This window comes from Lygodium microphyllum, chromosome 16 (assembly GCF_053477565.2).
Source record: "Lygodium microphyllum isolate KBCC chromosome 16, Lygodium_microphyllum_v1.1.10, whole genome shotgun sequence".
NCBI classification, from domain to species: domain Eukaryota; kingdom Viridiplantae; phylum Streptophyta; class Polypodiopsida; order Schizaeales; family Lygodiaceae; genus Lygodium; species Lygodium microphyllum.
Window position 1 is genome coordinate 127847859 of NC_141150.1, and position 576716 is coordinate 128424574.

Genomic DNA, 576716 nt, shown 5'->3' on the forward strand with positions numbered 1-576716 from the left:
GCTATGAAGAGACACTGTAGTGGCTCTGGTGCCTCTTCGCATCAAGACATACCTCTTGGGAAGTGCATCCACGACCTAAGAAGGATTATTGAGAGTCATTATTGAGTATTGTAGTGAGGAGATGATGTACTATTGAGAGAGAGAGAGAGAGAGAGAGAGAGAGAGAGCTAGAAATAGCCAATTCTATCAAAATTGTGTATCTGTATATGAGAGATTGAGAGAGAAAACTATAAAGACATTGAAGATGAATACTATGTGATTGATTTCCATTCAAAAATGGTGTATTCTTTTATATTACTTTTTCTATTGATGGATTCTATGAAGATGTTGAAGATTATGGTTGATTTTATCAAATCCATGGGAGATATCTACTTTAATGCTACATGAAGAATTGTTGTTTTCTTTGTTTTGGTCATCAAAAGAATGAAATAAAAGCTTGTTGATGTTACAAGATATATTTTCTTGCAGTAGAATCCCCTTTTCCTTGGTGTTCCTCTTGGGGCTCCATGTTTTTTGTGCACAGCCGGGGAAACTTGCCATCAACAAGCATCAGAAGAGGCTGAAAATGAAGGAAATGGCATTGCCAATAAGAGAAGAATTCAAGGGATGCTGGCAAAGTTCCTTCTTCCACTGAAGAGTTGGAGATTCTTATTATCAAAGCCACTTTCCACAAGAAGTTCATCCCACAATGGCAGAAACATATTACCATCATGATGGAAGCTCTATGTGGTGGACTATTTTCTCTTCCTGTTGAAGCAACAAAAACTTGCATCTTGGTGGCAAATTGTTTGGGAATAAACTGAAGGATAGAAACAGAGAGAATGACTATCTATGGAAGATTTGGTATTCATTGAGAAGTTTCCATACATCATCAACTGGGAGATTGTGAAGAAGCTTTAGGAGTCATGGTCAGTGGAGGTTCATGAAAACAAGAAGGAAAAGAGTTGGAATTTGTTCGTGGATGCTCAACAGCAAGATACGTGGGATGCTTGGTGCCTTGAAAATCTTCTGTTTGTCCAATTAGCAACCCACTAGAAGTTGGTGGACAGAATGTTTTTCACAACATACACTGTTGAAACTATCAGAAGCTGGTATTATTATAATGATGGCACAACAATGATCCTAAGAAGAATGAGTTTTGATACTTTCAAAACGGAATATCTCCCCCTCTGTAGTGGTTTGAAAGCCGAATTCAGAGATGTTGAAAAGAACGAAGTAGAGGGATGTTGGCCAGAGAATCCCCCAAAGACTGAAGCCCCTCTCTGATTCTATTCTGTTTAGTACTGAACAACTGGTTGGAGCCAAGACCCCGATAAATGATGCAATCAAGAGGCAAGCGTTAGAACGAGTCCAGAGGTACGTGAGAAGAGAGAAGGAAAGAATCAAAGCTGAGAACGAGCTCGCAAAGCAGAAGCCTCCTTTGACGCCCTAAAAGCACTCTTTACAGAAGCCCCCATGGCAACTCAAGGTCCCCTTCCTAGTCAAATTCGTCCTGGAAATATTGATGACAGGTCAGCAAATGTACTCCCATTGCCAGTTTTTATGGGAGAGTACAATGAATACCATGATCTTCATGTAGTAGAATTTATGGTAGCATGTGTGGCTAATAATGCAAGAACCCGTGAGCATTGGTTAGCAATATTCCCCGCCACTTTCAAAGGCGCAGTGTTTTAGTGGTGTGAGAGGCAAACAGCAGGAACTTTTGGTACATGGGATGACCTAAAGTTGGCCTTCCTCACTAAATTCAAGTGTGAAGGTTTTGAAGAGCGGATGTGAGAGGAGTTCATGAACCTAAGTCAGTCCTCTGGAGAAAGAGTAGAAGCTTATGTCTCACAAATGGAATCCATCCTGAAAAGATGGACTAACCATCATTTGGACGAAGGAATCTAGAAAGGAGTGTTTCTCAGAGGCCTATAACCAAAAGTTTGCAAGTTCGTGTAATTGAGAAGACCAGTCAATCTGCAAGCTGCAGTGAAAGGTGCAAGATTGTATGATGAAGTTGAAGCAAGGTTGTCAATGACTCCAAGAAGAGGAGTCTTACCTCCTCCCATGCCAGGAATGGTATACCCACCAAATGCAATCCCAGGGACAGTTCCCTACCCCTATCCCCAGATGCAAACAGTGTTTAGTATAATGCACCTAATCCACTATGGTCGCCACAAACGACAGTGCCTCAAATGATGGTTCAACCACAACAACAATGGCCTCAAACAGTTCCTCCAATGGCAACTCAACAACAGTGGAACCCTACCAACTGGAATCAACAATCCCAAGTCTCAGCAGGAGCTCTGAATCAGAACCAGAACAGAGGACCTTCTGGATCAACCCAACGAGTATATGCAATAATTACAGAAGCTTCCCAAAACCCTACTACAAGTACTTCAAGAGGTGAAAATCTGAAGGACTACTTATCCAACTCAGTTGCAAGTATCAAGAAAGAGCTTATGGATGTGATTACAGAGCAGCTACAGACGCTGAAGGTGAATACTACCAATATATCCACCCCTATGGGAGCTAGGAGAGATGTGATGCACTCTAACACATGGTGAGGAAATTGTCATCAAGCGGGACATTTAGCCACTAAATGTACTCGAAAACCAACCATTTGTGGAGCCTTCTATTATTACTATTTGTGGAAGAACCATACAGAGGATATTTGCTCTCTGAAAGAGATACATGAACGAAGACATAAGGATGAAAATGCAAGATTCAACTTGCTAGAGTCCAAAATGACAACACATGATATTGGACCAAAGCTTAGGGAGTTTGGTCCTATTTTCGGTCGAAGGAGGTTTCCCTCTCAAAGTTACAGAGGACGATAGTTTGGTGGTGATCAGAGATCCGAGGTGGAATGTTATAGATGTGGAGAAAATCGTCATATCCCCTCGAACTGTCCAAACCCTAGATGATCTGTGGATTACAAGCCCTTATGCAGCTGATGCAAAGAAGAAGGCCACACTGCAAAGGACTGTCCAAGTCCAGCCCCTATCAAGGCTAATGGCACTAATAGCCAACAAAAGGTACAAGAGCTTGCCTCCAATTTGGTAGAGTTGGAAGTTGCCGCTGTCATGTGCGCCAAGAAGAAGAAACCAGTTGTCCAAGAAGAGAACAACTCCCTTTCCAAGACTGTGAAGTTCAACTTGCCAACAGAGGAACAGAGCAATACAGGGCAGAACAGTGCAGTGCAGAGCACTGTAGTGCCACAGAGAGTCATAGAGAAAGTCCCAGAAATAGGACCACAGGTCCAGGAGATAGATGATATAGAAACACTTCCAAAAACACAGGAAATGCCAATGCTTCCATTGCTAGAAGAAAAAGGAAAGATGAAACTGGATGTAGCCCCATTCCCTAGCAGGCTGGAGAAGCGTGTGGATCCTATCAAATATTATGACTTGGTAAAAGACCTAGAACACTTTTAAACCTAACTTAACATTCTGAAAATTGCTGATGCTATCTCCCAGCTATCGAAAGAAATTCAAAAGCATCTTGACAAGAAGAGCAGACTAAGGATTGCTCCCCCAACAACAATAAAGTCCAACAGAGCTGCAGAACCTGCAAATGAAGTAGATGTGGCTAATGCCTTCCTAGATCCTAGAACCCCAGAGATCAGTGTATGGATTGAAGGATGCTTTATCTCAGATGCATTGATTGATGGAGGTTCATCAGTAAACATAATGATGGATGTGACAAAAAAGGACTTAGGGTTGCAAGGAATTCAACCTACACAGTGGCTTATCAGATTGACAGACCAAAGCATAATTAAACTGTTGGGCATCCTCCCATATGTAAAAACAACCCTTGCAGGAAAAGATTACTGGCTGACCTATCTTGTGGTTAAACCAAATTCTTATGGGACCTCATACCCTCTATTGTTGGGAAGACCTTGGCTTTTTGAAGCAAGAGCCAGGATGGAGGCAGAGGACCCAACAAAGTGGTGTTGAAATTGTATGGATCGCAAAAAGGCAATGGATCCACATCCATCAAAGTCATAACTGACTCCTCCAACGAGGTAATAGATGGTACATCAAGAGACGAAGAGGCTATTAAACAGATATTTCCCAAGAAAATAGAGGCACGGTCCCTAACAGTGGGCACTGTAAGCCAACTACCAAGGGAAGCAAAGTCCTTGTCCATGGGAGAATACCCCCTGCCTTAACTAGAATTGACTTCTGCAATCACCTCTGACAGTGAAATAGAAGCATGGATGCACGATTCTCCCTATTACATGGCAGTTGCAGAGACAGTAGTAGAGACACAACCAGAGGTAGAAGCAGAAGTAGACACAGAGGCAGAAGATTTGTTCTTATCCTAGAGAGCCTCTATAGAAGCAGAAACAGAGCCTCCAAAGGAAGAGGATGAAAATGATGAGGAAGAAAATGAAGCAGGTTGAAGAAGATCCTCTGATAGTGGATGATCTTGTTGATGTCCCTACGGAGACCTCAGAGGCCGAAGATCTCAGGGTGTTGGATGGAATGACTATGGTTCCTTTTGGGTTGACCAATGGACCATAAAGTATGCAGAATCTACATAAGCAATGGATTAAATGCATAAAAATTAAGTTCACCAGTGGCTCTTGTCACCCTAACCATTTAGTCCAAAGAAAAGATGATAATGATGCCCCCTGCCAACAGAAGCAAGAGCTATCAAAGCCTCAGCTTCTAGAAGGTCCATGCTATGTGACATTCCTAGACACATCCTTTGAAGATGAATCCCTAAGTCCAGAAGAAATCACCACTCACACAGAAGCAAACAAAGCTTTGATACCCTTCCAGCAATCTCAACAGACAAATGAGTCATCTGATTAGAAGGAGGATATTGGTTCTAGTGGAACATCAGACGAGGACACTACTCCCTTAAAAGAGTTAGACCTCTATCCAGAAGCAATCCGTGGGACATTTATCCGTGAAATGGAAGGTGAAAGACAAGTAACATTCTTGGATACTAACGGTACTAAACATCACTTCAAAGTGGGCCTCAATCTTCCAGAAGAAGAACTAGTGGTCCTGCGAGATCTACTCAATGAGAACTTAGACGTGTTTGCTTGGTCATATAAAGATCTAAAGGGGATTGATCCCATAGTATGCCAACATCACATTGACCTAGAGCCTGATGCTAAACCTGTAAGGCAAAGACAAATGCGTATGAGTCCTAATTATTTTGCTCTGGTGAAGGCTGAATTATTCAAGCTTCTTGAAGTCGAGTTCATTTATCACGTGGCTAATAGTGAACGGGTTTCGCCCATTGTGGTTGTACCCAAGAAGAACGGGAAACTTTGAATATATGTGGACTTTCGAAAGCTCAATTCGAAGACGAAGAAGGATCATTTCTCTATCCCTTTTATAGACCAATTGTTGGACACAGTGGCAAGCCATGAGCTCTATTCCCTCTTGGATGGATTTAGCAGATATAACCAAGTCCAAATCACAGAAGAGGACCAAGCCAAAACAACCTTCACCACAAAATGGGGGACCTATGCCTATAGAGTGATGCCATTTGGGCTCTGTAATGCTCTTCTCACCTTCCAACGAGTAATGATGGCTGCCTTCCAGAATCATTTGCATGATTTCATTGAGGTGTATCTTGATGACTTTTGTGTCTATAGCTTAATTTGAGAGCATTGGGAACACCTCGAGCAATGTTTTGACAGATGTCGAGAGTATGGGATTTCTCTCAACCCTGACAAATGTGTCTTTGGCGTCTCATCGGGAGCTCTTTTGGGCCATATTGTCTTTGCACAAGGGATTGCAACAGACCCAATGAAGATTGAGAAGATTGCTGCCTTGGCAGCACCAACAAACTTCAAGCAATTGAGAGGATACAGAAGATTTATTACACATTTTGCAACCAAGGCAGCCCCTTTGCACAAGCTCCTAAGGAAAGATGCAAATTTTCTTTGGACTGATGATTGTGAAGAAGCCTGTAATATCCTAAAACAGTGCCTTATCCAAGCACCTATCTTGCAGCCTCTTGATTGGACGAAGGACTTTCATGTGCACACAGATGCATCAGTTGAAGGGCTAGGTGCTGTCCTATGTCAAAAGGCCCCCTCTAAATTAGATCAACCAATATATTATGCAAGCCAAACGGTCACTAATTGGGAACAGAACTACACAATGATAGAGCTTGAGTGCTTGGCAATGGTGTTTGCACTAGAGAAGTTTAGACTCTATCTATTGTCAACATATTTCAAGTTCTACATGGATCATGAAGCCCTATCCTTCCTAATGAACAAAGCAGATGTTAAAGGACGACTGATGAGATGGTTGCTCCTATTCTAGGAGTTCGATTTTGAAGTGGTCACTAAGCCTGGCCATTCCCATGTCCTAGTCGATCATCTATCACGGATCCCTCAAACTGTAGAAGAGGAACATGATGATCCAAACCTTCCTGATGCTTCCTTGTTTCTAGTTGAAACAATTACTCCTTGGTATGCAGACATAGCCAACCTCCTGGCAACTCAACAGTATTCTCTTGGCATCTCAAGCTGTGAGAAGAAGAAGCTTCTATTAGAATCAGCCCCCTACACCTTGCTAGGCGGTGCACTGTACAAGAGAGGCAAAGATGAAGTACTGTGAAGATGTGTTGCAGGGGATGAAATCGGCATAGTATTGAAAGCATGCCATGACGAACCATGTGGTAGACACTATGCAAGAGAAGCAACAACTAGAAAGGCTCAGTTAGCACGATACTGGTGGCCGACCCTCCACAAGGATGCACATAATTACTGTAAGAGATGTGATGCTTGTCAGCGAATGGAGAAACCCACCAAAACAAGTGCCATGCCACTGCAACCCATTCTTCCCCTAAAGCCGCTCGAGAAGTGGGGGATTGATTTTGTGGGTCCAATTGATCCACCCACCAGACGGAAGCAGAACAGATACATCTTAGTATCTACGGATTATGTCACAAAGTGGTGTGAAGCTAAAGCTCTGAAGCGGGATGATGGTAACAGGGTAGCTCTATTCATGTACGAAAATATTATCACTCATTTTGGCAGTCCCCTCGAGTTGGTAAGTGACAGAGGTACTTATTTCCTAAACAAAATCATGGAGGAGCTAACGGAGTTGTATAAGATCCGCAATCGCAAATCCACTCCTTACTACTCCAGAGCCAATGGCCAAGTTGAAGTCACCAATCGCATCCTCTGCTCGATCCTGACAAGAACGATTATCGCACATCGTCGCGAGTGGGACGATCGACTTACAGAAGCCCACTGGGCATATAGAACCTCCCATAAGGCAGTTATAGGACAGACCCCTTTCCAGCTAATGTATGGTACATAAGCTGTCTTCCCTATTGAATGGAATTGCCCTCTTTGCGAGTGGCAGTTAAAGAACGCTTGGGAGATGATGAGTCCCTGCAACACCGCCTCCTACACTTGGAATGTTTGGATGAGATTCGGAGGATGGCTCAATTGTGCACCCTAGCATACTCCCTTTGCCCCACCTCCTTGTCAATTCCTAAACCGGGTGTGAGATCTAGGTTTCCATCAATATTACCTCGAGTGATGTAAGTTATGGGGCGAGTGACTGTTCTCTTATTCCATTTGAGTGCCCGTGAGTTGTGTGACTATTCTTCATCAATGACACCTACCCCGATAGGCTTTATTAACCAGCTACCTCCCTAGGTGTTGCTGCATGGTCCCTACCATGCTGGCTAAATGCTAGAGCAAGCTATGGTACCTCCTACAATCGACTCCAACCCTTCTATAGCAGTGACGGTTCCTTCGACCATACGCGAAATGGGCCACGTGTTCCTAACCCTACTTTTCTGTTTGCAAGTGTATGTGATGTCTTAAGTGTGGGGACGTCAACATCCAGTCGGCTAACAAGTCTGTGGCCGTATCGATCAATCTATTCTGTTTGTTAATGTTTTAAGTGTGGGGACACGTCCTTACGCGTCCGATGTGCATACCCCTTGCATATTCCTCATGTTGATCATGCATGTATGCCATGACCTCTTTCTATACTCATGGGGTCCCTTTTCCACCCACCTGTCTAACTTTACCCCACCCTTTGGGTCGTTCCTTCCCTATTTTTCTTTATCTCTTGTTTTGATGTTTTGAATGTGAACTCATCCTACATTCACCGAAAACCAAATCCAACCTTACAGCCCTATTTGTCCCTTCAAACTGCCCATTTTTCCTTTTTACCAACCCCTATTTTGACAAACAGTTCTTGAGATATTAATTTTTGACACATTTCGCGTACTATAGACGGTTTCCCATGTGACTGTGCCTTTATTGCTTCGGAACTGTGATTCAACATGACCACCCTGACAAACACCTTCCCCTTGATATTTTTTGTTTTTACTCTACATCCTTTCGATGCATGGTTGGTCAGCTATTAATTTTTGCGGGTTTTCGGGACCTTTTCGTGCATAATTTTCACATTTTTCCCATGTGCACATGCCTTGTTTGCACCAGACGTCCCGTTAAATTTGATAGCCATGTCCCACCAGCCTTTCCCCCACTTTTTCCTTTTTTCTCCCCCCTCTTCCGATTGCCACATTTTTAGTTATTAAATTTTCCATGTGTTTTCGTGTGTCTTTTTTGTGTTTTTTGCATGTGAACCCCTCCTTACTCCACCAGCAGTGAATTTTGACGTGACATTCCTGTGACTTCCCTTCCCCCCGAACATTTTTCCTTTTTTTGGCCCTTTGTTGCGATGCTCTATTCTTTTCGTATTAATTTTTTAGCCCATTTTCGGGTCCGTTTTTGGGTTTTTTCCATGTGAATGCATCCTATCTTAGTTGGCAGTATGTTTTGACGTGATAGGTTTGTCAGGCACGTTATTTTGCACCTTTTTCCTTCTTTTCACATTGCGTTCCGATGAGTGGATTTTCCAATATTAATCCCCATACGTATTTTTAGAGCCGTTTTTCCTATTTTTCCCATGTGAACACCCTGCTTTTGCTCCGGAACCCGTGTTGCATTTTTCTGTCATCTTTCCCTCATCTCCCGACACATTTTTCCTTTTTACGATCTTTCGATCCAGTGTACGGTTTGGGTTTTTTTTTTTTGTCATCATGTTGCCGGGTCTCTTGTTTTGTCACCGTGTTGCCGCGTCTCTTGTGTCGCGTGTGCACGTGCATGTTTTTGGTTTTAAGCACCTCGGGACACCCCTATAGCATTTATGCCTCACGTGTCGCCGTCCCAACCCTGTCTGATCCCGCCGCCACAAATTCTTTTACTCCCGCCCCACGCACGTGCGCAGGACGGGGGCGAGCTAACCTTTTAATGGGTTAAACAAAAACAACTCTCCTCTTCCTCCTCTCCTGCTCTTCTCCCTCCCTTCCCCTTCCCTCCTCCTGCTCTTCTCCCTACCTTCTCCTCCCCTCCGCCTTCTCTTCTTCTCCTCCCCTCCTCCTTCCCTCCTCCTCTTCTCCTCCTCCCTTCTCCTCCTTCCTTCTCTTCCCTTCCTCCTCCCCTTATTCTCCCCTACCGCCTACTTGTACGCCCCACCGCCGCCTGGTCCACCCGTTGTGCCGCCCGCCAGTGCCGCCCGTCTACGCCGTCCACTGTGCCACTTGCCGCCCGCGCTGTCGCCTGTGTCGCTGCCCGCCAGCGCCAGCGCCATCGGCGCCTGCGCCGCACCGCCCCTCCCGCCCCTTCCTCCTCCACCCCAATCCCCTTCTCCTGCAAAACCCCCCCCCCCCCCCCCCCCAATTTCCCCCTATCCAATTTCCAACCCTCCCCCCCCCCCCCCCCCTCCCCCAAATTTTCCACATGGTTGGTCTGCTATTAATTTTTGCGGGTTTTCGGGACCTTTTCGTGCATAATTTTCACATTTTCCCCATGTGCACATGCCCTGTTTGCACCGGACGTCCCGTTGAATTTGACAGCCGTGTCCCACCAGCCTTTCCCCCACTTTTTCCTTTTTTCTCCCCCCTCTTCCGATTGCCGCATTTTTAGTTATTAAATTTTCCATGTGTTTTCGTGTGTCTTTTTTGTGTTTTTTGCATGTGAACCCCTCCTCACTCCACGAGCAGTGAGTTTTTGACATGACAGTCCTGTGACTTCCCTTCCCTCGGACATTTTTTCTTTTTTTGGCCCTTCATTTCGATGCTCTGTTCTTTTCGTATTAATTTTTGAGCCCATTTTCGAGTCCTTTTTTGGGTTTTCCCATGTGAACGCATCTTATCTCAGTCGGTAGTATGTTTTGATGTGATAGCTTTGTCGGGCACGTTATTTTGCACCTTTTTCCTTCTTTTTGCCTTGCGTTCCGGCGAGTGGATTTTCCAATATTAATCCCCATATATATTTTTAGAGCCGTTTTTTACATTTTTCCCATGTGAACACCCTGCTTTTGCTCGGGAACCCGTGTTGCATTTTTCTGTCATCTTCCCCTCATTTCCCAGCACATTTTTCCTTTTTACGGTCTTTCAATCTAGTGTACGGTTTGGGTTTTATTAATTTTTTCTTTTTGTCACCATGTTGCCGCATCTCTTGTGTCGCATGTGCACGCGCATGTTTTTGGTTTTAAGCGCCTCGGGACGCCCTCGTAGCGTCTGTGCCTCGCGTGTCGACGTCCCAACCCCGTCTGATCCCGCCGCCACAAATTCTTTTACTCCCACCCCACGCACGTGCGCGGGACAGGGGCGAGCTAACCTTTTAATGGATTAAACAAAAACAACTTAATTAACCCCTTTTTAAAAATAAAAATAAAAACCCCAACCCCCCAAGGTTTTCCTCTCCCCCTCTCTCTCTCTCTCTTTCGTCTTCTTTCTCTCTCCTCGTCTTCTTCTCCCTCTTCCTCCTCTCCTGCTCTTCTCCCTCCCTTCCCCTTCCCTCCTCTTGCTCTTCTCCCTACCTTCTCCTCCCCTCCTCCTCCTCTTCTTCTCCTCCCCTCCTCCTTCCCTCCTCCTTCTCCTCCCTTGCTCCTTCCCTCCTCCTCTTCTCCTCCTCCCTTCTCCTCCTCCTCCTCTTCCCTTCCTCCTCCCCTTATTCTCCCCTACCGCCTACTTGTACACCCCGCCGCCACCTGGTCCGTCCGTTGCCGCCCGTCTATGCCATCGATTGCGCCGCTTGCCGCCCGGGCCGTCGCCTGCGTCGTTGCTCGCCAACGCCCGCACCATCACCACCTGCGCCGTGCCGCCCCTCCCACCCCTTCCTCCTCTTCCACCTCCTCTTCCTCCTCCACCCCAATCCCCTTCTCTTGCAACCCCCCTACCCCCCTTTTCTAACCCCTCCCTACTCCCCTACCTCACCTTTTAATCCCCTTCCCCTCCATTTGATCCCTCCTCACCTTTACCCCTCCCCTTTTCTTCATTTACCTTCCCCCCACCTAAGCCCCCTGTCCCACCCCCCTCCCTTCGTCCTTTACCCCTCCGCCATTGTTCGCCCATCTTCGCACGATGCGGTCGACCTTTTGGTGTCGGTGGATGTTCGCGTGCGTTCACGCGCAAGGACGCGCGTCCGCGTTGTTCGTGCGGTAGGGTCTTGCAGCCATTTGTACGCAATCACAATCATTAGCAGCCGTTCATATGCAGTCACGGGTACTTCAAATCCTAAAATCTCTTAAAACACATACAAAATTCAAATATTCATTAAAATTCAATTAAAATCCAAAAAAATAGAGAAAAATTCTTGAAAAATCTCCAATATTTTTGCAAATAATTGAAATATTTTTCAAACTAGAAATCTTAGAAAAAAAATTGCAAAAAAATTCGAAAATTGAAAATTATTTTTAAAAATATTTAAAAAACTAGTCAAAATTCATTAAAATTTGATAAAAATACCGACATAATTTCAAATTTTTTTTAAAAATTCTACAAACTTCCTTGTCCCTTTTGTCAATCATTTCTCAATTGAAAATGCTTTCCTAATTGGCCAAAGTATTATTTGGAGACAAAATCCTAATTTTGATGCCCAAATTCATATAAAATTCATTTTAAATCTAAAAAATGAGCTGAAAAATATGAATTAAATTTGATTACCTTTTTGACACTTGATGCTCATGATTGATTGCTGAAATTTCATGTTCACCTCCTTTTATAAAAAAAAAACAAACAAACAAACTTAAAAAACAAATACAAATCATAAACATAAATCCGAATCAATTCAACATCCCTACTTATCCATCTTTTTGTTTTGGTCATACATATAATTGGTTTTATTATTTTTTGTCAATGTGTTAGTTGTGTTTTTTCCATTTTTCTATATGACAGAACGACTAATTTTAGTCGACCTTTTGTCCATTGTGTGGAATATTTGTGGATTGCGCCATTCCTTTTTTTTTTGAGGACGTGGTATCGGACTTTGCAAATAGCCCCATACATTGCCAGGTTTTTTCTCTTTTTCCCTCTCTCACGTTGCACCGTAACACACATGTAATTGTAATAAAATCAACCGACCGTTGCACCCACCAAATAAACAGAATGCACTTCATTAATTTTTAATTTAAAAGAAACCTGACTGTTAATTGTAAAAGGAACCCCACCGTTGCACAAGCACATGGCACAATAACCCACATAATTTTCTTTAAAAAATCCACAATGCACGCACACATGCACTACAGACATAATTGATTTGTAATTAAAATGAACCCCCGACGTCACACATGCATGCGCTTTGCGCCACAGATCACATAAGTTGTAACAATGAATTGCATTTTTAGAGACCCCTAGTCAGTCAAGTCAGTCTAAGTAGGGGTTGGGATTGCGGAATCGACTCACTATGCATTAATGGTTAATTAATAACGAACTGCAATCTAATTTGTACATGATTAAAATGAATTCGATAGTGTTCACCCATCCACGTTCACTGCACCATAGTTTATGCAATGCGTTTACGGGGGTTGGGATTTGTTAAGTCCAAGATGTCGGTCTTATTCATCTCTCTTTATTATGTTGGTTCAAGTCTTGGATTCTGTTTGAGTCTGGTTATTGTCTGGGGTACGATGTGTTTGCGTTTTTATTTTTGTTTGCTTGATTACACGGGGTCTTGGGTGCCTACTTGTTGGATAACATGAAGCTTTCGGTCGCACGAGTGCGTAGGTCATGTCAAAATCTTTCCGTAGGATGTGGACTGTTTGGGGCAGTCTGGTTTGGTCTAGTCTAGTCGTCTGTCTTTTGTTTTGATATTCTTCTCAATGATGATTTGTCTGGGTTTTGTAGGAAATTTTTCGTATTTTTCCTTGGTTGTGTGTGTGGGTTTTTTGTTGTAGTCTGAATGGCATCTACCTCTATTCCTCCTATTGTCATCTAGCATGTGTCATTGCCGGTGCATGATTATGCTCTTCTCTTGGAGTCAGATTGCATTCACCGTGCTGGTCTTCGACCTTTTGGTTTATAACCGACGCTTTTGCTTATCCATAGCCAATATCAGTGATGCGTTGTGTTTGCCTCTTTCAGCGTCTTTCGTCCCTAGTGGAAATCAAGTATTGACAGTTGAGGAGATCCTTTCTCTCCTGCAGAAAGAAACCTCTACTCCTTTGGTCTCCAGCAAAGTTATCACCACTTCTGGGGTTTTTGTAGCTCACATCTCCTCCCCGGTATGGAAATAACTTTGCCAGTTTCTGCAAGACAGGTTCATGTCAGGGAAGCCTGCTTCCAAATGTCTCTCCAAGAAGCTATTCACTGCTTCTATTAGGATCCTAGAGGGAGCCAAGTTCAATTGGGCAACATTCATGCTTGCGAAGATGGATCATCATTTTCAAAGAGTTCAGGAAGGTTAGGGCAGTAATGTCTCCTACGGTGTTTTTCTTTAGAAGATTATCTCCCTTGCACCTCCTCTTGGTGCCATGCCAGTTCCTGATCCTGCTCCTACCTCTACCTTCTGTTCCAACTTCTCCTCCATTACAACCCAATTCTGATTTGGAGGATGAGCCCCCTACTAGATTCTCTCGCAGTAAAAGAATACGTACTAAAGGTCCCCTTAGTCCTGTTACTATTTCAGTTTCTAATTCTTCTGCACAGGACTCCATTCCTCCCATTTCTACCAGTCCCCTTCCTTCATTCTTATCATGTCATAATCTATTTGCAGCACAAAGGGATGGGCAATTGGATAAACAGATCCATGCTTCCTTACAAACAATGTTAGCTGGACCTTTGCTTCCTCAGCTAGTTTCTGGTATACAGGCTACATTGGAGACTTCACTGACGACTTGTCTTCAGTCCATTTACAGAGGAGTGTACACTTCCTTGCAGGACAAAGTGGATTCCTTGACTATTCAATTGAGTAAGGCTTTGGAGGATCTAGCATCTGAGAAAGCCGCCCTCATGGATATTCACAAACAAATGACCGAAGCTACTACCCTGATGGATTCCCAGAAGGCCACCATTCAGAAGTTAGAAGCTCAAGTAGTTACCCTAGAAGCAGAGAATGCATCTTTGACTAAAGAGAAGAATTCTGCCCTTGAGGAGATGATTGACTTAGCCAGTAGGCTAGGTACTTGTGAGGGTCAGTTATAGTCTTCTTAGGAAACTGTTGAGTCATAGAAGAAGATGATTGCAGAGCTTAATCAGAAGATTGTTACTCTTTTTGTTCCTCCACCTCCTATGGTTTCTTCTGTAGTATCTTCCAACGAGGAGCTTGACCAGTTACAGCAGAAGGTGAATTTGTGTAATGGTTTTTCTACTAAGGTAGAGTACCTTCAACAACGTATGAACTGTGTGCAGGATGATTTTACTAGTTATGCTGAGTTGGTGTCACCCCCACTGTCTTTTTGGATCAAGTATAATTAGCAGCGTTTTGCCTTGTATATCTCTTTGAGCAATGTGGATTTAGAACCTCCAGAGGATGGGTGGTAGAATTTGTGGTCTACAGATTTGCTAAAGTCTATGTTTGACAGATTTGTTGATGAGCTGATTTTGCATGAAGTACAGTTGTTGTCTTTCATGTATCTTACGGGGCATTTGCAGATTCCTGATAAGGAGGATTTGAATTTGTATGTGGGAGATGTCATTTTACAAGCAATGATGTATGTGCACTCAGTTGAGCTCCTGCTAGTAGATAGTTTGAAGCATTATCATGAGCAGACGTCTTGGTGTAGAGGACATGCTTGGCATCTACCTTTGGAGGATGTTGCTTTGAAACCTCGTCGTCTCAGGGGTGTGTTCCACAAATCTGATATCCAGCCTTTGCAAACTCAACTGTTGCGTCATATTGCTGATCATCTATTATTCACTGATTCTTTTTTCCAAGATCTTGCTTATCATTGTTCTTTTTATCCATTAGATCCCACTGATCTTTTGCCTTATTCTCTTATGTCCTATCGTTTTCCGTTGTATATTTCCCTCTTTACTTCCAACCCTGACACTATTCCTCTGTTGTCCTTTACTCCTTCTAATTCCCCTCACATTCATATTTTTACTTTTTTCCCTTTCATTGCCAATCTGACATTATCACCTACCCCTTCTGAACCTCCTCGGATAGTTCCTCCTGTTCCTTCTGTTTTCTCAGCAGATTCCCTTCATAAGTTTTTGTTGAATTTTCCATCTTTTCCATCTTCCTTATCTCTTCATTTCCCTTCTTTTTATGATCTATCCTATCCTCCTTTACAATGCTCTCCTCTTATTCCATTCCCCTCTCCTTCCGATTTTATTAACCTTCCTCCTCAATCAATGATGGATACACCAGGGTATGATAGTGACATACTTCATCGACAACAATGGGCACTGCATGATTTTGTGATAGGACAGGTGTTTAACTTGGCCTTTCATTCCAAGGTCCTGGGATACCTTTGCAGCATCTTTGAACTCTTACCTTCATTTTGCTTGGGTGCATGCTCATTCTGAGGATACCTTTGTACATCTTGAAGCTCATTTTTGCTGGTACCTTGCTTTTATGCATCAGCAGTCTAATCTGAACACTCGCAAGTGTATCCCCCATTTGATCATCAATCTGAATGTGGATGTGACAGTTGCTCAGATGGATATTCTGTATTACTTCGCACAAGCTTTTCCTACTAGGTTTCTTATTTTGTTGGAAAGGATTTGTTGTATACAGTTCCTCCAGAATGTGCCTTTGCATTTTGTAGATGAGAGTAAAACTCAGGAGCATCTCAAGTCTAGCATGCAGTTTAAAAAGAAGTGTTTGCATCCTGCTTAGCAATGGAGTTCTTTTTGGATGTATCAATTCTTTTTCTTTAATGGAAATCTTTTTCTATGCTCTCCATTTTTTGGGGGCATGTGCCATTCAAATTACACGGTGTTGTGTTTGTGTGAGTTGTATATGTGGTATGTATATATTGTTTATATTTGTTGGATGGAGCTGAAGTTGAAGATGGATTGATGAAGAAGATGTTGGACTACAAGCCAATAGAAAAAGAAAAATCTTATATCCTTTATGACTTTGTGTTGCTAAATTTTTTTAAAAAAATTGAAAATAATATCGAAAAGGGTGTTTTCCTTTCATTGTAGTATTATCAGATATACAGGTGATAAGTTGGGGTCGTGGTGGAGTGATTATTGAATATACTAAAAAAGATCAAATTGAGCTCTTTACTGAACTTACATTCTTCTTTTCCTTAGGTCACAAGGACGCTTCCTTTCTAAGTGTGGGGATATGTTGAGAGTGGAAAAAGACTGAAATTTTGATTGATTTTTGTTGTGTTTGAGGTCTAAATGATTGATTTTTGATGGATTTAGAGTGATGTATGGTTGTTAATGGAAGTGTTTGAGAGTGTTTTGGATGATATTGATTATGTTTTGGAAGTTCATGATGATTCTTAGTAGAAATATGAGGCTCTGTGATGTTTTGATAGGTTCTGTTGAGGTTCTGATTGGTTCTGATACCTTCTGTATAGCTTCTGTTTTGTTCTGATTTTCTTCTATATGAAGCATGGATTGATGATTGATGAAGGTTAAAATATTTTGAAAGCTTATTGAATAGTTTTTGATAGTTTGGAATGGTTTTAGTATGAGTTATGAGGATTTGATGTTCTTTGATGACGTTGAAGATGAATACTATGTGATTGATTTCCATTCAAAAATGGTGTATTCTTTTATATTACTTGTTCTATTGGTTAGATATACCAATAACTGTGCAATCCATTGAAGATGAGTATAGTGGAGTTATTGGTTAGATATGCACCTCATCCCACCACCTGAGGATTGAGACAGGCAAATGTGATGGCATGTAGATAAAGCAATGCATATGCCCACTATGCAACAGAGAGCCAGAGATAGAGGAACACTACATCTACCAATGTACAATATATTATGATATATGAGGCAAATACAATGTCTGTTTTGAGAGGGTTTTGGACCCTTGAGACGAATCATGTAGTTTGAGGATCAGAGATGCTTGGGTCTCTTCCTCTTAGAGCTCCAGAGGCATAAAGCAACTATTCTACAAAGTAGGAGGCCCTTACAGCTCAGCTCACATAAACAGAGAGTGGTCACTAACTTTTTCACTGCTACATGATCAAGTATGGCACCTATCACTACTATTGCCACGCATCCTACAGGAGTACATCATCATTGGACCTCATCTTGTGTATAGGGGTCCCTTTGTATTGAGCATTGACACTTAGTTGGTCTAGGTGCCCACATCTACTTGAACAAAGGCCTAGACATCCACACCACAGATAAATTAGCCATCATTGAGCACCACAAGAAACATATACCGAGAGGCCTTAGCCATGTACAGATACATCTCCTTAGAGGATAGACATCTCATTGATGGAGAGTTTCCTTTTTCTAATTTTACTTTTAAATCATCAACATGTTTTATTTTTATAGGACATTATTTCACTTTTCAGTCTTACAGACACGTTTTTCATATTTTCGTTCTAGATGAGAAACACAGTATCATTGTAAAAATTGCTTTGGTCTCATAGGCTACATTGGCCTTTTAGAGACATTAATATATTCTCTCTCTCTCTCTCTCTCTCTCTCTCTCTCTCCCCTTTATTCTTTTAGTGACTATTGAATAAGGGAAGGCCGGCTACACATTGGGACTATTGGAGTTTTCTATATATATATATATACTCTCTCTCTTACTTCTACTTGTGTGCTTTCACTTAGGCTCTACCTTTCAACTAGTATTAGAGTAGGCATTCAAGGAGCTTTATCCATCATTTTATTTAGCATATGAAGAAGCTTTAGCTCAAGGTTTCATCATAGCCATTGTTTCTTCCTCTTGAGGTATGTATTGAGTCATCCCTTCTTTCGACTTGTTCTAGGTTGCCTTGGCTTGTCGAGGAGCTTCCTAGGGCTTAGTAAGCCTTGCCAAGAGCTCATTGAGTTGAGAAGTAGCTATTCTATCCATTTTAAGTGGATATAGAACATGATGCAGAAGTTGTGCACACTATGGAAGCTTGATAATACTTTCATATTTTGGCCATAACCATTGCATATGATATCAAATTCAAGTATTCTATAGCTAAAAATGAAGAGCACGATGAGAGCTAGAGAATTGAGCACTCACAAAGCTGATTCTATGTAGTTTTGAGTTCTATGTTTTACATAGAACATAATAGTTTTGGTTTGGATAACAAGCATTTGATTGGTTTATACTCTACTGATGCTTATGGTGGGGAAATATTTGCAATTCCTGGATGATGCATTGATGATCTAAAGGGATTTTGGACTAATTAGAGATTAATTAGATCAGTCACATTGAAGTGTTGATTGCTGCAATAATAGTTTTAATTGCAAGCATACAATAGTGAGCTTCATGTTTTGAATGCATACTTTGTCTATATGGTATTTTGGGTATGCTATATGTCTAGGGTGATGTCTAGCCTTGCTGCATGATCTTGGATATGGTTTTGATATGCTTTAGAACTTGGATTTGAGCTACATTTGATGTACTTGGGGTCTAATCAGTTGCTTTGGACTTCTATGCTTATTTACTTCTCACTTCTTATGGTATTGAAGCTTCATTAGACACTTATGCTCCTAGATGTATTTGTGATGTGCTTAGGCTTATCGGATGCTTTGATGTATATACCTTGAGCTTTACTTTCTCACTTTGCATTCTGGATTTGCTTCTAGTGGGAGACACTTGTATGTACTTGGTAGATCTTGGTTCTTTAGAGATAGTGGGATTGTATGCATCTATGTATCTAACACTTTGTATGCTTTGATAGGTATTGGTACTTGGTTGCTACAATGTTAGTTGCATTCTATATATCTCAAATTGTTACTCCAATATCCCTGGAAATGAGAGCTCGTTTTCTTGGCTATTTTTCCATAGTTGGATTAACATATATTGTTATCTTTATTTTAGCATTGCTATAATTATAATTTTGAGTATTCTTTGGAGAGCAAAAACTTTACTTTGGCATTCTATTGATTGCAGTCTGTGGATAGCTATACCCTTTTTTGTTCTCACCCTTTTCAAATTAGTTTTGGGATTGTTTTGTTGAATTTATAGCAACCTATACTCTTGTCATTTGCAAAAATTTACAATCATTATTATGGTAGGTTTATCATTAGTAGATAGTACTATTTTCAACACTAAAGGGCTTGATGGTAATAACTTTTGATATTGGAAGACACAAGTATGGCAAGCCTTAGTATAGACGAGATAGGTTAAGCCATTGAAGTTAGAGGGCATAAAGCTTGAGCTTTATGATGTAGAGGATTGGGAAAAACTTGATGAGCTATGATAATCCATTATCATTTTGACATTATCAAGGCATGCACATTTTGATGTCATTGACACCGAGGGTGGTGCTTATACATTATGGAAAAAGACTTGTGATCTTTATGACAAAAGAATTTTTTTGCATCTCAATTGTAATAATTGAAGAAGCTTATGGACCTTTGCATGAATGAGGGCCTGGCTATGTCTACTCATTTGAATGAGTTTCATTCCATTTTTAGCCAACTTGTATCACAAGGCATTTACTTTGAAGATATTATCAAGTTTTTGTTCTTGCTTGCTACATACTTGAATCATGGGACACCTTTTATAGTACTATCAATGCTCCTCCCTAAGGGTGGAATTAAATGTAGTAATGTAGAGAGTATGATTGAAGAGGTCAATATGAAGAACATTGATATAGGTTGTACCTCTCGTGCATTGACTGTTAGAGACAAAAATGGTGGTAATGGAAGTAATAACCATGGTAGAGACTCTCATCTCAAACAGGGCGAGTCTCAATCTCATGGTGGATAGTCTCATAGTAAGTCCCATAGATGCAAGTTCTCTTTGACATGTCATTACTGTGGACAACAGGGTCATATTCACTGCAGTGTCATAAAATGTGCAATGAAAAAGGCAAGGGAAAAGTGCAGGATAATGGAAAGTTTGATAGTTGTAGTATTGTCCCTAGTAAGTCCATAGCATGAATATTGAAGAGATAAGTGTAGTGCAAACTAAGTTTGATGATTAAAATATCTTAGCTGCTTCATCTATTGATGCTACTCAGTTGGTCTCGATGCTTTATCTACTTACTCCCAATGTTAGATGCTTGATTTGGGGGCTTCTTTCCATGTTACCTTGCATCAAATTAGCTCCATACCTATCACAATATTATAGGTTCTATGAGTCTGAAAAATGATACTACATTGGATATTGTTGGCATTGGGGATGTTAGATTGTAGTTTTTCTCAAGCACCTATTTTGTTTTGCATAATGTATGTCATGTACCGGCTTTGACCAAAAGCCTCCTCTTGCTGAACACTTGGATTATGCTAGTTCTCATATCTCTTTTGGTAATTACATATGGAAGATTACTTGTGGTCACCTTGTTGATGGCAGCCTCTATTCTTTTTTTTTTTGGATTTGTTGACTATGTATTGGTTGTTACCAATTTACCACATATATCTTCATGGCATCATCACCTTAAGCATATGTCTTTGAAAGGAATGAAAGTACTTACTCATTTGTAGTATCTTCTGCCTCTTGATTACTTGCATTTTGATTTATGTGATCATTGTGTTTATGGTAGGTAAGGTGTAGGATTATTCTATTAAGTAGAAATTAGATATTTTGGCTACATTTAAGTGCCTTGTTGCTCTTATTGAGAACTAGTTTGGGTATCGCTAAAATGCCTAAGGTCTGACAATGGATGTGAATATATCTCTAAGGCATTTGAGTAGTTTTGTGATAAAGGGGGTACTAAACATTAGTTGACCACCCCATATACCCTACCCCAAAATGGTATTGCAAAGCACATGAATAGGACTATTCAAGAAAAAGTCTACAATATGTTTATTCAAGTAGCCTTACTATAATACTTTTGGACTAATGTAGTTACTACTACCATGCATCTCATTAATAGATTTCCATGCATTGTGCTTGCTTGCCAGATTGTAGAGGAGATATGGTTTGGAAAACGTTTGTCATATGATCATTTGAGGGTCTTTAGATGCGAGGCTTTCTATCATGTTTCCAAGGACAGGCACAACAAGTTGGATCTAAAGCCCATCAAATGCATCTTTCTTAGATATGGTGATGCAGATGAGATGGCTTATCGCCTTTGAGATCCGTAGGCTCAAAAGGTTATTTACTGTAGTATCCATAATGTTATGTTTCATGGAGAGAAGATACATAAGAAACATCAAAAAGTAGTTGAGGTACATAGGGTGGTCTTTTAAGAGGAACCTCCTATTACCATATGGCTAGTCCTAGTGAGATGACATGCTGTAGTTGTTGATGAGACGTAGTGACCCATGATCCACCCATTGTGTATGATTATGCCATTAAACAGAGAGGACATAATGTACACGCCCCCCATAGCCAGCTTTGAGGTGCTTTGCTAGAGCTTCATGTCCTCCTGATCGCTCTATGAGTCCTCTATGGAATATATCATGGTGATAAACTCTATTTTGAGCCACTTACCAATGATAAGGGTATGTGTAGAGGTGATTCTCATTCTTGAGAGAGGGCTTTGTATTGGAGTTTAATTCTGCAAAAGAATCATACATGGGACTTAGTTTTCATGCCTGCTAATGGAAAACTACATTACCATGTAAGTGGATGTACAAGTTGAAGAGTATACCTAATCACCTTAAGCTAGCATATAAGGCTAGACTAGTTGCTAAGGGTTTTAAGTAGGAGCATGGTATTGACTTCAATGAAGTCTTTTCTATTATAGTCAAGATGACTACTCTATGCTTGGTCTTGGCATTGGTTGCTTAGTTGCATATGGATCTTTATTAAATGGATATGAATATGGCTTTCTTACATGGGGACCTTGATGAGATCTATATGTAGTAGCCTAAGGGCTTTGTGGAGAAAAGTAAGGAACACCTAGTGTAAAAATTGAAGAAGAGTCTTTATGGGCTTAAGTAAGCACCTAGAGAGTGGTCCCATAAGTTTGATGCTTTTATGCATTTGTAGTGGTATTCCCATAAACACAATATTAGTGAGTTTGGGAATCTCCCAATTTCCATTTTTTGAATACTAAATAGGTGGCACCCAGATAACATGCCCATAAGTTTCTCAAAACCATATGATGTGACCTATCATTGGAAAGCACTTGAAAAATGGAATCTATTATTGAGAGAGGAAAAAGACTGAATTTTTTACTGATTTTTGTTGTTTTTGAGGTCTGAATGGTTGATTTTTGATGGATTTTGAGTGATGATTGGTTGTTTTGAAAGTGTTTGATAGTGTTTTGGATGATATTGATTATTTTTTGGAAGCTCATGATGATTCTTAGTAGAAATATGAAGATCTGTGATGTTTTGATAGGTTCTATTGAGGTTCTTATTGGTTTTGATACCTTCTGTTTAGCTTCTATTTTATTTTGATTTTCTTCTATATGAAGCATGGATTGATGATTGATGAAGGTTGAGGTTTTTTGAAATCTTATTTAATAGTTTTTGATAGTTTGGAATGGATTTGGTATGAGTTATGAGGATTTGTTGTTCTCTGATGATCTTCTGTAACTGCAGACCTTCTGTAGAGCCTCTATCTTTGCTTTGTTTCTGTTCTGTTCTGTTTTGTAGATCTTCTGTAATAAGTGTTCTGTAGAATATATGTGTGACTTTGGGAAAGTTTTCTAACTTTTGGAAAGGATGAATCTAAGTTCAAAAGAGCTAAAACAAATGGAAGAAGTAGCTACTGAAGACTGAAGTGACAGTAGCAGTAGCAAGCTATGAAGAGACATTGTAGTGGCCCTGGTGTCCTTTCATACCTCCCATACCTCTTGGGAGGTGCATCCACGACCTAAGATGGATTATTAGGTGCCATTCTTGAGTATTGTAGTGAGGAGATGATGTAATATTGAGAGAGAGAGAGAGAGAGAGAGAGAGAGAGAGAGAGAGAGAGAGAGAGAGAGAGAGAGAGAGAGAGAGAGAGAGAGAGAGAGAGAGAGAGAGAGAGAGTCAAAGATAATTAATTCTATCAAAACAATGTAGCTTTCTATGAGAGATTGAAAAAGAAAACTATGAAGACATTGAAGATGAATACTATGTGATTGATTTCCATTCAAAAGTGGTGTATTCCTTTGCATTCTTGTATTTTATGATGGATTCTATGAAGATATTGAAGATTATGGTTAATTCTATCAAATCCATGGGAGATATCTACTATGATGCTGCGTGAAGATTTGCTATTTTCCTTGTTTTGGTTCTCAAAAGAATGAAATAAAAGCTTGTTGATGTTACAAGATAGATTTTCTTGTAGTAGAATCCCCTTTTCCTTGGGGTTCCTCTTGGGGCTCCATGTTTTTGGTGCGCAACCAGGGAAACTTGCCATCAACAAGCATTAGAAGAGACTGAAAATGAAGGAAATGGCATTACCAAGAAGAGGAGAATTTAATGGATCCTTACAAAGTTTCTTCTTCCACTGAAGAGTTGGAGATTCTTATTGCCAAACCCACTTTCTACAAGAAGTTCATCCCACAATGGCAAAAACATATTACCATCATTATGCAAGCTCTATGTGGTGGACTATTTCCTCTTCTTGTTGAAGCAGCAAAAACTTGCATCTTGGTGGCAAATTGTTTTGGAACAAACTGATGGGTAGAAACAGAGAGAATGACTATCCATGGAAGATTTGGCATTCATTGAGAAGTTTCCAGATATCATCAAGTGGGAGATTGTGAAGAAGCTTCAAGAGTCGTGGTCAGTGAAGATTCACGAAAACAAGAAAGAAAAGAGTTGGAATTTGTTCATGGATGCTCAACAGCAAGATACGTTGGATGCTTGGTGTTCTGACAACCTTATGTTTGTCCAATTAGCAACCTACTGGAAGTTGGTAGACAGAGTGTTTTTCACAACATACACTATTGAAACCATCAGAAGCTAGCATTTTTAAAATGATGGCACAATCACGAACCTAAGAAGAATGAGTTTTGATACTTTCAAAATGGAATATCTCCCCCTCTGTAGTGGTTTGAAAGCTGAATTCGAAGATGTTGAAAAGAAGGAAGTAGAAGAGATGTTGGCCAAAGAATCCTCCAAACAACACTGAAGCCCCTCTTTGATTCTATTCTACTGAGTATAGACCAATTGGTTGGAGCCAACCCCCTAATGAATGATGCAATCAAGAGGCAAGCGCTAGAATGAGTCTAGAGGTACGTGAGAAGAGAGAAGGCAAGAATCAAGGCTGAGAACAAGCTTGCAACAGAAGCTCTTTTGACGCCCTAAAAGCACTCTTTACAAAAGTCCCCATGGGGACTCAAGGTCCCCTTCCTGGTCAGATTCGTCTTTTGTAAAAGCCAATTTTTAAGGGAGGGTACAATGAAGACCCTGATCTTCATGTAGTAGAGTTTATGGTAGAATGTGTGGTTAACAATGCCAAAACCCCTGAGCATTGATTAGCAATATTCCCCGTCACTTTTAAGGGCGTGGCATTTCAATGGTATGAGAGATAAGCAGTAAGAACTTTTGGCACGTGGAATAACATGAAGTTGGCATTCTTCACTAAATTCAGGCGTGAAGGTTTTGAAGAGTGGATGCAAGAGGAGTTCATGAACCTAACTCAGTCCTCTGGAGAAAGAGTAGAAGCTTATGTCTAACGAATGGAATCCATCTTGAAGAGATGGACTAACCATCATTTGGATGAAGGCATCCAGAAAGGGGTGTTCCTTAGAGGCCTACAACCAGAAGTTTGCAAGTTAGTGGAATTAAGAAGACTAGTTAATTTGCAAGCTGCAATGGAAGGTGCAAGATTGTATGATGAAGTTGAAGCAAGGTTGCCAATGACTCCAAGAAGAGGAGTCTTACCTCCTCCCATACCAGGAATGGTATATCCACCAAATGCAATCCCATGGACAATTCCCTACCCCTATCCCCAGATGCAAACAGTGCCCCAGTACAGTTCACCTAATCCATAGTGGTCACCGCAGACGACAGTGCCTCAAATGATGGTTCAACCACAACAACAGTGGCTTTAAACAGTTCCTCCAATGGTGACTCAACAACAGTGGAACCTTACCAACTAGAATCAACAATCCCAATTCTCAGTAGGAGCTCTAAATCAGAACCAAAACAAAGGACCCTCTTGATCAACCCAACCAGTGTATGCAGTAATTACAGAAGCTTCCCAAAACCCTACTACAAGTATTTGGGAGGTGAAAATCTAAAGGACTACTTATCCAACTCAGTTGCAAGTGTCAAGAAAGAGCTTATGGATGTGATTGTATAGCAACTACAGATGCTGAAGGTGAATATGGCTAATATATCCACTCCTGCGGGAGGTGGAAGAGATGTGACGCGTTCTAATAAATATGCAGAAAGTGCCATCAAGCGGGACATTTAGCCACTGAATGTACTCGAAAACCAACCATTCCTGGAGCCTTCTGTTCCTACTGTTTGCGGAAGAACCATACAGAGGATATCTACTCTCTAAAAGAGATGCACAAACAAAGACAGAAAGATGAAAATGCAAGATTCAACTTACTAGAATCTAAAATGACAACACAGGACATTGGACCAAAGCCTAGGGAGTTTGGTCCTAATTTTGGTCCAAGGAGGTGTCCCTCTCAAAGTTACAGAGGATGACAGCTTGGCAGTGGTCAGAGATCCGAGGTGGAATGTTACAGATGTGGAGAAAAGGGTCATATCTCCCCAAATTGTCCAAACCCTAGAAGATCTTTGGATTGCAAGCCCTTATGCAACCGATGCAAAGGAGAAAACCACACTACAAAAGATTGTCCAAGTCCAGCCCCTGTGAAATCTACTTCTGATACCCAACACAAGACCCAAGAACATGCTTCCAATTTGGTGGAATTGGAAGTGGCCGCAATAATGCGAGCAAAGAAAGGAGAACCCGTAGTTCCAAAAGAGAATATTCCTTTTGCTAAGACTGTGAAGTTCAACCTCCCTCGGGAAAAATAGAACAATATAATCCAAAATAAGGAGGTACAGAGTACCACAGAGCCACAAAGAGCTACAGAGATAGTTGTAGAGACATGATCAGAGGTCCAAGAAATAGAGGATGCAGAAGTCTCTCCTCATGAAGATGAAGCACATATGTTGCTGCTCCTAGAAGAAAAAGGAAAGATGAAAGTGGGCGTGGCCCCATTTCCTAGTCGATTGGAAAATCCTGTAGATCCTATCAAAGATTATGACTTGGTTAAAGACTTAGACACCTTTAAACCAAATCTAACATTCTGAAAGTTGTTGCTGATGCTATCTCCCAGTTGTCAAAAGAGATTCAAAAGCATCTTGACAAGAAGACGTGGTCTAAGGATTGCTCCCCCAACAACAACAAAGTCCAACAGAGCCTTAGAACCTGTGAAGAAAGTGGATGTGGCTAATGCCTTCCTAGATCCTGGAACTCCAAAGATTAGTGTATGGATAGATGGATGCTTTATTTCAGATGCATTGATTGATGGAGGCTCATCAATAAACATAATGATGGATGTGACAATGAAGGACTTAGGTTTGCAAGGAATTCAATCTACACAGTGGCTTATCAGATTGGCATACCAAAGCAAAATTAAACCATTGGGCATTCTCTCATACTCAAAAACAACCCTTACAGGAAGAGACTATTGGCTGACATATTTGGTGGTCAAACCAAATTCCTATGGGACCTCATTCCCTCTGCTATTGGGAAGACCTTGGCTTTTTAAAGCAAGAGCCAGGATAGGTTGGTTCAAAGGAACCCTAACCCTAGGCAGAGGACCCCATAAAGTGGTGTTGAAATTGTATGGATCGCAAAAAGGCAATGAATCCACATACATCGAAGTCATAACAGACTTCTCCAATGAAGAAACATATGGTACATCAGGAGATGAAGAGGCTGTTAAACAGATCTTTCCCAAGAAAATAGAGGCATAGTCCCTAACAATGGGCACTATAAGCCAACTACCCAAGGAAGCGAAGCCTTTGTCCATGGGAGAATACCTCCTGCCTCAACTTAAAGTGACTACTGAAATCACCTTTGACAATGAGATAGAAGCATGGATGTATTGTTCTCCCTATTACGTGGCAATCATAGAGACAGAAGTAGAGCTAGAGCCAAAGCCAGAGCCAGAGCCAGAGACATAGGTAGAAGCAAAAGCAAACACAGAGATGGAGGACCTATTCTTCTCCCACAAAGCCTCTACAGAAGCAGCGATAGAGCCTCCAGAAGAAGAGGATGAAAATGATGAGGAAAAAAATGAAGCAGGTTATGAAAGTGCAAATGAAGAAGTTCCTCTGATAGCGCATGATCTTGTTGATGTCCCTACAGAGACCTTAGAGGTCGAAGATCTCGGGGTGTTGGATGGAATGACCATGGTTCCATTTGGGTTGACCAATGGACCACAAAGTATGAAAAATCTACATAAGCAATGGATCAAAGGGATAAAAATTAAGCTTACCACTGGCTCCTCTCACCTTGATCATTCATTCTGGAGAAAAAGAGGATGATGATGCCCCTTGTCAATAGAAGCCAAAGCCATCAGAGCCACGGCTTATAAAAGGTCCGTGCTATGTGACATTCCTGGACACATCCTCTGAAGATGAATCCCTAAGTCCAGAAGAAATCACCACTCACACAGAAGCAAACAAAGCTCTAATACCCTTCCATCAATCTCAACAGAAAAATGAGTCATCTGTTCAGAAGGAGGACACTAGTTCTAGTGGAACATCAAACGATGACACTACTCCCTTGAAGGAGTAAGACCTCTATCGAGAAGCAATCCGTGGGACATTTATCCGCAAAGTGAAAGGTGAAAGGCAAGTGATGTTTTTGGATATTGACAGTGCTGAACGTCACTTGAAAGTGGGTCTCAATCTTTCAGAAGAAGAACTAGTGGTCTTGCAAGATTTCCTAAAGGAGAACTTAGACGTGTTTGCTTGGTCGTACAAAGACCTAAAGGGGATTGACCCTACAATATGCCAACATCACATTGATTTCAAGCATGATGCCAAACCGGTGAGACAAAGACAGAGAAGTATGAATCCTAATTATTTTGCTCTGGTGAAGGCCAAATTATTGAAGCTCCTTGAAGCTGAGTTCATTTATCCCGTGGCTAACAATGGATGGGTTTTACCCATGTGGTATTATCCAAGAAGAATGGGAAAATTTGAATATATATGGACTTTTGTAAGTTGAACTCGAAGATGAAGAATGATCATTTCTCTATCCCTTTCACAGACCAAGTGTTGGACACAGTGGCAAGCCATGAGCTCTATTCCCTCTTGGATGGATTTAGCAGATATAACCAAGTCTAAATTGCAGAAGAGGACCAATCCAAAACAACCTTCACCACAGAATGGGGCATCTATGCCTATAGAATGATGTTGTTCGGCTCTGTAATGCTCTTGCCACCTTCCAACGAGTAATGATGGCTGCCTTCCAAAACCATCTACATGATTTCATTGAGGTGTATCTCGATGACTTCTGTGTCTATAACCTCATCCGTGAGCATTGGGGACACCTAGAGCAATGTTGTGACCGATGCCAAGAGTATGGAATCTCTCTCAACCCCGACAAATGTGTTTTTGGTGTCTCATTAGGAGTTCTTCTGGGCCATATTGTCTTTGCACAAGGGATCACAACAGACCGGGCAAAGATTGAGAAGATTGCCGCCTTGACAGCACCAACAAACCTCAAGCAATTGAGAGGGTTTCTTGGCTATGTAGGCTACTATAGAAGATTTATTGCACATTTTGCAACCAAGGAAGCCCCTCTGCACAAGATCCTAAGAAAAGATGCGGATTTCCTTTGGACTGATGATTGCAAAGAAGCCTTTAATACCCTAAAATAGTGCCTTATCCAAGCATCTATCTTGCAGCCTCCTAACTGGATGAAGGAGTTCCATGTGCACACAAATGCATCAGTTAAAGGGCTAGGTGCTATTATATGTCAAAAGGGCCCTTCTAAATTAGATCAACCAATATATTATGGAAGCCGAAAGGTCACTGATAGAGAGTGGAACTACATAGGGACAAAGCTTGAATGTTTGGCGATGGTGTTTGCACTGGAGAAGTTTCGACACTATTTACTATCAACGCATTTCAAGTTCTACGTGGATCATGAAGCCCTGTCCTTCCTGATGAACAAAGTAGATGTCAAAGGACAACTAATGAGATGGTTGCTCCTATTCTAGGAGTTTGATTTTGAGGTGGTCACTAAGCCTGGGCATTCCATATCCTAGCCGATCATCTGTCATCACAGATCCCTCAAACTGCAGAAGAGGAACAGGATGATCCAGACCTTCTTGATGCTTTCTTGTTTCTAGTCAAAATAGTTACTCCCTAGTATGCAAATATAGCCAACCTCCTGGCAACTCAATAGTATCCTCCTGGCATCTCAAGCCATGAGAAGAAGAAGCTTCTATTAGAATCAGCCCCCTACACCTTGCTAAGGCGCTGCATTGTACAAGAAAGGCAAAGATGAAGTGTTGCGAAGATGTGTTGTAGGAGACGAAATCGCCATAGTATTGAAAGCATGCCATGAGAACCATGTGGTGGACACTTCACAGGAGAAGCAACAGCCAGGAAGGTTCTGTTAGCAGGATATTGGTGACCGACCCTTCACAACGATGCATATGACTACTGCAAGAGATGCGATGCTTGTTAGCGAATGGGAAAACCCATCAAAACAAGTGCCATGCCACTGCAACCTATTCTTCCCCTAAAGCCGTTTGAGAAGTGGGAGATTGATTTCGTGGGTCCCATTGATCTGCTTACCAGACGGAAGTAGAACAAGACATCCTAGTATGTACGGATTATGTCACAAAGTGGTGTGAAGCTAAAACTCTGAGGCAAGATGATGGTAACTGCGTAGCCTTGTTCATGTACGAGAATATTATCACTCGTTTTGGCAGTCCCCTCGAGCTGATAAGTGACAAATGTACTCATTTCCTTAACAAGATCATGGAAAAGTTGATGGAATTGTATAAGATCCGCCATTGCAAGTCCACTCCTTACTACCCCAGAGCCAATGGTCAAGTTGAAGTCACCAATTGCATCCTCTACTAGATCCTGACCAAGACAATTACCGCACATCGTCATGATTGGGATGATCAACTTACAGAGGCCCTCTGGGTATACAAAACCTCCCATAAGGTAGCAATAGGACAAACTCCTTTCTAGTTGATATATGGAACAAAAGCCGTCTTCCCTGTTGAACTCGAGCTACCCTCTTTACGAGTGGCAATCAAAGAACACATCGAAGATGATGAATCTCTCCAGCACTGCCTATGGCATTTGGAATGTTTGGATGAGATTCGGCGGATGGCCCTGCAGTGTATGGAAACCAAGCCCGACGTAAGGCTTACCATGATAGCTTCATCCAACACAAGGAGTTCAACGAAGGTGATCTGGTTCTGGCCTATGATTCACGATTTGGCAAGTTTTCTAGCAAGCTTCAACAACAGTGGATGGGCCCATACAATGTACTTGGTGTCAATCCTAATGGCTCTGTTCAGGTGCAGACTGCTAAAGCCTCTGTTGATTCCTTCCTGATTAATGGCTATCGCCTAAAGAAGTACTTCTCTCCTTGGGGATCTTGACAGTCATAGTCACCCTATCCTTTCCCCCATTGGCATGGCACTGTAATTCTTCTGATGTTACTTCGGATAGTCGTTCTTTTGCCACTCCTAAAGAGGTGCATGTAACCCTCTGTCCCCTCCGGCCCACCTCCTACCCCTGATCTCTTATACTCTATTTTTAATTAGCCACGATGGAGAGGATGGTTCTGACAAATGGTGGTTCTACCATTTTCATTTTGAAAAAAAAAGAAAAATAAATAAATAAATAGATAAACATAACTATTATGGGAAAAAAGGAAGAAATTCATTGTCATAGTAGGCCTCGTTCCAAGAAAAGGTGGAAACACCCTTGGGTAGGAAGTTGGTTGTGGAAAAGGTGGTAACACCTGTAGTTCAGGATAGCTGATTCACCAGCAGAACCTTTCCAGATGCAATTTGAAGCCACCTCCCTTGGTGCGCTGCCTCTCCAATATAAGTTCGTCTGCCCTCCTTAACAGATGACTTTTCATACAAATCATTGAAGTACCAGATGTGTTAGCTACCTCCCTGGGTACGCATCATCTCCAACACTCTAGTGATAACAATAGCTGACGCGATCTTTATCACCAACCCCTTGAGTGATGTGAGCTTTCATCCTAATAGGATGGGGACATGAGTATGGGCTACCCTCTATATCTATCAAAAGAGTGTGAGACATAGGGTGGGGTGAGTGACTAGTCTTTCCCTTTAAATCAAATGACAGATGAGATGTGTAAATGGAGTGTTGCATGAACGGGATGGGCCTCTCAATGCACAAAGCACGATCTGTTCATGTGCACTGTTTATAAGGCTCCTTGACCTTTCTTCTCGCACCGTATGCTGGCACAAGCTGGGATGCACGGTTGCACCATCAAATGCACACAAGGCATACAACCTTTGCACAAGTGAATGTGAGGATTACATCAATAGGTTTCAGGAATGGACTGCCCTCTATATCTTTCAACAGAGTGTAAGATAGAGGGTGAGCTAAGTGTGACTAGTGTTTCTCCTCAATCAATTCCGAGAGATGAGATTGAGAGACGTTATGACAATTGGATTCAGGTACATTTTCATTTTCCTATGCACACTCAGGATGGGTCTCTACCATCAACACATGACACATCACCCTATTCTATGCACTGTACTACAAGGCTCCCTAGCCTTCCTCCTTGCACCTATGCCAGATGGGTGAAACACACGGATGCAATATCAATTGTGCACACTGGCATACTCCCTCCCAATCACTTTCCCCTTGTTCAATTCTAAACTAGCCGTGAGTTATGGGATTTCATGCTTATTCATTGATCGATGTGTGTCATGGGGTGAGCGACTGTTCTATCATCCTCTTGAGTGCCCGTGAGCTTAGAGTTCTATTCTTCGTCATCGACACTTGAATCGACGGACTTTATCGACAAAACTACCTCCCTGGGTGTTATTGCATGGTCCCTTCCATGCTAGACATATTCTATGGCGCGCCGTGGTCCCTCTTGCCACCTGACGATGGTTTCAATGTTTATGCATCAACCATCTACGAAATGGGCCAAGTGTTCCTAACCCTACTTTTTTGTTTGCAAGTGTATGTTATGTCTTAAGTGTGGGGACGCTAGTATCCAATCGGTTGATAAGCCCGTGACCGTGTCGATCAATCTACTCTAACCGGTAAGGTCTTAAGTGTGGGGACATGTCCCTATGCATTTGATGTGCATATCCACTGCATATGTCATTACCCAATCATGCGTGTCTACCCTGTACTAGTTCTGTCCTGTTGGGGTCCCTTCCTCACCCACCCACCCTCGTACCCCTTGTCGTCGAGGTGGTTTCCCTTATGGTTGCTTTTATTGCGCAATTTTTCCCTTTTCTATGAGAACATTCCCTACGTTCACCAAGCTGTTCCCACCCAATTGGATGTATTTCCATGCGAACGTACCCTTATCTCTTCGGAATAGTGATCTAACATACCAGCCCTATCCTATGCTTTCCCTCAAATATTTTTCTTCTAATCGCTTGTCATTTTGATGTACGGTTTGTCTGTAATTAATTTTTGTGTGGTTTTGTGTCTTTTTCGCGTATGTTTTTTATCTTTTTCCATGTGCACCTGCCCTATTTTCCTCTGAATTCAATTCTGACTGGCTTGCCTTGTTCGACCACCTTTTTTGCACAATTATCCTTTTTCCTCCGCCCTATTTTGACCTCTCAATTTTTTCTCATTACCTTTTATTGGTATTTTCGAGCTCCATTTTTTGTTTTTTCCATGTGAAAGCCTCATAATCCCATCCGAACTGCAATTTGATGTTACAGCCCTGAAGATTCTATGTCTTGACATTTTTTCATTTTCCCGCCCTCCCTTCTGGTGCATGAATCATTCACTATTAATTTTTGAATCCCATTTCGAATACGATTTTTGGGTTTTTTCCATGCGAACAGGGTTTTTTTTGCTCGGCACTCTGTTATGATGTGATAGCCTTGTCGGGCACAACTTTTTGCACATTTTTCCTTCTTCCCTCACTTCGTTCTGGCTAATGGATTTTTCGATATTCATTCCTGTATGCATTTTCGGGGTCGATTTTCGCATTTTTCGCATGCAAACCTCTCCTTGTTCACTTGGATATGTGTTTTATTGTGCCAGCCCTATGAATCCCCTTCTCACGGACATTTTTTCTTTTTACTGCCCTTCATTCTGGTGACCCAATCTTTTTATATTTATTTATGTATTCCATTTTGGGGTTACTTTTTGGGTTTTTTCCATGTGAACGGGTCTTATATCCGTCGGAACTATGTTCTGACATGATCGCCTATTTTTTGCATTTTTCCCATGGAAACGCCTTGATTTGATCTCGGACACCCTATTGTACTTTTTCACAGTCTTCCCCTCACCTTTCGGCCTAGTTTTCCTTTTTACGGCATTGTGTTCTGATGAATAGTTTGTGTGTTATTAATTTTTGTTTGTTTTGCCGTGTTCCCGGGTGCTTTGCCTCGCATGTGAACGTGCATGTTTTTGAATTTACGTGCCTCGAGATGCTTGGTTGTCTTCGTGCCCTTTCATCCCAACGTCTCGACCATGTTCAATCCCATCACTGCAAATTTTTTTTCCCCCCCCCGTGCATATGCACGGGACAGGGCGCATTCCTTTTCTTTTCGAGCCTTTCTTTTCTTTCATTTTCAAAAAGGAAAAAAAAAACAAAAACAAAATAAAACCAAAAACACACAAACAAAAAACAACAAACAAAACAAATCATAATAATACTAATCAACCCAACTCACAACCAAACACACTTAATTCACACAAAATAAACAATTAATAATAATAATAATTAAAAAAACAAACAAAACCACACACCCAAAACCCCTCCACACATAACAAACTACATATATTTAAAACAAAAAAAACAAAAAAAAGACAAAAAAAACCAATCAAAATGAGTACTAAAAAAAACAACAAAAAACAAACCAATCAAAATCAACATTAAAAAAAAAACAAACAAAAAAAACCAATGAAAATAAACATTAAAAAAAAATGGTTGGCCCTCCCCCCCGCGGCCAATTGTCTCCTTCTCTTCTTCTTCTTCTTCTTCTTCTTCTTCTCGTGCTCCACCCTCTCCACTGCCCTGCTCCTCGCCTCCAACCTCCCTCGTCTCCATCATCCCTCGCCTCCTGCTCGATCTCCTCCTACACTCCCTCCGCCCACGATGTCCTCCTCCCCTGCCTTCGCCTGTGACCTCCTCGTTTCCTCCGCCTCTGTGCCTTCCCTCCTTCCCACCCCTACGCCTCCTCTCCTTCCACTTCTCCGCCTCCCTCTTCACCTCCTTCACTGCCTCCACCTTTCTCTCCCCTCCCCACCTCGTCCACCCCCTCCGCCTCTACTACCTCCTTCTCCATCCCCTCCGCCTTTGCGACTTCCTTCTCCGCCTTCCTCTTCACCTCCTTCGCTGTCTCCACCTTCCTCTCCCCTCCTCGCCTCGTCCATCCCCTCCGCCTCTACTCCCTCCTCCACCCCCACCCCCTCTGCCTCTATGACCTCCTTCTCCACCTCCCTCTTCACCTCCCTCTTTCCCTCCTTCTCCACCCCCCATCTCCACCCACCTCTCCTTACCGCCACCTCCTTCTCCACCACCTCCTTCTCTGCCACCGCCCCCCCTTCTAAGCCCCCCCTTCTAAGCCTCCCCTTCTACCCCCCTTCATATGCCCCTCCTAAGTCCCCCCCAACTCCTATTGTCCCCTAGTGGCCTCATTGCTCCCGATCCCACCCCGCTCCATTCACGGGCCCTACGCGCAAAACCCGAGGTCATCATGCGGGCGCAGAGCGTGATCGTGTGTTTGTGAGCTGCACTACGTGGGTGTTCATGCGCGAGGATGTGCGTTCGGACTTGTTCGTGCGGTGGTGCGTGCTCAATCGTTTCCATGCAGCTGTTCACACGCAGCCTCGAGTACCTATTTTCAGTTTCAAAACCTGATTAAAAACCGAGAAGATGCTTAAAATCCTAAAAATTCCTTAAAAATCATAAAATTTTTAATTAAAAAACAAAAAATAGTTGAAAAATATTTTATCAAATTGGAAAAAATTTTGATTTATTTTCATGGTTGAAATGCAGAAAATCAATTGTAGACAAATTAAAATATTAAAAATCCTTCCAAATCCATTGAAAATTGAACACAATTAATTAAAAAGTCAATAAAAATCAGGAAAAAAAATTCAAAATTTCAAAAAATTCCACCAACTCATCTAAATATTTCTAGAATATTTCATACACTGAAAATGTTTTGTCAAATGGTCCAACTATTATTTTAAGGCAAAAATGCTAAATTCAATACCTAAATTTATGAAAAAATCATTTTCAATTCTGGAAATAAGCTGAAAAAATACTGGATAAATTTGAAAACATTATTGAAACTTGATGGTCTAGTTTTCACTCATGGTGGACTGTTGAAACCTTACCATAAAAATTTACAATATATCCATGTGTTCCATTTATCCCATTTGAATCATATTTTAGATAAAAAACCAACAAATATTGGATATTACTTTTAAAATATTTTTTAACTAAAAAACCTAACAACACAATCAACAAAAACAAAAACAAAACAAATTGTGCACACCAAACAAATATACCTCCACTAACCTTGCCTTAACGTATCACATCATTTTCAGTTTGTGGTTTTTTTCCTTTTTGGACTGCTGACTTGTATCTTGGGATTGAGACGTGTGCATTTCATTGCATTGCATACACACATACCCACTTTCAAGTACTTTTCTTTTTCTCTTCTTATTTTTTATTTTTTGCTACCTCAAAATTCACAATTAATTCTTAAAATGAATCATAAATACCACCATGGCACCTGTGCTCGCGCGCACCAAACACACATTTTTCTAATAAATTAAAATAAACCCGTCATTCACTTAGCACGTGCTTCGTGCACTATAGACACATCTAAGTTTAATTAAAATAAACTTGTCGTCACAAGTGCATGCACTACACAAAAAGTGCTAAACACACACTTAATTTTTAATCAATGAATATTCATTTAAAGATCTGGATTTGGGTATCGAAGTCTGGGATTCGTTAAAAGCACCATTTCACATTAATAAATTTTAACTAATAATTTAAAAATGAACCGTCGTTTTCTTATCAAGGTTTACAACCTAATGAAATTTCAGCCATTGTTAATAATTTATTAAAACGAATCCTTCACTAAAATCATTCCCCTACTACACTTTTTTTCCTTTTCAATAAATATGTTTCGTGGGATGGGCACGTGCAGTCTTTCAAGTTGTCATTGCTTATAGAAGTTCTAGTTATGTCCTGAGAAGGTTATTGAGGTATTATGGTTTGATTGTATGATACGATTACGGGTGCGGTTTTTAGTTTTCTTTTCTACCTGATACTAGGTCTCGGGTGCATGTTTGTTGCATATCATGAAGCTTTTGGTCACATATGTGTAGGAGTCATGCTGAATTTTTTCTAGGATGTGGATTGTTTGGGGTGGTCAGTCGGTTAGTCACATCTATGTGTGCTTATTCTGGTTGATTTCTTTTTTATAGATATTCTGTTGTTTTGCAGGTATTTATTGTGATTGTCTGTGTGTGTGGTGTGTGTGTATATTCCATCTGAATGGCATCTGAAGCTCCTCCTCTTGTTCAGTATATCCCATTAATCAATAGGGATTATTCTTCCCTACTGACTTTTGAGCCTATTGTGAAAGTTGGCCTTGCATTTTTTGTGGCTGCTCTATTTCCTCTAATTCTAGACGATCTAGCCCTTTGTGATGAGTTTCTTACATCATACAATAAGAAATAGGGCTTGGTTCATGGTACTTCCATTGTCCTGACACCTAGAGGGTTAGGAAATGCTTTGTCTCTTCCCTACAAAGGAGAACCCTTTGTCATAGCCAGACAGTTATTCTCAAATGAAGAGATCCTTAAGCTGTTACAAAAGCAGACTAAACAGGTTCTTGATGTCGAGAAGGTGATTAACACTTCAGGAGTGTCTTTCTCAATGATCACTGATCCTCTCAGGAAGCTAGTCTACCAATTTCTCCAGGACAGGTTCATGCCTGCCAAGACACCATCTCACTATTTGTCCAAGGAGCTCTTCACAGCCTCTAGGATGGTTTTAAAAGGGGTTGCCATTGATTGGAGTACTTACCTTCTTAGGAAAATGGACTAGCATTTTGTCAAGGTGACTAGAAGGAATATTACCAGTGTAACATATGGTTCATATTTGTATGCTTTCCTAACATATTCAGGCCTTAAGAAGGGTGTTTTACCTCCTCCTCCATCTAATCCAGTCCCTCCCCCCTCCACCTTTAGAAGATTCAGAACCCATTGACCTAGAGGATACTGACTTCCCTCCTCCGCTGGTCATTTAGCGGAAGCACTTGAAGTGTGTAGTAGAGACAATTCCACCAATCATTCCTTCAGTGTCAGTTTCTGCTACCTCTGGAAGTGACCTCCCTGCCTACTCACATGCAACAACTTATTCAAAGCACATTGAGAGGGTTCTTTGAATATATTAGTTCCTTTGCTGAACAGCTTAGTGACAGGGGATGCCATTCCTTTCCTTTGTAATGACATCCAGAGTTCTATTGAACTCTCAGTGAGACAGCTTGTGTTCAACAGTTATATTCTTCTTTCTATGAAGAATTAATGCAATCCAAAGACCAGATGCATAAGGCAACCACAGAGCTAGCCTCTGCTAAAGACACTCTTTCCGATATGTTTAAGAAAATGGAGCAACATACACAAATGATTGAGACCCAGAGAGAAGAAGTACCTTCTTTGAAAACTCAGTTAGCAGAAGCTCAATTAGAGTTCACTAGAGTTTCGGAAGAGAAAGAGAAAATGTCCAAAGAAGCTCAAGAGTTTAAGACTCTTCTGGATACAAAACTATAAGCTTTGCAGACTGCTCACAATATAGTGGAATCCCAAGATTTCCAGATTAAACAGTTGAAAGACCAACTGGCGCAGTCACAGTCCATCCCTTCAAGTCCTAGTGTCCCCATAATTCCTTCTATATCTTAGCAGGACTTGGCAATTCTCCAGAGACAGGCCACATTATGTCCATTGTTTCAAGCTAAAGTGGAAAGATTGCAGTCCAGGATAGATTTATTATGGTCTACATTTGAGCAATTTCAAGAGTATATTCCTCCCAACCATTCCTTTTTTGTCCAGTATCAGCTGCAAAAGTTGGCCTTTTATATTAAGCTCTCAACGATGGATCTTCCTCTTCTAGAGGATGGTTGGAGTGGCGCCCTGGTCTTCTGATTTATTGACTGAAGTTTTTCGTATGGTCTTTGAAGATTTTGTGATGATGGATACAATGCTGCTGTCTTATATGTATCTACGAGGTGATCTATTAATTTTAGATGATATAGATCTGGCTTGGTATGTAGGGGATGTGGTCTTACAAGCTGCCTCATATATCAACCACTTGGAGTTGAGGATAGATGAAATGTTCCAGTGCTATTCTTCTAAAGTGGCTACTTGCCCTGACACTTTATGGCATTCAATGATTGATTTCTGTAGTCCTGAACCAATGACAGAATACAGCCTCGACTCATGTGCAGAACACTAACCAGATGAGGGTGGATCTTTTAGCTTATCTTTCAAAGAGCTATCCATTTGATTCATCATTCTTTGATGCCTACCATCGACGATCTGTTTTAGGTCCCTCTGTTCCTAGCTTATTGTATTATCAACAAATGGCCCATCGCTATGATGCTTATTTTTCCCTTTATAAATCCAACTCAGCAGCCATTTTACCTCTCCTTTTCCAACCTCAGGGTTTTCCTCAAATTCCAATCTTTACCTATTGTTCTTTCACTGAAGATCGAGTATTTTTCCCTTCTCCGCCTTGTCCTTCCCCATCTATCCATATACCTTCTACCTTTCCTGCTTATCAATTAACACATTTCTTACCTGATTCGCCTAAATTTTCAACTAATTCTTCTTTAGCTTATTTCTCATTTTATGATTTTGCCTACCCATCTCTTCATCCTCTTTTACTCACTCCTCTTCCATCTCCTACCATTTCTATTTCTAAACTCCCTCAATTGGTTAGTGAGTATGAAGGATTTGATTAGCAGATTCGCAGAAGAAGAGGATGGAGCTCAACTGATTCTCTCACGGGACCACAGATCAATTAGCCATTAATACCAAGGGACTAGACAACTGCTAGTCAAGTGTACCAAAATTATCTCCATTTTTCCCAACAATATTCACAATCTCTCAATCCTTTAGTGAGATTGACAGCCCATTTTGCTTGGTACCTAGCATATATGCATAGGCATTCCCATAATGATCAAAAGGCCATTCCCAAGCTTTTTATGAATGTCAATGTAAACATTGATTCCCAACAATTGGATGTCCTATATTTTCATGCCCTTTGTTTACCTAGCAGATATCTTGTTTTCCTAGAACGGATATGCTGCCTTCAATTCTTTCAAAATCCTCTAAAATCTTTTGTAGATGAGTATTTATCCATGGATCGCTTTTGCAATCATCAAGCTTTCAAGAGGGATCATCTTCACTGATACCCCTAAATGTATCTTCTATGCTTTTTAATGATATATTTTTTTGGAGATGCCATTCAGACGGTTGTTTTGTATTTGTGATGTATTAATTTTTATGTGATGAGTTCGTGTTGGTTAAATAATTTTTTCGAGAGCTCTCTTTTTGACTATCGACATTGATGGTGATGGTGGATGGCAAGCTACGATGCAAAGCTGAGGAACCTCTTATATCCTTTACAAATTTGTCATGACTTTCTATTGTTTAAAAGATGTGTTAATGCATAACGATGTTTTCCTTTAGTAGTATTCTTTCTTAGATACAGGTGATAAGTTGGGGTCGTACTTGGGTAATTATTGAAGATATTAAAGAAGATTGAATTGATATCTTTATTGAACTTACATTCTTCTTTTCCTTAGGTTGTGAGGACGCTTCCTTTCTAAGTGTGGGGAAATATTGAGAGAGAAAAACGACTGAAATTTTGACAGATTTTTGTTGTTTTTGAGGTCTAAATGGTTGATTTTTTATGGATTTTGAGTGATGGTTGGTTGTTTTGGAAGTGTTTGAGAGTGCTTTAGATGATATTGATTATGTTTTGGAAGCTCATGATGATCTTAGTAGAAATATGAAGATCTGTGATGTTCTTATAGGTTCTGTTGAGGTTCTAATTGGTTCTGATACCTTCTGTTTAGCTTCTGTTTTGTTCTGATTTTCTTCTGTATGAAGCATGGATTGATGATTGATGAAGGTTGAGGTTTTTTGAAAGATTATTGAATAGTTTTTTATAGTTTGGAATGGTTTTTGTATGAGTTATGAGGATCTGCTATTCTCTGATGACCTTCTGTAACCCTCTGTAGACCTTCTGTAGAGCCTCTGTCTCTGCTCTGTTTCTGTTCTGTTCTGTTCTGTAGATCTTCTATAAGTGTTATGTAGAATGTATGTGTGACTTTGGAAAAGTTTTCTAACTTTTGGAAATGATGAATCTAAGCTCAAAAGATCTAAAACAAATGGAAGAAGCAGCTGCTGAAGACTGAAGTGACAGTGGCAGTAGGGAGCTATGAAGAGACACTGTAGTGGCTCTGGTGCCCTTTCATACCTCCCATACCTCTTGGGAAGTGCATCCAAGACCTAAGAAGGATTATTAAGTGTCATTCTTGAGTATTGTAGTGAGGAGATGATGTACTATTGATAACGAGAGAGAGAGAGAGAGAGAGAGAGAGAGAGAGAGAGAGAGAGAGAGAGAGAGAGTCAGAGATAGTCAATTCTATCAAAACCATGTATCTTTCTATGAGAGATTGAAAAAGAAAACCATGAAGACATTGAGATGAATACTATGTGATTGATTTCCATTCAAAAGTGGTATATTCCTTTGTGTTCTTGTTTGTTATGATGGATTCTATGAAGATGTTGAAGATTATGGTTGATTCTATCAAATCCGTGGAAAATATCTACTATGATGTTGCGTGAAGATTTGCTGTTTTCCTTGTTTTGGTTCTCAAAAGAATGAAATAAAAGCTTGTTGATGTTACAAGATAGATTTCCTTGCAGTAGAATCCCCTTTTCCTTGGTGTTCCTCTTGGGGCTCCATCTATTGAGCTATAGAGCACTTGATTTGGAGTTATAGTGTTCAAGTTATGACAAATCCAAAGATTTGACCATGTGTCCCAAAATTATGGGAAATTCCCATATTGCCCAATATGGCGTTCATAGTGATATGGACTAGTATTTATACACAAAGAAGGCCCATGATGATAGCATTATTATCTTAGTGCTTTATGTTTATGATATGCTTATAGCTAGGAGTACTCATGATGACCTAGACACTTTAAAGACTCAACTCAATAAGAGCTTTGAGATAAAGGACATGGGGTAGACCTCACACATACTTGGTATGTGCATTATGTGTAAGAGACTTCTTTACTTGTCCCAGAAGGAGTACATCCATAGAGTACTTGAGCAATTCCATATGTAGTATGGTAAGCCTATAAAGACCTTCTCATGTGAAAGGTAGGCCATTTATTCACAAATAGATGATGAGATGACCAAGATACCCAAGGTTCCATATGCATTCATAGTAGGCTATTTGATGTATGCCATGATAGCCACTTGTCATGACATAGCATTTGCAGTGGGACCCGTGGCATGCTATATGGCTACACTTGGTAGACCACATTGGAATGAAGTAAAGGACATCATGAGATACTTGAGAGGCACAATAGATATGTGCATTTGCTATGGTAGCTGCGATACAGGAGTCATGGGTTACACTAACTCAAATTATGTAGGACATGAAAATATTAGGAAGTCCACCTCTAGGTATGTCTTTACCTTTTCTAGAGATGCTATTTCTTGGATATTTAGGGTGTAGAAATGCATGGCCTTATCTACTACTGAGGAGAGTATATTGGAGCCATTGAGACCCTTTGGTTAGGCTATCTAGTGGCAAACCTTGATAGTACTATTACTCCTATACTATGTTTGGATTCTATGAGTGCCATTTAATATGCCAATCCATCGATCTTCCATGAAAATACTAAGCACATTGAGGTCCACAATCACTTCATCAGGGAGGTGACAGAGTATAAGTTTTTGAGCTTCTCAAGATCTTGACTGATGAGAATCTTGTAGATCTACTCGCTAAAACTCTCTCAATGGAATGATGTGCCTTCCTTAGGAGGTTGATGAGCATAGGATGAGACGATGTCTTTCCTCATCTTGTTATACTCTATATGCATATTGTACTTTCTCTCTCTTTCTTTCACTTATCACTAAGGCACATTCACCTCTAAGTGGGAGGTTTTTGGGGGTAAAGGCACATGTGCCTAGCCACCCATATTAACTCATTGTACACTATACATGTACATTTGTATACTATAGGTGACATCTATCAATGACTATCTCATGACTATTACTTTATTCTTTATTTTTTTAGTGTGACTATTGAATTAGGGAAGGTTGATCACACATTGTGACTATTGGAGTTCCCACATATGGTCTCTCTCTCTCTCTCTCTCTCTCTCTCTCTCTCTCTCTCTCTCCATTTGCTGTAGCTTTTGCTTTACTCTTACTTCCACTTGTGTGCTTCCACTTGGTCTCTACCTTTCAAGGTTGTCCCATATCCCTTTTCCTAAACTTAGAGCTTATAAAGATCAGCCTTCTCAATTGGTTTTGGATATTTATGACTTTGATATAGGTATCCTTCAATGATGGCCATGAAATTTTGGAGATCCCTTAACTGGACCCATTTTTAATTATACATGTATTCTAGGTTTCTCCAAAACCTCTACATTACTTCATATTTGTAGTTGCTAGAGCATAGGCTTAGCTAGGGGATATTTCATGAGACTAGTAACTCTTTTTTGTTCATATTTAGCCATTACACATCAACTATTTGTAATTACTCTAGAATTTTCCAACTTATGTTGTTGATGAAAATCAAGCACATGAGATATGGAATAATAGTATGACTCTTATGAAGAAACACACACCTACATGCAAGTCAAATTTTTTGATATATCTTGATATTTTCCCTCTCAAGATGATACACAATCCATTTTGGGAGCACCCTTGAGTCTCCTTTGTATCTTGAATATATGTGTGTAAAGTGTGATGTGTGCTATATATTATCCTTTTCACATGGAGCATGTGGAAGTGAATTATTCAAAGTTCAAATATTGAAAAAAGTTCTTTGAAGGCATGGCAATGAAGATGATGGCACTCAAGATATGATTATGGGGACCTCTTATATCCTTTATTTGTTCTTATATATTTTAAATAGTCTTAATTTGAACTTAAGGGTTGATCCATTTTCCTTAAACGATTGTTTTTTATACAAGTTTTTTGGAAGCATTTCAATGTAGGGTGTTATTGAAGAAGACTTTGTGTTAGTTGACTACAACACATTTAAGTGAATTTCTCTCATTTGGTTTACTAGACCTCTATCTACAATCATATAGACAATATTGATAAGTGCATGGACCACTAGTGTGATCAATTCTTTAAAGTATTTAAAGTATTTAAAGTCTTTTTCTATAAATATCATTAAAAGTCTTTCAAGATTCTTCATTAAATGTAATGTACGAGGAGAGGTGAGAGAAGTACCTTGAATGTTTTTAAAGATCATTAAAGTCTTTAAAAAATTTTAGGGGGGGCATATGCTTGAAACATTCAAGGTACTTCTCTCACCTCTCATAGATTATATTCATTCATTAGAAATACTCTTTATTGAAAGCTAGACACCAAGAATGGTAGGCAAATTAGGGCCATGTCCATTCCAAGTATTATAGAGGCTGTCCCTAAACACATTGCAAAGGAGGTCATGATGGATATGGTATGGGCAATAGAAAGACTAGGGCAATATGGATGACTAGTAGAAGAGTGCCAATGCATGGTCAACGACATGGCTATTACAAATAAAGACCATGTGGAAGGTGGTGGAGTGGAAGGAAGAAGGGCATGCCAAGAGGGTGGAATGTCAAAGTAGTTAGGAGGTGAGGGAATGGGAGAAAATGGAGAACTAACTACAAGGTATACACCAAGAGTAGGAATGTTGAATATAAGAGGGCAACAATATCAAATTAGGGGCTAGTAGCATCAATAGGTAAGTCGTATTGGCAAGGGCTCTTGGCCAAAGATTGTTTCAAATTCTTAGTTCTACTATGACTATAACTTGTGTATATTCAAATTCACATTCTTAATGACAAAACAATACTCTTCCATCTTAAGAACCAATATAATCAACAATTTTTATATTTTAACAATACTCAATACAATACAGACTATATGAATATTGACACAATTGTTATAAAAACAAAACACCATTGATATTTTAGTAAATTTGTACTTTGTAAATTCTAAATATAATTCAAATATGGATGTGAATTTTTGTTTTCAATATGCCTTAGAATGCATTAAGGACTTTCTAATAAAAATGCACATCATTTTCAAGAACAAATCGATATACTCATGGACATTTTTGAGAGTAAGCTATATTGCCAACTATTCTATTCTCATTAAGCAAAGATCAATAAATGTTTTCAGTTAGGGATGTTATCTTGCAAAAGACAATGATATTTAGCCTCTTCAAAGTGCCAAAGCAGCTCAATGGCATTCATGTAGCTACATGACAATGCCTAAATGCAAGTCTTCTTCTAAAGTGAGGGTTTACAGTTCTATTGATAAAATTTCTTTTTCTTCTTTTGTATGATTACATCATTTAAGGTACTTGTTTGTCCTTTGATAACTTACATTCATTCATCACACAAATACTTTTGATTGAAAACTAGACACCAAGAATGGTAGGGAGTTTAGGGTCATGTCAATTTTGAGTATGGGAAAGAGAAAGAGAAAGAGTGGAGCAATATGGATGACTAGCAAAAGTGTATCGCAAATCAATGCATATTCAATGACATGGTTATCACAAATGTAGAGTATAGAGGGTGCAGGAGATGGTGGAGTGGAAGGATGAAGGGCATGCCAAGAGGGTAGAATCTCAAAGTAGTTGGAGGTGAGATAAATGGAAAAAATGGAGGACTTTCTACAAGGCATAGACCAAGAATAGGAATGTTGAAGTAGTTTGGGCCACAAGGGCAACCTGTTAATATCATTCTTCCTGCATCAACAGTTAGGTCACGATGGCAAGTGTTTTGGCCAAGTGTCATTTTCAATGCTTATGATTATAACTTTTGTGTGTACATTTAGCTTTTTAATGACCAGAAAATGCTCTTATGTTTTTAGAACCTATTGTGTTTATATGCTACATTGGGACCATGGACATGCTTCTATTGTTTCACGAGTTTGACCATGAAAGCCAAGGCTATCTCTCACCTAGCCTACTCACATGTGCTAAACACAACACATGGTCTAACCTAGACTATATCGAGCATACTTACCCTCACTTACCACATTCTAGTCACAAATGGATGACTCCATAACCCATATGCATTACTCTTCGCTAGCTACCTTTTGTCCATGGTTGGTATACATGATGAGTTGTTATAGACAAGTAGAAGGGAAGAAAGGAGAAAGGGGGCTTCACATCCTCAAACTCTCAAGCTTACACTTTCTCTCACCAACATATACTCAACACCATGGAATAAGAAGAAGAAGTTAGGACAAGGAGGATGAAAGCTTCTCTCCTTGTCCCTCACTATCTCACACACATACACACTCTCTCCTTTACACTTTCACATGAACCGCAAATTTAGAAGATCAGAGAAAAGTTTCCACACACATGAGTAGCTTTTTCATTAGTTCTCATCCTTTTTATACATCCATTTTAGGAGTTTTATCTTTTTTTTTGAGCACTTAACCAACTGTACTGGCTCATTACACCAAAATTGCATGCAACTTAGTGTTTCATATGGTCCCATTTAGGTTTTTCAAAAAAAAATCACACAATTTTCAAAGGAGTGAGCCTCGCCCTCATTTCCAATGGTCAACCTCTTTTACCAAAAGATCCCTAAAAATTTGCGGTGCACATTTGGTAGATGCTTCCACTTGTTGCATGCTTGAGAGGGTTAACATTTACCTCCCCCCCTCCCTTTCCTAGATGAGTGCCAATCCCATGGCACGTTGATGTAGAACAAAGTGTTAGGGATGGTCATGATGGCTTAATGTCTAGAAGTTGTTATTGGGAGGGTGTGATGGAAATGTAGCTCTACAAATCTAATGGTGGTACTTGAGAAGGTAAAACAGGGCTTGTGGATGTCTTTTTGATGGAGAGGTTGACTAGTCATTGATGTCATCGGGTCTTCAATAAAGTCTATTGTAGCCTTAGATTTGTATATAACCTACAACTCATCTGATGCTCTAGGAGTGTGTCTACCTAACTATGCGACATGTTGGGGTGTTGTCCCACACTTGAGGCCCCAATCGATGTGTGTGTGTGTTTTGCATGGTGGAAACTGAGGGTGATAGGTCATTTGGGAAGGGTGTTCTACCCTTGATATGTCCTAAGGTTGTCCAATAAATGGGCTAGGGGGTTAAAAGTGGAGCTTGCCAAGTGAGGCCACTGTACACGTCTAACTTAAGGACCCCTAGATGTAGTGCTTGCATTGTGCACCTATCTAGGTTGGAGGTTTTCCTTGCTTTATTTGTTTTTCTTCTTTTTTTCCCTTTTTTTTTGTTTCTCTTTGGCTTTTTTCAGATCTTACTTCTCTGAGATTGGTTGTAGAGTGATACTAATACATCCTTAACCAATCATGTAATCTTTGAGTAATTCTCAGGACTCCAAGTAGAAGGGATGAGTACATAAAGAAAAATGGATATACACAATGTCTTCTAGTAGCAATGCCACAAAACATGAAGGAAGGAAAGTCGTACGGAGGTGTAGTTGTATCATGACCACCTTGTCAAGGCCTATGTTGATGTCAAAGAAAAAAGGGGGTGCTCTTTCTTAATGTGATGTAATTTCCTACTCCAACAACTTGACCAAGAGGTAGAGGTAGTTACAAGTGTTGATAAAGGTAGGGTCGAGATAATAAAAAAAGTGTCTAAGGAACATGATAAAAGATTGTTGCAAGTCCTTGGGATGGGACGAATACAACTTTTCTTTCACTGGGTCATTTACATCACAGATTTGGGAAAAGTTATATCATCCATGGATTTTTGAATTAAAGGTGTAGGTGCCACCTTGGATTAGGAGAATGGAACTCATTTGCTTTGTCATAGATTTCATCGTAGTAGGATTTTGACTTAGTGAGGTCATGTGCATCTAAGATTTTATACCACCACTTTGGTTGGAACTTTGAGATTTCTCATGGATAATTTAGATGCCCACCTTGGCTCTTTTCCACCTGAAGTTGACATGCTTGCAAAGGACATCTTCATCATGTTACTTCCTCCAATTCTTTGCAATGTTTTTAGCTACTCTAATCAATGAATACACTATTCTTGGAGTTAAGGCATGTTGTAGCCTTCTTTGTTCAGTCACCTTGAAATCAAATACTACTCTCTAAACTGCTTCTAGCTCTTTGTAGTTCTTTACCAGTTCATCCAAGTTTTCTCATTATTCCTCATATCCTATGTAGTTGAGCAGATGTTAGTGATTTTTTGAGTAGGAGCCTTCTATGCATTGTAGAATGGAAGATGGGTTCCTACACTTTTGGTGGCAATTTCACCACTAGCAGTGGTCTTGATGGTACATCCTTTACACTTTCCCTAGGCTCATCAAATTACTGAGGCTCTATAAAAGTTAAACATGAGGACATAATCTTTGGTGGCTATAGTAGAAATGATAATTATGATCCTTAAGTGTTTGGTTTGACTAGCCCTATAGCTTCCAATTCCAATTCTCAATCTTCTTATCCAACACCTTTCAAATGATGTCTAAGTGTTTCTTTTATTGGGGTTGGAGTCGAAGGATCTTGTACTTGGCCAAAATCCATATCGCCCAATTTTGCATTGGCCAAGCTTAAATGTGCTTTTAGCTTAGTTATATAATCAATGATATAAGTTGAGATCGTATGAATGGTCTTCATGTAGAGCTCTTACTATCATGACATGAGGAATTTATAGATTTTTTCTTGTGATTTGAGTTGAGTTAGCTTGGCTAGTGAATTGTCTTACTCATTTATTAGCCTTTTTTATGCTTCCCCTACGCTCCTCCTTACTTTACTCTCAAATAATTTGACTACTTTGAGTGGATATGCATCAATGGTTTGTTGTAGACCAGTGCAAGTTACCTTCAACTATTCTTGAGCCCTTCGACTCTCTTGGATTTTTGTCTCATGCAAGGCTAGCTTAGCCTTTTCTTGTTCCAACTTTAATTTGAGGTCCACAATTTGAACTTGCACGTCCTCCTGCTTTTTTACCAATTCTTCTACTTTCTTTTCACTTGACTCCATTGCTTCATCCTTTTTTGTTCTTGAATCTAGCGATTTTCTTGGACTATGAGTTTTGTGCACGCCTCCTGAGTTTTCCCTAATCTTTCTTGAAGTTCCTATTTTCCCTTAAGTGGCTCTAGCTTGTCTCTTTAAAGCTCTTCACCACACATAGCTTCCAAGGTATCTAAATTCCCTAGTATACTTAGTGGCAGACCATGCTTCCTTGAGCCTAAAGTGGTATCTTCTCAGTGTTGCTAGTCTCTTGCACATTGTTGGATGCTACTTTAGTGGATCAAATGTCCTCCAATCTAGCCATTTTCTCTTGTAGACCCTACATATGAGCTAGTAGCTTGTTGAAACATTCCTAATTTCAAGCTTTGAGAAATTGTGGGCACCTCATTCTTTCCCCTTTCTTGAGCTTCCTTCCTCCCTCTCAGTAATGAGTGCTTGGATATGTTGAATGATCATGTGGCTCATATCTTGCTTCTCTTCAACCAAGGATTGCATGAACCTTTTTGGCGTGTTCTTTCATGTTTGCTTCTATTAGCTTTAATTACTTTTTTTTTTCCTTTTCTTGGTGGCTTCAAAAGCTGCACACCCCTCAAGAGTGTCATCTTTATTAGAACCTGAGGTGGATAAAACTTCTTCACTCTCCTCTCTATCTCTCTTTTTTTGGTGTTGTTTACTTTGTCCTTTATTGGATGTCTAACTTCTTCTCTATTTGTTCCTCTTACTCTCCTCTATTGTGATACTAAGAAGATACCACTTTAGGCTCAAGGAAGCATAGTCTCTCCTCTATTTGTTCCACCAAGAAAAGGAAAGAGCAAGCTAAGATAAGTTAAAAAGAGAAAGCTTGCTCTTTTTGCTCCCTTTCTTTTCTCCTCCATTTCTCCCTTTTTGACCTCTCGTGCTCTCTTGACCCTCTAGTCCATGATTAGCCTTTTTGAGGTGTCTCTAGGGATATTGATTCTTTCGTGAAGTGTAGCAACTCTTATAATAGGTGGTGCATTAGGTGGGAGTCCTAGTCCCATGTTGATTACCCTTGTTAGTGCACTTCCAAACCGTATGATCACTCCTTTGCTCTCCGAGGAACTTACATCGGGAGTATGCAAATGTGCACCTTGTGCTTTTATGATGGCTTCATGAGTTGCTTCTAACCAAAGCTTGTTTAAGTCTCTACCTACAATCTGATTAGTAAGGATGTCTTCTAATAGATGTTTGGGAACTTTAGCTCTAAAAGAATAAGCTTTTTTTTTTGTGAACATGTGGTGAAAGTCCCTATTAGCTTTTCTTTGTCCATGATGGTAGCAAGTTGCACACTGTGTTGGGTTTTCTCTCCAGATTTTCCAAATCATTGTTGCATATTGGGAAATCTAGTGGGTCCCTTATATTTCCCCTATTTGTTTTGTATTCTTAAGGTCAAATCTATTAGTTGCAATCTAAGTGTTACTTTCCCAATTGATTGTTTATCATGTGTCCAATCTATTAGCACACTAGTTTTAGAGGTGGGATCATAGTTTAGAATGAAGTTCTAGCATGTGTGTAGATGAGCTAGTCCGATACACACTTATGTATATAGTTGTAGACCACAACTCTTGACAAGTTCCCTTATCATTTTTTTGTTGTTTACTAGCTCCCCAAAATTTTTATAAGGCTGATTTTAAGTCCCCTAGGCTTCATATGATGGGCTTCAAGTTGTATTTATCAAAGTATTCAACACTAAGGACCACCTTTTCTTTCATTTTAGATTCATTTATTAGTAGGGGGTTTCAAGGTCAGTTGCTTTCTAGAGAGTGTTTTGATTTGCACATTTGGACAATAGCAACTTGTGAGAACATATTAGGATTATATTGGGGAAGACTAGAAAAAAATTCTTTCACCCTTAAGTCTACATGTTGGAAAACATATTCCTTTGTATGAGTTCCTCCACTTGTTATCAATATTTGTTGTCTTCTCCCTTTGTAGAAAAAACCTAGTTCTTGGATGTACTATCATGGTATCCATCTTCTATGTTGTTTCTGATGTTCTATGTTGGAGCTCTTGAAAATAGTAATAGTTGACATGGTGTTTCTAAGTCTCCAAAGATTGCTATTGTTGCGATAGTGTGATATAGAGGGAGAAAAGAGAAGAGGATGGATTAAGTTGGTGAAAACATTTGAAAATTTGATATTGGTATGAAAAGTTTGAAGAATGTCATTAACTAATGCTTCAAAGTCTCTCCATGAAATATCCAAGATTAGATAAATAAATCTTCTTTAAAAATAATTTGTTATATTTTATTATTGCTATCTAGAAATAAAGGAAATCCCACTTTATTAATATTTGATATTTTAATTTACATTGTTGTTTTCTAATTTAGAAAAAGCAATAAAATGCCACATTTCTCCATTATAAAAGGCTTTTACTACTTGATTGCAACCCATTTTCTCTCTAGACTCCAAAAGTTAAAAAATGTCAAGATTCCTCCTAATTAGATTGTTTATAGATTAAATCTTACGAATGGTCTTATCGTGCAACTAGAGCCATGATCAAATGTATTAAACACATCATTGACTAACGAAAAGATGATTTCTGTCTCTTTATTTTATGGAAGACATCTCATTTTGCTCACACAAGGAAAAGGAACACTCTAGAACCACCACTATCTTGACACCACACTTGGTGCCAAGTTGCCCTCTAAATAGCTAGCTACAAAATGCATACTTGGCTTCTAATCCTAGAGTCACAAAGTATAGGCTAAATACAAACGATAAGAGAGGATGTTTAATCTATAAATCAAGAAAAAGTTAGTCTTCTTGATCACTATCAATCTTCTTAGTCTCTTGGCCTTTGTCATAGTCTTTGATCTCACTTTCCCTTTGTTTCACCCTAAGTATATGTTGATTGATACTACATTTAAATTTATGTTGATTGATATAATATTCTTGTCTTGGAGCATCTTTTTTTAAAAAAATGATATGAATAGGTTTTTGGGATTTGATATGCTTAATAAACATTTGCATGCATTCCCAGCACAATTAAAAAGTTCAAATGTTCATGAAAGATTTTATAAACCAGTCTTGATTCGTTTTCTAGAATTCCAACAAAGAAAATATATATGAACAACCATAGCACCAACTTTTATTAAAGCATGTTGATGTCATAGCCAATGTCTAGTTAGAATGTTACATTTTCAATGTGAGAGTAGGATAGTGTGGCACAATGATATAACAAAAGAATCTCTCTCAGCTAAGCTATATTTGTTTGATCACACCCTCTCTCTCTCTCTCTCTCTCTCTCTCTCATATTTTGTCTTTTGAATACAACCACAATGGCCAACAAAAGAGAGCACCAAGGAATTCTTGAAATAGCAAGCCAATAATTGGTGTTAAGAAGTCAAATATTGGCATAATTGGAAACTATTTATTAACCCACTAACCTAGGTTCGAACATCCCTTTTACTAAATGACCACGAGAGAGTAGGAATTGAACCTAATACCTTTTGGTCACCACATGTTCAACTTAACCAATGAATGTATCCAATCACCACATGTTCAACTTAACCAATCGAGCTACATTCATTTGGTCACCCTCTCTCTCTCTCTCTCTCTCTCTCTCTCTCTCTCTCATATTTGTTCTCTTCTAAATAGATCCACAATAGCCAACAAAAGAGAGCACCAAAGCATGCTTAACATAGCATGCCAATTATTAGTGTTTAGAAGAAGTCAATTATTGGCATAATTGGAAACTATAGATGCATATGATGCTATAGCATGCTACATGATGTCACCCTCAAGATGGGCATAATGTCTATCCATATGCATAAATGTGAGGTGCAACAAGGCACATGCAATACCCATGAAAAAGAACTTTAAAGGATAGTGGAAGAAGTGCGTGGGGGTCATTACATCTTGTTAAATGATGATAATCAAAGACTTATCGACATCGTACTTGCACTCAATATAATGTAGTGCAGCTCATTGGTATTGAGCTCTCAACAATGCTCAAAGAACAAGAACCCATTACTAAAGAAAATAAGTAGGCCATTATTATGCAACACTTTTGGATCATGTGGATTTGTTTGCTCATGTGTTTTCTCATGTAGTATTAAGCATATGGTTTGAGCAACCCATATACAAAGTGATCAAGGCATGGATTTACTCCTAGAAAGTCCAAGTAACTTCACATAATCATTGTTTATGCAATTAGAAGTATAGAGGCCATGCAAGGAAAGTATAAGGAGAAAAAGATAGACTACAAGGTGCAACCACACCATCATTTTGGCATGTGAAAGTGAGTTTAAGTTGAAGGGGAGATGTTATCATTTAGGTGGAAACAGGGACAAAACATGTGATGTAATGACAATGTTGACTATGCCTTGAACATATGTTACTTTGTCATACATGCCCCTATACGAGTCACAAATATAACCTATCTAGGTTAGTGCAATTTTTGCAATAGGTTAAAACTCCAATGCTACAAGTAGCGGTTTGCTTTATAAAAATTGCATAGAGAATGGAAGCAAACAATGATACCCAAACAATGATGCACATTTCAACATCCTCTTCAAGGATTCATAGGTCAATAATATCATGGTTCAACCACATCTTTTCTTTTACTAAGTTAATTCGAGATTCTAGGGTTTAATAAAAGTTCTTGATCCACATCTAGCTCTAATTGTATGTGGGGGCTTGGGAGCTTTCCAAATAAGCAATGGGTAAAGGTCAAGGGGAAGTAAATTCAACTAGAACTAAAACCTTGAAAGGCTTAGGGCTTAAATGCTTCACCCCAATAAAACAAAGAGCAAGAAATATATAAGATCCAAACGTTGTATGTTCATATTGGACTATAAGAAAGCAATAGACACTTCCAATATTGAATAGATGAGAGTTTGACACCATTATCTTCCTAGTTATTAGGAGTATAGAAGTGCAATTGACTAGGCAAATGCAAGTGCAAAGATCAATGAGCTTGTAAGTGCAAGTCTATTGCTTAAATGCATTTACACCAACAAAACAAAGTGGATGAAAATTTTAAGACCAAACTCCATACATTCATAGGGTTCACACTTGACATACAACCTTGTAAAAAAGGTAACTATGGTAAGCCCTTTATCTACATGGCTTGCTCACTGCAATCAAACCATGCAATGCTCAATAACCATGGGGAGGTTGTGTTCTACTATTTCCTAGTTTAACTAGGACATGTGGCATAAGGAAATGGCACTTTGCTCTCCTTCCTTTGGAAAAGTAGATGTTGTTGGGGTCTCTTCATGTGCACCAAACTTGGAAATAGTGCACCCTATTTTCACTCACAATTAACCCATCTTAGATTGCACGGTACCTCATGTGCAAAGGGTATCATGATGGAACAAAAAAAAACAAGTCGCAAGTTATCGTGAATCTCTAAGTGCAATCTATTAGTGCAAATCCAAGTACAAATATCAATAAGCTTGTAAGGACAAGTCTATTGCTTAAATCCATTGCCAACTTCTTATGTAATGCTCCTTGCTCGTTAATGTCTAATATTCAAGGTTTGGGGTTGTCCATTTGTTGTTGTATAGGCCTCAAGTATCAAGTGGGCATATAAACAAGACATGCATTAAGATTTCTCTAAGATTTGAAAGATCACCAGTTTGTTGATCACTCGTTGAGTTGAGACTAGCACAAAGCATTCTATAATGTTTCTAGTGAAGTTATGGACTTGTGTGAGTTTGTAAGGAGTATAAAAAAAGTAGGCAAATCAAACTTTGAATGTTCTTAAGATTTTCTATATTCTTGTCTCCAAGATAATTCATTTGATCCTTGCTCCCTCACTTTCAAGTCCTAGTAGAGTTTAAAGAAACTAGTATCACTTACTAATCCTAAGCAAGCCTCTTGGCGAACCTTGTACATAGTATGTCATTGCACATGTATTGGCTGTGTGAATGAGTCACGAAATCGATCTTACAAATATCAAATACAATTTTCACTTTTACCCCTTTACACATTGTCATCTAAGACATTCTAAGATCTACTTTACTCAATTCCATTGCAGTCTCAATCTAAGTTATCTAATTGTGCTTCTTGGCAGTTTTCCAATCATCCACATCATCAAAGCCTTATATTTTTTTGGAGGGTAGAACAATACATGATACTACAAGTGGCTTCAACAAATACCATGCTTATATCTAACCATGTATGAATTGGATAGAAATTCTTAGCTCCAATCATCAATTAGTCAATAGATCTTTTACAAACATTTTGTTAGCTTGGACTATGGTAACAAACTAAAGTCATTTCATCTATTTTCCCAAGCAATGTCTTTTTTAGGAACACTAATAATAACTTCAGGTTTTTATCATAAGTCTTTAAGTCTTTGCATATTTATTACTAATTTGTACGGAATGTGGATTTACATGAACATTGTTCCAAATCCTTACAACTTATCTTAAAATGAAGAGTGCATGATAAAATCCATATCTTGTCCTTCCTGAGATGAGAGGCAAACCCAAACGCCTGCAAGGGGGGTGCCTCCCCTCAAATTATCAGCCAAGAGATGGGCAAGAGCCTTGTTGGCAGCCCTTATGCAACAAATAGGATAGCTTGCTTCCAATCAATAATGCTTTATTGCCATTGGACCCTCCGTGACCATACCAGGGAGGGCCAACCCGAGTGTGCTCAAGTGGGCTAAAGCTCCAAGAGTTACATGGACACACCATGTGAACATTGGTTCAACACAGCGATGCACCAAAACAGCAGACTTGAACCCACAAACTCTTGATTAAGACCCTAAGCGATAAACACCAGGCCATCACCTTTGGGACGTATCCATTTTCTCCAAGCTTATAATGTACATAAAGGTCCGCAAGAAAAGAATTGTTAGACTATGGTGCAGTTACATGAGTGTTTCTTGCGCTTCAGGATTTCTCTTTCAATATCCTCTAGTTGAGTTATGATTTGTGCAAACGTTGGTCTGTTTAATGGCACCGGATCCCAGCATGAATACAACAACCTGCACGCGACAGCCACTTGAAATTAAGCCATTGGAAACCGATTCATGGTACTTTCAGAGAAGTGAGAATTTGGACTGAAACTGTGAACTTGGGAGAGCTTAAGGTAAACAGAGATGACAATTTGTGAAATACCCTTTAAAGTCCGATATCCAAACTCTCATTGAACTGATATACTCAATTTTTCACGTGCTGTTCAGCTCAAACTGTAACATTCAATCTCAGTGGTCTTCTGGATACGCACCCTTTCAACCTCTTTGGATATGTTAGTGCTGTCAGGGGTGGTCTCACGTTGTCATATGCTCTCTTACCGGCTACCCATTCAGGATTCTCAGATGCCCATGAATGCTTACCTTCAAACATCTACAATCCAGATTTCATCAGTCACAAAATGGTTGTGTGCCAACAATAATCACATCTAAGTCCAATGCAGCTACTTTAATTGCAGAGAAGGCGCATTAACATTTACTAAGGTCGAACGGATTTAGAAATGGGAAGGGCTAATGCATCTACATTCCATTTCTAATGAAAATTGTCTATGATGGCTTGACAGCCTGCCGAAAGATATTCAACATGTAGTATGCCTTGTAAATATAACGTGCACTGTTCATTAGTCATTACAGGGAAATGTTGGTGCTCGCTTTCTCCATATCTTGCCAAATTTCTATACAAATTTCCCCTCATATTTTACCTTGTTGGACATGGACTAGCGATATTGCTACGAGATAAGGAAGAGTTAGACATACTCAGCTTTAAGGCTCGAAAATCCACAGATAAAGACACAAGGCCTCAAATACGGCAAGATTCTACTCAAGATGCCTGGCCTCGCCTCTGAAGGCCTTTCTAAAATGGACAGTTACTATATTAAGACATGAGGTCAGAAAACTTCTCAGTATGTCTTATCACCTTTCTAAAGTGGACATAAACATCATAAGAAACTAGAAAATGATTCTGCACGTTGGTGGACCAAGGAGTCTCAGTAAACCTTTGCATATCTAGGTTGTAAGAGGAGTGAACCACTTTTGCTGAACGCAATATTAGAGTGTATGAGTCTATCGGGAAACTGAAATGATGAGCGAGGTGTAATAGTTTCAAGCCAGGTTGATGGCTGCTGGGTAGCCTGTAAGTTCTTATTTGGCTTTCTGTTTCAACATACTGCTCAAACCTTGCAAACTCAATGCAAGGGTGCAAACTAAGCATACTACTAAAGCCCAGGGAACAACGGCCATCACAACTTTAGCCACCACACATAGAGCTAAGATTAGAGAAGGTAATTCCAAACCATGTTGCTTACATTTTAGAAATACAACGAACATGAGATAGTAGAGTATGATAAGAGTTATGCACATTTACCTCTGCAACAATGATGGCAAATGAAAAGACATCTACACTCTTGTCATATTGTTCTCCACGATATACCTCTGGAGCCATGTAACGATCTGACAATAGAGCATTACAAATGAATGAGAGAGAGAGAGAGAGAGAGAGAGAGAGAGAGAGAGAGATTACGATACGGAAAAAAAGAGATCCATCACGAAAAGAAAAAAGAGAGAGACTACCTAAATCAAAACACAAACAAAGTTCAAGCTGCTATTACTTTGGATTGGCACCTTGCTCCTGGATTCTTTGATGCTTGCTCCTTGCCGTTCCAGTCCATTTACCGCCACTTGCCACACACATTTCACAATACTGCACAGAGAGAGAGAGAGAGAGAGAGAGAGAGAGAGAGAGACCCAGCATGCAGCTGAATGTGATTGCATGTGCATGACAAGAAGAGGCCATTTATAAAAAGACAGTCCTCAAATGCTGCCTCTTTCAAGTGGTTTCCAGGGTCCTATTTTCTGTTCACTGTAAACAACATACACTTCATTTTCTGCTTGATGATGGGTTATAAGTTGGATCTAATGGTCTACTTACAATGCATATCTCCATTGCTACTGATATGGAGTTCTTCAACCAGCACATTGATGCTGGTATGGTGGAAGAAACTGTGGATTCAGATGTGGAATCTCAGGCTGAGGATTTTCAGAATGATGCAGAACTAGGCAAGCACTGCAAACTATCAGTCAATCCTTCTAGCTCAGGCATTCCGGAGGCCTCTCAGTTAGGTCTTGTCCTCCTCAACAGGAGAGGAACAGCGGGCCTCAATATATGCTCACTCAAGCTAATAGCTTGATAAGTGACTATGTTGATGCAAATGAAAGGAAGCAACTAATTTGTCAGGGGAGCACGAAGTGGCAGTTTCCGGGAAAACATTGTGCTGCAGCAACTTGCAGTCTCACATGAGACGGCTGCCATTTTTTATTTCACAGGCCAAAATCCCCTCGTTACCTGTATCTGGGCATAGCAAGAGGCCCTGCTTTTGTGTCATGATTTGCATACTGATGTTAATATTGGACAGGTGCATGTTCTGCCCACACGGGTTGTTCATGATCCTCTTGTGCACCTCGAAAGATGGTGCTCGCATATGTAGCACATTCCTTCGTTCTTGGATGGACAACTAGTTCATCTTGTTCCATGACAGCCAGGGCAAGCCTGTCCCATTTGGTGGAAGTGGTGAACTTCCCTTTTCATCTTTGGCATCTTCTTCCTTTGGTCTTGCATTGCTTTGGGACATGTTTTGGTGGAGCCTCGCTTGACATCGTGAAATAGAAACAGAGCTTGCTTGCTATCGGATAGGGGCAAAACCTCATCCCAATAAAATACATTTTGAGGCTCTTGGTTTATGAATTGAAACCATGATCCTGAGACACCACAACATCAAGATGCTTTAGAGGTAGATGTGTCTATGCAAGTGCATAAGCCTCAGGTTGTCTCAACAACACCGTGTCTTTCCTCTTGGGCAAAACAGTAAATGGATTTGCATAACCCTACGCTTGAGCGTAAGCCCCATCTTCCCTCTCAAGGACAAGACCTAGAGGAAACTCCTAGGGTGTTTGTGGTGAAGTGCCATGCATGTCAAGAATCCCATTTGGCTCCATTGCATCCACTCCCAACCAACATTACTCAGAATTTTCAGTGGTGAACCAAAGGTTTTTATTCTTTTGAGGCTCTTGGTTTCCAAGCCTTGGTTTATGAATTGAAACCACGATCTTGAGACATCGCAACATCGAGATGATTTAGAGGTAGATGTGCCTATGCAAGTGCATAACCCTCAGGTTTTGTCTCAACAACACTGTGTCTATCCTCTTGGGCAAAAGGGGTAAATGGATTGGCATAACCCTAGGCTTGAGGGTGAGCTCAAGGACAAGACCCAGAGGAAACTCCTAGGGTGTTTGTGGTGAAGTGCCATGCACGTCAAGAATCCCGTTTGGCTCCATTGCATCCACTCCCAACCAATGTTACTCCGAATTTTCAGTGGCAAGCCAAAGGTTTTTATTCTAAGCCTTAGTCATCTCAAGTGAAGTACTTCAAATTCTTGTTTGCAGCTAGATGGGCGGAGATGATTGCTTACTTAAGGGATGCTCCTCATACTCAGTCACAACATTATCATTCACATGACAATTGCTGGTATGCAGACTTTGTGGATGTAATTCGAAGTGAGATGGAGAGGCTTTAGGTAGGCAAGTCTGCAACTGCAAAAGGCAAAGCACTGTAGCAATAGTTTTTACTCACCAGCAGATTATGAAGTTAGTATTGTGGAATGTAAAGGGCATTTCATCCACTAGTAATAATGCAGGATGAGGAGATCTAGGGTTATGTTGGCTGTTTGTTGTTCATTGTAGCCATCATTGCTTTTTCACAAGGTCTCTCTACGTCCCTTCTAGGTTTTGAGATGGGTGACTTCAATAATTGTGAGCATTCAACACATGAGACTTTGCCTCATTCTGAGATGGATGGCCTAGAGTGCCAAGCCTGGGATGCTTTGGCAGCTTCCTCACTAAAATAGGATATGTAGTCATGGCTCCACCCTTCAAAGCCTGGATTTAGATACTATTCTCTTCAGCATCCTGATACTTGGGGAAGCTTGGGAAGGATGTATGTTTACTAGAGTGACCCTCTGCTTCTGTTGGTGCTAAATATATGGGTGGAGCCACTACATGTTATTTCAAATCGCTATCCTTTGTTGATAGAAATGATCCATCATCTCATGGATACTTTTAAGGCCCTATTGGGCTGCTTGTCTTTAAAGTATATGTTGCAACTCATTGCTTCGTTTAGTAAATGCATGCCCTCTAAGGGTATGTATGCACAGTAGGAAGGAAGGACGAGGCTCTTACACAAGCCTACCATCACACAATTGTCCAATTTTGCCCAGCAAATCGAAGAGGAGATACATGCTACTCTTGCACTTGCAAATGCATCTCAACCTCTGGATCCATACGATGCTACGATCCCTTAGGATCGTGATTACATTCAAGCATAAAGTGTCCCACTTGCCCGCATCTAAAATACTGGCATGCAAATGTCCCCTATCCTAGCTCGTAAAACAAGGAATGCAAACCAAGAGCTTGAGAATGCATTTTAGTTGAGTGAACTTTACTAGTATCCCAAAGCAAATAAGCTCGATTTCTATTACAAGATGCCAAGTAGGGTTCCACTGGTACCTGCCCAAGATAACACAAGACCAATGGAAGAAGCTGGCAGAGACGTGAAGGGAAGTTGACAACTTCTGCCCAAATGGGACATGCTTGCCTAAGCACATCCTGAAATTCCTCCAAGGGCCACCATAGGACAACATGAACTAACTGGCCATCCAAAAACAAAAGGATACTTTGCATTCCCTAAGCCCAAGCTTGCAAGGTGCAAAAGAGAACCTTAAATAACCCTTTTGGTCCATCATAAATCTCTTCCACTAGAGGAGCCTGTACCTGTCCATTTTCGGTTTCCTTAAACAAATTACCACGTAAAAGCATACCCTCAAGCCAAGCCCAAACACAAGCAATGAGGGGGATATGACCACTGAAATAGAAGATGGCAGCCCACTCGTGGAAGGTTGCAATTTTCTGCGGTACAATATCTATTGCCAAAACCGCCACCACATGCTCACCATCCAGTAAGGCATGTGAAGATATGCTAGGGTTTGCACTAAGGAAACACAACATGTACAACCAAAGCAAAACTCAAACCCTAAATGCAAGACACAAAAAGCAAAACGCCAAACACAAAATGCAAAAACTCAAAACTCAAACAGAGAGAGGAAACTTTGAAGAGAATGAATGTTGTAAATGAATGTAAGAGCGTATAGAATGCCCAAGGGCAGAGCAATGCAGTTTCGGAGAGTGACGTCCATTGGAGATGGATCCCAAGTACAGTAACCACCAGTCGAAGATGAGTGAGTGCTGAATAATGAAGGATACTAGGCTGGTCACTAAAACACAATAGTTGGAGATTGAAATCTAGTAAACGCAGTAATGTACCACCAAAGGCTGAAAATTGATCACCCAAGGTAGAGAACTGTCAGGTGAAAATAGGAGAGGTGTTTGCTGATGTAGACGGCTTGCTAGACAACAAAAACACAGGTACGCCAGTAGTCGCCTGGTGAAAGAGATGGCAACAGTTTGTTGCTTGGCACTAGATGCTAAAAATGCAGGCTTATCAGGTGCTATGATGGCGCAACAAATGGAGACCTTCAAGTAGAGTGAGAAACCTACACCAAAGGATAAGGCTGAATGGTGGGTAGCCTGTTTGTTTATTGATGTTGAAGGGTACCCCAAAAATTTAGGGTTTTGGGAAACCACTAAAACTCTTCTGAACCACGCACCAAATTTGTGTTTTTCATTAATTAAGTGTGTTTTGGGGCTGTTTAAAAATGCTAATCAAGTGTAAAGTGTGTTTTAGCCCAACACCTTCTCTTAGGCCCAAAATGGGGTCTAAAAGGGAAGGTTGGCTATGTTTACCCGAAGGTGTCCCACCCCAAAGCAACCAAGGCATTGGACAAAGGGTGCACATCTGCTGCCCAGTGGCTTAACAAGACTACAAAGGTGATGGTTCTCTTACCAAGGGAGTCCAAGTAATCACCCCAAAGAGAATAGGTCATAGGACAAAGGGTGCTTGTCGGTTTCCTAGTGGCCTATCAAGCCTTACAAAGGTGGATGGAACCACATTGAATTTATTTTTTTTTTTGGTGGAAAGTTAATTTTAGGGGTGGCGGCTGATTAAGTAACAATGACCCAGAAGATAGAAGTAGGAATGGTACACCCAACACATCACAAAATAGTGTAAGCTTACCCAACCACTTAAGGATGTCGACGATGAGAGAAAGGTGAGGAAGTATCATGGGAAGAAGGATGGTGGTGTAATCTGTCGATGGAAACAATTTAGGATCCGTCCAGTGGTGTTTTGCACAATGGGATGCATAGTATGCTACATGTTGAAGAATACTTATGCAACAATTGCCACTTGGATAGTGTCTCTCATGGGAAAATTGTTGACTTGCCCAGGCGTCCTAGTACAAAGATGATGAAATCATGCAATGCATAGGGAAAGGTACAACAAGGGGGAAGGCCAATGTTGAAGATAAGTGTTGAAACCTGTAGAATACCAAGAAGGGTAGGAACCCCCTCTCAACCTAGATGTCGAGGCCGAAGAAGCAAGAGAAGCCGAAGATATTGGTCTTCCTGTGGTGCTCAGAACCATGTGGATGAAGATAATGAAGCATACCTACTGGAAGAGTAAGGATAGAAGACACCACCATGATAGCAACAACAGAGATCCTGCACAAGATCTGTTGTGGAAGGAGGAAGCCTCCATGCTAGAGGAAGAGCGTAAGTCCAAGGAGATGGAACCATGAAAGGAATGGTGCGCAAGTCCTGTCTCAAGCTCAAGAAGGATTGGTGCAAACCTACATGATAGCCCTTCATTGAATATAAAACCATGCAAAAGAGATTAAAATCTACAAACACAGAGGTGAGTAGTGAGATGCTTCCAAAAACAAAAAGCAAAATTGAAAATAAAAAAAAGTAAAAGTAAGTGCAATGTAATAAGTATGTAAGTATGCAGTGGAAGTCTAAAAAGAAAAAGGCTAAGTGTGTGGCCGCGACCGCATACGCTGAGGTAGGAAAAGGATCCTAGAAGGTGCAATGGATGCCCTTGGAATGGATGCATAAAGTGCAACACGTGAGTCACTAGAGGATTAATCAGCCAATTCTTCAGGAATAGTGAAGGAGATAGGCTACTGAGGCTGTCAGTGTGTCACACATCCAATAGCCATTGGAGTAGATGGAGCAAACAATGCAACAATGGGAGGCGTAGTCCCACTGGACTAGTCACATGCATTAATATATGCATTTAAAAATAATAATTCCACCTCACTTCATCTAGTTATTTTCTCACGATAACACAAAATACATTAGTATCATTCTTTCTATTTACCATGCATTATGTGACTAGTATCACATGTGTGCACTCATATAATAAGTAGCGAATCATTGCTCAATAAATAAAAACTACAATAAATAATATCAACTTATTTTCAAAGAAAATTTTGATAAAATATTGTGATCAATATAATTTTATAACATTTCTTAGGGGCCAAAAAATATTGTGATCTTTGATTCCATAAGAGAAACAGGTGTCACCCTTGTTTTGGCTTATCTTCGCATCTTGTGAATTCTTGTCATTGATGGTTGTTCCTCTTGAAGAAGAGGCAACCAACCCTTACCCACTCTAAATGGATGTGTGTGGACGACTTCTCATGGACTTGATTGTGCAACCTCTTGTAATGCAAGAACTAACACTCTACTTATAGAAGGTTGGCAATCTAGGCAATCTAGGCAATCTAGGGAGTGAGATTATGTGCTAAATAAAATGGAAGTATTTGTCAAGCAACTTGTTGAATAAAAATGTGACCTAATTATCATTTGACTTTAGGGAGCCAATAATGGCAAACTCGGCGAGTAGCCACCAATATTCAGCCAACTTGACTTTCAGATCATCCCCTTCCTTAGTGGAAAACTCCTGAAGCTCAAAGTTGAGATTGATATGTCAAGTGCAATCTCGAGTTGCATAATGGTCAATGAGATGAATCCAACGTTCAAATAGGAGGGAAAAATGTTGTAATTGAGAGTGGAATTTAGAAAACAACTCATGCCTTAACCCAACATTTGGTTGTAGCATTGTAGACTCTCCATTGATGGATGTGATCAGGTTGAGCTAATTGAGGGTTTGGTTTAGGCTTGGTATCAACGACGAGGTTCCAAAGTCCCTGAGATTCAAGTACTATTTGCATAAAGTTGGACCAATTGATGAAATTTGACCCATTAAAATGAGTCTTATCCATGAAGGCATTCTTGCCAGTTGTAACAAGACTGGTAGTGCTAGGAGATGGAGATGTGTAATGGGGATAGGGTGAATAGAGGAAATAGGGTAGGGAAGTGGAGTACACTTGGGAAGGAATCCTAGACTGCCCACCATGCATTCAAGAAGTGTGCATAGCGAATCCAAATGTGGGCAAGGGCGGACTGGGTATGGGCATGGTAATTGCCTGTGGAGCCCAAGGTGGAGGGATAAGGACACACGGAGCTGAGGATGGAAATCCCTGCGTAGGGGTGACCCAAGGGATGTGTGATGATAATCCATAAGCAGAGGATGGATATCCTTGGGTCTAAAAGGTCGTGTGGGGGGTTTATGAGGGTCCGGGGATAGTGAGGGGAATACCCATCACAATCGTCCCAGAGTGGAAGGAGGTGGTAAACAGGGGGTATGTGGAAGGTACAATATTAAAGGGTGGCATTCTCCCTAGCGATGCACCAAGAGGTGGAATGAATGAAGGGTAGATAGATCGTGGAACGGAGAAAGAGAACATGATAGGTATAAAGATGGAAGATCCAACCCCTAGTGTGCTTTGAGCAAAAGTGGAATGTAATCCCAGGTTTTGGAATGAAGATGTGAGTAGATTAGAATATGGAGAAGATAGTGGTGGGATAATGAGGAGTTGAGAAGTATGGTTTACTTGCTCAAATGAGATAGATGGTAAAGATATACCTGGTAAAGAATATCTACTTTGAGAACCTCCTCTATTAAAGTTAACATATTGAAAATCATCCGGATCTTGCACAATAAAAGAAGAAACAAGAGGGGATTTTGGGTCATATGACTCAAAAGGGTTATATGAACCTAACATAAGGCTTGGTTGAGATAAAGAAGATGGATCGCTAGATGCACCGAATGTCGCGGTCTCTCCAATATTAGAGAGAGAGCTAGTCTCACCCATTGGTCTAGACGGAGAAGTAGCACTTGTTGGAGGAGTGTAAACTGAACTGTACATGATGTGCAAGTACTTCTCAAACTCTTGATCTGTAAGATGATCAAAACGAGAAGAAGAAGACGATAAAGGTGAAGGTGTGTCTGGCATATGGCAATTTCCTCTGCGTCTTTGCCATGACTTTGTAACTCTTTGGTCGCGTCTGGTTCTTGTAGAGAGACAATGTGTGCTTTACACATGATGGGGTAGACCCATTGTGTATAATGTAATCATGTAAACTTGTATCCTTTTTCGTAATTAATACAATTATCTTTTACGGAAAAAAAAGAAGGTGAAGGTGTGTCTACCTTCTCCTCAAGGCTATAATGCCTTCTTAGAGCCTCCAATGATGGAGAAGCTTGATAGGGCATCATAGGATCCCTAGAATAAGGTGCTTGAGACATCATGAGTTAGAATCGAGTTGCATGTGAGTCTCACACAAAGATTAGCCTCCACAATTACCGCGAGATACTCTTTAGAAAAGCACCGGCTCTAATACCATGTGAAGATATACTAGGGTTTGCATTGAGGAAACATAGCATGTATGACTAAGACTGAAAGGCAAAGACTTAGACAGAGACAAGTAAAACTCAAACCCTAAGTGCAAAACACGAAATGCAAAAACTCAAAACTCAAACACAGAGACAAACACAGAGAGAAGAAACTCTGAAGTGAATGAATGCTATAAGTGAATGTAAGAGCGTCCAAAATGCCCAAGGGCGGCAAGTGCAATAACCACTAGTCGGAGATGAGATGAGCAAGTTGCCTAGCCTGGTGGGAGAGGTGGCGTCAGTCTATTACCTAACACCATATGCTGGAAATGCAAGCTTATCAAGGCTATGATGACGCAGCAGATGGAGACCTCCAAATAGCAAAACGATGGCTGTAAGTAGGCTGCTTAGGGCTGGATAGTGATGGGCTGCAGTTGGTGATGGCTAGATAGTAGATGGTAGGTGGCTGATGGCTGAAATCTGCATGGTAGAGTGAGAACCTTGCACCAAAAGATAAGGCTGAATGGTGGGCAGCCCGTCTATTTATAGATGTTGAAAGGTACCCCCAAAAATTAGGGTTTTGGGGGACCACTGAAACTTTCTCGAACCGTGCATCAAATTTACGTTTCTCACTAATTAAGAGTGTTTTGGGGCTGTTAAAAAATGCTAATTAGTTGTAAAGCATGTTTTAGCTCAACAAGGTGGGTGCTTTACCCTCATTTTCATGAACGTACTCTCTCATCAGGCTCCCTAAGATCTCCTTGAGCCTAGATATATGTCCTTGGATACCATAAGCCAAATAAAAAATGAATACATTCTAGATGACCAAGTTATGGCAATACCCCAAAATCTGAGAAAGTGGAACAATATCTTTAATTGCGGCTGCATGGGAGTGGGAAATTTTCCTTAGCAAAGACCTAGTTGAAGGGATGCAGAGATGGCCCAACTATACCTCTCCAAATATCAAACAAAAAGAACCAGAATTTTTTTTGCCACCGGGCAGGAAACAAATCTGTGACAAGAGGATTCCACAATGGTAGTGCAAAAGAAACAATTTCCATTCAATGGGCTGTGCAATCATCTCAAGCTGCAGAACAAAGTGGTCTGACAAGGCATAGTGCCACAACACTCTCATCTCCAGAATCTTTGGCAAAAACACATAATCTTGCATAATGTATATACAATCCAATCAAGACCATGTGGCTGTATGCTCTGCCGAATGAAAAGTAAATCCTGAGAGAGATGGACAAAGGCAAGGCCAAAGGTCTTGCTTAAAACCTACCAAAACAAAATCATTCCATGCATGACTCTCACATGCATAGAGTCCAAGCAGCCATAAAACCTCCCCTTCAAACAGAATTTCAATCATCAAAAAGCAACCATGCACATCATTCTTAATAAGCACCGGATGAAATTTTTCATGAGCAATCATGAGCATGATGAAATAACACATTGCAAAACCCTTGGCATAAAATAGGTGAAACCCATGGCAATCCACAATTTTACTTGCTTCACCATGACTCTTATGCTCAAGGGCACATAGTACATCCCATCGATTATCATCCAAAATACACCACATGTCACATTGCTTGCTATGCAAGCAAATGCCACACATTCGGCGATCTTCACATGCACCAAGAGTATAAAATCATGTTCAATGCTGATTTTGGCTTGGTTTTACTTTACTAAAATATTGAGGACTCCCTCATCAAGGAAATCAGCCATCGCCCCAAATGAATTCAGACCCTCACGCTCAAATTTGGAGGAAGGAGTATCCATGTCTTTGGAGCGGACTGTAGATAATGACACTCCCAGAGAGGTAATCACCTTGCCTCTTGTATCACAAGCAAGTCTAGCACGTGGATCCCTTGAGCGATCAGTGGATACCTCCTTAGTGGCAGGCTTTTCATCAAGCACCAGGCAACTCACAGGTCGTGAAAGAGACCCATGGAGGGGGAGAGATGAGCACACTGAGCCCGCATCATGAAGACAGGTTGTCTTTCTGCCGCACATGGGTGCATAAAGAGTCCTATGAAGTGGTAGGCATAGTAGTTGCCATGTCAACATCAGCCTTTTTGCCTCTTTTAGAATAGACATCAACCCAACCATGTTCACGCTGATCTAAAGGCTGCATGAGCTGTTTCCCTTATCCAGAGTTTTTAGTACAGGGGCATCATCCTCCTGAGAGCCTTCAACCACGTTTAGGCTAATCTAAACGCTGCAAGAGCTGTTTCCCTTTATCCAGAGCTTTCTGTACAAGGGCATTATCCTCCTGAGAGCCTTCAACCATGAGATCATCATTGATGGACAGAGCAATTGCAACATCTAGAGCTGCATTTTGGTCTAGGCACTCAGCCATCAAATGCCCCAACTTCCCACAAAAGAAGCTATGGTCCGCAAAAGTGCCCCATTTCAAGCAAAGGATGCATGTCACCCACACCAGGCATTCCTGTTGAAGAAAATTTTGGAAATTTGCCATTGGCCTCCATGGCACAACACGGACTACACTTCAATCAAAGAAAAAAGGTAACCATGCCAGGAGATCATCACGATGCATTGCTGATTTTAGCTGTACCTCATATAAATCCCATGGTCCTCATCCACACAATCCCCTTGCAACAAGGACTTTGAAGAAAGCATCGGGATCCTACCTGTGAAGAAGAGGATAAGTCCTCTTTCATGGAACACTGAAAAAGAGTACAAGGCAATGTTTGCATCCATTGTAGTGTCCAAGACATCATCTTTATCCTGATCAGAGAAAGCTTCTCAATTATGATGGACATACTTGCTGAGTAATGTGTTGGTGATCTCCAACAGGCGCTCCTACTCAAAATCCTGAGATTCATCAGGAGTAGAAGTAACCTGCACATGAGAGCGTATCTGTGGTTCCATAGTTTCATCTGAAGCATGCTTAGTGTTCTTACCCACAAGCTGAATATCAGGAGAAGGCGCCATCTCCTCTGTACCAGGAACCATTTCCTTCGGCTCTTCAGCTTGAAAGTCTGGACCAAGGGTCTCCACCACTTGGTCTATGACAGTTGTGTCAAGGTGAGTCCTTTTTTTTTTTTTCGTAATGGATGTTATATTTATAAAGTACTAAACGACAAAAGAGTTACAAAAGTCATGGCAAAGACGCAGAGGAAATTGCCATATGCCAGGGAAGTAAGTCCTCCCGAGGGAGTAAGTCAGAGTGCCGAATGAGATCTATCTACCAATGCAAGAGACCTTTAAGCCTAGCAATATGTCCCTGAACATTAGAGGCTGAATCAAAAAGAAAAGCATTCCGAATGGTCCAATTGTGCCAACAGCCCTAGTATCTGAGAAAGTGAAACAAGATCTTCAAATGCGACTGTGCCGGTGTGGGGTATTTGCGCCGCACAAAAACCCAATCAAAAGGGCTTAGCGAGAAACCAACCACTGCTCGCCAAACTGTTGACAAGAGTGACCAGGTTTTCTTAGTGAGAGGGCAAGAAATAAATCGATGATGAGCCGATTCCACACTAGTGGTGCAAAAGAAACAATTGCCGTTGGAGATTTGACGCTTGGAAAGGGCTGAAGCAAGAGGAAGACCACCAATCATCACCCTCCAAAGAAAGACCTTATGTCAAGGTGAGTCTCTCTCTCTCTCTCTCTCTCTCTCTCTCCCCTAGATATGCACTTTGTAGACATCTCTCTGTTTATCTCAGGTCGCACAAGACACATAGTTGGCTGCGGGGCACACAAATCTTCTCTCTCTCTCTCTCTCTCACACACACACACACACACGGACAAGTCTATAAATCACTCAGACTGAAGTCACACAAGGTTGTAGATGCATACAATTATTTGCCTGTCAAGGTGTCCATGTCATAGCTGCTGTCTCTTTGTCGTTCTCTCTTTTTTTTTTCTCGTAAAAGGTAATTGTATTAATTACGAAAAAAATGTACAAGTTTACATGATTACATGATTACAAAATACACGAGGGCCCGAGGCCAACGTGTGTAAAATCCCAGTACTGAGCCACGAAGAAGTTACACAAATCATGGCAAAGACCCAAAGGAAATTGCCATATGCCAGGGAAGCAAGTCCTCCCGAGGGAGCAAGTCCACATGCCGAATGAGATCTATCTGCCAATGCAAGAGACCTTTAAGCCGGGCAATGTGTCTCTGTACATTAAAGGCCGAATCAAAAAGAAAAGCATTCCGCGTGGTCCAAATGTGCTAGCATCCCCAGTATCTGAAAAAGTGGAATAAGATCTTCATATGCAACTGTGGCGGTGTGGGGTAGTTTGGGCGTACAAAAACCCAATCGAAAGGAGTTAGAGAGGACCCCACCACTGCGCGCCAAACTTGTGACAAGAGTGACCAGATCTTCTTGCCGAGCGGGCAAGAAAGAAATCGATGTCGGGCCGATTCCACAGTAGTGGTACAGAAGAAACAATTGCCAGTCGAGATTCTACGCTTGGAAAGGGCCGAGGCAAGAGGAAGACCACCAATCATCACCCGCCAAAGAAAGACCTTGCATTTGAAAGGTATCTTATTCAACCAGCCCTCCATCACAATTGCCTTCCACCATGACTGAGATTTCCGCAATCCCTATACAGTATTAGCTTGCACACACAGCCATTGATGATCTTTAATGAGAAGATGATACACCTGATTAGCAGAGGTGTTTTCCAGACTCAAACGGCCTGCAAGGTCCCAGTCCTGCCAAGGACGATCCACAACCAAGGCAGGAAAGGGTTGCCTACCCCGAAGCACCGACAAAAGCTGTTCCCATAAATCACGGTATCCGCGCGGGATCCTGAAAAGTCTCCTGGCAGTACGAAACGATGCGAAGACATTGCGAGTGGCAAGGGTAGCATCCGCAACTGAAGTCACACCCAAACGGGCCATGCGGTTAAATCTTGGTCTGAGCTCATGTTTGTCCTTCCATGAAAGTAATCTCGAGACTGCCAACAATTCCAGTTGAAAGGAGTTAGTATGCAAGTGGTCCCCCACTGGATGCCAACGCGCCTTTTGGAGCACCACTTTCCACGAGCCGACCAAATGCAGTAACAGAGAGGAAAAGGGACTGGAAAATCGAGAGTCTGCATTAAGGACATGTCACCAGGAGCCCCGAAGTCGTGTATTACCATGGCATAGCCCGCTGTCCTCAGGAAAATAACGAGCTATAATGGTCCACGGGTGATGATCCACACACATGGCGCAAAAAAGAGACCAACGAAGAGCCAGCATATGAGTTTCAGCATCCAAAATAGCTCCACCACCCATGCGTTTAGGGGTACATATATGTGACCATGAAATCCACGAAATACCTGCTTGCAATGAGTCCTTCTTCCATAACATGAAACGAATGGGGCGAGTGAGAGCCTTCAAAGTAGTAGGAGTCCACGACAGCAATGGCAAGAAATATGTGAGCATTGGCAGCATAATTGTTTGAGCCACTTTGAGGCGGACATGGAATGGCCACGCTTGTGTCTTCCAATACATAAACTTCGCTGCCAGTTTTTGTGAAATCCAGTCCAGTAGCTCCTTTGGCCGCACATCCACCCCCAATGGGTATCCAAGATGCCTGACAATGGATCCACGGGAAACAACTTGGCCCTGCCAACCCAATGACTGTAAATCAGACTCCGTGCAACTGAGTATGGCTGATTTGAAGGCATTGATGCGAAGACCAGAAGCATGACCAAAGAGCGTCCAAACATCGAATGCCTTGCGAATGTTGTCCTTGTCCGCCCGCAAAATCATAAAGCTATCATCAGCCGGAGATTGGCTAATGAAGTGCTGTCCCAAAGGAAGAGACAATCCGGCCAGCTAAGCAAAAGCTACCATTGAAGATAACATTGAAAGAACCGGGTGAGTCGCCAGGGCAAAGAAGAGAGGACTCAAAGGGCAACCCTTTCTGACCGAGCGTGCAAGGACAAATGGCTCTGTAACCCCACCATTGAGCATAACTCGTGAAGAAGCCACAGCACTAATGGTGTAGATCAATCGGGACATCCGAGTACCAAAACCCATAGCAAACATGAGTTCTGCAATGAAAGACCAGTCTAAATAGTCAAAAGCCTTTTCCAAATCCAATTGAATCAATATCACTTCCTGACTGGAGTGCCTCGCATAGTCAATAGCCATTTGCACATTTAAGATATTATGCAGAATGTTGCGGCCCTTAATGAAACCATATTGGAGAGGATGCACAATAGCTGGAAGGTGCTTGTGAAGCCGATTCGCCAGCACTTTGGAGAAGATTTTATACATCGAACCCATCAAAGAAATTGGTCTCCAGTGTTGCAGCATTGACGGCGAAGGGGCCTTTGGAAGCAGAGTTTGATAAGGCCTTCTTTCCATGAGGAAGGCATAACCCCTGTTTCCCAAACCTGCTAAAACATAGCCGCCAGTGGCTTCACCAGCTGGGTGGCCGAGTGCTCAAAGAATTCATTGGTGAGACCATCCCAACCAGGACTTTTATCCTTAGGCAGGTGTAACAAAACATCCATAACCTCCTCCTCGCAAATATCTGCCTCCAAAGTATCTTGTATATCAAGTGGAACTTGCTGTCGGACCAGATCATAGAAGACCGAGCGTGCATGCGTAACCTGGCTAGAAGGCGGCGGAGAAGAACCAAGAAGATCCATAAAATAATTTCTGCACATATTGACAATGGTCTGCGGATCAGTGACCATGCGACCTTCTGAATCCTGGAGTCTAGTCATATTTTCTTGAGCAGGAGAAGCATGCAAGGCGTGAAAGAACTTATGAGTCTGACAGGCACTATCTTGCAATGTGTCAGTCAAGTTGTGCAGCTTGGCCTGCTGATAAGATTTCAATTGAAATACTTGACTAAGATGAGCCAAACGCATCGCGAGTGACAGCAAAAATTCATCATCTGGGGTGTCCACCAGTAGCGAACGGACCAAAGCCAATAAGTCCTCCGCTGCATGTCGACGCTGCCGACAAATAGAGTCATGATGGATCCCATACTGCCGAGCAATCCGCTGCACATTAGAGAGCAGCCGTGCAAAGGAAGCCAAGCCCTCAGAGGCGAAGTCCACTAAGAACCTCTCAATCAATTGCTGCATATAGCCCTGAAAGATTGGATGCTTCAATAAGATGAGTTGAAACGTAAAGGGAGTCTATCCAGGAACTGCATAAAAGGTGCAATAGGTTGTGCAAGCATCTCAAGCTGGAGGGGGAAATGGTCCGACAATGCATATTGCTGCAAGACTTTCATTTCCAGCATCTCGGGAAGAAAATCATTCCCCTGCATGATATACATTCGGTCCAACCGCGACCAAGTAGTTGCATATTGTGCGGAATGAAAAGTAAACCCTGAAGACGAAGGATGGAGCCAAGACCAGAGATCTTGCTTAAGTACATTAAGAGCGAAGGCATTTCACACCCGGCTTTCCGGAGCATCCATTACCGAATGCCCTGAAGTGGACTGAGAAGAGTCAACACACATATTGAAGTCTCCCATCAAAAAACCCCTTTTGCGAAGTGACATGGAGCTCTGCAAAGTCGTCCAAAGATCCCATCGGGATGCGGGGTCATTCGGAGCATAGAGGCCTAGCAACCATAAAATCTCTCCTTCAAATAAGACTTCCATTACCAGAAAGCAGCCCTGTACATCATTTTTAATAAGAACAGGCTGGTATTTCTCATGGACAATCATAAGCACGCCCGAATAGTGCATAGCATGTGTCCTGCATAAAACAGGCGGAATCCATGGCAATCCACAACTTTTCCTGCTTCACCGTGACTCTTGTGCTCAACCGCACACAAGACATTCCACTGGTTCTCATGCAAGACAGTCCACATGGCATGTTGCTTATGACGAGAGCAAATGCCTCGCACATTTCACGTGGCTATCTTCATATATCTTCAAAAAAAGAAAATCAGGAAGGAGGCACCTATTGCCTCGATTTCACCTTTTCCGCAAGAGCGTCCAGGACACCCTCATCCAGAAAATCAGCTAACATTGCAAAAGAATTCTGGCGGCCCGCTTTAGAGGTAGATGGAATATCCACTGCCTTGGGAGTGGAACGGGGATAATGACGATCCCAGGGTGTAATCACATTACCTCTAGTATCAAACGCCAGCTTAGCAGATGGGCCCTTTGGACCATCTGCATAGACTTTCCTTGTAGACTCATTACGGGGGGCTGAAGGAGCCATAGTGCGCGCAGCATGCTGCGAAGAGAACATTTCTTTCCTGCGCATATACGTGCGCACGGAATCCTGTGAAGCATTAGGCCCAGAATCCGCCACGCCTGCATCCAACTTTTTACCTTTTTTTGGACGTGCCTCGAGCCAATCATTGCTACGGGGATCCAAACCCAAGATCTCTTGTTTACCTTTATCCACAACATTAGATGGTTGGGGGGCCTCCTGTGCCAGGGCATCGAGCACCATGTCATCCTTAGGCAGCACAACATGCGCATCATCTGAAGACTGTTGTCTCTCTGGGCATTCAGCCATAAAATGCCCCAATTTACCACATGAAAAGCAATGTCCTGCAAAGTTGCCCCATTCCAAGCGAAAGAGCAAAGGATGCATGCCAGAGCAATTGAGGCGAAGCCATGTAGGCCTTTTCCTGGCCGTGTCCCATAACATGCATAAACGGTTTTGATTCATAGCCCTTAGGCTTGGGGGAACCAACACCGTTCCCACAACTGCCATCGCATCCTTTAACAATGGCCAATAGACCGCCGAAAAATTTTCCACTTCCACCCATACCGGGCATTCTCGTTGAAGCAGGCGCTGAAAGTCTGCCATAGGGCGCCATGGCACAGCATGGACCAAGCAGCGATTAAAGAATAATGGCAACTTGGACAGGAGCTCAACCCGATGTGTCTCTGATTTCAGCAGCACCTCATAAAAGCCGCGGGGTCCAAGAAAGATCTTCTCAACACACTCCCCTTGCAATAAATGGTGCAGCCACTGGCGAATATGGGAAAGCACTAGGATCCTGCAAGTGAAGAAAAGTATAACTGCACGGTCATAAAACACCGAAAAAGACCGCAAGACTCATTTCGGGTCCACCGTGGCTTCCAGCACTTCATTAGTTCCCGAGTCAGAGAAAGCTTCATGATTATGCTGGACATAATCGCCAAGTAGAGTATTGGCAAAGTCCAGCAAATGCTCCCAGTCAACCTCCTGCGAATCCACAGGATCAGAGGCAATTTGCGCATAGGAACGTTCCTGAGGGCCCATTGTCTCATCAGAAGTATGCTTGGAGCGTTTGCCCGCAGGTGGCAGGTCACAACCAGAAGGCATCTCCTCCGTGCACGGCACCATATCCTCCGGCTCCTCTGTATCAGAATCAGGACCAAGGGCTGCCACTGTTCGGTCGATGAAATCCATATCCAGGCCAGCCATACTACTGTCCTCTCTCTCTATTAGGGCGCACAGCCAAGGGCAACGTCGCAGGTCTGCGGGGCAAGTCAGCCAGGTCATAGGCCAGCCGACGTCTTGCTCTGTCTCCGTGCGCAAGTCGCAGAACCCAGGGGCGCAGGCTGAGGCTCGAACAGTGGATGCTGCCTCGAGCTGAGAGGAAGAAAAGATTTGTGCGCCCTGCGAGACACAGCCACAGACGAGGTGTTACCTGGGGCGAGCACCATAGCGGCTGACTGGCGAGGGCGGCGTCTGACAGGCGATGGCGGCGGCTGACAGGCGAGGGCGGACAGGTCTGGCAGGCGATGGCATCTGACAGGCGAGGGCGGGTCTGATAGCGAATAGGACGATGTGCAGGTCGGATGGCAGGTCCCGCGACGGGTCGGACAGGTCAGACGGGCGGTGCAGCAACGGGGCAGGTCAACGTGCAGAAGGCGGTGAGTCAGTCCGCGGCAGCAGAAGGATTGCCGTCCGTCTCCCCGCCATCACTCTTTCTCTCTCTTTCTCTCTCTCTCTCGTAAAAGGTAATTGTACTAATTATGAAAAAGTACAAGATTATATGAGCACAAGAGACTGGATGGCTCTAGGCCATTGTGCATAAAATCCGAGACATCATAGTCAAAGTATAAAGGAAATGGAGTGACTAGCGGGGGGTAGAAGAAATTGTAGCATATCAAGTGAGCAAATCTTGTCTAGGGAGAATATTTGTTAACTCAATTAAGTCGAGCTGCCAATGAAGAAGTGCTTTCAAGTGGAGTATATGACTTTGCGCTCCCAATGAAGCATCAAAGATGAATGCATTCCTCATGGTCCATATATGCCAACAAGCTAGAAGCGTAAGAAGGGAAAGACTACTTTCATATTAGCATACACTGGATCCACAAACTTGGGATGTCCATAGAGCCAATCTTTTGGAAGTATTGATAGCCCAACCACTCGAAACCAAATGGTTGATAGTAGTGACCAAACCTTATACGCCACCGGGCAAGTAAGGAACCCATAGCTGTTGGGTTCGTCTCACGCCTACGCTCATAGAGGAGAGTGCGGTGATCTTTAGTAAGACACTGGGGCAATTTTTACTCTCCATACAAGAGGTTCTTCCCCCTAGGTTTATTTCTTTTATTTTATATGCCTATATTACACAATTCGGGTGTGAACACCCTCTTATAAATCTAAGGTTTAAGGGTTATACTTTGTACTTTCACTATACACTTTAGACTTGCACTGGGTGCCGTGCTCTCGCACTCTACGCTATCAATTGTACTCTCAACTGATGAGCTTCGATCCGTCCATTCTCACATCTAGCTGATCTATGGCTATCGTCTCCAATTCCTCTGCCATTGTCAGCAGATTCACCACCACCAGAAGAGCCACCAGCAAACCACTAGCTATGGTACCTCATCTACCCTGGCCGCCTGCAACGATTGCAAAGCTTGCCAGCTGAGCAGCTTGCTCCAGCTGTACGCTGCCAACACCTAGTCGTCTGTGCCACCACCAAGCGGTTTGCCTCTAGCACTGTCACAACTCCCTGTGCTCCAGCTCTGCACCACTGCTTTCAGTGCCAGTGCTGATGCCTCCTCTCCGTTAATTGTCAATGCCACCAGAGACAGCTCTGCAGCTGCCCGTTAACTGCCCTAGCTATGCCTCAGGCGCTACCAGCTCCTATGCAGCTGGTTGGACTTGCCACCTGCCTCATGCCCACTCGTGTGCTGCCACAGCGCCGCCCGTCTGCTCCAGGCCACAAGTCTATCACAGCGCCGCCAACCAGCCCACCAAGTCAGCCAGTAGCTGCCCGATAGTCCAGGTCGACCTTTGAAAATCAGGGTAAAAAATTTTTCTTATTAATTTTTAAATTCAAATTTATTTCTCTGGAAGGGGCTTGTTGCCCAGGCAGGCAATATCAATCCCAGCACGTGTTTGGGACAAAATTACAACAAATATTTTCTGCATTTTGGGCCAAACATTTGGGGCCTTTGCAATCAGCTCAGTGATTGACAAATGTACATCTGTGACAGTCTTTAATAGACTGATTTTGTGCATTTTGGGGCTTTTGCATTTTTAGTGCTGCTAAGCAGTTATTGCACCTTGGACAGCATGCATTTAGGATAGCTTTGACAGAATGTGATTAAATTTGCTAATTACAGCAAGTACTTGTAATTTTTGGAAATTCTGAGATTTCTAGATTGGTCTAGCTTGAGGATTGCTCTTTTGCTCTCTGATCAGTGACATTTATCGTGGCAAATCACGGAGGTGATGTATTTACATATGTATCCAAGGAGTATAGGTTGGATGGCAACAACTATTCTCTTTGGTCCTTCATGATGAAGAATGTTCTGATTACGAAGAATCTTTGGGATTATGTCAGGTGTAAAGAAGTTACGCCCGGAGTTGTGGCTCCTACTACTAGTCCAGGAGAATGTGGACAACTGGCAACTCAGCCTTTTCAGCCGTTCCGGCTCAGCCACTTCCCGAGAGATCAGCAACACAAAAGGCATGGGATACATAGGATGCATAGGCTTTGTCGCTGATTGCATTGGCAGTTTAGCAGTCTATCATCCCTGACATTAGGTCTGCAACTTCTTCATGAGAAGCATGGCTGACCTTAGAGCAGATGTTTGCTAGAAAGAATGACACACACATCTCTTTCTTGAAGAAAGAGCTTGAGAGAGTGAAGATGGATGAGGGTGATGCTATGCAGGATCATCTAAATAAAATTCAGGACTTGCATGAGCAGCTTATGAATGTAGATGAGTATTACCCAAATAGTGAAGGAGATATCTACTACCTTGAATTCATTGCCACCCTCGTACTTGGCCTTTTATATAGCCTTGAACCTCACCATGAGGATTTCCCCACAGCCACTTACTTTCCTTCAGTTGGTCAATTTGCTCTTAGAGAAAGAGCAAACAAGAAAGAATAGTGGTGTGGATGTTATAGCCTCTGAGCAAGCTTTTATGGCAAGGTAGAAGGGTAGGGGTAATCTAGCTAAAAATACTCCACAGAGCCAATTTGCTCTTAGAGAAAGAGCAAACAAGAAAGAATAGTGGTGTGGATGTTATAGCCTCTGAGCAAGCTTTTATGGCAAGGTAGAAGGGTAGGGGTAATCTAGCTGAAAATACTCCACAAAGCTCTGGGAATTCAGACACTTCATAAGGCAGCAAGAAACGGGGGGACACACAAGCCAAGAAGGGAAAGTGCCACTATTGCAAAAAGCCAGAACACTATATCACTGAATGTAGAAAGCGCATAGCCAAGGAGAAAAGCAATCAAGGATGTCTATTTCTAATGCACCTTCTATTGCTATTGAGTTCACGTCCTTTGTTGTAGACAGGGACTATTGTTTTTATACATGCAGTTATGACTCCTCTTGGGCTGATAGAGCATTTAGCTCTACTGAGGATGTGAGCACATGGTTCTTTGACAATGGTGCTTCCAGGCACATCACATCTTGCAAATTTTTTTTTGCTTTTGTCATTGCGGCCCCGATTGGCAAGTTTGTACAGTGTGCCAACAATGCATCATACCCTTTTAGAGGCATTGGGGAGATTGTGTTGATAGCCATTGATGGCTCTATTCTCCGTTTGCAAGATGCCTTGTTTGTACTAGGCATAAAGAAGAATTTGTCATCTATTTCTTCTTTGGCCAAGTGTGGTTTGCACGTCATCTTTGATGATGACAGATGTATGGTGAGAGAGAAGAAACGCATGAGTTTGGTTTTGGTTAGCACTCTATGTCATGGGTTTTATGAGTTGGATGCTTTTTCAGTTGATTAGTTGGTCTATCTAGCATCCATTCTTACTCTTGCTATGTCACAGGTGGAGTTATGGCATGCTCACATGGGACATGTAAACTATGGTAGCTTGATGCTTATGCAGCATACATAGATGCTTGATGGTTTACCTCCCTTGGAGAGACCTCCTAAGCACATATGTGAGAGATGCATTTGGGGAAAAATGCATTGTTTTTTATTTCCCCGTGATGTTGCTTTTAGAGCAATTGCTAGGTTACACATTGTGCACTCAGATGTATGTGGCCCTATGCAAACAAAGTCATTGGGTGGTTGTTACTATTTTGTCACTTTCATTGACGATTTTACTCATTTTCGCTGGGTCTACTCTTTGGTGAAAAAGTCAGAAGTGTATGATGCCTTTTTGGCTTTTGTAGCACTTGCAGAAAATCAATCTAGCCGCAGAGTCAAGACTCTCCATTTGGACTGAGAGGGGGAATACATGTCCTCTATACTGAATTCTTTTTTAAAGCAAAAGGGCATTGTTCATCAGTACAGTACTGCTTATACTCCATAGCAGAATGGGGTTGTAGAGAGGAAAAATCGGTCACTCATGGAGATGGCCAGATGTATGCTAAAAGCAAAGAGCTTGCCACATAGTTTTTGGATGGAAGCAGCTATGTGTATTTGCCATGTCTTGGATATGTGCCCCACCAAGGCATTAAAGAATATCATGCCTTTTAAGGCTTGGAACAGTCGGAAACCTTCTGTTGGGCATTTTCATACTTTTGGGTGTCTTGCACATGCACACATTCCCAAGGTACTCCGGAAGAAATTGGATAACAAGGTTGTTAAATGCATTTTTGTGGTGTACAGCAATGATAGCAAAGGATATAGGTTATATGATCCTGTCTCTAAAAAGGTATTTGTCAGTAGGGATGTGATTTTCAATGAAAAATCAGAATTACCCCTTGTTGGTTTTGATACATATCAAGCTGCCAATGATGTATTTGAATGGCTGCTGCCCATTTCTTTCGGTGATATAGCTGGAGCTTCAGCAAGTGAACTTAATGTTCAGCCAATAGCTCCATTGGGTAATGCAGAAAATCAGCCCATGGTTGATCTGAATATTCAGCAAGGTGCTGAATTTGAAATTCAGCAAGAGCTTGTACACAGTCAGGAGGCTAGACAAATGCCTAGATGGTATTTGCAGACTATGAAAGATAGTCATTTGAATGCTCCTATTTCTGGTCATACTAGAAGGCAAGCTCGTATGCATGATGGTGCACTTATCATGGAGTCTGTTATGGCAGCATATACATTTGATGATGAGAAGCATGAATGTTTTGAGGATGCACAACATAGTGTGCATTGGATGGCAGCAATGCAAGCTAAGTTTGATTCCATCATAAAGAATCAAATATGGAACTTAGTGTCTTTGCCTGTTGGGAAGAAAGCCATTGGTACAAAGTGGGTCTATAATCTGAAAAGGAATGCAGATAGATCCATTGACAAAGATAAGGCCAGGCTTGTGGCCAAGGGCTATGCACAAAAGAAAGGCATGGAATATGAGACATTTTCTCCTATCTCCCGGATGACTATCATTAGGTGCATGGTTGCTTTGGCTACCCCCATTATGGATGGACTGTGCATCAACTAGATATAAATATTGCATTTTTACATGGGGAACCTCAAGAAGAAGTGTATGTACAACAGCCCATTGGTTTTGCAGTTGAAGGATCCAAACACTTGGTTTGTAAGCTGAAAAAGGCTTTATATGGTTTGAAATAAGCACCTCGAGCTTGGTATGCAAAGATTGATGCCTTTTTACTCAGCCAAGGGTTCATAAACAGCTCATCAATGTCTACCCTTTATGTATGTAAAGAGGGGGGATCCTTGCTGGTTATATGTCTATATGTTGATGATCTTTTGCTTACAGGGACACATGCTAATCAGATTTCAGCATTCAAACAAAATTTGCAGCAAACTTTTGAGATGTTAGATTTGGGGCCTTTGCACTATTACTTGGGCATTTAGTTCATTCATGATGCTAGAGGCATTGGATTGTCACGATCGAGATACATTGGTAAACTTCTTGAGAGGTTTGGCTTACAGGATTGCAAACCAGTTTGTACACCAATGGAACATGGACTAAAGTTGCCATTGCATGACGACAATGACTTGTTTGATATCCATACATATGCTTCCATAGTTGGATGTCTTATCTACCTATGCAACACAAGGCTCGACATACAGTTTGCAGTTTCAGCCCTGAGCAAATATATGTAGTAGCCACACATGTCACATTCGCAAGTTGTCAAGCGTGTTTTCCGTTACTTTCACGGTACTAGGACTCTTGGGTTGCTTTACGACAAGGAGGGACCACTGCACTTACATGCTTACAGTGATTCTGATTGGGCTGGTGATTATGATTCTCGTCACTCCACTAGTGATAATTGTTTCTTTCTTGGCTCATCTTGCATCTCTTGGCTTAGCAAGAAACAATCCATTGTTGCCACATCGTAATGTGAAGCTGAATACAAGGCAGCTTTCACTACCATAGTTGAATGCGTATGGCTTAGAGGCTTGTTAGCTGATTTGGATGCATTTGTCACAAAGCCTATTCCTTTGTTCCTCACTGACAGTTAGAGTGCCATTGCATTGGCACGAAACCTAGTGTTTTATGCACGCACGAAACACATTGAGATCCATTATCACTTTGTCAAAGAGAGGCTACATGCACATGATATCAGCCTTGTCTCTGTCCTACCACTAGTAATGTGGTAGACATCTTCACCAAAGCTCTTCCTTGTGACAAATTTGAAGCATTTCACAATGCTTTAAATTTTATCTTCTTTGGTGGATGACCCTTATATCTTGATCACTCTTCACTCTAGGGGGGTTTGTTGGGTTCAACCCATGCCTGCGCTCATAGAGGAGTGTCGGTGATCTTCAGTAGGATATTGGGACACTTTTTACTCTCTGTACGAGAGATTCTTTTCACCACACTTTTTTTTTTGCAAGTAAAATGTGGCTGATTATATTACTAAAAAAAACTGATTACAACAGAGCGCTCATGCTCAACAGACTAGCTGGAGCTGGTGCAAAGTCACAATTACATCATGTGTACAAGTCTCTTAAGGCGGTTTGGGGGGGATAGGGGTAAAGAAGCCATGGAGGGGGGGGTGTATTGCCATTTGGGGCTGCCTACCTGCATCACGAAGAACAGGTCCTGACTGCCCCTAAGTGCGCATGAACTGAGAACGAGCTCTTGACGAGCCCTGGACTCACCCTACACCTGATCCCATCAACCGCGAAGGGAGTGGATGATGGAGGTCCAAAGCTCTGCTAAGATTGCATGTACTGAAAGTCTCTCTCCGCCAAAAGCCTCCTGACATTGCGCCTTCCAGATATGCCATCCAACAAGACTCCTTATGATCTCCTATACCTCAGAGCGGTCTGTTGTAGGCTCCAGTACCTGGCAGATGGGTAGAGCCTCCAAACCGGCTTCCCATGAGATACATCCAAGGCTGGGTGCTATACGGCGAAGGATGTGGCATGCTCCTCTCCACATGAGCTGCGTCTCCTCACATGACCAAAGGTATGCTTTGGGGTTTCCAGAGGCTACTGTGTGCAATGCTTACAACCTCCCTCCTTTTGCATCTAGGTAAGCCAACTTCCCACCGCCAAGCCTCCATGTGCTACCAGCCATAAAAAATACGATATCCTTCTCGACCTCCAGCTATCCCATAGGCAGTGCCAGAAAGTCCGTCGAAAAGGCTCTGTGATGCTGTGCTCCGCCCAGTGCCAGCTATGTGACAGCGCCCAATCCATATCTTCTTGCATCAGTACGTGTTTGCCAATCCTGGTAGTGTACTCCAGGAACCTCGATGGCTTCTTGTCGACCGCAGTGGCTGGCTATAGCTACTCTCCTGGATCCCACTCAAGCTCATCAAGTGGTCTGCTCTCCCAGATCCAAAGGCGCCACCCCCTAAGCTCCCTCCAAAAAACATAGGGGTCCAATCGCCATCATGTCTTTCCCTAAAGGCCCACCACCCGAATCCTCCTCCACGAAAGGGCAGCTATCCCCTCATCCTACTGCCCTCTGTCAAGGGCCAAACGCACCCCCTCCCGAACGGTGAAGAAAATCAACTGCGGGGTGTTGCCTACCATACCTGCCACCTGTAGGGGGATGCCTGCTCGTGAAAAGCTAGTGGTCCATACCTCCCCGGGCTCTATCTACTCTCGTACCGGGGAAGCAAGCCACTCCAGAGGTATCACTGCGTCTATCTCCCTTCCTCAACTCCACTCCTCTCTGGTAGCCTGATACACGTTGCAACACCTCCTCATCCACCATCTTGTATACCTCCCGCCAAGTCCTGATGGTACGGGCCAGGCTGGCCTCCCAACGAGCCCATTGGATGTGGGGGCGCTCGCCAATCTGTGCCCCTTCCTGATCTTTGACCCTGGGGGCTCTAGATCACCGACTGATGATCTATCTCCTCTTGGCACCCTGGGGGGGCTTTGGATTAGGGCCTTACGGAGGCCCTACCACATGCGGAGTATACTGCGTAGAAAAGGTGATCTGAGGGGGGGTGATTTAGACTGACGTGAAGATCCATCTCAGGGATGGCCTCCACTCCCCGCCAAGTCTCGGTCTACAATCCTGAAGACCCTCCTGCAATAAGACTTTCCAGGTCTGCCCGCCTAGTGTGAGGCCGTGGACCACTAGCTTGCCCAAGAGGGCATACTCTAATACTCTGGGTCTATGATCCCAAGCCCTCCCTCTTACCGATGCCATATGATGGTCGCCCACGCCAGCTTGGCCCTGGAATCCCTACAGCCATCTGACCCAGACCAAAGGAAATTCCGCACTAGGCGGCGAAGCTGCACTATGCAGGATGAGGAGAAGCATCAACATGAGGCGATGTACCATGCCATCGCTAGGAGGACCTCGTTGACCACCAAGGCTCGGCCAGCTAGTGAGAGGTGAGCCGTGCTCTAGTAGGTCAGCTTCCTCCGAATAGAGTTAAGGATAGGAAGAAACTGCTGGGCAGGAGTGATTTCGAGTCCCACTTGGAACCCTAGGTACCGGACAGTCTACCCTCTGCTCACCCATCTAAATCCCAGGTGGACGCCCCACTCCATGCTAGAGTCCGGTTCTCTGAGGAAACCAACCGACTTTTGCTACTTGATTTTCACTCCGGTTGCAGAACAAAACACATTAAGAGCCAACCTCACTCTCTCCAACATTAACTCATCGTCCTCTATGTAGAGTGCTGTGTCATCTGCATTCTCTAAGTCTAACAACTCAGTCTCCTCTCTCACTGGAAGTCATAAGCTGCGTAATCCGCTCACACGTGACCTGAGGAAGTGAGACATCACCTTTGCAAAGAGTAGAAACAGGGATGGGGCCAGGGGGCAGCCCTGTCGGATTGATCTCTCTAGCTAAAACTCCTCCCCTCACCTTCCACTTATGAGAACCCTACTGGTGGCCAACAATCTGTAAAGTGCAGAGACCTCGCAAATCCAAACTGGGGGGAAACCCAACCTCACCATGGTGCCCTCTAGGAAATCCCAGTCCACCCTATCATAAGCTTTCTCGAAATCCAAGAGTAGTAGAGCCAATCTCTGCCCATTGTGCTAAGCCCACTCTGTCACCTCAAAGAAGGTGAATATGTTGTCTAGGATGCTCCTATCCTGGACAAAGCCTATCTGTGTGTCATGGATGATGTCTAGAAGCATGGGGCGTAGTCGCCTACCGATCATCTTTGCCAGTGCCTTATATAGGCCAATGACAATAAGGTGATCGGTCTCCACTAGGCATTTCTGCCCATCCTGTGTATGGAAGGCCTCCTCTAGTTTCTTCTCTGTGAAGGGGGCTAGGAGGAAGCATCCCATCTCCTCTGTGTGAAGAGGAACGGGATGTGATCCAAGACTTACTGTCTACATCGTTGTCCTCTAGTTGAGGCTGTCTCTTGCTGGAAAAGCCGCCTGTAGTTGGGCTAGAACGAGTCCTCCCATATTGATCTCGAAGGCTGCGTATCTGTTCTCCTGCAGTGCGAGGCTGGTGCACCTGGAAGAAGGCTGGTCCCCCTTCTGCGCCCAGAAGGCTGCTGAGGTGCGGAAAGAGAACTCCGAACACCTGTACTCTAGTCCAGCAATGGCTGCTCGTGTGCGCACCTCCTGTGCATGCAGGATGGGATCCCTTGGTGCCTTCTGTAATAATCTCTGCGTGGCTGCGAGGTCTTGCCAAAGTGCTCTCTCCTCCTCCCAGCTCTACTGCCTGGCCTGTATGACTGCCATTTAGTACATTCTGCTCGACTTGGCTAGGACCTTTGCAACCTCCTCTACGATCCGGTTTCACCTGCCCCACGCCCTGGTTCAAATGTGCTCTGTCTCGTTACCTCCTCCCTCCTATAGATCGAGTCGGGGATCCGACAAGATTGTGTGTCTAGGGCAGACGCTGGGGGATCAAGTGTTAGGAGGATTGATCGGATAGTGTGGTGCCTGCCAAGTGGTCAATCTGGCCTCCACGAGAGCCTCCTCACTCTCCTATATAAAACCTGTCCAACCGTTCCAGGACTCTGCCTAGCCGCCTGTATCCCCAAGAGAAGTCCAGTGACCTCTTCCTCTTGTGAAAGGCAAGGTCTCTCCAGGCATTGTGTGCTCCGACTACCAGTAGAAAGGCCTCCCATGCCTCCTGCTCCTCCCTCGGCATGTGCTGGTAGTTTCTTTCTCTGCCCTGCTGGTGCTCCAAAGCCTCCAGGTTGTTACAGTCTATTCCAACGATCCAGGAGTCTACCTTTCGGAGTCCATCTGCGATCTCCACCCAGAACCTGCTGCATGCCCTAACCTCCGTAGGGGCATAGACATTGAGGACTCCAAGGCACGAGTCCCCAATATCCAATCTAATCCATAGAACCCTCCCTGCCACTAGTGTCCCGTGGTCTCGTATACAAGTGGTGAGACTCGGGCCAATAGAGGTGCATACATCTCCAGTCTTGCCGTTGGAACCTATGGCGTGCTCCCAGTAAGTGTGCGAGTTTCTTGGGAGTACCTTCCCAATCTGCTCGGCTTGGGTGGGAGTGAGCTTGTGCTCCTGTGTAGAAGTAAGATGTCAATCCGTCCGACAAGGGTAGGCTGCAGCTCCTACAGAACAATCAACTTCCTGGAACCATGTGCCCCACTGCAGTGGAGACTATTCACATTCCAGGATACAAGGTGTAAGCTCATGGGAAAACCTGTGACTGACCAAACAGGCATCTGTTCAGTGTGGAGGCTGCTGATGAGGAGGAAAAACTATGGGGCATATAAGTACGCTTTGCCGATGGCAAACTCCAATCCCCCATGGTGGCCCTTGGTCAGACCATAGGCGTGATAGATGCTCCAAGTGGTACTATCAATACATCTATCAGCCGCCATGCTGAGAGTCGTGACTTTGTATACTGGTAAAACGAGCGACCTTTGCTAGGGGCCACTAGAGCACATCCTGCGGAGCTCTCTACTGTGGAGGGGCTTGAAAGATAATGCTCAAGTGTGGGACCTCGACACCAGCCTACCAATTAATGTCCATCATGCAACTAGGCCATTGCTGTGCAAACAGTGCTTGTCCTTCCTCTCCTATCCAATGGTAGGTGTAGTCCGCCACTTGACTCTTCAGCTGCTCCTCTATCTGTGTCGTCGTCCACTTCTTTGAGTGAGAGGCAACCTAAATATGGTATTAGAAGATAAATTCCTAGATGCATTGCAATTTTATATCTAGGTGATGACCAACATTGAGAGTGTAAGATTTCCTTTTGTTGTAAGATGGTGCCATATCTTGGGAAACAGCTTAAGTGAAGAATATATATAATCTCTTGGATTTTTTACATTTATATTATGAGAGGACTCTATTACGCTTGTATTCTATGTTTAAGATGGTGCATCTTAGGGCCAATCCCCAAGGTGTAGGAGAGCTGTAGGAGCCATAACACTTTGGGGGAAAGCTCTTTGTGTGTGTGAATTGAGGTGTTGATCACTTGTAACTCTCGTGCCGGGGGCCAAGCCACTCTTGAGGTATTGCTGTGTCAATCTCCCTTCTCAACTCAACTCCTCTTTGGCAACCTGATGCATCCTGCAACACCTTCTCATCCGCCAACCTATACACCTCCTGCCAGGTCCTGATGGTGTGAGCCGGGCCAGCCTCCCAACCAGCCCACTGGGTGTGGGGGCGCTCTCTGATCTGTACCCCCTCCCGATTTGTGACCTGGGGGTTCCAGATCACCGGTTGATGATCTATCTCCTCCTCGCAACCTAGGGGGGCTCTGAATTAGGGCCTTACGGAGGCCTTGCCACACACGAAGTAAGCTAAGTAGGAAGGGGGATCTGGGGGGGGGGGGGGGGGGGTTGATCTGGGCCATCGTGAAGATCCATCTCAAGGACGGTCTCCAATCCCCGCCAAGCCTCCATCTGCACTCCTGGAGGCCCTCCTACAGTAGGACCTTCCAGGTGTGCCCTCTTGGTGTGAGACCGTGGACTACAAGCTTGTCCAAAAGGGCCATACTTTGATACTCTGGGTCAATGATCGCAAGCCCTCCCTTTGACCGATGCCGGATGATGGTTGCCCATGTCACCTTGGCCCGAGAGTCCCTGGAACTCCGCGTCCGACCTGGCCTAGAGGAAATTCGTCACTAGGCGGCGAAGCTGAGCAGTACAAGACAAGAAGCACCAACATGAGGCGATGTACCAAGCCGTCACTAGGAGAACCTGGTTGATCACCAGGGCTCGGCCCGCAAGGGAGAGGTGAGCAGTACTCCAATAGGTCAGCTTCCACTGAATAGAGTAGAGGACTAGGAGAAACTGCTGGGCAGGGGTGATGTCGAGTCCCACCTGGAACCCTAGGTAGTGGACGGTTTGCCCTCTGCACACCCACCTAAATCCCACGTGGTCGCCCCACTCCGTACTGGAGTCCGGATCTGTAAGGAAACCAACCGACTTCCACCAATTGATTTTCGCTCCTGCTGCAGTATAGAACACCTTGAGAGCTAGTCTCACTCTCTCTAGCATCAACTCAACGTCCTCTATGTAAAGTGATGTATCATCTGCATACTCTGAGTCTAACAGCTTCGTCTCCTCTCTCACTGGAAGTCGAAGGCCGCGTAACCCACTCACACGTGATCTGAGGAAGTGAGACATCGCCTCTGCAAAGAGTAGGAACAGATACGGGACCAATGGGCAGCCTTGCCGTACCTATCTCTCCATCCGAAACTCCTCCCCTCCTGCCACCTATGAGAATCCTATTGGTGGCCGATCTATAGAGTACGGAGACCCCATGGATCCATGCATGAGGGAAGCCCAACCTCTCCATGGTGCCCTCCAAGAAGTCCCAGTCCACCCTGTCATAAGCCTTCTCAAAATTGAGGAGTAGTACAACCAATCCTTGACCACTATGTTGGGCCCACTCCGTCGCCTCAAAGAAGGTAAAGACATTGTCTAGGATGCTCCTATCCTGGACAAAGCACGGGGCAGAGTCGCCTACCAATCATCTTTGCCAGTGCCTTGTAGGCAACTGGCAACAGGGTGATCGGTCTCCATTGGGATAGCTCCAACCGGTCTCCCCCTTTGGGGAGGAGACTGATAAGACCTATCGATAAACTCCCTGGCATTTGATTTGAGCTGAAAATCTCCCGGAAAGCTAGCTACCTCCTAGAAAGTGGTGAAGAAGGCCTTAGAGAGGCCATGGCATTTCTGCTCATCCTATGTGTGGAAAGCCTTCTCTAATTCCTTGTCTGTGAAGGGAGCTAGGAGGGAGTGTCCTATCTCCTCTTTGACGAGGACGAACGAATGTGATCCCAGACCTACTGTCTTCAACGCTATTCTCTGGCTTAGGTTATCTCTTGCTGAAAAATGTGTTTTTAGTAATCGGTGGCAATTCACCTCGTTTGGTTTAGAGCAAATCCTCCCATACTAATCCCGAAGGCTGCGTATCTGCTCTCCTGAGGTGCGGGGCTGGTGTGTCTAAAAGAACTCCCTGCACATCGTGTCTCCCTTTCACGCCCAGAAGGCTGCTGAGGTGCGGAATGAGAACTTCGAGCGCCTATCCTCTAGGCCGACGATGGCTACTCATTCACGCACCTCCTGTGCGTGGAGGATGGGATCCCCTAGTGCCTCATCTAATAATCTCTACGTGGCAACTAGGTCCTGCCGAAGTGCTTTCTCCTCCTCCTAGCACTGCTGCCTGGCTTGTAGGGTTGCCTCTTGGTAGATACTGCTCGACTCAGCTAGGATCTCTCCAACCTCCTTTGCGATCCGGTTCCTCCTGCTCCACTCCCTAGTCCAAATTTGCTCAATTTGTCTCTTCACCTCCTCTCTCCTGTAGATCGAGTTAGGGATCCGACAGGATCGTATACCTAGGGAAGATGCAGGGGGATCAAGTCTCAGGAGGACCGGGAATATGGTGGATTGGCAAGTAACTCGCGAGTTGCGTCTGCCCAGCTGAGCTAGACCATGAAGATCCCTTTGCCCAATAGGACTGCCTCCACGATCTGCCTTGTGCCGATGCGTAGTGTGGAGTGAAGCCAGTCTCGAAGCTGGGCCCTGGCTAGGGAATGACCTACTACCTGACCATAAATCGTTGTTTCCATTAGCTCCATCTCCTTAGCATGGACGGCTAAGAGCTGCTCCTCAGAGAGGACTATGCGCAAGTTGTTTGACTGTGGGGCACTCGCAGAGTGCGCCGGTGTCAGATCAAAGGTTTCCATTGCATGTCCCTTGTAAGAGAACTATCAATCACGTCGTGGTCCTACCTGGGGGGGGGGGAGGGAACATTGCTGTTTTTGATACACCGTGGATGGGTCCGAGGTTGCGGATGGGGAAAGCGCACCGGAGGGGGGAGGGGGGCAGCGAACTGCCTGGGCGAGGAGGGGGGAAGTCTCGCCTGGGCGGACTGGGGGGGGGGGGGGGGGAGGGGGAGATGTTGGGGCGGGGGGAAGGGGGGCAATCACGCCTGGGTGGACAGGCGGGGGGAAGCGCCAAGCAGGCAAAATGGCCAGTCGTGTGGGCGGCCATAAACGGGGAACAGACGTCCAAGCGAGGGGCAAAACGGACAAGCAAGGCGGAGACGGGGGGGGGGGGGGGGGGGAACAAAGCGGGCTGCGATTTTTTTGGGGGGGGGGGGTGGTGCGAAGTGGCGGAGTGAGGGGCATGATCCCAACTAGGGGGCGGGCGCGAGCAGGTGAAGGTGAAGGGCGTGATCTAGACGGGGGGGGGGGGGGGGCAAGCGCGATCAGACGGAGCGGGGGGGTAGAGCCGAACGTCGTGACGGTGCTGAGCTTTCACACAGTTCGATTACTTATCATGTTTTACATGTTTCGAGTGTGAATGCACATTAGCAACCCTAAGGTCTAAGGGTTGTACTTTATACTCATTACACACTTTAAAATGGAATTGGGTGTCATGCAATGTCTTCACTCTCACTCAATCTATCGTCAATTGTATACTCTCAGCAGAGAGCTTCCATCTCCATCCTCACAGTCCAAGGAAGCAAGGGTAAAAAATAAGAGACCATACTAATCATGATAGATTGACTCACTTTGAGCCTTACATGAAGAGGGGAGCCTTGAGATTTCCAATACATAAAACTATCATGAATTTGGTAGGACATCCAATAAAGCAATGCTCGAGGAGGTATATCGACACCAATGGGATATCCCAAATGTCAGGTAATATTTCCTTTAGAAATAATAGCTCCTTGCCAACCCAATTTTTACAAATCACTCTACATACAAGAGATCAATGTAGATTTTTTTAGCATTAACATGAAGGTCTAAGTCCAAACCAAACAGACTCCAAACAGAAACCACTAGGGAGAGAGAATCCAACAATCTCCCCAACAAAGAGAGCATGGGATGGGGTATCAATGTAAACAACAAAGGATTGATAGGGCATTCTTTACGAAGAGAACAGGATAAAGCAATTTCATCTGTGACTCCCCCATTAAGTGCAACCTATGCCATTGCATCTTGGCTGGTAGTGTCTATAAGAGAACTCATGCGGAGACCAAAACACATGTTAGACATCAATTTCCGCATGAAGGACCAGTGACATGATCAAAAGTCTTTTCAATTTAAAGTGCATGGGAAAAGAACTTTGCGCAATAGGCGAATGACTACAATTTTCCAATCTAAAGGCATTGGTTTGGATCTCCACACATGTTGGCAAAGGTGACATGCAATCTTTCTCTAACTTAGAGACATTCTCACTATCATTCTATCCTTAGTAAAAACTAAGCTGAAAGAAGATTTTTTATTACTTTTGAAATGGCATCTACAAACACAACATGAACAAATTCCCTTTTCAACTTTACATCAAGTATGAGAGCTTTTTTCTTATATTGAATAGTGATCTCTTTTGCACGTGAATTAATTAGTCAATTGCATACAATGACACCATGGCATATCAAGCAACATATCACAACTCTCAACTAGAGCAATGAAGAACTCTTCGTTATCCACATATCCCTATTTATGTAACTAAAGCTTTCCAATGAGTGGTGTGACGGGCTCTACATGACTCTTACATGCCATTCCAACTTCCCCCATGGGTCCCATCTCATCTTCTCTCATGCCTAGAGATGAGCTGCCATGTCTAGAGAGATAAAGTTAGCTCGTGTACCATTATCAAAGAATATCAATACATGCTGATCCTTTATTTTGCCCACGCTCTACATGACTCGGTAGCATCATCATTGGGCTGATTGGGCTTCCTTCCTGTAAGATCTTCCTGATTTTCTGATTTTTCAGCTTGCTACCTATTGGAACAATCTCTTGCATTGTGACCCTCCTATTCACAAACAAAGCATTTATTTGCAACCATAAAATCCCTACATTGTTCCAATGTTTTTCAACCCTTTATTTCTTGTTCTGGCCTCTTTTCACATTGATTTTTAGATCTTCCCCTTTTCTCAGCCTTAAACAACTTTTTATTCAGCTTATCCCCACTCTCTAAGAAGCCTGAATCCTTCCACACAGCAAAGCATCGATTGTAGCAGCAATCTCTATGAGCTGAGACATGCTAGATAAGATGACAAAAATCCATAATTCTTTTAGGTAGCCCACAAACAAAGGCAACGAGTGGGCCAACGAAGATTGCGAATGCTACAACTCAGCTCGAAAAGAAGAAGCATCCTGAATACCATACTGTAGGGACAATGCTCGTGCATTATCCCCAAAAACAGCCCATGCTTCCATCCCTCCAGATAGCTGAATTTGCAGCAAAAAAGATTGGTTGAAACATAGAGGCAAACGAGAAAGGAGAGCCTTAAAGGCATGAAAAGGCCTATGGGTCAAATCCAAAACCAAAGGATAGTGATCTGACAAGACATGCTGTTGCTCCACCCACATATCAATGACTACACGAAAAAAAGAACGACTTTGAAAAATGTAGATCCTATCAAGTCTAGCCCAGGTGTTTGGATGTTGAAGAGAACGATAAGTATATCCAAACTGTGAAGGATGCATCCAGGACCACATGTCCTGTTTCAAAGACACAGCTGCCAGAGCATCCCAAGCCTACCGCTCAGGACCATCCATGACCGAGTGTGGTGAAGTCGCCTGATCCGCAATCACACATGCATTAGAATCACCCATAACAAAACCTTCACGAGACATGGAAAGGCAGTGCAAGTCATCCCAAAGCTGATGCCGTTCCCGAGCAATAGAAGAAGCATATACGCCCACCGGTCACAAAACCTCTCCCTCATATATGATTTCCAGCATCACAAATCTGCCGTGAGGGTCCTGAGAAACCAAGGATGGTTACGAAGAAGATCTAACGGCCAATATAACTCCATATTTATGTGGAACCCAACCACTCAAAAAAACTGTATAATCTTTATACACAAGATCTTGCCAAAGCATGTTGTTTGTGCTCCACAGCACAAAAAACATCCCAATTACCAACTAACACAACTTTCCACAACCGATGATCTGCTTACTACACGAAGAAATGCCTTTAACATTCCATAAAGCAAGCCTCATGATTAACCACAGGAGAGAAAACTATTGAATCACCACTTTCCCTTTCCCTTTAACATCAGTAGCTTTAGCTGCCTGAAATCTTCTCTCTCTTTTTTTTTTCGTAAAAAATCTTCTCTCTCTCTCTCTCTCTCTCTCTCTCTCTTTTTCGTAAAAGGTAATTGTATTAATTACGAAAAAAGTACAAGATTACTTGATTACAAGATGCAGAGGAATCAAAGCGGCAAGGAGTGGTTGGTTTCACCTCTTCACATGATGACTTGACTATACGAAAAAAGGTAATCAAAGCGGCGCAAGGTGAAACCAACCACTCCTTGCCAAACAGCCGACAAAAATAACCAGACTTTCTTTGCGATGGGGCAAGAAATAAATCGGTGGCGGGCGGATTCCACAGCAGTGGTGCAAAAGAAACAGTGGCCATTGGAGATTCGTCGCTTGGAGAGAGCCGAAGCAAGCGGAAGACCACCAATCATCATTCTCCAAAGAAAAACTTTACATTTGAAGGGTGTCTTGTTCAACCAGCTCGCCATCACAGTTTCCCTCCACCATGACCGGGATTTACGTAATCCCCATAAAGCATTCGCTTTGGTGACGAGCCATTGACGATCTTTAATCAGAATATGATACACTTGGTTAGCAGAAGCTTTGCTTAAAGTCAGCCGGCCTTGTAGGTCCCAATCCTGCCAGGGATGATCCGAAGCAAGGGCAGGAAAGGGTTGTCTGCTCTGGAGCACCCTCAAAAGCTGTTCCCATAAAGGCCTGTATCCACGAGGGATCCTGAAAAGCCTCCTGGCTGTACGAAAAGATATAAGCACATTGCATCTGGCAAGGGTGGCATCCGCAACTGAAGACAAACCCAAATGGGCCATCCGGTTGAATTGTGTTCTGAGGTCCTGTTTACCTTCCCATGCAAGTAAACGCGAAACTGCCAGCAACTCCAATTGAAAAGAGTTAGTGGCTAAGCGATCCTCCGCTGGATGCCACTAAGCCTTCTGGAGGACGTGTTTCCAGGAACACACCAAATGAGTAAGCAGCGACAAAGAAGAACTGGAGAACCACGAATCAGCATTAAGAACATGCCACCAAGAACTCCGGATCTGGGTATTGCCATGTTGAAGCCCATGGCCCTCAAGGAAATAACGGGCTATATCGACCCATGGATGATGATCCGAGTACATGGCGCGGAAAAGCGACCAACAGAGTGCCTGCATGTGAGTTTGGGCGTCTAAAATAGCTCCGCCACCCATGCGTTTGGGGGTGCACGCATGCGACCAAGAGATCCAGGAAATACCTGCATGCAATGAGTCTTTCTTCCATAGCATGAAACGAATAGACTGAGTAAGAGCATTGAGAGTCATAGTAGTCCAGGGCAACAATGGCAAGAAATATGTGAGCATTGGCAACATAATAGTCTGGGCCACTTTGAGGCGAACATGGAAAGGCCAGGCTTGAGATTTCCAATACATAAACTTAGCCACCATTTTCTGAGAAATCCACTGCAGTAGCTGCTTTGGGGGAACATCAACACCCAAAGGGTACCCAAGGTGCCTGACAATGGAGCCACGAGGAACAACCAGACCCTGCCAATCCAAGGACTGCAAATCCGATTCCGTGCAGCTGAGAATGGCTGATTTGAGGGCATTGATGCGAAGGCCGGACGCCTGACCAAAGAGGCCCCAAACATCCAATGCTCTTCGAAGGTTATCCCTGTCCGCACGCAAAATCATAAAAGTATCATCCGCCAGGGATTGGCTAATGAAGTGCTGTCCTGTAGGAAGCGACAGTCCTGCCAACTGAGAAGAGGCTGCCATATGAGATAACATCAAAAGAGCTGGATGTGTTGCAAGGGCAAAAAATAGAGGGCTCAAAGGGCACCCTTGTCTGACAGAGCGGGCAAGGACAAATGGCTCAATAACACCTTCGTTCAGCATGACCCGCGAAGACGCTGCAGCGCTAATGGTGTATATGAGACGAGACATCCGCGGACCAAAGCCCATAGCACACATAAGTTCAGCAACGAAAGACCAATCTAGATAGTCAAAAGCCTTTTCCAAGTTCAGTTGAATCAGTACGACCTCCTGATTGGAATGCCTGGCATAATCAATTGCCAGTTGAGTATTCAATACATTGTGTAGGATATTTCGGCCCTTAATAAAACCATACTGTAGAGGGTGCACAATGGCCGGGAGATGCTTATGGAGCCGATTCGCTATTACTTTGGAAAAGATTTTGTACATTGAACCCATCAAAGAAATTGGGCGCCACTGTGTCAACTTAGATCGCGAAGGAGCTTTTGGAAGCAGTTTAATAAGGCCTTCTTTCCATGAGGAAGGCATGATCCCCGTTTCCCACACCTGCTGAAACAAAGCCTGCAAAGGTTTCACCAGTTGGGTAGCAAAAGCTTCAAAGAACTCATTAGTGAGGCCATCCCAACCCGGGCTTTTATCCTCAAGCAAGTGTAACAAGACGTCCATAACCTCTGCCTCACAAATATCGGACTCCATAGTAGCTTGCATGTCTTGCGGAAGCTGATTGCGGACCAGGTCATAAAAAGCCGAACGGGCCTGAGTAATTTGGGCCGAAGGTGGAGAGGTGGAACCGAGAAGGTCACGGAAATAATTCCTGCACATATGCACAATAGTCTGCGGATCTAGGATAAGGTGGCCTTCTGTATCCTCGAGTCTGGTCATATTTTCTCGAGCAGGAGAGGCATGGAGACCTCGAAAGAACTTATGGGCCTGACATGCACTATCTTGCAAAGTTTCCGTCAGATGTTGCAGTTTGGCCTGCTGATATGATTTCAACTGGAATGCTTTAATAAGATCAGCCACCCGCATGTCCAGTGCGAGCAGAAATGCATCATCCGGAGTGTCCACCAGCAGAGAACGAACCAAGGCCAGCAGATCCTCTGCTGCCTTGCGACGCTGCCGACAAAGAGAGGCATGATAAATCCCATACTGCCAAGCGACCCGCTGCACAGTAGAGAGCAATCTTTCAAAAGACGCAGTGCCCTGAGAAGAGAAGTCCAAGACGAATCTGTCAATCAATTGCTGCATATAGCCCTGAAAGAGTGCATGCTTCAGGTAAGATGAGTTGAAGCGCAAAGGAAGTCGGTCCAGAAATCGCTTGAAAGGTGCAATGGGTTGTGCAAGCAGCTCAAGCTGCAGAGGGAAATGGTCTGACAAGGCATATTGCTGCAACACTCTGATGTCGAGCGTCTCGGGAAGAAAATCATCATTTTGCATGATATACATACGATCCAGTCGCGACCATGTTGTTGCATACTGGGCAGAATGGAAAGTAAACCCTGTAGAAGACGGGTGTAGCCAGGACCAGAGATCTTGCTTAAGAACAACAAGAGCCAACTCATGCCACATACGACTCTCCGGCGCGTCCATTACCGAATGCTCCGATGTGGACTGGGAAGAATCCACACACATATTAAAATCCCCCATGAAGAAGCCTCGTCTGCCAAGTGACAAGGAGGTCTGCAAAGTCTGCCAAAGCTCCCGACGAGATAACGAATCATTCGGAGAATAGAGGCCAAGTAACCATGAGATTTCCCCTTCGAATAAAATTTCAATCACCAAAAAGCGGCCATGAACATCATTTTTAATAAGCATAGGCTGATATTTGTCATGTACAATCATGAGCACTCGCGAATAATGCATGGCCTGTGTCCCTGCATAGAACAGTCGAGAGCCATTGCAATCCACTACTTTTCTGGCTTCACCGTGACTCTTGTGCTCAATAGCGCACAGGACATCCCACTGATTTTCATGCAATACCGTCCACATGGCATGTTGCTTGTGGCGCGAACAAATTCCTCGCACATTCCACGTGGCTATTTTCATGTGTAGTTAAAACCAAATCAGGTACGAGGCACAGCTTGCCTCGATTTGACTTTGTCAGCAAGAATGTCCAGAACTCCCTCGTCCAAGAAATCCGCCAACACATCAAAAGAGTTCTGAGGACCAGATTTGGAAGTAGACGGCATATCTGCTGGCTTGGGGTTGGAACGGGGATAACGACGGTCCCACGGGGTAATGACATTACCTCTGGTATCAAATGCCAGCTTAGCAGGGGGGCCCTTTGGACGATCTGAATACATTTTTTTGGCGGGCTGATGACGGGGGGCAGAGGAAACCATAGCAAGAGCAGAGCGCTCGGAAGACAACATTTCCTTCCTGCGCATATATGTACGCATGGAATCTTGTGAGGGAGTAGGCACAGTATTTTCCATGCCAGCAACAACCCTGTTGCCTTTTTTTGCATGTACTTCCACCCAATCAGTGGCACGGGAATCCAAACCCGAAACCTGTTGTTTACCTTTGGCCAGAAGTTGGGGCTGGTGGATAGCATCCAGCGGAGGGGCATCACACACCATATCTTCCGTGGGCGGCGCAGCATGGCCAACATCGGAGGTATGTTGCTATTCCGGGCATTCAGCCATAAAATGCCCCAACTGTCCACAGGAAAAGCAATGCCCTGCAAAATTGCCCCATTTCAATCGAAAGTGCAACGGATGCATACCCGAGCAGTTGAGGCGCAACCAAGCAGGCCTTTTTCTTGCAGTGTCCCATAGCATACACAAGCGGTTGCGATTCACTGCCCGGAGACTGGGAGGGACGAGAACAGTGCCCACCGCGGCCATAGCATCCTTCAACAGTGGCCAATAAACAGCCGGGCAATTTTCCACTTCCACCCACACAGGGCATTCACGTTACAGCAAACGCTGAAAATCTGCCATTGGGCGCCATGAAACCACATGAACCAACCGGCGTTCAAAAAATAAAGGCAGTTTAGACAGGAGAGCAGCACGGTGCGTCTCTGATTTCAACAGAACCTCAAAAAACCCCCGGGAGCCAACAAAAATCTCTTCAACACATTCCCCTTGTAGCAGACTGTGCAGCCACTGGCGAATACGGGAAAGCAGCGGGATTCGACCAATGAAGAAGAGTATCACAGCGTGATCATAAAATACCGAAAAGGAGCGTAGGACAGTTTTTGGGTCGACGGTGGCGTCCAGAACATCGTCAGGTGCTGAGTCGGAAAAGGCTTCCTGATTATGTTGAACGTAATCGCCAAGCAACGTGTTGGCAAATTCCAGCAAATGCTCCCAGTCAACATCCTGGGAGTCCACAGGATCTGAAGCAACCTAAACATAGGAACGATCCTGAGAAACACCTATCTCTTCCGAAGTATGCTTGGTACGTTTACCCGCAGACTGAATGTCGGGACCAGGGGGCATCTCTTCGTTGCACGGAACCATGTCCTCAGGTTCCTCGGCATCAGAATCCGGGCCAAGTGCTGCCACTGTTTGGTCTATGAAATCCAGATCCAAACCAGCCATCGTGTGACAAGTTGATCTTGAAGGAGGACTGACCATGTCTCTCTCCCGCTCTCTCTCGCGCCTGCTGGTCTGTACAGAGGCGCTGTCCAGGGGTGTACTCTGCAAAGACAGCTAATGAAAGCTGAGCTGTACCTGTCACCGTGCAGGGGCAGAAGGGCGAAACAAAGGCCTGTCGGTCGCAACGGCAGGACGGGACAGGCTGGGGTGCCGGGCAGGGATCCGTCAGGTCAAGGTACAGGGCAGCAAGGGGGGCCGTGGACAGGGCGTCTGAAGCAGGGCGTCAGGGGCGGCTGTGGACAGGGCGCCAGGCAAAGAAGGCGTTGACGGCGGCAGGCGCAGGGCGTCAGGAACAGGGCGCGATGGGTTTCGCTGGCGGCGCAGGGAGCAAGCACGAAGAAGGTCGAGGACGGACGGATCTGCAGGCGTCGACGGGGCTGAGGAGGCGCGATGAACAGGCGAGCAGCAACGGACCGTCAGGCGAGCAGCGACGTAACGTCGGGCAGCGACTGGGCGGAACGCGAGCGCGCAAGGAAGACAGACGAGTCTTCAGTCTGCGACAGCGCAGATGAAGGCGACGAGAGGGCGTGCAGGACCAGGCAAGGGCAGGGCGGCACGACGCAGGGGCACCATCGCTGTTTGCTCCGTCTCAACCCGTCGCGTCTTCATCACAACACCACTCCGTCTCTCTCTCTCTCTCTCTCTCTCTCTCTCTCTCTCTCTCTCTCCCATTAAATAGTAATACTGGAAAAGTACAAGAGTCACAAAAAGACTAAACAGACAGCAGAGGAGTTGAAGAAACTGTTGTTTGCCATGAGACCAAATCATCCCTAGGGGGAATGCCCATATGCTGCACAATATCAAGCTGCCAGTGAAGAAGACCTCTTAGATGAGAAATATGAATTTGCACACCGGAATGGGAATAAAAAATGCATTCCAAGCAGCTGAGTTATACCAAACCCCCTAGAAGTGTAGGAAGTGAAACACAACCTTCATGTGGCAACATAGGATCTCAAAATTTAGGCTTGCCAAACATCCAAATCATAGGGACACAATAGTTCCCACCACATGGTGCCAAATCTTAGAAAAAAGGGACCAAATCTTTCTCTCCACTAGGCAGAGATAACCTGTTGACGACATGTCTCCATGCTTGTAGTGCAGAACAAGCACGAACCATTACAGATATTGCATCTAGAAGGTGCAGAAGCAAGAAAGAGGCCACCCATCAACATTCACCAAATTTACACTTTGCATTTATACACACACACACGTGCGTGTGTGTGTACCAGTTGTGAATTATGGAAAGTACAAAGAGTCAGATGACTATGAAATGTCAAACAAGGTGACTAAAGACACAACAACATGCCAAGGGTCCAAACCAGTCCTGACAAGATGATCCACATACTCAATGGTGCTCAATTGTCACTAAAGGAGACCTCTAAACCAGTCCTGACAAGATGATCCACATACTCAATGGTGCTCAATTGTCACTAAAGGAGACCCCTTACATTGCCGATATGAATGCGCACTCTGGAATGAGAATATCATTTTTTACATTAGTTTAATTACAGAACAAGTCCAAAAATGCTGAAAGTGCAAGATTACCAACACATTTGGCACAGATCCTGCCAGATTGGGGTTGCTAAAAACCTAGTCCCTTGGATGCATGGAGGCCAACAACAGAAAATATATCCTCATTTCAAAGCAAAAATGCGTTCAATTGATGCCATAAATTTGACATTTTTGACAAAGAAACAAGAAGCTTGTTATTGATTGTGAGGATTTGTATGAGTTGATAAAGGATGCCACTCAATGATATGAATGAAGAAAATATAATAGAATCTTACTTACAAGACCCTGTGGTGCCTGTCATATTATATGACTCTAGAATATTCCTTGATGAAGTTTCCAGCAGCTTGCTTAAGCCAAAATCAGCCACCTTCAAATGACCCGCATCATCCAATAACAAATTCCTTTTGTAAGGCATTCAATCAGTAAGATGCAAACATAAAATTTACAAACCACTCTGCAATTCCTCTAACACACTAAATAGATGACTCTCACTTGGGTGTTAGATCTCGATGGACAAGATTCAAAGGTTTGTGTTCGTGCAAATAATTCATACCCCTGAAAGCAATAGTTGGTTTAAATAAATATCACAAAACGAAAAATGCTAGTAGCTGAACAGTAAGTGTTTAGAGTCATCTCAAGTTTCATGCAAAAAAATCTCACATATAAAATGTAATACCTGTGATAAACACTTTCAGTAACTACTTCACTATTTCCTATATGCTTTCAAAATTTGGTGAACTGTCTTAAAGGATGATTCTAGTTGCTAACACTCACCATTTGGATTTTTTTAAATACAAGATTTAGAAACTACCGAATATTGTTCTGCTAGGCCACAGGTGTACGACCCAATGGACAAACTATTACAGATTCTGGGTATCAGCTGCGATTTAGCGATGGATATACAGAGGTACTTCCTAGCACTATCTTGCATGCATGCAGAGCAACAGTTGGCTCCTCTGATATATAGGATCTATTGTAAGCTTGTGTACTAGTGCACAATTCTCCTCTTCAATGCATCAATAAAGCTCTGTTAGAAATGATGCAGTGTGTTACCTATGGTTGTATTTTCTCTAAGTCATGTGTAGACCATATTAAGTACTCGTCCCAGAAATTCTCAAAAAGGATGGTGAAGTGCATGCAAAAGTTGCAGGAAAGTGCATAGCATGTTCTACTTTCCATATTTTGGCTTCTTTGGTTGCTGTATGATCCATTTTGGCCAGTATTCCCACTGGATAAACAGTCAGTGTTTAAGAGAGCCCTAGAAATTGAGAAGTTGCAAACATAGCAGACGTGTGCAGAAGTGTGTAGCAAAACTACCTTCTAGCAGAGAGTTCAGTTCAATTGTGTTTGGCATAAGCACAATAGGCCAACACTCTTGTGTTCCCTAGTCTATTGTCACACCTGCAACCCAATTGAGGGAGGATACACCTGGTCTGCAGATTGCTCATCAGTCATTTGTTGACTGGCATGGATCTGGATTTGGGCACACTTTACAGAGCCTCGTATCTCAAAGTCTTGTGTGGATGGGCGTCTGCTCAGAGAGACATGAAAGGGGGGATTATGTGAGGCCAGATCAGACCACCGTCACCTCTCACTCTCAATGCTAAGAGGATAAGCCAGCTGGCTGCAGGCAAACGCTCAATTTCCTGTCAATTTACTGCTACAGATCTCAAGCTCCTACATCTTTGTAGTGCATGCCTTATGATAGCAGTCCAGAAATCATGGCATCAAAACACATGCCAGAGTGTTCAAGAGATTGATTCATCTCATTCCCCAAGAGAAACTGGGGCAAATTGGAGATTGCTTGGTGGAGATCCCTCTAGCAAAAATAAAATTGTATTAGCATCTACAAGAGGCCAGATCAGCCTATGAGAGAAACAATAGCTTAATTTGAAGCTCAAGTAACTATCATGTACCCTAAGCAGAAAATCAAAAAGCATGACTGGAAAACATCTAGCTAGAAACAACAAAAGCTCAATGAACCAAAAGACTAGAGGACTTTTCCCTTCCATTTTACGAAAGTAACCCTCCAACAACTATCACAGTCAATTTCCTGGCCTCGATGAGTACTTCTTGCCTCACATTGGTAGAGTTTTTGGGTAGGAGATCCAGCGGGAGAGGACCTTTGCAGATGCCATGGCAGAGAAGCACCCTCATCAGCCCCATTAGTCAGAGTTATGGTCCCTATTTTGCATTGGGCTCCCTGCCTCAAGCCAGTAGGATTCCATCAGTGCATGAAGGGTTCATGCTCCAGAATCCAGAGAGTATAATACACAGGCATCCCAGGGCAGTGCTTCCTTTGCAGGAGGGTGGGCCATCTTGCAGGAGAATACCCCAAGATGCAACAAAGGAGACACACTATTAGGCCCTGCCTAGACTGATTCCCAGATGAGAAGGGAGGGCCCATGAATTTCAGAAGTGAGAGGGAGCAGCAAAAGAGAGGAGCCACTAGACAGAGACAGCGAGCAAGGCAAGGACAGGAGCAGCAATTTGAGAGACAAAGGAGAGTTGTTAGGGATCCCAAGCCTGCTTCATATAGGGACCCGACTGTACCATCCCAGGTGGAACATGAGACTGTGCCTGAGCCCCTTTCTCCGAGGCTACAGGTCACAGAGGGGCAGCCTGTTCAGTGGCATGTAGTGCCATCACCCCCAGCATCAAGAGCAGAAGGGAAGCCCTTGCCACATAGGATTGAGAAGTCAGCTCACGTTCTCTGGAGGTAGTGACTGAGACACTTGGGCCAATGGAGACTGCTCCTATAGCTGAGCCCTCCATTGAGTATCTTGTATCTCAGGTCCCTGATACTCAGTAGGAGAGACATTCGTCCAGTGCAGAGAGAGGTGATACAATCTACTCATGAGAGGGAGGGAGCAACAAAGAGTTTTACACAGATTCAGATGATTCCTTAGACTCATGAAGTTTCCCTCTCTTCATGAGGCTGCAGAGATCGCAGTTATGAGACAAGATAGAGTATACACTTGGTCGTAGAAGACACAGGCATGGGCCGCCGCGCCATGCTGTTCTGAGAGACTAAGATGATCTCCATGAAGACCCTCTCACGAAATATGCGAGGCTTTGGTGGAAGACTATTCTGCCAAGGACGGAGCTCATGAGGCAGGATATCCATAGAGCATTAGTTGGAGGATCCGTGGACTTCCTTATGCTACACGAACATCACCTCTCATACAAGAGGATTTCCTAGTGCAGTGGGAATCTTTTGCCAAGATGGAGTTTTACATATTGGGTCCTGCTATGGGAGCCTTTGTGACGAGCCTGCCATGGGTCCCCGTCTTCCGTCTTGGGGCAGGGGTGACCCGCCCTGTGGAACACGCCTCATGAGGTATCACCCAACACTCGGCGATCCCACAAGTGCACAGAAGCATAACATGACATGATGCGTAATACAACAATGTACTTGGGGCTAAAGAAACGAGGGCCCCTCTTGAGGGCCGAGATTGTATTGCAAGGGGGCAAGAAGGCAAGAGAGCGTTTACAAGATAGCTGGGGGGCGAGAGAGACATGGTTCACAGGTGAGGGTGGAGGTATCAACACTCATCCAACACAACTCGACACCGTGGGGGTGAGGGACTGGCAAGATACAGGCAGCGGTTTGCATTTAAGTCAATGAACATTGCCTTCATGCAGTTCAGGATTGGCACATCCTTGTGACAGGGAGAGCCCTATGGGTGTTTGTGAGAGTAGAGGAGGCACTAATAGGCCTAGTGGTTATAGACACCCCTAATAATCAGACAGAGAGAAGATGGTTTTGGACTTCTCTTACTTACTCTCTAACTCATGTTGATCATTGGATTGTAGGAGGGGATTTTAACATGGTGGAAGCTCTAGAGGATAGAAGAGGCAGATGCATTGCTATTATCAGAGAAGAGCAGGTAGCATGGGAGGACTTTGTCTTCCACAATGGGGGATGAGACCCTTGGTCATGGCAGAGTGTGGTAGGTCTACATGTTCTCTCTAGTTTTCCAGACAAGACAAGATAGTTGGTATTATGATCTTCTCCTGATTGGACATATTTTATGTAGATGAATGGGCTTGGGACAAAGGGGTTTTAGTTGGTATTGCTCCACGAACCACTTTATTGGACCATGGAGCACTAGTCTAGTTGGTTCTTATGGAGAGAGTATGACGAACCGACGCCACTGTCATAATCCTTGTGCATTTGTACCATAATGCGGATTTGAGGGAGGATATTACTAGGCTTTGGAGGGTCAAGTGCTTTTCCGCTGGTCGGATAGCTAGAGATTTGGAGGAGAGCTTGTAGGACGTGAGCTCCTTTCTCAAGAAGGCTAGGATTTGAGAAGGCTAGGAGCAAGAGGGAAAGCCTCTTGGAGAGAGAGAGAATGCTGCTAGAGCGTCATTGGCAGCGCTTCAAAGGAAGAAAGAAAGAGATTCATGATGCAGGTGGTTGGCCAAAAGGATGTATGCAGCCAAAGTGGAAACAGATGCTATAAAGGAGGCAAGATCAAAGTATACATACCATGGGTTGATTCACCTCATCCCAAAAGGCAGTGGAGGCAAATTGGAGATCACTCAATGGAGATCGATCACTTTGCTTGGAACAGTATAAAATCCTAGCCAAAGTGATCAGCCCTCGACTCATACATCTTGGACAATATGTTCACCTTTTTGGAGTCCATAGCTCTTCTACAATCTAGAGGACACAACATTGTTACTCTGCTTCTCGATTTTGAGAAGTCTTATGACAGAGTTGATTGGGGATTTCTAGAGGATACCATGTTAAGGATGGGCTTGGTATTTTCTCGTTCTTGGAAACAGCTTTCAGCACAACTCACAAAGACAAAAGAGCAGGCTCGGCCCCATATGCTCGGCACCCGTCACATCGCATGCTCCCCACCGCTCCGTCGGATCGTGCCCACCCCCCAGATCGTTCGCGCCCCCTCGCTCCGTCTGATCGCTCCCTCCCGCCCCGTTTGATCGCGCCCTTCAGATCACTGGTCGTCTCCCCCATCTGTCTGCCCCGCCTGACCACTTTCCCCCCGACTGGCTTCTTCCCGTCTGCCTGGCCGCTCCCCCCTGCCTTTCTGCCCAGGCGAGACAGTCCCCCCCCGCCCCCCCCCCGCCCTCGGCATGCTGCCTCCGTCCGCAACCTCGAATCCGTCCGCAGTTTCAAAACAGCAGCGGTCTCCCCCCCTCGCCATGGATCCCCCACTCTTCAAGTTGCTCCCTCGATCTGCAGCAACTTCCCCCCCTCAAGTAGCACCACGATGTGATTGGTAGTTCTCGCAGCAGCGACGCGCAATGGAAAGCTCTGGTCGATCAAACGCCGGCGCATTTAGCGAGTGCCTACAGCGCACATCGTGGAGGCGATCCTAATGGGCCAAGAGATCTTCATGGTCCGGCTCAATTCGGCAGATGTAGCTCCTGAGTTACTCACCAGTTCACCATATGCGTCCATGAAGGGGGGTCATATACATGGTCCCTTGGTACCGTGGCTTTACTGTGGAGGCATTTGTGCTCCACAACAGGTTTCTTCGGCACCCGGTCACCCTTCTTTTCCCCGGCCTGGCGATAGAGTATAGCCAGTTGGTGGAAGACTTTGGTCGGCTCTTCGGCACTATCCTTCCCGCGTCTTTCGCGGATGTAGTGATAGCGGTAGGAATCCCCAAGGTACAGGTGGCTGTGAAAGAGGTCAAGAATATCCCACAGTTCCTAGAGATTGAGGCAAGAGGGCACTCCTTTAGGCACCAGAGCAATGCTTGCGCTGCCACGACTTTGGGCATCAAGGAGCAGTTTATACGTGTTTTGGAGCCAAGGCAGCTCCACCATCAGGCCCATAGGTGGACGCTAACGGCTTCACATGGGTCCAAAGAGGACACAGAGGGCAACGGCAAGGGGGGCGTAGCCAGCTCCTCAGACCCAGCCTCGTCAGCATGGAGCGGGGAGGGGGGGGGGGGAGGGGGGGAGCCACGCCGCCTCGACAAAGCACTCCACAGCCCCCCCTGCCAATCCCACCCAGCAGGACCGAAGTCCTGCACATCCACCACCCACGCCACAGACTACATCGCCCGAGTTTCCACAACCCCACACCCATCTCCCCCACATCCCATGCCCCCCCCCCCCAAAATGATCATCGCCCACAGCCCCCCCTTTCTAGGGCCACCAATCCCCCCCCACACCCACCATGCATCTTTGTCCATCCCACCATCCCTCGATCCTCATCCCCCCCACCACCTCCCCTACCGAGCACCCACCCCCAATCCGCACCCGGTTTAGGTGGTCCCCCCCCAGCCTCACCCCTGATCCGCACCCGGTTTAGGTGGTCCCCCCCCTAGCCTCACCCCCCATCCTCTCACAGGAGGCCGTGAGCCGCCAGACACACCTACTTCCTCCTCGCACTAGTAGTCCTCCCCCTCCCATATAGCCACCAACTCATCCGCCCTTGCCGCCCATCACACCTTCCCGAGACAGGCACAGTTGTTGCCATAGGAATTCTTCCGCAGTGGCCCATGGTCCTACCTCAGAGTTGCGGAGCGTTCCCACCACCTCTAGAGGTGGGGATCTTCGTGGTTCGTAAGTCAAGGAGAGGCAAGGCCCATCTACTAGCACCACTGGATCGACCAAACTACACCTTTTTTTCTTCAATCCTCTCACTCAGAGGAGTCAACAACTACACAGATAGAGGAGGAGTTGAAGAGTCAGGTGGTGGATCATATCTCCTAGTGGATGGGAGATGAATGATTAGCACTGTTTGCACAGCTGTGGCGTGGGTACATGATGGACATTAACTAGTGGCCTGGTGCCGAGGTCCCACACTTGAGCATTATCTTTCGAGCCCCTCCACAGTGGAGAGCTCCGAGGGACGTGATCGAGTGGCCCCTCGCACAGGCGGCCCGTTTCTACCAGTGTACCGAGTCATGATTCTCAGCATGGCTGATAGATGCATTGATAGTACCACCTGGAGCATCTATCACCCCTATGGTTCGGGCGAGGGACACCATGGGGGACTGGAGTTCACCATCTAGACTGGCGGCAAAGCGTACTTGCATGCCTCACAATTTCTCCTCCTTATTAGCAGCCTCTACACCGAACAGATACCTGTTTGGTCAATCACAGGTTCCCCATGAGCTTACATCTAGCATCCTGGAATGTGAATAGCCTCCACTACAGTGGGGCATGTGGTTCCAGGAAGTTGATTGTTCGGCAGGAGCTGCAGCCTGCCCGGCTAGAGGATCGACATCTTACTTCTACAGGAACACAAGCTCACCACCACCCAGGCCCAACAGGTAGGGAAGGTGCTTCCGAGCAGCTCGCACACTTATTGGGAGCACGCCATAGATGCCCACGGCAGGAGTGGAGGCATTTGCACCTCTATTGGACTGAGTCTCACAATCTGTGTACGAGACCACGGGATGATAGTGGCAGGGAGGGCTCTATGGGTGAGATTGGATATTGGGGACTCGTGCCTTGAAGTCCTCAATGTCTATTCCCCTACGAAGGTCAGGGCACGGAGCAGGTTTTGGGTGGAGATCGCAGATGGACTCCCACAAGTGGACTCTTGGATCATTGGAGGAGACTTCAACAATCTAGAGGCTCTAGAGGACCAGTACGGAAGAGGTAGAAACTACCAGAGCATGGCTAAGGAGGAGCATGAGGCATGGGAGGTCTTTCTACTAGCAGTAGGAGCACGCGATGCTTGGAGAGACCCTGCCTTCCACAAGAGGGAGAGGTCGTTGGACTTCACCTAGGGATACAGGTGGCTAGGGGGAGCCCTGCTGGAGAGATTGGACAGGTTTTATGTGGGAGAGTGGAGAGGCTCTCATAGAGGCCAGATTGAGCAGTTGGGAGGCACCACGTTGTCCGATCATTGCTCGATTCTCCTGACACTTGACCCCCCAACATCCGCCCTAGACACACGATCCTGTCGGATCCATGACTCGATCTATAGAAGGGAGGAGGTAAGGAGACAGATAGAGCGAATTTGGACTAGAGAGTGGGGTAGGAGGGACCAGATAGTAGAGGAGGTTGCAGAGGACCTAGTAGAGTCAAGTAGAATCTGCAAAGAGGCAGCCATACAGGCCAAGTAGCAGAGTTGGGAGGAGGAGAGAGCACTCCGGAAGACCTTGCAGCCACACAGGGATTATTAGAGGAGGCACCAGGGGACCCCACCCTCCACGCAAGGGAGGTGCGCGCGTGGGCAGCCATTGCTGGCCTAGAGGACAGGCGCTTGGAGTTTTCTTTCCGAACCTCAGCAACCTTTTGGGCGTGGAAGGGGAACAAGATGTGTAGGAAGTTCTTCCAAGTGCACCAGCCTTGAACCGCAAGAGAGCAGATACGCAGCCTTTGGGATTAGTATGGGAGAACTCGTTCTAGCCCAGATGAAGTGATGGAGATTACCACCGAGTATTATATGCGCCAAGAGAGATAGCTTCAGCTAGAGGACAGAGATGTAGAGAGCAAGTATGGGATCACATCTCGTCCCTCGTCATAGAGGAGATGGGACGCTCCCTCCTAGCCCCCTTCACAGAGAAGGAACTAGAGGAGGCTTTCCATACACAGGATGGGCAGAACTGCCCAGGGGAGGATGGCCTCTTTAGGACCTTCTTCACTACCTACTGGGAAGTGGTGAAGGACCCCCTATTGATAGCCTTCCAGGAGATTTTCACTTCAGGACAGATGCTAGGGACTCAACATCACTCCCGCCCCCAGTAGTTTCTTCCAATCCTCGATTCTATTTGAAGGAAGCTGACCTACTAGAGCACGGCTCGCCTCTCACTAGCAGGCCGAGCCCTGGCGGTTAACCAAGTCCTCCTAGCGACGGCTTGATACATCGCCTTCTATTGGTGCTTCTTCTCATCCTGCGTAGTGCAGCTTCGCCGCCTAGTGCAGAATTTCCATTGATCCGGTTCAGACGGCTCCAGGGATTCCAGGGCCAAGGTGGTGTGGGCGACCATCATACAACACCAATCAAGGGGAGGCCAGCGGATCATAGACTGAGAGTATCAGACGACGGCTTCAGGGATTCTAGGGCCAAGGTGGTGTGGGTGACCATCATACAATACCAATCAAGGGGAGGCCAGGGGATCATAGACCAAGAGTATCAGACTATGGCCCTCTTGGGCAAGCTAGTTGTTCGCGGCCTCACACTAGGAGGGCAGACATGGAAGGTCCTATTGCAGGCGGGTCTTCACGACTGCAGACCGAGGCTTGTGGCGGTGAGTGAAGGCCATCCCTGAAATGGATCTGCACGTCAGCCCAGATCACCCCGCCCACATTACCTTTCCTACGCAGCTTGCTCCGCGTGTGGCACGGCCTCCATAAGGTCCTAATCCAGAGCCCCCTAGGTTGCCAGGAGGAGATCGATCATCAGCCAGTGATCTAGAACCCTGATGTCAAAGATTGGGAAGGGGAACAAATTGGCCGGCGCCCCCACATTCAATGGGCTGGTTGGGAGGTCTGCCCAGCTCGTACCATCAGGACATGGTAGGAGTTGTACAGGAAGGTGGACGAGGAGGTGCTGCAGTGAGTATCAGGTTGCCAGAGAGAAGTGGAGCTGAGGAGAAGGGAGACAGACGCAGTAATACCTCAGGAGTCGCTTGCTCCCCCGAGACGAGAGCCAATAGAGCCCGGGGAGGTATGGGCCGCTAGGTTTTTACCAATAGGCATCCCCCTATAGGTGGCAGGTAGAGTGGGCGACGCTCCACCTAGGACCCACTTCACCGTACAGGAGGGGGGGCGTCTGGCCCTTGACAAAGGGCATCAAGATTAGGGGATAGCTATCCTCTCATGGAGGAGGATCCGGGTGATTGGCATTCAGGGGAAGACATGGCGGCTGGACCCTTTTGTCTTCTGGCAGGAACTCAAGGAGTGGCACCTTTGGATCTAGCAGGGTAGGCCACTTGATGAGCTGGAGTGGGACCCCGAAGAGTGGCTATGGCCGGCCACAGCGGTCGCCAATAAGCCACCGAGGTTCCTGGAGTACACTGCTAGGATTGGCAAACACGTACTCATGCAGGAGGATATGGGTTGGGCGCCGTCACATAGCAGGCACTGGCCGGAGCACGGCATCATGGAGCCTTTTCGACAAACCTTCTAGCGCCGCAAATGGGATAGTTGCGAGGCCGAGGAGGGTATTGTATTTCTTATGGCTGGTGGCACATGGAGGCTTGAGGATGGGAAGTCGGCTTGCCCAGATGAAGGAGGGAGGTTGTATGCGCTGCATACAGCAGCATCTAGAAACACCAAAGCACTGCCTTTGGTCGTGTGAGATGGCGCAGCTCGCGTAGAGAGGTGCATGCTACATCCTTCACTGTATAGCACCCAACCTCGGATGTATCTCATGGGAAGCTTTTTGCTAGCAGGTAATCAGCCAAGGCCGCCACCTTTTGTATAAGGTGAGGATGTAGAACACAATATTCGTTATCGAGGCAACAGGGTCATGCGCAATGGTCGGTTTCAAGGCTCCACCCATCCACCAGGTACTGGAGCCCACAACAGACCGCTCTGAGGTATGGGAGATCATAGGGAGTCTTATTGGTTGGCATATTTGGAAGGCGCAGTGTCAGGAGGGTTTCGGTGGAGAGAGACTTTCAATACATGCAACCTTAGAAGAACTCTGGACCTCCATCATCCACTCCCTCTGCGGCTGATGGGATCACATGCAGGGCGAATCCAGAGCTCGTCAAGAGCTCCGATGTCATTTCATGCGCACTTGGGGCGGCCAAGACCTGTTTTTCGTGATGCAGGCACGCAGCCCCAGATGGCATTATATAACCCCCCCCCCCCCCTCCCCCCCCTCCCACAAAATGGCTTCTTGCCCCTATCCCCCCCAAACCGCCTTGAGAGGCTTGTATGCATGATGTACTTGTGACTTTCATCAACTCCAGCTAGTCTGTTGAGTATGAGCACTCCGTTGTAATCAATTTTTTTCTAAGTAATATAATCAACCACATTTTACTTGCAAAAGCAAGTCCTTATTGGTAGGGCCACATGTGCTAAATTTAACATTCAAAGGTTAGTCAGACAAGGATGCCCCCTTGCACCACTTCTCTTTTTATTTTTTGCAAAGGCCATGAGCTCCTTTTTGAGGTATGGAGCTATAGGCATTCGAGTCATGAGACTTCCCATCCCTTCCAGGAATGTTTGAATACTGAGATTACTAATGACACAATTGTTTGTTTGGATGAGGATGACGAGGATTTTAGGGCCTTTGTTGCTACAATGGAGATCTTTTGTAGAGCTTTAGGAGCTCTTATTAATTGCCACAAAGCCAATGGATTTTGGATATGCAATAGTTAGGAGCTACATTGGAAGCCAAGAATTTCACTTGGGTTCCCCGTGGCACCTTAGTGACATACTTAGGGTGCCATGTAGGCATTCATATTTCTTTAGAGTAAAAGTTGACACCCCTACTACTTAGCATTAGGAAAAAGCTATTATATTGGAGCAATGCAAGATTGTCACTAGCAAGGAGGGTGGTAGTGGCAAGCTGGGTGCTATTGGCCACTATGCAGTACATTACTTCTTGTTGGGCCTTCTCTAGCTCATGCATTGGCCACGTGAAGTGATAGATTAAGAATTTCATTTGGCCAAGTGGAAATAGTAGCCGAGATCCAGGGGCGGTTTGGGGATTATTGACCTAGACAGTGAGAGCAGAGCGTTGATGGTAAAGCTCATTGTGAGGGGCCTTCCTTGTGGTGAGGAGCCATAAAAGAAGCTATTACTATTGAGATTAGAAAACATTGCTCTTGATCATACGCGCATGGAAAAGTTTTGGGGCCAGATTTTCTGCATTTGTTGTCATAGGGGCGTGGAGATCAACATCTAGAGGACTTCACCAAATTAACCCAGTCACTGCTGAAGAGAACCTAAGGCAGCCACTTCCCTTCAACTAGCTACTCAGGACAGAGAAAGGCCACACCATTGGAGAGAACCCTTTTATCTTGATGCAGAGTGGTTTGCCTTTCTTGAGTTGTCGGCCCATATACCGAGACAGACTTTGTAGCATCAAGGGTGGCAAGAGTCATAATGGAGAGCATCATGGAAGTGGTACCTTTGGAATGGAGAATTGGCATAGAGACTTGCAATGGGCTCTTCACCAAAAGAGAAATCCTCCTTGCAGTGGTGGCCACCAATGCAGATAATGTATTTACTTTTTCGGTTGAGACGGATGGAAGACTTAGATGAGAGGATTTGAATCAGTCAGAGTTCGTAGGATGCTCTCAATACAGGATGAGAGTTGTGGCTCATTGTGGCAAGACCTGGTACTTGTATCCAAACCATTAGACTTGTATGACAGATGGATGGAGATATTGGACATATAAAAGGAGGCCATTGCAGAGACTTCAATAGGACCTTGGCGAGTGGGTATGGAGAGACCCATTTGCAAAGATGCCACAGGATGTGCCCTTCTTTGGGTATGCCACCAGGTTGGAGAGGAGGATACAAATGAGTAGGATTAGAGTGGTGCTAGCTGCAGCTCAGAGTTGAACTGCCAAGGGTGGAGGAGACTAGATGACAGCTTCAGACCAAGAAGGATTTCACTCTTTCTTTGATAACTAGCACATAGAAGTCTAGTAGTTGGTACATGGCTAGGCTATGGTAGAGATCCTCTTCCTTGCGCTAGATGTGGGGAGCATAGAGGTGCTACATATGGGATTGCCCAAGGGCTCAGCAAGTTTGGAGGAGATGTTAGATATGCTCAATGCCCCACCCACATAAGGTGTCACCAATGATCCATGGTTCTCTAAGTTGTAAGGCCCCCATTACGAGGAGAAGCCATGTGTAAGCACCGACATTGGGTGGGTCCTGACTTGTATGTCAAATGAGGTCTATTGTGACCGGATGGCAAAAAGGTGATCTTTGTGGATCTAGCCTTTGGTAGATAGAGTAGTTATGCTAGTATCAACTTCAAGCAGAATGCACCGAATTGTGGGATGTGGGAGTAATCAAAGGCCCCTATTTTGGGGTCTTGGGGGGCTCCAAAAGTGACCCCTATCCTATCCGTTGCACTACTGCCTGCCATCACGCCCAGCTTTCCCCCTTCCTCCCATCACATTGCGCCTCCTCCCCTCCTCCCGTTGCCCAATCTTTCCCCCCTTCCTCTCGTCGTGTTGCACCTCCCCCTCCCGTCAGCTCCCCCCCCCCCCCCCCCCCTTCCTCCTTCGCCTTGCGGCCCCGTCTGGCAAGTCCCCCACTTGCGTGTTCCGTCGCTCCGGAGCCGGCCATCCGTGGAGTCCGACAGCTCCCCCACCACCAGAAAATAGCAACTGCCCCCCTCCCCATCGACCCCCCTCCCCTCCGATTGCTCTCTCCATCTACAGCAACATCCCCCCCTTCAGTAGCACAACGGCATGATTGGTAGGTTCTCAGCAAGGACACACAATGGAAACCTCTAGACAGAAGCCAGTGCATTCTATGAGTGCCCCCCAGTCAAACACCTTGCACATTGTCGTCTTTGAGGAACATCTCTTAGCCGTCCGTGCCACAGAGCTGGAGCTGAAAGAAACAGTGATCTTTGGCCAAGTCGTAGGACACTCCCCATCTAGGGCCCAGCTTCGGGATTGGCTTCACTCCACGCTGCACATTGGCACAGCGCAAATCACGTAGGCAGTTCTCATGGGTCAAGGGATCTTCATGGTCCGACTCACATCGGCGGACGCAGCCCATGAGCTAGTAGATAGCTAACCGTATGCCTCCACGAAGGGGGTCATCTACATGGTTCCTTGGTATAGTGGCTTCACACTGGAGGAATTCGTGCTCCAAAAGAGGTTTCTTAGACATCTGGTCACTTTACTATTCCCTAGACTCGCACTGGAGTATCGTCAGTTAGTGGAGGACTTTGGATGGCTCTTCGGCACAGTTCTTCCTGCCTCCTTCGCAAATGTAGTATTAGATGGCTCAAAGTAAGTATTACGTTTTGTATCGAATCTGTCATCTGCTGATGAACAACTCTGTTACGGGAAAACAAGCTCGAGAACCCCTCTCTCTCCTCCCGACCACACTTAGGAAGTTCTCCCAGTGCCAGCCCGTCGTGACCCATCTACCAGCTGTCATTACCTAGTGAGTTCTACTATTTTAGTATTACTCACTTCCTAAGCTCCCCTTAACTCCATACGGGCGCCCAAAGCCCCCGTATGGTCATCCCTCGCGCTTGTCTCCCCATATGTTACATTTATTAATGTAACATTTCCTCCCCCTTAAGAATCGGTTTCGTTCTCAAAAACGATGCTTGGGAGGTCCAACTGTAAATTGGAAAACCTTTTCCCTAAGGTACTTACTCGCTCTCATGTTGAGCTTTCTTCTGAACAATCTTTCCATTTTACCAGATATTCTTGACAAATAGTATTCCTCGTTCGTCTGTTATGAACACTTAAAATTCTTTCTAGTTCGTGTGGAATAGATTGGTCACCTATTAGCTCCTCAATGTTATCATTTAAGATTAGATTATCCATATCACCCAACTTCTTTCTTAGCTTGCTTACATGAAAAACTAGATGTGTTTTACTACCAGTAGGTAGTTGGAGCTTGTAAGCATGTTCTCCCACCCTTTTAAGTATTCTGAAAGGACCACAATACCTAGGTGATAGCTTTGAACACCATTCCGTTTTCATGGTTTTAGTTTGTTCACGCACCTTAATATAGACCAATTCCCCTTCTTCAAAGGAGATGTCTCTTCGGTGAGGATCTGCATACTCGATTTTGAGCTTTCTTAATATTTTCTTGAGCAAATTTTAACGTACTATTCATATCCTCCAAAAATTCCTTTGCTGCCTGAACCTTTCCCTTATGCAGTCCTACTGCATGAGGAGCTCTGGGCTGAAACCCATTCATTAGCATAAATGGACTATATCCAGTGGAAGAGTGCTTGGCACTATTATATGCAAACTCTGCTATCGGTAAATACTCTTCCAAATTAGTTTGCCTTTTACTTACATGTGCTCTCAACATATCTTCAAGGATTTGGTTAACCCTTTCATTTTGCCCATCTGTTCGCAGGTGCTCCGTTGTGCTCATGCTATGTTTAGTATCCAATTTCCTAAATACACCACGCCAAAATTTACTATCAAATTTTCTATCCCGATCACAAACTATATTTGCCGGAAGGCCATATAATCGGTATATGTTCTCTATGAACAATCTAGCCAATTCTAGTGTTTTAACATCAGTTGAAGTTGGAATAAACCTAGCCATTTTGGTTAACCTATCCACTATCACCCAGACAGAGTCGTGCCCCCTCTATGTCCTGGGTAATGCGACAATAAAGTCCATGGAGATACTCTCCCATTTTCCCGAATGAATCTCTAATGGGAGGAGAAGTCCTCCCATTTTCAATCTTTCAACTTTATTAACCTAGCATTCATTACATTTGACCACATAGTCAAGGACGTCCTTATTCATTCCACGCCAATACAACTGCCTTTTAATAAGACTATAAGTCTTATTAACTCCTGGATGTCCCACACTAGGGGTATCATGACACTCAAAGAGTATTTGGAGCCTTATTTCTTCATCTTTCGGGACACATACCCTACCCTTGTAGAGTAAATAACCATTATCAATGGTAAAATTCTTCCACTTGAATCCCATTTGAGCAACCCCTGATGCTCCATTTCCTTGTTGAACATCCTCAAATGTTCCTTCCTCAGTGGAGGCTCTTCCATTTGGATCCCCATTTTCTATTGCTTCCCATATGTTGGAATATGCGGGATCAACCTGCCATTTCCCTTTTAAGGATTCAAGTAAATCAGAAGTGAACTTGGTAAGACTCAATTCATTTAGAAAAAGCATTCTGTTGAGTGCATCAGCCACTATATTATACTTTCCTTTTCTATACCTTATCTCATAGTCGAACTCTTGGAGGAGTTCGGCCCATCTGGCTTTACGCCCTTGTAGATCCGGTTGGTCATTAAGCCACTTAATGCTTTCATGATCCGACAAGATCAAAAGTTTGGCGCCGTACAAATAGTGCCTCCATTTCTTCATTGCATGTACTATTGCATACAGCTCCCTCTCATAAACAAAATAATTCTATTTTGCACTGTCTAATTTCTTGCTTTCGAAAGCAACTGGTCGATCTTCTTGTAATAAGACCGCGTCTACTGCCCTATTACTGGTATCAGCTTCAACCACAAATGGTTTATTGGGATCCACAATTAATAATACTTGAGCTATAGCAATAGCTACCTTGAGTTTTTGAAAACTTTCATTTTGGTATGTTCCCGAATTAAAACTCTTTCCTTTCCCTTTAAGTTGGTCCGTCATTGGAACAACTATCTTGGCATTATCTCGAATGAATCTACGATAAAATCCAGATAAATACAGGAAGATCTGCAGCTCTTCCAGGTTCCTTGGAGATGGCCATTCAATAATTGCCCTTACTTTTTCTAGATCCATCTTGATTCCCTCTTTCGAGATAATATGCCCCAAATATTAGACCTCTTGTGCGAAGATTTCACATTTAGTTTTCTTCGCATAAAGGGAATGGGTTCTTAACACTTCGAATACTAACTGTAAATGTTCCTGGTCATGTGCTTGTGCTTCTTGCTGCACTAGACATGTCTCCATGTTTGGTGTCTTTTCCACATGCTTACGCACATTAGAAGTTTGCCTTTTTGAGCACTCCATGGTATGATTTGATGACTTAGCCTGAGAATCCTCATTATGTGACTTCAAAAGTTTTTGCATCCAAGGATTCTTTACAAGCTGTTCGAAAGAGCCAACCATACTGAGGAGTTGTGTCATAAACAAGTCCTGTTCTTGCTCCTCATCCTGTGGCTCAATGTCGGTTCTAGAAGGTGCTGACACCTTTGCACCAATACTCTCTCTTCGGTGTCTACGAGCAGAAGAAGAACTCTCTTCTTCATGAGGGAGTTTTCCTTTGCCTTTATCCATGTATGCCATCACTCTAGTCCTGTAATCTCTCTAAAACTTATGTATGGTCTTTTCACCCAAAACTGTCCAGCTTAAATTCTTACAAAAAAAAAATTCAAATCCCGAGGATGGAACCATTGAACTGGTCTATGACTCACATAAAGCGGTAGTTCCTTCAATTAACACATGGTCTTTACACACATACACACATAAGCAGAGACCTCACTCCCTCGCTCAACACCAAATTGGCCCCGAAGACCGGCACTCCTCTAAGTATTTCTTTATCAATTAAAAGATGGAAAATTATAAAAATGATCATGTTCCAAAATACATAACCTGTGAACAGTCGATTTTCATCTCTTCTGAGTAAATCACAGCTGCATAAGAACAGTACAGCATGTCCAGATCAACATCCGTTTTAGGAAAGCATTTTCTATGACCAAAACTCAATGATTCTTCTGTAGGATTGTAGTCTACAGATCTCAAAAATCACTATTCTGACTGTCCAAGTGCAGAATTCACTGTTCTTACTATCCAGCATGTGCAGAATTCACTGTTCTTATTGTTAAGTATGTGACCAAAACTCAATGATTCGTGTGCAGAATTACAGTCTGCAGATCTCTGAATTCACTGTTCTTACTATCCAGCATGTCCTGCATTTTCTATGACCAATACTCAATGATTCATGTGCAGAATTTCAATTTGCAGATCTCTAAATTCACTGTTTTTACTTTCCAGCATGTCGTGCATTTTCTGTGACCAATACTCAATGATTCATGTGCAAAATTTCAAAGAAAACACAGAATTGTACCTTCGATAAAATCAGCCTATCATGCGAAGCATTTCCTTTGAGAATAGAGAGAGAGTTGATCAGAGGAAGCAACTCTCCATGGCTGATTTTCTTGCAGCAATTTTCCCTCAGCTCCTCAAAACTTCATTCTCTCATCTGCCCCTTATGCCTATTACATTTTATTTAATGCTCTCTCTCTCTTTTGGGAATTTATGCCACATGGCATACATGTAACAATTTTCCCGTTTAAACCTTCTGGTCTAAAATTCTCCATGATCGGTGCAAAATTTGATCTCCACACAGACCAGAGAATTAATCCTCGTGTAAAAACGAAGATAATGACGCGAACAGATTCTGGGGTGCAAAAATAGTAACTCCCTAAATTTTAAGAATGGTGACCCTTGCATTCCTCAAGTTGTTTTGAGAAACTTTTATCATTGTGACCACATCAAAAAGTGTAATGTGGCTCAGTTACGGTGACCTTTATTCCGTGAGCATTCTTACATGTGCATCTTCTGTCTTGGCTAGGCTCTTTGTCCAGCACCATCTCTAGTGGCTAAGCACACAGTCCCAAACTATTGGCATTCTATTCTTCAGTGCCCATTCAATATGAAACTGGTCCTAAGGCTCAGACAAACCATTAGTTCAATTTGTCCCAATGGCTGCCTCTTCTAGCCATGCAAAGATCTCGGCTTATTCCAAGAGAACTCTAGGGGTAAGAAGCAACAACAATAAAAAAAAGCAAAATAAATTATTTATTTAAGTAAATAAGAAAAGCAACTGTAAAAAGTATCACTACCTAGTGACAGATGGACCAGCGGCAAAGCGCCCCGCAACCCCCACAACTCGTCCCGCCTAGCAGGATCACAGACCCCCTCATCCACCACCCACGGAGGCATCACAAGCTACCTCACCCGAGATCCCACAGCCCCCACCCACACCCCCACCCCCCATGAAAACCCCCCCCAACCCTAGCCCACAGCCTTCCCCTTCCAGGGCCACCAAACCCTCCCCACACCCATCTCATACCTTCGATCACCCCGCCATCCCTTGATCTTTCTCCTCCCCACCATCTCCCCCGCCGATTAGTCCCCCTAATCCTCACCTAGTACAAGTGACTCCCCTCCCCCCGCGGCCCATACTGCCCCTTCCCATAGGAAATGACGAACCTCATATGCCTATATCCTTCCCTCACGAGCAACCTAGCCCCCCCAATCCCCACACAGCCACCAGCTCATATGTCCCTACCACCTGTCACACTTTCCCGAGACAAGCGCAGCTGCTACCACAAGAGTTTTTCCGCAGTGATCCGTGGTCCTACTTGAGATTTGCGGAGCGTGGAGAGTTCACTACCTCTAGAGGTGGGGATCTTCGTGGTCCGCAAGTCACAAAGTGGCAAGGTCCATTTACTAGCACCAGCAGATGGATCAAACTATGCTTTCTTTATTCAGACCTCTCATTCAGGAGACTGGACGATGACACAAATAGAGGAGGAGGTGAAGGGCTAGGTGGCAGACCACATCTCCCAGTGAATGGGATAAGGAAGACTAGCGCTATTTTCCCAACAGTGGCTAGGTTGCATGATGGACACCAACTAGTGGACCGGAGCCAAGGTCCCATATCTAAGCATTATTTTTCGAGCCCCTCCACAGTGGAAAGCATCGATGGATGTGATTGAGAGTGACCCCTAAGACAAGCGGCCTGTTTCTACCAGTTGATAGAGTCACGTCTCTCAGCCTGGTTGATAGATGCCCTGGTGGTACTCCCTGAAGCATCTATTACCCCCATGGTCCCGAGGGCCACAATGGGGGAATGGAGTTACCTTCCAGACCTACCGCAAAGCATATTTGCATGCCCCATAGCTCTTCTTATTCATCAACAGCTTCCATACCGAACAGATGCTTGTTTGGTCAGTCACAAGTTTCCCTATGAGTCTACATCTAGCATCCTGGAATGTGAATAGCCTCCACTACAGTGGGACACGTGGTTCCAGGAAATTGATTGTTTGGCAGGAGTTGCAGCCTGCCCTTGCCGAATGGATCGACATCTTACTTCTGCACGAGCACAAGCTCACCCCCGCCCAGGCCCATCGCGTAGGGAAGATACTCCCAAGCAATTTGCACACCTATTGGGAGTACTCCATCAGTGCCCATGGCAACAGTGGAAGTGTATGCACCTCTATTGGCCCGAGCCTCATTGCCTGTATACGTGACCACGAGACGATTGTGGCAGGGAGGGTCCTATGGATCCGATTGGATATTAGGGACTCGTGCCTTGGAGTCCTCAATGTTTATGTCCCTATTGAGGTCAGGGCACACAGCAAATTCTGGGTGGAGATTGCAATAGGACTCCCAGAGGTGGACTCCTTGATTGTTGGAGGAGACTTCAACAACCTGGAGCCTTTAGAGGAGCAGCCGGGCAGAGCCAGAGATTACCAGGGTATAGTAGGGGAGAAAAAGGAGATATGGGAGATCTTCATCCTCGCAATAGGAGCACGTGATACTTGGCAGGACCTAGCTTTCCACAGAAGGGAGAGGTCACTGGACTTCTCTTCAAAATACAGGCGGCTGGGCGGAGCTCTTCTAGAGCGGTTGGACACGTTCTATGTGGGAGAGTGGGTATCCTCTTGCGGTGGCCAAGTAGGGAAGTTGGCTCGCACCACTTTGTCTAATCATTGCCTACTCCTCCTTACACTTGATGCTCCAGCTTCAGCCTTGGACACGCGATCCTGCCGGATCCTTGACACGATATATAGGAGGGACGAGGTGAGGAGGTAGATTGAGCAGTTGTGGACTAGGGAGTGGGACAGAAGGAACAAAGATCGCAAAGGGGGTTGCAGAGGTCCTAGCTGAGTCGAGGAGGATCTTCTAGGAGACAACCCTACACGTCGGGCAGCAAAGCTAGGAGGAGAAGAGAGCACTCCAGAGAGACCTGGCAACCACGCAAAGACTGCTCCAAGAGGCACCAGGGGATCCCACTCTCCACGAACATGAGGTGTATGCAAGGGCAGCCCTCGCCGGTCCCCAAGATAGGCGCTCAAAGTTTTCCTTCTGCACCTCAACAGCCTTTTGGGTGCGGAAGGTAGACACGATGTGCAAGGAGTTTTTCCAGGTGCATCAGTCTCGCACCTCAGGAGATCAAATTCGCAGCCTCTGTGATCAGTATGGGAGGATTCGCTCTAGCCCCAAATGAGGTGATGGAGATTGCCACTGACTACTGCAGATATCTTTTTCAGCAGGAGGCAATCTCAGCTAGGGGACAACACTATAGACAACAAGTCTCGGACCACATTCCGTCTCTCATCACACAAAGGAGATGGGACACTCCCTCCTAGATCCCTTCACAGAGAAGGAACTAGAGATTTTCCATGCATAGGATGGGCAGAAATGCTCGAGAGAGGATGGCCTTTCTAAAGCCTTCACTATCTACTAGGAGGCGGTGAAGGACCCCCTATTGCTAGCCTTTCACGAGATCTTCAGCTCAGGACGGATGGCAAGGAGTCTATCGGCAGGTCTAATCAGTCTCCTCCCCAAAGGGGGAGACCAGCTGGAGCTATCCCAATGAAGACCAATCACCCTGTTCTCAATAGCCTATAAGACACTGGCCAAGATGATCGGTAGGCGACTCCGCCGCGTACTTCCAGACATCATTCATGACACACTGACAGGTTCTATCCAGGATAGGAGCATCCTAGACAATGTCTTCACCTTCTTCGAGGCGACTAAGTGGACCCATCACTATAGTTGTCAGGTACAAAAGGTACGATACGGTACGGTACAATAAAATATGATACTAATTGGTACCTTTTGATTTTATAAGGTACGGTATGATATTAGTATGAAAAAAAAAATGATGATTTTTTTAATTAACACAAATCATAAATCATTAAATAATAGATCATAGAATACATGTTTAAAGTGGAAATAGCCATTTCATTACAGAATAAGATGAATACATGAGGGTGACCATCGTAGTCGCATGGGCTACGCAAAACATGCAATACAACTACAGTCTAGTATATCTAATACAAAAAAAAAGAGAGACCTATGTCATATGAATCTATGATAAGGCATCACTATCATCATCATCATCATCATCATCATCATTAGAACCATCTGAGTGCTCATCAAGAGAGTCTAAAGATGACTCGTTGGCATCCGATGATGAGACACACACATACTCATCCTTACTAATGAGGTTACCATCATCATTAAATGATGGCTCCCTAGGTGGCAACTGTGTAGGCAAGGGGGGATGTCATCATGAGACACAAGATGTGAGCTACTAGAGCCCCACCTTACATATGTCTACAAGCCACTCGAACCACCCCTCCTCGATGATGGAAGGCGTGGAATGACCATGCCCCTGCTACCACCTACTCAAACTCCTCACCCACGAGCACGTTGACTACGAGTGTCATGAATATCTACTACTTTAAGCTCTCTATAGAGCTCTGCAAAAATCTCCTCCTCCTCCTTGTCCACCTCCTTATGTATACTCGGAAGAGTGTCGCCCGTTAACTTGAATGTATCAATATTCACCTACACAATGCAGTGATGCACGTAAGATTGATCATTGTAAATGCTGAAATCTAAATTGTAAAGTATAAAGTTTAAACTTCAAAGTTTAAAGTTTAAAAGTTAGAATAATAAATTTTAAATGTTATGGTTAAGTATTTAAGCTTTACATGCTTCGGACTACCCATGCTTATCATAGCCCTCATCATGCGTAAGTTAGTGCGGCAATAGACTAGCCGCTCTAATTGTCGTGTGCTAAACCGATTACGAAACTTTGTGTGAATGAGAGATAGGCACTCTAGTTTCTCTCACATGCACCCAAAGAGCAATCCTGGGCAAGGACCCTCATGGCTAAGGGTTGAAGGGTCTCCAGTGCATATCCAAAGTTTTGCCACCAAAATAAAGGCTTCACAAGTGACTCTCTCCTCCAACAAGTGGGAGAACCAAAAGCCACATGCCCTCTCTAATCTGCATAGCATCCTAGCTCCTGTAGCACTGCATTGTGGTCATCCATAGGGACCACATGAGTCAAATAAGCAAGCTGGTCTGAACGGAACTCTCTATCATCTATGACCGCCAGTGACTTGTAGACCGGATGTACCAATGCGGCAAAACCATCGATGCGTTTATGCATCCACGCCCGTCTCCTCTTTGCTATCTCTAAAACATGTGCACGCTGTGTCTCTATGATCACTGTACAAGCACGTGCCTCCGTCAATGCCGCTCTAAAGAAGTGAACGAGAAGGCCCATGGTGAACCCCTCGCAATCACTCATATGTAACAACCTATAAAAGGGAGTCACAACAATGACAACGACACGGACTTTTTGCCACAATTCCTAATTAAGGCACAAGCACTGCATGGCTTTGGCCTCCTTTGTCTCATGCTCATCCCACTCATTCCATAGAGTGGACACCACTATTGGACCGCACCTCATAAAAGCGTTCCAACAACAACCACATGTAAGCAAAGTGAGTTGAAGAAGGCTTCTTCAACTCCAGTGTGCTATACTCACGATACATCGCAAGCACCTTTACCTTTACCGTGAAAAAATGTGACAATTGATGTAGCTTTGCGGACCACCCTCTTCACCCGCTTGAACTTCCCAATGTCCTCCATGAGCAAGTCCAAACAATGACTTGCACATGGAGTCCACACAATCATAGGAAACTCAGTCTCAAGCAAACGGCCCATGCACTGACCATTCGATGCATTGTTGGTAACAACTTGCAGCACATTTGAGGGGCCCACCTACAAACATAATTTACAAATTACAAGTTATGTATAAATCAAATTTCAATTATGAATCATGATACTATCATAATGAAAGAAAGTAAAACAAATTTAGAACGTAAATTGCAATGTATACCTCAATGATAGCTTGTCGAATGTGATGGTAAATAAATGCGCCCATCGTTTTTCTCCCCCTCTTGCCGGGGTATCTATGGCCCGCAAAAAGTAAGTGCCGAGTGCACATGAGACGAGTATGTTGATGATGCCCCATTTCTTATAATCACTCCATCCGTCGATGAGAATGGAGCAACCATATTTTATCCATGCGGCCTGAATAGAATCAAGGGCTCTATCAATCCTCTCCTTCTTTTCAATCTTTCTCGTCCTCATGTTGTTGTATGTGACACCAGTCCATCCTTCACATGGACCCACATTGGCAATGGCATCTTCTTCCATTGCTCTTGATTTAGGACATTGAATGCAAGATTGCACTCAATCACCGTGCGTGCAATTTCAATGCCCGCAAGTCAATGCCTTTCTCTAAGAAAGGCAATCGATCCACGCACATGACCGGGAGCTTGAGAGAGAGACGATTGTCTCTCTGGCAACGCATGAGCCTCCACTCTTTGTCTTTTACCGGAGCCAAATGCCCACATTGGATGCTTCCTCGTTAGTAGGCATAGAAGTTAGTGCCAATAAGCCACTTCCTCCTCCTCTTGTGGATTCCCCTCTCATCTTGGCGAGAATCTCCTCCGCAATGTTTTAAGGGATCTCCTTGCATGGAGATACTTGCCCCCCCATCTTGGAACGATGTTGGAGAAGCCGAGTTGCACCACTTGTATAGTGCTTTCCGCAATACTTGCATGTCCAATGGTGGGAGTTGGACTTCTTTGTGTCCCTCTCCACATGGATCGCATGCAAATTGAAGGCCTCGTGCTTCTCACGAGTCATGGTGCCGATGACGGATAAAGAGGCCCGAGACACACACACACACACACACACAGAAAGAGAGACTTGAGTCTCGACTCTTGAAAGTTGAGAGGGAGACTTGAGAGGCCCGAGGGTTGGGTTAAAGTTGAAAGAGCAAGAGTGAGAGAGAGGGGATGGGAGATGAGAATTGCAAATGCTTTGATAGGGTGCGGGATAGAGGGGATGGGAGATGAGATTTGAGAATGGAAAATGCTTCGATAGGGTGCGGGAAAGAGGGGATGGGAGGTGACTCGTGAGATTCGAGAATGACAAATCACAAGTCCATTCAAGAATCAAGTTCCAAGAGAAGAAGATGAGAATGGTAAGTCACAAGTGCTTGCTGAATTGGTGTGGAAGCATGGAGGAGAGGAGCACCTTTTGTAGATGAGAGGAGGGTCAAAGTTCAAACAGTCAAAGAGGGGTCAATGGTCAAAGAGAGGGCTGCCAGCTAGAAGGAATCCAAAGAGGGCTGGGAAGGGTAGTGCATGGCTGGAAAAGGGAGTAAGGTGAGGTATCCAAGGCTTCCCATCCCCCAAAAAGTGCCATGCAGGTAGGCGGAGTAAAAGCGGGGGCGCAAGAATCGTGTGACGCGAAATGTAGGACACGCAAGCGGCATGGCCTAAACAGGCCCAAAATATTGTATGAATACGTACTGTAGGGCACCGTATGGTACCGTACAATTCGTACCGTATGAACCTATCCGTACGACCTACGAAGGCAACTATGCCCAGCACAGTGGTCAAGGATTGGCTATACTTCTACTTGACTTCAAGAAAGCCAATGACATGGTTGACTAGAACCTCTTAGAGGGCACCATGGTGAGGTTGGGCTTCTCCCAGGCATGGATCCATGGGGTTTTTGCACTTTACAGCTATCAGCTACCAGCAGGGTTCTCATAGGTGGCAGCAAGGGGGAGGAGTTTTGGCTGGAGAGATCTTTCCGGCAAGGCTGTCCTTTTGCCCCATATATGTTCCTACTCTTTGCAGAGCCAATGTCCTACTTCCTCAGGACACATGTGAGCAGGCTACATGGCCTTCGACTTCCGGTGAGATAGGAGACGGCGGAGCTGTTAGATTCAAAGTAAGTAGATGATACTGCCCTGAATGTCGATTGGTTTTCTTACGGATCCAGACTCTACCACGAAGTGGGGCGTCCACTTGGGATTCAGATGGGTATGTAGAGGGTAGACCGTCCGATACCTAGGGTTCCAGGTGAGATTCGATATCACTCCTACCCTATAGTTTCTTCCAGTTCTCGACTCTATCAAGTGGAAGCTAATCTATTGGAGTACTACCCGCCTCTCCCTAGTGGGCTGAGCCCTGGTGGTCAACCAGGTCCTCCTAGCGATGCCTTGGTACATTGCCTTGTGTTGGTGCTTCTCCTCGTCTTGTGGGTTCAGCTTCGCCGCCTAGTGCGGAATTTTCTCTGGGCCGGCTCAAATGGTTCTAGGCATTCTCGGGTCAAGGTGGCGTGGGCGACCATCATCCGGCATCGGTCTGAGGAAGGGCTTGGAATCAGAGACCCAAAGTTCAAGAGCTTAGCCCGCCCTTTTGGGCAAGCTAGTAGTTCACAAACTCACACCAGAAGGGCAAACCTGGAAGGTCCTTTTGCATAGGAGGGTCTCTAAGAGTGCAGGCCGAGGCTTGGTGGTGATTGGAGGACATCTTTGAGATGGATCTTCACGACGGCCCAAATCACACTGCCCAGATCTTCCTTCCTCTGAAATCTACTTCGTGTGTGGTAGAAACTCCACATGGCCCTTATTCAGAGCCCCCCAGGATGCCAGGAGGAGATAGACAGCCAGCAAGTGGTTTTTTTTTTCCAAGTAAAATGTGGCTAATTATATTACTAAAAAAAACTCATTACAACGGAGTGCTCATGCTCAACAGACTAGCTGGAGCTGATGCAAAGTCACCAATATATCATGTATACAAGCCTCTCAAGGCGGTCTAGGGGCGATGGGGGCAAGAAGCCATTGGGGGGGGGGGGGGGGGGGGGGGGAATGTATCGCCCTGGATGAGCCCTGCACCTAATCCCATCGGCCGTAGAGGGAGTGGATGATAAAGGTCCAGAGCTCTGCTAAGGTCCCATGTGCTGAAAGTCTCTCTCTACCGAAAGCCTCCTGACACCGCACCTTCCAGATATACCATCCAATAAAACTTCCTATGATCTTCCATACCTCCGAGCGGTCTGTTGTGGGCTCCAGTACCTAGGTGCCTGAAGGTCCATCTGAAGGGCTCCGTGATGCTATCCTCTGCCCAGTGCCTGCTACGTGACGGCTCCCAATCCATATCCTCCTGCATCAGTACATGTTTGCCAATCCTTGCAGTGTACTCTAGGAACCTGGGTGGCTTCCTGGCGACCGCAGAGACCGGCCATAGCTACTCTCCTGGATCCCACTCCAACTCATCAAGTGTATTGCCCTCCCAGATCCAAAGGCGCCACTCCCTGAGCTCCTTCCAGAAAACATAGAGATCTAGTCGACAAGTCTTCCCCTGAAGGCCCACCACCCGAATCCTCCTCCACGAAAGGGCAGCAATCCTCTCATCCTGCTGCCCTCTGTCAAGGGTCAGACGTCCCCCCTCCTGAACGGTGAAGAAAGTCCCTTGCAGGGCGCCGCCCACTCTGCCTGCCACCTGAAGGGGAATACCTGCTGGTGAAAACCTAGCTGCCCATACCTCCTCGGGCTCTATCGGCTCTTGTATTGGGGGAGCAAGCCACTCTTGACGTATTGCTGTGTCTATCTCATCGATGGCCTCCACTCGCCGCGAAGCCTCGGTCTACACTCCTGAAGGCCCCCACTCGCCGCCAAGCCTTGGTCTACAGTCCTGAAGGCCCTCCTGCAATAAGACCTTCCAGGTTTGCCCTCCTGGTGTAAAGCCGCAGACAATTAGCTTGCCCAAGAGGGCCATACTTTGATACTCTGGGTCTATGATCCCAAGCCCTCCCTCTGACCTATGTCGTATGATGGTCGCCCACGCCACCTTGGCCTTGGAATCTTTGGAACCATCAAACCCTGACCAAAGGAAATTCCGCACTAGGGGGCGAAGATGTACTACGTAAGATAAAGAGAAGCACCAACAAGAGGCGATGGATATGGCCATCGCTAAGAGGACCTGGTTAACCACCAGGGCTCGTCCGGCTAGTGAGAGGCGAGCCATGCTCTAGTAGGTTAGTTTCCTCCGAATAGAATTAAGCACAGGAAGAAACTGCTGGGCAAGAGTGATGTCGAGTCCCACCTGGAACCCTAGGTACCAGACGGTCTGCCCTCAAACCAACCATCTAAATCCCAGGTGGATGCCCCACTCCATGCTAGATTCCGGGTCTGTGAGGAAACCAACTGACTTTCACCACTTTATTTTCACTCCGGTTACAGAACAGAACACGTCAAGAGCCAGCCTCACTCTCTCCAGCATCAACTCGTCATCATCTATGTAGAGGGTTGTATTAGCTGCATACTCTGAGTCTAACAACTCAGTCTCCTCTCTCACTGGAAGTCGGAGGCCGCGTAACCCACTCACACGTGACCTGAGGAAGTGAGACATCGCCTCTCTGAAGAGAAGAAACAGGTATGGGACCAAGGGCAGCCCTGTCGAACCGATCTCTCCGGCCGAAACTCCTCCCCTTGCCTTCCGCCTATGAGAACCTTGCTAGTGGCGGATCTGTAAAGGGCAGAGACCCGACAAATCCAAACCTGGGGGAATCCCAACCTCACCATGGTGCCCTCTAGGAAATCCCGGTCCACCCTGTCATAAGCTTTCTTGAAATCCAAGAGTAGTACGACCAGTCTCTACCCACTGTGCTAAGACCACTCTGTCGCCTCAAAGAAGATAAATACATTGTCTAGGATGCTCCTATCCTAGACAAAGCATGTCTGTGTGTCATGGATAATATCTGGAAGCTCCAACGAGTCTCCCCCTTTGGGGAGAAGACTAATAAGGCCTGCCGAGAGACTCCCTGGCATCTCTCCTAAAGTAAAACTCTCCTGGAAGGCCATCAGTAGGGCGTCCTTTACCACTTCCCAATAGGTAGTGAAGAAGGCCTTAGAGAGGCCATCCTCCCCCGGGTATTTCTACCCATCCTGTGTATGGAAAGCTTCCTCTAGTTCCTTCTTTGTGAAGGGGGCTAGGAGGAAGCATCCCATCTCCTTTGTGACGAGGAACTAGATGTGATCCCATACCTACTGTGTACATCTTTGTTCTCTAGCTGAAGTTGTCTCGTGCTGGAAGAGGCGCGTGTAATAGTCGGTGGCGATCTCCATCACCTCGTCTGGGTTGGAACGAGTCCTCCCATACTGATCCCGAAGGCTACGTATCCATTCTCGTGCGGTGCGAGGCTGGTGCACTTGGAAGAACTCCCTGCACATCGTGTCCCCCTTCCGCGCCCAGCAGGCTGCTGAGGTTCAAAAAGAAAACTCCGAGCGCCTATCCTCTAGGCCAGCAACAATTGCTCGCGTGTGCACCTGCTATGTGTGGAGCGTGGGATCCCCTGGTGCCTCTTGTAATAATCTTTGCGTGGCTGCAAGCTCCTGCCGGAGTGCTCTCTCCTCCTCCCAACTTTGCTGCCTGGCCTATATGGCTGCCTCTTGGCAGATTTTACTCGGCTTTGCTAGGACCTCTTCAACCTCCTCTGCTATTCGGTCCCTCCTGCTCCACTCTATGGTCCAAATCTGCTCTATTTGTCTTGTCACCTCCTCCCTCCTATACAACGAGTCAGGGATCGGACAGGATCGTGTGTCTAGAGCGGATGCTGGAGTCTCAAGTGTCACAAGAACTAGGCAATGATCGAACAACGTGGTGCCTACCAACTGCTCAATCTAGCCTCCACGAGAGTCTCCCCACTCTCCCACATAAAACCTGTCCAACCTCTCCAGCAAGGCTCCACCTAGCTGCCTATATCCCCAGGTGAAGTCCAACAACCTCTCCCTCCTGTGGAAGGCAGGGTCTCTCCAGGCATCCCGTGCTCCAACAACCAACATGAAGACCTCCTATGCCTCTTGCTCCTCCCTAGCCATGCCCTGGTAGTTTCTACCTCTGCCCTGCTGGTCCTCCAGAGACTCTAGATTGTTGAAGTCTTCTCCATTGATCCAAGAGTCTACCTCTCCGAGTCAATCCGTGATCTCCACCTAGAGCTTGCTGCGTGCCCTAACCTCCGTAGGGGCATAGACATTGAGAACTCCAAGGTACGAGTCCCCAATATGCAATCTAACCCATAGACCCTCCCTGCCACTATCGTCTCATGGTCTCGTACACAGGCGGTGAGACTTGGGCCAATAGAGGTGCAAACGCCTCCACTCCTACCGTGGGCACCTATGACATGCTCCCAGTAAGTGTATGAGCTACCCGGAAGCACCTTCCCTACCCGCTCTGAGCCTGGGTGGGGGTGAGCTTATGCTCCTGTAGAAGTAAGATGTTGATCCATCCGGCCAGGGCAGACTGCAGCTCCTGCCGAAATATCAACTTCCTGGAACCACGTGCCCCAGTGTAGTGAAGGCTATTCACATTCCAAGATTCTAGGTGTAAGCTTATGGGGAAACCTGTGACACTGACCGAACAGGCATTTGTTCGGTCTGGAGGTTGTTGATGAGGAGAAGAAACTGCGAGGCATGCAAGTACACTTTGCCGCCGGTCTGGACGGCGAACTCTAGTCCCCCATGGTGGCCCTCGTCCGCACCATAGGAATGGTAGATACTCCAGGTGGTACTATCAATGCATCTATCAGCCATGCTGAGTTGTGACTCGGTACACTGGTAGAAACGGGCCGACTGTGCCAAGGGCCACTCGATCACGTCACTCGAAGCTCTCCACTGTGGGGGGGCTTGAAAGATAATGCTCAAGTGTGGGACCTTCGCACGAGCCCACTAGTTAATGTCCATCATGCACCCATGCCACTATTGTGCAAACAATGCTAATCCTTCATCTCCCATCCATTGGGAGATGTGATCCACCACTTGACTCTTCAACTCCTCAATCTATGTAGTCATCCACTCCCCTGAGTGAGAGGATTGAAGAAAAAAGGCGTAGTTTGATCCATCCGATGGTGCTAGTAGATGGACCTTGCCGCTCCTTGACTTACGAACCACGAAGATCCCCACCGCTAGAGGTAGTGGAAACTCTCCGCGCTCCGCAACTCTCAAGTAGAACCATGGGCCATTGCGGAAGAACTCCTGTGGCAAGAGCTGTGCCTGTCTCGGGAAGGTGTGACGAGTGGCAGGGGCGGATGAGCTAATGGCTGTATGGGAGGGGGAGGACTGCTGGTGCAAGGAGGAAGTAGGTGTGTGTGGCTCATCACCTCCTGTGGGAGGATGGGGGGTGCTTGGTAGGGGAGGTGGTCGGGAGGAAGAGGATCAAGGGATGGTGGGATGGACAGAGATGCATTGCGGGTGTAGGAGGGGACTGGTGGCCCTAGAAAGAGGGAGCTATGGGCCAGGGTTAGTAGGGGAAGGGGTCATGGGATGGGGGGGGGGGGGGGGGGGGGGGGGGCGCTGGGGTGGTTGGTTGTGGGGGCTGTGGAAACTCAAGCGAGGTAGTCTGTGGCGTGGGTGGTGGATGTGGGGGGACTGCGGTCCTGCCAGGTGGGACGGGCTGTGGAGAGTGCTCTTCTAAGGGGGCGTGGCTCCCCTCCTGCTCCCTGCTGACGAGGCTTGGTCTAAGAGGCTGGCTGCACCCCCCTACCATCGCCCTGTCTGTCATCTCTGGACCTGTGTGAAGCCGTCAACGTCCACCTGCGGGCCCATTGGCGGAGCTGCCTTGGCTCTAAAACGTGTACAAACTGCTGCCTAATGCCCAAAGTCGTGGCAACGCAGGCACTGCCCTGGTTGCCCAGTCACAACGACCTGCTGCCTAAAGGAGTGCCCTCCTACCTCAATCTCTAGGAACTGTGGGATATTCTTGACCTCTTTCACAACCACCCGTACCTTGGGGACTCCTGCTGCTATCATTGCATCTGTGAAAGACACGGAAAGGATAGTGCCGAAGAGCCGACCAAAGTCTTCCACCAACTGGCAATACTCTATCTCTAGGCGAGGGAAAAGAAGGGTGACCAAGTGCCGGAGAAACCTCTTGTGGAGTGCAAACACCTCCACAGTAAAGCCATTATACCAAGGGACCATGTATATGACCCCCTTCATGGACGCATATAGTGAATTGGCAAGTAACTGGCGACGTGTGTTCGCCGAACTGAGCAGGACCATGAAGATCCCTTGGCCCATTCGGACCACCTCCACGATCTGTGCTGTGCCGATGGGCAGCGTGGAGTGAAGCCAGTCCCGAAGCTGGGCCCTGGCTAGGGAATGTCCTACTACCTCACCATAAATCGGTTTTTCCTTTAGCTCTAGCTCCATAGCTCGGACAGCTAAGAGCTGTTTCTCAGAGAGGATGACGCGCAAGGTGTTTGACTGGGGGGCACTCGCTGAGTGCATTGGTGTCTAACCAAAGGTTTCCATTGTGCATCCCTTCTGAGAGAACTACCAATCACGTCGCGGTGCTACCCGAGGGTGGAAGTTGCTGCAGATAGAGGGAACAGCTGTAGAGTGCGGGATCAAGGGGGGGAGACCGTTGTTATTTTGACACAATGCAGACGAATTCGAGGTTGCAGACAGAGGCAGCACGCCGGGGTGGGGCGGAAGTCTAGAGCAGAGGGTGGCTTGGGGGGCAACGGGTTGTCGAGACGGGGAGGACAATCTCTCCAGGGGTAGATAAGCAAGAGGGGGGGGGGGGGGGGGGCGGGGGGGGGGGGGAGCACAATCACATCTGGGCGAGCAAGCGAGAAGGAAACGACCAGGCGGGAGGAAAGCAGTCAGGCGGGGTGGACAAACGGGGCAAACGGTCAGCGATCTAGAGGGCGCAATCAGACGGGACATGAGGGAGCGATCAGAAGGAGCGAGGGGGCTCGAACGATTTGAGAGGTGGGCACAATTCGACGGAGCCGGGGGAGCATGCGACGTGACGGGTGCCGAGCTAGCCACGCGATGGTCTAGAACCCCCAGGTTAGAGATTGGGACGGGATACAGATTGGCGAGCACCCCCGCATCCAGCGGGCTGCTGGCCCTTCTCACACTATCAGGACATAGCGGGAGGTATACAGGATGGTGGATCAAGAGGTACAGCAGCAGGCATCAGGTTGTCAGCGAGGTGTTGAGTTGAGGAGAAGGGAGATTGACGTAGCAATCCCTCAAGAGTGGGACTCCAGCTGAGACTCAATATCACTATTGCCCAGTAGTTTCTTCCATTTCTTGACTCTATCAAGCGGAAGCTGACCTACTAAAGTACTACCCGCCTTTCCTTAACGGGCCGAGCCCTGGTGGTCAACCAAGTCCTACCGATGGCTTGGTACATCGCCTCGTGTTGGTGCTTTTCCTCGTCTTGTGTAGTTCAGCTTTGCTGCCTAGTGCGGAATTTTCTCTGGGCTGGCTCAGACAATTCCAGGGATTCTCAGGCCAAGGTGGCATGGGCAACCATCATCCGGCATCAGTCTGAGAAAGGACTTGAGATCATAGACCCAAATTTCCAAAGCTTGGCCCTTTTGGGCAAGCTAGTGGTCCACGGGCTCACACAAGGAGGGCAGACCTAGAACATCCTACTGAAGGAGGGTTTCCAGGAGTGCAGATCGAGGCTTGGTCGTGATTGAAAGCCATCCTTGAGATGGATCTTCATGATGGCCCAGATCACACCCCCCAGATCCTCCTTCCTTTGCAACCTACTTCGTGTGTGGCAGGGCCTCCGTAAGGCCCTAATTCAGAGCCCCCCAAGATGTCAAGAGGAGATGGACCGCTAGCCGCTGGCCTGGAATCCCTAGGTCATAGATCAAGACGGGATACAGATTGGCGAGAGCCCCCACATCCAATGGGTTGGTTGGAAGGCCGGCCCTACTCGTACTATCAATACGTGGTGTGAGGTGTACAGGATGGTGAACCAAGAGGTGTTGCTACAGGCATCAGGTTGTCAAAGAGGAGCTGAGCTAAGGAGAAGGGAGATTGGCGTAGTAATACCTCAGGAGTGTCTTGACCCCCCGATCCGAGAGCCGGCAAAGCATGGCGAGGTGTGAGCCGCTAGATTCTCGTCGGCAAGTATCCCCCTAAAGGTGTCAGGTAGAGTGGGCGGCGCCCCCTACAAGATTTTCTTCACCGTGCAGGATGGGAGACATTTGGTCCTTGACAGAGGGAAGCAGGATGAAGAGATTGTTGGCCTTCCTTGGAGGAGGATTCGTATGGTTGGTCTCCAAGGGAAAACCTGGGGTATAGACCCCTATGTGTTCTCGGAGGAGTTTCGGGAGTGGTGCCTTTGGATATGGGAGAGCACGCCACTTGATGAGTTGGAATGGGACCTTGGAGAGTGGCTATGGCGAGCCAGTGTGGTCACCAAGAAGCCACTAAGGTTCTTAGAGTACACTGCCAGGATTGGCAGACATGTATTGATGCAAGAGGACATGGACTGGGTGCCTTCACGTAGCAGATACTGGGGGGAGCACAGTATCACAAATGCCTTCCCTCGGACTTTTTGGCACCACCTATGGGAGAGCTGGAGGCCGAGGAGGGTATTATATTTCCTATGGCTTTTGGCACATGGAGGCCTGGCGGGTTGGGAGTTGGATAGCCCAGATGCAATAGGATGGAGGTGGCACCACTCATGTGGAGAGGAGCCTACCGCATTCTCCACCGTCTGGCACCCAGCCTTAGATGTATCTCATGGGGAGCTTTTTGCTGGCAAGCAGTCAACCAAGGCCGCCACCTTTGTATGAGGCCGGGATGCAAGACACGATTTTCATCATCGAGGCTAGGTCTTGCGCAGTGGTTGGCCTGGAGGCTTTACCTAGCTGCCAAGTACTAGAGCCCACAGCAGACCGCTTTGAGGTATGGGAGATCATGGGGAGTCTTACAGGATAGCACATCGGGAAGGCATGTTGTCAAGAGGTTTTTGGCGGGGAGTGCCTTTCAGTAAAGGCGACTTTGGCTGAGCTCTAGACTTCCATCAGCCACTCCCTCCGCAGCCGGTGGGACAAGGTGCACGGCGAGTCTCGAGCTCGTCAGGAGCTCCGTTTTCACTTTCTACGCACCTAGGGCGGCCAGGACTTGTTCTTCATGATGCAAGCAAGCAGCCCCAAATGGCGATACACTCACCCCCCCCCCCCCCCCCCCCCTCCATGGCTTCTTGCCCCCATCCCCCTCAGACTGCCTTGAGAGACTTGAATACATGATGTATTCATGACTTTGCATCAGCTCCAGCTAGTCTATTGAGCATGAGCACTCCGTTGTAATCAACCTTTCAAGTAATATAATTGGCCACATTTTATCTGCAAAAAAGTGGCCCCTAGCTGGGGGATCTCAAGGGAGCCAATACCTCCCTGACAAGGGTCCCAGGACAGCGCCCCCGGCCCGACAGTAAAGGGAATATTCCCTGGAATATTCTTTGGCCGACTAAGGAAGGTTCACAATATGGTCGGACATGCCAACCAGACTATCTTTCCCGGGTATAAAAGGAAGGGTTCTAAAGCCATTGTTAATCTATCTTCACCCAGTCAGAGTTCTTCCAACTACCCTAAGCTCTTTGCCTATCATCTATCTACATCGCCATCTAAGCTTCACAGTGGAAGCGCACGGATGGACATAGCCATCTTTGTATCAGTTCGTTTGAAATTCAAGCAGTCTCTGCTCTTGTCATATTTGCTGTGTGTTCTCTAGTCCTTGCTCAGATTCTGTCCGTTGTGCCGTGTAATTTCAATAGGAGAGTCCTTAAGACGAAGTTTCATGGCGCTCAAGAAGTTTGGAGGAGAGCCCTTAAGATGATGTTTCATGGCACTAGAGACTATGATTGCCACATAGGGGGCCAGTTGCTTGGGTCATAGACAGAGACCCAGCCTGTGGATATGTGAATGTACAGGGCAGTAATGCTTATCTTCTTTTAGGTCAGCTTGTGAGCAGAATTATCATGCCAGATTTCTCACAGACAGTGTGGACTCAAGGACATTGTCATAGATGGAAGCTCATAGCTTGCATTATAGCTTGGTACATATAGACTGCCAGATGTAGTCAAGCTATTGATTTTTTGGACATACCTACTGCAGAGACTCTCTCCAGGATCTGGATAGAGATTGTGCTTACTCTCCATGGGAGATGGGAGAGAATACAAGGCAGTTCAGAGACTATGAGGAGGAGAGATGCTTTTCGCAGGACATAGGATTCCAGCACTTTCTTCCCTTTCCAGATGCACACGGTCTGGCATTATAGACCTCTCGGCAGGTTACTTGTTCAAGCTTTGTAATAGACTTCCCCATAGTTACATAATTTTTTTGGATATGGAAGTGCCTTACAGGGATGATCCCAAAAGACTAGATATTTAACAGCTGCTAGATATAGCAAACTGGCGAGTGTGCAATTGATATTACAAGATCTATAAGGGAAAAGGAGATTAATGTCATCTCATGATGCACTGTTGGACATATCCGGCTTAGGTAGGCTAAAAAAAGGGCTAGGCTGCTTGTTGGCTACTATCAACGGTATCCTCGAAAGATACCTCAACCTAGTATCACCTGTACTCTCCAAAGAAACATCAAGAGGGGTGGACTGGCAAACCGTGAGGGCTAGGCTGCTCACTGGCATGCTACTATCATCTATATCCTGGATGCCTCAAGCTACTATCACCTGTGTCCTCCAGAGATACATTGAATGGGAACATAGACTGGCAGACTCTGGGTGCAGTGCTCTGCATCTCTCTTCAGCTCTGTCCAAGGTGACTCCCTGCGGTGAATCCATAGGTCTGTCTGAGGCGTTCTGTTATCATGGCCCAACAGCTGCTTGCCATGGGACTGGTCACATGGTCAGCATCTAAGGAGGCAAGAGGCCAGGGAGAAAGTTCTTCCATCTTGAATCATATCCAGTTTTGGTATTATAGACTGTGAGAGTAACTGTTTCCAACATCCCTTGTATTAGACATTCTCCCTAGAGAGAGATCAGTCTTGAAGATGTCTATCCTTATGCTTCTTACATTCCTGTATTGTGTTTTACGCTAATAACATTTGTTGCTTGGTTCTTTTCAATTTGGTTCCTCTATTCTTGGAAAAAGAAAACACCCTAACAATTTGCACGTGGTGCCAGATTTAGTATGTACCTTTTCAAATGGTTTTGAACTTTGCTAAAACTTGTTTTCCCAGATGAACATGTGGTAAGAAGTGGTCTTCAGGGCTTATTATTTGGAGGAAGGTGTTCTTCGATGATATTTGGGCCCCCATGATTTACCATATGATGCTTACGCCTTTGAGATGGATTAATGCAAAGACTCCAACCATTGTTGCGTTTTTCAAATGGATTTTGCAGTGCTAAAAGGTTTGTATAAGAGTTACCTTAAAGAGCACTAAATCTTTTCAAAGGGAATCCTACTTGAGATGTTCACAGAAGCAAGTTCAACTTCGTAGACTAAAGTGATTTAGATCTGAATACAGGGATGTTCCCTTTTACAATATGATTGTAGCAATACCAAAAAGTATTATGTGCTACACCTCGCTTTTCTGTTGCATATTTGTTATGCTTTGGAAGTTCTTCACAAGGCTAATCTTTTACTCTGTCTCAAAAGATTTGATCTGAAAGGATCTATTAATAGAATTTCCTTTCCTTGGGAAAAACAAATCTTAACCCACAAATGAACCCACAACATCTTCAACAATAAGACTCTTGTGAAAATATTTGCCATCTTGGTCCTATCATGCACTGAAAAGAACTAGCAAAGCTCGAAAGAGTATGAAGAGAACCTAGCATAGTCAACACCTCAGAAAATACATCTCCACACAGAGACATCTTAAAAAAGAAGAATGCTTCAGTATCATGTGCATCAAAATGTCAATCAGGTCAATGAACCCAAGCATCAAACAGTCTGGAAAGCTCTCATTGTGCTACAAAGTCCCTTTACTTCAAAAATGCTGGTTTCAATCTTACTTAACCATACCCAAATAGCATAGGAAATCACAGCCTTCCAGTCACAATCTAGGTGATAATAGTTTAAACATAAACTGCTGATAAACATGTCAAATGATTGGAATAGCTAAAAGCGAATTGGTGTTCTGCATATTGCTACCTTGCAATGTCAAGTGCAAATTTTACTGCAGTTTCTGCATCAAGAGGTCCCCTACTCACGAGTATCTTTTCGAGATCTCCCTACATTTAAGATAGAAGCTAACTATTAGAATATTCTGTTCAATTAGGAAGAACAAGAAATTTCATAAAAGAAAACTGGCAATGACTAACAGAGTCGACTTTAACTTCGGTGACTTAAAATTGCTCTGCAGTTACCTTTTGTAAGTATTCAGTAACAATTGCAAGTTGATCATTTCTAGTTACAGCCCCAAGGAACTGCACTATATTAGGATGTCTCAAATGCTTCCATATGGAAAGCTCCTTTAAAAACTCTTTCCTGAGAAATAATAAGTTACCAAATAGTATTCATATGCAAATCTCTTTAAATGGCATAGAAACTTTGTGCAGTTACAAAAAAATTTCAGAAGTCTCTCAGAAAATCATCTGAAATGCCCTGAAAGTACTTGTCAGTAATTCTTGCAACCATCTAATGGATGCAAGGGACAGAAATCCATCAGTTAAAGTGAGGACTATACTAGAAAAGAGAACCATAAAGTGCTCTTGATAGATGGTCTTCAGGGGTACAGATCCAGAACACAAAATCCAACTGCAAATGACACAAAAGCCAATTCTCACACATCCAAGATGACAAGAAGTGTCCCAAAACACTTCTATGCGATAGAGTAGAGTTGGCCAATTCTCACACATCCATGATGTAGAACTAAAAAAGGTTATAGAGGGGACTCAAGGAGCTACAGATAAGTGTGACTTCTATGCATGAATGTGGTTTAGAGGAGCCTATACTTGTCCTCCACTCGGGAGTTATTCCCTCTGTCATTGTCACTATCATAGCTCTTGCACCCCTCAAGCCCTACATCTCTAAGTCCTCCATGATAATCCTTGAAAAGCAAAACCTATCTACCAATGTGGACACAACCTGTGTGGAAAGTCTCCTGAAGAAAGATCGGTCCTATGTTCAAAGGATATGATTTGACTGTTATCTCAAGTGATCATTGAAAAGAAGAGGCTGGTTTATCTTCTGTTTCAACTTTAGTAGGTGCTAATTGCTGGAGGAAGATGAAACAGATCTCAAAGCTCTGGTGACACCTGCAAATCTTACCTCAAATCTCCTCCCTAAATCTTCCTTCATCATCTCCTGAAAGTTCCAGTAAATGCCAGGCTGCCATGGTCTACCAAGTGCAGGTCAACGGATTCTAACCTATATAGTAGTAGCTTCTTCCAACCGCCCTCCCTTGTAAGAAGACCCCTAACAATAAGCTTGGCTTGTGTCACATGAATGTGACAGTTATGAGGAAACATTACTAGGAGTTTTCACTGTCCATGTATCATAGAATAGACACATACAAGGTCCACAGGGGGCACAATTGTACACACATGTGAGATATATTTGTGAACATAGGCTAGGCCAATTAAGTTTGTGCCACTTTGAGACGAACATGGAATGGCCAGGCCTGAGATTTCCAATATAAAAACTTAGCCTCCAATTTATCAAGCAAGAGCTTTGGCTGAACCTGAATACACAAGGGATACCCTAGATGCTTGGTGACATTCCCACACGGTATCACTACACCCTACCATCCCAAGAACTGCAAATCCAATTCAGTGCGGTTGATTAGGGAGGATTTTGCAACATTAATATAGAGGCTAGAAGCATGCCCGAAAAGGTTCCAAACATCCAATACCGTGTGAAGATTATCCCTTTCTACTTTGAGGACATGAAAGAGTCATCAGGCAATGATTGGCCAACAAAATGCTAACCAAAAGGAAGAGATTGAAAACAAAAAGATATTCAAGGAGGCTCATAAACAAGATAGGCCATAGGTTTGAGAGAGCAAAGAAAACCACCGAGCATCGCATAGAATTTCTATTTAAATAGGCACATGAGTACATTGGATACATTGTATTGAATCCGGTTTGACTTGCCACCTCAGATCCCTATCCATCCGACTCATCATCCTCATCTCTCCACACTCTAAGATCTAGTTCATATTACATTTGCATACAAATAAGGCACCACTAGTACAACTATTTCAATATCCCCCCTTGGTGCCTTATTCAACTACTACAAGGTGGTCAAGTGGTTACATTGATTGATTGTCCCCGCTCACTAGATTCCTTCTTTTGCTACTGCTAGTGAGTGGCTAGGCTCTTTTTCTTCATATCTTCTTGTCTTAAAAAAAGGTGCCCTTCTGCCTTTTTTGTCTTGGTGTTTTCCTCCATGAAGTTTGATTGTTTTTTGAACTTGCATGCCTCTTCATGATATCCAATCTTCTTACAATGATTGCATTTGGGCAGGTGTTTCAATCTACATTCTATGCTAATATGACCTTTCCTTCTACAATGGTAGCATTCCTTGGGATCCTTCTTTGTAAAGGATATGATGTCCTTTCTTGTAGATAAATCAACGTTCCCTTTCAGTTCCTTCTCTTTTCAAAAGAATTGAAGATATACACCCTTCAAGATTAAGTGTTTCATGTGTAGGGAGTGAATCTTTCAAACATGCATATTCCTAAGGTCGGCTTACAAATAGCATTGTTATTCAATCCTTTTCAGATATTTTGACTTGCATACCTTCAAGTTAATTGATTAAGCTTCTTAATTTTGATACATGTTCTGTAAGTGAATCCTTATATTCATGATGCAAACCATAGAAATCTATTTTTAAATACATTTCCTAATTTTTTGATTTTGCACCAAAAATGTATTCAATTCCTCCCACACTTCCTCTGGTATTCCTTTTATATTAATGTGGTGGATAAGGGCTAGAGCAAGATGTAACTAATTAAAGCAAGTCCTTGTTCATCCTTCCCTATCTAATCTTCAGTAATTTGTGATGGTGCATTATCCCACATTACCATCCATAGTTCTTTTTGCATGAGTAGAAACTGCATCTAAGTTGCCCAAGTATGATACTTCTCCCCATCCTCGAATTTTTTAATACCAAATGAAATGTTGAAAGTTAAAGCCATGAATTTTATAGAGAGGTCTTACCAGGTTATTTTACATAGCACTGTCTAACTCCGATTACAATACAAACCAGAAAACTCAATGCAAAGAGGGGCTTAAGGATAACTAGTTTGAACGTGGTTAAGTGTGAATAGTAGCAGAGGATTAAAAAGAAGAAAATGAAGTCAATATGGAGTTCACAACCATTTGTGGATGGCGTCAATTTGGGCAGGCCTCCTATGTGCTCAAACTAGTTTGACTGTGGGGGAGACCTCCTTAAGTAGCAAGCAATGCAAATTGGAGCCACACAAAGGAAAAACAATCTTCTTCTTCTCCTCGGTCTCTCTCTCTATGAGAAGCAGCCCCTTGCTTGCAGAATAAGCAAACCTTGAGCTCTAGACCACGAGCAGACCCCTAGCTTGTTGGTAAGCTACTGCCTTAAGTAGATGGTTTAAGCAACCCCCTTTCTTGGCAATGACAATCCATACCAAAAAATTGACCTCGAACAACCTTCTTAAAATTTGCTTTTACCTTGCTTGGCCAAACCTCTTCCACACTTCCAACGTACTTGACATACTCGAGTCTTCAACCTCGAGCTTTGAGCTTCTTTGGACAGCACCTCCTTCCTTGTCTTGAGCTTCTCCAATCACATGTAACTATGGATGCCTCTTTACCTCACAAGCCTCAAGGATGAAGCTCTAATATCAACTAAAAACAACAAAATATTCAAGGAGGCTCATAAACAAGATAGGCCATAGGTTTGAGAGAGCAAAGAAAACCACCCAAGATACCCAAGACCGGATAGAGTTTGCCTCTTTAAATAGGCATCTCATTCCGAAGTATGGTGGAAACAGATTTAAAGATGACAAAACATAGATAGATCACTCTACATGGAGTTGCTTACAAGATCCTTGCAAAGGGGATCAATCTCAGATTGGCCGCCTTAATACCAAGCATTATCTACCCCACTCAGACAGCTTTTGCTCAAGACCGCAACATATTGGACGAGTGCTGATCTGTGACCAAAGAGACTAACCAATTGCTTGATCCATCTCATTCCCAAGGGTAGTGGGAATAGATTTAAAGATGACACAACGGAGATAAATTACTCTACTTGGAGCTGATTACAAGATCCTTGCAAAGTGGATCCGTCTTAGATTGGCCACCTTAATGCCAAACATTATCTAACACACTTGGACAGCTTTTTCTCAAAACCACAACATATTGGATGAGTGCTAATTCGTGATTATATTGCATTTTGGAGCTCGAATTGATTCTATCCCCTCTCCAAACATCCCATGAATTTCATACTAGATTCCAAGGACCTAGAGTGGGCATCAAGGGGGACAATAGTTAGTTTTTAGGATTCTCAAGGTAGGCTTTTGTTGGCCTTCAATGGTGAGGGATGCATATTATTGGTATAAAACATGTCATTGATGCTAAGAGCATGGAGATAGAAGGATCCCTACAGAGACTCAAAAGGAAATTGGGAGTTTTGGGGCATTTGATCATTGGGGCAAGGATATAGTAGGATCTCTTCCAAGATCCAAGTAGGAGGCCTTCTTAGAGCTCATAAGTCTTGCTTGTCCTAAGATCCACGACCTCATTATGCTTTTCCTTGATGTCAAGAAGGCGTATGACAGTGTAGATTGGGGATTCTCAATTATTTAGAGAGAGACACACAAACATCCATTAACCTCCTTGCTGGCATTTGTAGTGGAGGCCATAAGTTCTTTTTTGGCACATAGATTTACTAGTATTAAAGACATCAAGTTGCCCATCCCTAAGTTTCAAGAGCTTCTTAATGTGAAGTTTACAAGTGACCCAACAATTTATTTAGGCCAGGATGAGAGCAACTTTAGGGCTTTTGTTAGAGCCATGGAGATTATCAGCAAAGCAACTGATACTTTAATCAATTGGCACAAGTCATATGGCTTCTGGATGTTTGACACAATGAAAGTGATGACTGCCAACTAGGTTCTCCTAGTGACCATGTGGTATTTTACTTCTTGTTGGAAACTCTCTAGGTTTTTCTAGTAACCATGTGGTATTTCAATTCATGCATTGGCCAAGTGAAAAGCCTCATCAAGGACTTATTTGGTCAGAAGGATACATGCCCTCAGCATGTCCATAGGTGGCTTGGGATGCTATTATTTAGCCCAAATCTAGAGGAGCCTTCGAGGTCATAGACAGAGATACCCAAATCAAAGCCTTATTGGTTAAGCTTATAGTTAAGGGTCTTCTTCCAAATGAGAAGCCTAGAAAGAAATGTTTGCTGTGGAGGTTACATTCTATTCTACCTACACTAAGACACTTGGAGGACCACGGTAGGCTAGCATTGATTAGATTTTTCAGGAGATGAGGACTAGAGACCCAAGCAAAACCTTTGGCGTCCAATTCAAAACTCCATCATCAAGGCCTAGAGATTTGCTTCATCTCACCTTCATCACTTGTGACTCACCATCAACCATGGTCGAAGACAAGAGGAGACAACTACTTCTCTTTAACCACTACCTGAGATTTGAGTCTGGCCACATCCTTGGAAGGAGGACTTATCTTTGTTGAGGGAGATTCACCATGCAAGTTACATTCTCAGTGAGAGATTGGTTTGCTTTTCAAGAGTGATAGCAAGAGCTCCAAAGGTAGAGGCTGCAACGTCTCAAATGTGGCACAGTTATGGAAAATAAAATATAGGGAAGCTTCCCTCCCTCCCCACCCCCCGAGTGGATGACTCAGAGGCACTAGTGGCATGTTTGAAATGTGGCGAACTATAGGAGACTCAGAGGCACTGGCTATGGGAATAGAGGATAGCCCTGAGAATGGTCTTTCATGGCACTATAGAGACTGGTTACAACTTGGGGGCCATTAGCTTGCGTCATATACAGAGGCCCAACAAGTGGATATGGGAATGTTTAGGGAAGCCGCTCTTTCCTCATCATTGGCCACCATTTGAGCAGAGGATCCCAGCTCACAAGCACTGCGACTCAAGGACATTGTCACAGATCGGAGTTGACTGCAAGTATGATTACTTGGTTCAATGTTTCTTTTGCAAAGCATCTTCCTGGGATTTAGACAGAGATTGTCCATACTCTCTGCGGGAGATGGGAGAGGCAGCTGGGTGGTTTTAGAGGATGAAAAGGAAAGGGGCTTCCTTACAGACATCAGATTCCAGCACCTTTTTTGACCTAGTCCCTCATATGGTCTGGTACTATAGCCCACCAATTTGGTAGTCACACAACCATTGTAGTTATGATGTGCTCCATTGCTCATCAGGGGAACTTCTTGGTACTTTGTACTTGTACTTGGGGGAAATTACCCCTAAGGTGTCATTAATAGAGAATCTTTGCTCTGAACAACGTATCACCCTGTTTTCTATTTATGTGAGCACTTCTTGTGGTGACACCAGAGAAATAGATTAGTGTGCATGCACATGCATGGCATCAAAAAGGTCTCTGATATTTGCAAAGAGATCTCATGAACTTCCAAAGAGATCCTCTTCTTCTATAGAACTAGCAAGAGCATGATATATTGTAGAGGTATCTGTAGAGGTACCCACATCTTGGTAATCCTTTATATAGATTGTATCTCATTTCTCATCTACAATTAGTGGATACTTCTACTTTTCCTTCTTTATATTTCAATGACTCCCAATGTTGGCTCTTTGCTAACAACTCTCACAATTCTCTTGATTTTCTCATTGTCAAGATGACATTTGAGAATAGGGATAATTCTTAGACATACAAATAGAAATGATAAATCAACCCTCTGAAATAATATTGTCGTGAACATTATGTAGTCTTTTCTGATATTCTGTATACTGTTACTCTTGCTATATATGTCTTTTCTGATATTCTGTATACTGTTACTCTTGCTATATGTGTCTATTTCCTCATATAGTAAAGTAACTTTTGCAATGCTTGCAATAGTTTGATGTAATTCTTCATAAAAAAATGCAGTCTTCTTATGCATTCTTCATAGATTTAGGGCTATAACACTTTGGTGATCCTGCCATTGCTACCCTAAACCTCTAGCTTAAAACTCAGTTAAAAATGACATTGCTTCATGGTAGATATCTAAATTTCCTATAAATCCTTGAAGCAAATGATAAGCATGGTAACACTGAGAAGTTGAGACTGCAGATCATCGGTCCAAGCATTCCAGAGTCACTGCAACAAGTCACCGCGTGCATTTATGTGCACACAGACTGCATCAGGTCAAAAGAAATCTCAGACATTATCAGAGCAGCACAACTATTAAGTACTATTGACCAACAAAGCAGTCCCCTCTTTTGTTGCGTTAGAAAACAGGTGTCACTGTCTTTTTGGCTAGCATATATATTCTACAAAACCACTGGAAGTAAGGAACTATGTTAGTAAGAAAGCAACTCATTTTAAACATAAGATAACAGTAAGTCAAATTTCAAAGGAACACTAAGCCCAAACCTCACCTAATATTGGGTTCTGCATTCAACGATGCCTTTATTGTTTTCACTGCTACCTTTGTACCCCGAAAGATTTTGGTTCGAATCTCTCCAAACGACCCCTACCAACAAGTGAAACATATCATACTTAACACCATCACAGTATTCTTCCTTTGTCGATTTTACTTTAAAAAAACTTAAAAAATTGATATTTGAATTTAAATTTGGGAAGGGCATTTAACTTATAACCTTTTTGATACAGTAGATATCACAGCTGCGATTGTGATTCAGCAATCAACACTGAGAATCAATCAAGCAATGTCAATCAGTGTGATTACTAAATAGAGAGAGTGATTTTTTTCTCACGTTACTGTTTCCAGGCCTGTTTATTACATTTTTCCATCTCACCCTTCATTCGCAGCTGTGTTTGTACCAGGCCTGATAGCCTGCTGCGACCAGCCCTGTCATCACCCCCATCTTTTATCCTCTCCTGAACTACTGAATGGGACAATCCTGATCTTCTTTGTTGCTACCAAGGTGTTCTACATCAGATTTCAGCTTTGAGATTGGTGGTTGTCTGCATTCAGGATCCTTGCACAGAGGATAACACTCCCTCAGCCTGGTCCCATGAGAGACAGTGGCCATTGAACAGCCTGCACTCTTTGAGCATACAGTTGTATCAAAACCTGACACATTCACCATTCATTCAGCTTTCAGCACTAAAAGGTATCTTGCACAACGATTGTGAGAGCTAGGTTTGCACCAGTAGCACGTAGTAAGAGCTAGGTTTGCACCAGTAGCACGTAGTAAGCATTGTCAATGTGGACAACAACACTTCCTCTTCTTCCTATTCTTAGACCAAACAAAAGCTCGTGGACATGGAGTTAAACAAATACATACAAAGAAGGTGGCCCAATTCCAATCCTCAACATATTCCTCCATGTGCTTCAACTCAAGTTACTATCTACTTAGTCAAAGGCATGCCCAAGGAGGTGTATATCAGTCTTGCCATTCAAATGGTAAGGTCAGCCATGATTCAACTGGGGGAACACAAACCACTTTCGGGTCCAATGCCTTCATCTCAGCCAAGCTTTCTTTTTTTTTTTTTTTTTTGCAAGTAAAATGTGGCTAATTATATTACTCGGAAGGCTAAATTCAACGTGCACATGCTCAACAAACTAGATGGAGCTGATGCAAATCACAAATCCATCATGTATACAAGCCTCTCAAGGTGGCCTGGGGGGGATGGGGGCAAGAAGCCATGGAGGGGGAGTGTATCGCCATTTAGGGCTGCCCGCTTGCATCATGAAGAACAGGTCATGGCCACCCCAAGTGCATAGAAAGTGAAAACAGAGTTCTTGACGAGCTCAAGACTCACCCTACACCTGGTTCCACCGGCTGCGAAGAGAGTGGATGATGGAGGTCCAAAGCTCTGCCAAAGTCGCATATACTAAAAGGCAATCCATGCCAAAAACCACCTGACAGCGTGCCTTCCAAATGTGCCATCCTCTAAGACTTCCTATGATCTCCCATACCTCTGAGCGCTCTACTGTGGGCTCCAATACTTGGCGGATGGGTAAAGCCTCGAAGCCAACCACTACACAAGACCCAGCCTTGATGAGAAAAATCATGTCCTACATCCCGGCCTCATACAAGAGGTGATGGCCTTGGCTGACTACCTGCCAGCAAAAAGCCCTCACAAGAAACATCCAAGGCTCGGTGCCACATGGCAAAGAATACGGCAGTCTCCTCTCCACACGAGTTGTGCCGCCTCGCAAGACCAAAGGCAGTGCTTTGGAGTTTCCAAATGCTGTTGTGGGCAGCACTTATAGCCTCCATCCTGCAGCATCTGGGCCAACCAACTCCCAACAGCCAGACCCCCATGTGCCAAAATCCAAAGGAAATACAACACCCTCCTCGGCCTCCAGCTGTCCCACAGGCAACGCCAAAACGTCCAATGAAAGGCATCAGTAATGCTATGCTCTACCCACTATCTATTGCGCGAAGGTGCCTAATCCATGTCTTCCTTCATCAATACATATCTATACCCATCCTCGCTATGTACTCCAAGAACCTTAGAGGCTTCTTGACGACCGCAGAGGCCGGCCATAGCCACTCTCCAGGATCCCACTCCAACTCATCAAGTGGACTGCTCTCCCATATCCAAGGGCGCCACTTCCGAAAGTCTTCCCAAGGCACATAAGGATCGCGTTGCCAGGTCTTCCCATGGAGTCTAACCGCACAAATCCTCCTCTAGGAAAGGACAGCAACCTCCTCATCTCACTGTCCTCTATCAAGAGCCTAACACCCCCCATTTTGCATGGTGAGGAAAGTCCCACAGGGGGCACCACCCACCCTACCTGCCACCTGTAATGGGATACCTGCCCGTGAGGATCTAGCAGCCCACACCTCCCCAAGCTCCACCGGCTCTCAGATCGAGGAATCTAGCCACTCCTGAGGGATCGCTCAGTCAATCTCCCTCCTCCTCAGCTCAGTTCCTCACTGACATCCTGATGCCCGCTGCAACACCTTCTGATCCACCATCCTGTACACTTCCCTCCACATCCTAATAGTACGAGCAAGGCCAGCCTCCCAGCCAGCCCACTAGATGTGGGATCGCTCACCTATCTATATCGCGTCCCGATCTCTGACCTCGGGGTTCCAGACCAACGGCTGGCGGTCTATCTCCTCCTAGCATCCTGGGGACCTCTGAACTAGGGCCTTGCGAAGGCCCTGCTACACTCAAAGTAAACTACGGAGAAAGGAAGATCGGGGTGGCGTGATTTGGGCAGTCGTGAAGATCCATCTCAAGGATGGCTGGCAACCCCTACCGAGCCTCAATCTGCACTCCTTGAGACCCTCCTATAAAAGGACCTTCCAGGTCTGCCCACCTGGTGTGAGACCACGGACCACTAGGGCCAAGCTCTAGAACTCTGGGTCAATGATCCCAAGCCCTCCCTCAGACCGATGCCGGATGATGGTTGCCCACGCTACCTTGGCCCAGGAGTCCCTAGAACCGTCTAAGCCAACCGAGAGAAAATTCCGCAGTAGGCGGCGAAGCTGAACCACACAAGACGAGGAGAAACACCAACAAGAGGCGATGTACCAAGCCGTCGCTAGGAGGACCTAGTTGACCACCAGGGCTTGGCCCGCTGAGGAAAGGCGAACACTGCTCCAATAGGTCAGCTTCTGCCAAATAGAGTAGAGAATTGGAAGAAACTATTGGGCAGGAGTAATGTCGAGCCCCACCGAGAACCCTAGATATCGGACGGTCTATCCCCTGCTCACCCATCTGAACCCCAAGTGGACACCCCACTCCGTGCTGGAGTCTGGATCTTTATGAAAACCAACCCACCCTCGCCAGTTGATTTTCACTCTAGCTGCAGTGCAAAATACCTCTAGAGCTACTACACAATGTAAAGGTAAAATAGAAGGTGCAGAAAGTCTTGTGAAGGACTAGGAACTACATCATAAACACAATGATCAAGCAAACAACCAATGTGGTGGGTTGTAATGCCAAATCATGTTAGGTACTAATTGAAAGATACTAAAATCCTATGTCCACGTAAAAGCATCTCATCTCCTCATCCTCTTGGAGTCACCCTATAGCCTCTTCCATCTCTGTGGAGAGTATGAATGATCACTATCGAGATCCTAGAGCAAGTCTCAATGATGGAGATATTTTGAAGGTCGATGGCATGATACACCATGCAATCCAAATGAATCAAGGAAATGTGTGACATTGCCACCGACTCCAAAAAATCTGTGAGTAATCTAGAGTTGAAATCCTACTCAAAAGTTGACCAACAAGGAGAAATGAGTGGCTCCCTAAACATTCTTATAGCCACATGTACAGTCACTACCCATGATCAAAGCTAATGCCCCCCGAGTCGCCATCATAGTCTCAATTGTGCCATGAAAGACCATCCTAGAGGCTCTCCTCCACACTTCCTAGGCTCTAGGACAATCCAATAAAACAATGTCTCTTCACATCTCACAAATGTATAGCATCCTTGCCATAACCAACAGGTGGCAACTGCCAAACGCCTATTGAGGATCAGCCAAACAAAGAGAGAGCTCTTCGTAGGCCTGAAGTTATCCTCTAATCTCCTCCAAAAAACTGTCAAGAAAGGGGCAGATATACTTTGCCTATGCCAATGCTAAGTGGCTGTTAGCTCTGTTATTGAAACGTCTCCTACAATGTGAAGGGAGTAAGGAATAACAGCCTCTTCACATCAGTGATGGGAGAGGGATGCACTCCCAAACTTTCCTCCCTGCAATAGAGCACTCCAGCCGCAGACTTGGTCATGCAAAACAAATGTTTATAGAAATCAGTGGCCACCCAATCACTCCTCCAAGCAAGACCATACTCTTCTATACTGATTTCAAAGACTGCCATTACCTCAAACCAAAAGCAGCCGTGCTTTGACCTTTGTCTCAGTGCATATGTGGATTCCCCTACAAGAAACCCCAAACACCTAACTAGACCTACAAAACCTACCCTGGGATGATGGTCTCATGATCTCTCAGATAGGACAGTAGAATCAAGCCAATCAAAGTGCATACTCCTCCACTCTCCCCATAAGCATCAATTCAGTACTCCAATAGGTGAATGGTCCTCTTGGGAGTGCTTTCGCAACTCTGTTGGCTTGAGTATAGGAGAGAGAATGCCCATCTAGCAACAAAATTTCAATGTGTGTAGCAAGGGCTGGCTGCAACTCTTATCAAACATAATCACCTTCCTACAACCACATCTATTTTCCAATTTAATTAATTATTCTTGGCTGAAAATTAGAAGCTGAGTTTGCATGGGGCAGGTTTGACACTTGGTAGTTGTTTAAGCTTGGGTGCCATGCAAGGCTGTGGCTGTTTGGGGCAGATCTAAGGGTAGAGATCTCAGTTCTAGGCAAAGAGAGAAAGCTGCTATCGCACCATGGCAGTAGGACGACCTGTCCTAAGTGATTCTAGAGCCCTCAGATGAGTTAGCAATCATGTGTGCACAATAGGATAGCGGTAGGAGTTGTCTTCTCCACCTCAGTGAGAGGGAGCGGCTGCCACATCAAATTTCACCCCCTTTTGAAGCCAATTGGTGGCATCATAATTGCCATTAGAGCTAGCATTTGGGAGCTGCAGCAACAAACATGGGTTTTGACATGTTTCTAGGCAAGAAACGGATGATGGTCATTGTTTGAGGCCTGAATTGCAGAATTCCTTTTTCATGAAGATGTTTGAATCAATGAAGTGGAGTATTTACAACACATCTTCCGGCCAGTAAAGCAAAATTAGAAAAAGGCATCAAATACTGATGAATCCAAAAGGCGACAAAGGACAATGCTACAGGACAAGAGAAGGAGATCATGCAGTGAGCACAACAAGGGTAGTGTGAACAATATCCAGACATGGAGCAGCCACCTCTCTAAGTATTACACCAGTCAGAACTGTAGGAGTAATCTGCCATAGTAGCAATCCTCGAACACGACCTACATGACCATGAAGATGTGCCAAAGACTAGTCCATCACATAAAATGAAAGAGAGAAGGATAATGGGGATGATTTGCAGAATTTTCTCTCCTACCTGTGGTGAATGGGAATGGGAGACTTGAGCCTTAGGTCAAAACATGATGTGTTATGGATTGCTGATTTGCTGTTCTTAGAGTGGTTCTAGCAAGGATTAGGGTTTGCATGGCAGCATTGAGATCATGCATGCATGCCTCTATGTTGAGGAAGGTTGGTCAATGGACAGCAGAATGGGGTGAGATTCGGGGTCTACATGTGGGATGATTTGCATATAGCAGAAATGGATTCAATCTAGGCCTCTATGAATGTGGAATCAAGGGGAAATTTGGATCTTGTGAGTGCTGGTTACAAAGGACAGCAAAATATTCAAAATGTTGTGGAGATTTGACTCAGTCAATAGAGGAAGACAGCATTCTTGAGAGTGTACCTCTGCGATGCAAGGCAAGGCCTAACTCTTCTCAGGGATTTGAGTCAAGTCTCAATTGTACAACAAGAATTGCAATTAATATAAAAGAAAACACCGCAATAGGCACCAATGTTTTGGGGCCATGTCAGCTCCTCTCAATTTCTTAAGGATAATTAACCCAAACTGGTAAAGTGTTAAATTTTCTAAATTATCGTATGTATTTGTGAATTCATTGCTTGCTGTAAATTGCTTCAAATTAGTGTATTTTAGAGTTCCACCACCCTTTAGTGAAAAGGGAGGCTTGTTTCATAAGAGTGCACCTCATTCAACCAAGCTATCAGTTGAGCCTCCAACAAGGAGTAGTGTCAGGTGACCCCAATGAGCAGCCATTTAAAAATGTCCAAGGGGCATCACTTGTGTGACACACGAAACAATATTGAGACAAGGAAACTCTACTCAAGACCACCAATTAATGTCAACCCTGCACCTCGACCACCACTCTAAAAGCAGTTCCAACCTGCCACCTCCCAACCATTCAGACAAGTGCTCCATCCCTCTGTCACAAATGACATTAACTTGCATCTTGGACCACCCATTGGAGTGTGCAGTTAACAAAGAAAGGATTAGTTCAACCCACCAAAGGAGCTGGAAAGTGCAGCTTGCTGTTCCAACATTTGCGAATCAGAAAGATTCCCAAAAGTGGAAGCAGGAACTCCCAATGACCTGCAGCGCTCATGTACGACCATGGCCCACATCAATAGAACTCTTGTAGTAGAAGTTAGGCATGGCATGGAAAGTCGCGAGCTGTCAAGGAAGACGTGGAGTCTCCCACCAAATGTGAGGGCCCACTATGTGGCAGTCAAGGGGAAGTCACACAATGCATGAAACTCATCACTCCTCGCATTGAGGGGTTTCAAAAACAGGGAAGGGAATACGAGATGAGGATGGCAATGCTCACAGTGGTAAGGAGGGGCCTCAGCCTTGCGAGGAGGGTATGCTGACCAGACTGGCTCCTCCTAAAGTCCCTACTCTTGGCTGAAGTTGTTGGGGGGTACCAGGCTCCCCCCAAATCAACACTGAGATTTTGGTGAATTTTTCATCATCCGCTATAGGATGGGACTCCAGCTAGTGAGTGCGGGCGGGCTTACCCTGAACCATGTACACTCTACAGACTGATGTCCAAATGCAAGACATCAAAGAGCTCGGCTAGGCTGCCCTGTAAAAATGATCTGCTAATGAGTGAGCTGTTACTGGCCAAGATCTGCAACTCTATAGGTACTTTCAACAACTGCAACCTGCACCTTCAAAACCTTTACACCAGTCACCAGATCTGTGAAGGATAGTGGTAGCATGATGCCAAGGACCCATTTGAAGTCAATACTCCACTGCAAGGCCTAAACACGAGGATAGTAACAGGGCACCAAGGAAACATATGGTACAAGTTGAAGATGGAGACCTGAAGCCATAGTACCACAAAACCATGTAGATGACACCTTTCACGGAGACCACAAGCAGGCTATGGACTAACTCCTGTACTACCTCTGCAGAGGTGAGACAAATCATAAAGAGGTTGTGTCCTGTCAACACAGCCTCAACTTTGCACAAACTGCGGATGCCAAAGGGTAGACCAAAGTTGTGCCCAGGAAGGTGAGTGACCCACACCTAGTCCACAATTGTGGTCAACTCCAACTTCTCCAAAGCCCAGACTGTTTGGAGCTGTTCCTCAGAAAGAACCACATGCAAAGTCAAAGACTTAGGTGCAACCGTGGATCATTGTCAAATGTCAGACCATAGTTTACATTGTGTATGGTTCTCTAAAGACCTCCAAAACGAGCTGCTCAGTGACCAAAAGAAGGGGGAATGCTGCTACAAAGGAAGAGAGCAGCAAGAACACAGCTGATGGAGATTAGGAAAGGGACTGAGGTGTGCAAATGGTAGAGGAAGAGTGCGGGTGGGCAGGCAGCAAGGAGGGCTGCTGTTAAGACAGCAGGTGCCTGCCACGGGATGCACAAGCTGGCCCTGACAACAAGGCTGTAGCATGAACAGCAAGAAGGTTGCAGTGCAGCACTGGTGGCTAGACAGGCAGGAGGCAGAAGCTGGCTGTTGCAACAGGTTAGGGAACCTGAGCAAGGAGGCAGCAGCAGCAAGGCTGTGACAGGTGGAAGGAAGGGTGCAGCACAAGGATGCATCACAGCTTTGACTACTGTTGGCAGCCTGCAAAGGGAGGGAGCTCAACAATCAGTCAACTCCACTACTCTATTCTTTTCACCTATGGTCTATCAATATACAATGCCAAAGTGGTTATTCTAACAGCCCTTGTCATAGAATTTTCTTCCTCTAGAACAGTAAGCCTAGCATATGTCTAAATTATTATCCCTACACTTAATTCATGTATTTCATGCAATTCTTGTTTCACAATTCACCTTTATTTATTTAAGGGCTTCAACGGGATTTTATCCTGAAAATACAAAGGAAACACTTGGCAAAGCCAAACTGAAGCCCAAGGAAACATTCAACCAAGGCAAGCTTGGAATAGCTAGCAGAACAATCTACCCCCAATGTTTTCAGCTATTTGACAGTGTTTCACGTATTAACAAAAGCATATGTTCATTTTAACTGAAATAAATTCCTAGTGAATTTCTCCTAGGTAGGCCTTTCCTTATGATGGCCCACAATAAGAACCTCATAAGCCCCCTTTAAGAGGATGGAGCTACATACCACACATACCTGGTTCCTGTGGTGAAAAGGACTCATCTTTGATAATGTAAGCAAAAGGAAGCACCTTTACAAAGTTCCTTCCAAGAGTTTAGATTCTTTGCACAGAGTGCTTCACCACGTTAAATACTCTAAGAGGCTCCCACCATGTGTTGGATGCAAGTGACGAATAAAAGCAACTACCTCTCCTCCTTGAACATGTGTTGTATCTCATTCCTTTCCATCAACGCTCACTAAAGAGGTGAGTGACAAGGGTTAAAGTTCCTTCCAAGAGTTTGGATCCTTTGCACAGAGTGCTTCACTACAATAAAATGCTCTAAGAGGCTCCCATTGGATGCAGGTGATGACAAAAGCAACTACCTTTCCTTCTTGAAGACATGCTGTATCTCATTCCTTTCCATCGACACTCACTAAAGAGGCCAGTCACAAGGGTTAAGCCTTGCTTAAAACCCATCCAACTGGCCGTGAGTCAGAGTTGCTTGAAGAAGATTTGATCTTGCAATTCACAGACGATTGGTTTCCTCCCACAATCTGAGGTCTAAAAGTCATACCAACCTCCAAATAACCAAAAATACAACCATCGTACTTAAACAACATTCTTCTTGATTCTTCTTAAGCCAAATGTTAGCCTGAAAACTTTTAAAACAAAGGACTTTCAGAATTCTGCACTTGCCACACCCTCTTTTCTTTGCAAATAAGGTGTGGCTAATTATATTACTTAAGAAAAAAACCGCAATACAAAGAAGTGCTCATGCTCAACAGATCAAGCTGGAGCTGGTGAAAGTCATAGATACATCATATATACAAGCCTCTCAAGGTGTAAAAGGGGGATAGAGGCAAGAAGCCGCGTGTATCGCCATCTGGGGCTGCCTGCCTGCATCACGAAGAACAGGTCCTGGCCAACCCAAGTGTGCATGAAATGACCTCAGAGCTCCTGACAAGCCTTGGACTCGCCCTACACCTGATCCCATCGGCTTCGAAGGGAGTGGATGATGGAGGTCCAGAGCTCCGCTAGGGTCGCCTGTACTGGAAGTCTCTATCCGCCGAAAGCCACCTGACACCGCGCCTTCCGAAAGCCACCCCTCATCCTGGTGCCCTCTGCCAAGAGCCAGACGCCCCCCCCCCCCCCCTCCACTGTGAAAAAGGACCCAACTGGAGCGCCACCCACTCTTCCTGCCACCTATACGGGGATACCTGCTAGTGAAAACGTAGCGGCCCATACCTCCCCGGCCTCTATCAGCTCTCGAATCGGGGGAGCAAGCCACTCCTGAGGTATTGTTGCGTCTATCTCCCTTCTCCTCAATTCCACTCCTTGCTGGCAACGTGATGCTTGCTTCAACACCTCCTCGTCCGCCATCCTATACACCTCCCGCCATGTCCTGATGGTACGAGCGGGCCAGTCTCCCAACCAGCCCACTGGATCTGGGGGCGCTCTGAGTTCTCTTTCCGCACCTCAGAAGCTTTCTAGGCGCGGAAGGGGGACACAATGTGCAGGGAGTTTTTTCGAGTATACCAGCCTCGCACCTCAGGAAAGCAGATATGCAACCTCCGAGATCAGTATGGGAGGATCCGTTCTTGCCCAGACAAGCTGATGGAGATTGCCACCGACTACTATAGTCGCCTCTTCCAGCACCTGGTTCAGGCGATCCCCCCCAGACCCAGGTACGGGAGGTGGTGGGCGGGAGGATGATCGAGGGATAGTGGGATCCACGGAAGTACATGGCCGGGGGGGGGGGGGGGGGGGGGGGGGGGCGGGGGGAAACTGGTGGACCTAGAAGTGGGGGCCTGTGGGCTTGGGATGTGGAGGGCGATGGGTGCGGGGGCTGTGAGGACTCCAGAGACGTAGTCTTTGGTACGGATGGTGGATGTGGGGGGCTGCGGTCCTGCAGGTTGGGGCGGCTGGAGAGGGAGGGGGGGCCCGTGGAGTGCTCTGCGGAGGGGGCGTCACACGCCCTCCTCCTCCCTGTCGAGGCCGGGTCTGAGACGCTGGGTACGCCCCCCTTGCCGTCTCCCTCTCTGTCATCCTTGGACCCGTGTAAAGCCATCAGCGTCCACTTGCGGGCCTGTCAGCGGAACCACCTTGGCTCCGAAACGCATGCGACCTGCTGCCTGATGCCCAAAGTAGTGGCAGCGCAGGCACTGCCCTGGCTGCCTCATCACAATGACCTGCTGCCTAAAGGAGTGTCCACCCGCCTCAATCTGTAGGAACTGTGGGATATTCTTGACCTCTTTCACTGCCACCCGTACTTTTGGGACTCCTGTCGCTATCACTACATCCGCGAAGGACGCGGGAAGGATAGTGCCGAAGAGCCGACCAAATTCTTCCACCAACTGGCACTACTCTATTGCCAAACCAGGGAAAAGAAGGGTGACTGGGTGCCGAAGAAACTTGTTGTGGAGTGCAAACGCCTCCACGGTAAAGCCACTGTACCAGGGAACCATGTATATGACCCCCTTCGTGGACGCATACGGTGAATTGGCAAGTAACTCGCGAGCTGCGTCTGTCGAACTGAGCCGGACCATGAAAATCCCTTGGCCCAATAGGACCGCCTCCATGATCTGCGCTGTGTCGATGCGTAGCATGGAGTGAAGCCAGTCCCGAAGCTGGGCCGTGGTTGGCTGGAGAATGTCCTACTACCTGACCATAAATTGTTGTTTCCTTTAGCTCCAGCTCCTTAGCTCGGACGGCTAAGAATTGCTCCTCAGAGAAGACGACCCTTCTGCGAGAACCACCAATCACGTCGCAGTGCTACCTAGTGGGGGGGGGGGGGGGGGGGGAGTTGCTGCAGATAGAGGGAACAACTAGAGGGTATGGGGATCAATCGCAGGGGGGGGCGCCAGCGAACTGTCATGGCGTGGGGAAACAGCCAAGCAGGGGGGGAAACAGCAAACAGGCAGCCGTTGCAAATCGTCGGGGCAGGGGGGCACGATCAGTGTGGGGGACGAAGAGTCGGACAGGCACGATCAGTCGGGGCAGGGGGGCGATCAGTCGGGGCGGGGCGATCAGTTGGACGGCGGGCGATCAGTTGGACGGGCGTGAGCAGTCGGACGGGCGTGTGTAGTCGGGGCGGGGGGACAGCAGCGCAACGTGATGGGAGTGAGCCTGTTTGGATGCATCAAACTATGAATACTTGCCACACCCTCTAGCCCAATCTGTCTTATGGTGACGAATCAAATGTAACATCCCTGCTTTTCATAAGGTCATTCGTTGATATTAAACTTCTAAGGTTACTATTATGCTCTTCTTACAAAAACATATGGTGATGTTTTATATCTAAAGTCAACACTAAGATCCTAGTACGTTTTTACAGGAGATATGAGATATTTTTATATAGTAAAGAGCATGACAGCTGATTATGAAGATCCAAGAGTAAGAGAGAGAGCTTTAAAAATGGTTGGATTATGGAGATACAGGTGAACCATCAATACTGACTATGCAAGGGTTGAACCTTTATTCCTCTTGGTTCAGACAATACAACTGTGATTTTTAAGATCAAGAATTATTCCTTTTGATGATCTTTGATGTTATGAGCATGATTGTCATAGAGAACCATAGATGAATCATGAATATGGAATTTGATAGGAATGGGATTGTGATCTCTCTCCATGCATAACATATTTGGGAAGGATTGAGTATTGTTTTCCTTCATCTCAAAATGTTGCCTTGTGGCTTCTCTTTGGATTGTCATTAGTTCTCACAATCCCATGGATAAATATTGAGATTGTAATGTGAATGAGAATGGGCATGTAATGTGAATCTGAATGCGAAGAATGTGTGATTGAGATTCTGATTGAAGATTGAGAGCTTGAGGGTGGTCAGGCCCCAAGAGTGAGGACTACCTAGGCAACTGCCTCTTGGTTTGAGATCCATTATTCTAGGAATGCTCCAAGGAGCTCCAAGTACAAATTGATCAATCTTCTGATTTTTCTTTTAATGAACTTCAAAGATTTGTGTTCAATAATGAATGCTTAGGAGAGGATGGGAGTTTGACCCCACATACGAAGTGTCTTCTGTTTCATCATCACCGATCAATTGGTTCAAGCTAATCTCTTCTGCTTTAAAATGATGTTCTACCTAGTTTTCCCCAGATTATTCAACATAATCATGCACACACTTCACACCAAGATTATGTAAGACAGTTTGACTCATTGGGTATGTGTACATCTCTTAAAAAGAACGATAGATTGACTCCCAAGTCCGTTGAAGGTCACTGACTCATGGCAAGGGAAACAAGTAATTCATCATCATCATCATCTTGCAGGGTTCTTTAACAAGCATATATATCCCACCTCGTCCTCATTTGTTAAGAGCTCCCAAATGACAAACTCACTCAAATTCAAGCCAAATTTCTCATTTCATCCTATTCATCTAAAGATCTTCAATCCAAGCCTTGTGCTTCCTGCTTGTGTTTTTCATAAAGAGTATTCAAACTCTCATTTACAGCCACAAGGCAAGCAAAAGTGATTATAATGATCCTCTTAGTTCATGATTAAACAGAACCCTAACCTTTGGAGCCTCCACTTTAGATAAAGAAGTCACCAAAATGGCCTGCATTATGCATTCCCAACTGAAGAAAAGAATGAGATAACTATAAATAGCAAAGTCCCTTATCTCATTGCACCTCAGGCTAGGAATATCACCCTTGTCATGACATGAAGTGATCTTGATCATGAGGACTGGGCGACTTTGTTTTCCCATCCCCTCATCCATGCCAGTAAGTCTGATCTCCCCTTGTTCAAAAGGGAACAATCTATTCTGCAAGATTATTACCCAACCTCTAGATAAATCGTTTGGATCCACCAAAGGTCCTCCAAAACTTACGTGGTTGACCAAAACCTAACCTGTAAAGATACATAAGGCATGGATAAGAACAAAAAGAAAGGATTCAACAACATTGTAGACCACGACACAATGTTGGAGACCATGATATACCCTTTTACTCTAGTCCTAAAGGACCTATATGGCATCATAACATTTCTCTTTGCTAAAGACCACCCTTAAGACACAAAGGCCTCTTATATAAAACTGTGTCTACTTGGAGAAAAAGAGAAACATCACAGGCACATAAAATCTGAGTCCTTTAATCGTATTTTTGTCCTCCTTGCCAGTAGTCCTCAGGTTTCTTTGTCACAGCGGTCATTTCAAGACTTTCTGTACATAGTACTGTACCTCAGCTAGCAATCAAATAACTGATGAAAACGTTGAGCACTCATTGATCACTACCAGGATAGGAGATCACAAAAAGTTGTAAACCCTCCTTTTCATGGTATCAAGGAGATTTTTTACCAAAATTATTTCAAAACATTTCATATATGTACCTCAGTTAACCAATCACATAACTGCATTGGACCTTGAACAGAAATTTACCATTACCTGCTCCACAATTGCCAACTTATCATCAAGTAACTCAGATGGGTCAACTTCACAGTCTTCAATGGGAGAGCTTGCACCAACCTTTTAATAAAGTACAAAACACATAAGATTTTTGTTAATGAGTGCCAGCTAAATGTATGAAAAGACAGATCAGCAAGAAATTATACAGTAACCAAGACTGACATGAAAACATTCAACTAAACACATTGAAAAGAGGTAGTTATACGAAATGCACATGTAAGTGTTAGTCAGTGCATTATATTATCACCATTTAATTTCCTTCTTCAAAATCTGACTGCCAAGTCTTCCTGTTCAAAATATCCGCTTAAATATCACAGCAAAACTGTTATATTTTTGTTCAAACATCATGAAATACCACTAGCCAGGCATTTAAGCCTTCAAACCCATTGATCCTGCCTCAGCTCTTATCTCTTCCTCCACACACCTGTCTCTTGTGTCTATCTCTCTCTCCTCTTGCAAAGGCCTCTCTCCCATCATCATCTGGATGCTGTTTCTAGCCTCTTCTAGGTGCACTAACAGTGCCAAGTGTCTGCACACTCTCAATACCTAAAGTACTGGTTTGGGGCCTAATAGAATATCCTCTTTCTGTGCTAGAAAATTTTAACAAAGGGGTTCATCCATCTCATCCCAAGGATAGACATGAATTGGCCATTAGACAGTAGAGGACCATTGAAGAATCAAAGAGAATACACAAAGTTCTTGAAAAACCTGTCAACTTGCAGATTCAGCTCATGTGCCAGCCTTATGCTTGCCTTTCAGACTCAATTACCCAAGATATCTCCACTTGAAAAACCTGTCAACTTGCAGATTCAGCTCATGTGCCAGCCTTATGCTTACCTTTCAAACTCAATTACCCAAGATATCTCCACTTGAATAATTGAAGTTTATAAGATGGCATCCACCTGTCTAATGCTAGTTTTAAAAAAGAACCAAGGAGAGGCAACCCATAATATAATAGCTTAAAGCAATCAGTTCAGTACCAGCACTCTACTTGTCACTAAGAGCTTTGCCACAACACAGTAGTAACAAAAGCTTTGACACATCATACAATAAAAGCTTCTTTTGATGCCTGCCTCGATGTTAACATCAAACATCCATGAAAAAAATAAGTTATAGTTCCTCTAGGATTTAGTTTGAGAACTCACAATTCGACCTTTATTTTACTAAATGTGAACAAAAACCCATCTGTCTGGCAAATTGAGAACACAGACCATACAAAATGAATGGGAGAGAAAATGCCTGAAAAACGCCACTTTTTGTGGTAAAGAGTACACAAAGGAGATGGGATAAAAAATATGACTTGCCACCATTGGTTAGAAATAAGGTTATATGAGAATCTTGGAGATGCAAAATAAAAGAGCATACGGATGGCCCTTGAGCAAGTGGGTGGGAGTGGTAATCAAGATTCAGATGCAGTCCATTCATGAGGGGTTCAAGACAATCGGAGGACAGATATGCCTACTATGACGACTTATAGGTCTCTTTTCTAGAGGGGGCATAAAGTTTACTAGTGATAGCACAGTCAGGGATCTTTCTACATCACAGTTGGAAAGCATGGTAAGATTAAAGACATTGCTCACTTCGTGATATAATGACTCTAATTTCACCTCTTGCATGCAAGAACAGTCGAGATATGGGGCCTACAAAAGCAGACCTTTAGAAAGATGTGATTATGATCGAGGAGAGTGGATGTTGGAGGAACCCCTTTAACAACAGGCTCCAAATATTCTTCAAGGTTCAAATAGGGCGCTTCTTAACCCTTCCCTGCAGATTTCTAGAGAAGACTGGAGAAGAACTTTAGACCAAGGAACCTCCCCCCCAGCCACCACCCCCTTTCCCCCCACCCCCGGGGATCAATTCTCTTTAACCACCTAGCCATCATCTTTAGTACAAAGTTGCCACTTACCAAGACATCCCAATCTGTATACACCAAGTTCACCCTTTCATTGAAAGCTTTTGGAACCTTCTAGGGATCTTAAAGCCCATTAGATGTCTGACTAATAAAAATAATCTGACTTTGTAAACAAAAAGTTCTGTTACTAATAATATGGACATCTAACTAAATACTTTTTCTCAACAAACATATAGGCATAACAAAACAGTACTGAGGATCTGTAACAAATACATCAATAGTCAGCCGACGGTAAAGCATAGACACTTCCTTACCCCAATTACACCTCCATTCGCCTCCAACAAACGACATATTGCTTTAAAGCCATACTTGGTAGCATCTGACAATGGCTGCCATTAAAGAGACAAACAAGCCTGCCTTAGAGGGGGAATGATAACAGCTTGAATCAAGGACCCAATAAACCTTTCAGAAATGATCTTTACAATGAGCATCTTTGATAGAATATAATTATCGCACAAGAATATCTTGTTGTAAAATGACGATGATGTGTTCATGATCTCATCGGGAGGTCATTGAAATGTAAGCCCATGGGAATATTATGATAAAAAGAAACCAAGAATACAAACTAACAGCAATGGAAGGTATCAATTGTTCAGAGTTTGCTATTCAAAAATTTTAGTTTAAATCCTAGTACATTCTTCTAGCACTTCAAGCTTCAAGCACATCCATTTTTCAAATGGCAAAAGACTATTAAATTTAGTGTACAATTGTGCTCATACATGCTTCACTTAACTAGACTTCTTTTTTGACCCTATACAGAGGAGCAAATTTAGTCCCATATATTGTATAATGGCAGAAGTATGTTGAAGTGTATAATTGATGCTTATACATGCTTCATTTTGCTAGCCTTCTTTGACTGTACATGGATGAGCAAAAGGACAGAGGGCAAGCAGCAGGGCCTTGAAAACAACTAAATCAGTTATCTATTTCCAATGTTCCTGGGTTGTGGCATAATCCTCATGACAACAGAAATTTTACTGCCAAGAAGAAATAATTCTATTAGCAAACACTTCAGTCAAAAAGATCAAGGTAAAGTACAATACAAGCCTTTTATAGGACATGAATCAAGTACAACATAAAAATATAGTCTCCTGGGCCTTGGCTACTCACAAAGAGATAGTCTAGCACAACAAGGGCGTTATTTAATAACCAACTGGTGGCTTGTAATGTGAAACCATATGTGAGTCGAGATTAAAGGGGCTAAATTAATTCCATGAATTGGGAAAAGCGCCTCTCCTCGTGCACTCAGAATCACCCAAGTACCCTACAATCTCTCCATCAACCATGAGGGTGCAAATGATCTCTACCCAACTCCTAGAGAAGATCTTTGCTGTGAATATGTAATGTGTGTCAATGTTGTGACCACATCCCACTGTCAAAATATACCAAGCTATAATGCTAGGAATGAGCTCCCATCCAGGGAAGTATCACTAGGTCCACTCTGTCTTCTATGAGAAATCTAGAGCAGAAAAAATGGTCAACTGTCCCAACATAAACAGAAAGGGCGGTTCCCTGTATATCCTTATAGCTGTATGCTGATCCAGGTAACCTACCTGAATCACTATCATCGCCTCATTTGAGCCATGGAAGCCCACTGAAACTCCTCCAAACCTCTTGACCTCCAGGGTATTTTCTATGTGGTCAGATGATTTTTCCCATGTATCAATCATCGTTCACTTTAGGTCAAACCAGTTTATTACTAGATTGTCCAGTTTTTGGACTTCTTCTTCATGATTTGCCTATTTATAGGCTCCACACTTGTACATGCAAACACATTCCATTCAATGTCTAGTATTTTGCTTTCATCTGGGTTTCTTGCCTGGGGCCTGTCATCTGCCGTCATTTTCTCTCTCCTTTGCTGTCCACTCTGTTTTCTTCTGCTTTGCACTTCTGGTTTCATCATGGTGACAGAGTGCAGAGTTCTTGCCATTGAAGGCCCATCGTACACGGTGCAATCATCTGTTTGTGGGAGCAGCATTGCAGCCCAGACCTGCATTTCCTCATGACAAGAAGGTGACAAAGCTGATCTTTTTGCTGGTGCAACAGCAATTGGTGCTTCCCATCATCCCCAGTGTTGTTTATGGAAGGAGACTGCATTTTGAAGCAATCTGCAGACCTTCCTTTTGCATGTTTTTTTGTGTCAATGCTTCCCATCATCCCGGCATTGTTCATGCCAGCAGGAGACTGCGCTGTGAAAGACTGAAAGCTTCACCCATCCTTTGTGTTGATCAAAATGAATGAATTCTACAGCCTGCACCAACTGAACTTAATCTTAGAAGGATATTACTCCAAGTTTATGAGTCTTAGCAAGTAGACGGCTCCCATTTTTTAGAGTATTTTGAAATATAGAGCTCAAACCCATCACGCCTCTGCTGCCACCACGCCCACCCAGCCCTACCATCGCTCCCAACCAGAGCCTCCCCTGCCTCCCACAGCATTCGCCTCCCCCCTCCTCCCGCCGCCCAGCCTTCCCTCCCCTCCATCCAGTCGCGCTGCGCTGCCCTACAGCAGACATGCTGCACCCACCCTTCTCCCGCCAGCTCCTTTGTAGAGTAAATAATCATTATCAATGGTAAAATTCTTCATCTTTCGGGACACATACCCTACCCTTGTAGAGTAAATAATCGTTATCAATGGTAAAATTCTTCCACTTCAATCTCATTTGAGCAACCCCTGATGCTCCATTTCCTTGATGAACATCCTCAAAATTTTCCTTCCTCTGTGGAGGCTCTTCCATTTGGATCCCCATTATTTATTGCTTCCCATATGTTGGAATATGCCGGATCAACCTGGCATTTCCCTTTCAAAGATTCAAGTAAATCGGAAGTGAACTGAGTAAAACTCAATTCATCTATGATGGGCATTCTACTGAGTGCATCAGCCACTATATTGTACTTCCCCTTTCTATACCTTATTTCGTAGTCAAACTCTTGAAGGAGTTCGGCCCATTTGGCTTTACGCCCTTGTAGATCCGATTGGTCATTAAGCTACTTAATGCTTTCATGATCTTACAAGATCAAAAGTTTGGCACCGTACAGATAGTGCCTCCATTTCTTGATTGCATGTACTATTGCATACAGCTCCCTCTTATAAACAGAATAATTCCGTTTTGCACGGTCTAATTTCTTGCTTTCAAAAGCAACTCGTCGACCTTCTTGTAATAAGACCGCGCCTATTGCCTTATCACTGGCATCGGCTTCAACCACAAATGGTTTATTGGGATCCACAATAAATAGTATTGGAGTTGTACCAATAGCTACCTTAAGTTTTTTAAAACTTTCATTTTGGTCTGTTTCCCAATTAAAGCTCTTCCCTTTCCCTTTAAGTTGGTCTATCATTGCAACAGCTATTTTAGCATAATCTCGAATGAATCTATGATAGAATCCAGATAATCCTAGGAAGATCTGCAACTCGTCCAAGTTCCTTAGAGATGGCCATTCAATAATTGCCCTTATTTTTTTTGGATCCATCTTGATTCCCTCTTTCGAGATAATATGCCCCAAATATTTGACCTCTTGTGCGAAGAATTCACATTTAGTTTTCTTCGCATAAAGGGAATGGGTTCTTAACACTTCGAATACTAACAGTAAATGTTCCAAATGTTCTTCTCTTGATTTACTAAAGATCAAGATATCATCCAAGAAGACTACTACAAAGTGTCCTAGATAGAGCCGTAATACACTATTCATGAGCTTCATAAAAGTAGCTGGTGCATTAGTGAGACCAAAAGGCATCACCAAAAAATCATAGTGCCCGTATCTAGTACGAAATGCCATCTTAGGAACATCCTGGGCCTTAATTCTTACTTGGTGATGGCCTGATCTTAAATCAATCTTTGTGAAAAATTTTGCCACTTGTAATTGATCAAAAAGATCTTCCATTCTGGACATAGGAAATTTATTATTCATAGTTATTTTATTAAGTGATCTATAATCAACACAAAGTCGCATGGAACTATCTTTTTTCTTTACGAATAAAATTGGCGAAGCCCAAGGTGAATTGCTGGATTGTATAAACCCTTTATCAAGGTAATCCTTAATTTGTCTTTCAACTTCTTGGTGCTGTGTTTCACTTAACTTATAAGATGGTTTAGAAATAGGATATGTATCCCTATCTGTGTCAATTGGGTGATTTATATCACCCCTATCTGGTGGAAGGCCACTTGGTAAATCAGAAGGAAACACATCCTTGAATTCATCTAACAAACCACTTAATTCATTATTTACATTTAACTCACAAACATAAGAAAAATGTTGCTTAATATTACAAAAAGTAAAAGTATTCTGTACAGGAAGGGACCATAACATATATACCTCACAAGCTTCCTTCTTTATCAGCTTCTGAACTTCAAGGGAATATATCAAAGGGTTATCAGATACTTCATGTTCACCTTGAATCACAAAAGTCTTACCATCCCTTTCAAATTCCAGTGTATTATGATGATAACTACGCTTTAAGGATGGTTCCAATCCCCATAGTCACTCCCTCCCTAAAGCAATATCGGCTCTTTCCATATTCATAATTTGAAAATCAAGCTTATCTTTATATCCTTGGATCTCGATTTCCAAATTGGATACCATTGTATCCCATATTTTATTATCCTGACCTTGCATCATACGAAAAACATATTGATGCTCACTCTTTTGTTGGGGAAGTTTCAACTTTTTGACAAGTGCATAATTTATGAAATTGTGGGTGGTAGAGTCATCAATCATGACTCTAACCCTCTTTCCCGCTATCAGTCCATGCACTCTAACTAAATCATGTGGCCCAAAGGTAGGCTGCCACATAGAAGTTGACATAAAACACCTGTGTTGTACATCCTTGTGCAAGACCTCTAAAGATTTATACCTTTCATGCCCCTTTAATTCCAGGGTCTGCACTACATGGATTTGTTTTTCTTTTTCCTTGCCCTTGTCCTTATCCTTTCGTTTATCTTCCCCCTTTTTCCTTTGAAGGCAATTCTAGGCAGCATGGTTAGGGGTTAGGCACTTTTTTGGCCTTATCAAAGTCATCTTGACTTAACTTTGGCCTTACATATTGTTTCTTTTCAAAGGGTTGTTTCTTGCCCTTAAGAAATGGCATTTTCCTTTTAAATTTGCCTACAAATTTTGAGGTTTCCAATTCCTTAATCTTAGGCTCCGTATCAGTGAGACTAGTGAGTGTACCTGGACGCGTACTATCTTCATTGATTAATGCAAATTTAATTGCCTCTTCAAGCGTCTTAGGTGAACTCCTTTTCAGTTCCTTTTTACATGCCTTATCTAGTCCCCTAATGAATCCTCCTGTCTTTTGAAATTCATCTATTCCTTCCAATTTGAGGATTATCTCACGATATTCCTCTAGATATGTCAGCAGGGGTCTTCCCTTGTGTCTGACATAATCCCAATCTTCCCAATTTCTTTCCATTTCATTTTCAGGAAGGAATTCTTTCAAAAAGACCGATTCAAATTGAGCCCAAGTTTCAAGTATTTTATTTGCCTCCTCTAAAGTTCGCCACCATTTATATGCCTTTGGCCCCAAAAGTTAAACTGGCCTCCAGCGCTTGGAGATGTGGTGGAGTATTTTTAAGTTTGTGCAAATCCTCCCATTTTTGGAGAAAATTAAAGATAGTGTCTTTATTTCTGTCTTTTTCCTCCCTATGAAACTGAGGGGGTTTCATGTCTTTTAACACTGGGTTATCCCTCAGCTTTTGGTTAAGTTCCCTAGGATCTCGCATAGTCACATCTAAATCATTCGATGAAGATGGAATATCTGAGGTTTCTAGCTTATTTTTATCTCTTTCTAGTAATAAGGTTAATTGAGATTTTATTTCAATGAGTGTTTGAGTTAGAAATTCCATTTGAACCCCCTGTGCTTGCACACGAGCAGTTAGATCATCGAATTGTTCTCGTGTGGCAAAAAATTCTTCCCATTGTTCTTATTGTATCTCCGTTTCATGGGGATCTACCATAGGGTGGTCCCCAGAACTAGAGCCTTCGATTACCCCCTCTCTCCTTTCCCCTCCATTAGTACACTGGAATTGGAAAGTAAATATAAGAAATTTGCGTACAAAATGAAGTATTTCCCTGATTATAGTAATAGGGCAGCTGTTGATGGCTCTAACAGTTTACTGATAACCAAAAGAGTGAGGAACAATTCGACTTTCCTCCAAACCGAGCCAGTCACGTTGAAATGAAGCCTGTCGAGCAGGAACACAGAATAAGGAGGGGGATTAAACACACCCCCTCCCTAACAGGTCACATGTGAGCTAGCAGTACCCATAGCTATATGTCAAACGGGACTTCGCCCGACTAGCTTCATACTGCCGTCCCCTTCCGTTACACGAAATCAATCACGTATGATGAGGTATGGGGCCAATCCTGTCAAGCATCAGCTGATCAGTACTGACATAATCCGTCCAGTACTCGAACTTTGATTCGCGTCTGTGTGGGCGCCGTCTTCTCGAGCTTGAATTCGCGTCCGTGTGAGAGAACAACACGAAAGTATTCGCCTCGATTAAAACAGAACCCGACGGCTGAACCAGAAGACAGGACCCGACGGCTCGTCGTGAGGACAGACCCGTCAGCTCTTCGTCTCTGATACCTGTATAGCGTGTATGACGAGTAGTAGCTAAACTCCTGACGACGATCAATCAGTTCATGAATCAAATGGCACGAGTGCTCTTCTTTCACCTCCCAACCTCGCCTAGATGAGTGCTGGCTCCTCTCTCCCCTTTTCCTCTACCAACCATCCGCTTCAGGTGAGTCCTACTATTCTTAGACTCTCTTACTCTCTAGGCTCCCCTTGACCCCGTTCGGGTGCCCAAGGCCCCCGGACGATCATTCCTCGCGTCTGTCTCCCATAAATTACCTTATTAATGTAACACTCCCCTGCACCCTGACACGCTGTACGATCCACCCCCGCCCAACTGGCCACCAAGTCTTGTAATTGGTGCCCCCCCTGCGCGGTGCTCCCACCTCCATAGCCGTGCGGCCCCCGTCCGGCAGCCCCCACTCACCTATTCCGCCGGCATTCAACCATCCGTGGAGACTGGTGACTACCCCACCGCCAAAAAGGAGCATCCGCCTTCCCCCCCCCCCCCCCCAAGCCGTTGTTCCCTCCACTTATAGCAATACCCCCTCCCCTCCGACAGCACAGTAGCGTGATTAGTAGGTCCTTAACAAGGTCGAGCAATGGAAACCTCTGGTCAAACGCCGATGCATTCTTCGAGTGCCCCCCAATCAAACACCTTGCGTGTTGCCCTCTCTGAGGAACAACTCTTAGTCGTCCGTGCCACAGAGCTGGAGCTCAAAGAAACAGCGATTTTCGGTCACATAATAGGACACTATCTATCCAAGGCCCAGCTTCGGGATTGGCTTCACACCACGCTGCGCATTGGCATAGCACAGATCGTGGAGGCAATCCTCATGGGCCGAGGGATTTTCATGGTTCTAACTCACCTTTGCGAACGCAACTCGTGAGTTAGTGGAGAGTTCACCCTATGCCTCCACAAAGGGGTTAATTTACATTTTTCCCTGGTATAGCTGCTTACAAGTGGAGACATTTGCGCTCCACAACAGATTTCTCCGACACCCAGTCACCTTGCTTTTCCCCGGGCTGGCAATAGAGTACCACCAGTTAGTGGAGGGCTTTGGACGGCTCTTCGGCACAGTTCTTCTTGCCTCCTTCGTGGATGCAATGACAACTGCAGGAGTCCCAAAGGTACGAGTGGCTGTGAAAGACACAAAGAGTATACCAAAGTTCCTAGAGATTGAGGCAGGAGGTCACTTCTTTAGGCAACAGGTCATTGTGACTGGGCAACCAGGGCAGTGCCTGTGTTGCCACGACTTTGGGCATCACGCAATAGATTCTACACATTTCGGAGCCAAGGCGGGTCCGCTGACAAGTCCCCCTAGTGGACGCTGACCGCTTCACACGGGTCCAAAGACGAGAGAGAGGGAGATGGCAAAGGGGGACGCAACCAACTCCTCAAACCCAACCTCGACAGCAAGAAGAAACTCCGTAGTCCCCCCCCCCCCACCCGACAGGACCACAGTCCCCCACATCCACCACCCGCACCACTAACTACCTCACCTGAGATCCCACACCTACCCCCCTCCCCCCACCTTCCATGCCCCCCCCACTGACCCTGGCCCACAGCCCCCCCCTTCCAAGACTACCAATCCCCCCAACACCCGCCACGTACCTCCGACCATCCCTCGATCCTCTTCCCCCCACCACCTCCACTGGCGAGCACCCCCCCCCCCTGATCCGCACCCGGTTCAGGTGATCCCTCCCAGACCCACCCCCCCCCCCCTCCCACAGGAGGTGATGAGCTACATACCCATATCCTCCTGGCACTAGTAGTTTTTCCCCTCCCACAATCTGCCCCTGCTGCCCACATCACACCTTCTCGAGACAGGTACAACTGTTGCCATGAGAGTTTTTCCGCAGTGGCCCATGGTCCTACTTGAGAGTTGCGAAGAGTGGAGAGTTTCCACTACCTCTAGAGGTGGAGATCTTCATGGTTCCTAAGTCAAGGAGGGGAAACGTCCATCTACTAGCACCATCGGATGGACTAAACTACACTTTTTCCCTTCAGTCCTCTCAATTAGGGGATTGGACGACGACAGATAGAGGAGGAAATGAAGAGTTAGGTAGCGGACCACATCTCCTAGTGGATGAGAGAAGGACTAGCACTATTTGCATAGCAGTGGCCTGGTTGCATGATGGACATTAACTGGTGGGCTGATACCGAGGTCCCACACTTGGGCATTATCTTTCGAGCCCCTCCACAGTGGGTAGCTCCAAGGGATGTGATCGAGTGGCCCCTGGCATAGACCGCCCGTTTCTACCAATGTACAGAGTCACGACTCTCAACACAGTTGATAGATGCATTGAGAGTACCACCTCAAGCATCTATCACCCCTATGGTCCCGACCAAGAGCCACCATGGGGGACTGGAGTTCGTCGTCTGGACCTACAGCAAAACGTACTTGCATGCCCCATAGTTTTTCCTCCTCATCAGCAGCCTCCACAGCAAACAAATGCCTGTTCAGTCACTCACAAGTTTCCCCATGAGCTTACACTTTGCATCCTGGAATGTGAAAAATCTCCACTACAGTGGGGCACGTGGTTCCACGAAGTTGATTGTTCGGCAAGAGCTAGAGCCTGCCCTTGCCGTACGAATCAACATCTTATTTCTACAAGAGCGCAAGCTCAATCTCACCCAGGCCCAACGGGTAGGGAAGGTAATCCCAAGCAGCTTGCACAGTTACTGGGAGCACGCCATAGGTGCCCACCGAAGGAGTGGCAGCGTATACACCTCTATTGATCCGAGTCTCAGCCGGAGTCTCACCACCTGTGTGCGAGACCACAGGACGATAGTGGCAAGGAGGGTTCTATGGATCAGATTAGATATTGGGAGCTTGTGCCTTGGAGTCCTCAATGTCTATGCCCCTAAGGAGGTTAGGGCACGTAGCAAGTTCTGGCTGGAGATCGCGGATGGACTCCCAGAGGTGGACTCCTGGATCGTTGGAGGAGACTTCAACAACCTGGAGGCTTTGGATGACTAGTAGGCCAGAGGCAGAAACTACCAGGGCAAGGCTAGGGAGGAGCAAGAGGCATGGGGGGTCTTTCTACTAGCAATAGGAGCATGCGATGCCTGGAGAGACCTTGCCTTCCACAAAAGGGAGAGGTCGCTTGACTTCTCTTGGAGATACACGCGGCTAGGTGAAGCCCTGCTGGATCTGTTGGATAGGTTTTATGTGGGAGTGGGGAGGCTCTCGTGGAGGCCAAATTGAGAAGTTGGCAGACATCGCTTTGTCGGACCATTGCCTAGTTCTCCTAACACTTGATCCCCCAGCATCTGCCCTAGACACGAGATCTTGTCGGATCCCTCACTCGATCTATAGGAGGGAGAAGGTGACAAGACATATAGAGCAGATTTGGACTAGGGAATGGGGCTAGAGGGACCAGATTGCAAAGGAGGTTGCAGAGGTCCTAGCCGGGTGAAGCAGTATCTACCAAGAGGCAGCCATACAAGCCACGCAGCAGAGCTAGGAGGAGGAGAGAGCACTCCGGGGAGACCTTGCAGCCACACAAAGATTATTACAGGAGGCACAAGGGGATCCCACCCTCCACGCACAAGAGATGCACATGCAAGCAGCCATTGTTAGCCTAGAGGACAAGCACTCGGAGTTCTCTTTCTGCACCTCAGTAACTTTCTAGGCATGGAAGGGGAACACGATGTGCAAGGAGTTTTTCCAAGTGCACCAGCCTCACACCTCAAGAGAGTAGATACGCAGCCTTTGAGATCAGTATGGGAGGACTCGTTCTAACCCAGACGAACTGATGGAGGTTACCACGGACTACTACAGACGGCTTTTCTAGCAAGAGACAACCTCAGCTAGAGGACAGCAATGTAGACAACAAGTCTGGGATCACATCCCATCCCTCATCAGAGAGGAGATGGGATGCTCCCTCCTAGCCCCCTTCACAGAGAAGGAACTAGAGGAGGCTTTCCATACACAGGACGGGAAGAAGTACTCGGGAGAGGATGATCTCTCTTAAGGCCTTCTTCACTACCTACTACGAGGTGGTGAAGGACCCCCTACTGATGGCCTTCTAGGAGGTTTTCACTTCAGGACAAATGCCAGGGAGTCTTTCGCAGGCCTTATCACTCTTCTCCCCAAAGGAGGAGACCGATTGGAGCTTTCCCTGTGGAGACCGATCACTTTATTGTCAGTGCCCTATAAGGCACTAGCAAAGATGATTCATAGGCGACTACGCCCCGTGCTTTCAGACATCATCCATGACACACAAACAAGCTTTGTCTAGGATAGAACCATCCTAGACAATGTATTCACCTTCTTTGATGCGAAAGAGTGGGCTCAAAGTAGTGGGCAGAGACTGGCCGTACTACTCTTGGATTTCAAGAAAGCTTATGACAGGGTGTACTGGGATTTCCGAGAGGGCACCATGGTGAAGTTGGGTTTCCCCCAAGCCTGGATTCGCGGGGTCTCTGCACTTTACAGATTTTCCACAAGCAGGGTTCTCATAGGTGGTAAGCGAGGGGAGAAGTTTCGGCTGGAGAGATCGATCCGGCAAGGCTGCCCCCTGGCCCCATACCTCTTCCTACTCTTTGCATAAGCGATGTCTCGCTTCCTCAGGTCACGTGTGAGCGGATTACGCGACCTCCGACGTCCCTTGAGATAGGAGACTCAGTTGTTAGACTTAGAGTATGCAGATGATACAACACTCTACATAGAGGACGATAAGTTGATGCTCAAGAGAGTGAGGCTGGCTCTCGAGGTGTTCTGTTCTGCGGCAATGGGAGTGAAAATCAACTGGCAAAAGCTAGTTGATTTCTCACAGACCCAGACTCTAGCACGGAGTGGAGCATCCACCCAGGATTTAGATGGGTGAGTAGAGGGCAGACCATCCGCTACCTAGGGTTCCAAGTGGGACTCGACATCACTCCCGCCCAGCAGTTTCTTCCGATCATCGATTCTATTCGAAGGAAGGTGACCTACTTAAGCACGGCGAGCCTTGGTGGTAAACCAGGTCCTCGTAGCAACGGCATGGTACATCGCCTCATGTTGGTGCTTCCCTCATCCTACGTAGTGCAGCTTCGCCACCTAGTGCACAATTTCCTTTGGTCCGGGTCAAACAACTCCAAGGATTCCAGGGCCAAGGTGGTGTGCGCGACCACTATACGGCATCGGTCAGAGGGAGGCCTTGGGATCATAGACCCAGAGTATCAGAGTATGGCCCTCCAAGACAAGCTAGTTGTCCTCCGTCGGACACCAAGAGGGCAGACATGGAAGGTGCTATTGCAAGCGAGTCTTCAGGACTATAGACCGAGCCTTGGCAGTGAGTGAAGGTTGTCCCTGAGATGGATCTTTACGTCAGCCCAAATCACCCCCCCCCCCCCACAAATCACCTTTCCTACACAGCTTGCTCTGCGTGTGGCAGGGCCTCCATAAGGCCCTAATTCAGAGCCCCCCAAGCTGCCCAATGATCTGGAACCCCCAGGTCAAAGATCGGGAAGGGGCGTAGATTGGCAAGCGCCCCCACAGCCAGTGGGTGGTTGGGAGGCCAGCCCGGCTCGTACCATCAGGACATGGCGAGAGGTGTATAGGATAGTGGAGAGGGAGATGCTGCATCGAGTATTAGGCTGCCAGAGAGGAGTAAAGTTGAGGAGAAGGGAGATAGATGCAGCAATACCTCAGGAGTGGCTTGCTCCCCCGATACGAGAGCCAATAGAGCCCGGGGAGGTATGGGCCGCTAGGTTTTCACTACCAGGCATCCCCCTATAGGTGGCAAGTACAGTGGATGGCACTCCAACTAGGACCCTCTTCACCATATAGAAGGGGGGGTGTCTGGCTCTTGACAAAGGGCAGCATGATGAGTGGATGGCTGTGCTTTCATGGAGAAGAATCGAAATGATTGGTCTTCAAGGGAAGACATGGCGGCTAGAACCTTTTGTCTTCTGGCAGGAGCCCAGGGAGTGGAGCCTCTAGATCTGGGAGGGCAGGCCACTTAATGAGCTGGAATGGGATCCGAGAGAGTGGCATGGCCGGACACTGTGCTCGCCAAGAAGCCACCGAGGTTCCTACAATACACTACCAGGATTGGCAAACACGTACTGATGCAGGAGGATATGGATTGGGCGCCATCACGTAGCAGGCACTGGGTGGAGCACGGCATCATGGAGCCTTTCCGACGGACCTTCTGGCGCCGCCTATGGGATAGTTGGAGACCGAGGAGGGTATCATATTTGTTATGGCTGGTGGTACATGGAGGCTTGGCAGTGGGAAGTTGACTAGCCTAGATGCAGAACGAGGGAGGTTGTAAGCGCTGCACACAATAACCTCTGGAAACCCCAAAGCACTGCCTTAGGTCGTGTGAGGTGGTGCAGCTCGTGTAGAGAGGAGCATGCCATATCCTTCGATGTATCTCATGGGGAGCTTTCTGCTGGCAAGCAATCAGCCAAGGCCGTCACCTTCTGTATGAGGCCGGGATACAGGACACGGTATTCATTATCGCGGTAGGGTCGTGCGCAGCGGTCGGTTTGGAGGCTCTACCCATCCACCAAGTACTGGAGCCCACAACAAACCGCTCAGAGGTATGGGAGATCATAGGGAGTCTTACTGGTTGGCATATCTGGAAGGCGCGGTGTCAGGAGGCTTTCGGCGGAGAGAGACTTTCAGTATAGGCGACCTTAGCAGAGCTCTGGACCTCCATTATCCACTCCCTCACGGCGAATGGGATCAAGTGTAGGGTGACTCCAGGGCTCGTCAGGAGCTTGATGTCATTTCATGCGCACTTGGGGCAGCTAGGACCTGTTTTTTGTGATGCAGGCAGGCAGTCCCAGATGGCAATACACCCCCGCTCCATGGCTTCTTACCCCCATCCCCCCCAGACTGCCTTGAGAGGCTTGTATACATGATGTATTTGTGACTTTCATCAGCTCCAACTAGTCTATTGAGCATGAGCACTCCGTTGCAATCAGTTTTTTTGAGTAATATAGTCAGCCACATTTTACTTGCAAAAAAAACGACCACAACATAGCATATTGCAGGGTTCTGCAGCTGTTTGCAGACCTACCTATTGCATTTTGTATTGTGTTGGCACTTCCCATCATGCCCATCTTTGTTTCTGGGAGTAGGAGGCTGTGTTTTGCAACAGTTTGTAGACCTTTCTATTGTCTTTTGTATTTGTCACTACCTTGGACTCATAGATTATAAAATACATCAAGACCCACTTGCACCCTTGCCCTCCCCCTTCTGCTCCCCTTGCATTTTGTATCATGTTGGCACTTCCCATCATTCACAGCTTTGCTCATTACAGTATGAGCCTGCATTTTACAACATTTGCAGACCTTCCTAATACAGTTTGTATAGTGTCACTACCATGGACTTGTAGGTTTTCTAATAGACCCAAGACCCACTCGCACCTGTGCACATGTGCTTGCACTTTGGTACATGGAAGGCTAGACCCACCATTCATGCCTGCATTTATCCAGCATTTGATTTCCAAGCATTTGACAACCATCCCAACACACTGGACATGGTATTTGTCTAGTCCAAGGAAAGGACTGCTATGATTGCTTCTCCTCATCCTGCATAGTTTCACCGCCTAGTGCGGAACTTCCTTTGGTCCGGGTTAGACGGTTCTGAGGATTCCCGGGCCAAGGTGGTGTGGGCGGCCATCATCCAGCATCGGTCAGAGGGAGGGCTTGGGATCATAGACCCAAAGTATCTGAGTATGACCCACTTGGGCAAGCTAGTTGTCCGCAGCCTCACACCAAGAGGGCAGACCTAGAAGGTCCTACTGCAAAAGGGTCTCCAGAATTGTAGACTAAGGCTTGTCGTTGATTGGAAACCATCCCTAAGATGGATCTTTACAACGGACCAGATCACCCCCCCCCCCGGCCCAAATCCCCCTTCCTACGCAGCTTGCTCCATGTGTGGTAGGGCTTCTATAAGGCCCTAATTCAAAGCCCCCCAGGCTGCCAGGAGGAGATAGATTGTCAGCTGGTGATCTAGAACCCCCATATTAGAGATCGGAACGGGGTACAGATTGGCGAGCGCCCCCACATCGAGTGGCCTAGTTAGGAGGCCGGCCCGGCTCATACCATCAAGACATCGCACGAGGTGTACAGGATGGTGGACGAGGAGGTGTTGCAGCGAGCATTAGGCTGTCAAAGAGAAGTTGAGCTGAGGAGAAGGGAGATAGACGCAACAATTCCTCAGGAGTGGCTTGCCCCCCTGATACGAGAGCCGGTAGAGCCCCAGGAGTTATGGGCCACTAGGTTCTCACCAGCAAGTATCCCCTTACAAGTGGCAAGTAGAGTGGGTCGCGCTCCACATGGGACTTTCATCATCGTGCAGGAGGGGAGGCGTCTAGCCCTTGAGAGAGGGCAGCGAGATGAGGGGATAGTTGTCCTTTCATGGAGGAGGATTTGCGTGGTTGGCCTTCAAGGAAAGACATGGCGGCTAGACCCTTATGTCTTCTGGGAGGAGCTCAGGGAGTGGCGCCTCTGGATCTAGGAGGACAGGCCACTTGATGAGCTGGAGTGGGATCCCAGAGAGTGGCTATGGCCGGCCATTGTGGTTGCCAAGAAGCCCCTGAGGTTCCTGGAGTACACAGCCAGGATCCGCAGACACGTACTGATGTAGAACATGGATTGGGCGCCGTCATGTAGTAGGCATTGGGCGGAGCACAGCATCACAGAGGCTTTCTGACGGACCTTTTGGCATCGCCTATGGGATAATTGGAGGCCGAGGAGGATATCGTATTTCTTATGGCTGGTGGCACATGGAGTCTTGGCGGTGGAAAGTTGGCTAGCCCAGATGCAAAAGGAGGGAGGTTTTAAGCACTGCACATTGTAGCCTCTGAAAACTCCAAAGCAATGTCTTTGGTCGTGTGAAGCAGCACAGCTCGTGTGGAGAGGAGCATGCCGCATCCTTTGCCGTATAGCACCCAGTCTTGGATGTATCTCATGGGAAGCTTTCTGCTGTACGCAGTTAGCCAAGGTCTTACCTTTTGTATGAGGCCAGGATGCAGGACACGATATTCATTATTGAGGTAGGGTCATGTGCAATGGTTGGGTTGGAGGCTCTATCCATTTGCCAGGTACTAGAGCCCACAGCAAACCGTTTTGAGGTATGGGAGATCATAGGGAGTCTTACTAGATGGCATATCTGGAAGGCGCAGTGTCAGGAGGATTTTGGCGGAGAGACTTTCAACACAGGCGACCTTAGCAAAACTCTGGACCTTCATCATCCACTCCCTCCACGGCCAATGGGACTAGGTGCAGGGCGAGTCTAGAGCTCATCACGAGCTTCGTTTTCATTTCATGCACACTTGGGGCACTCAGGACCTGTTTTTTGTGATATAGGCACGCAGCCCCAAATGGCGATAGACCCCTCTCCATGGTTTCTTGCCCCCATCCCCCCTAGACCACCCTGAGAGGCTTGTACATTTGATATATTTGTGACTCTGTATCAGCTGCAGAGCAAGAGCACTTCCTTGTATTAAGGTTTCTTGAAGTAATATAACTAGCCACACCTTTATTTGCAAAAAAAAAAAGATCTTGAAATACAAATTAGTCTCCTACTAGGCAACAACCTGAATAGAGAATCACCCACTGGATAGGAAAGTCCTCTATCCAAGAGTGTGACCAACTCTGATTTGAGATAGTGATTGAAGAGTAAGGATTGCCTTCTCTTCTCTTGAACTGTAGTTGGTGGTAATCGATGCAGGCTGGACGAAATAGATCTCCATGTTTGATAATAACAGCTGCAAATCTGACCTCACAGCTCCTCCCCAAGTCTCTCGTCCTGATCTCTCTTTTTTTCTTTTCGTGAACAAGAGTATGTTAATGTATGGAGATATTTACATGAGGCCTTCGAGCCAACCAAAAAGGATGGAAACAATTGTAATGAAGCCAACAAGCTATCAAAATAACCCACTACATGAGTAGCACTAAGAAATCACACAGAAAGAACAACTAGAGTAGAGCGAACAATAGCCAGCCAGAGAGCAGCAAAATCAGGAAGAACCAAGTCAGCTAACATCATCGAAGAGATCTGCCATAGCACTAAACCACGAACATGGGCCACATGACCATGGATGCCCGATACTTGATCAAAAATAAAGGTATCCTAAGTACCCCAAATATGCCATAGGGCTGTCCATCTAAGGAAATGGAAAAGGAAAAAATAATATGAATGCAAAGAAGACATAAAGGACATATTTCCCATAATCCACGAACAAGATGGAATGCAGAGCTAAGTCGTTGAGGACCACACGTAGGAAATAAAACTCCAGATCTGTCGAGCAATAGGGCAAGAGACAAAAAGATGAAGCAATGTTTCATCACATGTAGTGCAGAATACACAACGACCAACGCAGATCTTTCGGACACGCACCACATCCTCAGTTGGAAGACTCCCAATAAGCAACCTCCACACGACACTTTACCCTAATACGGAACCTTAGACTTCCAAAGCTGGATAAATATTTCCTACCACTTCTTTTTGCTATCCCAAAGATGCCATAATTTATTAACCTTTCCAATGACCCATCTCTTGGCTTCCACCATCTGATGATATATCCGATTAGTTGACCTCTTCTCGAAATCATCAGGAAGCACAAACATCCAGTCACGCCACGGATACAATGGCTATAATGCACGCAATGGAGAGAACCTCTAAAGTTTTTTCTTGTGTGGATGACCAAATGTCACTATATCTGCGAGGCACCCAAAAGTGCTGACAAATATGCCTAAAAGAATAAAGACGGGACTGCCCAGGAATCACACCATCAAGGACTGTCTTCAACCCCAACCAACCCATCTGATTAAACTTGTCTTGCTGCAAATCTTTATGGAGCCAATCCAGCAACCTCGAGGAAGCCAGTACTTCTTCTTGCAGCGAATTGTCCTCTTTATGAATATCAAGAGGGCGCCAAACTGCAAAACATAGCATCTCATGCTAGGATGCAATGAAATGAGAAAGGAGAAAAGACTAGGAGACCTTAATAGGCCTCGTGGAATTAATCACATCATAGAGACAGGGAACACCTGTTCTGGCACATAGAAACAGATTAACACTTACCGTGAGGTCCAAGCCAAGGAAACGGTGGCCGAACGTTCCAGCCTGTTCCTGTCCCGTTCCCTCCTGTTCCAAGGCCGTTCCCTGTTTGGAACAACCATTCCCGCAACCTTTTTTTTTTTAAACGGTCGTGTCGCCTGTCGCCCGCAGCCTACTTCCACCTACTCTTGCTACTCCGGCCTGTCACACGCCTGTCACCCACCTACTCCGCTTGTGTCGCGACTCACCAGCTCCCGCTTCTCCCGCCTGTCGCTCGCTGCTCCGCTTGTCACCCGCCTACTTGCGCTTCTCTCACCTGCTCCGCTTGCCACACCTACCTTGCCTGGGCCTTGCCTACTCCCGCCTGCCTCTCCCGCCTACCTCGCGTGCGGCCCACCTCTCTTACTTGCTTGGCCTGACTCCCGGCCTGACTCCCGCCCGCGACTAGGTGAGGTCTGAGGAATCTCGATTCTTGACGCTCATGTTGAAATTTTGGCTGAAATTTCTGCAATTTCATTGAACTTTCAGCTTTGGTTGAAATTTCTGCAATTTCATTGAACTTTGACACATGGATGTTGAAATTTTGGCTGCAAATTTTTGCAATTTTATTGAATTTTACTGGTTATTTGTCACTTCTATATAAATGCCAGCATTGACATCTATGGGATCTTTATCATCCTTAGCACGTACTTCATCAACAACTGGACGAAGTCGAAGCACTACTTGGTCATGGTGGGATGAGGTAGATGCAAGGGTGCCATTGAGAGGTGGAGGGGCTCGCCCTTGGAAATGCAAACTTTGCTCTTGTGTTGGCACTAGTAGGGCTGATAAAGTGAGAGCCCATCTTCTACATGAGGAGGGGAAAGAGGTGCGTTTTTGCACCAATGTATCAATTGAGGAAAGGCAGGAGTTACTTGACTGCATAGCCACTTCTATGGGGAATTCACATGCCAAGAGGACGCCAAATATAGCATTGGATCCAACAACATGGACTCCAAGGCTAGCAGGGCATCGTGCTTCATGCAAAAGGCCACCAGGATTAGTGGCTACGCAGCCTTCTCGTGGGCCCCATCAATAGGAGCAGGTCATGGTGTTAGATAGAGTTCATTGCACACTTCATGGGAACCAAAGAAAAAAGAGGAAACAGATGCAATAGTGGCACACTTTTTTTTACCATGACCATATTGCATTTAAATCAGCCAGGTCACCTTATTTTTTAAATATGGTGACAAAGATTGCAGAGTGCGGACCCACAAATAAGCCCCCTTCATCAGAAACTATCAAGACTACATTGCTTCAGAAGGAGAAAGCAGCCATAGAGATTGCAACAGCAAGTATTCGCAATCAATGGACAAGAAATGGAGTGACATTGATAGCAAATGGATGGAGTGACACACGCCATAGGTCCATACATGGTGGTATTGCATATTCTCGTAGGGATGTATACTTCATTAGTAGTTATGATGCTTCAGAGACTGGAAAGAGTGCAGATGTATTGGCATCCGAGTGGTGTGAGGTAGTGCAGGTTGATGGGCCAGAAAATGTAGTGCAGTTTGTGGCAGATGGTGAACCTACAAACAAGGCAACACAAAACATTTTAATGGAAATGTATCCAAATATCACCTTTAGTCCATGCATGGCGCATTGCTTGAATAACTTGTTGAAGGATATTGGAAACTTGCCATGCATTGCATCTCTTGTTGCGAAAGGCAACAAGATTATCACATTTATATGTAATCATCAGTACTTCCATGCTGAGTTTCGCAAGAGAAGTAACAAATAACTTCTTAAATACTCAGATACACGATTTGCATATAACTTTCTTATACTTGGTCGATTGCACTATTGTAAAGGTGCAATTAGGGAGCTATTTGCTAGTGATAAGTATGAAAATTGGACTAGGGCTGCCACTACTACTGCTATATTATGTAATGCATGTCTCTGATAGAGATTTTTGGGATGAGGTGAATCGCACCAACCAAATGGTTGATCGTATTATGCACATGTTGAGGCTTGCAGATGGCATGGATCCATTCATTGGGAAGATCTATGAAGGTATGGATCGCATGATTGAGAGGTTGGAGAGTTTGCAACCAAATACAAATAGATATGAGCAGATCAAGGAGTTATACATCAGCAAATGGAATGAGTATGACTCTCCTATGCATGCTGCAGCATATGTGCTTGATCTTGAGTTTCAAGGAAAGATGCAAGAAAGAGACCTTGAGGTAGTCAAGGCTTGGAACGCATTGCTTGCAAGGCTTTATCCTAGCCGTGAAATGCAACACAAAATTAAAAATCAGCAAGGTCTATCGGCAAACACTAGGGATGTTTGGTACAGAGGATGCACTAGAGGACACGACAAATATTGGGGCTGCTTTATGGTGGGAGGACTACGGGGCAGAAGCTCCAAAGTTGCAAAGTTTGGCTATTCGTATTCTTAGCCAAACAATTGTCTCTTCTTGTTTAGAGCATCTATGGAGCTCATTCAATCACATTCACTCAAAGAAGAGAAATCATCTTGGTACAATGAAGACGAATGACCTAGTTTATGTGAGCTCCCATCTTCGCTTGCTAGCTCGTACATCAGTTGCAAAGGCTGATTCTTTATACGTTGGAAAAAAGATGACAATGATGGTGATGGTGATGGTGATGGTGATGGTGATGGGCAGGATGTTGTTCAACAGGATAAGCATTTAGGCATAGTGGAGCCATCTTCCATGAATCAGAGCACTTAGCAGCAGCTGGCCCTTTAGAACTTTAGAGTATTGACTTGGAAATTGAAGCTCTTGTAACTTGGATCTTTACTATTTAGGCTTTAAAATTTAGTGCACATTTTGTGTCTTTGCAATGCACACTTGTTGCCAGTTGGACTTATGCAAGATTGTCGATTACAATATTGAATCATGAATGCGACAATCCATTGCTAGTTACAATGTTTTGAATCTTTATTATTGTTGAAACTTGATTATTATGACTCTAGAGTCTAATTTCACAAATTATGGTTGATATGATCTCTCTCTCTAGATTCTAAGACAGGTGTTGACTCTCTCTCTCTCTCTCTCTCTCTCTCTCTCTCTCTCTCTATCTATCTATCTATCTATCTATCTACACACACACACACACACACACACACACACCATCCCCCTTTCCTCACTTTGGGAGGTCCCCCCACTGGTGACTATGAATCACATACCACCAGAAAGCATGAATAACCATGCCACCATAAGAGATGCTTGTCTTTTCTATGAAAAATTTAGCAATATCTGACCAAGGATGACTATGTATACATAGAGCTTGCAAAAGGGTCCCTCCCTCTCTCTCTCTCTCTCTCTCTCTCTCTCTCTCTCTCTCTCCCCAGAGAGCAGTTACAGACTACTTCAGCATAGCTGAATCCCCAACCGCGACCACCCGAGACACTACATCTCCTTCTGATAGGTGTTGCCAAGATACAACATCAGGAGGCATCACAATTGACAGAGCTACAATGCTACGCAGAGCACGACACCCTAGAGTACCTACACGGCAACATAGGGGTGCCCATATGCGCCACATTCGCATCACGATTGCTTGGTACACAAGTTGATTCCATAGACTGCGGGAGAGATACCCTACACTCTTGAACTTTTTAAACTTAGGTCTTTTTCCAACTTTTTCAATTTTTTTCAGTTTCCATACATCTCATTCCACACTCTCTCTCTCTTTTTCGTAAAAGGTAATTGTATTAATTACGAAAAAAGTACAAGTTTACTTGATTACAAGATACATGATGGCACTAAGCCATCATGTGAAAAGGTTCCAGTACTAAGAGTTACAAAGTCATGGCAAAGATGTAGAGGAAATTGCCATATGCCAGGGATGCAAGTCCTCCCGGGAAAGTAAGTCAGAATGTTGAAGAAGATCTATCTGCCAATACAAGAGACCCTTAAGCCTAGCAATATGCCGCTGAACATTACAGGCGGAATCAAAAAGAAAAGCATTCCGAATGGTCCAGTTATGCCAACAGCCCCAATATCGAAGAAAGTGAAACACGAGCTTCATATGTGGCTGTGCCGGTGTTGGGTATTTGGGCTGCACAAAGACCGAATCAAAGGGCCTTAGCGAGAAACCAACCACCGCTCTCCAAACAACTGACAAGAACGACCATATTTTCTTAGCGATAGGGCAAGAAATAAATCAGTGATGGGCGGATTCGACACTAATGGTGCAAAAGAAACAGTTGCCGTTGGATATTCGTCGCTTGGAAAGAGCCGAAGCAAGTGGAAGACCCCCAATCATCACCCTCCAAGGAAAGACCTTATATTTGAAGGGTGTCTTGTTCAACCACCCTTCCATCACAGTTGCCCTCCACCATGACCGGGATTTACGCAATCCCCATAGAGCATTAGCTTTAGTAACCAGCCATTGAGGATCTTTAATCAGAAGATGATAGACCTGGTTAGCGGAAGCTTTGCCTAAACTCAGCCGGCGTTCAAAGTCCCAATCCTGCCAAGGACGATCCGAAGCAAGGGCAGGAAAGGGTTGTCTGCTCTGGAGCACCATCAAAAGTTGTTCCCATAAATGCCTGTATCCACGAGGGATCCTAAAAATCCTCCTGGCTGTACGAAATGATATTAACACATTGCGACTGGAAAGGGTGGCATCCGCGACTCAAGTTAAGCCCAAACGTGCCATACGGTTGAATTGTGGTCGAAGCTCTTGTTTACCTTCCCATGAAAGTAACCGCGAGACTGCCAACAATTCCAGTTGAAAAGAATTAGCAGCTAAGCGATCCTCCGCCGGATGCCACTGAGCCTTCCGGAGGCCTAGTTTCCAGGAACATACCAAATGGGCAAGCAGTGATGAAGAGGAACTAGAGAATCGAGAATCGGCATTAAGAACATGCCACCAAGAACTCTAGATTTGGGTATTGCCATGACGAAGCCCATGCTCCTCTAAGGAAATAATGGGCTATAACGACCCACGGATGATGATCTGAGCGCATGGCGCGGAAAAGAGTCCAACGGAGGGCCAGCATGTGAGTTTGGGCATCCAAAATAGCTCCTCCACCCATGCATTTGGGGGTGCACGCATGCGACCAAGAAATCCAAGAAATGCCTGCATGCAAGGAATCTTTCTTCCATAATATAAAACGAATAAACTGAGTCAGAGCATTCAGAGTAGTAGTAGTCCAGGGCAGCAAGGGCAAGAAATATGTGAGCATCGACAACATAATTGTCTAGGCTACTTTGAGGCGAACATGGAATGGCCAAGCCTGAGACTTCCAATACAAGAACTTAGCCGCCAGTTTCTGAGAAATCCACTGTAGAAGCTGCTTTGGGGGAACATCAACACCCAAGGGGTAGCCAAGATGCCTGACAATGGAGCCACGAGGCACAACGATACCCTGCCAGTTCAATGACTGCAAATCCAACTCCGTGCAGCTGAGAATGGCTGATTTCAACGCATTGATGCGAAGGCTGGAAACCTGACCAAAGAGAGCCCAAACATCCAATGCTTTGCGAAGGTTATCCTTATCCGCCTGCAGAATCATAAAGCTCTCATCAGCCAAGGATTAACTAATGAAATGTTGTCCAAAAGGAAGCGACAATCCAGCCAACTGAGTGGAAGCTGCCATATGAGATAACATCGAAAGAACTGGATGAGTCGCAAGGGCAAAGAAGAGAGGGCTCAATGGGAACCCCTGTTTGACAGAGCGGGCAAGGACAAATGGCTCGGTAACGCCTCCATTCAACATGACTCGCGAAGACGCCGCTGCACTGATGATGTAGATCAGTCGAGACATTCGATCACCAAAGCCCATAGCAGACATAAGCTCTGCAACAAAAGACCAGTCCAGATAGTCGAAAGCCTTTTCCAGGTCCAATTGAATCAGTACGACCTCCTGATTAGAATGCCTTGCATAATCAATCGCCACTTGCGCATTTAATACATTGTGCAGAATGTTTCGGCCCTTAATGAAACCATATTGAAGAGGATGCACAATGGCAAGGAGATGCTTGTGGAGCCGATTCGCCATTACTTTGGAAAAGATTTTGTACATAGAACCCATTAAAGAAATTGGGCGCCAATGTTTCAACATAGACGGCGAAGGAACCTTTGGAAGCAATTTAATAAGTCCTTCTTTCCATGAGGAAGGCATAATCCCCGTTTCCCACACCTGCTGAAACAAAGCCGTCAATGGTTTCGCCAATTGGGTAGCAAAAACCTCAAAGAACTCATTGGTGAGACCATCCCAGCCAGGACTTTTGTCCTTGGGCAAGTGTAACAAAACATCCATAACCTCCGCCTCACAAATATTTGACTCCATAGTGGCTTGCATGTCCTGCGGAACCTGATTGCGGACAAAGTCATAAAAAACTAAACGGGCCTGAGTAGTTTGGGCTGAAGGTGGAGAAGTGGAACCAAGAAGGTCGATGAAATAATTCCTACACATATGCACAATAGTCTGCGGATCAAGGACCAGGTGCCCTTCTGCATCCAGGAGTCTAGTCATATTCTCTCTAGCAGGAGAGGCATGGAGGGCTCGAAAGAACTTATGAGTCTGACACGCATTATCTTGCAAAGTCTCCGTCAGATGCTGCAATTTGGCCCGCTGATACGATTTCAACTGAAACTCTTCAATAAGATGAGCCACACGCATTGCTAGTGCTAGTAGAAATGCATCATCTGGAGTGTCCACTAGCAGAGAACGGACCAAAGCCAGCAAGTACTCCGCTGCTTGCCGACGCTGTCGACAAAGAGAGGCATGATGGATTCCATACTGCCGAGCAACCCGCTGCACATTAGAGAGCAATCGTTCAAACGAAGCAGTGCCCTGAGAGGAGAAGTCCAATAAGAATCTATCAATCAATTGCTGCATATAACCCTAAAAGATTGCATGCTTCAAATAAGACAAGTTAAAATGCAAAGGGAGCCTCTCCACAAATCGCTTAAAAGGTGCAATGGGTTGTGCGAGCATCTCAAGCTGCAGAGGAAAATGGTCCGACAACGCATATTGCTGCAACACTTTCATTTCAAGCACCTCAGGGAGGAAATCATCATTCTGCATGATGTATATGCGGTCCAGCCACGACCATGTTGTTGCATACTGAGTGGAATGGAAAGTAAACCCTGTAGAAGACGGATGCAGCCAGGACCAGAGATCTTGCTTAAGAACAGCAAGAGCCAACTCATGCCATCTGCGGCTTTCCGGCGCGTCCATTACCGAATGCTCCGATGTGGACTGCGAAGAATCAACACACATATTGAAATCCCTCATGAAGAGGCCCCGTCTGCCAAGTGACAAAGAAGTCTGCAAAGTATGCCAAAGCTCCCGACGCGATAAAGGATCATTCGGAGCATAGAGGCCAAGTAACCATAAGATCTCTCCGTCGAATAAAATTTCGATCACCACAAAGCGGCCATGCACATCATTTTTAATAAGAAGAGGCTGATATTTTTCATGTACAATCATGAGCACACCAGAATAACGCATGGCCTGTGTCCCTGCATAGAACAGACGAAAGCCATGGCAATCCACAACTTTTCCGGGTTCACCGTGACTCTTGTGTTCAACAGCACACAAGACATCCCACTGATTCTCATGCAATGCAGTCCACATGGCATGTTGCTTATGGCGAGAATAAATTCCTCGCACATTCCACGTGGCTATTTTCATGTGTTTTTTGTAAAAGAAAATCAGGTACGAGCCACAGCTTGCCTCGATTTGACCTTTTCTGCAAGAATGTTCAGGACTCCCTCATCCAAGAAATCAGCCAACACGGCAAAAGAGTTCTGCGGACCAAATTTGGAGGTAGACAGGATATCTACTGGCTTGGCAATGGAGCAGGGATAACGACGATCCCACGGGGTAATGACGTTGCCTCTAGTATCAAAAGCCAACTTAGCAGGTGGACCCTTTGGACGATCCGAATACACACTCCGAGTGGGCTGAGGACGGGGAGCAGAGGAAGCCATCGCAGGAGGAGAGTGCTCCGACGGCAACATTTCTTTCCTGCACATATAAGTACGCATGGAATCTTGTGACGCAGAAGGCACAGAATTCTCCATGCCAGCAACCACCCTGGTACCTTTTTTTGCGCGTACTTCAACCCAGTCTGTGCCAAGGGAATCTAAACCCGAAACCTGTTGTTTACCTTTATCCAGAGCTTTAGGTGGGTGAATAGCATCCTGCGACGGGACATCACATACCATATCTTCCATGGGCAGCGCAACATGCCCAGCATCTAAAGTGTGTTGCTATTCTAGGCATTCGGCCATGCAATGCCCTAATTTTCCACAAGAAAAGCAGTGTCCTGCAAAATTGCCCCATTTCAAACGAAAGTGTAAAGGATGCATGCCAGAGCAATTGAGACGTAACCACGCAAGCCTTTTCCTAGTAGTGTCCCATAACATACACAAGCGGTTTCGATTCACGGCCCTTAAACTTGGAGGGACCAGATTAGTGCCCACAACAGCCATGGAGTCCTTCAACAGTGGCCAATAAACAGCCGGGCAATTTTCCACTTCAACCCATACAGGGCACTCCCGTTGCAGCAGGCGCTGAAAATCTGCCATTCGGCGCCATGGTACAACATGGACCAAACGGCGATCAAAAAACAGAGGCAATTTAGACAGAAGAGCAACACGGTGCGTCTCAGATTTTAACAGCACCTCAAAAAAACCTCGGGGCCACACAAAAATCTCTTCAACACATTCCCCTTGTAGCAAACTGTGCAGCCACTGGCGAATACGGGAAAGCTAGGGGATTCTACCAGTGAAGAAGAGTATCACCGCGCGATCATAGAATACTGAAAAGGAGCGCAAGACAGATTTGGAGTCAACAGTGGCTTCCAAAACATCTTCCGGTGCAGAGTCAGAAAAGACTTCCTGATTATGTTGAACATAATTGCCAAGTAGGGTGTTGGCAAACTCTAGCAAATGCTCCCAGTCAACATCCTGAGAGTCTGCAGAATCCGAAGCAACCTGAGCATAGGCACGATCCTGATGATCCATTGACTCTTCCGAAGTGTGCTTGGTGCGTTTACCTGCAGGCTGAAAGTCAGGAGCAGTGGGCATCTCTTCATTGCACGAAACCATATCGTTGGGTTCCTCCGTATCAGAGTCCGGACCAAGCGTTGCCACCGTTTGGTCTATAAAATCCAGGTCCAGGCCAGCCATGGTCTATCACTGCGTATACCGGCCAGAGGCCAAACGAAGATCTCACGGGAGGCAGGAATGCGCAGGCCGCTCTCCCTCTTTCTCAGGCAAAACGGACCCGGCATTGGACTGACGAGGAAGCTTGGGAAGCGCCTGCGCAGAAACAGACTGCCGCTGTGCAGAGAAGGCACGTCCGCAGGCAGAGAAGGGCTCGTTCCCTTTGCTGCCTCACGCTCTCGCGCGCTCTGTGTGGCAACCTAGGTGTGACTGGCTGCTGCCCCTTGGTGGCAAAACAGGCAGATCAGGGCGGGCAGCAGGCAAGGAGCGACAGAACGTCTAGGCAGAGGGCGAGCTCTCTCTCTCTCTCTCTCTCTCTCTCTCTCTCTCTCTCTCTCTCTCTCTCTCTCTCTCTCTCTTTTTGCGGTGCGCACTATAGGTCGACTAGCTGTTCGCAGATAGGCAAGGGCAGGAGTCGAGCCGCAGGGTAGAACAGACCCCACGCTGGTCTGAGGGGAGAACGCAGATAGCGCGTGAGGCAGAGGAGCACGTCTGTGCGTCAGGAGAGGCGTGTCAGATCCTCTCGCTCTCTATCTCTGACGGGCACGCACAGGCGCAGACAGGCGCGGACAAGCACAGGCAGTCGCGGACGAACACAGGCGACGGCGACTAACGCGGCGCAGACAGGCAACGGCGGCGACTGGCGCGGGCGTGTCAGGCGACGGCGGCGACAGACCAAATGGGCACGAAGAGGACGGGTCGATGGTAGGGTTTCAGTCCCGCTCCCGTCATCGCGATTCTCTCTTACACTCTCTCTCTTACACTCTCTCTCTCTCTCTCTCTCTCTCTCTCTCTTTTTTTTTCGTAAAAGGTAATTGTATTAATTACGAAAAAAAGTACATGATTACTTGATTACAAGATACATGACGACAATCTAAGTCATCATGTGAAGAGATTCTAAGTACTACAAGTTACAACGTCGTGGCAAGGATGCAGAGGATTTCCTGATTACAGGATACACGAGGGCCCTAGGCCAACATGTGGGGAAACCCCGTAGTAATGCACTGAAAAGGTTACACCAATCATGGCAACGACCCCGAGGCAATTGCCATATGCCACGGATGCAAATCCTCCCGAGGGAGCAGGTCGGAGTGTCGGATGATATCTAGCTGCCAATGCAAGAGCCCTTTAAGCCTGGCAATATGTCGGGGTACATTAGAGGCCGAATCAAAGAGAAAAGCATTGCGCGTGGTCCAAATGTGCCAGCATCCCCAATATCTGAAAAAGTGAAATAAGATCTTCTCATGCAACTGTGGCGGTGCAGGATACTTCGGGCGCACAAAAACCCAGTCGAAAGGAGTTAGCGAGGACCCGACCACCACGCGCCAAATGTGCGACAAGAGCGACCAGATATTCTTGGCGAGCGGGCAAGAGAGAAAACGATGTCGGGCCGATTCCGCCGGTGTGGTACAGAAGAAACAATTGCCATTCGAGATGCAACGCTTGGCAAGGGCCGAGGCCAAAGGAAGACCACCAATCATCACCCGCCAAAGAAAAACCTTGCATTTGAAAGGCGTCTTATTTAGCCAGCCCTCCATCAGCGTTTTCTGCCACCATGACAGCGATTTCCGCAGTCCCCAAACAGTATTAGCTTTCTCTCCCAACCATTGGTGATCTTGAACAAGAAGATGAAACACCTGATTAGTAGAGGCCTTTTCCAGACTCGGGCGGCCTGCAAGGTCCCAGTCCTGCCAAGGGCGGTCCACAGTCAAGGCAGGAAAGGGTTGCCGACCCTGAAGTTCCGACGAAAGCTGCTCCCATAAATCACGGTATCCACGCAGGATCTTGAAGAGTCGCCGAGCAGTCCGAAAAGATACGAGGACATTGCGAGTGGCAAGGGTAGCATCCGCCACCGACGTCACACCTAAACGGGCCATGCGATTAAATCTCGGTCTGAGTTGATGTTTATCTTCCCATGAAAGGAGTCTCGATACTGCCAACAATTCCAGCTGAAAGGAGTTAGTCTGCAAGCGGTCCCCTGCTGGGTGCCAACGGGCCTTTTGGAGCACCACTTTCCACGAGCCGACCAAGTGCAGTAACAAAGAGGAAGAGGGACTGGAAACACGAGAGTCCGCATTAAGGACATGCCACCAGGAGGCCCGAAGCCGTGTGTTACCATGGCGGAGCCCGCTGTCCTCAAGAAAATAGCGGGCTATGATGGTCCATGGGTGATGGTCCACACACATGGCACGAAAAAGGGACCAGCGGAGAGCTAACATATGAGTGTGTGCATCCAAAATAGCTCCTCCACCCATGCGCTTAGGGGTACATGCGTGTGACCATGAAATCCAGGAAATGCCGGCCTGCAGTGAATCCTTCTTCCACAACATGAAACGGATGGGATGAGTGAGGGCCTTCAAAGTAGTAGGCGTCCATGGCAACAAAGGCAGGAAATATGTAAGCATCGGAAGCATGATTGTCTGGGCCACTTTGAGGCGGACATGGAATGGCCACGCTTGTGACTTCCAATACATAAACTTCGCCGCCAGTTTTTGTGAAATCCAGTCCAGCAAGTCTTTTGGTCGTACATCCACCCCCAATGGGTATCCAAGATGCCTGACAATGGAGCCACGAGAAACCACCTGGCCTTGCCAGCCTAAGGACTGCAGATCAGGCTCCGTACAACTGAGAATGGCTGACTTAAGGGCATTGATGCGAAGCCCAGAGGCCTGACCAAAGAGTGTCCAAACATCTAATGCCCTGCGAATGTTGTCCCTGTCCGCCTGCAAGATCATAAAGGTATCGTCAGCCAAAGATTGGCTAACGAAGTGCTGACCCAACGGAAGAGACAGCCCGGCCAGCTGAGCAGATGCTGCCATGGAGGATAACATTGAAAGGACCGGGTGAGTCGCCAGGGCAAAAAAGAGCGGGCTCAAAGGACAACCCTGTCTGACCGAGCGCGCAAGGACAAATGGCTCTGTAACTCCACCATTAAGCATAACTCTGGAGGAAGCCTCAGCACTAATGGTGTAGATCAGTCGGGACATGCGGGTACCAAAGCCCATAGCCGACATGAGGTCTGCAATGAACGACCAGTCCACATAATCAAACGCCTTTTCCAAGTCCAATTGGATCAATACCACTTGCTGACCGGAGTGCCGCGCATAGTCAATCGCCATTTGCACATTTAAGATATTATGCAGAATGTTGCGGCCCTTAATGAAGCCATATTGGAGAGGATGCACAATAGCTGGAAGGTGCTTGTGAAGCCGATTCGCCAGCACTTTGGAGTAGATTTTATACATGGAGCCCATCAAAGAGATTGGTCTCCAGTGTTGCAACTTTGACGGCAAGGGACCTTTGGAATTAGTTTGATAAGGCCTTCTTTCCATGAGGAGGGCATGACCCCCGTTTCCCACACTTGCTGAAACATGGCCACCAATGGCTTCACCAACTGCATGGCCGAGGTCTGAAAGAATTCATTAGTGAGACCATCCTAGCCAGGACTTTTATCATTCGACAAGTGCAACAAAACGTCCATAACCTCTTCCTCGCAAATATTCGTCTCCAAAGCGGCTTGCATATCAAGTGGAACCTGCTGGTGGACCAGTTGATAGAAGACCGAACGGGCATGCGTAACCTGGCTAGAAGGCGAGGAAGAGGAACCAAGGAGTTCCATAAAATAGTTTCTGCACATAGTGACAATGGCTTGCGGATCCGTGACCATGCGACCTTCCGAATCCTGGAGTCTGGTCATATTTTCGCGAGCTGGAGACGCATGCAAGGCGCGAAAGAACTTATGAGACTGGCAGGCGCTGTCTTGCATTGTGTCCGTCAAGTTGTGCAGCTTGGCCTGTTGATAAGATTTCAACTGAAACACTTGAATAAGATGGGCCAACCGCCTCTCCAGAGACAGCAGAAAATCATCATCAGGGGAATCCAGGAGCAAGGAACGGACCAACGCCAGTAGGTCTTCTGCTGCATGTCGACGCCGGCGACAAAGCGAGGCATGATGGATCCCATACTGGCAAGCAACTCGCTGCACATTGGAGAGCAGTCGTGCAAATGAAGGCAAGCCCTCCGAGGCGAAGTCCAATAAGAACCTCTCAATCAGCTGCTGCATATAGCCCTGGAAAATTGAATGCTTCAAATAAGAGGAGTTGAAACGTAAAGGGAGCCTATCCAAGAATTGCACAAAAGGTGCAATAGAGTGTGCTCGCATCTCAAGCTGGAGGGGGAAATGGTCCGACAACGCATATTGCCGCAAGACCTTCATCTCCAGCATCTCGGGAAGAAAATCATCGCCCTGCATGATATATATTCTGTCCAGTCGCGACCAGGTAGTTGCATATTGTGCCGAATGAAAAGTAAACCCTGAAAAAGAAGGGTGAAGCCACGACCAAAGATCTTGCTTGAGCACGTGCAAAGCAAAGGAATTCCACACCCGGCTTTCCGGCGTATCCATTACCGAATGCCCTGAAGTGGACTGTGAAGAGTCAACACACATATTGAAATCCCCCATCAAGAACCCCCTTCGGCCGAGTGACATGGAGCCTTGCAAAGTGGACCAAAGATCCCGTCGGGATGCGGGATCATTCGGAGCATAGAGGCCCAACAGCCATAAAATCTCTCCTTCAAATAAGACTTCGATCACCAGAAACCGGCCCTGCACATCATTTTTAACAAGGACAGGCTGATATTTCTCATGGACAATCATCAGCACGCCCGAATAGTGCGAAGCATGAGTCCCTGCATAAAACAGACGAAATCCATGACAATCTATCACTTTCCCTGCTTCACCGTGACTTTTGTGCTCAACTGCACACAATACATCCCACTGGTTCTCGTGCAAGACGGTCCACATGGCATGTTGCTTATGGCAAGAGCAAATGCCTCGCACATTCCACGTGGCTATCTTCATGTATTCTCAAAGAAGGAAGTCAGGAACGAGGCGCCTGCTGCCTCGATTTCACCTTTTCCGCGAGAGCATCCAGGACACCCTCATCCAGAAAATCACCCAATACAGCGAAAGAATTCTGGCGACCTGCTTTGGAGGTAGAAGGGAAATCCACTACCTTGGGAGAGGGGCGGGGATAACGCCGATCCCAGGGTGTAATAACATTTCCTTTGGCATCGAACGCCAGCTTGGCAGGTGGGCCTCTGGGGCCGTCGGTATAGGCTCTCCTTGGAGACTGATTGCGGGGGCCCGACGGGGCCGTAGGACGCGCAGCCTGCTGTGAAGTGGGCATGTCTTTCCGGCGCGTATACGTGCGTACGGAATCCTGGGAAGCGGGAGGCCCAGGATCTGCCAGGCCTGCATCCAACTTTTTACCTTTTTTAGGACGTGCCTCAATCCAGTCAGTGCGACCGGAATCCACACTCAGGACCTGTTGTTTGCCTTTATCCATGACATGAGGAGACTGAAGGGCTTCCTGGGGCGTGGCATCAAGCACCATGTCGTCCTTGGGCAGCGCAACCTGCGCATCCTCCGAAGACGTCTGCTTTTCAGGGCATTCAGCCATGAAATGCCCCAGTTTTCCACATGAAAAACAGTGGCCCGCAAAGTTGCCCCATTTTAAGCGAAAATACAAAGGATGCATGCCCGAACAATTGAGGCGAAGCCACGCAGGCCTTTTCCTGGCCGTGTCCCAGAGCATGCATAAACGGTTGCGGTTCATCGCCCTGAGGCTTGGGGGAACCAGCACTGTTCCCACAACTGCCATCGCATCCTTCAACATGGGCCAATAGACCGCCGGACAGTTTTCCACCTCCACCCACACCGGGCATTCGCGTTGAAGCAGACGCTAGAAGTCGGCCATGGGGCGCCATGGCACAACATGAACCAAGCGGCGATCAAAGAATAGCGGCAACTTGGACAGGAGCTCAGCGCAATGCGTTTCTGATTTCAGCAGGACCTCATAAAACCCGCGAGGTCCAAGGAAGATCTCCTCAACCGACTCCCCTTGCAATAGATGGTGCAACCACTGGCGAATGTGCGAAAGCACTGGGATCCTGCCAGTGAAGAAAAGTATAACGGCACGGTCATAGAACACCGAGAAGGATCACAAGACTGATTTGGGGTCGACCGTGGGTTCCAGCACATCATCCGTTCCCGCAACAGAAAAAGATTCGGTATTATGCTGGACATAATCACCAAGCAGAGTATTGGCGAAGTCCAGCAAATGCTCCCAGTCAATTTCCTGCGAATCCACAGGATCAGAGGCCACTTGCGCATAGGAGCATTCCCGAGGGCTCATTGGCTCATCAGGCGTATGCTTGGAGCGTTTGCCGGCAGGCGGCTGTTCAGAAGTCGGCGGTAACTCCTCCATGCATGGCACCATATCTTCCGGCTCCTCTGCATCGGAATCACGGCCAAGGGCTGCCACCGTCCGGTCAAGAAAGTCCAAATCCAGGCCAGCCATACTGCTGTCTTCACACGCGTCCTGTCAGCCTGAGTCGTGGCCTGTCCCACGAGCGCGCGTGGCAGGGCGCAACCCTAACGGTGCACGGGCCTGAGGGTGGGGCACAGGTCTGGCAGTCGACGGCAGCACGGGATAGTTGAGGGCGCAAGGCAGGGGCCTCGCCAGCAGAAACCCTAAAACTCAGAGGGCAAACGAACAAAAACTGGTACAGAGCCCACCACTCAGGCGGGCGACAACAGGGCGGGGGCCGCTGGCGATGGGCCAACCAGCAGCGGGGCGAAGGACCCAGCTGCGCCCGACGGAACAGGACGCCAGGGGCAGCCGCGGCCAACGGAGCGTCAGGGGCGGGCAATGGGTGACAGGCCTGCAGGCGACGGGCAGCTGCAGGCAACAGGCGACGGGCCGCGGCAGGGGACGGGCAGCTGCAGGCGACGGGCGGCAGGCAGCTGCAGGCGACGACGGGCGCAGACGACGTTGGCGAACCTGGCTATGGCGGCGCGACCTCTCTCTCTCTCTCTCTCTCTCTCTCTCTCTCTCTCTCTCTCTCTCTCTCTCTCTCGCGTGACCCCGCCTCAACCCTGCCCTAGCCCGCCCCCCCTGCCCCTGCCCTCTACAAATCGTGCCCTGCCTTCTATAGACCTACCTTGTGTGTAATGTGCCCCTACTCCACTGTCGTGCCCTACCTGCACTGCCCTCAGCTGCTGTCACCTCAAGGTCCCCAAAATGCCTGAACCCGTCTAAGCACACGGACTACCCACCCCGGCTTCCCCATGGCACTTCCGTAACTACCCTGTGGATCTCTCTCTCTCTCTCTCTCTCTCTCTCTCTCTCTCTCTCTCTCTCTCTCTCTCTCTCTCTCTCTCTCTCTCTCTCTCTCTCTCTCTCTCTCTCTCTCTCTCTCTCTCTCTCTCTCTCTCTCTCTCTCTCTCTCTCTCTCTCATATTAGATAATTGTATTAATTACGGAAAAAGTATGAGATTACAAGATGTAGGATGGTTGTAGGCCATCATGCATCAGCTCTCTTTTACAAAAGGACGGATAACTAAAAGAGTACAAAAAGTCACACCAAAGAAGCAGCAAAGATTGCCATATATTAAGGGACCAAGTCCTCCCTAGAAAGGAGATCGATGTTCTGAATAAGGTCAAGCTGCCAATGTAGGAGACCCTTCAGCTTGGCAAAGTGAGATTGCACGCCAAACGCGAAACCAAAAACAAAAGCACTCTAGGTTGTCCAATTGTGCCACCCCGGAAATGGAGGAATGGAAACACAATTTTCATGTGGTTGTGTCGGATAAGGGTGTTTGGGCCAAGCAAGGACCCAATCAAAGGGATGCATTGATATGCCAACCACATTCTACCAAATAGCAAACAACAGGGACCGTATTTTTCGTGCCAAGGGCACAAAAGAAAACAGCAGCAAGAAGATTCCGTAGTAGTGAGGCAGAAAAAATAGGAGCCATTGGATATGTGGCATTTTGCAAGTGCCATGGTAAGCATCACAGGGACGTGAAATTTTGAGATACTTTAATCTTGTTGATAGCATTTGATTAAGTTATTAATCAAATGTGCAAGGTTGTTTAGCACATGTGATACACATGGCTGGTATTTCATGGTAACAAGCCAAGGACCCTCAGGATTTAGATGCCCATTCATTGTAATTTGGGGCAGCATTTGGCTAGTTGGTGATTCCATTTGTGCAATTCCTGGGTGAAAAATCAAGGAGCAATTGGCCCGAATTGATTGCTGATTGTTGCTACAATAAAAAGGCTTTTGAAACAATAAAGGAGATTGTGAATCTTAGCTTGTACTCATTCCATTAGCAATCAAGTTAAAGAAATACCGAAAGGGTCGCCAGTTTTGGGGCCAACAAGAAGTCCAATATCGGAGATTATTAAGGTAATATGTGCATTTCAAGTTATATTCATTTATTGATTGCTGTAGTTAAGTGCTTAATCAGGGCTTCACTGCCCTTTCCAAGAATGTCTTCATACAATGAGATGCAATCAAGTAGTGATGATGCCTCTCCGTATGAATATTTATATGGGAATGAAGAAAATGCAATGGCTGATATTCAACAAGGCTCAAATCATCGACAGCAAGCTGAAAATGTTATTGTTGGGCAACATGCATGGCCTTCCAAGCATAATGAAGGTAATGAATAACAAAGTGAAGAGGAATTTGATGACCAGTTTAAGAATTGGATAAGGACAGCAGCAAATCTCTTTGTTGAATTGGCAAAGGATCCTCAATTAACCCGATTCTTAAATGCTTCGAAGAAGGACAGCAAGGGTAAGAAAAAGAAGACATCTTCTACACCTTAGGGATAGCAAGGTGCAGCAAAGGTAATGCCAAAGCCTTCATTTGAAGCTCCCAAAGATGCTAATAAAGCAAACCAATTGGCACCTACGCGGCAAAGAATGCAAATGCAAGGCCATCATGGAAATGACAATCCAATAGATTTTGGACAACTGGGCATGCATGCTATGATGGGGCAGCCAGGATACTTTGGTGGAAGCACGATTTTTCATGCTATGGTTAGACAAGAACCGCCTATAGAAATGTATGGCACAAATCCCTATGGTATGCAGCAGCCAATGCATGGTGTACAATGCCCAATGTATTCGGGTATGGCTGGAAATGTGCAAAACCCTATGTATGGTAGCATTGGTTTGATGCTTGGGCACAAAGTAGCATATTTGGTAATGCGTTTGCACTCCCAAATGCTTATGGGACTCAAGGAATCGGTGTTGGTCATGTGAATGCTCCGTTTGGTATTGATTTTGATGAAAATTCAGCGAATGCACCCTTTTTGCAGCAGCTAGTGTATGACAACTTGACACTCAAAGGGACAACAAAAGACTATGATGAGGGTACAAGGGAAAATTTCACTAAGTCCTCGAAGATTCGAAAGGCAAGCACTTTTTTGAAAGGGAATGCATTGCAGTGGTGGTCTGTACTTCTTATCGCCCCGTACCCCTTCATGAGCAAGTGGAAAAATATGTTTATGGGGTACTCAAAGAAACCAAGGATTTTTGCATTAAATCCACCGTATCTAGCATGTCTCTGTTCATAGAGACTGCTACTACAGCCAATGCTTTGTTGCGTGGGATGGATTCGGGCTCCCCAGAGAGTGCGGAGAACTTGAATAAAAAGTTGTTTAAGGCTAAGAAAAGGGGAAAATCTGAAAATCAGCTTGTAACGAGGCCAAAAAAGCAAAGAAAGGGCTTGAATACTTCTTTCCAACAGGCAATGTCACTAAATCCCATGCTTGACTCTTCGTAATAGAATCAAATTCAGCTTACATTGCTGCCATCCAATACACACTCTATTGTGCATCCGCAAAACAATCAAGCTCCTCATCATCAAGTTTGTGTGCTGCCATAACAAACTCCATTGTATTAGCATGATCATGCAAACATACTTGTCTTCTAGTACGACCAGCAAGAGGACTCAGGAGCATCCAGATGACTATCTTTTATAGTTTGCAAGTACCACCTAGGCTTTTGCCTAGCCTCCTGATTATGTTCATACTCCTCATCAACCTCAAATTCAGCATTTTGGTGAATATTCAGATCAGCCGTAGGCTGAGTTTCTGCATTGCTTAATGAAGCAGCTAACTGAACACTTTGTTCATTTACTAAAACTCCAACTATCTCACCAAAAGAAATGTGTAGAAGCCCTTCAAACATATTATTTGCAGCCTGATATGTGTCAAAAGTAGCAAGAGATAATTCTGATTTTTCATCAAAAATCACATCTACAAAGACTTTCTTGGAAAGTCCACACTTGATAGCCTTGTTGTCCAACTTCTTTCTCAATACTTTGGGAATGTGAGTATGCAAGACACCCAAAAGTGGCCAACTGAAGGTTTCGGCCTATTCCAAGCCTCAAAAGGCGTAACATTTTTCAATGCCTTGGTAGGGCACTTGATCAAAACATGACAAGAAAACATAACTGCTTCCATCCAAAATCCATGTGGCAAATTCTTAGCTTTCAGATACATCTGGCCACCTCCATGACTGACCGATTCTTCCTTTTTGCAACCCCATTCTGTTGTGAAGTTTATGCAGTAGTATAATGATGGGGCAATGCCTTTCTGCTTCAAAAAATTATTCAACAAAGAGAATATGTATTGCCCCTCTTCGTCTAAATGCAGAGTCTCAACCCGACAACTAGATTGATTTTCCACTAGTGCAATAGAAGCCAAAAAAGCATCCTACACCTCTAACTTTTTCACCAATGAATAGACCCAGCAAAAGTGAATAAAGTCATCAATGAAGGTAACGATTAATAGCATCCACCCAATGACTTTGTCTGCATAGGTCCACATACATCCAAATGCACAATCTATAACCTAGTTGTTGCCTTAAAAGCAACATCACAAGGGAAAGAGAACCAATATATTTTCCCCAAAATGCATCCCTCACAAATATGCTCAGGAGATCTCTCCAAAAGAGGTAGACTATCTAACATCTGAGTATGCAGCATAAGCATCAAACTACCAACGCTCACGCTCGTCACGTTGCAAGCTCCCCCCTCCCCCCCCCCCACCGCACATCACGTCTGATCCTGCCCGCCAAATCGTTTGCGCTGCTACATCAGCTAGCCCCCCCACGTCCTAACGCCTCGCGGTAGTCCAGTGCCTCACCTATCTGCCTTTCCCCTCCGCCTCGACAATTCGCCACTCCCCCCCACCAACGGATTCAGTGCTCCGCTCACTCCACCCTCCCCGCCATTCCTTCTCCCCCCTGCTGGCCCCCCGCCCCCTGCCCGCCCTCCTGTCCCTGCCATACCCGCCCTGCAATCCCCCCCGGCCAGGCCACCCTCTGATCCAGACCCCCCCCCTCCCCCGGCGTGCTACCTCCGTTTGCGATCGCGGTCCCGTCCGCAGTATCCAACACCCCCCCAACTGCCAAAAACAGCAACCTTCCCCCCCTCGCCATTGTTCCCTCCCACCCTCCAAGTGCTCCCTCTCCTACAGCAACTTTCCCCCTCAAGTAGCACCGCGACATGATTGGTAGTTTCCTCACAAGGGTTGCGCAATGGAAACCTCTGGTCAGACGCCGGCGCACTCAGCGAGTACCCCCCAGTCAAACACCTTGCATGTCGTGCTCTCTGGAGGAGCAGCTCTTAGCTGTCTGAGCTAACGAGCTGGAGCTAAAGGAAACAGAGATTTATGGTTAGGTAATAGGACATTCCCCAGCCAGGGCCCAACTTCGAGACTGGCTTCACTCCATGCTGCGCATCAGCATAACATAGATTGTGGAGGCGGTCCCAATGCGCCAAGGGATCTTCATGGTCAGGCTCAGTTCGACAGATACAGCTCGCGAGTTACTTGCCAGTTCACCATATGCGTCCACGAAGGGGGTCATACACATGGTACCTTGGTATAGCTTTTCTGTGGAGGCATTTGCACTCCACAACAGGTTTCTTCGGCCCCCAGTCACCCTTCTTTTTCCCAACCTGGGGATAGAGTATCGCCAGGTTGGGGAAGACTTTGGACATCTCTTCGGCACTGTCCTTCCTGTGACTTTCGTGGATTCAGTGACAACAATAGGAGTCCCAAAGGTACGGGTGGCAGTGAAAGATGTCAAGAATATCCCACAATTCCTAGAGATTGAGGCCGGCGGGCACGCCTTTATGCAGCAAGTCATTGTGACAGGCAGCCAAGGTAGTGCCTGCGCTGCTACGACTTTGAGCATCAGGCAGCAATGTGTACACATTTCGGAGCCAAGGCAACTCCGCCAACAGGCTCGCAGGTGGACGCTGACGGCTTCACACATGTCCAGAGACGACACAGAGGGAGACAACAAGGGGAGCGCAGCTAGCTCCTCAGACCCAGCCTCGACAGCAGGGAGCAGGTGGGTGAGCGATGCCCCCTCAGCAAAGCACTCCACATCCCTCCCCTATCCGCCCCACCCTGCACAACCGCTGCCCTCCACATCCATCACTCGTGTCAAAGACTACCTCACTTGAGATCCCACAGCCCCCACACCCACCCACCCCCCCGACCTTGGCCCACAGTCTCCCCTCTCCAGGGCCACCAGCCACCCCCCCATACCCATCATGCACCTCCGTCCATTCCACCATCCCTCGATCCTCCCCTCCCTCCCCTCCCTCCCCTACCGAGCACTCCCCTTAATCCGCACCCGGTACAGGTGTTCCCCCCCCCCACACCCAGCCCCCTTCCTCCCATAGGAGGTGATGAGCCACGCATGCCTACATCCTTCTTGCACCAGCAGTCTTCCCCCTCTAATACAGCCACCAACTCCTCCGCCCCTACCGCCCGTCACACTTTTCCAAGAAAGGCACAACTGTTGCCATAGGATTTCTTCTGCAGTGGCCTTTGGTCCTACCTGAGAGTTGCGGAGTGCGGAGAGTTCCCACTACCTCTAGAGGTGGGGATCTTCGTGGTTCGTAAGTCAAGGAGGGGCAAGGTCCATCTACTAGTACCACCGGATGGACCAAACTACACCTTTTTTCTTCAATCCTCTCACTCAAGGGAGTGGACGGCTACACAGGTAGAGGAAGAGTTGACGAGTCAGGTAGCGAACCACATCTCCAAGTGGATGGGAGAAGAACTAGAACTGTTTGCACAGCAGTGGCCTGGTTGCATGATGGACATTAAGTGGTGGGCTGGGGTCAAGATCCGACACTTGAGCATTATCTTTCGAGCTCCTCCACAGTGGAGAGCTCCGAGGGATGTGATCTAGTGGCCCCTAGCACAGGCGGCCCGTTTCTATCACTGTACAGAGTCATGACTCTCAGCATGGCTGATAGATGCATTGATAGTACCACCTGGAGCATGTATCACCCCTATGGTCCGGCCGAGGGCCACCATGGGGGACTGGAGCTCACCATTCAGACTGGCGGCAGAGCGTACTTGCATGCCTCATAGCTTCTCCTCCTCATCAGCAGCCTCCACACCCAACAGATGCCTGTTCGCTCAGTCACAGGTTTTCCCATGAGCTTGCACCTTGCATCCTGGAATGTGAATAGTCTGCACTACAATGGGGCACCTCGCTCCAGAAAGTTGATTATTCGGCACGAGCTGCAGCCTGCCCTTGCCGAACGGATCGACATCTTACGTCTATAGGAGCACAAGCTCACCCCCACCCAAGCCCAACAGGTTGGGAAGGTACTTCCGAGCAACTCGCACACTTACTGGGAGCACACCATAGGTGCCCACGGCAGGAGTGGAGGCGTATGCACCTCTATTGGCCCAAGTCTCACTACTTATGTATCAGACCACAGGAGGATAATGGTAGTGAGGGTTCTATGGATCAAACTGGATATTGGGGACTCGTGCCTTGGAGTTCTCAATGTTTATGCCCCTACGGAGGTTAGGACACGCAGCAAGTTCTGGGTGGAGATCGTGGATGGACTCCCAGAGGTAGACTCCTGGATCATTGGAGGAGACTTCAACAACCTGGAGACCTTGGAGGACCAGCAAGGCCGATGCAGAACTACAGGGCATGGCTAGGGAGGAAAAGAGGCATGGGAGGTCTTTCTACTAGCAGTAGGAGCACCCGATCCCTGAAGAGACCCTCCCTTCCACAGGAGGGAGAGTTCGTTGGACTTCTATTGGGGATATAGGCGGCTAGGTGGAGCCCTATTGGAGCGGTTGAACAGCTTTTATGTGGGAGAGCGGGGAGGCTCTCGTGGAGGCCAGATTGCGCAGTTGGCAGGCACCATGTTGTCCGATCATTGCCTAGTTCTCCTGACACTTGATCCCCCAACATGTGCCCTAGACACACGATCCTATCATATCCCTGACTCGATCTATAAGAGGGAGGAGGTGACGAGATAGATAGAGCAAATTTGGACAAGAGAGTGGGACAGGAGGGATTGGATAGTAGAGGAGGTTGCAAAGGTACTAGCCGAGTCAAGCAAAATTTGCCAAGAGGCAGCCATACAAACCAGGCAGCAAAGCTGGGAGGAGGAGAGAGCACTCCAGTGGGACCTTGCAACCACGCAGAGATTATTACAGGACGCACCAAGGGATCCCACCCTCCACGCACAGGAGGTGCACCGTCACCAAGTCGCAGCTAAACCTCCGAGGTCCCGATCTAGGTTGTATCTGAAGATAATGGGTATTAGTAGAAGAGATGACTGGTCGAAGACAGCCACCCCAAGAAAGTAGAGGATGGGTGAAGAACTTCATGTGGAGTAGGTTCCCCCTCTGAGGTGGGAGATGGAGGGGCCCCCACTGAAGTCGAAGAAAAAGTAGATACCCCCTCTGAGGGCAAAGAAATAACATCCCCCTCTGAATCCCCCTCCGAAGTAGATAGGGAATCCAAAAACTCATGGATCACGGACTCCGAAATGTCTCATGACAAAGAAAGTGCCAGCGGTCGTGCTGAAGAAGGTATCTGGGGTGCCGAAGAGCGGCCTTTGGAACCTGAGTAGTCGAGGGTGGGGAAGGGTGGGGCTCACAAACAGTCGTTGTCTCTTACTGGAGCAGACTAGATAGCCAAAGAAGAGAAAGGAGTCGAGCAACCACTGTCTCTCAAAGGAGCGGACTGATGAGTAGACAATATCAAACAATCACTGTCTCTCGATGGAGCGGACTACAGATCCGTAGGTCGTGGAAGCCACAGTACCTGAAAATAAGTGGGAGAAAACTGTTGCTGGCATTGCGACAATCTCTAGGAGATCGTAGCGCCAATCGATCCTGCATGTGCTCGAAAGGACTTAGTGCGCATCAAATGCGTCTTATTGCCTTGAGCATAGTACTCTGATAGCCGATGCAGAACGATCTTTGTGGCCTAGAAAAAAGAGGTGGCACAAGCAGTGCGCAATGGAAGATGCATATACTCCGGGGGGGTGGAGAGCAAGGGTCAAAGTCGGCAAGCATTGGTGGTGTGTCCGGTGATGCCACAGTAGGAGCACCCAGTAGTCTGGTCATCTATTGGTAAATAAGCCATGGATACCAATGTGCCTTGCTAAAGAAGGAAGAGCTCAGCCACCATGAACCACGAACCGCAATGTCCACCTCAAGGGGTGGGAGGGTAGTGGAAGGGCTAGAAGTGAGCTGCCGGTGGAAGAAGGATGCGACCAGTAGTAAGAGGTTGCAACCGATAGAAAAAACGCAGGTGAGGAGAGAGAAAGACAAAAAACGCAGCCACCAGGTGAGAGAAAGACTAAAACGCAGGCAGGACAGCCTGCAGGAGAGAGAAAAACTAAAAACGCAGGCAGGATAGCTTGCAAGAGAGAGAAAGACTAAAAACGCAGGCACCAGGACTGTGATGATGTAGCAGGCCGTACGGTAGCAAGTCTGCTCAGGAACAGCAATTGTCTAGCTAGAATCAGCTCCAAGCTACGTGAAGAGGGCTGGAAATCAGGCGCCAACTGATGGAGACAGCAATGGACAGTTTCGGCTGAGATGTCCTTCACGAACGGGGTGTGGGTAACAAGCTGAAACACTTGAAATCTGCAAAAACGAGATTTTGATGCAGCGGAAGAAAAAGAGAACTAGAAGCGGAACCCGCCACCGGTCTTTGCCTTCACTGGAGTGGAGGATCTTCACTACTAGGTAAGCACATCCAGCTTTGATACCATGTCAAAAGATGACATACCAGCGAGACAGTAGGGTTTGTGGTGAGAAACATGAAGCGAACTCGGTAAACATGGAGGCAGAAGAAAGGAGAGAAGAGACTCTGATGAATGGAATGATGAAGTTCTGAATCATGGAGTGAATGTGATACAAGGAACCAAGGGTGTCGTAGCACAAGGAAGATGATGAAGACAGCCACGAACCACGAACCGCAATGTCCTCCTAAAGGGGTGTGAGGGTAGTGGAGAGGTTGGAGAGAAGAGGTGACGGACTGAATGAATCAGCTGTAAGGAATGAATAAGAGAGTGCCCTATAAATAGGCATAATCAGTCTAGGATGGCACCCCTTTTTGGGGCTGCAAACCCTAAACGCAAAACGCAGAAATGCAAAAATGCAAACTGCGGGTGAAGGGTGAAGGGTTTCTCAACAGCTCCTGCCCAGCAGTTTCTTCCTGCCCTTGATTCTATTCGGAGGAAACTAACCTATTGGAGCACGGCTCACCTCTCACTACCCGGCCGAGCCCTGATGGTCAACCAGGTACTCCTAGCGACGCCCTAGTACATCGCCTCATTTTGGTGCTTCTCCTCATTATGCATAGTGCAGCTCCGCCACCTAGTGCGGAACTTCCTTTGGTTAGGGTCAAATGGTTCATGGGACTCCAAGGCCAAGGTGGCGTAGCCGACCATCCTACGGCATCGATCAGAGGGAGGGCTTGGGATCATAGACCCAGAGTATAGGAGTATGGCCCTCTTGGGCAAGCTAGTAGTCCGCGGCCTCACACCAAGAGGGCAAACCTAGAAGGTCCTATTGCATAAGGGTCTTCAAGATTGTAGATGGAGGCTTGGCGGTGAGTGGAGACCGTCCTTGAGATCGATCTTCACGTTAGTCCAAATCACCCCCCCCCCCCCATATCACCTTTCCTACGCAGCTTACTCCACGTCTGGCAGGGCCTCCATAAGGCCCTAATCCAGAACCCCCCAGGCAACCAAGAGAAAATAGACCGTCAGCCAGTGATCTGGAACCCCCAGGTCAAAGATCGGGAAGGGGCACAAATCGGCGAGCACCCCCACATCCAGTGGGGCTAGTTAGGAGGCCGGCCCAACTCGTAACATCAAGACATGGTGGGAGGTGTACAGGATGGCAAACGAGGAGGTGTTCCAGCGTGTATCACGTTGCCAGAGAGGAATGGAGTTGAGGAGAAGGGGGATAGATGTAGCAATACCTCTAGAGTGGCTTGCTCCCCCAATACAAGAGCCAATAGAGCCCAGGGAGGTATGGGCAACTAGGTTTTAACCATCAGGCATCCCCCTACAGGTGGCAGGTAGAGTGGGCGACTCCCCATAGGGAACTTTCTTCGTTGTGCAAGAGAGGGGACGTTTAGCCCTTGACAGAGGGCAACAGGATGAGGGAATAGCCATCCTTTCGTGGAGGAGGATTCGAGTGGTAGGCCTTCAAGGGAAGACATGACGACTGGATCCCTATGTTTTATGGAAGGAGCTCACGGAGTAGCGCCTTTGGATCTGGGAGGAGAGACCACTTGATAAGCTCAAGTGGGATCCAGGAGAGTGGCTATGGCCAGCCATCGCGGTCGCTAAGAAGCCACCCAAATTCCTAGAGTACACTGTCAGGATTGGCAGACATATTCTGATGCAGGAGGATATGGATTGGGCGCCATCACGCATTAGGCACTACGTGGAGCATAGCATCACGGAGCCTTTCCAACGGACCTTCTGGCACTGCCTATGGGATAGCTGGAAGCCGAGAAGGGTGTCGTATTTCTTATGGCTGGTGGCACATAGAGGCTTGGCGATGGGAAGTTGGCTTGCCCAGATACAGAAGAAGGGAGGTCGTAACGCGCTGCATACACCAGCCTCTGGAAACTCCAAAGCACTGCCTTTGGTCTTGTAAGGAGGCACAGCTCAAGTGGAGAGGAGGATGCAGCATCCTTTGCCATATGGCACCTAGCCTTGGATGTATCTCATGCGGAGCTTTCTGTTGGCAAGTAGCCAACCAGGGCCGTCACCTTCTGCATGAGGCCAGGACGCAGGACAAGATATTCATTATCGAGGCAGGGTCGTGCACAGTGGTGGGTCTGGAGGCTCTACCCATCTGCCAGGTATCCATCATCCACACCCTCTGTGGCCAATGGGATCAGATGCAGGGCAAGTCCAGGGCTCGTCAGGAGCTCCGCTGTCATTTCATGCACACTTGGGACGGCCAGGACCTATTTTTTGTGATGCAGGTAGGCAACCCTAGCTGGTGATATACCCCCCCCCCCCCCCCCCATGGCTTCTTGCCCCCATCCCCCCTAGACCGCCTTGAGAGGCTTGTATACATGATGTATTTGTGATTTTGCATCAGCTCCAGCTAGTCTGTTGAGCATGAGCACTCCGTTGTAATCAGTTTTTTGAGCAATATAATCAGCCACATTTTCCTTGCAAAAAAAAAAAAAATCAAACTGCCATAGTTAGCATGCCCCATGCGAGCATGCCATAACTCTACCTATGACATAGCTGAAGTAATAGTAGATGCTGAATAGACCGACTGATCAATCAAATAAGCATCTAAGTCAGAGAGTCCATGACATAATGTGCTAGTCAATACCAAAGTCAAGAATTCCTTATCATTAACCATGCATTTGTCATCATCAAATGTGACCTGCATACCACACTTGGCTAAAGAAGAAATAGACAACAAAATCTTTTTTAGCCTTGGCACATATAATGCATCCTACAAAAGGAGAGTAGAGTCATCAACAGCTTTCAAGACAATCTCCCCTACACCTCAAACAAGGTAAGATGCATTGTTGGCACATTGCACAAATTTGCATACAGGAACTACAATAATAGAGGTAAACAAATCCCCACAGGATGTAACGTGCTTAGAAGCACCATTGTCAAAGAGCCAAGTACTAGTATCCTCAGTCGAGTTGAATGCTCTATTGGCCCAAGAAGAGTCAAAACTACAAGTGTAAAAACAGTAGTCACGGTCTACAACAAAAACCATGGACTCTATAACAGTAGAAGGTGCATGAGAAACAAACATCCCTGACTCCTTCTTAGCAATGTGCTTCTTACATTCTGTGATGTAGTGACCTGGCTTTTTACAATAATGGCACTTTCCCTTCTTAGCTTGCATGCCTCCCTGCTTCTTATTGCTTTGTGAAGTACCTAAACTTCTAGAACTCTGTTGGGCATTTCTAGATTGGCTGCCTTTACCCTTTTGTCTCGCCATAAAAGCCTATTTAGAGGCTATAACATCCACCCCACTGTTCTTTTTTGTTTGCCCTTCTTCTAGAAGCAAACTAAGAAACTGAAGCAAGGTGAGTGGTTGCGGTGAAATTCTCATGGTGAGATTGAAGGCCGTGTGAAAGGCCAAATAAGAGCATGGCAAGGAATTCAAAGTAGTAGAGATCATATGAGGTAGACAAAATTCCAGCTTCCCAAATCTATTTGCACATGGCTGCAAAAGGTTTGGCGAGACTAGCATCATAGGCTCCAAAAAACTCATTAGTCAAGCCATCCCAACCTATACTTTTGTCTTCCTCTTCCTCGAAGATATCTCCATCCAAATCATCATGTATATCTAGCCGCAGATGATCCCAGGGCATAAAAAACCGAATGGGTTTGGGTGGTCTACTAACTAGGAGGAGACGAAGCATCAAGAAGGTCAAGGAAGTATTCTCCACACATATGCACAATGCGCTACGGATCCGTAACAATTGATTCATGTGCATGTTGGAGACACACCATATTCTGACCTTTGCTGTAGCTATCTCTCCAAACACCTTTGGCCCCTACCAGCAACAAAACCTTCATCAAGTTCTACCTATTGCAGGAGTTGAAAAGGTTCAAGAACAAGAAATTATCAAGGAGGAGGAATGCATTCAAGAATTGCAACCACAACTACAAAGCATCAAGAAGGAACAACAGAAAGCAAAGGAACAGACCATAGTGTCAGGAAAAGTGATCCGATGGTATGCACTCATACCATATCAAAGTCACACTAGGTTTTGCAAGGAGAAACACAAAGTCTAGGGCAAATAGTGAAAGAAGAAAACTCAAAAGAAGAGTGAAGAATGATGAGCACTAAATCATGTTGAATAAATCATGCTCACACAATGGAGCAAAGCATTGAGATGACTACATTGTCCTGGCTGATTAGGCACTAGCACTTGTAGGGAATTTGCATAGGGAGGGAAACAGTCCTGTAAGCACTAGAGTATAGAAGTAAATATTTAATGGTGAAGGGCTATTGTAGAGGGACCAAAACGCAGTCCTCAAGTGCCATCAATGTGGAGGAAGAAGAAAATCAACAACCACTGGCTCTGGATGATGTAGGACAACAGGGCAGCCTGTAGCAGGCTGAAAATGTAGCCTCAGGATGATCGCCAGCTGCAACATGCAGATCAGCCACCGTTGGCTAGAAGCCATGTGTGTCACCTAAGAAGGGACCGGCTGCAGAACGCAGGTCAAATCTGCACAGAATCTAGTCACTAGAAGGGGGAAATCTATCACCGACCAACCTGAAGAATGTGGACAGCTAAGAGACCTGATTTTCTCCAAAACACAACATGCTGCTGATGAAGATACATGGCTTTTAGCAACAGATAGCAAGGAAGAATACTGCACGAATTGTAATGTCCTCCAAGTTGGGGTATGAACAGCAATAGAGAGGCTGAGAAGTGAAGAGAAGAATGATGGATCAAGAGAGTTATCAAATGGATATCAGTTAGAATATGTGAGAGTTTGTGCCCTATTTATAGGCACTAGTCACTCTCGCGCGGCGCCCTAGAATGTGGGCACCCATCCCTTTTTGGGGCTGTAAGTGTGAAACCAAAAGGAATCGAGGAAAAGAAATGAACTTAATGAATGGGTTTCTCAACAGCCCTTTTCAGGCCCAAAAAGGTGCCCTAAGAGGTGTGAGAGACACACGCACACACACAAGAGCCACCCTGTAATCCAAGTATTCCACCTACAAGGAGACCTGTAGTGAAGAACAATTGACAAGATGAGTTGATGCTACCCAGAACTCGACCTCGGGAGAGAAGCCACAAGCTCCATGTCTCCATGCTAGAAGGAATACGAAGGCCTAACCACCGAGTCCTAGCTCAAACATTCAAGACCCCAAACTAGGTTAAACCTATAAATCTTAGGTACCAATAGGTGAGATGGCATCATGATGTCAACCACCCCAAGAATATAAAGAGTTGTAGATAGGGTGTGCGAAGAGCTGCATAATAAGTAGGGGCCCCCTCCAAAGATGGAGGAATAGGATCCCCATCGAAAGTTGAAGAAAGATGATTCCCCTCTAAAAGAGAAAGCGAATCTAAAAACTCATGGATCACAGCTTCAGAGCGTCCAATGACCAAGGAAATGCCGCTAGCATTGCCGAAGAAGGTATCTAGGGTTCAAATAGACCAATGGACCAGAACCCAAGCAACACCCAAAGGTGGCCCCTCGAAACTAAGTAGAAGACGTATGGAAGGAAGATGTGTCACACAAACTCCTCGATACCCGCATCAGAGTCGATGTCCGTGGAACCGCACAAAGGAGGAGGGGAAATAGGTAGCTCTTGTGGAGCCACAAGTAGGCAACACCTCTCTCTCTTGGTGGAAACGATTGTGGAGACGAAGAAGTGGAAGGAGTTGAACAACCATTGTCTCTCGACGAAGTAAAGTGTAGAGGAGATGGTATCCAACAGCCACTATCTCTCGATGGAGCAAACTATAGAACCACAAGCCGTGGAAGCCACTGGACCCCGAAATGGGTGGAGGAAACCTTTGTAACGCATTGCAACGGTCTCTAGGAGGGCTTATCACCTCGTGGGGTCTTAGGGCCTCCTTTTTCTCGCAAGGGTTTACTAGGCATCATGTGCATCTTATTGCCTTGAGCATAAAAATCTCATAGCCGATGAAGAATGATCTTTATGGCCCAAAATGGTCAACTAGCATAAGGCATGTCAAGAGAAAGATGCACACACACTGGTGGAATAGGAAGCAAAGGTCAATGACGATAATCTTTGGTGATATGACCATTCTTGCCACAAGAGGAGCACCCAATAGTCTATCCTTCTATGGAGAAGCCATAAGACCAGTGTGTCAAACATCTAAAGGGAGGGTGGGAGGGAAAAGATAATGGTGTCCTCCTAATGGCCTAGCAAAAAAAAAAAGGAATTTTAGAGTGTTGCCAATCTCACAACCTTCACCTTCACTAATGAAGAGGATCTTTAGCTCTCTGAGCACCTCTACTCTGACACCATGTCAAAAAAAACTAACAAGAGGATATGCACTCATACCATATCAAAGAGACAATAGGGTTTACGGGGAGAAACAGTGTGTGTACGGCAAATGTTGAGAGAAGAAAACTCAAAAGAAGAGTGATGAATAATGAACAATGAGTCATGCTGAATAAATCGTGCTGATACAATGGAGAAAAGCTCTGAGATGACTACACTATCTTAGCTGATCGAGTGGCAACACCTGAAGGGAATCTAAACAATGAAGGGAGAAAATGCAATCCTCCGGGTAGTAGAGTATAGAAGTAAATGTTGAATGGTGAAGAACAGTTGTATAGGGAGCGCAATGCAATCCTCAAGTGCCGTCAACGCGGAAGGAAAAATCAACAACCACCAGCTCTACATGATGTAGGACAGCAGGGCGGCCTGCAACAAGCTGAAAACACAGCCTTAGGATGATCACCAGCTGCAACACACAGGTCAGCCCTCAGCCAGAAGCCATGTGTGTTGCCTGAGAAGAGACCAGCTGCAAAAACGCAGGTCAAATCTGCACAAAATCTGGTCACTAGAAAGGGGAAATCTATCGCCAGCCAGCCTAAAGTATTGGACAGCCAGATAAAAAGGAATTAAGGAAAAGAAATGAACTTAACGAATGGGTTTCTCAACACATAATAAAGTCATTACAAATAGAACTGACCAACCAAATACAAAAAGTGAATTCGTCTGATTCAACACATTTTTGTAAAGAGGTTATGTCAATAATCAAGGAGGGTTAGAGGATTGAAAGGTATAAGAGCGAGATAAGGAATGGTGGACTCCCACGGGGATGGCATAGGGAGAATCTTGCTCCAAAGCTTGAACAAGATTTTGTTCTATGAGCACAATTAGACAAGGTTGTCCCTTTCGTAGATCTGAGAGAGCCATCAGCATTATCCCAAAAAGCACACAAGCAAAGGTCAATTACATGGACAGGACAAAGAAGATAGCAATGATGAAGCGGACTAAGTTCCTACATAGGACAAAAGGCACACAAGCAAAGGTCAATTACATGGACAGGACAGAGAAGATAGCAGTGATGAAGTGGACCCTACATAGGACAAAAGTGTGGATAGAGAACGAGCTGACCCCACTTCAGCTCAAAAATTGATTGACAGAATTAGCCAAAGTCAGAGAACCACGAAGAATTGGCCAAAGTCAGAATCAACCAGCTGAATTAGCCAAAGTCAGAGAAGCACAAAGAAATGGTAACTGGGCAGCCTATTGAGGAGGAAAAGCAGGCATCAGGGAGTTCTGCAAGTCACTTCCTCAGAAGTAAATATACCTTCTAGTGGAATTTAGCTACCCTGTATATTTGTAACAGAACTTGATGTTGTAATCAAGGCTCTTGTGAGTCATACGAGCTCAGAGTATATACTGCGTAATTATCTTTATTTTATTTCTTTAAGTTTATGTGGCTGCATCGCAATGATACCTCACATGGAATGTAATGAATTATCTGATTTGTCCTATAGGTCAACTTTGGCCTTCAAAGGATGGTAATAGATCTTTCTTTCTTTTCTCTTTCTTTCTTTCTTCTTCTTCTTCTTCTTCCTCTTCTTCTTCTTCTTCTTCTCTCTCTTTTTTTTTTTCGTGAAGGTAATTGAATTAAGTGGTAAATATTTACATGAGACCATCAGGTCAACATTCTCACTGTATCTCTTACATGCTATTACATCAGACCATCAGGCAGCATACTCAATCTCTCTCACACTGTCACTGTAGAAATTTACAAGATGTGAGCAAGCTTCTCAGAACAACCTATTACATAACCAATTCTAATAAATCAAACAGAAATAACAGCTACAGTAGAGCAAACAATCGCCAGCCAGGGAGCAGCAATGTCCGGAAGGACCAGGTCTGCTGACATCATAGAAGTGATTTGCCATAAGACCAATCCATGCACACATGCCACATGCCCATGGATGCCCGATGCCGAATCAAAAATAAAGGCATTGCGAGTACGCCATATGTGCCACAGGGCTGTCTGTCTAAGAAAATGGAATAGGCAGGAGCAATCTGAAGACAAAGAGGGTATAGAGGACATATTTCCCATAATCCACGAACGAACTAGTATGCGGTGCTGGGACACCGAGAACCACACACGGGAAATGAAATTCGAGATCTGTCTCACAACAGGGCAAGAGACAAATAGGTGAAGCAATGTCTCATCGCATGTAGTACAGAAAACATAGCGGCCTGCAAAGATCTTCCGGGCACAGAGCACTTCTCCCATTGGAAGACCCCCAATGAGCAGCCTCCACATGAACACTTTACCCTGATACAGAACCTTAGACTTCCAAAGCTGGATAAATCTGTCACGCCACTTCTTTTTGCTATCCCTGAGATGCCAGAACTTATTAACCTTCTCCGTGACCCATCTTTTAGCTTCCACCATCTGATGATATATCTGATTCGTTGACCTTTTCTGAAAGTCATCAGGAAGCACAAACTTCTAGTCACGCCATGGATGCAATGGTTGTAACGCAGGCAAAGGAGAGAACCTCCAAAGACAGTCTTGTATTGATGATCAAATGTCCCTGTATCCACGAGGCACCCTAAAGTACTAACAAATACGCCTAAAAGAATAAAGGTGGGGCTGCCCCGGAATAACCCCATCACAGACTGTCTTCAACCCTAGCCTAGCCATCCGATTAAACTTATCTCGCTGCAAATTTTTGTGTGGCCAATCCAACAATCTTCAAGAAGCCAGTATTTCTCCTTACAACGAATTTTCCTCCTTACGAATATCCAGAGAATGCCAGACAGCAAAACGAAGCATCTCTTGCCATGAAGCAATTAAATGAGAAAGGAGAAAAGACTGGGAGACCTTTATGGGCCTCGTAGAATTAAGCGTGTGCCACTAGGAAGCATGAATAACCGCGCTTCCATGAGAGATGCCAGCCTTTTCTATGAAGAATTTGGCAATATCTGACCAAGGATGACACTGAATACATAGACTCTACAAAAGGGACAGCCTCAAAGCGGCCATATGCAAATTAACATCCAACAAAGCTACACCCCCCATCCTTTTCAGAGTGGTCACATGCTACCAGGAGATCCATACCTGCCCCAAACGATTGCCTTTCTTTTTCCACACCATAAATCTAATAGGCTAGACCAATTCCAAAAAGGACTTCTTAGTCCAAGGCAGCAATGGCAGAAAGAACGAAATCATACTGATCATGATGCATTGAGCCACTTTTAGCCTAACATGAAGAGGCCAACTTTGAGATTTCCAGTACATGAACCTGTCATGGATTCAGAATGCCATCCAATCCAACAAAGCACACGGAGCAACCTCCACACCAATAGGATATCCCAAGTGTCTAGTTATATTGCCCCTCGGGATCACAATTCTATTCCATCCCAAGGCCTGCAAATCATTCTCCATACAGGAGAGAAGGGTGGATTTTTGAGTATTAATGTGAAGACCCAATGCCAAAGCAAAAAGGTTCTAGGCCACCATTGCCCGACTGACATTAATAGGATCCTCCTTGAGGAACATAAAAGAATCATCAGCCAAAGATTGGCCCACCAACTAATCACCGCCAAGAAGAGATAAGCCAACTATCTCACCTTGAGCTGCCAACTTATCTAATAATGAGAGCATCAGGTGAGTTACCAAAGCAAACAGCAAGGGGTTGAGTGGACAGCCTTGCCGAAGAGACCGAGATAAGGCGATTTCCTTCGTAATCCCTCCATTAAGAGCAATATGGGTCACAGAACCCTGACTAATGGTATCAACTAGAGAAATCATACGGGGGCCAAAACCCATTGTAGACATTAATTGCTGCAAAAATGACCAACTGACATGATCAAATGCCTTCTCAATATCCAGCTCAAGCATAACAACCTGCTGGCTAGAAGCTCTGGCATAATCGATTCCCAGCTAGACATTCAAAATGTTGTGCATTATATTCCGACCTTTAATGAAACCGTATTGACGTGGATGAATGAGGTGCGGAAATACTTCCTGCAATCTGTTGGCAATGATCTTGGAAAAGATTTTATATAACGATCCCATAACTGAAATGGGTCTCCATTGTTTCAAAGAGGACGGACAGGGAACTTTGGACAATAACCTGATGACTGCAATCTTCCAATCTGAAGGCATCATACCGGAGTTCCACACCTGCTGACACAATCGAGTTAATGGGTCCTTAAGCAATTGCACATTGGCTGAAAACAGCTCATTAGGAAGCCCATCCCAGCCTGGACTTTTCCTTCAAGGCAAGTGAGACAGCACTTCTTCCACTTCCTCTTCAGAAATATCGGCCTCCATTAGATTCACCCATTCTGGTGAGACCTGATTACTAACCAGGCCTCAAATGTACATTCGAGCACAGAGAACAGCATCTGTAAGGATCTCTTGCGGACCCAACAAGGCCCGATAAAAGTCAACAGTCATCCGAATAATGGAGGTAGGATCAGTCACCATATTACCTTGCCCATCCTTTAAGGGCACAATATTTTCCGGGCATATTTCTAATGCAAACGAGCAAAAAATTGATGAGTTTGACTCTTGTTATCATGTAAAGCTTCGGCTCTAGCTAACAATTTGTATTTTGCATACTCCTCTTCCTGAAGAGATTGGACCCTGCCTTTCAGCCATTCAATGCAAGTGAGCAAGTCATCATCGGAATCCCCAGTCTGACACAAAGCCAAGGAATGGGCTAATAAAGCTTGAGCATGTTGCAATTCAGCTCGAAACAAGGAAGCATGGTGAATACCATATTGACGAGATAAGGCTCGTGCATTATTCCTAAAAACCACCCATGCTTCCATTCCTGTAGATAGAACCTTCAAGCTAAAAGAAGCTATCACGTGTTGAACATCTACCAAAAACTGATTTTGCTGCAAAAAAGATTGATTAAACCGAAGAGGCAAATGGGTAAGGAGAGCCTTGAATGCATGAACAAGTTTGTAGCTCATTTCCAGGACCAAAGGGTAATGATCTAACAGAACATGTTGTCTTTCCACCCGCATATCAATGACTGTAGGAAGAAAGAAGTCACTTTGGAAGATGTAGATTCTATCTAGTCTGGCCCAAGTATTTGGATGCTAAAAAGAGTGATAAGTATATCCGGCTTGTGGTGGATACATCCAGGACCACATGTCTTGTTTCAAAGATGCCGCTGCAAAAGCATCCCAAGCCTGCCGCTTAGGACCATCCATAACCGAATGCAGAGAGGTTGCCTGGTCTGCAGAAACGCAGGCATTAAAGTCACCCATAACAAAGCCTTGAAAGCCAAGGCAAGGTAGTGCAGGTCATCCCAAAGCTGACGACGGTCCCTTGCATTAGAAGGAGCATACACACCTACAATCCACAGAACCTCCCCCTCATAACATATTTCCAGGATCAGAAATCGGCCGCGGATACCTTGAGAAACCAATGCTGGTTGCAGGGAGGATTTGACAGCCAACATAACTCCCGATTTGTATGGAGCGCGACCACTGAAAAAGACCACATAATCCTTGTACACATAAAAAGATCCAGCCAAAGAATGTTGTTTGTGCTCCACAACACAAAAAACATCCCAATTTCCGGCAAGCATAACTTTCCACAACCGATATTGCTTGCTGCTTGAAGAAATACCTTTTACATTCCACAAAGCAAGTTTCATGATCAATCAGGAAATAAGAAACACTACTAAACCATCGCTTTCCCTTTCCCTTTTACATCTATAGCCTTGACAGCTTGCTATCTCTCCATTTCAGTACGTATAACATCTACAAGATCTACTCTCTGCACACCTGCAATCGAAGCTCGGGAAGGCAACTGCAGTTGCTAGGAGCAAAAAACGTCCCGAGGAGGCACAAGCCTTCCACGTGCATCGAATCGCAAGGCTGAATCAGAAGTCCTTCTATCTTCCACTGTTGGGGTACGCAAAGATTGAGGTTTCATATAAAAACCTCTACCTCTGCGTTGGAAGGTCTGAGTGAATGGGGGTGGCGAAGGATGGACATGATTCAATCGAGAATCTTGCCTAGCATTACGACGGACCACAGTGACCCAAGAATCCTCCCAAGGAGACAAATTCTGCCCTACCATAGTCGAAGGACGCTCCCCACCCTCGTGAGGGTCATTCTTCTTGCCCTTCCTCACAATCTTGTTGGGGAAGGTGCTCTGGATCAAGTACTATTTTCTGAAACATGTGTTGAGTGTGGTGGTCTTGCATTTCCATATCTTGATCCATAGGGCCCTGCACTACCTCCGTATTTTTGTCGCATTCCAAAATGGAATGGCCCAACTGACTGCATCTGAAACAATGTCATGCAAAAGTATCCCATTTCAACTCATACACCAACATTTGTAAGCCTGGAACTTCAAAACGAATTTTTTTCGGGCAAGGTTTGCCTGTATCCCACAGCATACATACCCAGTTCCTATTACGGGAGGCCAGCCAAGGTTCCACCAGAACCTCACCAAGGGTTCTCAGTACCATCAGGAGAAGTCTCCAAAGATGCGCAGGAAAATCCAACACCTCTACCCAAATTGGGCAAGCTTGTCTCACCATGTCTTGAAATTCAGCCATGGGCCTCCAAGGGACCACATGAACTAGCTGCCCATCCATAAACAAATGAATACGTTGCATAACAAGAGCCCGTACTTCCGCAGAACGAAACAGAACCTCAAAGAACCCTTCGGGCCATCATAAATCTCTTCAACCAGGGGAACTTGCATATGCCCCGAAGTATCATCTGGGCACTGTTCAGAACTGACAAGCATAGACTGCAGCCAAGCACGAATTTTGGTGATCAAAGGAGTCCTTCCAATAAAATAAAATATGGCTGCCCTCTCATGGAAAGCAGCTATCTATTGTAGGACCAGGTCGGTTCCCATGACTGCTACTACTTGATCCCCCTCCGGTAATGTGTTAGCTTTATCCTCATTACTGTGAACATAATCTGACATAAGATGATTGGCAGTGGCCAGCATGAACTGTAAAGACCCAATAGGTTGCAGACATGAAACATGAACCTCACACTCAAGCAAATTCAGGCCAAAGGCCGGTTCTTCAACTGACATCTTACAACGTTTGCCCATCTCTTCACTATCCAGCAACGGCCCGGGCTCATCTGCCAACGAATCCCCATCCGAGTCAGCCAAGTCTTTGTCATTCCCTTGCCCAATCTGCTGATCGAGAAAGGCCATATCGATACCATTAGATTCCTGCAGGTTTGCCATAGTAGAAGCAGATTCCGATCCCAAAATTCTTCATCTGCCTCTCTCTCACTCTGTGCAAAAAACCCTCAGAATGTGCTACAGGCTCTCTGCACAGTTCCAAACTAACAGTTCACTATTAAGCTGGCTGTCTGAAGTGGCCTTCACTCTCTTTCTCTCTCTCTCTCTTACACTGTCGCAGAACAGGGTAGCACAGGGAGGAAGGGCACGCAGCGCAGGGCGACAGCTGATCGCAGGCAGGGCAGGCATGAGCAGATGCAGACGAGCCAGGCGGGCGCACAGAAGCAAGGACCCACAGTGCCTTGGTCTGACAACACGCCCTCTCTCTCTCTCTCAATCGCTCTCTCTGTTAGAGCAAGGCGACCTAGAACAGCAGGTCACACGCCAGTAGGCAGTGTTGATAGCTAGGCGGATACAATACCTGGACGAGACCCACTTCCTCTGACGAAGATAGGTTTGCACGATGAGGAGGATCACAGCGGGACAGTCAGATCCGGTGGGCATGGATTGGCCCGACGAACACAGCTCCATCCGACAGGGCGCGTAGGTCCAAGCAAAGGCAGCGGTAGCAACCCGCAAGTCAGATGGGTGGCAGTAGGGCTAGGCGCACAGGGCATCTTCTCCACACTCTCTCTCTCTCCTCTCTCTTTTTTTTCGTGAAGAAAATTGAATTAGATAGTGAATATTTACATCAGACCATCAGGTCAACATTCTCTTTGTAACTCTTACTTTCTATTACAGCAGACCATCATGTCAGCATACTCTGTCTCTCACTCTCTGTGTAACTACTATGTACATGAGACCTGCAGGCTCTCAGAACAACCAGAACAACCTATTACATAAACAATACTAATAGATCAGACAGAAGGAACAACTGGAATAGAGCAAACAATCGCCAGCCAGGGAGCACCAATATCCGAAAGAACCAGGTCTGCTGACATCATAGAGGAGATTTTCCATAACACTATTCCACACACACGGGCCACATGCCCATGGATGCCCGATGCTGCATCAGAATCAAAAAGAAAGGCATTCTGAGTGGTCCAATTGTACCAACATCCCCAGTATCTAAGAAAATGGAACAAGATATTCATATGCAACTATGCCGGTGTGGGGTATTTTGGGCGTACAAAAACCCAATCGAAAGGGCTCATCAAGAAACCAACCACAGCTCACCAAACCGCTGACAAAAGCGACCAGATTTTCTTAGCGAGAGAGCAAGAGTTAAATCGATGACACGCCGATTCCACAGTAGTGGTGCAGAAGAAACAATTGCCGTTAGAGATTCGACGCTTGGAAAGGGCCGAGGCAAGAGGAAGACCACCAATCATTACCCTCCAAAGAAAGACCTTGCATTTGAAAGGTGTCTTGTTCACCCAGCCCTCCATCACAGTTGCCTTCCACCATGACTGAGATTTCCGCAACCCCCATACAGTATTGGCTTTAGTGACCAGCCATTGATGATCTTTAATCATAAGATGGTACACCTGGTTAGCCGAGGCCTTTTCAAAATTCAACCGGTCTGCTAGTGCCCAGTCCTGCCAAGGGCGATCCACAGCAAGGGCAGGAAAGGGTTGCCTGCTCTAGAGGACTAACAAAAGCTGTTCCCACAAATTATGGTATCCCCGAGGGATTCGGAAAAGTCGTCTGGCAGTACGAAACGATATAAAGACATTATGATTGGCAAGGGTGGCATCTGCACAACAGAAGTCAATCCCAAATGGGCCATGTGGTTAAATTTTGGCTGGAGCTCCTGTTTGCCTTCCCATGAAAGTAATCTCGAGGCTGCCAAGAATTCCAGTTGAAAAGAGTTAGTATGTAAGCGGATCTCCGCTGGATACCAACTCGTCTTCTGGAGAACCAATTGCCAGGAGCCGACCAAGTGAACAAGCAGGGATGAATAAGGACTCGAAAATCGAGAGTCTGCATTAAGAACATGCCACCAAGAGCTTCGAATCTGTGTATTACCATGCAGAAGCCCGCGGTCCTCAAGAAAATAATGGGCTATCACGGCCCACGGGTGATCCTCCACACACATGGCACGAAAAAGAGACCAACGAAGAGCCAACATATGAGTTTCAACATCCAAAATGGCCCCCCAACCCAGACATTTGGGAGTACATGTATGCGACCACGAAATCCATGAAATACCTGCCTGCAATGAATCCTTCTTCCATAACATGAAACGAATGGGCCGCGTGAGAGCATTCAAAGTGGTAGGAGTCCAGGGCAACAATGGCAAGAAATATGTCAGCACTGGCAGCATAATTATCTGAGCCACTTTGAGGCGAACATGGAAGGGCCAAGCTTGCGACTTCCAATACAGAAACTTCGCTGCCAATTTCTGTGAAATCCACTGTAGCAGTTGTTTTGGCCGAACATCAACACCCAAAGGGTACCCAAGATGCCTGACAATGGAACCACGGGGAATAACCTGGCCCTGCCAGCCCATTGACTGTAAATCGAGCTCCGTGCAACTGAGAATAGCTGATTTGGAAGTATTGATACGAAGACCAGAAGCCTGACCAAAGAGCGTCCAGACATCTAATGCTTTGCGAATATTATCCTTGTCTGCATGTAAAATCATAAAACTGTCATCAGCCAAAGATTGACAAATGAAGTGCTGACCAAAAGGAAGAGACAATCCGGCCAATTGAGCAGAAGCTGCCATGGTGGATAACATCGAAAGAACCGGATGAGTCGCCAGGAGAAAGAAGAGAGGACTCAGAGGAAAACCCTGTCTCACAGAGCGCGCAAGGACAAAGGGTGTTGTAACACCACCATTTAGCATAACTCGCGAAGAAGCCGCAGCACTAATGTTGTAGATCAAGCGGGACATCCGAGTGCCAAAGCCCATGGTAGACATGAGTTCCGCAACGAATGACCAGTCTAAATAGTCAAAAGCCTTTTCCAGGTCCAATTGGACCAATACCACTTCCTGATTAGAGTGCCTTGCATAGTCAATCGCCATTTGCACATTTAAGATATTATGCAGAATGTTGCGGCCCTTAATGAAACCATATTGAAGAGGATGCACAATGGCCGGAAGATGCTTGTGGAGCCGATTCGCCAATACTTTGGAAAAGATTTTATACATCAAGCCCATCAAAGAGATTGGTCTCCAATGTTGCAACAGCGACGGCGAAGGAAACTTTGGAAGCAATTTGATAAGCCATTCTTTCCATGAGGAAGGCATGAACCCTATTTCCCAAACCTGCTGAAACATAGCCATCAATGGCTTCACCAGTTGGGTAGCAGAACTCTCAAAGAATTCATTCGTGAGACCATCCCAACCGGGACTCTTATCCTTAGGCAGGTGCAACAAAACTTCCATAACCTCCTCCTCACAAATATCTATCTCCAAAGTAGTTTGCATATCAAGTGTAACCTGATGGCGGACCATATCATAGAAGACTGAACGTGCATGTGCAACCTGATCAGAAGGTGCCTGAGAAGAACCAAGAAGATCTAGAAAATAATTCCTGCACATATTGACAATGGTCTGAGGGTCAGTGACCATTTCACCTTCTGAATTCTGGAGCCTAGTCATATTTTCTCGAGCAGGAGAGGCATGCAGAGCACGAAAGAGCTTATGAGCTTGACAAGCACTATCTTGCAAAGTCTCAGTCAAATTTTGCAATTTGGCCTTCTGATAGGATTTCAACTTAAACTCTTTAATAAGGTTAGTCAAATGCATTGCCAGTGACAGCAGAAATTCATCATCTGGAGTGTCCACCAACAGCGAGCGAAGCAAAGCCAGTAAGTCCTCCACTGCGTGTCGACGCCGCCGACAAAGAAAGGCATGGTGGATCCCATACTGCCGAGCAATCCGCTGCACATTAGAGAGCAATCATTCAAAGGAAGCAGTGCCCTCCGAGGCGAAGTCCAATAAGAATCTATCAATCACTTGCTGCATATAACCTTGAAAGAGTGGATGCTTCAAATAAGAGGAGTTGAAACGTAAAGGGAGTCTATCCAACAATTTTATAAAAGGAGCAATAGGTTGTGCAAGCATCTCAAGCTGGAGAGGGAAATGGTCTGACAAGGCATATTGCTGCAAGACTGTCATTTCTAGCATTTCAAGAAGAAAATCATCATCCAGCATAATGTACATGCGGTCCAACCGCGACCGTGTAGTTGCATACTGTGCCGAGTGGAAAGTAAACCCTATAGCAGAAGGGTGTAGCCAGGACCATAGATCTTGCTTAAGTACAGCAAGAGCAAACTCATGCCATACCCAACTTTCCGGAGCGTCCATCACCGAATGCCCTAAAGTGGACTGCGAAGAATCAACACACATATTGAAATCTCCCATCAAAAACCTCGTCTGCCAAGTGACAAGGAGGTCTTCAAGGTATTCCAAAGATCCCGGCGGGGTAAAGGGTCATTCAGAGCATATAGGCCCAGCAACCAGAAGATCTCTCCTTCAAATAAAACTTCAACCACCACAAAGCGCCCATGTACATCATTTTAATAAGAACCGGTTGATATTTCTCATGCACAATCATAAGCACACCGGAATAATGCCCGGCGTGTGTCCCTGCATAAAACAGGCGAAACCCATGGCAATCCACAACTTTTCCAACTTCACTGTGACTCTTGTGCTCTACCGCACACAAGACATCCCACTGATTCTCATGTAATATAGTCCACATGGCATGTTGTTTATGGCGAGAACAAATGCCTCGCACATTCCACGTGGCTATCTTCATGTGTATTCAAAGAGAAGATCAGGAACGAGGCACAACTTGCCTCGATTTAACCTTTTCTACTAGAATATCAAGAACACCCTCATCCAAAAAATCAGCTAACACAGCAAAAGAATTTTGACGGCCAGCTTTCGAGGTAGATGGAAAATCCACTGTCTTGGGGATGGAACGGGAATAACGACGATCCCATGGTGTAATCACATTCCCTCGAGAATCAAAAGCCAACTTAGCGGGTGGACCCTTTGGACCGGCGGTATAGACTGTCCTGGTAGACTGATTACAAGTAGCAGAAGAAACCATAGTATGCGCAACGTGCTCGCAAGACAATATTTCTTTCCTGCGCATATACGTGCGCATGGAATCTTGTGAAACATTAGGCCCAGTAGCTGCCACGCCAGCATCAACCTTTTTACCTTTTTTGGAACGTGCCTCTGCCCAATCAGTGCCGAGGGAATCCAAACCCGAAACCGGGTGTTTACCTTTATCCAGAACTTTAGGTGGCTGGGTTGCATCTTGTGATGGAGCATCAAGCACCATGTCTTCCGTAGGCAGCACAACATGCTCAGCATCTGACGGCGGTTGCTTCTCTGGGCATTTGGCCATAAAATGCCTCAATTTTCCACATGAAAAACTGTGTCCTGCAAAGTTGGCCCATTTCAAACGAAAGTGCAAAGGATGCATGCCATAGCAATTAATACGAAGCCAAGCAGGCCTTTTCCTAGCAGGGTCCCATAATATACATAAACGGTTGCGATTCATGGCCCTTAAGCTCGGGAGCAGTAGCACAGTTCCCACAGCGGCCATGGCATCCTTTAACAGAGGCCAATAGACAGTCGTGCAATTTTCCACTTCAACCCACACCAAGCATTCACGTTGAAGCAGGCGCTGAAAGTCTGCCATCGGGCGCCATGGCACATGGACCAAACGGCGATCAAAGAACAAAGGTAGTTTAGACAGAAGATCAGCCCGATGCGTTTCAGATTTCAACAGCACCTCATAGAAGCCTCGAGTCCCAACAAAAATTTCCTCAACACACTCTCGCTGTAGTAAATTGTGCAACCACTGGCGCATATGGGAAAGCACTGGAATGAGAGAATAACCGCCCGTTCATAAAACACCGAAAAAGAACGCAAGACAGTTTTTGGGTCCACCGTGGCTTCCAAAACATCTTCAGTTCCAGAATCCGAAAAAGCTTCATGATTATGTTGGACATACTCGCCAAGCAGAGTGTTGGCAAACTCCAGCAAATGCTCCCAGTCAATGTCCTGAGAATCCATAGAGTCAGAGGCAACCTGAGCATACGAACGTTCCTTATTACCCATTGTCTCTTCGGGCGTATGCTTGGAGCGCTTACCCGCAGGCTGAAAGTCAGGAGCCGGATGCATCTTCTCTGTGCAAAGAACCATATTCCCTTGTTCCTCTGTATTAGAATCCGGACCAAGGGCTACTACCGTTTGGTCGATAAAAGCCATATCCAGGCTAGCCATGCTTCTCTCTTCTGTCACAAACTACTGATCCGCACTGAGGCAAAGAAGAAATCTGTTTACCCTGCTCTGTCACACTTGATCTGTTACCTGAGCTGATACGGGATGACAACAAAGGTGAAGGGGCAGGTCACATGGCCGCCATCAACCAAGGCCCAGAGAGGACGGCAACTGCTCTACAGATTCCGGTGTCAGCTGACGGGCGTAGGCCAGGCCGTGGGGAAAGCGCGAACACCAGGGCGCTGGAGACGCTGGCAGCGGGGCGAAACCCTGGTCACAGCAGGCGGCGTAGATGGACTGCACCCAGCAGACGGCCGTCGGCAGGATGGGGCTGTCAGACGACATCTCTCTCTCTCTCTCTCTCTCTCTCTCTCTCAGGAGTACAGCTGCTCCAGGACACCGAGGCCCTTCACAAAGGTAGCTCACAGACTTCTTTGCAAAGGAGACTCAAAAAACTTCAATACAGTTACAGCCAGAGTCCACACGAGAGCCTCTCTCACTGCCAGAGGAACACACACAAACAAGGAGTACTGATTGATCGAGCCGTTCACCTTAGCCGATCCAAACGTCCTAGGCCTCGACACAAACACCGACGACACCTTCATAGGCGGATACAAGGGATTATTGCTCGTGCTAGAGCTAGGCCCTCCATACCCACATGAGATTGTCCCATTTGGAGCTCATTGTTACTAGACAGAGCTCTATGTTTTACACACAGCCATAGTTAGTTTCCTTTCTTGTTTTGCTTTGTGCTACATATTTTGCCCAGACAGTTGTACCATCATACACATGATTGTAACTCATGGTCTCATAGGTCATTTTGGCCTTCTGTAGACGTTAATGTATCATTTCATTTCTCTCTCTCTCTCTCTCTCTCTCTCTCCAAAATCAAGACCCTTCCACATATGCAGCCTACAAACACCTTCATTTAAGACAAAGAGTATGTCACAAAAAGGTCTCATAAGAAACACATAAGAGGGGAGCAGCTATGAAGCCCCTTGAACAAACCACATATGTAATTCCAGAAAATGGGAAGGATTTCTATTATAATTCATATTTGAGTTGAACCACTTATAACTCTTTATCATCTGTTAGTTCCCCAATTTTGTATTTGTTTTATGTTACCACTCTGTTAAAACTACAGAGAAGCTTGAGATCTTACTGTTCTACCCCAACGGTCCGTTGGATTGACGGATGCCTTATAACTCAGTAAAACTTCAACCACCTTAATATGCCCTTCACTGGCAGCAAGATGTAGAGCAGTCCGCTGGTCATAATCCATGGCATTTGGGGAAGCTCCCTGTCTTAGCACTTTAGCAATTCCATATACATCACCTTTGCTCGCACAATATAGCAGATTAAAAGTATAGTCAGGACACACATTCGTTTGCTTTGAAACTGGCTTATCCTCACCCTTCTGCAAGCAGGAAACAAAAATGGAAAGCATGAATACTGAGCTACAGTTTGTGTCTATGAATGATGATTTTAGACCCAAAGGATTTGCGACTTGGCTATTTTCAAAAAAAAAGGAAATAATCAAAATTAAAAAGTTTACTAGGTATAGTGAAAAAATTTTGAAAGAAGACTCCCCACACTTTGAAAAAATGTAGAAAACAGGCATGGAATTCAACACAATTTGCAGAGTACTCCATATTTTTTGTATTAGGTGTGCTCCCAGGATCATATAAGTGGTCTACATCTTTTGTCAAGATATAACAAGGATTTGCCAAAGATTTTATGTTTTACAAACATGCCAAAAATGCTTCAACTCTTTCTGATTCCAACTTCCAAAACACACAAAAATTGCCACTGACCATCTCTCTCCATTGATCCTAAAAGCAAAAAACTCACCAAAACAGATTTGAAAATCAAGGTGCATTTAAGGTTTAAAGGGCTATCAATTCATCTTGCATAGCTCATCAGTGACACAGGATATTGTACTGTCAACAGTCTTGTGACCACTTTGTTTTCTGTGGGACAATATATTTGTATTGGTTAAAGAGCCAATAAGTTATACATGTTTCCTATTTTAGAAATCAAAGGGCTACAATAGTAAATGAAAACAAGAGCTCCTAGCCTAGCCACACTAGAGGGTAGGATCGTCATACTGAATATGGGGAGATGGGGGAGAGAAGGAAAAATAGCCAACCCATCACCTGTAAAGCTAAATTCTTATTATTCGAACTAGGAGATAATGACCTACTTAGCAAACCAGAACAGGGTTTCATGCCTTTATACTAGACTCGGGCCCCACACATATCAAAGTGGCTTCCATCCACCAGGCCTAACAAGGACTGATAAATAATATGGCTGGTGGCGACAGCAAGCACACTATGCAATGAAAAATGATGCCTTGACTAATTACTAAATAAAAGTCCACATTCAGTTCAAATGACTTGTAAATTGCCTGTTAGCAGATAATCATCAGCAAAGGATGATATGGCCCTGTGCTGCTGTTGTGCCACTGATGTGACACCTGCCTCCCAGCTACTTGCAGCCCGCTGCCTACCCCTCTTCCCACTTCCAGCCCACCACCCACCACTCCAGCCTGTTCCACCACCTGCCTGAAAATATGTGCCACCTTCTCCTGCTTCCTGCCTGCCATCACCACTCCAGCCTTCCTCATCACCTAGCTGCAATCTCCGCTTCTCCGGCTCTCAACCTACAGTTGGCTAAAATTACATTAGCTTGACTTAAATAGCCCCAAAACACGCTTAATTAATGAAGAAACCTTCTTATTTTAAAAAGAAACATAATCCTAGAGAGTTACTGTGTCCCACATGCACAACTCTAATTTGGGTGCCCCAAATTTTCTATAAATAGGCATGCAACCCACCATTCTCCCTCAATCTCATTTTTGCAAGTTTCATGCCTTCTAGCTTCGCTACCCACCCCTGTTTGCAAAGGACATCTCATCCGAAGCTGCCCATTCCTGTCTACATCAGTCTCAAACCTCTTTCCAGTCTCCACTGCGTAGTCTACGTCAACTTCTGCTCCGTTTGCTGATCAGCCACATCATCTGCAACTAGTGAACTGCTGAACTACTACATTTGTGATCTACGGCTGCTGTCAGCCTGCCACATCATCATCAGCTTGCTGCACTTTTTCTCTCTCCTCAGGTACCTCTATTTTAGTCTCTCTCTCTCCTCACTGCCTGTTTGCATCAACTCCAGCCTCTCTGGCTGCATTGGCTGTTCGATACACCTAGGCTATGTACTATGTTTCAGGATCCGTTTAGAGTACAAGACACTCTCCAGCTCATAACCTCTGTGATCTACGGCTGCTGTCAGCCTGCCACATCATCATCAGCTTGCTGCACTTTTTCTCTCTCCTCAGGTACCTCTATTTTAGTCTTTCTCTCTCCTCACTGCCTGTTTGCATCAACTCCAGCCTCTCTGGCTGCATTGGCTGTTCAATACACCTAGGCTATGTACTATGTTTCAGGATCCGTTTAGAGTACAAGACACTCTCCAGCTCATAACCTCTACCTTGATCCCAAAGATACGAGAGTTCGAGGTTCAATATTCACTACATAGTGTGTTTTCTGCATGCACATTGTATGTTCAGTAGTCATTCACTTCATTATTCATTGTGTTCACTATCTCTAAGTTACCCTAACCCTAACCGTGTCCTATGTTTATCGATTTGTGCTTTGTAGTATGATTGGTTTTGTGTTTTCTCCGCTTATAGCATTTCTTCACATGGTATCATAGCCAAGTTCTCTTTAAGATACCTAGGACTTTGATCAAAAAGCTCATCTGCAAAAGCAAGAACAACAAAAGCGTTAGATGACTTTGAACACTTCCACAATGCTTCAATCTCCACAACCAAACATGTCCAAAAACAATCAATAGTGGGCCTTCCAGCTTGCCTCTGATAAATCTAGCATGGGTGGAGAGACTTCAAACTACCATGGAATCTATTGATCATACGAGATTTCAATTGTGGAGTACAATCTCATTCTCATGCATAGGGCTCAACAGCAAATTGAAGGTAAAACCGAGTTTTTTCCTTTAGTTTCATTGCATCAAACTACTGAGCATGCAGGAAAGACGGAATTTCCACCATGGACTGGCCATCCACAAGTGAAAATTGACAGGGAATATATAGTGTCACGTATAAACACGTCTCTTCATGCTAATTGCTCTTTTTTTGGAGTGTTGGGAGATCCTCTTGATAAAGGGACTACCCATAATAATTTTTAGTTTATGCGCAATGAAGATGACAGATATTTCTTATTTAACTCAAAATAAGGTATTCAATTGAAAGCAAAAGTTGCAAGTATCCCCTCACCTCCTTGTCCTTCAAATGATTTTGTTTCTCATGGTAAAACTAAAGCAGGTGCATCCACATCCTCATCACAATCATCTTTTCAATTTCAAGCATTTATTGGACAAAAGAAACCCACTTTATTTCCCATTTCCACACCCATCACAAATCCTTTTGGTCTCTCACCCATCCCACCTTCACATTCTATTGCACCTTGTTGAGCTAAAACACGCTTTACAACTGATTAGCATTTTTAAAGAGACCCAAAACATGCTTAATTAATGAAAAACACAAATTTCGTGTGCGGTTCGAGAGACTTTCAATGGTCCCCCAAAACCCTCATTTTTTAGGACACCACTCCAACTAATGCTCACAGCACTTGGGATCTCTCTCCAGTGGATGTCACTCTCCAACACTGCATTGCTCTGCCCATAGGCATTCTATACACTCTTACATTTCATTTACAGCATTCATTCACTTCAGAGTTTCTTCTCTTTGTGTTTGTCTCTATGCTTGAGTTTTGAGTTTTCGCATTTTTCATTTTGCGTTTAGGATTTGGGTTTTTCTTGTCTCTGTCTTAGTCTTTGTGTTTCAATCTTGGTCGTACACATTATGTTTCCTCAATGCAAACCCTAGCATATCTTCACCTGGTATCAGAGAAAGAGTATCCTATGATGATTGTAGACACTTGTCTTTGTGCGAGACTCACACGTGACTCAATTCTAACTCATAATGTCTCAGGCACCCTCTTCTTTGGATCCTATGATGCCCTATCAAGCTTCTTCATCATTGGAGACTCTAAAAAGGCATTATGATCTCGAGGAGAAGGTAGACACACCTTCACCTTTACCATCTTCTTCTCTTTTGAAAATATTAAGAGTTTGAGGAGTACTTGCACATCACGTATAATTTGGTTTACACTCCTCCAACAAGTGCTGCTACTTCGTCTAGACCAATTGGTGAGACTAGCCATCTCTCTAATCTTCGAGGGACCACGACATTCGGCATGTCTAGCAATCCATCTCCTTTATCTCAGCTAAGTCTTATGTTAGGTTCGTAAAACCCTTTTGAGTCGTATGAGCCAAAACCCTCTCTTGTTTCTCCTTTTGGTGTGCGAGAATCGGATGGTTTTCAGTATGTTAACTTTAATAGAGGAGGCTCTCAAAGCAGATACCCTTCATCAAGTACATCTTTGTCATCTGTTTCATTTGAGCAACTACGCCACACTTCTCAACTCCCTTCCATCCCACCACTATGTTCTCCGAATTCTGATCTACTCACATCCTCATTCCAAAATCTTAGATTACATTCCACTTCCGCTCAAAGCACACTAGGGGTAGAATCTTTCATCTCCACTTCTAACACTATTTCTCCATCCCACCATCTACGTACCCTCCAATCACTCTACCTTTGGTGCACCATTAGGTGAAATGCTACACTTTAACATTGTACCTTCCACATAACCCCACTTTACCACATCCTTCCAGTCTGGGATGCTTGTGATAGGCATCCCCCTCACTATCCCTGAACGCTCACAGATCCCCCATATGACCTTTCAAAGGATATCCATCCTGTATTTATGGATTATCGTCACACATCCCTTGGGTCACTCCTACGTAGAGATTTCCATCCATTGCTCCCCGTATCCCTATCCCTCCACCTTGGGCTCCATAGGTGGTAACCATACCCATACCCAATCTACCCTTGCCCACATTTGGATCCGCTATGCACACTTCTCGTATGCATGGTGGGCACTTTGGGATTGCTTTCCAAGTGTACTCCACTCCACCTCCCTATCCTTCCTATCCACCCTACCTCCATTCTATACCTCCATCTCCTAGCACTACCACTCTTGTTGCCACGGTCAAGAATGCCTTCACGGATAAGACTTGTTTTAATGAATCAAATTTCACCACTTAGTCGAACTTCATGCAACAAGTGCTTGAATCTTGGGGACTTTGGGACCTCATTGTTGGTACCACTGAACCCTCAATTAGCTCACCCTGATCACATCCGTCAATGGAAATCCTACAAAGCCACAACCAATGTTGAGTTAACGCAGGGGTTGCTTCTTGAGTTTCCTCTCGCATTTGACCATTGGAGTCATCTCATTAACCACTATGCGGCTCAAGATCAAGCTGAATATATCAATCTCGATTTTGAGCTTCAGGAGTTTTCCATTAAAGAATGGGACCTCATTGTTGATACCACCGGACCCTCAATTAGCTCACCCCAATCACATGCGCCAATGAAGAGCTCACAATGCCACAGCCAATGTTGAGTTAACGCAAGGATTGTTTCTTGAGTTCCATTCTCAATTATAGCATTTTCCCCTCGCATCTTAGTGTTGGAGTCATCTCATTGACCGCTATGTGGCTCAAGATCGCCTTAAATATATCAATCTCGATTTTAAGCTTCAGGAGTTTTCCATTAAGGAAGGGGATGATTTGAAAGTCAAGTTGACCGAATATGGGCAATTACTCACCGAGTTTGTTACTACTGGCTCCCCAAAGTCAAATGATGATCAGGTCACATTCTTCTGGGAACAAGTTACCCAACAAATACTTCCATTTTATCTAGCACATTATCTCACTACCTAGATTACTGACATTCTACGAGTTCAAGTGTTAGTTCCTACCTTACATGAGGCTGCATGATCAAGTCCACATACACCCTTTGTCCGATGCCCTGGTTGCTTTGAGGTGGGACGCCTTGGGGTAAACATTGCCGTCCTTTTCCTTTTAGGCTCTGTTTTGAACCTAAGATTGGATGTTGAGCTGACACACGCTTTACAGCTAATTAGCATTTTTAAATAGCCCCTAAACATGCTTAATTAATGAAAAACGTAACTTTCATATGGAGTTCAAGAGAGTTTTAGTGGTCCCCCAAAACTCTAATTTTTTGGGGCACCCTTCAACATCTATGAATAGCCGGGCTACCCACCATTCCACCTAATCTTTTTGTGCATATTTCTCACTCTACCATGCAAATTTTAGACATCACCCACCTACCATTTGCTGTCTAGTCATCATCGACTGCAACCCATGTGTCATCACGAACATGCCATGATCAAGTGTATAGACTAATTCTTGCTCATGCCATACAAACCACACCCCATGCGAATGCACCCTTAACAAGATATCCTCGAGCCAAACATGCAAACCTACCCTTGCCATGTCATCATAGAACCTTCTAGAAGATATGTCATGTTATTTCCTACATCATCAATGATGTCATCATGGAACATTCTAGAAGATCTTTAGTCACCCTCCAAAAAGGACTCACCATAGAGCTCCTCAGTCTTGCCAATGCCAATCTTGGGAGCTCAAGGAGTGGAGACCTGCAAGTAACTTTGAGTTCCAATTCTAGTTCTTGTCTAGTCATGGTATCTAGTCTTGTCTTGTCTTCCATTATACTCATGTTGTCTTGTCACCTTATAATCTCGTAGTACAAGATTTTGTCTAGTACTACCTTGTATCTTGTTCATCCCCATCGAGGGAGAACTTGTAATTCTGATATCTTGTATCCATACCTACGGTCCGCGGTTATGGGATCCTTCATATCCTGTTGAGTCCTATCGTCTATACTTGCGGTCCCAAGTTGTGGGATTTTCTGTATCTTGTTAAGTTATCGTTGTACCTTGTGCCTCTACGTGGGATTATCTTGTAATCAGAATTCTTGTAACAAATGTTGCATCTAGTCTAGTCTCTTGAGTACAGTCTAGTGCTCCCATAACACCATCACTATCAAAACAGTCCTGTGCAGCCTGTCTTCAACCATCGCCTTGTTCTTTGGAGGTCTCCATCTATTGTATTATCATAGCACCTAATAGACCTGTATTTTCAGCATCTGGTGCCAAGCGACAGCTTGCTACCATCTCTTCTCCCAAGCAATTGCTACAGTAGCTACATTTTTATTGTCCAACAAGCCATCTACATCAGAAAACACCTCTCCTATTGTCGCCTCAATTCCCTAACACTTCGATGATCGGCTTTGGTATTTTCCGCACTCCGACTAGTGGTCACAGCAATTAGGATCCATCTTTGATGGACGTCACTCTCTGACACTGCATTGCTCTGCCCTTGGGCATTTTATACATTCTTACATTTATTTATAGCATTCATTCACTTCAAAGTTTCGTCTCACTGTGTTTGTCTCTATGTTTGAGTTTTAAGCTTTTGTGATTTTGCGTTTTGCGTTTAGGATTTGGGTTTCACTTGTCTCTGTCTGAGTCTTCATGTTTCAGTCTTAGTCGTACATACTGTGTTTTCTTAGTGTAACCTCTAGCTTATCTTCACACACCTTCCTTTCAGCCGCCATTGAGTGCATCACATGTTCCACCACACTGCACCTTGGGAAGTTCAATACACTTAGACACAGCCTTGAGGCTTCCTTCTTCCCTCTATTTGGGCAGCGTATCCATGATGAAGGCTCGGCCTCCCCCCCACACACTTTCTAGGTGTCCCTTTAAGAGTGCACCCCAAACATATCTGAGCGTCCCCGAATGGATATCACAGTTTGCCTCCATGGCCTTACCTAGTGGCCTGACTGGTCATTCTTCCATTTCCCTACCAAGATTTGAACAAGGCTTACATATCCCAATGCCTCCACCTCCCCCATTGGCACCTTATGGAAACATTCACGTTCCAATGCCTCTGTATCAATCAGCACCCATTGGACACTCACAACCTCTTTCTACCTAACCCCCGCCCCACCAAATCCAACTCATCCACCTCCATATTGTACACCACCCATCTACCCCCCCCCCCCTCCAACTTCCCATTCATTCTCATTCGCCAAGCATGCTTTTTCAAACAAGACTCATTTTAACGGGTGGAATTTTACGACTTGGTCCAATTTTATGAGACATGTATTCGATTCCCAAGGTTTGTGTGGGAACTTTCCCTCGGACAATAACCTTAGCCTAACCCCCACTAATGTGCATATAAGGTTTATCGCTCTTGGAAAAGCAGGAACATTATAGCCATCATTGAGTTGATGCAAGGTTTGCTTCTTGAATTTCACTCATAACTTCAGCATTTTGATATTGCCTCTGAACGCTGGGCCATCTCGTTCATTGCTATGGGCACAAGATCAAACTCATGGCATCAACTTAGATCACAAGCTTTAAAACTTCACCATCACTAATAAGGATGACTTGGAAGTCAAGCTAGCTAAGTATTGGCGTTTAATTGCTGATTCTCAACCACTAGGCTCCCTAAATCCCCTAACAATCAGGTTACATTATTCCTCAATAAGATGCCGCGGAAATATTTCCACTTTGTGCAACAGGTAATCTCACAACCTCAAATATCCACGTTCTATGAATTTGAGTGTCAATTACTGCATTACGCTCGGTTGTTTGATCAATTTCAAGGAACATGCTTCAGAGAGGGGGCCTTTGTTGCATCTTCTCAGAAGAGACAACAAGGAAAGGGCAAGCAAACCCAACCTTCCAATCAGCATCCAAATCCAAACCAAGCTAGTGAGTCACAAGGAACATCCCCGTCAAGACTTGAACTCAGGTGGCAAAATGTACCAAAGAAAAATTCGTATCATCAGCATTGTCAAAAGGCTGGTCACTTTGACAAAGAGTGTTGTTTAAAGGCTAAGAGTAGTTGTCAACATTATCAAAAGGCTGGTCACTTTGAAGATGAGTGTCGTTTAAAGGCTAGGGGCAATCCGCCCAAGACTCGTGTCTCGAGTCATCTAGTATGAGCACTCCCATCCACCCTCCACAGCCAAGATAACAAGGAAGACCCACTGGTCACATGGCAGCTGGTTCTTCTATTCCTTCACCTAAGGAGTTGTTAGACATGTCTACCCATCCTACTGTTGTGGACTTCAATTATCCTCAGACATGTTTTGCCTCTCTTGAGGACCAACTTGTTGAGTCTCCTTTCCGCTCCGAGTTGCCCTCTCCTTAGAGTTCACAGCTGAAAGTACTTAACCCCACTTTCCCAAGAGACTATTCAGCACAACAGATTATGGAGCCTTCCTCCCGTTCAAATCCCCCTGATACTAACCATGATTCTTTCCACTCCCCACCTACACATCACTTGATCCTTGTAGAAAACACTCTAGCTTGTCTTCTCTTTTCCACTACACATTTCTCCTTTTATTTTTTTACATGCTTAGCATGCCTACCACTTGGTAGTGGGAGTCCCATTCACATTTGTCCATAGTGCTTACTTACACTTAACATTGATGTCGAAGTTTGCATGTTTTATGATCTTATGTAGTTTCTTTTGCTTCCTTTTGCAGGTTGACATTTGTTTCTACAGGATCTACTACCCACCAAAGCCTTAGATCATTCGGCACTCCTTCTCATGGTTGCATCTTTTGTTGGCGCTTCTTTCCCAAGATTCATCATTGCCTCCTCGAAGACCACCTTGGAGGCTATTTATTTCACAAGTTTTCAACTGGACATGAATCTCACTCTTCTTCTTTGGGTGCTACTCCTTTTTTCCGATCGACATTCACATTTTGGGCATAGAGAAGGGAGTACTCACTTCTCCTTCCACCGTCCAATGGTGAGAGGAGGCATCTATAGTTTTCCCTTCCACTTTGAGAAGAGATGTCTTCTTCTCTTGATATTGACAATGACGATGCTTCCAAATTTTGTTTTAAATATTTTGTATTGTACATTATGGACATTTTGTAACTTCATTCACACTATCAAGATGGCATGGTTGTAAAAGGGAGCTTAGGCAAGCGAAAATTTAGGACATGTATTTTTGAAACCTCACTTAACATGTGGATTAATTTTTAATCACATGGTTAAGTAAATGTTGCACATGTGAGGTGTAACTGGGATTAGAGTACATTTACGAGCCCGAGACCCAAGGAAATCACAAGATGTCAAAGGCAAAAGTTGCTATAAGCTATGCCACATAGGTACTTGGTGGTATCTGGTGCCAGTTGTTGGCGTAGGTCATTCATTTAACCATAAGTGTCAATTGGTAACACTAGAGAAATTGTATTTAATAGTACCTAACACAAATCTGATGGTCAAAGATGACGCAGAGACACTCAACAATGGAAGTTGCCTAGTCAATTTAGTTATTGGCCAATCAAATTATTTTTCAGGGCACCGAAATAATTATTAGATTAATTTTTAATATTTAAAGACTAAAAATTAATATTTAATTATGGATAATGCTAAAAAAACCATTTGGAAAGACTGTCACTTGTCAAAAATACCCATGCAAGACTGAAAAACGTCTTTAGAGGCTAAAGAGACGCATTTTTAGTGTATTTGGCGTGCAAGAGAGAGAGAGAGGAGATGTTGCTAGTCTGATTTGCATCCATTAGGCAACTAGGGGCAAGAGAATACCAATCAATAACAGGTAACAACATCTAGAGGTTGTTGAGACAAGGCACCAGCAGTAAATGACTGATTTTCTTCATTTCTTTGCATCTACAAGCTGTTGAGATAGGGCAGTAGCAATAAGTGACAGATTTTTTTCAGTTCTTTGCGAAGAAAGTTTGAATTTTCTCTCTCCTCAGCATTCTCTCTCATCTCCTAGTCTTTCTACAACCTTGCTCCAAAGATTACAACATTGAGATCACCAAAGGCTGAGAAATTTTAGATTTCTCTATTGTAAACCCTAATCTGCCAGCAAAAATTAGGGTTTAGCAGCATCCTCGAATAGCATGCCAGAAATTGAAAGCTCCAAGACTTGGATTCAATAGGGCTAAAGCTGTTTCTAGCCTATTCAAGTGGAGGGATAAGCAAATAATTGAATTTGGGAGATTTTCCATCTCCATCAAAGCGAGTAAAGGCCAATTGATTGCCCGAATCAAGCGGCAAATCAAATTAAGAACTTGCTGGTCATTTAGAACAGCAAGGGGAGTCAGAATACCGAAAGGGATTGTGAGAATTCCATTGTATATCAACTTCTTATTCAATTACGTTAAATAAATACCGAAAGGGGCGCCAGTTTTGGGGCCAACAAGGTGTCCAATGTCCAAGATTATATGGTAAAGTATACTTTTCAGTTTTGTGAATTTGTTAATTGCTATAAATAGTGCTTAATCAAGTTATTTACCACCCTATCCGAGGAGGAACGCTGGTTATACTATCCAAGTGGCACGATTACATCGCATTTTGCATAAGCATGCAATCTTGCATTACCCTATGCATTTGCATTCTACTCATGTAAACATGCATCTATGTGCAATATCCCTTTTTGATTACCCTTGAAGTGATCGACCCTGGATCCACCATACTCCTGGCATTGCATATAGTAGTCTTCCTAAGATAATTTTTCCCCTATGCTTGCATGCGAGCTTTGCTTGTCTTGCTTGCTCCCACGTCATCTTACTTATCGCTCCACATATTCTCCATATAATTGGCATATGCACATCCCTTTGGGTAATCCCAAGGCACTTATTCTAGTAGTGTATAGGATTGCTTTGCTTGTTTTATGAAGCTAGTGAGACTATTTGAAACCAGCCTTCCTTCTTAAAAAAGGCGCCAATTTCGTGATTAAGTACTTAACTACAACAATCAACAAATGAATATAACTTGAAATGCACAAATTACCTTAAAAACCTCGGACATTCGACATCCCTGTTGGCCCCAAAACTAGCGCCCCTTTCGGTATTTCTTTAAGTTGATTGCTAATGGAATGAGTACAAGTTGAGATTCACAAGCCCCTTTGTTATTTCAAAAAGCCTCTTTGCTGTAGTAATAATCAGCAATCAATTTGGGCCGATTGCCCCTTGATTTTTCACCCAAGACTTCCACAAATAGAACCACCAACTGGCCAAATGCTGCCCCAAATTACAATGAATGGACTGGCATTTGAATTCCCTGACAATTACACAAATTTCAAGTGCTAAATTCAGTGTATGATGCCTTAACCAATTAGCATAGGTCCCGAGGTGGCTGTCAAGCCCTCATTTTTGCAAGAATTTAGGATTTACCGGAGAGATCTCTCTGCTCTCTACCAAATTTGACTGAAATCTAATCCAAAAGATCGAGAAATGCTGAGATTGACTAAGCACAAACTGGAGCAGGTAAGAGTGTCACAAGAGAGACAAATTCAGAAATTCTTCACAGAGAAACCCTTCAGATTAGCTGCAACCTGTCAAATACTGCCCAACAACTATTGGCCACTGCCACGGATGCCAAAATTTGTAGTCGCAAGCCATCACCTGCTATTGCAGCTTCATGAAGCCTCAAATTGTTGTCGCCTGCTACTAATTGGTCTTCTCCTACCCCTGGCTACCTCAAAGGGTCCTCCAATGGCTGTAGATCAGACTGGCACCAACTTTTCCCTCTCTCTTGCAGGATGAATCCACTGAATGTCTCTCTCCAACCTCCAAAGACGTTTTTCAATCGTCCATGGGATATTTTTGCCAAGTGGTAGTCTTCTAAACCCATTTTTCAGCATTATCCAACCATTTTATCAATTTTCACAATTAAATAATTCTGAACATTAAATTCAGCCCTTCTAAGCCTGCCCAAAATAAAATGTGCCCATCCATAATTGAATTAGCTAGGTCATTTGCAACCTAGAGTGGTCCCCAATCTATGTTAATTCTTAGACTAGTATTAACTAATTAATTAATGCTAGTCCCTAATATCACCACCGACACTTATTGGCTAAACCATTGCCCTAGGGTCCAATCTAATAATAACTGACCAAAAGAACCTACTCGACATAACTTATCACAACTTTCGCCTTACATTTGACTCTGTCAGGAGAAAAGTCAGTTTTTGGAGTAGAGGAAGTATTGGTTGTTGGGCACATGTGTGGACACCCATTGCATCCTTGAGGTCCTTGGACTATTACCATGAAATAATTGCGATGTGCATCACATGTGGTAAACAACCTTATACATTTGATTAATAACTTAATCAAATGTTATCGACAAGATCAAAGCATCTCAAAATTTTACATCCTCGTCACAAACCTCCCCCTTGAAATCCCTACAATGTGCATTGTGCCAAAGGAACAGGATACTACACTAGAATTTCCATAAGGCATTGCAGTCACAATATTGCGCACTATTGTCCAACCACGCTATATGCCCCAAATCTGTAGAAAATTTTCAGCCAACATATACACAACATAAAACTGAAAATCACTCCAGAAATGTTACTAGAAACTCATTGGATACATCCATAACTCATGTTTCTCAACTATTCTGGCTATCAACCATAGAAAAGCATTAATTCAACATAAAGTATGGCTAAAACGCTTTCAATGGCATTTACTAACATGCTATTGTCCATGGAACCAGATATAACATTGAAAACAAAGCATAGTTTAATCATAAACCGATCACTTGTTGATCTAACAACTAATAACAAACTATTGCAAATGTGACCCCAAACTAATCATACACTCATTGCAAAAACTGACCAGCAATCACTGCAAAAATTGATGCAAAACTAATCCCAAAAGTGACCATAAATGGTTCTCAAACTTATCAAAAACTAATCAAAAATTTTGCCCCAAATTTGAGGCAAATTTTCACCAACTATCTCCTAGAAACTTTACCTTTGAACTTTATTTCCTTATGTACCAAAATCTGCTGGAGTACCAAAATCCCATCTAGCTCCTCAATCTCAAGTTGAATTTCAGTAGATATATCCTCTAGCATATCACCACGAAAAGGCCTTAACAAACTCACATGAAAGGCATTGTGTATCCGCCAATGTGGAGGTAATTTCAACCGATATGCCACATCGTTGATCTTTTTCAACACCTGGAAGGATCCATAGTATCTCATACTCAACTTCGGATATAGTCTTTCTCTTTCTTTCATCTTTCTCAACCTTACCTTTTAAAAGCGCAACAATACATCATCGCCCTCTACAAACTGCAAAGCACATTTGTGATAATCAATTGCCCTCTTTTGCTTTTGATGTGATCTCTAAAGTGTATACTTTAACTTGCATAGGCTACATCCAAGTTTTCCACATAATGGTTAGCCTCAAAGATCTTATCCTTAGTTTGCAAGTTAGATGGTACTGGTCTCGTGGTCTAAAACATAGCACCTTAAAAGATCTAACACCGTAGAATTTCTTTTCTCTAACTAACTATCTCTCTGTGGATGCAAGGATGATGAGAATTTTAGCGTGGTACCCATATTCTCCAAAATCCCCTTCCAAAATAAACTAGTCGTTTGAGGGTCTCAATCACTAACGATTGACTCTGGTATACCATGATACTTAAAAATGTGCTGCAAAAGCAATCATGTCATATGATCAGCCTTTATTTTCTTCCTCACTGAAATGAAATGAGCTTGTTAGCTACACCTACAAATGATAGTCAATATCCCATCATTCCCTATAGATGTCCTAGAAAGCACAAAAATGAAGTCCATTGCAATGCTCTGCTAAGGCCTATCTGGAATAGGCAAGGGCTACAATAAACCCAATTTCTTTTGCCTATCATGCTTCACCTTTTGAGATACGATGCATATCTTGACAAACTGCTCTACATCATGCCTTAAAGCTGGCCAATAAAAGAAATGCTCCACCGCCTTGACCGTGGCATTAATACCTCTGTGTCCTATATATGGAGAAGCATGACTTTCAGTGATAACTCTAGGCCTTAACTACTTTGTGACACAATCATCCATGCATCATCAAAAATAAATCTCTTAGCACAATGCGTTCATACCTTTAGTCATTGCAAAGCTAACCATAAGCATTAACAAAGTCTGAAACAGCAACATATCACTCTTTCATGGCATCCAACTTAGTGTGATAAACAATCATGTCAAAGTGTCTTCTGTGCTTTGTCTCATTCTTTGAATAGACAATCATGTCATCAAAGAAAGTACCCACAAATCCTCTATGTGTCTTGAAGATGCAATCCATCATCCGACTAATAGTGGTGGAAGCATTCGCAAGTCCAAAAGGCACAACAAGAAACTCATACAACCCAAAAGATAACTTGAAAGTTGTCCTAGGCATATCTTCCGGTTTAATGCGCATCTGATGATACCCACTTTCCAAATCTATATAGCTAAATATGACTGTCCCCTACAAGCTATCCATAACATCATCGATTCAAGGAATCAGAAAGTGATTCTTTATCGTGATCTTATTTAGAGTACGATAATCAATGCGCATATGCCATGGACCATTCTTTTTTTACACCAAAGCACCGGAGAACAAAAAGGAGATGAGCTGGGCTGAATCGGCCCTTTTTCTAACAACTCATTCACCTAACTCATAATCTCCTCCTGTTGGGTTGCACTAACTCTGTAGAGTGACTTCTTAGGTGGGCTACTTCCAAGGATAAGATCTATGCCATGATTTTTTGGCCTTTCAAGTAGTAGCTGCCCTGGAAAGACATTTTCAAAAATGGCATGCGATCCTTCTCTAACTTAGACATGTTTCCAACATTCTCACTATCATCGTTATCCTTAGTAAAAACCAAGTACGTTGAAAGATGATTTTTCATTACTTTAGAAATGGCAACTACAGATACAATAGAGACAAATTCACCTTTCAACTTTACATCAAGTGTGAGTGTATTCCCCTTATATTGAATAGGCATCTCTTTTGCACGAGAATCACTTACTATATACATACGGTAACACCATGGCATACCAAGCAATACATCACAACCCTCAAGTGGAGCAATAAATACCTCTTCGTTGTCCACATATCCTTGTCTGTGCGACCGAAGCTTTTCAATGAGCAGTGTGATAGGCTCTGCATGGCCTTTATATGCCACTCAAACTTCCCCCATGGGTCCCATCTCATCCTCTCTGATGCTTAGACAGGTGGCCATGTCAACAGAGATGAAGCTGGCTCGTGCACCATTATCAAAGAAAATCAATGCATGTTGATCCCTAATTTTGCCCCATGCCCTGCACAACTCAGTAACATCATTGTTGGGCTAATCACTAACAACACCCGGCACTAATCCCACTGATGTTTTGGGCTTCTTTCCTTTAGAATCTTCCTGTTTTTTGATTTTCCACCTTGCTGCCTATCAAGGATAGTCCCTTGCAATGTGATCCTCCTATTTACAAATAAAACATTTTTTTGTAGCCATCAACTCCCTACGTTGTGCCAATTTTTTCAAGCCCTTTCTTTGCTATTTTGAGCTCTTTACATACTAATTTTCAGATTTTTCCCTTTTCTTAGCCTTAAACTACTCTTTATTCGGCTTCTCCCCACTCTCTAAGAAGCCCGAATATTTCCCACGCAGCACAGCATCCGCTATAGTAGTAGTCTCTATGAGCTGAGACATCCTAGACATTGTGGATTTAATGCAAAAATCCATGATTCCTTTAGGCAATCCATAAATATATTTTTCCACTTGATCATGAAGGGGTACGCAACGATAAGAAGTAATAGGCAACAATGCATCTCAAAACATCTTATTATATTACTCCAAATTCTTACATTCCTTAGCATCCAGCTTATTCCAAGCTTTCATGATGTCCACCTTAATTATACTTGTCAACCAATTTAATGCAAACATTTGCTTGAATTGTACCCACATTAATGGTACTCTACCTTGCATCAAAAGAGTAGACCACCACACCAACACAAGGTATTTTAACTTGATTGCTAATGGAATGAGTACAAGCTGAGATTCACAATCTCCTTTGTTGTTCCAAAAAGTCTCTTCGCTGTAGCAATAATCAGCAATCAATTCAGGCCAATTGCCCCTTGATTTTTCACCTAGAACTTGCACAAATGGAATCACCAACGGCCAAATGCTACCCCTAATTGCATCTGAATTCCTTGATAATTACCCAAATTTCAAGTGCTAAATGGTTCTCAAGGTGGTTGTCAAACCCTAATTTGTGTAAGAATTTAGGGTTTACAACAGACATATCTCTATTGTCCACCAAATTTAACCGAAAACTAATCCAAAAGGCTAAGCAATGTTGAGATTGACTGAGCACAAGTTGGAGCAAGTGAGAGAATGTTAAAAGAGAGAAATTCAAAGATTATTTATGTAGAAACCCTTCAAATTGGCTACAGCCTGTCAAATATTGCCCAAGAGTTGTCGCCTACTACCAAGGATTCCAAAATTTGCTATCCTAGCATCAGCTGCTGTCGCCAACTCCAAGAAGCCTCAAAATTGCTATCGCCTACTACTAATTGGTCTCCTCCTACACTTGGCTGTCTCAAAAGGTCCTCCAATGGGTGTAGATCAAACCAGCAACATCTCCTCCCTCTCTGTTGTAGGATGAATATACTGAAAGCCTCTCTCCAGCCTCCAAAGACGTTTTTCAGTCTTCCATGGGACATTTTTGCCAAGTGGCAACCTTCTAAACCCATTTTTCAGCATTATGCAGCTCTTACAACACCTTGCCGAAAATTAAATGTGCCCATCCATAATTAAATTGGCTAGGTCATTTGCAACCTGGAGTGGTCCCCAACCTCTATTGACCCTTAGACTTGCATTAACTAATTAATCAATGCTAGTCCCTAATGTCACCACCGACACTTATTGGCCAAACCACTGCCCTAGGGTCCAATTTGATACCAACTGAACAACAAAACCCACTCGGCATAACTTACCACAACTTTTGGCTTAGACACCCACTGCATCTTTGGGGTCCTTGGCTTGTTACCATTAAATAATTGCCATGTGCATCACATGTGCTAAGCAATCTTGCACATTTGATTAATTAATTAATCAAATGTTATCAACAAGATAAAAGCATCTCAAAATTTCATGTCCTCGTGACACTATCCATCCTTATTTTCCGTACTTCAAGGCACAGTGAGTCACTGGAACAAACATGGATTTGAAACCCTCACTAATGTTCAATCTTGTGACTAGTTAAAATAAAGCCCTAAAAAAACAAGTTCATTGTTGATTTCATCCGCCTTTGCGAGACTTGGTAGGCTCCTTGACAGCCGACGAGCACCCTCAGTCCAATGCCCTGGTCTCTCTAGGATAATCACTTAGGCTCCCTTGGTATCATAACCATCGCCTCTATAGTCTTGGTAGGTTAGTGGTGGACAGTTGACGTACACCCTTTGTCTAATGCCCTAGCTGGTTTGGGGTGAGACGCCTCAGGATAAAAGAAAAATTAATACAAGGGCTTATTTCTCATGGCTTAGTTTTAGGCCTGAGAGGGGGTGTTGAACTAAAATAATATATTAGCCTGACTTACACAGCCCCAAAACATACTTAATTAATTAAGAAATCTTCTTATTTTAAAAAATGTGATCTTAGAGAGTTACTATGTCCCACATGCACAACCCTAGTTTGGGTGCCCTAAACTTTCTATAAATAGGCATGCAGCCACCACTCTCCACCGTCAATCTTGTTTTTGCAAGTTTCAAGTCCTCTAGCTTCGTTGCCCACACCTTGTTTACAAAGGACATCTCGTGAGAAGCTGTCCATTGTTGTCTACATCAGTTTACCACCTATTTCCAGCCTCCATCGCACAATCTACATTGAGGTCTACTGCATTTACTCATCATCCACATCATCTAAAGCTAGCGAACCGCTAAACTACTGCATTTGTAATCTACAGCAACTGTACGGACTACCTCATCATTACACATGCATTTTTACTGCCATCAGCCTACCACATCATGATGCCTATGTTTTTACTACCATTACCCTGCCACGTCATCATCAATCTACTGCACCTTTTGTTTCTCCTCGAGTACCTATATTTTTAGTCTTTCTCTCTCCTCACTACCTATTTGCATCAGATTTTGAAAGCTCTCAAGTGCTCACATGCTGGCTTAGACTCATCCAACTCCATGTTCACAAGTTTACGCATAAGATACACTTGATTCACAGAAGTTGTATTTTCATAAGTGTCCTTAAGCTTTTTCCATATAGCATAACCTGTATCAAGACGCTTGATGTTTATAAGTACATCATCAAACACTTCCATCTTAATGTATGCAATGGTCTTCTTGTTAAGTCTAGCCCAATCCACATCTGTCGTAGCTGCAGGCTTAGCCTCCAAGAGAGCATCTTCACAGTCCTTGAGAAACAAAATGCCTTGTATCCTATCCTTCTACAAGTCAAAGCCAGTGCCATCAAACCTCTTGATTTCAAAGAGGGATTTAGTGTCACTGCACTTTGGCTGCATTTGCTGCTATTCGACGCACGGAGGCTACTTTGCTATGTTTCAAGATCCGTTCGTAGTACAATACACTCTCCAACTCATAGCCTCTATCTTGATCATCCTAGAGATACGAGAGTTCGAGGTTCAATATTCGTTAAATAGTGTGTCTTCTACATGAGCATTGTATATGTACGAGTCATTCACTTTATTATTCATTGTATTCATTGTCTCTGAGTTACCCTAACCCTAACTATGTTCTATGTTTATCAGTTTGTGCTTTGTCGTATGATTGGCATTTCTTTACATCCGCTTCCTCTATTGTCAACTTCCCTTGCTGCACACAGCTACACAAGCAGCCTGTTGTGACAACTGCCTATCTCCATGTCCTGCACATGTACCCTCACAATTGCCTACCTGCCCTCTGCCTCCCACCCTCCATGGATTTGAAACCCCGTTGCCTTATTCGCACGCCTTTTCCAAGCCTCCATCCTCGTCCTCAATCCTTTCCCTCAACCAATGTCACAAGATTGAAAAGGCTTGGAGACTCGGGAAGTACAGCAGCAAAACGATAGAGAAAACTTGATTCATGAGACATATTTAGGAACTTGTGCTCTTTAGGCAAGCAAGACATTACACAAGTTGTGCAAGACATGGGTCAGTCCATCAATGATGAGTTCAATAGTTGAGAACCAAAATTTAATTGCTTATTTAATACGCAAGCACAAAGTGCATAGTAAAATAATTGCACTTTTTCCTTTTGTTAAAATTTCTATAGGAAAAAGAAAGAGACATGAGTCACAACGATAAGACAATATTGCCTAATTATCCAAGATGATTGCTTTGCTACAAAAGCACAATTGAGGTCATGTCATAAGAGGTCTCTTTGCTTGAGAATCCTTTGCCATGTTTGTTGGGCACAATAGAGAATATTTCCATCTTAGGTATTGTTGGCAATTATATAGATGCACAAATATGGTTATTGAAGGAGCACATGTAAGAGCAATGCGGCAATATTATACAACTATTGTTCCACAATCAGTTAAAGCTTACCAAACACATGTCATAGAGACATGGAACCGATTCAAAGCAAGGATGAGGCTATAAGAATTTCCATTCCCTCTCACCATAAGAGGGCCTCTAAGATAGCGATGGACCGGGATGGTCTAGGAACGGGATGGGACTAGGATGAGGAACTAGAAAATGATTGTCTTGTGTCACTATGACCCAAGTGCTCAAGACTTTGCATGCTTTAGTCATGGACTTGAGTTGGGACTTTTGCATATATTGGTGGATTATTGCCTATACCCGTTTCATGATTGTGAGTGCGAGTTTCAAGCCTCATCACATTGCTAATGTGGAAGTGGCTCAATCTCTCATTGTAGTGGCCTAGTGTTGAGAGAACATAAATTTTTAATTTAATGCTCCTTGGACACTTAAGTTGGGATACTTAAGTTGAGACACTCAAGTTGTGCACATGTAAGATTAAGTTAAATGTTTGTCACCATGGCAAATTATCCTAGCTTGGGTAGTGGGAAACATTGGTAGAAGTGGTTTTGGACTGGTGCCAATGAGGTGCCTACGTAAAATCGAATTTCCCCTTGGAAATGACTTTTGGTGTCATGGGGATTAGGGATTTAAATGATTTCATGTCCTAAACTAAGCTTTGTGGAAAGTTTCAACACTTTCAACTTCAAAGAGGTTAGGAATTTAAAAATAAGACTAGGCACCATTGAATCTTATTAAAAATAAGGGCAAGGCCGAACTGTGGACGTAAAATCGAATTTCCCCTTGGAAATGACTTTTGGTGTCATGGGGATTAGGGATTTAAATGATTTCATGTCCTAAACTAAGCTTTGTGGAAAGTTTCAACACTTTCAACTTCAAAGAGGTTAGGAATTTAAAAATAAGACTAGGCACCATTGAATCTTATTAAAAATAAGGGCAAGGCCGAAGAGTTCCACAGCTCATTTTTGCATGTGGATGCCACAATGAAAATAGAAATTTGCCAAATGTCAAGTTTAGGTAAGTTTGGGTTAGTTTTGGGCTGCAAACAAGTAAATCTTCCAAGTCAGGCTCTTTTTCTCATCCTCGGCTGTTTGGGGCAGATCTGACAATAAAGAATTGAGTGGTGGGCTGAGCGACCGCAGCTAAGCCTTCAAGGACAGCAAAGATACCTAATCTACACTACTTTTCTAGGGCTGGAACAGCATGGCAACTGTTGTGCACCCAAATTTGTTACAAGAAAGTCAAAGAATTTTCTCTAATTTGTTGCTCATCTCTTCTCCCACAGAACATCTATTTTCTCAGCCATCATTTGCTGGTATAGCTTTGAATTCCTATAGAAATTAGGGTTTTTAAACTATCTCTAGAAGCATGATATGACAAGGGGATTTGTTGAAAAACTCAGAAATTACAGCAGATGTGAGAAGGATTGCTCATCTACATCCAAGGTGACTCTCATGCAAGTGTAGAAGTGACCTAATTTTTGTCTGCATGTGCTTTTAATCTAGGGGAAATTTGGGGCTTGATACAGCTGGTCATTGGACATTTGCATGCAGGTGTTCTTCACCCAATTTGTGCCCAAATGCATATTAGATCAAGGGTAAATTGAACTTGGTGTTTGATAATCATCGAGGATAGATTATTATTCCAAATGTTGTTAGAGAATTGGCTTGGTCAATTCTTAGTTGTACAACACATGTTTGGGATTAATTCAAAGACAAGCAAACTATTCTACAACCATCTTTGCATCTAGGATACTTTGGAGGTGCTTCCATGTTTCAACCTAAGGCTGCCCATCTTTTCGCTAGCTAAGGTTTTCTTGGGAACCATAGAAGTAGAATGGAATGTTGGGAACTTGGCTCACAGTCAAGTTTCTCAAGAGGAATGCATGGCAAATTGCATGGCACTACAAGCATGCAAGTTGTAAAAGTAAATGGGTCTGGTCTAAGAAACCTGGTTGTGGGTGTGGAGTTAACAAATACTAGCATGGTACCCCGTGGGGCACCAAGAAAATGGAAATATGTTTTAAGCCAAGAGAAAGCTTTTGTTGTCTAGCATGAGGCATTGCCACTCACTTCTACAGATAGCTTTTTCAGCAGGAGGCAGTCTCGGCCAAAGTACATCGATGTAGACAGCAGGTCTGGGATTGCATTCCGTCCCTTGTCACAAAGGAGATGGGATGCTCCATCCTAGACCCCTTCACAAAGAAGGAGCTAGCTAAGGCCTTCAATGCAGAGGATGGGCAGAAATGCCCGAGAGAGGATGGTCTTTCTAAGGCTTTCTTCACTGGAGGTGGTGAAGGACCCCATTACTCTTCACAGAGTTTCTTGTACTTTGTATTTTACCTCAAGTTATTCACCAAGGTAAATAGAAATTTCTTTTCTTGGAAAATAAATAAGGGAGGATTTGGCAGCATGAGAAGGCCAAAAGCATGACCGAAAAGATTCAAATGTCCAATGCCTTGTGCAGGCCATCTCGTTCCTCTTTGAGGATCATGAAAGTGTCATCAGCTGCGATTGGCCAACAAAATGTTGGCCAAAGGAAGAGAGAGACAGCAGCCAACCATCTCGAGTCCACCAAATGAGATAACATAGAGAGGACCAGATGGGTCGCCAAGGCAAAGAACAAGGGGCCCAAAGAGCAGCCCTCTTTAATTGAGCGTTCAAGAGTGAATGGCTCAATGACCCCACCATTCAACATGACCCACGAAAAGGCATCCATACTAACGTTGTATATCAAATGAGACATGCGCGGACCAAATCCCATAACATGCATGAGTTCCACTACAAATAACCAATCCAAGCAACCGAAAACTTTTTTGAGATCCAACTAAACCAACACGACTTCCTACTTAGAGTGCTTAGCATAGTCTATGCCCATTTAAACATTCAACACATTATGTAAGATATTCTAGCCCTTGATAAATCCATACTAACTAGGATGCACAATGCCAAGGACATGCTTATGGAGGCACTTGGCCATCAATATTGAGAAGATTTTACACATTGACCCCATCAAAGAAATTGGCACCAATGTTTCAACTTTGAAGGCAAGGGCACTTTCGGAATCAAGTTGATAATTCTTGCCTTCCATGATGTAGGCATGATCCCAGTCTCCCAAACCTGTTGGCACATGGCTCTCAAGGATTTTGCCAAACTAGTAGTATAAGCCTCAAAGAATTCATTAGTCAAACCATCCCATGCCGGAATTTTTCTTTAGGCAAACGTAACAAACATCCATCCATGACCTCTTTCTCGCAAGATAAACATCTAGCAACATCTAGTCCCTAACCAAGGCATAGAAAGCTGAATGGGCCTGGATGATCTACTCAATAGAGAGAGATGAAGAACCAATAACATCTAGAAATTAATCTCTACACATATGCACAATGGACTGCAGATCTATAGCCATCTAACATTCTACTTGCTATACTCTAACCATATTCTCTCAAGCACAAGAGGCATGCAATCCCTGGAAGAATTTATGAGATCAGTATGAAGCATCTTGCGAATTCTCTATCAAACTTTTCGATTTGGCTTGTTGATACGATCTGAATCAGAACTCTTGAATGAGATAAACCAATCTTGTAGCCAATGGAAGCATAAACTGATCATCCGGGGAATCAAGCAGTAAATAGTGAACCAAAGCCAACATTTCTTCAACAGCTCTTCTAGAATGGACATCAACCCAATCTCAATCAAGTTTCTCCAAATGTCTACATAGGTTGTTTCCCTTAATCCACATTAATCTGCATAGGGGCCTCATCTACTTGAGGGCCATAAAGCATAATATCTTCATTGACGAGCAGAGCCAATCCCCCATTTAAGGTAGTGGTCTTCTCTGGACATTCACCCATGAACTGCCCCAATTGTCTGCAAGAAAAACAATGCCTGCCTAAAGTACCCCATTTCAAGCAAAAGTACAATGAAGCAACCAATTGGACCTTTTGTGTGAGGTATCCCATAGCATGCACATACAGTTACGGTTGGTAGCCCTCAAGCTGGGGGGACCAAAACAGTGCTAATCTCCCCCATAGCATCTTTAAGCAAAGGCCAATACCACTTAACCCACACCTGGCATTCCTATTGGAGCAAACATTGGAAATCTGCCAACCATCTCCAAGACACAACATGGACCCAAGCATCTATCAAACATTAGAGGAACTCTGGCCAACAAATCATCTAGATACCTTGTTGGTTTGAGCAATACTTCATAAAAGCCTCATGGGCCAACAAAGATTTCTTCCACATAATCCTCCTAGAAGATGGAGTGCAAACATTGACAGATTCAAGAACACACCCAACTTCTACCATTGAAGGAGAGGATGATCTATCCTTCATAAAAGGCTGAGAAGGAACACAACATGGTCTTAGTATCCAGAGTGGCATCCAACACATCCTCTTTTTCCTAATCTATTGTGTTGAACATATTCACCCAACAATGTATTGGCAAACTCCAACAAATGTTCCGAGTCCAACTCCTGGGAATCATCAATGGCAGAGGTAACCTGCACATAAGAATGTCCTTGATGCTTGAACTACAGAGGATCTTCAGAATCCGCCATAACAACATCATGGGGGTGCTTGCTGGGATTGACTAGTTGTTGAGCCTGAGAAATGGCTGCACCTCTGGAAAAGGTGCTGCCACTTCAGTGCAAGGAACCATCTCTTCCGCCTCCTCCACATCCAACTTACACAAAGCGTCCAAAACCTAGTCAACGAAGGTAGTATTCAGTTCTGGCATGGTGAGTACCTTGCAGGGGCACACAAGCCCTCCCTTCTTTTTTTTTCGTAAAACAAGCCCTCTCTCTCTCTCTCTCTCTCACGCGGTGTTTCTTTGCAATACAAGTTACAGCAATAGCTGCACAGGTCAAAATTGGGCACCCCACAGGTGGTACACAGGCTGTCGCTCTCTCTCTCTTTCTCATTCTCTCTCACTGCCGGCCTTGTCCCTGCACGTGGCAAGAATAGAGCAGCAGGCACACAAGACAGAAGACTGACAGTGCAGCAGGCCCCCAAGTCCACAGTTACCCTCTCTCTCTCCCTCTCTCTTTCTCCTTTTTATTATCTGTGCACAGGAGCAAGGACGAGCAGGCGTGTAAAAGAAGTGCAGGTAACATGCAGGCAGGTTGCAGCACTACAAGTGCAGTTCAGGACAAGGTGCACCACAAGCGCAACCTGCAGACACTCCCTCTTACTCTATTTCTGTGGCTCATTGTGGGGTATTTACTGCAGGGCAGCACGGCTACACATCCCCACCAGCTGACCCATCATCACCAGCTGACCCATCCCCACCCCACCTCACCCCCCTCCCCCCTTCTCTCTTTTTTAATCTAGTGGCTACCCTAGTGGTGAGCCACCTATTTTATTAACTGATTGGACCAGGTTTACATCTCTCTTTTTTCATACCCATACTAAATGATCGTGCAGAATGTAGGAGTTGAACCAAAGACATTCTAGGTCACCATGCATTCAACTTAACCAACTGAGCTACCCCCCCCCCCCCCCTGTGTAAGAGCTTTGTAGCACCATGCCATTGCTACCGAATGCACCTATATAGGGAGTAGTAGTGACTCAAAACCCTGCCTTGTTTCCACTCTATGTGTGATTCCCTATACCCAGTGGTGAACCCTCTTATGTGCGGCGTCACGAGGGTGTAGTCCTGAGATGCGTCTATGTTGTCCCGCTTTTTGGATTGAATAATACAAGAGTATACCTTGAGCTCATATATCATGTTACCTTTCTGTGCCGTGTTGAGTGCGTAACGAGTGAAGGTTTATCACACTTGGTATCAGAGCGACTCTTGCTCGGAGTAAAGGAGTGCTCACGGAAGCAGGAGGAAAGATCCAGTGCCCCGAAGAAATCGAAGTCGTAACGACCCACAGCGCGACGCCCCGCGTCGTGTTGCCCCACGTCGCGACGCCATGGTATGTCAGGCATGCTGAAGTCAATATGGAGGAACATGCAGATGAAGGAAGAGGAGAAAGAAAGGAGGAAAAAACTAGAAGCAGAGCAGGGCTATAGAGAATGGGTGATACAACAACAAGAAGAGGAGAAAAGACACAGAATGCAAGAGGAGATGGATAGAATGCGTAGAGAGGAGACATCTAGGAGGACACAAGATACAAGGAAGGAGAAGGAGAAAGTAGTAGAATTAAGAAGCAAAAAGAAAGATAAGAAGAAGGAGAAGAAGCACCACCGTAAAGAAGAGGAAGATAGTGATAGTTCAGAAGATAATTATGGAAAATTCAAGATGCCCCAACCAGCCAAGTACAAGGGAGAGAGAGATGGGTTGGTTCTGAAGAAATGGATCACAGAGGTAGACAGGTACTTGAAGTATTCACGAATAACCGAAGACAGGAAGGCAAAGAGGTGGCAGCCATTTACTTGGAGGAGGACGCTGCCAGTTGGTACCTACTGGAACAAGAGCAGGGCCACACCATCTTTTCATGGGAAGAACTCCAGGAAGAATTGAAGGAATACTTCATTCCAAAGATGGAAAAATTCAAAGTGAGAGATGAATGGAGGAACCTCAAGCAAACACAAGAAAAGATGAAAGAATATGTCAGCAAAAATATAGGCAGATCATGCTGCAACTACCAAACATGGATACAGACACTAAGCTACATGGATTTTTGTTTGGGATGCAATAATGGGCTAGAAGAGAGACAGGAGCCAACAAGCTTAGCAGAAGCCATGAGAATGGCTGAAAGACTGGTGGACCTGGAAGGCAGAAGAACAGCACAAGGGAATCAAAACAGGTTCAACAACAATTTCAACAACACCTTCAACAACAACTCCTCATGGAACCAAAGGCCCGGTGCTTCTAGAGAGGCATTCACAGATACAAGGAGCCAAAACACCACCACCACCACGGCCGTGTCACAAACCGCTTTAGTACCAAGGGGAGCAGCAAGAAGATGGGGAAACAATCACTACAGGCCAACCCCTAGCACATCGTATGGGCCTGCATGATCAAATACGTCATGGTGGAGACCCCCAAGCCCGTCCGTCGGAATCAGATGCTTCAAATGCAGGGGTCCACACTACCAAAATAGATGCCCAATAGAAGATACAGCTTCGTCAAGTGGATCAAGGGTGAATGCAACTAGTGCATATAGAGGAGAAGAACCACAACCACCGCATATCCAAGAAATCCCAAATGGGAGTGAGGAAGCATGGACCACCCAAGGGTAGGGTCAGTTAGCGCCCGACCCCAATGCATGGCAGCCAGAGTAGCGGCAGTCCACCATCTATACATCAAAGGCCGAGTGGGCGAGGAAAACCAACCTATCATGGTGGACACAGCTCACACACAACTTCATGACACCAGGGTGTGCAGCAAAACATGGATTAAAACTATCAGAGGCCCCAGAAGGATTAACAGTAACATTCGCACAAGGAGAAGCCAAGGAACTAAAACAAGTCTTTGCAATCCAAGTGGAAGCCGACAAGTGAAAAGCAAAACTCAACTTCTTAGTAATCACCATGGATGATTTTGAAGTGATATTGGGCTTGGAATTCTATGACAAGTATATCATTGCAATGTTTGGTAAAGGTGTGAATGAAATGATGCTAGATATGCAAGGAGAAGGCGTCAGAGTACCATGTGAAAGAATGCAACTGCCTGGCAGAACCCCAATCAAAGTGCAAATGAAGGAGAACAAGCCAGGAGTATCATGCCAAATAGTGAAACCAGCTACAACCCAACCAAGGGGCCAAACCCAAAATGCACCGGTCCAAGGAACCGTTATCAGGCCACATATCATGACATGCAGTGCCAAGCAAGTTGAAAAATCAGTCAAACAAGGAGATATAATCTATCTGTGTATGATCCGACCAATTGAAGAAAAAGAAAAGAGCAAGGGACCCAAACAACAGAATAGGAACACAGAGGTGGCAGAAATACTTGATGAATTCAAAGATGTAATGCCAGCTGAGCTATCCAAGGGTCTACCACCCAGGCGAGATGTGTATCATGCACATGGTAGTTATTTCATGGTAACAAGCCAAGGACCTTGAGGATGCAGTGAGTGCCAAAGCCAAAAGTTATAATAAGTTATATCTAACATATACTAGGTGGTACTCCGTATTAGAGATTTGGGTCTAAACCAATTTATTGGCTAGTAATGTCAACAGTGACATTAGAAACTAAGCGTTAATTAATTAATTAATACTAATCTAATGATCAATAACTGCTCGGAAATACTTGAAAGACAAATTGGCCTAGCCAATTTAATTATTGGCTACTGAAATTAATTTTTTCAGCACTACAATAATTATAAATTGATTTTTAACATTAATATTTTGAAAATTAATTTAATAACGTGAATAATGCTGAAAATTTGGATTAGAAGGTTGCCACTTAGCGAAACTTGCCCATACAAGTGAAAAAAACGTTTTTAAGGGCTGGTGGAGTCTATTCCAGCCATTGTGAAAGAGGAGGTTGTTAGAGAGCAAGGAGGTGGCTAATATGATTTGCAACCACCAGGCATCAATCCAATACCATGTGACAGAAATTTGGAGCCCTCGATGAGTAGGTGACAGCAGCCCAAGGTTTTTCTAGTGCAAATGACAACATATAGGAGAGGGCAGCAATCTTTCTAGTAGTCCTAAGTTGTATACATGTGGCAGCTTTCATGGCTGTTTGAGTGAGACAGCAGCAATTTCTCAACATTTCTTCCAAAGAAACTCTGAAATTTCTCTCTATAGCATTCTCTCCCATCCTCCAACCATCTCTCAAGTTATCTCACCATTTTTCAGCAGTTTGAGCCATCAAAGGAAAAGATTTCAGTCAATCTTTATTGTGAACCCTAATTTACAGCAAAAATTAGGGTTTGATAGCCATCTTAAGATGCATGCTTCGAATTCAAAGACTAAGACTTAAATTCTAAGAGCTAAAATTGAGGAATTTCAAGGAGATTCAAGAGACAACCCACCCATTATCAAGTTTAGGGTTGAATTTGTCTTTCAAGGAGCGTGGTGAAGGCCAATCCCCAAGCAAACCAAGGGGCAAATTGATTTGGAGGCTTGTTGAAGAATACCGCAAGGAGCGCCAGTTTTGGGGTCAACTCGATGTCCAATGTCCAAGATTAAAGTGGTAGAGTGTGCATTTTTAGTTTATGTGAATCTTATGCTTGTTGAAATTAGTGCTAAGTCAAGTTATTTACCACTCTCTTTGAGAAGAAAGGCTAGTTTCATAGTTCCATAGTCGGGATACTACTTAATCCCTTGATTTGTTGGGCTGGAGGTACTTGATTGAAGGTCAAAAGCCTTGCTCTAGTGCTGAAATTGTATTCAACTAAGCATTACATTAAGAATGTCTTCAAGTAGTAAGATGGGATCAAGCAAGGATGATACCTCTCAATCTGAAATTTCACAAAGTGTTGGGGGAAATGCAATGCATGAACTTGGACAAGGCACACAACATGGACAACAAGCTAAGAATGAGGAAATCGAACAAGAGGTGGGTACTTGTAGGTCTCTTGAAGCTTATGACCAGCAAGAGCAACAGGAATTTGATGACTAACTAATGACAAGAACTTAAATATTTATGCAATTGGCAAATCATCCTTGGTTTATGTGCATTTTGCACCCTTAAAAGAGGGCCGTAAAGGCAAGAAGCAGAAATAATCTTCAAAAGCTTCAGCACACCCAAGGTTGTCTCCGTACATAGTACGGACTGATTTGTACGGTACAATACCATATGTATTCATATGATTTAGTACGAAAAAACTGGCACTTTTTGGCCACTCTTCCCCAAGGCTATAACTTTCTTTTTTTCTTTCTCCTTTCTTTTTTTTTCTTCTTTCTTTTTTCTTTTTCTCTTCCCCAAGCCTTTCTCAAGCCTCTCTCTCTCTCTCTCTCTCTCTCTCTCTCTCTCTCTCAACCTTCTATCTCTCAAGCCTACTCTTACTTATATGATCCTTCATGTATGATATATCCACTCCCATCTATGTACTGTACCGTATGTATTCATATGATTTAGTATGAAAGAATTGGCCCTTCCTGGCCACTCTCCTCCAAGCCTCTCTCTCTCTCTCTCTCTCTCTCTCTCTCTCTCTCTCTCTCTGTGTCTGTGTTTTTTTTCCCTCCACGATATTCTTCTCTCTCTTGTCGGAAAGAGAGAAGAAAGGGACCTGGGGTGAGCAGTCGTGGCGTAAGGGACCTGGCCTAAGGTGATGTACCTGATGTGATGGAATGCAGTCGTGAGCAGGTCTCTCTCACTCAGCCGTGAGCAGTCCTGATCAGAGAATACAGTCATTCTCTCTTGCATGTTGGTTTGAATGAATGCAGTCATGAGCAGTCTCTCGCACACTGGTTTGAATGAATGCAGTCGTGAGCAAGGAATGCAGTCCTGAGGAGTCGTGACCAGAGAATGCAATCGTGAGCAAGTCTCTCTCGCACGCTGGTCTGAATGAATGCAGTCGTGAGCAGGGAATGCGGTCATGGCCAATGTGGACTAGGCAATGATACATTGACTCTGATTTTGATCATGCCCTGGAGTATGCAGTAATGCACTGACTAGGGCTGCAATTTGTACTTCTGCAGTGATTGTAAACAGTGTGAAGGCATTTGGGCTCGTAAAAGATTACTGGGCTTGCAAAAATTTAGTGAGGAGTTAGGAAAACCCTGGAAATTTGCAGGAATCACAGAAATTGCTCTGATTTGAAAGTACAAAGTACAAGCTGGGTGGCTTTGCACAGAGTGTGTAAGAGATGGATAATGTAGACAAATGCAAGCATCAAACTATGGAAAATGAATATCTAGGAGACGAATCTGATCAAGGACTAACACAACCGTCCATGGAAGCAATGTTCAACACCCCTTCTAAGAACACACAGTACAAGACGTATGGCCGTAGGGTCCGTGATTGGACCATCTCCCCAGCATCTAACAGGCATGCAAAGACTTCACGCACCATGAATGAAAAGAAATACCAAGAAATTCATCTCATGATTCACTTTGAACCACGAATTATGAGACAAGCATTGGGAAAAGAAATACAAGAGCAGGTCAAAGCCGAACTGATAGTAAATCAAAGGGAAAAAATAAGGGAACATAAGTGAACAAGACTGAAGTAATGAATGCTACCTTGAAAGAAGAGGCTAGGAGACCGGCTAGGGTTTTACATGTACAGGTAGTAGGATGGGAGAAGAAGAGCAGCCCACAGAAAGATGCTAAGACACTTGCTAACAAAATTGGGGCTTCAGACGTACCTATCGTCAATGCTTGGAGTGTGAGGAAAGAGGACTCTAAGTCTAAGGCTCTAATTCTTCGCTTTGGGGACATAGAGAAAAAAAAGGCCTTCCTCTCCAAGAGGAGAGCCCTCAAGGGTGAGAAGATTTATTTGGATGAGGACCTTACCCTAGCACAAATAGTGCATCACAAAGAACACATGCCTAAGGTATTGGAGGCTCGCAAAGAGGGAAAGTGGACTGTTAATGTTGTGCTAAGAAATGCACTTAACCACTTAAACAGCCCCAAAACATGCTTATTTTAGGCTTATTTTAGCCAAAACCCTAAAGCGGGGAGCGGATCGAGAAAGTTAAGTGGGAGAGGATCTAGAACCCTAATTTTCTATAAATTGGCAGCCAGCCCTCCACTCTTTTACAATCTCATTTTTGCATGTTTCAGGTGTTACCAGCTTGCTGCCCACACCCCGGTCACGGAGGACATCTCAGCCCTTGCTATCCATCACTGTTCCCTACAGTCTGGCGCCTATTTCCAGCCCTCCGCACGCTGATTGCTGTTGTTTCTGCCTGCCGACTGACTGCTATTCATCTGCACTACTGTCGTACAGCCTACCACGCTAGCAAACTGCTGCGTTTACAGGCTCCAGCTGCTGCACTGACAGTTTTCTCTCTCCTATCTGCAGTCACTGCAGTCTTTCTCTCTCCTGCAGGCTGTCCTGCCTGCGTTTTCAGTCTTTCTCTCTTCTACAAGCTCCGTTTTTAGTCTTTCTCTCTCTTGCAGGCTGTCTTGCCTGCGTTTTCAGTCTTTTTCTCTCCTGCAGGCTCCGTTTTTAGTCTTTCTCTCTCCTCACTGCTGTCTGCATCTGATCCAGCTTCTCACTCCTCCGTTTGCTGGTGTTCGACACCTAGAGGCTGCCTTGCTGCGATTCGGGATCCGTTCGAAGTACGACACACTCTCCAGCTCATTACCCCTGCCCTGATCCTAGAGATACAAGAGTTCGAGGTTCAGTATTCATTCACTACATAGTGTGTTTGCTACATGAGCATCATATTATTAGTAGTCATATCATTTCATTTATTCACTGTGTTCATTGTCTCTGAGTTACTCTAACCCTAACCCTAACTTTGTTCTTTTTATCAGTCTATGCTTTGTCGTACGGTTTCTGTTTATGTTTCTGTGTTAGGGTATTTTTCTTTACAGTTTATAGGAATGGATGAGTCATCATCATGGGCAAAAGGACTTCATGACGATACGAGGCATATGAGACACTTCAGATATCAATATGGAACTGTAATGGAGCCCTACGCTTGGATGCTAGTTACTTTGAAGATAGCTTCCGAAACATAGATATAGCAATGTACACAGAAACACACCAATGTAAAGATAGCCGACTACCAAACGTGCGGGGATACAGGTGGGAAAGTGCATTTCGTCCAGCAGCTAGAAAACCAAGAAGCACTAGGGGTTTTGGAGATGTGGCCATACTATACCGGGAAGACCTCAAAGGGATAGTGCAAGTAATGAAAAGAGATGATGATGCACGATATTTATGGATTAGGATACATGCAAGAAGACCACAAGATATATTTATCGGAATATGCTACTTTTCTCCTTCAAATTCTACCTATGCCACACGAGATGAATCTCCCTTTGATGTACTTTATGAGGATATCATGAGATATGCTAGCATTGGGGACATATTATAAGAAGGAGATTTCAATTCACGCACTGACGATAGATAGAGTGACTTTTATATGCATGATAATACCATGTTCAAAGAGATCAATATAGATGAAATAGGCCTACCCAGGAGAGCCCAGGATAAAGAAGTGAGTACCTATGGGACACACCTATTGAGTTTGGGAAGTGTACATAGACTAGTCATCTTAAATGGTCTGCCACAATGGCCAGCATCTTTCAATTTGACATGTTGGAATCACAAAGGAGGGGCAAAGTACTGTGGACTACTTGAGAGGCTCACCAACATTCATACCAGACATCCAAAACTTTAAGATATCTAAGAGACCAATTGGCATACCAACAGATCATGCTATTTTGATACTCATGCTCTCTTATGTACATATGAAACATGAAACACCATGCCTCCCTAAACATCCCAAATACTGCATTACAAAAGACACCTCACACATCTATGCTAGTTCTCTGTAGACCACTTTACATACATTGGACTTGAGTAGATCGTTGGAAGAATGTACAAGGGATTTAGCAGAGGCCATACATGGATCAGCCATGTATGCATTCCCACCCACCTTTCCCCAATGTAGACCCACACGATCTACTACTCCCCAAAATAGCTGGTATGATGATGAGTGTAGAGTCACCCAAGCTCGCTTACAGAGGGAACTGGAGCTAGGCACTCAGACACATCGCCAAGCAAAGGCGTTCTTCAAACGCGTTGTGCGGAAGAAGAAACGAGACTACTTAGCCAAAGCAGAAGCAGAGATATATCAGCTATTTTTGGGGGGGGACAGCAAGAGCACATGGAAGATGTTTCATGAAAGATAGTCCCCCCCATATAGATTACATCACCAAATGCTTGGCTTGACTATAGGAGACAGCTATATGACCTGCCAAAACAGCCACCTATGCATCCCCCACAAACTTGTAGGCCAACACAGTGGTCTTTCTTCACATGAAAAATGGTTAGGGATGCAATTTATAGATTACAAAATGGGAGGGCACAGGATGAGGATGGACTAGTAGCAAAACATTTCTCACATGATTGTGACATAGTAGCACCCATATTAGCACATATGTTCAATAGAACAATATGTGAAGGTTTCCCTATGAGTTGGTCAGAAAATAATATAATTCCACTATTTAAAAGTGGTGATCCCTGATTCCTAGCAACTACAGGACTATCATGATCGGTCATACTTTGGCCAAGATATATGGATCTATATTGGAGCATGAACTCAGTGAGTGGACTGAAATGCAAGGCAAGAGAGCACAAGGACAGACAGGTTTTAGACGAGGATATACCACGCTGAACCATATTCTCACACTTAGAGTCATTATTGAGGAGGGTCGAGAGGATCTATTGTTGCTTTGTAGACTTTCGCAAAGTTTTTGATACAGTGCCTCACGCATCATGCAGTGATTGCAGGACATTGGAGTACCAGAGGGTATACGATGGGGTATCTATGCATTCTATGAGGCAGCGACAGGTCATGTACGAGCACCTAGGGGGCTATCAGAGAGGATTGATGGTACCATAGGAGTGAAACAAGGATGTTCACTTTCACCCACATTGTTTGGTCTATACATAGATGAAGTGTCTGATTACATAGACCGAGGAGGAACCAGCCTAGAAGGGGTGCTGATACCAATATTATTGTATGCAGATGATATTGTTCTCATTTCAAATTCACTGGAGGGATTGCAGTGCCATCTAGATGCTTTGCATATCTTCTGTAGAGATAAAGACCTCACAGTGAACCTTGGGAAGACCAAAACCATGGTTTTTAATACTTCAGCAGCATGGGTGACTAGATCTATGTACCACTTCACATTTAGGGGAGACAGGCATCAGAGGCACGTCTGACACGTGGATACGCAGCACTGGGGGCACTCGAGAGTCAATGTGCTCACATACAGTTCCAAGAGCCCCGCACCCAAACTCTAGTTGTTTGACGCCCTAGTCACACCTACATTACTATATGGAACAGAGGTATGGGGTTGCAACTTGTACCACAGGCGTCTTAGCCCACTCATTGATCAGATTGGAGTAGAGAGGGATTATTATGATGGTTGAGATAGCATGGAAAGGCCATTGATCATGATGATAGCACGCATGATTAGGAGTAAGCCCTGCACCCCACATCCCATAGTCAGAGCACAGCTAGAGGCAACACCTATAGTTACGGAGGCACTTTTTAGGGCAATGACCTTTTGGCACAGACTATGGGAACTTCCACCCCATAGATACTCTAGATTCGCACTAACCTCATCTAGACAACTAGCAGTAGGAGGCGAGAAGAACTCTTGGTTTTCACAGATGGCTATTTGGATGAGCCTACATGGTTTGGATATTTACCGTATTCCACCTTTGGATTATAGCCTTGACAGCCCTACACTTTCTCTCAGTCAATCAAAGTTGCGAACCAAGTGATCAAAGCTGATATCTTGAGGATTGAGATAGCAAGGACATGGATCCATCCACCACTCCCTGTAGGATCAAGGATGGAGTTCTAGAGGAGTCATTTCTTGTGTCTCTCTAATGATGGTTTCACTATTCGGCCAGCATATATGGACACCCATCTCTCCCATAGCGTTAAGGGTTGCTATCAGATAGATTCGCACCTCCTCACATAGGCTTCAGATGGAGACATTAAATTAAGCTTGTTTTGGGGCTGTTTAAGTGGCTAATCAGCATGGAATGCATTTCTTAGCTCAACCCATACTAGAAAATGTATGTTGGTATGACTGGTAGTATGCAAATTCCCATGCACAATCACATTGCAATGGTCCAAAGTATGTAAAAAAGAATGTTTCCTAATGCATCCGGTGCTCCTAGCATGTCGGATATACATGAGGGGTTGGTCAATTGGATGCAATGTTGCATATTGGTTAAGTTAGAATTGTAGCAATGTGAAAATATAAAGCATCACAATGCTTAAGAGGAAGAAAGGCCTACAACCTATGTGAGGTTTCGAGGTAAGGAAAGTTAGACATAAAGTTTCCAATATGCTTCTTGGTGAAGCTTTAACATTGTTTTATCAATAGATCCAGAGTGAATGAAGAGGATGACTTGGCAAACCATCCTCACTTGTTGCAACTCTACCAAGATGCCTTTCAATTAGAGCGGACTTTGTTTTGGGCTCACTTTGGTTTAGTAGAGCAAGGGTCCGAAGCATTGCCTGATGCTCAAGGGGGAGGCAACACTTCCACTCCTCTAGCTATGGACAACTCTTGTACGTAGTGGATCTCGAATATATTCAGTATACATCCAAGATACGATGCTGACAGTATGTCTACCACGAGGTCACTACTCAATGTACTAGTCACTGTGAGATGTATGCAAATGTATTGTGTTTCCCCAGGCACTGAAACTATACTTTTGCATTAGTTTATGATCAAATTTGGCATGAGCTTTTTTTTTTTGGCAAGTAAAGTGTGGCTAATTATTTTACTCAAAAAACTGATTACAACGGAGTGCTCATGCTCAACAGACTAGCTGGAGCTGATGCAAAGTCACAAATACATCATGTATACAAGCCTCTCAAGGCGGTCTGGGGGGATGGGGGCAAGAAGCCATGGAGGGGGGTGTATCGCCATCTGGGGCTCCCTACCTACATCATGAAGAACAGGTCCTGGCCACCCCAGATGTGCAGGAAGTGAAAACGGAGCTCCTAACCAGCTCGAGGCTCGCCCTGCACCTGGTCCCACCGGCCGCCGAGGGAGTGGATGATGGAAGTACAAAGCTCTGCCAAAGTCACCTCTACTGAAAGGCTCTCCCCGCCAAAAACCTCCTGACAACGTGCCTTCCAAATATGTCATCTAGTAAGACTCCCTACAATCTCCCATATCTCAGAGCGGCTGCTGTGGGCTCCAATACCTGGCGACTGGGTAAAGCCTCCAAGCTGACCATTGCACAAGACCCAGCCTCAATGATGAAAATCGTGTTCTGCATCCCAGCCTCATACAAAAGGTAACGACCCTAGTTGACTGCCTGCCAGTAGAAAGCTCCCCACGAGATACGTCCAAGGCTGGGTGCCAGACGGCGGAGAATGTGGCATGCTCCTCTCCACACAAGATGTACCGCCTCACACGACCAAAGGTGGTGCTTTGGAGTTTCCAAAAGCTGCTATGGGCAGCGTTTACATCCTCCATCTTGCTGCATCTCAGCTAGCAAACTCCCCACCGCCAAACCTCCGTGTGCCAAAAGCCATAGGAAATATGATACCCTCCTCGGCCTCCAGCTGTCCCATAGGCGGCACCAGAAAGTCCAACAGAAGGCATCCGTGATGCTGTGCTCCGCCCAATATTTACTACGCGAAGGCGCCCAATCCATCTCCTCCTGTCTCAGTACATGTTTGTCGATCCTAGCTGTGTACTCCAAGAACCTCAATGGCTTCTTGGCGACCGCAATGGCCGGTCATAGTCACTCTGTAGGGTCCCACTCTAGCTCATCAAGTGGCCTGCTCTCCCATATCCAGAGGCGCCACTCCCGAAACTCCTCCCAGAATACATAAGGGTCCAAACGCCAGGTCTTTCCCTGAAGACCAACCACAAGAATCCTCCTCCAAGGAAGGACAACTATCTCCTCATCCTGTTGCCCTCTGTCAGGGACCAAACGCCCCCCCTCCTACATGATGAAGAAAATCCCACAAGGAGCGCGCCCCACTCTACCTATCACCTGTAGAGGGATACCTGCCAGTAAAAATCTACCTGCCCATACCTCCCCAAGCTCTACCGGCTATCGGATCGAAGGGTCAAGCCACTCCTGAGATATTGCTACGTCGATCTCCCTTCTCCTCAGCTCAACTCCTCTTTGACAACCTGATGCCTGCTACAACACCTCCTAGTCCACCATCCTGTACACCTCATGCCACGTCCTGATAGTACGAACAAGGCCGGCCTCCCAACCAACCCTCCTAGCATCCTAGGGGCCTCTAAATTAGGGCCTTACACAGGCCCGGCCACACACGAGGTAGGTTGCGGAGGAAGGAGGATCTGGGCTATCGTAAAGATCCATCTCAAGGAGGGCCTCCAATCACCTCTAAACCTCGATCTGCACGCCTGGAAACCCTCTTGCAATAGGACCTTCCAAGTCTGCCCTCTTGGTGTGAGCCCGCGGACTACTAGCTTGCCCAAAAGGGCCAAGCTTTGAAACTCTGGGTCTATGATCCTAAGCCCTCCTGGAAACCCTCCTGCAGTAGGACCTTCCAAATCTTCCCTCTTGGTGTAGGCCCGCGGACTACTAGCTTGCCCAAAAGGGCCAAGCTTTGGAACTCTTAGTCTATGATCCCAAGCCCTCTTGGAAACCCTCCTGTAGTAGGACCTTCCAAGTCTACCCTCTTGGTGTGAGCCCACAGACTACTAGCTTGCCCAAAAGGGCCAAGCTTTGGAACTCTGGGTCTATGATCCCAAGCCCTCCCTCGCACCGATATCGAATGATGATCGCCCACGCCACCTTGGTTCGAGAATCCCTGGAACCATCTGAGCCGGCCCAGAGAAAATTCCGCACTAGATAGCGAAGCTGAACTACACAAGACGAAGAAAAGCACCGACATGAGCAATGTACCAAGCTATAGCCAGGAGAACTTGGTTGACCCCCAGGGCTCTTCCCGCTAAGGAAAGGCAAGCAGTACTCCAGTAGGTCAGCTTCCGCCTAATAGAGTTGAAAACTGGAAGAAACTACTGGGCAATAGTGATATCGAATCCCACCTGGAACCCTAGGTATCGGACGGTTTGCCCTCTACACACCCATTTGAATCCCAAGTGGACGCCCCACTCTGTGCTAGAGTTCGGGTCCGCAAGAAAATCAACTGACTTTCGCCAATTAATTTTTGGTCCCACTGCAAAATTAGTCTCACTCTCTCCAGTATCATCTCATCATCTTGTATATAAAGTGTGGTATCATCTGCATACTCTAAATCTAATAGATCCGTCTCCTCCCTCACCGGAAGTCAAAGGCCACGTAGCCCGCTCACACGTGAACGGAGGAAGTAAGACATCGTCTCTGCAAAGACTAGGAACAGATATGGGGCCAGAGAACAGCCCTGCCGGACCAATCTCTCCAGCCAAACCTCCTCCCCCCTCCTGCCACCTATGAGAACCCTGCTAGTAGCTGATCTATAAAGTGCAAAGACCCCGTGGATCCATGCCTGCTGGGGGAAGCCCAACCTCACCATGGTGCCATGTAAGAAGTCCCAGTCAACCTTGTCATAGGCTTTCTCGAAGTCCAGGAGAAGTACAGCCAATCCCTAACCACTGTGTTGGGCCCACTCAGTTGCCTGAAAGAGAAGGTGAAGACATTGTCTATGATGCTCCTATCCTGGACAAAACCTATCTATGTGTCATGAATGATGTCTAGAAGCATGGGGGCGGAGCCGCCTACCGATCATCTTGGCCAGTGCCTTATAGGCCACTGACAACAGGGTGATCGGTCTCCATTGGGATAGCTCCAACCGGTCTCCCCCTTTGGGGAGGAGACTGATAAGACCTGCCGATAAACTCCCTGGCATCCATCCTGAGCTAAAAATCTCCTGAAAGGCCAGCAGTAGGGGGTCCTTCACCACCTCCTAGTAGGTAGTGAAAAAGGCCTTAGAAAGACCGGGCATTTCTGCCTCTCCTATGCATGGAAAGCCTCCTCTAATTCCTTCTCTGTGAAGGGGTCTAGGAGGGAGCATCCCATCTCTTCTAGGACAAGGAATGGGATGTGGTCCCAGACCGGCTGTCTACAGCACTACCCTCCGGCTAAGACTACCTCCTGCTGGAAAAGGTGTCTATAGTAGTCAGTGGCAATCTCCATCACCTCATCTGGGCTAGAGCGAATCCTCCCATACTCATCCCGAACGCTGCGAATCTAATCTCCTAAGGTGCAAGGCTGATGCACGTAGAAAAACTCCCTGCACATTATGTCCCTCTTCCGCGCCCAAAAAGTTGCTGAGGTACAGAAGGAAAACTCCAAGCGCCTGTCCTCGACGCCAGTGAGGGCTGCCCGTGCACGCACTTCCTGTGCAAGGAGAGCGGGATCCCGTGGTGCCTCCTAGAGTAGTCTCTATGTGGCTGCTAGGTCTCGCTAGAGTGCTCTCTCCTCCTCCCAACTCTGTTGCCTGACCTGTAGGACTGCCTCCTGGCAGATCTTGCTCGACTCAGCTAGGACCTCTGCAACCTCCTCTGCAATCCGGTCCCTCCTGTTCCCACTCCCTAGTCCAGAGCTGCTCAATCTGCCTCCTCACCTCCTCCCTCCTATAGATCAAGTCAAGGATCCAACAAGATCATGTGTCCAGGGCTGAAACTCGAGCATCAAGTGTCAGGACAATCGGGCAATGATCAGACAGAGTGGTGTCGGCCAACTGCTCTACCTTGCCTCCATGAGAGCACCCCAACTCTCCCACATAGAACCTGTCCAACCGCTCCAGCAAAACTCCGCCCAACCACTTGTATCCCTAAGAGAAGTCCAGTGACCTCTCCCTACTATGGAAAGCTGGGTCCCTCCAAGCATCACATGCTCCTACTGCGAGGAGGAAGACCTCCCATGCATCCTACTCCTTCCTTGCCATACCCTGGTAAATTTTGCCTCTGCCCTGCTGGTCCTCTAAGGCCTCCACGTTGTTGAAGTCTCCTCCAATAATCTAGGAGTCCACCTCTGGGAGTCCTACTGCAATCTCCACCTAGAACTTGCATTGTGCCCTAACCTTAGTAGGGGCATAAATCTTGAGAACTCCAAGGCACAAGTCCCTAATATCCAATCTAATCCATAGAACCCTCCCTCCCACAATTGTCCCATGGTCACGTACACAAGTGGTGAGGCTCTGGCCAATAGAGGTGCATATGCGTCCACTCCTACCGAGGGCACCGATGGCATACTCCCAATAGGTGTGTGAACTGCCTAGGAGTACCTTCCCTACCCGATGGGCCTGAGCGGGGGTGAGCTTCTACGCCTACAAAAGTAAGATGTCGATCCGTCCAGCAAGGGCAAGCTGCAACTCCTACCGAGCAATCAACTTCTTGGAACCACATGACCCACTGTAGTGGAGGCTATTCACATTCCACGATGATGCAAGATGTAGACTCATAGGAAAACCTGTGACTGACCGAACATTCGGTGTGGAAGCTGCTGATGAAGAAGAAGAGCTATGGGGCATGCGAATACGCTTTGTCGTCGTAGGCCTGGACGGTGAACTCCATTCCCCCTTGGTGGCCCTCGGGCGGACCATGGGGGTGATAGATGCTCCAGGTGGTACCACCAAGGCATCTATCAACCAAGCTGAGAGGCATGACTCTGTACACTGGTAGAAACAACAGTCTGTGCCAGGGGCCACTCAATCACATCCATCGCTGCTCTAAATTGTGGAGGGGCTCAAAAGATAATGCTCAGAAATGAGACCTCAGTACCAGCCCACCAGTTAATATCCATCATGCAACCAGGCCACTACTAGGAAAAGGGTACTAGTCCTCCTCCTCCCATCCACCGGGAGATGTGGTCTGCCACCTGACTCTTCATCTCCTCCTCTATTTGTGTCATCGTCCAATCTCCTAAGTGAGAGGTCTGAAGGGAGAAAGCATAGTTTGGTCCATCCCGTGGTGCTAGTAAATGGACCTTCCCATTCCTTGATTTGCGTACTACGAAGGTCCCCACCTCCAGAGGTAGTGGGAACTCTCCGCACTCCGCAACTCTCAAGTAGGACCACAGACCACTGCGAAAGAACTCCTGTGGTAGCACCTGCGCTTGTCTCGGGAAAGTGTAATGGGCGGCAGGGATAAATGAGCTAGTGGCTGTGTGGGGAGGGGGGTGGCTAGGCTACTGGTGAGGGGAGGATGTAGGCGTATGGGGCTCATCACCTCCTGTGGAAAGGGGGGGGATGGGCAAGGGGGGGTCACCTGTACTGGGTGAGGATTAGGGGAACTGATCAGCAGGGGAGATGTTAGGAAGGAGGAAGATCCAGGGATGGTGGGGTGGTCAGAGGTACGAGGTGGGTGTGGGGGGGCCGGGGGGGCTGTGGGCTAGGGTCGAGGGGGGAACCATGGGGAGGGAGGGGGAGGGAGTGGGGTGGGTGGGTGTGGGAACTATGGGATCTCCAGTGAGGTAGCCGCTGATGCCTCCATGGGTGGTGGATGTGGAGGTATGTGGTCCTGCCGGGTGGGGCGAGCAGGGGAGAGCTGCCAGGTGGGACGAGCAGGGGAGGGCTGTGGGGTGCTCGTTCGTCGCTCGCTCTCCTGCTCCCTACTGCCGTGGCTATGTCTGAGGGGCTGACTGCGGGCCCCCTGATGTGTCCCTCTCTGTCGTCTCTAGACCCGTGTGGTCCTACCGCGTGGGGCGAGCAGGGGAGAGCTGCTAGGTGGGACGAGCAGGGGAGGGCTGTGGGGTGCTCGATTGTCACTCTCCCCCCTGCTCCCTCCTGCCGTGGCTATGTCTGAGGGGCTGACTGCGGCCCCCCTGCCGTCTCCCTCTCTGTCATCTCTAGACCCGTGTAAAACTGTCAGCGTCCACCTGCATGCCTGTCGGTGAAGCCACCTTGGCTCTGAAGCACATGCAATCTACTGCCTGATGCCCAAAGTCACGGCATCGCAGGCACTGCCCTGGCTGCCCAATCACTATAATTTGCTGCCTTAAGGAGTGTCTGCCTACTTGAATCTCCAGAAACTTTGGTATATTCTTTGTATCTTTCACAACCACCTGTACCTTCGGGACTCCTGCAGCTATCACTGCATCCACAAAGGAGATAGAAAGAATCTACCGAAGAGCCATCCAAAGTCCTCCACTAACTGGAGATACTTCACTGCCAGTCCAAGGAAAAGTAAGGTGACTGGATGCTAAGAAACCTGTTATGGAGCGCGAATGCCTTCACTGTGAAGCCACTGTACCAGCGACCATATAAATGACCCCCTTCGTGGAGGCATAGGGTGAGCTATCCACTAGCTCACGAGCTGTGTCCGCAGAGGTAAGTAGAACCATGAAGATCCCTTGACCCATGAGAACTGCCTCCGCGATCCACGTTGTACCAATGCACAACTTGGAGTGAAGCCAATCCTAAAGCTGGGCCCTAGATGGAGAGTATCCTACAACCTGACCAAAGATTGTTGTTTCTTTCAGCTCCAGCTCTATAGCACGGACGGCTAAGAGCTGTTCCTCAAAGAGGACGATGCACAAGGAGTTTGAATATGGGGACACTCGTAGAATGCACCAACGTTTGACCAGAGGTTTCCATTGCGCATCCCAGCTGAGAACCTACCAATCACACTGCTATGCTACCGGAGAGGGGGAAAGTTGCTACAAATGGAGGGAGCAATCGGGGGGGGAAAGCGCACCACGGGGGCAACAAGGCAGGGGGGAGCTCGCGCAATGGCAGGCGGGGCAACAACGCAACGCGATAGGCAAGAGCTTTTTCCTCGCGATCATACAAAAATTTCAGCTATACATTTAAATAATAAAAAACTTATTTGGCATGAGTTTTGGCCTCAGTTTGAGAAAAAATATTGATCAGTTTAGCTCAATTTTTTATCACTTTAAGAACCATCTATGGTCACTTTTGGCATCAGTTTTGCATTAATCTTTCCATTAGTTATACGATCAATTTTTGCAATTCTTTTGTGATTAGGTTGGGGTCACATTTGCAAGAGTTTATGATCAATTCTAAGATCAACAAATGATCAAATTATACTCAGTTTTCAATGCTTTACAGCTGGCCCATGGACAGTAGCATGTTAGTAAATGCCATTGATAGTTTCAGTCAAGGTTTATGCTGAGAATATGTTTTACCGTGGTTTTAGAGCTAGAATTGTTGAAAAACATGAGTTTTGAATGTATCCAATGGGTTTCTAGCAATAGTTCTAGATTGTTTTTTAGCTTTATATCATGTCTATCCTAGTTGGAAATTTTCAACAGGTTTGGGTCATATGGCAATGGTTGCACAAGAGTGACCAATCTTGTGATTGTGATGCCTTGTGGAAAATTCAATGCAATGTGATTTTTCTTTGACGCAATGTAGTGCAATCAAGGACGATTGCAAGGATTTTACGCGGAAGGTCTATCACGGAAACGTGAAATTTTAAGATGCTATAATCTTGTCGATAACATTTGATTAAGATGTTAATCAAGTGTGCAAGATTGTTAAGAACATGTGATACACATGGCAATTATTTTATGGATTTTACGATTTGAATATTTACGAGAGGATTGCACATGATGATGAATGTGTTCTTACTACCAATTTTGTTTCTAAGTTGTGTCATGTACATGTGGATACTTGATTTACCAATATTTCTTTGGACTTGCTAGGTGAGACATTATGTCTTATTTATTACATCTATAAGATCATGTGAAACATGCATGTGATGGCCCTATTCTTGCTAAAATACAATGTTTTGCATTCCCCAACATCAAATGTATTTTTGACCTTAATCCCAAGAATGATCATTAGATTTGAATCTTTCATCTCACCATGGATGAAAAGTAGATGAGCCCTAGCCTTCTTTTAGGAATTCAAAGGGTCAAGGAGGTGGAATGAATCAATGGGCACATCTATACTCTAAGGAGGGAGGCCCACAAGGTTGAGATCACAAGCTTAAAAAGAGGCTAATTCATTTGTACTTTGCCTATTTAAGAGGCATTAGCATTAGTGAAGGGCTCATAAACTGTTGTTTGATTATCACTATCTCATTTGCCATTATGGTTTTTATCATGTTGATCCTAACTTCCAATCATTCTTCATGGTACTAGATCCTTAAGCCTATTTGGAGACTTTTGGTCAGTTTTGACAACAAGAGGCACTTGGATTAGTGGAGGAGATCACAAGATCTGAGTTGTACTTCTTCCATTTGCAACATAAGATAAAGACATACCACAAGGGGCGCCAATTTTGGGACCAATCCAATCCAATGTCCAGGATTAAAGTGGTAAAGTGTGCATTTTCAGTTATGTGAATTTTTTGCTTGCTATAATTAGTGCTAAATCAGGTTATTTACCATCCTCCCTGAGGAGGAAGGCAATGTTGTGACTATGGAGGGCTTGAGAATCTGCCATCACGTCATCAGGGGTGTGCTCATTACATTCCATCACTGTGTTGGAGATATGTTTACTGCATTTAACATGACCAATGGAGTCAAAGATGGCAGCTAGCTCATGGAAGGCCAAAATTTGTTGCAACATAATATATGTACCCAGCACTGCCACCACATGCCCCCCATCTGGTAAGGCAGACACCTTTCCCTCAATCGCACGAGCATACTCACCCATCCAGCTATTAGCTTGACCAAGCATACCTTGGTACTTGTCCACATCCCCCTGTAAAGAAGGGCAACCATGCTGCTGTGAGGATTCCGAAGCACTCATGTCCATGGGATCCACCACTATCTTGCGGCGTTTACCTGCTTCATCGTCTTCAGCATCTTCAAGAATGTCCTCAGTCTGTGACTCCTCATGAGAATCAAGTTATCTTCACCTTCCACCCTAGCCAAGTGCTGATCCAGAAAATTCATATCAATGCCACATGAGGTCTCCATCTCTGCCCCTATGCAGCACTTCGTAGGTCTGGCCTATATCTGATATACACCCTTCACCTGCCTCTGAATCTGTGGCTGATTAATCTCCACCCCCACTTGCAGGGTATTCAGCACCTGCAGCCCCATCTGCTACTACTGGCTCGAGTGCCCACCCTCAGCCTATGTAGCCCGCCTACAAACTGCCTGCAGTCCCCTGTCTGTGAGCATGACCTGAATTTGACTGCCCCACCCTGACTGTAGCAGCACCTACCCTGTCAGTAACTGTGTCCACCCTGCCTGTGGCAGCTCCGCCAATCTGTGGCTACACCTGCCTGTGCCCCACCCATTGTGTGGCAGCACCCACCTGTCTCTTACAGCACCCTGCGCTGTTTGTGGGCAGCTGACCTGTGCTGGATAAATCACATCCTCCCTCAGGTGTGCAGACACACGTGCACGCGCATGCACACACACTCTCTCTTTTTTTTCGTAAAAAACACACACACACACTCTCTCTCTCTCTCTCTCTCTCTCTCTCTCTCTCTCTCTCTCATGCTCACAAATATGAGACTAATTTAGAGATCCAATATGGAAATGCAATGCTCATTGAGTTCAGATGTGGGCCTATTTGCAAAGACTCTCATTGACCAAGACTTTTGCTGTACATAGACTCACTAGAGTCTAGAGAGAAATCTCTTCTTAGTCTATCATTACCAATGGCAGAGTCTACAAACTGACCATAGGCTCTTCATTAGAAGTGGCATGAAGTACTCGTCAAGCCTTAGGGAAGAAGGCAGTGACTGCCCAGCCGAAGTCATCCTGCCCTTGCATTCAACTGCTGCAGTGGGAAATCTGACGGACTCCTCCCAAGGATGACAACCCATTCAAAGCAAAATGAAGGAAACCAAGGGGACTAGGGATGGCAGGTGAGTGGTGAAACTGGCCAGCACTAAGCCAGCAGTGCTGGAGTAGTCAAGAGGTGCAGTCACAACTTATGCTTTACATTGTTTTGTTCTTAGGCCTTGGTCAACTGGTACTTCTAATGGCTGCCCACGAAAACCTTTGTCGAAAACTTTGATAGGCCAAACAGGTAGGCCTTTCCCTCTCTTGGTTGGAGGAACAAAAAAAAGAGCAGATTCAGAGAGATCTTTGCCTTGTATCTAAACCCACTTTGCATTCACTTCTCCTGGGACAAAGGGATAACACAAAAGACTTGGATGCCCAATGTAAATGGTTATGCATATAAGAATTCATCTGCTGAACTTACTCAAAAAACTGGGATCCAAATGCTTAGAGGCATAAGCACACTCTAAAACCAAATGTTGTCCCTGTACTTTTTTACATCAATATTTCTACAAAGTTGAACTAAAGGAAATTTACCCTTTCCATTTAAAACTAAGACACTACACTTAGTTGTGGTTGTACTCTCGTTTGTTCCAATATACCTTTGGGATAAGCGTATCATGCTTTGAACCAATGCCTGGAGAAGGTACCTGGAAAGCACACAAAAGAAGAGAGACTACAATATCAATATAGTGCAAGAGACAAGCCTAACTGGAATCAAACTTTGGCCAGCCAAAAAAAAGGCACGCACTTCTCTTGATAAAATTCCATACTCATCATGGGTAGAGTAAAAACTTCGAAGTACCTCCTCTTTTGCACCATGTGCTTCAAGTATTTCACAAATTTCAGCAAATCCATACTTCCGTGCATCTGCCAATGGCTGGCCAAAAGGAAATATCAGCCAAACCCACAAAAGAATCAAAAAACATGTGAAACAAACCAGATATGAAAATGCACCTTGGACCATTGTTGTGTTACATATAGGTCCAGATCCTAATCAATAAAGTGTAGTGCAACTAAATACTTCAAGAAGAATGCAACAATAATTGAAACACCTGGTAATTTAACACATAGCCTCTTCCTCTCCCTTATGACATAGACGGCAAAAAGGTTATGATTTGCATAAATGTGGTGCAGTTCACATGTGCATAAAATTGTAAATTGTCCAAAGTGATCACTAGATTAACTTTCTCACTCACACTCTCTCTCTCTCTTTTTTTTTTTCATAAAAGGTGATTGTATTAATTACGAAAAAAGGTACAAGTTTACATGAGTACAAGATGCACGATGGCTCTAAGCCAACCTGTGTAAACAGTCAGTACAAAAGCAGGAAAGAGTTACAAAAATCATGGCAAAGACACAAAGGAAATTGCCATATGCCAAGGAAGTAAGTCTTCCCGAGGGAGCAAGTCAGAGTGCCGAATGAGATCTATCTGCCAAAGCAAGAGGCCTTTAAGCCTGGCAATGTGACCCTGAACATTAGAGGCTGAATCAAAAAGAAAGGCATTCCGAGTGGTCCAATTGTGCCAGCATCCCCAGTATCTAAGAAAGTGGAACAAGATCTTCATATGCAACTGAGCCGGTGTAGGGTATTTTGGGCATACAAAAACCCAATCGAAAGGGCTTAGTGAGAAACCCACCACAGCTCACCAAACCACTGACAAAAGCAACCAAATCTTCTTTGCGAGAGGGCAAGAAATAAATCGATGGCGGGCCGATTCCACAGTAGTGGTGCAGAAGAAACAATTGTCGTTAGAGATTCAACGCTTGGAAAGGGCCAAGGCAAGACGAAGACCACCAATCATTACCCTCCAAAGAAAGACCTTGCATTTGAAAGGTGTCTTGTTCAACCAACCCTCCATCACAGTTGCCTTCCACCATGACTAAGCTTTGCGCAACCCCCATACAGCATTAGCTTTGATAACCAGCCATTGATGATCTTTAATCAGGAGATGGTACACCTGGTTAGCTGAGGCCTTTTCCAAATTCAACCGACCTGCAAGGACCCAGCCTGCCAAGGACGATCCACAGCAAGGGTAGGAAAGGGTTGCCTGCTTTGGAGCACTAACAAAAGGTGTTCCCACAAATCACGGTAGCCACGAGAGATTTTGAAAAGCCTCCTGGCCGTACGAAACGATATGAAGACATTGTGACTGGCAAGGATGGCATCTGCACTGAAGTCAAACCCAAACGGGCCATACGGTTAAATTTTGGTCTGAGCTCATGTTTGCCGTCCCATGAAAAAAATCTCGAGGCTGCCAACAATTCCAGTTGAAAAGAGTTAGTATGTAAGCGTTCCTCCGCTGGATGCCAACGCGCCTTCTGGAGAACCAATTGCCAGGAGCCAACCAAATGAACAAGCAGGGATAAGGAAGGACTCGAGAACCAAGAGTCTGCATTAAGAACATGCCACCAGGAGCTTCAAATTTGTGTGTTACCATGCAGAAGCCCGCGGTCCTCAAGAAAATAACGGGCTATAACGGCCCACGGGTGATGCTCCACACACATGGCACGAAAAAGAGACCAACGAAGAGCCAACATATGAGTTTCGGCATCCAAAATAGCCCCACCACCCAGGCGTTTGGGAGTACATGTATGCGACCACGAAATCCATGAAATACCTGCATGCAGTGAATCCTTCTTCCATAACATGAAACGAATGGGCCAAGTGAGCGCATTCAAAGTAGTAGGAGTCCAAGGCAGCAATGGTAAGAAATAAGTGAGCATTGGCAGCATAATTGTCTGAGCCACTTTGAGGCGAACATGGAAGGGCCAAGCTTGCGACTTCCAATACAGAAACTTAGCTGCTAGTTTCTGTGAAATCCACTGTAGTAGTTGTTTTGGCCGAACATCAACACCCAATGGGTACCCAAGATGCCTGATAATGGAACCACAGGAAACCACCTGTCCCTACCAGCCCAATGACTGTAAATCAGACTCCGTGCAACTGAAAATGGCTGATTTGAAAGCATTGATACGAAGACCAGAAGCATGGCCAAAGAGCTTCCAAACATCTAATGCCTTGCGAATATTGTCCTTGTCCGCTCGCAAAATCATAAAGCTGTCATCAGCCAAAGATTGACTAATGAAGTAATGACCAAAAGGAAGAGACAATCCGGCCAACTGAGTAGAAGCTGCCATGGAAGCTTGTTAACATCGAAAGAACCGGATGAGTCACCAGGGCAAAGAAGAGAGGACTAAACGGGCAACCCTGTCTCACAGAGCGTGCAAGGACAAAGGGCTCTATAACACCGCCATTTAGCATTACTCGCGAAGAAGCCGCAGCACTAATGGTGTAGATCAAGCGGGACATCCGAGTACCAAAGCCCATAGTAGACATAAGTTCTGCAATGAAAGACCAATCTAAATAGTCAAAAGCCTTTTCTAGATCCAATTGAATCAAGACCACTTCCTGACTAGAGTGCCTTGCATAGTCAATAGCCATCTGTACATTTAAGATATTATTTATGCAGAATATTGCGACCCTTAATGAAACCATATTGAAGAGGATGCACAATGGCCGGAAGATGCTTGTGGAGTCGATTCGCTAGCACTTTGGAAAAGATTTTATACGTCGAACCCATCAAAGAAATTGGTCTCCAATGTTGCAACATCGACGGCGAAGGGACCTTTGGAAGCAATTTGATAAGACCTTCTTTCCAGGACGAAGGCATGGACCCTGTTTCCCAAACCTGCTGAAACATAGCCGTCAATGGCTTCACCAGTTGGGTAGCCGAACTCCCAAAGAATTCATTGGTGAGACCATCCCAACCAGGACTTTTATCCTTAGGCAGGCGTAACAAACCTCCATAACCTCCTCCTCACAAATATCTGTTTCCAACGCAGTTTGAATATCAAGTGGAACTTGATGTCAGACCAGATCATAGAAGACTGAACGTGCATGCGTAACCTGGTCAGAAGGTGACTGAGAAGAACCAAGAAGATCTAGAAAATAATTCCAGCACATATTGACAATAGTCTGAGGGTCAGTGACCATTCGACCTTCTGAATTCTGGAGTCTAGTCATATTTTCTCGAGCAGGAGAGGCATGCAGAGCGCGAAAGAACTTATGAGTTTGACAAGCACTATCTTGCAAATTCTCAGTCAAATTTTGCAATTTGGCCTGCTGATAAGATTTTAACTAAAACTCTTTAATAAGATCAGCCAAGCGCATCACCAGTGACAGCAAAAATTCGTCATCTAGAGTGTCCACCAGCAAAGAACGAACCAAAGCCAGTAAGTCCTCCACTGCGTGTTGGTGCCGCCGACAAAGCGAGGCATGGTGAATCCCATACTGCCGAGCACCGCTGCACATTTGAGAGCAATCGTTCAAAGGAAGCAGTGCCCTCAGTGGCGAAGTCCAATAAAAATCTATCAATCAATTGCTGCATATAGCCCCGAAAGATTGAGTACTTCAAATAAGACGAGTTGAAACGTAAAGGGAGTGTATCCAGCAATTGCTTAAAAGGTGCAATGGGTTGTGCAAGCATCTCATGCTGGAGAGGGAAATGGTCCGACAAGGCATATTGCTGCAAGACTGTCATTTCCAACATCTCAAGAAGAAATCATCATCCTGCATAATGTACATTCGGTCCAACCGCGACCATGTAGTTGCATACTGTGCCGAATGGAAAGTGAATCCTGTCGAAGAAGGGTGGAGCCAAGACCATAGATCTTGCTTAAGTACCGCAAGCGCAAACGCATTTCACACCCGACTTTCCGGCGCGTCCATCACCGAATGTTTGGAAGTGGACTGTGAAGAATCCACACACATATTAAAATCCCCCATCAAAAAACCCCGTCTGCCAAGGGACAAGGTCTTCAAGGAATGCCACAGATCATGGCGGGATAAAGGGTCATTCGGAGCATAGAGGCCCAGCAACCATAAGATCTCTCCTTCAAATAAAACTTCAACTACTACAAAGCGGCCATGGACATCATTTTTAATAAGAACAAGCTGATATTTCTCATGCACAATCATAAGCACACCAGAATAATGCCATGTATGTGTCCCTGCATAAAACAAGTGAAATCCATGGCAATCCACAACTTTTCCTGCTTCACCATGACTCTTGTGCTCAACCGCACACAAGACATCCCACTAATTCTCATACAATACGGTCCACATGGCATGTTGCTTATGGCGAGAACAAATGCCGCGCACATTCCACGTGGCTATCTTCATGTGTATTCAAAAAGAAAATCAGGAGCGAGGCGCCGCTTGCCTCGATTTAACCTTTTATGCTAGAATGTCAAGGACACCCTCATCCAAAAAATCAGCTAACACGACAAAACAGTTCTGACGGCCAGCTTTGGAGGTAGACGGAATATCCACTGCCTTGGGGATGAAACGGGGATAACGACGATCCCATGGTGTAATCACATTCCCTCTAGTATCGAACGCCAACTTAGCGGGTGGGCCCTTGGGACTGTCTGTATATGCTCTCCGAGTAGACTGATTACAAGGAGCTGAAGGAACCATAGTACGCACCGCGTGCTCTGAGGACAACATTTCTTTCCTGTGCATATAGGTGCGCATGGAATCTTGTGAGACATTAGGCCCAGTATCCGCCAGGCTAGCATCAAACTTTTTACCTTTTTTTGGACGAGCCTCTACCCAGTCATTGCCATGGGAATCCAATCCCGAAATAGGTTGTTTACCTTTATCCAAAACTGTAGGTGGCTGGGTTGCATCCTGTGACGGAGCATTAAGCACCATGTCTTCCCTAGGTAGCACAACATGCTCCTCATCTGAAGACAGTTGCTTCTCTGGGCATTCGGCCATAAAATGCCTCAATTTTCCACACAAAAAGCAGTGACCTGCAAAGTTGCCCCATTTCAAACGAAAGTGCAAAGGATGCATGCCAGAACAATTAATCCGAAGCCATGCAGGCCTTTTCCTAGCAGCGTCCCATAACATACACAAACGGTTACGATTCATGGCCCTTAGGCTCGGGGGGACCAGAACAGTTTCCACAACGCCCATGGCATCCTTTAACAAAGGCCAATAGACAATCGGGCAATTTTTCACTTCAACCCACACCGGGCATTCACGTTGAAGCAGGTGCTAAAAGTCTGCCATAGGGTGCCATGGCACAACATGGACCAAACGGCGATCAAAGAACAATGGCAATTTCGAGAGGAGATCAGCCCGATGCTTCTCTGATTTCAACAACACCTCATAGAAGCCTCGGGGCCCAACAAAAATCTCCTCAACACACTCCCCTTGTAGTAAATGGTGTAGCCACTAACAAATATGAGAAAGCATCGGGATCCTGCCAGTGAAGAAGAGTATAACAGCACGGTCATAAAACACCGAAAAAGAGCACAATACATTTTTCGGGTCCACCATGGCTTCCAGAACATCATCAGATCCAGAGTCCAAAAAAGCTTCATGATTATGTTGGACATAATTGCCAAGCAGAGTGTTGGCAAACTCCAGCAAATGCTCCCAGTCAATATCCTGCGATTCCACAGAGTCAGAGACAACCTGCGCATAAGAGCGGTCCTGATGACCCATTGTCTCTTCCAGAGCATGCTTGGAGCGTTTGCCCGCAGGCTGAAAGTCAGGAGCAGGAGGCATATCCTCTGTGCAAGGAACCATATCCTCTGGTTTCTCTACATCAGAATCCGGACCAGGGGTTGCCACCGTTTGGTCGAGAAAAGCCATATCCAAACCAGCCATACTTCGCTCATGTCTCTCTCTTTCTCGCTTTCGCTCTCTCTCTCTCTCTCTCTCTGGTCCCAGCCCCATAGGAGCACAGGGGGCGCAGGGCAGGCAAGAAACGCTGAGCATAAACGATTAGGGTTGGGCACTTTCTCTGCCTCGCGTATGGTCCATCTGCGGCGGATGACCCCTGCTTGCAATAGGGGCGGAAAGAAGGGTGCGCAGGGTAGTGGGGCAGGCACAGGTGAGGCGTCAACACGGCTGCCTCAACCCTGCACGCTGACGCAGGGCAGGCGAGCACAGGCGAAGCAGGCATTCAGTCTTCAGGCATCGACGGGGCAGTTTAACAGGGCGCTGCACACTGACGCAGAGCAAGCGACCACAGGCGGATCAGGCGGGCAGTTGTCAAGCGAGCACTGGCGGATCAGGCGGACACAGGTGAGCACAGGCGAATCAAGCAGGCATAGGCAGATCAGGCGGATCAGGTGGGCACAGGCGAGCACAAGCGGATCAGGCAGGCAGTCGTCAGGCGTCGACGATGCAGTATGACAGGGCGCGCAGGTCTAGGCAACGGCAGGGACAGTGATCCGCAGGTCAAACGTGGCCGTAGGGATAGGCACACAAGCGACGACATGGCGGCACGCTTCTCTCTCTCTCTCTCTCTCTCTCTCTCTCTCTCTCTCTCACATCAATAGAGCTAGCAATGTCAAAGTACTAACCACCAAATTCCTTGAGGTAAAAATTTGTAGTACAGAGGTGGTCCTATAAAGAGCAACAACTGAGTCCTTCGTCGCATAGTCCACACCTTCTACAGCTGCTATCCAGCCCCAACTATTGCTGCTGTTCATCCATGTGTTGTCGCCAGTTGCCATGTGGCACTATACTGCTGCATTTGTGCCTGCTGGCTGCAGCCATGTCCAGTCGACTGAAGAATTTCGTGTGTTTATTGTTGTCACCAGCTGCCACGTGCCACTCTACTACTGCGTTTGTACATGCTTGCTGTCACCCTGTCCAGTCGACCACAGAATTTCCTGCGTTTGCATCAGTGGGCTGCTGTAAAAGCTGCCATGTCATCACCCACATCTGTGTTTTTACTGCAGGCTACCATACAGGCTACCATGTCACCAAATGCTGCTGCATTGACTGTTTTTCTGTCTCCTCTACATGTCACACACTATTCTAGCACATCATCTATTGTGTTTGCTGCTGTCCAACATCTTGAAAGCTGCCTTGCTGTGTTTTTGGGTCCATCAAGAGTACCCCGCTCTCCCGCTCATTACCTCTGCCTCATCCCTCAAGACACAAGAGTTAGAGGTACCATTTTCATTCCCTGCACAGTTTGTTTCTTCATGGGCATTGAATATTCAGTATTCATCCACTCATTCAAATCTTCACTATGTTCATTGTCTCTAAGTTACCCTAACCCTAACTGTGTTTTGTTGAGTTTATGCTTTGTCATACACTTTCATTTGAGTTTCTACATTAGGGTGTTTCTTCACGTGATATCACGGCAAGGTTCTCTTTGAGGAAGCCTCAAGCTTTGATCTGAAAGCCCTTCCCAAAAAGCAGGAACAATAGGAGGGCAAGATGAGTTCAAACACATCATCAAGATATTCTTGAGCCTAGCACATCAAGACACGTGACAAAGTGGGCTTCACACCTTGCTCCTCATTTTGACATGGCCGGAGAGATTCGGACTACCATGGAGTCCATAGACCATATGAGATTGCACAAGCTGAATACAATCTCATCCTCATGTATCAAGCTCAATAACAGACCAAAGGTAATCTTGAGTTTTTCCCTTTAGATTTGGTGGACTAGTGTAACGACTTTGCAAGAAGGATGAAAGCTCCACAAAGGACCGATGTGGAAACTTGCATGGAGTGCAAACCATTTTTCTCTCTACCACCATCATCTCCATCTCTACCTCTTTCATATTTTTCATACACATCTAAATCAATACATCTCAATCTTTTGGTTTTACTTCCTCTTTTATGCAAGATATTGGTGATGCTCAAGATGAAGAAACTCTTCATACAAAGTATTTGTTCACAAGCCCTAAAGAGCATAGATTTTTTCATTTGAACTCAAGAAAAAGTATGCAAAAGTTGCAAAATTCATTGGTGAGTGCTCCTCCATCTTTTCCTTCAGCTTTCACATCTCATGGTCAATTTGATTTTTGTGAATCAGCTTTTTCATCATTTGCACTTAATGAACAAAAGGAACCTAATTTATTTCCCACATCTATACCAATCACAAATCCATTTAACCTCCCACCCATCCCATCCACTAATTCTATTGCACCTTCCTTTCAACCTCCATTAAGTACACCTGTTATGTCTACACACATCACAGGGAGAGATCCTTCACCCTTAGGCACAACCTTTAGGACCTCATCTTTTCCTCAGTCCGGTGGTGTCTCCATGATGGAGGTTTATCCTCCCATACACACACTTTCGCGATTTTCATGGCCTAGGAATACCACCCAGCTATCATCGGAGCATGGATCAGTTCATATCATAGTTTACCTCCATGGCATTACCTAGTGGGCCTCCACGGATCACATGTCCAAGTGCCTCCACCTCCATTGGCACCTTCTGGAAACATTCATGTTTCAATGCCTCCACATCAATTGGCACACATTGGACATTTTCAGCCTATTTTTTCTGCCTACCCACCTCATCCACCTCCTTCGTATTCCACTCCGCCTCCTCCTTATACACCTTATTCCACTTATTTGACACCTCATGGTTCTTCCTCTTCATCAGTCAAACATACCTTTAATGATAAGACTCATTTTAACAGGTCGAACTTCACTACTTGATCAAATCTAATAATGCATATCCTTGAGTCACAAAACATATAGGATATTGTGCAAGGGTTGGAACCCAAACCTGATCCCACACTTGTTCCATATGAGGTTGTCCACTCACGGAAGGCTCGAAATTCCTCTGCTATTGTCGTGCTAATGCACGGTCTATTACCTAAATTTCATTCATAGCTTCAACATTTCGGCTTAGCATCCGAGCATTAGGCGCACTTAACTAACTAGTATGCAGCTCAGGATAGAACCCATCGCATCAATCGGGATCATGAGCTCCAAAACTTTAAAATCATTGACCGGGATGACTTGAAAGTCAAATTGACCAAGAATCAACATCTGCTCACCGGGTTCTTTACCATCGGGACTCCTATGTCCTCCAACAATCAGATCACATTGTTTCTCAACAAGCTATTGAGGAGGAAATACTTCCATTTTATACAATAGGTGATCTCACAGCCCACTATGTCAACATTCTATGAATTTGAGTGTTGGCTACTGCATTATGCTTGGCTATTTGATCAATTTCATAGTATGACCTCTACAAAGAGGGTCTCCATTGTTTCTTCTCAGAAGGGGCAAGTAAACAAAATCAAAACTCCAATCAAAATAAAAAACAAACTCAAAATCGAAATCAAAATCAAGCTCGTGAGACCCAAGGAAACTCCCAAGTCATCTCTAAAACCAAGGTGACAAAATGTACCGAAGAAACATCGATATTGTCAACATTGTCAAAAGGCTAGCCACTTTGATGACAAATGTCAATCAAAGGCAAGAGGCATAACACTAAAAGCTGAGACTCGCACCCCTACCTCTTAGTCGGGCAATCCCCAACAACAAGGGAGGCAAGGTGCTGGCCAACCCTTAACAAGGGCAGTAGCAAGGCCAAACCCATGTTGCCACTAGTCACCCATCACAATCAACAACCTTCTCAATGCCAGAGGGCTTGTTTGATTGGTCTACAAAGGCCCGCAACGTCTCCGTAGAGACATTTGAGGATGCGAATTTCATCCACATCTACTAGTTGCCTCCGGACAAGGTGACTACACAGACCCACTCATCATAGTCGAGTACTTCAACTACTTCTTGGATTGTGGATAGTGGAACTACTCATCATATAACTCCCATCGAGGATATTTTATTTTGATGAGCCCCTGCAAATGGGATAGTCCAAGTTGGGAACAACTCCTCAATTAAGATTCAAGTTCATGATCACATCAATTTGTCATTAACCAAGGCTCGGATCATGCTATACTGGATGATGTATACTATGTCACCCAACTTGGAGTCAACTTGTTATGCATTCAGTAGCTTTGCCAGTTGGGATGAGAAGTCTTCTTCACAGCAACCACAGTCAAGGTCCTTCACTCTCAAACTAGCTTAGTGATTACTCACAGTGAGGCACAACCTAGTGGCTCTTGTACCACATGACAATTTCTTTCCGAGCTAACAATCAAGTGCTCTAAGTTTCACCACTTCCACACTTTAGACCCTACACAGGAGCCTACAAGCACTCAGTGTCTTTGGCATTTTCTCTTGGGACATCTCGTACGACTCTCTTTATGAGTTGTCGCATCAACAAATGGTTGATGGTCTTCCATAACTAAAGCTAACGTAGGATATCTGTAAAGCTTATCAACTCGAGAAGCAGCACCATACCCCATTTCCTCACTAGTCTTCGCATAGAGCTAATACACCTCTTAGATTGATTTATGTTGATATTTGTGGGCCGACATCCACCACCTCCTTGAATGGCACACTATACTTCTTTTCAATCGTGGATGATCATTCTAAATACATGTGGATGTGGCTGTACTTTCTCAAGCATAAATCCAATGCCTTTACATATTTCTCTACTTGGGTGTTGTTGGTATTATGATGACAACATGTATTTTTGAAACCTCACTTTACATGTGGATTACTTTTTAATCACATGGTTAAGTAAATGTTGCACATGTGAGGATGTCAATAGAAAAAGTTGCTATAAGTTATACCACACAAGTACTTGGTGGTATCTGGTGCTAGTTGTTAGTCTGGATCATTCATTTGGCCATCAGTGTCTCTTGGTGACACTAGAGAAGTGGCGTTTAATGATACCTAACACCAATCTGATGGTCAAAGATGGCGCAGAGATACTCGGCAATGGAAGTTGCCTAGCCAATTTAATTATTGGCTAGTCAAATTACTTTTTGGGGCACCAAAATAACTATTAGATTAATTTTCAATATATAGAGGCTGAAAATCAACATTTAATTATAGATAATGCTGGAAAAACCATTTGGGAAGGTTGCCACTTGTCAAAAATGCCCATGCAAAACTAAAAAACATCTTTAGAGGCTGGAGAGGGGCATTTTTAGTACATTCAACCTACAAGAGGGAGGGAGGAGAAGCTGTCGGTTAATCTGCAACCATTGAGGACCTTCTGAGGTAGCGAGGGGCAGGAGAAGACTAATCGACAATAGGTGACAGCATCCACAGACTCTTGAGATAGGGCAGCAGCAATAAATGATTAATTTTCTTCAGTTCTTCGCAAAGTAAGTCTAAATTTTCTCTGTTCTTCACATTCTCTCTCATCTCCCAGCTTTTCTACAGCCTTGCTCCGATCTCCTAATCGAACTCTTGCAAAGTGATTAACCACTTTGCTCAACAATCAGGTGGCTGTAACTTGTTCATCAACAATCTAAGCCCTTCCACCTTCATACAAAATACAACCTTCTCATAGAGAATATAGCGCCTGAATTTTTTAGTCGCAAATACCATTGCAAGGCACAACTTCTCCATGTAGGTGTAGTTGATTTCTAATATGCCCAACTTCTGACTACTAAAAGCGATCGGATGGTACCATTTTTCCTCCCAGATTTGGGATAAGCAATAGCTGATTCTATGCATGGGATCACTAAAGGCTGAGACCTAATTTGCAGCAGAAATAAGAGTTTAGCAGCAACCTCAAGAAGCATGCCAGAAATTGAAAGCTCCAAGGCTTGGATTCAATAGGATTGAAGATGATTTTAGTCAAATTCAAGTGGAGGGACTATCAAATCAATGAATTTGGGGCATTTTCCATCTCTATTAAAGCAAGTAAAGGCCAATTGACTGTCCAAATCAATAGGCAAATCAGATTGAAGACTTGCTGGTCATTTTAGACAGCAAGGGGAGTTGAAATACCAAAAGGGGTTGGGAAAATCCCATTGTACATCAACTTCTTCTTCAATTAAGTTAATGAAATACTAAAAGGGGTGTTAGTTTAAGGGCCAACAAGGTGTCCATTGTCCAAGATTGTGAGTTAATTTACATTTCTCCGTTTTGTAAAAATGTTGCTATTGTAACTAGGTTATATTCAAGAAATTACCACCCATCCACATCATGAAGGTTGGTTTCATAATTCCATTGCCGACATAGCACTCAATCCCTTGATTTGGTGGGCCTAAGGCACATGATTGCAAGCCAAAGCTTTGTGCTAGTGCTGATTTTTTCTCCCAGTTGAGCAATTAAAGCAATATGTCTTCATACAGTGAGATGAACTCGAGCACTAATGATCCCTCTTAGTATGAACATTCACATGGGAATGAAAAAAATGCAATACCTGACCTTGGATAAGGCTCAGACCATGGACAACAAGCTGAAAATGTTGTTGTTGGGCAAGATGCATGGCCCTCTAGATATAAAGAATACTGATGACCAGCAAAGTGAAGAGGAATTTGATGACCAGTTCAAGAATAGGATGAGGATAGCAGCAAAGCTCTTTGTTGAATCGGCAAAGAATCCTCAATTTACCCGATTTTTAATGCTCCGAAGGAGGACAGCAAAGCAAGAAGAAGAAGACATTTTTCACACCTTTGGGATAGCAAGGTGCACCGAACATAATGCCAAACTCTTCATTTAAAGCTCCTAAAGATGCTAATGAAACAAAACTGTTGGTACCTACGGGGCAAGGAATGCAGATGCAAGGTCATCATGGAAGCCCCAATCCAATGGATTTTGGACAATCGGGCACACACTCTATGATGGGGAAGCCGGGATACTTTGGTGGAAGTATAATTTTTCATGCAATGGTTGGATACAGGCCACATACGGGAATGTATGGCACAAATCCCTATGGTATGCAGCAGCCAATGCATAGTGTGCAAGGACCAATGTATTCAAGTATGACTGGAAATATGCAAAACCCTATGTATGCCAACATTGGTTTGATGCTTTAATATCTCATAATTATGATTATAATATCCTTTACATTAATGGCATAGGGTCTTGATTACTTTACATTAATGACATATCTAAGTTTTTATATGTTAATGACAATTCAAATGACTAAAAAGCTTAGTGTTCATCTTTTTTCCTTCTTTGTTTTGTTCTTCTCATCTCCTTACATAGTGTTTTCTTAGGGTCTTGCTTGGGATGGTTGATCTTTTTTAAATGTGCCCTTTGCATTAGTTATTACTCCATCCACAAGTATTTTTGTCTAGTTGGTAAGAAAAAGTTATTTCTTGATTTCTTTCTAAATAAGAATCCTCGAATACACCGCACACTTCTCTTTGAAGCTCCACTATCAAAATACCATGTTTGTTGTGTTTCAACAACATTAAGTATTGAATTGGCCATTGAAGAATCATAACTACAAGTAATAAATGTATAGTCCTCCTCCACAAAGTTGGCTGAAGCATCACCCTCAATAGATTTGCTGGCTGATGCCTCTTGGACAGCCAAACCGGAGTCCTTTTTTTTCTCTTTGGCTAATCTCTTACGGCATTTATCAATATAGTGACCTAGCTTCTTGCAATAATGACATTTTTCCTTTTTTTAAGACTTTTCTATGTCTTGGACAACCTTATTAGATGGCTGTCCACCGTCACCTATTTGCTGATTTTTTGCATTTTGCTTGACTTTTCCTTTGCCTTTAAACCTGGAAAGCATGGTCACATCTCCTAAACACAATGCAACATTCTTCTAAGTCTATTCCTCTCCCTCTTGCAACAAGAGGCCTTCCAACTCTACGAATGCAAGGGGCTTCTACTATCCCCTCCCCCCCCCCCCCCCCCTTCAAAGACAACATCAAAGAGGTATGGAAACCAAGATATGACTCTAGAAGAGAGTTCAGTGTAATGTTTACCAGTTCAACATCCTGAATGATTTCATCCACATTGAGCAGCTACTCGCGCAAATCCTGTTCACATTGGCCAACTCTCTACAAAGATAAGATATTCTAGTCTCATTACATACTGCAAATATACACTCAAGTACATCCCATGCTGATTTTGAGGTCTTACGAGACCAGATGTGTGGAATGATCGATCTTTTCACTGACAAGGCAATCAAAGAAAATGCATGTGCATCTTTTGAGTCTTATCTCCTCTAATCCTCGGTAGAAGGGGGAGGAGGAGCAAACAACACCAACAACCAGTCCTCTAGCGTTACGCTGAGGTATTTGAGATGCAAGACCTCTTGATTGCTGCAAATCACTTATAACATAGTCCCACAAGTCCTTCGCTACAAGAAGGTTATGGACCATAAAACTCCACAATGGGTAGTTTGATCCATCAAGTTTGTCCTCCTCAGTGAGGACACCAAGGATGTTGCTCTGATCATTAGTCCCCTAACGTGCCATGCTATTGGTAATGGACAAAAATCTACAGCCACATACTTCTCTACTGAAGTATAGACTGTACTCCTCAGAGTATCATAAATCCCCTCAGGATTATGCAACAAGTACCAACTTGTCACACAAATGCCAAAGTGTGCCTAATTTGACACAAATCAACACTCAACCAAGAAATAACAACAATGTACTGTTGTATCATACATGTGCATCGTAATGGGTGCCCTCAAAAGTACAAATTATAACAACTTAATGCCAATTATTACCAAAATTTACTAAATTATCCCAAAATTTTCTACTCAATCTGACTGTAACAACAATTAAATGCTATTGTACCACTTGTTTGCTGCCTTGGAATGCATGTCGAGCAAAAGCCCAAAATTTCTTCCTAAATTTTCAAATAAATTGAAGATATTTGTACCTTACATCTTGAATTTCTGCAGTAATGTCACCTCAGAGTACGTGCCAATAGCAAACAACAGCTGGAATTTGCCTCATGATGCGTGTCAAAGCCTCTAGGACAAAAAGACCCAAATTTCTTACATAAATGTCGATGAAATTGTGCAATGTCGGCATTTCCAATGAAGATTCGCATATGGGGCTGCAAATCGGGCAAAAGCCCCAAAATTTTTGGCAAGAATGTCAAAGAAATTAAAAATTTTCTTCAAATTGGTTGTCAATTTGAGCTCCAGGAACGAAAATTGACAAAAGCCCCAAATTTCTGATGGCACGAGCTGAGATTCGGAAAGAGATGGCCAAAATGGATGGAAAATTGCAGAAATTTTGAAAAAAAATCCAAATCTAAAAATTACGATTTTTGCATTTTTTAGGGTTTTCAGAAAATCACAGGCATGACTAAGAATATGGCGGACAAAGGTGAGAAAATAAGGGGCAGAGCTAAAAGCAACAACAGCTCCACCAAAATAGTCGCTCCTCAAGCTGGGCGCGGGTTGTGTACGTGATTGCACGTAGGGCTAAGCACAGGCTGAAAACAGCAGCAGCTCGTCCTTCTCTTCCTTGAGCAGAGAGCTAGCTAATAGCAACAGGACCTTAGGCGTGGTGGCACCAGCTGACAGTGGCTGAAATGAATCCGCACGTAAAAGCTGCTCTAATACCAAATGTTGAAAAATGACAACCAACTATGGAGGAGAGAAAAGAGAAACAATGAGAGTGTGCTGAAGCAAAAGAGTTGAGTGTACTTACTGAACTGAAAGAATGACTCAACTAGAGATAACTAACTCTAACTCTAACTCTAAGAGTGGTGACACAACTTATAACTTTAGTTGTGTTTACACTAAGAACTGAAAAACAACTAAAGACTAAAACATTGGGCACTATCCATAGAATTGGCAAATTCTAACACCCATGGTGGCTATCTCTTTATCTTGGACACAGCACCCATCTCTTGGGCCAGTGGTAAGTAAGAGATGGTGGTGACTTCCACGACCTAGGCTGAGTATAGGACTGTTTTACATAGTACCATGGAAGCTATCTACTTGAGGAGCTTACTGGTGGCACTTCAGTTTCCATGTGACTACCACCGTTATCTACTACAACAACCAAAGTGTCATTGCCCTTACGCACAATCCAATCATTACACCACAGATGCAATATGTGGAAGTCCACTTTCACTTTACCAAAGAGCAAGTCAAGCTAGGCATCATCCTTCTAGAGTTTGTCCCTTCATTAGATCATTTTGCAAACATATTGACCGAGGTGGTCAAGCGTCTGATGCTCGAGTATTTTATACCCAAGATCGGATTGGGTACACCCTCCCCTACTTCTTCAAATTGATAGGGAGAGGGTAATTCTCTCCATCTTTTTTAGCTAAAAATGCATTAGCTTCACTTAAACAGCCCCAAAACATGCTTAATTAATGAAGTAACCTTGTTTATTTAAAAGAAACACGATCCTAGAGAGTGTCTGCGTCTCATAAACATAAACTCACTTGGGAGGGCCCAAACTTTCTATAAATAAGTATGCTGCCCTCCATTCAGCTTTAGATCTCGTTTTTGCAAGTTTCAAGTGTTTTCAGCTTGTTGCCCACACCCCTTTCGCAAAGAACATCGCAGTCTCAGCTGTCCCTTGCTGTCATCTACAATCTGGCGCCTGTTTCCAACCTTCCACCTGCAGTTTACAGCTGTTTACAGCAGAGCGACTGTTGTTGATCACTCTCCAACTGCCGCCTGCTCAGTTTTCTCTCTCCTCCCTGCTGTCCCTGCTGTTTTTCTCTCTCCTCAACTTGTCGCAACAGATTTTCTCTCCACTGTCTACGCTTGCTGTTTTCTCTCTCCTGCAACCTGTGTTTTTAGTCTCTCTCTCTCCTACACTGTCATCTACATCAGATCCAACCTCCCTTGGCTACATTTGCTAGTGTTCGACATCCGAAGTCTGCCTTGCTGCGATTTGAGACCTGTTCACAGTACGACACACTCTCCAACTCATTACCCCTGCCCTGATCCTTGAGATAGAGTTCAAGGTTCAGTATTCATTCACTGCATAGTGTGTTTGCTGCATGAGCATTGTATATTCAACAGTCATATCACTTCATTTATATTCTATGTTCATTGTCTCTGAGTTACCCTAACCCTAACTGTGTTCTTTTATCAGTCTGTGCTTTGTCGTACAATTTTTGTTTTTGTTTCTGTGTTAGGGTATTTTTTTACACAGCTTTCCCTTCCAATTTAACAGGAAGCGGCTTTCTTTTCTTGGTGGTGATAAGATGTTGTTTACAGATTTCTTTTTCAAACATTATGTATATTATACTTTGTATCTTCATCTGCATCATCAAGATTATATGATTGTAAAAGGCTACTTGGGCAAGTAAAAACTCCCCTATAAGGGTACTATCCAAGTGGCACCATTGCATAGCATTTTGCATGAGCATGTTCATACTTACATTGTCTCTTGCATAACTCCAACGCATTGGCACTCTGTTCTTATAAATATGTATTTGTGCGCATCATAGTTGTCAGGTACGAAAGGCATGATACGATACGGTACGACGAAATACGATACGATACGATACGGTAAAAGGCTACTACTACCTACAACTTATAACTACATAGATGGAAGTAGATACATCATACATGCATGATCATACAAATAAGAGAAGTGTGGGCTTGAGAGAGAAAAGGTTGAGAGAAATTGTTTGAATCTCAAATAACCTAATCTCATGGGAGAATCATATTAATATAAGGAGCATTTAACTCGTCCCAAAGTGTAGTTCAAATGGGAAAGATACATCCATTAAGTTGGTACCTTATGGTACTAATACGTAAGGTACGGTACCTAAAGTATGGTATAGTATCAAACCTTTCATACGTGGTACTAGTGCAACTAGAGAGAAGAAGAGGCTAGAGAGAGAGAGAGAGAGAGAGAGAGAGAGGAGAGGCTTGAGAGAAAGAGGATGTGAGAAGCTTGAGAGAGAGAGAGAGAGAGAGAGAGAGAGGCTTAGGGGAGAAAAAAGAAAGAAATAAGAAAAAAAAAGAAAGAAGAAAGAAAAAAAAAAGTTGTAGACTTAAAGTAGAGTGACCAAAAAGTGCCCATTTTTTCGTACTAAATCGTACGGATACGTACCGTACGGATGGTACCGTATGGATCAATCCGTACTACGTACGGAGACAACCCTGGTGCGCATTTATCCCTTTTTGGCCTTTTGGAGTGGTCAACTCTTGATCCACCATATTCATGGCATTACACATGGCAATCTCTAACGCAATCCCCCTTGCTTGCTTAGCTTCGCTAGCTTGCTTTCTGCACATCTTTTTTGCCTCTCCACATACCCACCATATTTGCTTCACCACGCCCTTAACCTTTTCCTTTATCATTGACACCCAGTAGTAGTAGGGATAGCTTGCTTATTTTGTGAAGGTCTTGGGTCTTACACTGCAACCCATATTTTTGAAACAAACACTCGAACATACTCAAAAACCAATAAATAAATAAATAAAACTTCATTGTGATTCCATCCCCTTTGCAGGACTTGGTAAGCCACTCACCAACCGATGCCTGAATTAGCCTCTTGAACAGCCCCAAAAATGCTTAATTGATGAAAACCCTAAAACGGAGAGTACATTGAGAGAATTTAAAACGGGGAGAGGTTAGAGATCCCAAATTTTTCTATAGATAAGTCGGCTACCCTCCATTCAGTCCAATCTCGTTTTTGCATGTTTCAAGACTCTAGCTTCGTTGCCCACACCCAGTTCGCAGAGGACATTTTAGCCAAGCTGCCTAACCTTGTCTACAACCATCCAAGGCCTATTTCCAGCCTTCATTGCACAGTCCACACCTTCTACAGCTGCTGTCCAGCCCCAACTGTTGTTGTTGTTCATTCATCTGCTGTCATCAGCTGCCATGTGGCACTCTACTACTACGTTTGTACTTGCTGGCTGCCACCCTGCCTAGTCGACTGAAGAATTTCCTGCATTTGCATCAGCAGGCTGCCGTACAGCTGCCACATCATCATCCACATCGGCATTTTCATTGTAGACTGCCATACTGGCTGCCACGTCATCAGATGCTGCTGTGGTTATTGTTTCCTCTCTCCTCTACATGTCAGACACTGATCCAACACATCATATGCTGCATTTGCTGCTGCCCAACATCTTGGAGGCTGCATTGTTGCATTTCAAGATCCGCTAGGAGTCCAACGCACTCTCCCACTCATTACCTCTATCTCAAGGTTTTGCTATGATCTTGCTCATCTATATTCTCCTCCCTAGCCTAATAGTATAGCTAAAGAAGGCTTCATGACATAGTTTGTCAAGGAATGGGCCCCTCCAAACCCACTCTCCTAGATCCCACTATAATCTTTGTCAGGGCTTCCTTTGATAGGCCCATTGTCTCCATCCATCAATCAAACAACAGACTAGGAGGATCAATGCACCATCTCCTACCACAATGTGCTACTCCTTTGATACTCTTATCTAGAGGAGAAACTCATGAACTTTGCTTGATCCAAGTCCTCTCTATAAATCCAACCATTATCCTCCACCATGAAAGTGAACATCCTATCCCTACCAATTGCAATGACCCCAAGTATGATATCCCCTTCACAAAAGAGACGCAGACAGGTCTAATTTGTGTGTATGAGGCCATCACTAGGCCATTATATTTGGAGGAATAACAGGAATGAATCTCCTGCCCAACTTCTTGATGGTCTTTTGTTTTCTAATTGATACCATAGAATATCACCCTTTTATAATCATCCACTTAGTATAGATTCTATTTCAACCAAATCCAAGCTTTTTATTATCTCTTCAATTGGATTCATAAGGGGTAACTATGCATATGAAATTGGACTGAAATGCTCAAAAAAACAAGGATTTGAAGTCATTTTATGGACCATGGACCAATAGCAAGTTCTTTGTTACAAGAAAGGGGGCCTGATATACAGCCAACTCTTGTGCAACACATCTTCACTTGATTAGTATCAAAAATCCAAATTCAAACGGAAGTGGTATTTCAACAAGACATGATTCATTGAGTGTTACAAATCCTGTTATGCATCTTACAGTTCTGTTCCAACGGTCAACAGGATTGACAAGAGCATTATACTGAAGTAGCAACTCCACTATTGAGCAATGTCCCTCACTAGCGGCAAGATGTAATGCAGTTCTGTTATCATAATCAGCTGCATTTGGTGAAGCCCCATCATCCAACACACCCTTCAATGCATTTGTGTCACCTTTGCTCGCAAAATAAAGAAGCCGATATGTGTGATCTATAAGTTGAAGTGTTGCATCAGCCATTTTGCATAACACTCTGCTCAGACAGGAAAGTAGTATATCAGCAAGCTTTAGTTCCTGTTGCACAACATGCTAAGCCTCAAACATAAGATTTGCATGCAAATGTTCCATCAACCTGGAAGTTTTTCCAACAAAAAACTGAATTGAGTCTGATAAAAACTTCACCACTCCTGAGTACATTGATTTGTGCACAAATCAGATTACTTAATAGGTTTGAGAGAACATGTTGAAAAATGTGCCATTGAAGATTAAGAAGACTTTTGCTACCGTAGAGACTTTTTCTAGATTCTTGAAGTTGCGTATTTCTACCCTTATACACATGGCAGAAATAGATTTCAAATAAATGTAGCTAGAAAATAAATGAGTACACCACCTTCGGTGAAGAGTCCTTGAGAGTGAGTACTGATTTCAGATAAAAGTTTCAAAAACACTATCTTTTAGCCACTTTTTGGCACACCAATCCAAGATTTTGATAATACAATCTGCAGACTTCTCAAATTTATCAAAGATCAGATTTGAGCTTTATGACAGCAGAAGATGTACTTCACCACACCTTCACGTTTCTCTTAACAGGATAGTGTATCAATGACCTTAGAACTGGAGCTGAGGCTACTGTATCCCCCTTGTCTACTGTCTTTCCAAAGCATGGTCAAAATATGGATCCCACCGTTGAGCATGCTACCAAACATTTATGAGGTAATGGCTGAGGCAAAGGCTGAAGCTAAGGCTAAGGTGGCCATTGATGTAGTGCACCCAATGATGGGGCAAGACAGCAGGTCAATTGCTGATGTAGCAGTCTGACCACATGAAGACTGGTTGGCACATCCACTGGCATGCCAAACCAGTTGTGTGACTGTTGGGCAGCAGGTCATGGCAACATCGGTTGGGCAATTACTAAAGTGACCTTTTGTTTTAAGTCGTATGCACTCTCACACCTATGAGTGTAATGAGCTTACCTCCATGCTCGATTGAGTTGCCTCCTCCCTCAAGCACTCTGGTAGCTCCACGATCCAAGATACAACCTCAAGCATGCTCGATCCTCAAGCTCCAAACTCCATGCTCCATTGTTACCATGCGTGAGACAAGAAGAAGAAGAAGAAGAAGAAGAGAAGAGAAGGTGGAGAGCTTCTCCACCACAGTCCCCTCATCCTTACATGCTCACTCCCTCTCTCAAACACAAGCTCAAGCACAGAGCAATGGCTACCTCTCACATAGTTGTATGCGCTCTCACACCTACGAGTGTAGTGAGCTTACCTCCATGCTTGATTGAGTTGCCTCCTCCCTCAAGCACTCCGGTAGCTCCACGATCCAAAGATGCAACTTCAAGCATGCTTGATCCTCAAGCTCCAAACTCCATGCTTTAACGCATGAGGATCATGAATCATGTCAATGTCATCGAATCAAAGTTCGCGTCTTAGTCTCCTTCAACAATCATGATTTGGAACTGATTGTGATCTTCTCCTCACAAGTCTACAACAAGATTGTGAGAGCTAGACAGGACAAGTGTTAGCATGTAGTTTGAGGAGCACAAGGAATGCTCATGGCCAAATGAGAATGGTCGAAAGCTTATGACAGGGTGGACTGGGATTTCCTAGAGGGCACCATGGTGAGGTTGGGATTCCCCCAAGTTTGGATTCGCGGGGTCTCCTCCCTTTACAAATCGGCCACCAACAGGGTTCTCATAAGCAGAAGGTGAGGGGAAGAGTTTCAGCTGGAGAGATCGATTCAACAGGGCTGCCCCCTGACCCATACCTGTTTCTACTCTTTGCAAAGGCGATGTATCACTTCCTCAGGTCACGTATGAGCGGATTACATGGCCTCCGACTTCTAGTGAGAGAGGAGACTGAGTTGTTAGACTCAGAGTATACAGATGATCCAGGACTCTACATAGAGGACAATGAGTTGATGCTGGAGAGAGTGAGACTGGCTCTTGACATGTTCTGTTCTGTAGCGGGAGCAAAAATCAACTGGCGAAAGTCGGTTGGTTTCCTCACAGACCCGGACTCTAGCATGGAGTGGGGCGTCCACCTGGGATTTAGATGGGTGAGCAGAGGGCAGACCGTCCGGTACATAGGGTTCCAGGTGGGACTTGACATCACTCCTGCCAAGCAATTTCTTCCTGTCCTTGATTCTATTCGGAGGAAACTAACCTACTAGAGCACAGCTCGCCTCTCACTAGCCAACCGAGCCCTGGTGGTTAACGAGGTCCTCTAGCAACGGCCTGGTACATCGCCTCGTGTTGGTGCTTCTCTTCATCATGCATAGTGCATACTAGAGCACAGCTCGCCTCTCACTAGCCAACCGAGCCCTGGTGGTTAACGAGGTCCTCTAGCAACGGCCTGGTACATCGCCTCGTGTTGGTGCTTCTCTTCATCATGCATAGTGCAGCTTCGCCGCTTAGTGCGGAACTTCCTTTGGTCAGGATCAGATGGGTCCAAGAATTCCAGGGCCAAGGTGGCATGGGCGACCATCATATGGCATCGGTCATAGGGAGGGCTTGGGATCATAGACCCAGAGTATCAGATTATGGCCCTCTCAAAAAAGCTAGTTGTCCGCGGCCTCCCACCAGGCGAGCAGATTTGGAAGGTCTTATTGCAGGAGGGCCTTCAAGACTATAGACCGAGGCTTGGCGGTGAATGGAGGCCATCCCTAAGATGGATCTTCACGTCAGCCCAGATCATTCCCCCCCCCCCCCCAAATCACCTTTCTTGCGCAATTTACTCTGAGTGTGATAGAGCCTCCGTAAGGCCCTAATCCGGAGCCCCCCAGGATGCCAGGAGGAGATAGACCGTCAACCGGTGATCTAGAACCCCCAGGTCAAATATCGGGAAGGGGCACAGATCGGCGAGTGCCCCCACATCCAATGGGCTGGTTGGGAGACTAGCCCGACTCGTACCATCAGGAAATGGCGGGAGGTGTATAGGATGGTGAACCAAGTGTTGCAGCGAGTATCAAGCTGCCAAAGAGGAGTGGAGTTGAGGAGAAGAGAGATAGACGAAGCAATACCTCTGGAGTGGCTTGCTCCCCCGATACGAGAGCCGATAGAGCCCGGGGAGGTATGGACAGCTAGGTTTTCACCAACAGGCATCCCTCTACAAGTAGCAAGTAGAGTGACCGGCGGCGCCCCGCAGGGAACTTTCTTCGCCGTTCAAAAGGGGGGGGGGGGGATCTGGCCCTTGACAGAGGGCAGCATGATGAGGGGATAGCCGCCCTTTCGTGGAGGAGGGGATTCGGGTGGTGGGCCTTCAAGGGAAGACATGGCGACTGGACCCATATGTTTTCTAGAAGGAGCTCAAGGAGTGGCACCTTTGGATCTGGGAGGGCAAACCACTTTATGAGCTAGAGTGGGATCTAGGAGAGTGGCTATGGTCGAAACTGCGGTCGCCAAGAAGCCACCCAAGTTCCTAGAGTACACTGCCAGGATTGGCAAATACGTACTAATGTAGGAGGTTATGGATTGAACGCCATCACGTAGCAGGCATTGGGCGGAGTACAGCTTCACGGAGCCTTTTCGACGAGGACCTCTGGCGTCGCCTATGGGATAGCTGGAGGCCGAGGAGGGTGTTGTATTTCTTATGGTTGGTGGCACGTGGAGGTTTGGCGGTGGGAAGTTGGCTTGTCCAAAAGCAGAAGGAGGAAGATTGTAAGTGCTGCACACAACAGCCTCTAGAAACCCCAAACCACTGCCTTTGGTCATGTGTGGAGGCGTAGCTCGTGTGGAGAGGAGCATGCCGCATCCTTCGCTGTATAGCACCCAGCCTTGGATGTATTTCATGGGGCTTTCTGTTGGCAGGCAGTCAGCCAGGGCCGTCACCTTCTGTATGAGGCCACGATGCAGGACACGATATTCATTATCGAGACAGGGTCGTGCGTAGTGGTCGGTTTGGAGGCTCTACCCATCCGCCAGGCACTGGAGCCCACAGCAGACCGCTCGAAGGTATGGGAGATCATAGGGAGTCTTATTGGATGGCATATCTGGAAGGCGCGGTTTCAGGAGGCTTTTGGCGGAGAGAGACTTTCAGTACAGGCGACCTTAGCAAAGCTCTGAACCTCCATCATCCACTCTCTTCATGGCCGATGGAATCAGGTGCAGGGCAAGTCCAGGGCAAGTCCAGGGCTTGTCAAGAGCTCCGTTGTCAATTCATGCGCACATGGGGCGGCCAAGACCTGTTTTTCGTGATGCAGGCAAGCAGCCCCAGTTGGCGATGCATCCCCCCCCCCCCCCAATGGCTTCTTGCCCCCATCCCCCCCAAACCGCCTTGAAAGGCCTGTATACATGATGTATTTGTGACTTTGCATCAGCTCTAGCTAGTCTGTTGAGCATAAGCAATCTATTGTAATCAGTTTTTTTGAGTAATATAATCAGCCACATTTTACTTGCAATCTATATATATATATATATATATATATATGCATTGATGATCATGCTTTAAACAAGATCATGATAGAGAATTGCTTTTCGTTTCCTCAGATTGCAAGGGACAACCATATTTAGTTGCATAGATTTGAAAAGTGGGTATCATCACATACGCATTAGACCGAAAGATGTGTATAACACAGCTTTCAGGACATCTTTCGGATTGTATGAGTTTCTTGTTATGTCTTTTGGACTTACAAATGCTCCTGCCACTTTTAATCGGATAATGGATTGCATTTTCAAGCCACATAAAGGACTTGTGGATACTTTCTTTGATAACATGATTGTCTATTCAAAGAACGAGACACAGCATAGAAGATACTTAGACATTGTGTTCAATGAATTGCGTGAACATAGGCTGGTTATCAATGACAAGAAAAGTGAATCCTTATTGCATGAAATTCACTTTTTGGGGCACATTGTATCGGCTGATGGTATTCGCATGGACCTTGCAAAGATTGAGGCAATATGATCATGGCGACTTTTGAGAAATGTGCATAAGATCTGCAGCTTCTTAGGCTATGTTCTTACTACAAGAAGTATGTACGCAGATTTGCTGAAACTACATCTCCATTGTATGCTTTGTAGAAGAAGGATGTGCCATTTAGATGGACATCAATGGAAATTTCAGCATTTGAAAAGTTAAAGAAAAAGATGATTTCGGATCCTGTGCTTGTGTTGCCCGATCTAAGGAAGTTATTCGTAGTTCAGTGTGATGCATATGGTAAAAACATTGGAACTGTTCTTATGCAGGACGGCCGAGTTGTGGCTCACGAATTCTCCACAGTGCAAAAGAGAATTTGCAGGTCTATAAGAAAGAGCTCTTGGATGTAATTCATGCATTGTCTACTTGGAAACATTATTTGTTAGGGGCTGATTTTACAATGGAGACAAACCATCAAACTTTGAGATACTTTCTACCACAAAAAAGTTGTCAAAGAAGCATATGAAATGGGCAAATTTCCTCTCTATGTTTCACTTTTAGATTGTATATATTGATGGTAAAAACAATGTTGTGGCTGATGCACTATCACGTAAGCCACAAATTTAACCATCAACATGGTTTATCACCCCGAGTTGGATGCCATGAAAGAGCAATATGTTGCTGGTTCAAACTTTGCTATTGTTTATGATCAGCTTTGCAATAGCAAAGGCGTGAACACTTTGTGCTAAGATATGGATTTCTAACAATGCACGGATAGTTGTGTGTCACAAAGCAATTAAGGCCCAGAGTTATCACTGAAAGTCATGCTCCTCCATATGCAAGACATAGAGATATTGATACCACGGTCAAGGCAGTGGAGCGTTTCTTTTATTGGCCAGCTTTGAGACATGATGTAGAACAATTTGTCAAGACATGTATCATGTGTCAAAAGATAAAGCATGATAGGCAAGAGATGTCGGGTTTATTGTAGCCCTTGCCTATTCCAAATAGACCTTAGCAAAGCATTGCAATGGACTTTATTTTTAAGCTTTCTAGGACACATACAGGGAATAATGGATGCAAACTATCATTTGTACATTTAGCAAACAAGCCCATTTTATTCCAGTGAAGAAGAAAATAAAGACTGATCATATGGTATAATTGTTTTTGCAGCACATCTTTAAGTATCATGGTATGCCAGAGTCGATCCTTAGTGATCAAGACCCTTGGATGAACAATTTATTTTGGAAGGGGTTATTTGAGAATATCAATACTTCACTGAAATTCTCATCATCCTTCCATCTGTGATAGATTGCCTGTCTCTGAGGAAGAAAATTCCATAGTGTTAGATCTTTTGAGACGCTATGTTTTAGACCACAAGACACAGTAGGAGTAGTATTTGCCCTTGGTTGAGTTTTCTTACAATAACACAGTGCATAGTTCCACGGGCAAAGCTCCATTTGAGGTGGTTGAGGGTAGCAAGAAGGTACCACCTATTCTGCAAACTAAGGATAAGATCTTTGAGGTTGATCATTATGTGGAAAACTTAGATGCAGCCGATACAAAAATAAAGTATGCACTTCAAAGATCGCAAGAAAAGTAAAAGAGGGCAGCTGATCACCACTGATGTGCTTTGCAATTTGCAGAGGGCAATTATGTATTGCTGCGTTTTGAAAAGGCAAGGCTAAAAAAGATGAAAGAAAGAGAAAGATTGTATCCGAAGTTGAGTACAAGATACTATGTGCCCTTCCAAGTCTTGGAGAAGATCAACCTTTTCATGGTGATATGTCAGAGGATGTGTTTGCTGAAATTCAGTCTGAGGTTGAGGAGTTGGATAAGACTTTGATACCCGAGCAAATTTTGGCACATAAGGAAAGAAAGGTCAAAGGTAAAGTTTCCAGGAGATACTTAATGAAATTTTAGAATCATTTACCAATGGATACCAAATGGATGAAAAATGATGACTTGGCAGACCATCCTCAATTGCTGCAGCTTTACCTAAATACCTTTCAGTTAGAGCTCGAACTCCATTACGTTTAGCAAAGCAGGGGTCCAAAGTATTACTTGATGCTCAAGGGGGAAGTAGCACTTTCACTCCTCCAGTTATAGACGGCTCTCGTATGTGGTGGATCTCGAATATATTCAGCATGCATCCAAGGTACTATGATGGCGACATGTTTGCCATGAGTGTTGTAAATCACAGTTGGAAGCATGAGAGAGTGTGCACAAGAGGGAGAGAGAGAGAGCTCAAGTACAAGAACGAGATCTTGTTTAGTCAGTTGTTCAAAGTACAACTAGCACACTCTCCTCTCCTTGAGTGTATACTTTAGGCTGTTTATATAGCCACTAGAGGAGTGTGTACTTTAGGCTGTTTATATAGCCACTAGAGGAGTTAGGGTTAGGGTTTCCCCTGTCCTCCAATCCATTTACACCTAGCTACCCTTATCCTCTCTAGTGTAAGGAGAGTTCCTATGCTTATCTTTCAACAATGAGGTCACTACTTAGTGTACTAGTCACTCTGATATGTATGCAGATTAGTATGAGTTTCACCCGGGCAGTGGAACTATACTTTTGCATTAGCTTATGATCAATTTGGCATGAATTTTGCCTCAATTAAGAGACAAAAATTCTAATTAGTTTCAGCTCAATTTTTTATCAGATTGAAACCATTAATGGTCACTTTTGGGATCAGTTTTTGCATTGATTACTAGTCAAATTTTGGAATGAGTTTATGATCAATTTGAGGTCACATTTGCACCAGTTTGTGATTGGTTCTTGGATCAGCAAGTAATCGGTTTATTATCAAATTATGCTCAGTTTTCAATAGGTTACATCTCGTTCCATGGCCAATAGCATATGTTATGATGCCATTGACATTTTAGCCGTGGTTTATGCTTGGTTATGCCAAACGAGTTGAGCTCATGAGAAGTAGACATGTCACATGATAATCTAACAATGTTTTGTAGATTCTTTGGGAGTCTTATATTATGATTGGATGGTAATTTTTAGCATGTATTGGACATATGGAATGATTAGGCAGCAGTGCACAATGTTGTGTTAACTATGATGCCTTGTGGAAATTCCAATCCACTATTTTGCATTTGATGCATCTGGCAATGCAATCAAGGACAATTGCAAGGATTTTAAAGGGAAGGGCTATCATGAGGACAAGTATTTTTTAAACCTCATTTAACATGTTCATTAATTTTTCATCACATGGTTAAGTAAATGTTGCACATGTGAGGTGTAACTGTGGTTAGAATAAATTTACGAGCCTGAGACTCGAGAAAATCATAAGATGTCAAAGGCAAAAGTTGTTATAAGTTATGTTGCATAGGTACTTGGTGGTATCTAGTGCTAGTTGTTGGCCTAGGTCATTCACTAGGCCAATTTGATGGTCAAAGATGGCACATAAACATCTTGGGAATGGCTTTAGCAGAGCAAAAGATTGGTTCGATTAACCCATCTCTTGTGCTTCAGTAACCAGCCTTCTTTCCGTGGATGGGTAGTAAATCCATGATTACAACTTAATTACAGTAGCAAACAATTAATGCAAATCTGAAAATACAAATTTATCTACTAATCTTAGACAATGCGCACCCAATTGGCCCCAAAATTGGTGCCCCTTTCAGTATTTCTTTAGCTGTATTGAAGAAGAAGTTGATTTACAATGGGATTCTCCCGATCCCCTTTGCAATCCAAACTCCTCTTGCTATCCAAAGTGACAGGCAAGTCTTCAATCTGATTTGCCCCTTGATTCGGGCACTTAATTAGCCTTTACCTACTTTGATGGAGATGGAAAATGCCCCAAATTCAATTATTTGCTAGTCCCTCCACTTGAATAGGCTAAAAATAGCTTCAGTCCTCTTGAATTCAAGTCTAGCACACTTCCCGAGGCTGCTGCTAAACCCTAATTTCTGCTGTAAATTAGGGTTTACAACAAAGAAATTTGCAATTTCTCAGCCTCCAAGGGTCAAAATGCTGAGATCTTCGAAGCAAGGCTGTGAAATGGTTGAAAGATGAGAGAAAAATTCAGAGTTTTGTCGCGAAGAATGGCTGAAAATCAGTCAAATACAATTGTTGCCCTGCCACAATAGCTTGTAGATGCAAAGAACTGAAGAAAATCAGTCATTTACTGCTGCTACCCTATCTCAACAGCCTCTAGATGTTGTCACCAGCTGTTAATAGGTCTTCTCCTGCCCTTGGCTGTCTCGAAGGTCCTCCAATGGCTGCAAATCAAACCAGCAGCATCTCCTCTCTTTCTCTTGCACGTTGAATTCACTAAAAATGCCTCTCTCCAGCCTCTAAAGACGTTTTTCAGTCTTACATGGGCATTTTTGACAAATGGCGGCCTTCTCAAATGGCTTTTCCAGCATTATCCATAATTAAATATTAATTTTCAATCTTTAAATACTAAAAATTAATCTAATAATTATTTCCGTGTCCTGAAAAAAAAATCCGACTGGCCAATAATTAAATTGACTAAGCAACTTTCATTCTCGAGTGTCTTTGCACCATCGTTGACCATCAGATTGGCATTCGGTACCATTAACCGCCACTTCTCTAATGTCACCAACTGACACTTATGGCCAAATGAATGACCTTGGCCAACAACTGGCACCAGATACCACTAAGTACCTGTGCAGCATAACTTATAGCAACTTCTTCCTTTGACATCTCATGATTTTCTCGGGTCCTGGGCTCGTAAATTTACTCTAACCCCAGTTGCACCTCACATGTGCAACATTTACTTAATCATGTGATTAAAAATTAATCCACATGTTAAGTGAGGTTTCAAAAATACATGTCCTCATGACAGCTTCTCTCGCTTCTCAAAGATGGTAGCCAACTCCATGGCCTACTCCAAAGAATTTGGGCATTGTGTTCCCACATTAGTCAAAATAGTAGTATACAAGCTGTCCATAAACATGGAAATGAACTCATCCTCAATAAGTGAAAAGGCCCCAATGGGGTGCTTACATTGAATTCATCACCCTTCTTGGTTTGACAAGTATATGTTCAAGAGAACCTAGAGAAGCACACTAATTTAGTTCTAATAGCGTATAGTTGAAGTCTATACAGCAAATATTATGCGCAATTGTATGCCATACATCACATGTATTACATATTAGGAATGCTCTTATCAGAAGTAGGACGAATATCCCAATTACCTAAACAGAGGTTTCACACCCTACCAAGCATTGAAGATCCATGCAATATTATGTATCAAGTATTGAAGGTTTATGCAATATTATGTATCAAGGACTAGTTGAAACCAGCCTTCCTTCTCGGATAGGGTGGTATATCCCTGATCAAGCACTCAATTACAGCAATCAGCAAATTACCTCCTATTGAATAGCAAGCAAATCTTTTCTATCTCCCAAATTAGTGCTACATGCCTAATACATTGCAAATGCAAGAACTCTTCTAGCTCAAAACCACCAAGCCTTCTCCCCCCTTGGCTTCTTCAAAGTACCATGTGTGCATCTCTTCGGCCCATCTGAGCATGTCTCTCTCATTTTGACACCGCCACAACCCTTGGAGAGCAATGCAATGCTAAAGGGTGTTGAAGATGCCTCTTATCAAATCACTTTCCAGTTGTACTTACCATCTGTTGCTTGGAATTCAATAAGTTTGTTGGGTACCATAAGCTACTAGTAGCTAACTCACACCATTTCAATAAGAAGGCGTGCTTCTCTTACATGCTGGAAGGTGCTTTGATCCTCATTATCCAAGAGAAAGAAAAGAAAGCTAAAGAAACAACAACAACAGCAAGGAACTACTGAAGCCACCAAAAAGAAGTCCACAAAGCCAAGTGAGAAGCCAATAGCCTTGATACAAAAGCAATCCATAGGTATATCTCCATGGCTACTTCTCCCAGATGCGCTAAGCTAGTGAATGCTTCCAAAAGTTCCAAGGATTCCAAGCAATATTACAATAGAAATCCTACTGCTCTCCACCAATTTTAGTTGAGATATGCTCCAAATGGCTGAGATAAGCTGAGATCTCCTAAAGAATGGGCGGAATTGGTGAGAGAATGCCAAAGAGAAAAAATTCATAATTTTCACATGGGAAAACCCCTGAATCAGCCTGCAGCCTGCGCCAATCAGCATTCAATGCCATCACCTGCTGTCTAGAGCCCTCCAATCTGCTGTTGCCAGCAGCTCCTAGTGCCACAATTGATATCGCCTGCTGCTTCTAACCTCCTAGCTACTATCTACTGTCTCCAATGGCTGAGAACAGGTCTGAAATCTAACTAGCAACACCTTCTCCCTCTCTCCTAGCCTGTAAACTGATCTAAATGGTTGAAACCAGGCCCAAAAACGTTTTTTCAGTTTGCATAGTAATTTTGCCAAGTGGCAACCTTCTAAACCCAATTTTCAGCATTATCCAACCATTTAATTAATTTTCAAAATTAAATAATTCTGAAAATTTTTAATTTCGATCCTTCTAACCCTGCCCAAAATTAAATATGCATTCATTCAGTTCAAAGGTAGTGTATAAGAATGAGCGAACCATTCTCTTGAATACCAAGACAAGTCCCTTGTCAATCAGTCATGTGTACTCCAAGGACTTGTTTGAGCATCCAGCTAGTGCTCGAGACACTTTAGACTCAATCTAACATTTTTGTTCATTGTGACCACTATCAAGAGGGATTTTTCCTCTTGGACTTTCATCTTTCATCTAGTACGATTCTACTATTACTCACATTGTTTCACATGCCTCTGGCTCTCTACATGTCTCTTATACATGGCAATCTCACAAACCAAAGCCTTGGTAGAAAATCCAATTCATTTTAACATGAATTAACTAGAAACATACAATGAAAAGTAAGGCAATGTATATGTCTATGAACAAGTTGAACAAGATACTACAACTTGATCTGATATACAAGATCATGGAAGTCTCTCACATGGCTTGAGTAAAATCTAATGAAGCCATGTCATGTTGACAGCAATGCACAAGTTTCGTGAAGTGGTAGAACTACCTTCATTTGAAAAAAAGCCTTCAAGATCCATCACACAGCAAGTCAAAGAACCAAATACAGCCAATTTATCCTGAACTCACGTTAAGAAAAAGTTGAACTATTCATTGACCTAATGGACAAAATGACAAAGCAAATCTTCAACTTCTTGCAAAGATAAAGGGGATGGTTGAAGAAATCTCCTCAGAATAAGGAGAATGATCTAACTGATTATACAGGTCCTGAAACTGGAACAAACAAAATGATAGTGGCAAGCCAAACTCTAGCTCATAAAAATCTGTTTCTTGGACTGAAAGAGTCAAGTTCCCCTAATCAGACATGAACAAAAGCATCACAGCAAAGATGTTCTGTAACTGAAGGCTCGATACTTATCCAAGCCTCTTTTTGCATAACTTCGTCAAGGGTCAAATGATGTTACTTCATGCTGTAGCAATAATAGCGTGTGTCCATCTGCTGCAGTTCCCTGCTGTGTTGTATTGTCAATTCACAAGTTTTATCATGTTCTAACAACTCCACATACTGCACTCTGACTGCATTAGCTTGCTGCCCAAGTATGTGTTTCCAGTCTCAGCACTGCTTTGGCATTTTGTGGGTGTGATCAGCTCATCCCTTAAGCAGAGGCTCACTGTGTTCCTCTCTTCTGAGCAGTTCAGTCCCAGACCTCAGTTTACGCAAAGGTTGCCGCTGTTGGCTTTGGAAGAGGAAATAAGAAACTTTTCTTTCATGTTTTCCATATTAATCAGTCATCCAAATATTGTGAACTGCACAGGAGAACACCCAGGTGCCTTTAAGCAAGCTGACCATTACAACTAGCCAGCAAACACAGCAAATCATAAAGCACTTGACATGGACAAAACATGCTGATCAAAATTCTATTCATCTAAGACCCAAATATTTCAGTTTCAAAAGCTGATATCTTGAGCTGCAGTGTTGTTCTTTTCGATGGTTCACTAAATAGTAGAAGGGAAATCAAAATAAGCATGAATGGTCTGAAAGTGCTAGCCTTACAAAAACACAACTGAAAAGATTTGAGGCAGTTCTAAGATTCCTAAAGGAAAAACAACATAAACTGACAAGTCGTATGAAGGATCCGGGTTCTGTATGAAGGATCGAGGTTCTGTCACATATCCAACAGTCTCACATGGATCAAATACACTATTCCAAAACATAATGGCAGGGAGATAAGTTATCAGTTATAACAGTGATCCGCTTCCCAAGGTGATGGTGAAACAGTAAAGCTCTATACTTTCATGCTCATATTGCAGGTTCCCATTGACCTCACCAGCAGGGACACCATGAAGTCACCTCCAACGATTTTGTGGCTCTTGCACTTCCAGGGATATTCCTATGCAATGGCTCCATGCCACAGCTAGCATCTCATCATGTGTGTTCACTCTTGCCCCACCCAGGCCAAAATCTTTGGAAGGGGATAGCACCTACGATGCTGCAGCTGCTGCATGTGTGTGTTGATCTTGGAAAATTTGATCATCATCCATTTTGCTTTGATTTACAATGCACCAAATGCCTAAAACTGGATTCAATTGTAATCCATCATCATTCGAGAATTTGCACATAAGCTCAAGCTTTAATGTTGACATTAGCATGACATGACTTCCAGTAACTGAGTACTAATGGATGCAGACTTTGACCATACATCTTATCAAATTTAAATTTGAAGAGCTGGCCTGCTACTTCCCCTTCTATGCTGCAACTGTAAAATATTGAACTAGCCTTACAGCCTCCTGCCACTGAGGAAATGATCCTTTACCCCTCTCTATCGCCTTGGAAAAAGCACGGACAATGGCTTGATAAGCCTATGTGTTGCACTGTTGAGATACCTTACGACACAGCATCAGATATCCTGGACTATGCTTCCTGCAAAAGTGTCCCTCATCAGGCCCCATCGCTCTATGTATGAGTGCTTCATCTTTTGCTAACTCAGAACCTCTGAAGCAAGCTGAAAAGCCTATTCTTTATTACGAGATGCAAAATGGAGCTTCCGCACACTTCGTGTCTGTCAGTCTTCATTGAGAGAACCGATGATAGGGAGCTTCAATGGTGCAGACATGAGGAAAACAGCAATAACTCGCGATCATTACTCTACGTGTTATCGTCTCTGAAAAGCTGTGAAGAAAGGTCGTGAGCAGGCGTGCTATTCGTCATTCCAAGATGCCAAACGCAGCTTCCGCGTCCAAAAGGTGAAGAGAAACACTTCTAAGCATTATTCCGAAATGCAAAGCTTCTGCGTTCAAAAGGTGAAGAGAAGAAACACTTCTAACATTATTCCGAGATGCAAAACGGAGCTTCTGATTTCAACACGATATCAAGCAGCGCCTGTGATCCTCTCCGATATAGAGAAATAATGATCATCATGAATGGGATGCCTGATACCTTGGTAGCACAACAAGCACGATGGGGAGCGCCGATATCTGGGTAGCACAACGAGCTCGATGGAGCTTCTACCGGGATCGCAAAACGGCTTTCGCTTCTGCCCATGGGTGCAGAAAGGAGGGGACAGGTCGTGTTTTCTGGTTGCATGTCTGGTGTGTGTCGATGTAACCAAGGCAAAACCTTGGCTGTATCGCGGTTTGGCGCTTTCTCACACCGCGAACTTCGAAGGGCTTTTGATCTGACAGTTCCACAATCTTGGGAGGCCTCTCATCCCATCGCGAATCCTCCCAAAGTCTCAGCGTACACGTTCACTTCGTGGTTTGGAGTGTAAGAGCCCAGACACGCATAAGTACATGAACTTGTGCATGCTGGTAAACGGCTTCAAGCACTAGCGACCATGCACAGCTCGAGTGGGACCCCCTTAAAAATCGATGCCTGCACGCTGAGGTTGTATAGAGGAGAGAGAAACGGTCAAATTTGGTTTCCAAAAGAGAGAGAGAGAGCGTTGCGTGCAAAGTGATGAGCGAATAGTTGAAAAACACGTCGCCAATAGTTGAAAGACACGTCGCCTCAACTTGCAAAGTAAAACGTAGTACCATCAAAAATAGAAGTACTCTGCCGACTGATAACCCACGGGAGTTCCCCGAAAACCTAAGTTAAAGTGAATGGCACCCCGCCACACGACATATACTTTGAGTCCAACAACTCGCCTAAGTCAGACTGACTTTCGTGTCTCACGTCTCTAACTTGACCCGCATTGCTGGGTCCAAAGAACTTATGAAACTAACTTCCGTCTTTGGATCGTGATTTGGATATGCATGACCATCCTCTGCAGTAGGTAGCTCAGCAACTTGAAGTTGCTTCTAAGCATATTGTCCAGCACGGATAACTAGATGGAAAGAAGGCTGCTTCTCAAGCTGGAAATCAACATGCTTCGCCCTTAGGGGACTAAAACTTGTCTCCTCAGGATAACTCTTGGGTTTCGGTGGTTTGCCGTAATGCTAGACAGGAGCCTGAGGGAGAATGGGGCCTCCTCAGGATGTTTTCCTTTTCCATCAATAGTCGTTTCCTTCTTGTACTTCGATTGCTAGTTTGCAAAGAGCAGATCTGGTTGATGTGATTCAAAACAAGATGGAAAGATTTCACGCAATCAAAGCAGTTGATATTAAAGGGAAAGGGAAGGTGGGGATCCAATATTTTCTTTTCTGTTTTCCATCATGAGAATTGTGTTATGGAACGTTAAAGGTATCTCTTCGGGCAATAAGCAGTATCAATTGTGGAAAGTTGTGTTAGACGGCAATCGGGATGTTCTATGTGCCGTGGAGCATAAACAGCATGCTTTGGTAGGATCATCTTATGTATATAAGGATTACTCAATTTTCTATAGTGGGTGTGTTCCATATAAATCTGGAGTAATGTTTGCCATCAGATCTTCGTTGCAACCATCTTTGATTTCTCAGGATCGTCGAGGTAGATTCATGATTATGGAAATCCAATATGAGGGAGAAGTTTTATGGTTGGTGGGGATCTATGCTCCTTCTACTTCTTGTGAACGTCACTAGCTTTGGGATGACTTGCATTGTCTTGCTATGGCTCGTCAATGCTTTGTAATGGGTGATTTCAATGCATGTACATCTATGGATCAGACGACTTCTCAACACTCGGTTATGGATGGTCCTGAGTGTCAGGCATGGGATGCTTTTGCAAGCTGAGTTTTTCAAATAGGACATGTGGTCTTGGCTGCATCCCTCACACTCAGAATATACTTATCATTCTCTTCAGCATCCAAACATATTGGCCAGATTGGATAGGATCTATGTTGTCAAAGTGATTATTTTCTCCTTACAGTCCTTGATATGTGGATAGAGTGAAAGCATGTATTGTCTGATCACCATCCTTTGATCTTGGAAATGACACATCGACTTGTTCATGCTTATAAGACTCTCCTGGCTCGCCTGCCTCTTCGTTTCAATCGATCCTTTCTCTTGCAAATTTAGTTTCTGGAATGTATTTAGCGAATAATTGATTCCTTTCGTTTCAGTGTCCTATCAGAAGGATTGGAAGCATGGCCTATTTTAAGGGATAATGTGTGGATGTTATCTCGACAATTTGGTATTCAACATGCTTCCATTTTATGCGTTGAATTGCTACATGCACAATCTTTGTTTGTCCGTTCTTTGTCTTTATGTCAGTTGGGAGATACTACAAATGACTTGCTGACAAGCATTGAATGGTTGAAAGTCCGAGTTCAATCTTTATAGAAACATGAATATGCTAAATTCAAATTGTTGTCTAGAGTAGAGGCTTTGCATAATAACAGCTGTCAATCTCACCGGTTCTTTGCTAGATTACATCAGAAATATGCATGGGAAAATATTGTGCATCTGAAGAATGAACAAAGTGTTATGGTGACATAACCTGCATCCATCATTCAAATGTGTGTTGATTTTTATAAATCATTGTTGGGCCCTCAAAAGAGTCTGCCAGACGATGTTCACTCTGCTCACAAATACATTTGTGATCTAGTTAGAAATTAGGTTCTGCCAAAATGGGTAGCCTTAACAAAGGCAGATATTTTAGAAAATGAAGTGGAAGAGGTTCTCTCCCATTTGCCAAAAAGAAAAAGTCTTGGTTGGGGTGGGCTAGCCCTCCTAATGAGTTGTTTTCAACCAATGTTGAGCAGCTTAAGGACCCGTTGACTCGCCTATGTTAGTAAGTTTGGAATTCCGGTGTCATGCCTTCAAATTGGGAGATTTCAATCGTTCGGTTATTGCCCAAAGTTCTCTCTCCTACTTCTTTGAAACAATGGGGACCCATTTATGTTATGGGTTCATTATATAAAATCTTCTCAAAAATCATTGCCAACAAATTGCAAAAAGTATTTTCGCATTTGGTTCATCCTCACCAATATGGTTTCATTAAGGGCCAGAATATAATGCATAATATTTTGAATGTTCAACTGGGGATTGACTTTGCAAAAGCTTCAGGCCAGTAGGTGGTCATGCTTCAACTTGATATTGAAAAGGCATTTGATCATGTAAGCTGGTCTTTCTTGAGGCAGCTGATGTTCACCATGGGTTTTGGGCTACGTATGGTTTCTCTTGTGGATACTATTGGTCAAGAGGCAGTGGCTCTTATTGCGCTTAATGGAGGCATCACTGATGACATTACCTTATCCCGCTCTCTCCGTCAAGGCTACCCTCTCAGTCCTTTGTTGTTTGCATTAGTTACTCATCCAATGCTTTCTTTATTGGATAAGTTGGCCAATCAAGGTGAGATAGTTGGGTTGTCTCTTCCCAGTGGGGCCCAACTTGTGGGTCAATCTTTGGCAGATGATTCCTTTATGTTTCTTAATGCTGATCGTTCCAATGTTGATCGGGCAATGGTCACGTGGAAACTTTTTGCTATGGCATCAGGACTCCATATTAATGCTCAAAAATCCACTCTGCTCTCTTGTACAGAAAATGATTTGCAAGCTTTGGGTTGGAATGGTATTGTGATTCCCCAGGGGAATATAACTAGACATTTGGGTTATCCTATTGGGGTGGAGGTGGCTCCCCGTGCCTTGTGGGATTGGATGGCATCTCGTATTCATGACCAGTTTATGTACTGGAAGTCACAAGGCTGGCCTCTCCATGTGAGACTTAAAGTTGCACAATGCATCATGATCAGCATGATTTCGTTTTTCTTGCCTTTGCTTCCTTGGACTAAGAAGTCCCTACTGGAATTGGTCCAACCTATCCGATTCATGTTATGGAAGAAGAAAGGTAATCAATCGCCTAGGTTAGCAAGTGTGGATTTCATGGCAGCACATGATTACTCCTAAAAGGATGGGGGGAGTAGCTCTATTAGATGTTAATTTTCATATGGCTGCTTTGAGGTTAGCTCTTTTGCGGGCTCTTTGTCTACAGACTCATCCTTGGACAGATATAGCTAAATGTTTTATAGAAAAGACTGACATTTCTCATGGTAACATCGTTATTCATGCTTCTTGGTGGCATGTGCTTAACTCCACAAGATCTATTAAGGTCTCTCAGTCTTTTCTCCTTTCCCACATGATTGCATCTTGGCAGGCGATGTTATGTTTCTTGATTTGGCGCCCCCCGGATTCTCACAAGGAGGAGAATTCTCTCCCATGCAAAGTACTGGCCTCTTCCAGGTTGTTGGATTGGCCTTACAAAGATCTCCAGAGAGACAAGTTTAACCGCATGGCTCGACTGGGGTTGCAATCAGTCTAAGATGGTGTCATTCCAGGACAGATCTATCTTTATTCATTTTGGCATATTCACTAACACTTTCGGTGCCTAGAGGGTATCATGTTATTTGGACAGCCATATAGAACAGAATTATGAGCTACTATCCTTTGCCTACATTATAACTGTTATCTCCATGATGTGATTGGATGTTTGTGGTTTAGATTATTCCTACCTTTTCCATTTCCTCGGATGGACAGCCTTGTGGCATATTTGGTGAGCTCAAAATGCCTTCATTTTTTATTCTGTATCTAGGATTCATGGTCATGTGGCCCGAATTCGCGGTTTAGTACTATGGCAAATCACCTCTATGGTGTCTGCTGACTTGGTTCTTCCTGATATTGCTACTCCCTGGCTGGTGCTCCACACCAGTTGTGCTTTAAGTGTGATAGTTCTGTGTTAGAGTCCGTGTAGACTTTCCTTCATGACTGTTTTTTTTTCCGTTTGTTCTAAGCCGACTTGATGTCTGATGTAAAATATTTTATACTTAATTCAATTATCTTCACGATAAAAAAAAGAGAAATTAATTTTATTGAAGTGTGGGTGTTGAATCATCTTCACATATGTCTAGATGCACAAAAGTGACTTTCAGACTGAACAAGATTTGCCTCTCATCTACAATCAACACGTCAAATCTGTCTTCTAGTAATCTCCCAAGTATGCAACATTGACATGATTTCCCTTTGTCTTTTATGTCATTTCACTCAATGTGTAATTCTATCTTTCTGTTTAAGCCATGGGTGCAACTCATTAAAATGGAGCACTTGTTTTAGATAATGTATCCTCTTCTTTATTTGTGATTAGTTTAAAATCAGGCTTTCTTTATTCTACACATTGTATCCATTGTACTCCTGTATGCATGTTATTATTGTATAATGTTGTTATGCTTATTAAAATTGCATCATAAAACCATTCATAAATTTTAGTTGAGGCTTCAATTGCCATGAATTTCATGTATATATTGTATGTCTTCGTATAAAATACTTCTCTTTTTGTCTTCACTTTTTTGTGGCAATCATTAAAATGGAACCCTCAACTTTAACATTTATGTTTTTGAATGCATACGATTAAATTTAATTCATGAATATCTTGTTTTACATCATGCATTCTTTAGACTTCTACATGCATGTATGTAAGGTATTACTATATAATCTTAAGATTTTGATTAGTAATGTTTCACTATTAATGCCTTCTAGGAAGGCACTACAAAGGAGAGATGTGCAAAAATGAAAATTTTTAAAATAAGAAGAGAGGCGGAAACTAAAGTGTTTCTCAAGTGCTTCTGATTTTTTGGCGGAAAATTATTATATAGAGAGAGAGTTGAGCTCACTCTCGTGCAAATTGTAATAGTGCATTAAGTAAGATGTGAGTGTAAAAATCTTGGCCTAACAAGTTGAAAAAGATTTGTAAAAAAAAAAAAAAGTGTGAGAAAAGACCAATTTAGGCCAATGAGATGGGAGGGGACAGCTCATACACAAAAACAACAAGGTTTCTATGCCCTTGCCGTCCCAAATTTCTTTTCTCTCTCAAAAGTTGTACATTGGTGATTTGTACATTTTAAAAAACAAAAGGGGGGGGGGGGGAGCAACATTCTTTGTATGTATCATATTGGAGGAAAAGGAGGTTTCATGCTCTGAAAGCATAATCATTCTTATCGATCATCTTCACAATGGGATCCACCTAAGCCATAAGCTTGATTAGGTTGAATTGCCAACTTGCCAAGCCTCGCATCACTTTTTCTGTTATTGCTAGATACACACTGGTTCATGCCACCACAATCAGCTTGTTGTTTGCCATGAATTGCTTTACCACTAATCTTCCTATTGTTGACTCTCAGGATTAGCAAGCTATCAATCATTATCAATGCCTTGCTCCTGTTGGCCATCAATGCCTTGTTCTAGATCAACATCATCATTGGCTATTTACAACCTCATGTCTCTCTCTTTCTCTATTGCTCCACATCACAAGAGACCCTCCCCATTCTTGGAAGGGGCCTAGGTGATCAATAGCAACATGAATTGGGGTAGTTTGTGTTTGCTTCCCAAAACTTGGCAGTTCGCAGGGCATATGTGAGATAGAATACAATTGGAGGAAAGTTTGCAAGTCGAGACAAGAGATCAAGGGTTTGTAGTTGGATCGATCATGGGCAATGATATCATTGTGGGTCATCTACATCAACACCTAAATGGGAAGATGATGGGGAATATGCATGTAGGGGCTTTGAAGTAGGAGCAGGGCCATCCACCACGATTGTTGCTACTATTACAATAGAAAGAACATCTTCTTCTTTCTTCTTCTTCGTCTTCATCACATGCAGTCAATCCTTACTGTGATAGCTTCACAAAAGAAGGAAAAATGTTAAAAAGTATTGTCATATACTCATAAACTAGCCAATATTCCTAGAGAGGACAAGTGAGGGTGGAAGATAAGATGTTGTGTAGAGAGCCATTGTGCATGCTTTTCCTCTTCTTTCTCCTTCTATTATCTGTTCTTATTTTTATTCTTGTCACCATATAATCTTCCTTAGGTTGCAGTTGTTGAGATAGCTTCTTCCCCAGCTGCGCACCAAAATGAAGACGGCCCTCTCAGAATAGAAACAACCCCAAAACCAAGGTAAAAGCATGCAAAATCTATGCACATGGCACCCCGCCTTTTCCCCAAAAGACACACAATCCTTAGTATTTATTATTATTTCTTCGATTTATTTTAATACTTTTGCATTCATAAGGCTTTGGCCTTTACATTTCAATTCTTTCTAACTTTTTGCAAATGCATGCATGTACACTTTTGTGCATACCATTTATTAATGAGGATGTGGATGTGGCCCTCTCATATGTAAGGTTGTATTCTAATGCTTTTGCAACAAAATGAATATTATTCCATTCACAAAAGATGAAAATATGGTGTATGTATACACATTTTTGTGCCTTGTTTTTATGCTTTTTTTGGTGTCATCATGAGCACAAGGATTGGATATATCATATTTTAAACATGTACTCTATAGTCGAGAGTGAATGATCACATCATCTTCTAAAGGTGGATGCCAATCATAACCTTTACGCCACGAAGTCTTCTGGACATATATCTACAAACCATTTGAAAGATTAAGCTCCACAAAGTGAACATGAATGGTTGCCTATAGAATAAAATTCCCCACATAAGGGTTGGTATCCTCCTCAGTAGGGATCTATAAGTCTCCTATGAGATAGATAAATGACAATAATTGTGCCCCATGGCAAACTAGACTAGTAATTGTGCCTTATGGCAAGCTAGATTATCGATAACATGATCAAAATTTGATTTAAGTAAATTAGCAAACCAAAGGTTATGCCACCTATCTTCTGTTGCTTCCAATTCAACAATGCTCGAAGACATATACAAGGCAAACCTCTGTGAATGGTATTTAATCTAAAAGGTAGGGGGAGACAACACAAGATTAGCAAAGTAAAGATAATCTTCATGCAAATCATCAATACGTTGTTGAAGATGGTTGTCCTCCTTAGCAAAAGGAGCATCACACAATTCAGCTTGCTACTTTAGGCTTTCCAGCTCCTTTGTGGAAGATATAACAAAAGAGATCACAAAAGCAAGGGGAGGAATAGAAAGTTTAGTTACTTTATATTGTTGTAACTCCTCGATTATCTTTTGTTGTGTTGCAATAGTTTACTTATAATGCTACAACTCACCCTCATAATTACCAAGCTTAGAAGCTAAAACATCCATATCATATAGGGCAAAATCATGCTCCTATGTAAGGGAGGCTTGAACATCCTTGGTAGCAACAAGAACTCCAGGAAGAATTGAAGGATTACTTCATTCCAAAGATGGAAAAATTCAAAGTGAGAGATGAATGGAGGAATCTCAAGCAAACGCAGGGAAGATGAAAGAATATGTCAGCAAATATAGGCAGATCATGCTGTAGCTACCAAACATGGATACAGACACTAAATTACATGGATTTTTGTTTGGGATGCAAGAACGGGCTAGAAGAGATGTGGAGAGACAGGAGCCAACAAGCTTAGCAGAAGCCATGAGAGAGGCCGAAAGACTAGTGGACCTGGAAGGTAGAAGAACAGCACAGGGGAACCAAAACAAGTTCAACAACAACTTCAATAGCACCTTCAACAACAACAACTCATGGAACCAAAGGCCCAATGCCCCTAGAGGGACATTCACAGATACAAGGAGCCAAAACACCACCACCACCATGGCCGTGTCACAAACCGCTTTAGTACCAAGAGGAGCAGCAGGAAGATGGGGAAACAATTACTATAGGCCAACCCCTAGCACATCGTATGGGCCCGCAGGATCAAATACATCATGGTGGAGACCCCTAGGCCCATCCGTCGAAATCAGATGCTTCAGATGCGGGGGTCCACACTACCAAAACAGATGCCCAATAGAAGATACAGCTTCATCAAGTGGATCAAGGGTGAATGCAACTAGCGCATATGGAGGAGAAGAACCACAACCACCGCGCATCCAAGAAATCCCGAATGGAAGTGAGGAAAGCATGGACCACCCAAGGGTAGGGTCAATTAGCGTGCGACCCCAATGCATGGCAGCTAGAGTAGCGGCAGTTCACCATCTATACATCAAAGGTCGAGTGGGCGAAGGAAACCAACCTATCATGGTCGAGACAGGAGCAACACACAGCTTCATGACACCGGGGTGTGCAGCAAAACATGGATTAAAACTATCGAACCCCCAAAAGGATTAATAGTAACATTTGCACAAGCAGAAGCCAAGGAAGTGAAACAAGTCTTTGCAGTCCAAGTAGAAGCCGACAAGTGGAAAGCAAAACTCAACTTCTTAGTAATCCCCATGGATGATTTTGAAGTGATATTGGGCTTGGAATTCTATGACAAGTATGTCATTGCAATGTTTGGTAAAGGGGTAAATGAAATGATGCTAGATATGCAAGGAGAAGGCGTTAGAGTACCATGTGAAAGAATGCAACTGCCTGGCAGGACCCCAATCAAAGTGCAAATGAAGGAGAATAAGCCAGGAGTATCATGCCAAACACTGAAGCCAATTACAACCCAACCAAAGGGCCATACCCAAAATGCACCGGTCTAAGGGACCATTATCAGACCACGTATCATGACATGCAGTGCCAAGCAGGTCGAAAAATCAGTTAAACAAGGAGATATAGTCTATCTGTGTATGATCCGACCAATTGAAGAAGAAGAAAATGGCAAGAAACCTAGACAATAGAACAGGAACACAGAGGTGGCAAAAATACTTGAAGAACTCAAAGATGTAATGCCAGTTGAGCTACCCAAGGGTCTACCACCCAAGCGAGATGTGGATCACAAAATTGAGCTGATCCCAGGGTCTGCCCCATCGGCCCGAGCTCCCTATCGCATGAACCACACTGAGCTCATGAAATTGAAGAAGCAACTACATGAACTAGAAGAACAAGGGTTCATTCGCCCTAGCAAATCCCCCTTTGGTGCCCTAGTGTTATTTGTAAAGAAGAAGGATGGGGGACTTAGACTCTGTGTAGATTATAGGCCCCTTAACAAAATCACCATAAAGAACAAATACCCCATGCCCCTAGTGGAAGACCTCTTAGATAGACTGCACGGGGCCAAGTACTTCAGCCGTATTGATCTTAGATCAGGATACCACCAATCCACATAGCCGAAGAAGATATCCCAAAAACAACCTTTCACACCCGATATGGTAGTTTTGAGTGGTTAGTATTAGGATTCGGCCTAAGCAATGGGCCAAGCACATTTTGTGGCCTCATGGATGGAGTCTTTAGACCGGAGATAGATATCTTTGTCATTATCTACATAGATGACCTCCTAGTCTACAGCAAAACCTTAGAAGAGCACAAGCAACACTTACGTCGAGTTTTTGAGAAACTGCGGCAGCATCAGTTATATGCCAAGCCTGAAAAATGTGAGTTCGCAGTGAAAGAGTTGGAGTTCTTAGGCTTTATTGTAGGAGCAGATGGAATCAAAGTGGACCCTAAGAAAGTGGAAGCCGTCCAAAGATGGCCTGTACTGAAAACCGTAAGAGAAGCGTGGGAGTTCCTCGGCTTCACAGTATTTTGTCGGAGATTCATCAAAGATTACAACCTCATCACTGCCCCCTCTCCCACCTCACCAAAGAAGATCACTCTTTTACATGGGGAAATGCGCAACAGGAAGCTTTTGAGCAAATGAAGAAGTGCATGAGCCAAACTCCCGTCCTAAAGGTGCCGAACCTTTGAAATCTCTACAGATGCATTTGACTACGGCATAGGAGGTGTATTGGTACAGGAAGGTCACCCCATTGCTTATGAGTCAAAGAAATTTACCGATGCTGAAACAAGGTGGAGCACACATGAGAAGGAAATGTTGGCAGTTATCCACTGCCTTAGAAAATGGAAGCATTATGTTCAAGACAAGCATACAATAGTTTTCACCGACAATATCTCCCTCAAATACTTTCAATCTCAACCTAAGTTATTCGCAAAGCAAGCCAGCTGGCTAGACTTCCTAGCCAAATTCGACCTGGAGATTAAGCATAAGCTCGGCTCCACTAACAAGATAGCAGATGCCTTGAGCTGGAAAACTGACCTGAAAGCTGTCAGTGTGGTCAATAGCAACTTCATAGAACTAGTGAAAGAGGCCCTAGAGCAAGACCAAGAAATGCACAAGATAATCAGAGATGTGGAAGCAGAGAAGACCCCACATGGAATGTATACCTTAGAGGAGGGTATTCTATTTTTAGGCAAGAGATTGTATATCCCTAACAATTTGGAGTTGAAGAAACTCATCCTGCAAGAGATACATGATGGCAAAATTGGAGGCCACAAAGGGCAAAGCAAAACCTTGGAGGCCCTTAGGAAGCAGTTCTTTTGGCCGAATATGAAGGAAGAAGTAATAGACTACATCAAAACTTGCCCCACTTGCAACCTAGTCAAAGCACCACGATCTAGACCAGCAGGACTACTACAACCATTACCGATACCCAATCGCCCATGGGACGTCATCAGCATGGACTTCATTGTGGAACTACCTGAGTCCCATGGGTATACAATCATCTTTGTAGTGGTGGAGTATTTTTCCAAACAAGCCCACTTCATCCCGGCCAAACCACCACTGAATGCCAAGGAGGTAGCACGCCTCTTCTTCACACATGTATTCAAACTTCATGGCTTACCACTAGCCATTGTATCAGATAGAGATGGAAGATTCATGAGTGACATGTGGAAGGAACTTTTCAAGTCCCTAGAAAAACAATTCAGATTTTCATCATCCTTCCACCGAGAGACAGATGGACAGACAAAACGAGTCAACCAAGGCATCGAAGATTACCTCCGGAGCTATGCCCGAGTGGACCAGAAAGATTGGGCCTTGTACCTTGATGTCTTAGAATTCCACTATAATAGCTCCATCCACTCGGCAACGGGGTACACCCCCTTTGAGTTAGCCACAGGAAAAGAAGTCATCACCCCACTGGTCTTAGCATCCGGAGTGGCCAAAGCGGAAGATCAAGATGCAGAAGAATTCTTGAAGAAATGGAGAGAACGAAATGCAGCAGCTAAGCAAAGCCTCGAGCAGAGCAAGATCACCATGATGGAGCAAGCAAACAAGAAGAGAAAGGCTGTACTATTCCCCAAAGGAGACATGGTCCTAGTTAGCTCTAAGAATATGTCACTTCCCAAAAACATGACCCCCAAGTTCAATCACCGCTACTATGGACCCTACCGAATCACTCAAGTGCTGAACGAAGTCACCTACAAACTGGACCCGCTAGACAGTGTTTGTGTTCATAATGCGTTTCATGCTCGTCTTCTGCACAGGTTCTATCCCCACAACCAATGGGGATGGCGCGTACCAATGCTCCATTCCAACGGTCCTTTCGAAGTAGAAGCATTCCTTCGACGTCGGGAACAAAGAGGCTTCCCCGAATACCTCACCAGGTGGCGCGGGTGACCACTCAAGGAGGCTACTTGGATCTCAGAAGTGGAGGCCCACGAACGCGAAAAGGATGCCTTCGCCCTTTGGCTCGAGGAGAACCCCCCTGCCCCTTCCAACGACTCTTGAGCCTCTCCAGAAAACCGACAAATAATGCGGTTCTCAATCATAGACCCCAACGTGCCTCCACTTCTCAAATGTAATCGAGTCGAGGGTGGACCCGCATGGTAACAATCATCAAATAACTTCAAAAAACAAAGCCCCAATCTTCCAGTCTAGATGGGTAGACACTGACCAGCTTGCTAGAAAAGGCTGTGTTAAGACCCCCAAGTCCTAGTGCGGCAGACACTGGCCAGTCTGATAGTATAGACTATGTTAAGACCCCACGGTCCCCTTAGACCGGCAGACACTGACTAGCTTGCTAGGAAAAGATGTGTTAAGACCCCGGATGAGTCAAATAACAAACGCTACCCTTAGATTGCTGAGGACAACAATCCAGTAAGCGGGGGTGAGTGTAAGGGCTTTGTAGCTATACCATGCAAAATACCTCTAGAAAATTCAAAAAAATCTTAAATATTTGCAAAAAGAGAAGTTAATAATCACCAAATTTTTCTCAACCTTAGAAATTTAAAAATTACATAATTTTTTTAAAAAAAATCCATGAAAATCCCATAAAAATCCAAAAACTATCATAATTTTATTTAAAATGCAAAAAAATATTTTAATATATATTTTTGTTTATTTTTATTTTTATATAAGAAAACAACAAAAAATCCCTTCATCCACCCACACAGTTATACATGTGTCTCTTTATCATTCTCTATTTCGGGTAATTGTGATTAGGCAATATTTTTAATTTATTATTTTACATGAGGTTGGCTAGTTGTTAGTCACCTGTCTGTTTATTTTGTAGTGGATTTTTTTTTTGGCGTCGTGGGAGTTGAGAAGTTGCATCCCTTTCACTATTTAGCCATTAGACCTTGCAAGTGTCCCACACATTGCAAGGTTCTTTTATCTTCTCTTCTCAATGTGCACCCTAAGAAACAATTAAATTTAAATAAAATTCACCTGATTGTGGCACCAAAAATGAACACAATGCACCCCATAATTTTTAATTAAAATCCACCTGACCATTAAATTATGAAAGGACCCCTACCCTTGCATGAGCACATTGCACTATGACTTCATCTAAAATTTTAAATTATAAAATAAATCCTTGTTGTCACATCATGTACACACACAAACGTGCTATATACACATTAAATTGTCATAAAATGAACCCCTACCATCACACATGCATGTGCTTTGTGCCAAAGATCATGTAATTGTAACCATGAACTGCATTTTAGAGACCCTTGTCGCAAGTCTGAGTCTAACTAGGATTGGGTTATGAAATATGATTCACCTTGCATTAACATGTAAATTAAAATTAATTGCTATCTAAAATTTTAACTCATAAAAGGAATCCCATTAGTAGTCACCCACTCACTACACCACACCATATGCTAATGAAATGTGCCAGGATGGGGTTATTGATCAATAGTTTGGTCTTCTTAGTCCCTGTTTATTGTATTTGTTATTCATCTTGTTGTGAGTTTCTTGTCATTTGTATTGGTCCCTAGTTTTAGTGTCAGGATCATGGTATGATTGATACTTTATTTTATTTTGTGTGTTTGACCACAAGGTTTCAAGGTGCCTATGTGTTCGCATATCAGGAAACTATTGGTCGCACGTGTACATTGGTTATGTCAAAATTTTAACATAGGTTGTGGATGATTTGGGGGTGGTCTAGTCTAGTCCTATCCATCTTGGTCTTTTCCCTACTTTTTCCTCAGTAGTGGTTTCTATGTTGTTTTTGTAAGAATTTCCTTTCTTGTTTCTTGGTTTGTATATCTGTGTGGATTTTCCTATGTAGTTTGAATGGCACCCCCACTGATAGTGGTTTAGTATGTCTCACTACTAATTCATTACTATTTCTTGCTGTTGGAAGGTGATGTTTGTCGAGCTACTATGCATCATTTTGTTGCCCTCACATTCTCGCATGTGGATGTCAATCTCTATTATTCCTTTCTAGAATCTTAACAAAAGCATTTAAGCTTGGTGTATGGCCATAGTTTTAGGTCGTTGGCTCTAGGGTAGTAGGGTGTGGACTTACCATGGTGGATATTATAGATCTCTATCAACTCTTCTATAATCTCATTCACAAAGTGAGTGCCATGATCACTTACTAGCTCGAAGAGACAACCAAAGTGGGTGATAATGTTCTCGTATGTAAGAATAGAGCATGTTGTTTTCATAATCTCACTTGAGAGCTTTGGCTTCCCACCACTTTATTACATAGTTTGTACAGAGTAGGACATATCTGTTCTACTTTCTTCTGGTTGGAGAGTTGATTGGTCCCACAACGTCGACACCCCATTTCTCAAATGGCTTAAGGGAAGAATCTGCAGCAGTAACAACATAGCACTAGTTTTGGTGGGCTTCTCCATTTGTTAACAATAGGCATCACAACACTTACAATATTCATAGGTATCTTTATGGAGAGTTGGCCACCAATATCATGCAAGTAGAGCTTTCCAGGCTATGGCTTCTCTCGCAAAGTGTCTACCACATGGCTCATCATGGTATGCCTATAGGAGGATGATTGGAATCTCATCTCCTACAACACATCTTTGCAACACTTCGTATTTGCATTTCTTGTATAGAGCATTGCCTAGCAAGGTGTAGGGGGACTAATTCCAATAGAAGCTTCTTCTTCTCTCTACTAGAGATGTTAGGAGGGTATTATTGTGTGGCCAAGAGGTTAGTAATGTCGGCTTACCATGGAGTTACAGTCTCCACTAAGAGAAAAGCAGTATTAGGAAGGTTTGGATCATCGGGCATCTCTTTTTTGCTTCAAGGGATTCGCGATAGATAATCAACTAGGACAGGGTAATGACTAAGTTTAGTGATCACTTCAAAATCAAACTCTTGGAGCAATAGGACACATCTCATCATTTTGCCTTTCACATTTGCCTTGTTCATTAGGAAGGACAGTGTCTCATGGTCCACATAGAACTTGAAATGTGTTGACAAGAGGTAATGCCAAAACTTCTCCAATGTAAACACAATTGCCGAGCACTTGAGCTCTATCACTGTATAGTTCCCCTCTCTATTAGTAACTTTTTGGCTTGCATAATAAATAGATTGGTCTAGCTTTAAGGCACCTTTATGTGGGGGTAGAGGACTATACCTAGCCCTTCAACTAATGCATTAATGGCACATGGAACTCCTTTGTCCAATTAGGAAGTTGCAAGATACTCGCTTTGATCAGGCCCTACTTCAAGGTATTAAAAGCTTCTTCACAATCATCTATCCAAATCAACTTTGCATCTTTCCTAAGGAGCTTGTGTAGGGGGGTTTCCTTAGTTACAAAATGCAAAATGGCCCTCCTCTAGTAACCCTCTTCTTAATCTTCACTGTGGGTATGTTGCTATCCCTTGTGTAGAGACAATGTGGCCTAACAAAACTCCCAATGAGACTCCAAAGTATGCATTTGTTGGGGTTGAAGGAGATCCTATACTCCCAACATTGATCAAAACATTGCTCCAAGTGTTCCCAACGTTGACAAATGAGACTAAATTTATAAAAATAATTTAAATATACCTAAATGAAATCATGCTGGTGGTTTTGAATGCAGCCACCATCACTCGTTGAAAGATGACATGAGCATTATAAAGCCCAAATGGCATTGCCCTATAGGTGTAGGTACCCCATTCTATTGTGAAGGTTGTCTTGCATTGGTCTTCTTTTGCAATCTACACCTAATTGTATCCACTAAAACCATCGAGAAAGGAATAGAGTTCATGTACTACCACTATATCTAATAGTTGATCTGTTAAGGGGATAGAAAAATGATCTTTTTCATTTTTGGAATTTAGCTTACCAAAATCAGCACATATGTTTAGTTTGACATTCTTCTTTGGGATGACCACAATGGGTGAAACCTATTCATTGTTGGCCACTAGGTAGATGAACTCAGCTTTTAAGATCTTAGGCTGATTAACTGGGATCCATGTGTCTCTAATACTATCATATAGGCTTGGCATCATGCTCTAAGTCAATGTGGTACTGGCACACAATGGTGGGATCAATCCCTTTCAGGTCCTTCTAGGACCAAGAAAACACATTCAAGTTCTCCTTCAATAGATCATGAAGAGTCAATAGCTCCTCTTCTAAAAGACGATTGTCCACTTTGAGATGTCATTCTGTGTCATTTGCATCAATAAAATTCAATTGATTTTCACCTTCTAGCTCTTTGATGAAGGTCCCATAGATTGCTTTTGAATATAAATTCGACTTCTTCAAGGGAGGAGCTTCTTCCTCTAAAGCTTCACTACTGGAATCATCTTTCTCTGCTTTCATCTATAACTCTTTAGGTCTTTTTGGATATTGAATGGTACAAGGGTTGTCTTTGATCTGTGTTGTGGGATACTCACTTCTTGACTTTAGGACTCATCTTTTGAGTATGTGTCTAAGATTGTAACAAGGCAGGAACCTTCTAAGGTTTTTTGCTCCTGTGGGATTGGTATCTTTTGGCATGGTTCAGCATCATCCCTTCTAAAAATTGGTGGTGTTGGGTAAAAATAGCCATTTGTAAAGAATATTGCTATTTGTTTCTTCCACTTTGTGTACATCCTCAATATATGTTATGGACCATTGGCAAGCCCAAAGGGACCATTATCATTGCATCCAATAGTAGGGGCTCTTTGTCCTTTGAAGCCTCTATCATGTCCTCTTCATGGAAATCCTCTTTGAGTTGAAGGGATTCATTCTCTACATTGCTTTCATTATCTTCATCTTCAGATTCATCATCTTCCTCTTCACACTTTGTCTATGTTTCTATAGGGGCTCTATAAGAGAAGAATAGGCTTTCTATTTCAACTTTTGCATCTATCTCTAGCTCTATTGTGGCCATATAACATGGAGAATAGTACATCCATGCCTCTATTTTGCTATCAATTTTAATTTCAAAAGTCATCCTTGGTTCAAGCAAGAGGTATTCACCTATCGACAATGAATTTACATCGTTTGGAAGATGGCATATAGTACCCACTATTAAAGACTATGAATTAGGTTTCTTTAGGAAATTTTTTTGAACAACGTCTTTTTTTATGGATGTTTTATCTACTGCTTTGTTGAATAAGGTATCGGTTGATGAAGAGGTATAGCCAACGAGATAGGCAATAGATCTGGACTTTCAATTGTAGGAGAAAGATGTCAGTTTCTACTATAGGAGTCAGATCCATTGATGGAGTTGCAGGATACAACACATCAAGGGATGTGGCTTTGAAACTGCATCCTGGAAGGTTGATTGATCGTTCAATTGATTTGGTACTACAGGGTGTCGCCACCTTTTCCACAACCAGCTTCTCATCCAAGGGTGTTTGCTACCTTTTCTTGGAACGGGTCTTGTTATGACAAGGAATTTCTTCCTTTTCTCCCACAACAATGTTTATTATTTCTTTTTCTCTTCTTTCTTTCTTTTTCCCCCCTGCTCTTGAGGGTGTTTCCACCTTTTCTTGAAGAATAGGTTGGCATGATAGGGACCGAAGTTCTTTTCTCTCATGATTGATATATATTTAAGTTTTTTTCTTTTAAAAAAATATTTTCAAGAGGAGAATGGTAGGAACACCATGTATCAAAACCATCCACGCTACCTTTGCTAGATTAGATGAGAAGGGAGAATAGTAGGGATGGGAGGAGGCTGTGAGGGGTTAGAAGAATGAGGCCAACTCATCAGGATAAGAATGAGGGCTATCAATAGCAGCATGAAAAGTAGGAAGGAGCAATATCTCAGAAGGAGAGGAATTGATGGCAGTGATTGTTAGGATCCCTAGGGAGGATAATACTTCTTTAGGTGATAGCCAATAATTAGGAAAGGATCATTAGAAGCATCGATGGCCTGCACTTGGACAGAGCCGTTTTAGGGTTGATAGCAAGTACCTTATATGGGCCTATATAACGATGTTGTAGTTTTCCTAGGAACTTGCCAAATCTCAAGTCATAGGCCAGGACTAGGTCACCTTCCTTAAATTCCTTATGCTTGATGAAACTGTTTGATAGGTCTTTTGTCGAGCCTAGGTGGCTTCCATACATTGTAGGGCCATCTTGCAAGTCTCATCCAAACATTTCAAGTATAGGAGATGGTGTTGTTGTAGGGACTCACCATCGCCTAGGCGTTCTTTGATAGCCATGTGTAGAGAAGGCAACTCTAACTCAACAGGGAAAATGGCTTCTGCATCATACATAAACTAGAAAGGGGTCTATCTTGTAGAAGCCTTATGGGAGGTTCTGTATGCCCAAAGGGCTTCTGTAACTTGATCGTCCCAATCATCGCGATATGTGCATCAATCATCCTTGTTGTCAAAATTGAATAGAGGATGCAATTGGTAACTTCGACTCGGCAGTTGGCTCTGGGGTAGTAAGGTGTGGAGTTGCAATGGTGGATCTTGTACAGCTCTATCAATTCTTCCATAATCTTGTTGAGGAAGTGAGTACCTTGGTCACTTACTAGCTCTAGTAGATTGCCCAAATGAATTTAGATATTCTCATATAGGAATAGGGCCATGCTGTTGCTATCATCTCGCTTTAGAGCTTTGGATTCACATCACTTCGTCACATAGTCTATACATGCCAAAATGTATATGTTTTGCTTCCTTCTGATCAGCGAATCAATGGGTCCAATGAATTCAATTCTCCATTTTCTTGAACAAGTTTCGGGGAAGGATGGACTATAAGGAGATAGCACTCGATTTGGTAGGCTTTTCCATTGGTTGACAAGCATCACAATATTTGTAGTAGTCATATGCATCCTTGTGCAGCGTCGGCCACCAGTATTCTACGAGCAAGGCCTTTTTGGCTATCACTTCTCTCTTGCAAAGTGTCCTCCATAGGGCTCATCATGGCGGCATGCTTTTAGAACTATCCTGATTTCATCTCCTATCACATACCTTCGCAATACTTCATCCTTGTCTCTCTTGTATAGAGCACCACCTAACAGGGTATGGGGGCCGACTTCAATAGAAGCTTCTTCTTCTCATGGTTGGTGATACCATGAGGATACTGTTGAGTTACCAAAAGGTTGGCCTACATACCATGGGGTTATAGTTTCAACTAGAAAGAGGAAAGCATCAGGAAGGTCTGGCTCATCCTACTCCTCTTCGTTGCTATGAGGGATTCACGATAGATGATCATTAGGACATGGGAGCGACGAGGTTTGGTAACCACTTCAAAGTCTTTTGTGATCAATTACTTTTTAGCTTGCATAATAGATAAGTTGATCTAACTTTGTTGAGCCTTTTTGACTTAAGACTGTGCCTAAACCTTCTACAAATACATCAGTGTGCACATGGAATTCCTTTGTCCAATCTAAAGATTGCAACATGGGTGCTTCAACTAGACACTATTTGAGAGTGTTAACCACTTCATCACAATCAACAATCTTTGTAAACTCTGCATCTTTTCTCAGGAGCTAATGCAAGGAGGCTACCTTTGTTGCAAAGTGTGCAATGAACCATGTGTAATAGCCCATATGGTTGAGGAATCTCCTCAATTATTTGAGGTTATTTGGTACTGTGAGAGCTACAATCTTCTCAATCTTTATGGGGTTTGTTGATATCCCTTGTGTAGAGACAATGCGGCCCAAAAGAACTCTTGAAGAGACTCTGAAGTTACATTTTTTGAGGTTGAGAGAGATCCCATACTCTCGATATTTGTCAAAGCACTATTCTAGGTGTCCCCAATGCTCATGAATTAGGCTATAGACACAAAAGTCATCTAGGTATACCTCAATGAAATCATGCAAATGATCTTGGAATGTGGCTATCATCACTAGTTGGAAGGTAGCAGGAGTTTATAGAATCCAAAGGCATTACTCTGTAAGCATAGGTTGCCCATTTTGTAGTGAAAGTTGTCTCGGAGTTCAGCTTTCGGAAGTCCATACATATTCACAATTTTCCATTCTTCTTGGGTACTACCACAATGGGCGAAACCCATCCACTATTGGCCATTGGATAGATAAACTTGACTTTAAGTAGCTTTAGAAATTTGGCTTTCACTAGGGAGGAGTAATTTGGATTCATGTGCCTCTATTTTTGCCTCACAAGCTTGGCATCAGGCTCTAGGTCAATGTGATGCTGACACATTGTGGTAACAATCCCCTTTAGATCTCTATACGACCATACAAACATGTCCAAGTTCTTTTTCAGAAGGCCATGCAGGATTGAGAGCTCTTCTTGTGGAAGACTGGTACCCACCTTCAAGTGATGTTCTGTACCATCGGTATCCACGAAAGTTAATTGCTTTTCACCTTCCACTTCGTGAATAAAAGTCCCACATATTGCTTTTGATTATAGATTCGACTCCTTCAAGGGAGTGGTCTCCTCTTTTGATGCTCCACTGGAATCGACTTCCTCTGTCAATGAGGATTGAGCTTACTTCTTGGGATGTTAAAGGGTATGAGAGCTGTTTCTAGTTTGGTTTGGGAATTAGTTATCTCTTGGCTTGAGGGATCCTCTTTTGAGGATGCCTCCAAGAATGTTACACAACAAGAACTATTTGAATTCTGCCTTCACTGTAGGACCGGTGGTTGTTGGCAAGGTGCATCGTCATCATCATCTCTTAAAAAGGATAGATTTGGGCATCAAGCACCACTACTAAAGGAATGCTTATTTTGCTTAATCCATTTCTTATGGATATTTTTCATATATATGTTGTAATCCATTAGCCAATCCAAAGGGTACCAAAGCCATTCTATCTAATAGCATGGGGTCTTCAGCTTCTGTAGCCTATGGGACTTTGCACTCATTTGTACCCTCTTCACGCTGGATGGATCCTTCCAATGTGCTTTTATAATCTTCTTGTGTATGTCATCATCCTCCTCTTCAGGCTCTGTCTTTGCATCTGTGTAGGGGCTCTATAAGAGAAGAATAGATTCATTGTTGTATCCTTTACCTCTTCTTCTATCTCTGACTCTGACCCTGCTTCTATCTCTGTCTCTGTTACAGCCATGTAACAAGGAGAATAATACATCCATGCCTCTATCTCACTATTAGAGGTGATGTCCAAAGTCATTCCTGGTTTAGGCAGGAGATATTCACCCACCATTGACAAGGACTTTGCTTCTTTTGGGAGTTGGCTTATAGTGCTCACTGTTAGGGACTAAGGCTCTGTTTTCTTGGGAAAGATCTATTTAACAACCTCTTCATCTCCTGATGTGCCATCTATTACTTCATTGGAAGAGTCTGTTAAGACTTCAATGGAAGTGGATCCATTACCTTTTGCTAAACCATATAGCTTCAGCACCACTTTGTTGGATCCTCTAGGTAGGGTTAGGGTATCTTTGAACCAATCCGTTCATGCCCTTGCTTCAAAACACTATGGTCTTTTTAGTAGCAGAGGATATGAGGTCCCATAGTAATTTAGTTTTACCACCAGATAGGTTAGGCAATAATCTCTTCCTGTGAGGGTTATCTTCAGATATGGAAGAATGCCCAAAGGCTTAATTTAGCTTTGATTTTCTAGTCTGATAAGCCACTACGTAAGCTGCATACCTTGCAAGTCTAGATCCTTCATTGTCACATCCATCATTATATTCACGGATGAACCTCCATCAAGCAATGTGTCTGCAATAAAGCAACCTTCAATCCACACCAATCTTTGGAGTATCGGGATCTAAAAAGGCATTAGCCATATCTACTTCTTTCACAATTTTTGGGGCTGTGTTGGACTTGGGGATAGTTGTTGTAGCAGCAATCCTTATGCCTCATTTTCTTATCAATATGCTTTTAAATTTCTTTGAACGGCTAGGAGACAACATTAGTAATTGTCGGAATGTTAGGTTTGGTTTAAATGTGTTTAGGTCTTTCACCAACTCATACTTTTTAATAGGATCCACAAGCTTCACTGATCAGTTAGGGAATGGGGCAACACCCACTTTTATCTTTCCTCTTTCTTCTAGTGGTTGGTAATATCTACCCTTCTTCTACCAATGGGGGTACTTTGCATTCTCTATCTCTTAGACCTATGGTCTTGTCTCTATAATTGTCTTTGTGTCCTTCTAGATTGTTGGATGGCTCTGTAATATACCATTCTATTCTCTATTGTTTTGTTTCTCCTTGGGAAGATTGAACTTCACCGTTTTAGTAGAGGAATTTTTTTCTTTTGGAACTATGGGTTCTCTTTTCTTGGCACGCATTATTGTGACAATTATCAAATCGGCCACTACCAAACTATCATCCTTTGTAACTCGGAGAGGGAAATCTCACTGGGCCAAAATTAAAACCAAAATCTCTAGGCTTTAGTTTGATATCCTAGATAGTCATCTTGGATTCCAACAAGTTGAATCTTGATTTTTCATCTTTTTTCCTTTTCTTATGTATCTCCTTCAAAGAGAAAATATCCTATGTATGGTTCTTTCTTAAACAGTATGAATAGAAGGCTCTAGGGATAGTTAGTTTTCGAGTATGGCTAAATGTCCTGTGATGGCACTTTCCACACCATGTATTAGATCACATCACATCTCTTCCACCACTTGCAAGACTGGACATGTTAGTGGTATTCACCTTCAATGTCTTCAATTGTTTTGTAATCACATCCCATCAGCTCTTTCTTGATGCTGGCAAGTGAATTCAATAGATAGTTCTTTAAATTTTCTTCTCTTGAAGTATTTGCAATAGGATTTTGGGAAGTTTTCGTAATCACTGCATAGACTAGTTGGGTTAATCTAGAGGGTCCTTTGTTCTGATTTTGATTTAGAGCTCATGTTGAGAATAGTGGTTGTTGGCTTTAGCTGGTAGGATTCCATTGTTGTTGAATTGACATTGGGAAAATTGTTGGATACCACTATTGTCGTGGTTAAACCATTATTTGAGGTATTGCTTTCTACGGTCACTACGAATTTGGTGTACTGTACAGTGGCATTGTTTGCATCTAAGGGTAGGGGTAGGGAACAGTCCTTTGGACTACATTTGGTGGGTATACCATTCTTGGCACAGGAGGAGGTAAGACTCCTCTTCCTGAGGTCATCGACAATCTTGCTTCAACTTCATCATATTGTCTTGCACCTTTCACAGCAGCTTGCAAGTTGACTAATCTTCTTAGTTCCACAAACTTACGAACTTCTGGTTGTAGGCCTCAAAGAAAGGCTCCCTTTTGGTTAGTCCATCTCTTGAGTATAAATTCAATTTTACAGACATATGCTTCCACCCATTCACTAGAGGACTAACTTAAGTTCATGAACTCCTCTCGCATCTGCTCTTCTAAACCTTCACGTCTAAATTTAGTGAGGAAGGCCAACTTTAGGTCGTCCCATGTGCCAAAAGTTCTTGCTTCTTGTCTCTCATACCATTGAAATGCTATGCCTTTGAAAGTGTTGAAGAGTATTGCCAACCAATGCTCGGGAAATCTAGCATTGTTGGCTACACATGCTACCATGAAGTCAACTACATGAAGATCAGGGTCTTCATTATACTCTCCGTTAAAGATGGGCAACAAGATTACATTCACTGGCACGTCATCAATATTTTTTGGATGGATCTAACTAGGAAGGGGACCTTGAGTCGCCATGGGGACTTCTGTAAAGAGTGTCACAATGGCATCAAAGGAGGATCCTACTACTAGTTTATTCTTGGCTTTGATTTTTGCCTTCTTTCTTCTCACGTACCTCTCGACTCGTTCTAGTACTTGCCTCTTGATTGCGTCATTTATTAGGAGTTAACTCTACCCAGTTTGTCTATACTCAATAGAACTGAATCAGAAGGGTTTTGGAGCCCCAAGAGGAATACCAAGAAAATGGGGAATCTATTGTAAGAATATATATATTGTATCATCAACAAGCATGTTTTTCATATTTTAATCAACCACAAGAAGAAAACCAACACCAATCTTCTCAAATCTTCATGCAGCATCATATAACAATTCTTCCACAGATTTATCACAACAAAAATTTAACACATTCTTCATATTCTTCATAAAAAGAACAAGAGAACACAAAGGAATGCTCCACTTTGAATAGATATATCACATTATTAGCATTAATCTTCAATAGCTTCATAGTCTTTATAATCTCTCACTCATAGATACATTGCTTTTTTAATGAAAAATTGGCTATTTCTCACTTTCTATCTCTCTCACACATGCTCTCTCTCAATAGTACATTGGAATAGTCAAGAATAATGATCCATAACCCTTCTTTGGTCATGGATACCCCCTCCCAAGAGGTATGTTTGACATGAAAGGTCACCAAAGCCAATATAGTGTCCTTTTGCAGTTCAACAGTGTCACTGTCACTTCAGCCTTCACTTGAGTCTTTAGCAGCTACTTCTTCCACTTCTTTGAGCTATTTTGAACCTGTATTCATCTCTTCCAAATATTAGAAAACTTTTCCAAGCTACACATTCATCCCAGAGAACACTTATAGAGGCATGCAAAGCAAAAACAGAACAAAAACAAAGGCTTTACAACAAACAGTCAATAGAGGGTTGATAAAAAGTCATTAGAAAGCATTTAGCTCAATTAAAACCATTCAAAACCATCAAGAATCATTCAATAAGATTCTAAACACTTTCAAACTCCATCAATAATCATTCCAACTTCTCATACAAAAAGAAAACATACCAAAACAGAAGCTAAACAGAACCTATTAGACACTCAATAGAACTTTTCAACACATCATATCTCCACTGAAAAACATCATGAGCTTCTCAAACCTATTCAACCTTATCCAAAAATCTATCAAAACACCTCCAAACCAACCAATCATCATAAAATTCATATAAAAATCACCCAAAAATCCAATTAAAAACATCCAAAAACACAGACGTATAAACCCTCAACATATCACCACACACTTAATTAAGGAGTGTCTTTACGACCTTAGAAAAAGAGAATAAAAGTATAAAAGAATAGCTCAACTTGATCTTCCACAACAACTTCAAGAAATACCATCCAAGCACAACCCTAACATGTAACCTGCATCTAATAAAGAATTGTGACGAAAGGAAAACACCTTTATCCATTAACATACCATAGAAACAAAAAAGCATGACAAAATTTTTAAGGATATAAGAGGTTGCTTTCACAATAAGCATTCATCCATCAGATAGAATCATGAACCACCATCAATCAACTTCTCAGTTATCTCCATCTTTATCTCCAACTCAACGCAAGAAGGATAAAACACCACATATACATAATAGAATATACACAAAACTAACACAAACACAATACAATGTAGTCTAAATGGCACATGCCCCCAAAACAGGGAGAGCAAAGAGAAATATTTTCATTAAAAAGATCAGTATAACCAAGAGAGTATCCACAGGCTATGTAGGATGAATATATTTTTTCTTGAAATTCATACTCAACTTGAGACATTCAAGACTCTTAATCTCATCCACAAAATATAGAGTCACATTTTGGAGAAACCGTAAACTACACATCCTTTCCAACAGGATATTAAGCCTAGGAGAAAAAGCTTGTGCAAAATAATATAGGACATCCATCTGAGCAACAGTCACATCCTCATTAGGATTAATTGTGAAGTTGAAATACTCTTCTGAGTATTTAGATGAGAATAGTGATGGATAAAAGCAAGATACAAAAAAAATGAGACGCCAAGTGTATCGAGGTATCCTCAGAACAAGCATGTACTCTCGTAAATTGAAGATAAAAAGTAGAATATTGTGTAGAAGTATCCCAAGAACCATGAATGATAGGCTAATTAAACATTAGTCTTGTCAAAGAATCATTCAATGTCCATTGCCATCGACAAAGGATATCATTATCATACCCAGGTGTATCGTCCAAGTATTCAAATGAGACCGCGGATACATAAAAGAAAGATATGAGCAAAAATGAGATGCCAAGAGTATCGAGCTACCTCAAAATGAGCATGTGCTCTCGCAAATTGAAGATAAAAAGTAGAACATTGTGTAGAAGTATCCTAGGAACCAGGAATGATAGGCCAATTAAACATTGGTCCTGTCAAAGAATCATTCAATGTCCATTGCTGTTAATGGAGGATATCACTCTCATACCCAAGAGTATCCATCGGTGATTGTGGAGGAAGATTAATATAGTCAGATAAAGATGGTAAGGAAATAAGAGGGGAATAGTGAAGAGGTGGGTATTTGAACGGATAATGATGATGGGAAAGAAGGGAGAGAAAGTAAAAATTCCTAAAGGGATTCTATTGGAAAAACAGAGGAAATAGATGGGACAATAGGAGTAGGCCAAGATATAAGATCAGTTAAAAATGGGCAAGTGGTAAAAATTGAAATTTGAGGGGAAATTGCAGGGGTAAAAGATGAGAGATGGATACTATCTAGATTAGAAGTGCAGATGTTAATATACAAGGGTAATCGATAAGAAACTAGGGAATAAGATAGGATATCATGAGGATCATATGGATAGATGGAACATTGAAAATCAAAAGTTGAAAAGAAATCCTCAATAAACAAGGGATTGCTAGCAATATGGTTCAACACTTGGGATCGCAATGGTTGGATATCCAACTTATGAAAGACACTCTGTTGATACCAAGGATCTAAAACATCATTCTCCAAAGGAGGACGCCAAGCACAACCTCTATACCACAATGTCTGCTGATGATAATTCTTCAGGCCAGTCATTTCAACAGAATGTACATACATGACTACCTACAAAATCATATCTCCTACATAAAGATTCATGTCCTCCTCATCAGGGATGTGTAGATCTCCTCGAAGATACATAAAAGATAATAACTGGGCCTCATGAGAGATTAACTCATCAACACATCTATCAAACATTGCTTTGAGTAAAATTGCAGGCCACATGTTCTGCCACCCATCCTCTAGAGGTTCTAAGTCCACATTACTCGAGGAAATGTACAAGGCAAAGTGCTGCTATTGATCTTAATCTAGAAGGATGATGGAGGTGACACCAATTCAACAGAGTGGATAAAATATTTTCGAACACAATTCATACATTGTTGAAGGTGCTCTACCTTGGAAAAGAACCCATCACATAGTTTATCTTTGTGCTGCAATTGATCTAGCTCTTTCTTAGAAGACAGCAGAGAAGACATCATCAGGGCTAGAGGAGGAATAGAAAGAGTAGCAACTTTCTAGTTAAGTTCTTCAATAAACTTATTCTGCAACTCTGCAGTTTCTTGAGAATGCTACAATTGGCCCTCACATATACCAAGCTTACAAGCTGATTTGATCATTTCCTCAAGAGTTGCATTTTTCTCCTTGGTTAAGGACATGTTCTCTTCTTCTAAAGTGGCAACTTTGGTTTCTAACTCCTTAATCATGGCTTTCTGTGAATCCATCAAAGTTGTAGCTACAGTCATTTGTGTATGGATATCACTCAAAGTAGCCTTTTCAGAAGCTAAATGCTCCATAGCCTTGCTAAGCTAACTGGTGAAAGAGTCTACTTTGTTTTGCAATGAGGTTTACACTCCTATATAGATTGTCTGAAGACAGGAGGAGGTTTCCAAAGCAAACTGAATACCAGAAACTAGCTGCGAAAGCATAGATCCAAAAAGCATGTTTGCAAGGAAGAAGGAATCTGCAGATCCAATTGTCCTTCCAGATACCTCAAGTATGAGGGAAGGAAACTACCAAATACCTTAGGTATCAGAACTTGTACCATAGGGGTTGGAACAAGGAGACGATCAGAAGGACCTTGTGTGTAGTGCTTCTTGAGAATTATTCTGACAAGGGGTACATTTGCTAAATCTGAATTGGCTTCCATAGGTAGAGAAGGGACAGAAGGAGGAGACTGTTGCAAAAGTGGAACAGGATCAGGCACAGGAATACCACCTGGGGGAGGTGCCAATTTAATGATCTTTTGTAGAAAAAGCCCACAGGAAACAATAGTGAGTTGATCTTTCATGACACTTTGAAAATGTTGATCCATTTTAGCTAACAAAAAGGTTGTCCAATTAAGCTTAACCCCCCCAGGATTTTGACAGATGTCGTGAAGAGTTCCTAAAGGAATTGGCATAATTGCTTCCATAAGGGAGAGGAAATATGTGTTGCTGATACTCTTGAGCTAGTGATAACCTTCTGTGCTACCAAAGGAGTAAAGGTCTCCTTATGTAACAAGGAAAGGATTTCTATAGTGGATAATAAATGATTATCACTAGGTATAGGGAAAGTTGCAAAAGGCAAGAATAAGACCTCGTTGATAGTAGTAGGGAATAAACAAAACCGACGGCCATAAACCAAGCTCGAAAGCTTCTTGTAAGTCTCTAGAAAAGAGTAATAGAGCTTTGCATCCACTAGAGGGAACTTCAAGGCCTCAAAGAGATGAAGACCAACCTTGCAAATATAGTTAGCATTGAAAAGAAGAGAATAATCATGGATTGGTAATGGTACATGTTGAATCACAAGAGGAAGTGTGGAAGAAGATGCCATTTAGACCACATTGGATCACCCACACACACACAAAACCAAGAAAAGGAGAATGTATTCCTGCAAAACCCACACATATCACCACTGTCACAGACAATAGGCAAACAAAACCAATTTAAAAAAAGTTAACAGGATTAGACCAGATCTCCCCAAGCAAGTCCACATCCTATGGAAAATGTGGCACCTACGCACATATGCGATTGAAAGTGTCATGCAATGCAAACATAAAAGCACCCGAAAACCCCATAATCAAAGACTCAAAAGAAAAGAAAATACCAAGCATGTCGTATCCCAGACACAATCCAAAAATCAAGACTAAACCATAGACTTGAACTGTTAAAATAAATACAGATGCACAAGATCAATGTCTTTAATGACCAAGAAAAATCTCGATCTCTGTAAAGTGTATGGTGTATACCTATGGTGCAATGAAGTGGGTGTGACAACTACATGACTCATTTTTATTAGATAATCAATTAATCATAGTTCATTATGAAATTATTCCATTAATGTATGGTGAGTCATGTTCTCATTCCAACCCCTACTTAGATTGACTTAAGTGGACTAGATTAGGGGTCTCTACAAATGCAATTTATTTTTTAAAATTAGATGATTTGTGATGTAAAGTGCATGCATGCGTGACTTCGGGGGGTTCATTATTATTTACAAGTTAAATGTGTGTATAGCACGTGTGCGTATGCATTGTGAATGAATTTGAATTTACAAAATTAAGTGGGTTATGGTGCTATATGCTTGTGCAATGGATGGGTTCCTTTTATCAATCAATGGCCAATTTCTTTTAATAAAAAATTTAGGAGGTGCATTCTTTTTGTTTTGTGGGTGCAATGATTGGTTGATTTTTAATTACAATTGTATGTATATTATGATGTATGCGAAGCAAGGAAAAAGAAAAATAACCTGGAGGTGTGTGGACACCCACAAGGTTTGATGTGCAAAATCCTACTTTCAAACAAGTCGTAGAACAAAAAAATCCTCGCACGAAAACAAGTCGACTAGGTGACAATCGACCTTCTATAAGGTACAAAAAACCAATGCTAATACCATGGAAAAAAAATAAAAAGAGGAGAGATAAGGAAGGGTCCCTGTCACTTGGGTAATTATGTGTTGGGGTTTTTTAAAATTTATTTTTTGTTCAAGTTTTTTTTAAATTTCTAAAAAAATTATCTTTGTGTTTTTCTATTTTTTAATTTTATTTTATATGCTATTTGAATCCTTAGAATTTGGGAATTGTGTATTGGGCTATGTTCTAGATTTTGGTTTTTAGAATGTGATGTGAATGGGACTTGAAGCATTTTGATTAGTCTGTTTTATGAATTGTTTTCCCTTATTGGGTTTTTTTGGTTTTTTTTATTTTTTTTCAAATAAATAAATTTGAGTAACCAAATGGCTATACAAACATTGAAAATGTAAAAAAGATTTTGAATTTATCAACACTTTTTTAATTTCTCAAAATTTCCAAGCATTTTCTCATTTTTAAAAAGTTATTTTTTTTTCAAATAAATAGTTTCGAATGTGTTTTTAGTCTTTAAATCTTTATGTATTTTTGGCTATTCATAATCATGACAAAAATTTGTTTGGATATTTTGGGATTTTTTCAAGATTTTATTGAAATTTTATGGAATTTTCAAGGTTTTTTCAAATTTTAATGATTTTTAATTTTCTTAAGTGTGGGGGTTTAAAATAATCAAAATCAGAAGAATGGGGTACCAGATGGTGATTGCATGTGAATGGCAACTCATGGCACACGGAGGAGACAGGACGCACATCCTCGCACGTGAATGAATGCTTACAACACACGAATGCACGAAGAAACATGCATGCTTCCACACGCAAACAACAGCAAATCAGGAGTAAGACCACCCTGCATGTGATAAATGCTTGTAGAAAGGCATTCATACAGGGATTAAAACCCGAAGCACGATCAATGGCCACAATACATTTGTCATAAAGGGGGCATTCACACAATGGAGAGGATATGCACAGAGGACATGCAGAGGGTAAGGATAAGGGTGAAGGTCAATTAAGGGGGGGAAAGGGTTTAATGAATGGGGGGGAAGGGAAAATTAAGGTTAGGGGAGGGGAAATATTAAGTTTTGAGGGGGGGGGGGGGGGGGAAGGGAGGGAGGAAGGGGGTATGGGTGGTAGGGATGGGTAGGATAGATGGTGGTGGGTGGGTAGGGGTAGGATAGGGGGTAGGTGGGGAGGTGAAGGTGGTGGCGGGTGTGGACTAGTGGATTGGGGGTAAAGGGGGCATGGTGGAAGATAGGGTAGGCAGGAGGAGTTAGAGGGGTGGGGAGGTGAAGACGTGGGCAGTTGTGGCGAAGGTGTTGGGCGTGGGAGGTGAAGGCGTTGGGCGGGGGCGACTACGAACAATGCAGAGGTGGGAGACAGTGGGGCCATAGACGATGGATAGCGACGAAGGCGAGAGGAGCATGTGCGAAGGTGGCAGGGGTGGCTGTGAAGGCTACAGGAGGGAAAGGGGAAGAGGAAGAAGGGTGGGGGAAGAGGGGGGAGGGAGGAGGGAGGAGGGGAGAGGAGGGAGGGAAGGGGAAGGAGGAGAGAGAGAGGGGGGAGGAGCATGTGCAGGGGGGGGGGGGAGAGAGAGAGGGAGAGAGGAGGGGAGGGACGAGGAGATGGTTGGGGGAGGAAAATTGTTTTTTTTTTTTTGGTTTTTTTTCTCTTTTTTTTTTTGTGTTAATGAAGAAAAAAACAAAGCATGCCCCTTGTCCTATGTACGGACATGGGTGTTGGGGGTGGTAAAGAAATTTGCATTGATGGGAACGGTTGGGAGTGGGGAAGAACCTGGGTGACTAAATGCAACATGATGAAAGCTGGGTACGCGTGTCGAGGCAAAATTTGATCGTATGAGGGATGAAAAATTCAAAAACTAGACGTGAATATTAATTCGGAGAGATTTGGACATTGGATGAAGATGCTATCAAAAGCAAAGCAGGCATGGCAATGGGAGGAATAACACAGATAATGCATTTGGCACATTCATCAACAAAGACGGGGTTCACGTGAAAAAATGTAAAAAATTAGACCACTAAAAAATACAAGAAAATTAAGGTTGCCAAATCTATCAGTCAGAACAAAATGTGAAAAGAAGGAAAATTATTCGTAATGAGGAGTTAGACAAGCCTAAAATGTCAGAATGCAATTTCAATGAGAATAGAACCCGTTCATATGGAAAAAATGATAAAATAAAATCCAAAAAATTTATTGAAAATTAATAACAAAAATTTAAAAATTTGGAATGGAATGTAACAAGAAGGAAAAGTGTATGGATTGATGATTCGGATAGGGCTATCTAGTTGAAACATGATTCTCATGGCAAATGGTGAGGTTCACATGGGAAAACAGTAAAAACACACTTGAAAATTAGAACAAAAATTAATTTCAAAAAATTTGTAAGTTGGAACAGGGGGCAACAAAAATAAAAAATATTTAAGGAATGGTGGCAACAGGTTTGTGAGGTCAGAATATGATTCCGGTGCAAGAAAGCCACTTTCACATTCGAAAAAGCGGCAAAAATGCATAAGGAAATACAATTAAAAATTAATAACATAAAATCAAATGGTTAGAACAAGAGGGAGAAAAAAAGAAAAGATGTTCGAGGGGATGAATAGCTCGAGGCTATCCAAATAGATTGGCATTTTGACGAGAAAAGAGCACGTTCACATGTAAAAACTGAAAAATCACATAAAAATAAACCCGCAAATACACAAAAATGAAAAATGGTCAATCCATACATTGGAAAGAGGGACTATAAAAAGGAAAAGTGTCCAGGAAAAGCAAGCTATCATATCAAATTGTGATTCTATTGCAAAAGAGGCATGTTCACATGGAAACATATCTTAATCACGTAAAAGTCTTCAAAAATTAATAGCTCATGAATTGGTGCTTGAAATTGAGGGCCGAAAAAAGGAAAAATGGCTAATTCAAAGGAATGCATAGGGTTCTAAGATCATATTACAATTTCGGTGAACGTAGGATGTGTTTACATGGAGGATCAACAAAATAAGATGACAACCAAAAGGATTAAAGACGACCATGGAAATGGGGTAAATAAGCCAGATGGGTAAGGAAGGGACCTCAATAGGGTTTTTAAAAAAAGTCGTATAAGGATCAATTAACAAGATGCTCACAAATGTACGCAATCAAGATGTGCAGGGATACATTCCTACACTTAAGGACGTGAATATATCAAGTTGACTAATCAATAGGGGCCTAACACTTGACCATGACCCCTATCTATACATCTCCACACTTGAAACATGACATGCATATACATGAATGCAAGAGGCAAGGTTAGAAACACTTGGCCCATTCAGTTGGTTGATGTAGATCATCATTGACATGCCCTGGGGAGTCGAAGTCATCCAATATAGGAGGTAACAAAGCTTGCCACACCACGCTAGGGACCATGTAGCAACACCCAAGGAGATAGCATTATTGATGAAGTTTCGATAAGCTGTCAATGGCAAAGAATATATCACTCAATCTCAACAATCACTTATGTTGGAATGATAGATTAGTCACTTGCCCCATAAAGCACATTACTCAAAAAGGATGGAAACCCATATCGCATACTCGATTTAGAAATCGACAAGAGGGATGGTTTAGAAGGAGTATGGCAGCATGCACAGTTGAAGGTGCATCAGTGTGTCCCAACCCATCTGGCAGCATAAGTGCAAGAAGGAAGGCCAGGGAGCCTTATCGTGCAGTGCACCAAACAAAGTGAAATGTGTGTATTGATAGTGGAGGATTGTCCCGTATCTAGATAGGGAAACAAGAATGTACATGATGCTAATGATCATAACATCCCTCAATCCTCACCTCTTAGTTGATGAAAGAGAAATCAATCACGCTTAGCCCCCCATCTGTCTCATGCTCTATTGATAATTACAGGAGGGCAACGAGTTCCTCACACCATTGATGTAATCCTCATAGCCATTTGTGCGAAGATTATATGCTTTGTGCACAATTGATGGTGCAATATTGCATCCCACCCTGCTCTGCTAGCATACAGTGCGAGAAGGAAGGCCAAGGAGCTTTATAGTGCCATGCACATGAATAGATCGTGCTTTGTGTATTGAGAGGCCTAGCCCATATGTGCAACATGCCAACACACATCTCACCTCTCTGTTGCTTTTACAGGGCAAAGACTAGTCACTCAGTCCACCCTCTATCTTACACTTGTCTGATAAATACAGAGGGTGGCCCATACTCATATCTCTATCCAGTTTGGATGAAAGCTCATATCATTCAAAGGATAGTCGCGATGAGGAGCGACTTTGTCTAGTTGATGATGTCAACTCATATTTGTTGATGAAGAGGCGTACGTAGGGAGGCAGCCAATAGGCTGGAAGTTTCAATTGCATGTAAGAGATGCCCTCTATTGTAGGAGTCAGATCCACTAATGGAGTTGTAGGATATATTGCACCAAGGGAGGTGGCTTCAAAACTACCTCCTAGAAGGTCGATTTATGATTTAGCTAATCTGAACGATGGGGCATTGCCACCTTTTCCATAGCTAGCTTCTTGTCCAAGGACGTAACGTGTCATCTTTTTTTGGAACGAGGCTTGTTATGACAATTAATGTCTTCCTTTTCTCCCATAATAGTTTTTTTTGTCTTTTTTTTTCTTTTTTTGCCTAATTTCGAGGGTATTTCCACCTTTTCTCGAAGAATAGGTTGGCATGATAGGGACCAAAGTCCTTTTCTCTCATGATCGATATGTATTTATGTTTCAAGAGGACAATGGCAAGAACACTATGTATTAAAACCATCCTCACCACCTCTACTAGATCAGGCACAGGAAAGGAACAAAGTAGGGGTGGGAGGTGTGAGGGGCTAGAAGAACGAGGCTACCTCACTAGATAAGGGAGAAGGAGGGCTATCAGGAGTAATAGGCAAAGCCTTACTAATCCACACATAAGGGATAAAGGGACTATTAGGGGTGATTGTAAGGATCCCTAGGGAGGATAATACTTCTTTAGGTGATAGTCATTAATTAGGAAGGGATCATCAAAGGCATCCACGACTTGTATATGAATAGAGCCGTTAGGGTTGACAGCAAGTACCTTATAGAGACTCATCCAACATTGCTGGAGCTTTCCTAGGAACTTTCTAAATCTTGAGTTATAGGCCAAGACTAAGTCACGTTCCTTAAATTCCTTGTGCTTGATGAAGCTGTTGTGATAGGCCTTTTGTTGTGCCTGTGTGGCCTCCATACACTGTAGGTCCATCCCATGAGTCTCATCCAGACATCCCAAGTGTAAGAGATGGTGTTTTGTAGGGACTCATAATCACCTAGACGTTCTTTGATAGCCATGCGCAAAGAGGGAAGCTCCAACTCAATAGAGAAGACCGCTTTTGTACCATACACCAATGGAAAGGGGTCTATCCTGTAGTAGCCTTATGGGAGGTTTTATATGCCTAGAGGGCCTCTGTAAGTTGTTTTTCCCAATCAGGGTGATGTGTAGCAATCTTCCTTGTTAGGATCGAGTAAAGGATGAGATTGGTAACTTCGACTTGGCTGTTGGCTTTGGATAGTAAGGCATGGACTTGCGATGGTGGATCTTGTATAGCTCTGTCAATTCTTCCATTATCTTGTTAAGGAAGTGAGTACCTCTGTCACTTACTAGCTTTAAGGGATTGCCAAAATGGGTGATGATGTTCTTGTACAAGAACAAAGCCACATTGTTGCCATGATCTCGCTTGAGAGCTTTGGCTTCACACCACTTTGTCACATAGTCCGCACAGACTAAAATATATATGTTCTACTTCCTTCTGGTTGGTGGATTGATTGGCCCTAGGAAGTCAATTTTCCACTTCTCTAATGGCTTTAGGGAAAGGATGGGCTATAGGGACATAACGCTAGTTTTGGTAGGCTTTCCCATCCGCTAACAAGCATTACAACATTTGCAGTAGTCATAGGTATCCTTGTGTAATATAGGCCACCAGTAACCTGCGAGCAAAGCCTTTCTAGTTGTTGCTTCTTCTTGCAAAGTGTCCTCCACAGGGCTCTTCATGGCATGCTTTTAGAACTATCCCAATCTCATCTTCTCCCACACATCTTTACAACATTTGATCTTTGCATTTCTTGTATAGAGCACCAGCTAACAGGATGTAAGGGGTGATTCCAACAGAAGCTTCTTTTTCTCACGGCTGGAGATACAAGGAGAATATTGTTGAGTTGCCAAGAGATTGCCAATTTCTGCATACCATGGGGTTGTAGTTTCGACTAGAAAGAGGGAAGCATCAAGGAGGTATGGGTCATCCTGCTCTTCTTTATCGCTCTGAGGGATTTGCGACAGATGATCCGCTAGGACATGAGAGCAATGGGGTTTGTTAACCACATCAAAGGCAAAATCCCAGAACAGAAGGAGCCATCACATCATTCTTCCCTTCACCTCTGCTTTGTCTTCAGGAAGGATAGGGCATCATGGTCCTCATATAATTTGAAGTGCATCGATAGCAGGCAGGTAGTGTCGAAACTTCTCTAGGGAAAACACCATTACTAGGCATTTGAGCTTTGTCACTATGTAGTTTCTTTCTTGATCAATTAATGTTTGGCTTGCACAATAGATAGGTTGATCTAACTTCAAGGAGCCTTTTTGACATAAGACTACTCCTAACTCTACGACAACAAATGCATCAGTGTGCACATGGAATTTCTTCGTCCAATTAGGAGGTTGCAAGGTGGGTGCTTCAATCAGACAGTATTTCAAAATGTTAAATGTTTCATCACAATCAATGGTCCGTATAAATTCTGTATCTTTCCTTAGAAGCTTATGCAAGGGGGTCGCCTTTGTTGTAAAGTGTGCAATGAACCTTTTGTAATACCCCTGAATTGTTTGAGGTTGGTTGGCATTGTTAGAGCTACAATTTTCTCGATCTTAGCAAGATCTATTGCTATCCCTTGTGCAGAGACAATGTGGCCCAAAAGAACTCTTGAAGAGACTCCAAAGATGCATTTGTTAGGGTTGAGAGAGATCCCATATTCTCGAATCTGTCAAAATACTACTCCAAGTGTCCCCAATGCTCACGAATTATGCTATAGACACAGAAGTCATCTAGGTATACCTTAATGAAATCATGCATCCAATGAAGTCATCCACTTGGTTGTATCGACTAAATCCATCCAAGAGGGAAGAGAGTTCATGTCCACCCAATGTGTCCAACAATTTGTCTATGAAGGGAATAGGGAAACGATACTTCTTATTCTTGAAGTATAGCTTTTGGAAATTCACACATATTCGCAGCTTTCCATTTTTCTTGGCTACTATCACGTTGGGAAAAACCCATTCATTATTGGCCACTGGATATATAAGCTCATCTTCAAGGAGCTTTAGCAATTCAACTTTCACTAGGGCTAAGTAATTTGGATTTATGCATCTCTATCTTTACTTCATAGGCTTGGCATCAGGCTCTAGGTCAATATGATGTTGGCATACCGTAGGATCAATCCCCTTTAGATCTTTATAGGACCATGCAAACACGTCCAAGTTCTCCTTTAGAAGGTCATGCAAGATTGACAGCTCTTCTTTTGGAAGACTGATACCCACCTTTAGGTGATATTTTGTGCCATCAGTATCCACGAAAGTTAATTGCTTTTTACCTTCCACTTCATAGATGAAGGTCCCACATGGACTGTATCTGGATATAGATTTGATTCCTTTCTTCAAGGGAGCGGTCTCCTTTTTTGATGCTCCACTGGAATCGACTTCCTCTTTCAATGAGGACTCATCTTGCTCTTTGGGATGCTGAAAGGGTACTCATGCTATTTTGGATTTGATGGGAGGGTTATTTATCTCTTGACTCAAGGACTCATCTTCCAAGGATTGCCTCTAGGAACATCACACAATAAGGCCCTTCAGAAAATTTTTTGGGTTGTAGGATTGATGGCTGTTGGCAAGGTGCCTCATCATCATCCTCTCTTGAGAAGGGTAGATTGGGCAACAAGTGCCACTATTGAAGGAAGGCTTATTCTGTTTAATCCATTTCTTATGGATATTTTACATATGCTACTACTCATTAGCTAGTACAAAGGGTACCAGAGTCATTTTGTCTAACAAAATGGAATCTTCAACTTCTGTAGCCTTTGAAACTTCTTCCTCACTTGTATCCTCTTCAAGCTGGATAGATCCTTCCAATTCGCTTTCATAATCCTCTTCTACAATATCATCATCATCCTCTTTAAACTCTATTTTTTCCTCTGTAGGGGCTTTGTAAGAAAAAGAACTGACTCTTTATTGTATCCTCTACTGCTTCTACATTTGTCTCTGCTCCTGTGTCTGTCTCTGTCTTTGCTTCTACTACAGCCATGTAACATGGAGAACAATACATCCATGCCTCTAACTCACTGCTAGAGGTGACTTCCAAAGCCATTCTTGGTTTAGCCAAGAGGTATTCACCTATTGACAAGGACTTTGCTTCTTTCGGGCATTGGCCTACAGTGCCCACTGTTAGGGACCGTGCCTCTATTTTCTTGGGAAAGATCTATTTGATAGCCTCTTTGTCTCTTGATGTGCCATTAGTTACTTTGTTGGAAGAGTCTATTACGACTTAAATGAAAGTGGATCCATTACCTTTTTGCGAACTGTACAACTTTAGCACCACTTTGTTGGGCCCTCTAGGGGCTAGGATTAGGGTTCGTTTGAACCAATCCATTTGTGCCCTTACTTAAAAAAGCCACGGTCTTCCCAGTAGCAGAGGATACGAGGTCCCCTAGAAATTTGGTTTTACCACCAGATAGGTTAGCCAATAATCTCTTCCTCAAGGGTTGTCTTCACATGTGGGAGAATGCCCAAAGACTTAATTCGGCTTTGATATGCCAATCTGATAAGCCACTGCGTAGCTTGCATACATTGCAAGCCTAGATCCTTCATTGTCACATCCATCATTATATTCACTAATGAAACTCCATGAATCAATGCATCTGCTTTAAAACATCCTTCAATTGACATGTCAATCTCTGGGGTACCAGGATCCAAGAAGGAGTTGGCCACATCCACTTCTTTCACAGGCTCTGGGGTCTTATTGGACTTAGGGATAGTTGTAGGAGCAATCCTTAGGCCTCTTCTTCTTGTTATTATACTTTTGAATTTCTTTCAACAACTAGGAGACAACATCAACAACTGTCAGAATATTAGGTTTGGTTTGAAAGTGTCTAGGTCTTTGACTAAGTCATACTCTTTAATAGGATCCACGGGCTTCTCCAATTGGCTAGGAAATGACAAAACCCCCATTTTTATCTTCCCTCTTTCTTCTAGATGTGGCAACATCTACACTTCTTCTATTACTAGAGGTACTTCAGCATCCTTTATCTCTTGGACCTGTGGTTCTGTCTCTATATCCATTTGTATTACTAGACGACTGTGTATTATACTGTCCTATTCTAGAGTGTTCTATTTCTCCTTGGAAAGATTGAACTTCATTGTTTTGGTAGAGAGGACATTCTCTTTTGGAACTGTGGGTTCTCTTTTCTTGGCACGTGTTATTGTGGCAACTTTAAATTCCACAAAGTTGGAGGCAGGTTCTTAGGTCTTATGTTGGGTATCAGAGGTGGCTTTTGCCAGAGCCAGACTGTGAAAATCTTTTACAATGAGGCCTTCTCCTTTGCATCGATTGCATAAGGGTTTGTAGTCCATGTCCCTTCTATGGTTTGGACAGTTTGGTGAGATATGTCCCTTTTCTCCGCATCTGTAACACTCCACCTCTGATCTCTCTATCACCCTCTGTAACTCTGAGAGCTAAACCTCCTTGGGGGGAAATTAGGATCGAAATCTCTAGGCTTTGGTCCAACATTCTAGGTAGTCATCTTAGATCCCAACAAGTTGAATCTTGCTTCTTCATCTTTCATCTTTCTTTCATGCATCTCCTTTAGAGAGCAAATATCTTCTATATGGTTCTGTCTTAAATAGTATGAAAAGAAGGCTCTAGGGATAGTTGGTTTTCGGGTACATTCAATGGCTAAATGTTTCGTTTGATGGCACTTTTTGCACCATGTATTAGATTGCATCACATATCTTTCACCTCTTACAAGACTAGATATATTAGTAGTATTCACCTTCAGCATTTGTAGCTATTCTATAATCATATCCATAAACTCTTTCTCGATGCTTGCATGTGAATTGGACAGATAGTCCTTCAAGTTTTCACCTCTTGGAGTACTTGTAGTAGGGTTTTGGGAAGCTTCCGTAATCACTACATAGATTGATTGGGTTGATCCAAAGGGTCCTCTACTTTGATTATGATTCAGAGCTCTTGTTGAGACTAGTAGTTGTTGGTTCCAGTTGGTAGGGCTCCATTGTTATATTTGAGTCGCCATTGGGGGAATTGTTTGAGGCCACTGTTATTGTAGTTGAACCATCATTTGAGGTACTGCCATTTGTGGCCACTGTGGATTCGGTACATTGTACCTACGGCATTGCTTGCATCTAAATGTAGGGATAGGGAACAATCTCTAGGATTGGATTTGGTGGGTATGCCATTTCTAGCATGGGAGGAGGTAATACTCCTCTTCCTAAGGCCATTGATAACCTTGCTTCAACTTCATCATATAGTCTTGCACCTTTCACTATAGCTTGTAGGTTAAATAGCCTTCTCAATTCCACAAACTTACAAACTTCTAGTTATAGGCCTCTAAGAAAGCTTCCTTCTAGATGTCTTTATCTAAGTGCTGGTTTGTCCATCTCTTGAGTATGGATTCCATTCTAGAGACACGTGCTTCCACCCATTCACAAGATGATTGACTTAAGTTCACTGACTTAAGTTCATGAACTCCTCTTGCATCTGCTCTTCAAAACATTCACACTTGAATTTAGTAAAAAAAGGTCAACTCAAATCGTCCCATGTGCCAAAAGTTCCTACTACTTGTCTCTCATAGCACTAAAACACCGTGCCTTTGAAAGTGGTGGGGAATGTTATCAACCAATGCTTGGGGGTTTTGGAATTATTGGCTACATATGCTACCATGAACTCAGCTACATGAAGATTAGGGTCTTCATTGTACTCTCCCTTAAAGATGGGTAATGGGACTACAGTCCCTGGCCTATCATAAATATTTCTAGGATGGATCTAACTAGGAAGGGGACCTTGAGTTGCCATGGGGACTTCTGTAAAGAGTGCCTGCAAGGACATCAAAGGAGGCTTTTGTTGCTAGCTTATTCTCGGCTTTGATTTTTGCCTTTTCTTTTCTCATGTATCTTTGGACCCATTCTAGTGCTTGCCTCTTGATCGTATCATTCACTAGGGAGTTAGCTCCACCCAGTTTATCTGTACTGCTCAACAGAACAGAATTATAAGGGCTTTACTATCTGGAGGACTCTCTTGCCAATATTCCTTGTACTTTCTTCTTTTCAACATCTTTGAATTTAGCTTTCATTCCACTACAGAGGGAAAGATATTCACTTTTGAAGGTATCAAAACTCATTCTTTTGAGGATCGCATAGTGCCATTGTCTTGATAATACCAGCTTTGGAGGGTTTCAATAGCATAGGTTGTGAAAAATACTATGTCTACTAGCTTTTAGTGGGTTTCCGATTGGACAAACAGAAGATTGTTAGTGCACCAAGCATCCCATGTATCTTGTTGTTGAGCATCCACAAACAGATTCCAACTCTTTTCCTTCTTGTTCTTGTGAACTTGAACTGACCATGACTCCTGAAGCTTCTCCACAATTTTCCACTTGACGTTGTCTAAAAATTCTTAAATAAAGGCAAAATCTCCCATGGATTGTCATTTTTTCTATTTCTACTTTTCTTTTCAGTTTTGTGGGAAACAATTGGCTATTGTAACATAACTTTCCGTAGCTTCAGAGGATAGTGGAATTGGTCTATCACATAGAGCCCACATCAAGATAGTGATATACTTCCAACATTGAGAGATGCACTTCTTGTAGAAAGTGGCTTTGGCAAAATGAAGATCTCCAATTCTTCAAGAGTTGCAAGGATTCTCTAATCTTCCATTGCTTTTCTTTCTCTTCAATACTGCCACTTCTTCCATTTTCAGCCTCTGTTGGTGCTTGTTAATGGAAGTTTTCCATGATGCACAAAAAACATGGAGCCCCAAGAGGAACACTAAGAAAATGGGGTATCTATTACAAGAAAATCTATATTGTATAATCAACAAGCATGTTTTTTATATTTTAATCAACCACAAGGAGAAAAATAACACCAATCTTCTCAAATCTTCACGCAATATCATATAATAATTCTTCCATGGATTTATCACAACAAAACTTCAACACATTCTTCATATTATTCATCAAAAGAACAAGAGAACACAAAGAAATTTCTACTTTGAATGAAAATCATCATATAGATTCATCTTCAATAGCTTCATAGTCTTCATAATCTCTCACTCATAGATACATTGTTTTTTAAATGAAAAATTAGCTATTTCACACTCTCTATCTCTCTCACACATGCTCTCTCTCAATGGCACATTGGAATAGTCAAGAATAATCATCCATAACCCTTCTTTGGTCGTGGATACCCCTCCTAAGAGGTATGTTTGACATGGAAGGTCACCAGAGCCACTACAGTGTCCTTTCGTAGCTCAATAGTGTCACTATGTCACTTCAATCTTTACTTGAGTCTTTAGCAGCTACTTTTTCTGCTTCCTTCAGTTATTTTAAACTTATATTTATATCTTCCAAAGATTAAAAAACTTCCCCAAGTTACATATTCATCCCAGAAAACACTTACAGAGGCATACATAGCAAAAACGAAACAAAAACAGAGGCTCTACATACGGTCAATAGAGGGTTAATAGAAAGTTATTTGAAAGCATTGAGCTCAACGAAAACCATTCAAAACCATCAAGAATCATTCAATAAGCTCCTGAAAACTTTCAAAATCCTTCAATCATCATTCCAACCTCTCCTATAGAAAGAAAACAGAACAAAACAAAAGCTCAACAGAACTAATCAGAACCAATCAAGCACTCCAACAGAATTTATCAATATATCATATCTCCATTGAAAAACATCACGAGCTTCTCAAATATATTCAAAACTATCCAAAACTCTCAAATACTTTCAAAATAATCAATTATCATTCAAATCATTAAAAAATCACCCAAAAATCCAACAAAAAATACCCAAAAATAGAGTCATATCAACCCTTAACAGGCTTTCGTCTCTGGAGGACTCTCTTGCCAACATTTCTTCTACTTTTTTCTATTCAATATCTTTGAATTCATCTTTTATTCCACTAGAAAGGGGAAGATAGTTAGTTCTGAAGGTATCAAAACTCATTCTTCTGAGAATCGCCATAGTGCCATTGTTTTGATAATACCAACTGCGGAGGGTTTCAATAGCATAGGTTGTGAAGACACTCTGTCTACTAGCTTCTAGTGGGTCACTAATTGGACAAATAGAAGGTTATCAATACACAAAACATCCCATGTATCTTGCTGTTGGGCATCCACGAACAGATTCAAACTCTTTTCCTTCTTGTTGCATGAAAAATTGGCTATCTCTCACTCTTTATTTCTCTCACACATACTCTCTCTCTATGGAAAATTAAAATAATCAAGAATAATCATCCATAACCCCTCTTTGGTCGTGGGTATCCCTCCCAAGATATATGTCTAACATGAAGGGCCACCAGAGCTACTATAGTGTCCCTTCACAGCTTAACAGTGTCATTGCCACTTCAGTCTTCACTTGAGTCTTTAATAGCTACTTCTTTCACTTCTTTGAGCTATTGTGAACTTGTATTCATCTCTTCCAAAGATTAGAAAACTTCACCAAGCTACACATTCATCCAACAGAACATTTATAGAGGCATACAGAGTAGAAACATAACAGAGATAGAGGCTCTACATAAGTTCACAACAGAAATTCATCAGAAAGCATTTAGCTCGATTCAAAACGTTCAAAAAAATCAAGAATAATTCAATATACTTCCAAAGACTCTTAAACTCCTTCAATCATCATCTGTATTTAAACCTTTCAAAAATAATTCAATATACTTCCAAAGACCATAGCAAGACCTTGCCTTTTGTGCTCAATATCTCCCAGTAGTATTTAAACTTATTTGTTGTATCTTATTATGCTCCTAAAATAAGAGCAATAGTCTAGTCTCTTGCAAGTGTTTGGTATTGTCAATAAACCCAATTTCTTAATTATTGTTTTTATTCTTGAACAAACACATCTATTTGGATCTCAAATGGTACAATCCCAATGTATTGAGCATCTACCTATCTTTATGTTAGTTTTATTCAGAAACAAACCAATTAGTCTTAAGCATGGAAACCTTAGAGTTACTTGACAATTGACAATTCACATTGGTTGAATTTTTATCACACCTTTTAATGATGCACATTTAAATATTTTCATGTGCCAAAATGACGATTAACATTTAAAATATGGCATACACAAAATTCACAATGATGATTCACATTTAAAATATGGCATACACAAAGGAACTCTCAACCCCTTCACCAACAGTTTAGGCACATTGCTTCCATTAATAATTTCAAGGTCCATGAACTCATCCAGTTAAAGAGGAGATGGAGAAACACATTAAGGATAAAGCCAACATTCTAACCACCCTTTGGAGAAATTGGACCCTTCCTTTAAAAAAACATATTTATCAACTTGTCAATATAATGAAAATGCTTTCACTAATGTATTCTAAGCTAAGATGGTGTTACTAGATTAGATTAGCAAAATTTGCATGAATCTCTTTTAAACTTTCCTTCATTGAAAAACCCCTTGAAAGATTAATAAAAAAGAAAATGAAGCAACCAATCCCACATCCTTTATAAAAGGATATTGAGAAAGTATAATAGAACAAAATCTTAGAGTTTAAATTAAAAAAAAATGATTGTCTCACAAGCCAAAGAGAAACATTGTAGCTGAACTTTGGAACCTTGTAAGTCTATTACTTTGATACCTTTTATACCTCCAAGAGAAATTGAGCTTATGATGCAAAAACTTTATAGCACGTGGGTGATTTACTGCTTGAATCTACTTGCTACTTGATTTTCTTAAGGAATGGGCTTGTCTCACACACTCTCAATATTAGCAAAGTGCAAAGACATCTTAAGATTTGGGTGATGATTAACTTCAATCTCCTTGCCCCCATCACTATTGATTCGGTTAGGGTATGGACTTCTCTCATATTCTAGTAAAGGACTCCCCATAGTTTCTTGGAAAAGGTCTTCAAGTTGATATGGCACCTAGAATAAGCCAATTTATTCCCAACAAGTATAGTAGCACTAATATGTAGTTAAGGATTATAGGCAATGCAAATGTTCGTACAAATAGGATTGCCATCTATCATGCCCTTTGGTTAAATTGTTATAGACCCTTCTTGTATGGGTGCTCAATTTCTCCTTGCATAGGAACTTTCCTATGGTCCTGACTATGCACTGTGATAAATGGTAAATCAGCTAGAAAGATCCTTTCAATTAACTTTGTTGGTGGAGAATCTTATACTTCTTCCTCATTGGTTACTTGGACTAGCCAAGTCATAAGTTCTTTCTCAGTGACCTTTTCACACATTGGTTACTTAGACTAGCCTAGCCATGCATCTTAGCATTCACCTCCAAAATGACTTCTTTTATGCATGTATTGCATTTGTAATGTGTTACCACAACATCTATTAGTTAGCATAATGCATTCTTCACTTGCTTTTTACAAGTCTTGAGTCCAATTTGATTTAATCTTGAAATGTATTTTTTGAACTCGATTAACTGTTACACTATCATAGCTGATAAGAAGACAAGTGTTTGTAGTGGATCATCTCATCTCTACAATGGTTGATGCAAATATAATGGACATCATTTGTAATGTGTTAGCAAAAGTGTTAGCATCAACGAATATGATACATGTGACAAGTGAATGAAAGATGAAAAAGGTATATGTTAGGAGGACCAAAATTGTTGTATCCTTGATCTCATTGTCTTCTCTATGGAGGAACATGGTGTTCTCTAAAAATATACAATCAAGTATTGTGGACTGCTCTCAATCCCAGCATCAACCACCACCTAACCTAAGATCTCATTAAAGCACTAGTGAGATTACTTTAAAAAAAAATGGTTGTCTAAGCTAATATAACAAATTTCAAACAAATGATAACACTAATTACTTGGAAAAAAAAGATAGTGTCATGTAGAAATATGAAAACTTGATGCATTTTTTTTTTTGGTTGAGGATTTTAATCATTCTAAGGTCATAGATGAGCTCAATAGGTTCATTCTAGTCATTTTGAGTAGAAACGTATCCCATTCCGAGCTCTAAAGTCAAAGTTACGGCATTTTTATGGTGCAATTTGGCATGGGCCATACTGTGCATATAGGACCATTCCAAAATGTTTAATAGGTACTATTAGCTTATTATGATGATTATTTTCTTGCTTATTTTGGTGGCACAAGGGCTAAGATTGAGACAAATTCTACGCTTGCTCATTACTTGTCAAAACTTAATTTAAGCATTATGAAGATTTATCATACCAAGACTAAGGTAAGTCCATCTTGGTATTATAGTTATAAGAGATAAATATATCTCATGCACAACAAGGAAAATTCTCTCTTGCTGGAAGGAAAAAAAAGATGATACATTTGAAAATAGCAAAAATAAAAGGCTACTAGATTGAATTCTCTGCAATGTCATGTGATTAAAATCACATATTTGGAACTTGTTCTATGTTTCCTCAATCTCATACATGCTTTTATTAGCATAGTTCCACGTCTTTTAGTTATAAAGGAAAACATCCTTGCTTGGTAGTGGATTTCTCCATGCCTTGGGTGTCTCATACTGACAATGGTCCCTAATTATCAACAAAGGATAATCCATGCTTTAATAAAATAGTGAACTCGCTGCATCTTCTCCCTCATTAGGAGCAACCAATTTACAAGTCAAAGACAAGAAACCCAAGTTCTTAGTTTAGGATTATGAGAACCTTTTGAAAGAAATTTGAGAGCTTGATTGTAGATGAGGGCTCTATGGTGCTGACCTGTTTACGATCCCCCTTTTTTTAGTGTTGTCTTTTTGCTACATACATTTGACATTGGCATCTCTACAATTCAAGGCTAATACATAATGCTAGATTTCAATTCCTAAATTCCACCTTGCTCACTAGAACTGTCTTTCTCAAGACTACTTTCTTCTTTCAAGCCATGAACTTAGGGACTACCAAGAAGACATAGAGAGGTGCTCAAAGGACCAACTTCATTCACAACTCTGAGATGCATTGTACTAAGTTCATCACCATTGCAAGCTTCACATGCTAGAATTCATTGCTTTGAATCAATAAGCGAAGTGGTTAGAACTAATATTACACATGATGTGCAAGAACCTTCTCGACCCAATGTCCAATCTGAAGTGTCCATTGCTATTCAAAGACCTAAGAGGAGAGCTAAGCCTTGGATGGAGGTTGACATGGTTGTTTCAATCGAAGTGGTGGAAAGTGGGGTGTCTCAAAGAGTTACCACCTACCACTATGGAATGACCCAATCTATGTTGGGTGCATGGTTGGAGGGGAGAACTACTAAGAACGGCTAAGAACCATCTCCTACATTGTCAAAAGGGGATGAATAAGTAGTGGTCCAATGGTGCTTTAAGAAGTAAGATTCTAGTCATGGGGACACCACTCAAGTCCTCATTTTGAAGGTGGTTGAAATCTTTCAAACTAGGGTGGACCCCTTCACTAATGGTATTCACAGTTGCAATTGGTTGGATGGGTTTAGGAAGCTCCATTGAGCTAAGGCGGCTTAGAGTTGTTAAATCATTGGATTGCCAACAAGCTATAAATCTGAGGCATGAAGTGTTTAAGTCATTGTTGTATAGTAGCTAACACACTTACCCACCTTCCAACATTTGGAATGTAGATGAAACTAGCTGCCAAGGGTTTAGAGGTGGAGGAATGAAGGTTTTAGCCAAAAAAGGCACCATGGCCATGTATGGGATGTTCTCAGTCTCTTGAGAATGGTTAACCATTCGTAGTTGTGTGAATATTGAAGGCTGATCATTGCCAAGGTATAGATATTCAAGGGCAAGACAGCCATACAGAATTGCCTTAGTCAATGATGAGAAGAGGGGGCCACAAAGTCCATGCAAAACAAGGCATGGATGATAATGTGATTGTTCTTAGTATGCCTGGAGCATTTTAGATTGGTGGTTCTGAATGGTGTGTCATCGAGTAATCATCATTTGCTAGTCTTGGATGTCTATGGTAGCCATACCAATTTAGAGCATTAGACATTGTCATGGGGCATTAGACATTGTCTCTTTCCCCATCTCATATATCCTATGAAATTCAACCATTAGATGCATCTATCTTTAAGCCATTTAAGATTGCCTTCAAGAAAGAAAGGGCTATATGGTGATTGAAGTACCATGACATAGTAGTGAGCATGGCTAATATTTCATGCATTGCTTCAATAGCATTGAAGAAGGCTATAACAACTAGAGACATGAAGGCATGATTTACAACCACAAGCATTTGGCATCTCAATCAAGATGCACACACTTTTTCTGACCTCCATTTCTCACACATGGATTTGTGGCCATGGATATCACCATACAAGAATATGTTGAAGCTTTGGATAGTCAAGCATGCATTGAGGTGCCTAATACACTAGAGACATAGAATGAAGAGCAGGCTATTGCCATGGCATTACCTAATCTTCAATAGCAAACATCAAGCCTACTTGAGTTGGTAGATAGTGTTACATCATAGCCAATGTCCAATGTGCACATCTACTTCGGTTGAAACCCTTGCATGAAATTTGGAAATCCCAACAGTGCCTCATGTTGACGTGAGCGTGTGTAGGCCTATAGGAGAGGCATTTGTGAGTTACAACAATTCACCTATATTGACCTCCAATCAATACATGGAAAGCCTAGAGGATAAGATCTTATGGACGAAGTTAAGAGATCCAAGAAAGAAAAGAAGGAGTGGAAATCCCAAATGAGAGCTGAGGAACATGCCACTGTGGAGGCAAAGAAATGGGTAAGGGAGAGCAAGATATGTTTGCAATAACCCTACAAAGAGCAGTAGTGTCAAAATAGGCATTTGAGCACAGTTTGCGAGCTATCCTATGGGAAGGGAAGACCATATAATTGAGGAATTGAGGCCCCTTGCTTTGCCATCAATCTCAAGCAAGGCTTGCCAAGCATAGAGCTGCTAAAGCATGATGTGATGTAGCTACTTGCTCATTCTAGGACCACTTTTACCCTAAGTAATGGTTTGTAAGCTACTTGTAGGGTTCTAACCCTATCACCAATAACATTTTGTATGGTATGCTAACTTGATTGTTTAATCCATTGCTTATGAAATGACATAATACAAAGTAAACCTTTTCCAATTTGTCTCTCTATGCCTCCTATCTAACTCTACACATAAGATTGGCTGCCTATCTACCCCCTTTTTTATCACTACATACTTGCATATGAATTAAAAGACATCCAATGAAAATGGAGCAAAGAGTGAGAAAGTCTCACTTATTTAACTTGTGAATATCTAAGGGTAATCAAAGTCTAATATGACTTTTTTTGTATACATTTGTAATGAAAGAGTTAGGAAACATATTTCTAATAGAGTAATGAAAGTCTAATGCGATTTCAATGAGTAATTAAAGAGAGTGATTAAACATATTTTTGTATGCATTTCTAATGAAACTGAGTTCTCAATCGATTATGCATTTGTAGACCTAGCTAGATGCACCAAAGGTAGGGACATACCTCTATCCAAGGTTGGTTGTTACCCTCATTACATATTTATGTATGCATTTCTTATGAAACATAGTAATCAATCTATTGCACATTTGTAGACCATGCTAGATGCAATGAAAGTAAGGATATATCTTTGCCCAAGCCTTGGATGTTAACCTCATTACATCTTTCGTAAAAATGAGAAGCCAATTCCATCATCAAAAGAATCATGCACATAAAATTTTCCACAAGCATGCATCCTCAAGGTCAATTTTGAGGGCAAATGGGTCTTTTAATTAGTATAACTAATTATGAGATTAGTGATGAATAAGCATATAGGACACTACCATGTGTGGTCCAATGTAACATTTGACTCTATTAATTTAGGCAAACTTCATCTACCTCTAGGCAAAATATGAATAGGGACCTCTAACGAGGCAATTCTAGCCAAAAGGTCTGTCATTGATATTGGTGTTTTTCAGTTCCCTTTTCCTTGCTTTTAAGAGCTTGATATGACATTTTGAAAATAGGCATTATGTTTAGTTACCTCTAAATGATAAAACTAAAAATATTTTATCTCAATCTTAGAGATATTTTAAAATATTGTGTAATTTGTGCCCTTTTTATGTGCATTCATCTTGTAGTTCTCATTGTTTTGGTACCTTTGCTCCTCCAAACTCCTTTTTTCATTACCTCTGCTCTATTCCAATCTCATTTCTCATCAATATCCCATACTTCATGGCTTCTTCTAGTAACCATCTAACTCTATACATGCATGTAAATGCTACAATATAAGAGAGTATGATAGCCACTAAAGTCACAAGTACATTCAATTTCATGCATGTTGAATCTGATTACCTTATTTACCATGAGTATCCTTCACCCTTCTTCATTGAAAAGAATTTATATTTTTATTTTGCAACTTACATTTTTTTAGCAAAACATACAGGCATTTAGAAGGTTGGAAGAGCTTCCTTTGCCTAATCTCAATACACTAATTGGGATACTCCCAATGATGAAACCATCTAGGGTTTCAAGCTATAGGTCATCGAATATATTCAAAGTTGGTTAATCCCAATTCATGTTTTTGGATCAATCTTTCAAGGAGCATCTTACAAAGAACAAAAATGAAGTGGTTGGGTAGAAAGATATTATCCATCACATTAGTTAAAATCTCTAGACTAGAGTAGAAGAGCCGATGGAGAAAGTGCATAAGGATGATTTGTTTCTCTACAAATGTTCTAAGGATCTCATTATGTTATTGTACCACATTCCAAGACAAACACTACATCTAGCTTTCCAATATAGAAGATAGAAGAAGTCTAAGCATACATGATATTTTTGGACTTTGAGGAAATCAATGACTATTTGGATATGATAAGGATTCAAATTATTTGTCACTAAATAAGAAATGGAGATTGGTAGATGTAAGAGATGCCCTTCAAAGTCTATCTACAACCATGGATATGAGATCCTAATTTAGGATTAATGGTGAATTTATTATGTGAATAAAATATTAAAAATTAGTGATATTGCATTGGTTTTTGTTGTGTATAATTGGACGTGTCCATTTTAAGGACATACTCTCAAGCATCCCTTGCAAGGATCCTTTCGGGCATCCTTCTAGGAGATATCCCAGCCTCTACCTCCTTAGTTGATATGCTCCTAGGAGTCCTCTTGGGGAATACCTAGGGTTTTGTCTCCTTTTGAGGGGTCTTCTTTGGGGCATTCCTTGGACAGTTTTTTGGGGCTTTTGTCTTTGGATTTTCTAGCCTTCTTATTTTCTCCATTGACCCTTGTCTTTAGCTTATGGAAGAGTTTGAGAGCATTAAAATTCTTTCCTCTACTAATTTTTGGTTTCTTAACTTTTGAAGAATTTGGGTTTAGAGGTAGAAATACATGCCTCTCAGCAAGAACTTTATTTGCCTTATCCCTTACAAGAAAGGCATACTCATCCTTGTAGAAATCTTCTATGAACTACAAAATTAAGAGGATAAATGTTTTTTGAAACAATTAAAGATAATCATTTATGTAAAAGCAAGAAGGTGGATTGGAGACCCTCAAGAGTTGGGATCAATGATGGCAAAAAATCACAATGGCTACTTTTTGCAAAAGCAAACCCAACCTAAAATGTGAACCCATCACGTTAGGTAAACCCAACTTGTTGGACGATAGTTAACAAAACCAAAAAATGGCTTGCCAAAAAATAGTTGCTACAAAATAAGTTAAAACTAGTCCTTATAATGTGTGTATAGTATATGGTCTAACGGTTGAAAGTTTGGTTTATGTGCATGAGATCATGGGTTTAAACCCTTAAAACTTTTTTCTTTGTTATTTTCTTAAGTTTTTTATTTCTTCCTAAAATTTTCAATCTTTACATCTTTACTTTTACATTCAAAACCACTTTTCTAAGTTTAATTTTTTTGTCTAAAACCTCATTGTAAGCTTACAATTCTTTTTTCCTTTGTTATTAACAAAATATTAAAAGTTTTAAATATGATAAGTTTGTTTGTGGAAGTCAAAACCTCTTCCAAAAAATTAGAATTTAGTATAGTAGCTTTTCTCTAGAAGCTTAAACCCCTTCCAAAAAATTTAGGGAGAAATATAAAACTTAAGAAACTATCAAAGAGAGAACTTTAAGTAGTTTGAATCGATGAGCACATGATTATAGCACAAATTTCTAAACCATTAGACCATATACTATGCACATATAATGAGTGATACTTTCAACTTATTTATTATTATGATTTCATTTTTCAGGCAATTGTATTGCTTTTTCAACCATCCTAAGTGGTCAAGCCATTTTCCAACCAGCTGGGTTTACATAGTGGCATGTGCTTACTTTTTAGGTCGAGTTTACTTTTGCAAAATGTAGCGATCATGATATTTTATGCACCTAAGATGCACTTTCAAACATTGCTTCCAACTCTCTTGAGAGTCTTAAAAACCATGTGGGAGATAGTGTTGAGGATCCACACCAATGAGTGAAGCATGAAAAAATTGGAAACCCATGGTGTGGGTAATGGATTAATATAGTCGCATCTAAGTTCCAAGGGAATATTTTACCCTCATCAATGAAGGTCATTCAAAGAGACACAACTTGCCCATTATTCTCATGAGATTCTTTGAAAACGTGTGGCTAAGATGTTATGCTAGCTCTTGAGACTCTTGTTAAGTAAATGAGTCTCTAACATGACTCATTTACTTTGTGGGAATAGGGAATTGAGTTAATAAAAGGTTATTTACGATGCCCATCCAAATGCACATGGTTTACATGGCCTTATGATGTCATGTGGTTGCATGGAAGGCATCCTCCCCTCTTGGTGTGGTTCTCATAAATCGTCAATGCTTTGGTTGGTTCTTGACGTAGGTTTAGTTGGAAGATTGATGGTTGCAAAGATAGTATTATCTTCTTGTGTAACATATCTTAGGGCATTTTTTTCATTTTTCTACCATAGCTTGGAAAGAGGTGGATACCCTAACATAGGCTCATATGATCATTAAGTAATACACACCAATGGCATATTGTGACTTGTGATCATGTCACAACAATGAAAGAAGGAGGTGGCCTTAGATTGGAAGAAGTTGGTGAAAAGGTAGTAATATTGAACTTCTCTTTTTTGAAGTAGCTATTTAGCAATCAACATTGAACCATATTACTATCTCACTAGTTGAGATATGCTCCCATATCTAGCTATCAACTAACACCTTTATTTGTGAGGTTGATAAATAGTTTTCCTTTAAAGGCAAGGTGAAGATAAAAGCTTCCCCCATGGCATAGAGCCTTGTTCAAAATTGGCAATTAGTGTTGAAGAATGCTTGGCATGTCGGGTGATGGATCCCTATTGGTAGTGATCTAGTTGGAGAAGGCAACATGTAAGGATGGTTTTATTCCTTATGAAGTCAACAAAGGACTGTATATCTCGTGATGGAAGAAAGGTCTTAAAAGGATCTTATCTATGGAACTCTCCAATCCTCTCCTTCAAAATCACCCAAAGAGTCATTTGTGAGTTTAGTCTAAACTAGGAGGGAGAGTGGGTTGTGTGAAATCATCAACAAGTTGGCTGATAGTAGCTAGCCCAGTTCATTGGTTATCTTTGATGAGAATCCTCTACCAACTCGAGTGAATCATAAGGAGAAACCCTTGGTCAAGCCGCCACAAGGATGTGAAATTCTGATGGTTTTCTTAGCATTTGATTAAAGAGCTAATCAAATGTACAAAGGTGACTTGCATATCAATGATTGAGTGCCAAAAGGCAAAAGTCGTAATAAGTTATATTGGACAAGTAGTAGGTGGTACTTGGTGTTATAATTTGATCTAGACCATTAATTAGACTTTAGTATTAGTGGCAAGACTAGGGAATCAGCATTAATGAATGAATGAATGAATTAATTAATATCAATTTTGGGTTAATGAGTGCTCAATATCACTTACACGATAAATTAGCCTAGCCAATCTAATTGTTGGTTAGTCAAATTATTCTTTGAGTTATAAATAATTACTAAAAATTAATTTAATAAATTGAGATAATACTAAAAATTCTTTTGAAAGGTTGCCACTTGGAAAAACTTACCCATGCAAGTGAGAAAAACGTTTTTGAAGGCTAAGAGAGAGTCATTTCAACCTTGTGCACACACACACACACATACACACACACATACACACACACACACACACACACACACAGACTACCATTGCTACTACAACAGTTTACATGCCATTTCCAACCATCAAGAGATCCTTTAGGAATTTGTGATATGCCTAGAAGAGACTACAGTAGTAGGTGATAGTAGTTTGAGTATTGTTTTAGCCAAGCAACATCATTTTTAATGTGTTCCATCAATGGATACACTTTCATGGTTGTCTAGAAAGAACAACACCAACTGATTTCTTCCATTTTCTTACGATGGGAAGTTTGAATTTTCTCTCTCCTCAGCATTCTCTTTCATCCTCCAATCTATTCTCATCCTTTCTTAATAATTTCCATTAGATTCAACCATAAGAGGTGGAGATTTTGGTGAATCTCTATTGTAAACCCCTAATTTATAGAAAAATTTAGGGTTTGATAGCCACCTCAAGAAGTATGCTCTGAAATTGAAGGCCTAACGACTTGAATTTTAGTCGGTAAATTGAGGCAATTTCAAGAGATTCAAGTGGCCATTTAGCTAGTAAACATTTGGGGCTAAATTTTTCACCCAAGGAGTATAACTAGCCAATCCCTAAGAAAATCAAGGGCCAATCAATTTGAAGGCTTGTTGGTCATTTATGATAGCAAGAGGCACTTGGAAAGTGGAAGAGATTGAAGAACCTTAGTGTACTCCATCTGTTTGTAATAAAAGATGAAGAAATACTGCAAGGGGCACTGATTTTTGGGGCCAACATGCTATCCATTGTCTAAGATTAAGTGGTAGCATTTGCATTTTTAGTTTACACGAGATTTATGATTGTTGTAATCGTTGATTAATTAGGTCATTAGGACCTCTTTGAGAAGGAAGGCTTGTTTCATGGTTCCATTGTCACGATACCATCAAGTCCCTTGACTTGGTAAGCCCAAGGCACCCGATTGAATGTCAAAAGCTTTACTCTAGTTCTGAAATTGTGTTTAGCTGAGCATTTACAACAAGAATGTGTTCCTACAATAAGATGGGATCAAATGAGTTGATGATACGGATGCGTCTCATTATAAAAGTGCATATAATTAAGGGAAAAATGAAATTCCTAATCTTGGAACAAGCTTAACATGATAGCAAGGAGAGAATGTGGTTGTTGACCAAGAAGTAGGTTATTCTAGGCCACAAGATGCTAATCACTAGTAAGGAGGTGAAGAATATGATATCCAGTTCCAGGCTTAGTTGAAAGCAACAATTGACATCCTTGTTTAATTGACCAAACATCCTCACTTTGAGAGATTTTTTAATTCTTCCAAAAAGGATAGCAAGGCCAAGAAGAATATGTCGACCTCAAAGGAATTTGGACAGCAACAAGCTCCCAAAGGATAGCCATCGCAGCCTTAAGATGCACCAAATATTGTTGATAAACAAAAGCAAATGGTACCAATGGGATTGGACACACAAATGCAAGGCCATCTTTGTCATGCCAATCCAATGGGATTTGGATAGCCAAGTATGTATGCAAGCATGGGTAGATAGGATACTTGGTGGAGGTACTATTTTTCCTGCTATGGCAGGTCAAGGACCACATATAAGAATGTATGGCACAACTCCTTGTTAGGGTATATAGCAACCTATGCATGTTTTGCAAGTGCCAATGTATTTTGTTATGAATGGTAATATGCATATCCCCATGTATGAAAGTGTTAGCATTATATGTGGGGCATAAAGTGGCATGTATGGTAATGCATCTACACCATGGGTACTTATTGGGCTCAAGGAATGAGTGATTGTCATACAAATGCTTCATATGGTGTTGGTCATGATTTAAATATAGTAAGTGCACCCTTTTTGCAATAGACTCCCAAAGGGGCAATAAAGGACTAGGATGAGGGTGGAAAAATGGTGATGTTTGAGACCTTCATTGGGCATAAGATAGGTTGAAAGCTGACTTTTATTCAACAGTTTGATGTAGCCTATTTGGAGGAAAGCAACTTCACCAAATCCTCAAAGATTCAAAAGACAACTAATTTCATGAAGGAGAATGCATTGCAGTGGTGGTCCATGCTCTTGATGCAATGTAGAGCAGTGTCAACATAGGTACAATTTAGAAAAATGTTTGCTTCAAATTGGTTGACTAATAGATTTAAGGTGGACATTATGGCAACTTGGAATAAGCTAAACACAACATAATGCAAGAATTTGGAATAGTATCATAAGAAGTTTTGGGATGTCTTGCTGCTAATGACTTCTTATTGTTTAGTTCCTTTAAGAAAGTGGAAAAGTATGTATGTGGGCTAACTAAAGGAATCATGGAGTTTTGCATTAAATCCATCATATCTAGCATGCCTTAGCTCATAGAAACAACTATGTAGTTGATGCTTTGCTGTGAGGGAAATATTTTAGCTTCCAAGGCATAGATGAGAAGCCAAATAAGAAGTTTTCGAGGGCTAAGAAAAGGGAAGATTTGAAAATCAAGCTAAAAACATGTAAAAAAAAGCAAGGAACGGGCTAAAAAATACTTGCACAACAAAAGGAATTAAGGGCTACAAAAATTGGCTTTGTTTGTGAACAGGAGAGTCACATGGCTAAGGATGATCCTAATATGCAACAAGTTGGAAATCCAAAAAATCAAGGAGGTCCCAAGGGAAAGAAGCCCAAAACATCTATTGGTTTGGTGTGAGATGTTATTAGTGATCAACCAATGATGATGCTACTGAGTTATGCACAGCATGGGGAAAAATCAAAGATCATCATATTGTTGAGAGATAGGCATGTGAGCCCACTGTATCCAAGGGTATAAGGGTAGATGAGTGTGAATGGATTGGAAGGTAGGGAAAACCCTAACCCTAGGCATCCAAAGGCTATTTAAATAGCCCTAAGGGTCACTCTCAATGTGTGAGAGAATACCCCAGTTGTACTATGAGTGACTTACTAAGTAAAATTTTGTTATTTTAGTTTGAGCTCTCTTCTCCCTATTGTGTTCACAATTTCCCATGTTGCTAGTCTGATATTCTAACATGGTATCAGAGCATCTCTAATCCATTGACCTTCCTCTATCCACATCTCAGCTTGAGTGCACATGAGACCTTCATTTTCTATAATATCTTCTCAACCTCCGTAGTCAAAATAGACTTGCAGACCTTGGAGGAGCTGGTGTGGCCAAAGGAGGGAATATCTTGCCTTGCTTTCTTTTGGAGATTTTTTTCCAACTCGGAGTGCTTCAGTATGTTAGTTTGAACCCTAACATTGGCATGCGGAAGGGTAGCATTGCTGGTTTTCGTAGAAAAATTGCAATTTCAGGCAAAGACACATTTGGAGCTGAAGCATAGGCTGCAGGGGGTGCAATTTTTACATCCATTATGGGGATTTGTTAGCCCCCTAAGTGGACTATCCTCACCCAAGAGGGATCCCAAAAATTCCTTCTCTGGAGTTCACATAGAGTGAAACCTTGATTGTGTGTTTGTAGGCAACCATAACCAAAGCTTCAAAGCTTGGTCCTATCTGAGTTTTCTTCTCACTGAAGTTACTAATAGTGATTTTAATAACCGATTTATCCTCTATAGAGTTCATTGTAGATCAAAAGGCTCCAAATTTAGAGCATTTTCAACCAAAGTTGACTCCTCAAGCCAATATGCAAGTGGCTTAATGTCAAAATGCTTCACCTATGCTTGGCAATGAGTACTTCTTAGCACTAATATTGAATTTGTTGATCACTGCTTGGTGGTTACTTTTAGAAATCTAAAAGTTTTTTGACCTTAAGCATATTCATTAAGTGCTTAAGTATCATCATTCCAATTTCACCATTGTAAGGCTATGTGTTAGCTATAAACACATAGACAATTTTCATAATCTCTTATCTCGTCTTGTTGAACATCACATTTGAGCTTGTTACTTATTAATGCAAACATCATTTCATTTGCTTCCACACTTCTTGGTCGTTGTGTAAAGTATTAAACACTGCCATTGCCTAAAAGTTTTGACCTTAAGCATATTCATGAAGTGCTTAAGTATCATCATCCCATTTTGACCATTGTAAGGCTATGTGTTAGCTATAAACGCATAGATGATTTTCATAATCTCTTATCTCATCTTGTTGAACATCACATTTGAGCTTGTTACTTATTAATGTAAATATCATTTCATTTACTTCCGCACTTCTTGGCTGTTATGTAAAGGATTAGACATTGTCATTGCCTAATGCAATTAGTAAGACCTTCCTATCATGGCCATGACTTATACTGACGTTAGACAAAATATTTGTAAGTTCGATAGAAAAGACTTTCATCCATGGTAGGTATTAGTAAAGTACAAAACGATAGAGCGGGGTTATTGGCCCTTTGGCCCTTCATCAAAGGGACCAAAGTTATTGACCCATCCAACCCTACTAATGTAGAAGATGATGAAAGAGCCCAAGCCATAATCATGCTTCATCTAGATGGATCTTGGATTCATCACATTGACTAGCTCTCCACTTCCAAAGAGAAATGGAGCAAGCTTGAAAAGCTTTATGGAGCTAGAGGAAAAAACTCTAGAATTTTCTTCGAGATTGAAATTTTTAGCCTAGAGTATGATCAAGGAGAAGACTTGGGTAAGTTTATCTCTCATATGAAGAGGCTCATGGCACAACTATCCTTAGTTCAAGCTCTAATTCATTATGAAGATGCCATTGCTATTCTCTTGAAAGCTATGAAGAAGGTGTTCCAAATTCTTGTAACTACTCTAATAAATATCTCCTAATTTGACCTTGGAAAGCTCCATCCAATCTTGTTTGGATGAGCAGAAAAGAAATCAGAAAGAAGGTAGCACTAGTCAGGTATCTACTTCAACAACCAATGATAAAATCTTGGTTCATTCCATTTCCACTAAATGCTCCTTTTGCAAAAAAAAGGGACATATTGTAAGCAATTGTTGGAAAAAATATCATGACAAAATGAAGTGCAACAAATTTAAGAAGATAGGGCATATCACCAGTAAATGCTCTACCACCCCTGAAGTACCAAAAGAATTGGAGGCCAACATCAGCTAATGATCAACTCTTGTAAATCTGCAAATCCTCTACCTAGAAGCACTCTTGAAGTCTAATTTATGAAGGCATCTCATTTCATTGGAGGGTGGGGAATCATTAACATGTCTTGTAATCCAATGCCACTCTGGCATTGAGGGGGTGTTCAGAGATAGGCATGTGAACCCACTGTATCCAAGGGTGGATAAGGGTAGATGAGTGTGAATGGACTGGAGGGTAGGGAAAACCGTAGACCTAGCCATCTAGAGGCTATTTAAAGAGCCCTAAGGGTCACTCTCAATGTGTGAGAGAGTATCCCACTTGTATTTGTGAGCAACTTACTAAGCAAGATTTTGTTCTTGTACTTTGGGCTCTCTTCTCCCTCTTATGCACACTTTCCCATGCTGCTCTTCTAATATTTAGAGAGATAGGCATGTGAACCCAATATATCCAAGGGTGGATAAGGGTAGATGTGTATGAATGGATTGGAGGGTAGAGGAAACCCTAATCCTAGCCATCTAGAGGCTATTTAAAGCGCAGTAAGGGTCACTCTCAATGTGTGAGAGGGTACCCCAATTGTACTTGTAAGCAACTTACTAAGAAAGATTTTGTTATTGTACTTTGAGCTCTCATCTCCCTCTTGTGTACACTTTTCCACGCTGCTACTTTGATATTCTAATGCATATATTAATCTTTTTTTACAATGAACCACAAGTCAACTTTATCTCCATGGATATGAGAGTCTACCTAGGCATGCATAAGAGAGAATAAGACGGGATCCATGGGAGAAGTTGGTATGGCATATAACATGCAAAACTTTTCACACCACTCATTAGAAAGCTTCACTTGCACATTTAGGGATATGTGGATATCAAAGTGCTTTTCATTGCACCACTTGAGGGTTCTCATGCCTTGCTTGGTATGACTTGGTGCCATCCTGTGCATGTAGTGATTGATTCACATGTTAAATTGATCGCTATTCAACATAAGAAAAAGGCCCATACCTTGGGTGTAAAATTGAAAGGGGACTTTGTCCCTATTATATCATCTACTACCATTTCTAAAGTAATGAAAAATCACATTTTCAACATAATTGGTTTTCACTAAGGGTAATGTTGATAATGAAAGTGTTGGGAACATATATGAGTTGGAAAAGGATCACATGTCATTTTTAAAAATATATAATGATTGCTTTTCTCAATCATTACTGAGGTAGTTATTGATTGAAAGGCCAAAAGATCATAGCATAGATCTTATCCCTAGAATTGGGCAAGTACAACCCAACAAGAGGAGATAATGCATCATGTGAATGAGATGTTTGAAAAAGGGCTAGTTTAGCCTAGCTCATCTCCCTTTTGTTCTTTGGTACTTTTGGTTCAAAAAAAGGATGGAGTATAGCATATGTGCATTGATTCTCATGCTTTGAAAAACTCACAATAAAGAATTGACTTTTGATCCCTTGGGTCAATGATATTATGGATAGATTGTAAGGGGCAGTCATATTCTATCATATTCATTTGAAAAAGTAGGTATTATCAAATTCACATTAGACCAAAGGATGTGCCTAAGAGAGCTTTTAGGGCATATTTTGGGTTGTATGAGTTTCTTGTCATGCTTTTGGGACTTACAAATACTCTTGCCCCATTTAATCGAATGATGGATCGTGTCTTTGAACCACATAAAGGATTTGTGGGCACATTCTTTGATGACATGTTTGTCTATTCAAAGAATGAGGTAGAGCATAAGCAACATTTGGACATTGTATTCAATGAGTTATGTAAGCACAAGGTAGTTGTAATTCAAAAAAAGAGTGAGTTTTTCTCTCATGAGATCCACATTTGGGTGCACATTGTGTTAGCTGATGGCATTCATATGAATCTTAGAAAGATTGAGGCAAGCTTATGGCCACCATTGAAGAATGTGCATGAAATCCATAGTTTCTTGGGTCTATATTCCTATTATAGAAAGTATGTGCACAAGTTTGTTGAAGTTACATCTTCACTATATACTTTGCAGAAGAAGGGTGTGCCTTTTAAGTGGACAACAGTGAAAATATTAGCACTTGAGGAGCTAAAGAAAAAGATAACTTCAGATCATGTGCTTGTATTACTTGATATAAGAAACTCATTTGTTGTTTAGTGTGATACATGTGAAAACAACATAGGGGGTTGTTTTAATGTAGGATGGTTGAGTTGTGGCTTATGAGAGTCATGTTCTCCATGCATAAAGAGAAATTTGCAAGTTTGTGAAAAAGAGTTGCCTGTTGTGATTCATGTACTTTATACATGGAGCACTATCTTTTAAGGGTTGATTTTACAATGCAAACAAATCATCAAATATTGCACTATCTTTTGACTCCAACTAAGTTGTCTCAGAAGCATATGAGATGGGCCAACTTCTTATCTATGTTCCACTTTTCAAATTGTGCACATAGATGGGAAAAAGAATGCGGTGGTGAATGCATTGTCATGTAGGCCTCACACATCAATGGCCACTATGGTATATCACACCGAGTTTGATGCTAAGATCAATGTGCTACTAATTCAGCTTTTGTGAATGTATATAATTAGCTTTGCAATGGCCAAAGGTATAAGAACTTTATGCTTAGAGATGGTTTTGTGATTATGCATGGATGAATGTGTGTCACAAAGCAATTGAGGTCTAAGGTTATTATTAAGAGCCATGCTCCTTCTTATGCAAGGCATAGAGATATTGATGCTACACTTAAAAAGCAATGAACCGTTTCTTTTATTGGCATTCTTTCAAACATGATGTTGAGTAGCTTGTTAGGACATGTATCATATGTCATAAAGTGAAGTATCATAGGCAAAAGATAACGGGTTTATTGCAATCCATGTCTATTCCAAATAGGCCTTTGCAAAGCATTACTATAGACTTTATCTTTGAGCTACCTAGGACAACAACGGGGAATAATGGAATGTTGACCATTATTTTTAGGTTCAATAAGTAGGCCCATTTTATTTCCATGAGGAATAAGATAAAGGTTGATAATATGGCACACTTATTTTTAGCATGTGTTCAACTACCATGGCATGCCAAAGTTGATCTTTAGTGATCGAGAACCTTAGATGACCAGTTTGTTTTGGAAGGGGTTATTTGAAAATATAGGTAAAATGTTGAAATTTTCTTCATCCTTCCCTTTGCAAATAGATGATCAATCAGAAGAGGAAATTTCTATAATCTTGATTTCTTGCAATGTTATGTATCTAACCAACCATAAGTCACAGTGGGAGTAGTATTTGCCTTTGGTAGAGTTTACATACAATAATACAGTGCATAATTTCATTGACAAAGTTCCATTTGAGGCTGTGGAAGGTGGCAAGAAAGTGTCCCCTATTTTGCACACAAAGAACAAGATCTTTGAGGCTAATTAATATGTAGAGAACATGGATGCAACCTATACAAAGGTTAAATATGCTCTTCAGAGGTCTCAAAAGAAGCAAAAAAAGGCAAATGATTATCATAAGCATGTTTTATAGTTTGTAGGGTGATTATATATTGGTGTGCTTTAAAAATGTAATATTTTAAAAAGATAAAAGATCTCGATTATATCCAAAGTTGAGTATGCGATATTATGGGCCCTTCCACATGTTGAGGAGGATCAACGATGTTGGTTATAGGCTAAATTGCCTTGACACTGGTAGATACACAATGCCTTTCATGCGAGCTTGTTGAGGCCTTTTCATGATGATGTGCCTGAGGATGTATTTGTTGAAATTTAGCAAGAGGTTGAGCTGATGGATGAGATATCAGTACTCAATTAGATTTTGGCACATAAAGAGAGAAAGATCAAAGATAAAGTTTATAAAAGATCTTTGGTAAAGTTTTAGAATTATTCACCAATGGATGTTAAGTGGATGGAGAAGGGTGACTTGGCAGACCATACTCAATTGTTGCAACTTTACCTCAAGGCTTTAGTTAGAGCCTCGGGTTCAATCAAGTTCAATAGAGGAAGATTTCAAAGCATTACCTAATGCTCAAGGGAGAGATAGCACTTTTACTCCTCCAATGATGGATAGCTCTCGTGTATAGTGAAACTTGGATGTATTCAGCATGAAACCAAGATACTAAATTGATAGCATAGTCACTATTGAACATACTAGTCACTACAATTTGGTATGCATATGGTATAGTTTTTCACCTATAGATCTAAAGCAATATATTTGCATAAGTATGCATAATTATATGATAATCAAAGATTGCTTATTAATTACTGGTTTTCAATGGATGATCATCAGTTATTAGTAATGTTCGGCTAGTTTTGTAGACAACAATATGTTTAATGAATGCCATTGAAAGTTCAATCATGGTTTATGCTTAGTTTCAGCTTTGCAATGGTTGTTTGGACAAAACAATTGAGATATGCTAATAAGAAATGCATTCTATAGGTTTTTGGTAGTAGTTGTGGATTCTTTATTAGTCTTACATTATGGTTTTGCTAGCAGAAATTTTCAATAAGTAGCCAATGTTGTTTTAACTATGATACCTTTTAGAAAATTCCAATGCATTATGTTTTGCTTTGGTACATTGCAATGCAATTGAGAATGATTGCAAGGATTTCAAGGGAGATGTCTATCAAGAGGACGTGATTTTGATGCTTTGCTTAACATTTGATTAAAGAGTTACTCAAATGTGCAAATATGGCTTGCACATGTGAGGTGCATGTTAGTTATTTCACAATATGTGACCTAAGATCTCGAAGTTTCAATGAGTGTCAAAGACAAAGGTTGTAACAAGTTAAATTGGACGTGTACATGGTGGTACATGGTGTCAAAATTTGGTCTAAATCATTTAATTAGTCCTAAGTATCAATGGTGATACTAGAGAATTGGCATTAATCAATGTTGTCAATTCCATGCTAATAAGTCCTCAAGATCACTTGGGTGATAAATTGGCCAATTTAATTGTTAGCCAATTAGATTATTTTTTTGAGTCGAAAATAAGTATTAAATTAATATTTTAAAAATTAGTTAGTAAAGTTACTGAAAATTATTTTAAAAGGCTACTACTTGAAAAAACTTGCCTATACAAGTGGGAAATATGTTTTTGGAGGTTGAGAGAGGGTTATTTCAACCTTGGGCAAGTTTTGTATGTGTGTGTGTATATGTGGAAGAGGTTGCCATTGTTGCTGTAAAAGTTAATAGGTCATTTCTAACCAACAGGAGACCCTCCAAGAGTTGGTGACATATCGAGAAGAGACTATAGCAATAGATTATAATAGCTTCAGGGTTATTTCATTCAATGTGCTCCATCAATGAAGATAGTTTTTATGGCTATCTAACAAGGCAACAATTGATTTCTTTCATTTTCTCACGATGGATGTTTGAATTTTCTCTCCTCAACACTCTTTCTCACCGTCCAACCTATTATTATCATTCCTCAACAATTTCAAACATATTCAAACATTGAAGATGGAGATTTTGATAAATCTAATTGTAAGCTCTAATTTACAGTAGAAATTAGGGTTTGACCACCACCTCAAAAAAAGACTATAGATTTAAATTTCACTAAAATTGGAGCAATTTCAAGAGATTTAAGTGGCCATTCAACTAGCAAACATTTGGGGCTAAACTTGTTACCCAAGGAGTACAATTGAAAGCCGAAACCAAGAGGCAAATTGGTTTGAAGGCTTCATTAGCATCTATAACATAAAGAGGCACTTGGGAGAGTAGAAGAGATTGAAGAATCTTAGTATGCTTTACCCATTTGCATTAAAAGATTAAAAAATACCACAAAATGCACCAATTTTTGGGGCCAACAAGTTATTCATTATCCAAAATTAAATGGTAACATTTGCATTTTCAGTTCCGGTGAATTTCATGCTTGCTGTAATTGTTCATTAATCAAGTCATTACTGCCCTCTCCATGAAGGAAGAATAGTTTCATAAGCTCAAGACTAGGAGGGATTTCAAGCTACCTACCTCAATTGGGAAGTTGAACTAGCTGAGGCTAAGAAGAAATACTTCCCAAAGGATTCTGCGGTAGCATACTTACGGATAACTACTCCCGAGTCCCTCTCCTAGACTGAATACATTATTGTGGAGCGTGCCAGTAGAGACCAGACCAAAGAACAAGGATCTATCTGCCATGTGTCCTTTCTGCAAAAGGGCAAAGGAATATTTGATGCTCTTATTCTGGACACACTCGGATGTTAGAACAACGTGGGTAGAAATCAAGAAGTTTCTCAACAAGGCTGGTTTGGCTTTTACTCCTTTGGCCCCAAGCAAGTGCTCTAGGGTGACCAGGGTAAATTCAATGAAGTAAAAGACAAATTTTGGCACACAGTGACAGCCTATAGTATTAAATAAGTACGCTTCATCAGAAATGCCTTAAAAGTTTTAGAAGATGAGCAACAGGGTTGGTGCCTTGACTGCTACTCACAGGAAATGTATCGAAGAAGCTCGTATTTTCATAAAAAGCTTTACAGGATACACCTATAGGTCTGTGCCTAGCATGCTTATAAAGGCTTTGTAGTTTTCCATATGGCTATGATGATCCTCTGAGTGATTGATTTAGGATTATCTATTCTATCTTCAATTAATATATCTAATACGTACCACTTTTTTATTTTTTAAAAGCATCTTTCCCTTCAGGCTTCAACTCCAGATGCTTTTCTAATATCCACTGAATTAGTCCACAAAGAAGCAGTTTGTACATATCGTAGTTAGTACATATCAACCTCCAGCTCAATGTTTAGACAGTATTCTCTCACCACTCAGCAATTGATACATCATTCCAGTACACCTCCACAGAACTACTGGAATTGTACTGGTGTGGTGTATCATAGTTACTGTAATGGTGCTAGTTTCAATTAGACTGACACCATCTACTCTTAACACAGTCCTGATATTAGCATAGAGATCATGAAGTGTTATCTAAACACACAGCATTGCTTGTTTCTCTCATGTTAATGTTGCGTGCGCACGACAGAACTTGTTATAAGAAAAAGCTCACTGCATTTCTCTTTCAAATATCAAATAGAAGGACAATACAGGAGTCCAACCGTGATTCAATACCACATGCAGGGAATTTCCAACATCAGAACCATTAAGGAGGAAAAACCAACAATACTACATACATGGAATTTTCAGCATCAGAACCATTAAAAAGGAAAAGCCAACGATAACTTAAAGGGCATCCATTCCAGCAGCCCCTCATTAGGCTTACGTAACCACATAGGGAACTGAACGTATAAGAGGCATAAGAAATACTGGTCAATTAACTTCGGTGCTAAAGTAGAGCACTGCCAACACAGATTGGCAAATGCCTTGGAAGTTGGCTACATGAACTGGAAATACATCTGATCGAGACACAATGTGCAGTTGAGCAGGACTAAGTTAAAGGCACTGGGTACAGACATTGCAGGGACAAAATACAAGCTGCTTAACTGCATCGACAACAGTAACAGGGCTCATTAGAAGACTTCTCTTCTGCTTAATACTGGGTGATGACACTTAAAGCAACCAGAATGTAAAGACGAGCATCTTCACTGGGGCTGATCCCAATTGTAATACCGGCAAGTTTTTGTTAAAACATCCACCCGACAACACTTGTTTACTCAGATCTGGCCGCAAACCGTTCTACCTTCTTGTCACTTAAGTTGATACCAACCATTGCCTCCCCCAAGCCACAACTGACATCTGCAATGATGCTTGGATCATTATAATGCGTTACAGCAGAAACAATTGCCCTGGCCCGCTGAGCTGGATTGCCACTTTTAAATATGCCAGATCCGACAAACACGCCATCACAGCCTAATTGCATCATCATGGCTGCATCAGCAGGAGTTGCCACCCCACCAGCAGCAAAGTTTACAACAGGCAGACGACCAAGCTGTTTTGTTTGGCGAACAAGCTCATAAGGGGCAGCAATTTCCTTGGCAAAGGTGAAAACTTCATCATCATCTAAGCCCTGAAGCTTCCGTATTTCTCCAAGAACAGAACGGACGTGCCTCACAGCTTCTACAACATTACCAGTGCCAGCCTCACCTTTTGTTCTGATCATGGCTGCACCCTCTGCTATTCTTCGCAAAGCCTCTCCCAAGTTTCGACATCCACAGACAAAAGGAATACGAAAATTGTGCTTGTTTATGTGGTTAACATCATCTGCAGGTGTCAACACTTCGCTTTCATCGATGTAATCAACACCAATAGCCTCAAGTATCTGGGCTTCAACAAAATGCCCAATCCTTGCTTTTGCCATAACAGGGATAGTGACTGCATTCTTGATTTCCTTGATCAGGCCGGGGTCACTCATTCTCGCAACTCCACCTTCAGCCCTTATATCAGCTGGTACACGCTCTAGCGCCATGACAGCAGCGGCTCCAGCCTCCTCAGCAATGCGTGCTTGCTCCGCATTCACCACATCCATGATGACACCTCCTCTGAGCATCTGAGCAAGGCCCACCTTGACGGCGTAGGATGATTTCTTCGGGTCTGAGATAGGCCCGTTCCCATACACGGCAACAACTCCATTGTTTGCCATTTGCGAGTGGAATCAGTCCCTGCTTGCAAAAGCAAGGTGCACAAAGTTAGACAAGTTGGGTAGCACTAAAGGCTCTCTCTCTCTCTCTCTCTCTCTCTCTCTCTCGCGTAATCACCACTGTCCAGACAGCACAGACATGAATTTATCAATATCTGCTTTTCTCCACATAACAAGCAGAAGAAAGGACTGAATGGAGAGCATTACTGTGGGTTGGGCAATCGTATCTTCACACACACACACACACACACACACACAGAGTCTCTCTCTCTCAGAGGGGTACTTACCGGTAATCCAAAAAGCAGAGCAGACCACGGAGAGGCGGTGAGGGACGTGCGCAAGAGAGAATGCGCTCGAGTAATTCCAACCCTTTCTTATAGGAGTCCGTCTTCCAGCCCATTTCTTTTTTGGGCGAATTCCAAAAATGAATCTCAATTTTTCTTGCACCTCATTGGGCCACGTCTTCGGGGCGTCTCAACCGTCCGATCATATCAATCTATCTTTCATCGAAAAATTGTGTGGAGACTCTCTTTGTGACCGATTCGAAAGGGGACTCGACTTTTGTTTTGGTGTCGTGTGGACTTCCCTTGTCCATTGATAAATTCAAAGAGTATAATCATAAAACTCCATAGCACAAGGATAAATATCTACATCTCTCCATGAGCAAGCACCCTTCTCCACTACAATTGTTTCTATTTGTTAAGAGATACATTATTGTAACAATGTCATCGGAATAACGACTTCTTTTGAGTGTCCATCTACTACTCATGGCTAAGAAACTTTCTCAACTTTTATGACTTTTTAATCCCTCCGCACAATTGTTTGCAAGAAATGGAACACCACTTTTTTGCTTTCCATTGATGTTATTCCATTGATCTCATCTTCCAAATACTTGCAATTGTTGTTCTAATAAGTGAAATGTGTGGGAGAACTTATTGCATGCTACTTCATGCTTGAGCACCCTTTGCCCATTCTTACAAAACTTTTCACCATGGTACACTTGAAGGCAATATCATGGATTCTTGAATCATGGATCCTTAACACATGTTTCAATGTATGGTCTACGTTTTATGACAACAGAAGGCTATTAGGTAAAAGCATACATGCATGCATAGACATACTTGGTGCATTTTACTAGCCTTTCTTGTATGAATCCATTAGGTTATTGGAATCAAGTGTTCATGCATAGTACTCAACTATTCTTTGATATCCATTATAGGAAATATTGGTGATTTGGGTGATTCATAGTTGAACATTATGTGCACACCAATTTGATGGTAATAGTCAATAGAAAGCGTGCATCAACTATCATAAACATTCAAATACCAAAAGTGTAATTAATATATATATATATATATATATATATATATATATATAAAGACACACACACACACACATACATACATGTATTAATTCCCTCCTCTCTCTCTCTCTCATGTCTTCTCCCCATTATGTCTCTCTCCCTCTATTTTCTTTTAATTTTTCTCTTTCCTCTCTCTCTCTATTTTTCTTTTTTCTTTGTTGATTTAAATTTTTTATTAAAAATTCAATTTAAAATATTTAATTGAAATTATTTGATATAAAATGATTATTTTAAAAATATTTTAAAAAGATTTAAATGAGAGAGAGAGGGGGGGAAGGGTGTGAAACATTTGGTTTAAAAAGATTTAATGAGAGAGAGAGAAGGTGGGGGGGGGGGGGGGGGGGGTTTCGATGGGGAGGGGACATGTCAAAAAGAACCACATGTGCGAGAGAGAGGGGAGGGCATGTCAACTTTATCTAGGTTTGGGATATTATTGGGCCTCCTTAAGCCCCAGTCAAAGTAATGCTGTAGTATAGATGGTGCACACACACACACACACACACACACACACACACACACACACACACACACACACACACACACACACACACACACACACACATGATTGGTGAATTTACATGTATATATTAATAGCTTAGTGTTCTTTACACATGTTTATGAATGCTTAAAAAACATATATCATTTTTATTTTGTGTCTCTATTTTTATTATTTACCATGTGTGTATAGATTATATCTTGATGTAAATGTGTGTCTTTATTTTCTATGTGTAATCATTCTTGTACTATATGGTGTGAATATTGATGTATATGCATGTCTTTATTTTGTATATGCACACACACACACACACACACACACTCTCTCTCTCTCTCTCATGATTATTAGTGCTCTTATGTATGTATGTATGTTAATGCTTTAATATGGAGTTAATGTGTGCATATTATTTTTCTTAAATATATTATATGTGGATATTTATTATTATACTATACTACATGTATTTGTTATAGTACTATTTGTATGTGAATATACATTTCTTTATACTATGTTATTCGTGTGTTTATATTTGATTAGTTGCATTATTATATTCTAATACTTACTCTTTAACATTAATATAATAATGATATTTTCTATCTTTTTAATATTTATCCTTATTATGTATGAATATTAATAGTTCATAGACTTTTACTCTATCTCTAAATTTATAACTTTTTTCTTCATATGCAAACTTTTACTTTGTCAAAAAATATATAAATATTGTTTATTCTCTACATGTGTCTATTTTTATTATTTACGATGCATCTATAGATCATATATTAATATATATGTGTCTCTCTATTTTGTATATGCATTTATTTTTGTATCCTATTGTGTTTAACATGATTAGTGCTTTATATATATGGTGTATGTGTGTATTACCAGATATCATTAACATAGGATTTTAGATTCGAGCCATCGTTTTGGTTCATCCAGTAAGGAGAATCCAAAGAAAGGGGCAGAAATTCGGGGAAACAACATAATTGATACATAGAACCTTCAATATAAAACTCAATGATCTTAACAATTTCAAATGAGAGTTTTTGTAAAAAGAATTTTTATTATAAAGATAATGGTTTGTAACAATTTACAATGTTTGGAAAACCAAATCTATTATACATCAAAACAAGTAAAGGTGAAGCTTGGTACCTACATCCATACAAAAGAAGTGGGTAAGAACCATGACTTCTAGTGAATATTATAAGTGTGAGAGACCCACCTAGTTATTGTCCATGTCAACTCATATGGCATTATATCTTTTTGGTTCCAAAGTATGTAGATAGTTAAGTAGTAATTGAGAGACTATTGCAAAATTTAGTGGATAGCGTGTGATGTGAGTAGCACCATGCAAAGGCAGACGTATTGAAATGTTTTCATATTTATAGGAAATGAGTATAATGTGTAGAGTCACATACTAAAAAAGGGGGGGGAGGGCGCTAGCATGAAATTGGCCATTGCAAGGTTTTTGAGAGGCCTAGGATGTAGGCCCAAAGAGAAGGCCTAATGATATAGGCCATTAATTGCAAGATAATAATTACATAGGAGCTATTAAGATTTCTAAGTAGATGCCCCTAGAGAAAAGGAGTGTTTTGGGAGTGGTTTCAATTAACTACAATATATAACCTTGAAACAAAGTGCTATAGAAAAATGTGAAGACAGTGTAAAGAGATTAAAATAGTAATGTTAATAAACATAATCAAAGTTAGTGAATAAAAAAGAAACATGAATGCACTACATATGAACATGCATTTTTCTAACCTTAGGATAACTTATATGTGGTATCATTCTTTCACGATGATTCAACTACTAATTTTCTATGATTAAGCTGAAGGGATGGAGGGGACCACTTCATGATGTGAGTGAGAGGAAGCTTTAAGATATGGCACCATAGTGAAGTAGGTTGCATGCACAATGGGGAAGATAGGATGGCAATGTTCCAGCAAGCTTTAATGGAGGCAGACGTAGGGAAGAGGAGAACACCTAAAAATAGAGGTGGAGCAACACCAAGATGAGAAGGGAGATAGAAAGTAATAGGAGGGTCAACAATATGAGGTAGAAAGCTAGTTAATTGTATTGCCAATTTAAAAAAAATTGTAGAAAGTTGATAATGATGGGAGTCAACTAGTACTACAGGGAGTACGACATTGATGGGTATCCTAGATAGAAGGGAATGAGAGTAGGTTTAGGGAGAGCTTAGTTATGTTAGGGAAAAAGGGATTAGTTACAGCTTTGTAGGCTGCACGCACAATGGGGAAGATAAGATGTGAAGCAAGTTGCATGCACAATGGGAAAGATAGGATGGCAATGTTCTAGCAAGCTTTAATGGAGGTGGAAGCGGGCAAGAGGAGAATGCCTAAAAATAAAGGTGGAGCAACATTCAGATGAGAAGGGAGATAGGAAGTAATAGGAGGGTTAGACGTATGAGGTAGAAATTGAGTTAATTATATTGCCAAATTTTGAAAAATCGTAATAAGTTGATAATGATGGGAGTCAACTAGTACTACAAGGAGTACGGCATTGATGGGTATCCTAGATAGAAGGGAACAAGAGTAGGATTAGGGAGAATTTAGTTATGTTAGGGAAAAAGGGATTTAGTCAAGGCTTTGTAGGCAATGTAATTGAGGGTAAGGAGAGGACTTAGATTTTTTCAAATTAAAAATTGACCCAAACTTATTAAGTCTATAAGTGGGAAAACTACTGTATAAACATATGATCCATGATATTAACAAATCGATGTATTGTATGACATAAAGTTGAAAAACATGTAAAAAGTTGGCAAGGAATTTACAATTAACTCATATAAGGCATAGGCTTTTCATTTTCGAGAATTATGTACCAAGAATGTGTGTCAGTAATATAGATTTTTGTAACACCACTATAATTAGAAGTGTGGGCCAGTCAAATATGAAGGTAAATTTGTGCAAGAAATTAGATATGAATAAATGTGTGCGTGTGTGTGTGCGCGCGCGCATGTGCATGCAAGGATGTGTGTGGTTGTACATAAGTACATGTCACAAATCTACATTTCATATACGCATCCATATGTGCAATATGCATGGATGAACACATAAATACCTATAGATGTACATAAGTATCAACCTATGTAAGTAACCAACGTATATGCTTATGTGTAAAAGGGTGCATGTGTGTGTGTGTGTATGTGTTTATGCATATGTACTATTAAAAAATTGCATGAATGTAGGAAACTAGAAATAATGTGGGGAAAATACTAGCTACACCAGTTGGTATATAAGGTGTAAGGGACTTTTATTTTCACCATTTAGCTGATACAAAAGTCTCATCTTACATCTCCTTTCTCTCAACTTCCATGGCTTCCTTCTCTCTCCTCCTATTTTTCTTTCTCTATTTCCAATCCTTCTCTCTCCTTGTCTAGACTTTCTCTCTCCTAAATTCATCTCTCTCCTCTTTCTATATCTTGGCTCACTCCATTATGAGTGGTATTATAGCTTAGGCTCTTGGTCCATTTGATTTTCTCAATTTCCACACATGTTTTCCTTATTTTCCACCATTAGCGAAGGCAGCATGTACAAGAGCCACATGGTAGTTGTAGGCTATCTACATGAGGCAGGGACTATTTTGGACCTGGAGTAAGTTTGACAACTCTGTAGCTAAAATGGTAGATCATTGGCTAATTTTTAGCTATTTGGAAGAGCATTTTAGAGAAACATTGCTAACCAAGGTTAGAGGAGCAGTAAGTCTTGACAATTTTTCAAACTGAGGGTTCTCTTTCCCCTTTCTTCAAGCTTTCTTGCAATTTTATTGGAATTCCCAACAAATAACTCTTTCTTTTTCTCTTCTTAACAAAGCAACACTTAATCAAGCTTCTTTACTTCATGGCCATCAAGTCAATAACCAATAAGTAAGTAACAAGCTCATCATGATGCTTAGAATAGACTTGAAAAATGTAGCATATTTTTTTGGCTTGACCTCAAATCCATTTCTCATTAGTTTTCTCACTAATCCACTCCAGCATGATTGCTCCAATCAATGGCAAATTAAATCATCTAGAAATCATGAAGATTGGTGCTCTTTTCTTCTCCTTCCACTCTCTTGAAACCCTAATCGTGCAATCCATGGGGGCAACCATGAAAGCTTGAGTTCAAGCTTCAATTTCCCTCAAATTTCTTGAAGATTTTTATCGTTCCATACGGGATCCATATTTATGATGAATCTTGGAAGAAATCAAAGACATCGAACAAGATTAGAGGTCTCTTCAACCTTTCAAGTTTCTATGGAGTTAAGATTTGGGCAAACGGATTAAAGGCTTCAATCTCAAGCTATTGAAGCTTCAAGAGTGGTCTAAAGCATTCAAGGAGCAAGGATTGAATACTATTTTGGGAACATCAAGCAGTGAGAGCATTCAAGCCTTCTTCAATCTTGTGAAAGAGGTATTTCTCATCAATTATTAGCCTCTCTAATTCATCCTTTTGTTGAGCCTCATCCAATTGATGGAGAGGTTAAAGAATTGTAGATTTGCATTACATCTTAGCCACATTCATTGTTAAATCATTCTTTTGATTAAAATAGTGAATTGGAAGCCTCGCTTGGCATTTGTGGCATTGCATTAAATCTCTTTGTTCAATAATGAATTGTTGAGTTGATTCATTGCTCTAATCTAATATCTTGCTAATGATTTGTTGATTCATGGTGATGATACATGAAAATCTATTGTAAAGGGTAAGTCAACTAGTGAGTCATTGCATGGTCCTAGGGAGTAAAACAATCAATCCTAATATTTTAGTAACATATAAATATTCTTCTTGACGAATGATAATAATAGGGGGAAAGAAGAGGCATAATGTAAGTTGAAGAACATTAAAGACAAATTCGTTGTCTTAAACCTCAATTAGGCTTAAATTGCTTGTGTGTTTGGTCTTGTCATTAAGGTTAAGGGTCTTTAGCTTTTCTTCTTTTTCTTTAGATTCATTTAAAATCTTTCTTCCATTTTAAAAACCATTCCCAAAACTTTAATTGACATGTCAATTGTCATGTTGTGTGATGATCTCTATCCCTATGACTCTTTTTCTATACCCTAGGACTATTGTTGGAAGATGGAGCAATCAATCATTTGTTGAAATTACATGTAAAGGTTTTATTTTTTATTCTCATTTAGTTCCTTCTTTAGTCAATGATTTTTACCATTAATCCTTTTTTCACTTATATATACATGTATTGCCTTCTATTTTTATGTTCTAATGACTATTGTTCACATGGTAATTTTTAACTTTTTATTTCCACTCGTCTATATTTGGCAAGGGACCATAGCCATTTTTTGGTTGTTTTTCTTTGCTTCCTCTAGCTCGTCCTTGGATTTCTCTATGCCATCCCTCATATGTTTTAGTGAGTCCTTGTTTCTTTTCTTTTTCTTGTCCTCTTCAATCGGTTTTAAGTAGATTGCGAATTGGTTGCTCTTATTTGTTATCATTGGCATCTCATTTTTCTTTATGAGTATATGTACCCAAAACACACAAATAATTTAGCATTTGTTTACATAATTTCAAAACACAAAGAAAGCAAGCACATAGAGGGGAGGGAATCATGGAGGCAATGGGAGAGTGATGGCGAGGTAGGGAAGAGGAGGTGAGGGCACACATATTTTTTGGAGAGAGAGAGAGAGAGAGAGAGAGAGAGAGAGAGAGAGAGAGAGAGAGAGAGAGAGAGAGAGAGAGAGAGAGAGAGAGAGAGAGAGAGAGAGAGAGAGAGAGAGAGAGAGAGAGAGAGAGAGAGAGAGAGAGAGAGAGAGTCTTTGATGAGACAAGCTCCACAAAACATAGTCAAGTTTCAATAAGAAAAATCTTGCCAAATTTAACGTATAAGCATTGTAGACTATTGACTATTCTAGAAACTCTCCAACCTTGCAAAGCTAAGAGACACATGAACACCAAAAAAGTTGTACTCATACAACCAACACACTTTTTGAACACTCACCAAAAAGTCTTACCAAATATAGTAAGATCGTAGTAGGCAACACACTATCTCAAATGCAAGAGAGTGCCAACCATATTCTTAAAAAAAGATAGCTTTTAGGCTTAAATAATAATTGACTACTCTATAAATAAGAGCTCTTGCACTACAATAAATTTAGTGCAACTAGAAAGGACATTATTGCATACATAGACACTCAGTTAAGAAAGTTATTATGCATTTTCTACCAAACCAACTACAACACGCTTACAAGACAAAATTAGAATGCACTACAAAATTAAAATGGGCATAGCTTTATAGACGAAGAAAACCTCATCTCGATTAAATACCAACTTAAGAAAAAACCTATCAAGACCAATTAGAATAAGTTTGGAAAAGCAAAATTGAGCAAGATGGCCATAAGAATGGAGGCACATAGAGGAAGAAAGCATGCTTTAGGTTAAAGATAGAAAAGATTGAAAGTTAGCTAGCCAATCAACATAACATATAGCTACATACAAGAATGTGATCATTAACCAAAATTAACGAATTAAGACATGACATGGATTCTAACGTGCAAAATCCCTTATTTGAATACACTAATAAGCTATTATAAAAATGACGTAACTAAAAAATAACATTGTTGTTAACAAAACTAGTACCATTAAACTCATATTGCCATGGAGACCAATAGAACGAGCTACAAATACTACAAATAAGGGCCTAGGGATCTAAACCAAAAGAAAAAGGATAAGAAAGAGGTGAAATACAAAATATTTTTCTTTGATGAATAAGAAAGAATATAGATGTCATGAATGACTATGAAGAATATGTGTTTAGCACACAACCAAAGTACCCGTAAAAAGTGAGGCACAACATCACAAGTTTCTAATACCACAAGATTCACACATACATATACACAAAATAATGACCATTCACTAGTAGGCGATGCATACTAGTTAATGAGGTACTCTATGCCTAGTCTCCTACCGATGCTTTAGGCTAAAGCTGATGCTACATGCCAACTTATGTTTGGCGCTTCACACCAAACTTTGAAGCACCACTATTACGAGAGAGAGAGAGAGAGAGAGAGAGAGAGAGAGAGAGAGAGAGAGAGAGAGAGAGAGAGAGAGAGAGAGAGAGAGAGAGAGAGAGAGAGAGAGAGAGAGAGAGAGAGAGAGAGAGAGAGAGAGAGAGAGAGAGAGAGAGAGAGAGAGAGAGAGAGAGAGAGAGAGGTTATTATGCTTCATCATCATGAATCACAAAATCCTTTTGCTTCACAACTTGAGGTTATGTGACCATCAAAGTTGGAGAGAGAGAGAGAGAGAGAGAGAGAGAGAGAGAGAGAGAGAGGTTATTATGCTTCATCATCATGAATCACAAAATCATTTTGCTTCACAAATTGAGGTTATGTGACCATCAAAGTTGGGGAGAGAGAGAGAGAGAGAGAGAGAGAGAGAGAGAGAGAGAGAGAGAGAGAGAGAGAGAGAGAGAGAGAGAGAGAGAGAGAGAGAGAGAGAGAGAGAGAGAGAGAGAGAGAGAGAGAGAGAGAGAGAGGTTATTATGCTTCATCATCATGAATCACAAAATCATTTTGCTTCACAAATTGAGGTTATGTGACCATCAAAGTTGGGGAGAGAGAGAGAGAGAGAGAGAGAGAGAGAGAGAGAGAGAGAGAGAGAGAGAGAGAGAGAGAGAGAGAGAGAGAGAGAGAGAGAGAGAGAGAGAGAGAGAGAGAGAGAGAGAGAGAGAGAGAGAGAGAGAGAGAGAGAGAGGTTATGCGAAGCACAACAACAAGCCAATGCAAAGCAATGGTGTTAGTAATAGCTAGGGTAATTTGGATCCCAAGACACAATTCATGTAGGAAAATACTTTTTGTTCATGGAACATTAGGTACATCCAAGTGACTATATCTTGTGTCGGAAGCATGTTAAACACACTCTTGCAACTATACATACATGCTCAACAACGTATGTATCGCATATCAAAATATTCAAAAATAAGTGTAAAAACAATGATTTGATAAAAAGGAATATTAATTTATTTTATGTATAATATATTTTAAAAAATTATATAATGGTTTACTTAAACTATATTACATTAATTTTTTAAATATAAACTAATATTCACAACATAAAAGAAAGATATTAACACAACTAATTAGATTCAAATCCTTTGCTTCACAACTTGAGGTTATGGTTCCATTGAAGTTGGGGAGAGAGAGGGAGAGAGAGAGAGAGGTTATGTGAAGTGCAACAATAGGCCAATGCAAAGCACCGGTGTGGGTAATAGCTAGGGTACTTTGGATCCTAAGACACAATTCATGTAGGAAAATACTTTTTGTTCATGCAACATTAGGTACATCCAAGTGACAATATCTTGCATTGGAAGCTTGTTAAACACTTGATCTTGCACTCTTGCAACAACACATACATGCTCAACAATGTATGTAACACATAGCAAAATATTTTGTCTTTCAGTTAGCTCCAACATTCATACCTTAATCATGGATCTCTTAGACCTTCTGAGGAGGGATTTGACTATTAATCTTGGATGCGAGTGGGGTTGTTCAGCATAGTGCTCTCTCCTAAGACACAATTCATGTAGGAAAATACGTTTTGTCCATGTGAGTGTGGGTAATAGCTAGGGTACTTTGGATCCTAAGACACAATTCATGTAGGAAAATACTTTTTGTTCATGCAACATTAGGTACATCCAAGTGACAATATCTTGTATTGGAAGCTTGTTAAACACTTGATCTTGCACTCTTGCAACAACACATACATGCTCAACAATGTATGTAACACATAGCAAAATATTTTGGCTTTCAATTAGCTCCAACATTAATACCTTAATCATGGATCTCTTAGACCTTCTGAGGAGGGATTTGACTATTAATCTTGGATGCGAGTGGGGTCGTTCAGCATAGTGCTCTCTCCCTCCCTCTCGGTGTCAGATTGACTATGGTATGGCCCTAAGGGCACTCCTCTCCGCTTTAACACAATGCTACTAAAGTGGGAGAAGGGGGAATTGGGACAAAAAAGAGCAAGGGGATCATCCCTTCTTTCACAAAGGACCATGAGCATGGCTTGAATGCAAAAGAGAAGGTGAGCCTTCTAGTCAAGGCATCTCAAAATCTAGTCAGATATTTACATTCATGGAATAATAACAATGCAAGAATGACTCCACTAATTACATAAAGGAGAATGTCGAAAATATGATGTTGCTATTGTTTGCATAAAAAAGCCACGTGGAGGGCACTTTGGCACTAACACATGGTCTAGAACCCTCAAAAAACACACCATACCCATGACGTTGAGTATTGAACCCACAATGCAAAATAGGATAACCCAAACAAGGTATATGTGAACTAAACAAAAATTGGGGAAGACGCTTAGGCTGTTAAAGACGAACATGAAAATCATCAAAAGATCATTATGATACAAAGGAAGAGCTTGTAGCTAGGGACCAATAAAATAAATGCTTGCAAGAAGACAATGTAGTTGACAATAGAACTTTTCCTTTTAGCCCTCCATGTTTTCACCATTGAAGCTTTCAAAAAGCTTCAAAATAGGTTTCTATAATGAAGTATAGGTCAATGCCAGGTTGATCTAGCCTCAATATCAATGTCTAGGTAGATGCCAACCTCATGCAAGCTCTGTGTCTCTGCGACGAGCGTTGCTTGCAAATATGGCATCTCTATCTTATCATAGACCTACCTTGGATGAATGGGTTCACCAGGTTGGTTGGTTGGTTGAGAGAGAGAGAGAGAGAGAGAGAGAGAGAGAGAGAGAGAGAGAGAGAGAGAGAGAGAGAGAGAGAGAGAGAGAGAGAGAGAGAGAGAGAGAGAGAGAGAGAGAGAGAGAGAGAGAGAGAGAGAGAGAGAGAGAGAGAGAGAGAGAGAGAGAGAGAGAGAGAGAGAGAGAATGCATATTGATGGAGAGAGAACACTTCAATCTTCCAAAGAACGAGGGAAGGAAAGAGAGACACATTGCTTATACAAGGGGGAGAGAGACCATGTAGATACTAGGGAAGAGAAAAAAACATGTATCGTAGTTTGAGGAGCCATAGGTTGAGGAGTTGCAAGTGCATGGGGCTCGAGGTCGATGCAATGGCGGGGGATGAAAATTGCATGCCAAGTTTGCAATGAGTTAGCAAGAGGGGTCTTTGCACGGGTATGGATGCAAGTCACATGGGGGCAGGGATATAGGTCATGTGGGCGGGGTGGAGGGTAGAGGTCACCACATGGCACCTATCTCGGTAATTGCGAGAGGGCGTGGGAGCATGCCACCTTGCACACCCCCCCCTCCCCCCCACCCTCTTAATTTATAATGTAAGATAGAAAAAGTACATGGAGCAAGCAAATAAACATTACACTTGTGCTAATATATTCAAATAACTTCTTGTAGAAGAAGAGAATGAGAAGTTACAATGCTTTTTGTAAAACTCCTTTATATACAATGTTGATGCTAGCGTTTACCATATTCTCTTTCACATCAAGAAAGAGTTTTAATTTGTCTCTAGACTTTACTCTTGAGAATGCAACATAAAGTTGACCATGAGTAAAGACTTGGTTCTTAGATATAACCCCAAATATGATAATGTATGCCCTTGAGATTTGTTGATGGTTATTGCAAACGTTAATGAATAGGGAACTATAAACATTTCATTGAGAAAGAGAGTTTTGCTCTAGTTGGGATGAAAGTTATTCTTAGGATAAATAGTCTCTTTGAATATTGGTCCTTGTTATTATCTTTGTATCAATTACATTCTTCTTGGAAGCCCTGCATAAAAGAATTGTATCATTGCATATATCTTTAGAAGGATTCAAATTCTTGAGCAATATTATTAGACCATTTAGTAGCAAGGTATGAGGAGGAACACCTCCACTGAGGTCAAGGGAGTTAAGATATTTTGTGGAGTAAAGGAATGAGTTCTCAATTGTCTTATTGACAGAATTAGCAGTAAAGGATTCTTTAACCTATCACAGCATTAGTTGCAATGCATGGTTGTTTTGAAATTTCCATCTCATTGTTTCGAGGTGTTAGAATGGCACATTCACTAAAGAAGAACCTATAATCATTTACACAATTTAGATCTTGATAAACAAAAGTGATCAAGTTTTATATTGACCCTTGCTTCAACAAAATTCTAGATGAAATTTGCAATATAATAATTCTATGTGACAAACCTTTTCCATCCCGAATGTCTTGCAACCATGCAACGAAGTGGTTCTCATTCATTGTCATGTTCATATTCTATGAAGTTTCAAAACATCAAAATATTGCCATAAGTTGGAACAACATATAGCCGCACCAATAATACACTCATGGGTATCCTTTGGTACAATAGAAAGTATTTCCCTAAAATCTCCACCCTGTAGAACAACCTTACCACCAAACGACATATCACACTCCATTATATCCTTTAAAATTCTATCAAGTGCTTCGAAAAGTGTAATAATGCATCATTGGAGGTTCATTTCATAGAATAAGATTGTCCTCTTTTATCAATATTACAAGATGACTTTGAATATGTATATTGCATGTAAAATGATTATTAAGTTGCAATGGTATTTTGAATTTTGAATGGGATGTACAATCATGTGGCAAAAACAAGTCAACAACTATAGAGGATGTTGTAGCTATGGCAATGTGACCTTGACTCCGAAGCTTTGTAAGTAAACATTTGTATAGTAACTCTTTTCCAGAACCACTTGGACAATCCAAGAAAAATGATTTGCATGAAGTACTAACAATAGTGTTCATTACTACCACAAATGATTTTTTCTATCCATCATTCAACTTAACTTCTATATCTAAGCAAGTTTTCTCTAATTTTTCCTTATCATAAACTTGTTCATCAAGAAGCGAAGAGTTTGCATAGTCTTGCATTGTCAACTTAGGTAGTCCATGATAGTCTACTAAATTGCATAACACAGCTTGATTAATTACTCATCTCATCTTGTGTTAACCCCAACATGAAGAAGCAAAAGGAAATAAAAAAGACGCAGTGTAAAGGTGGAAAAAAGGTAGCCCGAGTGAAGAAAGAATAGGAGAAAAGGCCAAAAGCGCAAGGGCAACCTTAAAAGTCCAAGGCAAATGCAAAAGGGGATAGGCACATTTTAAAATAAAAAGGCACACCCGAAAATCTTCTAAAAGAGCATCGGGCTCTCACCCGTGCAATTTGTAAATGTAGATGAGCAGTGGAAAGGAAGCTAGGAAGATAGAAGGACAATGGGAAAAAGGGCCTAGGCTACGGCCGGCCATGTAAAAAAGGGAAAAGGGGATGATCGCCCAAAAGGGATTTAGGGTTTTGTATATAAAGTTAAAAAGTGAATGAGAAGCTCATTCTTGTGTGTGGCCAAAATTAGCTCTCCTCTTCTTCTTCTTCTTCTTGTTCTTGCTTGCTTGAGCTTGTGCTTGAGAGAGGGAGTGTGAGAGTATGAGGGAGTGAGTGTGTGAGGGTGAGGGACCGAGGAGGAGAAGCTCTCCATCTTCTCCTCTCTTCTTCTCTTCTCTTCTCTTCTTTTGTCTTGCTCGCGGCAATGGAGCTTGGAGCGTGGAGCTTGAGGATGGAGCTTGCTTGAAGCTTGCACTTGGATTGTGGAGCTACCGGAGTGCGCAGGAGAGGAGGTAACTCGAACGGCACGGAGGTAAGCTCACTACACCCGTAGATATGGATGGCGCGTCGGTTATGTGAGAGGTAGCCATTAGTGCTCGGCTTGGAACTCTTGAACAATAAGCAGTCCATGGGTCTTGGCGGTGGAGCGAAAGCTCCCACATTTTGGTTCCGTTTCCGGGAGCAATGGATTCAAGCCTTGAGCGCTTGCGCGCTTCGAATCGAGCATTGGAGTAGGGTTTTCCCCGAACCGGTGCTTGAGGTAGATAGGTAGGAAGTGAGGGGGTTGAAGATGGTATTCGATCTCCTTGGCAAGTAGGTTTTTTGATTTTTTGAGATTTATGTTATGAGATGGAGTAGTGTAGGTATTTACTTTGTAATTTGGATGCATTTAGGATAGGAAAAAAAAGCAAAGAAAAAGAAACAAACAATAGGGTTCTCTGTTGCTGTATAACAGGCTAAAACAAGGAAATAGGGGCATAGATCCTTGGAGTGCTGTTTGATTCGAGCACCACAGTGGTTTCAGGCATGTCTGGCATTCCCTTGTAGTGTCTTGCACCTATCTGAAAGGCACTAGACGATTCGGTGTAGTAGACGTTAGTCTAGAGGCATCGCATGTAACTCGCGGGCCGTCGGTCACGTAGTTGGACCAGGCCGTCCGAGTCCCAGAATTGGACCAGTCCATACTCGGACACTCGGACTCGGACCACTCGGACCAACCCGTTCGATTTTGGAAATCGGACCACTCGGACCACTTGGACTGCTCGGACAACCGTCCGATCGGACCAACCCCGTCCGATCGGACCAACCCGTCCGACTCGGACACTCGGACACTCGGACACTCAGACCCAGACCAGTCTAGAATCGGACCACCTTGTCCGATTCAATTCCCAGAATCGGACGACTTTGAAAATCGGACCACTTTTTCGATCCGACTCCCAGAATCGGACATGACCAAAATCGGACCACTGGGCCGATCGGACCAACCCAAAATTGGACGTCCGATTCTGATAATCGGACTCCTGAAAATCGGACATCTGAGAATCGGACAAAAAACTCTCAAAATTGGATAGGTATCTAGAACACAAATTTTGATGCATCTAAACCCCGAAATTGACCCCAAGGGCTACATAGAGCTAAAGGCACATCATAGATTCGTCACTGGGCTGAAACTTAGAGCAAGTAGTTCAAAATTTGGCTAAAAAATTCTTCCAAATTGCATATGGCGTTTACCGTAACGGCCCTGCAGGCCGGGGGGGACTGCCCCCCCCCCCCCCCCCCGTAGAGGGGGCTCTGCCCCCTTCGCACCTCCCCCAAGTAGGTTGGAGAGAAAACGCGCGCTGTGACAGGCCCTCCAAATTAGACCCTAGTGTAGTAATGGCTCTACACAAGCATGGATTCTCACTTGCAAAAGAGCAACTAAAAGCCCATACCCGAATAGAGAGAAACAGAGACCCTAGAACGTCAATGGGCCAATCTAGCCATCAAGGGAAAAAAGGCCACACCACGAGAACACAAAGACATTGTGTTCATACCATGTCTAGTCAGAGCGAAATGCAACATCAACAAGCTACAAATGCCAAGATGACTAGACATGACACTCTTGACGAGAGATGTACCTTGAATAGCACTGCACTGACGATCCAAGACATCAGTGGAGAATCCACATTTGGTCGTGTAGTTGAGAACTCAAGGGCATCTGTCAGAAGGCTTAAATTTACAAGCCAGGACCCGGAAGATGAAGACATAGTACCACCTGCTTATCTTAGGGTCAAACTCATCGCGAAACAAGAGCATACTATCGATGCTCTGATTGATGAAGGAGCAAATTTTAACATCTTGACCTATGAATCATGGACCCTACTATGCCAACCAGAGCTAACACCGACTAGTGCAACTCTTAGCCCTTATGGGGGACACCCACAAGCTCTCATAGGGAAGTGCAAAATCCTTGCGACAATTGAAACGAAAAGCTTGCCTATCCTATTTCATGTTCCTCCAAACAATGCTAGCTGTGGGAAAGAAACCCTCCTAGGAAGACCCTTCAAAAGGGTGACCAAATGTGAGGCTGACTACGCAGCTTAGAGGATACACCTGACACTACTAGGTGTGAGGATAGTCACAACCTTTAGCAAGGGTGACCTCATCAAACCTCGAGGGAAAGGCATGCAAGGTGCTGACATAACAGTCAAGCCTACAAACAAGGGCAAGGAGTTGTGGGAGGAGTTGATGCAAGCGCAGGATGAACGAAGAGAACTAGTGAGTGAGGCCATACTTGAAACAAAAAGGTCAGGAGACAAGGCCAGGGATAGGGTTTGGACTTACAAATATCGTAGAAGACCACGAAAGAAGCCCAAGCCTTATAGACGAAGGCATCGATGGAGAGCTAGCGCAATGCCACGATGGATATCCAAGGCGTTGCTTCGTGCTCAAGGGTATTATACAGGCAACTGATGGATTTGGGTACCAAAACCCCCTGCTAAACCACCTCTGTCAGAAGGCCAAATTATGTCAAAAGCAAAGAGACGTAGGGGGAAACCTAAACGAAAATCCACGTCTCGAACCAAAAATATTGGAGTGATTGAGCCCCTCACGATTGAAATCTAGAAGCCAAACATGACCTATCAGAAAGTAGATCCTCAGACTAGCGGGCTTAGCAAGCAGATATCAGAGGTAACTGTTGAGCGTGCACAAGGTCCACTAGTGCCCAAGGAGCCTTTGACTTCCCAAGAGGATAATGAGCACCACAGGCACAATATGGCTCATGATAAAGCTGATTGCTCAACAAAGCTAATGACAGAATCATCTAACAATCACGAGCAAATTCTCCAGTTAGTGCCAAGCCCACGTAGGAGTCCCAAATCTCCTACATTCTCTTCATCTGAATGGACACGGGAAGCACGGCAGCAGCAGCCTCGTGCCGCTGCTCAACCTACACAAGTGAATGTGCAAAGGGCAACAAAAGGCACGACCACTTCTGATCTGCCTAAGGACTTGACACCGCAGTCTACCAATGGTAGTCAATCCACTAAAATAGCCACCACTACTTCCAATCAGGGACCACATCAGTCGTAATCTTTGGCCGTGACAATGCCCCTTGTGGAACATGTCCTTAGTAGTTTACCTGTGGAAGAGGTGTTGCAACCAACTTCCTCGACAACTACAGCACTTTCAAAGTGCCTAAATCCTAGGCTGGAGGAGTTAAACTCAAGGGAGTTGGTTGAAGAGCTAAACTCTCCGAAAAGGGAGGTTGTTGTGCTCTCACAACCTAGCGAGGCTATTCAGCAGGCCACGGCCATGTCCCATAAGACACACTAGAGAAAGAGAATGCTGAGGCCCAACCAAGCACATCAACGATTGACCTAGTCCAGGGTCCTGAGTTGACGAGAGATGCACCTTCACGGACCAGGAAACAAAGGAGAAAATAATGAAAACAACAGCAATTGCAGGTGGTTGTGGACCCCAAGAACATTGAGACGAAGAGCGCCGGAGAGCCGATGAATAAAGCATCGAGTCCATCCACCAATGAACCCATTAATGCCTCTCCTAATAGCGGTGAGCCCTCAGACACATCCGTGTGCTCTGAAAAACCAAAGCAACCGTTGCCATCAACAGTTGCTTGCAACACTCTATCCACTGACAACAGAACTCACATTGATCAATCAAGAGTGGATACAACGTTGTCACAATAGGGTGACAAGGTCATACTAGTCACACCCAAGGAGAACCATGACGCAATAACGAAGCCTCAAGAGAAACATGGAAACCCCAAGAGCATGAGCAATCCTAGCGTTGACCAATCTTGCTCATATAGGCCTGAACCCCCAGCTATGCTAAAGCCTAGACAAACTCCTAGAACCTTGCATGAGATGGCAACCGAGCAAGCCCTCGTTGAACATAGAAGTATCGCAGAATGCTTAGCTGAGTTGGATGCTAAGCTCAAGGCGTTCGTACGAGTCTACGTCCTTGCAGACGTGGGCACAATCCCCAAGGAGCAGCTTGGAGATTACTTGCCCTTTCCTCTATCCTGGGAAGAGCAAGAACATCTTAACGAGCACTACGACAAGCTCCTACATGAAGCATGCGACTCATCTTGGACAAGGAGGCTAACGAACTGCGCTTAACTGTCACATTCAATGATGTGCTATGTCGACCGAATCTCGTAGACATAGAGTAACTAAAGCGACTGTCAGCAGGCCAGAGTCAATTTGAGCAGCGTTGGTGTGAGAACCGGGTTGCAACGGTCGAACTAGGGGCTTAGATCATGACAGTCTCTGAGGAGCGATTGGCCAAATGGCGATCCCAAAGAGACCCAACCTATGTGGCGCCAACTTCCTTTTGAGTGCTAACTGCCATTCGGGGTACGAACTTAGCTGGAACTCGGCAAGAGAACTCTTTGGCTGATAAGGTTCTCACTGAGGAGGAGCTACATGTTGCCAGTAGACTTGGACAAGGTTCCATGCTACTCGATGTTGCAAAATACCTATCGGTATTGAGTAAGCTGCCACGAGTACTAGATGCGTGTGCCACACTCCAGTACAATCCAGAGTTCTATAATTGGCTTTTATCCTCGTGAAGTGACATGGATTCATAAATATGTATATAAGTAAACAATGATTTTTGCGTGACTCTGTATAGACAATATCAACACACACAACTAATGATAGTCAAGTGCAGGGAGAAGAGTTGGGTTTGACAGGCTAAGCTCCTCAAGTCCCCCTCTCATCACGCATTTAAAAGACGTGTGACCATCCCCACCTCCAAGTGAAGGGCATGCAGCCCACATTACCGCCATAGGAAGCCTTGATCAACAACTCTGATGGTGTAGACAAGGTGTAGTCCTTTTCTATACACCTTCTTCCCTTTCCGATCTATCCTTCCAAGGTTGAGCCCTGCCTAAATTCATGACCACCAGCCGACGTAACTCAGCATGAGCCAAGATCTGCTAATGGCAGGAGGCTAAAAATAAATCACGGGGGCCATCCCTCTACAACAAGCTCTGCATGCCCCACCCCTCCCCTTCTCGTCCTATGCGCTTGATAACCTGCACTATAATCCCTTACATATGAATGGTCTTATCATATAACAAATCCTAATCCTTGATTCGCATCTTATAGGCCCCCCGTGAGGAAAACATGGAGAACCAAGGGCAGCCAGCTTGCAAGGATGCTCTCCGCAGCTGACGGGAATATGCATCACACCCTCCACCAGTGCGCTACGTGCCCACTCTTAAAAGGTACGCCAAGAAACGTGGCCCCAAGCGACACTGCCCCAGATGAAGACCGAAGAATCCGCGGGCCAGGGGAGCGGACACTCTGGGAGGCACACAAAATGTGGCAACACCAGTTGCACAGACCCCCAACGCACGCTCGGACACCAGGTGCTCACGAAGTGACAAAGCGGCCAGGGATAGGGTAGAATTTAATGAATTGTTTAAAGACATTCTGGAAACGGTAGCGGCCCGGGACTACACCATTCATGTCCCGGCCGACATGTTCCCTGTCCAGCCTAACGGGAGCCCTGCACTAGCACCGCCCAGTTCGCCTAGCCAACCGGACTCACCCCGCCTCGTACCTATTGACTAAACCCCTCTGATGCACAAGTCGCTCGACAAGTCAGCATGCCAGAACATTTTGTTTTTTGATGAGTAAAGGGGCAAGATCCCCACTTGTACACATTCCCGTTACCTCTCGTTACTGTATGCGACCTTAACAAGCAAGGAAACAAGCATCCCAATAGAATTCTGAAAAATTATGTCTTAACATGATTGCATTTGTTTGATGTACTTAACACAAGCGAGCATATACTCTCACGAAGTGACAAGTGGATGTAGGATAATACAGGTTCTTGTGTGAACGTGTTCAATGCCTGATCACCGCAAGACCATTGACCCCACAAAGAGCCGCGACAAAGCCACGCTGCCGAAAGCAAAAATCACCCTTGCCGACCACCCACATCGCATGGCCCAAGGCATATTCATGGGCTACGCTCTCTTTCTGGGTCAAGCTCTATAGTTGGCTCACGGCAGTCGTTACCTCAATTGTACTAACATCGCGTGTGTCGCAAGGAGGTTTGCAATATCTCAAGTGTATCTCCCCATCTCAACAACTACTTCTTTAACAATGAGGCTAGGGCACAATCATCACTGTAATATCCATTTCCTAAGCTTTCGAAGCTTGACATTTTCCAACCCATTGAAAGGCTGATAGCCTCAACATATTGTAATGGTTGTACTCAGGCAAGTCCCCAAAAAAAGAAAAAAAAAAGAAAAAAAAAGAGAACAGAACGAAAAAAGAAAAAACGAACGAAAAGATAAGAAGCACCCACGATCACATCACAGCACATAGGGGTCCTCAAATTAGGTACGTCCAGTGACCTTGGTCGACTGGCTCCGCCCCTAGTCCCCTAGCCCTTTAGCATCACCCACAATTGTTCAGAGCACATCAAGGGTAGGACATACCTAGGGAGCTTGTCTCGCCTATGGTTAGACCTGTCACCCTGACCCACTTGCACAATTCTCTCTTGCACTCTGCCTTAGTACCATTGCAATCAGTGGTGGTAAGCACCGCACGATTGGCCATGAAAAGTCACCGTCCTCATCAAGCACGTCCAATAGATTCTAGCTACCGAAAGTGTGGTGTCCCTATATTCAATTATGCTCCGTCGTGCAGTCACAATGCAAAATATGTCTCATATATCTTCACATGTACTTCTTCTCAACATGGACAACTTTGCTTCATCCACACATTGTTACGAGAAACTAGCCCACGCTCTTCTAACTACGTAATATCTAAGTATACACGAGCAGTTATATAATATCTGCACCGAAGTATATACACAGTTTGGGTCCTCAAGTGCAGGACAATACTCTCAGCTTGCTTAGAGTTCGACCTGTCTCCCAAACTAATCAAATATGTCTTGTGCATGATAAGAAGACTAGCACTACCCCTTAGGGAGAGACCACACGAGAGGTTTTCAAATTGCAGGTATTGAAGCCTCCAATGAAATTTCAATCGCTCTTTAGCGACATCCAACTCTGAATGCTTATCCCTTACCATCCGACAAGCCTGCAAAGAATCGTCATGTGTAGAATCCCCAACAAACCTACACTTGTGCTGGCCATCAATGCAATCCCCAACACAGAACAACCCTACCAACAACTCCAATAACCCTTCCACCAGCCACCTTGGCCACCAACAGGCCCCCAGGACCTTCTTTCACACCACCACCAACACTCCTCCACAAGCGTCCTTCTCACCCACGTCTTCGGTGCATGCTACAGCCTGCTACCTATGACGGTGAGTGCCATGGGACTGGCACTCATCTAGGAGGGGGGTAATGTTAACCCCAACACGAAGAAGCAAAAGGAAATAAGAAAGATGCAAGGTAAAGGTGGAAAAAAGGTAGCCCGAGTGAAGAAAGAATAGGAGAAAAGGCCAAAAGCGCAAGGGCAACCTTAAAAGTCCAAGGCAAATGCAAAAGGTGAAAGGCGCATTTTAAAACAAAAAGGCGCACCTGAAAATCTTGTAAAAGAGCGCTGGGCTCTCACCCGTGCAATTTGTAAATGTAGGTGGGTAGTGGAAAGGAAGCTAGGAAGATAGAAGGACAATGGGAAAAAGGGCCTAGGCTATGGCCATGTAAAAAAGGAAAAAGGGGATGACCGCCCAAAAGGGATTTAGGGTTTTGTATATAAAGTTGAAAAGTGAATGAGAAGCTCATTCTTGTGTGTGGCCAAAATTAGCTCTCCTCTTCTTCTTCTTCTTCTTGTTCTTGCTTGCTTGAGCTTGTGCTTGAGAGAGGGAGTGTGAGAGTGTGAGGGAGTGAGTGTGTGAGGGTGAGGGACCGAGGAGGAGAAGCTCTCCATCTTCTCCTCTCTTCTTCTCTTCTCTTCTCTTCTTTTGTCTTGCTCGCGGCAATGGAGCTTGGAGCGTGAAGCTTGAGAATGGAGCTTGCTTGAAGATTGCACTTGGATTGTGGAGCTACCGGAGTGCACAGGAGAGGAGGTAACTCGAACGGCACAGAGGTAAGCTCACTACACCCGTAGATATGGATGGCTCATCAGTTATGTGAGAGGTAGCCATTAGTGCTCGGCTTGGAACACGTGAACAATAAGCGGTCCGTGGGTCTTGGCGGTGGAGCGAAAGCTCCCACATCTTGCATCTCAACATTTCGTCTATTTCATAGAGATAGTTGATGTGTTATATAATTTGTTAGCAACACAAAAAATTCTTTCCAATGTGTGCCATGTTGGGTGGGTGAACAAACTACCGAATTGGTGCAAATAAAGTTCTCAACTGAGCATCTACTTGCATTAGTGTAACTTCACGTAATCACATTTGCAATTTTGCATCTATTTCTAACATTACCTTTGCTATGCAAGCCTCCTTAAAAGTTGAATATATCACATTATCAATTGTACACAATGCCTTAAAGTAAGTACATCCCCTTGCATATACTGAGTGAGAAGTAGACACAAGTAGTGTTTTTCTCCACGTGTATAAGCAACAACATATATCTGACCACATTTATTTCCCTACTTTCTCTTTGTCCAAATTTTCTTTTGTGCATTCCAGACCCAATACATTGGAAAGCCTTGATATAAAATAGTATTTTCAACACATAAAAATGTTATTCAAGTCATGAAAGGAAACATTATTCTCTCCAAGTCAATGCAACTATAATCATTGAATATTGGGTTTCTCATCACGAAGTTTATATTCAAATATCCCCAACATGCTTCAAAACTAGAAATATATCATGCATTCAAGTAGCTCTTGATCTCACCAGTATTTTGTACACCAATGTTATTGGATGTGGAACCATATATAGTTGTAAATTGAGTAGTTGCACAATCATCGCCGTTATATATATACTTATACAAATCTTTAATTGTTGTAGTTGTTAAGGATGCCTTATCATTTATATGAGCATTATACTTGGAACTTAAGGATTGTAAGGCACTATCCAATCGGTTATCCAATATGTTACCCTCAATATTATGCGTTTTTCCATCCTCTCAACATCTACATAGAGGAGAACCAGTTTTATCAACTACAATTATAGATCCAAACTTTTTTGGATATCCCTTTGTGCATTGGCCATCCATCATAGAAAGGACTTCTTTGATTTTACTCACCACATGGACCATGTATATTGCATTTAGTGGCAATTTGATATAGATATGGAAATATTTCTTTATTAGAAAGCTTAGCATACACCAATTTATCGTAATGACATGGTTCTAGTGACTTACAATGTGGCTCTAATATCAAGAGTGTGTGCAAATGAGATAAGTATATCTTTTGAAATTCTATAACAAATACATATCTAGCAACCTTTTCAAATGGTTCCTTCTTGACTATCAAATTGCATCATGTCCTTAGGTTTCAAATGGAAAATCAAAGACCAATCATATGCAGATTGCCTAGGTAAAAAAGCATCTGTAATTTCTAATGAGTGACCACTTATGATTACATGTTATAAAGCATCTGTAATGTCCTTACATCCATTTCGAGTCCCATAATCATAAAATTTTAAAGTAGGAAGATTGAAAGAAACAACTTATTTTGTGAAGAAAAAAGACTACCATTAAAAATTACAAAGACTGGTGACTTCATGAATTCAAGTGAAAAATAGCTTACTAATTGTGTTTCCTTGTACTACTTGAGGTAACCTCACTATGATGGCATCCTATTTACCCTGCATTTTTGTGCCTCTAGTGGATTTGTTGTCCTACAATCACTATTGCTTCTTTATATTATCTATGCAAAGCATGAAATCTTATAAATCCCTATTCATCTCATATTTTTCAAAGATTTAATATCTGGTGACTTGGTCAGTCCTATGAATAGTAGAGACTCTTAAATGAGGAGCATGTGATGCCTATGTCCTACCTATATGGTAGGACTAAAAAGGAAAAAGAAGTGGAAAACCCAAAAGAAGGGGAGGATAGTTGCAAACATGACCACTCAATCATAGATCCATAATGTAGGAGAAAACAATAGTAAGTAGTTTGGACATGGCTCTATTACTTTTCACATTATGCAAAAATTAATGTTAGTTGGATGAGAGAGAGAGAGAGAGAGAGAGAGAGAGAGAGAGAGAGAGAGAGAGAGAGAGAGAGAGAGAGAGAGAGAGAGAGAGAGAGAGAGAGAGAGAGAGAGAGAGAGAGAGAGAGAGAGAGAGAGAGAGAGAGAGAGAGAGAGAGAGAGAGAGAGAGAGAGAGAGAGAGAGAGAGAGAGAGAGAGAGAGAGAGAGAGTGTGTGTGTGTGTGTGTGTGTCGTATTGGTGGTGGAACTAGTTGCCATGGGTCATGGTGGCAAGGTGTGGAACAATGAGAATGTGGAATGAAAAATGGCAAGTTGCAAAAAGAACTTACTTCTTGCCCCTTTACAAAGCGTCCCTCTCTAATCTACAAATGCTATAAACTCATATTGCACAATCACCAAGTCACTTAGACATAGATGCATGTAATTATGCCATTGACATTGTCCTTTCCTAGCATCAAGAGCAAGGTTAGATTACTCGATTAAATGAGTAGGCATGCAACTGACACACTTTGAGGTTAACCATGATTTATGAAATCAAAATGTTTCAACCTTCCTTTCTCTTGACCCCTTTTATGTTCTATGTTGATTATGAAGGCTTGCTTTATAAAATAAAGTATGCAATAATATCCATATTTCACATGCTAACTGATTCTAACTATTGCAGACTATGATCTCAACATTGGGACCATTGGACATATCCCTATTGTTTCAAGGATTTTGATGCATGAAGCATGCGTCTATCTCATATCTAGTCTACTTACACACTTAAGTGAATCTTAAAAGCTCGATATAAAATAGAGAACATACTTACCAATACTCACCACGTTGTAGTCATTTGTATTCGTAGCAAGCCATGCTCCACGATCCACATGCGTACCCTTAACTCTCGACCTTGCTTCCATTGTTTCCCACATGTAAAAGGAGTTTCCAATGAAGAGCTTGAGGGGATGAAGAAAATAAGAGAGCTTTGCATACCACATCCTCCATTCCCTTGTACTTTCAACTTCACACACTCTCGCTTGCATTCACAACACACTAGGAGGATGACATGGAGAAGAAAGGGAAAGAATAGATGAGCAAGATAAGAAGTAAAGTTTGCACACACATGGATAGCTTGTTCTATTATTTTTTCTCTCTTTTGTATATCTTTTTTAGGATTAGGGTTTTCCCATTCTCCTTGGGCATCCAAGCCTCTTTGTGACGCCTTTCCTCATTTTTCATGCATCTAGACCTAAGATTTAATTAAAAATTTAACTAGTGCACATCATAACCTCATGGTGATGCTTAATTTGATACAATTTGTGTGGAAGGGAGTCCAGCTCTCAATAAAATAACCAAGTATTTACGACAACAATCTCTTTTAAAAAATTAATTTGCATTTTCTTTTCACAAATTATGAAGCCTTTCGCATTTGTGATTAATGTTTATGCTTGCGATAAGTGATAGTCCCATGGCACTCATGCCAAGGATAGCTTATTATTGTAGATGAGTAATGCTAGGATGGTTAACAAGGAAGTCTTGGTAGAGGAGAAATGATGGTTAACATTGAAGATTCAGATAAAAAGAATTGAGCTTCACAAGTCGAAAGTTGCTTGCACTCTAACATGGCTATATTTTAAAGAATGGTGAAGTGGTGGTTGCATAATTGATGATGTATTATGGTTGACATGGGCCACCGATATTGATGGGTTAGTAAGGATTCTAGTGTACATATTATATCACTTGTGCGCTATAGGGGCTTGTTTACCTTAGTTGTATTGTGAGTGATGTACATGCCTATGCAACTAGGAGCTAGGTTGAATTCTAAGTAACCTTAGAACGTTGTCCCATACTTGAGGACCCAATTGGTGCGAACTTTTTGTGTTGTGATGATTCTACAGTGAGAGCTCACCCGAGAGAGCTCGAGGTGTCCTACCTTTGATGTGCCTTGAGATGGTGATGTGGGGGTTTGGGCGAGGGGTTAAGAGATGAAGCTGATTGGCCATGGCTAGAGATAGAGATGGTGATGTAGGGGTGTGGGCTAGGGGGTCATGGAGCCAACCAGACATGGCCATCGAATGCATCTAGCTTATGGACCCCTAGGTGCATTGAATGCTTCTAGCTTCAATGCACCGAAGGGGTGTGGACTAGGAGTTCAGAGATGACCTGACCATGGCCATCAAATGCTTCTAACTTAAGGATCCCTAGGTGCAATGAAAGTGGCATGTTTCTCTTTTTATTTTTATTTTTATTTTGTTCTTTTTTTCTACCAAAATAAAAATTGGTACATAGGAGGTAACACATTACTCAAAAAGTGGCATGAGTGTTTCCTAGAAGCACCCTTTACTGAGAAGATATTCGCTTATAGATTCAAGTAATTGCAGTGATGACTTGAGAAAGAAAAGGGTATGTACACATGGCGAACTTGCTATCCACCATGTCTTCTAGTAATTGTACATAGAACATGAGTAACAATGTAGCTCTAAGATGAAGTCAAACCATTGCCACTCAATCAATACCTACATTTTTGTCAAAAAAAGTGGTGAAAACTCATATTCGTATGGTGTACTTAGTTGCTATTGCAACAACTTTATCGAGAGCTTGAGATAGTTACATATTGTGATAGAGGGTTTTGGGTACTCTTACAAAGTGACCAATGGATGCACTACATCTGTGAGCTGAAATAGGTAGATCTTGTTAGTGCAAGTGGTTCTTATATTTGGAATCCTTAGGAGGTTATACCTACCATGTTTGCTTTCTTCATACTCTTTGCTATGCCACTATGGAAAATGGCAATAAAGTGGATTTTCCCTCTTGTCTTCATGTGAATAATGAAAAGCATCCCATGTCCTCTTGTTAGTTTCCAAGATTGGGTATCCATTTTGGTAAACCTAGCCATGCTTCCCTTAGCTTTAGCGTGAGTTATTTACCTCTACTTTCCTATGCTCACCAAGACCTTTGATAGATTGTGAGATCTAGAGGATAAAGCCACTTACTTCCTATAGTCTTTGTTGTCCATATGAGCAATTGTATTGTGCATAGGGGTAATGGTTTTTCCAAACCTACTTTCCTTGCTCACATTGAAGTCAAATACCACTAAGGTGCATGATCTTTGTCTCTCCTAATACCTTTGCATTTGGATTTCCCTCTTCATGTTGTGGTAGGATCTCAAGGAATAGGATATTTAATCATCCTCTAAGACTATGCTCTTAATATCTATATCATGGTGTCATGTGTGTCCTTTTGTTCTTGATCTTATTATTATGTTGTTTGTTCTTCCAATTCACATGCATCAAACTCTAGTGGCTCTAGAAAATCAATTGGGGATGTTATGATTGTTGGTAGCTTTGTAGCAACAATGAATGCTAGATGGCGTGTTTTTGATTGCAAAAGACCAGTCACTTTTGGTTCGTGATCCTCATAAAGTTCATTTTTAAAATTACAAATCATGTCTTCCCTAGTTTACTCCATGGACATTAGATTGATTTCTTAGATTAGATCCATGGTTCCACAAATCAATCCTAGTCGAGCCTTGAGTTCATTAGGATGTGCTATTTGTGGAGTCCTTGGCTTGACATGATAATTCAATCAAAATTTTGCTTGGTTAAATTATAGCTCCAATTGCTTGATTTGTAAAACTCCTTTCCTTGTAATTATGGCCATGGTCCAAAATTCTTATAATACAACCATGGTGTTAGATTGCAATGTGGTTAATTCAAGCGTGTGACCTTTTTGTTGTTCTTTTTGAGGCAATACATAGGGAACATATGCCTCCAAAGTGATTAATGTTATAAGTTTTGTAGTACTAGAATATTGACAATTGTTGCTTGTAAGGCAAAGGCTCCATAGAATACTTTGCAAGGTAAGTTTTCACAATGCTCAAATTGAGCTTGGAAAGGTAATATACAAAGGCAAAATCTTGCCCAATTGTGGTCCTTATGCCACCAAAATAGGCTAGCAAGCCATCATCATTATAACATAGTACATGTGAAAAAGGTGACAAATGAGTAATTGAGAATTGTCTATTGAAACACTTTAAGAAATAACAAGAGATAAGCAAAAGTAGAGCTCACATTTTTATGTTTCTCTTCCTCTACAACCCTATCCTTTACCCATAGATTGATGGCACCTAATTGAGGTTCCACCACAATGACCTTCCTCTCCACCTCCTTTCTCATATGTTTGATACAAACTCTCCTTTGAGTCTCTAAAATATAATCAAGTAGTGATGACTTAACTCGTGGCCTAACTAATGACCATGTCGAAGGAAAGACAAGCCACATATAGTGATCCCAAAGAGACCTAAGTGGCCCTTCTCTTCATGTACTAGCTATTGTTTGAGGTATGGACTTAATTGGGAGTGCCCTAGAATATCCTCTGTTTGACAAAATTCTCATGAAAGAGAAGGCACATATTCCTTAGAGCCTTAGACAATGAACTATACTACTTGATGTTGGAAAATATTTATTTTTTGCTAGCAAAGCCACCACAACTCATCGATACATGTGTGACACTTGAGTATAATCCTAAGTTCTACAATTGGCTTTTATCATATTGACATGATATTGAACCATAGCTTGTAAATCTATAGATAAATGAGAAGTGCTTTCAATGATTATCTATAAATAAATTAATTAGGGACAACCCCACAGACAACAAGTCACCTTTATTGAATTCAGATAAGTGATACTTCTTTCAACTGAGCTTTTTAATTTGTGACAAGATGAATAACTATAATACCAATGGCCAAATGTTAGAGCAAATCTCAATAGATCCAAAGCCCTCTCACATACAATGTTTACTTATAGATCCACCAAGTGTAGTCAAACTTAAATCAAAACCTAAGTCAAAGTTGGAATGGTTAGAGCACTTAACAATACTACTTATGAGCGAATGGGATATCAACCAATTGATTTGATTCCCAACTTTGTTCTATAATGGGTAAATATGAAACTAAACCCACCAAGTCTCTCAATGCTACTGTAAAACTCACAATCCATCTAAGGTGCTAAGGTGAAGGAGGTAAATCTCATTGAACTAGGGGAACCCCCTATATTTCATCGAGGATTTCAATGCAAAGATGAAACACATGTTATTGATCTACACAATGAGTACTGTGATGTGTTCACCTATCATGAGACCTCAAGGGCATATGGTCCCCAAATGTTGACACATACAATTCCACTAAAATCAAATGCCAAGCTCGAGAAACAATGAATCTACCCCATGAATACTTCCTATGCACATCGTGTTCAAGAAGAGCTAGAAAAGTTGCAAAAAGTTATGCTTTCTTTACAAGATTGAGCATACACACTCGGTATTACCCATCATTGTGGTACTCAAGAAAAATGGTAAGATTCAAGTATGCATTAACTACAAAAATCTCAATGTTGCAATTAATGAAACCATGATCTATTTTGTACATAAATCATATGATTGATCGAGTGGCAGGCAAGGAAACTTATAGCTTTCTAGATGGCTCTCTTTTGACCATAATCAGGTGCAAGTTCATCCAGATGATCCATTGAATGGGGAGTGTTCATCTACATTGTCATGCCACTTTGTCTTGACTAATACGCTAGCCACTTTCCAATGCCTCATGTGCACTACTTCAAGGATATATTGAGATAGTGACTTGAGGTGTTTGTTGATGATCTTTGTGTCCACTTCAGTTTGGAAGGAGCACCTTGAGAAACTTTGATTGGTCTTTGAAATGTATTGGCAATACCAACTCTCCTTGAATCCCCTGAAATGCCAATTCTAGATTAAGCATGACATCATCATGGGCCATGTAGGTCCTAAGAATGGCAATGCAATATCTATTATTATAGCTAAGATCAAGGTGATAATGGATTTGTCACCATCCACTAATCACAAGTGCATTCAATATTTCCTTGGACATACTAGATATTACCACCATTTTATGCTAAACTACACTTCAATAGCATGGTCACTCTACAAGTTGTTGGCCATTTGGTAATGGATAGATAAATGCCAAGCTTTGTATGAAGCATGAGTGCGTGTGAGAAGCGAGATTTTTGAGCAAGCTTTTCTGGGCAACCTCCATTTCTTGTTCCACATAGTCCACTTATTCCACCCCTTGATTTTTTTGACCTCCACCACCACTACCACAACAACTTCCTCCACCACAACTGCCATCGCCATCGTTGCCACTACTGCCACCACCACTACCACCATCTCTATCGCCGCTGCCAATACTGTTGCCACCTCCACCACCACTACCATTATCCCCACCATCTCCATGATTGCCATCCCTACCTTCACACACACACACACACACACACACACACACACACTCTCTCTCTCTCTCTCTCTCTCTCTCTCTCTCTCTCTCTCTCTCAATTTCTCCCTCTATGTGTATATTCTCTTTTTCTCTTTCTAGAACACAATAAAATAGCACCCCATCTCATGCAAACGATTTTTCTCTCTCTAGCACGTAACGTGGATTCATTCATGCGATCACCTTGGGAGAATGGAACACCACGGCCCACACCTCTCACTCACAGACTCCTCTCTCCCCCTATCTATCTTTCACGAATTGATCCATGTCTTTACTCTCTCTTAGTTTAGGGTTTTACTTGCAATTTCTCCCTCTCACTCTACATTCTCTCCCTCACACACACACACACACACACACACACACACACACACACACACACACACACACACACACACACACACACACACACACACACACGTACATATATATACATATATAAATCTTAGTCACTCACTCAATCTCCGTGTTTATATCCCTCTCTCTCTCTCTCTCTCTCTCTCACTTTCACTCTCATGCATGCGATCAATCCACATCGTATCATAATGCCTCACATCAGATTATGGCATGTGTTGTAACAAATGCTTCTCTTAATCCTAAATACGTTACACACACACACACACACACAATGTGAATGATTGGGTAGCCACTCGGTGTTTTTAGAACTTTAATTTCAATGCATTGATAGCTCCCTCCCCTCCCCCTCTCTCTCCCTTCCCCTCCTCTCCCCAACAAATATGATACAAGACAATTCATACAAGCAATCCAAATGTAAATTTATATTGTGTTAACGCTAGGAAACGTGCTTTTTCTTGTCAAATTAGAAATGCTTCTCTTAAATCCTGCACACACACACACACACACACACACACACACACACACACACACACACACACACACACACACACACACACACACACACACACACACACACACACACATGTCAAGATTGTGGGAGAGAAGGAAGGAGTCTCACTTGTAGCTTTCTTGCTTGCACAATGGGGGAAGACACACAAGGGTGGAGGCTGAAAACTGTGTTTCTCCTCTTAGTTGTGTAAGCCAAAAGAACTCTTATACAAAGAAATAGAAGAACCCTATATATGGGTCTCAAACCAAACTCAACTAACTAAGGTGGCATACTAACTGAGCCACGAACTAGAGTAGATAAGGATAGCTATCATGTAGCTATTATTCATGGACGGTGTACCAACCGCATCTGCAACTGACAAGTCGGTGACATAAGTACACAACGGTCACCCTGGCGTATCACGAGTGGAGCTCGATATCTCAACACTCCCCCTCGAGCTCAATCCCCATTCCTGCACACCAAGTAGGTCTCTGAACTTGCGCAGCTTCTCTGCGCCCAATGCCTTCGTAAATATGTCAGCTACCTGATCCTCTGTGCTGACATAAACTAGATCAATAAGACCTAGTAAAACCCTCTCCCGCACATAGTGATAATGCACCTCAATGTGCTTTGTTCTAGCATGATAGACTGGGTTATTTGTTAAGTGTATACTACTCATGTTGTCACAATAAAGGACAACTGGCCCATCTGTAGACTGATGCATATCATAAAGTAGCTTATGCAACCAAGCTACCTCACATGCAGCCATTGCTGCACCCCTGTACTCAGCCTCTGTGCTCGACAAGGCAACTGTAGGCTGTTTCTTGCTACTCCAAGTGACTGCATCACTCCCAAAAGAGAACACATATCCACTGGTAGATCGTCTATCAGAAATGCTACCAGCCCAATCAGCATTAGTGTATCCATGCAACTATATCTGAACCCCAGTCTCATAAAGTAGTCCATACTGCAATGTGGACTTCACATACCTGAGTATGCGTCTAGCCGCATCCAAATGCGGTTTCCTTGGAGCCTGCATGAACTGACTTACCAATCCAACAGCATAGCTCAAATCTGGCCTGGTAATAGTCATATAAATCAAACTTCCTACTATGCGTCTGTACATAGTAGGGTCTTCCAGAAGCTCACCTGCATCTGTGCTCAGCTTCACATTCTGCTCCAAAGGAACTGAAATAGGCTTACAGCCTATCATCCCATATTTGGACAGCATGTCCAATCCATACTGCCTCTGCAAGAGCTGTATCCCACTTGGTGATCTAATCACCTCAATGCCTAAGAAATAACGCAGCTCTCCCAAATCATTCATCTCAAACTTCTGCTTCAATAGCATTTTCACATGAAGGATATCTTCATCACTGTCACCTGTCATAATCAAATCATCAACATAAATAACAAGTAGCATAATACCTTTCTCTGTTTTTCTCACATAAAGTGAGAAATCTGCCTTGGAAATCTGAAAGCCAATAGTGACAAGATACTGTCCTATCTTGTCAGACCATGCTCTAGGTGCTTGCTTCAAGCCATACAAGGCTTTCTTCAACCTGCAAACAAACTCAGGATGAACAGCATGCACATAACCTGGTGGCTGCTCCATATAGACCTCTTCTTGCAAATCACCATGCAAGAAGGCATTCTTTACATCCATCTGATAAAGACCATCCCTTTGATGCAGCCATAGCAATGACTGCTCTTACGGTTGCCATCCTTGCAATCGGACTGAATGTTTCTTCATAGTCAATGCCATATGTTTGTGCATACCCCTTGACTACTAATCTTTCCTTGTATCTGTTCACAGAACCATCTGCATTGTGCTTCACCTTATAAACCCACTTACAGCCAATTGCATTTTTACCTTTAGGCAAAGGTACCAATTCCCATGTAGCATTTGCTTCCAAGGCATCCATTTCTTCATCCATGGCTTTCTCCCATTTTTCTTTTTCCATGGCTTGCTCAAAAGAAGTGGGTTCTGGTTCCTGTATTACTTTGACTATATATGCATAGTGAATGGCTGTAAATCCATCATATTTCAGCCTATCCACAGGATACCTAGCTCTCTAGACCTGCGCAAAGTAGGTTCACTCCCAGGTGCTCTCAAAACATCCCTGGTCTTCCTTACTCCAGGTGTAACAATAGAAGGAATACCCAACTCTTCATCAATGCTCTGTTCTGAGCCACTGGATTCACCATCCACATAAGAGTGACCTGCATTCACATCAAACATGGGCTGATCAACCTTCTCTTTTCCTTTTCGTGATACCTGCATACCACTATCTGCATTACTTTGAGAAGATTCTCCTGATCTCAATTTGCCTGTCCATGGCGAAGAGTGTGAACCACTGCTAGAGGACGCTCCAGGTCCACTAATATTTTGTGATTGCTGCTGTGAATTCTGTGCAGCATTACCATTTTGTGCATCTACATCATCAATCACATTTACTGGTTTATACCAGCTACTCATCTCATAAAAAACAACATCTCTGCTCACTTAAACTTACGAGTAGAAGGGTTATAGCATCTATACCCTTTTTGCTGCAGAGAGTAACCAATAAAGATGCACTTCTCAGCTTTTGGATCCAACTTGGATCTCAACTCATCTGGCACATGTACATAGGCAATGCAACCAAAAATTTTCAAATGAGAAATATCTGGTTTCCTACCAGTATACCTCTCCTCGGGAGTCATTCCATGTATTGCTGCAGTGGGAGTCCTGTTCATTATGTAGACTGCTGTAGCAACTGCTTCAGCCCAATAAAAATCTGGCAAGTCTTTTTCATTGAGCATGGCACGAGATACCTCTCCAATATGCCTGTTTTTCCTTTCTACAATTCCATTTTGTTGTGGGGTATGACTGCATGAATATTGCTGCTTTATGCCATGCTCCTGCAGGAACCTTGCAAACTCATTTGAGAGGTACTCTCCCCCTCCATCTGACCTTAGGCATTTTATCTGCAGGCCTATTTCTTTTTCAACCATAGCTTTAAGAGTTTTGAAATGCCCAAAAACTTCACTTTTCTTTTTCATAATATACACCCAAACTTTTCTGCTATAGTCATCAATAAAAGTGACAAAATAATGACAGCCTCCAAGAGATGCAGCTTTAGTAGTCCACACATCAGAGTGGATTAATTCCAATGGCTTCTCACTCTCTTGAACATGTCTAGGAAATGGTTTCCTTGCCTGTTTTCCAAACTGACAGGCTTCACATACCTTATGTATTTCTGCAACCTTGAATTTGGGCAATCCTGCAACAATATTTTGGGCCTGCATTGATTTAAGTCGCTGTACATTAACATGACCAATGCGTTTATGCCAGATATCAATATCTGCAACTACACCGGTCCCATGTGCAAACATTGCTGCACTCAATTCAGACATGTCTGCATCCAACGTAAACATTCTGCCCTTCTTCTTTCCTTTTGCTATCAAGCGACCTTTATTTTTCATATCCTCAACAAAGCATCCATGAGGATTAAATCTGACCTGCAAGCCCTGTTCAACCATTTGACCAACAGAAACTAGATTCTTGGTGATATTTGGGACATGAAATACATCGGATAGGTATTTCTTTTTCCCATCCTGCATAGACAAAGGAATTTTTCCAATCTGCACAATAGGATGTGCAGTATCATCACCAGTCTCCACAAATCCTAGTTTTTCCATTTTCCTTGCATCCTCCATCCATTCTGCATGACCTGTCATGTGGTTTGATGCACCTGAGTCAACATACCATACATCATTGCTTTCTTCTGCACTTGTCACAGAATTGTTCATGTGCTGCACCATAAACAAATGCTCATTTCTATCATCACCCTGTCTACTAGAAGATGCATAATTCCCTTGTTGCAGTTTTCCATTCATGATGTCATTCTGCTTTTTATAGCAGTTTTTAGCCATATGACCCATTTTACCACAGTAGTAGCATTCAACATTACTGTTTGCATTTTGGCATCTTTGCCATCCACCACGACCTCTTTGGCTCCCCCTGCCTCTAGAGTTACCACGTCCTCCTCCATAGGACTAGTTTTCTTGAGTTTGCTGCATATTCTGATTTCTGCCACGGCCTCCAAATCGGCCTCCTCTACCTCTGCCTCTACCTCTTCCAGCATTTGAGTAGAAGACAGCTTCTTTTGAAGTTCCTCCTGAAGAAGATGCACCACCATTTCTCTGCTCCTCAGAAATTAGAAGAGCAATCAACTCCTCAAAATCAGGAAATCTTTCACGAACTGAAATGGATGTCCGAAACTGTGCATAATCCTTTCCTAGACCATTCAAGGTCACAGAAACTAAATCATCATCTTCCATTGGCGACCCAATGGAAGCAAGTGCATCTGCAATCTTCTTCACCTTCATGTGGTAGTCGTTGATGCTCATATTTTCTCTTTGCACATTATGCAACTCTTGCTTGAGCTGCATTTTCCTGGCTTGAGTATTTGTGCTGTACATTTTTGACAAAGTATCCCATGCCTCCTTTGGCGTACTTGCATCCTGAATATGCACAATCATAGAGTCTGAAATACTGATAGATAGCCAGTACATAATTTTCCTGGCTCTCTCATGCCATGCTTTGAATGCCTGCATTTGCTGTTGATTGGGAACATCAGGAAGAACTGGTTCTTCTTCATTTCCTGCAACAAATTCCCAATATCCTTTTCCCATAAGGAAATTCGTCATTCTAAACTTCCATGCTTGGAAGTTGTTCTTGTCAAGCTTTTCAGTTACAATCTGTGAAAGAGAATCAGACGCCATTACAGAATACTGCAAAAAATTCTGTCACTGCAAAAAACACAGCTTCACCCTCACAAGGGCAAATCCGCAAAACTGGCAAAAGTGGTATTTTGACCACACAGTCACTTCCTAGTGACGATTTTGCATAAACAGGAACCAAGGATGATTCTGTAACTCCCAATCTCTCTGCACACGAGCATACGATGCAATATCTGTGGTTACTTTTCACCGACCTGTAGAACAGTGGTCGCACAGCATAAAACATGGCTTTTTCCTGAGTGCGTGCAGAAAACTTCCGCCTCCAAAATAGGCCCCGAAATGGCCTCAAACCAAAAAAACAGGGTCGCCTAGAGCTAAAGCTCTTTCCCGTAGCATATACTGCCCTCTTGCTTCACCGCGAAGGGCGTCTCAACCTGAGACAATGCATTCTTGCAATTTCCGGCTGTGCTACCTGCAGAGATCTGCTCCCAAAACAGAAAATGAAAGCAACACTGCTCCTCTTACCAGAACACCGCGAGCTTGGCTTGCTTTCTTGAGCTCCTTACCACGAACAAGGCTCTGATACCATGTCAAGATTGTGGGAGAGAAGGAAGGAGTCTCACTTGTAGCTTTCTTGCTTGCACAATGGGGGAAGACATACAAGGGTGGAGGCTGAAAACTGTTTTTCTCCTCTTAGTTGTGTAAGCCAAAAGAACTCTTGTACAAAGAAATAGAAGAACCCTATATATGGGTCTCAAACCAAACTCAACTAACTAAGGTGGCATACTAACTGAGCCACGAACTAGAGTAGATAAGGATAGCTATCATGTAGCTATTATTCATGGACGGTGTACCAACCGCATCTGCAACTGACAAGTCGGTGACATAAGTACACAACGGTCACCCTGGCGTATCACGAGTGGAGCTCGATATCTCCCCCTCCCCCTTCCCCTCCTCTCCCCAACAAATATGATACAAGAAGACAATTCATACAAGAAATCCAATGTACATTTATATTGTGTTAACTCTGGGAAACATGCTTTTGCTTGTCAAATTAAGAGAGAAAAGTTCGCTAAAGGCTTGCCATCCAAATGGATTGTATAATGGTTACTTCTCAACAAAATAAAATACAGTTGTGCTAAGAGGTAGTGTTGGCATTGCATTGCTGGTCACTATATAGGTGGTGTTGAAAAAGTTCTTCTGCTTCCAAATACAATGTACACATTTTCTTCAGTGAGTGTGGGTTGGTGTATAAACATGTTGGCATTTGCATCCATCCCAAACACTCGGAGGTACACATAGTATAGGTGCTTGCATGCCAAATATACTTTTCCATCTGTGGCACGGTCCATGAAATCCCGTCAACTACATGTTGGATTCTTTGCAATGTGCACATCATAACACTCATGCATGACACTTGAGTTAGTTGTCTCTAGTTTGAAAACCTCATGCTTTAAGGCCTTCACCACTGTGTGGCCCTTCATAGTTGCATCTAGAGCCAACACTGAGTCTATCCTTTTAACTGCACCGTGTGAAAAACCTCTTCGATATCTACATGAGCCCTCGTTAACATTCGCATCTTGTGTTGCCTTTTGTAAAATAAACCCACCACTCTCCAACATGTGGATTTCTTCTACGGTCAAATTAGTGCCTCGTGTCACTGGCCATACTTATGGAACCTTGGGCGATGCATGTTGAATGGAAGAACAAATGTTCCATGTATGGTCCACACTATCATTACAAAACCACATGAACTGGTGCCACGTTCCATGTTGATTGCTAGCTTCTCCTCTTGAGCTAGACCACTCCATGATGCCCCAAAATGAAGGTGTGAACATTTGGTGATATTTCCCTTGATTGGTCAGAAGGCAAAGGGTTGTCAAAGTTTAGTTTTCTTTTATCCTTTCTTCTAGGTATGTTTTTGGTCACATACTCATGCCTATGAGAGGCGTTGGCTTCCTCAGACCCCACTTTCCCATCAACCTTGCGTTTTCTTACTACAGTCACATTGTCCTCTCGAAAATTGGAACGTTTATGTAATTCAGTTCCTCTTGCTACCTCCTCAACCATCCTTACCATTGCTCGAGGTGTGGGGCTAATTCCTTGTTGCAATCGACTCAAAAGCTTGTCTACACTAGGTCCTACACCATGGAACTTTCCACCAATGAATGCATGTCAGTTTGTGCTTTGTAGTAGAGCATTGGCCAAATCATTGACACATGCATCGTACAAGCTGATAAATCCCTTGAATCCCTCCCCTACCAACCAACTTGCATGCATTGGTTGTGCGAAGTTCTTGGTTGGCATATGAGCAATGTCCTCCATCACCTAGACAAAAGTATAGCATGAGAAGGTATGGAAAGTGAGCAAACAAATGCACTAGTGTACATGTTTTCTTTTTTACCCAAGAGTGGAAAGAAAACCCATACCCTATTGGTCCCTATTCTCCCCATGCTATAGATTCTCGGATCTATGGTTCGCTTTTTGCCAAAAAGGGATCACTAGCAGCCCCTTAATGGGTGAAAAAAACCACAAATCTTGTTGGGCCAAAATTTACTATCCAAGAATGGATCATCAAAAAAATAAATCGTCTGACAAGGGGTTGCCGACGACCCCTTTTTGGTGAGAAAAATTTACACATATCAAATGCTCTCCCTCTTTCCCCCTCTCTTTCATCACTCTTTCTCTCTCCCCCTATTTTCTCTCTCCTTCACCTATAAAAGGACCCATCCCCCTTTTCACATTGCAAATCGTTCCACTCTCAGTATGTGACTCTCTCTCTCTCTCTCTCTCTTTATCCCTCCCTCACTCTATCTCCTTTGTCTTTAAAAGAATCTCCTCCCCTTGCAATTCAACTTCTTGTTTTCTATCCCCTACCCTCAATACCGTTCTATCTCTCTCTCTCTCCCCCTCTCTCTCTCTCTGTCCACACCTCTCTCTCCAACACAGTCACACATACTCTATCTCATCATTCTATCCCAAGCTTTTCCCCTCTCTCTCTCTCTCCCCCTCCCACTCTCCCTCTCTCTCCCTCTCACACACACACACACACACACACACACACACACACACACACACACTCTCTCTCTCTCTCTCTCTCTCTCTCTCTCTCTCTCTCTCTCTCTCTCTCTCTCTCTCTCTCTCTCTCTCTCTATCCCCACCTTCCTCCCTCTCTCTATCTCCTCCTTCCTCTCCCCTCTCTCTGTCTCTCTCCCTCTCCCTCACTCTCGCTCTCGCTCCCTATATCTGCCTCTCATTCTCTCTCTTTGTCTCTCACTCTCTTATCCCAATGTCATCTCTTCCTTCCCCCCCTCTCTATCTTTCACACACACACAATTGGTATTTCATTAGCATGAAATTGAAAAAGCAATATATCTATAAGAAGTAACCCTAAGTCTCTCTATCATGGTCAAATCTAATTTCAAAAGACAAGATCATGTCACTCTTTACAATGGCGATGAAAGGATTGCAGAAGGTTTAATCTGAAAAATGTTTTCCTCACCGAGCTTGGTCTGTGGACAAGTGGGAGTTCTTATCACCATCGTGCATCAGAGGGGTGTGAAGGCCCGTGGCAAAGGCAATACTGAGATTGACGTTGAGGAAAACACAATTGTGTAATTGCCAATTGAATAGACGGTAAGTAGATCATCTCTTGATTTTGTTACGATTGCTCTATCTCCCCCTCTTATCCTATTTCAGATCATTGTTTGTAGGAAAGAGAGTGATGATTGGACGAGTCTCCCGAGGACTCTGACTTGCCTCCATGATCCATAGTAGGACAACATGCTATTGCCATCGGCAACATGCAATCACAAGGGGGGATCCAAGAGCGAGAGGAAGAGTACCACAAACATCACATTGACCTCCGCCGAGCTACAAGAAACTGTTGCAATTGCATATGGGGAAGGAGTCACATCAGGAGAAGGTGGGCATGCTTCGATGATGCAGGCAAGGAAGAGCAAGAGAAAACTCATACTATCAGAGAGTGATATTGAAAAGGAAAGCAATGATCATCAAAGCATCAAGTCCTTTAGTGCACAGCAAGGGCATGGGCGTACACAACCCAAGAACTCAAAGAACTGAAAATAAGTGCATGACAGATGCCGGTGAAATGACTAGGGAGATTGCTCTCACAGTCACTTGCGATAAACGTATTATGCAAGCATGCATAGAAGACCAATTGGAAACGTTGGCGGTGAGTGCTTGTAAGAGATGACAGCATGATTTAGATTATGGTTTTTATTTATTTACGTTGATTGGACATTAATTACTTCATCATCTCATTCAGATGCAGTCATCCACCCCTTTGCCACCCATCCCATTATGTTGTTTGGTTTCCATGCCTACAATTAGACAAGTCACATTGAGGTACAAGCAACTCTTGAAAACCTTTTTTAGCGACAAGTATGTTAGAGGGATGGGTATATTCATAGTGTCATTAGAGACTCCAAGACACCAGTGCGAGGAGGTTGACGATATGATCAAAAGTGAGTGGGACCCCCATTGGCTAAAGAAGCATGAGGACTTTGAGGTAGATATTAGCGGCACCGATTGGGTCCTTTTTTCAAATTGCATGTTTTATGTTTGGGATGGTAACCATCAGCTCATAGCATGGATAAATAAGATATGCACATGTGAGTGGCCCTAAACCATAGAACCTTAACATTCTACAATGTGTTTGTTTCTTACATCATCCTTAACACAATTGACTATTTGCAACAACATTTCTAGATAATGTGAGGCAACATGTGCGCATTGGTTGTCACCTTGTGAAAGTGACAAGTGTGGGAGAGGGGGAGATTTTGTTAGCTATTTCTTGTAGAAACAAGTATGCAATGGACCATATTCATGAGATCCTAATATGCATGAGATCCTAATATAGAATGTACATAGGCTAGCACAAAAGGGGGTTGTCCATACCTTGTATCCAGACCTTGTTTGTGAAGCAAGGATGCTAGGGCAGGCTGACCACACAACTATTTTTGACAAGCTAACTGATGAGACAAAGGCATGGGTGCAAGTGCATAGAAAGCTGATGCCCATTCCTACATGGTACAAGGCACCATTGATTGCATTGGCACACATTATGTGGAAGGTAGGTAGTTCTTCAAGCTATCTTAACAATGTTTTTCCTGATGCATTTTTTCCTAATGCAATGATGTTGTCCCTAATTACCAAGTGCAGGACGAGTATGATATGGCAGTGCGACCGATTGAACAGAACGGACACAATTCTCCAACTCTGAGATTAGAACTAAGCGGGGCGAGGTGTACTATAGTGTCAATGAAAAAATTGTCAAGAAAACTCGACGTTTGTTAAGAATTGCAGACCCCAGTCTCGGAGAGGTGATATCAATAAGTTGCTACCTTTTTGTACTTGCCATCTACATGTACTTATGCTACATTTGTTCAAAGTAACAATGTTTTTGTCAATGCAAAATTGTCTTATGCTTGGAGTGGGGATCCAAGACGGGGGTGTATTGAACGAGGAGAGAGTATACACATTGGCATCCTCAAAGCTAAACGAGGCAGACCATGTAAGAACATTGAAGGCCATGGAGAGTTCTGACAGTAAAATTTGAACGCTGATGGGCATGCTTGAAAATAGGTTATTCTTGTTCACCTAAATTATGTGCATAAATAAGTTTGATGAATTGGTATTAAACAACATATCTTTGATTCGAGCAGATGAAAATGCATTGTTTTAAAGTTGGGTAAGATAAGGGACCTTTTGGGCCATGTTGCAAGATGGTGGAAAGAGATTGCTTTTGAGTTGGGACGACTACTATAACATTTGAGTGGAACACGATGAAAGGGAGTGACAGATCGAAGGTTGGACTCGAGAGCTATGGCGGGAGAGCAAGAGCAGGAAAGGGAGAGACTAGAAATGGGAACTCCAATAGTCACAATGTGTGACCGGGCCTTCCTTTATTCAAACTATCACTAAAAGAATAAAGAATAAAGTGATGGTGACGAGCGCCCACCACCTGCAGTGTGCAGTGGCGGTGACTGTCAGTGTAGTAATACACGGGCGGTTAGGTAGAGGCGCCTTTACCCCCAACAACCTCCCACTTAAAGGCGAATCTGCCCTAGTGAGGAATGAAAAGAAAAAGAAAAAAGACAATACAACATGTACACATGTACAACAGGATGAGGAAATACGTCATCTCATCCCATGCCCATCAACCTCCTGAGGAAGGCAAAATGCTCTATAGAGAGGCTTTTCATGAGCAGATCTGTAGGATTCTGGTCAGTCGAGATCTTGACAAGATCAATAGACTTTTCCTCAACGACCCCACGTATGAAGTGATACCTCACCTCAATGTGTTTCATCTTCGCATGGAAGACCGGATTCTTGGCTAACTGAATAGCACTCATAGAATCCGAATGCAGTGTAGGGATAGCATCAATACCAAGGTCAACAACTAAACGACCCAACCAAATGGCCTCCTTGCAAGCCTCGGTGGCTGCAACATACTCGACCTCTATAGTAGAAAGGGCTGTGCATTTTTGCACCCTGGACATCCAAAAAACAACACCTCCAGCATAGGTGAATACATAGCTGGAAGTGGACTTCCTACTATCTGCATGTCCCGCATAATCAGAGTCATTGTATCCCATGACTCTTGTATCCTGGCTGCCATAGCATATGCACATATCTGCAGTGCCCTTCAGGTACCTCATGATACTCTTCACGGCATCCCAATGCTTCTTGCCAGGTGTAGCCATATAGCGTGCCACAACACCAACTGCAAAGGCAATATCTGGACGAGTGGCTATCATGGCATACATAAGACTACCCACTATGGATGCATAGGGAATCTTGGCCATCTCGGCCCTCTGCTCATTTGTCTGCGGACAATCAGCCTGTGATACCTTCACATAAGAAGGCAAAGGATAGCCAATAGGCTTTACGTCATGCATGCGGAAGCGCTCAATGACTTTATGAATGTACTCCCTCTATGACAAGTAGAGGAGTTCCTGATGCCTGTCATGTCTAATGCACATACCAAGTATGTGAGCGGCTTGTCCTAGATATTTCATCTCAAAGCTCTTCTTGAGCTGAGCCTTAAGAGCATCTAGCTCATCATGAGCTTTCCCTGCTCTATCAACATATCATCCACATAGAGTACCAAAATCAATAAAGAACCATCAAGGGATTTCTTTGTGTAAAGACACGGATCCATAGCACTCCGACTATAGCCCTGTGATTGCATAAAGGCATCAAACTTATGATACCACTCTCTAGGTGCCTGTTTCAAGCCATAAAGACTTTTCTTCAATTTGCACACTAGGTGCTGCCTGCCGGGTTCTGCAAAGCCCTTAGGTTGCTCCATATAAATCTCATTATGCAAGTCCCCATGTAAGAAAGTCATCTTGACATCCATCTGGTATAAATCCAAGTCAAGCTGAGCAACAAAGCCAAGACTAAGTGCAGGGTGGTCATCTTAACCACAGGAGAAAAGACATTGTCAAAGTCCACACCATGCTCCTGCTTAAAACTCTTTGCTACCAATCTAGCCTTGTATGCCGGCTTGGGGTGTCTAGGGGTACTTTTTAGCTCGTACACCCACTTGCATGGCAAAGCCTTCTTGCCCGTAGGCAAGGAAACCAAATCCCAAGTGTCATTCTTATGTAGGGAATCTATCTCAGATTGCATAGCCCTCTCCTAGGAGTGACTGTCACCCCTGTGCATAGCCTCATCATAGGTGAAAGGCTCTCCTACATCTGTAACCAAGACATAATGCATCGAGGGCTGAAATCTATTAGGTAGACGTTTGTCTCTAGTAGACCGTCTCACGGCAGGCTCTGCTGCCTGTCCAACTACCTATCCAACACCTTGACCATGAGCATCTGTTGCAGCTGTAGGCTGTCCAACTGGCTGTGTGGGAGCTCTGGGCTCCTCCTGAAATATGACCCTGCGGATCTCAACAACTCTCTCAGGCTGCCTATGCATTTTGTCTTCATGAAAGACTACATCATGACTGCGGATGACTTTCTGCGCCTGCGGATCCCAGAGACGGTAACCCATCTCGCCTGCATCCCCATAACCAAGGAAAATGCATTTGACACTCTTGGGATCCAACTTACTTCTCTTGTCCATGGGCACATGGCAAAATGCCTCACATTCAAAGACATGGAGATGCGCATAAGAGGGAGGTTTTCCAGTCCATACCTCCTCTGCAATCTGGAAATCCAAACCACTAGAGGGTGATCTATTTATAACACGCACAGCTGTACTAACTGCCTCAGCCCAAAAGCTCTATGGTAGGCCTGCATGGCTAAGCATACTGCATACACGCTCCTGGATGGTTCTATTCATCCGCTTAGCCAAACCATTCTGGGGGGGGTATAGGGGGCGATCAACTGATGCTTAATACCCCTCTCATCACATAACTACTCAAAAGCACGTGAGACATACTCACCCCCATTATCTGTCCTTAGGCATTTTAGCCTATACCCAGATTGGTTCTCAACCAATGCAAGCCATCTCTGAAACACAGCCAAGACATCGGATTTCAGCTTAATGGGATAAGCCCAAACTTTCCGTGAAAAATCATCTATGAACGTAACAAAATACTTTGCACCACCCATAGACTGACAAGGCATGGGCCCACAGACATCCGAATGTACCAATGCCAAGGGCTCACTCATGTGTGGCCTACCAGACTTCTTATGCGTAGACCTAGTCTGCCTGCCATAAAGACAATGCTCACACGAATCAAAACATGCATAATCAAGGGGCGGTAAGTATTGCAAACCAGAAAGCATTTTCATTCCCTTCAAAGACATATGGCCCAAACGGGCATGCCAAAGAGATACATGTGGGATAGAACCCAGAGACAAAACATGATCAAGGGAAGAAGCTGATAGAATCAAGGGGTAGAGACTGCCAGCCTTGGCACCTCTCTCAATCACAAGTCTGCCATGAGTGATCTTCCATGCAGAGTCTCCAAAACATACATGATATCCTGCGTCATCAAGCTGTCCAACTGACATGAGGCTACGTGTCAAAGCAGGTACATGACGTACATCCTGCATAACAAAATTGTTGCCAAAAGGAAACTACCGCCTAACATCACCAATACCCACAATATCAAGAGAGCTGTCATCATCCAAGCGCACAGAACCCGAAACAGTATGGTATGAATGAAACCACTCTCTCTCAGCAAGGTGTCACATGAAAGGACGCACCTGAGTCCAAGAGCCAACACTGTGCATACATAGAGTGTATCTCTGTCATCTGCAAAACACTAGAAGAAGTTGCTAGGATATAATTATCATCATCAACATTCTCAGGCTGCATAACATTGATCTCTTCAATTTTAACACTGGACTTTGCAGGTACTATGCTGTGATCAGAAGACTTATCCTGCACTTTGTCTTTTCCCTTATCCTTGCGCATTTCATTGCGCAATTCATGGCATTGTTTCCTAATATGGCCCTTTTTCCCACAATGGTGACAAGTAACATCTGCATTTCTGCCACGGGATTTGCTACGTGACTTCCCACGAGACTTGGACTGAGATTTCTGAGAATCCCATCCACGGCCACTACCACTGCCATGCTTTCCATATCCATCATTCCTGCCTCTAGCTGTCATAGCATGAGACACACGAGAGGCATCCAAATTCTTACGATTAACCTCTTCCTGCACAAGAGCACTCTCAACATCAGATAATTTCAAGGTAGTAGTAGAGGCACATAATGCAGTGCGGAATACATCCCATGACTCATTAAGAGTACCAAGCAAGAAAACAGGAGTGACATCCTTTGCAAAAGTGATGTCCTGAGAAGTCAAGTTCTTGAGTATAGCATGGAACTGGCTCAAGTGAGCAGACATAGTCACATTCTCCTTCATACATAGATCCATAAGCTGCTTCAGCCATACATTTGACTCGCTGGACTTTTCTTGTCATAGAGATTTTTTATATTTTCCCATAATTGCCATGCACTCTGTTCTTCCTCAAAGACATTAGAGTGAACCTATTCTGTGAGAGACAATACAATAGTGGACTTGCATAACTCATCAAGCTCAAGCCATTTCTCATCTGGCATAGTTGCAGGCGAATGCCCATTTAACCTCAAAGGTTTGATCTGCGATTTCTGCACCAACAACTGCCAAATCTGGCTCTTCCAATAAGAGTAATTCGTACCATCAAGCTTAGTGATGTTGAAAATAGCATAATCAGTGGACGAACTCGCCATAATGCAGACTGAAAGACTGTAGACAGGTCAAAATTGCTTGCTGTTTACTGCAGAAAATGACCAAAAAATCACCAAAATCGAGGAAAAATGGCGAATAAAGTGGAACCAAAGCTGTTGGCCACCAAGTACTAGTGAAAGTACATCATTTTAGAGTGTTTCAACATGAAAAATCCATGTCAGTCCATACATATATGCTTGCTATAATAAATTTCAGATTTCAGTAAAAGAGAGCTAACAATGCCAAAATCGGATCCCAAGGCAATCAGATACTGCCAAGACCAAAGCCGGCATCATGCGAGCATAGCATAAGCATATGACGATCGATAAGCATGAATCCAACACCCAAGTATGTCATGCAAACATCTGCCACAATGAGTAGGCACACCCCCCAGGCAACGGGGCAAAGTGTTCCTGCCACTACCAAAACTTGACACAAGTAGGTGTCAGTTCACAAAGATACAAATCCAAAATTGAGACTTAGCTCATAAGCATACAGTGAACCAAGACATATGATGTATCATCCCAAAAGGTAAGAAGTTCCAAAGTCTCAAGTGTCTGTAAGCTCAATAGCATGTAACTGCTCAATGCATAAAAGTACCACCTGCTCAATGTTTGATAAGCATTCAAGAATACTCCCACTGGTACAAAAGCTATATGTACGAGCTCAAGAGCTCAAGCCAAGGCAAGACACAGTGCCAATGACATAAGTCCAAGACAATACATCAATAGTACATCCCAAACATGTAGGCGGTAGAGCATCCGTATGTAGCATCCATAAGCATGTAAGACATCAAGTACATCCCAAGATACAACTCTGGCAAGCCAATAAATAGCTCAAGTAAGCTCCAAGAATCCAAGGTCAAGCCAAGACCGAGCTTCAGCAGCAATAGGCTCCAAACAATGTAACTAGCATGTAGTAATGGCATAGGCTAAGCATGTCAAGATCGGTCAGACATAAGCAACATACATGCCATAAGTACATCCAAGGTGAAGCATCCAAATGCTTTGCAAAGTGAGCTCAAGCTCAACCAATGATCCCGAATCAAAACCAAGCTCTATTTCGAGCCCTAAGTGTCAATACATCACCATATATGCTCGAAACGTAGCCCGAAAAGCATAGGCATAAGTATACATGAGTAAAATGACTTCAGTCTAACCGTGTACAATAGTGATTTACTGTTCAAAACTGAGAATTTCCGCAACAAAATCAGCTCCAAATGGTTGCCAAAAAATAGGCATACATTCCCCTAATATCTAGGCATCAAACGGGACCAACCGGGCATCAAATGACAATGCCAAACAAGCTGTAGCATCAAATGTCAGTGTAACACTGTCATAAACTGCATGTGGACTGTTATGACAGTCCCAAAACAGTGTTAAATCAGTCCAAATGCTATGCCAACATATCAACCATCAAAACCAAGCATCAAAGCATGTTCATATGCCCGAAATGGAGCCTTTCCAAGTGCCAATGGAGGGGGAGAGCTACTGTTGTGACTGTCAATGCTAAAGACACATATGGGAGGGCTACGTGATTCCTCCAACTGTAAATGCTGGTCTTGGGGCTGCAAAAAATGGTGGCCAAGCTTCGGAGGGGTCCGGTTAAAGCCAAGGAAGGCCTCAAACAAGCTCCAGTAAGCCTTGTTCAAAGGCAAGTGAGATATGAAGCAAGGGAGCTTCAATGGTGGCTACCCCAATCTTGTTTACAGCCTGTGAGACATGAGAACTGAAGTAAACCCTGAAGAAAATGATCAAATACCTCTTATGTAATGCCCTAAAGGTGCCCAACAATGCCAGGAAGGTGCTCGAGAAGCCGGGGAGTGACGGGAGCTCGAAGGAGTCGGATATGGCTGCCGGGAAGGAGACCCAATGCAAGTAGGGAGTCGATGGGATGTTGAGAATGCCACGAACCAAGCTCAAGAGTTAGAAAGCAAAGCTCTGAAACGGAGCGACGGATCAAAGGTTGGACTTGAGAGCTATGGCTGGAGAGCAAGAGTAAGAAAGGGAGAGACTAGAAATGGGAACTCCAATAGTCACAATGTGTGACCAGGCCTTCCTTTATTCAAACTGTCACTAAAAGAATAAAGAATAAAGTGACAGTGACGGGCGCCCGCCACCTGTAGTGTGTAGTGGCGGTGACTGTCAGTGTAGTAATACACGGGCGGATAGGCATAGGCGCCTTTACCCCCAACACACGATTTGTTCTTCCAATACACCCAAGAGATAAAGAGAAAGCATAGAGAGCAAATGTTTCGCACTATCTTCCATGATTTTAAGCTAGACAAAGATATAGAGTCACAGAAGTCAACGAAGTTGGCAGCATGGATATAGAGGTAGCTCACAATATCCTTCTTTAGTAGCATGTCTGTGGTGCTATCTTGCCAATCCATTCAAGATTTGTAATGGTGACTTTGCAAGTCAGATTCATGTACGGGCAAATGGAGAGGAGGGCTATACAAACTCTGTCACGAGGGTGTGAGGACTGGGCAAACGTGTAGGAGGATCAATGCATATATGAGGATTACCAAATAGAGCAAGAGTGGGACAAGGAGGTATATCGAAGATGCCCTATTTTCCTCGGCTATCCAGAAGGTGAATACCCCTCCAACGAGAAAATTTTGTACAAAAAATACTCAAGGAAAGAACAAACATAAGAGACACAAGGATCCAAAGCCATGATAAGTGAAATGAGTTTTATTCTTAGGAGTATATTACACTTTGTTGTCTCCTAATGAAGAGGCTATGATGGGTTCACATGAAATTGATACTAGTAGTGCGGTTACTATAAAAAGAAAACACAAGAGCAAGCACACATCCACTATTATTGAAGAGAGGCCAAGATCAAATCTCATCACCAATTAATTTGGTTTATCCACACCTAAAAGGTTTGATGTTTTGAAGTACTATAGCCAAGACTGTAAAATATTACATGGCGCAGCGAACAGAATCTGAGAAAGAGATAGAGGTGAGGCTCCAAGATAAACTTGTTAACAGTCTTGATTGGCCTTCGATGCCTTGATGTGATGCCTCTCAAGCTTGAGATCTTCAAGAAGGTTCTGATGCTAGTGTCAGCTTCAATTCTTTAATCTTGTTGCATGCAAGCATAGGATGTTCATGGAAAGCTTCTATCGTCGATGATATTGTCTTCGAGCCTTGAGGTTCGTTGCGTTGCTTTGTCACTTATTGTTTTCCTGCATTCACTTGTGAAACTTTGAGAGTACCATGCAATTGATTCAAGGGAAAAAGATAGAAAGAATTATGAACAGCTTTCTTCTTCCTTAAATTTCGCCATCACACGAGGAGCGAAAGGGTTTGAGCTTCTTCGAGAAGAACTAGTGGTCCTGCGAGACTTATTAAAGGAGAACTTAGATGTGTTTGATTGGTCCTATAAAGACCTAAACGGGATTGATCCCACAGTATGCCAACATCACATTGACCTAGAGCCTGATGCCAAACGTGTAAGGCAAAGACAAAGGCGTATGAATCCTAATTATTCTGCTCTAGTGAAGGCTGAATTATTGAAACTTCTTGAAGCCGAGTTCATTTATCCTGTGGCTAACAGTGAATGGGTTTCGCCCATTGTGGTTGTACCCAAAAAGAATAGGAAACTTCAAATATGTGTGGACTTTCAAAAGCTCAATTCGAAGATGAAGAAGGATCATTTCCCTATCTCTTTTACAGACCAATTGTTGGACATAGTGGCAGGCCATGAGCTGTATTCCCTCTTAGATGGATTTAGCGGATATAGCCAAGTCCAAATTGCAGAAGAGGACCAATCCAAAATAGCCTTCACCACAGAATGGGGGACCTATGCCTATAGAGTGATACCATTTGGGCTCTGTAATGCTCCTGCCATCTTCCAATGAGTAATGATGGCTGCCTTCCAGAATCATTTGTATGACTTCATTGAGGTGTATCTTGATGACTTTTGTGTCTATAGTTTAATCCGTGAGCATTGGGGACACCTACAGCAATGTTTTGACAAATGCCGAGAGTATGGGATTTCTCTCAACCTCGACAAATGTGTCTTTGGTGTTTCATCGGAAGTTCTTTTGGGCCATATTGTCTCTACACAAGGGATTGCCACAGCCCCGATGAAGATTGAGAAGATTACCGCCTTAACAGCACCAACAAACCTCAAGCAATTGAGAGGATTTCTTGGCCATGTGGGCTACTACATAATATTTATTACACATTTTGCAACCAAGGCGGCCCCTTTGCACAAGCTCCTAAGGAAAGATGCGGATTTTCTTTCGACTGATGATTGTGAAGAAGCCTTTAATACCCTAAAACAGTGCCTTATCCAACCACCTATCTTGCAGCCTCCTGACTGGACGAAGGAGTTCCATGTGCACACGGATGCATCAGTTGAAGGGCTAGGTGTTGTCCTATGTCAAAAGGGCCCCTCTAAATTAGATCAACCAATATATTATGAAAGCCTAAAGGTCACTGATAGGGAACGGAACTACACAGTGACAGAGCTTGAGTGCTTGGGAATGGTGTTTGCACTGGAGAAGTTTTGACACTATCTAGTGTCAACGCATTTTAAGTTCTACGTGGATCATGAAGCCCTGTCCTTCTTGATGAATAAAGAAGATGTTAAAGGACGACTGATGAGATGGTTGCTCCTATTCTAGGAGTTTGATTTTGAAGTTGTCACTAAGCCTGGCCGTTCCCATGTCCTAGCTGATCATCTATCACTCATCCCTCAAACTGCAAACAAGGAACAGGATGATCCAAACCTTCCTGATGCTTCCTTGTTTCTAGTTGAAATAGTTACTCCCTGGTATGTAGACATAGCCAATCTCCTGGCAACTCAACAGTATCCTCCTGGCATCTCAAGCCGTGAGAAGAAGAAGCTTTTGTTAGAATCAGCGCCTTACACTTTGCTAGGCAGTGCACAATACAAGAGAGGCAAAGATGAAGTGCTGCGAAGATGTGTTGCAGGAGATGAAATTAGCATAGTATTGAAAGCATGCCATGATGAACCATGTGGTGGACACTTCTCAAGAGAAGCGATAGCCAGGAAGGCTCTATTAGCAGGATATTGGTGGCCGACCCTCCACAAGGATGCACATGACTACTGCAAGAGATGTGATGCTTGTCAGCGAATGGGGAAACCCACCAAAACAAGTGCCATGCCACTGCAACCCATTCTTCCTCTAAAGTTGTTCAAGAAGTGGGGAATTGATTTTGTGGGTCCCATTGATCCACCCACCAGATGGAAGCAGAATGGATACATTTTAGTATGTACAGATTATGTCACAAAGTGGTGTGAAGCTAAAGCGCTGAAGCGAGACGATGGTAACAGTGTAGCCCTATTCATGTAGAGAATATTATCACCCGTTTTGGCAGTCCCCTCGAGCTGGTAAGTGACAGAGGTACTCATTTCCTTAACAAAATCATGAAGGAGCTGATGGAACTGTATAAGATCCACCATCGCAAGTCCACTCCCTATTACCCTAGAGCCAATCATGGCAAAGTTGAAGTCGCCAATCGTATCCTTTGCTCGATTCTGACAAGAACGATTGCTACACATCATCGCGACTGGGACGATCGACTTACAGAGGCCCTCTGGGCATACAAAACCTCCCATAAGGCAACTACAGGACAAACCTCTTTCCAGCTAGTGTATGGTACCGAAGACATCTTCCTTGTTGAACTAGAATTGTCCTCTTTATGAGTGGCAGTTAAAGAATGCTTGGGAGATGATGAGTCACTGCAATGCCACCTCCTGCACTTGGAATGCTTGGATGAGATACGACAGATGGCCCTACAGTGTATGGAAACCACTCAAGCGCAACGCAAAGCCTATCATGATAATTTCATCAAGCACAAGGAGTTCAAAGAAGGTGATCTTGTCCTGGCCTATGATTCGAGATTTGACAAGTTTCCTGGCAAGCTTCAACAACGGTGGATGGGCCTGTACAAGGTACTTGTTGTCAATCCTAATTGCTCTGTTCAGGTGCAGACAGTTGATGCCTCTGATGATTCCTTCCTGATCAATGGCTATCGTCTGAAGACGTACTTCCCTCCCTGGGGATCTTGACAATCATAGTCGACCTACCCTCTCCCTTTTGGGCGTCGCACTGTCATTCTCTTTGTGCTTCTGATAGCCCTTATGATTTTCCTCATGAGGCAGTCTCATTCTGTTAGCCCCTCATAGATACCTCTCAACCCGACCTTGTTCTCTTCTCGTTTGATACAACAATGGTGGTGAGGTTGGTCCTGACACATGGTATTTCTACCATTCTCTTTCTTAATGAAAAAAAAAAAAAACAAAACAAAACTGTTATGGGGGAAAATGAAGAAATTCCCTGTCATAACAGGCCTCATTCCAAGAAAAGGTGGAAACACCCTTAGGCGAGAAGTTGACTGTGGAAAAGGTGGTAACGCCCCATAGTTCAGGATAGCTGATTTATCAGCAGAACCTTTTCAGCACGTCATTTGAAGCCAGCTCCCTTGGTGCACTGTCTCTGCAATATCAGTCCGTCTGTCCTTCTTAACAGATGACCTTTCTTACAAATCATTGAAGTAAGAGACTTGTTGGCTGCCTCCATGGGTACGCCTCGTCTTCAAGATCCTAATGACAACAATAGCCAACATGATCTTCATCACCAACCCCTTGAGTGATGTGAGCTTTCATCCTAACTGGATGGGGACGTGAGTATGGGCTGCCCTCTGTATCTATTAGTGAGCGTGAGACAGAGGGGGGGTGAGTGACTAGTCTTTTCCTTCAAATCAAATGAGAGGTGAGATGTGTGATCAGAGTGTTGCACCATCAATTGCTCACAAGGTATACAAGCTCTGCACAAGTGACAATGAGGATTACATCAATGGGTTTCAGGAATGGGTTGCCCTCTGTATCTTTCAACAGAGCGTGAGACAGAGGGTGGGCTAAGTGTGACTGGTGTTTCTTCAATCAATTATTGAGAGGTGAGGATTGAGGGACATTACAAAAATTGGAGTTAGGTACGTTCCTGTTTTCCTATGCACTCCTGGGATGGGTCTCTGCCATCAGTACAGGACATGTCACTTTGTTCTGTACACTGCAATGCAAGGCTCCCTGGCTTTCCTACTTGCACCTATGCCAGACGGGTTGGATGCACTAATGCACCATTAATTGTGCACCCTGACATACTCCCCTTACACCACCCCCTTGTCAATTCCTAAACCAGGTATGAGCTTTGGGTTTCATCAATATTACCTTGAATGATGTTAGTAATGGGGCGACTGACTGCTCTTTCATTCCATTTGAGTGATCGTGAGTTGAGTGCAATATCCCTCATCATCAACGAATTTCCTGCGATTCCTTCAACTAGCTACCTCCCTAGGTGCTGCCGTGTGGTCCCTACCATGAAGGACGTGTGCTCTGAAGACACCTTAGTACCTCCTGCAGTCGACAACGATACAAGACGCAACCTTGATAGTCGACATTACTCCTCGGCAATATGGGCCAAGTTTTTCTAAACCTACACCTTCTGTTTCTCAGTGATGGTTATGTCTTAAGTGTGGGGACGTTCATAGTTGGTCTGATGTGTGGTACTAAGTCCTTGTTGTTCAGTTTACCCTTCTTGTTAAGGTTTTAAGTGTGGGGATGCGTCCCTGCACGTCTATGTTGCATACCCCCATGCATATACCCTTTTCTGATCATGCATCTATGCCATGACTTCATTTTACCCTGATGGGGTCCCTTCCCCTCCCCCCTATCTAGTTTTCCGCCTCCCTTGGGGTTGTTCCTTCTCTATTTTTCTTTGTCCTTTGTTTTCACGCTCTCCCATGTGAACACACCCTACGTTCCCCGGAATCCCAATCCAACCTTATAGCCCTGTCTGTCCCTTTGAATTGCCTATTTTTTCTTTTTACCAACCCCTGTTCTGACAGACGGTTCTAAAGTTATTAATTTTTGAAGCAATTCCCGTAACTTGGATGGTTTTCCATGTGAACGCATCTTTACTGCTTCGAAACACTAATCTGCAATGCTAGCCCTATCCTAACCATTCCTCCTGACATTTTTCCTTTTTACATCTAGTCCTTCCGATGCACGATTCATCTGTTATTAATTTTTGCGTGTTTTCAGGCTCTTTTCGTACCTATTTTTCACATTTTTTCATGTGAACATGCCCTATTTTCACCGGAATTCCAGTTTCATTTGACAGCAGACTGATCAGCTTTTTTTCACTTTTTCCTTTTTCCTCCCCCTCTTCCAACTACTAGATTTTTAGTTAGTAATTTTTAAGAGTGTTTTCGGGTGTGTTTTTTGTGTTTTTCCCATGAGAACCCCTCCCGATTCCCCCCAAACTGCATTTTGATGCACCAGCCCTGTGAATCCCTTTCCCCCGGACATTTTTCCTATTTCTCACACTTTGTTCCGGCAATTGGTTCTTCCCGTATTAATTTCTGAGTCCATTTTCGGGTACGATTTTTGGGTTTTTCCCATGTGAATACATCCTATCTCGATCGGAACTGTGTTTTGCTGTGATAGCGTATTTGGACACGTTATTTTGCACATTTTTCCTTCTTTTCGCACTTCGTTCTGACGTGTGAATTTTCCAATATTAACATACGTATGTGTTTTCGGGTCTGTTTCTTGCGTTTTTCCCATGTGAACACCCTAATTTTTCCCCGGAACCAGCGTCCCATTTGTCTATCATCTTTTCCTCATCTCTCGACATGTTTTCTCTTTTTATAGTTTTTCGATCCGACATGCGGTTTGAGTTTTATTAAATTTTCTTCCTTTTTGCCATGTGGCCGCGTCTCTCGTGTCGTGCGTGAATGCGCTGTTTTTGGATTTACACGCCTCGGGACGCCCCCATGGCCTCTATGACTTGCATGTCGCCATCCCCGCCCCGTCTGATCCTATCGATGCAATTTTTCTTTTTACTCCCACCCCGCGCCTACGCGCGGGACGAGGGTGCGCTCCCTTTTTCCTAAAAAACCACACACAACACCCAAATTCAAAACCAAACTCAAACCCAAAAAAAAAAAACATAATAATAACAATGATAATAACATACAATAATAATACTAATAATACTTATACATAAACAACTAACAAATAAAAAATAAACAAACAAAAAAAATAATCATTAAAACAAAATAATAATAATAATAATAATAATAATAATAATAATAATAATAAACCAAAAAAAAAAACCCATCATCCACCCACAACACCACTACACACACATAATAAAACCCCAATATTCAACCATCTAACCCAAAAATCAAATTTAAAAAAAACATAATCCTCACCCCCCCCACAAGAACAAAAAAAGAGGACCAACACCGAAAAAAATGAAAAATGACAAAAAAAACGAAAAAAAGAAATAGAACAAGGAAAAGAAAAAGAAAAAGAAAAAGAAAAAGAAAAAAAACACAAACGGTCTTACCTACTTCCGCGCGCGCTTGCATCCTCTCCCTCCCTTCCTTCTTCCGCGCCCTCCTTGCGCCTCCTCATCCTCTCCCTCCTCTTCTTCCTTCACCCCTGCTGCCTTCGCCTGCGCCGGCTCCACGCCCCCGTTGCCTTCTCTTGCGCTGCCTCCATGCCTCCGCTGCTTTCGTCTGCACCGCCTCCATGCCTCCTCCTCCCCGAGGCCCTCCTTCCCCTCGCTGCCTTCTCTTCCTCCTCCCTCGCCTCTTCCTTGTTGCGCCGCTGCCCCCCCCAAACCAGATTTGGCCCTATCCCCCATTTTTAACCCTAACCCCAATTACCCTATCCCACCCCCAACTAACCCACAGTTACTTTAACCCACCCCCTAACCCCACTTACCCCTATCCAAGCCTCCTTTCCCACCCCTACCCACTTATCCCCCTCATAGCCCCTTTTCCCACCACCCCTACCCGCACCAAACACGTCGACCCCCACTTTCTCACGGGACACACCCACAATCTCTGACCACTCCCTACATGCATGACTCCTTGCTGCCGATGGTGTCGTGTGTGCATATGTTCACGCGGGCCCCAAAGTGTGCCTATCCATATGTGAGCTGCTAGTGGGCATTCACACGCGAGGAGAGGTCTCTAACTTGTCTGTGCGGCGGTGTGTTGCAGTCAGCCATTCACATGCAATCATTATTAGCTGTTCACACGCAGTTCGGGTACCGACTTTTAATTTCAAAACCTGAAAAACCCTAAAAATACATAAAAACAAACATAAAACACAAAAAAACTCAAAAATTCATTAAAATTCATTTAAAATCCAAATAAATTACATAAAAAATTCCTAAAGAATTTCAAACATTGCTGAAATCATTTGCACTATTTTTAAAAGTGGCAATTTAAGAAAATAAATTGCCAAAAATGCAAAAAATAAATTTTTAAAAAAATACATGCAAAATGAGCAAAATTCATTAAAAATTGGCAAAATTCAGAAATACTTCCAAAAAATTTTTACAAATCCCCTTGCCGCTTTTTCCAATAATTTCTCAATTGAAAATGCTTCCATAAATGGCCAAAGTATTATATGAAGCCAAAATCCTAATTTTAATACCTCACCTAATGAAAATTCATTTTAAATTCCAAAAATAAGCTGTAAACTCATGGATAAATTCAAACACATTGTGGATACTTGTTGGATTGTTGAAATCCCACCATTACACTTCACAACATATTCATGTATCCTATATCCTGTTTTCATCATTGAAAAAGAAAAAGAAAAAGAACGAAGGAAAAAAAAAACACATAAACGACAAAATACAAATACACCTAAACTACAGTTAAATTAAAAAATAAAAAATAAAATAACAATTTCACCCAAATACTAATCAACATTAATTGTACCAGATGTGATCCCCTTAATATTTCTTTGATATTTAGTTAATTAAACAACAACAACAACAACAACAATAATAATAATAAAACAAGAAAACCTAGGTGCTTTATTTTTTCTAGTTGGTTTTTTATTTTTTGATTGGATTCCTTGCATTTGGGACTACTCAGTGCGCCCTCAGTCTCTTGCATACACACCCCTACTAGGTATCTATTTTTCGTGCTTTATTTATTTTAGTCATCCCTTAATTACAATTAATTGTTAAAATGAACTATATTCACCCACTTTTTCACAAGCGCTTGCGCTAAACACACATTTTTCTAATAATTTAAAATTAACTCGCCGTTCACTTTGCATGCCCTACGTGCGCTTCAGAGGCACTTTAATTTTAATAAAAAATAAACTAGCCGTCACTAAAAAGCACGCACTGGAAAAAAAGCGCTCCACATCACCATTAATTTCTAATTAACGAATTTGCATTTAGAGACCCCATTCTGGGTATCGCAGTCCGAGTTTGATTTAAGTACCGTTTCACCTAAATAAATTGTAATTAAAATTTTAAGAAGGAATCGTCGTTTTCTTACTAAGGTTTACAACCTAATAAAATTTCAACCATTGTTAATAATTTATTGAAATGAACCCTTCATTAAAATCATTCCCCTCATTGCACTTTTTTTTCCTTTTTAATAGACACGCTTCGTGGGATGGGTACGTATTGTTCTTTTAGCTGATATTGTTTATCAAAGTTATAGGTCATGATTAGGTTTTTAAGGTATTATGGTTTGCTTGTGTGATACGATTACGGTTGCGGTTTGTAGTTTTTTTTCTTTATTGCCTGATACAAGGTCTTGGGTGCCTGCTTGTTGCATCGCATGAAGTTTTTGGTCGCATATGTGTAGAGGTCATACCGAATTTTTTCTAGGATGTGGGTTGTTTGGGGGTGGTCAATTGATTAGTTACGTCTGTGTGTGTGCTTCTTTTGATCGATTTTTTTTAAATCGCTATTTGGTTGTTTTGCAGGCATTCTCTGTGATTGTTTGTGTTTGTGGTGTGTGTGTTTTCCATCAGAATGGCACCTCAAGCTCCTCCTCCTGTTCAGTATGTCCCATTGATCAATAGGGATTATTCTTCCCTACTAGATTTTAAGCCTATAGTGAAAGCATGCCTTGCAACTTTCGTGGCTACTTCACTCCCTTTGATTCCAGACGATCCAGCTTTGCGTGATGAGTTTCTTGCATCATATAGTAAGAAATCGGGCTTGGTTCGTGGAACTTCCATGGTATTGACACCTAGAGGGTTAGGGAAGGCTTTGTCTCTTCCCTACAAAGGAGAACCCTTTGTTACAACCAGTCAATTATTCTCAAATGATGAGATTCTCAAGCTGTTACAGAAGCAGACCAAAGAGGTCCTTGATGTCAAGAAAGTGATTAATACATCCGAAGTGTCTTTTTCCATGATCATTGATCCTCTTTGAAAGTTAGTTTTCCAATTTCTCCAAGACAGGTTTATGCCTGCCAAATCACCATCTCACTATTTGTCCATAGAGCTCTTCACAGCTTCCAGGATGGTGTTAAAAGGGGTTGCCATTGATTGGAGTACTTACCTGCTTACGAAGATGGACCAACATTTTGTCAAAGTGACCAGAGGGAATGTCACAAATGTCACTTATGGTTCCTATTTATATGCTTTCTTGACATATTCTTGCTTACGAAGGGTGTGCTTTCCCCTCCTCCATTTGATCCAGTACCTCCCCCTCCACCTTCAAAGGATTCCGAACCTATTGACATAGAGGATCTTGATTCCCCTCCTCCATTGGTCATTCAGCGGAAGTGCTTGAAGTGTGTGGTAGATAAAACTCCCTTAGTCATTCCTTCAATAACAGTTCCTGCTACCTCTGGAAGTGAGCTTCCTGCCTACCTCACATGTAACAATTTATTCAGGGCACATCGAGAGGGTTCTTTGGAAATATCAGTTTCTTCACTGAACAGTTTAGTGTTAGGAGATGCCATTCCATTCCTTTGTAATGTCATCTAGAGTTCTATTGAACTCTCAATGAATGCTTGTGTTCAACAGTTATATGCTTCTTTCTATGAAGAATTGATGCAATCCAAAGACTAGTTGCATAAGGCAACCACAGAGTTAGCCTCTGCTAAAGACACTCTTGCTGACCTGTTTAAGCAGATGGAGCAGCAGACACACATGATTGAGACGCAGAGAGAAGAAATATCTTATTTGAAAATTCAGTTAACAGAAGCTTAGTCAGAGGTTACTAAAGTCTTGGAGGAGAAAGAGAAAATGTCCAAAGAAGCTCAAGAGTTTAAGACTCTTTTAGATACAAAACTCTCAGCTTTGCAAACTGCTCATAATACATTGGAATCACAAGCTTCCCAGATTAAGCAGTTGCAAGACTAACTGGCACATCCACGGTCCATTCCTCCAAGCCCCAATGTTCATATGATTCCTTCTATATCTCAGCAGGACTTGGCAGTTCTCCAGAGACAGGCCACATTGTGTTCGTTGTTTCAAGATAAAGTGGAAAGATTGCAGTCCAGGATGGATTTGTTATGGTCTACATTTGAGCACTTTCAGGAGTATGTTCCTCCGGACCATTTCTTTTTTGTCCACTATCAGTTGTAGAAGTTGGCCTTCTATATGAAGCTTTCAACTATGGATCTCCCTCTTCCAGAGGATGGTTGGAGTGGGGCTTGGTCTTTTGATTTGTTGACAGAAGTTGTCCATATGGTCTTTGAAGATTCTGTGATGGTGGATACCATGTTGTTGTCTTATATGTATCTACGAGGTGATTTGTTAATTACAAATGAGGGGATGTAGTTTTGGAAGCTGTCTTATATGTCAACTATTTGGAGTTGAGGATAGATGACATGTTTCAGTGTTATTTTTCTAAAGTGGCTACTTGTCTGGACACTTCATGGCATTCAATGATTGATTCTATAGTCCTGAACCAACGTCAGAATATAGCTTCTACTTATGTGCAGAGCACTAACCAAATGAGGGTGGATCTCCTAGCTTATCTTTCCAAGAACCATCCATTTGATTCATCCTTCTTTGATGCCCACCATAGATGATCTATTTTAGGTCCCTCTATTCCTAGCCTATTGTACTATCAACAAATGGCCCATCGCTATGATGCTTATCTTTACCTTTATCAATCCAACTCAATAGCTATCTTACCTCTCCTTTTTCAACCTCAGGGTTTTCCTCAAATTCCCATCTTTACCTTTTGTTCTTTCATTGAAGATTGAGTCTTTTCCCCTTCTTTGCCATGCCATTCTCCATCTATCCATATACCTTTTACTTTACCTATTGTTCTTTCATTGAAGATTGAGTCTTTTCCCCTTCTCCGCCATGCCCTTCTCCATCTATCTATATACCTTCTACTTTTTCTTCTTATCAATTGACACATTTCCTAACTGATTTGCTTAAATTTTTAGCCACTCCTTCTTTAACTTATTCCTCATTTTATGATTTTGCCTACCCATCTCTTCATTCTCTTTTACTTATTCCACTTCCATCTCGTGCCACTTCTATTTCTCAACCCCCTCAGTTGGTTAGTGTATACGAAGGATTTGAGAAGAAGAGGATGGAGCTCAAGTGATTCTCTCATGGGACCACAGATTAACTAGCCATTAGTTCCAGGGGACTGGACAACTGCTAGTCAAGCATACCAGAATTACCTCCATTTTTCTCACCAATATTCAGAATATCTAGATCCTTCAGTGAGATTGACAGCCCATTTTGCTTGGTACTTAGCATATATGCATAGGCATTCCCATAACGATCAAAAGGCCATTCCAAAGCTTTGTATGAATGTCAATGTGAACATTGATTCCCAACAGTTGGATGTCCTATATTTTCATGCCCTATGTCTACCTAGTAGATACCTTGTTTTGCTAGAAAGGATGTGTTGCCTTCAGTTCTTTCAAAATCCTCCCAAGACATTTGTGGACGAATCCTTCTCCATGGATCGTTTTTGTAATCACCAAGCCTTCAAAAGGATCACCTTCATTGATGCCTTTGCAATGTATTTTGGATGATTCTTAATGATATATATCTCTTTTTGGGAGGTGTCATTCAGATGGTTGTGTTGTGTGTGTGTTGTAATAATTTTATGTGATGAGATCGTGGTGGTTGCCTATTCGATTTGCTTTCGAGAGATACATTTTTGGAGAATTGTAGTGGTGGTGATACTGGTTGGATAGTTCGAGATGATGAAGAAGAAACCTCTTATATCCTTTACAAATTTGTCATGACTTTTTATTGTTTATCAAATGTGTTAATGAATAACGAAGTTTTCCTTTAGTAGTATTCTTTTCTAGATATATAGGTGATAAGTTGGGGTCGTGGTGGAGTGATTGTTGAAGATACTACAGAAGATAAAATTGAGCTCTTTAGTGAACTTATATTCTTCTTTTCCTTAGATCACGAGGACGCTTCCTTTCTAAGTGTGGGGATATGTTGAGAGTGGAAAAATGCTACATTTTTGACTGATTTTTGTTGTTTTAGAGGTCCGAATGATTGATTTTTGATGGATTTAGAGTGATGTATGGTTGTTAATGGAAGTGTTTGAGAGTGTTTTGGATGATATTGATTGTGTTTTGGAAGCTCATGATGATTCTGATGCCAGAAGGCATATTTCACGATGGATTCCGTGCAATGGTGGATTCCGTGAGGTTTTACGGTGGATTCCGTAAACTGTGATTACCGGGACTCATACACAAAGTGGATTCTTTGTGCAAGGAGTCGAGGGGATGCCTATCCTTTTCGGGCGTTTCGTTAATTTAGTGCGTACATGGGTGATTCCATAGCGGGTGATTCCACAAAATACATATTAAATTAATAAACGTTTATGAGTTTAGAGTGCGCACTTGTGATAAATTAAGGTTAGGATTGATTTCTAACCAATTGATTTATTTATGCAGCTGAAGATTGCTAGGTATTCACTTTTGTCGGTTTAATTGTATTATTTTACTAATGATTGTGAATGCTTTAGTTGATGTGTAGAGATAGCAGCACTGGCGGAGGAAACCATTGGAGGATAGCGTGTATTCGAGTTATCACTTATATTTTGATGGGCGCATACCTTAGGCATGGCGCCTATATTTTGTCGCACATATTTATTAAGCCGTTGGATATTCATTTATTATTTTTGTATGTGCATGGGCGCACGATTATGATATTTGTATTTGGACATTGTATTGGGTATGCCTGACTTCTTGGGCGCCCGTCCATTAGCTTTATTTCTATTTGGCACTAAAGCAAACTCAAAAGCCAAAAGCGTGCTATTTTATAATTTGGGCTATTATTTGAGCTTGAAGATGATTAATACATAAAATACATGCTTTATGGAGTGCTCACACAAGGCATGGGGGGAGATTGCACCCAATTGGTCTCTTGTTCATGTCGTGCATGCTTTCTACCTTGAGTTTTGTGCAAAAAGTAGAGTTCTTTTGTTCTTGGGAACCTTCCGGCGCTCACTACGCGAGCATACATCCGATCTGTGCACCAGTGGTATCAGAGCGAAGTTGAGATGGAGAGCTTCTAATCGCTACCCATCTTGTGCGAAGGTAGAGCTCCTGGAACGATCGAGCTCTACAGTCACTTTCATCGCGAACGGTCGATACAGGTGGATTCTTGGCAGTCAAGAACCTCTGTCTACAACCTCTGATCGCGAAGGACTGGCTTGAGGAAGCGGAGAACCACGTCAATATCTCCTTCAACAAGTCATTTTTTCATAGTGAACAAAGATAAGCTTCATATCTAAAACTTCAAAGTTTAAGCTAAAGCTTAAAATTAAGCTTTTAAAAAGCTTAGTAATTCAAATCATCAAATCGATGGCATCAGTAGATCTTCGCCGTGATTTTCGGCACAGCAAAATGGCCCCCCCTAAAATTCGTCGTCAATTTCAGATTAAGTTATAAGCTTAATCAACTTAGCCACAAGTCTCTAATCTACAAAGTTTATCAAGTCCTGCAAGTTTCGTTACTCTGCAAGTTCACCAAGTCAGCAGAGATCAAAACTAACTTACTCCAATTACTCCTATAAGGACTGTTCCTGCACAGAAGCACAGAACTGCAAAGTTGTTCCTTGGAAGACTTTGTTCGCATATGCAGACTTGCTGAACCAGTTTCATGAAGCACACGCAGAAGGTCATACGTAGATTTTATGAAGACTACAAATCCCGTAACCACAAAAGTCGAAGACCGTGAAAGCCAAACAAAAATTTATAAGCCTTGTATACCCGACTTGAGCTATGTTCATCTCGCTAATTGGATTTTGAGAGTGTGAGGTCTTTTGGATTTTTACAGGATGACAGAACAAAACATGGACGATTTAATAGCTGAAGGCGATCTTCTTGAACCTACGATGGAACAAAAATTGGATTTAATTATGATGCAGCTGGATGAAGAATGAAGAGCCCGACAAGCTTTGCAAGTTCAATTGGCCAATTTGCAACGATCGACCACTGACAAAGATGGACCAGAACCTGAAGATCTTATCCGACGAACCATCGATGCAACTCTCGAAGCTCAATCCATCCGCAAAGAAACAAAGATAAGTAAAAGAAATTTCAAATTCCGTACTTTCAATGGAACTTGAGATGGAAAGACTATCCTTGCATTCATCAGTCAGTTTGATGATTACTCTCATGAAGAGACATATGTTGAAAAAGATAAAATTAAATGTGTCACTAATCACTTAGTCGATTGAGCATCTCTTTGGTGGACCGTGGTTCGTAAGAGCATTGATTGTCCCACTACTTGGGAGAGTTTCAAAAAGAAGTTTATGTAGAATTTTCTTCCTCCACAATTCCATGAAAAAACCATAAAGCAATGGGATCCTCTTCAGCAAAGAGATCGTGAGCCTATTTTCCAGTACATCGAACATTTTTGGAATACCCTACTGCAACTCCGAATGCTTGAAGACGTACCTGAAGCAACTCACAAGCGCAAGTTTATGTCTAGATTACTTGGACATTACTACGCTGAAGTCAATATGTTCAAGCTTGCAACCCTTGAAGATGCAATTTCTTTGGCTCATGACACTGAAGACAAGATTCAAGGAAGAGACAAACATCCACAACAATTTCAAGTAAATGGTAACTATGGTTCCAAGCAATTCAATTCAAATTTTAGAAGATTCAATCAAAGTCATTTTCCTTCATCATCTTTCTGTAAGTCTTCAAAACCACCTGCTTTGCCATCAAATACCAATCAAAACCCTAAGCCATCCTCATAGCCAAATCCTAATATTCCTAGACTTCCTGCCATTGCAAACAATGTATCTAAAGCCAAACCTATAGTGTGTTACAAATGCCATCAACTTGGACATCTAGCAGGCAATTGCCAATCAAAGAAGCCACCTATCCATATCAATTATCTTGGAGCAATGGAAGATGAAGAACATGAGGAAATGCCTGACTTTACGAAAGATGAGGACGACATTGCTACTTCTTCAGATATTTCACCAAGTATGCCAACTCCACATTCTTTGTTGACAATGAAATGTCTAGTGCATGGAAAAGAAAATATTATTTTGCATGATGATGGTAGTACACATGATTTTATTTCTGCAAAGTTAGTGAAAGAATTGAAATTACAAACTGTTCCTATGCATTACCGCATTAAAGCAGCAGTTTTAGGCACAAGGTATAATGGAACACAAGAGGTGCATGATTTAGAAATTCAAATTGGTGAATACACTGAAAGAAGGAATTTCCTAGTTGTACCTTTACAGTCCAGTGATATTATCCTAGGTATGCCTTGGCGTCATCAGCATAATCCTGACATAGATTATTCCACGCATTTAATTAAAATTCATTTTCAAGGAAAACACATTACATTGTATGGTATGCACGCATCTAATAATTTTCCACTGCTTACTCATACTCAAGCCAAACGTGCGTTACGTAAAAGTAGTAAATCTTATCTAATTTGGGTGAATGAACTTCAAGCTAAAGAAAAACATATGTACCCTAGGCATAAAGAATTCCTTGCACAATTTAAAGATTGTTTTGCTGAAGATTTACCACCTGGACTACCTCCTTCACGTCTTGAAGATCACAAAATAGATTTAATTCCTGGTACACAACCACCCTGTAAAGCACCATATAGGCATAACCACATTGAACAAAAAGAAATTCAAAATCAAGTTGAGGAATTATTAAACGGAGGATTAATTAGACCTAGTAGTTCTCCATTTGGTGCACCTGTTTTATTGGTAAAGAATAATAATAATACTTATCACATGTGCATAGATTATCATGCCCTGAATAAGATTACTGTAAAGAATAGATATCCAATTTCTAGGATAGATGATCTTATGGATAAACTACAAGGTTCTGCCATATTCAGTAAAATAGATCTTAAATTTGGTTATCATCAAGTGAGATTAGATAAATCTGATATATTCAAAACTGCATTTAGAACACAATTTGGACATTATGAATTTCTAGTGATGCCTTTTGGATTGACTAATGCACCTGCTACATTTAGTCGAATGATGAATTGCATATTCTTGAAATATCAGCATTGTGTTATAGTATTCTTTGATGATATCTTGGTATTCAGTAAAAATGAGAAAGAGCATTATGAACATATGTCTTTGGTTTTCAAGTTGTTGAAAGATAATCAATTGTATGCTAATCTAAAAAAGAGTAAATTCTTTCAAACAGAAATTGAATATCTAGGTCATATTGTGTTATCAGAAGGTATTAAGGTTGACCCTAAGAAGATAGAAGCAATATTAAACTGGCCTATACCCAAAAATGTGCATGAGTTACGTTCTTTTCTAGGTCTTGCTAGTTTTTACAGGAAGTTTGTGGGAAATTTTTCATTACTTGCTTTGCCTTTGACTAAACTTTTAAAGAAAGGTATTGCTTATCATTGGTCTGATAATCAACAAAAATCTTTTGATTTATTGAAACATGCATTAACCCATGCTCCTGTATTACAACTACCTGATTTCAATAGACCATTCTTTTTAGTAGTTACTGATGCTAGCGGATCTGGAATAGGAGCTGTACTTATGCAAGATAATCATCCCATAGCCTACTCTAGCTGTAAACTGAAACCATCCGAACTTAAATATTCCACATATGATAAAGAATTGTTAGCTGTAGTACAAGCCTTAAGACAATGGAAACATTACTTAATGGGTTCTGAGTTTATGATTAAGACTAACCAACAAAGTATTAGACATCTCCTTAGTCAACCCCAAATATCTGACCGACGTATCAAATGGGTAGCTTTCATTCAGAGTTTTCATCCCCTTATCCAATATCAACCAGGAAAAGAAAATATAGTAGCTGATGCTTTAAGTAGAAGACCGACCATTCATAATATCTCTGTCATATCATTTGATTCCCTTACCCCTATGAAAGATACTTGTCATCAGGACATTACTTTTCAATCTGATTGGAATAAATTAGTTGGAAATAATTGGATTCTATTGATTCACTGTCTTACAATGATGGATTCGTGTTTTATGAAAAGAGATTATGTGTTACAGTTCCATTTAGATCTTTTGTTTTGAATGAGATTCATTGTCCTTCATATCATTTCTGAATGTTTGGTTTGTCAAAGAGTTAAGAGACATCATGGTAAACAGTATGGTTTACTAATGCATTTATCTATTTCATCAAGACCATGGAAACAGATTTCTATGGATTTTATTACTGGTTTACCTAACACTAAAGCTAACCATGATATGATTTGGACTGTTGTAGACAGGTTTAGTAAACAAGCATATTTCATTCCATGCAAGAAAACTTTAACATCATCTCAAGTAGCTCAGTTGTTTTTGAAAACTGTTTTCACTAATCATGGTTTACCAAAAGTAATTATTTCTGATCGTGATTCTAGATTTTGTAATAATTTTTGGATTACTTTGTTTGCTAACCTAGGAACAAAGATTGATTTCTCATCTGCATTTCATCCTGAAACTAATGGTCAAACAGAAGCCACTAACAGTACTATTTTAGATCTTTTACGTGCTTACACTATTTCTAAACCACAGATATGGGATACACATCTACATTTACTTCAGTTTGCATATAACAATACACCACACACAACTACAAAGAAAGCACCGTTTGAAGTGATTTATGGTTATAGATTGTCTACACCTGTTGCATCTTTATCAAATAGAATTCAGAGTGTTGATGATATTGCTAACATGCACGCTACTATTTTTGATGAGGTTAAAGACATGATTGCCAAAGCCCAGCATTCATATACAAAACAAGCCAATAAGAAAAGACATGCCATGAATTTCAAAGTTGATGACTATGTTTGGTTAAGAATAGAGAAACATAGATTACAAAGTGTAGATAAACACCTAGTTGTAAAATTAGCACCGAGATTTTATGGACCATTTAAGATCATTCACAAAATCAATGACAATACATTTAAGTTAGAACTACCACCACATTGGAAAATTCACAACATCTTTCACATTAGTTTATTACGACCCTTTAAAGGCCAATTACCTGTACACCCTGTTTATGAAAACCCACCTTTGCTAGATGAAGAGACTAAAATCCTTGAGCCTAAAGGCTATCATAGATACTGACTTTATGACCACTAGAACTAGCCGTAGATATTCTAGATATTTGGTCAAGTTTAAAAACCATCCTGTTGAAGAGGCCCAATGGATGCACGCTAGAGACCTAAATGCTTTTCCCACTCTGTTAGCTCCGCATTGAGCTAATAGCAATTGAGGACAATCGCTATCCCATCTCGGGGGTATGATGCTAGGAGGCATATTTCATGGTGGATTTTGTGCCACGGTGGATTCCGTAAACTTTGATTACTGGGGATCATACACAAAGTGGATTCTTTGTGCAAGAAGTCGATGGAGACGCCTATCCTTTTCGGGTGTTTCGTTAATTTAGTGTGTATATGGGTGATTCCATAGCGGGTGATTCTGCAAAATACATATTAAATTAATAAACATTTATGAGTTTAGAGTGTGCACTCATGATAAATTAAGGTTAGGATTGATTTCTAACCAATTGATTTATTTATGTAGCTGAAGACTGCTAGGTATTCACTTTTGTCGGTTTAATTGTATTATTTTACTAACGATTGTGAATGCTTCAGTTGATGTGTAGAGATAGCAACAGTGGCAGAGGAAAGCATTGGAGGATAGCATGTATTCGAGTTATCACTTATATTTTGATGGGCGCATACCTTAGGCATGGCACCTATATTTTATCACGCCTATTTATTAAGGCGTTGGATATTTATTTATTATTTTTGTATGCGCATGGATGCACGATTATGATATTTGTATTTGGACATTATATTGGGTATGCCTGACTTCTTGGGCGCCCGCCCATTAGCTTTATTTCTATTTGGCACCAAAGCAAACTTAAAAGCCAAAAGCATGCTATTTTATAATTTGGGCTATTATTTGAGCTTGAAGATGATTAATACATAAGATATGTGCTTTGTGGAGCACTCACACAAGGCATGGGGGGAGATTGTACCCAATTGGTCTCTTGTTCATGTCGTGCATGCTTCCTACCTTGAGTTTTGTGCAAAAAATAGAGTTCTTTTGTTCTTGGGGACCTTTTGACGCTCACTACAAGAGCATACATCATCCGATCTGTGCACCAAATTCTTAATGGAAATATGAGGCTTTGTGATGTTCTGATAGGTTCTATTGAGGTTCTGATTGGTTCTGATACCTTCTGTTATGATATCTTCTGTAGAGCCTCTGTATCTGTTTTGTATTTGCTATGTTCATGTTCTGTACTATTCTGTAGATCTTCTATAAGTGTTCTATAGAATGTATGTGTGACTTTGGAAAAGTTTTCTAACTTTTGTAAAGGATGAATCTAAGTTCAAAAGAGCTAAAACAAATGGAAGAAGCAGTTGCTAAAGACTGAAGAGAAGATTGGAGTGACAATGACAATAGTGAGCTATGAAGAGACATTGTAGTGGCTCTAGTGCCTCTTCACATCAGACATACCTCTTGGGAGGTGCATCCATGACCTAAGAAAGATTATTGAGAGTCATTATTGAGTATTGTAGTGAGGAGATGATGTACTATTGAGAGAGACAGAGCTAGATATAGCCAATTTCTATAAAAATAGTGTAACTGTATATGAGAGATCAAGAGAGAAAACTATGAAGACATTGAAGATGAATACTATGTGATTGATTTCCATTCAAAAATGGTGTATTCCTTTATGTTCATTGTTCTATTGATGGATTCTATGAAGATGTTAAAGATTATGGTTGATTCTATCAAATCCGTGGGAGATATCTACTATGATGCTGCGTGAAGATTTGCTGTTTTCTTTGTTTTGGTCATCAAAAGAATGAAATAAAAGCTTGTTAATGTTACAAGATAGATTTTCTTGCAATAGAATTTCCTTTTCCTTGGTGTTCCTCTTGGGGCTCCAGTCACTAAATCAGAGATGAACTATTTAACAAAATGGAAAGTGAAGGATTGGCAATGGTGCATGCCATCAAGAAGTTTTGATATTATTTTTTGGCTACCCCATTCACATTTTTTGTAGACCATCAAACACTTCTCTATTTGGTGAACAAACCTTGCGCTATAGGCCACATTGCTAGGTGACTTTACTTTTGCTAGGATTGGATTTTACTATGGTTATGTGCAAAGGGAAGAAACCTTTTATTGCTAATCACATGTCTTGCATCACTAGTGCTTAGGATGCTATTGGGATTGATGATAACATCCCTTGTGCCCATGTATTTTGCATGTAATTAGAAGCCAAATTATTTAAGGAAAATCTTACACCCCATTTGTAGAAGATATCATTCACCTTCCAAAAAATGGTCTACTAGAACAACCTATTAAAATGGTGCACCTCACCCATCTCCAGATCAAGACTTGACCCCATCAAATAATCATTGGTTGGATACTTATATCGATTAATATAGAAGGGTCTTCTTTGAAGATGTGTATGTGAGCATGAAATTGAGGGTATGGTGCAAGAAGCGCACAGAGGAATCACAGAATGACATTTTGACACAAATGCTACAACCAGGAAGGCTTTACATTCCTAGTTGTGGTGGCCAACTCTTTTCAAGGATGCCACACGTTTTGTTGACTATTTTTATTTGCTCTTGGGTAGTTAATAAGGCCAAAGGTGGTGCTAGTTGTGGGTGTCATAGATAATTGAGACCATAGTTTACTATGGGTAGCCAAAATTAGGGTTGGGCTTCTAGAATTCTTTGCAGAGCTCTACAATAAGTGGCTTCATACCCAAAGCATCTACAATTCATGAAAGTGTGTATTAGCCTCAAGCACTCCAAAGGGATGTAATCTCCACTAGAATCAATGCATTGCATATTTTGGTGATAAGCTCAAGACAACTTAGGGTTTCTATAATCTTTAAGAGCTCCTATTGATACTTCTTGACATCAACTACTAAAGGTCATGCATGTCATTCGCTTTAGCCTTCTTGCCATAACTTAGCTGAAGGTCTTATTTGTTACCTACTACTTTATTGTCTCTACTTCTTTCTTTGTGTAGATAATCAATGTAGATTGCCTCATTGAGTATGCCATTGATGCTGGAGCTATTAGGACCCAAGTTTCCTATCGTGGTTTCATAAATCTCTTAATCTCAAGTACCCTTGATGAAGGCTTTTGCTATAGTCCTGGTAGTGGGCATTGTCAAACTATGATATGCTTAAAGTGTTCTTACTTTTGAGACATAGCCGTACATGCTCTTCTCCTCTTGTTACTCAATGTTCATCAGCTGAATAATGAGGTTATCATTGGAAGAAGCTTTTTCAAAGTATTTAATAAAGAGTTCCTTGAGCACTATGAACGAGGATTTCCTAGTGGCATCAAGCCCATGAACCAAGTTTGCCCCACATGAATGTGGGGTCTAAGGTGCATTAGATGTGTGGATGCATGTGTCATGCATTGATGCAAGAGTAGGCTCATGCTCGGCTATTTGCGAGCAATGGTTTTAATGCCCAGATTTTTTATCCTTAAGTTGGTTCTTTGGGATGCACTAGTGCACATACACGTGCGCACATGTGTACTAGTGTATATATGTTAGCCTAAGTGTAGTGAATGTGAGCCTAGCATTGGTGTGTCTAACACTACATCTCACCCACATCATTATACATTAGTGCACATGTACCATTTTAATGGATTTGTATATCCTATGTACTATGATGTATGCAAGTGGATATGCAAGGTGTGAGCACTATGTGGGTTTGGAATGTGATGCATTGGTGCACCCGTGCATGAGCCTACTACATTGTGCATGTGCACTATGCATGAAGGGAGTGAACTAGTCCATGATGTCCATGTTGATGTACTTTAGTGCGAGGTGTAGTGCATAGTGAGTGTACTAGGGTGGAGATATACAAGTGCAACAAGGGGCATTTGTGTGTGGGTGTAGTAGTGCATATGTGCACTAGTGTGTGTGCACTATACAAGAAGGTGCTGAACTGTGTGTGTGCACTATGCACTAGTGCAATACCCTAGGATGGTAGTAGGGTTGGTATACAAGATAAAGATAATGTGCTAGTGTACTTAATTGGAGGCATAATGCATGATGAGTGTGCTAGGGTGATGCTAGGTAAGTGCATTAGTGGTGGATTGTGGGTGGGTACACAAGTTTAGGAGTATACTAGTGCATGTGCATGTGTACTATGTGTGTGTAATGTGCATGATACATAGTGCACTAGGTTTGAATGGCTAAGTATGTTATGCAATAGTGTTCTATGACCTAGGGTGTGTGCAAGGTGGTGTAGTGTTCTATATGCAATGCATTAGATGCACACATAATGAACCCAAATTATGCGAGATTGACAAGTTGAGAGTTGGATTTATCAATCTTGTCAATAAAGTGAAATGGTTATCCCCCATAGTAGTGGTATCTAAGGAGAACGGGAAGATTAGGGTGTGTGTGGACTACAAGAAACTAAATGCATCTGCTATTACCAATCCCTTCCCAATTCGTTTTACCAATTCTTTGCTTGATGATGTAGCATGACATGAAATGTATAGTTTTCTAGATTTGTTTTTAGGCTATAATCAAATCAAGATGCATCTAGAATACATGGATAAGAATGCTTTCATTACCAAATGGGGAGTCTATCTTAGCACGATGATGAACTTTGGATTGAAAAATGGACCTCTTGAATTTAAGGAGCTACCCACAAGACTTTTGAACCATACCTAACAACCTTCATGATAGTATTTATTGATGATTTTGGTGTCTTTAGTAGTAGGAGAGAGCACTTGAAACATCTTAGGTTATGCTTTGAGAGATGTAGGAGATTTGGAATGTCCCTGAATCCTTTCAAGTTTGTTTTTGTTGCAGCAAGGGAGTGCTCTTAGGCCATATTCTATCTGAAGAAGGCATGGCTGTAGATCCAAGAAAGATAGCAATTGTTCAAAAGGCCAAAGCTTCAATTAATGTGCATGAAGTTATGAGATTTGTCGGTTAGATGAAGTGTCATAGTAGGTACTCAAGGTACTTGTCACATATTTGTTCTCCCCTTACCACATTAACCAAGAAAGGTATGCAATATATTTAGAGGGAGATTTAAAAAAAAAGCTTTCAATATTCTTAAGAAAATGCTAGTGGTGACTTCACTACTACAACCTCCTGCATGGGACCTACCCTTTTATGTATTTGTGGATGCTTTTGATCTAGGTGTGGGAGCTGTGCATATACATGATGAGGTACTTGGCTAGTTTAGATCGATATATTATACAAGTAGAAGATTAATTGATTTTGATCTAGGTGTGGGAGCTGTGCTTATACATGATGAGGTACTTGGCTAGTTTAGATTGATATATTATACAAGTAGAAGATTAATTGATTTTGATCTAGGTGTGGGAGCTGTGCTTATACATGATGAGGTTCTTGGCTAGTTTAGATTGATATATTATACAAGTAGAAGATTAATTGATTTTGATCTAGGTGTGGGAGCTATGCTTATACATGATGAGGTACTTGGCTAGTTTAGATCGATTTATTATACAAGTAGAAGATTAATTGCTACTAAAAATAATTATTCCATAATGGAGAGAGAAGCACTTGGAATGGTTTATTTGGTGCAAAAATTGAGGCATTACTTTGCTAGGTAATCAAGTGATCTTCCATGTGGACCACTAGGTTCTATTGTTCTTGATCAATAAAAATCAATTTAATAGGTAGACTAGCTAGATGGATATTGTTGTTACAAGAGTTTGACTTTAGGTCATTCACATTCCACAAAAAGAACATTCAATGGTGATTGATTATCTTAGCAGATTAGAAAATGATGATGTAGAAATAGGAGTTTCTGATCAACTACATGATGCTGAACTCTTAAAAGTTCAGGTTTTAGATCCACATTCTTATTATGACCAACTACTATATTTCTTGCAAGGAGGAGTTATGCTAGCACATCTTATAGCTAATCAAAGAAGAAATTTCGTAGCCTCGATGCTAGAGGAACAACTGTTGAGATGGAGAGATACACTTGAGATTTTGCAAATCTCTTTGTAACATGTGAGACATTGGTACAACAACTGGAGTGAGCTATGCATGGACAAGGAATAGAGCATATGGAAAATTGAATCCTGGTTGATGAAGAAACATTTGTCATTGCTGAGAGCATGGCTCCTACCTCGATGTAGAGTTTGGCCAAGAAAGAGGGAGTAGTCGATGACTATGCTTTGGGCCATGCTCAAATGAAAAATGTGCTTTTGCAGGGGTGATCTTCTCTTCCCATGGGGATTCTGTCATGGCTCTTTGTTCTTGGTATTTCTGTCACTTTCTCCATAATGGTTCTTTGTGGGGTTGGTGGTCTTTGGTGACTCAGACATTGAACGCTTTCATATCGAGACCTATGTCATCCTGAATTCACTTGGCAACTCATGAGAGTACATGCAGGTCCTATGCTTCAACCATAATGAACAGGTGCAGCTCAAAGAGACATCACTTATCTGAATCCCATGGTGTTGACTTCAATGCATATCACCTGTGCTTGATTATCATTGCTTGTGTGTATGATAGCTTTGTTTTTTTGGTATTATCTATACATAGTCACAAAACACATTGTTTATTTATATACATGTTTATAAATCCATGTCACTTCATGAGGATAAAAACCAATTGTAGAACTCAGGATTATACTGGAGTGTAGCACATGCATCTAGTACTTGTGGCAACCTACTCAATAACAACAAATATTTTGCAACATCAACTATCTTGGTACCTTGTCCGAGTCTACTAGCAACATGTAGCTCCTCCTCAGTGAGAATTTTATCAATCAGAGAGTTCTCTTGGCTAGCTCCGACTAAGTCCATCCCTCGAACAACAGTTGGTACTCGAAAGGAACTTGGTGCCACATAGTTCGGGTCTCTTTGAGACCTGCCATTTGGCCAATCGCTCCTCCTTAGTGAGAATTTTATCAATTAGAGAGTTCTCTTAGCTAGCTCTGACTAAGTCCATACCTTGAATGACAGTTACTCAAAAGGAAGTTGGAGCCACATAGTTCGGGTCTCTTTGAGACAGCCATTTGGCCAATTGCTCCTTTGAGACTGTGTCATAATCTAGGCTCCAAGTTCAGCCATTGTAGCACGGTTTTCAAACCAATGTTTTTCAAATTGACTTAGATCCTCTGATTGTTGCTTTAGCTGCTCTATCTCAAAGAGATTTGGTTGGCAAAGCACTTCGTTGAATGTCACAGTTAAGCGTAGTTTGTCGACCTCCTCGTCAGAGATGAGTTGCATGCATTTATGTAGGAGCTTGTCATAGTGCTTGCTAAGATATTCTTGCTCTTCCCAGGATAGCGGATATGGCAAGTACTTATCAAGCTCCCTAGGGAATGTGCCCATGTTTGCAAGGATGTAGATATGTGTGAATAATTTGAGTTTAGTATCCAACTCAGTCAAGCACTCTGTGACACTTCTATGTTCTATGAAGGCTTGCTCGGTTGCTATCTCATGCAAGGTTCTGGGAGTTTCCCTAGGCTTTAGCATAGCTGGAGGCTTAGGCCTAGATGAGCAAGATTGGTCAATGCTAGGATTGCTTATGTTCTTGAGGTTTTCATGTTTCTCTTGAGGCTTTGTTGCTATTATGTCACGGTTCTCCTCAGATGTGACTAGTATAGTTTTGTCAACATGTTGTGACAGTGTTGTATCCATTCTTGATTGGTCAATGCAAGTTCTATTGTCAGTGGATTGAGTGTTGCAAGTAACCTGGTAATGGTTGCTTTGACTTATTGGGACACATGGATGTGTCTAAGGTTTCACCGCTGTTAGGAGAGATGGCAATGGGTTCCCTCATCGGTGGACTCAATGCTTCATTTCTAGGTTCTTCAGCACCCTTGGTCTCAATCTTCTTGGCATCTATCGCCACTTGCAAACTGCTATTGTTTTCGTTGTTTTCTCCTCTTTTTCTTGGGCGATTGAGGTGTATGCTTTAAAGACATAGAACCGTGAACTAGGTCTGTCGTTGATGTGCTTGGTTGGGCCTCAACATTTTCTATTTCTGGTGTGTTCTCATGGGACATAGCTGCGGCCTCTGCTATGAACAACCTTGCTAGGTTGTGAGGGTACATTTGCCTCTCTTTGTGGGGAGTCTAGCTCTTTAGCCAATTCTATTTCATTTAGCCCCTCACCCGATTGCATTGGTAGTTGCCCCTGGTTGGGCATTTGCTCTAGACTCTTGTCCTTACCCATTGGAACATGCCTCCATTGCTTTTTATTAGTGCTGATGTTGTGTTTAGAGCTGTTTTTCTCTTGCTCAGGAGGTTTGGGTGACTCTAGTGTAGAACCAAGAGAGAATTTAGGATTCCTGTCATGTAAGCTTGGATGAAACCAGCTGAAGAAGTTAGGGTTGTATTGATGGAAAGCATAGAGATCTAGGATTGCAGGGTCTTGAGTGAGGCAAAAGATATATGCTCTAACATCAAGTACCATGCTCCCTACTCCTAGCTTGCTAGCCACGTGTAGATCTTCTTCTAGAAGCAGTTTATCGTACAAGGGATGTTTTTGGATAGTGGTAGAAGGCTAGACCTCATGGACCATTGCCAACACTCTTAATGAGGTTGGGGCAACGTACATGGAATCATGTATTGATGTCCAAAGGGCTTTCCTTTGCTCAGTGAGTGTCATTAGTTGGTGGCTAATTTTGGCTACCAAACTCTGGTTGGAGTACCATTTCTACACAAAGTTGCCTGGTCCTCTCCCTTTTCATTTGATTGCTTTGAGCTTTTCCTTGTGTATCTCACATTGAGCAGTATGAGTGAGGGTATTGAGGGAAATTCTCTAGATGTGGCCTTTGGGATATCCTTTATGACTTCTTCAACGATGGCTACATGGCAAGAGCAAAGATGTTGTTGCTCATCCCAAGTCAAGGGTTTAGCTATGAGCTTTGTGTGCTCTGGTGTTGGCCTTCCAATGTCCACATGGACATACGCATGTGTGATGGTTTTTAGCTTGTGATCAAGCTTCATCAAGCACTTCATCTCTGGTTCATTGGTCAGATGCGCCATCTCCTTGGCCAAATCTTTGAGAGATTTCTCCTCAAGCCTAGGATTTAGGTGCTTTGGAAGTGCTGGAGGTGTCAAGGATGTTGATTGTGACACCTCTTCCACATGTGAATTGCTAAGGACACATTCCACAAGGGGCATTGTCACAACCAAAGGCTGTGACTGCTATGATTCCTGATTGAAAGTAGTAGTGGCTAGTTCATTAGACTAGCTACTATTGGTAGATTGCAGTGTCAAGTCCTTAGGAAGATCAGAAATGGTCATGTCTTCTGTTGCCCTTTGCACCTTCACTTGTGCAGATCTAGCATCAATTGAGCTAGCCACTGTGGATTACACATGCATATCCTTAGGTTGAAAAGTAAGGGTGGTGTCATGTCCTTCATCTTGGACATTTGGAAGCTTAGATGGAGATAGAGATTGGGATTGAGCAACTGTACTTGATGATTGTTGTTGTGCTTCATGTGTCCGTTTAGGGAAAGAGGGTGTAGGATATTTGGGACTCCTAGATGGAATTGGCACTAGCTGGAGGATTTTCTCTCTGCTATTAGATGATTCTGCCATTTGCTTTGCTGAGCAATTAGCCTTATCATGAGCAACATTGCACCTGTGGTGATCATTATCCCCTTTGGAAGTCAAAGTCTCCTTGGGCACTAGTGGCTTTTGTGCACACTTGATGGTTACATCTGATATCCGCTTGTTAAGCATGCTAGGTTGAGGATCTACCTTTCGAACAGTCATGTTTGGTTTCTTGACTTCAATCATGAGGGGCTCAGTCACTTCGATGTTATTGACCCAAGCTTGGATATTCGTTTAGATCCTTTTGTGCTTCTTCACTTTCAATATGGTTGGCCTTCAGCTGACAGAGGTGGTTTAGCACAGGGTTTTGGTACCCAAATCCATAGGTTACCTACGTAATACCCTTGAGCACGTAGCAATGCTTTGGATATCCATCACGGCCTTGTGCTGGCTCTCCATCTATACCTTCATTTATAAGGCTTGGGCTTCTTTTGTGGTCTTCTACAATATCTGTAAGTCCAAAGCCTATCCTTGGCATTGTCTCCTGACCTTCTTGTTTCAAGCATGGCCTCGCTCACTAGTTCTCTCTGTTCAACATGCACTTGTATCAACTCTTTCAACAAGTCATTGCTCTTGTTACTAGGCTTGCTTGGTATGTCATAATATTCCTTGTCTTTCCCTTGAGGTTTGATGAGGTCACCCTTGCTAAAGGTTGTGAGTATCCTCACACCCGATAGTGTCAAGTGTATCCTCTATGCTACATAATTAGCCTCACACTTCGTCGCCCTTTTGAAGGGTCGTCCTAGAAGGGTTTCCTTTTCACAATTTGCAATATTTGGAGGAACATGGAATAGGATAGGAAAGATTTTTCAGTTTCAATAGTTACAAGGATTTTGCACTTCCCTATAAGTGCTTGTGGGTGTCCCTCATAAGGACTAAGATTTGCATCAGTTGGTGTGAGCTCTGGTTGGCCTAGTAGGGTCCATGTTTCATAGGTCAAGATATTAATATCATCTCCTTCATTGATGAGAGCATCGACATAGTACTCCCTTTTTGTGGTGAGTTTGACCCTAAGGTAAGCAAGTGGTACTATGTCTTCATCTTTTGGGTCTTAGCTTATAAATTCAAGCCTTCTGATACATGCCTTTGAGTCCCCAATTGCACAACCCAATGTGGATTCTCTACTGATGTCTTGGGTCATTTGTGCAGTGCAATTCAAGGTGCATGTATCATCAAGTCTCTCATGTCTAGTCATCCTTGCAGTTGTAGCTTGATGTTGTTGCATTCTGCTTTGACTAGATGCAGCCCAAATGCAACCTATATATGTTTTTTTGATGTGGCATTTTTTCCCTTGTTGGATAGATTGGCCCATTGAGGTCCTAGGGTCTCTGTTTGTCCTTGTTCGGGTATGGGCTTTTGGTTGTTGTTTTGCAAGTGAGAATCTATGCTCGTGTAGAGTCATTACTACACTAGGATCTAATTTGAGAATCTGTCATGACACACATTTTCTCTCCAGCCTACTTGGGGGAGGCGTGGAGGGGGCAAAGTCCCCTTTGTGGAGATTCGGTGGGGGGGAGGGGGACAGTTCCCCCGGCCCGTAGGGCCGTTATGCTAAATATCATGCGCAATTTGAAGGACAGTTCATAACCAAATTTTGAACTACTTGCTCTAGATTTTAGCCCAGTGATGGATCTATGATGTGCTTTCAGCTCTATACGGTCTCTAGGTCAGTTTCAGGGGTTAAATGTGTTAAATTTATATTCTGTTCACCTATCCAATTTTGACAGTTTTTTGTTCAATTTTGAGAGGTCTAATTCTTAGAAGTTCGCTTATTAGAATTGGATATCCGATTCTGGGTTGTTGGTCCGATCGACCGATTGGACGGTTCGAGTTCAATGGTTTGATTCAAGTGGTCTGATTATGGGTTGGTCTGATTTTTGTGCGAGATTTTTGTGCGTGCGATTTCTAGGTAGTCTGATTTTGGGAGTCCAATTCTAGGAATCGGAGAGGTCCGATTAGACAGGTGTCCGATTTTGGAGTCTCCGATTTTGGATGGTTCGATTTTTTGTCTCCGATTCTAGGAATCGGATGTCTGATTATGGGGTGTCCAATTTTGATGCTCTGATTTTTGTGTCCGATTCTAGGATGTCCAATTCTCAAAACCAAACAAGATATGTTCGATCGGACAGGATGGGTTGGTATGAGTCCAAAAATTGGACTGGAATTGGACTTCACGTCCAATTCTAGGAATCAAAATTTGGTAACAATGTCCGATTCCTGCGGATGAGTTCCCAGGGATGACGAAAATCACTCAATTCTAACGATTTTGGTTATGAGGGGTCGCATAAGCTTCCAAAATATAATAATAGACCATAATGAAGGATTGCATTTACCTAGAATAGCAAATAAGCTCCAAAATACAAATCGGCAAGCAAATCAAACCCTCTTGCCCTATTATGATAGTAGAAACCCCAATGCCTATTTTTCTTATTTTTTCCTACCACCTAATGCATCCAAATCACAAAACAAACACCTACACTACTCCAACTTACCTTTCCAAATCCAAAAAACCAAAAACTTACTTGCTAAGGAGATCGAATACCTCTTCAAACTCCCTCGCTTCCTATCTATCTACTTCAAGCACTGGTTCGAGGAAAACCGTACTTCTATGCTCGATTCAAAGCTCGATTCAAAGCACGCAAGCGCTCAAGCTTGAATCGGTTGGTCCCGGTAACAGAACCAAAATGTAGAGGCGAGCTCAACCACCAAGACCCACAGACTGCTTATTGTTTCAAGCGTTCCAAGCCAAGCACTAATGGCTACCTCTCACATAACTGACACACTATCCATCTCTACGAGTGTAGTGAGCTTACCTCCATGCTCGATCAAGTTGCCTTCTCTCCCGAGCACTCTAGTAGCTCCATGATCCAAGTGCAAGCTTCAAGCAAGCTCCACCCTCAAGCTCCACGCTCCAAGCTCCATTTCCGTGAGCAAGAGAAGAGAAGAGAAGAGAAGAGAAGAGAAGAGAAGAGAAGAGAAGAGAAGAGAAGAGAAGAGAAGATGGAGAGCTTCTCCACCACGGTCCCTCACCCTCACACACTCACTCCCTCACACTCTCACACTCCCTCTCTCAAGCACAAGCACAAGCTAAAGCAAGCAAGCAAGAAGAAGAAGAAGAAGAAGAAGAAGAAGAAGAATAAGAAGAGAGCTACCTTTGGCCACACACAAGAATGAGCTTCTCATTCACTTTTCAGCTTTATATACAAAACCCTAAATCCCTTTTGGATGGTCATCCCCTTATCCCCTTTTTTACATGGCCGGCCTAGGCCCTTTTTCCAATTGTCCTCCTATCTTCCTAGCTTCCTTCCTACCGCCCATCTACCTTTACAAATTGCACGGGTGGGAGCCCAGCGCTCTTAAAATAAATTATGGTGTGCCTTGCAATCTTTTACAAAAGTATTGACTTGCAACTTTCTTGTGCACCTTTCTTCTTTATTTAGGAATTTTATGCACTTCTTGTGTTTCTATCTTTTTCTTGGCACGTCTTTATCTTCCGTTTCACTTTTGCCTTGGCCTTGTCTTCTGCTAGATTTTCCACCTTGTTCGTCTGAGGTTAACAATAAAAGCATGTGCACTATGACCACATCTCCATCACATACACATACCATGGCTCATGCATCTAAAGTTGTTTCATGTGAACACAAGCCAGGTTATATAACACACTCACTAGGCAACTATATCACTACACATACTAAACACTAGACCCTGCACTAGGTCACAAAGATAACATGCCAAGCTGCATAGCACACATGAAACTTAGTCACATGCATGCGGCACCACTTGCCTATTAGAGACTCTAATTTAGGGTACATAACGTTAATCATGGCACTTGTAGCTAGCTGAATAACAAACACCACATCCTCTTGGTCTCTACCATAGGGATTGGAGCTGCAATCCTTCCACTTCATGGTGAGTTGAAGAGTAGTTCTCTAACCATCGATGAGATCTTTTGGACATTGATGCCTTGAACTGAGTGCATTATACCTTCAAGATCCTCTTAACATTGTATCTCAAATCAACAATCGCCTACACATTCCCTTAAGCTTGGGATAGAGAAGAACTAGCATTAGCATAGACTCAAGCGACATTATTTGAGTTCATGCATAAAAAAAGATCCCATGAGGTATCAAGCTTTGAAAAAGGGGAACCCTTGCTTGCAAAAGATTTGAAGGACCTCTTCTATTGAAGGGAACACCCCATCAATTATTAGAAAGCTACAACTTGTTGAGAGTTAAATAAAAGAGGGACTTATCTTGCATGCTCTAGCATCTATAGGCAATGAAATTGTCAGGAAACATCTAGAGATGCGTCTACTCATCTCATCTCTATAGGCATCAATCTATGAACCATCCAAATTCAACAAAAAAAACCTTAACCAATATGATTTTTAACCAAATTTTTTGGCTTCCAAGTGTTGCAAATAAAACTCAATCCATAATCAAGAAGAGCATGATATTCAATCAAGTGTAGAAATAGAATAGTCACAACCATTAGTTGTGACTACACCTATCACATTTTATAAGGAACAAGACATGGTGGCCACAGAGCCTAAGGATAAATGAAAGAACCTTGAAAGCATAAGAAATCTTACACTTCTTCAATCTTTCCCATATTTCCCTAAGCCTCTCATTACAATGCTAAACCCCAAAGTAACCATTAGAACCCTAGAAGAAATGGTAGTATAGCAAGCATGCGTAGAAAATAGGAATTCCATTGAGTGTCTCACAAAATTGGATGCTAGGTTGAAGTTGCTTGCATGCATTGATGTCCAGCCAACATGGGCATGTTGCCTAAAGAACATAAGGCATACTAATATCCTTTAACTTGGGAGAAGCAAGAAAATCTTGGAGACCACTACAATAGGCCTCTAGACAATCTTGTATGGTCACATCTTAAACGAGAAAGCCAATGAGTGTCACCTAACAATTATCTTAAGTGAAGTGCTATGTCAACAAGACTTGTTTGAGGTAGAAGAATTGAAACAAAAAGTTAAAGGATGAAGCCAATTTGAGAAACATTGGTTTAATAATCAAGAGTTGATGCTGATTGAACTCAAAGGCCAAATAATGACTATCTTAAAGGAATGAGGAGCTATGTGATATTCTCAAAGAGACCCAACCTATGTAGCCTCTACTTCCTTTTGTGTACTATCTGCTATCAATGGTATAGACTTAGTGGAACCCATACTAGACTATCCCCTACTTAAAGAGAAACTACATGGTGCTAGTAGACTAGGACAAGGAATGGTACTACTTGTTACAGTGTTACAAGACATGTCACGGACAAGGATCACATAGCCAAAAGGAAGCAGAGAAAGACCGAGGAAGCCCAAGTCAAAAAGTGAATGAAGAAGCTCATTCTGCCCAAGTAGGAAAAGTGGAGGAGAAGGCAAGTTCGGAAAAAATGTGGGAGACCACCACTAAATATTCTAGCAAGGTGCTCTCAAGGATGAAGGAAAGCACTATAGATTCTAGCAAGATGCTCCCAAAGGACGAAGGAGAGCACCAAATATTCCAGCAAGGTCCTCTCAAGGATGAGGGAGGTCCTCTCAAGGATGAAGAATGCTCTCTCAAGGATGAGGGAGAACCTCTCAAGGCTCTCACAAGGAAATTATAAGGCGCAATGTAATTCATTTTATAAGAGCACCAAGCTCCCTGCTGTGCAAGTTGTAAAGTCAAAACAGACATAGGTGAAGGGATAAGGGAATAGAGAAAGAGGACCTTGGCAAGATGCCCGATCATATAAAAAAGGGGATGGGTGCCCAAGGGATTTAGGGTTTTGTATATAAACTCAAAAAGTAAATGAAAGGATCATTCTTTGGTGTGTGTCAAAAGTGATATCTTCTTCTCTCCTTCTTGCTTGCTTGTGTGTGCTTGAGAGAGGGAGTGTGAGGGATCAAGGAGAAGAAGCTCTTCATCATCTCATCTCTTCTTCTCTTCTCTTCTCTTCTCTTCTCTTGTCTCATGCGTGGCTATGGAGGATGGAGCTTGAAGGTGGATGCTTGAGGTTGCTTCCACTTGCATCTTGAATCGTGGAGCTATCGAGTTACTTGAGGGAGGAGGCTACTTGTTTTGGCGTCAAGGTAATCTCACTACATCCTCGTAGAATCAAAGGCACACCAGCTAGGTGAGAGATATCCATTTGTGCTCACTTGAAACACTTGAAGCAATAAGCAGTCCATGGGTTTTGGCGGTTGAGCATGAGCTCCCACTACATTTTGGTTCTGTTTTTGGGACAAATGGATTCAAGCTTGAGCACTTGCACACCTCAAATTGAGCGTCAAAGTAGGGTTGCATCCACAAACCAATGCTTGAAATAGGTAGGAAATTTGGGATTTTAATCTTCAAAACAAGTATTTAGGGTTTTTGATGAGTAGACAAGTAGGAGGATTCATTTCACTATTTGTGTTTTGATTCTTGTTGCATTTAGAGTAGGATAGGAGCAAGAAATGGAAGGACAAAGCTTTAGGGTTTTTGTTGTAAAACTGGCAAAAACGAGGCAAAATTGGGGAAGAAATGGGCTTGCACTCCATTGACAAGGTTTGAGCACTGGATAGCACTTGGAAATTAGGACAAGGGCTTAAGACCCAAGGAAGGGTGGGTGGAAGGCTCATTTTTAGTTTTTGCAGTAGAGAGAGAGAGAGAGAGAGAGAGAGAGAGAGAGAGAGAGAGAGAGAGAGAGAGAGAGAGAGAGAGAGAGAGAGAGAGAGAGAGAGATTTTGAGCTTAGGGCAAGTCAATCGGCTTCCCCATGAGTTTTTTGTGTGCATTAGGTACATAGGACCCTCCCTGTGTATGGATTCTTGCATTATGAAGTTCCTTGCATGTAGGGGTGGCTAAAATTGTTGCCACAAATTGAATTTTTCTTGTCATTTGTGTGTGTTGATGGAATCGGACACTGTCCATAGGGGTCTAATTCCCAGAATTGAACACTTGGACTTCCGATTCCTGGAAATCGGACATTTGGACTAACTTGACTTGTTCGATTGAAATTTGTTCATCTGATCCTGAAAATCAGATCCCATCCCTCACTTGTCCAATCGAACATACACCCCATCCAATTCGAATGATTAGACTCATTAAAATCGACACTTCTAGAATCAAACTCGATCACTCAGACACTAAATTTGGATTGGTCAAAATTGAAAACTTGGCACTCGAACATGCCAGAATTGGATACTCCGAAATTGAACAAACAAAATCACGTTCGAGTGCGAGAATCAGACAGTGTAAAATCAAACATTGTCAAATCGAACCAAAAACCTGAGAGGAGAATTTGACAAATCTAGCACATCGTGAGCAAGGCAGAACACCTCTTGCAACTAGGGAGGGCTCCAAAATCCTTACATACAATATTGACCCTAGAAATTGCAATCAGACGACTAGACATGACCATTGATAGTCATGTCAACTTTTAGTCCCTGTTAGAGCAGTGAGACGGACCTTAGACCCCCATTTGACCCTGATCAAGATGAACAACATAGTACACACCCTAGAGACTAGAAAAAGCAGCCAGTGACTGAGGGTAAAGCCCTATTCAGCCAAGAACTTAGATTGGAGTGGAAAAACTGCACTTATTATCCTATGTTCACACCCATGTTGTTTTCGACACTTGAAGTGCACTTGGAAAAACCGAAAGCCTAATTTAGCACAGTGCACAGAAAAGAGCACCACACACACACAGAGCAAACATAAATTGAGGATTGACATTCAATAAAAATGAATACACTCAGACTTAATAAACAGAATGAACCCACCAATAGGAGGTGACACACAAACCTAGACAAGGGATCAAGCAACCCCAATTGGTAGGGCCAAGTGACAGACACAACACAGAAGGCTAGATGCTTCTTCCAAGGAGCAACACCATTAGGAGTGCAATGTTGCCCAACCTAATCAACCTCATTGACAACTTAGTGGAGCAGGAAACCATAGACTTGGTAGAACCATGTGTAAACTATGAAAATGAGGAGCTCGACCTAGGAGACTTCCTGATCAAGTTCCAACGAATGGTGAATGAATATGACATGCAAACCAAGGTAGACCACCATGGTGGGCCATCAAAAGACATCATAGCAGACCTTGAAGAGGAACGAAAATTTACACAAAAAGTCTTGCAAGGCATAGCAGCATATAACTAGCAATAACAAGCTAGGAGGTTGCGGTAGGAAATAGAAATGCAAGAAGTTGTGCTAGCCCTAGCAAATAGAAACCAAATAGAACCAAATGCAGATAGAGAGAGAGTGCTAGAGGTAGAATTAACTCTGAGTGAGCTTCTCATGAAGCAACTGATAGACAACACATTGACAGAGCAAAGAGCTGCAGTGCTAGAAACATCATTGCCGACAAGATTAGGAGTTAACCAAGGCTTCAAGAGCCAATCAAGAATCCATGTAGTTGTAAAACAACTAGACAAGTACTAGCCGAGTAATGATCCATATAGTTTTGTAGAGCAGTTTGAGAACATCTACGAGGCTAATAGCCTCACAGATCTTGCCTAGCACTCACAAGCTTTTGGCCTATGCTTAGAAGAAAAAGGATGGATGTGGTACACCAGTTTGGACAATGCTGAGTGCAATGACTTCAACACCCTCAAGAGTCTCTTCATCAAGAGATTCTCTAAGGTGGGATACTCTGACAACCTCATAGCTAGATTGATGAATGTCAAGCAAAAGGACAAAGAGGATATTCGAGGCTACATCACCCATGTGTGTAGTCTTTTCAAGAGAATCCCAGCTACTGCAGAGAGACCTAGCGAACGAGTGGTCTCCATTGTGTTCATAAGTGGAATCCGAAGTGAAGAGCTTTACAAGGCCTTGGTAAGAAACTCAACCTTGCAAAGGGATGTGTTAGCTAGGGTCTTCAAAGAAGCCATATGAGTGGATGACCTGCTCAAAGAGAGGAGCTCAAGACCCAAAATCGGAGACATCCTTGCTTCTAGAACCTCAAGAAGAACCCTGATTGCTAGTGATGGATCCAGCCAAGGCACCCAAGATAAGGGAAATAATATCGATCAGAGCTAGGAGTTCGTAGACGTGAAGCTAGAGTTGGACAAACTGCAGGAGATGATGAGAAGGCCTATGCGGTCGCATGTCCAATGTGTGTATTACGATGAAAATCACCTTTTGATTGAGTGTCAGGACCCTAGGTCCCAACCTTGCACCAATTGCGGTAGGTTCAGCCACGATGCTATGCACTATAGAGATTGCAGAGGACACTTCCATATTCATAGCCTTACAACCAGCATTACCTAAGGAATAGACCTTTGAATTTCTTCGAAAGTGGAGCCCCATTGGCCCTCCCAGCACCTAATGATACAAAGCCAATAATCCCTAGGATGGAGATCAATCCCACATGCATTCCTAGGCTGCCTAGATCCTACATAACTCATCCATCACCGAGCGACTCTCCAGTCCACTATGTGGAGGAGCCTAATGATGAGGAGTCCTATGTGAACCCTTATGTCTCATATGATGAAGAGGGAAATCTAGTCTTCATGGACTATCGGCTAGTGCTAGTGATGGTGTTAGGAAGAGGGAGAGGCAGAGGCTTAGAAACGCATACCCAAGAACCAATTTCTTTTTGGACTTATGGTCACCCACCATGACACATCTCTTCATGCTATCTCGAGAGGGAGCAAGCAAATGGAGATAAGGTTGGTCTCAAATGCACTGAGTGTGGAGTCACTCACCTTTTTGTTGATTGCCCCATGCAAAATCTATCCTTGAGTTCGGCAATTGTGCCATTGGTACCACTATGTATGATAGCCAAGAACTCTAGTAATCGACCAACACCAGTGCACCTACCACAAGCACCTCTAATGCTAGAACCCCCTACAAATGTGAGAGTAGCCACCATCATTGAGATTGAGAAAGAGGGTAAGGAAGTGGTGGAACCTGCCTACCTACGCATATTAGTGACTGCCCAGAAGATGCACATCTTTGATGCACTCATTGAGGAGGGTGCTGACTGTAATATCCTTACGCATGATCATTGGATCCTCATTGGTCAGCCCCAAAACTGCAACCGACCAACAACTCAATCCATTTGGAGGATAGTCCTACTCACTGCTAGGAAAGTGCAAAATAGCTATCTCTATTGAGACTGAAAGCCTACCTTGTACGTGATGCCTAACACCAAGGGTGCAGTAAGGAATCACTACTCTACTATGATGCACGTTCAAGAAATAAGACACTGCAATGTTGACTATGACTCGCAACTCATTCACCTTACCATTGGCAATGTCCAGATAGTGACGGCTTTCAACAAAGGAAACACAAATCCATCAAAGCCTATGATCTCATTAGTGGAGGAACCTAATGCAAGGTCTAAGGAGGATGGTTGTAACTTGACCCATCCTACGAAGACAAGTTGACTACAACAACCTAAGGGAGACACACCAAAGATCACTGAGCAGGAGCTCAAATGGGTGCCCAAACAACAACCATAGTTGCCTAGAATCCAACACGCATGAATCCATGACCATAGAATATCACGTCCTAGGCATGGGAGGCAAATTTTCTCTACTGAAGTAGACAAACGGTCAAAGCCGCGATGGATCCACAAAGCCCTATTGCACACTCAAGGCTACTATGAAGGCAACAACTGGATTTGGATACCCAAGTCTAAAAACAGTACAGGTGCTCCTTAATCCAAGCCCTCTAGCCCATCTCCACAAAGCAGTGAGCCAACTAGGAAGGAGAGATCGATTACCTCAAAAAGCACCAAAGTCATAGAACCTCAGGAACACTATCAACCAAAGCCACAATCATCCAACTCAACCTAGCACTTCCAATGTCCCAATTGCTCCACAAGCCAGGAACAACATAGCAACCGAGCCGCAAGACCAAGCTATCACACAAGCGGTCAGCAGACACCCCATTGAACCACCCATGAGGCAAGCATCAATAGTCGAGCTATCTAACTCAATTAAACCCCAACCTCCCGTAGGACTTAGACACTCCTATAAGCATCAATCCATCCTTATGTTGGCCATGGACCTAGATGTGAATACAAGGGATGACTTAATCACGTGCATCAGGTGTTTAGATGCCACATTCACCATGCTAGCCAAAAACTATAAACGGTTGGGGACTTAGGCCTCCTTGATGAGACATTAGCAAGGAAGTATGCTCCTGCACTTGGGAGAACTATGAGTTCATGTTCATTAAGATTCCCAAGGTAGCAAAGGAATTGATTGACAATGAGCTCTCTTGAGAGCAAATTTGCACACAATGATTGATCACATCATATCACAAGGACACAATCCTTGCAACATGCTAAGAATTAGGAGATTTTACAAAGATAGCTGACTTTGACTCTTCTGTTTTGTGAAAGTGGTATGCTTTGCATCAAGTGGGATGCCAAATCATGACCAACATTGAGCAGAGATGTGTAATCAAACCGCTAAGTACGATCCTACCTATGTGGCTCCCACCTTGCTCCAAGTCTTGGCCATCACATGCAAATGGCCTCTAGAGGAATATGTCATGGCCACCCCTATTTTGATTGAATCCTAACCGAGGAAGAACTGCATGTTGGTAGTAGGATGTACTCCGGTGATTTCCTCACTAATGTCCTAACCTACATTACGCACATAGCCATTAGACCTCATGACATGGACTATCACGCCCACTTGGAGTATAACCCAAACTTCTAGGATTGGCTCATGACGAAGTAAAGCATGGCAAGCATGCACCTAAATGCCCTTAACCCTTCATACTCCAATCCTAAAAGAATTCTTATCATTCCCGCAAGGGAGGGGGTAAGACGGAAAAGAAAAAAGGAGCATGACTTGAGCTTCAAAACTTCAAACTGAATGTCGAAAGCAGGTGTGAATGGTGTGAAACATCATGGAATATAAAATTTGAGGAACATAAAAACAAACCCTAAAACCTCAATTTGAACGTTCAAAAGCAGAAAAGAACGCGTAACAATCAACTCATAATTGAGTAAAAGCATCAAAATTTTTTGCAAAATGCATGGAATGTTTTAAGAAAAAGTTTCCTTTTATTTAAGCAATTCAGTCTCTATAAGCATTTTTTCCATTTCCTATGCATCTTTCCACAAAAAATTATCCTAAGAAAACCAATAGTGAGAAGTGGTGTTATGACAGGTACCTACAATGGCAGGTCAAGAGAAAAGCACCAAACTTCCATTCTCAAAGGAGAAGCAGGCAAAAGTACGGCCTCTCGTTTTGGAAACAAGGGCTTACAATCAATTCAGATTCAAGCATATCCTGATTTTGGAAGACATAGTCATGGAGGAGTCATCCATCAAGCAATTGGTGAAGCAGTGCAAGCTATAAAAGTATGTGGAGAAGGTGGGCCAAGCTGTGGACTATGAGAAGTGCACATAATTCCTCCAAAATTTCCATAGGAATTGCAACACCGTCATGGTGCGCCCGCCACGAGCTGAACCCCAAGTTGGTGTAGAGAGCACTGGGCTTGCCCAAAAAAGTGGAAAGATGGCCAAAAAGGGATGTGTACAACATGTTGGGAATGGACAAAGTGATAGTCCATACCAATGATGGCATCGGCCTAGCTAACTTCCTCGATCCCAAAGTCCAAATACAGGCCAAAATGGTGCACACCCTATTCTCCAGCCAAAGGTACAATGTGTTGATGAGCAAAATCAACGTGCCAATGCTGGAGACCATCACTGCCAAGTCCTTTGATGAGGTGAACCTAAACGGCTTCATGAGGAAGACGATAGAAACGTCGGTGAAAGCATTGGCCATCAGCAAAAGATGTGCGAGGGGAGAATCACTGGCTTCTAAAGCTAGAAATTTCTCATCATCAAAAGCCTCTACCATTGGCTTTGGAGGGGTCTTGACGACCATTATCAGAGAGGCCTTAAGGGAAGTTCAAGAAGACGAGGAAGTCGGTGAGATGCTAGACAAGTCCCCTCTGTGCCAAGAATAGGAGCAGTCTAGTGAAAGGATAGTGAGTGAGGAAGAAGGAGAGCGGCAATCACTATCTAGACAAGGAAGGGCCAAGAAATTGAAGAAAAAGACTCCACAAAAGAATGTCGAAGAAGAGAGAAAGAAGAAAGAAAAAGAAAATCTAACAAAAGCCCAAAGGGAGTCCAAAAGTGCCGAAGAAAAAAGAAAAAGAAGGGAGAAGGAGGAGATGAAAAGAATAAAAGAGGAATCCAGGAAGGCTAAAGAGGAAAGGAGGAGGAAAGCAGAGTAGGAGGCAGAGGAGTTAAGGAGGAAGGAAGAAGAAGACATAGCCCTTGCCATCCGTCTCTCAGGGGAGTAGCCTTTAAGGGAAGAAGAGCTGGTTGCCATGAGTCCACCCAGATGCAAAGGCCTAAGCACTATCGCCCAAGCACCCAAAAACCTACCACCCCCAGTAGCTGAGGGCAAGGGCAAGGCTCTAATCAACCCCATCCCACCCGTCCTAGTGCTCGCTACCTTAGTCATTGCACCCACCCAAGGCTCTTCCACCACAGTGGATGCCAGCAATCTTGTGGCTTGGGTGCAGTTTTTGGTCAATAAAGAGAGAACTCAAGGGCTCAAGTGGATGAACCCCTGTGATAGGAGCAAAAAGACAAGCAATTGCGGATGCGAAATCCAGACGGGATCCCAAAAGGCAGAAGATAGAAGCATCTACAACCATTGGCCCCACAACATTGCCATTGCCTACAAACTACAATGACTATCTGTAGGAACTCCTATCACAGTTGGAGCAGGCAAAAGAAGACAAGAAAATAGCTATCATTGAGCTCGAGGCTGAAAAGGAGACAATGGTATTCTCTCAATTAGAAAGAACCCAATCAAGTGGCCATGTATCAAAGAGAGATCAAGGAGCTAAAGGAGAAGCTTGAGGCCAAAGGAGGAGAAGAAGAGAGGTGGCAAGCAAAGCTTGTGGCAAAAAACACAAAGCCTCATGAGCCTACAATGCCATTATGATGAGTTGGTAGTGTTGTATAACGACTTGCAAAAGGAAAATGAAAAGATAAAAAATGCCATGCAATAGCTAGTAGTAGTAGAAGAAGAGAGAAGCTGACATCACTAAAAGCACGTAGAAGATTTGGAGAACAAGATGGCATTAGAGCTTGAAGAGCAATAACACTTGGAAAGAGTAAGTGAGGAACATGAGAGGAGGCTAAGGGCATAGCCTACAGGCACAGCAAAATCTTGGAAGAAATGAAGAAAAAAGTAGATGAATGGGTGGTTAGGAGCGAAGGAAGGGCGAGAGATTTAATGTGCCATCTAGCCCTTGTAGAAGGCGACAGGGTGTTAGCAAAGAGCAGGGTAGAGGGCACACAAGTGACTCCCAACAATGTGCCTTCCTCCACACTCTCTTGGATGCCACGTAATCCTAGGAAGAGGAGGCCGTTGAATCATTGAGGAGAAAGCTAGAGATCACTCGCAGGGCTCTAAGACAAGGGTTGCATGTCCAATCACAAACTATAGGGCCCAAATAAGTAGATGCACTAGAGCACAAGGGGAGAAGAGAGGCAAAGTCCGACTAAAAACGTAGGGCCAAGCTTTGAAAGGAGGCAGCAAGGCGTGACTCCTTAGTAGAAGGTTCTTAAGACAAGACCCTACTTCATGAGAATGCTACCTCATGCCACTATTTTTTTATCTCAATGCCGGCAAAGGTATCTGTGCAATAAGCTAGGTCAATGATGCACATGGCCCCTCTTACCATCCTCTTTGCAGGGCCCAAAAACAAAAAGAATGAGCAACCAAACAATCTCGCTCCATGTAGGCCATAGACACCACCTAGGGGTCCTCAAGTTAGTACTATTCGGTGGTTTCAGTCAGTCAACTCTATCCCTAAGCCCCTAGCCCATTTTGATTCCCCACATCATGCTTAGGGTATATCAAGGGTAGGACATACCTAGGGGGTCACCCTCGCCTACAGTTAGACCTATCTCCCTAAGCCATATTCACTACACTACCCTTATGCACGAATTGGATCCTCAAGTGTGGGACAATACCCAAGCTTACCCAACTCCCAGTTCCACTCGCATGAGCACAAGGCACCACACGGTCAAATAGACACACCCCCACGCAGTGAACCTTCTTTTCTTTACAGGTAACTCCACACAATGCAAGCCACCGACTTCGCAGGACCCAGCATCATCGACGAACATGACCGCCTATCAATCTCCCTCAATTTAACAAGTGCCATGGGATTGGCACTCATCTAAGAGGGGGGTAATGTTACAGTGTTACAAGACATGCCACGTACAAGGATTACGCAGCCAAAAGGAGCAGAGAAAGATTGAGAAAGCCCAAGTCAAAAAGTGAATGAAGAAGCTCATTTTGCCCGGAAAGGAAAAGTGGAGAAGAAGGCAAACTTAGAAAAAACATGGGAGACCATTGAATATTCTAGCAAGGTGCTCTCAAGGATGAAGGAAAGCACCGAAGAGTCTAGCAAGGTGCTCCCAAAGGACGAAGGAGAGCACCAAATATTCCAACAAGGTCCTCTTAATAAAGGATGCTCTCTCAAGGACGAGGGAGAACCTCCGAAGGCTCTCGCAAGGAAACTGCGAGGTGCAATGTAATTCATTTTATAAGACCGCTAGGCTCCCTCCTATGCAAGTTGTAAAGTCTAAACGGACACAGGTGAAGGGATAAGGAAACTAGAAGGGAATAGAGAAAGAAGACCTTGGCAAGATGCCCCATCATGTAAAAAAGGGGATGGGTGCCCAAGGGATTTAGAATTTTGTATAGAAAGTCAAAAAGTGAATGAAAGGCTTATTCTTTGGTGTGTGGCAAAAGTGATCTCTTCTTCTCTTCTTCTTGTTGCTTGGTTGTGTGTGCTTGAGAGAGGGAGTGTGAGAGTGTGAGGGAGTGAGTGTGTGAGGGTGAGGGATCAAGAAGAATAAGCTCTCCATCATCTCCTCTCTTCTTCTCTTCTCTTCTCTTCTCTTGTCTCACACGTGGCTATGGAGGATGGAGCTTGAAGGTGGAGGCTTGAGGGTGCTTGCGCTTGCATCTTGAATGGTGGAGGCTTGAGGGTAGAGACTTGAGGGTGCTTGCGCTTGCATCTCGAATGGTGGAGCTATGGGGTTGCTTGAGGGAGGAGGCTACTCGTTTGGGCATCAAGGTAAGCTCACTACACACCTGTAGGATCGAAGGCACGCCGACTAGGTGAGAGATAGCCATTTGTGCTTGCTTGAAACGCTTGAAGCAATAAGCGGTCCATGGGTCTTGGTGATTGAGCGTGAGCTTCCACTACACTACTTAATGTTACACAACACTTATCCTTCCTAGTAAAATTTTCACAACTCCTCGATGCTTGTGCTATACTAGAGTATAATCCTAAGTTACACAATTGGCTTTTAACATCTCAGAGTGACACGGAGTTATATATTGTGAATGTATATAAAAATCAAACATGTTTTCAATAACTATGTACAAATCAAACCCAAAAAAAATTGTACACCCTACAAGGAATGACCACATCAAGTAGAGGTAACCACAATCAAGTCAACACAATTGGAGTTAAGTAAGTGGTACTCTTTCTAATAGAGTCATATTAATGGAGTTTGAAGTACATTAGCTGCATGTACTCTCATATTTTTATCAAGTGAATGTAGGATAGTACAAGTGATTATGCAGGATCAAATGTTTGAAGCCACCAAGGACTGCTATCCATTGGAAGAATTACCAAAAGCACCACCGAGCAATAAAGGGCTACCTAGAATATATCACTAGAAGAGACTTTAAAGACCACATCTACAAAGATTATGTTCCATATACAAGTTTATCTCCATAGGCATTCTCTCAACTATTCTCTCTTTCCAAGAATAAGACATAATACTAATGAGAAGGCTACAGCTGCAATACAAGAATCATGCTAGCTGGCAAGTCAATTGGGTATTACTCAATACTACAGTCCCACTCAAATTGTAGTCTCTATTCTTTGAAAGAAACCTTTGTCTCATCACAGTTATGATTGTGAAACCTATGAGTCTCACAACACTTTGAGGTTATTCTCATGATATCCTATTGACTCCTCTATTCCTTAGCAATGACTATACTTCCCATTACCTACCGCTCAATTGATGCCCTACTTCATTGACAATCAACAAACGTAATCCACCATGTTGTCTTCTAAGTATGTAATAGACTATGTAAGCACATGTATTCACATAGTAACTGCACCATAATGTGTACATGGATTGGACGGTCAAGTGTCAAACAATACTATGGATTTTGCCTCAAGTTTCACCCATCTTCCAATCCAACAAAATGTATTGTTCATGCAAAACACATCAGCACTCCCCTAGGGAGAGATCACGAGAGGTTTACCCTAGCAGGTACAAGTGAAATTGGCAGCTTGCAATTTCTATCTCAAGCTAACAAGCCCTCCATAAGGACCATCTTTAATCAATCCAATTGATTTCAAATGGCCCCCCACCAAGAGATCCTAATTTTGTGAGCTACATCTAATCCATATTACCACTTCATCCTTGGCATCTGATGCACAATACAATTACAATTGTCACATAATATTTCGATAATTTTAACATCAAAATCAAGCTTCAATGATGCACAATTCTCCTCACAATGATTCCACAACTCTCCTTGATATTCCTCATCTTTGGTGTAAGCTGAAGCATGCTACCTTCAACAAAGAGTGCCATGCAACTAGCACTAAGCTAGGAGGGAGGTAATGTTAACTGTAGAATAGAAAGGTTTTGGTGCGCAGAAGATCGATTGCTCGATGTGTACGTAGCGAGTGCCGGAAGGTCCCCAAGAACAAAACAACTCTACTTTTGCACAAAAAACAAGAAGATAGACTTGCATGATATGAGGCAAAAGACCAATTGGGTACAATGCCTTGTGTGAGCGCTCCACAAAGCATGTATTCAATAATTTATTCATCTCCAAGCTAAAAAATAGCCCAATTTTATAATTAGCATGCTTTAGCTTTTGTGTTTACTTTTGTCCAAGTAAAAAATAAAGCAGTTGGGCAGTGCCCAAGTACAACCTCCAATAATGAATATTTAAACAGTGCACCCATGCGCATACAAAATAATAAATATATGTCAAGCACTTCAATAAATAAGGGCGCCACAATAAATATTAGCACCATGCCTAAGACATGCGCCCATCAAAAATGATAATTTCTTCTAAATAACTTGAATACATGCTATCGCCCAGTGCTTCCCAGTGCCAGCGCCACTTGCTCTACACATCAGCTGAAGCATTCACAATTGTTAGAAAATAATAAAATTAAATCGACAAAAGTGAATACCTAGCAGTCTTTAGCTACAAAATAAATAAATAGGTTGGAACTCTATCCTAACCTTAATTTAATATGAGTGCGCACTCTAAACTCATAAATGTCCATTAATTTAAATATGTATTTTGCGGAATCATGTGCTATGGAATCACCCACTAGCACATTAAATTAACGTGACACCCGAAAAGGATAGACGTCCCTGTCAACTTTTCGCACAAGGAATCCACCTTGTGTACGAGCCCTGACAAATAAATATAATTTTATGGAATCCATCGCAAAAACTCATGGAATCCACCGTGGAATATGCCTCCTGGCATCATCAACTTGAAACTCATAGCTTTTCTTTTCTTATTAGCTTGTGTAGTATATGATTGCTGGGCTTTCACAATCATATTTTTAACTTCATAAAAAATAGTAGCATGCATATTGGCAATATCATCAGTAGCTTTAACTTTGTTTGACAATGATGTAACAAGTGTAAGCAATCTATGTCCATAAATGATTTCAAAAGGTGCTTTCCGTGTAGCTATATGTGGGGTGCTATTGCATGCAAACTGAAGTAAATGCAAGTGTGTATCCCATGTTTGTGGTTTTGAAATTGTGTATGCACATAAAAGATCTAAAATTGTATTGTTTGTAGGTTCTATTTGCCCATTCATTTCAATATGAAATACAGATGAAAAATCAATATTTGTTCCTAAATTAGCAAACAAAGTAATCTAAAAATTATTGCAGAATCTAGAAACACGATCAGAAATAATAACTTTTAGCAAACCATGGTAAGTGAAAACAATTTTCAAAAACAATTGAGCAGCTTGAGATGCAGTTAATGTTTTCTTGCATGGAATGAAATGCTTGTTTGCTAAATCAGTCTACAATAGTCCAAATCATATCATGGTTAGCTTGAGCGTTAGACAAACCAGTTATAAAATCCATTGAAATATGTTCCCATGGTTGTTCTGGAATTGGTAAAGGTATTAGCAAACCATATTGTTTACCATGGTGTCGGTTAACTCTTTGACAAATTAAACATTCAGTTACAAAGTTAGAAACATCAGATTCCATCTATGGCCAGTAAAAATCTTCAACCAATGTACGTAAAATGGAAATAATACCTCTATGGCCTTGATATGGGGGACAATGAATTTCATGTAATATAAATGATCTAAATGGAACAATTACACATAACCTTTTCTCATAAAACATAAATCCATCAGCATAAGATAATGAATCAATTGGAATCCAGTTATTTGCAATTAATTTATTCCAATCAGCTTGAAAACTAGGGTCTTGATCATAGGTATCTTTCATAGGAATAAGGGAATCAAAATATATCATAGAAATATTATGAATGGTGGTCTTCTACTCAAGGCATCGGCAACAACATATTCTTTTCCGGATTGATATTGGATAAGTGGATGAAAATTTTGAATAAAAGAAGCCCATTTAATATGACAATCAGAGATTTGTGGCTGACTAAGGAGATGTTTGATACTTTGTTGGTCAATTTTGATCATGAATTCAGATCCCATTAAATAGTGTTTCCATTGATGTAAAGCTTGTACTACTACTAGCAATTCCTTATCATAGGTAGAATACTTGAGTTTAGAGGGTTTAAGTTTGTAGCTAGAGTAGGCTATGGGATGTGAATCTTGCATAAGGACAGCTCCTATTCCAAATCCACTAGCATCAGTGATGATTGCTAGAAAAAATGGTCTATTAAAGTCAGGTAATTGCAATATAGGAGCATGTGTTAAGGCATGTTTCAGTAAATCAAAAGACTTTTGTTGAGTTTTAGACCAATGATACACAATATCTTTCTTTAATAATTTTGTCAAAGGTAATGCAAGCAATGAAAAATTTCTCACAATCTTTCTGTAAAAGCTAGCAAGACCTAAGAAAGAACATAATTCATGCACATTTTTAGGTATCGGCCAATTCAAAATTGCTTCTATCTTTTTAGGGTCAACTTTAATGCGTTCAGATGAAACAAAATGTCCTAAGTATTCAATGTGGGTTTGGAAAAATTCACTCTTTTCAGTTTTAGCATATAATTGATTCTCTTTCAATAATTGAAAAACCAAGGATAAATGTTCATAATGCTCATTTTCATTCTTGGTAAAAACCAATATGTCATCAAAGAAAACAATGACACGATGCTGATGCTTCAAAAATATACGATTCATCATACGATTGAATGTGGCTTGTGCATTAGTTAAACCAAAAGGCATAACAAGGAATTCATAATGTCCAAATTGAGTCCTGAATGCAGTTTTGAAAATATCAGATGTGTCCAATCGTACTTGATGGTATCCAGATTTAATATCTATTTTGCTAAATATATGCAGCCCCTTGTAGTTTATCCATGAGGTCGTCTACCCTAGGGATCGGATATCTATTCTTGACAGTGATCTTATTTAAGGCACGATAATCAATGCACATCCTATAGGTGTTATTTTTCTTCTTGACTAACAAGACAGGTGCACCAAAAGGAGAACTACTAGGTCTAATAAGTCCTCGGGTTAACAATTTTTCAGCTTGGTCTTGAATTTCCTTCTATTCAATTTGATTATGTCAATAAGGTGCTTTACATGGTGGTTGAGAACCTGGAATTAAGTCTATTTTATGATCTTCACGACGTGTAGGTGGTAAACTAGGTGGTAAGTCAGCAGCAAAACAATCTTTAAATTGTGAAAGAAATTGTGCATGCCTAGGATGCATCTGATTTTTCTTATCTTCAATTTCATTCACCCATATTAAGTAGGATTTGCTACCTTTTCTTAATGCACGTTTAGCCTGTGTATGACTAAGCAATGGAAAATTATCAAAAGTGTGCATACCATGCAATGTGATTTGTTTTCCATTAAAAGGAATCTTCATTGAATGCGTGGAATAATCTATATCAGGATTATATTGATGACGCCAAGGCATTCCTAAGATAATGTCACTAGATTGCAAAGGCACAACAAAGAAATTTTTGCACTCGACATAGTCACCAATTTTAATTTAAGTCATGTACTTCTTGTGTTCCATTGTATCTAATGCCTAAAAATGCAGCCTTGATGCAATAATGAGTTGAAACAGTATGTAAATTCAATTCTTTGACCAATTTTGCAGAAATAAAATCATGTGTGCTCCCATAATCATGTAAAACAGTCTTTTTTTTACCATACATAAGACATCTCATCATTAATAAAGAATGGGGATTTGGCATACCTAGTAAAGTATCTGAAGTAGTAGCGATATCATCATCGTCTTCTATGAAATCTAGCATTTCTTCATGGTCTTCATCTTCAGTCACTTCCAAGTAGTTGATGTGAACACTTGGCTTTTCACTGCTAGATGTTCAGGTTGATGGCACTTATAGAAAACTATGGATTTGGCTTTAGAAACATAATTGGTAATAGCCAGAAGTTTAGGAATGTTGGGATTTGGCTGGAAAGATGGCTTAGGATCTAGATTTGTGTTTGATGGTAAAGTAGGGGGGTCATGTCCAAGATTTACGAAATGAAGATGGAACAAAGCGGTTTTGATTGAATCTTCGAAAGTTAGAATTGAATTTCTTTGTACCGAAGCTACCATTATTTGAAAATTGTTGTGGTTGCTTCTCTCATTCTCGAATTTTATCTTTTACATCATGGGCCAAGGAAATCACATCCTTGATAGTCGTTGGCTTGAACATGTTCACTTCCGCATAGAAGTGACCAAGCAAACCAAACATAAACTTGCGCTTGTGGGTCGTCTCAGGTACATCTTCAAGCATTCAAAGTTGCAATAAGGCATTCCAGAAACGCTCGGTATATTGTGAAATAGGCTCGCGATCTCTTTGTTGCAGAAGATCCCACTGTGTGATTGCTTTTTCGTGGAGTTGAGGTGGAAGAAAATTCTGCAAAAATTTCTTTTGAAAAGTCTCCCAAGTAGTAGGACAGTCAATGCTTTTGCGAACAACATTCCACCATAGCAATGCTCTGTCCACTAAATGATTAGTGACACACTTGAGTTTGTCTTTTTCAGGATACTATTCTTCATGGAAATAATCATTAAACTGACTAATAAAAGCGAGAATAGTCTTTCCATCACATAATCCATAAAAAATACAAAATTTGAAATTTATTTTACTTATCTTGGCTTCTTTTTGGATAGATTGTGCTTCAAGTGTCGCATCGATTGTGCGTCGTATAACATCTTCAGGTTGCGGTCCATCTTGATGGGTAGTAGATCATTGAAGAGTGGCCAATTGAGCTTGCAAAGTTTGACGTGCTCTTTGTTCCTCTTGAAGTTGCATCATAATTAGATCCAATTTTTGCTCCATCATTGGTTCCGATAAATCACCTTCGGCTGTAAAATCTTTTATATTTTGATCAGTCATCTTGCAAAATTTCAAATAACCTCACACACTCGAAATCTTGTTAGCGAGATAAGCATAGCTCAAAGTCGGGTTTACAATATTTTTTTTAAAATGGCTTTTTGCGATCTTTCTTCTTTTTGTGGGTATGGAAATTGATAAAAGTTTTCTTCCAAGTAGGAAATAGATAGTGTGTGTCAGTTTGCTTGCTGAAAATTGTCTCTATCAGAGACCAAGCACGAACGGGATCTTGCTGGAATTGAAAAACTGATTTGAGGCTAATTCAGTGTGAATAGTTGCTATGGAGAGGACTTAAAGTTGAATTCTTAAGCCTTAGGAAGGCTTGAAACTTTGAATATTTAGAAAGAAAAGCTTTATGAAAATTTGGAAATCATACAGGACAAGAGAACGTTGACGACCGATTCGGCGGCGATCAGTACATGCTGCCGCTGCAAACAACTGAATTGTGGGGCTTAAGCTTTTTAATAAAGCTTATTAAGATTTGTAACCTCCAACTAAGAAAAATTTGACTTATCTTCTTCTCTGAAAAAAAACGACTTGATGAAGGAGCTTGGAAAGTGGTCCTCCACTGTCAGAGGGTGTTCCTTTGCAATCTAATAGCACAACAGGGGGTTCTTCACTAGCAAGAACACACTGGTATTGAAGGATTATTGTGAGACTGACTGTAGAGCGCGTTCATTCTAGGAGCTTTGCCTTTGCACGAGATGGTAAGCGATTGGAAGCCCTCGATCTCAGCTTCGCTCTGATACCACTGGTGTGTAGATCAGTTTTGCTGGATGTGTTTGTAGCAAGCACGAGAAGGTTCCCAAGAACAAAAGAACTCTACTTTTGCATAAAAAACAAGAAGATAGACTTGCATGACATGAGACAAAAAGACCAATACAATGCCTTGTGTGAGAGCTCCACAAAGCATGTATTTAATAATTTATTCATCTCCAAGCTCAAAAATAGCCCAATTTACAATTAGCATGCTTTAGCTTTTGTGTTTGCTTTTGTCCAAATAAAGAATAAAGTGGTTGGGTGGCCCAAGAGTCGGGCAATGTCCAAGTACCATGTCCAATAATGAATATTTAAACAGTGCACCCATACGCATACAAAATAATAAATATATGTCAAGCGCTTCAATAAATAAGCACGTCAAAATAAATATTAGCGCCATGCCTAAGTTGCACGTCCATCAAAAATGATAATTTCTTCTAAATAACTTGAATACATGCTATCGCCTCCAGTGCTTCCCAGTGCCATCGCCGACTACTCTACACATCAACTGAAGCATTCACAATTGTTAGAAAATAATAAAATTAAACAAAAAAAAGAATACATAGCAGTCTTTAGCTACAAAATAAAAAAATAGGTTGGAACTTTGTCCTAACCTTAATTTAATACGAGTGCACACTCTAAACTCATAAACATCCATTAATTTAAATATGTATTTTGTGGAATCACCCACTTGCACATTAAATTAACGTGACACCCCAAAAGGACAGGTGTCCTTGTCAACTTTTTGCACAAAGAATCCACCTTGTGTACGAGCCCTGGCAAATAAATATAATTTTATGGAATCCATCGCAAAACCTTAGAGAATCCACTGTGGAATATGCCTCGTGGCATCAGGTTTAGCAAAGGCAACAAAAGTAAAGAGGAATAAAAATCAAGTGAAAGGTACAAGTGCAATAATTTTATGTCAATGTCCACAATCATACATTTATTTGTGATAATGTTTTAATGGCTAGGTGTAGGGCCCATTCAAGTTGTCATATTTTCTATTGAGAAGAAAGATGTGTAGCTTGGTAAGGGATTGGACACTAGCCTTCATTCATTGTTGTGACAATCCATGCAATCTAGATATGTATGCATAAACCAAAAAAGACTAGCCAAGTGCCAAATAGGAGAGATAAGTACCCAACTTAAGTGGAAGCTCAACTTCTAAACCTCAAGTATGAAAATTAGAAAGTAAATGGATAAGCTCATTCTTGTGGTGTGTAAACTTGAGAGGTGAGGCTTCTCCCTTGAGTGCGCTATTCTTTTCTTCCCCTTCTTGGGTGAGAGGTACATTGGAGGAGAGATTGGGTTATCTTTCTTTTTCTTTACTTTTTGTCTTGTAGATTATGTGTTGTAGATCAGATCGAGAGGAGCCATAGAGTAGAGGATGTAGATCGAGTATCATCACACGAATTATGGGGCCACCATCGAGCCTTTGCTTCATGATGTCAAGGAGAAGGTAAGGTGATGAGTTCATTATACCCTCATTTGTTTATTCTTTCTTTTCTGTGGTTTGGGAGAAGAATAGATAAACTAATAAGTATGGGGGATGTATCGACTATGTGAGAGGTAGCCGTTGCCAAGTTGGATGAAGCACTTGAAACAATCAGCATTCCAATGTCAAGTTTGGTGGTTGAGCTTGCAAAAGCTCAAACACACACACAAATTCTCTCTCTCTCTCTCTCTCTCTCTCTCTCTCTCTCTCTCTCTCTCTCTCTCCAACCACTTTACTCAAAGATCAAATCTTTGAAAGTTGTTCACTCATTGGCCTAGTGATTGAACATAAAGTGTTACTTCATATGAATGATAAATCTACTAATTTAACTTAGCTCATGAAGAAGCCCTACATTGGTGTTGCAAGAGAAGCTTTTAAAAAAATTATAGAGATACATTTTAGAGCAAGATTACATTTTGCAATAGCACACATGAATAGAAAAATAAGCTATTTGTGTAACAAAGGGATAAATGAGAGAATCTTATTGGCAATATGTTTCGTATTTGAAACAATTTCTATGGCTTCTCCAAGAGAATACTAGCTCACTGAATAGTGGACAACTTGCTATATAAAAGTTTTGAATTCAAAATAATTGGCCTATTGATGTCAAGTTTGCATTTTGAAGACACTGGTGGTTACCTACTAAAATAACTTCATTTCTATACTCATATGCACCAATCCAACATGTCTATCCAAAGTTATGGGCCATTTTCTATAGCTACCTTGTTCTAGACAAAATTTCAAAAATTCACTATTTGATATCTTGGTGATGCTTCTATATGGCTACTTTAGCATTGGATGTTTCTCTATTCATTCTTAGCATTCATTTATCTTTTTCATCTTCAAGTTTTGAGAACAAAATTTTTGGGTAGGGATGGATAATAAAATAAAAATTTTACCCTTTAGTTTAGGGGAATTAGCTTAATTGGGGCTAGAGTATAAAAGGCAAGAGTGTGCAATTGTAATGATCTTTTTAGCACATTTGTAAACTTCTCCATCTTCTTAGAGCTTGAGGGTTCTTGCCTTCCCCACCAACATTGCGGGTGAATGCTCATTGCCCTATGAAGTGCAATTGTTGCATGTTCTGTGTGTGTGTGTGTGTGTGCGCGCGCTTTTGTCATTGCTTTTTTCTCTCCTCTTTGCATTCTCTTTCCCTCTCCTCTTATTTTCTTTTTTTCTTCTTCTCTCTCTCTCTCTAATTTTATTTTTTCTCTCTCTATAATTCTCTCTTTGTGTGTATGTCAAAAAAGTTTAAATGTAAAAAAATAAATTATTTAATAAAGAGAGAGAGAGAAGAGAGAGAAAAAAATTATTTTAAAAAAGGAGAGAAAGAGATGTTTTGAAAAAATATTGATTTAATTAAGAGTGAGAGCACATGTGAGAGAGAAAATGTAAATAAAATGGGAGGAAATTTTTAAAATAGTTTAATTAAAATAGGGGGAAGAAAGGGAAAAAAGGGGGAGAGGTTTAGGTTAAATTTTTTAATATAATTAAAAATATTTAATTATATATATATATATATATATATATATATATATATATATAGAGAGAGAGAGAGAGAGAGAGAGAGAGAGAGAGAGAGAGACTTTTGATTTAAAATGGGGAAGAAAGAGACATTTGTAAAAAGTTAAGTTTAATAAAAAAAAGGGAGAGGAAAGAGAGAGGGAGACTGCATGAGAGAGAGAGAGAGAGAGAGAGAGAGAGAGAGAGAGAGAGAGAGAGAGAGAGAGAGAGAGAGAGAGAGAGAGAGAGAGAGAGAGAGAGAGAGAGAGAGAGAGAGAGAGAGAGAGAGAGAGAGAGAGAGAGAGAGAGAGAGAGAGACTTTTGATTTAAAATGGGGAAGAAAGAGACATTTGTAAAAAGTTAAGTTTAATAAAAAAAAGGGAGAGGAAAGAGAGAGGGAGACTGCATGAGAGAGAGAGAGAGAGAGAGAGAGAGAGAGAGAGAGAGAGAGAGAGAGAGAGAGAGAGAGAGAGAGAGAGAGAGAGAGAGAGGTTTGAGAAGCCCTTTGGAGGTTCAACAACCAAAATAATATATTAGTATAGATGCATGCATACACATACATACACATATACACATAATATATGCGTATATACCCACACACACACACACACACAAAATACATTGTATGCATACATATAAGATAATACAACAAGAATTGAAGCATGTATCACATTTGTAAGTGTGCTCTCTACATAAGCTAAAGTTTCACAAGAGGGTCTAAAGTAAAGAATGAAAGATCTAGGTGAATCCTATGTCTTTCATTCATTGTTTACTCAACAAATACAATAGGATTAGTAAAAACTAATAATAAACATATTGTGACATTGTTGTTCATACCTACTTGATATTTTGAAAATGTCACCTTTGAAGAACAAGCAATATGAACTCCCATATTCAAACTTAGAAGTGAAGACATAAGAAGGAAAATCACCAAATTTTGGCACAACCAACAAACTAGACTTTACAACTGAAGCTTAGATTGCATTATACAGCATAACTTTCTTGTAATGTATTTACACACTCAGTTTAACATCATATTATCTTTACCTTTTTTCTTTCAACCTGCTTTTAAAAAAAAGAAAGATTTTAATATTTTTAAAGAAAAACTTTTACATTATTTTTTATGCTATGTTGCTTCAACTTATCGAACATAATATGTACCATATATGCTCTCATCCTAAGTCATGCCGAGGACAAGGGCATAGCCCCGGGGGGTCCACTAGGGTTTACTGTATGGTACCACGTGAGTGTAAGGGAGGGGGGTTATTTAAGGGAAGGAAGGTACATTTTATAAGGTAAGGTCCCATAAATAGGGGGTAGATAAGGGGTATTTTCATATATGTCTTGCACGCAGATGACGTCTCCTTATTACTACTAGTGAATCCCTCGTGGGCACAACATCATTGGAACTTCCATCCTATTCAACAAACGAGGAGCCACCTGTTCAACAATAGAAGAGAGTAACTATGATGTGTGTGAGTGAGTGGTGCCGCTATCAATCGAGATCTTGACAAATGTTTCGTGCTTTCTATAGGGCCGGGTAAGATGTTTTGCTACATCTCTCTCTCTCTCTAGAAAATTTTAGACGATAACAATCGCCCGCATCATCCTTATTATTATAGACTCATTCAACGAAGTTGCCGCATACATCCAATCGATTTCCATGAGAAATTATAATCAAAGACCTAGCATCGCTAGAATGAGAGTATGATGTAGTCTATGCGTGAGTCAGTGATGGTGTTATTGATCATCATAGCTTCATGCATTCTGTAGAGTTGGGTAATTTTGATGGATCTCTCTCTCATAAGAAAACTGTAGACAATAAGAATCCCTAATATCATCATTATATAAACTTCTTTGACAGAGCTATCGGCACATACCTAATCAATTTCCATGAAGAATTGTAATCAAAACCAACAATCTCAACCCCACCCCACAGCTAGCCTATTTTTGTAAACTGATATTCACAAAAAACCATCCCTTAGTATATTTTTTCTAGGGCAATTTTTTCAAAAATCCAATTGAAATTGAAGCTCATCTTGATGAAAACCATTTATCCATCAAGCACAACACCAACACATGCTTTCCCTCGTCCACCACTAGAAATAGCTCCAACTGAAACCTTGGCTTGTAGTTGTTGCCTTCACCAAGTCTAGCCCCTTATCCATGTAGGCCTTCTTTATGGCGTGCTTGAAGCCGTGCTCTAGCACCCCCTCCCTCTAGAACTTCACCTCCCCCTTGTAGGCCACCATGCTTCCCATCTTGGTCCACACCATGGAGAAGGGGGCACATTTGCTCTCGGGGTGAGCTTGGGGGCTCTCGAACTTCACCTACAAGCAGAAGCACTCGCTCTCTACCTCAGATGCTATAGGGCTTGCACTGTGGGGCTACTGGCTGCGGTCTATGCTAGGAATTGTTGCAACATTTGTGCCATCTAGACAAAGGGAAATTGATAAACTTCTAGCAATGATATTTGAGAGATAGGATCTATGTATATTCAAGGTGGCAAACGATCGACACTCGACTGTGGAGTCTAGATTTTTTCTATCTCTATCTTTGACTCTCTCTCTCTCTCTCTCTCTCTCTGTTTGTGGAATCTCAATCATGATATGATCATACACCTATGTAGGTTTTCTTATTATTATAGAGAGTTCTTTGTCTTGTCTTGACTTTTTCACACCGTGATTGATGTAGCCTTCTCCATGTGGTGTGCTCCACGAATGGAAACCTTCTTCACGGACAAGCACTTGTCAAATACGTGTTACTCCTTGTTTTATTGAAAAGATTTTTTTTCTTACATAATATCCTTTAGGATGTCACAAGGTGTTGTTCCATGGCATTCTGTGTGCCCCGTGGCGCTTTGCTATATGAGCTACCATCCATCATGCATCAACTCTCCATCCAAGTTAGTGAACGCATCTTGTTGATGTACATTACGTTGATGTCACCATTTCTCATCTCATCGATTCTATCATTCATCTCATCATTTCATAATGTCTCGTTGATATCCAACGAATTGATTACATCAATGTTAATAAACGTACTAATGTCAATGTAATAAGCATACTAATTAGTTAACATTATGTTCATTTACGTCAATTAATAAACATAAAAATTAGTAACATTACTTAGTTATTAATTAATAAATGTTAATTTAGGTCAACTAGTAATGTTACATGGCAAAAGGTTCAGTTTCTGTCCTTTTTATTTCAGTAGTTAGACTTATTAGTAGTATTAGTAGTTATAGTATTATTAGTTAATTAGTTAAACTTATGTAGTATTAGTAGCATATGTAGTAGGTAATAGTTCATTATTAGTTGTAGTATTAGTAGTTAGCCTTATTTAGTAGTATTAGTAGTTGTAATATTATTAGTTAATTACTTAGACTTATGTAGTATCAGTAGTATTTGTAGTAGTTCATAGTTAATTAGTAGTGAAGCAAAAAGAAAAGAAAATGATCTTGTAAACGTATGGCACTACAAGGGAATGGGATGATAACGATGGTGATTTGTGATGCAAAATAGTGGGATTACTATTTGCATCGCAAATAGTGTCACTAAATTAAATTAGGCCAAAAAATCGAGCATGGTATTTGCCACGCAAATAGTGTCACAAATAGGCCGAAAACCCAAGCACGGCATTTGCCGTAAACATTTTTGAGAGAGAGCGAGAGAGATCGTCACCTTGAGAGGGAGAGGGAGATGAAGAGGAAAAGAGAGAGAAAGGGAGATCGTCGCCTTGAGAGGGAGAGGGAGAGGAAGAGGGAAAGAGAGAGAAAGAGTGCTCCTCACCACCTCCATCACAGCTGCACCACCATATACGAAGAAGAGGGAGAAGTGTGCAAGGGAGAAAGAAGGGACGTCATGAAGAGGAGGCGAAAAAGAATTCATCCTCAAACCTTTGTGGTAGATACATTACCTCTTCTTGCTTTGTGGTAGGAAAAGAGAAAGAGATGTGAAGGAAGAGAGGAGGATGAGTAAGAGAAATAATGAGGGGGGAGAGGAACAAAGAGAGAGGCAACAAAGAAAGAGAAAGAGAGGAAGAAAAAGAGGGAGGAGAGAAAGACAGGGGGAGAGTGAAGGAAGAGGTAGAAAAAAAGAGCGAGGTAAAGAGAGTGAAAAGAGAATGGAATGATAAAAAAATAAAGGGGGAGAGAGAAATATGAAAACAATGAGAGAATTAGAGAGAATGGAATGATAGAAAAATAAAGGGAGAGAGAAAAGAGAGACACAAAGAGAGGTGGGGAGAGAGGGTCTTTCAATGTCCTTGTTTTATAAGTTTTTTATTTTCTATCTTTGATTTTGATTGTAACGAGATGAGATGAGTGAGAGTGGAGAGGAAAAGAGAGAAAGAAATAGAGAGAAGAAGGGAGGAAAAGGAAAGGAGAGAAGAAGTGAGGGTGGGGAGGGAAGATGGGGAAGAGAAAGAAACAATGAGAAAGAGAGAGGGAGGGAGAGAGAAACAAAGAAGGATGAAGGGAGGAAAATAAAAAAAGGGAAAGAGAGAGAGAGAGAAAGAGGGGTGGGGAGAGAAATAGAGGGGGGATAGGTAAAGACAGAGAGATAGGGAGAGAAATGGAGGGAGGCAAACAATTAAAGGAAAATGGAGAGAAAGAGGAGTAGAGATTAAAATGAAGGAAGATCATCAATGAGGGGAATAAAAACATATAGTTTTTCGTATCATAGACCAAATAGAGAATGATGATGGTCATCATATCCAAGATCATGAGGCATATCTTAATTAGTGCGTCTTGTATCCTTGCACTCAATGCAAGCTGGCAATTTGGCAAAAGTGTTGCTTGTCCATAGAATACGTACGATGCTTCGGCAAGTTTCAATCGGAGATCATTTGACTTGGTTATTTCAAACTTTGAGAGAATGGTAATAAAAGTGTGTATCAATTATATTTTACATTTGCAAAGTAATTGAATATCATGTGCAAAAATATTAGATGTTCACGTGAAATTTTTACAGAGGTGATGCTTCATCCCAAGGAATGTACCTATTATGGCACGTTAGAAGAGTTTGTGTGCGTGCAATGGATGGAGTACCTAAGCCAATATACCAATTGGAGGGCATGCTACAGACTACACCCTTGATACTAGAGGAGATAGTGGGCCTTTCAAACCTTCCTCCAATCTTGAGCTTGAGATGGATGTAATGATCGATGCATTAATGTCCATGGATGCCAAGTCATTTGATCCACTGAGAGAGGAAGCGTCCATACCATTATATGATGGGTGCTGAGTATCTTACTTGAAGATGCTACTTGCGCTCCTAAGCATGCAAGCAAAGTACATGTTGAGGGTTATGAGTGTGATTGAGTTGTTCAAGTACATTCTACGCTCTGTTGATTTTTTTGACTCTATTATAAAAAATACTTTTTGTACTCTTCACGGCTACTTCTTCTAAATTTTTTTTAAGTTGCTAAAGTATCATGTATTACCAATTGGAAACATAATGCTTGAGTCCCGTGATGATGCACGATTGGTGTTACAAAATCTTGGCATGGACTACAATAGCATCCATGCATGTGTCAACGATTGTGTGTTGTTTCAAGGAGTATATGGGACTATAGAGACATGTTCAAAGTGTGGTACTCACATGTATCAATAGGAATTGCAAGGGCAAACCATCCCTCTCAAAAAGTTCTTAGACACTTTCCACTTATATCGCATATACATCACATGTTTTGTACTCAAGCATGGCAAGCTTGACAATGTGGCATGCATAGAATAGATCCACAGATGGAGTCCAACGAATATCAACAGATTCATGTGAATGGAGCCACATTGACTCCACCTTTTCAGGCTTTGCATGAGAGCCAAGGAATCTTTGGCTTAGTCTTGCTATGGATGGTGTGAATCCATTTGGTCTGCACTCAACTTTTTACAGTGTGTGGTCTATATTCCTTGTTAACTAGAACATCCTACAATTGCTTTCTATGAAAAAATGTAATATCTCCCCGCCTGCGTAGGAAACACCCCCCTTTATTAAGGATAATGCAAAATTTTTTAATTACCTCCCCCCCTAGCCGCTGCCAAATAGATGGCAGGGGAAGGAGGATGATGTCAATACTGAGGTGTGAGGAAGGGAAGTTGGAAATGATGATGATGATGACAGGGGAAGCCACAATAATTAAGTCGACGTGGAGGGGGAAGCCATTGATGATATCAAGGAACAAGGAGGAGTCGATGACAATCACAATGATGGAGGAGAGGACGGTGTCGATCAAGTCAATGGGGAGAAGGAGAACATGTGTGCTACCTCACTCCCCCCCCCCCCCAACTGCAATAAGAGAAAAAGGCCTTGGAGTGCTCGACACACTATTTCCCCCCCTTTGCTACCAAGAGAGAGAAGAAGAAGAAGAAGAAGAGAGAGAGAGAGAGAGAGAGAGAAGAAGAAGAAGAAGAAGAAGAAGAGGAGAGAGAGAGAAGAATAAGAATAAGAAGAAGAAGAAGAAGAGGGAGAGAGAGAGAGGAAGAGAGGCTCTTTCCCTTCCCCTTCGAAGAGAGTGGCCACATGCATCTTTTCCCCCGTTGCCGCGAACCTATACTTGTCTCACAAGATTATCCACCACTCACAAACTCAATTCTCTCCCCAATCGGCCCCACTAATTGAGCATAAGGTGCAAAAGTCTTGTGCGACTCACAAAGATCAAGGATGGCCCCCAACCGGAAAATAATGCGCATGGATAGAAACCCCACAATGAGCAACGAAGCCTCGGGCGAGGGCATTACGGCCAATCCAAGTGTGGTACCGGTCGTAAGTAATGTATTTTCAAATTAATGGATGATTGCCTTGATTCACGCATGAGATGCATTAGACTTATATAAGCCGCACGGGAAGTGATTATCGAAAAGGATAAATTCATCACAAACATTCGAAAGATGGAGTTTGCAAAGTGCATGTATCAAGGAAAGTTAGTTGCACCTAGTTGATATATGACAAGTCCATACATAGCATAGGAAACATATAAGATCCTAAAGTACTAAGCATCAATAAGTACTTAATTATTCTTTACCTAGGATAATATTGTTAAGGCTCGTAGATGCATGTAGATGGTACATGCATGGGAAAGATTATATGAAATGTACATCGAAGGTACACAAATTGATCTTGCATTAAAGTCTTACTAATATCATGAGCTATTAGTTTATTGGGATTTTGAAGTTATGCGTAGCTAGTGCAAACAATAATCATTAGGATTATAACTTTGAAGCCTTGAGATCCGTTCGATAGCGACTATGTTTATCAATCTTATTTGGGCTTGGGCTAGATGCAACAATAATCCTAGGGCAAGCAAAGAGCTCAAGGATTAGGAAACCCTAAGTTGAAAGAAAGACCGATGCTTTCGTACTTGCTGAGAAGAAAATTGGGTTATCGATTAGTGCAAGTGATTAATAGAACTTATGTCTTGTACAATTTTGAAACATTAACATATGCCTTAGCCGAAAAAAGGTTGTGTTAAGTAAAATTTACATAGAACTGCTCCTGATCCCAAGGGGGAGAGCAAATACGTGATGGAAAGATTATCACGACTATTCCTACAATGTCTGGAAAAGGATACCATTGTTTTTGTTGATTGATCAAACAATGTCCTAAATTCTTTTGCATTAAACATATTTTGGGATGTGATTTAGACGATTATTCCAAGTGTTTGTGTTTGATGGTAAATGCATGGCAGGGATCAACAATGACAAGTTGCCATGGGGGAATAAAGGAATGTTTTCTTGGAAGATGATATTAGATTGATTGCTTTGATTGTGCTTGATTCTTAATTGGATTAATTAAGGAATGATATTTTGCATAGGTGGATCATCTCCAAGGTCACGCTGTGTTTCAATCCGAGAGGGCAGTGCTTGATTCACGAGCTTAAGGTCGAGTGGTGAAAAGGCCAACCACGGAAGTTGTGTTCACTCCTAGGTCGCTTGGGGTCAGTGGAGCTTTGGACACCCCTTGCCGAGTCTGGAATGGAGTTTTAGACTACTACCGTGAGCCCAACATTATTAACCCTCAGACAAACACAATCGTCAAACGAACAAGGTGGAAAATCCAGAAAATCTAAAGCAAAAGACAAGTCCAAGGCAAAAGTAAAATGGAAGACAAAGGTGCACCAAGAAAAATATGGAAACACAAGAAGTACGAAAAAATCCTAAATCAAGAAGAAAGGCACACAAGAAAATGTGCAAGTCAATACTTTTGTAAAAGAGTGCAAGGCGCATCGTGATTTATTTTAAGAGCACCGAGCTCTCACCTATGCAAATTATAAAGGTAGATGGGTGGCAGGAAGTTAAGAAGATATGAGAACAATGGGAAGAAGGGCATAGGCCATGGCCGACCATGTAAAAAAGAGGATAAAAAGGGATTTAGGGCTTTGTATATAAAGTTCTAAAAGTGAATGAGAGCTCATTCTTTGGTGTGTGGCAAAGTGGACTCTTCTTCTTCTCTCCTTCTCTTCTCTTGCTTGCTTGTGAGTGCTTAAGGGAGGGAGTGAGAGGGAGTGAGCTTGTGAGAGTGAGGGATCTTGGAGGTGAATTTCTCCACCTTCTCCTCTCTTCTTCTTCTTCTTCTTCTTCTTCTTCTTCTTCTTTTCTTTTCTTTTCTTTTATTTTCTTATCTTCTCTTCTCTTCTCTTCTCTTCTCTCGTGCGTGGCTATGGCGGATGGAGCTTGGAGGAAGAGGCTTGAGGATGCTTGAGCTTGCATCACGAATCATGGGGCTATCAAAGTGCTTAAGAGAGGAAGCAACTCAATCGGGCATCAATGTAAGCTCAATACACTCGTAGAGAGGGATAGTGCATCGGCTTTGTGAGAGGTAGCCATTAGTGTTCGCTTGAAATGCTTGAACAATAAGCGGTCCATGGGTCTTGGCGGTTGAGCTTGTGCTCGCCTCTACATTTTGGTTCCATTACGGGGACCAACAAATTCAAGCTTGAGTGCTTCAAATCGAGCATCGAAGCAAGGGTTTCATCCCTGAACCGGAGCTTGAGGTAGATATGAGGTTTGGGGTCTTTAATTTGTGTTACGAGTAAGTATTTTTTATCTTTGATTGTTAGTTAGTAGGAGAAATTAGTTCAATACATTGCTTTCAATTCTTTTGCATTTAGAGTAAGTTAAGGTTAGAAAATCGATTGGAAAAGTGTAGGGTTTGTTGTTGTAAAACAGGCCAAACAGGGCACATATTTGTAAAAATGGAAGGAAGGAGAGCTGAAGGGGTTGAGACTGACAAGCAAGGGGCAAGCATAGCAAGAACTTTGTGGAGGAGGGGTTTACCAGCCAGGAGACCAAGGGGAAGCTCATTTGAAACCCTGGTTGCCTGAGAGAGAGAGAGACAGAGAGACATAGAGAGCTTCATTGCGTAGATTTGCTTCAATCTCATTACTGACGAGTTCATTGCCCACTACAAGTATTCCCACACTTTTTGCTGCATGTGTAGTTAGGATTTGAAGGTGTTCGAGTAGTGCGAAGGCTTTGATTTCTCTGTGGGGTGAATTTTGTGCAAGCTCGGGGAAAAATGCATCGCATTCGGCTCGTCCGAGAGATGATGATTTTGGGCCGAGTCCAAGAATCCACCCTTGGCCCAAGCCCTTGGCCCACTTGACTCGGCCCTCGACCGTTTGGCCATTCGGCCCACTTGACTCGAACACCCATTGTTTGGCCCGTCCAAGTCAACCATTCGGACCAACTTGGCATTCGGCCCATCTTACTCAGACACTCGAAAATTCAGCCCTCGGCCCAAGCCCACTCGGATAAAGCCCGCCGCTCGAATTCACCATTAGGACCTCGGCCCACTTGACTCGACCCTTAGTCGTTCAGCCATTTGGCCCTCGGACAACCACATTAAGACTGTTTGAATTTGACATTTGGACCAATTGCATTCGGCCCTTTCTCACTTGGCCATCGGCCATTTGAACGGGCTGAATCAACATTCGGCCCCTGCAATTCGAACATGTTGGACCGAGTCTGAATTTTTAGAATCTTTTGAACATTAGACCAGACCACCTAGACATTGGATGTCTGAACATCCGAAGACCACACACATGCTAGAAAAGCCTTTATGGCACAAGGAACAAAGGGATCAGCGAGACTCGAGCATAGAGGCAGCACTAGCCAACCATCTAGCGATTCTGCCCAAAAGCAGCATCGAATGGGGTCTCAAAGTACTACCGAATCATGACAGGGTAGAGAGAGTAGCAGAGAATCCTAGAAACCAGCGAGGACGGCCAAAAATTGCAAAAAATAGGGCATACAAGCCTACCAGGCTAAACCCACAACGAGATTGATAGAGTCGTCTAGGCACTTGTCTTCTCACTCACTCTGAATTCCAACCCTCTAAGCACAATTTGAGAAAAGTGAAAAGCCTGACTTCACATAGTGCACAGAAAAGAGCACACACATGCACACACACACAGAGTGAGGGTAAGTTGAGGACTAGTTCTAATTAATAAGGAACTCACCCAAACATAAGAACTTGAAGGAACCCACTAGTAGTAGGAGAAGACCCAAAGATAGGCGAGTGATCAAATCCCCAAAGATATGACACCAAGCAAGGAATACGACTGAAAACCATATGTGTATTATTATGGAAGTGGATCTACCTGGCCTTATCAACTTGATCAATGACTTGGCAGAGCCGGAAGTCCTAGATATGGAAGACGGCAACACATGCCATAAAAGCAACGAGGAGCTTAACCTAGGAGACTTTCTTGAGGTTGTTCAACATTTAGTGAACCAATACGACGCTTAAACCTGGCTAGAACACCATGGTAGGCTAGTAGAGGACATCATAGCAGACCTAGAGGAAGAGAGAAAACTGGCCCACAGGCCTCTGTAAGGCCTAGCTGCATATAACCAGAATCAGTAAACTAGGAACTTACACCAAAGTTTAGAAATGCGAGAGTCCAGAGGGTGCTAGCCCTAGTAGGCAAGAAATCGGTCAGAGAGTGAGAGAGTGAGAGTGAGAGAGAGTGAGAGTGAGAGAGAGCGAGAGCGAGAGAGAGTGAGAGAGGCCGCAAAACAAAGCATTGTAGCATTGGCAACATTGCTACTGACAGGGTTAGGAGTCAACCAAGGCTCTAAGAGCCAATCAAAAATCTTCGTGGTCGCAAAACAGTTAGACAAATACAAAGCTATCGATGATCCATACAGCTTCGTGGAGCAGTTTGAGGAGGCTTGTGAGGCCAATGGTCTCATTGATCCTACTTAATGCTCCCAAGCCTTCGGATTGTGCTTAGGTGACAAGGGTCGGACTTGGTACAAAAGTCTAGATGTTGTGGACCGTGCCAATTTCAATGGCTTGAAAAATCTATTCATTAAGAGATTTTCTGAACCTGGATACTCCGATAACCTATTAGTGCGACTTATGAACGTTAAGCAGAAAGAGAGAGAGAGGATATTCAAGATTATGTGACCCATGTGAGGAGCCTCTTCAAGAGAATTCCCATGGGTGGGAAGGCAACTGAAAGGGTGGTATCCATAGTATTCCTCAATGGAATATGAAGCGAAGAGCTCTACAAAGCCTTGGCCGGCAACTCAAGCTTACAGTGAGACGCACTGGAAATGGTCTTTGAAGAATCTATTAGAGTGGATGGCTAGCTCCAGGAAATAAGCTCTAGAGGCTTGAATCAAGAAGAGTCCAGTGTCAGGAGTTCCAAGAGAGCCTCAATACTGAGTGAGAGAGTAGACCCAAGCACTCAAGACAAAGGGAAAGGCACTGAGTCGAGACAAGAGGTAGCAAAGATTAGGATGGACATAACCAAACTATAGGAGATGATGAGACAACCAACATGCCCACACGTCCAATGTGTGCATTGTGGCAGATTCCACTTGTCAGCCAAGTGTTAGGACCTTAGGTCACGACCTTGTGCTAATTTTGGTAGGCTCATCGGCCATGACACCATGCATTGTCGATTACCTCGGAGGCTCCCATACCCGCAATCTTATGGTCAACCCCACCTTACAAACATGCCACTGAACTTCTTTAGAAGGGGAGCCCCATTAGTTCTTCAGGCACCAAATGATGCTAAACCTACTATCCCTAGAATGGAAATAAATCCTACATGCATCCCTAGACCACCGGGACCCTACGTAACCCATCCACTGAGTGATACCCCAATCCACTATGTGGACGAGCCTAGCAACGATGAGCCTTATGTAAACCCATATGTGTCATACGATGAGGAAAGCAACAGTATTCTCATGGACTATTGACTAGTACCGGTGATGGTGTTAGGTAGAGGGAGAGACAGAGGCCTTAGAGGGCAAGCCCAAGAGCCAATGTTGGACTTGCGGTCACCCATGACATATTTCTTCGCGCTGCCCCGAGAGGGAGCAAGCGTAAGGCTAATTTAAGATACGCTGAGTGTGGAATCACTCATCTCTTTGTCAATTTCCCCAGACAAAGGCAATCCTCTAGTTCGAAAAACAAGCCATCGGTCCCATTGGGGTTGTTTGGTGTTGAGACACTCGATGGGGAGACAACACCTATTCCATTATAGGTCATGACCAGTGCAGAGACAAAGCAGGCCGGCATAGCATTGCCAAGGCCTAGCAACCTTGACTCAACCTCAATTGGAAAGAGGAGTAGGAGATGAAGGAAGAAGAGACCACATGCTAAGATCACCCTCAAAACCAAAACTGCCACGACTTTGTCGATTGGAGGGAAAGTCATTGACGTAGAAAAAGAGATGTCGGTGCCTTAGATGGCTGAAAAGGGAAGTGCTAAGATTGGGGAGTACCCCAACCTGAAGCACCAACTTAAAGCCATCAAGAAGGTGAAAGAATGGGTAAGGGAGGGCCAAGATCACTTAAAGGATGCTGAGCCCATACTGGAGGATGAGATTGATGATCTCTCAAGCATAGGATCCCCAATCTCTCTTCCACAACCAAAACCAGGAGAGACGAGGGAACCACAAGCTGAGCCACCTGGACAAAGTCTAACTACCTTAAGCCGACAAATTAATCAGGGCCATTAGCCAAGAACCACATACCTATTAGAGAAGTGAGTGACTAGCAACCTCCTCAATACACTAGTAACCACTTCGGTAACTTTGAGCTTAGGCAACCTGCTTAGATAGCACCCAACACTATGGTGAGAGCTTAAGCAATGGATTGAAGAACCAAATGAGCTAGTTGCCACAGATTTTCTTGAGCATGATGCAGCAACTCAAATATCGAGTATTACACTACACTCCATGCCCAAATCCCTACACATCAACGCTTTTTGGGAAGGCACGAAAATGCATGCAGTCCTACTGGTCTTAGCACTAGGGAACGCCACTAGAAAGGGGATCTTAGACACAAGGGCAAGAATAAGTGTGCTAAGCCATGTGGTACTCCAAACTTGGGGCAACCCACCGGTCAAGACTGCTAGATTTAACATCAGACTGACAAATGGAATGAAGCTAAAGCCATTCAGAGTGTTAAAAAATTGGCCAGTAAAGATCGCATGGATCCAGTTCTCTGTTGACTTCATAGTCATGAAGGGAATGGACTATGATATCTTGCTAGGCTGACCTTGGATGCACAACAGAAGAGTCGTAGAAGACTGGGGTAGTGGTCTTATCTTCTTAGGCAATCAAACAGAAGCTGTGAGAGTGGAGATGGACACTTGGAACACTACGCCATTCGACCTAGACACCATCTCCACCATGCTGAAGGGTGATGGATAGACTAGGGGATCCTATGGAGCTCTTAACAAGTATATCCTATGCCTTGAGGATGAACGGGACTGGATGCATATTCTGGATACCATCGACCTATCATTCTCAGATACTGAGGAGTACAAACAAGCCATCAAAGCAACTCACAAACTCAAGGACACACCTTTGGTGCCGGTCCGCATGATGACTGGAAGCCTACATGGAAAACCCAAACCTATTGCATTCCAAATCTCGAACAATACACGAGAGCTCCTGGAAATCCTAGGATACTTTATCGACAAGTTAACAGGCAACCCAGCAACGAATCTTAGGCCACTTCGAGATCTCTTAGACGAGCCTAAATGGCGATGGTCCAAGGTGCACGATTTTAACTTGAAGTACAATTGGGCCTTACTTCCTGACCAACAAGAAGGGAATAGTTAAAACCAGGAGAATCAAGAGCAACTGGACAAAGACAACTCCGATGATGAATATGAGGACTATTGTTCCTTCAGTGATGAGAGTGAAAAGGAAGTGGATACCCTAGAGTCAACACTAGGGAGCATATGATTGAACAAATACAAGTCGACCCCAGACCACATAAGCAGAGTGCACTTAGAGTAGGGAAAGGAGTCAAGCACAAGGACTGTGATCGATGATCTTGGTTGGAGCACACGGGCGCAATCGACTATGAACGAGAAGGCCTAGCCCAACCAAGTGACACACCACTGCTGCAAATGAACTTACCTTCTGAGCTACGACCACCAAGAGAGAGCCCCTCCTTTAGCAAAGATGGAGAGTTTGATTTTGAATCTGCGGTCAGCTCAAATAGTGACCTTGAAATACCTCGGCCTCCCAAGACTAGGCGCACTAAAGGGGGACCTACCCATCCACCTACGACACCGACGAGTAAAGGAGGAAAGACATGCGTGGAACCAAGAAACGCATGCAGACGAACAACGAAATCGTAAGACTTGTCAAAACGATTCACAAAGTTCAAAAAGGGAGATAGGATGGTGATCTTGCTGGGAGCCAAACGATAGGGGTAGGCAAGCAAACCAATCGAGGGACCTGCCAAGGTCAAGGAGGTCAATTTAGCCAGGGAAGGGGAGACTCCATGACCTGCCTTTATAGCACATGACTTGGCAGAGCAAGATGAAGCAAGTCTCGTTACTCTCCTATGAGAGTATATAGACGTCTTTGCTTGGTCCCTAGAAGAGCTCAAAGGAGTAGACTTGAGCGTAATGACTCACAACATACCCATGACGCATGATGCAACGCCTACCAAGTAGCGACTGTATCCCATGAATCCAAAGCATGCTCACACTGTTAAGGAGGAAATTGACAAACTGATGAGAGCAGGATTGATCTACAAAATTGAACACATGGACTGGGTCTTGCCCATAGTCATCGTACTAAAGAAGAATGGGAAGATTAGAGTATGTGTCAATTACAAGAAGGTAAATGCAGCTACCAAGAGAGATAACTAACCACTGTAGTACACCGAGCACATGCTCAAGAGAGTAGCTGGCAAGGAGGCCTACAGTTTTTTGGATGGGTTCTCTGGGTACAATCACGTGCAAGTGCATACTAACGATAGGCATAAGACGGCATTTGCCACTAAATGGGGAGTCTTTCCTACATAATCATGCCTTTTGGATTGACTAACGCACCAACCACTTTCCAACGACTGATGTGTACAATATTCAAAGACATGCTAAGGAAGGAGTTAGAAGTCTTCGTGGATGACTTATGCATTCACTCTGCTTGGTGAGAACACTTAGGCACTGTCTTTGGGCAATGCCGGCTATACCACCTCTCATTGAACCCCTTGAAATGCCAGTTGTTCTGGGTGAAGCATGGATGTATTCTAGGACACGTGGTGTCAAGGAATGGCATTGCCACAAATTTCTCGAAGATCAAGGTCATTGTTGATCTTCCATCCCCAACGGATTACAAGGGTGTTCAGTGCTTCTTAGGACATACATGGTATTATCGACGATTTGTATTGAACTATGCATTAATTGTTAGACCTCTATACAAGCTGTTGATCATATTTGAAAGGACCAAGGAATTACAATGCTCGTATGAGGAATTGAAAAAGGATTTGACCACAACACTAATTCTATGAGCCCCAGATTGGACACTCACGTTTCATGTGCACATGAACGCTTCGAAATTCGCCGTAGGAGTGGCGTTGTGCCAACCTGTAAACACAACTTGGATTAATCAGAGAGCTTTTCTAGCAGGCAAATAAGTGAGACCAAAATAAATTACTCGACAAAACAGAGCAAGAGGGTTTGGCCATGGTGTTTGCCGTAAATAAATTTCGGCAAATTACCTTCTAGCTACACCTTTTACTTTCTGTGTTGACCATCAAGCCTTGTTGTACCTAGTTAACAAACCGTGCACTACAGGATGCATTGCTAGATGGCTTCTTCTGCTTTTGGAGTTTGATTTCTCCATGATGGTGCGTAAGGGGAAACATCATTACATGGCTGACCATCTATCTCACATCCCATGGGAGAACCGGTTAGACAAGGCATTGTGGATGACGAACTACCAGACGTGCATCTATTCCACTTGTCCAGCAAAAAAGATTTGTTTAGAGCTTATATGACGCCTTATTGGGTAGATGACATAGTTCAAGTGCTTGAACACAGACTACTAGAATGACCATTAGAAAAGGCTTGCCGAATTAGGTGGATTATCCTGAAAATCCAACCCTATCAATTGATAGCTGGCCGACTTTACAAGTTGGGACAAGACGGGTTATTGCATAGATGCGTGTGTGAGATGCATGACGTACTAACAGAGGCACACGGTGGAGTTGTAGGAGGACATTTCAACGAAGACATGACATTTTGCAAAGTGTTTCAGTTCTAGCTGTGGTGGCCAACCCTCTTTTGAGATGCGACGTGATTCATGAAGCATTGTGATGAGTTCCAACGAACTAAAGTACCTATCTATAAATATCGCATGAAGCTAACCTCAATTATCGCACGACAACATTTTGAGAAATGGGGGATTGACTTCATTGGCCCCATTAGTCCCGCGACACAATATTCATAGGCTAAATACATCATTGTGGCCACCAATTATCTAATCAAATGGGCAGAAGCGTGAGCTACAAGAAAGAATGACGCTCAGACCACCACTAAGTTCCTATGGGAGCAAGTGATCTCATGATTCGGTTGCCCCATCGAACTAGTTAGCGACCAACCAAGGCACCCACTTCATCAACAAAGTGATAGCTCACCTCCTGTCCTCCTCCCTAATCATCCATTGGAAATCTTCACCATATTATCCACAGGCAAATGGTCAAGCTGAATTAACAAATAAAATCCTAGTGAACGTCCCGACCAAGGTTGTCTCCATGTCACGCAGTGATTGGGATAACAAATTGATGGAGACCTTGTGGGCCTATCACACAGCTTACAAGACGGCGGTAGGATAGACCCCCTTTAGATTGACATATGGTACAGAGGCAATCATTCCCTTGGAATTCTTCGTACCAAGCCTCAAGATCGCCCTTCAAGAAAGATGGGATGGGAAGGGGGCATGGACAGAACGCTTAATTGAACTCGAATGCTTAATGAAAATCCGGCTTCTAGCCACCCATGTGCTCATATGTGAGAAGGCAAGATGCAAAAGTTGGTTTGACAAGCATGTCAAGTAGTGCAACTTCGAACAGGGTGACTTAGTACTATTGTACTCAATCAAAGGACATAAGCAAAAACTGAAATTCTGGGGGCTAGGACCTTTCAAGGTTCGAACCATCAGCCGAACTGGCAACGTAGAACTTGAAACCCTAGAGAGCGAGGGCATAGGCTTCTTCAATGTCAGATGCATAAAGAAGTAATTTCCCCCCATGCACCCATTGCATGAGCCCCCAATGCCAATGCTACTTGTCAATGTACGAGTAGCCACTATCACTGAGATGGATAGTGAGGATGAGGAAGCAGTACCACTAGCTTACTTACGCATGACAGTCACTGCCAAGCACACATGCACCATCAATGCATTGATCGATGAGGGAGCTCATTTTAATATCTTGACTCATGACCATTGGACCCAAATTAGCAAACCGGAGTTACAGCCCACTAATGCTAGTCTCACCCCTTATGGAGGCCAACTCTACAAACTTCTGGGAAAGTGCCAAGGTTGCAGTTTCTATCGAGTCTAAAAGCATGTCGATAATTTTCTATGTATTGCTCAACACTAAGAATGTAGGCATAGAATCGCTTTTAGGACAAACTTTCAAGAAGCAAGCTCGTTGCAATGTCGACTACGAGTCGCATCGCATCCATCTTGCCATGGGTAACATCCCCATAGTTAGCTTTCAGCAAGGCCGGTGTGACTCTTTCCAAGTCCACAAAGCCACCGATAGAGAAACCCACCACGAAGGCTAAGGAGGGGGATCGTGACTCATCACAACCCACCCAGCCTCTCGAGGCCATCAACCCACTAGAACCCACAGTGAAGCCCATGAACCCCGCTTCGAATGGGTACCTAAACAAGGAGGGCCACCTAGAAATAGAAAGCCATGGCCTCACAAGGCTAATCATCTGCACCCAAAACCTAGGAGGCCAAGGTGGAACCATAAACATCGATGCACGATCAAGCCACGATGGGTCCCTAAGACCTTATTGCGTGCGCAAGGCTACTATGAGGGTAACGCCTAGATTTGGATGCCTAAAGCCAGAGTGACCAAAGGCCCTATGCAAGCGTCACCCTCCAGCTTGACCACCCACAACATCATGCCAGGAACACTCAGACCGCTAGTGAATCAGGCCACTAAGCCCATAGAACCTCCAAAGCCTAGCTTCACAGAACCTGAACCAATCTATCACCCACAATCGCTGACTACTACTAACAAAATGCCCAGTACTAGCACGCATGATGCCACTCCAATCTCAAATGCATCTAGTAGCATGACAACTGCAACCACCACCAAAACCATCAATCGGGAAACCCAGCTCCAATCCAAAAGGAAAACCACACAGTGATCATTACTAGCTAAATTATCTAGCCCTGCCAAGCCTCAACCACCCCCTAGCCTTCGACCCCCTTATGAGCGATGATCAATTCTAACTTTGGTCATAAGCTTAGCTGAAAATACAGGGGACAACTTGGTTGCTTGCCTTTGATGCTTGGACACTACTTTCATGACCTTGGCAAAAAGCTACGAATGACTAGACTTAGGCCTCTTGGAAGAACCTATAGCAATGGAAGTACGAACACTCCCTTGCTCTTGGGAAGAGTCAAAATTTGTATTCATCAAGACTTCCGAAGCAACTCAGGAATAAAATGCAATTGAGATATCCCATGAACAAGTCATCAAGCAATGTCTCATCATGTCATATAACAAGACTACAACCCCGGCCACAAATCAAGAAATCACGGAGTTGGAACAGCTTATCGACCATGACTCCACCTTCTTATGGAAATGGTACGCTCTGCAATTGCAATGGGAGCATGTGGGACACCAAATAATGACAAATGCTAAATAGCAACGTGCAATCAAGGCATTCGAATATGACCCAACCTATGTCGCTCCAACTTTCTATAGGATGTTGACTTCTATTCGTAACCAACCCCTAGAAGAACACATTGAGGGACATCTAATTTCAGATCACATCATCACAGAGGAGGAGTTGCATGTCGCTAGTCGAACCAGACTTTGAACCAGACTCCGGTGACTTCTTGCTTGACGTCCTCACTTATATTACACATGTAGGCATTCGCCCGTTCGACATGGATAGCTATGCCAATCTTGAGTATAATACGAATTTCTATGCATGGCTCATGCAAAGGTAAAGCTCTCACATTATGTGCTGAATGGCCGTCATCCTCTAACCCTTTAATCCTAGGAAGGATCCTTCTCAATTCGGAGAGGAGGAAGCGTGGCGAAACAAACCAAACACATAACAAGAACCATAAAGGAAAATAGCACATGCAAAACATGAGGAACCTCAATAATAGGACAAAGCAACTTGTGACTGAGGAATTGACAATAAAAATTGGAATCAATGTACTTAGAATATTTGTGTACTAAAAATAAGTTTATTTACCAAGCATGAAGTCTTTTCTTTAAGTGAATAGGTAGGTGGAAAAGCACTAATGGCAAACCACGGCTTATGAGAGGAGCTAAAGAAGTCGCAGCAAGACCGAGCCCATTTCCTACCCTTCATGGAAGAGGAAAGAGCAAAGTATGGCCTAACCCTTGAAATCACGCATACACCCAGCTCAGGTTTAGGAGCATCCACAATGCCGAAGGGGTGGTGACCAACGAGGAAGCCGTCTGAAAGATTGTGGATCAGTGCAACCTTGCCACGCATATCCAAAAGTTCAGAGTGACCATACTAAGTGTGTGGAATTCCTGAGGACATATGACCTTGATAAGGAGAGTGGGACAGTATCCTTAGCAAGTAGGGAAGGAACCAAGTAGGTTCAAGTCCCACTCAACAAGACCTTGGTGGAAAAGGCACTGGGATTGGAACCAAAGGTGGAGAAAAGGCATAAAAGAGACATCTATGCCATGCTGGGGATGAAGACGCAAAGTGTCTTAACAAACGATGGCATAAGTATCCACGACACGAAAATCAAATTGCAAGCAAAGGTGATCTGCACTCTTTTCTCTAGCCTAAGGTACAATTCACTCATGCATAGGATGAGTGTGCCCATACTAGAGAGTGTGGCGGCTTATTCATTGCATGAAGTGGATTGGAACGGCTATGTTAGGAAAACCATAGACTAATCAGCCAAGACACTCGACCTTGGAAGTAGACCAGTGGGTGGAGAATCCCAGCATCAAAGGGAACTGACAGGAAGAAGCCCTCAGCCAAGGCCGCATTCATAGGGTATGGAGGAGTCTTGACTGCCCTTATCCGAGAGGCTATAAAAGGGGCACAAGATGGAGAAGAGGGATTAGATGAAATGCCTGAGAAGTCACCTCCTCATCATGACAAAGAACCATAAAGTGAGAGGACGATTAGTGAAGAAGAGGGAGAATAAGAAGCTCAATCTAGCAAACGGAAGGCGAAGACGCCTAAAAAGAAGGCAATGAAGAAGAAGTAGGAGGAAGAGAGGAAAAAAAAGAGAAAGGGGACCTACTTAAAGCCAAGACCGAGTCAAAAAGAGCTGTGGAACAAGAAGAGGAGTTGAGAAGGAAAGAAGAGGAGGACCTAACCAAGCGACAGAATATTTGCCTCCACCCGTCCCTAAAGGAAAGGGCAAAGCCACGCTCCACTCAACCCCTCCTATCCTCTTGCCCACTACCCCAACCATCATAGCAATGCCAGGCACCCTAGCCATAGTGGACAGCAGTAACCTCATGGCATGGGTGCAGTTCTTAGTCAATAAGGCACATACCCCAATGCCCACCTCTAATGTAGGAACCCCAACTACAGGAGTGAAAAGATCGGCTGCTACAGACACCGAATCTCAATAGGAACACAAGCAACCAAAGGTAGATGCTATCACCATGGAGCCGCAGGCTGCAAATCAAGACGAGCATGTCAGGGAGCTCTATGCTCAGTTGCAAAGGGCAAAGGAGGAGAAGAGAGTGGCAGTGGCAATGCTGGAAATGAAAAGGGAAATGGCAAATGCCTCCCACCAACAGTGGCCAAAAAGACTGGAGGAAGAGAACCAAGAGCTAGTCGCCATGCAGAGGGAATACAAGTTCTTGGTTCTACAGTAGGCGGAGCTCAAAGCACAGGTGAGAAAACTTCAAGAGGGCATGGAAAAGCTCACCGTGCTGGAAATAGAGAGAGCACAAGAGTAGGAAGAATGGAAAAAAGAGAGAGAAGAAGTAGAACATGGAATGCAATGACAAAGGGAAGAATGAGCAACACTAGAGGAGAAGATCATGCGCCTAATAGAAGAAAAAGAGGACCTTGTACAAAAATGGAAAAGGGAGGAGCTAGTGATAGTGGGGCTATCACAAAGGCAAAGAAAGGGTCTGGAAGAAATGAAAAAGAAGGAAAGGGAATGGGAAGCCAAGAGCGAGAAGCAAGTGAAGAATCTAGTGAGTCGCTTAGCCCTTGCAGAGAGAGGCCGAATAGTAGCAGAAGGTAGGGCAGAGGCGTTGCTCAAGCTAGCCTCGAAATCCAATAATGTGCCTTTCTCAGCACAATCTTAGACGTCACTCTCTCTAAGGAGGAGGAAGCAGTTGATGTGCTTAAAAGGAAACTAGAAATAGCCTGGAAGGTGATCAAAAAAGGGCTGTGCTCCCAAGTCCAAGATGCAAGTCTTGACCCGATCGATCAAGATCAGCAAGAGAAACGGTTAGGACACCAGAGGAGATTGACACCCTGGAACTTCAAGAATGACAACCCTAGTAGGCAAGGGTAGGGTCAAAGTCGTGAAGGAAAGCAACAAGATGAGTGGACCCCACCACCCCCCTCACCACAATTAGAGCCCCCTCAAGAACAAGATGCCATAGCGGAAAACAAGGTTGAGGAGGTACCCCACACGGTGAAAGGCTACGAATCCCAACCTAAGTGGAGGAGAAGAGTCTGGAATAGCAACGTGGATGTGTGGATGTCATTTTGTGGCTCCCTACTCTTCAAAAAAAATGACCCGACCTATCTACCATATCCTTGAAGGGTGGGATAAGATTTTGACCCTAACATCCATGGCCAATACGACTTCCTGAGAATCTACAATATCAATGCCACAAAAACTAGAGAGGCACTCGCCTTTTCAGAACAAGATCTATGGGACTCCATGGCCCATTTCCTAATAAAATTCTCCTCTTGCCCAGACCCCTGCATGCTACTTTACTCCCATCCTTTTGCATGGCCCTTCTTGAGGACATGAACGACATCCAATTTACCAAATGTAGCCATCCATTCTTGTCCACCACACCTCTCCATGTTAGAATAGGCCAAAAAGGATATATGGTAAGCAGGCACTTCCTTAACAAATCATTAAAGCTCCCAACTTTCCCATCCCACGCCCACGAACCTAGAAAATGAATCTATCATCTTGTACTACTTCTCCAAATTCAAGAAACTATTCAATTAAAAAAAAACAAACAAAAATAAAAAATGCAAGCTGCACATCAATCATCGTCACTGCACCTAGGGGTTCTCAAGTTAGGTGCACCCGGTGGCCCCAATCGGCTGGCTCTGTCCCTAACCCCCTAGTCTCATTTTTTATCCCCCACTTCACACTTAGGGCACATCAAGGGCAGGACACACCTAGGGACGTAACACTTGCCTATGGTTAAGACCTGTCACCCTAAGCTACACGCACTACCCTCCCCTATGCACAAACTGGGTCCTTAAGTATGGGACACATCAAGGGATTTCCCAAGCGTGTACCCATATCCCAGTCCCACAAGCACTGGCACTGCACTCCACGGCAAGGCAGACACCCCCAAGTAGTGCATTGTAGAGGCGTCAATTGCCAAGACCCACGGACCGCTTATTGTTTCAAGCATTCCAACCCGAGCACTAATGGCTACCTCTCACATAACTGACACGCTATCCATCTCTACGAATGTAGTGAGCTTACCTCCATGTCTGATCGAGTTGCCTCCTCTCCTGAGCACTCTGATAGCTCCACGATCCAAGTGAAAGCTTCAAACAAGCTCCATCCTCAAGCTCCACGCTCCAAGCTCCATTACCGTGAGCAAGACAAGAGAAGAGAAGAGAAGAGAAGAAGAGAGGAGAAGATGGAGAGCTTCTCCACCACGGTCCCTCACCCTCACACTCTCACACTCCCTCGCTTAAGCACAAGCTCCCACAAGCAAGAAGAAGAAGAAGAAGAAGAAGAATAATAATAATAATAATAATAATAATAGGAGAGCTATTTTTTTCCACACACAAGAATGAGCTTCTCATTCACTTTTCAAATTTATATACAAAACCCTAAATCCCTTTTGGGTGGTCATCCCCTTATCTCCTTCTTTTACATGGCTGGTCGTGGCCTAGGCCCTTTTTCCCATTGTCCTCCTATCTTCCTAGCTTCTTTTCCACTGCCCATCTACCTTTACAATTTGCACGGGTAAGAGCTTGGCACTCTTAAAATAAATCGTGGTGCGCCTTGCACTCTTTTACAAAAGTATTAACTTGTGCTTTTTCTTGTGCGTATTTCTCTTTGATTTGGGACTATTTCATACTTCTTGTGTTTTCGGATTCTTCTTTGGCACACCTTCATCTTCCATTTCACTTTTGACTTAGCCTTATCTTCTGCTTTAGATTTTTTGGATTTTTCACCTTGTTCATTTGAGGGTTAACCTTACCCCCTCCTATACGAGTACCAATCCCATGGCACTCACCGTCATAGGTAGCATGCTTTGGCATGCATTAAAGACATGGGGGGAAGGGACATCTATGGTTTGCCTTGGAGAAGTTTTGGTGGTGGTGCAGATGAAGGTCATTGGGGGTGTGTTGTTGGCCTAGATGGCTGGTAGTTGGGTTGTTGGAGTTGGGGATAGGGTTATTCGTTGTTGGAAATTGCACGGAGGGCTGGCACAGGTGTTGGTTTGTGGGGATTCTGCACATGACAGTTCTTTGGTGGGCTTGCATGATGAGAAAGGACAAGATTTCAGAGTTGAGTGGTGATGAAGAGTTGTCGGTACTTTCATTGGAGTTGTCAATGGCTATAATTGAAAACCTCTCATATGGTCTCTCCCTAGGGGCTGGTGCTAGTCTTCTTATTGTGTGCACAAGATGTAGTTTGATTAGTTTAGGAGACAGGTCGAACTCTAAGCAAGCTGAGAGTAATGGCCTGCACTTGAGGATCCAAACTGTGTATAGGTTGTGGTTCAGATATTATGTTAGTGCCCGTGCATCCTTAGATATTACGTAGTTAGAAGACTACTGGTTTGGTTCCTTATAGCAATGTGTGGATGAAGCAAGGGTTCAATGGGGTGGAAAAAATTATCAATGTTGAGGAGAAGTACACACAAAGGTTTGTTGAGGTAGCATTTGTGATTTGACAACACGATGTAGCAAAATTGAGCTTATGGACACATTAACTTTTGGTAGTTAGTGGCTAGTTGTGTTGTACAAAGAGTATGGTGTACTTTCCATGGTCTTTCGTGCCTTGCTTACCACTATTGATTGCAATGGTAGTGAGATGGAGTGCAAAAAAAGAATCATGCAAATGGATTAGGGTGACAGGTCCAGACAAGCTCCCTAGGTATGTCCTGCCCTTGATGTGCCCTAACAATTGTGGGGGATGTGTAAGGGGCTAGGAGGCTAGGAATGGAGCCAGCAGTTGAACAAGGTCACTGGATGTACCTAATTTGAGGACCGCTAGGTGTTGTGCTATGATTGTGAGTGCTTTTTTTTTGTGTGGATAACATGAATACAACCATCGCAATATGTTGATGCTATCACTCTTTCATTTGGATTGGGAAATGTCGAGATCCAAAGGCTGTGAAAATGGATATTACAACGATGATTGTATTACTAGTCTCGATGCTAGAGGAATAGTTGTTAAGATGGAGAGATACACTTGAGATTTTACAAACCTCTGTGTAATATGTGAGATATCGGTACAATTGAGGTAGCAACTGCAGTGAGCCAAATGTAGAATTTGGCCAAGAAAGAGAGAGTAATCAATGACTATGTTTTTGGCCATGCTCAAATGCAATGTGGGCATTTTGCAAGGGTAATTTTCTCTTTCAGCAGTGGGGCTTGCGTCACGGTTCTTTGTTCTTGGTATTTCTGTTGCTTTTCTGTAATGGCTCTTTCTGGGGTTGGTGGTCTTATGGTAACTTGGATATTGAATGCTTTCGTATAGAGACCTATGTCATCCTGTATCCACTTAACAACTCGTGAGAGTACATGCAAGTCATATGTTTCAACTATAATGAATAGGTGCAACACAAAGAGATATCACATATCTGAATCCCATGGGATTGACTTCGATGCATATCTCATGCACTCGATTATCTTTTTCGTTAAAGACGTGAAATGCATTAGAAGTAGGTAAGGCAAGTTTGTACAGTTGGGGAACCAGCCCCTTTTAACCACCTAAAGACAAAAAGTCATGGCAAGATAGCACTTGGTAAGCATCTTATAAAAAATAGGGGCTTTTCTATTTGTATGAAGCGGGATGAGTTTGGGCAACTAGATGACTGGGGCATTGTTGGTGGTGAGCTCCTATTAGCCAAGGCAAGGGAGACATCATTTAGAATCCAAATGGTGTAGTCCCTAGGAACAGTTCAGCAATTTCATTCTTGATTTTTCCTTCTTTTTCCTCTTTCGAGCATCTAATGCCCATATGATGAGGAGGGGTGAGGCGAGGCATGTAATATTGGCTGTAGGGGGATGGCCCCTGTGATGATACTTGTCTTGCCTCGAGTGTGGGATGGATTCCAACTAGTAGCAAATCTTCTCTCTTGCCAAGTTGTATGGACTGGCTATGATGGGATGGAGCAGGGCTTGTCCCTAGAAGAATCGACCGAAAAAGGGGGGAAGCCTGTCGGAGGGGATAGCGCCCCGTCCACACCCTTAGAGGTGTTGGTGAGGGCTTCCAATGGCAGCAATGAGGGTTGCATGCCCTCCACTTGGAGGCGAGAATGGTCACACGACTTCTAGACGCATGGTGAGAGGAGGACCTGAGGAGCTCAGCTTGTCAAACCCAAAATTTTCTTCCTACGCCTGACTATCATTGCTTGTGTGTATTGGTATTATCTATACACAGTCACAAAATTCATTGTTTATTTATGTACATGTTTATGAATCCATGTCACTTCATGAAGATAAAAACCAATTGTAGAACTCAGGAATGTACTGGAGTGTGGCACATGCATCCATTACTCATGGTAGCCTACTCAATATCAACATATATTTTGCAACATCGAGTAGCATGGTACCTTATTCAAGTTTACTCGCAACATGTAGCTCCTCCTCAGTGAGAATCTTATCAAGCAGAGAGTTCTCTTGGCTAGTTCCGTCTAAGTCCATACCCCAAATGGTAGTTAGTACTTGAAAGGAAGTTGGCACCACATAGGTTGGGTCTCTTTGAGACAGCCATTTGGCCAATTGCTCCTCTAATACTGTCATAATCTAGGCTCCAAGTTTAGCCATTGTAGCATGATTTTAAAACCAACATTTTTCAAATTGACTTGGACCCTTTGATTGTCGCTTTAGTTGCTCTATCTCTAGTCAGAGATGAGTTGCATATATTTATGTAGAATCTTGTCATAGTGGTTGTTAAGATATTTCTGCTCTTCCGAGTATAGAGGATATGGCAAGTATTCCTCAAGCTTCTCCTTATGGAATGTACCCATGTCTGCAAGGATGTAGACACGTGCGAATAATTTGAGTTTAGCATTCAACTCAGTTAAGCATTCTGTGACACTTCTATGTTCAATGAGGCCTTGCTCGATTGCTATCTCATGCAAGGTTTTGAGAGTTTCCCTAGGCTTTAGCATGGCTGGGGGCTCATGCCTAGATGAGCAAGATTGGTCAATGCTAGGATTGCTTATGTCCTCAGGGTTTTCATGTTTCTCCTAAGGCTTTGGTGTTATTGTGTCATGGTTCTCCTCGGATGTGATTGGTATACTTTTGTCAACCTCTTGTGATAGTGTTGTATCCACTCTTGATTGGTCAAAGCAAGTTCTGTTATTGTCAGTGGATTGAGTGTTGCAAGCAATCGTTGATGTGGTAATGGTTTCTTTGACTTATCAAAACACACGGATGTGTCTGAGGTTTCACTGCTATTAGGAGAGATGGAAATGGGTTCATTCGTGTGGGTGGAGTCGATGCTTTATTCCTCAGCTCTTCAGCACTCTTGGTCTCAATCTTCTTGGCATCTACAATCACTTGTAACTATCGTTGTTTTCTCCTCTTTTTCTTCGGCAATTGAGGTGTATCCTTTAAATATTATGGACCTTGATCTAAGTCAGTTGTTGATATGCTTGGTTGGGCCTCAGCCCTCTCTTTCTCTAATGTGTCCTCATGGGACGTAGCTGCGGCCTGCTAAATAGCCTTGCTTGGTTGTGAGGGTACAACTGCCTCTCTTTTTGGAGAGTCTAGCTCTTCAACTAATTCCCCTTCATTTAGCTCCTCATCTGATTGCATTGGCAGTTGCTCTTGGTCGCGTATTTTCTCTAGGCTCTTGTTCTTAACATGTCTCCATTGCTTCTTATTAGTGCAAATGTTGTGTTTAGAGCTATTTTTCTCTTGCTTAGGAGGTTTGGGCAACTCTAGTGTAGAACCAAGAGACAGATTAGAGTTCTTGTCATGTAGGCTTGGATGAAACCAACTAAAGAAGTTAGGGTTGTATTGATGGGAAGCATAGGGATCCAAGATTGCAGGGTCTTGAGTGAGGTAGAAGACATATGCGCTAACATCAAGAACCATGCTCCCTACTCCTAGCCTTCTAGCCACGTGTAGATCTTCTTCTAGAAGCAATTTATCGAATAAGGGATTTTTTTGGACAGTGGCAAAAAGCTGGACCTCATGGACCACTGCCAACACTTGTAATGAGGTTGGGAAAAGCTCATGATGAGCTAGATGCTCTTAAATCTCAGTTGAAGAAGAGCTTTGAGATGAAGGATTTGGGACAGGCCTCTCACATACTTGGTATGCGCATTAGACGCGACAAGCATCAGGGACTCCTCTACTTGTCAGAGGGAGTATATTCATAAAGTCCTTGAGCGCTTCCGCATGCAGGACATAAATCCTATTGGATGTCCATTTCCTTCTTATGTGAAGGTATCACACGCCAATTGTTCGCAGATAGATGAGTAGAGGGCCGAGATGGCCCAGATCCCTTATGCTTCAGCCGTGGGCAGTTTGATGTATCCCATGATAGCCACTCGTCCAGATATTGCCTTTGCAGTTGGTATTGTAGCACGCTATATGGCTACACCTAGTAGGATACATTGGGATGCCGTGAACGGTATCATGAGGTACCTGAAGGGCACAACAGATATGTGTATTTGCTATGGCAGCCAGGATACAGGGGTCGTGGGGTACACTGACTCCGATTATGCAGGACATGCAGATAGTAGGAAGTCCACTTCTGGCTATGTATTCACCTATGCTGGAGGTGCTGTCTCTTGGATGTCCAGGGTTCAGAAGTGTACGGCTTTGTCTACCACTGAGGCCGAGTATATTGCAGCCACTAAGGCTTGCAAGGAGGCCATATGGCTAGGCCATCTAGTTGCTGACCTTGGGATTGATGCTATACCTACACTGCATTCGGATTCTATGAGTGCCATTCAGTTGGCTAAGAATCCGGTCTTCCATGAGAATACAAAACACATTGAGGTGAGGTATTACTTCATACGTGGTGTCATGGAGGACAAGTCTGTTGACCTTGTCAAGATCTCCACTGATGAGAATCCTGCAGATCTGCTCACGAAAAGCCTCACTACTGAGCGCTTTGCCTTCCTCAAGAGATTGATGGGCGTTGGATGAGATGTTGCCTTTCCTCATCCCTTGTACCTATGTACAGTTGTACTGTCTTTTTCTTTTCTTTCTCTCTCACTGGGGCAGATTCGCCTTTAAGTGGGAGGTTGTTGGGGTAAAGGCGCCTCCGCCGTGCCGCCCCGTGTATTACTACACTGACAGTACCCGCCACTACACACTGCAAGTGGCGGGCGCCCGTCACGTCACTTTATTCTTTACATTCATTTTTTAGTGACTAGTAAATAAAGGAAGGCCCGGTCACACATTGTGACTGTTGGAGTTCCCATTTCTTGTCTCTCTCTTTCTTGCTCTTGCTCTCCCGCTATAGCTCGTGTGCAAGCTTCGATCCTTCTCACCTTTCATGTGGGATCACACATTGATGTTCAAAGGGCTTTCCTTTGCTCAACAAGTGTCATTAGTTGGTGGCCAATTTTGGCTGCCAAACTTTGGAGTACCATTTTTGCACAACGGTTGCCTTTTCCTTTCCCTTTTCGCTTGATTGCTTCGATCTTTTCCTTGTTTGTCACACATTGGGCAGTATAGAGTGAGGGTATCAAGCGCAATTCTCTAGCTATGGCCTTTGGGATGTCCTTTATGACTTCCTCAGCAATAGCTACATAGCGGGTGCTAACATGATGTTGCTCATCCCAAATCAGGGGTTCAACTATGAGCTTCGTGTGCTTTGGCATTGGCCTTCCCATGTCCACATGGACGTATGCACATGTGATGCCTATTAGCTCTTGTGATCAAGCTTCATCATGCACTTCATCTTTGGTTCATTGGTCAGATGTGCCATCTCCTTGGCCAAATCTTTGAGAGATTTCTCCTCAATCTTAGGTGTTAGGTGCTTTCGAAGTGCTGGAGGTGTCAAGGATGTTGGTTGCGACACCTCTTCCACATGTGAATTGCTAAGAACACATTCTGTAAGGGGCATTGTCACGGCCAAAGACTGTGACTGCTATGATTCCTGATTGGAAGTAGTAGCGGCTAGTTAAGTGGACTGGCCACTATTGGTAGACTACGGTGTCAAGTCCTTAAGCAGATTAGAAGTGGCCGTGTCTTTTGTTGCCCTTTGCGCATTCACCTGTGCAGATTGAGCATCAACTGAGCTAGTCATGATGGATTGCACATGCATATCCTTAGGTTGAGAGCTAAGGGTGGTGTCATGTCCCACCTCTTGGACATTTGGAAGCTTAGATGGAGATAGAGATTGGGATTGAGCAGTTGCACTTGATGACTATTGTTGTGCTTCTTGTGTTCGTTTAGGGAAGAGGGTGTAGGATATTTGGGACTCCTAGGTGGACTTGGCACTGGTTAGAAGATTTGCTCATGGTTGTTAGATGATTCTGCCATTTGCTTTGTTGAGCAATCAACCTTACCATGAGCAATGTTGCGCCTATGATGCTTGCTATCCTCTTGGAAAATCAAAGACTCCTTGGGCACTAGTGGCTTTTGTGCACCCTCAATGATTACATCTATTATCTACTTGTTAAGAACGCTAGGTTGAGGATCTACCTTTGAAGTCATGTTTGGTTTCTTGATTTCAATTGTGAGGGGTGTGAAGACTTGGATTTTTGTTTAGATTTCCTCTTGCGCTTCTTCGCTTTTGATATGATCTAGCCTTCATCTTACAGAGGTGGTTTAGTCGGGGGTTTTGGCACCCAAATCCATCGGTTACCTGCATAATACCCTTGAGCACATAGCAATGCTTTGGATATCCATTGTGGCATTGCATTGGCTCTCCATCTATACCTTCGTCTATAAATCGTGGGCTTCTTTTGTGGCCTTCTACGATATTTGTAAGTCCAAAGCCTATCCTTGGTATTGTCTCCTAACCTTTTGGTTTCAAGCATGGCCTCGCTTACTAGTTCTCTTTGTTCAACATGCGCTTGTATTAACTCTTTCAACAAGTCCTTGTTCTCATCACTAGACTTGCCTGGTATGTCAAAATGTTCCTTGTCTTTCCCTTGAGGTTTGATGAGGTCACCCTTACTAAAGGTTGTGATTATCCTCACACCCGGTAGTGTCAAGTGTATCCTTTGTGCTACATAATCGGCCTCACACTTCGTCGCCCTTTTGAAGGGTTGTCCTAGGAGGGTTTTCTTTCCGCGATTAGCACTATTTGGAGGAACATGAAATAGGATAGGCAAGCTTTTAGTATCAATAGTTACAATGATTTTTCACTTCCCTATAAGTGCTTGTGAGTGTCCCCTATAAGGAATAAGAGTTGCATTAGTCAATGTGAGCTCTGGTTGGCCTAGTCGGGTCCATGCTTCATAGGTCAAGATATTAAAATTTGCTCCTTCATTGATGAGAGCATCGACACTATGCTCTCTTTTTGCAGTGAGTTTGACCCTAAGATAAGTAGGTGGTACTATGTCTTCATCTTTTGGGTCTTGGCTTATGAATTTAAGCATTCTAATACATGCCCTTGAGTCCCCGACTCCACAACCAGATGTGGATTCTCTACTAATATCTTGGGTGTAGTTTCATTCGAGGTGCATCTATCATTAGGACTGTCATTTCTAGTCATCCTCCTAGTTGTAGCTTGACGTTGTTCCATTTTGCTTTGACTAGATGCAGTCTGAATGCAACATATACATGCTTTTGTGGTGTGGCCTTTCTGCACTTGTTGGCTAGATTGGCCCATTCAGGTTCTAAGGTCTCTGTTTGTCTTTGTTTGGGTATGGGGTTTTGGTTGTTGTTTTGTAAGTGAGAATCTATGCTTGTGTAGAGCCATCACTACACTAGGATCTAATTTGGAGAACCTTTCACGACATGCATTTTCTCTCTAGCCTACTTGGGGGAGGTGCAGAGGGGCAGAGCCACAGGGCCACTACGCTAAATACCATACACCATTTAAAGGACCAAGTTTTGAACTACTTGCTCTGGATTTCAATCTAGTGATAGATCTATGATGTTCTTTTGGCTTTGTAAGGTCTCTGGGTCAGTTTTAGGGTCTACAAGTTAAAATTTGGAAAAAAATCCAAACTCAATCCAATAGGTCCAAATTGCAGGGGCCGAATGTTCGATTCAGCCAATCTGAATGTGGTTGTCCAAGGGCTGAATGGCCGAACAACCGGGGGCCGAGTCTGGTGGACTGAATGCAAAGTTGGTCCAAGTGGTGATTTCGACCGACCGAATGTCAGGTTGTCCGAGTGGGGTTGGTACGAGTCGTTAGGGCCGAGGGCCAAAGCGGGCTGAACGGTCGGGGGAAGGTGTGGGAATATGTGTAGTGGGCAATGAACTCCTCAGTGACGAGATTGAAGTAGGCCCACGCAATGAAGCTCTCTCTCCCTCTCTAGCTCTCCCTAATCCCTGAAATGCAAAATGAAGTCTCCCTTGCCACTTCTGGCCTCTTATTACCTTGCTAGGTATGCATTCACCTTAGCCTTACTCCCCTTACTAGCATTTAATCCAAATTTTTATTTTTTACCATTCTTTTCCCTATTTCAACCTATTATGCAACAACAAAAACCCTACTGTGTGCTCACACTATTTGCTCCTATCCTACCTAAATGTAAACAAAAATCATAAAGAAAATACCTACACTACTCCAACCTACCTTTCCAAATCCAAAAAACCAAAAACTTACTTGCTAAGGAGATCAAATGCCTCTTCTGTCACGAATCGTGTGGTGGGGGGACTTGCTCAAGATGCTACACCGAACACACACAGAATGCACAAGGAGAAGCTCACTCAAGAGACAAGAAGAGAGATGGAGGCCAAAACGTTTTCTTGCTGGTTTCTTCTTCTTCTTCCATACACTTTTCAATGTACAAAAAGTATAGATAAGATACAACATAAAGGAAAGTGGCCTACTAAGTCAAACAATGCATAACCGACTACACTAGTTGACTGGCGCTATAACTATGCTAGTTGTAAATAGGTGTAACAACCTGAATATAATAATTAATGAGTTAGTGGCCATGTGAGAGTCATAATGACCACCGACGTGCTAAGTGTATATGTGTGGACCCATCTAACCAGGCGGTCCATCATTAATGTCCGCATGTGTTGAGCTTGTCATCTCAACACTCCCCCCCTCAAGCTCAACCACATCTCTACAACTCCAAGTAAGCTTCAAAACTTTTAAAGCTTCTCTGTACCCAATGCTTTCGTGAAGATGTTAGCTTTTTGATCTTGTGTGCTGACATACACCAAGTCAATCTCACCTGCTAGTACCTTCTCTCTCACAAAGTGGTAGTGTACCTCAATATGTTTTGTCCTGGCATGGAACACATGGTTCTTAGCCAACTGTATACTGCTCATGTTGTCACAATAAATGACAACTGGACCTTCCACGTGCACATCTAAATCAACCAATAACTTTTGCATCCATACTACCTCACATGCTGCAACAGCAGCACCTCTATACTTAGCCTCTGTACTCGACAAAGCAACTGTAGATTGCTTGTTGCTGCTCCAAGTAACTGCTGCACTACCAAGAGAGAACATGTATCCGCTGGTAAATCTTCTATCAGACATACTACCAGCCCAATCTGCATCTGTGTATCCAAACACCTGTACATCTGTACCTGCCTCATAGAAAAGTCCATAATGTAATGTGGACTTTACATATCTCAATATGCATCTGACTGCATCCAAATGTGGCTTTCTAGGTACTTGCATAAACTAACTCACAAGACTAACAGCGTAGCTCAAATCTGGCCTTGTAATGGTCATGTAGATCAAACTCCCCACTATCCTCATGAACATAGTAGGGTCTTCTATCTCATCCCCAACATCAGTACTCAACTTTACATTCTGCTCCAACGGACTGAAAGTGGTTTGCATGTTGTCATACCATACTTGGACAACATATCCAAGCCATACTGTCTGGGACAGCCATATACCATCATCACATCTGATCACCGCAATGCTAAGGAAGTACCTTAGCTCACCTAAATCCTTCATCTCAAACTTCTTCTTCAAAAAATCCTTGACTTCAGCAATCCCACTATCATTATCACCTGTAATAATCAAGTCATCCACATAGATGACTATGATGACCAAACCTGCATCTCCCTTTCTCACATAAAGTGAGTGATCAGCATCAGAAACATAAAAGCCAATATTGAAAAGATACTCTCTGATCTTGTCAGACCATGGTCTAGGTGCTTGCTTGAGCCCATAGAGTGCCTTCTTCAACCTGCACACATACGTGGGATGCTCTAAATCTTCATAACCTACTGGCTGATCCATATACACTTCTTCCTACAAATCACCATGCAAGAAGGCATTCTTCACATCCATTTGCTGCAACCTCCAACCTTTGAGTACTTCCAAAGCAATCACACATCTGACAGTTGCCATCCTAGCAATTGGACTGAAGGTGTCTTCATAATCTATGCCATATGTCTGGGCATAGCCTTTTGCAACCAGCCTAGCTTTGTACCTACTAATAGAACCATCTACATTGTGCTTAATCTTATAAACCCATCTTAATTGTACCTACTAATAGAACCATCTACATTGTGCTTAATCTTATAAACCCACTTACATCCAATAGCTTTCTTGCCCTTCAACAATGATACTAGATCCCAAGTCTTATTGGCCTCTAATGTAGCCACCTCCTCATCCATTGCTGCATCCCAATGAGTATGACCAACAGCCTCCTCAAAACATGTAGGCTCAACATCCTCAATCACTTTCACCATATAAGCATAATGGTGAGCTGCATAACCTTCAAAACCAAATTTGTTAACAGGGTATCTCACCCTGCTAACAGGGTATCCCAAGTCTTATTGGCCTCTAATGTAGCCACCTCCTCATCCATTGCTGCATCCCAATGAGTATGACCAACAGCCTCCTCAAAACATGTAGGCTCAACATCCTCAATCACTTTCACCATATAAGCATAATGGTGAGCTGCATAACCTTCAAAACCAAATTTGTTAACAGGGTATCTCACCCTGCTAGACCTGCGTACTACTGGATCACTCAATTGAGTCTTTGCATTGACGTGTGCTCTCTGCACACCTAGAGTCCTCACTGAAGGAATGCCAAGCTCATCATCCAAGCTCTCTAAGCCACTGGAGTCTCCATCAAGAACTGCATCAATACCATCTGACACTTTATTCTTTCCTTTGTCTTTATATGTAGTGCTACTAGATGCACGTGAAGATGTAGAGCTACTCCTTAGTCTCCCAGACCAAGGACTACCAGATGATGTCTTTGGTCCACTAAGAGTTAGTGATTCTTGCTTTTCAGCCTGCACATGAGTGTCATGATCATCATCATCATCTAATGCATCACCACTAGATGCATACCAATTGCTCATTTCATCAAAGATGACATCCCTGCTTACTCTGAACTTACATGTGATAGGGTTATAACAACGATACCCTTTTTGCTCTAAAGAGTATCCAACAAAGACACACTTTTCAGCCTTTGGATCTAATTTCTTCCACAACTCATCTAGCACATGAACATTTGCAATACACCCAAACACTTTTAAGTGTGAGACATCAGGCTTCTTACCTGTAAAACATTCTTCGGGGGTCATACCATGAACTGCAGTTGTGGGAGTTCTGTTCATAATATAAACAGCAGTATGAACTGCCTTAGACCAAAAATGCTTAGGCATATTCTTTTCAGCCATCAAGGCACATGCAACTTCTGCAATATGCATGTTTTTCCTTTCTGCAACCCCATTTTGCTATGGGGTATATCTGCATGTGAACTGTCTCTTTATCCCATGAGACCTCAGAAAATCACTGAACTCATTCGAGAGGTACTCTCCCCCTCCACCTAACACCTCAAGCACTTTACTTTCAAGCATGTTTCTCTTTCAACTGCAGCCTTGAAAGTTCTAAAGTGCTCAAATGCTTCACTCTTTTCCTTCATAAAATATACCCACAGCTTTCTACAACAATCATCAATGAATGTGACAAAGTATGAATTGCCTCCAAGAGATACATTTTGTGTAGGCCCCCAAATATCTGTATGCACAACATCAAGGATATTTTTGCTTACATCTCTATCATGTGAAAAGGGCTGTCTTGCCTGCTTAGCAAACTAACATGCTTCGTATACCTTATGAAATTTTGCAATTCTAAATGTGGGGAAACATGTAACCAACCCTTTGGATTGCATTAATTTCAATCTTTGTACATTTGCATGTCCAATGCATTTGTGCCAAATTTCAATATCTGCAACAACACCTTTTCCTTTAGCATACATAGCAGCATTCATAGTAGAAATTCCAACATCCAGAGTAAACATATGTCTAACTCTACTTCCCTTTGCAACCAACCTGCACTTGTCACTGAAGTCTTCTACAAAGCAACCCTTTGTATTAAATCTGACTTGCAGCCCTTGCTCTACCATCTGACCGACTGACACCAAGTTCTTTGTAATAGATGGCACATGTAATACATCTGAAAGACTCTTTGTCTTACCATCATGCAAGAACGAGGGAACTTTTCTAATTTGTGAAATTGGGTGACATGAATCATCACCCGTCTGCACATAACCTATATTTTGCAAATCTTGCATCTCTCCAAACCATTCTGCATGGCTTGTCATATGATTGGATGCACCTGAATCAACATACCAAACATCATCATGCGTTCCCTTTCCTATAACAACATTCAGCATATGTTGCATAACAAATAGACATTCATTTTTATCTTCATTCTGTCGTGAAGACGATGCATAGTTTCCTTGCTGCAACTTACCACTGCGAATATCATCTTTCTTAGCATAACATTGGGCTGCAATATGACCTGTTTTGCCATAGTAGTGACACATCTGTTTTGCTGGTTATCACTACCATGTCCTGTACCCCCTTCCTGAAATGGAGTAGAAAGCTTGGACCTATTCACCACTTTTTTCAAATGTCTCACTCTGCATGTTGATCTCTTCAGTGATCATAAGGGAGACCAACTCATCGAAATCTGGAAATGGCTTTTTGACATATACGGAAGTTACAAAAGACTTCCAAGCCTTTTCATTGTTAAGTCCACCCAAGGTAGACGACACCAAATCATCATCATCGGGCATTGCATCAATCGCTGCTAAGGCATCTACAATGCTCCTTACCTTCAGTGCATACTCATTGATAGACATCTTTCCTTTCTTCAATGTATTCAACTCTTGCTTGAGTTGAATCTTTCGTGCCTTTGTATTTACAGAAAACATAATTTCAAGTATGGTCCAAGCTGCATATGAATTCTCTATATTTCTAATATGTCCCAGCATATTATTGTCAATTACTGCAGACAACCAATACATGACCTTTTTGTCTTTTGCATTCCATTCCTTTCGTGCCTTTGTCTCTTTTGTAGTTGGAGGATCACTCACCTCCGGCTCCTTTTCTTCACCTGAAACAAACTCGTAGAGGCCTTTTCCAATAAGGAAGTTCATGACACGGAACTTCCATGAAGAGTAGTTGTTCTTGTCAAGCTTCTCAATGATGGGGTTTCCACTGTTCTCTGCCATTATCACAAAACTAATACCAAACAGCAAGCAAATCTTTTGCAACCCGAGCTCGACCTGTAGTACACAGCAATACACCAGACAGCCTTTTTCACTGTCTGCTCAACAATACATGCAATCTGCAACCAGCTTGCAGATAAACCTTGTGTTTATTCACTGGTAAACACCTTTGAACTTATAAATCTAAAATCTGTAACCTGTGCACTTGTATACGACAGACACAGTTGAAATTGCAGGATACCTTGAACTGCTGTCCACAACCTCGCGAGTCTAAAACGGGGCCTAAAATAACCTCGGATGGCCAAAATAGCAGTGGATAAGACCTATAGAACTTTATCTGCAGGATACTCAGCGCTCTTCGTGCACACCAAATCTCACTGCAATCTGAGATTTTTACTCTGCACTGCTTCCAGTGCCTCCACAGGCACTATCCAAGAGAAGAAGTAGAGAATGGAAGAGCTTCTTACCCGTTGCTTGCTTGCTCGAATCCTTGGCTCCTCTCCTTTGCTTTAGCCTTCAAAACCAGCCTCAATCAGTGGTGCATCTCTGATACCATGTCACGAATCACATGATGGGGAGACTTGCTCAAGATGCTGCACCGAACACACACAGAATGCATAAGAAGAAGCTCACTCAAGAGACAAGAAGAGAGATGGAGGACAAAATGTTTTCTTGCTAGTTCTTCTTATTCTTCCACACACTTTTCAATGTACACAAAGTATAGATAAGATACAACATAAAGAAAAGTGGCCTACTAAGTCAAACAATGTATAACCGACTACACTAGTCGACTGGCACTATAACTATGCTAGATGTAAATAGGTGTAACAACCTGAATATAATAAGTAATGAGTCAGTGGCCATGTGAGAGTCATAATGACCACCAACGTGCTAAGTGTAGACGTGTGGATCCATCTAACCAGGCGGTCCATCATTAATGTTCGCATGTGTTGAGCTTGTCATCTCAACATCTTCTAACTCCGTCGCTTTCTACCTATCTAACTCAAGTATCGGTTCGAGGAAAACCCTACTTTAATACTCAATTCGAAGCACACAAGTACTCAAGGCTTGAATCCGTTAGTTTTAGCAATGTAACCAAAATGTAGAGGCGAGTACAAGCTCAACCGCCAAGACCCACGGACCACTTATTGTTCAAGCATTCCAAGCGGAGCACTAATGGCTACCTCTCACATAGCTAACATGCTATCCATCTCTACGAATGTAGTGAGCTTACCTCCATGCCCAATCAAGTTACCTCCTCTCCCCAAGCACTCCAATAGCTCCATGATCCAAGTGCAAGCTTCAAGCAAGCTCCATCCTCAAGCTCCATGCTCCAAGCTCCATTGCTGCAAGCAAGAGAAGAGAAGAGAATAGAATAGAATAGAAGAGAAGAGAAGAGAAGAAGAGAGGAGAAGATGGAGAGCTTCTCCACCACGGTCCCTCACCCTCACACAATCACTTCCTCACACTCTCACACTCCCTCTCTCAAGCATAAGCTCCAATAAGCAAGCAAGCAAGAAAGCAAGAAGAAGAAGAAGAAAAGAGCTAGTTTTTGCCACACACAAGAATGAGCTTCTCATTCACTTTTCAACTTTATATACAAAACCTTAAATCCCTTTTGGGTGGTCATCCCCTTCTCCCCTTTTTTTATATGGTCGGCCATGGCCTAGGCCCTTTTTTCCATTGTCCTCTTATCTTCCTAGCTTCCTTTCCACCGCCCATCTACCTTTACAATTTGCACGGGTGAGAGCCCAATGCTCTTAAAATAAATCCTAGTGTGCCTTGCGCTCTTTTACAAAAGTATTAACTTGTGCTTTTTCTTGTGCCTCTTTCTCCTTGATTTGGGACTATTTTGCACTTCTTGTGTTTTCGGATTCTTCTTTGGTGTGCCTTCGTCTTCCATTTTACTTTTGCCTTAGCCTCGTCTTTTGCTTTAGATTTCTAGATTTTCCACCTTGTTCGAGGGTTAACATGCACCTTTTTCTCTTTTGAGATACAAACAAGGGCTCCCACCACCAACTCTAGAGACCCCATCATCCATGCAATGTATTCCCCATATTATGTGACCTATCACCATGTAGGCACAACAAAGTAAGGGAAAAATGCAGTAGGCTGGTCAAAAAGTGATGAAGAAGCTAATTTCAAACAACACTGGAAAAGGCAGCCATGAAGGGAAAACCAACAGATCTGTCCAACTCGATCTTCAACTTCAAAGGCATAAATCCCTCCAACACACCTTCCACCAGGGCTAGTACAAGGGCCTTTCAACTTCCATAAATCCCTCCAACACCAGGGCTCATTCGCAACTTAGCCTTCCAGTTCCATAAATCCCTCGAACACACCCTCCAACATGGCTTGTATACAAACTCAAAAAGCCACTTGGCCTCCCCATCACCATTGTTCAACTCATCAAAAGGGCCATGGGACTAGCACTCAGCTAGGAGGGGGGTAATGTTAACCCTTAGGCAAACACAACCCTCAGACGAACAAGGTGGAAAATCAAAAAAATCCATAGCAAAAGACAAGGCCAAGACAAAAGTGGAATGGAAGATGAAGGTGCACTAAGAAAAATATGGAAACACAAGAAGTACGAAAAAATCCTAAATCAAGGAGAAAGGTGTATAAGAAAATGCATAAGTCAATACTTTTGTAAAAGAGTGCAAGGCACACCGTGATTTATTTTAAGAGCATCAAGCTCTCACACGCGCAAATTATAAAGGTAGATGGGCACTAGGAAGGAAGTTAAGAAGATAGGAGGACAATGGGAAAAAGGGCCCATGCCATGGCCGGCTATGTAAAAAAGGATAAGGGGATGACCGCCCAAAAGGGATTTAGGGCTTTGTATATAAAGTTCAAAAAGTGAATGAGAGCTCATTATTTAGTGTGTGGCAAAGTGGACTATTCTTCTTCTCTCCTTCTCTTCTCTTGCTTGCTTTGTGAGTGCTTGAGGGAGGGAGTGAGATTGTGAGAGTGAGGGATCTTGGAGGTGAAGCTCTCCACCTTCTCCTCTCTTCTTCTTCTTCTTCTTTTCTCTTCTCTTCTCTTGTCTCGCACATGGCTATGAAAGATGGAGCTTGGAGGAAGAGGCTTGAGGATGCTTGAGCTTGCATCACGAATCGTGGGGCTATCAAAGTGCTTGAGAGAGGAAGCAACTCAATCAGGCATCAAGGTAAGCTTGCTACACTCGTAGAGAGGGATAGCACGTCGACTATACGAGAGGTAGCCATTAGTGCTCGCATGAAACACTTGAACAATACGCAATCCGTACGTCTTGGTGGTTGAGCTTGTACTCACCTCTACAAACGTCTAGGGTGTTAGAAGATACTATTCTAGATATAATGGATGGAAATTATGATGCCATATAATTTGGACCAGGTACTTCTGTTGGACAAAAGGGATACGTAATTTCTCCTGTATGGGCAGGAGACAAAGATTAACTTGAAGATAAGTTAAGGAACTTGTTGTCAAAAGGACTACTTGTTTTGTTTTCATGTCACACATAAATGTGATAGGACCTAATTAGAAAACTAAAGCTATCAAGGGGAGCATGTGGGCGGAACTCCCAATAGGTCTATCCTACGACAGGGTGGTCCTAGAGAACTGGGAGGCTTCTCACAAGGTTTTACCAACGTTTGACCTTTAGATTTAGGTATTGTATACCATGCAAGCCATCAAATGTGATAATAGATTGTTTGAGAGGAAGCAAGAAAAGCGAGAAGAATTAAGACCTCACCAATGGAACGTAGTCTCAATCACAGACTGAATCACAGAAGAAACCAAGTCCGAACTTATTTAAATAGGTTATACCAAATTCCAACCCTTGACCCCACAAGAAAAGCAAAGATGAAGAGAGAATCACCTATGTCTATATTATGGAAACCCTAGACACATCACCCTAAAATGCCAAAATAAGAGGGCAAGAACCCCAAGTTGTTGCAACCATCCTCGAGCACAAAAATGAGGGTGTCCAGTTGTAAATGAGATTGTATGACCAGACCTTGATATAAGAAAGGGTCTCTTGATCCTAGCCACACTCATGGAAACTTTCCTTGTCATAGTCTAGATGATCCTTCCAAGAAAGACCCTTTCTCTCAAAGCCCTGGTCGACTTTGGGGCCTTTCCATGTTTTATTGATGATGCCTTTGTGAATAGGTACCATATTCTAGTACTCCAAAAGACCAATACTACAATAGCTGAAGTCGTGGATGGAAGACCCCTACAATTTGGAGAAATTACCAAGAAAACCCGACCACTCGTGGTAACTCTTAGCGATCACAAATCTTGTGTATACTTTAATGTCATATCTAGTTCCACAAATCCAATCATCCTTGGGATGCCTTGGCTAAAGAAACACAACCCAAAAATTGATTGGGTTAATCAAAAGATTAGATGTCATGAAAATCAAAGAAAGTCGGTATATCTAGGAGCCAAAGCCTTTATGCACACAGCAAGGTAGGAACCGACCTACATGATATATCATATACTAGCTCAAGAATCTAGTAAGGATGAGTTAGTCAAGTTACCAAGCTAGTATCAAGAATTCCAAGATGTCTTTGAAAAAGAATGCAAATCTCTTGCCCGAACATAGACCATATGATTGTGCTATAGAACTCCACGAGGGGGTTCAACCGCCTTTTGGACCCATCTACAGGCTATCCCCTAATGAACTAGCTAAATTACACAAGAACATTGATGAGAACTTAGCCAAGGGGTTCATTAGGCACTCAAAGTCTCCTACTAGAGTCCCAATTCTATTCATAAAGAGAAAAGATATGTCACTTTGAATGTGTGTGGACTATTGAGGACTCAACAATATAACAATCAAGAATTGATACCCTTTTCCATTGATACCAAAGCTCTTGGGATGCCTTGGAAAAGCCAAGATCTTCACAAAGATTGATCTACGAGGGGCTTACAATCTTGTACAGATCAGAGAAGGAGATGAATGGAAGACAACCTTTTGCACAAGGTATGGTCACTTCGAGTATGTTGTCATGCCATTCGGTCTCACCAATGCTCCTATAGTGTTTCAACATATGATGAATGATATCTTCCGAGAGCATCCAGATGATTTTGTAGTTATGTACTTGGATGATATCTTGATATTCTCAAAAGATCCAAAGGAGCATGAGCACCATGTAACATTAATTTTGGAAAAGCTTAGAGAAAAAGGACTATATGCAAAACTTGAGAAGTGTTTTTTCCATCAGATAGAAGTGGAATTCTTGGGATACAACGTCTCCCAAAGAGGAATTTTCATGGACCCCAAGAAGATCGAGATTATTCTTGATTGGAAGACACCCACATGTGTTCACGATTTCCAATGTTTCCTTAGCTTTGCCAACTTCTACAGGATATTTATCAAGAATTACTCATAGTCACACCACTCACTAGACTCATAGAAAACTCAAAGTTCTCATGGACCTTAGAAACTAAGAAGGCCTTCCAGACCCTAAAGACCACTTTAACCTACCCCAATCCTAATCCACTAGATCCTACAAAGCCATTTTTCTTGGAGACCAATGCATCAGACTATGCCTTATGAGCCATCTTGTTGCATCATGGAGATGATGGTCATATGCATCCTATGGAATTCCCCTCAAGGAAGTTCTCCCCTCCATAGATAAACTATGAGATCCTATGGTCATATGCATCCTATGGAATTCCCCTCAAGGAAGTTCTCCCCTCCAAAGATAAACTATGAGATCCATGACAAACAACTCCTTTCCATTGTAGATGCCTTTGATACTTGGTGTCATCATCCAGAGGGTGTAGCCCATAAAGTTATCATCTATACAAATCAAAAAAATCTAGAATACTTTATGACAACCCGCATCCTCAAACGAAGACAATCCCACTTGGAGTAACTTCTTATCTAGGTTTTGTCATCAACTATTGCCCAAGGTGCCAACAATGCCAATCAGAAGCTTTATCAAGAAGATCCCACCTGGCACCTAAGAAGGGAGGATAAGATTTTGATCAACAACGAGCAATGCTACTCAAACCAGAGCGCCTCCAACTAGTAGCCATCTCCAGTTGTCACCAATACGACCCTACCTTGATCTAGTTAATCCATGAAGCCCTACTGCATGATGATTTGGCCAACAATGTCAAGAGAAAAAATCAAGAGAGAAAAAAAAAGTTTGTGAGTTTCAAAAAACTAATGGATTGCTATACAATACGGATCTACTTTACATCCCTCCAGGAAAGCCAAGACTTTAGGTACTGCAGCTACGCTATGACACCCTAGCAGTAGGACACTTTGGAGTTAATAAGATCTAAGAGCTTATTTCAAGAGACTTTTGGTAGCCCCAAATGTGGAAAGATGTTAAGGAATATATAAAATCATGTGATACCTGCAAGAGGGCCAAGATACCTCGTCACAAACCATATGGCCTTGTGCAACCCTTGCCTATTCTAGCACGACCATGGTCTTCTTTGTCCAAGGATTTCATAACAACTCTTCCCAAATTAGACAAATATGACTCTATTCTTATTGTGATAGATAGGTTCACAAAAATGGCACATTTCATCCCCACCACCAAGACCATTAGAGGTGCAACTACTGCTAGACTCTTACTCAAATATATTTTCAAATTACACGGACTCCCAGATGACATCATCAATAATTAGAGTTCCCATTTCATATCTAGTTTTTGGAAAACCCTTTGCAACCTCCTTGGAGTCCAAGTTAAGTTATCCACAAGCAATCATCCACCATAGACTCATGGTTAAACAAAATGAGTAAATCAAGTCTTGGAACAATATCTCCGTTGCACCATCAACTACCATCAGAATGATTGGTTTGAGCTCTTTCCCTTTGTAGAGTTTTCTTATAATAGTATCCATGCATCTACTAAGCAAACTTTGTAAAGAGCTATTGCCAATTGAAGAGTTTGCTTATAATAGTAGTATCCATGCATCTACCAAGCAAACTCCTTTCTTTGCAAACTATGGCTAGCATCCAAGGATGGATGTACATATCTCCAATCAAGTAAAGAACCCTGCTACCCGAGATACCTAGCAGATATACACCAAGAAATCAAGCAACAAATCCAAAAGGCTTAGAATCAATACAAGTACTATGTGGACCAGCATCATCTCCAACATCCAGCAAACAAAGTCCGTGATAAAGTATGGTTACTCAAGCATAACCTCCAAACAATAAGGCCTCCACCAAGCTAGAACACAAGAGATTTGGGCCCTTCACTATCGTAGCTTAAATCAACCTAGTTGCTTATCAACTCCAACTCCCCAACACCATGAAGGTCCACCCAGTCTTCAATGTTTTCTTGCTCAATTCATACCATAGCTCACCACTGAGAGGGGGTAGACATTTAATCCCCCACTACCTGTCCAAATTGAATATTATTAAGAATTTGAGGCCGAATATATATTAGACTTGAGGATCTCTTGAGGTCAATTTGGAATATCTTGTTCACTAGAAAGGATGTGACATCAATGATTGCATTTAGGAACATGCTGAATATCTCCAAAGAGCACCTCTCAAAGTTAAAATTAGAAGAGGAATCCAACAAAACTTGGACTGAACCACCAAGCTGCTCCTTGTGGAACTCATCGCTAGAGAAGGAGGTGATGTCACAAACATGGCATGATTAAGTGTATAGATTAATTCTTGCTCATGCCATATAGATCCACACCCCATGCGAACGCACCCTTAATAGGACATCCTCGAGCCAACCATGTGAACCCACCCTTGCCATGTCATCAAGAACCTTCTAGAAGATATACCATGTCATCACTTGCATCATCAATGATGTCATCATGGAATATTCTAGAAGATCTTTAACTGCCCTTTAACACCTATAAAAGGAGGGGCTTGCCATAGGGCTCCTCAGTCTTGTCGATGTCAATCTTGGGAGCTCAAGGAGTTGAGACCTCTAGTAACCCCGATGCAAGGTGGGAAAAATAAAATTCAAAAATACGGAATAATGCAAAAAAATCAGCCAAGCAAAGGAATAAGAGAAGAAAGGCCAAAAGCGCAAGGGCGATCTCAAAGGCTAAGTTGAATACAAAGGCGTATCTTAAAATGCAAGGGCACCACTAAAATTTTGTAAAAGAGTGCGAGGCTCTCTCCTATGCAAATTGTAAAGCCTAAATGGGCATAGGTGAAAGGATAAGGCAACTAGAAGGGAATAGGTAAAGAGGACCTTAGCAAGATGCTCAGTCATGTAAAAAGGGAGATGGGTGCCCAAGGGATTTAGGGCTTGAATATAAACTCAAAAAGTAAATGAGAAGCTCATTCTTTAGTGTATGGCTACAGTGGTCTTCTCTTCTTCTCTCCCACTTGCTTGCTTGTGTGTGCTTGAGAGAGAAGGAGTGTGAGAGTGTGAGGGAGTGAGCGTGTGAGGGCGAGGGATCTTAGAGAAGAAGCTCTCCATCATCTCCTCTCTTCTTCTTGTCTTCTCTTGTCTTGCACATGGCTATGGAGGATGGAGCTTGGAGGTGGAGGCTTGAGGTTTCTTAAGCTCACATCTCGAATTGTGGAGCTCGCATCTCAGGAATAGGCCTCTGAATTTCTTAGGGAGAGGAGCCCCATTGGCCCTTCCGGCACCTAACGATGCAAATCCAGTCATCCCTAGGATGGAAATCCCATAAGTATACCTAGGTCACTTGGACCTTACGTAACCTATCTACCGAGCGACGCTCTAGTCCACTATGTGGAGGAGCCAAACGATGAGGAGCCTTATGTAAACCCTTATGTCTTGTATGACGAAGAAGGAAATCCAATTCTCATGGACTATCGACTAGTGCCAGTGATGGCATTAGGAAGAGGGAGAGGTACAGGATTATGAGGGAAGACCCAAGAGCCGATTTCTTTTTGGACTTGCGGTCACCTAGAATGCATCTCTTTGCTGCCCCGAGAGGGAGCAAGCCAATCAAGATAAGACTAATCTCAGGTGCGCTGAGTGTAGAATCACCCACCTCTTTGTTAGTTTCCCTAGGCAAAAACCATCCTCTAGTTTGAAAATTGTACCATTAATTCCATTGGGGTTGTTCGATGTCGAAACACTCAACGGGGAGTCCACGCCCATCTGATTGCATGTTATGACCCGCACGCAAATGAAGCAAGCCGACATATCATTGCTAGGGCCTAATAACTTGGACACAACCTCAATCAGAAAAAAAAGTCGTAAGTGAAGAAAGAAGAAGAGCAAAGCAAAGGTTGTGCTGAAAACTGAGAGTGGAATGACACTACTTATTGGAACGAAAATCATAGATGTTGAGGCAGAAACATCTGCTCCAAAGATTGCTGAGAAAGGGAGTGCTAAGGTAGGGGAGTACCCCAATCTGAAGCGCCAACTCGAAGCCATAGAAAAGGTCAAGGAGTGGGTGAGAGAAGCTCAGGAACACCTAAATGATGCTAAATCCATCTTGGAGGACGAGATTGATGATCTCTCTAGCATAAGCACGCGAGTCTCTCCTAAAGAATCGAGAGATGCATCTGCACCTCAAGTTGTGTTGCCTAGACAGAGCTTAAATGCCACGGGCCAACAAACTAGTCAAGGCTGTTGGCCTAGGAGTGCGGAATTAGGAGAGAAGCAAGTAGCTAGCAGTCGTCTCACAATCCTAGTGACCACCCCTTATAACTCTGAGCCTAGGAGATTTGCTTAGGAAGCATTCGATTCTATGGTAGGAGGTAAAGCAATGGGTGAAAGGATTGCTAGAGCAAATGGGAATTGACTTGCAAGACCATGATGCAGTAACACAAATATCGAACCCAACACTGCACTCAGTATCCAAGTCCTTGCATATTAATGCTTTTTTAGAAAGCACAGAGATACATGCAGTCTTGCACTCCTAACTCTAGGTGATACCACGAGAAAAATGATTGTAGATATGGGGGCATGAGTTAGTGTGCTTTTGCCATGTAGTACTCTAGGCTTGGGGTAACCCACCTGTCCAGAACCTAGCTGTCCAGAATGCTAGGTTCTATGTCACACGGCTAATGGAACGAAAGTAAAGCCATCCGGAGTGTTGAAAAAATGTCCATTAAAGATTGTAGGAGTCCAGTTCTCTATGGACTTCATAGTCATGAAAGGAGTGGACTATGATATCCTATTAGGCAGATCTTGGATGCCCAACACATGAGTCATAGAAGACTGGGGGAATGATCTAATATTCTTAGGAAATTGAGCAAAAGCGGTGAGAGTAGAGATGGATACTTGGAAGACTACACCAGTCGACCTAGACACCATCTTAGCCATGCTGAAGGGTGATACACAAGTTAGAAAATCTTATGGGCCACTAACCAAGTATATCCCTGGCCTCAAGAATGAGCAAGATTAGATGCATGTGCTAGCCACAATTGATATGCCATTCTCGGATAATGAGGAATACAAGCAAGTTGCTAAGGCAATCGGTGGACTAGAGACACACCCTGAGTACCAATCTACATGATGGCGCTAGAAGCTTGCATGGGCAACACACCTCTGTCACATCCCATGTCCCAAACAATAAACGAGTCCTCCACAAGATCTTAGAGCACCTGACAAAAAAATTAGTTGATGACCCAACTGCAAATCTTAAACCATTCAAGGATCTCTTGGATGAACCCAAGTGGCAATCGACCAAGTTGTGCTATTGGATGCATTTCTTGATGGTTACTTTTACTTCTGGAGTTTGACATCTCTGTGGTTGCACGTAAGGGGAAGCAGCACTAGATGGCTGACCGTATATCTCACATATCCACAGGAGAAGCCACCAGACATGGCATCACAGATGACTTGCCTAATGCACATCTGTTTAGCTCCACTAGACATGGCATCACAGATGACTCGCCTAACACACATCTGTTTAACTTGTCTAGTGAAAGGGACTTGTTTAGAGCCGACTTGATCCATATTGGGCAAACGACATAGTCCAAATTCTTGAGCATGGATTACGTGAAAGACCCATTGAGAAGAACCAACTTAGGTGACTCATCCTTAAAATACAACCATATTAGTTGATAGCAGGACAACTCTATAGGTTAGGCCAAGACATCTTGGTGCATAGATGCATGTGTGAACATGAGATGTATAATGTACTTACAGAAGCACATGGCGGGATTGCAAGAGGGCACTTCAATAGAGACATGATAGCTCGCAAGGTGTTGCAGTCTCAACTGTGGTAGCCTACTCTTTTTTGAGATGTAGTATGATTTGTAAAGCACTATGAAGAGTGCAATGCACCAAGGTACCCATTCACAAGGACAAAATAGAGCTAAGTCCAATCATTATAAGACAACCATTCAAGAAATGGGAAATTGACTTCATTAGGCTGATTAGCTCTGTGGCACAATATTCACAGGCCAAATACATCATCGTTGCTATAGACTATCTCACAACATGGGTAGAAGAACGAGCCACGAGAAAATATGATGCTAGAACCATTGCTAAGTTCCTTTGAGAGTAGGTGATCTCACAATTCAGCTTCCCCATTGAACTAGTTAGTGATCAAGGCACACACTTCATTAATGAAGTGATCGCTCACATCCTATCAATCTTTCTGATCATCTAGAAAAAAATCCTCACCCTACTACCCTCAAGCGAATGGCTAGGTTGAGTCTACTAATAAGATCTTATTGAACTTCCTGACCAAAGTAGTCTCTGCCTCACACAGCGATTGGGACACCAAATTGATGCTAGCCTTATGGGCCTATCAAACAGCTTATAAAACAACAGTAGATAGAATCCCTTCAAGTTAACATACGGAATTGAAGCCATTCTATCTGTAGAGTTATTTGTCTTGAGTAGCTTGAGACTAGCCATCCAAGAGAGATGGGATGGAAAGGAGGCATGGACAGAGCACCTAATCAAGCTAGAACGCTTATCAGAGACTCAACTTCAGCCACCCATGCACTGATTTGTGAAAAGACACCCTCGTAAGAATTGGTTTGACAAGCATGTCAAGTAGCAAGAATTCAAGCAGGGTGACTTAGTGTTGTTATACTCAATAAAAAGCCATAAACAAAATATGAAGTTAAGGGGATTAGGGCCTTTTTGAGTTCGTACTATCAGTCGAGAACCGGAAATGTAGAGCTTGAGACCTTAGATGGAGAGGGGATAGGCTTCTTCAACGGTAGCCGCATAAAGAAGTACTACCCTCCCACAGATCCATTGCATGAACCTCCCATGCTAGAGCCCCCTATGAAGGTCTGAGCTGCCACATTAACGAAAATTGATGAGGAGGAGGAAGAGGCAATAGCACCTACTTAACTGCGCATAACGGTCACTGCCCAACAAACACATACCTTTGATGCATTGATCTATGAGGGAGCTGATTTTAATATCTTAACTCACCATCATTGGACTCAAATTGGTTGCCCACAACTACAACCTACCAATGCTGCCAAACTTAGCCCATTTGGGGGCTTATCGTATGCCCTTTCAGGAAAGTGCAAAGTCGTAATCTCTCTCGATTCTGAAAGCATGAGCATAATTTTTTGTGTTGTCAAATACAAAAGATGCTGGTAAGGAGTCGTTGTTAGGATGCTCATTTAAAAAGCAAGCACATTGTAATGTCGACTACGAGTCTCAGTGTATTTACCTTGCTATTGGCAATATATGAATAATCATGGCTTTTAGTAAAAGTAGCGTGGCTCCATCAAAGCTCGTGAGGCAATTGGTAGAGAAACCCACCACCAAGCCTAAGAAGGGGGGTTGAGACTTGTCACAACCCGCCAAGCCACATCCCCAGCGAACTGTTGAGATCAGAGCTAAAACCCCTAGACCATAGTTCAATTGGATGCCTAAACATCAAGGACTGCTGTCTAGGAGCATACAATCACGACCTCGCAAGTTGTAGTGGGTGCTCATGCTCATCCCCCAAGACCCACGGACTGCGTATTGCCTCAAGAGTTTCAAGCGAGCATAAATGGCTATCTCTCACCTGGTCGATGCACTTTCGATCGTATGGGGGTGTAGTGAGCTTACCTTGATGCCCAAATGAGTAGCCTCCTCCCTCAAGCAAATCAGTAACTCCACGATTTGAGATGCGACCTGAAGCAACCTCAAGCCTCCACCTCCAAGCTCCATCCTCCATAGCCATTGTGGGAGTTTTCGCTCAACCGCTAAGACCCACGGATCGCTTATTGTTTCAAGCATTCCAAGCAAGCTCTAATGGCTATCTCTCACCTAGTCGACGCGTCGTCGATCCTACGAGTGTAGTGAGCTTACCTTGATGCCAATGCGAGTAGCCTCCTCTCTTGCACACCTTGGTAGCTCCATGATTCTCGATGCTAGCTCAAGCATCCTCAATCCTCCTCCATCTCCAAGCTCAATCCTCCATAGCCGTGCGCACAAGAAAAGAGAAGAGAAGAGAAGAGAAGAAGAGAAGAGGAGATGGTGAAGAGCTTCACCCTCTTGATCCCTCACTTCCACACACTCACTCCCTCACACTCTCGCTCTCCCTCTCTCAAGAGCACACACAAGCAAGAAGTGGAGAAGAAGAGAGGAAGAAGAAGACTTCTTTTGCCACACACCAAAGAATGAGCTTCTCATTCACTTTTCAACTTTATATACAAACCCTAAATCCCTTTTGGGTGGTCATCCCCTTTTCCCCTTTTTTACATGGCCGGGCCCTTTTCTTGTTTCCCACCATTCTAATTCATCCTATTCCCAACTAATGCGTACAATTTGCATAGGAGCGAGCCTAACGCTCTTTTACAAGGATTCGGGAGTGCTTCCACATTTAATGGTGTACCTTTTACTCTTTTGTTGTCTCGGGACCCGCTCCTCTACTCCATTTTCCCACTCCTCTGTGCTGTGGTAAACACGGTAAACACGAGCGAGCATGGCGCTCTTTTACAAGGATTCGGGAGCGCTTCCACATTTAATGGTGCATCTTTTACTCTTTTGTTGTCTCAGGGCCCGCTCCTCTGCTCCATTTTCCCGCTCCTCTGTGTTGCGGTAAACACGGTAAACATTATCCCCCTCCTAGCCAAGTGCCAATCCCATGGCACTACAGTGGGAAGTAGTGGCTAGTTGGGTCTACTGCTAGGCAGAACTGGTAGGTGGATGACATTGATTCAAAGGTGACTGTGTGAATGAGAGATGATGGAGTTTAATGACAATGACCAGGAGAGATTCCGTGTGTTAGGCTTCATGAAGATGCTCGATATTTCCCAGGTAGTTGTGGCTTCTATTCTGCGATGGCTGATAGGGGTTCCAGTTGGCTGGTGGGAACTATGTAGTCGGTCATCCCTTGAGCATCAGAAGCGCTTGATCAATAAGCAATCCCTTAGGAGGATGGTATTGGAGGGATTTATCCTGGAGGAACCCCTCCCCCCAACTCTGCCTTGATAAAGATATGGTTTGTCTTCGCAGTGAAGACCTGTGTCTTTGGTTTGAAGATCTTTGTCTTTGATTTCAAGATATTCAATGCTGCGTTGAAGATCTCCACCCTTGCATTGAAAATCTTCCGTCTTGTGGAATCAATAAGTGATCCGTAGATCTTGAGACGTTAGGCATGCATCTTTGGAGGATGAGGTTCCAAGATCTATGCCAATGGCAGATCTATTATTGAGTACTCCTTTTGCTTGATTTGGTTCAGTCATGGTAGCCATCAACAGGCAGATGGTTGGCGACATGAAGCATGTTGGTCCGTCCAATCCAATGCAGAAAAGCTCCTGACACAATAGCAATGTGCGTGTCCGGCACATGGAAAAAGCTTTGTCCATAATAGGATGCCGTGGGTGACCTTCTTTAGCTGAGTAGTCCGTTCTTAAAACATGAACATAACCTGTAAGAAAAGTTGTGCACTCCCTGAGGGGTGTGTCTGCCTCTCCATGTAGTGTGTGGTGCCTGTGGCAGTGGAACTGAGAGATGGGTCTAACCTTGGGCAAGCCCTTGGTAATGTCCCACACTTGAGGACCCCCTTTGTGCCAAGGGAGGTGCCGTGTGAGTGGCTTAGGGGGACAGGTCTAACCATAGGCGAGTGTTACCTCCCTAGGTATGTCCTGCCCTTGATGTGCCCTAAGGGTGAAGTGGGGAAGCAAAAAGGGCTAGGGGGTTAGGAGCAGAGCCAGCTGATCAAAGCCACCGGGCGCGCCTAATTTGAGAACCCCTAGGTGCAGTGATAGTGCTCTATGTAGTGTTTAAGTGCTTCTGCGAGTGAGTGCTTGTGTGCCTTTCCTTGCATGTTACTCTCTCCAGGCCTAATTGTCTTCATCTGAATGAGGAGGGAAAGGGGGTCGGATGGATTTACTCAAAAACTGGCGACTGCATGTAGTCTTTCAAATTCATGCAGACATGAAGAGAAGTGGTGGAGAGAAAAGGGTGATTGCACCTAGTGAATTGGCTGTCATTCATATCTTCTAGGAGGGCTAGGCAAAAAGAGGGAAGGAGACTAGTCCTCATCATAAGACGAGCCATGGCACAGCTGTCAATAGCGTTAGGGTCAAAGAAGAGGGGAGGTAGGCCGCGCTCTTGTGTAGTCAGGTTCTGCTTAAGGAGTAGCTTAAGTAACCTAAGATAATTACAAGTTGTTACAAAGGTGGGGTCAGGGCATGAGGAGAAATCCGCAAGAAAGCGTGTCATAGAATCCTCTAGGCTTTCGGAGGTAAAGAGAAGGGCATGCTCAAAGGATACTACATTCGAGTTATAAATAATAGGGAAGTCGTACCGCCCATGGAGGGTGGCATCAAAATCCACCCCTACCCTTCGAGGGTATGCCATGTAGGTAGGGTTGTTCCACTCGAATGGTAGGGTGTTACAAAATGCCATCCAGGCGAGCATATTGTTGTCGCATACTCACCTCCTCCACAGGGGTTGGCTTTTGTAGCCCTGTACAGTGTGTGGGACTTCAGAAACTTTGTTCTACCAGTAATCAGCCGCTTCTGTGCCCCAAGAGGTCGTGGTTTTTTCTCGCTCTTCTAGCCACCTTTACCCCAACCGGCCACCGACTGCGATCACCTCATCCATCACCTTGAGTGGCAAGACCCTCCATAGACTGTTGGGTAGGAGGAAACTAAAGGTGAATGGATCCTTTCCTTGTTCTTGTATCTCCCACAGCACCAGTTCTGCATGGAATCCCGCGGGGAGATCATCAGGGCACGGTGGGAGAGGTGCGGATGGCAGCACGGTTGGTTTGGCTCTCAGCTATTTCCTGGCTTCCTCTACTAGCTTTCTGCGTCTTTCCCTAGAGGCTGCTTTTCTTTCCACAGATGGGTCCTCTTGTGGTGGCTCTTGAGACTGCGGCAAGGGAGGTTCCCTAAATCGGTTCATGTCGATTTCAAGTTCTGCTTCCTACCCCTGCCGTTCTCCCTGCGGTGCTTCTTCTTCAAATCCGAGGGCGTCAATTTCCTGGGGGGTTAGGCTGGCCAGCAATAGGTATTTTCATTGCTCATCCAAGCTCAGCCTAACCTCTGCAGGTATGGGTGGCATCTGCAATCCAGCATGTAAGGCTCTTCGTGCTATGCTGAGCTTTCTTTGCGTCACCTCCAACGACTCTCCTTGCACTGAGTGGGTGGTGTCTAGGATGGTGTCAAGGAAGGCCTTCTATTGAGTGCTGAAGGCCACTTGGGCAGCTTCTGCTTTGCTCTCTACGATGATTTTCTCCTTCTCTGCCAGAGCAAGGCACCGCGCCAATGTCTTCACCCTCTTTTCATTGTGCGCAGCCCACTCTTCTGCTCTTTTGTCAATTTCTTCCAAGCTCTCTCCTTGCTTTAGGGTTAGTATCATGAGTTTCTGCTCGTGGTCTTCCAGCTCCCTAACCAGTCTCTCTTACTCTTCTTTTTCAGAGTTTAGTTGATATGTCAGGCGCTCGATCTCCTCTTGGTGCTCCTTTAGTCTTGTTTTCTCTCCTTGTCCCTAGCATTCAGCTCTGCCACAAGCGCATCAACCTAAGCAGATTTTGTAGCGAGCTCCTGGTATTGTACTATCAAGATCTTGTGCTCTCTTTGCATTTTCACTAGCCTCGTTTTCAAGCTATTGTCTCCAATGCTCCTCCCTATCATCCTTAGCCTTCATTTCTTGTTTGAGATCTGCAATCTCCCTTTGTTGCATGGCTATCATCCTCATTTTATCCAGCTGGAAGGCAGCCACTGATTCCTTCTCGGCTGCCAACTCAGCCACGGCTATCTTGCGTTCCTCCTTAGCTTTCTCCAATTGGGAGAGCAGCTCGGCGACGTACTCGTCTTAATTAGTCGATGGCGTCATCGTTGTGTGGATGGGTGAGGTTGAGGCTTCTACCTTCTGCCTTTTAGGCTCTTGCCTGGATTTCGCATCAATAGCTAGCATCTTTTGCCCTATGGCCGTGGTTTCTGTGCTCTGTCCCTAGCCCATCTCTTTGTTGATGAAGTATTGCATCCACACCACGAAGTTTGACACGTCAGCGCATTGGTCAGGATGCTAGTGGTGATCGTGGTGGGTTCAGTGGAAGGCACCAGGAGAGTAGGAATTGGATGAATCGGGGCCTTGCCCCTGCCCTCAGGGACTCGAGGTGGCACAAACCTCGACACCTGTGTGCTAGACCCTGGCCCTTCTTCTCTATGCGAACTCAGGTTCCCCAATTCATCTGCTCGGCTTTGTTGCTAGATGGACCGGCATGTGGCTTCCACCAGGTCCTCTTCCTCCTTCCTTCGTAGCTCTTCCTCTTCCATCCACCTTTCTTCTCCTTTCCTCCTCCGCTTTTCTCTGCTCCTCCTTCTTTTTCTCTTTTTCTTCTTTTTCCTTTATTTTCTTCTCCTCTGCTTCCTGTTTCGATGCCTTCTTTGCTTTTTGTAATTCTTATTTTTCCTTCTTCTCCTCCTGTCTCTTCGTCCTCTCTCTCTCCTTGGCCTCTTTTAGGGACTCTTTCTTTGCCCTTTCCAAGTCTTCTCTCTTCTTCTTTCTGCCTTCGTCATCCTTCTTCTTTCTCTGCGTTGTCTTCTTCTTGGGTTTCTTGGTTGTCTTTTTGCTTGTCTGTCCCTCCCCTTCTTCTTCTGTCTCAATTCTATTGGTGGACCTATCCTTATCCTGGTGAGGAGGTGACCTTTCTGGCATTTCTCCTTCCCCTTCTTCCGCATCTTGTGCTTCCTTCACTGCCTCCTGGATGAGCACAGTCAAGACACCTCCATACCCGATGAAGGAGGCTTTGGAGGAGGCTTTCTTTCTTTCTGTAACTTTAGAGGCTGGAGATTCTTCTCCTACTGGTACACTTCCTAGGGCCAATGCTTTGGCTGCTTGATCGATCGTTTTTCGCACATACCCGTTCCAATCTACTTCATCTAGGGTATGGGCTACTACATTCTCTAGCATAGGTATGCTAATTCGATGCATCAATGAATTGTAGCACTGGCTGGAGAAGAGCACATGTATCAGCTTGGCCTACATCCTAGCTTCTACGTCAAGGATATCCTGGATGCTTATGCCGTCATTTGTGAGCACATCTTCCTTCTTCATTCTAAGCATGGCATAAACATCCCTTTTTTGTTTCCTCTCCATCTTTGGTACCAATCCCAAAGCCTTCTCCACCAAGGCTGGGTCTAAACAGACTTGTACATGCTTTGCATCCTCTCCTCTGCCCACCATCACAGTACCACATTCTTGATCTGGGTTGTATGTTCTGAGGAACTCCACACACTTCAGGTGGTCTGGCTCCTGCGAGAACTTTTCAAGATACTTCGTGAGGTTGCATTGTTCAACCACCCCCTTGGCTGATTCCTCCTTGGCCACCACAACTTCTATGTTGTGGATGGTTCGAAATTTGAGCTGGTTGAAGGTGCGGTTTTCTAGATGGATGCGGTATTGCTCCCTTTCCTCGTCTGTGAATGGGAGTCGATGGGCACGGTCTTGCTGTGACATTTTATGCTCCTCCCATAAATCGTAACTTTCATTAGTACTTTCCACATATCAACTCACTGATTGCTGGAAAAGAAAAACTCTATGCTTTTGAATGAATTCATTAGGAAGCCATGTAGATTTTCCTTTTTAGACTTGGACTTTTTGCCCTTTACTTCAAAGTTTTCCTACCCATTTTCCTTCCCCATCCGTTTTTCATAATACATGTTTATGCTTTTCACTGATTTTACTTTGATTTATCCCCTTTGATTCATTTCTCATCTGATTCATTTCACCTTACCACCTTACTCCCTCCCCTTCCATCTTGAGAAGAATCCTTCCTAGGATTGAGGGTCCAAAGGTCAAGGGCTTCCGGCATGTTGGCGTGGGAGTTACTTGTGAAGGAGCCAAGTATAGAAATTTGGATTGTATTCCAATTGAGCTACGTGGTCCAAATCCAAGGGTCGAATTCCAACATGCATGATGTATGTGAGAACCTCTGTGAGGAAGTCACCAGAGTTGACACGACTGGCAATGTGTAGCTCTTCCTTGGTCAACAAGTGATCAAGGTAGGGGTGTTCTTTGAGGTGTTCTTCCATGGGTTGGCCCCGAAGAGTGGTTAACACTCTATACGAGGTGGGTGTGACGTAAGTGGGATCATACTCTGCTATTTTGATGGCGCGGCGTTGCTTAGCGTTGGTCATTATGCGACATCCTTCAACTTCCCATTGCAACCTAAGAGCATACCACTGCCTTAAGAAAGGTGATCTAGTATCAGTGAGGTGTGATAACTCCGCGATTTCTTGGTCAGTGATAGCAGAAGTGGTTGTGGATCGTAGGACGTGATAAGGCACTGTTTGATGGCTTGCTCTTTGGAGATCTCACCGTTGAGCAACTCAACAGCAGAGCGAGAAGCTTTTGCAAATGCAAATTCAAAGGTCTCCCAAGAGCAAGGCATATTTTGCACTTCAGTTGCAAAGGGTTCTTCTAATAGACCTAGGTCCAAGCGGTCATAGCTTAGTGTGAGTGACATGAAGCTGTCATCTAGTCGTTTAATACAATCCACCACGTCATTCCCGGTGTCCTCAGCGAGGTCAACTGGCTAGCGCTAGAAAGGATTTGCATTCATAGGAGGGCGTAAGGCTGATAGGTGGTCGAGGTTTGACAGAACAAGAGCTTTTGGCAACGAAGATGGGCGGTTGGGAGGGTTTGTGAGTTTGTGATTGGGCCGCTTGGATGTTAAGTGGATTAGGAGCAGCCATGACGGATGGACTGCTGCATTCAGGTTGGAGTTGGGGAGGCGGATTGACTGTGGTGGGTGATGACTCTTGTGATGAAGCCTGTGGTTCGAGCCGGTAGGCTTGTGGGACTTTTGTGGGCCTAGGCGTGAATGAGGCGTATGGTTGTGGTTCAGGAGAGCACTGTGGCTTGTGGTTTTGAGGGTTCATGGGATGCGGTTTGATCAAGGTTGAGGGCGGTGTATGAATGGTGCCTTTGGCCATGTGGGCCTTAGGGATCCACAGCCAGGTATTTCCCTCATAGTAGCCTTGCGCACGTAAGAGGGCTTTAGGGACACATCATTTCTTGATCATGCAACGCTTTCTATGACTACGTCTTGGCCTCATAGGGCTAGAGTTTTCAGTCCTACGAGGATAGGAGTGTCGACTCCTAGGCGGCGGTTGCGACTGTTTGGGCTTCCATTGAAATCTAGGCTATTGAGCCTAATGTTTTGCTACTGTGGGCTGTGATTCCTAAATGCTGGGGGGTGGCGGCCATGCACTACCCCCCTCCGTAGATTTGGTCATGGAGAATTCTATTGGTGGCTTTGCGGACGGTGATGAAGTCGCGCAGCCCTTGCTAAAAGCTGTGACAATGTGAATGTTGCCTATTGCAAGGTGGATGCGCTGCGACTCATAATCAACATTGCAGTGAGTCTGCTTTTTGAAAGTGCACCCTAGCAGTGACTTCGTGCCTACGTCTTTAGCATTTGGCAACACGTAAAAAATCATTGCGACAGTCTCAGACTCGATAGAAATGGCTACTTTGCACTTGCCGAGGAGTGCGTAGGAATGGGCTCCATATGGGCTCAATTTAGCATTCGTGGGCTAAAGTGGTGGTCTGCCAAGTTTGGTCCAATGATTGTGAGTTAGGACATTGAAGTCTGCTCCCTCATCGATCAGAGCGTTGAAAGCGCATGTTCGTTTTGCAATGACCGTTATATGGAGGTATGCGGGCTCTACAGCTTCCTCATCCTCGTCATCAATCTCAGTGATTGTGGCCACTCGTACCTTGACAAGTGGTTCTAACATCGGGGGCTCGTGCAAAGGATGGGTGGGAGGGTAGTACTTCTTGACACGACCGCCATTGAAGAAGTCTATTCCCTCACCGTCTAAGGTTTCGAGTTCGACATTGCCTGTGCGGCTGATTGCCTGAACTTTGAAGGGTCCAAAGCCTCAAAATTTTAGTTTCTGTTTATGTCCCTTAACGAAGTAGAGGAGCACTAAGTCGCCCTGTTCAAAGTCGCGCTGCTTGACATGCTTGTCAAACTAACTCTTGCGATGGGCCTTCTCACATATAAGTGCATGGGTGGCTAGAAGACAGGTCTCTGAGAGGCGTTCGAGCTTGACCAGGCGTTCCGTCCATGCCTCCTTCCCTTCCCATCGTTCCTGAAGGGCTATTCTCAAGCTAGGAACAAAGAATTCTAAGGGTAGGATTGCTTTCGTTCCATAGGTCAGCCTGAACGGGGTTTGACTGACAGCCATTTTATAAGCTGTACGGTAAGCCCACAAAGCTGCCATAAGCTTGTTGTCCTAGTCGCTTCGTGAGGCTAAGACTACTTTGGTCAGGACATTGATGAGAATCTTATTCATGGATTCTGCGTGACCGTTTGCTTGAGGGTAGTATGGAGATGATTTGCGATGGATAATGAGAAAGGTGGACAGGAGATATGCTATCACTTCGTTGATGAAGTGGGTGCCCTGGTCACTGACCAGTTTGATGGGGTAGCTGAATTGCGAGATCACTTGCTCCCATAAGAACTTGGCAATTGTCCTAGCGTCGTTTTTTCGTGTGGCTCTTGCCTCTGCCCATTTTGTGAGGTAATCTGTGGCCACAATGATGTACTTGGCTTGTGAGTACTGCGTCGCAGGACTGATGGGACCTATGAAGTCGATTCCCCATTTTTCGAAGGGTTGGTGAGCAATAATTGGGGTCAACTCCATTTGATCCTTGCAAATTGGGACTTTTGTCCGTTGGCACTTGTCACAATGCTTGACAAATTGCTTGGCGTCGCGAAAAAGCATGGGCCACCATAGTTGAGATTGCAGCACCTTCCGTGCTGTCGTGTCTCCACTAAAGTGTCCTCCTGCAATGCCACTGTGCGCCTCCAAGAGCACATCATGCATCTCATGCTCACACATGCATCTACGCAGCAATCCGTCTTGCCCCAGCCTATAGAGTTGGCCTGTAATCAGCTGGTAGGGCTGGATCTTCAGGATCAAGCATCTAAGTTAGCTTTTTCTATTGGTCGCTCAGGTAGTCCGTGCTCAAGCACTTGGACTATGTCATCTGCCCAATATGGCATTAGATCAGCCTTAAATAAATCTCTCTCGCTGGACAGGTGGAATAGGTCGGCGTCGAGTAACTCATCAACGATGCCTTGTCCAGCGACTTCTCCCGTGGGGATGCGTGACATGTGATCAGCCATGTAATGCTATTTTTCCTTTCGTACTACCACAGAGAAATCGAACTCTAGAAGCACGAGGAGCCATCAAGCTATGTGTCCTGTAGCACAAGGTTTGTTTACTAAATAGAGCAAGGCTTGATGGTCCACGAAAAAGATGAAGGGTGTGGGCAATAGATAATGCCAAAATTTCTTCATAGCGAACACCATGGCTAATCCCTCTCTTTCTGTTGTCGAGTAGTTCATCTCCGTCTCAGTGAGTTGCCTACTGGCAAAGCTCACTGGATAATCTAAGTTGTGCTCACCAGGTTGGCACAACACTGGCCCCATGGAAAACTTAGAAGCATCGATGTGCACATGGAAGGTAATGGTCCAATCTAGGGCTTGTAGAATTGGTGATGTTGTTAGAGCCTTTTTCAATTCTTCGTATACTCGTTGGCATGCCTTGGTCCACTCGAAGATAATTAGTAGCTTGTACAATGGTCTGGCGATCAGCGTATAGTTCAATACAAACCGCTGATAGTATCCTGTATGGCCTAAGAAGCATTGAACTCCCTTGTAATTAATTGGGGGCAGAAGGTTAACAATAACCCTGACCTTCGAGAAGTCAGTGGCAATGCCGTTCTTCAACACCACGTGTCCTAAGATGCATCCTTGCTTTGCCCAAAACTGGCACTTCAAGGGGTTCAAAGAGAGACGATATAAGCGACATTGTTCAAAGACTGCGCGGAGTTTGTCTAAGTGTTCGATCCAGGTCGAATGGACACACAGGTCATCGACAAAGACTTCTAACTCCTTGCGAAGCATGTCCTTAAAGATGGTGCACATGAGACGTTGGAAAGTGGTAGGGGCATTGGTCAACCCGAAGGGCATGACTATGTATGCAAAGACGCCCCACTTAGTGGCAAAGGCGGTCTTGTACCTGTCTACAGGATGCACTTGCACCTGGTTGTACCTTGAGAAGCCGTCCAGAAAACTGTAGGCTTCCTTGCCTGCCACCCTCTCAAGCATGTGCTCGGTGTACGGCAATGGATAGTTGTCCCTCTTCGTAGCAACGTTCACCTTCTTGTAATTGACGCACACTCGGATTTTTCCATTCTTCTTCATCACGATGACTATGAGTGATACCCAGTCTGTGTGCTCAATTTTGTAAATGAATCCTGCTCTCATCAACTTGTCAATTTTCTCTTTGACAGCATGAGCGTGTTTTGGATTCATAGGATACGGTCGCTGCTTGACTGGTGTTGCATCTGGTGTCATGGGTATGTTGTGAGTCACAACACTCGGATCTACCCCCTTGAGCTCTTCCAAGGACCAGTCGAATACGTCTATATACTCTTGCAAGATAGCGACAAGACTCATTTCTTCTTCCTTAGTTAAGTCATCGGTAATGAAGAGACTGGTCGGGGTGTTTCCCCTTCCTGGGCCAGATTCACCTCCTTGACCTTGGCTGGTCCCTCGATTGGTTCGTTGGTTTGTCCTTGACGTTTGGCTCCTAACAGCACTACCACCCTATCCCGCACCAACTACATTCTAGAGGCTCATGTGTGCCATTTTCAAAGACATGCTTAGGTGAGAGTTATAGGTATTCGTTGATGATCTATGTGTTCACTCTAATTGGAAGAAACACCTAGACAAACTGCGAGCAGTCTTTGAAAGATGTAGACTGTATTGTCTCTCATTGAACCCCTTGAAGTTCCAGTTTTGGGTAAAGCACATGGATGCATCCTAGGGCACATGGTGTCAAAGAATGGCATTGCCACTAGCTTCTCAAAAGTTGGGGTTATTGTCGATCTCCCACTTCTAATTGATTACAAGGGAGTTCAGTGTTTCATAGGCCATACAAGATACTCTCGACGATTTGTGTTGAACTATGAATTAAGTGCTAGACCTCTATACAAATTGCTAGTTGTATTTGAATGCACCGAGGAATGCCAACACGCATACAAAGAGTTGAAGAAGGCTCTAACCACTGCACCAATCCTAAGAGGCCCAAACAGGACCATAACCTTCCACGTTCACATTGGTGCCTTGAAGTATGCCATGGGAGTTGTGTTGTGCCAGCCTGGTGAAAATAATTTAGAGTATCCAATGAGCTTTACTAGCAGACAACTCATGGATGCTGAAATGAACTACTCCACTCTACAGAGAGGGAAGGGTTAACCATGATGTTTTCTGTAAGAAAATTTTGGCATTACCTTTTGGCTACATCTTTCATCTTCTTTGTTAACCATCAAGCCTTGCTTTATCTTGTTAACAAACCCTATGGTAGGGGATGCATTTCTTGATAGTTACTTTTGCTTCTAGAGTTTGACTTCTCTGTGGTTGTTTGCAAAGGGAAGCAGCACTACATGGCCGATCATATGTCTCGCATATCCACAACAGAAGTCGTTGGACAGGGTATCATAGATGACTTTCCTAACGTGTATCTGTAACTTGTCTAGCGAAAGGGACTTGTTTAGAGAGCTGACTTGATGCCATATTGAGCAAATGACATAGTCCAAGTGCTTAAGCACGGACTACCTGGAAGACCCATCAAGAAGGCTCGACTTAGGTGAGTCATCCTTAAAATACAACCATATCAATTGATAGTAGGACAACTCTATAGGTTAGGGCAAGATGGCTTACTGCTACGTAGGTGCATGTGCAAATATGAGATACATGACATACTTGCCGAAGCACATGGTGGAATTATAGAACGACACTTCAGCGGGGCGGAGACACGATGACAACAAGGTGCTATAGTCTCAACTGTGGTGGCCTACTCTTTTTCAAGATGCAACATGATTTGTAAAGCACTATGACAAGTGCCAACGGACCAAGGTACCCATTCGCAAGGACAAAATGGAGCTAAGTCCAATCATTGTAAGACAACCATTCGAGAAATGGAAAATTGACTTTATTGGGCCAATTAGCCCTGTGACACAATATTCACAAGCCAAGTATATCATTGTTGCTATAGACTATCTCACAAAGTGGGCAGAAGCATGAGCCACAAGAAAAAACGATGCTAGAACCATTACTAAGTTCCTTTGGAAGCAGGTGATCTCACGATTCGGTTGCCCCATTGAACTAGTTAGTAATCAAGGCACACACTTCATTAATGAAGTGATCACTCACCTCCTATCGACCTTTTTGATCATCCATCAAAAATCTTCACCCTATTACCCTCAAGAGAATGGCTACAATGAGTCTACTAATAAGATCTTACTGAACGTTGTGACCAAATTAGTCTCTGCCTCGTGCAGCGACTAGGACAACAAATTGATGACAACCTTATGGGCCTATCAAATAGGCTATAACTTCAAGTTAACCTACGAGTCTGAAGCCATTCTACTTATAGAGTTCTTTGTTTGGAAACTGAGAGTAGCCATCCGATAGAGATGGAATGGAAAGGTGGCATGGACGGAGCACCTAATCGAGCTAGAATGCTTATCAAAGACTCTTCTAGCCACCCATGTGTTGATTTGCGAAAAGGCACAACGCAAGAGTTAGTTTGACAAGCATGTCAAGTAGCGAGAATTTAAGCAAGGCGACTTAGTGTTGTTGTACTCAATAAAAGGCCATAAGCAAAAGATGAAATTTAGGGAATTAGGGCCTTTTCGAGTTCGCACTATTGGCTGAATTGGCAATCTGGAGTTCGAGACCCTAGATAGAGAGGGCATAGGCTTCTTCAACGATAGCTGCCTAAAGAAGTACTAGCCTCCCACACATCCACTACATGAACCTATCATCCTAGAGTCCCCTATGAATGTCCAAGTTGCCACAATAACAGAAATCAATGAGGAGGAAGAGGTAGTAGCACTTGCTTACATACGTATAACAGTCACTGCCCAACAAACACATGCTTTCCATGCATTGATTAATCAGGGAGCTGATTTTAATATCTTAACTCACGATCATTGGACTCAAATTGGCTGACCACAACTACAATACACCAATGCCAAACTTAGCCCATTTGGGGGTTGATCGTATGCCCTTTTAGGAAAGTGCAAAGTCACAACCTCTATCGAGTCTAAAAGCATACCCCTAATCTTTTATGTGATGCCGAATACAAAAGATCCTGGTAAGGAATCACTATTAGGACGCTCATTTAAAAAACAAGCACATTATTGTAATGTCGACTACAAGTCACAGCATATTCACCTTGTTATTGGTAATGTACGAATAGTCACAGCTTTCAGCAAGGGCAGCATGGCTCCATCAAAGCTCATGAGGCCACCAATAGAGAAACCCACCACCAAGTCCAAGGAGGAGGGCTGAGACTTGTCACAACCCACCATGCCACACTGCTAGTACACCATTGAGATCAAGGCTAAGGCCCCTGATCCATAGCTCAATTGGGTGCCTAAACATTAAGGATTACCACCTAGGAGCATACAATCACAACCTCGCAAGCCTAAGAACTCATACCAAAACCTAGGAGGCAACGAAGAAACTATAAACATTGATGAATGGTCAAGCTGAGATGGGTTCCCAAAACCTTATTGCAAGCACACGTCTATTACGGGCAATGCCTAAAATATGAGTGCCTAAAACCAAGAGGGCCAATAGCACTATTCAAATGCCACCCTCAAACTCGACCACACAAAGCTGCATGATAGATGAGGCACTAAAGTCGCAAAAATCTCAAGCTACGAATCCCATAGAGCCCAACACCATTAAGCTTGTAGAACCTAAATGAGTCTATCGACTAAAACCGTAGCTTACTAACTCCAAATTGACCCAACCTAGCACTGCTAGTGCCCCTAAAGCCTCACAAACATCTGGCAGCACTGTCATGAAGGAAAAATACAACATTAATATTTGCACCTTGGATTAATTCCAACCTTTGTAAATTTAGCCCTAGCCTATGTGTACATGTGTGAACAACCCTTAAGTTTGGAAGAGGGTTAGAATAAAAGGGACTAGAGGCCAAAGGCAAGACATCTTTTGATCATTCAATAATCTTGGCTTTACCATTTTCTTGGAGTTAGCTTCTTCTTAGCCTATGAAGCACTCAGCCATGGCCGTCATGTATTCTTGAATCCCTAACCATTAATACATGATGAGGATGTCTTGGTGCAATAGATTTGTTAATTCTTTGTTGTAGCTTAGTTAATTTTCAATTTCAGTTAGATTTCATTCCATGGTTGATTGCTTTCATTACATTGGTATCAGAGCTGTAGCTTAGATCCTTGCAGAAGTCATTTTCAAGTACTAGATTCAGTTTCCTAGGCTAGAGAGAGCAAACCATAGTTAGGAATTTGAGTGACAGGACTTGACAGGACATGAAGGCTTCAAACCGGAGTTACATGTGAAAGTCTGCTACAAACAGGGATGAAGATGGTGATTCTTGGCATAAATAATGGAAGAAATGGAGGGCTCCTGCCAAAATAGCAGGACGTGATCAAGATTTGAGCCAAAAATTGGGGTAAGTGGACAAACTAATGGTTACAGGACACTTTAACTGTGGTTACTTTTGAGAAGGAAGAGTTTCTTCTTCTCTTTCCTCATTCCTTCAAGCTGCCATACAAACTGCCATGGACATTTCTTCTCAGATCTTCTTCCCATGACCTCTAATGCTCAAATGGCTTATGTAAGAATGTAGTATGGGTCTTAAGCTACCTATTGAGTACCTACATGCTTCATATCCACCACGTTTTCATCACGTGCTGTAAGAGGATGTCCTGCAGCAGTTTGCACTATTTTTACACCCCCCCCCTTCTTGATCAGCAAACGTGAGGCAATCAGAGGTTATACTCTTCATGGGATGATCAAATGGAGTGCAACTATGAGTATACGTCATCTTCTACTTGATCTTTCACTCCTTTTGGAAGATGGGAGCTTTCTCAAACCCTAGGTATGGAGTTTTATGACAGTTTTGGACAACACTAAAATTTCTCAAATTTCTTCATCAAGATCAAAGGGCTTTTGCTCTATTATACTCCCTGAGGCTTCTACATACATCCTAGTACCAACATTGATTGATCTTGAAGCTTGAAGCTTTGATAAAGCATGGATATGGAGATTGCAAACTCTATGTATAACAGTTTGGGACAGCATTAAAGATTCCTGAAATTTTTAAAGCAATTCATGGGGCTTTTGTGGGCAAAGCATCTCTGAAGCTTCCTCAACCATTTTCCCTCAAGAATCCATCAACATTGGACCGACATTGAAGGAGATTGAAGCCAATGGAGGTCTAGGTGTTCAATGGACAGCATGAAGCTTTCATGCCATTAAATTTTGGCATTCCCTCTCAAATTTCGGGATCTCTTGGACACATTGAAGGCCTCTCTATTACCTATTGCAACCTACTTCAAGTAGAGAAGGCAATTGGTCTTCATCAACCCTCATTTGGAGCATTCATGGAGTCATGGAGCTTTCATGGGATTAATGAAGCTGAAGCTTATCAAGGAAGGGATTATTCTTGAAAATTGAAGATCTCTTGGACTGATTTTAGAAGGATTATCAAGCTCAACTCACCTATGTCAAGCATTATGGATCAAAGGTCATTCCATCAACAATACTCTTCTCCAATCAATCAAATGAGGTACTCTAATCACTCTTAATTTCTCTTTACATCCAATTGCTGATCTCATTTCCAATTGTTGAAGAGAAATAAGAGGATTAATGAAGCTTTCATTCATACCTTAATGCATTACATGAAGCCTATAGGTTATGTTAGTCATTGTCTTTACTAAACCTCTTCAATTTACTGAAATGGCCATCTCTAAATGTCTCAAACTCTTCCTTAAAGAATGAGCATTACCCATCTACTTTCATTCACTGAAATCAGTAATTTCTTGAGCTTCATTACTCAATCTTTATTGCCTAACCCTGACATGAAATTGATTGCCTATTTTGCCTCTTGATCATAAGAAAATCATTACCCAATTGGTAAGTGAGAAAAGCTTTGTAAGCACTGAGTCACTGCTGAGGTAAATACCTCTCCATTTCTCATTTACATTTCAGCCTTTTCAATTCCAATCTTGCATATCATGAAAAGGGCAAATGAAAGGCAATTGTATTTCCTTCCTATTCCATGCATATCATACTGATTTTTAGAGCTAGAATTCACTTGCCATGTACTTGCTCACGAGGAAAAGTGGATGTCAGGCGAGTCGGTAGGACAAAAGAGAGGTGACCCTCCCCTACCGACGAGGACCCTGAAGGGGAGCGCAACCCGGCCCGAGAGGGAACTTTGCAAACCCCTCGGGTCTCGGATCCCACGTATTTTCAAGTTTAGGTGCAGGTACAAATCTCTAAGGCACTTGAAATCAGCCTACAGCATGAGTTATGGGCAGTGAGTTCTTGAGATATTGGCAAATGTATGGTACTCATGAATGTATGGCAAATGTATGAAGACATATGGCTACAGTAAAATGTATGCATCCTATGGTAAAGACACTATGGTTCAGCATTAAAGTTTGGAACAGAGTATGTATACATACCCTCATTAAAGATTGCAGTCTACATTGAGTTAGACAGCCATTTTACTGGTTATAGAGGTCATTTTCAGTATGGGCAGATGTATGAGACTCTCCTACAGGGTTATGAAGTTGGTACATGCTTGGTATTGATGGTACAAGCCATTAATTGACTAGAACAGGGTATTCACTGCCTGCAGGAATTTTCAAACAGCAACAGAAAATCCCTTACAAAAATTTCTGTACTCATCCATTTTCTGCACTTGATAGATCGTTGGATAGAGGGCTCTTCAAGTTTTGAACAGAGCCAAAGACCTCGTAATTTGGAGCTCTAGAAGTGAAGATAATCAAGTTTTTCTACTACAGGAAATTCAGGACAGAAATCAACCCATGGCTAGGAATAAGAAGAGAGACCCTGTTTTGGATACTATCAATGAAGAATTGAAGGAATATCAATAGGAAAGGGATGAACATCAACAGGAAAGGGGTGAGCATGACACTTCTCAAGATGCCATTTACCGAATGCATTATGAGAACGATGAGGTCGATGCAAGTTCCACCCACTCCCCTACCAATCAACCCATAGAGACGTCTCATATCTCAATGAATTCAAACAGTTTTCAACAATTGTCAAATGACATAAAGGATATGAAATCAGGTTTCGAGGGTATGAGGTTGGGTATTGACAAGCTTGTAGCACTTCTTGGTGAGAAAATGTTGCCTACAGCTGGTCTTAATATCCCACATCCTCATAGGGCTGAAGAACCACCTAAACCACCTACTCCTAAGGTGGTAGGTCAATTTGAAGTTGGAGAGTCATCTAAAGCTAAGGATTTTGTTCATCCCACTTCACTTCAGCCACAATTCCATCAACAAAAGAGTCACTTTCAGCCACATGGGCAGGATCTTCAAGAAAGAGTGCAAACAAACTCAAAGCATGATGAAGACATCCATAGGTGCAACTCTTTCTACAAGCAATTTTACCCTCAAGCAAATGTTGGTGGCCATGAGCAAGGGCATGTTAATTCAGCCCCAAACTCTTATGGGCAGCCACATGGACATGTGAATTCAGCCCCAAATGCTTTTGGACAGCCACAACATAATTTCTCTACTCAAGTGCAGCCCAATAGGCCAAGTCCCATGTTAAATCATGGTTGGAATCAGCAAAATAATGGGCAGCAACCACCTTTCAACTCACCTATGCATGGACAACCTCCCAATGTGAGCAACACATACTTTCAACCTCAAGGACATTGTTTCTAGCCACAAAGTCATGGTATGCATTATGGACAACAAACTCCTTATGCGCAAGGGCATGGAAATAATGAATATCCTAGGCAAGGACCTTTTGGCAATTCTTTTGGGCCACAACACCATAGTGGGCAGCAGCACCCTAATGGACAACCTCCTCAATATGAGAGAGAGTACAAGGAGAAAATAATTATCTCAAACTTCAAGGGAGAGAACGCTTCACCCACGGAGTTGGAGGAGTGGTTTGACAAGTTAGAGATGTATTTTTCCCTTTACCCAAGGCCCGAGAATGCCAAAGTAAAATTTGCAACCCTTCATCTAGAAGGCTATGCTCACACTTGGTGGAGATATATGGCGAGGATGGGACATGACTTCTTGTCTTGGGATGCATTGAAAAATGCTATGATTGAAGTCTTTGTTTCCCCTATTGAAAAAGAGCGGTTAGAGAAAAAGTGGTATGCACTTGAGCAACGTGGTCTCTCGGTTAGAGAGTACTCAAATCAGTTTTTGAACCTCTCGATGTATGTTCATGGGGTCTCCGATAGTGCCAAGTTGAATAAATACATATTTGGTTTGGAACCTATTCTTTCTTCTGAAGTTGGAGCCATGAATCCTACATCCCTACAAGCTGCCATTCAATTGGCTGAACGTTATGGACAGAAATACAAGGGTTTTCAGCCAAAAACAGGGCATTCTTTTCAGCCTACGCAGTTCCCAAGGACATCAAGCCATTATGGGCATGCTAAAACTGATTTTCAGCATATTGGGAAGCCATCAAATACTTTCAGCAATACCTACAGCAAGATACCCACTTTTCCTACTGTTTTTGGGTCAAAACAAAGCAGTAATTTCAGACCTAATGCTGAAAATAGATTTGATGGAAAGAGGACTGATATAAGTGCCAAAACTTCAGCCCCTACTCAAGGCAAACATGTATCGAATGACAAGCTCAAAGATATGTATGCTAAAGGTCTATGCTACAAATGTGGAGAGAAATGGTCACCCGATCATAAGTCCAAATGCAAGGCCAAAAATATGAAGATTAGCATGATCATCGAGGATGATTCCGATGCTGAATCTATTGAAGGAAGCTTGGCTCAGCTTGATGTCACAACAACTCAAGAAGAGGCGCATGAAAATGAAGAGAATGTCCATGATGAGTTCTATGATCCGATGGATGGGTTTCCTTTCGACCCGGCTGGTCGTTATTTGGATGATTCATGGACTGATTTACATCCATCACTATGTGCCATATCAAGTGATGCATAGAGTGGTTCAAGAGGGGATAATACCCTATGCCTTAAAGGTCAAATCAAGGGAAGGACCGCTCATATACTCATAGATATGGGAAGTACACATAGCTTCATTAATGCTAAGTCACTCAATGGGCTGAAATTGAATACGCATGAAATGCCTACATTACTCAAAATCCAAGTGGCAAATGGAAATTTTGAGAAGAGCAATCAATGTTGTCCAAATGTACCTATCACCCTTTCCCCATTGTGCACTACATCAGTGAGCCTAATTGCATTAGAAATGGGTCCCATTGATATAATACTTGGCTGCAACTGGCTGAAATCTTTGGGCAGATTTACCATGGATCTCAACAACATGGAAATGGAGTTTAAATGGTGTGGACAACAAGTAACACTACATGGAGCTGAAAAGAAAAGAATGGAGATGATCAGCCCCAAGAAGGTTAAGAATGAGATAAATGCAAAGGCATGTATGTTCACCATTCTTCTTTCCAAGATTGAAGAGGATCAGCCCTCTTCTCCTACCAACAATATGGACCCATGTCTTTGTAAATTGCTGAAAGAATATGATGATATTTTTCAGCCACCTACCTCTCTTCCTCCCAAAAGAGAAGTGGATCATCCCATTGACTTGCTGCCCAATACAAAGCCCATCAACAAACCACCATATCGCCTCTCCAAAGTGGAAAGAGAAGAGGTAGAACGCCAAGTCAAAGAGCTTTTGGAAATGGGTCTCATTAATGTGAAGAAGAAAGATGGCTCCTTTCGAATGTGCATTGATTACCGCGATCTCAACAAGGTCACTATTAAGAATAGGTATCCAATACCTAGAATAGATGATCTCTTAGATGAATTGAAGGATGCCAAGGTGTTCTCCAAAATTGACTTGAGATCGGGATATCATCAAATACGCATGAAGGAAGGGGATGAATTCAAAACAGCCTTCAGGACGGAGAGGGGTCTTTATCAGTTTATGGTTATGCCTTTTGGGTTATCAAATGCTCCAGCCACATTCCAGTCTCTCATGAATAAGATACTTCAGCCATTGCTCTTTAAAACAGTTTTGGTATTCTTTGATGACATTTTGATCTATAGCAAGAATAAAGAAGACCATTTGCAGCATGTAAAAGAGGTCTTTGACATATTGAGGATACACAAACTGTTTGCCAAGGCCACTAAATGCTCTTTTATGACAAAGGAAGTTGAGTACTTGGGTCATATAGTGGGAGAAGATGGAATCAAAGTGGATCCTAAGAAGGTTCAGTGCGTCAAAGAATGGCCTACACCAACCAATGCCACTTCATTAAGAGGTTTCCTTGGTTTGTCATCTTTTTACCAATGGTTTATGAAGAACTATGCTCATGTTGCAGCTCCTCTTATCGATCGGCTGAAAAAAGAGGCCTTCTTTTGGGATGAGATCACTGACAAGAGCTTTAATGAGCTGAAGCAATTGCTTGTTTCAGCACCCATACTAGTTTGCCCTGACTTCTCCAAGATTTTTACCATTTATGCAGATGCCAGTGGTAGAGGTTTGGGAGCAGTTTTGGTACAGGAGCATGGTGTCATTGCATTTGAGAGCAGAAAATTTGATGACAAAGAGAGAGAGATGCATGTTTATGAGCAGGAGATGCTTGCTATTTTACATGCAATCAAGAAATGGCACCACTACCTCTATGGGACACACTTCAAAGTCAAAAGCGATCATAGGGTCTTGAGATATTTTCTCTCGCAGCCCAATCTTTCTCCCAAGCAAAAGAGATGGTTGGCCACTTTGCAATCATCTGATTTTGAAATATCATACATGGCTGGCAAGGATAATGTGGTGGCTGATGCGTTATCAAGAATGTGGGCATGCAGTCTATCTACTGTGTCTACCATCTATAAGGATTGGATTGAAGACATTCAAGAGGAATATGTGCTTGATGAGCATGCTGCCCATATTTTACAAAAATTACAGCAAGGGTGTGATGCTGAATTTCCTAATTTTAAAGTGCATAATGGCCTCTTATGGTTTAAGGGTAAAGTGTACTTGATTCCCAGCAGCAAATTCAAGCTGAAGGTGCTTCAAGAGATGCATTCATCGCCAATGGCTGGTCACTTGGGCCTTTTCAAGACGTTTGATAGAGTTCATCAAAGCTTTTATTGGAAAGGTCTATGGGAAGATGTTAAAGAGAATGTATCTCAGTGTTTGGAGTGTCAGCAAAATAAGGATTCTACTCTATTACCAGTCGGCTTACTTCAGCCTTTACCCATACCTACGGGCAAATGGACAGATATTTCCATGGATTTCATAACGGGATTGCCTACTACCAGTCATGGATGGAACAGTATCTATGTGGTAGTTGATAGATTGACCAAATCAGCCCACTTTATCCCAACTAAAGTCCAATATTCAGCAAGGCAAGTCGCCGAGCAATTTATGGAAGGTGTGTTCAAACTACATGGTATGCCTATGAGAATAGTATCAGACTGTGATTCGAAGTTTATGGGCAGCTTCTGGAAAAGTCTATGGGTACTTTCCTCACTCCTAGCATGGTCTATCACCCTCAGACTGATGGGCAAACGGAGAGAGTCAATCATTGGGTGGAAGTGTACCTTAGGCATTATTGTCATGACACACAAGCTTCATGGGATCGTTGGATCCACCTTGCTGAATTTTGCTATAATAACACGCATCACATGAGCAATGGGATATCTCCGTTTGAAGCTCTTTATGGGTATAAAGTCCAACTTCCATCAGTTTTATTCCATGAAGACATCAACCCACAAGCAAAGGAAGAGTTGAAAAGAATGGAGTTGCTCATGAGGCAATGCAAGGATAGCATAAGGAAAGCACAAGACGTAATGAAGGTCTATGCTGATGAGAAAAGAAGACATTTAGACTTCAAGGTTGGAGATTGGGTATTTCTCAAAGTGCCCAAGATGCATTATGCTTCATTAAAGGGTGGGAACAACAAGCTTGCTCATAGGTTTTATGGGCCATACTTGATTTTGGACAAAATTGGAGAGCTTGCTTATAAACTTTAGCTACCATCTTCCACTAGAATACATGATGTATTCCATATTTCATAGCTGAAGAAGTATGTTGGGCCCGATGTACAAGTATTGGAAGAGTTACCACCATTGGATGAGGCAGGACTGATCATATATGAACCAAAAAGTATTATTGAAAAGAGAGAGAAAGTTCTCAAAAATCGTACTCTCATTGAGTAGCTCACTAAGTGGAAGAATTTGCCCATTGAAGAGTCTTCTTGGCAACCATCCAGTTATGTCAGTAACTTTCCTTGGTTATTACAGGATGATATATGATGCAAGATGCAGTGACTGTGCAGAGACAGCTTGCTGTATGAAATTTCTGCAGACAATAAAACTGTCCTGACTTCATCAAAATTTGATTCTGATGTTATGGGGTGATGCTTGGAAGTGTATACTTCGTTTCTACACCTCATATGCCTTATTTGGACCAATATATCAAAAGTTATGGCAGTTTTAGTGAATCAGCCCTGTTTGGACAACAGCCAGTTTTCTCACAGTTTGGCATGCAAAAGGTCTTCTTTTCATGGACAGTGCTTTCTTATCATTTGGAAGATGAATGGGCATGATTACTATCATCCTTGACTTGGATTTAGGCCATTACTTCTTGGTTTTGAGGACAAAACCATCTTCAGGATGGGATGGTTTGTCATGAAGGAAAAATACAACATTAATATTTGCACCTTGGATTAATTCCAACCTTTGTAAATTTAGCCCTAGCCTATGTGTACATGTGTGAACAGCCCTTAAGTTTGGAAGAGGGTTAGAATAAAAGGGACTAGAGGCCAAAGGCAAGACATCTTTTGATCATTCAATAATCTTGGCTTTACCATTTTCTTGGAGTTAGCTTCTTCTTAGCCTATGAAGCACTCAGCCATGGCCGTCATGTATTCTTGAATCCCCAACCATTAATACATGATGAGGATGTCTTGGTGCAATAGATTTGTTAATTCTTTGTTGTAGCTTAGTTGATTTTCAATTTCAGTTAGATTTCATTCCATGGTTGATTGCTTTCATTACAAGCACACCGTCGGAATCTCAAACCACACTTATCGCACAAGAGGCTAAATCGCACACTCAAGAGCAGCCGCAACCCAACCGCAATCGTCAACCCCCCACTGAGCTATTGAGTCCAGTCAAACCCCAACATCCACCAAGTCTTAAACCCTCTTATAAATGACAATTGATCCTTACCTTAGCCACAAACTTAGCTAAAAATGCTGGGGATGACTTGGTTGGCTGCCTTCAACATTTGGATGCCACATTTACTACACTTGCTAAAAGTTATGATTGATTAGACCTAGGCCTTTTAGATAAACTTTAGTGATGAAGGTACGCATGCTGCCTTTCTCCTGGGAAGAATCATAATTTCTATTCATTAAGGCTCCCCAAGCAGCTGCAAAACTCATTGTCACCGAGATTTCCCACAAACAAGCATGTAAGCAATGCCTCATTATGGCTTACAACAAGGGCACGATCCTTGCCATCGACCAAGAAATTGCAAAGTTAAAATAGCTGGCTACCAACGACTTCTCTTTCTTGTGATAATGGTATGCTCCTCGACTTCAATGGGAGTAAGAGGGCTACCAAATCATGGCCAACGCTAAGCAAAGACATGCAATCAAGACCTTAGAATACAAACCAACTTACGTAGCCCCAACCTCCTATAGGGTGTTGACCACCATTTGCAAACAATCGGCCCCTCGAAGAGCACATCATGTCCCACCCCTATTTAGATCACATTTTGATAGAGAAGGAGTTACATATTGCCAGCAAAATAGAATCTGGTGATTTCCTACTGGATGTCCTCACCTACATCACTCGTGTAAGCATCTGACCTATCGACATGGACCACTATGCTAACATGGAGTACAACCCGAACTTCTACGCTTGGCTCATGTAGAAGTGAAACACCGTGAGCATACATTGAATCGCCTTCACTCTTCAACCTCTAATCCTAGGAAGGATTTTTCTCATTCCCAAAGGGGGAAGGGGTAAGGTGGAAAACCATACTTTCAGGGACCTTCATTGGATTGTGTGAATTGTTCATTGGATTGTGCAAATTGTGAAGAAAAAATCCATTTCTATACTTCAGCTTTTCATTTTTCTATAAGTGCACAATCACTTCTCTACTCGTTATCTTAAGAAAACTAATGGTGAGCTATGGTGTTATGATAGGGACCCACAATGGTAGCTTAGGAGAAGATCAGCAAACCTTTGTTCTCGAAAGAGGAAGAAGCTAAATATGGCCTCTTAGTGGAGACGAGGGTCTTCAACCAGTTCAGGTTTAGGCATGTCCTGAACTTGGAGGATGTGGACATGGAAGAAGAGGCCGTAAAATAGATTGTGGAGCAATGCAATCTACAAAAGTTATTGGAGAAAATCTGTCAAGTCCTAGACTATGAGAAGTGCACGGAATTCCTCCAAACTTTCAACAGGAACTGCAGCACCGTAACAGTGCATCAAGAAAATGAAACTCGTCAGGTGGAGATCGAGCTGAGCCCCAAGTTGGTGTAGAGAGCATTGGGCCTGCCCAACAAGGTCGAGAGACGGCCCAAAAGAGATGTATATGATATGTTGGGGATGGACAAGATCCTAGTCCATACCAATGATGGCATTAGTCTCGCCGACGGCCCTGATCCAGAAGTGTAGCTACAAGCGAAGATGGACCATGCAACATGCCTATGTTGGAGAGCATTGTAGCCAAATTCGTGGATGAAGTAAATTTGAATGGCTTCATGCGAAAGACAATAGAAACTTCAGCAAAATCACTAGCCACAGGTGGAAGACCTACAGGTAGAGAATCCCTGGCCTCCAAAGCAAGGAAGAAGTCATCATCGAAGGCCTCAACCATTGGGTTTGGAGGGGCATTGACCACCATCATCATCAAAGAGGCTTTGGGGGAAATGCAAGAAGATGAGGGAGTTGGTGAGACACCAGATAGGTCCCTTCCCATCAAGAACACGAACAATCTAGTGAGAGGAGGAAGAGTGACGAATAAGAGAGTAGGAAGAAAGATAGAATAAACTTGCAAAGAGCCCAAAGAGAGTCCAAAAATGCCAAATAAAAAAGAAAGAAAAAAGAAAAGGAGGAGGCAAAAAGGATAAAAGAGGAATCCAAGAGGGTTGAATAGGAGAGGAGCATAAAAGCAGAGGAAGAAGGCAAGAAGTTAAGGAGGAGAGAAGAAGAAGACATAGCCTTGGCCATTTGCTTATCAGTGGAGTAGCCCTCAAGGGAAGAAGAGCTGGCTACCATGAGCCCACCCAGATATGAAGGGCCAAGTTCTAGCACCCAAGTGCTAGAAGTTGTAGCACCACCTGTTATGGAGGGCAAGGGTAAAGGCCTATTGCACCCACTTCCAAGCCTGTCGACCACCCCAACAACCACAACCACCCAGGGCTCTACACCTAAAGTCAATGCCATCAACATCATGGCATGGGTGCAACTTTTGGTCAACAAAGAAATGGCCCAAGAGGGAGGTGAAGGAGTTCAAGTGACAAGGATGAAGAGAACACTAGCACAACAGATGCCGAGTTGAGGCAGGCACGATCCTAAAAGGCAAAAAACTGAAACATCCACAACCACTACCCCCACCGCACTATCGTCGCCCACGAACTATGACGACTATGTTTAAGAACTCCTATCACATCTTGAGAGAGAAAAAGAAGAAAAGAAAATAGTTGTTGTTGAGTTAGAGGCTGAAAAGGAGACTATAACAACCTTTCAACTAGAAAGAACCCACCAAGTTGTCATGTGTTAAAGAGAAATAAATGAGCTAAAGGAGGATCTCAATGCCAAGAAAGAAGGAGAAGAAAGGTGGCAAGCAAAGCTCACTAAAGAAACACAAGCTCTCACAAGCATGCAACGATTCAATGAAGAGCTAGTAGTGATGTACAAAGAGCTGCAATGAGAGATTAAAAATGTCTAGGACCTGAAGGTATCAAGAAGATATAGAAAAATTGAAGAAGAAGGTCGACTTAGAGCTAGAAGAATAGAAGAGATTGAAAAGAGAAATTGAGGAACAAGAGTAGAGGCTAATGATCCTAGCTCAAAGGCAGGGAGGAGAAAACTTCAAAGAAATGAAAAATAAGGCAAAAGAATAGACAACCAGAAGTAAAAGATCAGTACAGGACTTAGTGCGCATCTAACTCATGTAGAAGGAGACAAGGTGGTCGCAGAGAGCAAGGTGGTAGAGATCGCACAAGTAAGCTTATAGACCCAACAACGCACCTTCCTCAACACTATCATGGATGTCACCCAAACGAAGAAGGGGAGGCCATTGATTCATTGAAAAGAAAGTTGAGGATTGCCCACAGGGCTTTGAATATAGGGGTTGCATATGCCACCACAAGCAGCATGAATCAGCCTAAGCCTACAAGACCAGAGTAACTATTTGCTGAGGGCAAGCTTGACAATGCAAGAAGTGGATGCCCTTGTATTCATCGGAGGAGTTTCACCATAGGGACACAAGGAGGAGGAAGAGGCAGAACACTTTGAAATGGGACAATAAGAGGAGGAGCTAGTCCCACAGTCTCCTTCCCCAACCTAAAGTGCAGTAGCAGGTGGACACCCCTATTGATAGGAAAGCCGAGCTAAAAAAGAAGAGGAAGCAAATGCTAGAGCAAGCATGAAGAAGGCTGAATACTCAATCAACACAGTAATGCAAATAGCCCCCATTCCACCGAGAGAAGACAGCTTCCCAGTAAACTATAATGCTGAACTCATATTTTGGGACTAGAGTGAGGATAACCATGAACCAATCGACTTTGATTTTCAATTCCCCACCACATTGAGAAAGGTATCAATCAAAGTGGTGGAAAAGATGATCAATGTTGGAAGGATGTTGGGAGATAGGTGGACCTCTAAGAGAGAGAATAATCCTACGCAATGGGGAATAGAGGCTCCAAAATATTGGGAGAACAAAGTCTATGAAGTGCCCAAAATAGTGAAGGGCTATGAGTGCCAATAGAAGTGGAAGAGGCGCATTTGGGAAGGTGACACAGACGCGTGGATGGTGTTTTATAATACCCTACCCTTCAAAAGAAATAACCCTACTTTCATGCCATATCCAAGAAGGGTAGGAGTGGATTACAATCCAGACATCCACGGTCGATATGACTTCCCCAGAATATACAGTCAATCCCACCAAGCCTGAGGAAGTCCTCACTTTCATGCTACAAGACCTATACAACTCAATAGCCCACTTCCTTATAATGAATTCACTTCATGCCTAGACCCAACCTTCCTAACTATATGTAATTATCTTAGATTACTTAGGGTACTATTAAATCAAGAGCCTACATCACAAGAGCACCACCTACTGCCACACTTTTTTAATTCAAATGGCATTGAGAAAGTTGTGCTATGACTAGGTTAATGATGCAAGCTACCCTCCTTCCCTCTTTTTGCTTAGCTCTCTTAGAATATATAAATGATAGCTACTTCACTCGATGTAATTATCCATTTCTTTCCACTACTCCTCTCTAGGCATGAATGAACCTCAAAGGATACATGCAAAGCTAGAGATTCCTTAACAAATCTCTTAAGCCCCCAACTCCTCCCTCTCATGACTCTAATGATGAAGACTAGATTTTTGTCTATTAAAAAAAAAGACAAAGAAAAGAGAAAAAAAAAGAAAAAAATAAGAGATCATGAGAATTAAATCACAAGAGAAAGCAAAAAAATCATCTCACTACATGTAGGCCACAGTCACTGCACCTATGGGTCCTCAAGTTAGGTCACCCTCGCCTAGGGTCAAACCTATCTCCCTAAGACACACTCATCACTGCACCACCCTTAGGCAAGAACTAGGTCCTCAAGTGTGGGACAACACCTAAGCTTTGGCTATGGTTTGTGCCTGTGGTTTGTTGCCTATGGTTTGCTTATGGTTTCGACCCAACTCCCAATTCCACTAGCACGAGCACAATGCACCACATGGTAAGGTAGATACATCCCCCAAGTGTAGTGCATCTTCTTTTCTTTCCCAGTCAACACAAGCCACCAACTCTAGAGGCCCCATCATCCACTCAATCCACTCTCGACCTCCACCACCTTAATCATGAGATCAGCTTCTCCCTAGGACCAATCCCCATGAGGCCCCATCATCATCGACTCACACGACCTCCCTTCAAATCACCAAACCCTCATCAGCTCAGACACGCAAGTGCCATGGGACTGGCATCGTCTAGGAGGGGATAATGTTATAGACATGTTACAAGCCGTACATCCCAAAAAGAAACAAAGGAGGAAGACCAAGGAAGCCCAAGTCAAAAAGTGAATAGAGAAGCTCATTCTGCCCAAGTGAGAAAAGAGAAGGCAAGCTAAAAAAAAACGTAGGAGAGCACTGAATATTCTAGCAAGGTGCACAGAATGTTCTAGCAAGGAAAGTGTAGTGTGCAATGTAATTCATTTTATAAAAAAGCACCAAGCTCCCTCCTATGCAAATTGTAAACATAGAAGTGCAAGAGCAAAAGAACCATGAAAAGAAGGAAGACATGAGGAAAAAAGACTTTGACTAAGATGGCCAATCATGTAAAAAAGGGGATGGGTGCCCAAGGGATTTATGGCTTGTATATAAACTCAAAAAGTGAATGAGAAGCTTATTCTTTGGTGTGTGGCTAATGCGATCTCTTCTTCTTCTCTCCCTCTTGCTTGCTAGTGTGTGCTTGAGAGAGGGAGTGTGAGAGTGTGAGGGAATGAGTGTGTGAGGGTGAGGGATCTTAGAGAATAAGCTCTCCATCATGTCCTCTCTTCTTCTTGCCTTCTCTTGTCTCGTGCATGGCTGTTTACCGTGTTTACCGCAACACAGAGGAGGGGGAAAATGGAGCAGAGGAGCAGGCCCCGAGACAACAAAAGAGTAAAAGGTGCACCATTAAATGTGGAAGCGCTCCCGAATCCTTGTAAAAGAGTGCCAGGCTCGCTCATGTTTACCGTGTTTACTGCAGCACAGAGGAGCGGAAAAATGGAGCAAAGCAGCGGGCCCCGAGACAACAAAAGAGTAAAAGGCGCACCATTAAATGTGGAAGCGCTCTCGAATCCTTGTAAAAGAGCGCCAGGCTTGCTCCTATGTAAATTGTACGCATTAGTTGGGAATAGGATGAATTAGAATGGTGGGGAACGAGAAAAGGGCTTAGGCTACGGTCGGCCATGTAAAAAAGGGGAAAAGGGGATGACCACCCAAAAGGGATTTAGGGTTTTGTATATAAAGTTGAAAAGTGAATGAGAAGCTCATTCTTTGGTGTGTGGCAAAAGGAGTCTTCTTCTTTCTCTCTTATTCTCTACTTCTTGCTTGTGTGTGCTCTTGAGAGAGGGAGAGTGAGAGTGTGAGGGAGTGAGTGTGTGGAAGTGAGAGATCAAGAGGGTGAAGCTCTTCACTATCTCCTATTCTCTTCTTCTCTGCTCTTCTCTTCTCTTCTCTTGTGCGCACGGCTATGGAGGATGGAGCTTGGAGATGGAGGAGGATTGAGGATGCTTGAGCTAGCATCGAGAATCATGGAGCTACCAAGGTGTGCAAGAGAGGAGGCTACTCACATTGGCATCAAGGTAAGCTCACTACACTCGTAGGATTGATGGCACATCGGCTAGGTGAGAGATAGCCATTAGAGCTCGCTTGGAACGCTTGAAACAATAAGCGGTCCATGGGTCTTGGCAGTTGAGTGAAAGCTCTCACATTTTGGTTCCATTGCTGGGACCAATGGATTCAAGCTTGAGCACTTGCACGCCTCATATCGAGCATCGAAGTAGGGGGATTCATCCCTGAAATGGAGCTTGATATAGGTAGGAAGTTTGGGTGTTTTTGATCTTCAAAATAAGTAAGTATTTTGGGATATTTTGGTTGTTGATGATTGGAAAGCATGGAGAATCTATTCCAGTTTTTTGCCTTCGATTTTTGTTGCATTTAGCATAGGTTAGAATTAGGAAATCGAACCGGAGAAGGGTAGGGTTTATTGTTTCAAAACAGGGCAAAACAAGGCAAAAATCGTGCAAAAATGGGTAAAATGCTCACTAGTGATGCCTAAGATCGGAAAGTGAGTGATTGGGGGCATCAATGCCACACTTGCGAAGGGGTATAAGAGCCAGGAGGCCAAGGGAGAGCTCATTTGTGCCATTTCAGTGAGAGAGAGAGAGAGAGAGAGATAGAGAGCTCTAGCCCGCATCGATTCGATCGCATCACCGACGCACTTATCGACCCGTTCAGGTATATGAATCTCTCCCTCTACTCCCCTAGATAGGATCTGGAAGTGCATGGCCGTGGTGCTTGCCTACATCTGGTGAATCGATCAAAATCGTGTTCGCGTGGATTACGCGCGCCGCATTCGGCCCGTCTGAGTGGCCTTTCCTGGGCCAAGTCCCAGAATCGGCCCTCGGCCCACTTAGCCAAACCCTAATTGGCCCTCGGCCGTCCGAGTCAAAACTTTTGACCATGTGGCACATTCGGCCTCGGCTCGTCCGAATGACCCATCCGAGCCTCAAATTCGACCCTCGGCCCGTCCAAGTCACAATGTCCGAATTCGCCATTCAGCCCATCCAAGTCAAAACCATCCGAGTCTAACCTTGAAATTCGGCCCTCAGCCCTGCAATTCGGACCAATTGGTCCGAGTGCAACTTTTTGTCAAGTTTTTCAGAAATTTGACCTGATCCGGCAAATACGTAGCAACGCAAACTGTTGAAACCCTTCGGGCGCTCAAAACTTGATTCTGGCACACGTAATAGGAGAAATCGTAGTGCGCAGCCGCTTGGCAGCTAGAAGTAGGCAATTGCGAGACCCAAGGTCTGAGACGTGAACCGCTGAGGTGCAAAACCTGATTGACCGAAAACGAACAAGGCGATACATGAGAAAACCCTAAACCCTGACAAAACGGCTAGAAAATGGATCCACAAGCCTATCAGGCCCGAAACAAGCGAGAGTGCTTAAGACGCTGAGAAATTACTTGCTACACTCACATTGAGCTTCTGCACTTGAAGTACACTTAAGAAAGCTGAAAGTCTGATTGGGCACGAGTGCATGAGAAACGACACATGCACTGAGTGATCATAAATTGAGGTTTGTGCTCAATAACCAAGGGAGCTCACTTAGATAAACAACTCAAGGAACCCACCAATAGGAGAGGACCCAAGACATAGACAAACCATCAAAGTGCAGAGTAGGACCAAGCAAGGGGCGCCAACGACGTGGATTTAACAAGTCTACTGAACCTGATCGACAGCTTAGTGGAGCAAGACAACTCGACAATGGCAGAGGAAAGCTCAGACCGCGGGTCTAATGAGGAACTCGATTTGAACGTCTTCCCAGATGCTATTCAGCAGTTGGTGAGCAGTTACGACACGCACACCCGGTATGAGCACCGCGGCAGGACAGCAGATGCAATCATCGCGGATCTAAAAGAGGAGAGAAGGCTAGCCCGCAGAGCATAGCCGAGTACAATAGGGAGCAATAGGCTAGGAGCCAAAGGCAAAGCATGGAGCTGCATGAGGTGCAGCAAGTGCTAAACTTAGCTGGCCGAAACCAAACGAACCATGAGAGAGCACTAGAGAGAGACTTGACATTGAGCGACCTTCTCATGAAGTGGCTGCTCGATAATACAGTAGCAGAGCAGAGCGCCACCGCACTAGCGACGTCGTTGCTCGTAGGACTAGGGGTGAACCAAGGCTCAAGGAGCCAGTCCAAAATACCGATCGTTGCCAAGAAACTCGACAAGTACCAACCCCATGATGACCCATACAGCTTTGTTGAGCAGTTTGAGCAAGTCTGCGAAGCCAACGGCCTCAACGACCTAACTCAATGCTCGCAAGAGTTCGGGCTTTGCCTGGGTGGCAAGGGTAGGACGTGGTACACGAGCCTAGATGCTATAGAGCGAGCAAACTTCAATGACCTCAAGGATCTCTTCGTCAAGAGATTCGCCGAGCCTGGATACTCCGATAACCTGCTAGTATGCTTGATGAACGTCAAGCAGAAAGAGAAGGAGGACATCCGCGACTACGTGACCCATGTGAGGAGTCTCTTCAAGTGAATCCCCCTGGGCGAATGACCAAGTGAAAGAGCAGTTTCAACTGTATTCATCAGCGGCATTCGGGACAAGGAGTTATATAAGGCTTTGGCAAGCAATTCAAGCCTGCAGCGAGACACGATAGCTAGAGTGTTTGAGGAGGCCATCAGAGTCGATGATCAGTCGAAGGAGCGGAACTCCAAGAGCTCAAATTTAGAAGAGACCAACTCGTGAAGCTCAGAGAGAGTGTCAGCCTCTAGTGAGCAATCAATCCCATCGTCCCAAGATAAGAGGAAGGCCACCAAGATAGATCAAGGCTTGACTGATGTCAAGATGGAGTTAGCCAAGCTACAAGACATGTTGAGATGACCAACACACCCGCATGTCCAATGCATGTACTGTGGCAGAAACCACTTACCAGCCGAGTGTCAAGACCCTAGGTCAAGACCTTGTGCTAACTGTGGTAGGTTTGGCCATGACGTCACGCAATGCACATTGCCAAGAAGACTTTCCTCTCCGCAACCCTACGGCCAGCCAGCCTTACCTAGCGAACAGGCCGTAGCCATTCTTCGAAAGGGGAGTCCCATCCGTGTGCTTGATTTCATAAATGAATCCTACTCTTAACATCTTATCGATTTCCTCTTTGACAACGTGAGCATGTTTGGGATTCATCGGATATGGTTGTTGCATGACCGGCGTTGCATTGGGTGTCATCGGGATGTTATGAGTCACTTTACTTGGATCTACCCCTTTTAGCTCATCAAGGGACCAAGTGAATACATCTATGTACTCTCACAAGAGCGCAATAAGAGTTGCCTCCTCTTCCTCAATCAAGTTGTTGGCCATGAAAACAGGTTAGGCATCTTCCCTTCCTTAGCTAGATTGACCTCCTTGACTTTGCCGAGTCCTTCTATAGGCTCACTCGCTTGCCCTTGTCTTTTGGAACCTAGAAAGACTACTATTCTATCGCCTTTCTTAAATCTCGTGAATCATTTTGGTAAGTCTTGTGGCTTTCTCTAGTCCTCAGCTTGCGGATCCCTAAGTTGTTTCCTTTTTTCCTCCTTCAACCTTCGGCACCTTAGGTAGACTGGTAGGTCTCCTTTGGTGCATTTGGTCTTAGGTGGTCGAGGTATCTCAGGATCACTGGCCCGAGCTTACTTCTGACTCAAAATTGGGCTCTCCATCTTTACTAGAAGAGGGAGTCTCTCATGGAGGTTGTAGCTCCAATGGTGATTCCATTATGAGCACTGGTGCGGCACGTGGTTGGGCAAGACCCGCTCATTCATAATCAATCACTCTTATGTTCTCCAACCAAGTGTGATTGCAACCCATTCACACAACTCCTTTCTCGATTCTAAAGATGCTCTTCTTCTACGGTTTGGAGTTTTCTCGTATTTATTCAATCACATGCCCTCAGCGTCATACTCTATTGTGTCAATCTCTTCTTTGCTCTCGTTCACTGGAGGAACAATAGTCTTCGTACTCATCATCAAAACCATCCTCATCCGACTACTTGTCATCTCCTAAGTCTTGATACTAAATTTCCTTGTCATTGGTGACTAAGGCCCAATTGTTCATCAAGTTTAGATTGTGCACCTTGGTTCATTGCTAGTTGGGTTCATCCAAGAGATCGTTGAGTGGGTTAGGATTTGCGGAGGGGTTATCAGCCAATTTGTCCGTTAGGTGCTCTAAGATCTCGTGGAGGTCTCATTTGTTGTTTGGGATGTGGAATGTGATAGAGGTGGGTCTCCCATGCAAGCTTTTAGCCATCATGCAAACTGGTACCGAGGGTGTGTCTCCAGCTGGACTGACCAAGTGCCTTAGCACCTTGCTCGTATTCCTCATTATCCGAGAATGACAGATTGATTGTGGCTAGCACCTGCATCCAATCTCTCTCATCCTCAGGGCAAGGGATATACTTGGTCAGCAGCCTGTAAGATTTTCTAATCTGAGCGTCACCCTTCAACATAGCTGAGATGGTGTCTAGGTCAACTGGTGTAGTCTTCCAAGTATCCATCTCCACTCTTATCTCTTCTGTCTGATTGCCTAAGAAGTTTAGACCATTCCCCCAATCTTTAATGACTCCTGCATTGCACATCCAAGGTCAACCTAACACGATATCATAGTCTACTACTTTCATGACTATGAAGTCCACAGAGACTTTCATTCCATTAACCAGTGTGAAGTTGAACCTAGCATCCTCTCGATAGGTGGGTTACCCCAAGCCTAGAGTATTGTGTGGCTAAGCACACTAACTCTTACCCTCGTGTCTATAATCCTTTTCCTCGTTGTATCACCTAGAGTTAGGACCGGCAAGACCACATGCATCTCTGTGCCTTCTCAAAAAGCATTAACATGCAAGGACTTGGGCACTGAGTGTAGAGTTAGGCTTAGTATTTGCATTATTTCATCATGGTCTTGCAAGTCAATGGCAACTTGCTCTATCAATCCTTCCACCCATTGCTTTAGCTCTTGCCATAGCGTTGGATGTTGTCTACGTAGGTCTCTTAAGCTCAAAGTTACAAGGGTGGTCACTAGCATTGTGAGAAGATTGCTAGCGGCTTGCTTCTCTCCTAATTCTGCACTCTTTGGCCAATGGCTTCGACTGGTTTGCTGGCTCATAGTGTTCAAGCTCCGTCTAGGTGGCACAACATGCGGTGTAGATGTGTCGCTTGATTGTATGGGTGAGATTGGCATGCTTACACTAGAGAAATCATTGATCTCATCTTCTAATATGGGCTCCGCATCCTTTAGGTGTTCTTGCACTCCTTTCACCCACTCCTTGAACTTTTCTATGGCTTCAAGTTGGTGCTTCAAGTTGGGGTACTCCCCTACCTCAGCACTCCCTTTCTTAGCAGTCTTTGGAGCAAATGTTTCTGCCTTAGCGTCCATGACTTTCTTTCCAACAGGTAGTGTCATTATGCTCTCAATTTTCAACGTGACCTTTGCTTCACTTTTCTTCTTTCTTCGCCTATGACTTTTCTTTCCAATGGAGGCTGCGTCCAGGTCACTAGGCCCTGGCAATGATATGCCAGCCTGCTTCGTCTCTACGTATGGGTCATAACATGCAACAAGATGTGCGTGGGCTCCCCATCAAGTGTCTCAACACCAAACAGCCCCAATGGGATTGATGGTAAAATTTCCAAACTAGAGGATGGTTTTTGCTTAGGGCAATCAACAAAGAGATGGGTGATTCCACACTTAGCACATCTGAGATCAGCCTTATCTCGATTGGCTTTCTCCCTCTAAGGCAAAGTGAAGAGATGTGTCCTGGTGATCGCAAGTCCAACAAGAGATCAAATCTTGGGCCCTTTTAAGCCTCTATCTCTCCCTCTTCCTAATGTCATCACCGACACTAGTCAATAGTCCATGAGAACTGGATTGCCCTCTTCGTCGTATAAGACGTAAGGGTTTACATAAGGCTCAGACTGGATTGTCGCTTAGTGGATGGGTTATGTAAGATCTAGGTGGACTAGGTATGCTTGTGGGATTGATTTCTATCCTAGGGATAATTGGCTTTGTATCATTAGATGCCAGAAGGGCCAATGGGACTCCTCTCCCAAAGAAATTTGGAGGCCTATTCCCTAGGTAAGGCTAGTTGTAAGACTGTGAGTATGGGAGTCTCCTCAGCAGTTCAGCAGTGCATGGCATCATGGCCGAACCTACTACAATTAGCACAAGGTCGGGACCTAGGGTCCTAACACTCAGCTAGAAGGTGGTTTCCACCACAATACATGCATTGGACATGTGGGCATGTAGGTCTTCTCATCATCTCTTGTAGTGTGGCTAGCTCCATTTTCTTCTATGCTAGCTCCTGGCTTGGGTTAGCACCCTTCCCTTTGGCTTGGTTGCTTGGGTCGGATTGTTCACTAGATATTGTTTCCCTTTTTGAGGTTCTATAGTTTGCTTCATCTTGATTCGAGCTCATGGAGCTTCTCTCCTTGAGATGGTTGCCCACTCGTATAGTCTCTTCAAAGAGCCTAGCTAGTGCATCTCTCTGCAAGCTTGAATTGCCTGCCAAGGCCTTGTAGAGTTCCTCACTGTGTATTCTGTTTGATAAGCTCTCTTAGTGGGTCATTTGTTAGTTGGGATTCTCTTATAGGGACTCTGCACATGAGTAACATAGTCCCTGATGTCCTCTTTGTTCCTCTACTTGACATTCATCAGCTGCACTATAAGATTATCTAAGTAACTAGCCTCCAAGAATCTCTTAATGAAGAGACTCTTGAGGTCACTGAAATTGTTGCACTTCACAGCGTCTAAGCTTATGTACCATGTCCTACCCTTATCGACCAAGCATAGGCCAAAATCTTGTGAGCACTGAGCAAGATTGATGAGGCCATTAGCCTCGTAGACCTGCTCAAACTACTCTACGAAACTATATGGTTGTTGCTCAGTTGGTACTTGTCTTGTTATTTTGTAGCTGCGGGGATTCTTGATTGGCTCTTGGAGCCCTGGGTAACTTCTAATCCTGCAAGCAATGATGTTGATAGTGCTGCTGCACTTTGTGTGGCCAATGTGTTGTCTATTAGTTACTTCGTGAGAAGGTCGCTCAGCGTTAAATCCACCTCTAGTGCTCTTTCCCTCTCTACGTTTGGTCCTATTAGATTTCTATTTGCTAGGGCTAGCACGCGCTAGACTTCTCGCATTTCAATGTCCTGTCGCAATCTCCTAGTCTGCTACTGCTGGTTGTATGCCGCTATGCTTTGCAAAGATTTCGTGCCAGCTTTCTTTCCTCCTCAAGGTCCGCTATGTTTTCTTCTGATGGTGGAGATGATGGAGAGCTTCTTCTCTAAGATCCCTCACCCTCGCACACTTACTCATTCACACTCTCACACTCCCTTTCTCAAGCACACACAATCAAGTAAGAGGGAGAGAAGAAGAGAAGAAGGAGAGACCACTTTAGCCACACACCAAAGAATGAGTTTCTCATTCACTTTTTGAGTTTATATACAAGCCCTAAATCCCTTGGGCACCCACCCCCTTTTTTACATGATTAGCCATCTTAGCCAAAGTCTTTTTTCCTCATGTCATCCTTCTTTTCACAATTCTTTTGCTTTACCCAGTGCAAGGTGGGAAAAAGAAAATTCAAAAATATGGAATAATGTGAAAAAAGGCAGCCATGCAAAGGAATAATAGAAGAAAGGCCAAAAGTGCAAGGGTGACCTCAAAGGCCAAGTCGAAGACAAAGGTGCATCTTACAATGCAAGGGCGCTACTAAAATCTTGTAAAAGAGCACTAGGCTCCCTCTTGTGCAAATTGTAAAGTCTAAACGAGCATAGGTGAAGGGATAAGGCAACTAGAAGGGAATAGGGAAAGAGGACCTTGGCAAGATGCCCAATCATGTAAAAAAGGGGATGGGCGCCCAAGGGATTTAGGGCTTGTATATAAACTCAAAAAGTGAATGAGAAACTCATTCTTTGGTGTGTGGCTAAAGTGATGTCTTCTTCTTCTCTCCTACTTGCTTGCTTGTGTGTGCTTGAGAGAGGGAGTGAGTGCATGAGGGTGAGGGATCTTAGAGAAGAAGCTCTCCATCATCTCCTCTCTTCTTCTTCTCTTGTCTTGTCTCGCACACGGCTATGGAGGATAGACCTTGGAGGTGGAGGCTTGAGGTTTCTTGAGCTCACATCTCTAATCATGGAGCTACTAGTTTTCTTGAGGGAGGAGGCTACTCATTCGGGCATCAAGGTAAGCTCACTACACCCCTGTAGGATCGAAGGCATGTTGGCTAGGTGAGAGATAGCCATTTGTGCTCACTTGAAACGCTTGAAACAATAAGTGGTTTGTGGGTCTTGTGGTTGAGTGTGAGCTCCCACTACAACCTCAAAGTAAGTAACTTCAAGTTCCAATTCTAGTTCTTGTCCAATCATAGTATCTAATCTTCTCTTGTCTTTCATTATACTCATGTTGTCTTGTCACCTTGTAATTTCGTAGTATGAGATCTTGTCTAGTACTATCTTATATCTTGTTCATCCTTATCAAGGGATATCTTGTAATTCTAATATCTTGTATCCATACCTACGTTCCCAAGTTGTGGGATACTTCATATCCTATCAACCCCTGTTATCTATACCTACAATTTTGAGTTGTGGGACTTTATGTATCTTGTTAAGTTATCATTGTACCTTGTGCCCCTACATGGGATTATCTTGTAATTCGAATCTTGCATCTAGTCTAGTCTCTTGAGCACAATCTAGTACTCCCATAACAAGTGAGGGCTATGAAAAGTACTAAGGAACTTAAAATTTTTAAATTATTATTTTACATAAACAATACCACGCATTCTATTATCCAAAAGATAAAGCTCTTCGTTCATGTTTGTATTTTATTGATTAATTTCAATGTAGAAACAATCACATACATGAGAAACAGAGGAGGTATTATAAGTTTAGGGTGAGAGGATTGATCTCAACGAGCACCAAGGCATTGATACCTCTGTCAAGTTGCAATGAGGGGAGGAGGAATTTAAAATGGTACTCAATGGTGTGCTTTAAGATAGTACTCATGACAATACTATGTCACCAGTAAGTTCTCCAAGTGTTTTTCATGCATATAAACAAAAATCCTTACATTGTTTTAAAGTCCTCTTTGTATTTGTAAATCATATAATTTTATAATCATTTATTCTCATGCATTACAAGATGAGGGGAAGCATTTCATGACCCTTCTTCTCTCATCATGCAAAGATCAAGAAAAATAGTCAAGAGAGTGTCTTACATGAATTAGCATCTCATCTATTCACAACTATATCCATTTGCCTCTTAGTATGTGTTCATGCTTGGTACTAATACTATTGACATTATCAAAAATAGTATTAGTCCTATCAAGACAAGGGGACAAAAACATGAAACGTTGAGGTATATCTACGTTATAAATAGTATCTAGTAGTATAGTCTTTTTTCGTAATATGATTGATTTTCCTTTTAAATTAGAGCGGGGGATGCACATTGACTAAATTTACCAACTTTAGCGTGTTTCACCTTTTTTAGAAGCATTTTCATCTAGTTTTACAATTTTTCAATAGTGATTCAACATGAATTATCCGAGTAGATAGAAAAATGGGTGAAATTTTTACATAAAGAGAAGCCAATAGTGATTCAATATGAATAAAGAGGGGCACCAACATCATATCATATTTAAATATACAAAATTATGAATACAACATCAACATCAACACCATAAGTTTAGCTGCAAATACATGTGTACACACTTGCCCATTAGGAAATGTAAGAGCAAATTACCGCTCCTCATTCTCATTAGTGTAAATACAAATAGAAATAGTAGAAGTGCCATTGTAACTTTTATCATAGAGTTGCATCATTCTACTAATAAAGATGGATACCATTGGATGTGAAGCATACTTTAGAGAGGAAAAGCAAGGCATGGAAAGTGTGGTAGGAGAATAGGACCATAAGATCCACCACAATCTCTTGCTTGAAACTGATGTCACTTATACATAACATAAACCAAACTTGGATGCCCATTCCATGCCTGTTTGGCAAAAATGGTTGTATAAAAAGTGGAAGATCAAACACATTTGTCTTAACTATACTGTCAGTCATCCAAGCATTATTCTTGGAGAACCTCTTGCTCATTTCTAACATCCACTTATCCTAGGCATAACCAATATAAATGGTTTATCCTTGTTCTCTTTTGCATGAGGATTATATGGCTAGTAATATAACATTTATAGGAACTGAAAATGCTTTATACACGTAGATGTAATAATATATGTAATACATAAATATGAAAAGTATTACGATGAATATCTTGTTTTGTTCTTATAAACGAAGAGCTTCCAAATACATCATTGTCCAATCATCCTCAAAAAGTTTGTCTATAGGGTAGCAATAGCACTCAAGTTCAATCCACTCTTAGATTATAAAACCATAGCCTGAAAGAAGAGAACATACCTTCCTTTTGTATTTAATAAGATAATGTTTGCACTTCTTTTGGAGTCATGAAGAACTCAAAGGTGACATGATCCAATGGAGACACATTTTTCAAATAAAATTGCTCTTTTGTTAAGCTCAACTTGGTAATGTGATGGCATGTTCAAACATCCAATAAATCATCATTGCAAAATTTGAGAACATTGGATACACTAGTAAATGATATAAATTGCTACGAGAACTAAGTACATGCCCATCATGTTGAGCATGTACTCTTCTAAATGTGCAATTGAATTTTGTTGAGATTCTTAATCTACATATTTGAGAGCCCTTTTGAGCTATGCTAGCACCATGATGGCATGCATATTCCACTATTGTATTGGATGGACCGTGCTTTTTGGTTGGACAAAGCATGCCTAGTCTAACTTTGTTTCCAAACATAGCTTGTGTGCTGCACAATGGATCTATTTGTCATAAGCTCCAATAGGTGTTCTTATTTCCACCACTTTGCTAGAAAATAGAGAAGAAACATCAATCCATAGGATTTTGTAGATACCTTGCAAGTATAAGAATTGAGAAGCTCTTTCACATACAGAAGAGGAATACCATGGTTCCTCACATTAGTGCACCACTTCGATTTGATAGTCAATTGTCCCATTGACATCTTCATGAGAACCTATAATCTTGTTTACATCATTTGCAAGGATGATGCTCTCCCAATCCTCCAAACATGTAATATATAATGATGGGTTTTGATTTCAACGACAAGCATAATTTTTGCTAATGCAAAGTCTTTATTTGATCCTTCTCCACTTCTTCAAGTCCAGCAACTCCCTTTTGTTGCGTTGCTTGAGTACCTCCAATATGATGGCTTTATAGCTCTCTTTATCGAAAGAGAAGTACTTTAATGAGGTAAAATTGAGTGGGCTTGGTGCAATGTTGTTGCTTTCTTGTGATGCCATATCATTATCTTTAGCAAATAATCAATATATCTCAAGCTTGTTACTTGATGATTCATGTGATATTTCTTCATCCGTGTCAAGGTCCTAGATCTCAAGATCACTCTCTGTAGTTCATACCCACTAACTATATAAGCGTATATTACCAAAACATCATGACAACCTCACAATGCATCTATTGGAGACACGAGAGAAATGTACCTTGATATGGAAGCCATGGTGTAAAATAGCTAGTTACTCAAACTCAAGAAAATATAAAATAAACAAGAAATATGAACAAACCATGATTAAAGCAACCATAGCTATAATTTCGTATTCATGAAATGTAAAAATGTAACAAGCAATACAATACACACCCCTTGCAATGGTGGTGCAAGATACTCACCTCTTATAATGGTGGAAGGTCCAAGAGAACGAATTCTCACAAGATGATTTTGATTAACGACAAAAAAAATTATGTACACAATTACACCCTAACCTTTTATACTCCCCCTAACCTTATGTTGAATCTATCCCAAAGTATTTATTTGCTTGATTATAAACCATCCCCTCCTAAAGAAAATTTGTCCTCAAAGCTTTCAAAATTTTAGAGAACGTACAATGAAAATGCTAAGGATAGCTTGTTGACATGTAAACCTATGGTAAAGTAGAAATCCATGTTAAAATAAAAGTCTTCGTGCCAAAGAAGAGTCCTTCAAAAGTATGGAAACAACTAAGAGAGTCTAGCGGGGACTATTATAGACTATAAAAATATGGCTGCAATCAAAAGTTACCCATAACTTGTGATCAAGAAGTTCAAATGATATGAATGAAGTCTTATTGGAAAGAAGAGACCATAAAGAACTTGTCCAATACATAGAATTCAATCGTTGTTGCCAAAAGGGCAATTTAATTCATGACAAAATATCCACACAAGCTGTTCATTGTCTTGTAACTATAATAATCCCACTATTTTGAAGGATTCGTGATGCCTTTGAAAGGATGGTTGAATCTGTTGAGAGATGGGTATTATAATCTTTTTTATAGCCTACCAACAATAGATGTCATGAAAACCAAATATCCCTCCAGGATCAAATGGGTAGCCATCAAAATAGTCATCACATCCATAAGTACCCACTACAAAAGAATACATTGCATCATTGCCACCTAGGTAAAATGGAAACAAAGAAGCATTGTCATCATTCCCTAGATCAAATGGAAACATGATATCATCAAATGAAAACATATCATGTGCTTTCATAGATTGGTATATAGCTTCATTAAACTCCTTCGCATGTGCTTCTTCAAATTCTTCATTTGCTTGGTCTTTGGCATGATGCAAGTTAGAAAGCTAATGGGCATCTTGATCATCTTCAAAGGATTTGTGTGGCTCTCCATCTTGGACTTCATTATCCACTTCCTCTTCCTTTTCTTCATCTTCCTCTTCATTGTCCAAAAACTCTATAACAAGTATCAATTTAGCATTCCTTTTCTTGCATATGTCTTTATGATAAGAGGACATTGGTTCAATGCATCCATAAGATAAACCTTGAGCATGCAGTCCTCTAATATCATCAATGGTTGAGATTTTTCCTTGAACAGCACCATTCTATCAACTATGATACTCATTGAAGTAGGATTGCTCATAAGAACTATCATAGCGGTCTAAAGTAGATGATCTCTCATGAACAAGATCATAAATGTGTTACCCAAAGGATCCATTATCATTTTGCCCATAGGAACTATGCAAGGTAGATGAATCCTCATAAACATATGTATGCTGCCCATTTATGCGCATACTCACTGTTTCAAACATATCTTGAGAAATCTATGTCCAAATGTAGGCCCAAGGAACAAGAAAGACCCAACAGGCTACTGTAGACTTCCAAGTCCAGCTCTAAATCAAGTTATAGCTTCAGCAGTAATCTGTGTTTCTAGCTAACCATTGCAACCAAGATTGAAATCTCTGATTGTCTTGCACAATGTCGAAGTCATTGAACTTAGGTGAAGTAGCAGAGTAAGAGAAATACTCTCATGCTTTTAGGGATCGTTGTTTTGATTTGTAGTGAATATCAACCAGAATTCAGATTTGTAATATGTCTGCAATGTCACCTGCGCCTATTGGCATGCTATCTGCCATTGTCTTACCTTTTAATAGTCTTACTGGTAGTATGTCATAGTGCTTGCTTCACGTTCTAAAGACTGAGCACCATGTTGGTCAAGTGAGCAACAATTGACATGCATAGCCTTGAATTGTCTTGAAACTGCTGACAATCTAGCTGCTATTGATCATCAATTTGGCAAAGACACCTGCAGAGACATTTTAAGAATCTAGGAAATCCCATAGAGCTACCTCAATAGCAAAGTGAACACCAACAGCTCTTCTTTTCTCTCTAATGCAACTTCTAGTGTTCAGACAGGAGAAGAGTATGAAAAGGCAATTTATGCATCAGGTGCCCAATGAAAAGAAGATCATTCAGAATGCCTTCAAGCCCCATGCAATCTACTGATTGCTAATTACAATCTGTAATGAAAGCAATCAACCATGGAATGAAATCTAACTAAAATTGAAAATTAACTAAGCTACAACAAAGAATTAACAAATCTATTGCTCCAAGACATCCTCATCATGTATTAATGGTTGGGGATTCAAGAATACATGACGGCCATGGCTGAGTGCTTCATAGGCTAAGAAGAAGCTAACTCCAAGAAAATGGTAAAGCCAAGATTATTGAATGATCAAAAGTTGTCTTGCCTTTGGCCTCTAGTCCCTTTTATTCTAACCCTCTTCCAAACTTAAGGGTTGTTCACACATGTACACATAGGCTAGGGCTAAATTTACAAAGCTTGGAATTAATCCAAGGTGCAAATATTAATGTTGTATTTTTCCTTCATGATAAACCATCCCGTCCTGAAGATGGTTTTGTCCTCAAAACCAAGAAGTAATGGCCTAAATCCAAGTCAAGGATGATAGTAATCATGCCCATTCATCTTCCAAATGATAAGAAAGCACTGTCCATGAAAAGAAGACCTTTTGCATGCCAAACTGTGAGAAAATTGGCTGCTATCCAAACAGGGCTGATTCACTAAAACTGCCATAACTTTTGATATATTGGTCCAAATAAGGCATATGAGGTGTAGAAACGAAGTATACACTTCCAAGCATCACCCCATAACATCATAATCAAATTTTGATGAAGTCAGGACAGTTTTATTGTCTATAGAAATTTCATACAGCAAGCTGTCTCTGCACAGTCACTGCATCCTGCATCATATATCATCCTGTAATAACCAAGGAAAGTTACTGACATAAGTGGATGGTTGCCAAGAAGACTCTTCAATGGGTAAATTCTTCCGCTTAATGAGATACTAAATGAAAGTACGATTTCTGAGAACTTTCTCTCTCTTTCCAATAATACTTTCAGGTTCATATATGATCAGTCCTGCCTCATCCAATGGTGGTAACTCTTCCAATACTTGTACATCGGGCCCAACATACTTCTTCAGCTGTGAAATATGGAATACATCATGTATTCTAGTGGAAGATGGTACTGGAAGTTTATAAGCAAGCTCTCCAATTTTGTCCAAAATCAAGTATGGCCCATAAAACCTATGAGCAAGCTTGTTGTTCCCACCCTTTAATGAAGCATAATGCGTCTTGGGCACTTTGAGAAATACCCAATCTCCAACCTTGAAGTCTAGATGTCTTCTTTTCTCATCAGCATAGACCTTCATTACGTCTTGTGCTTTCCTTATGCTGTCCTTGCATTGCCTCATGAGCAACTCCATTCTTTCCAACTCTTCCTTTGCTTGTGGGTTGATGTCTTCATGGAATAAAACTGATGGAAGTTGGACTTTATACCCATAAAGAGCTTCAAACAGAGACATCCCAATGCTCATGTGATGCGTGTTATTATAGCAAAATTCAGCAAGGTGGATCCAACGTTCCCATGAAGCTTGTGTGTCATGACAATAATGCCTAAGGTACACTTCCACCCAATGATTGACTCTCTCAGTTTGCCCATCAGTCTGAGGGTGATAGGCCGTGCTAGGAGTGAGAAAAGTACCCATAGAGGAGAATAGACTTTTCCAGAAGTTGCCCATAAACTTCGAATCACAGTCTGATACTATTCTCATAGGCATACCATGTAGTTTGAACACACCTTCTATAAATTGCTCGGCGACTTGCCTTGCTGAATATTGGACTTTAGTTGGAATAAAGTGGGCTGATTTGGTCAATCTATCAACTACCACATAGATATTGTTCCATCCATGACTGGTAGTAGGCAATCCCGTTATGAAATCCATGGAAATATCTGTCCATTTGCCCGTAGATATGGGTAAAGGTTGAAGTAAGCCGGCTGGTAATAGAGTAGAATCCTTATTTTGCTGACACCCCAAACACTGAGATACATACTCTTTAACATCTTTCCATAGACCTTTCCAGTAAAAGCTTTGATGAACTCTATCAAACGTCTTGAAAAGGCCCAAGTGACCAGCCATTGGCGATGAATGCATCTCTTGAAGCACCTTCAGCTTGAATTTACTACTAGGAATCAAGTACACTTTACCCTTAAACCATAAGAGGCCATTATGCACTTTAAAATTAGGGAATTCAGCATCACACCCTTGCTGTAATTTCTGTAAAATATGGGCAGCATGCTCATCAAGCACATATTCCTCTTGAATGTCTTCAATCCAATGACCAATGGAAATGATTGTGCTTGTTACAGATTTAAGAGCACTGTTTTGCTTTGTTTGATCAAAGAATTAAAGGATAAATGGATATCTAATGCTTCAGGTTGAAGGCGTGAAGGGAGAGGCAGCTTCAGTTACCCCCGACTACCTGCCTGACCCTAACCAAGGGGATTGTTTACCGCACCGAAAATGTGGACCGAACCCGCTGCGAGAGGTCTCTCCGTTCAGCGCTACTTGGAGTAGGAGGACGCTTGGGTGCCAGGGGGGCTCTGGCCGTGAATCCCTCACCTTCCAGGCTAATTGTGAAATTTTGAATAGCATTGTAACTTCTTGAAGGCGAAGTTACTAGTTTTTAGCTATAGTGTTAAAAATATGAAGTGAAAATCATTTATTTGAAATGATGATATTGAGAATTTAAATTAATATTTTATTAATAATAAGAATATATTTATATTTAAGTATTTCATTTCATAAGCAAGCATATTATTTCTTTGCCTTTCTTTCTGAAAGGTAAATTCTAGGCTTCAGTATTCTAAAACAATGTTGAATTGTTTTGCCCTTTTTTTGGCAACACAAGTTTCCATTGGAAGGTTTATGTAGGGTTAGAACCCACGTGTCGATTTCTTGGCCAATTCCTCTCCTCTCATCCTCTTTCCTCATAGTTCCTTGAACAACCAACCCCTTGTCTTCTTCCTCCTTTTCACAATCCATTTTACTCACTTGACTTTTTTTGTCAAGAATGATCAATGAGCCTATCTTCAACTTTAGAATAGTAATGTAGGATAACTAGGGCTTAGTATTTTTTAGTGATTTGATTGCAGCATCATCATATTCTATTGGGGGTTTCTTTGCTGTGTCAATAGATATGTTGTGTAAGAATAGGGTTACTAAGGAAAAGCATGTCTCATTAAGAAAACCACACCCCCTACCTTGCGACAAAAAAAACTAGTATACAAAGCCTTGCTTTGAGTGAGTCACTCTCAAAAATAACGGAGCTTCAGATCAAGGAAGGATCCCCTCCATCATGGAGCATATAGCACCATTGACTTTTAGACCAATATTTATTTTTTACATTTAATCATCTTAATAATGTTGAGCTTCCACATCTATTATGTCATTTCTTTTACCTTTTGATTGTCTCTTACTATGATTTGATTTTACCATCATGAGGCAGAAGTGTAAGCAAGAAATGATTGATGGCATTAGTTTCACCTTGATATAAAAAGAGGAGTATTTGATAAATAACCTAGAGTTTGAAGGTTTACCGACTTTTCAATACTTTGTTACATGGGGATGGGCTCAACCTCTTTTGACATTTTAGAGAGGGACATTCCAACTTGACATCAAAGAGGAGTATATGGCAAACCACCTAAAAGCATTTTCCTATGAAATCCCTAGTTATCTAGGGATGGGCCCTTATCTCTTTTGACATCCTAGAGAAGGGAACATCAATTCCAACTTAGCATCAAAGAGGAGTAATTGATAGACCACCTAAATGTATTTCCCTATGAAATCCTTACTCTAGGGATGGGCCATAACTTTTTTAACATCTAAGAGAAGGATTATCAATTCCAACTGGGCATCAAAGAGGAGTAATTGACATCTAGGGATTGGCTCAATCTTTTTTGACATCTCAAAGAAGTATTGTCAATTCCAACTTGGCATTAAGGAGGAGTAATTGATAAGCTATGAAAGCCCTAGTTATCTAGGATGGACCTAATCTCTTTTGACATTTCACAAAAGGACCATCTACTCGATATCAAAGGGGATTATCTAAAAAGCCACGATATTTTCCTATGAAATCCCTAGTTATCTAGGGATCGATCCAATCCTTTTTGATATCTCATTGGATCATAACCTCCAACTTGACGTCAAAGAGGAGTATCTAATAAATCACCTAAATGTATTTCCCCATGAAAGACCTAGTTATCTAAGGATGGGTCCAATTCCTTTTGACATCATAGAGAAGAATCATCAATTTCAACTCGACATAAAGGAGGAGTATTAAAGCATCTAAATATATGTCTAAGAAAGTGTTAGTTATCTAAGGATGGAACTTTATTTCCCTATGAAAGTCCCAATTATCTAAGAATGAGCCTAATCCCTTTTGACACCTCAAAGAAGGAATGTTAGTTCAAATCAGACATCAAGGGACATTTGATAGACCATCAGAGCTTTTTTACTTTTCAAAAACATATTTATATTGGGATGTGCCCAAATACTTTCAACATCTTAAAGAAGGATAATCAATTCCAACTTGACATCAAAGAGGAGTATATAGTAAACAAACTAAATATATTTTCTTATGAAATCCCTAGTTATCTAGGGATGGGTGGGCCCTATCTCTTTTGACATCTCAAAGAAGGATCATCATTTGCAACTTAACATCAAAGAGGGAATACTTAAGAACTTTTGCTATGATGTTAGCTTTGTTGACATGAGTGTCTCTAATAAACCACTTAGAGTTTAGAGCTTTATTTTCTTTTCAATGTCAATCCTATCTCAATGAGACTTGCAAAATTTACAGCTACCACTATCATAATCAATAAAATAACACATTTAAAAATGATAGTGCAACTCAATTAGTTTTTTATCTTCATGATCTAGTAGAGGTAGGTGACAAGGAACAACTCTGGAAGCTAGGCACCAATGAGAATAAGCTAGAGGGCAGTGTATGTCCTAGTTAGACTTTTTTATTAAGTTTGGTAAAGATTCATGTTTAGTTGAAGAATAATTTCATTAAGTAGAGATAAAAAAGTTGATCCAATCATAATTAAGTTTATTTGGGAAATAAATTCATAAAAATAAAGCTATTTCAATCCATTTAGGTCAGTAGAGTCCCGTACTTGATTGTAGGTTTTAAGTTTTTTACCATTTCTCTTTTTTTAAACTTCTCTCTCTAATTCATTAACCTATTTTCCTTTAATAGCTTATCTTATACTCTTTTCTTATTACTGTGAATTTTTATTACTTTACTATATATCTATATTTCCATAAATTTTATTTCAAAAAATGATGATGATGATGGTAATAATAATTTAAATATGAAAATTAATATGTATTATATTTTAAAATTAAACTATTTATTATTTATAATTTCATTTATCTTCTCAGTCATTTACCTCCAAGACTAGTTAGACATGCTAGTGGCATATGTAACCCTTGAATTTATAGGGAAAAATCTTTTATACTAAAGAATCTTTCATTCATACAAAATATTCTTTCAAAAAAAAGAGTATGCATGCATGCAAGACTTTTTCTAATCACATTTTTAATCCAATATAGTAATCTACACATTTGATTATATGTCCTTGAATTATACCTTATATTTTAAGGGGCCATTATATGATAATTCTTGTATTTTTGTTACAATAAAAAATCTGGTATTTTATATTACACAATGTAGATGGTGGTTTTTCAATGTATATTTTATATTGCAATGCAAAGGTTATAATTAGAATATTTATTTTAATGCCAATCATTTGATGTTTATGACTTTGTTCATAATTGAAAGTTATATCTCTCACATAGACAATGGAAATACAATGTAAATAATTCAAAGATTGATGTGTAGGGTGCTTGCTAATTGGAGGGGTTTTAAAAAAACAAGATTCTCATTTGGAAATTTTTATCCCATCTTTGGAGATTTTCTTAATTTTGGGAAATGAGTACAGAAGTAAGATCTCATTTTGTAGCTGTCTGTGTGTGTGTGTGTGGGGGGGGGGGGGGGGGGGGGGGGGGGGCGGGGGGGGTTTGAAAGTGATGATGTTGAGTGAAACACAATAGGTGCAATTGCAAGAACAAGGTTACAACAATAAGACTACAACAAGTGTAGATCATATTGCACTGTAAAGTCCACAACCCATATTGTGATTACATTATTTTGGTTATACTCTCATAATTTATTTGTATAATTGTTGCAAGAAGATTAACATAATTGCTATCGATAGATGATGAGCGTCCATCTTCATAATCTATATGACAATGATAATCCACACTAAATATTTTGTCTTCTCTAAATATTTCTCATTTGATTCTTGTATATAATTGTAGGAATGCATATATCCAATGGATTTGCGTAGCTACATCTCCAACATATCCAAGTTGGATAGATCAGCATCTGTGGAATCTTGAAGTACCCAAAAAATTTGTAACCTCATTTTCACCTTCTTAATCATGTAAGGGAAATGAGGAAAATCAATTTCTACATTAGCGAAGGCATCATAGAACAAAATCCA

At 43.0% G+C, this 576716-nt stretch overlaps 1 protein-coding gene and 1 pseudogene across 11 annotated transcripts; both read right to left on the reverse strand.

Moving 5' to 3' along the window:
* Positions 1–54815: 54815 nt before the first annotated feature.
* Positions 54816–305417, reverse strand: LOC148023417 (serine/threonine-protein kinase VIK-like). 10 transcript variants are annotated; one of them, XM_087696365.1, is made up of 16 exons: positions 304978–305414; positions 303005–303347; positions 290527–290776; positions 270735–270809; positions 270532–270579; positions 223582–223836; positions 160318–160392; positions 158131–158211; positions 144146–144240; positions 136948–137068; positions 136733–136812; positions 99804–99866; positions 99591–99712; positions 56950–57035; positions 55841–55959; positions 54819–55598 (listed from the first exon to the last, which is right to left on the reverse strand). In XM_087696365.1, exons 2-16 carry the CDS (start codon positions 303034–303036, stop codon positions 55466–55468), a joined length of 1635 nt encoding a protein of 544 aa, XP_087552491.1. In that variant the 5' UTR covers positions 303037–303347; positions 304978–305414; the 3' UTR covers positions 54819–55465. The 10 variants fall into 10 exon arrangements, 9 of the variants coding, with proteins under 9 accessions (XP_087552493.1, XP_087552491.1, XP_087552488.1 ...); XM_087696362.1 differs by having other exon boundaries at positions 270681–270809; XM_087696364.1 differs by lacking the exon at positions 303005–303347 and adding an exon at positions 304686–304828 and having other exon boundaries at positions 270681–270809.
* Positions 305418–371115: 65698 nt separating this feature from the next.
* Positions 371116–372824, reverse strand: LOC148023418 (putative pyridoxal 5'-phosphate synthase subunit PDX1 pseudogene; annotated as a pseudogene). Its single transcript, XR_015693648.1, has 2 exons — positions 372690–372824; positions 371116–372424 (listed from the first exon to the last, which is right to left on the reverse strand). The product of XR_015693648.1 is annotated as a putative pyridoxal 5'-phosphate synthase subunit PDX1 pseudogene (transcript).
* Between the last annotated feature and the right edge of the window lie 203892 nt (positions 372825–576716).

Bases quoted from the DNA above. Each gene is read 5' to 3' on its own strand.
- LOC148023417 (XM_087696362.1), bottom strand. From the start codon at position 303,036: ATGGACACACGCTATTATTGCTACAGCATGAA. The intron at 137,069-144,145 runs GTGAGGTTTGGG...ATTATTTCTCAG, and splicing joins AATGCAGAACCCAATATTAG to GAAAGAGTTTTTAAAGGAGC. The intron at 55,960-56,949 runs GTAAATGTGCAT...TCTGGATTGTAG, and splicing joins TTGCCATCATTGTTGCAGAG to ATGTTTGAAGGTAAGCATTC.